The 576,716-nt window shown below is 43.0% G+C and overlaps 3 protein-coding genes, 1 non-coding gene and 2 pseudogenes across 12 annotated transcripts; 4 read left to right on the top strand and 2 right to left on the bottom strand.

Annotated features, from left to right (window-relative positions):
- Positions 1–15,669: 15,669 nt before the first annotated feature.
- On the bottom strand, positions 15,670–21,917 carry LOC121462551 (annotated as a pseudogene).
- Positions 21,918–63,484: 41,567 nt separating this feature from the next.
- LOC121463194 lies at positions 63,485–63,615 on the top strand. The gene has a single exon (XR_005976412.1). It is a non-coding gene; the product is annotated as a small nucleolar RNA SNORA3/SNORA45 family (small nucleolar RNA).
- Positions 63,616–108,802: 45,187 nt separating this feature from the next.
- Positions 108,803–165,804, top strand: Sh2d4a (SH2 domain containing 4A). 3 transcript variants are annotated; one of them, XM_041674852.1, is made up of 9 exons: positions 108,803–108,913; positions 114,368–114,736; positions 121,431–121,587; positions 123,252–123,423; positions 140,306–140,417; positions 142,397–142,598; positions 146,172–146,302; positions 163,319–163,542; positions 163,937–165,804. In XM_041674852.1, exons 2-9 carry the CDS (start codon positions 114,556–114,558, stop codon positions 164,027–164,029), a joined length of 1,272 nt encoding a protein of 423 aa, XP_041530786.1. In that variant the 5' UTR covers positions 108,803–108,913; positions 114,368–114,555; the 3' UTR covers positions 164,030–165,804. The 3 variants fall into 3 exon arrangements, with proteins under 3 accessions (XP_041530786.1, XP_041530784.1, XP_041530785.1); XM_041674850.1 differs by lacking the exon at positions 108,803–108,913 and adding an exon at positions 109,146–109,264; XM_041674851.1 differs by lacking the exon at positions 108,803–108,913 and adding an exon at positions 109,545–109,619.
- A 7,351-nt stretch (positions 165,805–173,155) lies between these two features.
- Positions 173,156–490,760, bottom strand: Csgalnact1 (chondroitin sulfate N-acetylgalactosaminyltransferase 1). 5 transcript variants are annotated; one of them, XM_041674576.1, is made up of 11 exons: positions 490,655–490,760; positions 381,717–381,805; positions 349,090–349,238; positions 348,708–348,784; positions 260,616–261,536; positions 214,899–215,115; positions 201,132–201,233; positions 187,347–187,525; positions 186,394–186,488; positions 178,018–178,099; positions 173,156–175,320 (listed from the first exon to the last, which is right to left on the bottom strand). In XM_041674576.1, the coding sequence occupies exons 5-11, from the start codon at positions 261,247–261,249 to the stop codon at positions 175,031–175,033; spliced, it is 1,599 nt and encodes a 532-aa protein (XP_041530510.1). In that variant the 5' UTR covers positions 261,250–261,536; positions 348,708–348,784; positions 349,090–349,238; positions 381,717–381,805; positions 490,655–490,760; the 3' UTR covers positions 173,156–175,030. The 5 variants fall into 5 exon arrangements, with proteins under 5 accessions (XP_041530510.1, XP_041530511.1, XP_041530512.1 ...); XM_041674577.1 differs by lacking the exon at positions 490,655–490,760 and adding an exon at positions 466,599–466,695; XM_041674578.1 differs by lacking the exon at positions 490,655–490,760 and adding an exon at positions 465,361–465,412.
- On the top strand, positions 443,264–443,627 carry LOC121462550 (annotated as a pseudogene).
- A 53,741-nt stretch (positions 490,761–544,501) lies between the features above and the next one.
- Positions 544,502–573,446, top strand: Ints10 (integrator complex subunit 10). 3 transcript variants are annotated; one of them, XM_041674421.1, is made up of 19 exons: positions 544,502–544,694; positions 545,137–545,204; positions 546,759–546,862; positions 547,504–547,643; positions 548,856–548,937; positions 549,391–549,531; positions 554,308–554,479; positions 556,795–556,964; positions 558,122–558,255; positions 560,118–560,271; positions 561,465–561,547; positions 562,421–562,573; positions 563,096–563,204; positions 565,483–565,562; positions 566,895–567,057; positions 568,138–568,231; positions 570,166–570,243; positions 571,034–571,111; positions 573,083–573,446. In XM_041674421.1, the coding sequence occupies exons 1-19, from the start codon at positions 544,566–544,568 to the stop codon at positions 573,237–573,239; spliced, it is 2,289 nt and encodes a 762-aa protein (XP_041530355.1). In that variant the 5' UTR covers positions 544,502–544,565; the 3' UTR covers positions 573,240–573,446. The 3 variants fall into 3 exon arrangements, with proteins under 3 accessions (XP_041530355.1, XP_041530352.1, XP_041530353.1); XM_041674418.1 differs by lacking the exon at positions 570,166–570,243; XM_041674419.1 differs by lacking the exons at positions 570,166–570,243; positions 571,034–571,111.
- Positions 573,447–576,716: the final 3,270 nt, after the last annotated feature.

The following is a 576,716-nucleotide window of genomic DNA, read 5'->3' as shown; positions in this document are numbered from 1 at the left end:
CACGCAGATGCATTTTTCCCCTGACAAGCAAGTATATTAGTTTTGGAATTCATGGAAATTACCTTCATGGGTATTTGTCCTTCAGAGCTATTTTGTAGTGGTTCGCTACAAAGACAATCAACTTTATGATGTCTTCTTAAAGAGTTTTGAAATCTCTTCTTTACCATTCTCTCTTCCTTGTTAGAAAGCTGGGAAAACGGAGATGAAGTTTTCTCTTGGACACATTCGGGGTTGTAGTTTACTATTTCTGCCCTTTGATGTATTTGCTGCAATGGAAAGGTAGAGGATTAACTTTCTTGGTTTGGTTCTGAAATTAACTATTTTTGTTGTAAGGGGAATATCTTCAAAACCACTTCATTCTTTAGTATTCACTGGGTACTGACACATAAATAGTTGCATCTAATTATAGCAATGAAATATTTGAAAATACATTTACCTATTCACAAATTACTAGGACATCATTAAGAAGTAAAAATATTTATGCTGGCCTAAATATGAGACAATCATGAACTAAGAATCTTGGACTTGCCGTGGTTGGGCTAAAGTTAATTCATTATGTTTTAAAACATCTAAATCCTGTGTAAGATGATTGATTATTAATGTTAATAGTCCCACTTTCACCAGTCTTTCTCTTCCATGGTTGGGAAGTAAAAATGCACATTAATTTCCATTCACATTCTTCTTTTAAAAATAAGCACTGATTTAATTACCAGTGTCGTCCATATCATAGTACTGTGAAACTGCCTGAGAAACCCATTTCTCCATTGTTCACAGTCAAAATTATTAAAACGCAACTTATGATTCACATAAACCCTAGCGCTCCAGGTTACATACACCTCTAGGAGCTCATGGTTATGAAAAAGTTTTAATATAAATGTTAGGTATTTCAATAAAAACCTTCTATTTTAAATCTTAGAATGTAAGTTTATACTATTTTTAAATGAAAAACAAAAAATAAAAATTTAAAATGTTGCTGTATGGTACGAATTGTCTGTTCCAAGACTGGTAGCTGATGGGAAATCACATTGTTTAGCTAGATGAGGAGTTGTGAACACGTCCTCAGTGGAGTTGGACATGAACACAATGCAAACTGAGATGAATAGTTTGCATGTGTCTAAATTTCCACAGCTTCTGGTTTGTCTAAATACCGACCAAACACAAAAATAGAGGAGATGCTCTCATATATGATCAGAGAACAGGAACATCCAAGGAACATAAAACCTACTGCATTTATGCAAAAAGTAAAGGCAACTGGGAGGTTCCTGGCTTGCTGAAATTACTTCCTGGAAGCACTCGAGAGTATATAGGTGGATTGTCAGAGTGATGCTTTAAAATCACTCTAATGTGCACTTGTTTCTGCCAACAATCCTTGGTCAAACATCAAACACCTTCTATTGTGGGAGAACTCACAATATGTTTCGAGGCCATTCTCTTAATCGGTCACCACTACCTGCTTACTTGAAAGTTAGTGAAAGGAAGTTTCGGACCTACAGAATGGTGTCCTTTGACCAGTATCCCTAGGAAACATGGATAGGGGGATACTACTGCATTTTAACACAATTCATAAGAAAATGAATTTCACAAAATTTTACCGTAATAGCACTCTCGTTTGTCATAAACCAACGAAGATCAGACTTGTCTGAGAACCTTTGAGATAAAAACATGCAACAACGGGAGGATTTGGTCATTTGAACAGCTCTGGAGAGAGATCTGTTACTTACATAATTAAGTGACATTTCTGCATTTATGTAATTTAAAGTCAACCTATGTTTTAAAGCTTTCAGTTGTCTTTGTGGACTTAACTTATCTCAGTCTATCAAACATTCAACCAAGACTCACTCAAGTTCCAGTTTAAAAGGAAAAAGTCAGTAGCTTAGGAGATGGGTCAGAAAATCAGAGTGCTTGCTGCCCACACACAGTGACCAGATTGTGAATCTGCATCACACACATACAAAACTGGTCATGCACTTGCAGCCCCAGTACTGTGGGTGGCAGAGACAGGGGCATCATGGGGACCTGTTGGCTGCAAGCCTAGGTCCACATTCATGAGAGACCTTGTATCAAGTGGATAAGATAGAGAATGATAGGACAAGAGACCTATAACCTCCTTTTTCTTCCAAGCCTGCACACAGACATATGTCACACGCGAACACACACACACACACACACACACACACACACACACACAGCGAGACACAGAGAGACACAGAGAGAAAGAGAGAGAGAAACTAATTGCCATTGTATTGATTTTTGCCTATACAAATTGCCTGTCTTAAAGTTGGAACTGACAATTCCCTTAATTTGCTACCTGAACTGAAATAAATCCATTGCCTAAAACAAGACAGAAGGTTCTGTATCTTCTGGGTCTTCTGCAATATCTAACTCTGCTGAAGACTGGGCACTTCATGCCCTATACATTGTCTATACCTGGGTAATGAATAATATCAGGTACCAAAAACATACCTGCTATAGAGATCCCATTAAGGGATTCAAATTGCTTTCACCTCTCTCTCTCTCTCTCTCTCTCTCTCTCTCTCTCTCTCTCTGTGTGTGTGTGTGTGTGTGTGTGTGTGCGTTTGCCCGTGTGTGTGCGTGGAGGACAGTGGACATCAGTGTGTTTCCTCCTTTGGTGCCATCCACCATACAAAGGTATCTCACTGTATTTTTAATTTATATATTCTTACCTGCATAAAAACCTCTGATGAATATTGTTGCCAAATTCTAAACATAAATGAAAAATATATTTTTTAATGATCAGGTAAGCCACCTGCAGATCTTTTCTGCCCCCTCTGTTCTCCCAGACCAAATCGTTCAGTCTTATTCTCAGTGCTATAAGAGAACTAGCTCCAGTCTCTCTCCCACCCCACTGTCAACATCTTCTGTGGATCCCATAGACCATCCACTCCTAACATCCCTCCCCCATTCATTGTTCACCAGCCTCCAACTTTAGCAGCTACCTCCTGTTCAGACACAAACCATATCTACCTGAAAACCAGGTAGGCTGCCACACAGAGAGTGTGTTCCTCTAGACCCAGTCCCTCAGTCTGTTGCCTAGAGCATCAATACATCACCAGCTACAACCTCACTTCCTCCCTGCCCATGTCTCTTATGGAACTCACTGACTGTCTCTTCCTAACCTTCCTCCCAACAAGTCATCATTGCATCCCAGCCTCCAACACCTGTAGCCATTTCCTGTGAACACAGTAGCTGAGTAGGCCAGTAAAACAGGCAATGTGCAACTATCACACCTTAGCAAAATCTAGAGAAGTAACAAAACCAAAACCCTCCATAATACCCACTTAACTAAGGCAAACCCAGAAGTCAGCACCTAGACTTATAATTATCCCAAACCCAGATATCTAGACACTAGCTAGCATAAGAACATAATCAATAACAGTCAGCACAATACATCCCCACTAGAACACAGCTATCCTACCATATCAGGTACTTCTTATTCCAGCATAACTGAAGCACAAGATAACGACCTTACAAGAAGCCATGTGAAGACAATAGAGGTTCTTAAAGAGGAAATAAATGACCTGAGCTAGTGGGAGCTCACTGACTCTGGACTGAAAGCAGGGAATCTGCTCAAGACCAAACTAGGCCCTCTGAATGTGGATGACAGTTGTGTGGCTTGGGCAATCTGTGCGGTCACTGGCAGTGGGACAAGGATTTATTACTAGTGCTTGAATTGGCTATTTGGAGCCCATTCTTTTTAGAGTGATGTCTTGCTCAGTCTAGATATAGTGGGGAAGGCCTTAGTCCTACTTCAAACTGATGTGTCAGATGTTGTTGATTCCCCATGGAAAGCTTTATCATCTCTCAGGAGTGGATAGGGGTAGAGTGGAGGATGGCGTGGGAGGGTGGGAGGAGGAAAGGGAATGGGGACTGGGATAGCTATGTAAAATGAGAAAAGATTGCTTAAATAAAAAGTTGTTTCCTAAAAATTAAAGAAAACAAAATCCATGAAAATACAAACAAACAATTGGAAGACAAGAATAAATCCCCTAAATAAAGTGAGGAAGAAATACAAAAAGCCAAATAGTTGAAGGGAAAAATAGAACTGTTCAAGACCTAAAAATGGAAATAGAAGCAACACATAAACATAATGATACAATACATAATGAAAATTTTAGGAATTCAAATAGAAACTTTCAACAAAATACTAGAGATAAAAGAGAGAAGCTCAGGCATTAAAGACACAATGTAAGAAATGGACAGATTAGTCACGGACAATATTAAACCTAATATATTTAAACTATGCATCTGAGAAATATGGGACACTAAGCCTTAGAACAGTAGCAATAGAGGAAGGAGAAGAATCCCAGAAAATATGTTCAAAAATTATAAAAGAAAATTTCCTAATAATAAGGATAGGCTTATAAAGGTACAAAAAGCATACAGAATACCATATAGATTGCCATATAATAATCAAAACACTAAAAATACAGAACAAAGAACAAACATTACAAACTGCAGAAGCCAAGTAAGACATAAGGGTAGAAACCTGAATTCTTAAAGGAGTCTCTAAAATCCAGAAGGCCTGGACAGTGGCCCTGTACCTTAAGAGACAACAGATACTAGCCCAGACTAATATCATCAGCAAAAATTTCATTAGATGGAGAAAATAAGATTTTTATGATAAAGACAATATCTATTTATAAATCCAGTCCTACATAAAGTGCTAAGAGGAAAACCCCAAACTATAGAGGTTAACTACACCCATGAAAACACAGAGAATAAATAATCTCATAGAGCAAAACCAAAAGAAGGAAAGCATACCCACACATACACATTCACACTCAAAGACACACATCACCACCACCACCAAAAAATGACAGCAATCACCATCTCCCAATATCAATGTTCTCAATTGCATGATAAAAAAAAACCAGATTAACAGAATGAATTCAAAGACATGATCCATTGTTCTGTTGCATCCAGGAAACGCACTTCAACATTAAGGATAGATGTTGCCTCAGCATAAAAGGTTGGAAAAAGGTATTTAAATCAAATAAACCTAAGAAGGTAGCTAGTGTAACCATTTTAATATCTAACAAAATAGACTTCAATCCAAAATAAATTAAAGAATATAGATATGGACACTACACACTCATAAAAGGGAAAATCTACCAAGAAGACATTTCAATTCTTAATCTCTACACCCAAAATGTGAGGCCTTCAACTTTGTAAAAGAAGCATTGCTACAGCTTAAATTGCATATTAACCCACAAACACTGAGAGTGAGTAAATACTTCAATATCACCAATGGACAGGTCATCCAAACAAAAAAGTAAATAGAGAAACATTGAAGCTAACAGACCCAACAAACCAATGGATCTAAGTGATATTTATGGAACACTACACCAAACAAAAAAGAATATACTTTTTAATAAGCATTCATGCATCTTTCTCCAAAGTTCATCACAATCATGGACACAAAACAAATCTCAACAGGTTGAAGCAAATTGAAATCACCCTATCACATTACCATGGATTAAACCTGGATATCAACAATAACGGAAAAAATAAAAGGCTTAAAAAACCATGGAAACTTAACAACTCTGTAATGAATGATAAAAATTGGTCAAAGCATAAATAATTGAAAGATATTAAAACTTTGTAGAACACAATGAAATGAATGTGCAGCATACACATACTTATAGGACACAGTAAAATGGTGCTGAGAGGAAAGTGCATAGCACTGAATGCGTGCCTGCCTAAAATTGGGGAAATCTCATAACTGAACAGCACACCTGAAAGCTCTAGAACAAAAAGAAGTACACCCAAGAGGAGTAGACTTCAAGAAATTATAAACTGGGGCCTGGAATCAATGAAATAGAAACAAAGTGAACAATGAAACAAAGAATTTATTCTTTGAGAAAATCACAAGTTAGACAGACACAAACTTATCCAAACTTACTAAATAATGGAGAGAAAATATTTGGATGAACAAAATGGGAAGCAAAAAGGAGGACGTAACACTAGATATCAAAGAAATCCAGATAATCATAAGGAGACATACTTTAGGAACATGTATGCCAAGAAATCGGAAAAATCAGAAGGAAAGATAGTTTTGTTGATAAGTACCACTTCTCAAAGTTAAATAAAGATCAGATAAACAATTTAAACAGACCTCTAACCCCTAATAAAATCGTAGCAGCCATCAGAAGTCTCCCAACCAGAGAAAACCAGGCCAGACAGTTTCAGTGCGGAGTTTCATCAGACTTTAAAGAAGAATTAACGCCAATGGTCCTTAAATTATTCCACAAAATAGAAACAAAAGGAACATTGTCAAATTTATTTCATGAGGCCACAATCACCCTGATACACAGATCCCACAAAGATTATGGACGTCAGCATTTAGAGAGAAAGAAAAACATATTTTACACCAAGCATAGAAAACTATTGCAGTAAAATGACAAGACTGGTGATTTCTTGATATGGATTGCGTGAAGCCCTCCTATAGCGTATTCCTCAGAGAATATTCATGAATAGACAGTTAGCACTTTCTTATACTTTTTGCATATTTTCAGTACAAGAAAAAAACATCAATTTATTGAATCTAAATCCATAAATTAAACTACTATACACAGTGGACATGATCCTAGCTGACCACATTCAGACCAACAGAAAGTGATATGCTTACCAGTATCCGTGTCAAAGCCTGACTGTATCAAAGAAACATCATGTTTCTGTGGTAGTAGCTGTGACTTAGCTCTGCACTAATTGTGTCCATAGAAGGCTCAGTAAGTGTTTTCAATTTGTAAAGAAACAAGCTTCTCCAAATACTGAGTTAAACTTATTCAGTTAACACAATCCCAGAGAACCTAGACAACAGTGAGGAGCCAAAGAGCAGGATACATGGATCTAATCTACATAGGAAGTAGAAAAAGACAAGATCTCCTGAGTAAATTGGGAGCATGGGGACCATGGGAAAGGGTTGAAGGGGAGGGGAGATAAAGGAAGAGGAGCAGAGAAAAATGTATAGCTCACTAAAATCAATCAATAAAAAAATAAGAAAAATTGTTCAGTTAAATCAAAACCTGTCTGGGAAAAGGCAGCTAGGCTGTTCACATCTGGGGAAGATACTAATAAATTCTTTGGATCTAGCTCTGGTCCCTGTCTTACATGTAGTATAAAGGATGATCTTGATTAGCTTTCACTGCTTCTCATGAACAGAACAATGGGAAAGATCCCTCCCACAATAGTTATGTACCCTGAAGTGCATCTCTTAGTGAAAGAGAAGCAGAGAAGGAGCAGGGCAACAGTGTTTGTGAGAGTATTATCTGACTTGGATAAATTTATATGGCTACATGTAAAAATTATGATCTCACTAACTCTTTCCTCATACTGTTGTTCTCCACAAAAAAAGACACCAACGATTCCTGTATATTTCATTCAAATGATTAAATCATTTTATTAGGCATAAAAAATAAAAATGATTAAATATTGCACCTTTGGGTTGTAACAAATAGTATTTTAGAGATGGTATCTGATTAATGTTATGCATACACAATACAGTATGTTTATTATTAAAAGCTAAAAGAAATATCTGTTTTTTATAAAAAGTCAACTTGTTACTGTGTGACTATAAGAAACCAATATTGTGTAATAGGGTTTTTTTTCCTTATTTTTACCAAGATAACAGTCACTAAAATGAAAAACACCAACATTTTTTTAGATAGTATCTTTTCAGATCTGAAATTTTTCTTAAGTAATTCTGCCTTCAAAAATGCAGGCTTACTGCATTCAAAAAGACAAAGAATCAATTTAACTGCAATTTTCATGGGGTTTCCTTAACTCCCTATTTGAACTGTTTACATTTTTATTTTTATTTAGTGCTAAAACCACTTAGCATTTGTCATTTTCAAACTTTTACCTGGGACTGGAGAGATGGCTCAGCAGTTAAGAGCACAGCTTGTCTTAAAGAAAATCCAGGCCCAGTTTGCAGCCACCACACAGTGGCTCACAATCACCAGTTGCAAGCGTCCAACCCCATCTTCTGACCTCCACAGGCACCAAGCCCACATGTGGCGATGCATACACATATGCAGAAAATATACAATCTTTAAAAGGCTTAGTCTTACCATTTCTGGTCTGTACAGATGCAGATGTTTGAGATACAGGTTTCGCCTGCTCCACAGGTACAGAATCACTGTGGAATATTTTTAGAGTAATAATTAAAATTCACATGAAAACCATTTACCAAATGCTCTTAATTCTTTCTTTTTGATTTCCTAATATATCTTACATTAGGCATTTACAAAAAAATTAATTTGTGCTTCAATGGTTAACTATGATTAGTGAATGGTTTCCTTATAACCTTTTCTCATGTAGAAGACAGGGAAATAATTTACATCCTGATTAAAACAACACATATACTAGTGTGTTGTTCAGTCTCCATAAGTTTGTGTATATTCCAGGCATTGCTAAGAAGAATTTATATTATGAAGTATTTGGATAGGATGTTCTATAGATGTCAGTTAGGTCAATTTGATGGTATGTCATTTAACTCAGATGTCTCTGTCTTTGAGAAATAAATTATCTATCACAAGATTTAAGAAAAAAATTATAAAATTTTCTAAAATTGATCAATGCAAAAATGCTTGATCTTGGTATACAGTTAGCATCATATTCAAAAAGCAATCAATAGCTATTAGTACCTATATTAAAAACAACAAGAAACATCTCAAATAACTTAATGATGCATATTAGAGCCATAGAGAAACAGGAAACATAGCAAAGCCAAATTAGTAGGTAGAACTGAACATGAAGGCGGAAATTAATGAACACACAAAACACACACATACACATACACACACAAGAAGGAACACACTTTGTTCTGAGGACTGAAGTAACTGAAAGCTTTGGGTTTATGTGCTCAATGCACTCAGTGCTCCTAACTCATTCTTCTTCCCATAGCCCTAGAGCACTATGGTCTCTTTAGTATTAAGAAACATTTTAGGGGCCATGGAACTCTGAAACTCAGCTTGCTTCCATACTGAGGGGACCTAAGAGGTGAAAGAACAGACACAAGGCTGGATGCCCTACTCTTTTCTACCTTCCCAGTGGGACAAAACCCAGGGGCCCTTACCCAACTCCCTCAGCTTTTCTAGCCAGCCAGCAGTGAGTTTCCAGTGGCTAGGTTCCCCCCAAACCCAAATGCATCCACTGGACCTCCCAAGCTACTAACCACACCCCGCCTAAGGGCTGAGAGCTTGCTATAATACTGAGCAGATCAAAAGCATGCTACAACACTTAGGGGATTAAGAGAGAACATCAAGAGAGCAAACCAGCAGAGAAGACCAAGAGAGCAGAGACCTCAGAGGCTTTCTGAGACAGACATTGACAGTACAGAGCAGACCAAGAAAAACTCCCAAATACTCAGACAGCTACAGTAAGTGTTGGACCAAGAAGCAAAGACACTGCTGGCCTCATTTGAAGGAAGAGATGGGTAGGTGTCAATGCAACAATTCCTCCACAATGTAAAATTCAACAAGGTAACACCAGAACCCAGTGGACACACAACAGGAAGACTTGATCAGTCTAACCTGGAAGAAGCAGAAGTAAACGACTTGAAACTTAACTTTATGAAAATGATGGTGGCCTTTTAAGAGGAAGTGAAAAAGTCCCTTAAAAAATGGAAGAGAAGACAAACAAAAATTGGAAGAAATTAACAAATCCCTCAAAGGAACCCAAGAAAACCATGAAACATTTTAGGCATTTCATTGAGTGTCATGTTCTCTCCCGATGGGTAGTTTGGTAGAACATGAAACTGATCTCTACCTCTAAGCACTGAAGAGGCAGGCCTCTCAGAGTCACCATCTTTTAGTGCTTTAAAGCTGGTTTTGATTCACAGGTTTGTGATGAAACTGTCGCATGGCCATTCTAATGCTCAGCAAACACTTCTGTATGATGCTGAGTCTTTACAGAACACTGGGGAGCAACACTGTCCCCTCAGCTCCACTCCATCTGAACTACAGCTCACGGCTCCAAAGGTCAGCGCTTGAAGTTGGTAAGCTCTGGAAGAACCAATTTGTTCTGCAACCTTCCACCTACCTTGATTTTCACCACTGTTGTGGAACTCTTGGCGAGAGCTGTTTGCCTATGTACAGAATCATGTCCATAAGCCCATTCTTAAGGAAACTTCAGCAGAGCCTGGGAGGGTCTTAAACCCGGCCTTGTAATTCACACCCTTGCCAGCAGATAACTTGACCCAGGCATATTACTGACCTGATAATGACCTGAAAGCTAATATTTTAAATAAATGTGTATGATGTATGCAGTGCACTTGCATGCGTGTGTGATTTCAAGTACATACATGCATGCCAGGGTGTAAGTGTAGCTGGGTCTCTTGTTTAGAAAGCAAATGCTCAACTAAGTATTCAGTAAACTCCTGGGGATTCTCTGTGTCCTTCCCATCTCACTGGAAGCTCCCAAAATGACAGATGCACACAAGACCATCAGGCCTCATGTGAATTCTGGGCATCCAAACTCCCATTATCACTCATGCATGGCAAGCACTTTACCTACTGAACCATCTCTCTAGCCATGGATTCATAACAGTCTTTCATACTATAACTGGGTGTAATCAGTAATTTCAAAATTGTGTGCTCTACAAGTAATTACTCGGCTTGTGATTAAAGAAGAAATAAAGAGGAAAGTACAGTGTCAGTTTCCAAAGTTTATATTCTCCAGATACTCAGTGTATTTTCAAACCCATACACTCTTACCCGATTGAAATCTTCCGTTTAGTTCTCTTCACTAATAAAGCAAAAGACAAAAGGTACTATAAACAACTGTAGAAAATATGACTATTAAATGCCAAGGCTAAAGTTTTTTTTAGCCACGTATACTTTGACACCAATTCTAGATAGTCTTCATGTGAATATTGTTTTATATACAACAAATATATGAAGAACTCTTAATTTCCATTCCCTTTATATTTCAAAAGCAAAAAGAAGTACTTTTAATAAATTGTTGTACAAATACCTATGACCTGAATACTATCAGACAGAGAAGGTGGCGTCTTAATCTAAATCAATATCCCAAACGACAAGTTACAGAGATACTATTTTGTGGCTGATTTGAATTTTGTCTTTGTTCCAAGAGAAGCTTATTGGATCTTCTTAGCATCCCCCATGACTAAGGAAGGGGATTTGTACCACTACCAAGTAGGATTGTGGCTCAGTGGTAAAGCTTAAGTAACTCATATGGGAGCTCTCAGCCAGTCCTCATCACTATAAATGCAAAGAATAACAAAATTCACCATAACGTGATACAAGAACCTTACATGTATTACCATAATACCAACTCTTTTCATGTTACCTCTTAAGGGAAGAAATTTATTTGGATTCACTACCTAGTGTGGTTGCCCATGGCAAGTTAGGTACCAAAACCTCTGTGATGACAGTTGCTCAAAGAACAAACTCCTTCCACTGTCACAGAGTCTCTCTAGACTCTGTAGAGATGCAGCTAATACTTTGGAATACAGAATGATGCCATTTGTTCAACTCTCCTCATCATGCACAAAATTTTCTAAAGATTGTGCTTTGTAGTGTTAAGCCATGTTTTATCAGACCCCAATGTCCTTAACAAATACTAAAGGAAAAACATTCCAAGGGTAGAGATTATAGGAAGGATGCATGCCAGAATGTGCACAAACCCCTAGGTTCAATGCCCAGAACTTCAAATTCCAAAACCAAAGAGAAACAAAGAAAATAAGAACATATAGGGGTGGAATAGTCTTCCTCATAAAGCCTATCACACTTACTAAGACATGGCATTGCCATTCAACTATTGGAGATAATTAAACCTAACCTTTTCTTTCTTTCTTTCTTTCTTTCTTTCTTTCTTTCTTTCTTTCTTTCTTTTCTCAATTTAAATACAAGTCCCACTTCCCACTCCCTCCCCTCCTCCTGCTCTCTCCACCTCTCCCCTATTTCTATCCCTGCATCAACTCCTCATAAGTAAGCCTTTCCACCTGAAGTCTATAAAGTCTAGCACATTGCTTTGAAGCAGGATCAAGGCCCTCCCCACTATATCTAGGCTGAGCAAGCTATCCCATCCAAAAATGGGTTTTCAAACCCCAGTACAAGCAGTAGGGTAAATTCTGGTCTTAATTCCAGTGGCCCAACAGTCTGACCCAACCATACAACTGTCGCCCACATTCAGAGGGCTTAGTTTGGACCTGTGCTGTTTCCCTCCCTGTCATGCCAGAGTTGATGAGCTCCCATTAGCTCAGGTAGCTGTTTCAGTGGGTATCCCCATCATGGTCTTGACCACTTTTCTCATTGTAAACAGAGCCTCCTTTTTGGTTTCTTGGTCACCAAAACCCAAATAATCACACAGAAACTATATTAATTCCAGCACTGTTTGACCTTTTGTGCTCTGACTTCTTAACTAACTCTTATATCTTAGTTTACCCATTTTTTTTGTTTTTATATTGAGCTTTATATTTTTCTCCACTCCTCTCCCTTCCTCCTCCCTCTGCTTTTACCCTATCCTGTGATCCCCATGCTCTCAATTTACTCAGGAGATCTTGACCTTTTCTACTTTCCATGTAGATTAGACCCATGTGTCTCTCTTAGGATCCTCTTTTTTGTCTAGGTTCTGGGATTGGGAATAGTAGACTGGATTTTATTTACTTGATGTCTAAAAGACACTTATGAGGGAACACATATTATGTTTGTCTTTCTGTGTCTGGGTTACCTCACTCAGGATGGATTTTTCTACTTCCAAACATTTGCATGCAAATTTCAAGATCTCTTAGTTTTTTACTGCTGAGTAGTATTCCATTGTATACATGTACCGCATCTTCTTTATCTACTCTTTGATTGAGGGGCATTTAAGTCATTTCCAGGTTCTGGCTATGACGAATAATGTTGCTATGAACATACTTGAGCACATGTCCTCGTGGAGTGATTGAGCATTCTTTGGGTATATACCCAAAAGTGGTATTGTAGGGTCTTGAGGAAGGTTGTTTCCTAATTTTTTGTGAAATCACCATACTGATATCAAAAGGGGCTGTACCAGTTTTCACTCCCACCAGCAATGCAGGAGTTTTCCCTTTCCTCGACATTCTCTCCAGCATAAGCTGTCATCAGTGTTTTTGATCTTGTTCACTCTTACAGGTATAAGATGGAATCTCAGAGTTCTTTTGATTTGCATTTCTCTGATACCTAATGATGTTGAACATTTCCTTAAGTGTCTTTCAGCCATTGTAGATTCATCTGTTGAGAGTTCTCTGTTTAGCTCCCCATTTTTTTATTGGATTTTTTGTTCTTTTGATTACCAATTTCTTGAGTTCTTTGTATATTTTGGAGATTAGACCTCTGTCTGATGTGGCATCAGTTAAGACCCTTTCCCATTCTGTAGGCTCTTGTTTGGTCTTTTGCTTTACAGAAGCTTTTCAGTTACAAGAGGTCCCATTTATTAATTGTTTCTCTCAGTGTCTGTGCTACTGGGTTTATATTTAGGAAGTGCCAATGTGTTCAAGTGTATTTCCCACTTTCTCTTCTATAAGGTTAACTTTACGTTGAGCTCTCCACTTGGACTTGAGTTTTGTGCATGGTGATATAGGTCCATTTTCATTCTTCTACATGGTGATATGCAGTTATGCCAGCACCATTTGTTAAATATGCTTTCTTTTTTCCATTTGATTTTTTGCTTTTTTTGTCAAAATCAGGTGTTCTAAAGTATGTGGATTCATATCTGGGCCTTCAATTTGGTTCCATTGGTCCTCCTGTCTGTTTTTACGCCAATACCAGGCTGTTTTCAGTACTGTAGCTCCGTAGTAGAGTTTGAAGTCAGGGATTGTGATACCTCTAGAAGTTCCTTTATTGTACAGGATCATTTTGGATATCCTGGGTTTTTTGCTTTTCCATATGAAGTTGAGTACCTTCTTTTGATGTCTGTGAAGAATTTTTCTGGGAATTTGTTGGGCATTGCATTGAATCCGTAGATTGTTTTTGGTAAGATTACCATTTTTACTATGTTAATTCTACCTTTCCCAAAGCACGGGAGATCTTTCTACTTTCTGGTGTCTTCTTCAGTTTCTTTCTTCAAAGATTTAAGGCATGTTCCTTGTATCCCTGCTCTCTCCAAGAAGGAATGTTGTATTTTGTCAAAGGTCTTTTCAGCATCTAATGAGAGGATCTTGTTTTTTTTTTTTTTTTCATGGTGAATTGATCTCTGGGATGAAGTCTACTTGGTCATAGGGAATGATTTTTCTTATGTGTTCTTGGATTCAGTTTGCCAGTATTTTATTGAGCATTTTTGTATCAATATTCATAAGTGAGAATGGTCTGTAACTCTCTTTCTTAATAATGTTTTTTGCATGGTTTGGATATTAGGGTAATTGTAGTCTCCTAAAAAGAATTTGGCAATGTTACTTCTGTTTCTATCGTATGGAACAATTTGAGGACTATTAGTTTTTTGAAAATTCTAGAATTCTGTAGAATTCATACAGAAACCATCTGGTCATGGGCTTTTTTTGGTTAGAAGACTTTTGATGACTGTTTCTATTTCCTTTAAGTTTTCCAATTTTGTGGAGTACAGGTTTTCGAAGTATGACCTGACAATTTTCTGAATTTCCTCCACGTCTGTTGTTATGTCCCCCTTTTCATTTATGATTTTGTTACTTTGGATATTCTTTCTTTGCCTTTTGCTTAGTTTGTCTATTTTGTTGATTTTTCTCAAAGAACCAACTCTTTGTCTCATTTATTCTTTGTATTGTTTTCTTTGTTTCTATTTTATTGATTTGAGCTCTCAATTTGATTATTTCCTGCTGTCTAGTCCTCATAAGATTTTTTCTTTTTGTTCTAAAGATTTCAGGTGTTCTGTTAACTGATTAGTGTAGAATTTTTTAGGCTCTTTTTTTTTCCATGTAGGGCAAAGTGTCCAATTTATATACAACATTGTAAACATACACTGTCTATATTATATGTGCTTCTGTCTGGTGTTTGCATGACTGTCAGTCAGTCTAGGAGACAGATCTCAGAGGCTTGTCCTGCTACGCCCCATTCCTATCATCCTGTCCCACACTAAAAACAGAGACAAAAGAGGCATTGTCCCCAAGTTCAGAAGGAGCAAGCAGGAAGGGCTGCTCCACTTTGGCTCCAGAGTCTTATATGTGTGTTTGGGTGTATATGTGCATGTATGTACACTGGGAACCTGTGTGCAATTATGTACAAAGGGAAAGGGGTTCATTGTCACAGAGGCTGGGGCAGGTGGGGTTGCTCCAGGCAAGGCCTGCAGGGATGGCTAACTTACAAGTGGTGTGGGAGAATTGTCTGTATTCTGTCAATTATATTTTGAATAAACGCTGATTGGCCAGGCAGAAAGTATAGGCGGGCCAACCAGACAGGAAGTAGAGGTGGGACGATGAGAACAGGAGTATTCTGGGAAGAAGGAAGCTCTTCCTGCAGTCTGCCCAGACCACAGAGGAGGCAAGATATAAGCTGCCCCTCTGAGAAAGGTACTGAGCCATGTGGCTGACGTATGTAAGAATAATGGGTTAATATAACTTATAAGAGTTGGCAAGAAACCTGAGCTAATGGGCCAATCAGTTTTATAACTTATGGAGATTTCTGTGTGATTTTATTTGGGGCTTGCCAGCTGTGGGGTACTGGGCAGGACAGAAACCCCAACAAGCAGGCCCTCATGTTACATACAAGTAGATCCTGGCGCTGTGATGGTATTGCACTGAGGGCAGAGCTTCTTGGCACCCAGAGTCCACGGCCAGCATTCTTCACAGTGCACATGCCAACACTGGATCGACGTTAGGGGCATAAAGTACAAATCCATGCAGATGAGGCATTTGTATCCCCCCCCCTCCCCCGTGATAGCTGCTTTTCAAGCTCCCTGGCAGGAGCCTTCAGCGCCTCAGGAGTAGTTACAGCTGAATCTTCGGTGATTTTCTCAATGTCACTGTCCTTGCAGGGCTTCTGCATGGCCTCCTGCTTGCTGCGTCCATTGCTGGTGGACGGCCTCTCATCACTGGCCCATTTAGAGAACTCAGGTGTGATGCGGGTGCTGGGGGGACCACCATTTAGGACTGCCCCGGAGTGCCTCTCTCTCCTTGGCTTCACCAGGCTCTTCTCCTCTGCAAGGGATGACATCAGCCTCTGTGAATTGTGGTTTCCCATACTCCAGAGTGTCACCTCCATCGACATCCATGTCAGCATCACTGTCTGGGTTCTTTCTCTTTGCCACTGCACATGATGAAGCCGGAGCCTTGGAAGCCACCTTCCAGGAGTGTGGTGCCTCGTATCCACTTCTGCTCACACCACTCATACTCCTCAAAGCGGTTGCTGCTCTCATGCTCGATGTCCACAGCATAGTCCTCAGCCATGCAGGAGCCTTCCTTCTGCCCTTCATCTTGCTTCCTCCATTCATTTTCCCAATCTGAGCGTTCAGTCGGGTTGCCGGTTGGCTTGCACTCACAGGAAGATCTACTTCTTCCCTCTCGCCCGGCCCCTTGCTCCACTGGAGCTCAGGGTCCGTGGCATAGCTGCCAGGGCTGCTCTAAGGGGACCATTGGCTGAGGCTCGTGCAACCCCAGCCCCAACCTCTGGTGCTCTGACCTCACTAAGTTCCAGAAGCCGCAGTGGCCATATTGGTTCTCTCAGGTTCTTCTTTTTTTTTTTTAATTGATTTTTATTGAGCTTTACATTTTTTTCTGGTCCTCTCCCTGCCTCGCCTCTCCCCCTTCAACCCTCCCCCTAAGGTCCCCATGCTCCCAATTTACTCAGGAGATCTTGTCTTTTTCTACTTCCCATGTAGATTAGATCTCTGTAAGTCTCTTTTAGTGTCCTCATTTTTGTCTAAGTTCTCTGGGATTTTGGTTTCTAGGCTGGTTTTCTTTGCTTAATGTTTAAAAACTACCTGTGAGTGAGTACATGTGATAATTTTCTGTGTCTGAGTTACCTCACTCAAAATAATGTTTTTATGTAGGCATTTAGTGTTATGAACTTTCCTTTTAACAACACTTTCATTGTGTCCCATTAATTTGTGTATATTGTATGGTCATTTTAGTTGAATTTTAGGAAGTCTTTAATTTCTTCCTTTATTTCTTCCTTGAGCCATTTGTGATTCAGGGGAGCATTGTTTAATTTCCATGTGTTTGTGGGCTTTCTGAAATTAGTGTTGATGAATTCTAATTTTAAATCATGGTGATCTGATAAGATGCATGGGGTCATTCCAATTTCTTTTTTTTTTGTATCTATGGAGGTTTGCTTTGTTACCTAGTATGTGTTCAATTTTTGAGAAGGTTCCATGAAGTTCTGAGAAGAAGGTATATTCTTTTATGTTTGGATGGAATGTTCTATAGATGTCTGTTAAGTCCATTTGGGTTATAACATCTGTTAGTTCCCTTATTTCTTTGTTAAGTTTGTGTATTGCAGACCTGTCCAGTGGTGACAGTGGGTTGTTCAAGTATTCCACTATTATTGTGTGAGGTTTAGTGTGTGATTTAAGCAACAATAGGGGGTCCCTATATTTAGGACATAGATGTTCAGTATTGAGATTTCCTCTTGATGGATTTTTCCTGTGACTAATATGAAATGTCCTTCTTTGTCTCCTTTGATTGATTTAAGTTTGAAGTCTATTTTGTTAGATATTAGAATAGTTACACAAGCTTGTTTCTTAGGTTCATTTAATTGGAACTTTTCCCAACACTTTACTCTGAGGCGATGTTTGTCTTTGAGGTTGAACTGTGTTTCTTGTATGCTGCAGAAGAGGATGGATTCTGTTTTCATATCCAATCTGTTAGCCTGTGTCTTTTTATAGGTGAGTGGAGTCCATTTATATTAAGGGATATTAATGACCAGTGATTGCTAGTACCTGTTATTTAGTTTTGGTTGTTGGTGATAAGACTGTGTCTGTTCTTCCCTTCTTTGGGCTTTGATGTTGTGAGATCTTCTATTGCCTGTGTTTTTGTGGATGTAGCTACTTCCTTGGGTTGGTGTTTTCCTTCTCCTACTTTGTGTAGAGCTAGGTTTGTGGCTAGGTATTGGTTAAATCTGGTTCTGTCATGGAACATCTTGTTTGGTCCATATATCGTGATTGAAATTTTTCCTGGGTATAGTACCCTGGGCTAGCATCCATTAATGTCTACATAGCGTTTGACCAGGACTTTCTGACTTTCCTAGTTTCCATTGACATGTCCGGTGTAATTCTGATCAGTCTGCCTTTATATGTTACTTGACCTTTTTCCTTGGCAGCCCTTAATATTCTTTCTTTATTCTGTGTATGCAGTGTTTTGATTATTATGTGGGGAGGGGACTTTTTATTGTTCAGTCTTCTTTGTATTCTGTAAGCTTCTTGCACCTTCTTAAGCATGTCTTTCTTTAGGTTGGGAAAGTTTTCTTCTATGATTTTGTTGAATGTACTTTCTGTGCTTTTTAGTTGGACTTCACCTTCTTCTATCCTTATTATTGTTAGATTTGGTCTTTTCATGGTGTCCATAATTCCCTTAGTTTGTGTTTCCTTTACTGTATATATTTCAGTTTTCAAGTCTTTAAATGTTTCTGTCACATGTCTGATTGCTTTTTCTTCGTTTTCTTTAAGGGATTTGTTGATTTCTTCCAAATTTTGTCTTTTGCTCCACCTTTCATATTCTCTTTAAAGGCCTCAAACATTCTCCTAAAATTATTTTTTGTTTACTTTCTTCTGATTTATCTCTATTGGGTGTTCAAGACTTGCTGTTTTAGAATCACTAGGTTTTGTTGGTGTTGTATTGTTTTTTGTGTTGTTGTGTGTGTTCTTATCTTGTCTACCCATTTTTTCCTCTGATTGGTGTAGTTGAGGCTGTGTCTCCAGTGATCACTCTTCAAGGTGCCAGTGGATCCAAGGCTCTAATAGTTTTTCCTCTTGGTGGAGTCAGGACCCCAGTTCCAGTCACTGCAGAGGTCACTCGACCTTACCAGAGGTCACTTGGCACTTCCAGAGGTTGCTCTGCAATCCCAGAGGCCATTCGGGCCTGTGCCCAGGGAGGTTGCCCACTTAGGCCTACTTCCATCAAGGTTGCTGGCCCTATCCTGCTCCCATGGGGGTCGCTGGCTCAGGCCTGGTTGCTTGGAGGTGGTTGTCTCAGGCCAGCTCCCATGGAAATCCCTGGCTTGGGCCTGCTCTGGTACAAATCACTGACTCAGACCTGCTCCAGAGGAGGTCAAGGGCTCAGGCCTGTTCTAGCAGAGGTCACTGGCTTTGGACTGCTCTTGCAGAGGTCGCGGGATTGGACCTGGTCCCAGAAGGTTGCCTGATGGGGCCTGCCTCCATGGAGTTCGCTAACTCTGGACTGCTCAGGCAGAGGTTGCTAACTACAAATTAACCCTTTTTCTATTAATCTCTGTGTCACCACCTGCTGGTAAGGTTTCAGATTCTCTCTTCTTTGGCAACAACATGCGTCTCTCTTCTTTGGTAGCTAAGTGGCATCTTCTTGACTCTGCCAATTCTCTCTCTACATCTCTATTCAGATTTCCTGCCTGGCTTTATTCTGCCTTCCATAGACCAATGAAGTTTCTTTATTAGCCAATGGTACATATTGACAGAACACAGAGGGAAATCCCACATCAGCTCATATTCTCACTCCTCCCACTCTTCAACTAGACTTTGGGAGCTCAGACCAGTATTCCACTATGGATCTCTGCCTCTGCTTCCATCAGTTGCTGGATAAAGGTTGTAGGATGTCTTTAAAGATAGTCATCTATCTGAATACAGGGCAGGACCAGTTCAGGCACCCTCTCAAATATTGCTTAGGGTCTTAGCTAGGGTCATCTTTGTGAATTCATGGGAATTTCTCTGGTGTCAAGTTTTTTGCTAGCCCCATAATGGCTCCTTCAATCAAGATATCTCTTTCCTTGCTCTCTATCTCTGTCCGTTCCCCATCTATATCATCCATTTCCCTCAAGTTCTCCTCCCCCTTCCTTCTCCCTTACTCCTCCTTATTCTATTCTCCCATCTTCCTCCAGCCCCATGCTCCCAATTTTCTCAGGAGTATCTATATATGTTTTTCTTAAGGTTCACATTGTTATTTATGTTCTCTGGAGTAGTGGACTATAGGCTCATTATCCTTTGCTTTAGAGCTAGTGTTCACTTATGAGTGAGTACATACCATGCTCATCTTTCTGGGTCTGGATTACCTCACTCAGGATTTTTTTTTCTAGTTCCAACCATTTGCATGCAAATTTCAAGATCTCCTTGTTTTTAACTGCTAAGTAGTATTCCATTGTGTAGATGTACCACATTTTTGCTATCCATTCTTCATTTGAGGGGCATCTGGCTATGATGCTATGAACATAGTTGAACAAATGTCCTTATAGTATGAAGGATCATCTTTTGGGTATATGCCCAGGAGTGATATTGCTGGGTCTTGAGGTAGATTGATTCCTAGTTCTCTGAGAAACTGCCATACTGATTTCCAAAGTGGTTGTACAGCTTTGCTTTCCCAATACCAATGGAGGAGTGTTCCCCTTACTCTACATCTTTTCCATCATAAGCTTTCATTGGTGTTTTTGAACTTGGTCATTCTGACTGGTGTAAGATGGCATCTCCAAGTTCTTTTGATTTGCATTTTCCTGATGGCTGAGGATACTGAACATTTCCTTAAACGTCTTTTGGCCATTTGAGATTCTTCTATTGTGAATTCTCTGTTTAGATCTGTACCCCATTTTTAGTTGGATTATTTGGAATTTTGATGTCTAATTTATTGAGTTCCTCATATTTTTTGTATATCAGTCCTCTTTCTGATGTGGTATTGGTGAAGATGTTTTCCCATTCAGTAGGCCACCTTAAACTTTTGCTATTTGCAGATGATATGATAGTATATATAAGTGACACCAAAAACTCTACTAAAGACCTCCTATAGCTGATAAATACCTTCAGAAATGTGGCAAGATACAAGATCAACTCAAAAAATCAATAGCTCTCCTATATACAAATGATAAAGAAGCTGAGAAAGAAATCAGAGACACATCACTATTTATAATAGACACAAATAATATAAAATATCCTGGAGTAACACTAACCAAAGAAGTGAAGGACCCGTTCAACAAGAACTTTAAGTCTTTGGGGAAAGAAGATGAAGAGACTATCAGTAAATGGAAGGATCTCCCATGCTCTTGGATAGGAAGTATCAACATAGTAAAAATGGCAATCCTACCAAAAACAGTCTACAGATTCCATGCAAACCCCATCAGAATCCCAACACAATTCTTCACAGACCTTGATAGAACAATACTGAATTTCATATGAAAAGAAAACCCAGATAGCCGAAACAATTTTGTAAAATAAAGAAACTTCTGGAGGCATTTGACCTCCAAAAAGGTCACAACCCACAGTTAGAGAACCAGTGACTTAGAGGAATGTAGTATCAAAAGTCTTACATGCATTACTCGGTGCAGATGTTTTAAGCACTGATTTTAACGTTTTCCCAAGTGAAACTTCTCTGTGATGTAGTTAGAAAGTGATAATTATTTTAATATTCATATAAAAACATTTGCAAAAATTCTCTGAGTTCCCTATTCTTGCATTCCTATTATAACTTATATTAGACATTTATTTAAGAATAACTTTAAACTGTGTTTCAACACTTAACTATGAGTTCAATGCTCTCTCCCAAGAGATGCGCTTGGTGGGACAGGAACCAACCATGGCCTTTAAGTATCCATCACAGTGCCAGCACTCCCACAAGCCACCATATTTTTGACACCACATATGCGTTACTGATTTTGTAACTTACCTGTTTGCTAGCAGATGCCAAACCATCAACAAATGTTGCTCTGTGACATTGAGTCACGGCCCGTTCCAAAACTCACAGGAGGGGAATGCAGTTGCTCCATGCTCATTCTTTTGCCGCTGTGGCCGAGCTCAAGATTCCTGAAGTATAATCTCCAGGTTTTCCCTGCTTCCATGTTGGACTTCACCCCTGTTGTGTGGACCTGTTCTACAGAACCATGTCCAATGACCACTGCTGACGGATCCCAGCAAAGCCGTGGAACTTGAGCATTAGTTCTGTTCTCTCCCTGGATAATTGTTCCTAACCATATCAGCTGTTCCAGGAGTTTGAGTACACAGTTCACTAACACAACATCAAACAATTCAGATAGGATTGGAACAAAAGTATCCAATGTGATTATAGCATTTATATCATAGTGTTATGATAGATAATCTAATGTATTTGACTGTTCAAAAGCCACTTTGCAACAATGTGTGATCAAAGAGATAAGATGACTGCTTAAATGTATTTATGTTAAATAAAGCATTTTAAAAGAGAAAAGATAAAAGAGAGTAGAAGAACTACAAGTGATTAGAAATTTCATTGATAATAAAAATTAAACTAAGTCAATAGTTTTCAAAATAGTAAACATTAATGTGAAGTTGCCTATATTAACATACAATCACTAGTAAAATCAGATTATTAACAAACTCAGTCCTGGTACAGGATACTGTTCTTCTGTTGTGGTCTGAACGGATCTATTTCCAGCCAACCCTTCACATGTGCTGGGCCATCTCACCATGTGCCTTCAAGCTTAAGCCAACCTTCCTATCATTTCGTATTCCTGACTTCAGCAGTTGTTGCCTTTAGAACAGCACTGAAATTGTAGGTAGAAAGAACTGTACCTGTTGGGCTCAGCCTCTGCATCCAAATTTTCTCTCCTCTCTTTTAAAAACTCTGCCAACTGCAATGAAGTCCTATAAATTGAAAGGATATTTTAGGAAATCACAGAATACTATGCCAGAGTACATTATATTGTAAAAACTAGATAGTATGTAATTCATTTTCTTCCAAAGTAAGAGCAGCACCTGGGATTTCCTTATTCCTTTTTTTCTCTACTCTAGTGTTCATTTACAGGACTAGGGAAATAGTGCATGGTTGCTCCGTTCAAGCAAGTGCTCTATCAGGAGCTGCATGCTTCATCAGAGCAGCCTGTCCGAGCAAGAGGACAACAGTCAGTAGGTTTAACTCAGCTTGGATTCACATCCTACCCTAATAGCTAATTCTTGAGCTTTCTATGAGCTCCATAACTCGATTTTCTCATCCCTGTGAGAAGGATTGAACAGCAGGCGTCTTACACAGTGCTACTGTGAGGCTTTAGTCTGCACAAAGCATGTGCAAGTGTTCCTAACCCATTATCCAGTGGTTCATGGATAATGATGATGATTACTCTTTCTACGGCAATCAAAGACAGAACTTCAATGAGGAGAAAGAGCAGAATTCTACTTACTGCACACGTGCAAATTTTCATTGAAATCAGCTTACATTTTAAGAATTATATTGCCCATGCTAGCCTTGAATTTTGTAATTCCCCAATTTATCCTCACTGTAAGTAGTGCTGCAGGCCAGTGTTACTTTATTCGCATTTCATCATCTCTGACCTGGGGATGTCACTACAACTCATGATATCGTACGCTGGAGAGCTACTTCACTGGGAGTTCAGGTTCCATAGAGGAAACGAGTCAGTGTTAGGTAGGACGTGGAGGGAGACAGACAAGCTCTGAGGGGGCGTTTGAATAGCTGCCAGTGTGCTCACTGAAAAAGAATACACCGTTTAAACTCTATAGTTGCACACAGGATTAAATGGGAGAAAGGAGGCACGTGAGTGAAGAGTCCAAGAATAAGAATATAGAAATGTAGATTCCAGAAATAAGAATGTAGAAATAAAGAAACACAAAGTTGTAAGCCTAGGAGAATGAGAGCAAACTGTCAGCAGCTTTCTGAGCAGCTTACAGATTAACAGTGGGGTTACTTTGCTTTACAACCAATAGCTCTGTCTGCAAGGCTGAAGGTCAGCTTTTTGATAAACCCCTATGTGATGAGGAGGCGAGCAGGCCTGCTTTTCATCCCACCCAGCTCCTGCACAGCTAGCTTTATACCCGAAATAAGAACACACAAATTGTATTCATTTAAACACTGCCTGGCCCATTATGGCTAGCCTCTTACTGGCTAACACTCACATCTTGATTAACCCATTTCTAATAATCTGTGTAGCACCACAAGGTGTTGGCTTACCAGGAAAGATTCACCATGTCTGACCTGACAACTGGCTCCATGGCATATGAATAACTATGCTTTTTTTCTCCCAGCATTCTGTTCTGTCTACTCCACCTATCTAAATCCTGCCATATCAAAAAGCTAAAGCAGTTTCGTCATTAACCAATGAGAGTAACATATAGACAGATGACCCTCCTCCATCACCCCTAGGCCACTCATGAGCAGCAACTGATGTGAACTGAGTTAACCTTTAAATGATGGGTATATCTGACACTTTGGTTGTGAATTTTTTCATACCGTTTCCTACTACATAAAACTGGCACTTTGGTAAACACCATCAGGGAGAACAAGGGAAAAACAATGAACTAAATACAAACACTAGTGTAACTGAAAAACTCTGTTAATAGAAATTGTAAAAAACAAACAATCCCAGCACTCAGGAGGCAGAGGCAGGCAGGCAGATCTCTGTGAGTTCGAGGCCAGCCTGTCTACAAGAGCAAGTTCCAGGACAGGAACCAAAAAAACTATGGAGAAACCCTGTCTTGAAAATCAAAAAAATAAATAAATAAATAAATAAATAAAATAAAAACCAAAAACTAATTTTTATCTGAGTTTTACCTTGAGATTGTTAACTTTCCTTTGTTATTTCTAATGGTTGTTGCTTCTTGCTATAAAAAGGGGTATTTCCTGCATTGCTGGTGGGAATGCAGGCTGGTAAAGCCCCTGTGGATGTCAGTGTAGCGATTTCTCAGAAAATTAGGAAACTACTTTCCTCAAGACCCAGTAATGCCACGTACGGGTATATATCAAAGGATGCTTAATCGGGTCACAAGGGCATGTGCTCAACTATGCACATTGTTTGTCATAGCTATAACCTGGAAACAACCTAAATGCCCCTCAACCAAAGAAAGGATAAGTAAAATGTGGTACATTTACACAATGGAGTACTACAGGACAGAAAAAATAACGACATCTTGAATTTTTCAGAAAAATGAATGGATCTAGAAAACATCATTTTCAGTGAGGTAAGACAGACCCAGACCAGGAAAGACAATTATCACATATACTCACTCATTAGTAGTTTTAAACATAAAACAAAGAGAAGCAGCTCACAAATCACAATCTCAGAGAACCTAGACAACAATGAGGACCCTAAGAGAGACATACATAGATATTATCTACCTGGGAAGTTGAAAAAGACAAGATCTTCTGAGTAAATTGGGAGCATGCGGACCATGTGTGAGGGTTGAAGGGGAGGGGAGAGGCAGGGAGGGGAGCAGAGGAAAATGTCGAGCTCTATAAAATTCAATAAAAATGGGTGGAGTTCAGAAAACGTCCTTGACCACAGCCTTACAAGTCCAACTTTGGCTATAGTCTCTGCTAGATGATAAGCTTTTTTAAAAAAATATTTATTCATTTATTATTTTTATTTTTCCATTCAAAAATTTCCACTTCCCCCTCCTCCCATTCCCCTCTCACTCCCCCACTCATCCTCTTCCCTCACCCTCCAGTCTTAAGAGAGGACAGGGAACCTTGCCCAGTGGGAAGTCCAAGGCCCTCCTCCCTACATCCAGGCCTAGGAAACTGTGAATCCAAATAGACTAGGGTCCCAAAAAGCCAGTACATGCAGTAGAAACAAGTCCCAGTGCCTTTATCAATGGCTTCTCAGTCAGCCCCCACTGTCAGCCACATTCAGAGAGTCCGGTGTGATCACATGCTCGTTCAGTCCCAGTCCAGCTGGATTTGGTGAGCTCCCATTACATCAGGCACACTGTCTCAGAGGGTGGACCAACCCCTCATGGTCCTGACTTCTTTGTTCATTTTCTTCTTCCTCCTTCTGCTCTTCAACTGGACCTTGAGAGCTCACACCAGTGCTCTATCTCGATCTCCATCCATCACCAGGTGAAGATTCTATCTTCATATATCTATTATATCATATATCATATATATACCAGATGAAGATATTTGAAATAATCATCAGTGTGATAGTGGGGCAAGGCCAGCTCAGACACTCTCTCCTCTGCTGCCAAAGACCTAGCTGGGGACATCCCTGTGGACATCTGGGATCCCCTCTAGAGCCAAATCTATGGCAACTTTAAAATGGCTCCCTTAATGTAGATATCTTCTTCCCTGCTCCTGTATCCGCCCTTCCTCCATCTCAGCCTTCCCAGTCCCACAAGCTCTCCCCAATCCTTCTCTTCTGCCTTCTCTCTCCCACTCTGCCCTTCCCGTAACCCCACTCCCACATCTATCACTACCCCCATGCTCCCAACTTTTGCCTAGCATTCTTGTCTCCTTCCAATTTCCAGGAGTATTTATATTTTTTCTCCCCTTTGGGTTCACCTTGTTATTTGGCTTCTCTGCACTTGTGAACTATAGTCTCAATGTCCTTTGTTTATGGCTAGAGTCCACTAATGAGTGAGTACATACCACATTCACTTTTGGGGTCTGGGTTATCTCAATCAGGATAGAGTTTTCTATTTCCACCCATTTGCATGCAAAATTCAAGATGACATTGTTTTTTTTACTACTGAGTAGTACTCTAATGCGTATATATTCCACACTTTCTTTATTCATTCTTCCATTGAGAGGTATCTAGGTTGTTTCCAGGTTCTGGCTATTACAAATAATGCTGCTATGAACATAGTTGTACAAATGCTTTTGTAGTATGATTGGGCATCTCTTGGGTATATTCCCAAGAGTGCTATTGCTGGATCCTGAGGTAGGTTAATTCCCAATTTCCTGAGAAACTGCCACACTGATTTCCAAAGTGGTTGCACAAGTTTGCATTCCCACCAAAAATGGATGAGTGTTCCCCTTACTCTACAACCTCTCCAGCATGACTTTAGCTATTCTGACAGATATAAAAGATGGTATCTCAAAGTTGTTTTGATTTGCATTTCCCTTATCGCTAAAGAAGTTGAACATAACTTTAAGTATCTTTTGGCCATTTGAACTCCTGTTGAGAATTCTCTGTTCAGTTCAGTACCCCATTCTTTAATTGGGTTATTTAGGATTTTAATGTCTAGTTTCTTGAGTTCTTTATATATTTGGAGATCATGCCTTTGTCTGATGCAGGGTTGGCGAAGGAAGATCTTCTCCCATTCATTAGAATGCCTTTTTGTCTTAATGTCCGTGTCCTTTGCTTTAAGAAGCTTAGCTTCTCAGTTTCAGAAGGTCCCATTTATTCATTGTTGCTCTCATTGTCTGTGCTACTGGGGTTATACGTAGGAAGTGGTCTCCTGTGCCCATGTGTTGCAGACTACTTCCCACTTTCTCTTCTATCAGGTTCAGAGTGGTCGGATTTATATTGAGGTCTTTAATCCATTTGGACTTGAGTTTTGTGCATGGTGATAGATATGGATTTATTTTCATTCTTTTCCAGGTTGAGATCAGGTTATGCCAGCACCATTTGTTAAAGATGCTTTCTTTTAATGAAGATGATAAGCTTTTTACCCCATAAAGATTTATTTTTTTTCAACTCCCCCCCGCCCCCCAGAATTCTATTCTGGGAAAATTTAAAATTCTTTCTGAGAATAAAGTTTGCTTCTGTTTTAATAGACTTTGGTGGCATGTCCCCCATCTTTGCATGACACCCATGGACACAACATGAGCTGGGGTTGAGAAAACATTGACCTTGACCATAAGCACCAGTCATATGTTAACGAGAGGGCCCCAAGTTCTCCTGATAGATATAGTCCCCCTTTTTAGCAAACAGGAACTTTCTTCAAGTCCCTGGGGGAAAGATATTTTAACCAAATTGATCTATGAAGCAAGTTGGTGTAGCTATCCTAATATCTAACAAAACAAACTTCAAAGTAAAATTAGTCAAAAAAGATGGAGAAGGACATTTCATATTCATCACAGGAAGAAAATCTATCAAGATGAAGTCACAATTCTGAACATTTATGCCCCAAATACAAGTGTACCCACAATTGTAAAAGAATATTACTGACGTTTAAGTCACACATCAAACCATAAACATTGATGGGGCAGACTTCAGCACCCCACTCTCACCAGTGGACAGATCTGCCAGACACCAACTTAACGGAAGATTAAGGGAAATAACAGATGTTATCACTCAAATGGGCTTAACAGTTATCTACAGAACCTTTTTTTTTTAGCCTTAATGTTGATGTCGTATGGTAAAATCTATCTCATGATACAATTTTCTGCAATATATAATTTAGTCCTAAAAACATGTATAGTAAGGGCTAGAGATGGCTCGATGGTAGGAACTCTAACTTTTCTTACAGAGGACTTGGATTTGATTCTTACCACCCACTTGGCAGTCCACATCCGTTCATAACTCCAGCCGATCCAACGCCCCTCTCTGACACACGAGGTGCAAAATAATTGCACACAAGCACAACACTCATATACAGAAGTCTAAAAAAGTCTTTATATACTTAATAAATTAAATTAAATGTATATGGTCTTACTAGCTAAATCACTTTTAAAATGTCCGATAAAATGCTCTAAAAGAGGCAATGTAAAAGGTTTCAAGACCCAACTGTTTTGCTTCCCATAGAGAAAGGCCAAAAGCAAGACCCTTCCAAGGTGTGCGGACTCCAGATGCTTAAGGACCTAACTAAGGCCGGCAGAAAACCCAATAGACTCAGTGAAAGCAGAAGCAAAGCCTTTCTTCTCCCCTCCCTTAGGAAGGAACCCTGGAAGGTGGTGCTTCTCCCTGACTGGCCTGCCTGGCCCCGCCCCTCCTGCCCATCTCCCAGCACAGGCTCTCTCACCTCCTCCTCAGGTGTTGATTATCCATGCGGTTTATAAGGGAGGTGATCCAGCGCTCCACTCTAGACCTGTCACCCGTGGCGGCCGCCCTTTGGAACTGTTCCTCAGGTACAGACGGGATGGAAGATCTAGGACACTGCTCGGTTTGGTCCTCAAGGCACCCAGAGCCCAGGCAGAAGGCCCACCTGCGGGCGTGCCGGTGCCTGCCCTGAGGCACTTGGTGTTTGTGTCTGGGAATCATAATCAGTGTCTTCCTGCACGGTTCAGACCCAGGGCCGTCAAGGCCCTCCCTGCCCTCCCTGCCCTCCCTATCCCCCTGCCTTTGCCACCCACTTCCCTCCAAACCCCACACTGAAACTTAGAAACACAGACAAGTTATCGCAACCGCGCCACAGGAGCGTCCTGCCAGGGCAGGTCCGTGGTTCAGTTTGAATGGAATCCCTCCTTGTCTCCTAGCAACGAGGATGCATGCATGCTAACGAGCGCAGACACTCACAACGGAATGGAACGCATGTGCCTGGCTCAGACTCCAGAAACAGGAACCTGGCCTGCCCTGCACAGCTCACCGGCAAACCCCTGCCAATTGCAGCTCTGAAACTGACCTACCTGTCTGACCTGCGGAGGCCAAACACTGAAGGGAACTGTGTGATGGTTCCGATCCTTCCCAGCCCTGCTGTGCTCATGAGCTCAGTAGGCCTAGTGATTCCCTCTCCTCAGGCCCTGAACCTGGAACCTGATGGAGGCTGACCCACTATTCAGACCACTCGCTTTCTATTCTTTCAATCTTTTTAGCATTTTGTAGGCATTGCTCCCCAGTCTTTCATTTCATTCCGCTCATACCCTAAAGCTAAAATGCATCAGGGCCACTTTTTTTTTTTTATTGTATTTGCTTGGATTCATAGAAAGACAAAGAAAACAAGAACGTGTTTTTGCTCTTTGTAATCTTTTCTAGTGCTTAGTTAAAAATTCCTTTTCCTCATCTCTTGGCTGTACCCACAATTTTTAAAATTCTGCAAGCCTTCTTATATAGAAGGCTGTGACACTTCTGCCCTAAGATTCGCACTTAATGTTTTCTTTCTTTGGAGATGATATTTAGAATGATGTTTTAAAATTAAATAGTGTCTAAAAAGTCACTTATGAGTGAATACATATGATGTTTGTCTTTCTGGGTCTAGGTTACCTCGCTCAATATAAAGAAAACCAGCCTACACTTCACAATCCCAGAGAACCGAGACAACAATGAGGACCCTAAGAGAGACATACATAGATATTATCTACCTGGGAAGTTGAAAAAGACAAGATCTTCTGAGTAAATTGGGAGCATGCGGACCATGTGTGAGGGTTGAAGGGGAGGGGAGAGGCAGGGAGGGGAGCAGAGGAAAATGTCGAGCTCTATAAAATTCAATAAAAATGGGTGGAGTTCAGAAAACGTCCTTGACCACAGCCTTACAAGTCCAACTTTGGCTATAGTCTCTGCTAGATGATAAGCTTTTTTAAAAAAATATTTATTCATTTATTATTTTTATTTTTCCATTCAAAAATTTCCACTTCCCCCTCCTCCCATTCCCCTCTCACTCCCCCACTCATCCTCTTCCCTCACCCTCCAGTCTTAAGAGAGGACAGGGAACCTTGCCCAGTGGGAAGTCCAAGGCCCTCCTCCCTACATCCAGGCCTAGGAAACTGTGAATCCAAATAGACTAGGGTCCCAAAAAGCCAGTACATGCAGTAGAAACAAGTCCCAGTGCCTTTATCAATGGCTTCTCAGTCAGCCCCCACTGTCAGCCACATTCAGAGAGTCCGGTGTGATCACATGCTCGTTCAGTCCCAGTCCAGCTGGATTTGGTGAGCTCCCATTACATCAGGCACACTGTCTCAGAGGGTGGACCAACCCCTCATGGTCCTGACTTCTTTGTTCATTTTCTTCTTCCTCCTTCTGCTCTTCAACTGGACCTTGAGAGCTCACACCAGTGCTCTATCTCGATCTCCATCCATCACCAGGTGAAGATTCTATCTTCATATATCTATTATATCATATATCATATATATACCAGATGAAGATATTTGAAATAATCATCAGTGTGATAGTGGGGCAAGGCCAGCTCAGACACTCTCTCCTCTGCTGCCAAAGACCTAGCTGGGGACATCCCTGTGGACATCTGGGATCCCCTCTAGAGCCAAATCTATGGCAACTTTAAAATGGCTCCCTTAATGTAGATATCTTCTTCCCTGCTCCTGTATCCGCCCTTCCTCCATCTCAGCCTTCCCAGTCCCACAAGCTCTCCCCAATCCTTCTCTTCTGCCTTCTCTCTCCCACTCTGCCCTTCCCGTAACCCCACTCCCACATCTATCACTACCCCCATGCTCCCAACTTTTGCCTAGCATTCTTGTCTCCTTCCAATTTCCAGGAGTATTTATATTTTTTCTCCCCTTTGGGTTCACCTTGTTATTTGGCTTCTCTGCACTTGTGAACTATAGTCTCAATGTCCTTTGTTTATGGCTAGAGTCCACTAATGAGTGAGTACATACCACATTCACTTTTGGGGTCTGGGTTATCTCAATCAGGATAGAGTTTTCTATTTCCACCCATTTGCATGCAAAATTCAAGATGACATTGTTTTTTTTACTACTGAGTAGTACTCTAATGCGTATATATTCCACACTTTCTTTATTCATTCTTCCATTGAGAGGTATCTAGGTTGTTTCCAGGTTCTGGCTATTACAAATAATGCTGCTATGAACATAGTTGTACAAATGCTTTTGTAGTATGATTGGGCATCTCTTGGGTATATTCCCAAGAGTGCTATTGCTGGATCCTGAGGTAGGTTAATTCCCAATTTCCTGAGAAACTGCCACACTGATTTCCAAAGTGGTTGCACAAGTTTGCATTCCCACCAAAAATGGATGAGTGTTCCCCTTACTCTACAACCTCTCCAGCATGACTTTAGCTATTCTGACAGATATAAAAGATGGTATCTCAAAGTTGTTTTGATTTGCATTTCCCTTATCGCTAAAGAAGTTGAACATAACTTTAAGTATCTTTTGGCCATTTGAACTCCTGTTGAGAATTCTCTGTTCAGTTCAGTACCCCATTCTTTAATTGGGTTATTTAGGATTTTAATGTCTAGTTTCTTGAGTTCTTTATATATTTGGAGATCATGCCTTTGTCTGATGCAGGGTTGGCGAAGGAAGATCTTCTCCCATTCATTAGAATGCCTTTTTGTCTTAATGTCCGTGTCCTTTGCTTTAAGAAGCTTAGCTTCTCAGTTTCAGAAGGTCCCATTTATTCATTGTTGCTCTCATTGTCTGTGCTACTGGGGTTATACGTAGGAAGTGGTCTCCTGTGCCCATGTGTTGCAGACTACTTCCCACTTTCTCTTCTATCAGGTTCAGAGTGGTCGGATTTATATTGAGGTCTTTAATCCATTTGGACTTGAGTTTTGTGCATGGTGATAGATATGGATTTATTTTCATTCTTTTCCAGGTTGAGATCAGGTTATGCCAGCACCATTTGTTAAAGATGCTTTCTTTTAATGAAGATGATAAGCTTTTTACCCCATAAAGATTTATTTTTTTTCAACTCCCCCCCGCCCCCCAGAATTCTATTCTGGGAAAATTTAAAATTCTTTCTGAGAATAAAGTTTGCTTCTGTTTTAATAGACTTTGGTGGCATGTCCCCCATCTTTGCATGACACCCATGGACACAACATGAGCTGGGGTTGAGAAAACATTGACCTTGACCATAAGCACCAGTCATATGTTAACGAGAGGGCCCCAAGTTCTCCTGATAGATATAGTCCCCCTTTTTAGCAAACAGGAACTTTCTTCAAGTCCCTGGGGGAAAGATATTTTAACCAAATTGATCTATGAAGCAAGTTGGTGTAGCTATCCTAATATCTAACAAAACAAACTTCAAAGTAAAATTAGTCAAAAAAGATGGAGAAGGACATTTCATATTCATCACAGGAAGAAAATCTATCAAGATGAAGTCACAATTCTGAACATTTATGCCCCAAATACAAGTGTACCCACAATTGTAAAAGAATATTACTGACGTTTAAGTCACACATCAAACCATAAACATTGATGGGGCAGACTTCAGCACCCCACTCTCACCAGTGGACAGATCTGCCAGACACCAACTTAACGGAAGATTAAGGGAAATAACAGATGTTATCACTCAAATGGGCTTAACAGTTATCTACAGAACCTTTTTTTTTTAGCCTTAATGTTGATGTCGTATGGTAAAATCTATCTCATGATACAATTTTCTGCAATATATAATTTAGTCCTAAAAACATGTATAGTAAGGGCTAGAGATGGCTCGATGGTAGGAACTCTAACTTTTCTTACAGAGGACTTGGATTTGATTCTTACCACCCACTTGGCAGTCCACATCCGTTCATAACTCCAGCCGATCCAACGCCCCTCTCTGACACACGAGGTGCAAAATAATTGCACACAAGCACAACACTCATATACAGAAGTCTAAAAAAGTCTTTATATACTTAATAAATTAAATTAAATGTATATGGTCTTACTAGCTAAATCACTTTTAAAATGTCCGATAAAATGCTCTAAAAGAGGCAATGTAAAAGGTTTCAAGACCCAACTGTTTTGCTTCCCATAGAGAAAGGCCAAAAGCAAGACCCTTCCAAGGTGTGCGGACTCCAGATGCTTAAGGACCTAACTAAGGCCGGCAGAAAACCCAATAGACTCAGTGAAAGCAGAAGCAAAGCCTTTCTTCTCCCCTCCCTTAGGAAGGAACCCTGGAAGGTGGTGCTTCTCCCTGACTGGCCTGCCTGGCCCCGCCCCTCCTGCCCATCTCCCAGCACAGGCTCTCTCACCTCCTCCTCAGGTGTTGATTATCCATGCGGTTTATAAGGGAGGTGATCCAGCGCTCCACTCTAGACCTGTCACCCGTGGCGGCCGCCCTTTGGAACTGTTCCTCAGGTACAGACGGGATGGAAGATCTAGGACACTGCTCGGTTTGGTCCTCAAGGCACCCAGAGCCCAGGCAGAAGGCCCACCTGCGGGCGTGCCGGTGCCTGCCCTGAGGCACTTGGTGTTTGTGTCTGGGAATCATAATCAGTGTCTTCCTGCACGGTTCAGACCCAGGGCCGTCAAGGCCCTCCCTGCCCTCCCTGCCCTCCCTATCCCCCTGCCTTTGCCACCCACTTCCCTCCAAACCCCACACTGAAACTTAGAAACACAGACAAGTTATCGCAACCGCGCCACAGGAGCGTCCTGCCAGGGCAGGTCCGTGGTTCAGTTTGAATGGAATCCCTCCTTGTCTCCTAGCAACGAGGATGCATGCATGCTAACGAGCGCAGACACTCACAACGGAATGGAACGCATGTGCCTGGCTCAGACTCCAGAAACAGGAACCTGGCCTGCCCTGCACAGCTCACCGGCAAACCCCTGCCAATTGCAGCTCTGAAACTGACCTACCTGTCTGACCTGCGGAGGCCAAACACTGAAGGGAACTGTGTGATGGTTCCGATCCTTCCCAGCCCTGCTGTGCTCATGAGCTCAGTAGGCCTAGTGATTCCCTCTCCTCAGGCCCTGAACCTGGAACCTGATGGAGGCTGACCCACTATTCAGACCACTCGCTTTCTATTCTTTCAATCTTTTTAGCATTTTGTAGGCATTGCTCCCCAGTCTTTCATTTCATTCCGCTCATACCCTAAAGCTAAAATGCATCAGGGCCACTTTTTTTTTTATTGTATTTGCTTGGATTCATAGAAAGACAAAGAAAACAAGAACGTGTTTTTGCTCTTTGTAATCTTTTCTAGTGCTTAGTTAAAAATTCCTTTTCCTCATCTCTTGGCTGTACCCACAATTTTTAAAATTCTGCAAGCCTTCTTATATAGAAGGCTGTGACACTTCTGCCCTAAGATTCGCACTTAATGTTTTCTTTCTTTGGAGATGATATTTAGAATGATGTTTTAAAATTAAATAGTGTCTAAAAAGTCACTTATGAGTGAATACATATGATGTTTGTCTTTCTGGGTCTAGGTTACCTCGCTCAATATAAAGAAAACCAGCCTACACTTCACAATCCCAGAGAACCGAGACAACAATGAGGACCCTAAGAGAGACATACATAGATATTATCTACCTGGGAAGTTGAAAAAGACAAGATCTTCTGAGTAAATTGGGAGCATGCGGACCATGTGTGAGGGTTGAAGGGGAGGGGAGAGGCAGGGAGGAGAGTAGAGAAAAATGTATAGCACAAAAAAAAAATCAATAAGAACTAGACAGTGTACCGTAACACAATTGATATATCTGCCTTGATTTTGTATCCTACAATACTGCTGAATAAGGTTCTTAAAAGCAGGTTCAAAATCTAATCTTCCAGATCCTCTGCAAGGGTGACCCAAAGTGGAAGAGAAGTATGTGATCCTGTTGTCTTGGTGTTTACTAAGCACAACTCCTGGAAACTGCAGCTCTTAGCTGTAGTCCGGAAGGCACATCAGTGATGGAAAGGATTGTCCTCTGAGAGTTTGGCTCCTAGTTCTAAGGACTCAGCATTATATGAAATGTTTGTTGAGCACAAAACCACCCAGGTGGTGGTTTCAGCATTTATTCACAAATGAATTATTTAAAAATCAGCTTGAAAAGTTGAAAACTGTGGTGGCTTCTGAGAGTACTGCGGTGGACACTTAGAGGCAGGGACAAATTAATTATCTACCAAACCATCCACTTGGGAGAGAATATCAGTCTCAACAAAATGCGAGCAAACTGTTGTGACAGAGACAAGGTTGGGTTGCTCTAGTGTCATGGAGGACGATTGAAACAGGAATCCTAGTCTCATGAACGTGAACTAGGAAACCATCAGTCAGTCACTACAACCATCAAAACAAAGCATGTGGAAGGTCCACCATGCGCGTCTCCCTGTGTGTATTTGTATATGGACATGGGGTTGCTGCTGTTTAAATCAGGCCTAAACTCTCCCTGTGTCTTCAACATAAGAAAAACTGTAAGGAAAGAAGTTGTTGATCATAACTCATGAAACACAGATTTCATCTTTTGTAGAATGAGGCTAGCAGGCCTGCTTTTCATCCCACCTGGCTCCCACACGACTAGCTTAGCCCTGGAAATAATAACACAGAAACTGTATTCTTTTAAACACTGCCTGTACTGTTAGTTCTATCTTCTTCTTGGCTAATTCTCATATGTTGATTAACCCATTTCTAATAATCTGTGTAGAACCATGAGGTGGTGGCTTACTGGGAAAGATTCAGCATGTCTGACCTGGCGGCTGGCTCCATTGCATCTGTCTGAGGTGTCTTACCTTCTTCCCAGCATTCTGTTCTGTCTTCCCTGCCTACCCATGTTCTGACCTATCAGACCAAGCAGTTTTCTTTATTAATCAACCAATGAAACAATAGACAGATAAAGACCCTTCTACATCAATCTTTCTGAAATTTTCTATGCAGGATACATTAGCAAGCCAGAATGAGAGCTCAGAATATTTAGGAAATGGGTTTTCACATGAATGTTAGAATGATTTCATATTTCACAGTGACGCAGTATCTTAAAAAAGCCAACACTGACAGCTAAGAGTCTGTACAGGGCATTAAAGTGAGAAGTGGATGGATGAGTACAACAGGTGAGAACTGGATGGGTGTGTACAACAGGTGAGAACTGGATGGGTGTGTACAACAGGTGAGAACTGGATAGGTGTGCACTGCAGGTGAGATATGGACTGTTGGGCACTGCAGGTGAGATGTGGACAGGTGCACACTGCAGGTGAGATGTGGACAGGTGCACACTGCGGGTGAGATGTGGACTGGTGTGCACTGCAGGTGAGATGTGGACAGGTGTGCACTGCAGGTGAGATGTGGACAGGTGTGCACTGCTGGTGAGATGTGGACAGGTGTGCACTGCAGGTGAGAAGTGGACAGGTGTGCACTGCAGGTGAGAAGTGGACAGGTGTGCACTGTAGGTGAGATGTGGACAGGTGTGCACTGCTGGTGAGATGTGGACAGGTGTGCACTGCAGGTGAGATGTGGACAGGTGTGCACTGCAGGTGAGAAGTGGACAGGTGTGCACTGCAGGTGAGAAGTGGACAGGTGTGCACTGTAGGTGAGATGTGGACAGGTGTGCACTGCTGGTGAGATGTGGACAGGTGTGCACTGCAGGTGAGATGTGGACAGGTGTGCACTGCAGGTGAGAAGTGGACAGGTGTGCACTGCAGGTAAGATGTGGACAGGTGTGCACTGCAGGTGAGATGTGGACAGGTGTGCACTGCAGGTGAGATGTGGAGAGGTGTGCACTGCAGGTGAGATGTGGAGAGGTGTGCACTGCAGGTGAGATGTGGATGGGTGAGCACTTCAGGGGTTCCCATCTAAGTAACCCAAGAAAAGTAAGATGTTGCTTTATATCAAAATACCCATTAGCCAGATCAATAGTAAATTATGGCTATATTCTTTCTTAATTAGTTTATTAATATATCTGGAATACAGACTTAACACACTTCAAATCTGGAACTACATGGTCTGAAAAGACTTGGGCTTATTTAATTTTGGCCCTAGGTAAATGTGATGCATCTGTAAAAAATAGAGAAAAATCTTTGTCTCCCTTCTGATGTGTGTCCTCTGTCATTACAAATGGCACTTGCTATAGAATGGATTTCTCTTTCAATTTTATAACAATGCAACACATTTTGCATGCAAATATCATATAGTAAAATGCCACTAACGTGTGTTGTTATATATAAAACGCTAAAGTGATATATTACCATTCACTTTCAGTTTTTATTTTTTTCTTAATTATCAATCAACACCTTCCTACATTTTGTCCAAGCAGACTGTATTTTCACACTCAGTCACCTCTCTCCTTAATCATCTCCTAGGTTAAGTTGCCTATGTTATGCCACAAAATTTTATGCTACACTCACCCAATATTTTCTAAATAATGAATCCTCTTTCTTTCAGTGTTCCTAGGAACTAAACACAGAGCTTTTTGAGCAATCTAGATAATCGCTCTCTCCCTATTAGTTGTATCTCCACACCAATTTTAATTTTATTTTTTAATTAGCATGGGATGTGATGATACATTGTTTACATTCTACAAAAGTGATTTTCAGAGCAATATGTAACCCAGGAAGATGGTTGAGAAAATAATAACTTTCTGTTGTACATAGAACTGACCCTACCATCCTGGTCCACTGAATCCCAGTAGATTCTGTAACAATGGAAACAACACTCTCGAGAGTTAACACTGTAAACAGTTCTCATCACAGTGTCTTTCATACAGACCTTGCCACCGACAAGCAGATGAGGCAAAGAATACTCTGGAGTCTAGATGAAACCAAATGAGAATATACCATTTAAAATGTCGTAAGAACTTAGACTTTTCTCAACAGTGAGACACGTCTGCTTCTGGCAGCAACAATTAGTTCAGAGAGGTTGATAGGCATTGAAGAAACTTGTTATGGAATTTGCCTTCAATGTGCCAAGGCTAGCCATTTGGGCAAGAAACTGCTCTCGCCTGGACTGCTTGATGGTAGCTGTATGAACTGGACATGCAGGGGCCCCATACAAATAATTGCTGAACTTTCCAAAAGATGGGATAGTCTTTCAGGGATCCTGCTTCACAAAAAAAAAAAAAAAAAAAAAAAAAAAAAAAAAAAAAACAGCCAGACATTCTGCAGGATGCAGAAGAAAGCAACTGATGAACTTTACTAGTACAAGGCAGAACAGATCTTCAAATTTCCTGAGTCACTGAAAAGTTCACCAGATATTATGGGTCTGTAGGTTGACAATGGATGCCCCAACATTACAAAAAATCTTTGGATGACTGTCCAGGGAGCAATATGTCCCTGTCATTTCTAGAATGTTGGAAGTTGCTTACAATGCACTTCCTGTTTACTTAGGTAATATTATATCTTTCTAGGATCTTTGATAGAGTTGAAGACAGATAATTATAGTCATAGCTTTCCTTAGTTATAAGATAAATTAGATATAAAACTTTAGACTAATTAAAATAAAACAGATGATCGAATATTTTCTTTAATTTTGCTAAATACAAATATATTAAATATTGTAACTGTAATTCTTGATTGGTACCTGTTTTGTTATTTGTAGTTTTACAATGTTAAAGTTAAAAAACTTCCATTTTAATTTAGACTGAAAAGGGAGATGATGTGGGATTTCACTCTCTATACTGTGAATAAGTTTTTTTGGTTTTTTTTTTTTGTTTTGTTTTGTTTTTGCCATTGGTTAAGAGAGAAACTTCTTTTGGTCAACACCTTAACAGAATATAGCCAGGCTGGAAGACAAATAAAAAGAAAGTAGGCAGATTCCATGTAGTTACCAGAAAAAAAACAGACAATGAAAACTTAATGGCTCTACTACCACCACCATCAACAACAACAACACCTACACCACCACTACCACCTTTACGATCAGTACCACCTCCATCACTAACTTCACCAATTTCACCTCCAACTCACAACCAACACCACCATTACCACAACTACAACCACAACTATTACCACCTCAATCACCACCACCACCACCTCACCACCACCTCCACCAGTTCCACCACCAACTCACGACCAACACCACCTTTACCACCATTACAATCTCAACTATTACTACCTCAATCACTACCACCACTATCTCTACCACCACCACCTCACCACCACCTCCACCAATTCTACCACCAACTTATGACCAAGACAATCTTTACCACCACTACAACCACAACTATCACTACAACCACAACTACCACCACCTCCAATACCATCACCACCATCACCACCACCAACATCTCCACTACCACCTTACCACCAACAACTACACCACTTCCACCTTCAAAACCTCCACCAACAATTCCATCACCTTCACCACCACCTCTACCACCACCTCCACCACCACCACTATACTCACAACCACCACCACCTTTACCAACACAACTACCAATACTTTTAGAAACATCACCACCAACACCACCACCACCTCCATGACCACCACATCATGACCACCAACATCTCTACCAACATCTCACCACCAACAACAACAACTATACCTACCACTTCCACCTTAAAAACAACCACTACCAACTCTATCACCTTCACCACCACCTCTACTACTACCTCCACTAACATCTCCACCATCCCCTCCACCACCTCTACCACCACCACCACCTCAGCACCACCACCACTTCCACCACCACTTCAGCAATACCACCACCACCTCCACAACCACCGCCATGGCAACCACCAATATCACCACCAACACCTCACCACCAACAACAACTACACCACTTCCACCTTCAAAACATCCACCACCAACTCTACCACCTTCACCACACCCTCTACCACCACCTCCAACACCACCTCCAACACCAACACAAAAGCAATAACAATAACAAAATAATTATTGCTGACACTGTCAGTTTATTCCAGTAAATACCACAATCTGTCAGTCACTACTCAGTAGGGATCAGAGTCATTGTCACAGATGTTTATTTTCTGCTATAAATTTTGATAAAATTTTCTTTTTTACATTTTGTTGATTCAAGAAAATATTAGCATTAGGATTTTGGTGGGGATTTTATTGACTCTGTAGATTATTTTTGGTAGGATTGCCATTTTTACTATATTGATCCTACCTATCCAAGAGTATGAAAGAGCTTTCCATTTTCTGATAGCCTCTTCATCTTCTTTCTTCAAAGTCTTAAAGTTCTTGTCAAACAGGTCTTTCACTTCTTTGGTTAGTGTTACCCCAGGATATTTTATGTTATTTGTGTTTACTATGAATGGAGATGTGTCTCTGATTTGTTTCTCAGCTTCTTTAACATTTGTATATAGGAGGGCTATTGATTTTTTTATTAGATTTTGTATCATGCCACATTACTAAAGGTATTTATCAGTTATAGGAAGTCCCTGATAGGGTTTTTGGCATCATTTATCAATACTATTATATCATCTGCAAATAGCAAAAGATTAAGGCAGCCTACTGAATGGGAAAAGATCTTCACCAACCCCACATTGGAAAGAGGACTGATATACAAAATATATAAAGAACTCAAGAAATTAAATGTCAAAGTTCTAAATAATCCAATTAAAAATGTGGAACAGATCTAAACAGAGAACTCCCAAAAGAAGAATCTCAAATAGCCAAAAGACACTTAAGGAAATGTTCAGCATCCTAAGTCATCAGGAAAATGCAAATCAAAAGCACTTCAAGATACCATCTTACACTAGTCAGAATGACTAAGATCAAAAACACCAATTATAGTTTATGCTGGAGAGGATGCAGAACAAAGGGAACACTCCTCCATTGGTATTGGGAATGTAAACTTATACAACCACTTTGGAAAGAATATGGCAGTTCCTCAGAAAACTAGGAATCAATCTACCTCAAGACCCAGCAATACCACTCTTGGGCATATATATACTCAAAGGATGATGAATCATACTATAAGGACATTTGTTCAACTATGTTCATGGTGGCATTATTTTTAATAGCCAGAATCTAGAAATAATTCAGATTGCCCCTTGAACGAATAATGGATAAAGAAAATGTGGTATATCTACTCAATGGAATAGTACTTAGCAGTAAAAAACAATGAGATCTTGAAATTTGCATGCAAATGGTTGGAACTAGAAAAAACATCCTGAGTGAGGTAACCCAGACCCAGAAAGATGAGTATGGTATGTACTCACTCATAAGTGAACACTAGCTCTAAAGCAAAGGATAATGAGCCTATAGTCCACTATCCCAGAGAACATAAATAACAATGTGAACCTTAAGAAAAACATATATAGATACACTTGGGAAGAGAAATAGACAAGATCTCCTAAGAAAATTGGGATCATGGGGTTGGAGGGAAATGGGAGAGTAGAATGGGAGAAGGATGGGAGAAGGAAGGGGCAGGAGAACTTGAGGGAAATGGATGATCTAGATGGAGGAAGAACAGAGACAGAGAGCAAGGAAAGAAATATCTTGATTGAGGGAGCCATTATGGGGCTAGCACGAAACCTGACACCAGAGAAATTCCTAGTAATCCACAAGGATGACCCTAGCTAAGACCCTAAGCAATATTGGCAAGGGGGCCTCAACAAGTCCTGCCCTGTAGTCAGATTGATGACTATCTTAAAAGTCATCATACAAACTTTATCCAGCAACTGATGGAAGCAGAGGCAGAGATCCACAGTGGAATACTGGTCTGAGCTCCCAAAGTCTAGTTGAAGAGTGGGAGGAGAGAGAATACAAGCTGATGTGGGATTTCCCTCAATATGCTGTGAATATGTTCTATTACCATTGGCTAATAAAGAAACTTCTTTGGCAGTTTCTTTGGAAGGGAAGAATAAATCCAGGCAAGAAGTCCACGAAGAGACAGAGCAAGAAAGAAGTTGGAGTCACACAGATGTCATTTAGCTGCCAAAGGAGAAAGATGCCAGAACCTTACTGGTGGGCCACAGCCTCGTCGGGATACAAAGATTAATAGAAATGGGTTAATTTAAGATGTAACAGGTAGCTAGGAATAATCTTAAGTCATTGGCCAAATAGTGTTGTAATTAATATAATTTTTGTGTGATTATTTGGATCTGGGAGGCTGGGATAGCAATACACAGTCTGCAATTACAGAGACCAGTTGTTCATGACCATTGATGCAAAAATACTCAATAAAATACAGGCAGCCAGAATCAAAGAACCCATCAAAATATTATGCTCCTTGATAAAGTTGGCTTCATCCCTTAGATGCTGAGATGGTTCAACATATGAAAATCTGCCAATGCAATAAACCATACAAAAAACTTAAGAAAAAACATATTATCATCTCATTAGATGTTGAAAAAATGCCTGTGACAAAATATGACATCCCTTCATGATAAAGGTATAGGAGAGATCAGGGATACAAGCCACGTATCTAAACATAATAAAAGCAATATCCAGCAAGCAGAGCTAACATCACACTAAATGGAGAGAAACTCAAAGTTACTCCCCTAACATCGGGAAAAAGACAAGGCTGTCCACTATAACCTTATTTAATATAGTACTAAAAGATCTAGCTGGAGCAAAAAGACAACAAATGATCTAAGAGATATGAACTGGAAAATAAGAAGTCAAACCTTTGCTATTTGCAGATGATATGATAGTATATATAAGTGGCCTCAAAAATTCAACCAGGTAACTCGTACAGCTGATAAACACCTTCAGTAATGTGGCAGGATACAAGATCAACTCAAAAAATCAGTAGCCTTCCAATATACAAATGATAAATGGGCTGAGAAAGAAATTAGAAAAGCATCACCATTTATAATAGCTGGAAATAACATAAAATATCTTGGTGTAACACTAACCAAAGAAGTAAAAGATCTGTATGACAAGAACTTCAAGTGTTTGAAGAAATAAATTGAAGAATATATCAGAAAATAGAAAGATCTTCCAAGCTCTTAGATCAATAGGATCAACATAATAAAAATGAAAGTCCTGCCAAAAGCAATCACTGATTCAATGCAATCCCTATCAAAATCCCATCATAATTATTATCAGACCTTGAAAGAGCAACACTCAACTTCATATGGAAAAAAAAAAACAGAATAACCAAACAAAACTATACAATAAAGGAACTTCTGGAGGCATCACCATCATGACATCAAGCCCTGTTAAAGAGCTACAGTAGCGAAAACAGCTTGGTATTGGCATAAAAACAGACAGGTGGATCAATGGAATCAATTAAAAACCCTGATAAATAATCCACACAGCTATTAAGATCTGATTTTTGAAAAAGAAGCCAAAATTATACAATGGAAAAAGAAAGCATCTTTAATAAATGGTGATGGCGTAAATGGATATAAGCATGTAGAAGAATGCAAATATATCCATATCTAAAACCATGCACAAAATTCAAGTCCAAATGGATCAAAGACCTCAAACATAAATCCAGTCATATTGAATCTGTTAGAAGAAAAAGTGGAAAGTAGTCTTGAACACATGGGCATAGGAGACCATTATCTAAATATAACACTAGTAGCACAGACACTGAGAGTAACAATAAATAAATGGGACCTGCAGAAACTGATAAGCTTCTGTAAAGAAAATGACACATTCAATAAGACAAAACATAAGCAAACTGAATGGGAAAAGATTTTCACCAACCCCACATCAGACGGAGAACTGATCTCCAAAATACCTAAAGAGCTCAAGAAACTAAACATCAAAATACCAAATAATCCAATTTTTAAAAATGAAGTACAGATCTTAACAGAGACTTATCAACAGAAGTATCTCAAATTGCCAAAAGACACTAAAGGAATTGCTCAACATCCTTAATCATCAGGGAAATGCAAATCAAAATGACTGTGAGGTACCATATTACACCTGCCATAATGGTCAAGATTAGAAACACTGATGATAGCTTATTCTGGAAAGGATGTGGAGTAAGGGGAACACTCCTCCATTGCTGGTGGGAGCTCAAACTTGTAAGGTACCTTTGAAAATCAGTATGGTGGTTTGTCAAAAAAAAATGGGCTGGAGAGATGGCTCAGAGGTTAAGAGCATTACCTGCTCTTCCAAAGGTCCTGAGTTCAATTCCCAGCAACCACATGGTGGCTCACAACCATCTGTAATGGGGTCTGGTGCCCTCTGCTGGCCTGCAGGCATACACACAGACAGAATATTATATACATAATAAATAAATAAATATTTTTAAAAAAATTGGGAATCAATCTGCCTCAAGACCCAGAGATATCACTTTTGAGCATATACCCAAAGGATATACACTCATACCACAAGGACATTTGCTCAACTGTGTTTATAGCAGCATCTTTTGTAATAGTTAGGCCTTGGAAACAACCTAGATGCTCCTCAACTGAAAAATGATTTTAAAAAATGTGGAGCATTTACACAATAGAGTACTACTCAGTGGTTAAAAACACCACCACCAACAACAACAACAAAAAACAATGTTATCTTGAAATTTGCAGGTAAATAGATGGAACTAGAAAAAAAATCTTGAATGAGACCCAGAAAGACAAACATGGTATGTACTCACTAGAAATTGGATATTAAACATAAAGCAAAAGACAACCAGCCTATAGTTCACGACCCCAGAAAAGCTATGTAACAAGGAGAGACATATATTAATCCCTTTGGGAAGAGAAAATAGACAAGATATCCTGAGAAAATTAGAAGAGTGGGGGAGGTGAAGAAAGAAAGGCATAAGAGGAGGGGACAGGTGGGGGAGGGGGAGAAGAAAATAAGGGAATGGAATTGCCAAGATGAGGGAAGGACAGAGAGGGAGAAAAAGGAAAGAGATTTCTTGATTGAGGGAGCCATTGTGGGGCTAACGAGAAACCTGGTACTAGGGAAATTCCCAGAAATCTGCAAGGATAACTATAGCTAAGACCCTAAGTAGTAGTGAAGAAGGTGCCTGAACTGGCCTTCCCCTGTAATCAGATTAATGACTACCTTAATTGACATCATAAAACCTTCACCCAGAAACTGATGGAAGCAGATACAGAGATTCACATCTAAGCATTAAGCCAAGCCCCCAGAATCCAATCAAAGAGAATGAGGGGTGATAATATAAGCAATGGGGTCAAGACCACGAAACAGCTGACCTGAGCTAGTGGAATCTCACTGACTCTGGCCTGACAACAAGGATGAAACTAGGCCCTGTGAATGTGAGTGATGGTTGTGTGTCTGGGGCAGTCTGTGGTTCCACTGATAGTGGAAACAGGACTTCTCTCTAATGCTTGAACTGGATTTTGAAGCCCATTCTCTTTGGAGGGATACTTTGCTCAATATAGGAGGGAGGGCCTTGGTCCTGCCTCAAAGTGATAAACTTGACTTTGTTGACTCCCCATGGGAAGTCATATCCTCTCTGAGGAGTGGTTGCAGGGGATGAGGTGGGGTATGGGGAGGGGAGTGGGAAGAGGAGATAGAATGGGAACTGGGATTGGTTTGTAAAATAAGAAAGAATAGTTTCAAAATAAAAATTGTGTGGCATTGTTGGAGGAGGTGTGTCACCAGGGACAGACTTTGAGGTTTCAAAAGCCTTAGCCAGGCCCAATGTCTCTCTCTCTCTCTCTCTCTCTCTCTCTCTCTCTCTCTCTCCTTTTCTCTCTGTTTCTGCTGCCTGCAGATCTGGATATAGAAGTCTCAGCTACTTCTCCAGCACCATGTCTTCCTGCATGCTGCCATGATAACAAAGGATTAAACTTCTGAACTGAAAGCAAGCCCCAGTTAGAAAGAATATTATTTATTTCATTTGAGTGGCCATTATTATGTTACTATGCACGAATAGGATACCATTCAGCACTCATCAGTAGATGTCTCCTGGTAGAAGTTATTGAGAAAATTTTTCCCTGATGACAGAAGGCTGAGCAATGCCCCTCTCGCTCTTCCACAGCCCCCCAAACCAACTAAAGGTGAATTCCCCACAAAGTTCACTCCAGGGAACCAATGAGGTTACTAGGGTTAATTGCACAGTGTGGGTGAACTGTTCCAGAGTGAGTGACTCTAAGCACACTGGAGGGTCTGCACCCAGCATGAAAAAGCATGTTGGCTTTTTCATGGATGCAAACATGAAGCACCCTTCCTTCATTCCTTTCCTCTGGACCCTGAGGCAATGTACAATTGGGGAAGAACTGCATTTAACTGATTGAGAGAAGTCACTGAATATTCAGATGAGGGTCCAATGATTCTTCCCCCGTCGTTTCATGAGGAAAGGTCAACAGTCAATTAGTTCAGCTGGGATGATCTTTTGCAGGCAAACACAGATGAACTCACAAAGATGGCATCTTTGGCTTAGAGCATAGCCATGAACAACAAAAGTTCATGTTACTGAGCCCATGCATAACATCAATGTCTGATACCAGAATAATTTTCTTTATGGGCCATTTTAGCAATTACAGAAATCCATACACAGCCAGTACATGAAAACAAAAGTGGCCATTGGACCTCCCAAGAAAAACATGTGACTATATGTACTTGTCATAGCTCTGCCTGCTGTCACATTTTCTGCCCATCAGATTGTGTCCGAGTTGTCTTAGAATAAGACTGTAAAGTGGCAGCTGTCCAATTCTGAGTGCTGTGAGCCTGACAAACAGAAAAATCTGCAAACCAACTCATAATATTTCTATCTCATTCAGGCACTAACTTTTGAGCTCACATTGGAAGGTCAACAAAGCTTTAGTCTGAATGACTGGAACATTTAGCTGCTTCATTAATCCAGAAGAGGTTTGCAGTAAGATAATGTCTTCCAGGTATGACACAAATGTTCCTCAATTACAAGAAGTGTGTTACGTACGTTGGCAAAATTCCTAAATCCCAGTACTCAGGAATCTGAGGTAGGGGATCTCTGTGAGTTTCAGGCCAGCTTTACATGGTGAGTTCCAGGATAGTCAGGGCTTAACAGTTAGACCCAGTCTAAAAAGAAAAGCCAAAAATAAATCTGCACTGTGACCAAGCTATAGCAGTCCTTGGAATAGACCCAAACTACAGGTGTGTTTGCTCAGTAATGTTGATTGCTGTTCTAGTCATAATCTCTAGGAAAAAGAAGCAGTATAGATGTCCATCAGCTGATGAGTAGACAATGAAAATGTGGTACATACACACAATGGAATTATCCTTACTTGTAAAGAGAAATAGCCCTGAATGGCCTGAAATTCCTACGATGCTCCTCTAAGCTCCCATTCACAGATATCTACCTCACTACGAGCAGAAGATCAAACATCTTTCTTTAACTCTGCCCCACAAGAGTGGGGCTTGGGGACATAGATGTTCTGCATCTAACTTTGAAAAAAAAACTTTCCATTAAACAAGGGGGTTGTTCTTATTTTTAGGGGTTTCTCAGAGGATAGGCGCTCTAAGGTAATAGATAGATGTTCTGTGAGGGATAGGTGGTTTGAGACCCTGAGGTTGGGACAGAGTAGATAAGGGGTGAGGCCACAACGCAAGTCCCCTAGACCTGGTCACCGGGTCTGTGCGTGCTGGGGAGAGGGATGGAGGCAGCCTCATCAGCACTCTGCTCTTCACAGCTGGAGAGACCTGGGCTGCAGGGAAGCAAGGCGGCATCTAATAGACGCCACATCTGCTATCTTTAAACAGCTGTGTCTTTAAGCGTCAGAACCATGATCAACAGCCTGACTAATATGATTTTTACCTTGTTGAGGATGGGTGAGGGGCAAAGCCTGTGAAAGCTGCCCTGACCCCAATATTAATAATGTCTGCCCAAAGTCTGCTTGTTATCAAGTCAGTATAGCTAAGGTTCTTCTTTTTTTTTCTTTTTATTTTTTTTATTGAAAAAAAATTTCCGCCTCCTCCCAGCCTCCCATTTCCCTCCCCCTCCTCTCACTCCTCTCCCCCTCCCTCTCCAGTCTGAAGAGCAGTCAGGGTTCCCTGCCCTGTGGAAAGACCAAAGTCCTCCCCCCTCCATCCTGGTCTAGGAAGGTGAACATCCACTAAAGTTTTTCTAATGATGCTCAGTGATTGTCTGAGCCATGGGAGCCTGTGTGCTGGGTCCTTCCCGCACTGGGGGAAGGGTGGCACCAGAGCCCTGGACTATTCAGCTTCTTGCGAAGATTAGAGTTAAAGAGCAAAGATGATCTTTTAGTGACATGTTAAGTCACTGTGGAGCTTGAGAGTTACAAATGATTTTTGCTGACAGGGGTGTCTTCTTTTTTGCTGCATTTCATGGGTCAGTGATATGATCTCTCTGTATATAAACTAAACTTAACATGCATGATAATTGTGTCCCCCTTTGGCATATTACTTGGATATTCATTTCACTTTCTTGAAAGATGGGTTCATTTATCCCAGGGTAGTACCAATTCCCTGTGAAGCTGGCAGGAAAGCTTCAACTCTTGCCTCTTCAGAATTTTGGGTTATAAGTGTGTAATCACACACAAAGCTAGCTTGGCATGTGTTGTTTTTTATTTATTTATTATATATACAACATTCCTTCCATGTATGCTTGCATGCCAGAAGAAGGCACCAGATCTCATTATAGATGGTTGTGAGCCACCATGTGGTTGCTGGGAATTGAACTCAGGACCTCTGGAAGAACAGTCAGTGTGCTCTTAACCTCTGAGCCATCTCTCCAGCCCAGCATGTGTTGTTTTTATTTTAGATTTTTCTTTAGATTTCTAATTACTTTTTTGTTTTGTCGGGTTTCTGTTTGGTTTGGTTTGGTTTGGATTGGTTTGGTTTGGTTTGGCTTGTTTTGGAGGTGAGGAATTGGTTTTGGTTTTTTTTGAGGTAGGGTGGCACTGGCTGTCCTGAATCTTGCTGTGTAAACCAGGTTGACCTCAAACTCACAGAGATTACTCTGCATCTGTCTGCCAAGTGCTGGGATTAAAGATGTGCACCACCACACTCATCTAGTTTTTAATTGCATTCCTATTCAGTGTGTGTGCACAGGGACAGGTATGTGTGTCTTTATATTCCTATTTAGTGTTGTGCACAGGGACAGGTATGTGTGTCTGTGTGTATGAACATGTCTGTGCCATAGAGAGGTAGAGGACAATTTGCAGGAGTCAGTTCTTTCTGTCCAAGGTGTAAAGTCTGGCAACAGATCCAGGAAGTGAAGGCTGGCCACAGGTGTCTCTACACTGTGCCTCACACCAACCCCTGTTATGTTTTTATTCATGGTTCAAACTGTGCAACCTTAGAGACAGAGATAGAGGGAGAGCTGTCTTTGGTGTGCCATAGGGGTAATTCTAGATCCCTGGAGAATGTTGGGCTATCGGCCTCATCTAACATGACCAGCTGTGGGCTAAAGATGTCTAGGTTCTTGCATCTCTAGCAATTGATAATTATTATCTCATCAACTATAATCCTCCAGAGTGCCCTCAGGAACCTCCCTGTGACCTATTAAGTCCTTAGCACTTCTGTAGAAATAACAGCTCCATTGCCCTTCCAAATCCTATAATGTTCTTTGTAAGACAATGAAGTGTACCATTGGACTTGGGGTGGGCTGTGTGCTCCTTGAGTTCTGAGGCGAGGCCATCTCTCCTTTGGGCATGAGTGCACAGAGGACTGTGCACACTAAAGGCTCTGTGCCAGGAGGAAGCACAGGAAGTGCCTACTGGATTACAAAAAGACAGCCTTGACAACCCTGCCAGGCAGGCAGGAGCAAATTCTGCTTAAAAGCAAAATTCTCATGCATAGGTCTGCACCTGGCGGAGTTAGGCATGGGACTAGTTGTAGGTCTCATTCAGGACTTTCCAACCAATCAGGACCTCAATCAGAAGTTCTGATGGGAGTAGGAGGCAGGCTCTTCCCAGCTGCCCTGCTGTGGGCCTCAGGGAGATGTTGAAGGCCAAAGTGGGTCACCGCTGCCCCTTACTGTGCGGCCAGCTTGGCAGCTTCTCCTTGGAGAGCATGGGACCTCGGTCCCCAGAAATGGGGGAGCAATTGGCTGAGCCATGGGAGCCTTTGTGCTGGGTCCTTCCCGCGCTGGGGGAAAGGTGGCGCCGGAGTCCTGGACTATTCAGCTTTGTGCGAAGATTAGAGTTAAAGAGCAAAGTCCCAAGCACCAGGCAGGTGATGGAGGGCAGGCAGCGGTAGGAGAGCTGCACTGAGCCAGTGACTGTAGGGCTGCATGCCGGGGAACTGAGAATGCCAGTCCAGGCTGGTTCGCTGACGCATTGAGGACGTCTGCGGACCCCACTTCCTAGCACGCTCTTCTGTGCATGGACTGTGACAGCTTGCATTTTATGTCCCCAATGGCTGCACTGCATGCAGCCAGCGGCTGTTCTAGGAGAGGGGCTGCCCTGGATGGAGCCAAGGTCGAAAAGGAAGAGAAACGTGCAGCCACAGTCAAGGGCGGCAGAGTGGAGGATCCCTGTGGTGAGACAGATGTGAGGTCATGGACAACTTTATGAAATGATTGCTCTCTTTCCGTGGTTCACAGACAGACCTCAGATTGTCTGGCTTGTGTTGCAAGGGCTCCTATGTACCAGCTGAGCCATGTCGCAGTTAGTAAGCTTTTCTTTTCTTCGCCAGCTTCTCCTCCTCCCCTTTCCTTTTCTTCTCTTTTAAATAATTTCCTGTCCCCACCGAAGCTAGACATTCAATGCAGGAGCTTGAGCATGCTGGATAAATGTGCACTCCTTAGGCCCATCTGCAGCTCTATCCTACCCTAATGATAATTGCTTTAAAGTTAGTTATTGAACTGTGAACCGTGAATCCCTTTAGTCTGCTTTGCTCTTTCCCATGGCTGTTCCTGTATTCTAACGGCCTTGCAATTCCATTGATTTCTGAAGCAATTTTCAAATCTGATAAGGTTGGCCACTGGGGTTCCTTAAATATGACCTTGAGTATACGTATAAATCATATAAATTTATTATCAGATTACTAATAGGTTTGTAACCCATTGACACGAGGTGATTTTTATTTTACTTAAAACTTTAGGTTTTTGTCCTGCAAGATACCTCAGTTGGTGGGGGTGCTTTCTGCCAGTCATGGAGACCTAGATGTGAGCCCTTGAAATCCAGGTGGTGAAAGGAGAGAAACGAGCTTCGTAAGTTTGTTTTTGTTCTCCCGTCTTTTGATTGCTATTCGTGACCACGGCACTGGTATGGACACACAGATATACAAACAGAAATAAGAAAAAATAGATGGATAGATAGATAGATAGATAGATGATAGATAGATGATAGATAGATAGTAGATAGATAGATATAGATAGATGATAGATAGATAGATAGGTAGATAGATTGATTGATAGATAGATGATAGGTAGATAGATAGATAGATAGATAGATAGATAGATAGATAGATGATAGATAGATAGATAGATGATAGGTAGATAGATAGATAGATGGATAGATAGATAGATGATAGGTAGATAGATAGATAGATAGATGATAGATAGATAGATAGATAGATAGATAGATAGATAGATGATAGGTAGATAGATAGATGATAGGTAGATAGATAGATAGATAATCAGGCTCTTTTAAACAAGACTTGTTTTCAGCTATAACTTACCCTACTTTGGTATAATTTAGTTTCATGTCTTTAATTTTGGGAGATAAATGGATTTGTTTTCTTAATTGCATTTTCAAGTATTATATTGTGGGTATATAGAAGTATAATTGAGTTTTGTACATTTTGTTTGTCAATATTGGTGAGCACATCCTCTTCCTGGTTGCGTTGATGTTACACATGATGCTGGCGTTAACTTCCTACCATCTGTGCTCATGTGATGCATTTTCAGTTCCTTTGTTTCAAATCACCATTTGTAATTATTTGGGGTCGAGGATGCATGAGAAAGAAAAGAGGCAGACATTTTCAAGTACCTCACAGGTGCTTCTGTGGGTGCCGGTGACCCATGGAGGTGGGCCTTGCAGCTTGATTGCACTTGAAGCTGTCCTCTATTTGATTTTTATAAAGGAAAGTGTCTTTTATTCTATGGGAAGGTTTTCAGATAGACTTGGTCTCCTGGATTAATACAAGGAGATGAGCCCAAAGGCTGAGGTGGGAATTGGCCTGGCAGTCAGTGATGCACTTGATGGTCTGCCCCAGTGGTACAGCACTGAGAGCATGGAATGAGCCTTTGAATCTCACAAGAGTGTGCACAGAGCAAGGATACATCTCAGAGGACTGAACAAGGTTGATGCAAGTTATAATTTTGTGAGTGATGTGGATGTGGGATTTATCTGATGTGTTTTTTTTTACAAAATAAAATATAAGATAAAACAAAACCCATCAGATCAAGGTCAATCAAGGCAATGTTGTCTAGGATCCTCCAGGTTAGATTTTGTCAGAAAGGTGGCAGGCAAGTTTTAAAATTTGAAAAGTTTTTATTTTAGATTTATTTGTTTTGAATTCCTTTTTTAATTTGTTTTTTATGTTGGCAAGAAGGAATTAAATCATCTTTATTGAGAAATTATATGTAGAAAATGAAACTATTCTAAACCATTCTAAACTAATTCTAAACCATTCTAAACTAATAAATGATTATAAGCAAGACTGCAGGACAAAAGTTAATACTTTAAGAGTAAGTTTCTTCCCTACCCATTGGCACTTAAAAAATAGAACCTGTGATTGAAAAATGTGTATTACTATTAATATTAGCAGCCACTAAAAATAAAATATTTGAGTATAATTCTACTATACACATGCCATTATATATACATATGTATATGCACAGATATGGCAAGAATATTATACTTATTCAGACATATCAGTGAAAAGGTGTACCATGTTCATGGACAAAAAACTCAGATATACCAGTAATCCAGTTCTTACCATTGTCATTGATTAGTTCAGCTCTTTTCTAACCCAATCCTCTCAAGATATCTTTTTTTTTTCTGTTGATGTCTGTACATTTTACCTTTTTTAAAAATAGATTTTTATTGAGCTCTACATTTTTCTCTGCTCCCCTTTGTGCCTCTCCCTTTTCCTTTTCAAGACTCACCCAAGGCCCCTATGTTCCCAATTTACTCAGGAGATCTTGTCTTTTTCAACTTCCCAGGTAGATTAGATCTATGTATGTCTCTCTTAGGGTCCTCATTGTTGTCTAGGTTCTCTGAGATTGTGATTTGTGAGCTGCTTTTCTTTGTTTTATGTTTAAAACCACTTATGAGTGAGTACATGTGATAATTGTCTTTCTGGGTCTGGGTCTGTGTTACCTCACTCAAAACCAACAACTGACCAAAAATATGGATACCAGTCCAGCTTCATGAACCCCTGAGTACTATTGAGGTTACTTATAGAAATATGGGTATATAGTTATTAACAGGAGCAGAAATGTCTCCAAGTCTGATGCATAACTAAAACCTACCCCTACATGGGTAGAATCTAAAAAAGTTGGGAACTTGGGGCACACTGCACAGCCTGTAGGTGGCACAACAGGTTGGGGAGTATAATTTTCAGGTGCCTCAGATGTTCTCAACCTCTCCTAGGCAGCTCAGCTGGTTTCTGCTTCTTCCAGGCCAATGGTCTAGTCTCAGACTTCTTTGCAGTGTTGCTTCTTTGAAAGTTTTCTTTGCGTCTTGGCACTCCTCTTCTGAGGAGAACTTACTGGAGAAGGGAGGGGCCTAGTGAATTTTGTCAGTTTCAGGGACTTCCTAAAGTATTTTTGAGCTGTTCAACATCCTGTTTAAGGAGCTCCCTGCAAGATGGAATGTTCCAATCTCAGAAGAATCCATTCATTACACAAAAGCATGTTGTACCCCACTTTTACAGTAGTGTAGGAAGATGAAGAAGAAGGGATATGAAATCATTTTTGCCCATGAGCTGACAAGAAAACAAAGATTATTTTATGTCTAGAAAAAAGTTTCATTCTCCAATGTCCTTGGTCCATTCAGAATGTCCTTATGTTTGCAATGTCAAAATCAGTAGAGAGATGGAGACAGAATCTAGAAGTCTAGCAACTACTTATGTCATATTTCAGATGATAATAATTGATATCAGTAGGATATAATATTTGAGAGATCTGGATCATATTTTATTAACTAGATAGCAGTGAATAAATGTTGATATTGAAAACTCAAAGCAACAGTCATGTAAAGCACTCAGTCAGAGACTTCACAATCACAACTTAATCCCACACAATTTCACAGTTTTCTTTCTCATGTAACACTAAATACCCAACTAAATGCCCTTTTTTAGGTCTTTCAAAGTCAAACCTTTTATTCATCCTTGTACATTTATTCCACAATCTTTTAGGTTTTTCTTTCTAGAATGCCTCTTTTTAAATATAAGCTTATACACTAATGCTCAACATTGAGGGAAGCCAGGGCAGAAGCTCAATCAGAAACTAGAAGGTTCTAATTTCAATACACCCTCTCATCCCCAAGCTGGCTTGGGTCATTATTTTATCACAGCTAGAGAAAATCAAACGAGGACAAGGTAGATATTTAATTTTTACATATTCCGTTATTTTTTAACTTATAATTCTCTCACAATTCTAATTATTGGGTCTCCTTTCTCAGCTGTGAAAAGCACTGGCTAATTTTTCAAGTAACTAAGGTGGAGTCCCAGCACCCAAACAGCAGCTCACAACCAACTGTGCCTCAAATTCTGTGGGATCCAATGCCACTTTCTTGCCTCCACAGAATCTAGAAATGTATATGTGAAAACCCTATGCACATAAATTTAATTTTAAAAAGTTGAAAGGGTAAACAACTACTAAATGGTAATTTTCAGGGTTTTGTTCTTGACCTATGATCAAAAATTCCAGATTATTCAAAGGTACCATATTGCCTCCCTTTTCTTAGATAAAAAAAAAAATGATGTATTGGAGGTGCTCCACTTTCTGTCCTCATATTATCCAGTTCTGGTCTATGTACTAATCACTATCTCCTGTTACCAGTGCAGTGTTACGGGAGGTCCTCCCACTCCTCCAGCCTATCGCCGCTGAGATACCAGCCCATTGGGGCGTGGTCTCTCCCCCTTTAAAAAAGCGGCCACTTCCCTCTCCTCTCTGTCTTCACTTCCTGCTCCGCCGGCGACTAGACTTCCTTCCTGGTTGCGCAGAGGGCTGACGGTGATCTGTAAGTTTTTTCCCCTTTAAATAAATACCACCCTATTAATCATAATTCCAAACTGGTGTGGCATTGTTTATAACTTACGCCTTCAGTTGGCACCCAACGTTTGGTTTTAGAACCTCTCCTTTCCCCACTTGGCTGCTGGCCGCGAGTTCGGCTTGGCGGGAGCCTTCCCTTCCTCATCCGCAGCCTGTGCCTTGCAGCGGCGGCCTTGGCCTCCCCACATGGATTTGAACTCCACAGGCCCGTGTAGTCTCCGCCTGCATGGGTTGCTCTTTTCTGAGTCGTTTTTAAATCTCCCTTGCAAGCACAGCTCTTAAGTGGCGCGAACCAGAGCACGTGGTTGCTGAAAGCTGCAACCCCTCAGGGTGACTCTGTCACATGGAGGCATAAGCGGCTTCCAGGTTGCTCTTTTCTACCCCTGGATTCTGGGTTTCTGGTTCCATCTCTGGAATTGATTTAATTATATTTACTTTGTTGAGCAACTTACATTTTCCAGTTTTTAACAAATACTAGGCAGACTCTGAGACAGGACCCTGTTTTCATCGCTACTTGGCAACAGCGCCACCTGCTGGATAATAGGTAATATGGCAGTTTTCGTTTCCAACGCGAATTTTACTGTTCTGATTACCAATACAATGGGTTATATCATGCAAGGTTTATATGACTATGGGGATAACTTATTTTACTGGTTACTAGGTTTCAGTATTCTTTTGCATATGCTATCATTTAGGAAGATCATGGCACTCCTAAGAACCATACAATCTTTACTAGAAACTCATGCAGGTCAGGAGATTCAGGATTCAAATGAGACAATAATAAAGACAATAATAAAAAGACTTGAAATGATTGAAGAAATGACTGGAGCTGGTGAACAGAGTAATAAGGCACAAGGACAGGATCCAATGCCAACACCAGCTATTAGAACTGGCTTACCCAAGGTTTTAGCGGCATACCCTATATTTAATTCTGACAAAGCGTCAACTTCTAAAGGCTCAAAGGGAGTCAGAGAAGCTAGATGGATGCCAATAGCAATGAATGATCTAAAAGAAATTAAGCAAGCTATTGTTAATTTTGGCTTGCACTCTGCATATGTAAAGGAAATGATAAGGACTTGGGCTTCTAATGCTAGAGCTACCCCCCATGATTTCCATCAGTTAGTGTCTGCAGTTTTAGATAATGGACCTTCCTTGATGTTTGGAATTTATTTCAGAGAAGAATCCAAACATATGGAACAGCAAGGAAGAGCAAAAGGTGTCAAGGTTTCCCAAGATCAAATTCTTGGTGCAGGAGAATATGCTGATCCACAGGTCCAAGCTCTTTATGATGATGAAGTACTGTGTCTATGTCACCAAGCCGCTTTAAATGCTTGGAATAGGATACAAGATCCAGCAAAAAGGGTTGAATGATATACCAGAATTAGGCAGGGAAAGAGAGAACCCTTTATTGACTTTTTGCAAAGATTAATTAAGGCTCTGGACATAGGGGTAACAGACCCAGAAGCTAGACGAATACTTCTTGAATCTCTAGCTTTTGAGAATGCAAACATAGAATGCAAAAAGATAATTGGGCCTTTAAAGTCTAGATCAGCACCTATGGATGAATGGATTCAGCATACAATGAATGTTGAGACGTTTAGCTATAATGATGAATCTTGGGTAGGAGAAGCGATTTCCAAAGCAATGAGGAGACATCAAACTGCCAGGTGTTTTAATTGTGGTAAATTAGGGCATCTGAAAAGGGATGGCAGGCACAGAATTTCTAGGAATATTATCTCCTCTGGGAATGACAAAAATAGGAGACCTAGGCCTTCAGGTATATGTAGGAGATGCGGTAAAGGCCAACATTGGTCCAACGAATGCAGGTCAACAACAGACAAACAAGGCAACCCGAAACCGTTGGAAAACTCCTTGAGGGGCCTCTCACAGGCCCCCAAGCCAACAGTGGCCCAGTCGTTCCCAGTCACAGTGGAGAATGTGCCTCACCAAGAAAATTAAAAGCTCCAATTTCTGCTGTAAAAAGTAATACTGGTCTAAATGATGAAATACGTGTGGAGGATGAGTCAAAAGACCCAGTAGGACAGAGTAAACGTATATTTTGGCAGACTTCTATTAATGATCAAAGACCAAAGCTAAGAGTCTGGATAAATGGCACTTTTATTGAAGGCTTATTAGACACAGATGCGGATGTAAGTATCATTACCCCAGAATCTTGTCATCCGAATTGGCCTCTTCAAGAGGTAGATGTTCAGTTCCTGGGAATTGGAACCCTATCTCGTGTAAAACAAAGCACAAGATGGGTTGAATACATAGGGCCCGAAGGACAAATAGGAAGACTAAGGCCATATATAGCCAATATTGCCATAAATTTATGGGGCCATGACCTGCTACAACAATGGAATACCCAGATTAACATTCCTGTAGTTCCAGGAACTCATAATTCTGGGAAGGATATGATAAGGTATTATGGAAAAAGGTCACCAGCCGTTCAGGCTGTACAAGAACATACAGCAAATACCAAACCTTTATAGGTACCAACAGCCTTACCTTTAAAATGGCTAACTGAGAAGCCAATATGGATCAAACAGTGGCCTCTAGCTGAGGATAAACTACAGGCATTGGAACAGCTGGTGCAGGAGCAACTAGATGCTCACCACATTGAAGAATCAACCAGCCCTTGGAATTCTCCTGTGTTTGTTGTAAAAAAGAAATCTGGTAAATGGAGAATGGTGACAGATCTAAGAGCTGTCAACAAAGTAATTCAACCTATGGGCCCACTACAATCTGGAATTCCTTTGCCTTCTCTGTTACCAAAAGGATGGCCTCTTATAGTTATTGATTTGAAAGATTGTTTTTTTCACTATACTGTTACAAGAAAAGGATAGAGAAAAATTTGCCTTCACATTGCCTACTTATAATAATTCTCAGCCTAATAGGAGATATCAATGGACTGTCCTCCCACAGGTGATGCTCAATAGTCCTACATTGTGCCAATATTTTGTAAGTAAGCCATTGGAAATAATTCGTAAACAATTCCCCAAGTCCATAATTTATCATTACATGGATGACATCTTGTTATCTGATTCAAATAAAGATACTTTAGAAAGGATGTTTGAAGAAGTAAAGAAAGTCTTGCCTAGGTGGGGATTACAAATTGCCCCTGAAAAGATTCAAAGAGGAAATTCTATTAATTACCTAGGTTACAGAATAGGGTTAGAGAAAATTAAAACACAAAAGGCACAAATTAGGAGAGACCGGTTAAAGACTCTTAATGACTTCCAAAGATTGTTAGGAGACATTTCCAGTCTACGACCAGCTGTTGGGATAACACCTGATCTAATAGTTCATTTAAACAAAACCTTAGATGGTGATAAAGATTTGAATAGTCCAAGAAAACTGACAGCTGAAGCAGAAAAGGAACTGACAATGATTGAGGAAAAATTAAAGAAGGCACATGTGGATAGGGTGAACCCAAATCTTAGCTGCATCCTAGTCATATTGCCTTCCAGAATTTCTCCTACAGGGATTCTAATGCAGAGGGAAGATATTATTTTAGAGTGGATATTTATACCTAATAAACCAAGTAAAAAATTAAAAACTTATGTGGAAAAAATCTCTGAATTAATTATAAAAGGTAAGCTGAGACTTCGTCAACTAGCAGGTATAGACCCAGCAGAAATTATAGTGCCTTTTACTACTGAAGAAATAAAAAAATTATGGGAAGACAGTGAACAGTGGCAAAGAGCTTTTGCTAATTTTTGGGGAGAAATTAATAGCAACTATCCCAAAAGTGGTAGACTTAACCTTATAAAAAGAACTTCTTGGATTCTTCGTAGAATTATACGTGATGCTCCAATAACTGGAGGCCGTTAGTTCTATACTGATGCAAATAAATCAGGGAAAGCAGGTTACAAGTCAGATGAATTGAGTAAGGTGGAACAAAGCCCTTATAATTCTGTCCAGAAGGCAGAATTGTATGCCATTCTTATGGTGCTAAGGAATTTTAAAGAACCTCTTAATATAGTTACAGATTCACAATATGCAGAAAGAGTTATCTTGCATGTTGAAACCGCTGAATTTATACCAGATGACACAGAGTTGACTTCATTGTTTATCCAGGTACAAGACATAATCAGGAACAGGCTTTGTCCGATGTACATAACACATATCCGGTCCCATACAGGTCTGCCTGGTCCTCTAGCCCAAGGCAACACTGAGATTGATCAATTATTGATTGGAAGTGTGTTGCAGACCTCAAAATCTCATAAGAAGCATCATGTCAATAGTAAAGGCCTAAAGAAAGAATTTTCCATTACTTGGCAACAAGCTAAGGACATTATAAAGAGATGTCCTACTTGTTCTTTCTATAATCAAACACCGTTGCCTGCAGGTAGTAACCCAAAGGGTACTAAGAGAAATGAAATCTGGCAGATGGATGTGTTCCACTTTATGGAATTTGGTAAATTAAAATATGTACACCACACCATAGACACGTATTCAGGTTTTCAATGGGCTACTGCCCTGAGCTCAGAAAAGGCTGATTCAGTAATCACACATTTATTGGAAGTTATGGCCATCATGGGTATACCTGCGCAAATAAAGACAGATAACGGTCCAGCATATGTATCTAAGAAAATGAAACGCTTTTTTGATTATTATAATATAAAACACATTACAGGTATACCAAATAATCCTACAGGTCAGGCAGTTATAGAAAGATCAAATCGTACTATAAAGGATATGCTGAACAAACAGAAAGGGACCGAAAATACCCCCAGAAATAGATTACATAATGCTTTATTAACCTTGAATTTTCTTAATGCTAATGAGAAAGGAACGACAGCAGCAGAAAGACATTGGATAATGGTAAAGTCTGCTGAACTAAATCAACCGATTTATTTCAAAGATGTGCTGACCTCTCAATGGAAGCCAGGAGATGTGCTACGTTGGGGAAAGGGTTTTGCTCTTGTTTCCACAGGAGAAGAAAAATTGTGGATACCATCAAAATTAATAAAGTTTCGATTTGAAGAGGAGAAACCTCTTGGAAAGGAGAAATGACAACTCATCCACAATGATGATATTCATACAGGTGGTAAGAAAAACATATAGAATGAGGGCAGGGTTCTGTTCCTATCTCCACAGGAAAACACTCATCTTTGAAAAATTCAAGAGACCCTGGATGTTTGGATACTGATAGATGGAAAAATACCTGCCCAATAGGAAATATCAAGAAAACTGAATGGGTTGTGTAAGTAATATTAAACCATATTTCTAAATTTATAAAGCTGGTTTTGAAGTTGGACTCTGGCTCAGTCCCTCTCCAATTCCAAGCCTGTTAGTAAGAGAAAAACCCAGAGTTTCTGGAGTTTCTGTCTCATGTCAAGACCCATGATATGGGACAGAAAGAAATATGAGTTTAGAAAACATCTTTGCTTTTCTTCATATCTATCATACTTTTCATTGAATATATCTATCATGCCTTTCAGTGAATATATACATATATGTCTATATGATTAATGTTTAAGTTTTTCACAATGAACAATGAGTTTTTCCTGAAGTGACATTTGAAGTTTCCAGGAAGAAGATGGGGCCCCATAACAACAACTCCACCTGGTTGATATGACATCATGATACTGATAGTGCTACTACAAGACCTGCTTTGGGTACCAGCTGCACAAGACAGTTCCAACTTGGTTAGCTGAAATGGTGCACATCTTATACAACATTTTGGCCAGACCTGCACAAAATACTCCGAGACTATTTGCAATTTTAAAAGACATTGATCTTGAAATTTAACCATCATTTTACTTTCACAGGATCCCCCAGAAAGAACGTCGCCCCCATGACAGCTGGAAGTAATTCTAGAGGACGACGTCCCCTCTCCCAGTAAAGTTTGCCCTTGGGTTTAGGGACATCATTTAGGGGTCGATTATAATTAGTATACAATTGAGGGTTGGGGGAGGAATTTTATAAGCTCAGGGATCATTTTGAAAAAAAAAGAGGGATGATGGGATAATAGATTTGTAATTGTGAGTTACTGTTTTTAGACAAATATATTGGTATAGATTCTTGTATATTGATACAAAGTTAAATTATATTGACTATTGTATGCATGCATGTTTTTAACTCTGTTTAAAACATTTTTATGTATTGACATATATTGTATTGATATATATAGTATATATTTACCATATTGCAGTGTACATTTCTACCTCTGATTAAGATACTTATATAATGTTTGTGTATTGATATATATTTACCTACTGCAATGTATATTTGTACATTGTTTATATTTGGAGGTCATTGTCCTCATTTGTTTCACAGTCGTTTATTGTCTTAGTCTTTAAGTTAGATAGATATTGAGAATTATATAGACTAATAGTCATCTAAGTTTGTCATTTATAATTAGACTAATCAGGTTCTTTAGATATATAGTGATTATACTCAGTATAGATGGATAATCTTCAACTTCTTCAAAGAGCTGTAGAAAATGGCCTTTAATCTAACTCAGAGTTTTGTGGTAGTGAGAAACAATTGCTCCTGGCAACACCACTCTATTCCCGAGAGAATGTTGAGCACCAAAGACACTCCACCTGGAGCCTTTCTCTTTGGCAGAACTGGCCTTGGGGCAAAGAAATGCCCATACCTCAACCACTGACAAAGATACAGAGTGTGCATCAATGGATAAAACAGGGCTGTCATATCCTGCCAAGACAGGGTAAGATAGTTTTGAAAAGTTGCTTGCCTTTGAAAATGGTATGTCAGTTATGTTAGGCCTTAGCCAAAGTTGGTTGCTTCAACGCTGCTAATGTGACTTTGGGTGATTGCCTAGGTAGCTAGTTGTCTCTGTGATTTGTTGCATGTTCTGGAAGTTGTTTTACTGAACTTCCTAATTACCCAGGTAACATTATTTCCCTTCTCAGATCTTCGATGGGGTTGAAGACTATATAAATGTAGTTACTTTCTCTCATGACTTGGCCAAGTTATTTATTATACAAGACCTAAGCTAGTTAGAATAGGATATTTGTACTTATTGTATATAATTTCATAATTTTAGAACTCTCTTATTTAAACAAAAGGGGGAGGTGTTACGGGAGGTCCTCCCACTCCTCCAGCCTATCGCCGCTGAGATACCAGCCCATTGGGGCGTGGTCTCTCTCCCTTTAAAAAAGTGGCCACTTCCCTCTCCTCTCTCTCTTTACTTCCTGCTCCACCGGCGACTCGACTTCCTTCCTGGTTGCACAGAGGGCTGACGGTGATCTGTAAGTTTTTTCCCCTTTAAATAAATACCACCCTATTAATCATAATTCCAAACTGGTGTGGCATTGTTTATAACTTACGCCTTCAGTGCAGTCCATCTCCCAGTAGTTTTATCTACTGTTATCAGTAGTTCATAAAAGGGGCATATACTTTTATGCCCCTTTATCCATTATTCCTGGTTTCCCCAGGTCAACCATGTATCCCCTTTGCCCTTTAAGTGTATGCTGTTGTTATCAAGGTATTTGATCATTGGGCAGTTGGCATACTAGAAACCATGTGTGTTTAGGACTTTACCCATCTTGAAGCTGGCTGATGGAATGAGGTAAGAATCACTGTTATTGTTATTGCTAACATTATCCTCATCACCATGTTGTTTGTTGTAATTTCAGAGGTTCAGTCCACTACCCTCATAGTGGGGAGCCTGGTGGCGTGAAGGCAGACATGATGCTGCAAAGTGTCAGTATTTAAGTAGGCAGGAGCATGCAGAACCAGAGTGGGACTGTTCGGTGCCACATGCTTCTCTCTGCTGCATCTTTTCACCACATGGCTGCAGCCAAGACACTGTAACCAAGAAACAATATTGTACCTACACCAATCCAATGTAATTGCCTAAGGATGGTATGTGAATTAATAAAATCTAAAAATTATATGATGGCTGACAATATCGCCATTCAGGGCTTACACTATGGATAGCATTCTGCAAGGCTTATGTGATTTTCTTTATACATTCATTTACTTGGTTTAGGGAATTAACTTTTAAATTATATCCTTAAGAAAATGGTTTGATATTGCTGGGTTTTGAAGTAGAATAATTTCCACTTTCTGGAGGAACTGACACACTAATCTCCATAGTGTATAAACAAGTTTGCACTCCCAGATGCAATGGATAATTGTTCATCTTATTCCGTATCCAAGCCAGAATGACCTGTCATTTGTTTTGTTAATCTTGAGCGTTTTGACTGGTATGAGATGAACTCTCAAAATACTTTAATTTGTATTTAAAAAAAAATGATTTGAGCCGAGACTATAGTCACATCCCGACATGGTGGTTGTCCTGGTGTGCTAGGGTTCTCAAAGAAAATCTGCTGGTCTTGATCTACTGGTAGCAATCTTCAATGTCCTTGTTAGTGCCCAGATCAGAAACATGTCCTACAAAAAAATGGTTTGATAACAGAGCCAAGAATGAGGTACTTTTACAGCCTAATAATGAACAGCTAGCTGAAAAATTAATACCATTGAAAGGGATAACATTAACTTGACAGAAAAATTCAATCAATGCTAAAGGGTGCTGAGAAATTATCTGAAAGAATTCATACTGTTGAATTTAAAATCATAATCTGTTAAAAAAGTTATGATAGATTAATGGATAGGGTATCTCTCCAGGAAGGCAATATGCACACCATTGAAATAATGTCCAAGGATGAGAAGTTATCTTTACTGGACAAATTTTATACCTTGGAATCATATGTGCAGAATAAGGACCAGCAGCTAAATGAATCAATGAGGGCCCTAGAACAGAACACTACATGGGACCGGAGATTTAGAGTTTACAAAATGCAGTGGTAAAAAGATTTGAAATAATTGAGGAAATTATCAGAACTGATGAGCAAGGAGAGAAGGATTTTGCCTTGGCAGTATACGACAGCATTCAGGACGTCTTACCTGGAGTTTTAGTTTCCAGTAATATTCTCTGAGAAGCCATCTGGTACTAAGTACCGTAAAGTATTCAAAAATGTAAATGCAAACTTATAGGTATGAGCTATCTAAAGGAAATTAAGCAAGCAATAGTATCTTATGGCTTGCATATACCATTTGTTAGGGAAATGGTGAAAGCATGGGCTTCAAGAAATAAGGCCATCCCACACAACTGGCTTCAGTTAGTTTCTCCAGTCCTCAAAGATGGACCACAGTTGTTATAGAAGTGCTACTAGCTAGAAGAGGCAAAAATTTTAGAACAACATGGGGAAAATAAAAATATTTGAAACTACTCAAGATCAAATTATTTGAGAGGGATATTCCACATACCAACAGGACCAGGCATTCTATGATGTAAACACCATGTCCCTATTCCACACAGCAACCTTAAATTCTTGGAGCATGTTTTGAGAACTAGGAAAAAGAATTGAATCATATGACAGAGTTAAACAGGGCCAGAGAGAACACTTTAGTGACTTTTTACAAAGATTAAATAAGGCTGTACAGATAGGAGTAACAGACCCAGAAGCTAGATGAGTACTTATTGAATCTATGGTTTTTGAAAATGCCAATCAACATAAAATGCTAAAAGATACTTGGACCTTTAAAGGTCAGATCAGCACCAATGGATGAATGGATCCTGAATACAATAAATGATGAGACATTTGAATATAATACTGAGACTTGGGTAGGATGAGAATTTCAATGGTATTAGGAGACACCAAAGTGCCAAGTGTTTTAATTATGGTAGAATAAGACATCTGAGAAGGGAATGTAGGCAAGGAATTCCTGGAAATAATATCTCCTCTGGGAATGGAAAAAATAGACAATCTCAATCTTCTGGAATATGTAGGAGACATGGCAAAGGCCGGCACTGGACCAATGAATGTAGATCAACAAAAGACATACAAGACAACCTGATACCATCAGGAAAGTCCTTGGCAGGGCCTCTCACAGACCACCATGTCAAGCATGATCCTATCATTCCCAGTCACTGTAGAGAACATGTCTCACCAGGAAAATTAAAACATCAAGTGACTACTGTAAAAAAAAATACTGTTCCCTATGATGGAAGATGAATCATAAACTCAAGTAGGAAATAGAAAATGTATATTTTGGCAGACTTCTATAAATGATTAAATACCAAAGTTAAGAGTGTGTATAAATAACATTGTCATTGAGAGATTACTGGACACAAGTGCTGATATGACTATCATGACTCCAGAATCTGTGCATGGAATTGGCCTCTTCAAGAGGCGGATTTCAATTCTTAGGAATTGGAACCCTCTCTCAAGTGAAACAAATCACGAGATGGGTTGATTGCATAGGACTATAAGTACAGAAAGGAAGGCTGTGGCCATATGTAGCTAGTATTGCTGTGAATTTATGGGGTCATGACTTACTGTAGCAATGAGATAACATATTACCGTTCTTGAAGTCCCAAAACCTCATGTTTCTGGGAAGGTTATTATAAGATACTATATAAACAAAAGTCACCAGCCATTCAGATTGTACTATAGCATAAAGCAACTAGCAAGTCTTCAGAGGTACTAATGGCCCTACCTTTATAATGCTTAACTGAGAAACCAATGTGGGTTAAACAAATGGCCTTTAACAAAAGCCAACCTGCAGGCTTGAGAACATCTGGGTACAGAAGCAACTAGATGCTCAACATATTGAAGAGTCAACCAGCCCTTGGGATTCTCCTGTATTTGTCGTTAAAAAGAAATCTGTAAAATAGTCAATAGTGACATTTCAAAGAGCTGTCAACAAGGAAATTCAACTTATATACCCTCTACAATTTGGAATTCCTTTCCTTTCTCTATTACCAACATGATGTCTTCTTATAGTTATTGATTTAAAAGATTATTTCTTCACTATACATTTACAAGAAAGGGACAGAAAAATTTTGTCTTCACAGTGCCTACTTATAATAATTCTCAGCCTCCAAGGATATGCCAATGGACCATACTTCCACAGGGAATGCTCAATAGCCCCACCCTGCCTCAATACTTTCTAAATCAGCTATTAGAAATGATAGGTAAAATATTTCCTAAATCTATAATTTACCATTATATGGATGACATTTTGCTATCTGATTCAAATGTAGATACTCTATAAAGAATGTTTGGAGAAGTAAAGAAAGCTTTGCCAAAATGGGGATTACAGATTGCTCCTGAAAAAATACAGAGAGGAGATTCTGTTAATTACTCAGGTTATAAAATAGGCTTATAAAAATGAGAACAGAAATGACAAAATTTAGAAGAGACTGATTGTGGACTCTTAATGACTTTCAAAGATTGTTAGGCAATATTTTCAGTCTATAACTGGCTGTTGGGATAACATCTGTTTTAATAATTCATTTAAACAAAACCTGAAATGATGACAAAGACTTAAATAGTTCTAGGAAATTAACAGGTGAAACTGAGAAACAAATAACCGTTGTTGAAGAGAAATTAAAGGAGGCACATATGGATGGGGGATCAAATCTTAATTGCATTCTAGTCATATTGCCTTTCAGAATTTCTCCTAAAGCAATTTTAAAGCAGAGCGAATATATCTTAGAATGGATTTTTTTACTACATAAATCAAATAAAAAATCAAAACTATAAGTGGAAAAGTCTCTGAATTAATTATAAAAGGAAAATTGAAACTTTTTAACTAGTAGGAATAGCCCCAGCAGAGATTATTGTCCCTATTTATTTTTTATTTTATTGAGCTACACATTTTTTTGCTGCTCCTCTCCCTTCCTATCTCCTCCCCTTAAACTCTCTCCCATGGTCCCCATGCTCCCAATTTACTTGGGAGTGAGATTATAGTGCTTTTTATAACTGATGAAATTAAAAAAATATGGGAAGACAATGAACCCTGGCAAAGAGCTTGTGCTAATTTTTTAGGAGTGATTAATAGCAATTACCCCAAAAGCGATAAATTTAATCTTATAAAGAGAACTACTTAGATTCTTGCCCTGAATTGTATATGACACACCAATAACTGGAGCCTGTATATTTTACACTGATGCAAATAAATCAGGAAGGGCAGGTTACAAATAAGAAGATTTAACTAAGGTGGAACAAAGCCATTATAATTCTGTCCAAAAGTCAGAATTTTATGCTATTTTCATGGTACTGAGTGATTTTTAAAGAGCCTCTCAATATACTTACTGATTCACAATATGCAGAAAGAGTTGTCTTGCATATTGAAACCTCTGCATTTTTACAAGATGATACAAGATTGACTTCTTTATTCATTTAAGATCAAGATATAATCAGGAATAGGCATTGTCCCATATACTTAACACATATTCATTCCCATACGGGTTTGCCAGGTTCTCTAGCATAAGGTAATGCAGAAATTGATCGAATATTGATTGGAACTGTGCTGAAGGACTCGGAATTTCATTTAAAAATCATGTCAGTAGCAAAGGTTTAAAGAAAGTTTTCTATTACATGCTAAGGAGATTATAAAGGCATGTCCTACTTGATCTTTCTATAACCAAATACTATTACCTGCAGAAAGTAACCCAAAGGGCACTCAAAGGAATGAAATCTAGTATATCGATGTGTCCCACTTTACAGAATTTGGAAAATTAAAATCACCTGACACTTATCCAGGGCAACTACTTGAGCTCAAAAAATGATTTATTCAATAATCATGCATTTATTAGAAGTTATGGCCATCACATATTTACCTGTACAAATAAAGACAGATAATGGTCCCGCATATGTCTCTAAGAAAATGAAACAGTTTTTTGTGGCATGGATGGGGGAGAGATGCTCCCTTGCCCTTTACCACCTGCAGCAGATGGGATACCTGACGTGGGGCATGAGAGTGGGAGAGATGGTCCTGTCCCTCCCTGGCTGTGACACTTGGAAGAGCAGGCCCTGCACCTTGCCAGAGAAGTACAGGAGAGCTGGCCCTGGTGGTGTGTGGGAGTGGAGGTGAGCCAGTCCTGAGGGCATGAATGCAGAACTAGCCTTGTTCCTTGCTGCCTGTGGCATTGGGTGCGCTGGTTTAAATGAGCCCTGGTGGTGAGAATGAGGGAGAGCTAGTGGGTTGACCAATCCAGTTACCACTCAGGCCAAGAACCAGGTGTATGAGTTGGCTCACCCCAACATCCACCCAATCTGTGAACTGCTGGGACATATATAGGGGCTGTTCCTGCAGACACAAAGCTGCAGGATAGCCGGGTGGTGGTGGTGCACACCTTTAATCCCAGCACTAAGGAAGCAGAGGCAGGTGGATCTCTGTGAGTTCGAGGCCAGCCTGGTCTACAAGAGCTAGTTCCAGGACAGGAACCAAAAAAGCTATGGAGAAACCCTGTCTCAAAAATCAAAAAATAAAATAAAATAAAATAAATAAATAAAAATAAAAAAACAAAGCTGCAGGATATTCATGGCACAGGGCACCAACAGACTATCCAAGAGGAGTCCCAATGAGGGCTAGTATTGATAGTGTATCAGAAACCAGAGGCCTTGAGCCAGACCAAAGACTCATTGCAATGAACACTTGCAAGTAAAGATGCATGTGACTCACTGGGTCACACTGCAGCTTCCATGATGAGATGTTTTCCTTTTAAATTATATTTTATTTTATTTGTGGGAGAGGTTCCAAGGGTAGAGCTCAAATATGAAGGAATGGGGAGATAAATGGGAAAGGGAAGCATGATGTGAAATCCGCAAAGAATCAATAAAAAGTTAAGGAAAGAAAAGAAAATTGACACCACCAATAATAATGAACTTTACTTTTCCTCCTTCTATCCCTCTGGTTGTTTCTCTTTGACAGTCAGGTTGTCCTTTATTTCTCTGGAGAGTCAGGGTCTGCGGTAAGAACTCTGTGGAGCTGGGATGCTGGCTGTTGAACCCATGGCCCTCTGTCTCATCTGTCTGTGCCATTTACTAATCTCTAAACAGCAAGATTCCTGCTCCCAGGTTTGGCAATAATGCACAGGGCAGAGCAGCTTGTGCTAGAGGAGCGGTCAATTCACATCTGTGTGACAGTCACAAAGAGCGAGGGTCTGTCTTCTTCATGTGACAACAAACTCGTAATCACCAGCAGCCAGGGTCTGTCTTCTTCTCAAAGGAGGGTCCAGTTCACAGCCTCATGACTTCAAACCCATGGTCACATGGACCAAGGGCCTGTCTTACTCCTTCCAGGACTTCTTTTCTCCTTCAAGATTGCCTAAGACGAGAATCTTTACTCTAGTTCTGAGAATTACCTTTAGAAGATAGTGTGGTGGTTTGAATTAGCATGACCCCCATAGGCTCCTATGTTTGAATATTTGGTCTCCAGTTGGTGGAACTGTTTGGAAAAGATTAGAATGTGTAGCCTTGCTGGAGGAGGTGTGTTACTGGGAGTGGGCTTTGAGGTTTCAAAAGCCCATACCATTCCCAGCTCTAATCTCCATCTCCATCTCTGCCTTGGGCCTGTGGATCAGACATAAGCTCTCAGATATTGCTCAAGCACTATGTTTGCCTGTCTGTTGCCACGTTCCCTGACATGTGGTGATGGACTCTAACCATCTAGACCTGTGACCTACCAAATTAAATATTTTCTTTTATAAATTGACTTGGTCATGGCGCTTTGTCAGAGAAATAAAGTAGTAACTAAGGAAGACAGGAAGTATTTATTTTAAGTCATTTGAATCCACAAGTAAAACAAGCTGTGTATTTTATCTCTCCGCATGTGTATGCATGTGCACACATGTGTATGCATGTACATGCATTGTATGCACGTGTATGTGTGTATTTCCTTGAAACAAATGACTCCAGAACTGAGTGTCCTAAAACAACATATACTTATAATGATCTCATTGTTCAAGTGCCTCAGACTTGGGATCTCTTATAAGATGTTATCAAAGTTTGGAGCTCTATTGAAAGATATTCCTCAGCTTTGGAAGGACTCAGAAAGCCTTTTCCATTTTCAATCATGAGGTTTGAATTCTCGGTGATTGTTGACCAGAGATGTCTGTTTCTTGCCTCTGGGCCTCTTCCACAGAAGCACAGTGCTTCTACTAGAAGCTGGGCTATGAAGGCATTAAGAGATGGATGAGAAACAGCAGGATGGAAGCCATGGCTCCATATCTAATCTCAGAAGTGACATTCAATCACTTCGCCATGCTTCATTTAGAAGAAGTGAATTAAAAGATTCAGCACACATCCAAGGAGAAGAGATTGCACAAGGGCCTGAAAACCAGAGACAAAGAAGTGTGTGTGTGTGTGTGTGTGTGTGTGTGTGTGTGTGCGTGCGCGCACACACACGCACACGCATGCATACACTCACACCTCCTTATTTTACTGGAGAGGAACAATGTTTCTTTTATAGAATCTTGCATACTGAGTGGTCTCTTTAGTTTAGAAAAATCTCTTCCTGCTGTTTTTATACATTTTTTACATTTCTTGGAAGTTATCTGACTCGTGTAGGCTTTCAAGTTCATTAAAATATAGTTATTCATCACCTTAAAATTTACAGTGTTGTGTCTGTATTATTCTCCCCTTTCAGTATATATCAGTATATTTGTATCATTTCTCCGTTCTGGGTATCCCTCTCCCTAACATCTACCTGAACTATCTGGTGATTTTGTTGATCTTCCTTGGCAGTTTCCTATCCTCTATCTTGTGAATTCTGTTTTTCTTTTCTTGCTTTCATGGAGCTTCTTTGTGTTTCCTTAGTTGTTATTTTTCCATAGTCTTGACCTTATTATTTGAGAGATAAAATTACATACGGGGGGGGGGAGGTTTTGTGTTCTTATTTGGCTTTATTTATGACTGTGAAGTTGGACAGCAGTTCAGCTTAAAAATGGGGACATTTAGAATGTTCCTCGGTTTTCCCCACACCAAACCCATATGGGCAGGTTATATTTCTACGTGGACAAAAGGCCGTGATGAGGAGAAAGGAAGAGAGCCACGAAGAGGCCGAGTGGATATAGCACACATCTGTCTTAACCGTGGTTGACTGCTGCGACTCAGCCTCGCGTTATCTGGGTCAGTTTTTTCCCACCTGCCACTATCTGTGCTTTTTTCTCTACAGACTAATCGTTAGATAAAAACTGACAGCTTATAATTTATGATATTTTAAATTTTCCTGGCAGACACATTTAAGGGTAGTCTATTTCCCACCATTTATCCTTTAGTGATCCCACATGTTTTGACAGGCAGTGTTTTCATTGTTCCCTAATAATAAGCATTGATTGATTTACTCTAGTTCTTCCTAAAACCAAGGCTCACTTATAAAGATTACAATTGCCAAACAAAGAGAAAGTTTAAAAGTTGTGTCTTTGCAGCTCCTTTCTAGCTACTGTGTCCTGCAAGTGTCTGTGGTTTTTATTTTTATTTTTTATTTTATTTTATTTATTTATTTATTTATTTTTTGGTTTTTCAAGACAGGGTTTCTCTGTAGCTTTGGAGCCTGTCCTGGAACTCCCTTGGTAGACCAGGCTGGCCTCGAACTCACAGAGATCCGCCTGTCTCTGCCTCCCAAATGCTGGGATTACAGGAGTGCGCCACCACTGCCCGGCTGTCTGTGGTTTTTAATTCATCCTTTGTGACCTCAGTTTAGAGCTCCCTGACTTTTCTGCAAGCTAAGTTCTTCATGGGAGGGGATTTTGTGGCAAGCGATACAATTATCCCACCTGGGGGAATATGTGCCCCCAAGATCCATAGGCTAACAAAAAGCCCAGTTCGAGGCATGAGAGCCCTCCTTTCTAGTTCTTGATCAGGGGAGCCTGAGAAACTCCCCAAACAGTGTACGACTATTGCTGCTGCCCTGAGCTGTCTCCTAGAACTTGAAGATAGGTCAAGTTATTGAAGATACCATGAAGTTTTACCATAGGACTCTGAGGAATCGAGCTAGTTTCCTCCCTGGTGATGATAGCTTTTATAATAACAGAAGGTGCTAAGGGAGGGAAGCGTCTGTGATGCCTATGAAACACAACAGTGACCAATAATACAGTGAGATGTCCCTAAAGCTGAAACTGTGATAGCTACGGCACAGTGATAAGCAGCGGCTCGCTAATGGAGCTTAAACTTACGGAGAGAAATCACAGCTGTTACATTAAACTAGTGAGGCTAGTGAGGTCACAGGTCTCAGAGGAGAGCTATTACTACCACTCTCCTAACCCAGTGTAGCTCCTAACTGTGTTCTATATACTCAACCTTATACCCACAGATTGTGTAACTCTCTCCCTTCATCAAAAAGGCTTCTTTTCACAGCAGAGGTCATTCCCCAAATCTATAATCAGTTAAAATGCCCAGAACAACCGTCTCTGTGGTGCCAAGCCCCAGTTGACACATCTATAGCACAACTCTTACACGCAATGCTTGAGAACATCACAGAAGAGGGGTGGACACATTGTAAGAGTGAGACGACCAGAAAGTCTGCAGCAAGATGGTAACTTCTAGACATGACAAGAGCTGCACTCATGAAATCTCAGCAATATGGTTGCCTAAGGAAGACCTGAACAATGCCAATGCCAACTGATGTGCCCACGTAGATGGGGTTAATCACAGGGGGCCCCACCATTAGATGAAGAGCTACAGACAACTAAAAAGTGCTAAGAAAGGGAGAACTATCCTCCTCTAGAGATGAGTACCTAAATGGTTATCCAATCTATGTGGTCATCCTAAAACAATATAACATACAATCGACAGTCATCGGACTCAGCCAGTTGCATTTATATCTTTATTCATTTACAGGCATGTATGTAACAATAATAAAAAATAAGAGGCCATGAATTTGAAAGGGAATGGAAGACACGTGGTGGGAGAGAGAAAATGTAATTATATTTTAATCAAATATAAACAATATGAGGAAAATGTTGGAAGTAGGAAAAAATTAAGGTAATCTGGGGCTGCATGTTGATAGAGAACATTCCAGCCATAACAATGGGCATAAAAAGAAACGATGTCTTCTCTATGGCAGTTGACTCAGTCCCTATTGCCCCTAGGTGGGTGGTAGTCACCCTGAGCAGTGTGGTCTTTCCCCAGCCAATTGTTTTCCCAAGTCCATGCAGGCTGTATGTCTCTGGTTGTCATGACAGAGCTCCCAGCTTTATTCCATGTGGCATCCATAACACTGACAAGTACTCCAGGTTCCTGTAAGCCTTGTTTCTTTGTCAAAGATGGGTTGCCAGCTGGGTACTAGGCTAAGCTCTGATACCCAAAAATGTGGCCTCTAGGGCTGAACAGTGGCATTCATTATGCCACTATAGAGTATTTCACATGTAGATCTGTAGATCATGAGAGCTTTTCTCTCTCTGAAAGGGTATGGAGGATGTCAGGTAGGAGCAGCGGAGGGCAGAAGGACAGAAGGGCAGAGGAGATCCCAGAAGCTAGTGGTTACAGTGTCACTGAGGACAGGCTACTGCGTTTTCATACATGTCAGCTAGAGGGTGTCTTGAGAACACTGGTGCAGGCTGTTGGAAGTTTTTATTCTGATCTCCTCCCTTAATATAAATAAACTCAGTCACTAATGTTCATATACTACTTTCCTCCCGCAGTGAGCAGATTTGATTATTTAGTCCTTTGTAGTGTCTCTGATACCCAAATGATTAAACTATTAGTGGCTCGTGTAAGTACTATTTTTAGTACTTACTGCCACACTCTGTCTGAGTTAGGGTTTCTGTTGCTGTGAAGAGACACCATATCCATGGAAACTCTTATAAAGGAAAACATTCAATTGGGGTGGGCTTACAGTTTCAGAGGTATAATCCGTCATCTTCATTATCTTCATAGTGCCATGCAGGTAGACATGGTACTGGAGAAGGAGCTGCAACATAGGATTTCCCTCTTAAGCTGTGATTACCACTGATAAATAAAGGAACTGCTTTGGGCCTTTAGCAGAGCTATAGGGGAACAGAGTTAGGTAGGGAAAACTAAACTGAATGCTGGGGAAAAGGTAGAGTCAGAGAGAAGCCATGTAGACCTGCCAGAGACAGACATAGTACAAAACTTTAGCAGATAAGTCACAGCCACATGGCGATACACAGATTAATAGAAATGGGTTAAATTAATAAGTAAGAGTTAGCCAATAAGAAGCTAGAGCTAATGGGCCAAGCAGTGATTTAATTAATACAATTTCTGTATGATTATTGGGGCAAAGCTGCTGGGAACTAACTAGCGGCCTCTGTACTACAGAGTTGATAAATCTACATCTTGATCCACAGACAGCAGAAACAACTGTGTCCCACACAGGGTGTAGCTTGAGCATAGGAGACCTCAAAGCCCACCTCCACAGTGACACACTGCCTTCAATAAGGTCACACCTACTCCAACAAGGCCACACCTCCTAGTAGTGCCACTCCTTATGGGCCAAGCATTCAAACAGTTTAGTTTATGAGTACATAACTATTCAAACCACCAGAGACTCATTTGCTACTTCTTAAAATATAAAATGGAAACGCGTCAGTTTCCTAATACAGATAAGCCTTAGGGAGAGGACCAAATCAGCCATGTTAAGGACATCACTCTATTATAACTGGTTAATGATGAAGGCAGGGTCTTGATGGTAATGACGGCTCTCCATGCAACATAGCTACACTAATCTTGTGGTGAAAAGATGTATCGAGGTAGGAAATGCGAACATCTAATCAGGATGAAATGTGGACTCTCTGGCTGGACCCATTGAGAAGATGAGCATAATGCTGCAGGCCTTCAAATAGGTTGAAGATTAGACAGTCGTAGTTACCGTCCTCTCATTATCTAGCCAAGCCATTTCCTATACAAGACTTAGACTCCTTAGGATAGAATGTTTATTAAAACATTTAGCATATGTTCCTTGCTTAATATTGTTTATGCTGGTTGTAATTCTAATCTTATACTTCATATGTGTTCCTGGTGTACATAGTTTTATATTGGGTATGGAACTCTTTTATGTAACAAAAGGAGTTGGTACTGTGGGAGTTCCTTCAGCCAATAGCCTTTAAGATACCAGAGTACTTGGGTGTGGCCTCTTATACTATAACTGCAGCTGTAAAGCATGCGCTTGCTCTCTTGCTTCTGGATCTCACTTCCGGTTGCTGGATTTGGTTCCTGTTCCCCGTTCATGCAGAGGACTGTGATCTAGGACAGTGAGCTGTGAGTCTCCCCTAAATAAAGAATTCTTTATTATACATAATTCTGAACTAGTGTGGGATTATTTTGTAACTTCTGTCATCACACTCCTTTCGTCAAATCACAGAAATTAGAGGACAAAGAGCAATTAGAAGAACCCAGTGGCAAGGTATCAGATACTAGGAGCAGCCAATAGAATCCTCCATGGAAATTAGGAAGCCAACTGTCAGAGTCTCCCCAGATTCACCAATCAGAATGCTCCAAAGTGGAATCAGGAGATTGTTCTCCTAATACAAGCTCTCAGGGTGGTTCTGATCAACGCTTTGCATAGCAGAAGCAACCCCAAGTCGCTGTATTATCCTAAATTCTATTTGTATTTAAATTGAGTGGTTTACTCTCCAATCCCAGCTGAGCCCTGTGCCTATTAACACAGCACATCATGCAAACACTTAGCTGTGTCTCCAAGATTGTCCTACTCAAACAATATCCTCAATGTCCTGATCATCAGTTGATAATCTTGTCTGTAGAAAGGCTCAGAGGGCTAGTGCTGGACTCTGGGGTAAGGTCTAGGTGTCCAGCTCTTTCCCTGCCTGGGCACAGCAGGGAAGTTACTTGTGGATCTTAGCAGTACAGTTAAGCAAAGATTTGTTCTTTCAGCCAGCGCCTGCAGAAGTCTACAGCGCCGCCTGCTGGAAGAAAATTTTATTTCATAATACTTGCAAACTCAAAAAAAAGAAAAGAAAAGAAAGAAGGAAGGAAGGAAGGAAGGAAAGAAAGAAAGAAAGAAAGAAAGAAAATCTTCTTGATTTGTTCCAATATACTGTTGATAAGTAGAGGCTGGTCTTCTAAGATGAGTTATTCAAAAGCGGGATATGGAATGCAGAGATGGAAATAAAGAAGTAGAAATGAGGAAAAAAGAGATTGGTGTCTGGTAATCACAATTGTGTCCTGGATGTACTGTTTCTAAAGCCAGAGAATAGCCAGGCTGTTGTAAGAACTCCATAAAATAGGAGCACCAATATTATATATAAAAACATAAGTTCATTAAGCAAAAACAGCAAAGGCAAAACATCAGAGCCTGTGGGCTTGGCCCACAAGGAATAAATACTGTATTATGTACCAACAGCTGGCTGGAAACCAATGGAAACAGCTCTCAACTCAGTAATCCTTGCTTAAAATAACTGCCAGGAAATTATTTATGCCCACAAACAACTCTATCTGCAGGCAAAATGGAAGGGCTGTGACAGGTTTAGGGGGGGCAAAGGCACAGCTTCAAGGTGGGAAGAACGCAGGTGTTTTCCATTGGGAGAATCTGAATCTCGAAACAAACTAGAAACATTACACCAATCATAAACAGAGATCCTAAGAGTTTTAGTCTTCAGATTCCAGGTTCTGAGACCTCAGGCCACTAGGCACCAGCATCAACACAGCAGTGAGAATCTTATACTGGTGGTCCTATGTGTGGGTGTAGACATGGGAGTGTTCACCTTGAAGCACCTTCCCAGTCCCTATCTTCTCCATTTCACTTTCAGATAAACACACACACACACACACACACACACACACACACACACACACAAAACCAAAAGACTCAAGAACTCTAAGTGGCTACTTTGAGAACTATGAAATTGAAGGACTCACTAACTTTTTATGTTTATAATCTCTGTTTTAGCTTCATTTCAAGTTACTTAAATAACTAATTTAATTTATAGATATTCTCACTATAGTCCATGCTGGGCTAGAGTCCACTCAGGAAACTCACCTCTGTAGTCCATGCTTCCTTACTGGGCTAGAACTCACTTTGTAGCATGTTCCTATCTCAGCCTCCTTATTGCTACAGTGACAGCTATGTGCTGCCTTGTCCAGTTCAAATCCAATTTTTAAGTCCAAATTCAAATGTTTATTGCTACCAGCGTTGAGAACATTAAAAACCTGTGCTTTCAGTATATGGAAACCACACTAAGCAAATCACACATTAACTCCCTGATCAGGGGCATAGAGATGTGCCCTCATGGTTAAGGGTCAGGGAGGTCAGGGAAAACCCAGATACTAGTTAACTTTGAATTTCAAGTAAATAATATTTTTAAAGACATGCTTCAACAATGTAGATCCCCCTCAACCAAAGAATGGATAAAGAAAATATGGTAATTTACATAATGGAGTACTAGTCAGCAGTAAAAAACATAAAACAATACCTTGAATATTGCTTGCAAATGGATAGAACTAGAAAAAAAAATCATCCCGAGTGAGGTAACCCAGATCCAGAAGGACAAATACGTTTTGTACTCACTCATAAGTGGACATTAGATACAAAGCAAAGAATAATGTGTCCATATCCTGCAACCCCAGAGAAGCTAGGTAACAAGAACCCAAAGAGAGACAGACATGGATGCCCCTGGGAAGGGAGTAGACAAGATCTCCCAATAAAATTGGGAGCATAGAGGGAGGAGGGAATGGAGGGAAAAAGAGGAGGGGGAGGGGAGAAGGATAGGAAGAGAACCTCATCTCGACAGACAGGATGGTCGAGATGTGGAAGGACAGAGAGGGAGAGCAAGGAAAAAGATATCTTGATAGTTAGAGCCATTACGGGGCTAATGTAAAACCTGGCACCAGGAAAATTCCCAGGGATCCACAAGGATGACCCCAGCTAAGATGCTAAGCAACAGTGGAGAGGATGGCTGAACTGGCCTACCCCATTAATCAGATTGACTACTACCTTAATTGCCATTATAGAACCATCATCCAGCAACTGGTGGAAGCAGATGCAGAGATCCACAGCTAAGCACTGGGATAAGCTTCCAGGGACCAGTCCAAGAGAGGGAAGAGAGATCATATGAGCAAAGGGGTCAAGACCTTGACGGTCTTGACAACTATGAAAATGCTTGGGTTAAATTCGGTGTCTTAACAAAATACACTGCGATTTCTAAAGCACTTTCTCAGGTCTGTCATTTAATGGGATCCTGGCAACTCTCTGAATAAACCAATGTAGACAGTCACTCTGTAAATGAGCATACCTTGTGACAGGCTCACCCAAAGCCAAAGATCTTCAGAGGGCGGAGCTAGATCCAGCCACCCGGTCCCATATTCCTGAAGCTCAAACCGTTTTTCTCTGGATCCCTTCGTTTCCATGATGGTTCTGCAGCAGTGTAACCTAGATTTTTTTACTGTGTTTTTCTTGACTATTGTGTCGTATCTATGCAAAAAGCTAAGGATTGGATTGGCTGAATTTGTCGTGCACCAGTCCTGGACCCAGGCGCAGTCACTCAGTCGTTCATTCATTCATGCAGTGGCGCATGACTCCCGACTCTTGCCGCGGTTGAGACCAGCTTGAGCTACGTAATGAAATTCTGTTTAAACATGTTTAAAAGGTGAGTTCTGGGGGAGGGAGGGGTGGCTCGGTTGGTTTTTTGTTATGTTTTGATGAGCAAACACACATTTAATTTCTCAGGGAGAAATTTCTTTAGAGAAAACGCTACCTGAGCCAGAGATCAAGGAACGGGATGGTTCCTCTAGTACAAGAGACGACACTAAAGTACAGCTGTGAAGGGATCCAGGAATGATGCTCGAAGGCCCCGTGATCCCCTGCCTTTCAAAAGGGAGCAGAAATGTCTCAAATGCAGCTGTATCACCAATTCTCCCTCAGCATGGCTGACCGTTCTTGAACACAGGAAACCCAGAGCATCTGTAACAGGCAGACAGCTTAACGAGTTACAGGGGATCCTTTCTAGGTAGCTCAGTTGATCTGCGGTCTCTGATTTCTTCAGCTGGCTTGGTTTTGCTTCTTCGGGGTGGTCTGATTGACCTCTTGTTTCTTCTGGACATCTTGGCTGGTCTCTACTTCATACCGGCTCTTTGGTCCATCTGAGCCCCATCTGGGCAGCTCAGCTTCACTGAAGGTTTGTCTCAGTTTTTGCTTGTTTTTGTCACAAGACACCATTACGAATTTTTATGAGAACTGGAATGTTCATCACATCTTTTTCCTTAGATGAGCAATCTTAGGTCTTGCAAGACCGAGATCATCCAGAAATACATAGGGATCCAGGTCTCCTTCTCTTCAAGCAGTGAACTTTCTCAGAATAAACACAGCACTGAAAGCAACAGGCCCTCCCATGGCTCAGCTTTTAAAGGCACCTGCTGCCTTCTCGGAGGACTTGGGTTCAATTCTCGGCACCCGCATGGGAGCTCACACCTGTCTGTATCTCCAGTTCCTGGCACTCCAACACCCTCTCTGATCTCTGTGAGCACCAGGCATGCCCGTGGTACACAGAGATACACGCAGACAAAATGTATAAAATAAAACACTCAGATAAAAAGATGCCCCACAGTCTCCATCATGAACTATGGGACTAGGAATCTACAGCGCTGTCCATCTACTTCCAGGGTTGTGTGTGCTCACCAGTGGTCTGGGAGCAAGTGAGTCTGGACTGGATGCGGGAAAGTAGGAGGCAGGAAAGTAGGAAAGGGCAGCATTGAAGCATTGTGAACTCCTCATTCGGCCCTGGAGCAAAGTGCCATTCTCTAAACTTTCCACAACATGCCCACAGGAACAGAGTGAAGCCGAAGAGCCAGCCCCATGCAGATATCACTTTTGTGGACACTCAGTAATACCCTCTTCAAGTTCCTCACACTAAGTGCAGTAGAGCAGTATTGAACTCCCACTGCCTAGGATGCTGAGGCAGGAGAATTGAATAGTTGAAGCCAGCTTGAGCTACACAATGAGATACGATTTTAAGTAATGTAAAGAAAACTCCCCTATTAGAATAAGAGTCTACCATATTGTCCATCTACTTCTAAGGTGGCATGAGCCAATTAGCACACAGGGGACTCCAGTTACTGGAGGAATCGTCTTGTTTCAAGAACCTGTAAACCTCTGTCAGTCAACAACTGTGTGTGGGCTGCGAAGTGCTCAGATGCTCTGTGCATGGACTGTGGCTTGTATGGGGTTTTGGGAAGACAGAAGAACATGAAAGAGAACAGGGAAATGTCGCCTTGCTGTCTACATTGTGTGTGTGTGTGTGTGTGTATCAGTGTCTGATCCTATAATTCAAAATAGCAGCAGCAACAACAGCTGGAGCAATGATATGTTTCTTAACCGCAACTCTGAGTAAAAATACCTTTCTTGAAAGTGGTGCAAGGCCTTAATCCCAGCCCTTGGGAGGCAGAGACAGATGCATCTATGAGTTCAAGAGTGAGTTCCAGCACACCCAGGGCTACACAGAGAAATCTTGTCTCAAAAAAAACTTCGTTATTGTGTTATTTTGCAGACTTAATACATCAGTATGATTTTCTGGCAAGCAAGTTGGAGAAATGCATAAAGAATCATAGAAATATTAAAGCCATTTGACCTGTAATTGTAGCTCTGGGAATTTATTCCAAAGAAATAATTGAAAATATAAGGAAGACTCTGTGCTCATAGCTGCTCACTGCAGTGCACACTGAGCCGAGAGCTGGATGGAAACAATTTAAATGCTAACTAATAGAGAATGGCTATGGAAATCATAAAAGAAATATTATACAGATATTAAAATTACCACATAGAAAATGATGGGAGAATAATGTTGGGGAGTAAAGTACATGAGTTCTATTGTTACAACTATTAAAGTGCTTAGAAGCAAATGTTTTTAAAATTCTACTTTATGAACTAGGGTAATGGATGACTTCCCCCCGCCCCGCACCTTCTTGATAGTCTGCAATTCTCAGGTTAGAAAAGAAAAAAAATTAAAAGGCCATAACTGAGCTGGATTTCACTGTTGAACTGGAAGCTCCTTTTCTTAATAACAGACATGGAGCAAAGAAAGATTCTAGGTTCATTTTAGAAATCAATCATGATGTGACAGCAAGCATTGCCTCTCAAAACAGCCACTATTGATTGAGCAGGGCAGGTCAACTGCCCCGTGTGTGAAGTCAAGCCACCAGCCTACACTCCAGCCCCTTGGGTTGTATCATTGGAGGACAGAATCCTGAGAGTTCATGACATCACAGGACTGGACTGCCTGATAAGGAATAGTGAAGAAGAATAAATGAGATAAAGACAGCATTTTCAATCATTAATACAGCATCTCTGATGGGAAGGGATTAGTCTTTCTAGAAGCTCTCTTGGCTCCCTCTGAAACAAGATTTTTACCTCCATAAAGAAAACACCCATTTTACACCAACCACGCTCTCTCTCTGACCTTGTGGTTGTGGATCAAGATAGGAACTCTGTTTCTTCACTCCACCATCGTGAACTCTAAGCTTCTGAGAACATAAGTCAAATCAAATGCTTTCTTTAATATGGTCATGGTGTTTCATCACAGCAATAGAAAAGTAACTAAAGCAGATAAGAAGAGAAAGTCTGGCTGTTTCTCCAAGCCTCCTCCCTCAGGGCCACCAGTTTGCCAGTGGCTAGTTTTCTCTGCAAACCACCTCTTGTGAGGTCCCATGTTGTGTGTCCTCACTCTACAGCTAGGCTTCCCACAGTGTGAGATCCCTGGAAGCTTCAATGTGTCCTGCCTATTTTCTTAGCCCTGAAGCACCTTTGGAAACAGTCTCCGCTAAGCTCTTTTCAGTTTCATGTGCCGTCTGATTTCTACTAGGACGCAAACTAATATAAACATCACAGCCAAAGTTTGGCTTGAGGGCTCTCTCCTCTCTGTGTGTAATGACACAGCCAAGTCATCTAGCCATTAGGCTGCAATCACTGCTACCCAGTCAGCCTTTTGTAGCGATGGGAAGGTCTTGGATTTCCAATCCGGTAGCCGTCAGTTCCATTATGCTAGTAAGCTCATGAAATGTGATTAGAAAGATGGAAATTAAATTTTAGTTTATTTCAATTAACTTAAGTTTCAATGGTTACATAGCCATCACATTGAATGACACACATCTAGCCACTTAAGTATTCTGGGTTTGGTAGTTATGGCTCACTTCAGAATACATTTCTGGGTCTCATCTCTTATGAGCAAAATATCTCTAACTTTCAAAGTGTAGCCATGAGAGAAGCGAGGAAGGAAACTGGACTTCCGGGAGTCATGGGAAAGCTTGAGAGTGTTACACGGGAGATTTTCCCCTGGGATTCCCATTTCTGTTGAGGGGGTAGACACAGAAATTCCCTCTTCGTCGCTCTCCTCAGGTTGCCTTACAAGTCTACATCTGTGACAAATATCTCACCTCTCGTCCAGCTTACCCAATGCTCTTTAATCTCCAAACTAAATTTGCTGGGCTATCTGTGCAAAATAGTTGTGTTTTCTCAAATAGGATTTCCTCGCTTTGACCTTTTTATTTTAATTACTATTTTTGCAAACAAAGTGTTTTGATCATGCTTCCCCTTCTCCCAGTGTCTCCCAGATCCTCCCACTTCCCTACCCTTTTAATGTACATATTCTTCCTACCCTCTGGAACCAGTTGTACCTTGCACTCCAAGCCCTTTAGATCTCCATTCAAAATTTCTTGCCTGTAGGAACCCTTTTATCAAAGTCACTCAGCTTTAACTGTAGCATTTTACCTGCTTACATAAACATTCTTGTGAATGGTACCATTTTAAGTAAAATTTGATGTAAAATTGAAGTTTTCTGGCATGGCACCTCTGCTGTTTGCCTTCTTTGGAACCCACCACATTTTGGCTCCACTTACACTCCCAGCACAGGGCAGGCACAGCAGGGTTATGTTTATGAGACCCAACTTACAAAGTCACAGGGACTATTGTGGGTGTGAGCCTTGCCCTAACCTTATAAATATCCCCATCCCACTTCTGAATTTTTGCTTTCTTTTTGGAAGCTACAACCCTCCAGCTTCCTTCTAGTGCATTCCTCCTTTTTAACCGCTACCTAATGTCAGTCTCAGTGGCTGGCTTTCAAATGAAGACATACTCCAAGCTGTGCATTTGAAGCTAGGAGGTCTCCAGCTGCTGTGCTCAGAGTAGCTTTCTTTAGGCAGCAGGTGGCATGTCTGTTCTTTCCCCCACTCATAATATCTCTGTTTCTCTCCTTGCCTGTGTCCACATATCCTTGTGTTTAAGTTCTGTGGAGAATGCTATCTTCATCGGGAAACCGCTCTGCATGTCCCGTCCACCCTTGGTCTTCAGGATCTTTCTGCTGTTCTGAATGTCCATCCCACCCTTTGTCAGGGTCTCTCTTCTGCTCTGCATGTCCCATCCACCCTTTGTTTTCATTGCTTTTGCATCATTCTGTCCCAACTGCTTGACATGAAAAATTTAAGGTAAAAGAAATTATTTTGGCTTATTGTTTCAGAGGGTTCAACCAATGATTGGTTGGCTCTGTACATTTGAGGAGACCATTATGAAGGCGGTGGTGAGTGGCTGAGGCCCCCAATGTTTGGGAAGTGGGAAAAGATGAATGCTGATGCACAACCAGTTTTCTCTACAGTCCACTTTCATGAGGGCCCCAGTCCACAGGAGGGTACCACTAGCATTTAGGGTGAATCTTCCTCCCATAATTAACCTTGTCTAATCAGGACACTCATAATGTGCTTCACCATTTGCTTCAATGATTCTAAATCTAGCTAAGTTGACAAAGAAGGTAAGCCATCTTCTTGGCTGTTCTGAAAGTTTTATAGAGTACATGTTGCCCTATGACTTTTGATCTTGTTCTCTTCTCAGCCGCCCATCTCTGGTCGTTCAGTGCTAATGATGTCTGTACGAGTTTTACCATACACGATCTGAAGGATTGAAACTTATGCACTGCTTCAACACTGGAAAGTGATCTGTGGAGCTTCCAGGTGAAAGATTTAGATTTTATTTGTAGTTCCCTTTCTTCCTTCCTTTCTATTTCCTTCCTTCATTCTTGCCTTCCTTTTTTTTTGTTTCTTAAGTTTTGAGACATTACCTTTTTATTGAATATGTAAACGATCCAGTTTTACATTATTACAGATATCTTACAAATAAAATTTTATTTTTTTAAAAAAATACTGAATTTATCACCATATAGTTGAACCAAAGCTTACAAATATATAACTAAAAAGACCATTCTCAGAGTATTTAAACAAAATACTGACAGAATTGCTTCATTTTCTTTTTTTAATTCTGAAGATTAGTCCCAGGGTTTTACATATACTGGAAAGTTCTCTACTATTAAACTATTCCTTAGTCACCAGTAACATTTTTCATAAACACTGTATAACTTCTAAATAATGAAATAACATCGAGGAAGGAATCTCCAAGACATGCTGCCAAAATTAAGCAGATTCTTCTTATAGTCTTTCCTTGCATCAAATTTTTATGAATATCAGCAAAAGAATTATATAAGTAAAATAAGTATACATACTTGAAAATGCAGAACACATTGTAAATAAAATTATTATCATTTTATGAGTAATAGGAGACCACACATATTACCATGATGTGTTATATTCTCTTTGAAAATCACACGTGGAAGGAAACGAGGCCTTATGTCCAGGGTCATCTTAAATTAGGCTTAATATATGAACATTTCATCCTTACAGGTCAACTACTAGCATAATGCACAGTGCCTAGCTAAACCAACATGTACACAGTGGACAAACATATTCTCAGCCGCCCTACTTGGTGAGAGTCACCTGATGTCCCATCAAAGGACGTGTTATTCTTTCGGTCCTTGCCCTAGCCACGCCCACTCCTTTTTTACCTCTGACCTCCGCCCGCCATCTCTCTCTCTCTCTCTCTCTCTCTCTCTCTCTCTCTCTCTCTCTCTGTGTGTGTGTGTTCTCTCCCGGTGTACACACGGCTTTGCCTCCTCTCTCCTCCTTCTCTCTCTCTCTCTCTCTCTCTCTCTCTCTCTCTCTCCCTCTCTCCCTCTTTTCCCTTTAATAAATGCTTTTATGGCCACTTTCTGTGTCCATGGGTCTGCTCACATGCGCCCACTGCATTGGGAATTCCACCGCGTAGCTTCCCGCTGATAGGAACTCTGCCACTGCTTGGGTGCCTGGACTCTGGAGCTGGCGCCCAGCACCGCTGGTAACCCACCAGAGCCTCCCACTGGTGGGAAACTGTAGCCGCTTGTCTCATGGCGGGCTCCGCCAGCCTACCTGGGGATCGTTTTAAGAATAACAAATGGTGCCGCAACTCGGATGATTCGCACAACCCGGATTTCCACCGGGGGCCAGAGTTCTGGCTTTAGGCACCGTCCGGGACTCTGAGCTCCCTCCTGGGGCAGAATCAGGACCCGAGGACCTTCTCTACACGACCCATGTGTTCCATCTGTCTGGATGCGGCTTTTCCAAACAACACCGGCTTCTAATCGTGAGTGTCCCCATTTCGGCCAGCTTAACCCTCTCTTTTAACCCAAGAGATTGACCGTTGAGCTCCCGGTAACCCTTTGTGGTTTCTAGGGATGGTGGCACCTCCAACCACAGGCCTTCAGGGCCTCGGTTGTTCCCTTCACTGGCATTCAATTCAGCTTGTCTCCTGTGCTAAGCCCGTGCCTGGGACGGCGTGGCCTTAGCCAGCCCTTCAGCTCACCCACGCCTGGAGGCCCCGGGGTCACCAGTTCTTCCTCTTTTTCTCTTTTCATTCCTTTTCTTCCTTCTTCTTGTCGTAACTGCTGCTACGATGCAGCACGCCGCTACGTTGCAGCCTGACCTAGGCTGAATCCCTCCTGCCCGCGAGTTGATTCAGCTAGGTTATAACACCCCCCCTATGAAATTGGATGCCTTTTCATAGGGCCTGGGTGTTCGTGCCATCTGCATCTCACCTTAATGGGGAGCCGTTCTCGTTGTAGGCTTGAGGTGCCACAGTTTTTGCGGGTGTTTGCAGGGCCTTGACCTTGGGAGCCAAGCCATCCAGACCTATCACTCCGGCCTCATGCTTTAATGCCTTACACTATCCGTCTCTATCCAAATAAATGGCCCCATTAAAACTATAGATGGCCATTTTTTGGTTCCAGCCTTTTGCTCCTCCCAGCTGCGGCTTCTGTTATGTCATGGTGGCTCTCCAACAGAGCAGACTTCACGTGGTGGTCACCATCTTGGCTGAGGGCCAAATGGGTCAGGTGACTTTTTTCTCCATCTTGGCTGGGAGCCAGGCCACGTGACCACACTCTCCCAGTTTTACTCCTAGTTTTACCCTGCCTCTTCACCCGGTTTTCACTAAAATCCTCCTATTAACTTTGTTACATGTTTTGAACAATGTCAAGCCTCTGATAGGGCCTGTCAGAGTCGTCCACATTGCCAATTCCTGTTCACTCTTTCTATACATAATGATACATATATTTTAAACTGGTATGTACTTTTAAGTCTCTTAAGCTGTTCTCTACCATTGTCGGTTCTGCCACTAACCTTATATTACAAGCAGTTTTTTGCCCTCAACAGCTCAGAGATCTGGGGAATGTGATATTTAAATATTTAATTATTGAAAACTTTTCACAACAACAAAAGAGACAGGTAGGCTCCTAGCAGCAGCTCTCTGTTCCCTCCAAAGAAAACAGAAGACAGTCACGGGCAGAACAACATCCTTCTGCATTTCGCTTCGACTGCAAAGCGCTGACCATTGGCCAAAACTGCCTTTCGTCCAAACCTTCAGTTGTGAACAGAATCGCTGGAATCGACAGCCTAGCTGCTCAGGTCAAGGTAGGCCTGTCTTCCTACAGATTTCTTAGCCCACAGGGTCCTCTGGAGCCTGCGCTAAACAGCAAAGGTCAAGTGCAACCTTCAACAGCCATGGGGGATCCAAAAAGAGTAGCTCTTGGTGCCAACCAAGTAAGCTCTCTGTCATTTTTTTAATCAGTAACTCAAGTAAAATCTTATCCTTCTCAAAGATCTCTGACAGTTTGACAGCTGAGAGGTTTCGCCAGGTTGAGGTTTTGCAAGGTGACCTCACCAAACAAATTTCAAATCAAATTTATCTCTTATGCCACAGTCATTATATGTCTAAAACTTCTGTTTTCACAAACCCAAGGAGTTCTCGTGAGTTCCAGGGAGCCGAATTAAGAAATCCATCTTAAACAGGTCAGATACCCCCTCAATTCCCTGGTCCTAAATTTTTTTTTCCTTAATTTAACTTTGTTTTTTTTTTCTGCCAATACCTTAGGGACACCAGACATTCCCATGCCATAAAAACTGATCAAAAGTAGACCAGCCATGCCAGGATGCGACCAGCACCCAGCCTTCTGTCCGATTTCCCTTCTACAAAAGACAACGCCCACAATCAGCCAGAAGCAGTCTTGAGAATTCGCAGCCCCAATTCCTTCAAACTGGAGTGTCTAATTTGCTTTTTTATTAAAAGCAAGATGTGGGAATGTTATTCTTTCAGTCCCTGCCCTAGCCACACCTACTCCTTTTTTACCTCTGACCTCCACCCGCCATCTCTCTCTCTCTCTCTCTCTCTCTCTCTCTCTCTCTCTCTCTGTGTTCTCTCCCGGTATACACACGGCTTTGCCTCCTCTCTCCTCCTTCTCTCTCTCTCTCTCTCTCTCTCTCTCTCTCTCTCTCTCTCCCTCTCCCTCTCTCCCTCTTTTCCCTTTAATAAATGTTTTTATGGCCACTTTCTGTGTCCATGGGTCTGCTCACATGCGCCCGCTGCATTGGGAATTCTGCCACGTGGCTTTCCGCTGATAGGAACTCTGCCACCACTAGGGTGCCGGAATCTGGAGCCAGTGCCCGGCACCGCTGGTAACCCGCCAGAGCCTCCCGCTGGTGGGAAACTATAGCCTCTTGTCTCATGGCGGGCTCCACCAGCCTGCCCGGGGATCATTTTAAGAATAACAGGATGGAATTTCTGAGGTGCCCACATGAAAGACTTGGGAAGAAAACAATGCAATCCCATTATATGAGTTCATTGTGTCTCTTGGAAAGTTGTTGTAAACATGGAAGGCTAATTTTCAGCAGTGCTTTAGTGAAGTATTTAATAGTCATGTCAGCTTATGCTTCAAATATAAAAATCTGAGGATCAATAATTTTTTCTAGACACTTTGAGTCAGTGTTGCCTAATTTTAAAAGATTCTTATTTTTTAATCAGGGTCTCATACTACTGGACTGGAGCCTGCATAGACCCCAGACTGCTCTTGAGGTCAAGTAGATCCTTTAGCCCAGGCTATCCTTGAATCTACGTATTTCCTCCAGTGTCAGATTCTCAAGTACTAGGATGATAGGTGCGTGCAGTTTCATTACTTCATAAGGCTATGGACAGGAACAAGGCTGTGTTTAAATCTTCAAATCCACCCCGAAGGGCAATGTCAAAACCTCTAACTTTACCAAGGTTATGGAGAAGAGTACTGTTGGGGTCTGTGCCCCAACATAAACTGCTTTTCCCTCTCTGGACTGCTGCAGAGGCATGGGAAAAATTGAGACACTGTTCACACAGAAATATCGGAAGGGAGTCTCAGGCTTCCTTCATTCCTGAAGATCACCCGTGTTTATTATTCAAACACCTTTTATTCTCCAAGCTAAACCAAGGTAGAAGCTCATTAATATTCTCCTTCTGGGGTGGGGAGGGAAGGGGGATCAGCTGGACAGCAGTCACATCTGGAACTCTGTCACCAGCTTGGAATTCACGCCTCTTCCCAGGCGATCTACATAATAACAAAAGAGAAGGAGCAGTCCATCCTGAGCTCCTTCTCTTTTGTTAGGTAGCCAACCAAAGTCTGAGATCTTGGCTGTCACACCAGGTAGGAAATACAGGCTTACCGAGTATAAGGTAGATTGGAGTAGAAACTACCTTCCCTGTAAGAATAATAAATGCATAAAAATATAGGATGATGGCTAGCATTCATTGTTGACCTACAGTCAGCTGGGGTGAGAATATCAGTGAAGAACTGTCTATATTGGCTTGGCCCATGAGCGTGTCAGAGGGGACTTGTCTTGACTGTTAATTGATGTAAGAAAACCCAGCCTACCATGGGTGGCACCATTTCATGGGCTGAGCCCTGAATGGTATAAACGCAGAGAAAGTCAGCTGAGTAGCAAACAAACAAACAAAAAGAATCTATGCATTTCTTTCTTCTTGACTGTAGATATGAGTTCCTGCCTCAACTTCCCCATAATGATGGACTATAACCTGGAATTTTAGCTGTGGAAGCTGTTTTTCCCTAAGTTGATTTCGATGAGAGTATTTCATCACAGCGACAGGACTGAAGCTCGCACAAATAGAAACCTTGAGTTTTCATTTTAATTCCCACTGTGAAAAAAGTTAGGACGTTGGCTCGTGGGGTTTTCTACCTTTTGGAAATGATGTTATTTAGGTTTTGATGTGGTTTTCAGACAACCCTGAAAAGTAAGAACTCTATTGTAATCACAAAGATTTAATTTAATATAATTTTACCTCATAAACAGAAACTTTCCTTTCCTTGGAGAATAGGGTTTTCTTTTTCATTCAAAGTTATGAAGTTTTGTCACCACCTCACACCTGAATTTTAGCACCCAGTGAGAATTTACTGTCTGTACAGTTTTCACTCGCTTTAGCAAGCATATTTATTGGGCTTTGCTGTGCATATGTCTTTAAGTGACTTAAAATACGTCAACACAAGATTTAAACATGTAAGTAAATTACCTTTCCATTGCTGTGTTAAAACACCATGACCAGGGCAACTTCTAGAAAGAAGAGTTTACTTTGGTTGTGGTTGGTACTCAGAGTCCATGATGGAAGGGAGGTATGGCAACAAGTGACTAGCATAATGGCCAAAGCAGGAAGCTGAGAGATCACATTGTCAGCCAAAACCATGAAGCAGAACAGACTGGTAAAGTGACAGGGTTATGAACTCTCAAAGCCAGCTCCCAGTGACCTCCTCCAGCAAGCCTGCAACATCTCCCTGAACAGCACAACCCACTGGAAACCAAGTGTTCAAAGACCTGAGCCTATGAGGGACATTCGCATGCAAATTTTCCCATGAAGCAATCAAACAACAGATCAAAGCAGAATAGATTTCCATCAAGAAGGTCAAGAGGTGGGAGATTATCCTAGAGATGTATTTCTGATGTTCTGAGAATGGTGCTCCTCGCATAAGCTCTACACTGACTGTATTCAACAACATGGATTACAAAGTAATCTTAATGTAAGCAACACCATATTCAGCATGTTTTAAAAATCAACATGCTTCATTAATTAGATAGCTAAGTATTTAAATAAAAGAATATTTGTCGGGAAGCATTTCATAAGCTCTGGAATAACAGCATTGTCAAAGCAGTTACAAAAAGACAAGGACGCCTAAAACCTTCATTCCTGTTTGATGGAAGTGGAAAAGTCGGTTAGACAGCTTGCCTTCCAGACCTGCACCCTGGCTGAGAAGATTCTCAAGCCAGGAGTGATTCATTGCTCAGTGAGAGACAAGCCAGCAGTGCAGATGGGGAGATTCTGTGCATGCCAAGCATACCTCAGCTCTGCAATTGGCTCAATACAAATTCTAGGGAATGTGAAATGAGGCCGAGATGTCTTCCAATCAGTTTTCACGCCAATAAGGCAGAACGTGAAAGGTGCAAACTTGTGGCTCCAATGACCTGAATTGGTGGCTCCGTGTGATCTCGGGCAAAGGACTTCCCGGCCGGCCTGTTTCCTTATCCAAAATACAAATATGGCTAAAGATTATATGATTTCTAAGTCAGTATAAGTTCCTAAGACCCCAAGACTCTGGTACATAGAAAGGAATCACTGTAAGTTGATTTCTCAAACAACTCTTAGAATTGTTTACTTTTTTTTTAAGAGCTGAGGACCAAACTTGGGGCCTTTGCTTGTTAGACATGTGCTCTACCCCTGAAGTATTTCTTAAAGGATCTACAGGTCTATACAAAGCAGTGGTCTTCGGATGAACACACCCACTTGTCTCGATGAGCCAGAGAAAAGAATGGCCAAGGAACGACAGAGTAGCGCACCCACTGTGTGAATTATTTCAGCCCACATGTAAACCTATGTTCTTCTGTCTGTCTACTTTCGGCTAAGCAGAATCAACCAAGACTCAGCATAAACAACCTCCAGGAGAGAAGTGATCAATTGTGGTCAACAGTCCTTGTTTATAAAGTGTACAGTGGCCAGAGGAAAAAAAAAAACAGAGACATGCTTCCCAAAGATGAGGAGAGAAACTGGCCATGAAACAGTCTCATGGTTTATGACCTTTGACTTCCTGTGAATTCCCAGACAACCACATCCAGGGCAGTTGGTGGAGGAGGACTGTCTTTTGAACTTTGGCTGAGTGTTTTTCCTAAATCACCCTGTCTTCTATGACAAAAACCACTAAAAATTTTTGTTGGGTCATATGGGGAAATCTACATGTTGAGTAAAAACCAGAGAGCACAACCTTACAAGCCGTAGCTTTATCGCTACTCTCTGCTGAGCGCTGTGTTTACACAATAGCACCTCGTTGGTTTTACACTGCAGAGATGGGTTCTGAGAACCCATCACTGGGATATTCCCATAGCTCAGCTCCACATGGGGCCCACGCATCTCTCCCACCTACAGAAGTGCTGGGGGACAAGCTGCAAGGGCACAGTGTATTTGGGAAGACCCTCTAGATGTTGGCATCCCATCTGCAAAACCTCCTATGTCCCCAAAGCCTCACGGATCAACGCTGTATAATGGAAGTGTGGCTGACCTCACTTGATTTCACCTTCAGCAGATGGCAGAGTAGTTTCACAGTTCACCAAGAGAAACACCAGTGGCTCCTTAGGCTTAAGTGAGGTGCCTACAAAACATGCCATCACTGTATCTTAGTCTGTTATTTTGATAAAATAACATGAAAACCAAAAAGATGATTCAGAAACTGATTGCCATAAAAGCTTGAGGAACTGGGTTCAATTCACAGAACCCAGGCAAAAAAAAAAAAAAAAAAAAAAAAAAAAAAAACAGGTGTAGTTGCTTGCACATGTAATCCCAGAGCTTGGGAGATGAAGTAGGCAAATTCCAGGAGCTCACCGGTCAGCCAGCCTATCTTAATCAGGAGCATCAGGTCCATACAAAAACAAGGTAAATGGAGCAGGAAGAACGAAGTCTGAGGCTAGGCTGCTGAGACAGTTCTGGGGGTGAAGGTACTTGCTGCCAAGCCTGGTGACCTGAATTTGATTCCAGGACCCAAATGGTGTAAAGAATGGATTCTACCAAGCTGTCCTCTGACTTCAACACATGCTTTGTAGCTTGCGCACACACAAACACGCACACGCGCACGTGCACACACACACACGATACATACATAATAAATAAATGAATGGATAAAATATAACACCTAAGGATGGCCTTTTGCCTCCTTACACACACACACACACACACACACACACACACGTGTTCTGACAAGCACTCGCGCATAGGCTGGGTACCCTGTGAAGTAAAGAAGTTTATTAGGCACACTCCTCTGGTAGCCGGAAGACCCTAGAAGGTGGCATTGGCTCCTGGTGATACCATGGCTGTGATCCAGGGCTGTGTCTCAACATGGCAGAGGAACACAAAGGGAAGTGGGTACACACAGAGAGGGCTCAGTGTATAGAATGGCTTCCCTCTGTAACAGCTCAGTTTTAAGAGAACCTCTTCAGAGAGGCCTGAGCCATCAAAGACAGCTTCAGCCCATCACAGAGGGCGGAGCCCTCATGACCTAATTGCCTGTTGCTCTACTTCTTAAAGCTGCAGGTGCTTCAGTATTGCTGCACTGGGAACGCAGCTTCTGTCACACAGAGTTTTAGGGCAGCTAAGTACATCTAAACCATAGCAATGGCTAAATACAACTGGCCTGATTTGTGATTTCAGGTTAACTTTAAGGAAGGAAAAACAAAAAGTTAAATGATTATAGAAGCACAGCCCTAGCCCTACTGATACAACCAGAATTTCAAGTCTTACTCGGTCCACACTAAAATGTTAAGCTGTGAGGTGCCTGAAAAAGAAACAGGCTGACTCTTGAAAAAATCTTGTTACAGACTAGGAGAACTGGGCTGTTGGCATTTTGAGATCTTCCCAGTTTATTATAAGCATAAACAGACTGTTGAAATTTAGGAAATTATTTGCATGTTTTTCTATTTTTCAAGCTTTGAGGAACTGTAGAATTTGGGACTTTTGGATCATTTCCTTACAAGTCTTTCATTGTATAAATAAGGAAACTCAGGGAGAAATGGGTTATTTTTAAATCTATGAGTTTATGCAGCAAGAAGAACTGATGACTCTCTAAAGAGCCATGACCACATCATAGCTTTACAACCGGGGGAATCCTTGGGTGTCTTTCCAGTGTATAGATATACAGACATGGTTTGAGTGTGGACTGTGTCTCATAAGGCTCCGGTCTTTGAAACATTTGAACTCCACCACGGGTTGCTATCTGGAAGGCTGTGAAGACTTCAGGAAGTGAAGTCTCACTGAAGGAAGTGAGTTCCTGTCTGTAATGATCTGAAAAAGTCTCCAGGTAGCCACACTCTGTCTTCTGTCTAAATGGTTAAATAATTTAGCCTGGCAAGAACTAAATAAACAAACAAACAAACAAATAAAATAGTTAACTAATTAATTTTGACTTGCTACTGCATATTAGTTTTTCCTAATCATATATGACTCAAATGATTAGTTCTGGGGACACACCTAATCTGACTCAAAGAGTTCTTGACATGGCGCCCGCACTAACACTTCCTATTAACTCCATGAAATGTGGATTCTCTTTCTTGGTAGAGGACTCATTTCTCAGTTACCACTCACTCAATAATCTAAAGCCAATATAGAAAAGGAGAAATAACAGGCTCAAAATATATTATGTGGAAAAAATTAATGAATTTAAAAATGGACTATCAAAAAAAGTGCTCTCTTTTAAAAATCTCCAGAGTTTGTTCTTGTGCCTATGTGTGCATGGGTGTGGGACCAGGGCACACCCCTACAGAAAATTTACTCTGTCAGTTTTCAACAACTTCTCAGCTAAGAGGGAGACCTCATAACCACTGGCTGCATCACGGCCGAGATACTTGTGACTGACTTGATTTTCTGTTGGTCTGGTGCAAGTAGTCCCAGTCTTGTCTTCTCTTGGCCTTTATTTTGCCCCAAGCTGTTATCATATTGTTCAATCTTTCAATTGTGAGACATCCTCAAAAAACTGCTTCCAGGGTCCCATTTCCAAAACCACAGGTGTATGGTAGCTGATGACTTACTTGTCTCTTCCAGAAGTGGAATTGTAAAAAGTTCTTTTGTACTCTAGTGGGAAAAGAACTCCAGTCCCGATGCCGGAAAGGGGCTGTCTGTCTCTGTGACAGCTGTCATCACACAGAGACACTCTTGGGGGAGGAGAGGGGCTCCCTAGCCGAGATGAGTGCAGCATTGCAGCACTGGGCAATAGGGAAGTGCATTCTGGCAGCGTAAACAGGAGAGCATAGAGCCCAGATAGCCGCAGCCATGTCTCAGCCACGTCTCAGGCAAGGAAGGACCAAAGTTCTGCAGGCTTCTGATTAGTTTAACAAAAAAGCAGGAACTGGGGTTACATTGTGACATGGGATGTTTGTATTAGTTACTTTTCTTATTACTAAGCTATGAAATGAAACACATTAAGAGAGAAGGATTTGCTTTGGCTCCCACTTTAAGGAAATACAATCCATCATTGCGGGAAAGGCATAACAGTAAGAACAGCTCTTGGCGGAATAAGAGGTAGCAGGTGACAGTCCAGCTACGTTCATGAAGCAGGGGTGAAGCAGGGCCAGTACCAGCATCCAGAAAGACTACTCCCTTACCCATTGAGCCACTTCTCCAGTGAGGCTCCACCCTGTAAAGGTTCCACAGGCCCCAATACAGCATCACCTACTGGGAACTAAGTATTTTAAACACAAGAGTCCACTGGGGAACATTTCTCATCCAAACCATTATAATGCAGTAGAAGAGAACCAGCCTTTCTCTCAGTCAGGACTGATAGATACAGGTATGACTCTTACTGAGAGTGTTCATGCTTGGAGATACAGCTCATAGGCTGAAAAAGAACCTGCCTATTTTTCAAGTCTCAATAACGGCCAATTTCATGCATTTATATCCAAAAGATTTCTCTTTCTGCAGCTTGCAAAAGGGAACAGTATATTCATCAGATCAGTCTTTAGGCTGTTTCCAAAGCCACCCAGCCTCCTTGAGATGGCATTAGCTCTTACTAGCCAGGAAGCCACTTTTGGCATCTTTATAACATTCTCTACATATTGTGATATTTTCTTCTGATTTCACCTTTAAAAACAACCAAACATTTTGTTACACAGTGAAACCCTGTCTTGAAAAAAAAAAAACAACAACAACAAAAGCAAATAAAGCCATTTTAAAACAATACAAACGAAACAAAAGTCTTTGTACCTGATGACATTTGCTCTGAGAATTCAGATTCCGTGAATGAAAGCATTTGCCCCTGGGACCCACACGTTTGTCTAATCAGAGAGTTAAAAGTTCAGCATTAATTAATTAAGCAAATAACTTTCTGTAATTTCTGGTCCGGTGTTCAGGAGTCCTGTTGGTATTTTGTTTAGTGGTAGAGAGGAATGGAACATGAGTGTCCTTGAGACTCTCACTTGGTCAACTGACTTCTGGTGACTTACGTGGTGGCCTTTAGCTCGGCTTAGTGATTGCTTGCTTTGAAAAAGATCATAAAATAGTCCCTCAACTAAGTGTTAGACCGTGCAAAGACAGAACATGCAGGACTCCGCCCCCTAATCTTTTTAAGGTGTCCATTTGGGGTTGCAGGCAGTGGAGAGTCCTTATGGCTTTTTACACCCAAGGAAAACACACTTTCTAGGCTGTATTGTCAGCCCCATTTCCCCTTCCCACAGACTTGCCACTGAACAACTGATACTTGCACCACCCGGCAGCTCCAATTTCAAAGATTGCAACACATTGGATATTTGCCTTCCCCTTGGCAGCCCTTTCTTCTTTTGCTTTTCAACCTTGGACTTGTTCTGTTTACACAGTGAAGCCCCTGGGCTTTGTTACAGTTGCTTTTTAGTTGTAGTCAAAAGGTAGTCTTTCCTTTCTCTAACAGCTTCTGATGCTGACAGCAAAGCTCTGTAAGCAACTTTCGTGCCAGAAGACATGGGTTCTGGGGGTCTTACAAATCTAGTGTCAGAGCTCTGAGAGAGGAGGACAATGAGGTCAGCATCTGACCTGATTCCAGGCTTGGAAATGACGAGCTGCTGCTTTATTGGTCAGTCAGATATTAAAAATGTGTCTTCTGTTAGATACGTCACCAGACAGGAAGTCCTTCAAAGCCTACACAAGAACTAAACACTACTTTATAGGAAGGAGAAAAAGACCAAGAAAGGATTTTTTGTTTGTTTTGTTTCCAAGCCTGAATTAAGTAGTTAAGTATCAAAGGGGGTGTTAGTTAGTGTTATTTACTTATTGTTTTGTTAAGTTGTGTGGATGGGGGGGGGGGGGGTAAAATTACAGAAAAGAAAAAGGAAAGAACATTCTAGGCAAAAGAGGTGGTGTGTATAAAGAGAAGCCAAACCATCACAGAAGTACAAAAATCAAATAAGTTAGTGTTTTTGAACCAAAACTGTGAGTGTGGAATGGTGTAGGAGCTAGTAAATGAAAGGGTCAGTAGCTTCTCTTGGGAATATAGGCTTTATTCAGTTTTTTAGCAATGGACTTGGGACAACACACACACACACACACACACACACAGTTTGATTATTCTCAGACAGAATCTCATTACTTACCCCAAACTAGTCTCCAACTTCGAAAACTCTTGTCTTGATTTCCTGGGTGCTAAGATTACAGATGTGTACCTGGCCATGATGGGTTCTGAGATGCCATGGTACTGTTGACTTGACATTACTAATGTACCTATTTGTACGAAAGAAGAAGATGAAACTGAAGGAGCAAAGATGAAAATAAGAGAGAGCAATTAGGAGACTAGGGAATAAAAATTCAAAATGTGGTACTGAGACCCTGAACCAAAGCATCAAAGTTGAAGGAAGAATTAAAAAAAAAAATACTGGAGCTATTCGCTAAAATAAACACAAGCTGAGTGGACAAAGACTCCTTAAAACTGGCATGGATGAGAAGGATAATAGGACATGGAGCAGTGAAAATAACACAGAGATGAGCTGTTGTAAACAACCACAGGGCTAGAAGACAGAAAGGCAACACAGACTGCCTTGCCCTCATCCTCAGGTCCACTGAGCAGGTCTGATAATTCAAAGAGTATCATTGTAATGATCTGTCCTGTTCCTTTAAGAGTCAAGCCATGCCCACTCTCTCCCCCATTTGCAGAGGCAAGCTGATTTTCAGCTTCCAGGAAGAGTCCTTCCTTTTTCATCTCCCTCTTAAAGAGGCAGCTTTTGTCTCTCCCTCTCTCTCTCTCCTCTCTCTCTCCTCTCTCTCTCTCTCTCTCTCCCTCCCTCCCTCCTCTTCTCCCCTTCCCTTCCATAACCCACTAAACAAATATCCAACCTCACTCTGCATGGCATACCTATCCACGTGGCTCCCTGCCTGGGACCAGCTGCTTTCAGAGACTTGTGGTGTGATCTCATAGCCTGCTGCCTGCTGCAGCCACTCAGGAACCTGCAGCATTTTTATTTAATCCATTACAGACAGCCTGAGCTAAGGGCAATGAGACAAAGAGGTCAATAGTAAGAATCCTTATTGGTCTTTATTTGATGAAAGGTAATTGCCACAGCAGACTTGGTCCTGAATCTCTGATGCCCTTACTTTGCCTAGGGTATTTCTAAAACTGAAAGTACAACTCTGGGAGACTTCTTCAGATTGCAAACCTTGATTTGTTCAGTTTACTTCATTAATTATCTTCCTATGATCAATATTGTTATGGTTTAAGTAAAAATGCTGCAGATCCTCAAGTGGCTGCAGTGTGTCTCGGGCCATGAGACCACACTGCAGGTCCTGGAGCAGAGGCAGGCAGCCAGTCCCAGGTGGGGATGGCATAGTTCCAGGAGTGGTTACAGTGGGCCATGAGTCCCAGGCAGGGAGCTGCATGGTGGGTGAGAGACCTCAATGGAGCAGCCAGTCTGGGAGAGACAGACAGATGGGCATGCCACGAGACCACTCCACAGGTCTCTGAAGGTGGCTGGTCCTGGGCAGGGAGACATGCAAAGGTGAGAGACAGAGACATGGATAGGCACACTATGCAGACTGAGGTTGGATATTTATTTAGTGAGTTATGGAGGGGAAGGGAGAAGGGGAGAAGAACAGAGAGAAAGGTGGGGGGAGAGAGAGAGAAAAATAGAGGGGGAGTGGGAGGAGAGGAACCACAGCAGCAGCTACCTCTCTGGGACAGAGACAGAAAAAGGAGGGACTCAGACTGGAAGCTGAAGATCAGCTTGCCTCTGTGGAAGGGAACAGGGAGCGGGCATGGCTTGTCTCTTAAAGGGACAGGACAGATCATTACAAATATCATCTTAAAGCATGCCCTCAATATAAAATGCAAGAGCTAAAGACAAACATAGCAGAGGAAAATAAGGTAGAATATCTAACTTGTCTTTCTTATATTCTGAATTGTTTTTGCTGAAATTGTTGACTCTCTTTATAAGCTCCTCCTTGTTCTGCATTCCCTTACTATGTACTTGTGCACAGATAAAAATGTGGGTGAGCCGGGCAGTGGTGGCGCACGCCTTTAATCCCAGCACTCGGGAGGCAGAGGCAGGCGGATCTCTGTGAGTTCGAGACCAGCCTGGTCTACAGAGCTAGTTCCAGGACAGGCTCCAAAGCCACAGAGAAACCCTGTCTCGAAAAACCAAAAAAAAAAACCAAAAAAAAAAAAAAAAAAAAAATGTGGGTTGTGATGACAAGGAGAATGGCATGGACAGTGATGATGATAGTACTGTGAAGATTTGAATGAAAAATGTTCCCATTGACCCACGCAGTGGAACTAGAAGTGTGTCACTGCTGGTGGCTTTGAGTTTCACATGCCAAAGCCAGGCCCAGTGTCTCCTCTGTTCCTATTGCCTGACCATCCGAGGTAGAACTCTCAGCTCCCTCACCAGCACCATGTCTGCCTGTGTGCCACCATGATGATAATGGCTCCAATGAAATGTTTTCCTTTATAAGAGTTGTTGTGGTCATGGTGTCTCTTTGAAGTAGTAGAAACCCCAACTAAGACAGTGATAAAACTCAGAGCAAACTCTAGGTGACAAGTGTCTGGCTTTCTTGAGTTACAAAATGAGTAAGTAAGAAATCTCCTTGAGTTTTATTTCAACTGTTAGCCCAACCCGAACCTATAAACAAAACAGAGACTAAATGACTGACTTAGTGACCTATTATCCTAATGCCCAAACTACTTCCTTGTTTAAGTCAGGTGGCCCAGGCTAAGAATGTTAATGTGGATTTCAGAGATGCCTAAGTTGTTTGCACATGAGAGCCAGCATGCCAGGAGATTCTGAATCATTGAAAACAACAACACTCAATATCCTGGAATCCTGCATTCTATTATTTATTAAATTATGCCATTAGGCTTAATGAGAATTAAAATCTCTTTAAAATAAGGATATTTTGAGGTGACTGGGGAGATAGATCACACTGTAAAGTCCTTGCCATGAAAGCATAGGGAAGTAAGTACACCCACGTAAAAGCCAGACCTGGTGCTGTGTGTCTGTAACCCCAATTACCAGGAAGAGGAAGAAGTGAAGATCCGTGGAGCTTATTGGCCAGAGTCTCACCAATCAGTGAGCACCAGGTTCAATGACAAATCTTGTGTCAAAACGTAAGGTGGAGAGTAATGAGGAGGATATGCAGCACCAGCTCTGTAAAAACACAATGTAAGTGCACAAGCACACATGTGCACTACACCACACTTACACAACCAGAAGAATTACAATCTGATGTTTAATTGTAGATGTTGGGGATCCAAACTCAAGTCCTCATGCTTGTACACCAAAGATGGTTCCCCATCTAGCTGTCTCCTCAGCCCTGAAAAATAAAATTTTCTAAAACCCTAGAGCCTTAAAATGTAATGTCTTCAGCATCACACACAACAGTAGACACTTTTGTCACGGACAACACCAGACACCTCCATCACAGACAACATCAGACACCTCCATCACAGACAATACCAGACACCTCCATCACGGACAACACCAGACACCTCTATCACGGACAACACCAGACACCTCCATCACGGACAACATCAGAACCTCCATCATGGACAACACCAGACACCTCCATCATGGACACACCAGACACCTCCATCACAGACAACACCAGACACCTCCATCACAGACAACACCAGACACCTCCATCACATACAACACCTGACACCTCCATCATGGACAGCACCAGATACCTCCTTGACTTGGCTTCATAAGTTCCAACTATTCTCTAGCTAATAATATGTAGGACAAAGGGAACTTAAAGGACATAAAAATTATAAAGTAACTGCATTAACCACTGAGATTTACCTTATATAATAAATGTGACAAGCATTAATTGGTGTTCAGGGCAGATTTCCATTCAGAACACACTCTGTTGGGAGGATAGTGAGCAGGGTGGGTTATTCCTAGACTCTAAGGTAAATTCAAACAGGTCCATCATATAGCCAAACTGAAGGCCAAGAATTGCTGAGTCTGGAATGTTTGCTGTTCATCTCCTAGCGTAACAGCCTCTGCAAGATTTGAGTACTTTGAAACATCTGAACCTGGGATTTTCTCGGATTTACAAGGCTGCTTCATGATTGGGCTGTTGAGATGACTGAGCAAGATGACAATGAAGTCAATACTGATTCACAAACTCTGCAGCAGATTTGAGCCAGGTCATCCAGCTGGGCATGAATCTGTGGAAGGAAATGATTTTACAAACCAACAAAGTCAGAACGTCATGCAGGGAAAAGGAGAAATTCTCACAGCTGGTCACTGGCCACTTCCTGCATTGTGCCTTCAATGGCTCCCTTGATGCCCAGTGGTTGGAAACTAAAGCATGTCTGCAGTCTTTTTCCTACTGACTCTCTTTCCAATTTATAACTCTCATTGAAGCCCACACTTTCATGCATCTTTCACACATGTGTTTGCCTCTCCATTCCCGCTGTCTTAATTTACACTCACATCGCTATTGATGTTGCAAGCTCACCCTGCCTTCAGCTTTACTCTGTGCCCAAACACTGGCATATTAACTGTGCAAAAACTCAGCACTCTCTGCTTACCATCACCAAAGGTTGACTATAAAAACACAACACAACAAAACAAAATCTTACCTTGGGTCTTCCATTCTTGGTTCATGGCAGTCTAGTCCCAAAGTCTCCACATCTGCCCTAACCTTATTGCACTTGAACATAAATTCTCTAGAGAGCTGTCTTTTTTACTTCAAGCCTTGTGTTTAAAATCTTTTTGCTGCTGGGCAGTGGTGGCGCATGCCTCTAATCTCAGTACTTGGGAGGAGGAGGCAGGAAGACCTCTGTGAGTTTGAGGCCTTCCTGGTCTACCAAGTGAGTTCTAGGACAGCCAGAGCTACACAGAGAAACCCTGTCTCAGAAAACAAACAAACTAACTAAAAAGAACAGTCTTTTTGCCTTCGTTCCTATTTCTGCCCCAACCAGTCACATTCTTTCTCAGGAACAATCTGAAATATTCCCTGTAATACACATAGCTTTGACATGTAGCCTATGCACCATTCACACGTCCCGCTTCTTATTAAAAGTCATTGTAATGTTTTTCACTTGTGACACTTCCTCCTTCTGAGTCATCTAGCCATGGTCATCAGGGACTGACTCACTATTCCCACCCAGAGATAAAGGCAGGCACTATGTTCATTTCCGTTTTACTTTATCAATGGAAGCTGCACACCCGTAGGTTGTATGGTAAGTAGGAGGAGAAAACTGGAAATAGCGATCTCAGTTTTGTCTGCTTTCTTTGTCCTACTAGTAAAGACATGCAAGTTACAAGGAAAGAACTGTATCTCTTAAGAAGAAGTAGGAGGCGTTAGATAGAACAGAACTGCAGTCAATACTGCTGTTGGATCACTAGAGAATCAGGGAAGTTCTCAGATCAGACTCTCACTGGGAACAGCACCAGAGGCCGCTGCCTTCTCTGCCTAGTTAAACGCTGGAACTCACCTTCTCTCCAGGTGCCCTCCGAAGGTCATGAGAAGGGTAGAAAACAAACACAGTGCACAAAGGGTGTAATTTACAATCAGCTGGGCAGCCCTGAAGAGTGAAACTGTGGAATAACATCTTAGGAGGCTATATAATTAAAATCATAACACTAAGCATAGAAATGATAACTGTTCGATGCTGGTGTTCTACAAAGGCTGTATTTCAAAACAGTATTTTTACTTAAAATTGTGACACTCACATCACGCAGATAAAAGATTTTTGTCGTGCTCGGGATGGATGGCAATTTGAAAAGTTGTGAAACGTCCAAATACACGAAACGCTCTACACCAGGATTAACAGGACTCAAAGACTCCGCAGCTTCATGAACGCATATGCCCTTAAACTTGACAGTCAACAAATACATTTATTTTATTTATTCATAATTTTTATAATAAAGTATAATTTAAAAGCCAGCAGAAGGTAAAATTGGAAGTGTGAAGCTGTGGTGAGCTGTTGGTCTGCTTTCCAGGGGTCCCTCGCTGTTCCCACACAATGCACCCCATTTCAGCACATTAAAGCTGCAGAAACATTCCTTCGTTTAAGAGAATTCCACAAAGGGTTTTGATAATCTTTACAGGCTCAAGAATTTAATTTTTAAAAGTTGAGCCTGCCTAGACCATTCCAGGAGGCAGTGTTTCTCTAGGATTAGGCCAAGTTAGGTTAATTAATTAAATCAACAAACACGACTAAGAGCTTTGCAAGTGACTGGCTTGAAGTTAGGCTCTGGTGACACAAACCTATGAGACCAACCCCTGCCCCCGTCTGTGTGTTTGCATTGCTATGGCCTGAACGCAGGGCCTTGTGTACACTAGGCAAACACTCGCTACTGAACTATGTACCCAGCCAACATTACTTTGAGACAGGCACTCACTGTGTAGCCCAGGCTGGCCTCCAGATATCATCATCTTATTTCCATCACCACAGCGCTTAAACTGCAGGTGTGTATATCCTGTCTCATATCCCCCCTTCTTGGGACAGTTTCCTCGGAAGGAATGAGGGAGTTCTGTGGGCAGTGTTGGGCATGGGAATGAGCCTGAACAGGTGTTAGAAGTCTTGAGACCTGTCATGGTCCGAATTATTGTGCTAAGCCAGGCAAATTCTTGAGTTCCTCTGTACCCACATGTTCTCTTATCAATTAAAAGCAAAAGTTCAAACTTCAAAGTACTTTGAAATCTCCTCCACCTTCTTTAACCTTCTGATGTCGGTTCTTCTGTTTTTCATTGTCTTCTCCTCTCTTCTGCTTTCCTCATAGTTCTTCTCTTGTTTAGAGTTGGCCTTGGGAAACGCTTGGGATTGATAGGCTGCTTTGCTTGTTTATCATACTGAGAAGCCATGGCCAGGGCCTTGTCTTTTTCCAGAAAGATCTCCAAAGCTTGGTATCTGACCTGCAGGTCTGCATCTGGGGGCCTAGAAAGAGTTCAGCCTACACACCATCAGCCATCCCGGAAGCTCAGGATGTGATCCCCAAAGGCCCTATCAAGAGGTGAGGTAGAACTGGGTACATGCCTTTAATATCCTAGCACTCTGAGAATGAGGCAAGAAGATGAGGAGTTTGAGGGCACCCTAGGCTACACTGGGCCATTCTGTCTCAAATGGGGTGGAGGAAGGAAAAGGGGGACAGAGCATGTGCAGGGATGCTCTGTGTGGGAGTGAGATGGGAGGGTGGTTGTCTTCAGTCTGCCCCTGGGTTTAATGAGGGAATGAGCAGCCTAAAGAGTGACAACTTTGTTAAAGCCGTGTACCAGGAAGCCCAAATTCTGCCATTTATGTATAAGTTACCAACCAACTTCATGGTATTTAATCTCCTTTTGCCTTTGTATTTTTTCCACCTGTAAAAGAAGTCTAGACAATGTCTAGATTCTTCCTTGCCCTAAAGCTTGATGCCCTAAAACATCTCCTCTTTGAATATCTCAGAAAGGTATGGGAAGTGTTTTTCCTTATTTAGGGTTGAGAAGTTTGGCTGCTTAAATTCTATATGGGGATAGATTCATTTCTCCCAAGGGCTCAAGTGTCTATATTTCTCCCTTTCTGGAGCATGATCTGATAGTTACTGGCTAGGTCCTCTTACCAGAAGCCTATGTGTGCGGTGTGAAAATACCCTTGTCATTGAAATACCAGCATGCCAGTAAAACTCAACTCTGGCACAGCCTTAACTAAACAATGACTCTTACCACAGAGGCCATAAGCGGCTCTCTCTACTTGAACACACATTTGAAGTCAGGGACAAATCGTCTTTGCTCACAGGCAGAGTTTGCAGGTAGAAATGAGAGCAAATGAACATCACTTAAAGAAATGGTTGTTTGGGAGCCCCTGGTGTCCTGGCAGACAGATTGTCAGATACCTTAAGGAGGGACAGGAAGTAAGTGAGGACATGGGTGTACGGCCTCAGGAAATGCTGTCCTCAGTGACAGAATCAGAGGGAACATTGAAGCTTCATCACCAGAACAGTAAAAGAAGATCAGCACGTACACAAGCGGGTGTCTGTGAAGAGCCAGACACTGAATTCGGGAGTCATTTGATTCCCACCTTCTTCCATGTTAGGCAGGATGGAGGGGCATGTATCCCAGACGGAGCTGAAAAAAGTATCTGAAGACCAGAACCAAGAAGATGACCAAGATAGAGAAGGTTGTGACTACCTCTTCAAAGTCCTCTTTCAATAGCCTTAATTTAAAATACTTAAAAGTCTTTATTGTTACTGTGTTTGTGTGCATATGTATATATATGATCGCGGTGCCCTTGAGACACAGTGTGCTTGTGGGGGTCAGAAGACAGCATTGCAGAACCAGTTCTCTAGGTTTGGGGGATCAGTCTCAGGTTGCCATGCTTGTGTGGTAAGTGCCTTTACCCACAGAGACATCTTCTGGTTCTGAATTTTACTGGTTCTCAGCCTTGGCCAGACTGGGGTTTTCATGGATAATATGAGAAAACCATGATGTCTGTGTTTGAAGCAGCCAAATAAATGGGGTGCAGGGTAACGGGATGCAAAGAGATAAGTCTTAAGAAAGATATCACTGAATTGTTTAAAACATTGCTTAAGAATCACATTTAAGTATTCATTTGCATAAATCCCAGCACAAAACTAGTAGAATTCACGTGATCTTTGCAAAGACTGCATGTCAGGGATTGGTTATACTATGGCAAACTGTTTCTGACTCTGGGAGATGATTGACGTTCAGCTCAGCCGGACCTGAAAAGTCCCAGGGGTGAGGCAGGAGACTAGGGATGACTTGCTTCTGCCGTTCCTTGCAGCTTTGGGTTCCACAAAAGCAGGCGTGACCAGAGGCTATTAGAGGAAATTTCTGACCCATGTGAGTTATCGTCTAATTCCAGGCCATAGCCTCAGCTCGGCAGTTCTGGGTCATAGGCCATTTCCATGGCGTTACAGAAACACAAGGCACCATGTGCGGATCCTGACGAATGAGACCAGGTGCTTGAGAAGACGAGCGTGTGAAGGAAATGCACGGAAAAGGAAGCAGACAACTGACTTCATAAGGGGACGAAAAGCCAGCAGTTGATCTTGCTCTTTATGACCGTGGGGGAAAGCCCCGCCCCTTAGTCATGAATGACCTAAAATAAATCAACATGCCATCTAACTGCAGACAGAAAGCTGGGAACAGCTGGTTTACAATATTGTTGTTTCAGACTGATGAGTTGATTATGGTTTAGTTTAAGATTTAATCAGTTTTCAGCAAACTTAAAATATTTGGTATATCTTTTTTTTTGTCTAACTCACATTCAGTGTGAGACAAATAGACCTCATATTTTAAAGAGTTCATGGAAGTTGTCTAGGTTTCTAGTGCTGGGAAGACACTATGAGAGGGAAATATTATTGGTGTTTATTAATATGTTTTATATAGAAAGGATAACTTCCATTTTCTGGGCAACTTAAACATGAACTTTTTAATTTAGAAAAATGACTAAGTGATGTTTTTATCTTCCTGGATACAACAGGGTTTCCATTTTGCCCTACTCCAGGGGTCGCCTTACATACCCTAATCTCTGTGCCCGGCCTCACACTGTACTCTGTGCTGTCCTAGGCAGTCCTGAGCCACCCATGAGGTCCTCAACCAAATGCAAATGCCAGAAGGAAGAGACTGTAACAAGCGCATGAAAGAGGCGCAAGGCATAAAGAGGGACAATGGGAATCGCGTTGAGTAAATCGTTACCATATTTGTGTTCGGTCTGTGTTCATTTGGCCTGGCTTTCACTCAACTCCCAGGTTCTGGATACCGGTGCTTACCCTAGGTATTAGTCCTGGCCATCAAGGCACTGATGACATTCAAGGTTTTAAGGGAGATCTGAAGTCTGTATGTAGGTCCTGTATGTAGGCAGTGTCATGGTATCAGGGACCTGAGCCAGGGACTCTGCGGTCTCTCAACTGTCACCACACGGCCCAACCCCGACCTGGTGTTCATGAAATGTCTCCCAGGTGTGTTAGTTGCTACATTTGATATTAATGAGTGCAATAAGGACTGTTTCTGAGTGGGAGGAAGAGGGGAAAGCGAAGAAATGTCCGAAAGGTTGACACTTCAGGGGAGGCGAGACACTTAGGGAAGCTGTGCCCTAGAGTAAGGTGTTTTAGACAGTGGACCCAGTATGCAGCTGCGGAGGCTGGGGCTTAAGGCTCGCAACAAAGCAGATCACACAAAGGCAGGGTATCCGGCAGCAAGGCCATGAGGCTGAAGAGCTCAGTGTTGGGCTGTCCTGGTTGTACAAGGTGGCCAGCAGTTTGCCCTTAATCTCCGACAGGAGAGAGGGCAGGCATTGAAGTTGCTTCAACAACTGAATGGTGGGTCAGAGCTGGATCAATTGTTTATGTAAAGAAGTAACTCGGCAGCTCCACTCTCGGCCTGGATGACCTGGGACACAGGTCCGAGGCCTTGTCTTGGACTGGATCACCTGAGGTATTTATTGGACGTGCAGATGCCGGGGCCCTGCAATGTTCTATTTCATAGCTCTGGGCTGAGATGTGGGCTCAGTGTTTAAATAAACAATCCAGGGCATTTTCTGTACATAAATGCTTATTAAATATGGGTTAGAAAGAAGTCCAGTGAGAGGGTGCATTGGTTATTCACTTCTGTGTAACAAACTACCTCCAAATTACTGACTTACTACAATACAATACAATGACCTGTCTTGAAGTATATACAGATCAGGAGTTTGGGAGTGGCTTAAGTAAACCATATCCCGACTTTTCAGTGAAGCTGCAGACCTATGTTGTAGCTGCTGAAAAGCATGAGGGCAGCTGAGGATCTCCCAAGATAACTGTGTGGGTTTTCCTTAGCGTCTCTCCGGGTGGATTTCTCCAATGGATCACTTGATATGGACATTCTTATCTCTCAGCATGAATGTTTTAAGGGTATGGGAGACACAGAGGGTGAAGGAGACTGGATGGTGGGGAAAGAGTCAGACAGACAAAGACAGAACTACAGACTTTTCTTTTTCATTGTTGCTTTTAGATATGCTTTCTCTCTGAGTCCAGGCTCACACTGCAACTAAGTAGCTTACACTGGCCTTGAACTGCTATCTTTCTATTTCAGCATCCTGAGTGCTGGAATAACAAATCTTTGCCTCTACCAGAAACTGACCTAGGAAATAATATATCATCACTTCCGCTATGTTCTACTGGGCACACAGGCCAATGCTGGTATAGCTGGTGCATGCTTTGACTAGGGTGGCTGGGGATAGCCTAGAGTTGAGGTAAGTTGGAAGACATAATTCATAGTCTTGGTATGAAATGTTGGGGACATGAGATTATAGCATGTGGTATGGAATAATATGAGCTACTGTGTTTGAATAATTACTTCATGCCAGAAACTCTTCTGAATACTTTGTGCAAAGGCTAGGGTTAGGGTTAGTCTCTGGCATGCAGTGAGCATTCCAACATGTTAGCCAGCTGTGCTCTGAGCACTTTGCATGTATTCGAACATCCTAACCAGCCGTGCTCTGAGCACTTTTTGCATGCATTGTCTCACTTAACTCTCAGGACAGCAGAGTGAGCTAGACCCGCTCCTACCCTGAGTGGGAAACTGCGAAGCTAATGGGGGAGCGGGAACACTGCTGTTTGGCTGGCTTGTCAGGACAGGGAGACAGAATGAATGTGGAAGACAAAAACCGATGATAACATCAGTGTCCCATGAGACCTAGCTGGCTGATGGGCCAGTTCCTTAGTTTCCATCCAGGGAGTGTGAGGACATTGGCTGAGCAGATGCAGCCATGATGCAGAGGCAGACAGGCCATTCTAAAGCACCTCACATGCAATTTAATGCAGCAGAAACTAAGACCTGGGCCATGGATCCTCACATGCAATTCAATGCAGCGGAGGAGACTAAGCCCTGCATTAAGGTTTTCTGCAGCTCAGAAAGCCTAAGACAAACATGGGCCAGCACATTAGGCTTCTAAACTGATTGGATAGGCTGCATCAAGTCACACATGCTTCTTGTTTATAGCGCTTCTCAGTACCCACAGATGGTGGTCCTAGGTCTTTCCTCCTCCAGCCAGTGCTATTTCCCTCCACACATCCCTGACATTCCTCTCCTACAGAAGAGGCCTGTTCACCTTTCCACTCCACTAAGCTTTCCTCCTTGATCGTGCCACACCTGGAGTAACACATGCCTCAGAGTTTGATAATTTACTTAATGTCAACAAAAGAGAAAGGGGAAAGCAAGCTGTGGAATTGCAGGCACAAAAGTGGAGAGAGCCAACTTGGCCTGCGGGACCCAAGTTCCCAGAAGGGCCTGCCCGCCTCCGCGGCCTCCACCTAGCAAGCAGAGTTTGGAGAGGGCCAGGCTGTTCTAGTAAGTCCCTTGAACTCCTCTGAGATGGCGGGACAAACCATTCCAGAATACAGACAGCGCTCTGGGTTAACCAAGGATTGATTGCCTCACTGTTGCTGGACCTAGGCAGCCAAGCCTAGCCTAGTGGCCCTGGAGCGTCTCCAGCACCCGGGTGGGGCACGGAGGGAGCGCCCAGTCACTCACCCCGGCACGTGGGCGCGGCGGGGCGGACCAGGGCTCTGAGCTGGACGCTGAGGTCCTTTTGGGCCCTAGTGTTTGCCCAGCCTACCCTCCCTTCTTTTCCGGGACAGCTGCCGGAGGCAATCTGAAGGTTGCAGGTGCTTGGGCCACCTTGCTCAGGGTCCTAAGCAGGTAGGTGACCCGGGTGAGCGGGCAGTAGGACTCGGGAGGTGGGTCTCCAGCGCAAGGGGAATAGCACAGGGGTCAGGGCTAGAAGGGTGGTGAGACCTTGGCCCCCGCGTCTGTCCCTCCGGTCCCTCCTCCACTGTGCACAGGGCGAGCTCAGGTGCCCAGCGGAACCGGCAATCGCGGCGGCGGCCGGTATCCGGTGTCCTGTGTCTGCAGCCTCGGCCGGGTGAGTGGTGGCCGGAGGATAGGGGAAGCTTGTGATCGATGTGCCGCGTGCCTCCAGTGGGAGGAGAATCGGTGGCGACTTGGCGCCTTTCGGGGGAAGTTGTGGCGTCCGGGCAGTGTGTGTGTACACGCGGTGAGTGTTTACACCGGTCTGGGGCAGGTGCAACCGACAGAAGCCACCTCCGAGGGTCTGGGTCCGCTGCAGTTGCTGAGTCCCAGCCGCAGTACTGGCAAATCAGCACCGATCCAGGGGTCTCTCCTGACCGGGAAACCTTCCAGACAGAGAGCCCTGGAAACCGGTTTCAGCCCACGCATAACTCCACGAGCGCATTCCGGTGCAGGGACACCCTAGCGCTGGCGCCCCCACGTGGTACAGGGAGGGGCGAGTGGTGTCCCCTCCCTGCGGTTCTGGATCAAGGCTCAATCCAGATCCCAGCTCCAGACAGCTGAGCCAATCCCGGGCTGCTCCTGTCCCAGGGTCTTAGGTGTTTGTAGGTTTTCTCAAGCTCTTCCCTGTGGTCCCATAGGAGCAGTGTAACTGCTCCTTTCTCAGCTCTCCAACAAGCTTCTCTTTGCCTCTGTAACAAAACAGTGTAATTGTTTATAATTTTAAAATTTAATTAATACATACTTAAGTGAAGATGTGGTGCGACTTTCTAGGTACTTGAGAACATTTACAAAGCATCCAACAGCTTTCCCCACTTGCAATTGATTTTATTCTCAAAATCATCATAGAAGCGAATAAGAAAAAAAACTGAAAAAAAAAACAAAACCCAAAGCCTGAAGAAAGATGTAGATGTTTAAAACTTAATCGAATTTAAACTAGTTCTTGACTTTAGGGATATACTTGGTATACACACCACAGTATTTTTATGATAAATTGGGCTGTCGTTTGGCTATTATTATTATTATTATTATTATTTATTAGGCTCCATATTAATTACAAGCACAATTGTGTTATATAAAAAACAGAACTTGTGAAAGTCAGACCAGATCTTCAGGTATCCTGGGAACTTAACCAAATTTAGAACTCTTTAGAAAGTTTCAGAGCAAGCGACAGGTGTGGGCTTGTTGCTGCTTATCTGTCCTTTTCAAGAACGGCGCCCAGAAGACCAACAAGTTGGTGGAGCTGGGCTTTGTGTTGCATCTCGAACAACTGCACTCAGAATGACACCCAAACATGACTGGGTCTCTGGGTGTCAGCAGTGAGTGTCCTGTCGGAGTGAAAGTAAGGAAACCCCCGACTGGTACATTTCCTCCTTTTTATTTCCTGTACTTGTCTTGGTAACTTCAAGGTAGATTTTTATGACACGGTCCACGAGTGACAAAGATTCCCAGGCTAATTTTATGGATTGGGGAACCGAGTCCAAAGATGTCAATTGACCTCCCGACATCACTGGAGGCGAAGCTGGGAGTCCGAGCTGGTGTCCTTTGTGGTATCCCATGAGCACGCTGGGCTGGGGGTCTGCCGCGGGGAAGCCTTGAGGAGAGTCCTCCGGAGTGAGTCATCAGTCCAGTCTGGTGCCCAGAGTCAACACCCACAGACACTTGTTAGCTGGGTTTCCTTCATACTCTTCCAGGACACCAGGAACCCCTTGTCTGCTTTTTAAGAATGATTAAGCTGGCCCTGGTGTCAGGGACTATAATCTCTGTTACGTGGGAGACAGAGGCAGTCAATACAGAAGGCCAAAACCTGCCTAGTCTAGAGTATATTCAAAACTGCCTGGGCAACTTAGAGTCTGTCTCGAAGTCTAAAACAAAACGAGGGCTGAGCTGTAGCTCGGCAGCAGAGAAATTGCCTAGCATGTGCAAGGGACAGGGCTTAATCCTCAGAACCACAAAACAAAACTGATTAATCAACCTCAGTGCCTGAAGTCCCTGAGGACGAGGCAAAACAAAAGGAGTTAGCGAACCTCTTCACAGAGTGCCAGGGAACGGGCACTGGGGACACAAATTATCTAACAGGCAAGCAGAGAACCAGAGGGAGGCCAGTGTGGCAGTCAGCTCCGCCTCCTTCCTGGGTGGGGTGTTTTCTTCTCTGGCCTCCTCTAAGCTTATCTATAGTTGATTAGAGTTGGGCTTTTGCACTTGTTAAGGTATCTGCACATTTGCAATTCTCAAACCAGGGAGGTTTTCTAGTCTTTGTTTTGAAATGTTAAAAGTGAAACCACACCCTGCTTCTGGGCTAGGCGAGTAAATTGTAGCAGTCAGTCAACGTGGTGGACTCAGTAACTGCCGTGCCCAGGCCTCTTGGCTGTCGTTGTCTTCCTCACCTGTAAAATGGGACTGGACTCCAAGAGTGGCTGCTAAGTGTTCAAGTGTTCAAGTGCAGGCAGCAAGAGTTAAGTGCTGACTCTGATCCGGGACTCTGGGCCAGGGATGAGAGGAATGTACCCTTGGCTCTTGGAGACTTGATTTTCAGATCTCTCTGACCCTCTAATACTGTCCATGTGATTACAGACTGGGGCTAGAGCAGAGGCTATAGAGCTCCTCTGTCCCGTCTGTCCCGTTCTGTGGGCATCAGCCTCTGAGGTCACGGAACGCAGCTGTCTATGAATGCCCCCGGAATGTCAAAGAGTGTTTATGTACTTACTCCTTTACCTCAAGACCTGGGAGTCCCATTTGCCAAAGAGCCAGATTCTTTCTGTGGGAGAAGAATGTCTTCTATAAACTCTTCCTTTAGCATGGTCTTGGTTTGATCTATTCTGTGAGGGTGTGCTGGAGCCAAAATATCACAAGACATCGACTCTACATTGTATAACCCCGTGGAAACCATTGCAAAGCAGTATGCAATCTTACCTAGGGGCCCTGACAGGGGGAGGCCTGACAGAGTTACAGTCATGGTGTCTGTTTTAGTGCTGTTTAGCCTTCCTCTTAGTATCGTGTTCCATTGAATTCCAGTAGTTTAAGTGCTGTGGGAGAGGCTAGGCAGCAGGTAGGAACAGCAAGCGGAGCTTCAGGGCCCTGTTGTACGAGGAATACTTACTTAGTGAGTCTAAACGCTGTCGAGGTACTCAGCACCTGACCACTGAGCAAGCTTGTCTCAAAGGACTGCGGATTTTTCTCTAATGATAAAAGGGCAGGAGTTTGGGGCTAGGACATGGGTGGGGAAAGAAAGCATGAGAATGGTTTAGGATCCCACATGCAGTAGCATCAAATCCCATTGCTCCTCTGCTGGGATGAAGGGTGGAATCAGGAGACTCCTCAGAACTTTCCAGTCACCTTGCATGGTTGGTCTACAAAGTGCTTAACAAGAACAAGAGAAATCTTTTCTCAGACAAGGTGGAGCGCCTGAGATTGTCCTTTGTGGCATACATATGTGTATCTATATGTGCATTTATAATGCACGCATATAATGGACAGACGGTCTGAAGGTTTGGCATCGGAAAACATTAAATCACATAAAACTAAGTAAAATAGAGCTAGAGGTGCTGCTTTTGTGACACCAGGCTTGCCCAGGTCCTCAGCCTCTCTCTGAAGGAATTGCCTGATAAACTTATAAATCAAAGGCAGAGGCCAGTGACCTCTGCTTCCCCCAAGTATCCGGCCTGAAACTTCTATGTCGCTAAATTATGTTCCTGGAAAGAACTGGTAATCTTCCAGAATGTTCATGCGTGTTCTCTTTTGTGCTTGCACTGCTCTCCTGGCTCTGCGGGGCTTTCTGGAAATGTCCTTTGTGAAGGAGAAAGCACAGAGTCGTGTCTACGCAGTGCTGGAGAGATGCGGAAGCAGGACAGCAGAGAAAGCACACAGTCGTATCTGTGCAGTGCTGGAGAGACGGGGGAGGAGGACAGCAGAGAAAGCACAGAGTCGTGTCTGCAGTGCTGGAGAGACGGGGGAGGAGGACAGCAGAGAAAGCACAGAGTCGTGTCTGCAGTGCTGGAGAGACGGGGGAGGAGGACAGCAGAGAAAGCACACAGTCGTGTTTGTGCAGTGCTGGAGAGAAAGCACACAGTCGTGTCTCTGCAGTGCTGGAGAGACAGGAAAGGAGGACAGCAGAGAAAGCACAGAGTCGTGTCTGCAGTGCTGGAGAGACGGGGGAGGAGGACAGCAGAGAAAGCACACAGTCGTGTCTGTGCAGTGCTGGAGAGAAAGCACACAGTCGTGTCTCTGCAGTGCTGGAGAGACAGGAAAGGAGGACAGCAGAGAAAGCACAGAGTCGTGTCTACGCAGTGCTGGAGAGACGGGGGAGGAGGACAGCAGAGAAGGAACACAGTTGTGTCTGTGCAGTGCTGGAGAGACAGGAAAGGAGGACAGCAGAGAAAGCACAGAGTCGTGTCTGCAGTGCTGGAGAGACAGGAAAGGAGGACAGCAGAGAAAGCACAGAGTCGTGTCTACGCAGTGCTGGAGAGACGGGGGAGGAGGACAGCAGAGAAGGAACACAGTCGTGTCTGTGCAGTGCTGGAGAGATGGGGGAGGAGGACAGCAGGCTTTCATTTTATTCCTTCTTTTGACTCCGCTGAGAATGGCTCTGTTCCTCTGAAAATATCTCAAATGTGATATTTTCTTTTGAAATTTGGGGAGGGTATTTTTATTTCCTCTTGTGATCTTTGGTTATTGTTGTTATTGTTGGTTCTTTTCAGCCATGCTGTTGGCAGTTGGGAGGCCCTGATGTGTTTTGGGAGGAGGCCAGACAAACCTCTGTTAAATTTCTGTTTTCCTGAGATCAGCGTGTTCAAAGTTAGGGTTTTCCTGATAAAGTATCTATTATGGAACAGAGGTTATACAGACTCTGAGCCAAACATTACCTTGGCCTTTTCTGTTCTTTCTCTTTGAAATAATAAACTATATTGTGTTTCCTCCTGGCTTTCGTTACTAGCCTGCTTCCTTCTAGAATCTGTACATTTTGTTGCCTGATCTGGGCTGTTATTTTCTTTGCAGGTTTGTCTACTGAACAACGTTTAAGAAAGAAACCTCTCTGCCGAGTTCCTGTCCCAGTGGGTCGCTAATGCCAGGTGTTCCACGCTCTGGGAAGGTCTGTGGAGGTGCCCAAGTCACAGCCTGCTGGTGGCATACGTCCTTTCCAGAAGCTTCTTCTGCAGGTGTAGACGTTCTTGCTACCAGCAAGCATGCTGAAACAGATACTGTCAGACATGTTCATAGACCCTGACCTGCTGGCAGAGCTCAGCGAAGAACAGAAGCAGATCTTGTTTTACAAGATGAGGGAGGAACAGATCCGACGATGGAAAGAAAGAGAAGCAGCAATGGAAAGAAAGGAGTGCTTGCCAGTGAAATCCAGGCCAAAGAAAGGTAAATGTAGCCGCCTCTATGCTGTGAGTGTGGTAGCAGAAGGCCCTGCGACCGCCTTGCTGTGAGGGCTCATATCTCTCACTAGCTGGCCACACGAGCTGCGACGTCGTGGCTCTATCCTGTGCTGCTCAACCCCTTAAATCAGATTGTTAGCTGGAAGCCTGCATCGGCTCACACATAAACACAGAAAACTTACCATGCAGTATATATGTTTAAGTCTTTTCTCTAAAATCAGATTACCATTAAGGTGTCATGAAGTCGGTGCTGAGGAACGGGGGTGTAACTCAGTGACAGAGCACTTGCCTAACGTGTCCATCCCAGCACCTCCAAAAAACAAGAAGTCTGGGCTGGAGAGATGGCTCAGCGGTTAAGAGCATTGCCTGCTCTTCCAGAGGTCCTGAGTTCAATTCCCAGCAACCACATGGTGGCTCACAACCATCTGTAATGAGATCTGGTGCCCTCTTCTGGCCTTCAAGCATACACACAGAAAGAATATTGCATGCACAATAAATAAATAAATATTAAAAAAAAAAAAAAAACAAGAAGTCTCCTCAATCTCTACTTGTGGTCCCTTGAGGAAGGCCTTTATCCCCCACTTAGCACTTTACCACCACAATGCCAAGTACGATCGCAGCAATTACGCAGCAAGTGTGACTACGTGCCATCAACCTCAGGTACTTTAAAGTGACCATTTTAAAGAAATCCCTGTCAAAATGCAAGGAACTTGCTTAAAGAAAGCAAATGGCAATCGTGCGTATGTTTTTAGTGTGGAATAATCCTCAAATAATCTTCTTCCTGGCTGAACAAATACCTAGGAGTTTGAAAGGGTTCTTTTGAGACCATCAGGGGAGAAACTCTTCATTCATTTTGACCTAAATGTATACTTGCACAGATATAAAAAGTGCACATTATTCCTCCCCCCCCACACACACAGAGTCTGCCATGGATCAGTACTTAACTAAACACATACACACGTGCACACACTCACACACACAGGCACACAGTTTTCAAGGTCATTCACTGAGATATTCATGTTTAATTTCTCTTCATTTTTTTTTATCAAGCCAGGAAAAGTAAAATTTTATAAGACCACTCAGGATTTCAATAGTTGAGAAAATCCCACTGGCGTGATTGCCAGACACACAGATTGGAAGTGGAAATCAGTTTAGTGGCCTTTGCCTCCCTACTATAACTGAAACTCTTTTTATGAGGTCTATATGCTGATAAGAAAAACAAATATGAGTATTTTGATTATTACCTGATACAACATATGCAGTTTAAGGGCTGGGGTATAGATCAGGGTGAGGGTGCTTTCATGGGCAAGTGCACCAACAGCACCACACCAGTAACCATAAAGTCCTGGGTATAACATTAAAAAGAGAGCATAGCAATAGCTTATTGGTGTTTTAGATGGTCTGTGAAGCACGTACCTTGTGTCTTCTCCTCCCAAAATGTCTGCACTGTTAGTATTAACTGCCCAGTGTTATAGGACAAAACAAATAAATATAACCCTTAGGGATCTTATGCATGGAAAGCTGCATGCGTGCTTAGGGGGAAAGGGTATAAATTACCCGATTTGAGGAGTAAGAAAGACTTTGAGCTATCTTGGGTTAGATGCTTTATTTGAGTTAATTTCACCAGTTTTTAGGTGTCAGAATGTTAGAACAGTCATCACTATGGATGTGGCCCTCATTTGGACACAGGAACCCCAGCCAGTGCTTCCTGCGCTGTCTCAGGCAGACTCGCAGCCCAGTGCTGCAGTGTATTATCTTACTTAACATTAGCAGACAGGCCTGCAGCGCGAAGCACTCTTTACATTATATGGACAAAAAAAGGGAAGCTCAGTCATGAATTAACTTGCCTTGGGCAAACAGCTGGAATAGACCCTGGCTTCAATTTCTCCCCCAATTGGGTCCTGTGAACAAAAGTGGTATGTGACAAGCTCAACAGGGGACTTCGGAGCAGTTACTAAAGACGCCTCGCAAGCATCTAAACAGAAGGCGGCGCTTTTCCTGTGTGCTTTGTCACAGAGGCACAAGCAGAAAATGTGGTTCCCCTGCACTGTTTATCATTGCTTCTTAATGAAGCAGAGGCTAGGAGGCCAAAGCCCAGGTGAGGATCTGGTGGATGGGACAGTATCTCCATCTGCCCTTGAGATAAATGTACCTGAGATACTCATGGTGGTTTGAATGAGAATGACTGACATGGGATTGTATATTTGAATGTTTAGTCACCAGGGAATATAACTGTTTGAAAGGATTCCTCTGCTCAGTACAGAGCCTTACTTCTGAGGCTACGCCATAAAAGGCCTGTGGCCCCTCTTCACTCTTTTTTCAATCCCTCCCGCTCCCTTTCTCCACTGCCCACTTTCTTTCCTGGACGAGATGTATAACTAACATTGGCTTTGAGGTTTCAAAGGCCCAAGCCAGTTTCAGCATTGCCACCTGCCCCCCTTATCTGTCTGTAGATCACAATGTAGCTCTCAGCTGCTGCTCCAGTACCGTGCCTGTTGCCATGATCCCCACCATGAGGACAATGGACTATCATTCAGAAACTGTAAGCAAGGCCCCAATTAAATAGATTCTTTTGGAAGAGTTGCCTTGGGCATGGTGTCTCTTTACAGTTATAGGACAATGAGCAAGGCTTGGATCCATCTCCGTCTGTTGGACTCCTATTGTTAGCACGGGCACGTTCCTTTAGCTAGTCCTCCGTTTCCAGGAAGCAAGGGTTCCACAGAGCAGAGCTGGAATGCAGCGGGGTCTCTGGAAATGTTAGCTAGACAAATAGCTGATTCCTTTTCCTCTATACAGCATGCTCAAACCCATATGGCCAAAAGACTTTTCACCAAGCTTTGGTCTGCTTGTCATTACCGTACCAGAGTTTCCGTCCAGATGGCCCTGCAAGCTCACCATAAAGAAAACTCTTCCCAACTTTTCCTATAGTTCCTCATAACCTCTGGTCCTGTCTCTCAGTCTGTCATGATGGCTCTGCTCTGTTCCTTGTCACTAAAGCCAGATGGCAGGAAGACATTGTGGCTCCCATCTGGCCTTCCCTATCCTCAGTCACTAAATCTCACAGATTTTACTTTGCCTTTTCTGTTCTTTGGCGATTTCCCTTCCCAGGGTATTAGTCTGCTATAATGTAGCAAGCTTGTGCTTTTCACTGAAACGGTTTCATTTAATTGTTGTGAGAACTCGATGAGGTCAGTGGTGGAAGATACTCCAGAGGCCTCTGGGGTGGCAGTGTGCAGAAAAATCTTAGAATTGTTGGCTATCTTAGTACTGTTATAGGAGCCCTACTTTTGTCAGTCACGCACACACCAGTACTGACTTCTTCCAATGTGCTGTAGTTTGTTATCTTGGCGAAATGCTTTTGTGGAGCTCAATGGACTCATGATAAAGAAGGGTTAGGAACAACCTAAGGTTATATATATAGTGACTGGTATAACCCAGGAAGGGTTTACTGTAACGTGTCCTTGGCTCGTCACGGGAAGCTTGTATCCTGCTGGACCCATTGCATAGGAAACAGCAAACACAGCAGTGCAATCCTGTAATCAGGGCAAAGGACTGGAGTAGTCTGGCTGGTTCCCTGAAAGAGACATGACACTCCATTTGTATACGGCATTGTCTAGCACTGCCTCCTTAGAGGGTTTGCATATGGCTCCGAGTAGGGAGAACCTCTTCGTCCAGAGAAAGCACTTCCCTGAAGAGCAAGGTGTGACTACAAGTCTCTGCTTGGGAGTGACTTATGATGTAGTCCTCAAACGAGATGGACCCACTTTTCTAGAAAAGCTGGTTTTAGAATAATTTTGTAAGAGTCCCTGAGATAACAATCATAAAGAGACCTGTGGTTGTACAGTCACAGTTCAAAGACTAGAGAAACAAAAGACCTTGTAATTATGTGGAGTGCTATACAAACTCCCTCCCTCCACGTGCAGATTTAAGTGTGCACATAATTTCCAGGTAAGGTGGACAGAAAATCCAGAATGGCAGGGTGGTGTTAGACTGTAAGAGAGATTTTGCGTATGCTGCATTCACAAGTCCTCAGTTTATACCTTTTCTGTAAGGGGTGTGTTCGGAGTCACATGACTCTGCATGCCTAGTCCCTGCCTTTCTCTTTCCTCCTCCTCTTTCAGTTACAAGGTCCCACATATCCCAGACTGAATGAAGTTCAGCTTCCTAAGTAGCCAAGGTTAGCACTGAACCGACCTTCCTGCCTCTACCTCCCAAGCGCTGGGTGCACAGGTGTGAACCACCACACCTGATTATGGCTGTGCTTGAAACTGAGCCCAGAGTCTCAGTCATGTAGGTTAGCACCTTTCCAGCTGAGCCATATCCCAGCCAAGGCTTTCCTTTGACCCACCTCTGCAGCCTTTCCCTTTTGACCTTCATCCTGGCATCCTGGACGTCTCCCAGCAGCCCAGGGACAGCCCGGCCTGTTTCCTCAGTCTAAGGAGCTCTCCCATACAGCTTTGCTCTCTCTGTCCCCGAGGTCCTTAGGGTAGTGCCAGGATGTACAGATATTCTGGCAATGTTTGCTGAGCAAACAGCTGAATCCTCTTTGCTCTAACGGACTCTAGAACACATTCCTGCTGCCTGTGCCGGTTCTCACCATTCCCAGTCACCTGCCTGCTCCTGGATTCCTGGCATTCCTGGTCCCTCAGCATCACCTAGTGCCGCCCTTCTCTTCCCTCTCATCTGCAGGCCTGTGTGCTTTTCCCGCCATCTTCTACCTTACTCAGTTATTTCGGGAATCAGAATTCTTCACTTACATAAATTTACAAACACTTTGGATTCTTTTCCTCTGCCCATGAATGAAGCTCATGCTTCTCCAAGGTTCTCTCCAAGGTTTCCTTCTCTCTGTGAGTCAGCTAGTCCAGTGATTTTGAAGATAATATGGGTACAGTAATTTCCAAGCCCACCTGGCCAGTCTCAACCTGATTCGTGCTCTCTCTCTCTCTCGCTCTGTACCAGCTCGGGGAATTCTGGAGATGTGGTTTCTTTGTGGCCCTTTTCAGCTTCCTGAGCTCTTGTTCACTCTTTGCCTGCAAACTCTTCACTGGTCACCTGCAGTTCTAGGCTTTGTCCGTCCCACCCTAGGGCAAGATGTTGTCCCCTAGAGTCACCACTGCCACCCGCAACCTGCAGACTCTATGAAAACCGTTTTGGGGATGTTCATATGCTGTCCCAGCTAAACAAGGACTCTTTGGGCTTCCAGTCTTTGCTTCTTGTGGTACCCAACCACCGTGGGCTCTAGCTGTCGGCCTCCTGTTGTTAATAACAGCGGAGAGTTACCTAAGTGAAGGCCGAGAGGTGGGCATAGTAAAATATTACAGCTGGCCTCGGGAGTGTGTAATAGAGACAATTTTATGAGGTATGACAACTTTTTGGAGTTAACATTTGGCATGTCCTGAAACTGCAAGACCAGCGAGGGTTGGCGCCTGGGACTATTGCCAGGAGAGCACTCAGGGTGCCATCTCCCCTTCTACCCAGGATCCCCCATCACTTGTGTCTCTACCTGTGAAAGCAGGGTCAAGGCAGTTCCTTCTGGCCTTGAGGTCCCGTGGTAAAGATCGTACAAATCTGCCCCACTCTCTTCAACCGTTCTTAGCACTCCCAAGGCCGCGGGATGAGATCATTTATCTGGAGAAGGGCAGGAAGCAGAGATCACGTTTGGCAGCCTGCTTTTGTAATGCGACCAGAGACAGCACTCGGAAGTGGGCCAATAGCACATGAACGATTGAACGGAAAGCTTCCTCTGCTTCGCAGAAGCCCTGAGGCAAGCCCAGTGTGCACATCTAAGGGATTCAGCGTTGGCCAGCATCTGCGGCATCCCCTTCATACACTCAGCACCCGGGGCTGGTCTGAAGGCATTGGCTAGACCTAACTGTGGACCACAGTGACCTGAGCAGACCCCATATCCATCCCTTTAGTTTAAGGACTGTATTTCTTGGCCTCTCCTAATCACATGTTACATTTCTCTGGTCCCATCTGGCTACATTTCTGGAGCTCAGAAACTAGATGTAATACAACCCCTGGTACCAATTGCACACGAGGCTTATTTAAGTCACCAAGTGTCATACTATCCAGGTCGTATTATCTTCTCACATGCTGGTGTGAATCTCCAGGCAGCCCTGTAAGTAAGTGATAGGCTGGCTGGTGATAGCCGGTAACCTCTGCTGAACCCCTATTACCCTTGGCATGCCCGTTATTCACAGCCATCATTGTAATGGATGTTGGTGTCCCCATTTTACAGATGAGGAAATCGAGTCTTAAAGATACGAATGTTCCTAAATCACACAGCTGGTACGTAGCGAGGCTAATGTTTGAATGAAACCATTCTAACTCTAAAACGCTTGTTTTAAGTGTTGTAACAGTAGTGCAGATGCCAAATGCTTGAGCAAACGCTCAGCTCTGCGTGACTCCTGATGCCCGTCACTCTCTTACCCTAAAGGATAATGAACGCCGTGAATGAGGTCATTCTCTCTCAGCACTGGCAGGTGGAAGCACCAGGCCCGTCATATTTGTGAAGAAGCTGTCACAGCCCCTAGCGTCACTGTTTGCTCCTGAGCAGGTTGGGAGTGTTTTGCTTTCACTCCCAACCCAAGACTGGAAAATACTAAAGTGATCAGGACACATAATAACATAGTATCCAATAAATAGTTTGTTCAACCCAAATTTTGTTTCATTTGCAGAGAATGGCAAATCTGTCCATTGGAAGCTGGGTGCTGATAAGAAGGTGTGGGTTTGGGTGATGGGCGAACACCATCTAGACAAGCCTTACGACGTGCTCTGCGATGAGATCCTTGCTGAGAGGGCCCGTCTGAGAGCAGCGCAGGAGTCGGAGCTCAGGTAGGCGATCTGCGTCCCAGCTGCGCCCGGCTGCATGCTAAAGGGCAGTGTGTACCTTCTCTTCACTGCTGTGTCAGAATACCTGGCAAAAGCCGCTCAAGGAAGTAAAGGTTTCTTTGTCTCAAAGTTAAAAAGGAATAGAGTCCATCGTGGCTGGGGAGGCACAGTGGCAGGGATCTGGTCACATTACACCTGCGGTCAGAGGGCAGGGTGAGCAGAAAATGGGGCTGGAGTATAAAACATCAAGACTGGCCTGGATGACGCACTCCCTCCAATGACACTTCACCTCATAAAGGTTCTGCAACATTCCCACATAGCCCCATCACCAAGAACCAAGTATCCAGCCTCGCCAGCCTATGGGGCATTTCACATTCAGCTGCAACACACTGTATCGAAACCTCTTGCCTACAGCATTGGTAGGAGAACACAGTGGCACTCGAAAGTCAGAAGAATCACTTTAGGTCTTTCCAGAAAGTTCGCTTGAACTTTCAGCGATACCCTTCTGGCCTGCAGTGCTGCCCAACAACTGCTTCCGCTCTCACAGACATCCCAGGGCTGATTTGCACGAGCATGCTGGCTGCCCCTGCTCCACCTCTGCTCAGTTAGGTTAGCATCTTCCTGGAGCAGCGGCACAGGATGTAGCCAAGTGTCAGGTGTGTTTGTGAGTACTGAACCAGCTGTGGGCAGCTGGATGGCAGAGTCTGAGCTATGCCAGGCACCAGGAATGCAGAGGGAGTCAGCAGAATTCATTCCAACCTAGGAAGGAAACAAGGCAAAATGCACAGCCAGCTGTTGCAATGCAGAGGGAGGCTTGGCTAAGGTGCAAACAGAATCCCCCTGCTCCAGGTGGGAGTCCAGCATTCTGCAGCATAGAGGAGGGGAAATCTAAGTTGAGCCTTGAAGAAGAGTTGGGTATCAGCTATAGAAGGTTAGGAGAGAAATTAGAGGATGTAGTCAGGATTTTGAACAGCTAAGTGGGGAGTGGTGAAAGCTTCTGAGTGCTTGGGGTACACCGTATAAACCCCTAGAGATGGGGTGATGCTTTAAAGGGGCTGGGCATAGGAGTCTGAACCTCTTCTAGGGGCAGTGAGAGTTTCATGGGAAATTGACATGGTCAACTGGACACATGAGTGACTTGGAACAGAGGCAGGTGATTATCATCTCTGCTGGGTACCCTCCTCTAGTTCTGGGCAGCCCCACTCTGAGCGGGTGAGCTGAACAGAGGTGGGGAACCAACTTCAGTGTCCAAAGACTAATAGAGTCTCACTCCAATTCTCATGAGATCAAAAGTATAAATGAGCTTATAAAACAGCAATGCAGGGGATAGTCTTTGGATAGCTGTAAGAAGGCAACATGTACTGGGAGCCTAGCTGAGCCAGGAGCTAGGTAGCCCTGGATTCAAATCCTGACAAAACCATGATGTGGTCTTGGGTAAATTATAATATTTCTCTGAACCTTTTATTACAATGCAAGGACAGCCTCAGATTGTGTTATGAAGATTTAGGTAATGTTTTTAAAGTGCTGGCCAAAGACCTACTAGATGATAAGCGTTACAACCAGCAAGCTGCTGCTCTTTTCTTCTGGCTTGGATTGCAGACATCTGCTTCGGAAGGCCTGTTCCTGTTGAAGGATGTTTTGCTCATTTCCCCTTTGTTTCTCGGCAGGAAAGCTCAGTCTGCAGAAATCACCAATAGCTTGAGAACAAAGTCACAGAACTGTGCTCAGCCAGAACTACAGAAGCTGGAGCCTCAGAATGTCACCAGGAAAGCAGCTGCAGAGCAGACATCAGGGCAAGGACCCAGAACAATACCAACCAAGAGTGACGACAGAGCCCACGTGAGTCTTACCACTGTGCAGAATCCTACAGTCAGGGAGGCAGAGGCAAGCAGCCACTGACACAGTGAGCATGCTCTGGAGCTCAAATACCCTCAACCTTTAAGGTCCTGCCATTCACCTTATATGGGGCAGGGGTAGAGCCTTTTTTTTTTTAACCTTGTACTTCATGAGTAAAGTTAAGCATTACCTTTTCCCCAGTGGGGCTGGTACTAAGAAGAAACTCTAGTCAAGTTGGACATTTTAATATGTTTTTAATTTCCCCCCACATCTACAGCATGGTTTTGTTTGTTTGGTGTTTTTTTTTCTTTTGGTTTTGTTTTTCTGTTGTTGTTGTTGTTTTCTTCAGTAAAAGTCACAGAGTAAATAAGCTACGGTCTGTGAGCCAAACAATCCTTGTCATGACTGCACACACATGCGCAAGTATTGTTGTGGTCTAGTAAGACTTTATTCCCAGATACATCAAGGGCAGGACTCAGCCAGTTCCCGAGTTAGATTGCATTCTGAAACATGAGCATCTTTTTGACTTCATGGATTCTGCATAGGATGTAGGATTTTATGCTAAGGACTGATGTGAATTCTTTTATGGACCAGGTGCTTTAGAAAGCTCAAATATAATTTGCTTCTTGGATTATAGTTTGGAAGAACAATAAACTGCATTACAAAGTACATTATTCTGCCAGACATTTAATTACACTGTGTATTAACGGGATTTGCTACTGTTTGACTTACATTCACGTCCACGTGGGTTGTACGTGACTAGGGCAGCTGCCCGAAGCTCACTTAGAGGCTGGCCCACGGGGATATGGCTATCTCTGTTCTGCCTACTCCTGAGTCTGATAATATTCTTATCATTAACGTGTCTCTAGGGTTATTATGTGACAAAGGCAGAGCAGGCTGCAGAGTGTCTCCATTAGCGCTCACAGCACTGTGAGCTAGCTACCGCTTCTCTGTCTATTTTACTTGCTTTTTATGTACTCTGTGCACATGTGAGCACAGGTATATGTGCATGTATGTGAAGGCCAGAAGACACTCCTCGGTGTCATTGTGAAGGAAGCCATTTCCCTCATTTTAGATAGTCTCCCATTAGCTTGAAACTTACCAGTCAGACTAGACTGGGGGCCAGTGAGCAAGACATTCTCACGCTTCTGCTTCTACAGTGCTGGGATTGCAAGCATGCATTTCCCAACTTCTCTATGGGTTCTGAGAACTGAACTGAAATTCTCCCATTTGTAGAGCAAGTGCTTTACTTACTGAGCCTTCCTGAAATGCCCATCCTTGTTTTTCTTGCAAGTGAGGAGTCTGAGGGTAGCCTTGGTTCAGCAACATGCTGAATGTCTCATTCATTCCTAGGTCTTCATGATCCCTAAGTTACTCCTTAATTGTCAGTTCTTTTCCAGAGATTTATTTGTTTGTTTTTATTTTACGTGTATGGGTATCTGTGTTTCAGTGTATGGGTGTCATGTGTATATGTTGCCTAAGGAGGCCAGAAGAGGGCGTTTTATCCCCTGGAGCTAGAGTTACAGACAGTTGTGAACTGCCACGATGGTGCTGAGAGCCAAGCTCAGGTCCTCTGCAAGAGCAGCCAGTGCTCCTAACTGCCAAGCTGACTTCCTGGCCCCCTCAACCATTGACCTCAACTAGTGACTGTGTCCTTACACTACCTCTAGAGGTCATTCTTTCTATCATGCCCGTAAGAACCAGGCTCGATAGTATATGCCTTCCACTTACCAATCCAAACTTCTAGGTCAAGATGTGTTCCAGAATTAGGATCATCTCAGTCTTTTTTACAAGAAATGTGAATACATGACCCTATATTGGGTCGCATAATTGAAAGCAGGCAATGCAAAATTTTGCAATGGTGCAAGGGTTGTAAACTTACAGTGAACAAAGATTAATTTAAAATCAAATGTCTAATGAATCCAAGGAGCTTCCGGTAGAACTCGCGTTGGCTGTATCTCATGACTTCAGTGAACTTACCATGTGACCACCGTTTTCCCATCGCTGTGTGAGACTGCAGCGGGTACTGCTGGGAATATCTTAACTCAGAATCGACAGCATTGTGTGTTGTAAGTTTCAGCTTTTACTGTACACACAATGATTTTTTGTTGTTGTTCTTTTAGAAACATAATAGTTTAACTCTGGAAAACACAGGCTTTCAGTATTTTCTTATAGCCATCCCTTATGTATAAATTAGCACATCTCTGGATTCTGTTATTAGAATGTTTGATTTTAAAGATTGCAGTTTGAATTGCTCACTTTAGTTTTATAAAAAAAAAATTTGGCTTGGAATTAGAACAGAGTTTTGACTAATTTCTGAAATGGCCCTAATAGTACCCCCTGCCTCTGTATTGTACTATGTGTCGCACTAGGAATTTTCAGTATTGGTGATCATAAAATAGTGTCTAACCCTGAAAAACACTGAAGATGCTCTCCAACCTGAAGAAGCAAATACGCGGCCCATCTTGAACTATTTACGCAAAAAACTCATTAGTGTGCCAGTTTTCTTTTATCTTTAATCATTGGTAAAATCCTATGTGGACCAAAGAACTGTTTCTCTTAGACAGGGGCGATACAATTAAGGAATCTCAGAAGTGATGCTCTTTCTTCCTGTGCAAGGCCTCTGTGGTCCTGAGCAGATCACAGTGAACTCTTAGGGTTCGTGGGTCCCTGTCACTGAACTGGAGGTGACAGTCAGCAGCAGGACTTCACTGTCATCCAACTGGGTTCTGATAGGCCAGTTGGGGACCAGATGCTGTTTCTAGGCAAATACAAATATGCTGAGGGTTTAATAGAAAACAGAGAGAATGAGAGATGAGGCACTGTGTCAACCCCCAACCCAGGGAGTTGGGTGGAAAATACTTAGAGCCCTGCAACTGTGTTGAGCTCTTGGGGACACTGAATAGGGATAGCTATCTGAATAGTCTCCATGTTTCTCCCATTGCCTGTAAGAATTTGGAACAGGATCAGAACAGGAGAATGGCAGACTACACTAATTTTTAAGATAAGACCTTTGTGTTTCTCTGCAATGTGTAGTTTGGGAACTTATTAACATCAGAAAACTGTCTTTGTCCCAAAAAGGAACCTTGGATATGACAATATTTGCTCACTCTTAGAATTTTATCTCTAGAGAATTGTTCCACTAGTTCTGCGGAAATGACCTTCAGAGCCAGCCAGTGATATAGCTAAACAGGGGATTCCAAAACTGGGGTTATATGTCTAAGAGCTACACAAGAGTAGTCCCCCAACATTCCGTCTGGGAAGGGGTAAGGGCCCATGAGGCTCAACCCATCCCTGAAGGCCTGTAGACAATTACTGGTGGCTGGGGGAAATGGGTGTCATTTTCTTCCTTGGTGTACCCACTGATGCATTGGTTGCTCCTGCTCTAGTTCATCTCTCACCCACATTCATGCAAGTAACTAAATAAAAACCCAGTGAGTATCCCCTGGCCCCCAGAAGCATCTGGGTTCAAAGAAATGCAACAAAGCAAAGGAGAAAAAGAAGACCTCTCAGACAGCAGATGACAAAGCCTCCAAGAGTCTTCTGTGTCTTATTTTCTTTATCCAAAAGGAGTTAGAGTTAAGAGCTCTTGTCTCTCAGCAGCATGAGGCCCCACAAACCATACTATGCACTTTGCCTCCACACGGTCTGAGAGCTACCCACCAGGACACATTCTACCTGTAAAGACATAACAAAAACCTTCCACCTAGCCCTTCCTTCCTCTGTATGGCCCTTCCAAACTAAAGGTAAGCATGCTGTCTATCCCGAAAAGCAGCAACTATCCAGACTGGAGTTTGACTGTTTGCTCTTACGAAAGCATGCTTCAGAGGTGAAAGGCTAAGGGCTGCAATGCATTTCAATATTGCTGTTTGTGTAAGATAAAATAGTGGGTGTGTCACATAAAGACAGAGAAAGAACAAATGTGCTAATGTGCTTATCTTTCTAATTCAAGAACCAAGAGAGGAGCTATAATTGGAGTCTAATGCAGTTACCCAAGTACTTTAGATGTAGCTAACAGAATTTAGGATATTTTATAGATTTGTATACGACACACAAAATACTAGCACTTTATAAACCATTTAAGCTGTTCTTTTTAAAAAGAGGAAAAAATAAACAAAAAGCATCTGGCATAAGACACTAATGTAAAATAAATTAGGAAAGAGTGAAGGTACACCTCCAGCACAGTGCAAAAATATAGTCTTGAGTGTTGTATGAAGTTGTAACATGGTTTTCCACAGCTTTGCTTTGTACTCAGCTCTTGGTGACAATATATGTTGTAGGTGTCATTTGCAGTGCTTCGCCCACCCAACTCATTGGTAGAATTGGGATGAAGAAAGAAGAAATATTGTGCCAATAGACCAAAGGTCAAGTTGAACACTTGGAATCGGTCATTAACTTTCTGGGTCTGGGTTTCCTGATCTCTAAGATGGGGTCTACAGTAGCTGTGTGTCGCTGAACTAGTGTGTAAATAAGATATAACATACAGGAAAGTGTTTTACAAACTATCATGCATGATGTGAATAGCCATGGTCTACTCTTAATTGTGCTTTCCTCCACCCCACTGATCAAGGCTTCTTGAATAAGTTATGTTTTAAAACCTGGTTATCCCCTTAGCCACAGTTCATTGTTTTATATCTTGACTTAGACAACTTCTTTATCTTTCTTTTAAAACTGTTTCCTAGATGTGAATGAAAGAGCAGCTGGTGTGAGAGGTCCCTCTGTCTATGTGCTGCTTTTATTGGTTAATGAATAAAGAACTTGGCTTGGTCTGACAGGGCAGAACAGAGCTAGGAGAGAAAGACTAAACTGAATGCTGGGAAAAAGGAGGCCGAGTCAGGGAGAGGCTATGTAGCCCAGCCAGAGATAGACGCCAGAACTTTAGGCTGTAAACCACAGCATGTGGTGATACACAGATTAATAAAAATGGGTGAAATTATATGTAAGTGTTAGTTAATAAGAAGCTAGAGCTAATGGCCTAGAGATTCTGTGTGATTATTTCAGTTCTGGGCAGCCGGGATGAACAAGCAGCCCCCTCCAGCAAACAGCCTTTAAATTGTCGCATCTGAAATGCTTTGCCTTTCCAACACTGCTTAGCGGATTGGATTTTCTGCTGTGTCCATGTTGCTGTGTAGGTCTGTAGGACAGAAGGTGTGAGAGCAGTGGCTGAAGTTCTCCTAATGTAGCCATTCTGTACGCTAATGTACAGATTAAACTAGAAACTAAACAAGATATTTAATTTAAAGGTGTGTTCTTACATCAAATGTCGTGTTAGAGCAGTTAGGTTGAAAGCCTGTGGGTAGTGACCCCCCTGAGGACTGAATAACCCTTTCAAAGAGGCTTCCTAAGACCATTGGAAAGCACAGATATTTACATAATGTTTCATAAAGGTAGCAAAATTGCAGTTATGAAGTAGCAACAAAAAAATTTTATGGTTGGCAGTCACCATAACACGAAGAACTGAATTAAAGGGTCACAGCATCGGGAAAGTGAGAACCACTGTGTTAGCGTCTGTTGCACGGTTCAGTTAAAGCGTTCCGTAGACTAAAATGATTTGCTAGAAGAACAAGACAAATGGGGAAAATAGTCCTTGGTTTCCATTGTCTTGAAGAGTGTTCTGGCAAGATCTCTTTTTAAGGAGCACGTAGCTATTTTCAGCAATAAAATTGATATCCCACTTTTCACCTTGTTAGTCTACTAGCCTTGGGAAATCTCTCTCTCTCTCTCTCTCTCTCTCTCTCTCTCTCTCTCTCTCTCCCTCTCCCTCTCCCTCTCCCTCTTCCCCACTCCTGGTATTTTATAAGCAAAAGGCTAAATCCAAGTGTTCCAAAGCTAAATATTATAGACATGTATTAAAGTGATGTGGAAGGGGGTGGTTACATCACCGACTGGCCAGCGAGATGAGAGACAGCTAACATCTGCAGCATGTGACTTCACTCTGTCTTGATTAATAACAAAGCTGCATTTCATATCTTTTAGTGATTAAAAAAGCAATTTGTGAATTCATTGTATATTTGTTCATTCATCCAGTATTTATGAGGCCCTATTAAGCGTGGGTTAATGTTCTATTTTCTGTAGAAGACTCGGGAGATGCTGGTCCAAGCTGGCATGGTATTTACCCTTATAGAAGTTCTTATTCTAAATATTCTTCTATTACAGAGTATCAGGATTAAGAAGGATAGGAGAATAGGGTAGGTAAAAGTGGAGTCATTTGATTTAAAAAATTAAGATTTCAGTTTTATATTAACTCATTACTTTTATCTTCATTCCCCAAATATAAATTCTAGAAAAGCATTCCATTTATTGGAGTCTTCTGATTTAGATGAAATGAAGAGGCCCTGGCATTTGTCTGATTGTATAACCCTATTTTTAAATAAAGTGAATGTTAAATGAATGGCTTTGCAAATCAATTTTACAAGTGAATATAATTAGGATAATCCTTCTTGTATGACATCTATTCTCCTGGGGGACTGCAGTTTGCAGCCTTATAATAACTATGGCGTCAGCAGCATCAATCTATAACCCAGTTGCTTGTGTAGATGAAATTGCTATGCTTCCCGGTCTAATAGCATTTAAAATATACTGTCATCTGTCCAACGCTATGAGCTACACTCCTGGACTTAATTGAGACCTTCATTCTGACTTGGCCTCCAGGAGGCTCTGTTGCTTCTGTTCTTCTTCTCTTTCTATTTCCCTCTTTATCTGGGAAATTTTTGTGTAGCTACCATTGAAGGAATTATTATATTTTTTTTTTTTTAGCAGAAGCAAGCAAGACGCTGATGTGATTGCTTTAACTCCGGCCATAAATTTTTCAAACTCTGTTACATTCCTTTCGGGTAACAGGTGGAAGATGGTAAGGAGGCTGATTGTGTGGGAGAAGACTCTTGCTCCCTCTGGGAGAATGAGTGGAGCAAGTTTTAGCTACAGAAAGGACATGGGCGTGAGTCTCTGCTCTCCTACTTGTTAACAGGTTCCCTAACCACGTCGGTGACACTTGACATGACGGACAAACAATGCTTTGAACCAGAAGTGCTTTATAAACCCACATTGTACTGGCACAGGGCACTTTCCCTCAATTTCTCTTACGTAGGAATAAGCGAAGAGAATACTGATCATTTTCAGAGAGGGCCAGTACCATCTCCAAGCAGCTCATTTTCCCTCTGAGTGCTTAAGAGGCAGGAACATTTCTGAGATTGTCTCCCTCTTATGCAGGCATCATAAGCCATCATGTTTGAGCCTGTGAAGCTGCATGGTTCTTAATAAAGAAGTCTCTTGGATGCGCCGTTTTCAGCCTAGTGCATTATACACAGTGCATTTTCTGGGCTGGTAAAATCTGTATTGGTGTATCCGAGTGGACATGCTTTATGCAAGTCTGAAGTCCATTATTTTACTTCGAAACTTTGAGACATGTCAAACCTTGGGTCACCTTGAAAAGCAGGATTTTTATAAACATGGTTGTTAGTATGTATGAAAAGCTTTACAGCATGGCTTCAATATATAAAAGTATTTGGGTAGAGTTATTTAGCTCTGCAGTGGTTATTAAAATTCAGTTCCATACTAAAGTAAGTCTACTTGAGATCCAATGTGTGCACCTTGCTTTTGAAAACCAAACCTAAAATTTCAAAAACCAAGAAACCTACAGCACTCTGAGCACATCATTAGGTGGTATTCATGACCATAGGGCTCTCTTTGGTCTCTGGCATACTTTCCGCGGCTGACACCATCTGGCACGTTGTGTATGCTTAGCTCTCGGTTATTTCAAGAATATTAACAACCCTGCCGTTTCTGATAAATTCAAAACCAGTGAGCAGGTTGAAAATACTAGTGAAAGAAGAAACAGGAAAAGTTTATGGTAAACTTGTAAAAGTGCGCGCTGGGAAGGCAATGCTGTGTGTGCACTGGATAAGGGGCTCTAGAGGGCCAAGGTTCCATACAGGGGATTGAAAGTGTTACCCACGCAGGTAGCATCGCTGAGCAAGGAGTGAAATCTGGTGCAATGCACACACTGAGGAATAAGCGGGTCACTTTCAGATGTCTGGTAGCTGACTGCTAGTTCAGGAAACACTGAAGGGTCTGGGAGTTCAATAGCTGGGAGTACTGATGGCGTCTCTGACAAAATGTTGGTTCAAAAATATCTGTTTGATGAATGGGTGAGTCAACTTAAGGGTCAGGCCGTGATGACATGTGGCTTTAGAGAATTTTCAAAACTCGGAATATAAACGGGTCAAGTCCTAATTTTAAGAGTACAGCTAAGCACATTGGGAGCATCATCTGTATCCCTGAGGAGGGATCAAGGTGGGATGCCTATCCTACCTCCTAGCTTTCAACATAAGAAACTGACCCTGTTTGGAACGCAATGCTCCATTGATCTTAAATCAACGAGGAAAGGGAACCTGTCTCCAAGTTCACATCTATGAGGACAGAAAGAATTCAAACATTTTCAGAGTCATCTGAGCCGGTTGAAGAGACAACCCTAACTTACTTGTTTGTGATGAGGGAACTGGTCTCAGGACTCTATTTCAATGCTGAGCAGCTGAATGTTCCTTGAGAATACTAAAATGAGGGGAAATGGGCTAAGTGGGGATTGAAACCCTGTCTGATTCTTCTGTTTTCAAGGCATAAGCATAAATGATCTTTTGGCCTGCATCTGGTTTGCCTGTGGCTACAATGTCAGCAGCACAGAAAACAGACATTAGCATAAGCCAATATGTGTTCCTGCACAACCCAGAGACAGTTTCTTCACCTTAAAATGAGTTCTGTCATCAAAGATATTGTCCAAAGTCAAAACAGTACTAAATCACTAATAAAGACTGTACCACTGTTGACATTCAAGTGGCTAGCAAACTTGTAAAGTTAGTAAAATTCAACGCCCACCACGAGCAAAACGAAATCTCAGTAGAAAGCTTGAAATGTGCCATGAGTATATAATGGTCCATTTTATCTACTAAGACAGTGAAACCTTAAAAAAATAGACCCAAGATGTAATTCTCTCCCTCTCTCTCTCTCTCTCCCTCTCTCTCTCTCTCTCTCTCTCTCTGTGTGTGTGTCTCTGTCTCTCTGTCTCTCTGTCTCTCTCTCTCTCTCTCTCACACACACACACGGTTACTTTTCCTTTTTTTTTTCTAGCATTCCAGGATGGTTGTTTGTTCTCAATAGGACTGAGCCGTACCTGTTGACATGTAGAAGACACCCAAGTTGCAGGGCATCAGGGGAATGAGACATACCAAACCATCAGCTCCTGGCTTTGGGTCATTTGTTCATCTATGTGCTCTACTGAGTGGAAACAGTGCTTTTATGTGTTCTTGGCTCAGGAACTTGGTGCCAGTGGGAAGAGAGACTTGCTGGCTCCAGATCTGTGGGAACATGGTTAGATCAGCTTCTGGAATTACTTCACACTTCTAAACACTATTTTAAAAAAAAAAAGAGTGTGTGTTTTTAATTTTTAGCCACAGTACATTTTTCCCAAGATGCATTCAGCAAAAGTTGGCAGTCTCCATCAATCATATGCAGGCGTATGGATTCCACCAGGTAAAATGGATTTGCATTCTGTCTTCAGGGGGCTAGATGCATAGCCATTTCCACTAATGTTCCACAAATTAGATCATTAGGATCACACAGACATGAAATTGGGCAGCAGAAAGTGAGATCTGCCTTAAGAGCCTCAGGCACAGCCATTCGTCTTTCCCCATTTATCTTGAGTTGGGAGCATCTTGGATGCCGTGCAATGAACAGATGCCAAGATGTATCTGCTGAACCTCTCACTGCAGAGCCAAAGCAGAGGTGGCATCCCCAGCGGCTGCGAACACCCAGGGAAGACTGTTTCTAGAGTGACAAATGGCCTCCCAAGCTTGGCATCAACTGTGATTCCTGCTCAAGTGGCTCATGGGCTTCCTGTCTCTGTGAGCCTCACTGCTGGGGATGAACAGAAGCTTCTGCTGCCAGCGTCCATTGAGCTGAGAGCTTCTTTGGGCCTGAGATTGCTTTTCCATCCACCCAGACATGACCTTGTCCGTAAAGAACAAGCCATACCGTGGTTTCTCTATTGGCACGGAGGCTGTGCTTTGATCTACTGCTGGTTCAGCTTGCAACTGTGGCTCTGCAGCTACTGGCCTGCTTCTCTGGCAGCCACCAGGCCACTCAGGTTCTGGCCTGATGGGAATTCTGTTTTTGAAGGCCCCAGCTATGTTGCTGCTGCCGAATATAGGTTTTAATTAAATCTCTATCATTCTGTTTATCAATAAGATTCTGGAGTCAGAGGCTGGGGTGAAAACCTGCTAGCTCAGAGATCTTGACTGGCAACTAGCTGACCTCTTTTAGCTGGCTGCCTTCCAAAAGCCAGTGTGCTTCTGCTCTGCCAAAACAAAAAGACACATGCCACACAAAGTCCCTCCCTACTTCGTCCTGTGCATCTGTCTATCATCTTACAGGCACCCTCTGGCTCTCTATGATAATTTTCTGTCAACTTGTTGCTAACTCGGCTTCTTAAACCAAGGTTGATTTTATTTAATTAATGCAAACTCAAACTTAGGGTTCACAGTGTGATCAAATAACCCCCAACATCCTATTTTTGCCACAATATTAGATTGCTATCAGATCACAGGCTGTTCACAATAAATTAGAAATAGATTGTGGTAGGACTTGACGCATAATAAGTCTGAAAATTAATGGTAAAACACAAACCCAAAAAGAGAAGTTTGTGGATTTTTTATTTTCTTTTAATTTAAATAACATTTTTTCATTTATTTTACATACCAACCAGTTTCTCCTTCCATCTTTCCTCTCCTGTCCCCTTCCCTTTACCATCCACTCCTCCTCCACATGGGCTTGCACAAAGCATGGCTCATCAAGTTGAGGCAGCACCAAGCTCCTCCCTTCCATGCAGGCAGGACCAGGTAATCCATCATGGGAAACAGGTTACCAAAAGTCAGCTAAGTGCCAGGAAGAGGTCCTGCTTTCACCATTAGAAGCCTTACTAAGAGACCAAACTACATGATTACCACACATGTCCAGAGGGCCTATGTTGGTCCAGCATCTATGAGCCCCTGTGAGCTCAGGTCAGCTGTCTCTGTGGGTTCCCCCATCATGACTCCTCTGGCTGGTACAATTTCTCCTTTCTTTTTTCTGTAAGGAAGGAGCTCAACACAGTGCTTATATGTGTATCTCTGCCTCTGTCTCCATCAGTTAAGGGATAGAGGGAGTACCTCTATCCCTTAACTGATGGCAATTAAGGAAGTTACCAGCCTGCTTACAGTAGATGGCCAGTCAAGCATCCTCTCTACCATTGCTCAGAGTCTTAGTTGGGGTCATCCCTGTGGGTTCCTGGAGGGTTTAAAGTGTTTTCTAATAGATTCACACCCAAGAATGGGCTTTTGAAGAGGCTACCTAGACGTTCCTGTGGGCCAAGTGAGCTACTCCTTAGCTCTTCTTTAGTGACACCCATCCATGGGGACAGCTCTGGAACATCAAGAACTGATGTTAAATTCAGGACTGGAAGAATGGATCAACAATTAAAGAGTTCTTGCTTGCTGTGCAAACACAAGGACTGGAGTTTGGATCCCAGCATTCATATAAGAAGTTGGGAGTCACACACACACACACACACACACACACACAGAGAGAGAGAGAGAGAGAGAGAGAGAGAGAGAGAGAGAGAGAGAGAAAGAGAGAGAGAGAGAGAGAGAGAGAGAATGAATAAAGCTTTGAAAAGAAATAATGTTGTAATGTGTATTTTTGGAATGTTAGTCCTTGTGTGTGTTGACAGTGGAAAGCAGTCTCTATCCTACATCTATGGATTAAATCAACCATGCATCACAAGTATGCAAAAACACTGCATTTGTTTTGGCCATGTTCAATAAATATTAATAAAATGTTTACTTTGCATTATGATAGGTGATTTGATGTAAACACAAGGAAGTACATAGGCTAACTGCAAACATTGTGCGTCCTTATATGAGAGACCTAAGTATCTGGAGATTCTCAGTTTTGTCATTGAGGTCCTAGACACATGCAGGGAATCAGAGGGAGAATTTCCAGCACCACTGTCCCTAATTACATTGTATCAGCCATATATTCATTAAACAAATATGTTCTGGTTGCCTGCTATGTGTGTGAAAATTGAAGACATATTTTATGATAAAATTAGACAAAATTTCTTCCCTTCAGGAGCTTATGTTCTGTAGAGTGGGGTGAAAAAAAGATAAATGTATCTGTGAAGTCTGGTGATCATAAGAAATGTGGATAAAATAAGACAGAATGTAGAGGCTGGAGGATGCTGGGAGGTGGTGGTGGTTGGAGAAGACCATTCTGAGGAGGTGATGCTGGAGTAGAGCTCTGGAGAGGCAGTGTGGGTGGATGAGAGGGAAGTGTGGTCCAGGCAGAGGGAATTCTGGGCCCAAAGACACTGAGGAGAAGGCATGCTTGACATGGTCAAAGCATGACAGGGAGTTTGTAGTAGGAGGTTGCTTGTTCACTCCTGGCTGCCCAGAAATAATCTCTCAGAAACTTTATCATTTAAATCACTGCTTGGCCTTTTAGCTCTAGCTTCTTATTGGCTAACTCTTACATCTTAATTTAACTCATTTCTATTAATCTGTGTATCGCCACATGGCTGTGGCTTACCACGTAAAGTTCCATCTGGCATCTGTCACTCAATGGGCTCCATGGCTTCTCCCTGATTCTGCCTTCTTTCTCCCAGCATTCAGTTTAGTTTTCTCCACCTAGCTCTGTTCTGCCCTGCTATAGGCTCGAAGCAGTTTCTTTATTAGCCAATGGTATTCACAGCATAGAGAGGGAAATCCCTCATCACCAGCTGGGGAGAATGAATGAGAAGGTCACCACCCCCAGATTCCATAGAACTAAAGTGATGACCGAAGGCTTGGCCTCTGAGACATTAGCTTAGAAAGACGTCTTTACTTTTCTGGCTTCTTTGAATAAACAGAAAGGCCAGGGCCAGATCCCACCTGCAATTAACTTGTGAGGCTGATTCATTTTATCTTCTCCCCCACTGTGCCATATAATTACACTGTAGAGAAGAAAGGATTGAGTTTACTAAAAATAGCATCTCAGACATCTGATTATCTCCCATCAAGTCAGTATTCTCTGTGTCATTTTCTCAATGTTTTTCCTTCAGTGGATTAACTTTTGAAAAGTCTTGGTAAACAATGACCTGGGCAGGGGCACTGGGGGTTGGCTGGAGTGAACCTTATGCTCCTGAAAAGGACCTGAGTTTGATTCCCACCAACCACCGACATCATGCAGCTCCCAACCTCCTCAGACTCCAAGTTCTTCAATATCCTTTCCTGTCCCACAGGGCACCTGCATACATGGGTGCACACACATACACATAAATAAAAGTAAAATACATTGTCCATCTTCTTGTTCCTACTGAGCATCAGAGTGCATGAACCTCCTGATTTGGTGTCATTATTGTGTTTTGAGGTTATTTAAAAATAAATACAGGGCCTTGGGAGGTAGCTCAGTTGGTAAACTGCTTGCTATGCGATTATGAGGATCTGAATCCTGATCCCTGGGTAAAAACGGGAGTGCAGTCATGCATGCCTATAATCTCAGAACTAGGGAGGCAGAGACTGGTCGATAGCTGGGGCTTGCTGGCCAGTCAGATCTAGACAATCAAGGAGCTCCACGCTCAGTAAAAGAACTAGTCTCAAAAAGTAGATGGGGGAAATGATTAAAGAATACACTTGATATTAAAAAAGAGTCTGCAGATGTGCTCTCACTCCTACGCAGATGAACCACCCACATAGAAATACACGGAGGGGGACAGAGACAGGAACAAGAGGCAGAGAGATCCAATCGATGCAAATGCATGCATTGCCCAGCTGGTTCCTCTGCTAAGACAGTCCATCGAGGAGGGAGGAGAAAGGGAGGATGCAGGATGGCAAAGTTCAGAGAAGCTACAAGTACTGCTCCTGCACCCAAAGTTAGATGTAGTGGGCTTTTGTTTCTGTTTTAACAAGTAAAGCGTGCCTGAAGACCAGAATGCAGAACTAAGCCACTAGAAGCCAGGCAGTGGTGACACACAGCTTTAATCCCAGGACTCGGGGGACAGAGGCAGAGGGATCTCTGTTAGTTCAAGGCCACCTTGGGCTACATGAAATAGATCCAGTCTAAAGGAGATCCCAGGGAGGTGGAGACGGGAATGTAAAGGCTGGGTAAGAGGAATATAAGGCTGGAGGAGAGAGTTCTCTGCAGTCTGAAGCATGGTGGAGATGGTTGCAGTCTGAGGCAGCAGTCGGAAGCAGTCAGGTTCCTGCCACCATCAGATAAGCAGGAAATAACCGGCGGGGTGGAAGAAACTTGTCAGTGGCTCTGCCTGCAAGCTGGGCCAATGATTCCAGGGGTAGAGCTTCTATGAGCGGTCACTGCGCTGGGGAGGGCTTGGTGATGCGTTTGCCTTTCCGTTGTCTGTGCTCCTGTGAGTGTCCCAGCACCCTAAATGTTTCCTCAGTCCGGACTTGGGGAGAATGTGGCTTTCCTAGCTTGCTCTCATCTCCTTGGGAAAAGTTGTGCCAAATGAACAGAGTTCCTCTTTCAAGAGTTTTTGTTTTTCTTTCTGTTCAAGTTTGAAAATCACGAGCAATACCTTTATGTACTTCAGGCTCGTAAATGGCTTCAGTAAAAGAAGGTAAATTTTAGTAGTCATTTCAGAAACCAAAAGCTGTTCTTTGGATTTTATAAAACACTGTGCCACAAGCAATAGGCCCTTGGCTCCAGGCAGGAAAACAGTGTAAGAGAAAAGTAGAGATAGAAGATGTGTTCTAAGTTAGTTAAACAGAGTATGAGAGTGTGGCCTCCTGGAAGGTGGCCTATGGTCCCTACAGTTTGAGAGTGTGGCCTCCTGGAAGGTGGCCTATGGTTCCTACAGTTTGAGAGTGTGGCCTCCTGGAAGGTGGCCTATGGTCCCTACAGTTTGAGAGTGTGGCCTCCTGGAAGATGGCCTATGGTCCCTACAGTTTGAGAGTGTGGCCTCCTGGAAGGTGGCCTATGGTCTTTACAGTTTGAGAGTGTGGCCTCCTGGAAGGTGGCCTATGGTCCCTACAGTTTGAGAGTGTGGCCTCCTGGAAGGTGGCCTATGGTCCCTACAGTTTGAGAGTGTGGCCTCCTGGAAGGTGGCCTATGGTCCCTACAGTTTGAGAGTGTGGCCTCCTGGAAGGTGGCCTATGGTCCCTACAGTTTGAGAGTGTGACCTCCTGGAAGGTGGCTTATGGTCCCTACAGTTTGAGTATATGACTGCCTGGAAGGTGGTTTATGGTCCCGACAGTTTGAGAGTGTGACCTCCTGGAAGGTGGCTTATGGTCCCTACAGTTTGAGTATATGACTGCCTGGAAGGTGGTTTATGGTCCCTACAGTTTGAGAGTGTGACTACCTGAATCGTGGTTTACGGTCCCTACCGTGATCAAATCCCAGGCTCCCATCAGGATTTCCATGATAATCATGGTAAAATTCTGAGTTTTTTTTTTTGTTTTTGTTTTTTTTGTTTGTTTGTTTGTTTTTTTTGAGACAGGGTTTCTCTGTGGTTTTGGAACCTGTCCTGGAACAAGCTCTTGTAGACCAGGCTGGTCTCGAACTCACAGAGATGCGCCTGCCTCTGCCTCCCGAGTGCTGGGATTAAAGGCGTGCGCCACCACCGCCCGGACATTTGGAGGTAGGGTGGTGTGTGCGCTATATCGATCTGGGAGCGGGTGCACTTGCCAATATACGAGCATGTAGAGATCCAAGGAAGGTACTAGAGTCTTCCTCTATGGCTTTGCACACTGTTGGAGACTTGGTCTCGCACTGAACCTAGGACATGCTGTTTGCCCCCAGCGTCCACCTGTATCTACCCTACCAGCACTAGGGTTCCAGGCACCTGCCCGAGGCCCAGCCGCTACATGGATACTGGGGACTGAAACGCAGGTCCTCAAGCACTTGAATCCACCTTTGTAGCTGGAGAGTCATCATTGCCATGTCTGTGGTCCTCCTCCTCTTCTCCTGCTCATTCTGTGGCACATGCTAGGCAAAGCCAGGAGTAGAGCTTTCAGAAAGCTGGTCTAGGCCCGAGCTGTGTCCGTGACCCTCTTTTAATTTTGAGACATGCTCTTACAAAATTGTGCTGAACTTGAACTCACTTTGTAGTGTATTTACCTCTTTCTTTCTTTCTTTCTTTCTTTCTTTCTTTCTTTCTTTCTTTTTAGATTTATTTATTAAACAGTTCTGTCTGCATGTGTCATATGCCTGCAGGCCAGAAGAGGGCACCAAATCTCATTACAGATGGTTGTGAGCCACTGTGCAGTTGCTAGGAATTGGACTCAGGTTCTTTGAAAGAGCAGGCAATGCTCACTGAGCCACCTCTCCAATCTTTGTATTTCCCTTTTCAAAGGTGATTTGTGTGTGTGTGTGTGTGTGTGTGTGTTTAAGAAAAGAAAAATCATCTCATTCCCTTTTCATGTACCCCAAATTACACATCATATTCTTTTATTTGGATACACGGTTGGAGAACATTTAGGCCCCGCTCAGCAGAGATTGCTCTTGGGAGGCTGTTAGCTACATCTGGTCAGTCTACGCTGGTTTTTTCAATTCAGTGTCCCATCTGGGGAAGGACTGCTTAGAAAGGTCTTACGTGCTGTGCATTGTGCTAGGCCCTCCTAAAACATGGATGTTCAGTAACTCTAAGTAGTGTGCTTTCTCACTTCTGGGGAAACAGCCCATGGGAAGGTCAGGAGCAGAGTCTAGAGTCCCACACTGAGGTAGCTGAAGCTCTTGCTTCAGGCATTGCTGACACCAAGAACCTCCCGAGTGGGCCAGAGACAGTTAACAGAGGGTGCCTTCTGTCCTCCCGAAGACACTGCCACGTTCATTCACTACTTCCCACCTCTGTTTTTATTTTCAGACTAAAGAACCCATAAAGAAAAAAGAAGATGAGGAAATAAAGCAAACAGAGGATGAGAAAACCAAGCAGATATACAAGAGCTGGAAAGAGGATTCTGAGTGGCAGGCATCGTGTGAGTACCGGGGGTCTCAGAAGCAGCATCCAGGCTCTCAGCTGGACCTTCCACTTAGATGACTCATCCGGGAGGGAGGGAAATGCATCCTTGAGAAGTGTCTTTCCGCAGAGTCATCACTCAGGTTATCACTAGGTGACAATTACTCAGAGGCCTGAGTAGCAGAATGGCTTTCTAGTCATCTCCATATCATGAACTCATGTTTCTGTACAGTGGAAGTGTATGTAGCTGTGAAATTATCCCAGGAGGACTGCTCAACGACATTAAGATATGTCTCTTTCTAGGAGAAGAGAATTGTAAATAGTATAAAGTGCTACTGTTTTAAAATTCTACATTATGAAGGCGAGAGCAGGGTGATTATTTACATATTATTTACACATGAACTTTGATTTTCTTTGAGAAGCTGGATTTTAAATTATTCATTTGAATTTTACTCCTTGTTTTTCTGTTTTGGTTTTCTTCCCAAGTTCTCCATAGTGCTTATTTTTGAGAGTAGTTTCTTCTTTTAACTTCTGGGGAACACTATGATATGCCCACCATACAACTTTAATACAGTGTATGCAGGATTGACAGGTGGGATATAGAGGCATCAGTGTCGTGACTCCCTGCCTCTGACCCAACATCGACTCTCTTTTGAGTTTAGCTCCAGACCAGAAAGACGGGACAGGCAGAGATGGGCAACTGGGGCCTAAGAGTAGATTAGTCTTTGCTTGGCACCCACAGAGAAGACTCGACTGCCGGATAGTTGCTTGATACAGGGAGACAGAGCCTAAGCAGCATGATTTTCAGGCTGCTAAGAATCCTGAATTGATCTGCAGTTCCATTACTGCTAAAAAATTTGTGAAACAAAAGTATTTGTAAGATTTAATCTTTGGCCTTTTTGTGCTAAGCACTGAAACTCTGGCCGGATAAAATGTTTTTAGTATGTCTTCAATGTCAAATATGACAATATTTCACCCATGATTCCTGATATTTAAAAAAAAAACCTCAATGAAAATGGTTATTGCATAAAAAAACAACAACAAAACAAAACCCCAAATTTTGAAGTTGGGCAGTAGTGATACATGCCTTTAACCCCAGTATTTGGGAAGTGAGTTCGAGGTCAGCCTGATCTACAGAGCAAGTTCTAGAACAGCCAAAGCTACACAGAGAAACCCTGTCTTGAAAAAAAAAGAAAATAATTATTGCATTGTACACTAATCTTTAACACTATATGGCTAAAACATGACAACCCCCTCTATTTTAGAAAGTTATTAGTGTTCAAAGGCATACTGGGAAGAGTTTTGTGTATTTACTAAGGTGCTCTGAAATTATCCACAGCATCTTTGACGGTAATAATTTTTTACTTTCTGTCTTTTTGGCCTATTCGTATTCAGTTAAGCCTGTGGTGGGCTCTGGATCTGACAAGCTGTTCTTTTCCTAGCCCACCTGATGTGGAGAAGTCCTGCCTTCCTAGTCTCTGCTGGAGACTTGGGATACACTACTTCCTGACCGTGCATGTATCAGGGATGTGCTGACTTGGGGTACACCGCATCCTGACTGTGCATGGATCAGGGATGTTCTGACTTGGGATGCACTACATCCTGACCATGTCTATATCACAGATGTGGTTCTGGCCTCTGTGTTCCGAGTCTCTCTGACGAGGTCTCACACTTATTCCTGCTAAGTGAATTAACAATCCTGCTACGTACTTTCCATTTCCACTTCGCTCCTCTTTTGTCTTTCTTTCCTCCCCTCCTCTGAAAGTCTTCAGTTCCTAAATGCAGAAAAGATGCTGCAGATAGGAAAGCCTCAGCCAGCTATGAGAACCTTCAAAGGTGATACTAGGTACTGGGAGTGATTGTTTGTACAAGCACAAAGCCAATCTGCCAGGAGTCTTCCCAGAGAACCACTGTGAAAGGCTGAATCTCCTGTCTGTGACTCTGAGTGTGACCTTCGGCAAGTCTGATGGACTTTCTCGGATACTGTTCTCTTTCTAGTGCGAAAATCCAAGGCAGCTGATGAGAAGAGACGCTCCTTAGCTAAGCAAGCACGGGAAGACTACAAGAGGCTTTCCCAAAGGGGAAGGAGCGGAGAGGGGATGCAGAACCCTCTGGCTGGTCCACAGAAGCCCAGAAGACCCCCTCTTCCCCCGAAGCCCCAGTTTTTCCACCCACTAGGAAACTCTCCACAGTCTTTAGGGTAAGAAACCACACGAATGGCTTTCATCGTAAGCACCCGGATGCGCTGATTAAAACGTTATCTTGGGACAGGAGGGCTGGCTTCCTGCTTAGGTCAATGAAGGCTTGCCTCTAACCCTGTTTTCTTCCCTGGAAGATTTCCACAATGGCTATAATTAGAACCCCACCCCAGGGTGAAGATGTCTAGTTAGATGATTTCCTGTTTACCACTTACACCCTGTGGCAACAAGCTAACAGGAAAGAGAAACAGGAGCCTGGAAGGTGGGCGGATGTATGATGCTCAACATTGCCTCTAGTGGTCAAAAAAAGAAAGCCCTTGCAAGCAGGTGGACTCTCCACATCCCTGGGACTGCTTTTTATTGCTGAAGAGTCAGGGTTTGATGGCAGTTCTCGTTCTAAGATGCAGAGTCAAGGCCATATTTTCAGAATTTTGAAATGCTCCATCTTGGAACCAAGTCTTTATTCTGTGGTGAAAGTACCTTTACCTCTTAGGCACAACGCATATCGGCACAAAAAGAATACCTGGAATAAAACCCTATCCCTTGTGTTTCCTGTCTATCAGATTCTTTTTTAAATGACTACTGATTGTTATTCTAATGTTTATTTGTTTGCATATAGTAGGGATCAAACCCAGGGCCTCCCACATGTCAGGCAAGCACTGAACCCCTGAGCTATGTCTCCAGCCATAATATTTCAGTACTTAGAAAGAAATGTTTAAGATCAATTATTGATTGCATGACACAAACTGCATCTAATCTAAACTCTATTAAGAGTTTGGCAAAATGAAACAATCTCTGATTTTTTAATTTTTTTTTAAAAAAATATTCTTTTCTTCTTACTCCACGGAAAGCTCTAAATTGAGATGTGGTGACCAACAGTTTGGAAAATGAGGTTTTATTTTTTATTTTTCCCTTACAGCTAAAAAGAAAAGGTCAGGAAATACACACCTCCTTAACTTTGTAGCAGGCCACGAATAGACTCCTCCCATGGCTCTGCTTAGTGTAACTCTGCTCACAGAGCTTCATGGTGGCTGTGTCTTGTTTTCCAGCACCTTCCTGGGGCAGCATGGGATATGGCTCACACGATGTCTCTTTCCTCTACTTTTTGGTGTACTTGATGGATGACAAGGAAGGTGGCCTTTTAAAGGGTAGTAGACAGTTCTTGTCAGTTGTGTTCAGCTCATTTTTTCCAACTTAGACACTGTATGAAGAGCTCTCTTGTGTGCCAGAGCAGTTGGGGCAAAGCTTGGGACTCTGGGCAACTGTGACACAAGCCAGCTAGGAGCCAGCCTAGAGAAAGACAGACAGTAGCCTGTCCCATGTATGTGAAATTTTATTTCATTTCTGAGGAGTATGTGTAGAAAAGGAAGTTCATGTGGAAACTAGTGTGAAAATTTGTCATATAATAATATCCTGTGTGTGCCAGGTCTGCTTTCTGGGAAAGTCAAATATTATAAGACATTTTCTCTCAAATCCTCTGAATGTTATAAATGATAATACATAGCCACATTTGCATACGTGCATGAATGTTTGCGGAGTTTACATGTCACATAGAACCCGTGGCATGAAATCTTGCCAGCAGAATCACAAAAATCATGCTAGTTTGTACAGCAGGAAATTTCCATAGCTCACTCAGTGTCCATGTGTTAGACTGAGATTCTGCTCATCCAGTGGCTGTCGAGCGGGATTTGGGGTCTGTTTATTACATTGCTGCTTCTGCCTTCTGAAGTGGAGCACACCCACCCTAGAACCCCGTTCTGATAGTTCTGATGCTGAGTTCATTCCACGATGGTGTTGTCACTTATCTTCCCTCCCTGGTCTGCAGACATATCCCCTTTACCTTCTTCTCCCAAGAGCATCTCTTAGTAGAAATAAACCTCCTCAGAGAGGGAGAGGTGAGCAGAAGCCGAGAAAGAAGCAGAAAAGCAAGTCATAAACAAGCGAGGGAGGCAGCTACCTCATTCCATGTGCTTGTCTTTGTTTGCACATCCAGTCTCTCCAGGAAAACAACTTTGACTTCTGAGTGCTTCTTTTCTCCAATGTTAATTGGGAGTTAGTGGATCTTCTAACCCATAGTAAAGTGAATTTGAATCTAACACAGTAGTGGTTATCGCTTTGACTGGTTCTTTAGGAGCAGACAGATGAATGTGTTTCCCTTTCTCTGATCTTGAAGAACCGTATAATGGTGGCATGTAGGGGGCCCAACCTACCATTAGCTCTGCCTTGTGATTAGATGTTGGGAATAGAAATGCATATACTTCTCTTCTCTCACCGCTTCCTCCCTTCTCTTCTCCCTCTCTCTCTCCCCTTCCTGTCCCCTCTTCCTTCTTCCCTCTCCCCTCTCTCTTTCTGTATAAAGTTGTCCCCTCAGTATCTATGGGGGCAATTCCCAAGATCCCTTGAAGAGACCAAAATGTGAAGGATGCTCAAGCCCCTTGAATAAAATGGGGCAATATTTGCATGTAATGCATGCACAGCCTGCCTGTACTTTAAATAATGTCTAAGTCTCTTGCAGTGACTAATATCATGAAAGCGCTATATAAATGAGTAAATACAGCATTGCTTGGGGAATAAGGACAAGCAAAATGTCTTAGTATAGTAGAAATTTTTTCTTTGATTATTTCCAGTCCTCCAGTGTTTGAATTGATGCAGACCAGTTTATGTGTGCATATATATGTATATATACCACATATGCATGTGCACATACGTGTGTATATATGTGAGGCTATATACACACACACATATATATATATACATATATAATGGGTCATTGTTTTTTCCCTTAAATTACAGTTAAACTTTAATTCTCCTTTAGCACAGATAAAAATATCACATCTATAATCAGATTATCATAAATTACCATTGATTTTTTTATTGAAAATGTATACAATATATCCTGATCACAGCTTCCTCTCCCTCATTTCCTCCCAGGTCCTTCCCACATCTTCACCCATCTAACTCTATACTTTCTTTCTCTCTTTAGAAAATAAGCAAGCAGATAGAAAAGCAAACAACCCAGAATTTATAAAAAATAAACAGTGAAAAAGTATAAGACAAACACACAAAAATAAAACCCATAAAAACAGAAAATTGGAAATCATAATATACAATCAAAAGACCAGTGAGATTGAAAAAAATGCCCCCCCAAAATGATATAAGACAAAAATAATTTATTCCTAAAACACCGTTGAATTTATTTTACACTGCCCTGTGAGTACAGCCACAGCCTCTGGTGTGTCAGCCCTGTGCATGTGGCCACAGCCTCTGAGTTCATGTGTGTGTCAGAGTCTAGAAGACACTTTTATTGGTGTCACCCACACCCCCTAGCTATTACACTCTTCCAGTGTTTTTGTCCACATGGCTTCCTGAGCTGTGAGGGTAGGGATTTGATGAAGACTTTTATGGCTGAGTGTTCCAAGACCTTTCACCCTCTGAATGTTGTCTGGCTGTGGGGTCTCTGTATATGTTCCCATCTGCTGGAGGAGGAAGCATCTCTGATGGTGGCTGAGCAAGACATGGAGGACATGATTTCCAATGAGTTAGCTCTAACTTGAGAATCGTCTTACCCATCACAGGAATCAGGGAGTGACAAGGACAGAGTCCAGCTCCACCCAGGAGGACATCATCCGATGGTTCAAAGAGGAACAACTGCCATTGCGTGCAGGTTACCAGAAAAACTCAGACACCATTGCTCCCTGGTTCCATGGTGAGTGATGAGACCATCTCTGTTGGCAGACAGTGTTTGCTCAAGGACAAACAGAAGGTCTTTCTCCTTCCTTCTTCACTTGTGCCATACTAACAGAATCCTTCACTTTATTTTCATGAAGTGTTTTCTCAGTTCTTTTGAGAGAGCTGCCTTCCTGTGCCTTCTTAGAAAGCAGTAGGCATTCATGGCCTCTTCATAAGGGTGAATTCTTCACCACAAATACAGCACTCCAGGGTAGAGGCAGGAAGCAGGGCTTCCTAGGGAGTCAGAGGAGAGGGTGGAGCTTCAGCAATTGCCACTGTCTTCCTCCTCTGGAAAGTCAGTGGGGGCTGTGCGTTGTAGTGGGGCAGGGTTAGCAGGCAGAAGGCCAGCTATGAGTCAGCTTTTTCTTAACTAGTTGAGTTACCTGGAAGAAACAGTGGTCACTTTTTATAGCTGTTCAACCCACTTGAGCCCCAATTTCCTCATCTTTGGAATAAGAATGTGGAGCATTTTGAGCTTAAAGAGTCCTGTGACTTTGATGATTTCTTTCCGATGCTCTAGTAAGTCCACAAGATGGGGTGTTTTGAGTCATGAGACGGCATTAGCTCGGCATTCAGCATTTGGCTTAAGAGACTTGGTTGACTGAGACTCCTCTGACGACCCAGGTCATACCCTCTGACTGCTTCATTTGAAGAGAAGTCAGTTGTTTCTTTAAGGCCTGTGCTTAGGAGCCTGGGATATCGCTCTGACAGAGTTATTTGGTCAGAATGTACAAAGTGCTCAGTTATAATCCCAACCCAGAAAAGAAAAAAAAAGAAAGGAAGGAATTACCTGTGGCTGAATCGAACTTTCAGCTAAGTATCCATCCGAGGTATTCTCTCCCACTTAGCAAGCACATAGAGTGTCATGGTTGGAACTATGTTTAAGGCATCTCACTCTTCAGTAGCGTCATTGTACACATAAACAGACCACAGAAGATCAGCTCCCACACACACATGCGCAGCCACTGCTAAAGCCTCACAGCTCATCGGTGACAGCCTTCTCTCAAGCCCTGCTTCTGAAACCTGGGTCCCAGCAGATGTACCAGCTGCCCTTGGATGTATCTGAGAGTCAGGCTTTGGTTTTGATCATTCCTGGAGTCCCCCTTCCCCTCCAGGGACAGGGTTGCAAGCGTCCCTCCCGTCCGTGCTGTTGTGCTATTGTGAGAGACTAAGAGAGGACTCTGCAGATTCTGCATGCCTTTGCCAGGGCCATCTCCCTGTCTGCTGTCCCCAGTTATCCTTTCTAAGACAAGCACAGGAGACCAGCCGGGTAGTTTCTGTGTCCCTGGACAGTTGATGTATGCTGTCACCCCTGGTAATGAGAGTACTCAGATTTTCAGTTTTGTGGGGGTTTGTTGCTGTTGTTTTGTTTTGTTTTAAACAGCGGGGTATGAGAGTGTTATTGGAAGTGTTAGCTTAAGTCATTAAGAATTCTGCTATATGCACTGGCAGTTCTGTCGGAAAAACAAAGCTAGAAGACACAGCAGGATTAATAATCCACTGGGAGCTTTGCTTAGAATATACAACTTCGGAGTGTTCCATATAATACTTTATAGATATGACATCGTCAATCTGTTCTTAGGCAAATATTTATCATAGTTATAAGGAAAATAAATAACACAATAAATAAATAATGTGATAATAAATATGCAGTCATTCAGTCAGTATATATTTATCCTCCATTTTAGGGAGACCGAGTTTCACGTTTCCATGATGGTAAGGGGGGCCACACATTGTCTCTCTGAAATATGTTTGCTCGCATGTTAGTACTCAGGAATGGCCCGACGTCACTCTTAAGAACATCTTTTCATACCCACGTAGCATAATCTCTTAAGACATGGAATTTTTGGAAAGGAGAGACATTTGCGTGCTGAACATTCCTAATCCAAATAGCCAAAGCAGACACACTCCAGGGCCACTAACATGTTCTTTAAATAGTTCAGACTTTAGAACCTTTCATGCCCTATGTTTTCTGGTTCTAACTGCTCAACTTTCAGGTCTGTTGAAATACGTTATCATTTGAAAACCTCCTGTTATACTTGTGGATAAGTATGTTGAACAAGGCACACTCAATCCCTACTGAGTATGGCCGAATACCCTGTCGTGATCGACCAAACGTATACTCCTGCCTCTGTTACTGCTGTCTCTGTACTTACCAGTGCTTGATGGTGCCTGATTTCATTTCCTGTCTTGTGGGTCCACAAGGGAATTGCAGTGGTTGGGCTTGCCCTGATGAGCAGTGAGCCCGAGCCCCTCACGTATTTGTGGGTGAGTGTTTGCTGTAAATAATTCTTCAGATTTTTGGTCATTTTTTTTCTCAGGGCATTTATTAAACTTTTGTTTTGATTTGCAGAATTTTATATATTCTCAATACTAATCATCTATCAGTTCTATGAACTATTTTTTCTTTTAGTCTATGATTTATCTTTTAACACTCTGGCACATTTTGAGGCACAATTTTTCATTTCAGTGCTGTTTGGTTTAGTTTTTCCCTTTGATGATTTTTGGCTTGTATCATGTACAACCAACCTGCAATGTTTTATAGATATACATACATATATATATATATATATATATATATATATATATGGTATAGAGACATCTTTCCATTCATTATTATGATAAACTTCACATTACCTAAAATTCACCACTTTAACTGTTTCTATTGCTCTTTTAAAACAGAAAACATTATTTTTAGTAAGCATTGGAAGTAATGATTTTCCTTATGACACTTCATACATTAGTTTATTTGACTTCACTGACATTCACCCCACCCCTGCCTGCCCCTCATCTGCTTCCCTTGTTCTACCTTCTGCCCTCCTGTCCATCTTAGCAATGCTATTTATCTGTGTGTGCACGCGTGTGCTGGCCCACATGCCTATGCATGTGTGTAGAGGTCAGGGTCAGGCTTCTTCCTCTGTCATTTTCCACCTTGGTTTCTGAGACAGGCTTCTCACTGATCCTGGAGCTTATGCCAGCAAGCCCTTGGCATCTGCCTGACTCTTCTTCTCCAGTGCTGGGTCTCAGGTTCAATACCCAGCTTTAACTTGGGTGGCAAGAATAGGAACTCTGGTCTTTGGTTGTGTATCAGGCACTTCACCTGCCGAGCCATCTCCTCAGCCGTTTGGCTACTATTAAACGTGATGGCATCTGTTTTCTGGAGTTATAGGTAGTTTCTGTGCCAAGGATCAGTATGAGGTGTAAGCGGGAAGTCTTTTCACGTCTTTCCAGGGCCTGTCCTATATCTGGGTATGTGTGGAGACTTCCTAATTTATACAATGTATACAGTTGTTTTTGAATGTCATAGTCTTTAATTTCTACCTCACAAGGGTGAAAATGAAGAGGAATGAAAGAGGCAAGGAGTTTTGAAGTTTAATTTCCAGAACAAGATATGAGTTGCACTCCCGCCCCCCATTGTGAATGGGGAGGTGGTTAATGTGTGCAGGGGGTCTGTACTGAGCAAATGAGCTCATGCATGAAGAGTCACAGCACCCTTCCCGCTCGCACTCCCCTCTCCTCCCAGAGAACAGGGCTTCTGCTTCAGCCTACCAGAAACCTTTTCCCTGCCTGTGCTTTCTGCCATCCCTTTATTGCAGTCTCGCAGTGCTGAGAAGTAGCCTTGTGAGTTACACAAGTAACATGTGGTTCTCCAGTAAACCAGATGTTAATTCCTGCCAAAGCTGTCCTTAAAAGGTCAGAAGGCAATAGTGACATGGAAGGTCATGGGATAGAAGCCACCATAAAGGATAAGGGGATTTTGGCTGTTGGAAAGTTGGCAGGTCAAGGCTGAGCCTGTGGGATAGGATGTAGCCACCGGGTGGGCTGGAGCTGCTGTCCTAGATGCTTCTGTGTCTGAGACGTATCATCCTCCAAATACGGACATTAAGGGTATTTTTTTTTTGTTTCCTCAGCAAAAAGGATTATTTCTTCTTGTTTGTGTCATTTTTATCCCTTCACATGCTGTTGTCCTAGACTAATTCTCAGCTCAGTTATGTCTTTTCCCTTGACTACAATCCCGGTTTTTAACCGACTTTATTCTTGCAGCTAGTACCAGGGTCCTCCAGTCCTTCAGCCACACTGTTTAGTCTCTGGTGTTTATGAAGTACATGAGTCCTTCTGCCCAGCTGACCAGCAATGTCACCAAGCATAAGCTAACCCTGGGCTCTGAGTCTCCAGAGTGCATCGATACATAATCCACTCTACCCACTAACATGCTTCGAGGACTCATTGGGAGAGTCAATGACTCAACACACCTCAAGTGTGAAGTTACACCCACAAGTCCATTTCTTCATTCTACCAACATTTCCACACCCCCCAAAGAGACAAAACTAGCGGTAGAGGGATCTCGGAACCTGCCAGACACTGGGCTGTGAAAAGACAGAAATGCAGAGAGAAACATACCTCTAGTTCAGGGCTTCCCCAGTGGTCTTCGCTGCTAGACAGCTTCACTCCCACACTTGCTTTGCACATCATTAATGTTGAAATCATTTACAGTTACCAAATAGGGTATAATTGAGATCAGTGAAGTAGCTCCATCCTTGCTTGTCCTCTGGATGCCTTTTGCAGATGGGACACATAACTGAGCATGCCTTCTAGATGCTGTAGTCTCAAGAGTTTATATTTTATGCCCCTCTGAAAGCAAATTCTATACTTTTAGTAGAATTTGACATTGTTGGATCATACTATATACCTTTACTTTGTTCTATTTATATACACTTCTCTACTTCATTCTTCTTCATTTTCTCCATTTTTTATAGGAGTAGTTATCCCTGGAATTCAAGTTGCCTGTAGACAGCCATCAGTGTGGGGGTCCTGTGTTTTTCTCCATTTCGGCAGCTTTTCTCCATACCCCCAGCTCCTTCTGCAAGGGTACAAGACACCATCAGAGCTGGTGTAGGTAGCTGATCTTATTAAGAAAGGCTCATAGATACACCTCAGCAGACCTGCCAATCAGGGCCTATTAATGACCTATCCTTTGACCATCTTGCTCCAGAGAAGAACTTTCTTAATGTTAGACATCAAATCCTGCTCTCCTTTCACAAAGGGGTTCTCACGTAGCTGTCTACCCAGCACAAATTATTGATGCATGTGGCGGTTCAAGGTCTGTAGCTAAGCCTCAGGTGATGGCTTGTATTCTATGCCATTCATTATATCTAGGACACACACATTTTTTGAGGTAATGAGGCTATGACTAAGGAGCAAAACCCATGTCACCACCGTGTGTTGCAGGAAGGGCAACTGGAAGCCATTCCCTGGTAGGCACTGTGGAGGAACCAGCTGTTTAACATGCAAACTTACATTAGTGGCATCAAGGCACTTTTCCTAATTATTACCATGGGCTTGTTCAGATTTTTGAAGCTACACAGGTTCATTCTATGATCTATGGTTCTTCTCAAGAGAATGCTGTGTGCTGCTGTTCTTTTCTGGAACACTCAGACCTTTCTTAGCAATTACGCAGTTCCATGATTGTTCTGCACAGATCTTACCGTGATTTCTGTTAATGATGAGGATAGAGAGGACCTTGGACTGCAAATAATTCACTGCTAATGTGTTGTAAATGATGTACTCGAGTTACAAATGTCCAGTATGCCAGTTTTGGGGGTTTGTGTGTATGTGTGTGTGCTTCCACCTGCATGCATGCATGCATAGAGATGGAACCCAACATTGGTTCCATTGACCAGCATTGGACTTATGATTCAGGATTTAGTCTTAAAGTTGTCCTTGACACTGTTGGAGCTGTGAGGTTATCCAGAAGTCAGTGGCCAGTGGAGTGGGTACAACAGAAGCAAGCGTGAGTATCTCTGCTTTAGGGGATCTTACTTAGGCTCTGTGTACAAGGGGGATCCTAAAGCATTGAAGAAATCATGATTTTTGTCCTTAGACTTTTCTTGGTCAGCACATGTTTTGTTTGTTTGTTTGTTTGTTTACCAATATCTTCTTAAACAACTATATGACTTTGGGCACTTCTTTATGCCAAGGAAAGAAGACCAAAGAAATAAGTGGTGTTAAGTGTATATGGAATTGGCTGCATGACTTCACAAATCTGAAGCCCTGTGGCCTTGGCCAGGTGACCAGACCTTTGTGCTTCTGTCACTTTTCTGTATGGCACAGGATGACTGGGTGAAACATGAGGGCTTGTTTGTTGGGGTTTCTGTCCTGCCCAGTTCCCACAGCCAGGAAATCCCAAAGAAAACCACACAGAATTCTATCCTAATCATAAACAGGTTGGCCCATTAGCTCAGGCTTCATATTAGTTCTTATAATTTACATTATTAGCCCATTATTCTTATCTATGTTAGCCACATGGCTCGGTACCTTTTTCAGTGGGACAGGTCACATCTTCCTTCTTCTGTGTGTGGACAGGACTGGGAAGGAATGGGCTTCCTCCTTCCTAGAATTCTCCTGTTTTCATTGCCCCACCTCTACTTCCTGTCGGGTTGTCCCACCTATACTTCCTGCCTGACTACTGGCCAATCAGCCTTTATTTAAAACATAATTGACAGAATATAGAATTGTCCCACACCACTAATGGTGTAGGAGTTCCTTCTGTTTATGTGTTGCTTTCATTGGTTAATCAATAAAGAAACTGCTTGGCCTGATAGGTTATAACTTAGATAGGCAGAGAAGACAGAATTGAATTCTGGGAGGAAGAAAGCAGAGTCAAAGAGCCGCCATGTCATGGATCTGCCAGGTCAGACATGCTGAATCTTTCTCAGTAAGCCACGACCTTGTGATGATATACAGATTGTTAGAAATGGGTTAAATCAAGATGTGAAAGTTAGCCAATAAGAGGCTAGAGATACTGGGCCAGGCAATGATTTAATTAATACACTTTCTGTGTGGTTATTTCGGGTGTAAGCTAGCCAGGTGGCCGGGACAAACAAAGGGCCCCCACTCTCCATGTTACAACTGGGGACCAAATCTTTCAATAGATATAGAGTGTGAGGTGCAACAAAAACACCAGGAGATAAATGTAACCATCAAGAGGGTGAATGAGAATGGGTAATGCTGTTAATTCTAGTCCATTAGTTATGAGGGAAACATCTGGATAGCATTTTAAAAGCTTTGCTTATGGGCATGTCTTCTGAGCTGTGACTTGGGGCAGGTCCCAGAGCTCTCAGGAACAGTGCTCTTAAGTGTAGCAGGAGCTGAAAGTATACAGGGTAGAAATGAGAGACTATGAAGCCTTAGACTCTCTCCCAAGTGCAGTTGGAGACTGTAGAAAGTTACTTCTCATCTTGTGCTGAAGGCAGATTGGCATAGGAGACTCTGGGGTACCCTAACAGCAGAGACTTTGCAAATACTGTTTCCAGCAGCCTCTGCTTTTTTATATTTTTGGGGACACCCAGAGGCAGGATTGTAGCACAGATGGCAAAGAAGAAAGGCAGATGGCAGACAAAGCATTGGAGGGTATCCCAGGACACGGGCAACCTGCAGCAGCCTGGCTCTGGTAAGCTGTGCAATGGCTATCTCCTGCAGCATTGTGGCAGCCTTAAGTGTAGCCTGAAGTCTGTAGAAAACAAACCAGGCTGAAGAGAGTAGGCACCCTAGTAAGATCTGCACACCCAGCTCAACCACACTTATTGTTTCAAGAGAAATGCATCTTTTGTGGGTTGTTCTGGGTAGATATGAACACCTCTTTCTGCAATGCATATTTGTAAAATGTCATGAACATAATGAGCAAGCACCAGAGCTAAGGACCTGGAACAGACCCTGGCCCTGCAACCTTGGCATTGGCGTTTTTCCGCTTAGCTTGCTTGTCTACAAAACATAATGATAATAGTACCAGATCTTGTTTAGAACTCTTTGAAGGTTAAATAAAAGGTGAAATGTAAACAGAAGCACATTGCACCACCATGGGAATGGGTAGGAGTTTGCTATGGGCTCAGTACCTAGATCCAGTAGCACCACCATTGGATTGGGTAAGAGTTTGGCTATGGGCTCAGTACCTAGATCCAGTGGCACCACCATTGGAATGGGTAGGAGTTTGGCTAAGGGCTCAGTACCTAGATCCAGTGGCATACTTATCCTGACATTCTTAAAGGTCCTAAAATACTATGTAGTTTTCTGTGAGCACACTTTGAGACATATTAAAAATTATTTACTTATTTCTATTTTGCCCATATGAATGTTTGTCTGCGTATTTATATTTGCACCACACACATGCCTAGTGCCAATGGCGGTCAGGAGAGTATATTCGTTAGATCATCTGGGACTGGAATTACAAGGAATTGTGAGCTGCCGTATGGGTGCTTGAAGTTACAGATGGTTGTAAGCCATGTGTACTGGGAATGCAAATTTGATCTTTTGCAAGTGTTCTTTACCACTGAACTATCTCTCCACCCCGTAAAGCTTCTTTCAGAGTAGTAATATTACCCCTTTGTAGGATTACTTTCAGGGCTCAATGAAGAAATACATTGTGTCATTATTTGGTCATCTTTTATTTAATCCAAACATATATTTTGCAGATAACTTCCAGGGAAGTAGGTTGTACAGTACACAGATGGTGGTGCTGTGCACTGTGCAGAAGGGTTCATACCCCTTAACTCTACCTAACAATTCTCGGACCCGAGGCAATAGCTTCAAAGAGGGGTAGGTTGTGAGATGAAATCAGTTGGCTAGGTCTGTTCCAGGGGTGGGTGCTGAAGATATTAGTGTGTCGGTGTGGAAGCTGCCTGACGGCCAGGAGGTCATAAGGCAGTGGGAAAGGGCAAGATGGTCCTGATGGAGTGTGCTGTGCATGACCCACACAGCAGAGACCAAGTGTGCCAGGTGCTCTGCAGATCAGAGGAAACAGCTCAGGAGGAATCCAAATGCCTCTTATTCTCTGCTTACAGATAGAGTAGGAATTTTCCAGAAGGGGATAATCATTCTACCAACTTCTCTGCCTGCTGGATTTCTAACTAGAGCCCTGCTAGGGTTTTCAAGTTACTGTGCATCTCTTTGGGTCTGTGGATCTCTTCTGGGCAGCTTTCTTTTTCTTTTTTTAAAAAATTTATTTATTTATTAAAGATTTCTGCCTCCTCCCCGCCACCGCCTCCCATTTCCCTCCCCCTCCCCCAATCAAGTCACCCTCCCTCATCAGCTCAAAGAGCAATCAGGGTTCCCTGACCTGTGGGAAGTCCAAGGACCACCCACCTCCATCCAGGTCTAGTAAGGTGAGCATCCAAACTGCCTAGGCTCCCCCAAAGCCAGTACATGCAGTAGGATCAAAAACCCATTGCCATTGTTCTTGAGTTCTCAGTAGTCCTCATTGTCCGCTATGTTCAGCAAGTCTGGTTTTGTCCCATGCTTTTTCAGACCCAGGCCAGCTGGCCTTAGTAGGTTCCCGATAGAACATCCCCATTGTCTCAGTGTGTGGGTGCACCCCTCGCAGTCCTAGCCATAAATAAAGGACATTGAGCCTATAATTCGCGATCCTAGAGAAGCTAAATAAGAAGGTGAATCCAAAGACAAACATATAGGCATCCTCCTGAATATTAACCTTCATCAGACGATGAAAGGAGACAGAGACTGAGACCCACATTGGAGCACCGGACTAAAATCTCAAGGTCCAAATCAGGAGCAGAAGGAGAGAGAGCACGAGCAAGGAACTCTGGGCAGCTTTCTTAGGGCTGTTTTGGTCAAACCTTCACTCCAGAGAGTTCTAAAAACCACACAGGCCAATGCAGTAGCTATTGTCCACACATGCCAAGAAACTAAAGAAACAAAATAAAACTAAAGCTTGAGTCCACAGTCATATTCACTCTAGCTCAGGTCTCAAAAAGATACTCCTGGCTGGTAGCATCACCCGACCGATACAGGGGACATTTCCCCCATTGCGCGATATTCTGTTTCATGGTGCTGCTATAGAATGATCCAGTCCCCGTTATTACTCAGAGAAGGATGTGCAGGACTGTATTTTGGTCAGCTAGTAGCTAGCTCTGCCCTCTGATCCAAAGCAAAGTTTAAAGGCAATCTCAGGAGTATCAGAAAGCTATCAAAATATCTCACAACATTCCCCCCTTTTGCCAAAATAAAAATGGAAGGTTTTTAACTCTAACACTACATACAATAAGAACAATCATCTGGTAAGAAATACATTCACAATGTCTAGTCCATTTGCATTTGGAAAATTCAGAGAAAATACTCCATTATCTATCCTATCTGGGCAAGTCCAACATTTTGTACCTAATTCACTTTCTATCCTAACTTGTATTACCAACCCAAAACTATAGTCTTAGACCTCAAAACATTTTCTTAGATAAACAATTTCAGCTTTTATGTCTTTCAATCTTATACATTTTACACCTCTTTCATGAGTTTCTTTTTTGAATTTTGTAACAAGGAAAACTGTAGCTATAGCTGTCTAGTATTCAACTCCATCAGAGACCAGAGAAAGATATAATATTACCTGAGTAAATAAGAAGTGCAAAGAAAACAGCTTCCAAAACTATAGAAACCATAGGAACATTTGTCTGTTTGGAAAATGACCCAAGGTTCCCCTGCAGTGGTGGGGTATCTATGTTCCACCTACAGGCCTAGAGTATCTGACAGACTTTTTTATGAAGCAGGGATTTTGAAGAACTTTCTTACCTTGTCTTGGTAAAGTTCAGCAGTCACTTTTTTTGTGTCCTGCTTGTCCAATTTAGACAGCATACTGTCAGCACTCAAGGCAAAAGTAGTTTCTTGCTCAGACATTAACTTTTGCTATAAAGAAAGCAAATTCAGTATGGGGGATCTTTGATGCTCATCATCTTCTCAGAAGTGGATTGGAGATGTCAGGAGAAGATGTGTCTCATTATCATAAAAGTCTTATATTATTAAAATATCTTAAATATCATTCTGCAGCTTTCTTAACTATTTAAAGAGCATCTATCTATTTAAAATATATTTCTGTTTTTCTTGACAACGTACCTAGCATGGCCACAAATTTGTTTTTATAGATGACTAACTATTAATTTACATTTTAAAATTATTTTAAACAGTTTATAATAATAACCTTTAAAGATTATAACTTTACATTACATTTTAAAATGAACTGCATGGTATAATACCTTAAACAAGAATAAAGTATATACAGTATAGCAAAAATAACCTTAAATTTGTATCAATATACAAAAATCCATAGCAATGTAAAATGTTTAGTAGTTGCTTTTTTAGTTTAAAATATATTTTAAAATCTGTTCTTTTATCCTATCATTTCTATATCCCCTTTTCTTTTCAGAACCAGATCCCTGAATCTAATTCCCTCTGCTTAGTTCCCACCCACCCCGCCAGTATCACCAATAACAACTTGGCATCAACCTGCTAAATGATGATAAACGTCTATGATCCACTAATAAACCAAGATCCACTCACCATACCTCTCAGGAATGTGGGCATCATGTTTTCTAGACTGTTTCCTGTTGTCTTGGGGTGATGGAACCCTGAGAACATTGAGATAATGGTAAAGTACTGGGAGAACTAGCTGTATTTTTGTTGTTGCTTAGTATTTGTGTGATGGGAACATGTATAGCTTATCTGAAGTCCTGGCTGGAGTAGTCTGTGAGGCTGGACTATCTCAGCTAGCAGCTTTGAAGATGTTCTGGATGCAGAATTTTAAGGAAACTCTAACTGAGGCATTCTGAGATCTGAGAGGCTGGATCACCTGGGCTACTTGTTTTCATTGGTGTTTGGCCTTTTTTTTTTTTTTGAAAACATGAAAACTTTTAAAGGTATATTAACACAAGTATGTAATGTGCAGTATGCACAAATCAACTAAAGGTGATTTTCTGTTTTATGTATGAGCAGGTAAAAGGCATCTGTCATAAGTCCATTTGGACTTCATAACCAAACTGTCATGAGGACTCTGAAGTCAACTAGATTTTTCATGTCCATTCAGTCTTAGAATTGTTCCTGTGTTGATCAGCATACACATCACCTGTCCTTAAGTCTTTCCTGGCTTCCTCCCTCATATCTGCAGCCAAGATCCTCAGGAGGTCTCCCCTGTTCAAATCTGACCTCTACTAAGTTTGAAGGAATCCGTAGCTTTTTGTTTTCTGTGGAAACAAAGGCATAACCTTTCCCCCAATGCAACATATTTCTTGACTTCCATTCTGAAATCAAGTCATCTCTAAAGTATATGCTAGTTTAATTAAACACTTCCTCCCATAATCCAACGTGTCTCAGCAGCTGTCATTTGCTCATTAGCATTCTAAAACTTCAAAGTCAGCAAAACACCATACAGGATCCAGACGTCCTGTGTATTTCCCATCCTTATGTGGCTTTTTATTTTATTACTTACTTTTTCGTTAAAGATTTCCTTTCATAATTTTCAAACTATTTCTTTCTATGACTATCTATACCCATTTTCTTTCTTTTTTCTTTAGCAATTAAGTGTATTTTAAAGCATTCTGTCGCTATTTAGAAGTTCTTGGGGGAGGTGCTGAACCAGCTTATTAAGCACCTGCAGCATTCTCTGACCACGTGAGCCAAAGCTTTAACTGCTAGGCAGTAGCTAGCTCCTCTGGCAGCTGGTTCTGCCCTCCTCGGTTCCCTGAGAGCTATGGGAATCCACTGAGCCCATTTGCTAGAGTCCCTGCAGATGGTAGGCGACTGTTGTGAGAGCTCAGAGAGAGGCCCATGCCACAACTGTGGTGGTGCTGACTGCTGTGTCCTCTCTGTTTGTGTGGTTGTGTCATGTGTTGGAGCATCAAATGTAGCATTTATCTAGTTATTTTTTATTAATAATAACTCAGGAGTCAGATATTGGGTAAGAACCTGAATAATCAGAGAAGTGGTGGAGAAGTGAGAAACGACCAGTGCTTCTACTCTTAATGTGTGCAGGCTGTTTTCCTGGTAGAACTCTATCCCATTACACTTAGGGATAAACTTGAATAAAAGAAATCTAGCCAGGCATGGTAGCATATGCTTTTAATACCTGCAAAGGTAGACAGACCTCTATGAATTCCAGGCCAGCCTGGGCTATATAGAGAGATGCTGTAACAATAAACAAACCAGCAAATAAAATAAGTAAAAGCAATATACCATTCTCTTCTTCTGCCATCTGACCTCAGATTGCTTTGGTTTCTTTACAATGTGTGAAGATTGCTGATTCCCAGAGGCAGCCCTGAAGTGTCATGAATTGAGAGGTGGGGTGAAGATCATTGCTTTCAATCTTAGAGACATACAGAGGGCAAGCCAAAGCCTGTGAGGACGTTGCTCACATGACACTCATCAGGATACCTGACTTTGGAACGTGCCTTTGTACTCAAGAACTCCTATCTTCCATAGACATGGCTCTTCTGAGGCTGGCAGTGGCCAAGACTCCTCAAAGGTACCCACTTCCCTTGACCCCTGATGGAGTCTGTAAAGAAACATCTACTTGTGCTCAGGAACGTGAACTACGTGCCTAAGCGTGTAGAGAGAAACTGCTCTCTTGTGCGTGGCCCTCACCTTTGAGCCGGCCCTCACTCCTGTGATATGTAAGGAGATTGCATTATGACCTGGGATTTACTGCAGAATCATTTTATTGTGTTCCGGTGCTTTAGCAGATTAGATAGTGCTAAGATAGTGTGTAATGGGTGATGATTACAGAGGTCGGGAGGATTGTAGATACTTTGATTTGGGCTTCCTCAACCTTACCCTATTTTAGAAAGAAAAATTGTCCAGGTTTCCTTATCATTTTCAAGAAGAACTTTTTTCTTTTATAGTCATTGACTGTACACATCTTCCCAGTCCTTTGAAGGGACTTAGAACTAAAGACTTACTCTGTTCCTAAGTTTGGGTGTAATAAGAAATTGTTTTCCACAACGCTGCTCTTCCTTCTGACAGGAGTTTAGCAAGTCCTTGTTTCTGCAGGGAGATTTGCAGTGACAGTGAAAAATACCTCTGCTTTCTTAGACAATCTAATATAGTGTCTTCAAACTTCTGTTGGGGGTCATCCTGGCAGAGAGTGGTTGTTTATTGCCTTCTTAGAGCCTACAGCTCTTTTAGACAATTTATCCATGGAACCAGAGATGTCTAGAAAGGCAAAAGAGACATTGAAAGCAAGCAGCCCATGTCTGAACTGAGAATCTCACTCGATCACTGTGGAGCAACTGTTGCCGAGTGCCACAAGAGAGAATATAGGACAATGACTGACAGCTTGGATGTTCACACTTTGTGCTGCTGCGACCACAAAATACCCAAAAGAACAACCGAGCCGAGGCAGTATTTATTCCTCATCTTAGAGCTTTCTAGTCTGTTGTTGTGAGCTACGTGCACATGGGCAGAATATCCTGATAAAAGAGCCTGTGGTGGAAGATATAATCTCATGGTAGATAGGAAAGAGAGGAAGATAATAAGCGAACGGGCATGGCCCCCAGGGACATCCCTCCAGTTACTTCTTCCAGCTAGGCTCTGCCTCTTGAAGTTTTACAGTCTCCCAAAATGGTACCAGCATCCAGGAATCAAGCATTTGAGACATGAACTGGGGTGTGTGTGGGGGGGGGGGAGGATATTTCATATTTCAACTATGGTGGATGTTTGTGGTAGACATGAACCAGCAACCTTTCTGAGAGGCACAGCAATAGAGCTGGAATCTCTGGGAGAGATGCCCTGAGTTTCTTTCCTTTGGGATGCCGTTTCTGTCAGTACCTTCCCACCCTCGGTTCTTCATACAAGCTCTCATGCCAGCCTTTATGGTACAGGACCACCGTTCATCTTCCTGAACAGTGATGGGCAAAGAGCAAGTAGGTGAAGTGTTGGTGGGTTGAACTTGGCTTGCAGGGAGTGGGGGTTTTTCAAATTCCTCCTCTCATTAAAGATCTATTTACAGAATCTTTTTTAGCACAGTGCTCCGAATGACTGGAGCTTACTTAAACTAAAAATTCACTAGCAACTAGAAGGACTGCAAAAACCCATTTCCTTTTCACAAGGCAGGCTGCTGTTTGTTTCCTTGACAATCAGAACTTGAACATCAGCAACAAGGTAAGGGTGGAACAAGGGAAGCCAGGAGCTTCTGTCTGCGGCAAAGCAGGGTGAACACGAAAAGAACATTGTTCCTCCTTTCCTAATCAGAGCCCACAGGGTAATTCAGCCAGCTGTGCCGTTGGCTATTCTCTGTGTGTTTACAATGCTGTCTATTCATTCCAAGAATTACCATAGAAATAAGAAGGGAACTTTGGAGTATGAGTCAAACCCTATGAACTGGGAAATGAGAGTGGGAATTCAGGAGACATCTTAATTACACCTCTACACAAAGCCCCATATATATGTGCAGGTGGAACTTATTCCTTTGAATATATATATATATATATGTGTGTGTGTGTGTGTGTGTGTGTGTGTATACATATATATATATTTAAATTTCTTCATATATGAGTGGATATATAAGTAAATTACACTCTAGCCTTTCAAAACCCAATGGATACATTGAAGATTAGTTTTGATGGAATTCAGAAAACCTGTTACTGGTATCAGGCACTCAGTAGACCAGAGTATCTTCCGGTTCTGTCACTAACTTGCAGGGCCTCCTAGACCAGGCTGTTTCAACTCTAGCACCGTTGATGCTTTGTGCTGGACTTTTTTTTATGGGTCAGACTGTTGTGTGCATGTTCAGAAGCATCACTGGCCTGTACCTTGTGAGTAGAAGTATCACCTACACCCACGACAACTATATTAGTTACTTCTTACATCACTGTGAACACAACACCTGACGGTAATAAAAGAAAAGAGATTTACTTGGTTCCATGGTAGAGCAACACTGGCCTGTGAGGAAGGCACCTCACATCACAGTGCACCAGGAAACACTGGCATGGGGAATATGGCAGGGTGTGCACTAGTCACAGCATATTGATCAGGAAGTGCAGAAAAGAGAACTCTGGCCCCCAGCTAGCTTTCTTTTCTCCTTCTTTCCACCTCACCTCCTGGCCAATGGGATAGTGTTACCCACATTCAGGGTGGCTCTTTCCCCTCCAGTTCTTCCTCCACCCAAGCCACCTTAACATGCCATCAGGTGTGCTTTACTCTCCCGTGTGATTCTGTTTGAGAATTACTGTTTCAGACCAAGGCAGGTCACTTCCAGACCAGAGTTCTTACTGATAAGCAGACAGTGGTAGCCCTTCAAGAGCATCCGAAGTTCACTTCGGATCTGAAAGAGCCCAGCGCCACCCTCAAGATAACGTGCCAGCCCTTCATAAGTGGCAGACAGCTTGTGCTAATCTAATGGGTCTCTAGGTGAAGCTGTTCTCTTACGAGCTGTCCCAGTTCGCTCCTCTGTTGCTATAATTAAAACACTTACCCAAAGCAACTTGGGGAAGAAAGGGTCTATTCCATCTTGTAACTCTCAAATCACAAGACATCATCGAGGGAAGGAATTTACGGTAGAAATCTAGAGGCAGAAACCAAGGGGTCAGGCTGCTTACTGGCTCGCTCAGTTTGGTTTCTTGTTATAACTCAGAACTACTGTTAGCACCACTGGTGGAGGCCTGGGCCCGGGCCATTCCATATCAGTCATTACTCAAGCCCCTCCCATATCAGTTATTATTCAAGCCCCTCCCATATCAGTTATTATTCAAGCCCCTCCCATAGCAATCATTACTCAAGCCCCTCCCATAGCAATCATTACTCAAACCCCTCCCATATCAATCATTACTCAAGCCCCTCCCATAGCAATCATTACTCAAACCCCTCCCATATCAGTCATTACTCAAGCCCCTCCCATAGCAATCATTTCTCAAGCCTCTCCCATATCAATCATTATTTAAGCCCCTCCCATAGCCAGCATTACTCAAAAAAAAATGACCCACAAACCCATGTGATGGAGGAAATTCTTCAACTGAGGGATTCTTCCAATGTGACCCTAGCTTGTGTCAAAACTATTTGCTTTGTGTTTACTAAGGTTTTTGTTCGTTTGTTTCTTTTACTGATTCCCAAGTGCAAAGTACACACAGAATAGCCTTGCCTTTCCCCAAACTTTCCTCGTACGGTGAAGGGCAACAGAGGTGTGGATTATAAGGACGTCGCTGAAATGATTTTTCTCTTCCCACAGGGATTCTCACTCTGAAGAAGGCAAACGAACTTCTGAGCAGCGCGGGCACACCAGGCAGTTTTCTCATCCGGGTCAGTGAAAAGATCAAGGGCTATGCCCTGTCCTATCTGTCGGAGGAGGGCTGCAAACACTTCCTCATAGATGCATCTGCTGACTCCTACAGCTTCCTGGGTGTGGACCAGCTGCAGCACGCCACCCTGGCAGATTTGGTGGACTACCACAAGGTGAAGCCACTTATATACTTATGTATAAAACAAAGACAGGCAAGGCTAGGGATACAGCTCAAGAGCAAGCAATGGGAGAGAGGGCACATAATTCCCCCAATAACGAGGAATCTTAATTCTATGTCCTTTATCATATCCTTCTGACATACTCAGAGCTATCCCACTGGAGCTGAGGCTACTGGAGATGCACGTACTAATCACATCTGTGGGTGGTCCTATGCTAGAACTTGGGCTCTAGCAGGAAAGGGAAGCTGGCAGAGGAAACTCGCCTTTAAGATCGTCATAAGCCAATCTAGGTTTGCATGAATCTAGAGTAGAGGAGTGACATCCCCTTAGGAGGTAACAAGGGCATCTACCACACAGCTGCCACATGACCCTGTGCTTTGATTGACAGGAAGAGCCCATAACCTCTCTGGGGAAGGAACTCCTGAGGTACCCCTGTGGTCAACAAGACAAGCTGCCCGACTACCTCGAGCTCTTTGAGTGACAGCTCTCATCCGGATCAGCCTCCAGTCGGTTTGTCCTCTGGACAGAAACCTCTGAGGTGGACTTCGCATGTGATGCCAAAACCATTCTGTGACAGAGCCAACAGTGAACGATGTCTGTGGGGTCTTACCTGAAACCTCTGTTCTGCATAAATGCTGGAGATCTATTCAAGGGACGATGACCTCTCCCACATCCTCATTCTGGAAGGAAAAGGGAGAAGAAGTGTACCCATTTCAACAACATCCTAATCTGAAGGACGGGACCTTGAAGGACAGGGCTATAATGGTGTATAAAAGATAAATAACAGGGTAAATTGAAATCTTTTTAGCAATTAAGGTGTTACTCTAAAAAACAAATCAAAACAACAGCAACAACAGAAAATGAGCAAGCCATTTTGTGAATTACAGGCTTCCTTTTGGTATTTAGTCAAAGGTCTCAGTCTCCTGCTTATAGCTTGGCTTTGAAATGCTGGGTAAAAATGTTCCCACTCAGGGCTGAGATTCTCCTCAAAAGATAACCTTTTCTGTGTGTTGTTGGAACCAGGATTTAGCAGACAGAAAAGCAAGTCCCAACTGAATTGAAGGAGAAGTTTTAACACCTGGGACGAATAAGAGACTTACCATGTGCAACAAACAAACAAACAAAACCCAATCAATCAACCAAACAAATGAAAAAAAAAACCACACACAGTAGTAGTAGGGAACTGGGGTATCTTACAGCTTGTTCATCATTGCTCTGCCTCCCTCAGCTCTATCTGTGAGCAGATACTAAAGATGATCTGCATGGCCATGTAAGGACTCCTTGCTCATGGTACAAAGAGAAGAACAGAGTGAGTGGTTTGATGGCACCTACTGAGAGTTGAATTGTGACCTACACCAAAAGTATGTGAGTCCTGACCTCCCTGTACACTGATGTGACCTGATGTAGAAACAGGGTCTCTGCAGACTAGATAAGTAGGGTAGGCCCTGACCCTCATGACTGACATCTACACAAGGAAGAGAGGTTTAGAAAATGACACATGGAAAGATGAAGACCAAGAGACCATAGACACAAAGAGTGAGTGACATAAGTGAGATCAGGGGATGCCAGTAATTGTGGAAGATGACAGGACCCAGGGCTCCATTCTCCCTGAAACTCTAGAAGAGACACAGCCTTGTTCAGACTTGTTTGCACAACTGTTTCAGCATTCTAGGCTTTAGAACTGTGAGGTAATAACCGTCAAAGTCACTGAAGAGCTGGTGGCTTTACAACACTCTCAGAAAGCTAGTGCAAGAGCTTACGTAGCCCAGGCCCTACTTGTGTTCCATGGCCTTGATTCTTGTCACAGCCTGCACTGTCACTGTGAAATGAAACTTGGGCATGGGAGGAACATTCCAAGCAATGTTGTCCAGCCTTGGGCACAGATTTATTTAGCCAGAAATCTTCTGCCCTGCATTATCCTGAAATCAAGTCCCCAATCATTCTCAGCTCAGATGCATGAGATGGGGCCAACCTCTGGATGGTGACCAAGGAGGCTGCGAGGCATTCAGTGCCACTTTTCCCAGAGGGAGGAACTTTGCTAAGCCCGCCTGTGCCCGCTTCCTCTCACTGGCCTCTTACCCGAAGTAGAAGGACGCTGCAGGCATCCCTTGTATGCGTCATTCAGATACACAACGTACCAACGTCGAGGCTGGCATGCACCAGCGAGGAAACTGAAATTCAGATCATTGACAGCTGTTTCTTGAAATAGTTCACGTGGTATATATTATTAAATTTTTGTAAGATCTGCTTTTTAATTTTGTTTCCAAGACTCAGCGGTCATGGCATTACTAAGAATCTTTGTTCTCTTCTCATTTCTCCCCACTGTTTTCCTGGTTATCTTGAATGGCCCCTTTACCTATCTGCATTAGTCACTTTTCTCATTGCAGCGACAAAAATACCCAGCTAAAGCAACTTAAGGAAGGAAGGGTTGATTTTGGCTCCCAGTGGGAGGGTGCAGTTCATCGTGATCGGGGACCCATGGTGGCAGGAACCTACAGGACCTAGGAAGTAGAGCGAGATGTGATGGGGCCTACTCAGCTGTTTCTAATCAGCTGGGATCCCAGCCGATGGGATGGTGCTGAAATACTTCCGTAGGCAATGAGCCTGGATGTGTCCAAATATGTTTGTGTTGATTAAGAAAGAATGCAAACTAGTTAAGCTAATGTAATAGCAGGAGGAGTAGGCCTGAGTTCTATACTGCTTTATCTTATTGGTTATTGACACAAAGGAATAAACTGTCTAGTGTCTGGTGAGACAATGGCCGGGAAGAATATTGAAATTCTGAGGGCAGGAAAATGGCTTACACATTGGAAATTTCAGCCAGGTGGGCTGAGGAGGCCTGACTAGGTATGGTCTGAGGTGGAATCCAGCCCTGGCTCTGGTCTCCTCTTTCTGCGGTGTCGACAAGCCTAGATTCTGGCCCTTTCTGCTCGAGGTTTCTTGGTCTGGGGTGTGGCCTTTAGACTGTTGTACAGGTTTCCAATCCCAGGAGCTCAGGCCCGTGGACACTTGTGTCTTGGGGTAGAGCCAAGTGCCTGCCCCTGCCCATGTTGGCTCTCTTTTCCAGTAGTGCCATTCTAGAAGCTCCCTTCTGGAGTCATATCAAATCTTCTGGCTTTTAGATTGTCATGGCAAGCCAGGTCAAGATACGTCAGCTCAAACATTACCTATGCTAAGGAAGAACACAGGAACAGTTAAGACCAAAAGGAACCAAAGAGGCAGACCACGAACGTGTCCTCCAAAATATCTTAAGGCATCTGTAGCCAGAATTGTCTTTTTGAGCCAAGACTTTGCCAGTATCATTCTTTGGTGGACTAGTATTGTCCTAGTCTGCTCTCTACTGCTGTGGTGAGCACTGTGACAGAAAGCAGCTGGTGGGGGAAGAAGGCTGTCCTTGGCTTAGAGCGAGATGAATGACGGTGCCCAGTCATCCCAATCATAGAAGGCGGTCAAGGCAGGAACTGCAGCAGAGGGCACTGAGCAATGCTGTTTAGAGACTTGTTCTCAGGCTTGCGTTCGGCTACCTCCCAGGATCACCCTTCCAGACCTGGCATGAACCACGGTGAGTTGTGCCCTCCACATCAATCACTATTCAAGAAAATACCCCATAGACTTATCTACAGGCTAAACAAATGGAAGTACCTTCTTAATTAAGGGATATTTGTGGCCCTTGTGTGAGCATGGTTTGGGGCTTCCATTATTTTGAATACAGAATATACAGAAATATTTACAGAAGTGCAGCTGTATATCCACGGGACTTCTTTTCTTCAGTTGAGACCATGGCGAATGACTGTGGGGCTGGCCTGAAGCTAAGAAGGGCTCAAAGCATGCCTGAAACCCTGGATTTTCTCCTCCCGAGAGCCAAAGGAGGTTGGCTGCTCCTGTGCTTTGCCTGGGCACCCACAGACCCTGCAGATAGGCTTTCCCAGACGGGAAAGATGCCATGGTATATGTAGCAGCTCATAAGCTCAGGCATTTCCGAGGCTTGGAGGACTGGCTGCTGCTTATCTGACCACTGAAACAGCCTGGGTTGGACTTCCTTTCTTTTTGATATGACCTTATAAGGTTCCTTCTCGAGACCCTGCTTCTCCCAAGCACACAAATGAAGCATCCTCGTGTTCTTGCCTCAACCAATAACATACCACCACATAGATCCAAGCGGTCAATTTTCCTGGAGTATAAATATCCCCTGCCCCCACCTAATAAACAAGCTGTCTTCAACACAGTCTCATGAGTGTTTTTTCCCATCACACTCACAGATGCTCAGAATCCTCCTTCAGCTCTAGGTCTCTTAGCCCTGCTCTTCTCCCTCCTCACCCCAGGGTTGCTTAATGCACAATAGTCCGACCATATGAGGATGAAGTGGGACTCAAGACAGGCATTGCATTTTTCAGGGCACATGACATTTGTTTTTCTTAGAATGCAGCTTCTTTCTTCTGATTATAGCTTTTCCACAATTATATCTTTAGTAGCTTTGCTTAAACTGTGCCTTCCTGTCCTCCAGGAATATAGATAAAGCTTTACTTAGTTTTCTCTACCTTGCTTTTGATTTTTAAAATCTCCTTATTGTGTTTATTCCTCCTTTCTACTGTTTATAAAGAGATCTACTCTTGGACCCTGCGGAAGGAGAGACTGGATTTCTTGCCATGTTAATTCTGTGCTCTACCGTGCCCACTCCACAGTAACTCTGCCATGATAATTCTGTGCCCACTCCGCAGTAACTCTGCCATGATAATTCTGTGTTCTACTGTCCCCACTCCACAGTAACTCTGCCATGATAATTCTGTGCCCACTCCACAGTAACTCTGCCATGATAATTCTGTGCCCACTCCGCAGTAACTCTGCCATGTTGATTCTGTGTTCTACTGTCCCCACTCCGCAGTAACTCTGCCATGTTGATTCTGTGTTCTACTGTCCCCACTCCGCAGTAACTCTGCCATGTTGATTCTGTGCTCTACTGTGCCCACTCCACAGTAACTCTGCCATGATAATTCTGTGCCCACTCCGCAGTAACTCAGCCATGAAAATTCTACGTTCTGCTGTTGTCGGCGCCACAGTTACACTTCAGGTTTGTCTGCAGGGTGGTGAGTAACGTGTCTCTCTATGCAGAGGTTTACCTATGTTGCTCCAGATTGAAAACTATCAAGGGGCTTAAGTGATGAAATTCTTCTCCCTTTATTGCATGATAAAAATATATTATTAGACAATGAAGTAGTTTGACATAGCAGAAAGCAAGCCCAGCAGGTTTGGGTTTGTGTCCTTGTTGAAATAGGAGCGGCGGGGCTGCGTCCCCGGCATCCGGCTGCCCACATGGCTAGCTCTAGCTTATGCCCCGAAATAATTACACGGAAACTGTATTCTTTTAAACACCACTTGGCCCATTATATCTAGCCTTTTCTCGGCTAACTCTCGCACCTGGACTAGCCCATTTCTAATAATCTATGTAGCCCAAGAGCTGGCTTACCAGGAATGATCTTAACCTGCGTCTGCCTGGAATGGGAGAATCATGGCGACTCACTGACTCAGCTTCTTTCTCCCAGCCTTCTATTCTGTTTACTCCTCCCACCTATGTTTTAAGCTATGAGGGCCAAGCAGTTTCTTTATTGCTTAACCAATGAAATCAACAGATTGATATGACACTCCCACATCATGTCCTGGCTATATCATCAATTAGCCATGTGGAATGAAAAGAATTGCTGAACCTGGATGAGCTTCAGCTTTTAGCATGAGTTTCTAAAGTCACCTGGGTCCCAAAGAGATGTGTTGAGTGTCCAGCTTAGCGAAAGCTCTGACTGCAACCACTCTCTGTGAGTATTCTTTTGTTAACCCAGCTTGCATAGCTAATGAGTCATGCATGCTAATGGCCACTTTCCTGGAACTGGGGAACTATTTTAAGGGGACCAGGGAAAGTTTTAAAATGTATAACAATCTATACAGAATACTAGCTAGATGACCTAAAGCAAAGTGGACCCGTTAGCTTGGGATTTGAGGTGGCAAGGGAGTGGAGGGATATTTTCCAGTGATTTTGAACAACCCCAAGGTTCTCAGTCGCCACCTTTTTTCGCCAAATTGGCAGTTGCCGAATGGAGTCCGTGGCCTAGACATTCCTAACCACATCTTCCTTTCTGAGGAGAAGATGTGAATTTGGAACGTACCCTGCCTGCCTCCCTGTGAGGTCAGGTGATGCGAAGACCGTAACTTATGCTAGTGGCACAGAGTAAGTCCTTGAGATGTCCGTCCTAGTCAGTCACGTGCTTTCCTCAGTGAAGAGTTGCTCCACTTTACAGACTTCCCAGCAAGTCAAAATCCTAGTAACATCCCCACCCAGCCCTGAATCATGACTTCTCCACGGGGTGGCTTTCTCACTTCCCACCCAGACAACGCTGGCTATCCCTGGCAGCCCCCAAATTGTGATGTCATCTTTATATGGCTCAACTTTATGACAGTAGTCACAGGGAAAATAAAGAGAAATTTTTAAAAAATCCTTCATGTTTGGTTTAAATTTAATTTGGATGGTATTCTATTTTTTTCTTGTTTCTTTATTTCAAATATTTAAATGCATTTAAAATGGCTTTAAGACCTCAGTAGACAAGGATGCTTATTGTAGATTTTCAGCATGGGTTGAAGGCTGAGATTGGTGGTAGATCTGGAAGTTGCAAGGGCTACAATCTGAGGTGGAGGGAGCTACTAGAAGCACTGCACACATCTCATTTCCGCGCCTAAAGTGGGGCTGCAGAGTAAGGAGTAAATTCAGCTCTCCTAACCACCCACACCAGATCCATAGGCATTTGGTTATTGCTAGCAGAGCTGGCTCTGCTCCATTCTGGCCCTTGATGAAAGTGGTGGAAACTGGAGGCAGGAGCATGGCCTGGCTTCGCTCTCCAGTGGTGTCTTACCCTCTTAGGCTGTGACATTTACTATGGTCTCCCTATTGCCTGCCCCATGGACTCTGTCCTCTTTCCTACTAGAACTGCCAACAGTCAAGCCCCAGGGGATGCTGGGATTGGCTTCTGCAGAGGGCACCTTCAAAGTCTGAGTAGAGCCATTTTAAACGGTATCTCTGTGGCCAGGAAATAACATGTTCCGTGTGTTGGGGGAAAAACCCAAATCCCCCAAACAAACTGGCACAGACCCCACCACTCTTTGGCAGCAACAACAAAGCCTGAGTCTTGCCAGGAGAAACGGCTTTGAATGATAATACATAGCTAGTCAGAATGTAATCACAGGGGGCTCAAGCATCAAGGGGCACGGGAGCAAAGTGTCCACCCCCTCCTAAGAAACTGCCCAAGGTCATTATCTCCTTGTAGCTCCCAGGAACAGTCTCTCTAAACACGAGCGGCTCCCCATCTGACCTTCCACTTTGATGTCCTGCTTAAGAGCCTGATGCTGAGCTTCCCACTCTAGCGTAGTCCCTGCCTAGCTCCTCTCTGCAGCTGCGTTGTCTGCTGTGTCTACATGTTTCTCTCCTCTGTGTGTCTTACGTGGGGCTAGAGAAGAGAAACAGAGGGAACAAAGCACAAGAGACTGAGGTCTGGAGTTGCCTGACACAAACTTCTTTCCCTTGGGCTTTTACTCACACACACACACACACACACACACACACACACACACACACTGGGCAGCCCAAGATTGGAGAGATTCCGCACAAGGACATGAGGTATGTCACTTGGAATCATTACTTGTTGACAATTATTCAGCAAAAGGCTACATTGGTGTGTTGACTAGAGGTTGGGAGGGGCCTGGTCTGTAGCATTAACTGCCAATTCCTGTTCAAGATTCAATCTGCCACCACCAAAGAAAGAGTTGAAAAGAGAGGCTGACAGTTCTCACTCAAGAGCATCAGTGGTAGCACTTGGATGGGACCCCAGGTATATTAGAAGGTAACTGGACTGGTTACTAGGAAACGTACAGGTACATGGAATGGAGTGAGTATTTGTGAAGTTAGAAGAGAACTTTCACCAGCTGGGCATCTAGCAGTGGCTTTTCTTTGCAGCAGTAATGTGCCTGAATTCTTCATCCACTTGCGTTTCTGTTTTCCTTTGCTGGGTAAGTTTAAATTTCAGCCCCTGTTTAGGTTTAGTGAGGCCTCCCCAACCTTCGTTTCTATAAACTTGGGGTTAGAGCTCCCTGTGCAGGTGGACAGGAAGCAAAGAGAGTTAGGAAGATTCCAGAGGACCAAGACTACATCTTCCTCCCAAGTCCTTACCTCCCGGCTTTCTGCCACCACCACATTATGAGTGGCAGAAGAGCATGACTACCTGGGGCTGGAGAGGTGGCTCAGCGGTTAAGAGCACTGCCTGCCCTTCCAAAGGTCCTGACTTCAATTCCCAGCAACCACATGGTGGCTCACAACCATCTGTAATGGGGTCTGGTGCCCTCTTCTGGCCTGCAGGCGTACACACAGACAAAATATTGTATGCATAAAAGAAAAGAGTATGACTACCTGGGGGGACAGATCCACTAACGAAGTCGGGGACCCCAGGATCCAATCATGCCCAAGATCCCATCCACTGGTGGCCACATCTGTAACAGAGATGAGATTTCTGGAGACATTTCTAATGGAAACTGCAGCTAAGCTCAGCTTAAGAGGGAGAAAATAGTTTCCTGTCCCCTCCAGTTACCCCCAGTGACTTCTTACCTTAGACGCTTTTCATTATGGGTCCAAAACATGTGTGCGTGCAGTGAGTGTCTTCCATTGTTTTCAATTGCCCTCTATTTTGTTTTTTGAGAGAAGGTCTCTCACTGAACCTGGCGTGCACTGTCTCAGCCAGTCTGGCTAGACACAGGCCCCCAGGATACTCCTCGCTTTGCTTTCCATCCATCTAGTGTTTGGGGCGAGAGGGAATCTCAGCTCACTTTACCCCCTGAGACTTTTTCCTAGTCCTCTTACCAACTGTTAAAATCCATCCTTAGCCAAGTGTGTTTGTAACAACTGTGAGCCAGGCACTTGAGAGTCTGAGGCCATCCTGGGCTACAAAATCAGAACTTGTCTCAAGAAGCAAAAATCTTATTCGGTGTCATGGCCATCTGTAAGGTATACAGTGTGAATGAGTTCAAATGCTGGTTACCATTAGGGACTGCAACACCAGGAAACAGCTGCACATTTGATGGCAGCCTCTGCTCTTGTGGGATCTCAATCCCCCACTTCTCTGAGAGTATCAGCAAGAGTTGGTCACGGGTCTATAGGAACCTCTATTGGGAAACAACAGCCACATGTCCTGAAGGCTCTAAAATTACAAGACTATGTGAAAATTGTAAAGCAGCATCGAAAGAGGTTTCAGAAATCATTTTCAACTCCATCTAACTAAAAATTAGCGTGACTGAAATGTCAAAATTTTCCTTCTACGTTAGCTGTTCTCAGCCAGGGGCCATGTTCCCATTCTCAGAGTATTTGACAATGATTGGAGGCAGGCTGGTTGTCAAAAACTGAGTGGGAGATGCATTTAGTGTGTAGTGGGACCGTAAAGAAGTTGCACAGGACAATTCCCTCCCCCACTGAGAGATCAAGCCCCAAATGTCACAGTGCTAACAACACTGGGAAGCCCTGGTCTATGCACAAAAGAATTTCCCCAAACTCAAAACACTTCTTTCTTATTCCAGGAAGAAATCAAATTCACAAATTTTATTAGCTGTGCAATACCACTTTTCATTCATGTCTCATGGTTTAATTAAACTTTATAAACTACCAGTACAAATCAATACAATGTTTTCATTTTTTTTTTTTTTTTTTGCACACAGCTTGAGTGTTCTTGAAGCGTTTAAACAATGAATTTACTGTGAGCAAACAGAAGGCATGGAGACAGAACAGGTAATTAGCTCATGCATCCGGTGCTGGCTAATAAATAAATAATTTGCACATGGATGGAGAAACCACTCAATGGTAACCATATTTATTTTTTAAAAAAGATTTTGAAGACCTAAGAAAATGCAAGCTTCAGAAGCTTCTTGGCAATCAAGTACCATTGCTTATTTTAAAAATAAGTTGCTTCCACATAGTCAGGAAGCAGTGAAAATGTAGCAAAATCCTCCATCTCGCTGGAATGATGGACTGGTCTTTCACAAAATATATGTCTATTTTTTTCCTGCATTTTCTTCTTCTAGAAGCCAGAGACCAGGAAGAGCACCCTGCTTTGAAAAGCGGTTGTTTGGTTCATAACTTTGGTTTATTCAAATAGGTAAGGAAGTGGTCCCCTTTTCTCCAGAGGAGAAAGTATGTTCTCCGGCAAAGAGACCAAGGCCGTAGCGTCCCTTCTCAGTGAAGATAAAAGCGTCTTCCTTTCTCCAGTGTTTGCCCCTCTTCGGATAGTCTTGGACAGCTTCTGCATTTCTCTCTGCGGCCCACTCGCAGCCTTAGCTTTTGGCTCTCAGATGTCTGCAACTGGGGTTCTCCTCACACACCTCCATAGGTGCCTCTAGTCACACAGCTCCACAGACGCTCTCATCACACACCTCTCTCTATAGGTACCTCTCTTCACACACCCCTATAGACACCTCTCACCACACACCCCTATAGGCACCTCTCCTCTTCACACACCCCTATAGGCACCTCTCATCGCACACCTCTCTCTATAGGTACCTCTCTTCACACACCTGTATAGGAACTTCTCTTCACACACCTGTATAGGTGCCTCACATCACACACCTCCACGGGTGCCTCTCTCATCGCACACCCCTATAGGCACCTCTCATCGCACACCTGTATAGGAACTTCTCTTCACACACCCCTATAGGTACCTTCTTGCCAGATATGCTGGTGCATAACCATAATTTCAGCACTTGGGCTGCTAAGGGAGGAGGATCATTATTTCAAAGTTAGCTCAGGGTCTGTGTCAAGACTCTCTCCAATAAACAAACCAAGAAAATCAAGAAAAAATAAAAACAAATCTTAAAATCATAAAAGTGTATATACTACCATGTGCTCCTACTAAGTCTTGCAAATAGGTAATTAAATAAGAATAACACAAGGAAAAGTGCATTTTCGGAATAGTAACTAAATGATAACTGAAAAGAGAGGGGTTTTTTGGCTAATATTGGGGGGATGACAATATTGACAGTTTGTTCCCAGGTCCCTTTGATTTTGCTCGCTGTCCCCTGGAGGGCGCTCATGCTCGATCTCCATGCCTGCAGGTCCTCTGCTCCTTCTGAGATGTTGTTAGTCCTGGACACCAGAGCCCTCTGAATTAGCCATCCCTAAGATGAGAAGCCAGAACGCTTGCTTCTCTTCTAGTGAATTTTTTCAAAGCTTGTCTGAGGTTGTGAATATTTCAGTGTGCAGGGACAGAGAGATCATTCTGCTGTAAACACAGTCACTGTCACCACACTCCGAGCCCACAGAAACCGGAGACTCGCTCCTTTCATCTCTAAGTCACCAGCCAGATTCTTTGTCGCCCTGTGTGGAAGTCTATACCTTATTGCATCCAGTTTTTCAGCAACCGCCAAAGGCAAACAACTTAAATGTCTCCACTAATCTGTGCCTGGGAGATCATGTCTTTTTGCTGCCCGCTTTCTGCTTCTGTTTGCGAAGGTGAGCCTCTATTTCATGCCGGAAGACAAGCATCCCCAGCTGCCCGTGGGAAGCCTCATTCATGGCCTTGGACTGCATGCACATCTTGTACTGCTCGGGGGTCAGTTCATCCACACAGCGCTTCTCATGCCAAAGGTGGAATAGCCCCCGTACAGGTGTGCGGACCACGATGAGGTTGCTGTGGAGATACTTCCGGTACAGGTGCACATCTTCACCACCCCAGCCTTTGATGTCCAGGTCAAAGCCACCTGTAGGAACAGAACATGCCGTTGAATTGTGCTCCACCCACTCAGCCCTTAAGGACTTTTCCCCAAGAGGCATAGCAGGGGTGGGCAGGGAGACAGCGTGATTGGTGGAGTACTTGCTTTGTAAGCACGAGGAACTGAGTTTGGTCCCCCCAAATACAGCTTAAAACATTTTAAAACCCGAGAGTGGGCACTTGGCATAGTGGCACACACTTGCCTTTCAGCACCAGGGAGGCAGAGACAGGCAGATGACTAGAACTTGCTGGTCAGCCAGCCTAGCCTGCATGCCAAGTTCCAGGCCAATGGAAGACTATCCCACATTAAAGATGCAGATGTCACCTGAGGAATATTGAGGTTGTCCCCTGGCCTCCATGTCCCCATACAAACAACAAGGAAGTGTTCAGGGGAGGTGCCATTGGAAGCATCATCCATCCAAGTTCCCAGCGTCCATCTGGGTGAGACTTTGGATGGGCATAGCCAATGGGCATGATCTTCATGCCTGACCATGCAAACTTCTCCATGTAACAGTAGGCTGGGCAGGATTCTAAGAACTGGGCTGCTTGAAAGAGCCATCAGCGGTATTAATGAGTAGCTCTGGCCCAGGATTAAGAGCTTCAAGTGCATCCTTGCTTTAGAACTTGACATCTTACAAGGCAAACCCTGTATCTGCTGTCTGTCACTGCACCCTGTCCCAAACACTCTCTTGTGGCCGCTTTATCCCTGACCCTGTGCCCCAGCTACACCGCTCTGATAAGGGCCAGTTCAAACCAGAAAAACCCAGGACCCGAAACCCCAGCTAAGCAACCCTGAGTGGTGTTGGTTTTGAGTGACCATGGCCCTGCAGCAGGGGACAGCAACAGGGGGAGATCACCAGCCGGACAGTCAGAATTCAAATCCATTTTTCCTAGCAAAGTTGCTACTGAACGTGTCATGTTGTTTCGTTTTTCTGTATAGCCCAGGCCTTGAATTTTCATTTCTCCTGCCTTTGCCTTTTAAACACAGGGACCACAAGAATAGCCTAGATAATGATGCCTGCCTGAAGTTTGGGGTTTTTAAATCTTTCAATGAAGTAGATGTTATAACCAAACCAGAAAAAATTTAATAAGTGTTTGACTTGGTCAACTAAATTTTTTTATTGTTTTCAGCATCTCTTATTAAATACTATAGTCACAAGAAAGAAAATTGCAAATAAAGACATGGTTGCAAAGAATGGCATACAAGGGGACCGAGAAGCTCTGAGGCCACAGTAGTGGCTCCCCAAGGAAGAACACCCTCCCCAGCTCACTGTGGCCCCACCTCTTGAAAATATAGTGGCATGCGTCTTCAGACAAGCCAAAGAAATATGAACCCAAATGTGATAAACATGAGTCTTCACAGTGCAATATCATCTTCTCTGCACACAAAGCAAAGGAAACAATAGTTTCTGGAAATGGGAATTATTTTAAAAAATTGAATCTTATTTTTGAGAATCTGATAAGCATACGGTCTCCTAGGAATATTTCCCTAGAGATATAAAAGAATACCTGCCAGCTCTTCACAGTGGCTGTCACTCAAGACCTGGTACCCTGGTGTACCACTGCCTCCTCAGGGACACTAATCCAAGTTTCTTGACATTATTTTCATTTTAATCTGGTGATTTCTAGGGAAGGAAGCATACCTGGGCCTGCTCCTGATGCCTGTTTTCAAAGTGGAGGGCTTTAGGCTCAGGCCAGGGGAAGGGGTATGGAAGAGAGAGGGATGGGAGGGGTATGGAAGAGAAGGTGCCTACATGGTCTGGGGAGGAGTCTTTCCATCACTTCCCAGAGAGAAGGGCGCCCCCAGAGCCCAAGTTAAGGTTTGGGACCTGTTCTTTCTCGAGCTAGCTATGTATAATCCAGCCTGTTCCTCATCCTCAAGAGGCCCCTTTGTCTCTGTGCACTTTGATCTGTTCTGCTGAAACCCATTGGCCTTACCTTTCTGAGTCCTAGAACTCTGCAGTTCATATGTGTTTGTAAATATGTCCTTTTGGCCTTCTGTGTGTACACACATGTATGTGTGCCTGTGCACATCTTCATGTATGCCTCTGTAAATGTCTATGTAAATATATGCATGTCTATATACATAAATGAGTGTATATGTCTCTGCGTGGATATGTGTGCATGTATGTCTCTGTGTGTGCACGTGTGTTTGTGTTTAAATATGTGCCACTGAGTGCATATACACGTGTATATACACATCTGAATCTCCGTGTCCATGCTTATCTGTGTGTCTATATGATGTGTAGAGATGTTCACACATGTGTGTTCATGTTGACAGCAACTGCATACTCAGAGCTGAAAGTGATATATGGGACTTTAAGTAAGGGTCGAAGGAGTGAAACATAGGACTTATTTGCATGTGCTTTTCCCAGACTCCCGTCTTCTTCCACATTCCTGGAGGCTCACAATGTTCCTCTTAGTGGACTCCACAGCCGGGGCCCTCAGAGGAGGAGGCACCACAGAACTTGCTTGCATCCTGCCATGTAAAACCCTGAGTGGTGCTGGGTACATCTGAGAGGGGCTGACGTGTCCGACAGCATACCAAGCGCTGCCACCTGTGACCTGTGGAGCAGCGCTGTTTGGGAAAATGGCAGCATCTTTACCCAGGAAAACCTGCAGAATTTGCTCATGGCCTGCAGGACAGTGGCCTCCAGGTGGCGGTAGACTCGAAGTTTTATCTCACCTATGTTGATGAAGTCTGAGCGGTACTGACAAGTCATCCCAAACCCGAAGTCCCTCCAAAACCCCGTTTCCTTCTTGATGACCTGCAAGGAAAAAGACTGTCAGAGATAATGATAATCTAGAAAAAGGATCTTCACACGCGTGGTGAGCAGTGCTCAGTACAGAGCCAACACCCCCCCACACACACACACACTGCCAACAAATAGGCCAGATGGAGGTGTGTGTGTGTGTGTGTCTGTGTGTGTTTACCAAAAAGAATTACAATACACTAAGTCCAAACTGCGGCCTTGTGATTTTGGGCACCTCTGGCCAGGATGTCTCTAGGGCGTAGGCATCAAAGCTTGCACACACTCTCTCACACACAACCAAAAACAACCTCAAAGAGCAGGATTTTGAGCAGTGCCATGGAAAAGCCACCTACCCATCTGGCGCCTTGCCCCAGTGCTAAGGAGAAGTGAGGCCGGGCCCCTTACACAGGCCTGAGTACAGAGACAGTGAAGGGCTCAGGAAATTGAGAAGGGCCTCGGGAACAGCTTGGAATTCAGTACTCAACGACAGGGAAAGATAAGAAACACCCAAGAGATTCCTGCTGTTCCTGGATCACTGAACCTACACCCTCTGGCTGGCTGAGGAGAGGGTGCTTCTAAAGGATGAAGCTTCTCCAGAAAGCTCCTGCTGGAAGTGCCAGCCTGCAGGGTGACGGAGAGGCCATCCAAACAGTGACCAAAAAAACCCCATAAAGCCAGAGTAACACCGTAATGTTCCATTTCTTTTTTTGCGGAAAATTTCCAGCAAATTTGCTGAGGCAACAAAACTTAAAAAGTAACAGAAATTGGCATGTACACACATACATATACATGTGCTCACACATACATACACATAGGCACACACAGACACATGCAGCAACACACACACTTGTCAGAAGTAATTTGGGAAAGGGGCTTGAAATCTATTTTTTCCCCATCTTTGTAGTTCCTGTAGGAGCTTAGAAGACAGGAAGTCCCCTTCTTGGGAGATGGAAGCAGAATGTTTAGGAGGGTCCCTGTTGCTAAAGCTTGGATCTGTTTGCTGATTGTCTGTAACACCTCATGAGAAAGGAAGGACAGGCCTGTCCCATCTCCACTCCTGGCCACTCTTTTCACCTCAGGCAGGTCTCTTGATTTCAAGCCCGTTTTCCTTCATATATAATGAAGAGTTGAGCTAAATCATAACTAAAAAATCTTCCAGGTCATTTATTGCATCACTGTTACTCCAGGTTCTGGAACCTTCCCACAGTCAAAATTATATTTGATAAATGTCTTGCAAACAGTTAATGAATCTTAAAACATTCTTTTATGCCAGGATTCAATAGGGCAGAGGCTATGCCATGCTGTGCGCACAAGACCTTGCTCACAATGAGGCTCCTTAACCACTCAGGAAGTCCCACCCACACTTCTCCGAGGATTTATATGCAGTTCACGGTACGAGGGGAGATGAAGAAAGGGGAGCTTTACCAGTGGTGTAGCCACTTCCCAGTGAGGTGCCCTCATTCCTGTGAATAATACCCACCCAGGCCCCTGCAAGCAACCCTGGTGAAACCCAGGTCACCAAACCCAACAACAGATGTCAAAGCAGGAGGCGGAGAAGTTCGAAAGGACCGTGTGAGACAGGAGTGTCTGGAGAAGCCTCCACTGAATACATTTTCAATGGACTTTTTTCCTTCTTTGTCAATCAGGTAATTTTTTTCTGTTGCAGAAGGGCCTAATATCCCTTCTACTGTCCAGGGTTCTAGATATCCCACCGACATGGAGTAGAAGAAAAGCGGCAGTATCCAAACTTCAAATATTTGGTTGTACTCTCCATAGGGTCTAAAAGACACAGCTCCCTGTTGGAAGAACAATCAGGAGACCTGAGGAGGAAGCAAGAGTTTGTTCCCAGGAAGTTGCTGTCCCAAGATTCTGGGCTGGATCACGGTTGTGCTGAAGGACGTAAAGGAAGGCTGAATCTCCCTGGATACAGGTGACAGCAGCGCATGATTTGTGGCAGGGGCTGAGGTCTAGAAACAGTGACTACATTGGTTTTAAAGCTGCTACGCCGCAGAAAGGCACTCTGGGATAGGGCCACTGAAGTACCGTCTTTTGAGGAAGCTGCCATGGCTGTGTCACAGCATGTAATGTCAGGGAAAGATGGACTTCACTTCTGAGAGATTCTACCACCATGGCTGGGCCAAGCTGCCAAATGTTGCTCTCCATTGCCGCCTCTGGAAAAAAGCCTGGCAGGGATGAGGGCTCTTGAGTTCTCTCCTGATGGGATGGTATCCGGTTACTGCTGAAGACCCTACAAGAGCCACAGAGGTTTCCAGTCCTTCACCCAGGCCTGCCTGCCTCCTCCTCCTCTCTTCTCATCCCCTTTGAGCCTCTACATCAGTGTTTCTCTACCTTCCTAAAGTTGTAACCCTTCAACACTGTCCCTCCTGTTGTGGTGATCCCCAACTATAAAATTATTTTCATTACTACTGTAATTTTGCTGCATTTATGAATCATAATGTAAACACCTGTATATTCTGATGTTCTTCAGTGATGCTCATGAAAGGTTCATTTGACCCCCACAGGGGTCATGACCCACAGTTTGAGAATTGCTGCTCTCCACAGGCCTGTTTCCTAACTACCCAACTCCCCAGGCTCACAGGCCAGTTTCCTAACCACCCAACTCCCCAGGCTCACAGGCCAGTTTCCTAACCACCCAACTCCCCAGACTCACAGGCCAGTTTCCTAACCACCCAACTCCCCAGGCTCACAGGCATCTAAGGTGTTTCCTCAGTCCCTGCTTGGCCGCGTTTCCCTACTCGTCATTGCTCAGGATGTGATCCATGCCACCATGTGGTCCACAAACACACACAGGGTTCCATGCTTGCTGCAGTTGTCTTTACATTCTGAACTCTTTTGGCACAAGGGTCTGCATTCTGATTTTGTTCTGAGATATTCTATTGATAAAGCAGGCCCTGCCCATGCATACCAGATAACCTGAATTACAGCAATTTCTGGATCTGACTCTGCATTGTGTACTCTTTATTATCTGGGACCTGAAGGGTCAGTGATCACGCTGCAGAGGGTTCTGGGGGTGAAGGCTATGTGCCCTCTTTTTGAGACCTCTTCAGAGGGAGGGAGAATGATTTGCTCATTCTTCCTGTTGCAGTAGAGCTCAGGGCTAGAATCCCCATGAAGATCCTGGTTTAATTTCTTTAAGAAATAATGTGTTCTGGATCACAGGGCTCCCAGAATTTATTTAATAATAGATTCAAATATCATCTCCTCCCAGGTCTCTGCAATGTCTTATTTCCACATAAATCTTATTGGTTTGAGAATAAAGTATGACAGTCTCTTCTAAGGGGTTAAGGCTGGACCAGACCCACGAGCGCTCTCATTTCTGGAAACTAGAACGTTGGTCCTCTGGCAGCACACAGGTTCCTTCAGCTCATCACCCTCGGTCAAGCTTAGCTGCACAGTTTGGCACTCACATCTGTCCCTCTCCCACTCAGCAGCTGCAGGGATCTGAACTAGTGGACTTAGGTCTGCTGAGCCCAGGCTTCCATATGTGTGAATGAGATGTAGATCCCGCTTACCCTCGTTGGGAATGATGGGAGATTACATGGTCTCACTGGGGGACTCTCAAATGCCTTCTGATTAAACAATACCCGTCCGCAAGGGCACACTGCATGAATTATGACCGGCAGACAATATTGAAGACTGAAGCATAGGTCAGTGTTTAAAATGCTCAGTAATTCAAACCCCTAAATAAAAAGTCCTGCTAATTGAGGAGCTAAGAAATGGTCCTTGATAAAGTGACTGTTTCATGAGTAGGAAGTCCAGAGTTTGAAGTCCTAAAATTCACATAAAAAGCGAGTAGTGGAGTGTCCCTAACCCGGCTGTACATACTCCAGGCAGACTAGATAGGTCAATGAGTTACATATCAGGGGCTAGGTGAAGAAGAGAAACAAGGAGGAGAAGGAGAGAAGGAGGAGGGAGGGAGGGAGAGACAGACCCCGTCTCAAAAATTAAGATGAACAGAAGAAGCAGGGACCTATAGGGAACAGGGGTTGTTCGAGAGTGTAATGGGAAGGAAAACAGGACTGAACATATTGATACAATTACGAAGTATGTAAAAAATACATGTATTAAGGAGGCAGTGATTAAGGAAGACACTTGATTTCAGCCTCTTGGTTCACGTCAACTATTTGAGGCAGGCAAGGCAGAGCAGGGGTAAGCAAGAGAGGACGAGGACAGGGAGAAGCACACTCCACGTACACCGCTCCTTGTCACAAAGTAAGCAGGCTACATTGCCAGGTGGTACCGTACAGCAGACATCACGGTCTGCATCAAACACCGAGAGACTAAAATTCACAAGGTGGTGGCCTGGGTGGACGGCAGGCTGATGCTGGTGTCCTCTGAGATGGTGTCGTCTGCCAGGTGGTGGGATTAGCTGGCATTCTCTTTGCAGCCAGGTTAAGTTGGTTGATGGAGGACAATCAGTTGCAACAAAAAATCAGAGTCTACGGCCCTGTGCTCGAGACAGTTCATACTGATTGCCAGAGCTGCACACATCTCTTCCCAGCATTCCCTATGGTAACACACTGGTAAGCCCAATACAAGCCACAGGGGGACTGTTTACACCATGGATATTGGCAAACACCATCACCAGGGCTTTTTCTTCTTCTTCCCAAGAGTGGGCTGCTAAACAATTGCAAGCCTGCCACTGGCTATATGCCATAAACATCTTTTTGAATAAAAAAAAAAGTGGAATTAATTTGTTTATTCAAAACTAGTCTCTGGCAGAGAGTGAGGGAAGACAGGGTGTGGGGAGGGTCGGAATCTAAAGATAGGGGAAGTAGGATGCTTCTGCAGGAATCTAAGCAGGAACTGACAGGCTGAGCAGCAAGGTGGAATGTTTAAAATGAAGAACGTTGATTTAAATTACAGTCATTCCCTTCTCGGTTTGCTGCTTCTGCATTAAGGCACCAGCAAGTCTCATCTCACGGCTTAAATTTCAAAAATTAAATATTAGCACAAAACCCCACAGTGTCGCTTATTACTAATGATCTGTATGCAGAAGTTAAAAAAATAAGAAGGCATCCAAACATGCACAGAGATCCTTGCTTTCCTCTGCAGGCAAGCTGGAAATGGCAGGACTGATAGCGATGAAAACTCATCCTGGGCACAATGAGCAGGAGGCTGTGATTGCGGGGCTGCACGCGTGACCTTTACTACAGCCCATTCCGAACCCACATTCCCCACCTCACTGAAGTACCGGTGTGTCCCAGGGAAGGCTATGCAGGGTTTGTTAATACACACATGGTCTAGACGGAGTCAACATGCAATCTCGGGGGAAATCTCTCCTAATTTTCTTATCTCCAGCCATTACTTTTTGGTGTATAGTGTCTCGCCACCTACACACTCTCTCCACAGTGTATTAATTTTTATAGTTTGATGTGTGCCTCTGGCATTCTTGCCAGGCCATTTTCTTTATGCCTCTGATCTCTTGGGGATAACTGGAAGATCTAGTCCCGCTGCTCAAGAGGAGGGACACCCTGGCACAGGCTAAGTTCTGTCACTTAGGCACTTTCCGATCTTAATTTTGGGGTCTGAAGGGTGTGTGTATGCATGCATATGTGTGTGTGCGTGAGTGCATGCACATGTGCTGCTGTGCACCTGTGCTTGCACGTTTGTGTGTGGGTGCTCACCTGTGCAGTATAGAGGTCAGAGGGTTTTCTGTCGCTCTTCACATTATATTTGAGACAAGGTCTCCAATGAACCCGGAGCTGGCAGTTTGGCTCAGACCTTCTGGCTAGAGACTGTCCTACCTCTCCTGTTGGCTGGGATCTACCTGTTTCCATCACTCTCCCAGTGCTGGGGTTTCACCCATCTGGGTGGGGTTGAGACCTGAACTTGGCTTCTCACGCTTTCCCACAAACACTTTATCCAGCGATTCCTCTCCCTACTCCTGACTCTGCAGCCTTGGGCCATTCATTCAGCATCTATGAAGGGTGGATGAGGGGCCTCGGATCAATCATGCCTGAGGGTACGACCCCAGGACCAGGACCTGGAGCAGACGGCTGCAAGCAGTGAGTGATCAAGATAGTTTGTCTTGGGATTAGCTCTGTGGCTAAGAGGTCTTGCTGTCATTACAGAGGACCTGGACTTGATTCCCGGCACCTGTATCAGGTGTAACTCCAGCGCCAAGGGATCTTATACCCTCCCTGGACCTTACACACATAAATAAAACTAAAATGAAATAAATGACTTCTCTAATGAAGGATACAATCATGCATTTCCCTGGGGAGCCTTGAACTTGCTGCCTTTCACTGAGCTGGATAATTGTACACTGAACTCTGAGCAGCAGCTTCATGTACCGGAGGAGAAGTCAATGACGCTCTAAGAAGTAAATGTCAAAGGTGATTTGGGGCTTCCTGCTGTGGCCACACACTTCCAAGGCTCTGAGTTATTTCCACCTGGACTGCTTATTCTGTGAGTCTGGTAGACCCGCTTTCTACACTGTCTGTCTGTCTGCCTCCCATCCTGCCTGCTCTCAGGATGAACTGGAAAGGACAAAACCTTTAGATTATGAAATGAAAAGAAGTCCTTGCAAGCAAATAGGGCCTTTATGAATTTGAACTAGAAACATTAATCACTTCCAATGTCAAATGTAAAACAGAGCTTTATTTAAAATCAAGGGAATTTTTATTCTCATTGGTTGAAAGAAAAAAGCCCATTTTGTCTCATTTTCCTTTAACGTCCCATGAAAGGCTTACAACCCCTGGGATGGGAAGCCAGAGCCCAGGTCCTCACGGGAGACTCATCTCTTATGTTCAGAAAACTGGGTCTTTGGTTGTGAAACTGTCTGAAGCCCATAGAGGGGTGGACCATACCCAGCCACACACTACACCTGCAGTGCTAAAACCTGACAGCCAAAGAGGAGACTGTTTGTGCACTTTCTGGCTTGAGCCCACCAAAATCATATAAGGACAAGCACAAAACATGAGCCTCCTCTTTTCTGAAAGCACCCAAAGCTTCGGTGTTCTGGAGAAGAATCCCATTGGCTGTCAGAGGTTACCTGGGAGAGGACAAGGGCACAGGTCAAGTGTAGAGTGAACGGGTTTTCTTACTTCTGAAAGCCTATCACTGAGTCGGCTACCCAAACGAACGTTGCAGAACAATGTTCTCCCATGACCATGATATAGGGCACGAGGAGACCCTACACCCCCTTTCCATCTACATCTGCTTGTCTATGTCCCATTTCCTTCCTGTCCATAAGGATACTCAGTGCAAAAAGCATGGCATTGCCAGGCTTGCTAACAGGAGGCAGAGGTGTCCAACATAATCTCCCCGCTGGGAAGATCACCCTGAGTGGCTGAGAGGAGGGTCTGTCCTGTGCTCAGGTAGCCAACAGTACAGTACCCACCCCCACATACACTCCACGGTTTCAGTCACTGCTATCAGCTGAGGTCAGAGAATATGAAATGAATAGTTCCAGAAATGAGTAAATTATGTGCTATATCCTATATTATCATTAGTCACTGTTGTTCTGTCTCACTGCTAACTAATAACCCTATGTACGGTGCTTGGGATGATTCGTTATCTCATGTATCCAGTGAGGAGCTTGGAGTATCTCCACACGGGCAAAGGGACTATAACAGCAGCCTTGGAGGGGCAGGGGGTGCTCTCCTGGTTTGTCCCAGTTCCTCTTTCCATTCTGCTTCGTCTGTCTGTGATAACATGAGACTGAGCAGGCCCTGGGGGCTCGGCGGTTCCACGACCTATCACCGGTGCAGCCAAGATCTTGGCAGAGAAGTTCTTGCTGTTTCTTTGAAAGCGACATCTCTGGTGACACCATTGATGCCAACATCTGCCCCAATATGGGGATGTGTAGCAGTGGTGATGGGATGGGATGGGTGAAGGGCCAGGGGACAGGCCTGGTTCTTGTTCCCCACTGACTCAGGGTAACTGCCACCTGCTTCTGTCACCTGTTTTCCACCATCTTAGGCATTCCTGTTTCTAACGGGAACATCACCCTCACTTCTCCTACGGGATTTTGTAATGATAAAGAGAAAGCATGCTCTAGCCGTAATCCAATCATAGTAGTTCCGAAAACCATAGACGAAAGCTATGGAGGTGTGAAATTACCCTCTTATAAGGTACGGTTCCTATTTATTTTTCACTTTTAAATATTGCAAGGACTTTTAATCATCATGGCACTCGGAGCAAAGGCCAGAACATCTGCCAAACTTAAAAACCACTAAGGGGATTGGTCTGCGGATTCTGCTCACCGCTCCTCACGGTCAGGTGCCCCAGTAATGAGTGACATTAAACAGCGGCACACGGGCATCTGCGGGGTCGTTACTCACCAGCTGCTGCTCTAGGGGTGGGACTGCATCATGATGGCCGTAGATTACGCCAGGGTTATACTGACTGAAAAGAACCGGATAAAATACCTTCTTTCCTGCAAATCAGAAAGCAAACATCTGCTTAGGAGAAACTCGGTCCACTGCTGGGCTTGCTCATGTGTGTTCCACCATCAGAAATAGCCCAGGTGCTTCCACCCACTCTTTCTTGCTTCAGCCAGCTCTAGACCAGATCTTAGAGAGAGCACCAGCTAGACCAGTCAGCCTGATTTTCTGATCCATCTGTCCCAGGATGAGAACAACATGAAAGCTGCCAACAGGCCAGAGGCTGGGGTTGTGTTCCCCAAAGCGTTGAGTGTGGAGGAGGGTCCTGGTGTCCCTGTCCTGCATGCCCAAAGCCTTTAAATGTCAATTTCTAGTACAACCTTAAAGAGTGGCAGAGGAGGTCAGGAAGACTATGGGCAGCAGAGGGCTCAGAGCAGCTGCCCCTTATCGCTATGCATGGAATAATCGCCATATTTTAACAGTAAGTGAACATACCAGGACTCTTAGCTCTCTATCAACAGTGCCTAAGTCCACAGACATCATTTGTGTATTTGGGGCTTCTTTCAGCCCCAAATGGGGCTTGCTAAGAGCCCATAGCTATTTTTTCCCTTTGGATTTGGGTGGCTTTCCAGGTCTGTGTCCTCTGACTCACTGTCTCCAGTGGGTGCCCCACCCATCTGACCTCCCAGTGGGAGAAAGAAAGGGGTTATGTACAGGGGTACAGGACATAATTCCATAGTTCGTGTGCCTGACATCCCTGTTGCACAAAGCCTGAGGGTGAGCTGAACAAGATCACCTTCCTTGTCTTTGTGACTGAGGAAACGTGATGGCAGAGCAGCCTGTGTAGACAGTAACACCTGAGGGAAAGAGAGCCGAGTGCCCGAAAGAGGTAAGAAGGAGACAATGCCAACCTGGCTGTGTGTTCAGCCTGCACGTGTTGAGGAACTCAGAGGTGAAGTAGATGTCCACGTCACAGAAAAACAGCAGGACGTTGCTTCCCTTCCAGAAGCGGGCTCCGACATCCAGTCCCTTACCCCGGGAAAATTCTCCATTCAGCTGGATAAAGGTGAAGTTTCTGAAGTTGGCAGCTCTGGAAGATACAGAGAGCAAATGGTCAGGGGTCACCACTCATCACCACACTACCCGGGAGGACAAAATCCCCTGGAAAACACACGGCTGGAGCTGTCCCTCTCTGAATGTTCTGTAACTCTGAGGGTGGTGGGGCCACCCAGGCAAGGACAGAAGAGCCAAATTGAGTAGACCCCACTGAGGATCAAAGGACAGAGAACACCTAACAAACTTTTGTTGTTGTTTTGCTGTGTGGCAGGGTCTTGCTGTCCAGTCCAGACCTTGATTTTATGACCTTCTTACCTCAGCTGACATTACTGACATTAGAGGTATATGCCACCATGCCCAGTTCCACTGCACTTAATTTAAATTTTTTAATTATGTGTATATGTGTGTGTAGTTGCTAACAGAGGCCAGAAGTGGGTGTCTGATACCCTGGAGGTGGAGTTACAGGCAGTTGTGAGCCATGCAACATGCGTGCTGGGAACAAAACTAAACCAAAACATGGCTTTTCCACAAGAACAGTCTGTGTTCTTAACTACTGAGCTATCTCTCCTGGCCCCTAATGAACTTGCAATATGAATTTATGTCTTCCATTTCTCCAAATTCTTCTATATTGAGACTGCAATTGTTATCACTAATGCACACCCTTTGTGATGGGATTTGGAATTAGTTAAGTAGAAACACAACCCAAAGACATCTCCATGCTTTCTGGGCCACTAAAATAAACCTAGTGCATAAAGCTGAGACCCTGCGGAATATGGCTTCCCAGCATCTTATCTGTTTCAAGCCCAAAGTCAGGCAACATGTTCTTGATGTGTGTTACCCCAGACAGACTGAAACCTTCCTCCTTTTTTTCCCAGTAGAGGAAAAGCAGCATTGCGCGGTGTGAAAGAGGACCAGCGACCTTGCCTTTGGAAGGCAATGATGCACCAGCCCTGACTGCATTGCTGCTAGCTCTGTTAGCAGGACAAGCTCATTCTTTGGTTGCTTCTTAGCATAAAGGAAATAACAGTAGCATCATTAGTCTTTATACAAAGTGACTATATAAGTGGTGGCAAGGGGACGTGGCAACATAAGCACCAGCCCCTACCATCATCATCAGAGGTAAGGATTTCCAAGACCAGGCTGCCGAAGTCAAGAGGATTCTGTAGTTTGCTGAACTTCCCCAGAAACTGCAGAACCTTCTGAAATGTGACTCAGTCTGGGCAAAACCGTAATTCATTTGGTGCGAATGGGTCCTGGACAGCCTTCCATCAGGTGGAATGAAAGGCCTCTTTCAGCCCTGTTTCAGCGTCTGTGTGCCCACGGGCTGGCATCTGGCCGTTCTCCTTGTTGACTCCATCTGTCTTTGATCAAGGCTTGCTCTACCCGCACTTCTGCCCTTCCTACCTCGGCCGGGCCCCACCGCTCCCTAGCTTCTCCCTGTCTTGATATAGTCGGCAGATACAGGAGGAAAACCATTTCCATTTTTAATAGTTTATATTCCTCGCAACTCTCTTGGCTGAAGGTCAACACGAATTGCCAAAGTCCGAAGCTTTTCACAGGCTGAGTGGTGCTAGTCTCTGGGATTTAATCACAGAAAACAGTTTGGCTACTCTTCTGTGACTTGCCTTCTTTCAGATCTCAGAGGAAGTTTAGGGTTTTATCTCGGGAATCTATGGGCACAGCCTCGTCTCAGTCAGACGCCAGACAGGAACACAGCCTGAGATCCGGGTGTAAGACAGGCGTGTGAAAAGCCGGCTCTCTGAGTCAGCAAACCTGGGTCCAGGGCCAACAGCTGTGCCTGGTCCCAAGCAGATACACCCTGGATGTCTCTGAACATGTGTGAGTGGAGATTTAGGAATAAAGTTAGAGTGCTTCTGGCCCGCGGAGTGCTTCTGGCCCGCGGAGTGCTTCTGCTTTATTTGGAGTCCTTTCTCTTGCCTTTGCTGCCTTTCTCCAAAACCCTGTTCACTGGGTTTCAAGGCCTCTTCAGCTCTTACAGACCCCCTGGACAGCAAATCTTCATTTACTTCAGTCCTGTGATTCCCCTCTGCCTTCAGGACTTTATCTTTGATCCTCTGCTCAGGGGTGGTGGCTCCAGCCCACAGCTCCTTCAATTAGTACTGAGGCTCGGTTCCAAGCCGTTCCAGAATCACACCTGGCACTGGCTGAGGACAGCACAACTGTCTCCACAGACAAGCGCTGTCAGGGCCTGGCAAGCAGCCCCCAGATCCGGGAGGCATCTCCAGCCCCAGCTGTCCCAGTCCTCACAGCCCAAGTTGTCCTGCCCAAGGGAAACATCACCTGAGGGAGAGGCCTGGGTTTCACCTGTACTTCTCAGGGGCTTTTTAGCCTGTTCTCCCTGATGCTTCATCCAGGGTCTGCCTTGTTCAATTGTTTCAGCTTTTCTATCCTCCAAGACCCTGTTTCCTAGACCACAGGGGTATTTGTTATCTGGTTTACGGAGTAGGGAGGCTGTCATTTCAAATCACAGTGCTTGCTCAGGTTGTAGCTGACCCACTACTTAAAAGGTAACTCTCCTAAGATGATTGCAAAGATCTATCATGAAAGATTTTAAATACAAAGGCTTATTTATTTATTTATTTATTTATTTGGTTTAACGAGATATAGGGTCTTGCTATATAGACCAGGTTAGGCTCAAACTGACAATCCACCTGCTTTCTAAGTTTTGGGGCTACAGAAATGCATCACCATACTTGGCTTAAACATGCTTTCCATATGCACGATAGCAAGCAACATTTCTGAAGGCAAGAGGCACACTGTCTTTAATGTTACGTTGGGAAAACAGTGACACTACCTCTGCCGGGACAGCCTGCAGACTGTTTGCAGAGGTGCTTCGAGAAGTCAGTTCATACTGAGTAGAATAGAGTGAGCGGCATGAATGTCGGAGCTAACAGTGTGAACGGCGCAACAACCTATGGGCCAATGTTGGCAAACAAATAGCAAAGAGATAACAAAAGACCGGATGCCACAGAATGTAAGAGAGGACAAAAATCTGACGCCTCTGCCTGCCCAGCACACACATGAGAATACCCTGGCTCAAGTAGGTTACTCTGATAAACACCATCACCCATTCCACAGTAGCAGAAGGAAGGGGAAAGGCCAAGGCTTACCTGCCAGTCTTTGGAAAAAGAGGAGGGACAACATCCCTGGTGCTAGTGTTTGAAATGATCTTAATTTGAAAGACCTTTAGACAAAGGTCTTTCATGTATCACATTGTATACATGAATGTGTTTCTTCTAAAGGAACTATTCCGAGAAACCCTTTGTCTGCCCTCACACAGTGGAAATTTGCTTCCTTCTTTTCATCCAGGCTTTCTCTGAGGATAAGGTATTCCCTGCTATTTTCAGGACACAGCCCATTCCTAATGTGCATCCCAACAAGTCTCCAGGGTGCACTTGCCCCAAAGGCTACAGATTCAAGATGTGAACGTTGACAGCCCCAGGAAGGCATCTCTGTGCACCTATTGCCCAATGTCTCTGCCTGGGTTCTGGAGAAACCCTATGGCCTTGAGTGCAGACCACTGAGACAGCATGCAGGATCATGTTTGTTCTGCAGTCTATGGCCCAGCTCTGGCGACAAACCATAGATGGTCATGATAGCCGAGTCAGAAAGGGTGCATGTGACTGGGACTGCCTTAGTGATCCTTTTTCACCACACACTATCTTCCTCTATTTCTGTGAAGAGGGCTCTTGTTCTTCAACTTCACGCCTTGAATATCACATTTTGAGTATCTCCTGGCAAACTAAAAAGCCCTCTATGAACATCTTATCAAGTTCTGCCCTGTCCCTTTTGTGTCTTGAATCTTTATTGTGCCAAATGTGCCAATGCACAAGAGGCTCTTGCAGGTTCTGATCCAAGGCAGCAGCCCCCCCCCCCCAATACACCTCCTTTCAGAAATGACCCAGCACTGTACCCAGTGCACCCCATGTATGAATCCAGTAAGGGTCACACACGAAGACAAAGGAGACTAAAAGCACTCGACACAGCTAGAGACGAGTAATAGAAATGACCAAGGCTCTTCAGGTACTCCCCCAAGGACTTGTTGTCTGGAGAGAGCTTCTCCTGCAAAGAGATTTCAGCCCCCTTTTCAGTGGGGAAGCCCGTGGTTACCCCTTCCTCTTTATATAAGCCGACTACCCACATGTGACAGAGGCTGGGTCCAGTGAATTTGGAAGGATAAATAAAAACCTTAGCTTTTATGATGAGGTAAATGTAGAGTAACAGAAAACAGAGCTGAGAAAAATAGCATGCAATTTGTGCTGAAATATTTAATGTACTCTCACAATGAAATGCAGTACTTGGTGACATGCCTATAGCTGTGGCATAGCGAGAAGCAGGCACTGGACGCTGGTGACGGTAGAATGGGGGCTCTCCATCTCACTAATATGTGAACCCCTATTATGAACACACAAAAGGATACATGATTTATTCCCAATTACCTCTTGAATTATATTAATAATTAACAAAACTCTTAAATTTCCCACTCAATTCCTTTCTTTGCTATGATAAATCTGTGCGTGGGGACTTCTCGGTTCCGAGCAGTCATTTTTGCAGAGGTTATGATGACCTGAGAAAGCTATTGCTTCTGCTGCTTCTAATTCCCCTAATTGCCTTGCATTTCTCTGAATGAGAGGATTAAAACCATGCTGTCCAGTATGGTTGGTTCTGATACAGACGTTTTCTTACAACTGCAAAGAAACTGTCTTAATGTGATACTTCCCATAATAGCCCCTTATTTAAAACATTATTCTGGCCCCAAACTCTGGCAGAATTCCACTGCTAGGGTGTAGGCCACATTAGTTAGAGGAACAGGTGAGTGATCTGACTGCCAACCAGATTGCCCTGCCCCCAGATTCTCTTCCCTCAAGACCTGTTCCGCTTCCCAAGCTTCCTACTTCATCTTCCCTGTGGCCAGCCCTTCCCCCAACTCTGGCAGACTTCATTGTCTCAGGTACAGTCCACAGCGGATGGAAGAACAGGTAAATGATCTGCGTGCTAGCCAAACTGCTATACAATTCAGATTCTGATCCCCCAGACCCAACCCATGGTCTCCCTCTCCCACCTCATCACCAGTACCTCTGCTGTGCCCTGCCTCCCACCCCAACTCCTACAGAAGCTCACTGCTCAGGTACAGACCACACCAGTGGGAGAACAGGTGCAGACCACAATGGTCAGAGAAGCAGGACATGCAGTCAGAAGAACAGAGACCCATGGCTGCACCAAAGACCAAGCTAGCCACCAGAACGCTAGCTCCAACGCGGACAGAGGCTCCCTACTAGATCAGACAGATGTTAGAAATCCAGGTCACAAAGGCAAGAAGACCAAAAAGAAAACAAAAACTAAGGAGAAAAACACCCATCCAACAAAGACAAACTCAGAAATCAGGACCTAGACCTAAAATCATCCCTAAAACAGATGCCTAAACATCAGTGTAAGAACACAATCAACAATAGCCAGGGTAATATGGCTCCACCAGATCCCAGCTATCCTATAACATCAAGACCCAAATATTTCAAGACAGCTGAAGCACCAGAAAATGACCTTAAAAACAGCTTTATGAAGATGACAGAAGTTCCTAAAGAGGAAATGAAAGATCCCTTAAAGAAGTTGAGGAAAAGACAATCAAAAAATTGGAGGAAGCCAATAAATCTCTTAAAGAATGCCAAGAAAACCAAGAAAAAAAAACAAATAGGGGAAGGAAAGTGTTGGAAACCTGAAAACTGAAACAGAAGCAATAATGAAAACACAAACTGATGGAGTTCTGGAAATGGAAAGTCTGGATACGTGAGCAGGAACTACAGACACAAGCCTCACCAACAGAATACAAGACACAGAAGAGAGAATCTTAGGGATTAGGATATGATAGAAGAAATAGATTAACCAATCAGTTAAAGAAAATGTTAAATCTAAAAAATTCCTCACACCAAACATCCAGGAAATCTGGGACACTATGGAAAAGAGCAAACCTAAGAGTAATAGGAAAAGAAGAAGGAGAAGGATCCCAGCTCATAGAAGAAAACTTTCCTAACCTAAAGAAGGACATGACTATAAACATACGAGAAGTTTATAGAACACCAAATAGATTAGATCAGAAAAGAAAATCTTCATGCCATATAATAATCAAAACACTAAACATACAGAATAAAAAAAGATTACTAAAACCTGAAAAGGAAAAAGGCCAAGTAACATATAAAGGCAGACATTTTAGAATCACAACCTACTTCTCAATGGAGACTAAAAGCCAGAATGGCCTGGACTGGTGTCTTGCAGACTCTAAGAGACCAAAGATGCCAGTCCAGACTACACTACCCACAGAAACCTCCAATCACCATAGATGGAAAAAACAAGATATTTCAGGACAAAGTCAAATTTAAACAATATCTATCCACAAATACAGCTCTACATAAGGTACTAGGAGGAAAACTACAACCCAAGGAGGTCAAGTAACCCATAAAAACACAGGCAATAGATAATAGTACACCAGCAAAGCCCAAAGAAGGGAAACACACAACAGCTACTGCTATTATTACTACCATTATCAACACCATCATCAAAATATAGCAGGAATTAATAATCACCGGTCATTAATATCTCTCAATAACAATGGACTCAATTTGCCAATGAAAGGACACATGCTAACAGAATGGGCTCAAAACAGGATCCAGCCTTCTGCTACATACAAGAAACACATCTCACCTCAACATCAAAGATAGTCATTACCTCAGAGTAAAGTGTTGGAAAAGATTTTCCAAGCAAATGGACCCAAGAGCACACTGGTGTAGCTATTCTAATCTCTATAAAACAGACTTCCAATCAAAATTAATCAAAAGAGAAGGAGGATATTTCATACTCATTAAATGAAAAATTCACCAAGATGACATCTCAATTCTGAACATCTTTGCCCCAAATGCAAGGGCAATGATGCTAGTAAAATAAACATTACTAAAGCTTAAATAACACACCCAAATCCACACATTAATAGTGAGAGACTTCAGCACCCCACTCACACCAATGGACAGGAATGCCAGAAAGAAAGAAAACGGAGAAGTAACAGAACTGACATGTCATGACTCAAATGACCTAATAGACATCCACAGAACATTCCACCCAAAGACAAAGCATAAACCTTCTTAGCACCTCACAGAACATTCTCCAGAATTGACCATATACTCAATCACAAAGCAAGTCTCCACAGACACGAGAAAATTGAAATAACCCTCTGTGTCCTAATAGAGCACTATGGATTAAGACTGGATTTCAATAACAAAAGAAACAACAGAACACCTATAAATTCATGGAAACTGAACAACTCTCTACTGAATTACGGAAGATATATAGATAGAAATTAAAGACTTCCTGGAATTCAATAAAAAGGAATGCACAATGTACCCAAAGTTATGAGACACAATGAAAGCCCTCGGAAGCTGAGGATCTGTGTAAAGAATTTGGAAGCATCTCATTAGCAGCTTAGCAGCACACCTGAAAGTTCTAGAACAAAAAGAAGCAAATTCACCCTGGAGGAGTAGAAGGCAGGAGATAATCAAACTGAGACCTGAAATCAATAAAAGAGAGACAAAGAGAGCAATACAAAGAATCAATGAAACAAAGAGTTGGTTTTTTGAGAAATCAATGAGATAGACTAACTGAAAGGCAGAGATAGAATATCCAAGTTAACAAAATCAGAAATGAATAGAGGGACATAGCAACATACACTGAGAAAATCCAAAATCATTAGGTCATACTTCAAAAACCCGTCCTCCACAAAATTGGAAAATATAAAAGAAATGGACAATTTTCTAAATAAATACCACTTACCAAAGTCAAGTCTAGATCAGATAAGCAATTTAAATAGACCTATAACCATTAAGGAAATAGAAACAGTCATTAAAAGTTTCCCAGCAACTACAATAACAGCAAGCCCAGGACCAGATGGTTTTAGTGCAGAATTCTACCAGACTTTCACAGAAGAGCTAAAACCAATACTCCTCAAAATATTCACAAAATAGAAGCAGAAGGAACAATGCCCAATTCTTTTCATGAGGCCACAGTCATCCTCATACCCAAACCACACAAAGACTCAACAAAAAAAAAAAAAAAGAGAATTACAGACCAATTTCTGTCATGAACATTCATGCAAAAATACTCGGTGAAAATACTCTCAAACTGAATCTAAGAACACATCAAAGTGATTATCCACCATGAACAAGTAGGCTTCATCCCAGAAAAGTGAGTATGGTTCGACATAGGAAAATCTGTCACTGTAATCTGCAATATAAACAAACCAAATGGTAAAACAAACAAACAAACAAAAAACCGCACATGCCTATCTTATTAAATGCTGAAAAAACCTTTGACAAAATCCAGCACCCCTTCATGATAAAAGTCTTAGAGACACAGGACTAGAAGGGTCATATCTAAACATAATAAAAGCAATATACAGCAATCCGATAGTCAACACTAAATTAAATGGAGAGAAATTCAAAAGCAATTTCACTAAAATCAGAAATAAGACAAGGCAGTCCACTCTCCATATCTATTCAATATAGCACTTGAAGTTCTAGCTAGAGCAATCAAGTAACTAAAAGATGTCAAGGGGATACAAATTAGAAAGAAAGAAGTCCACCTTTTTACTATTTGCATATGATATGATAGTATACATAAGTGACCCCAAACATTCTACCAGGGAACTCCTACAGCTAATAAACACCTTTAGTGAAGTGACTGGATAAAAGATTAACTCAAATTGGACATTTGGGGTGTCTTTATTTTCCAAATTGATCCCAATGTCACTGAATGTTTGAACACAGTTGTTTAAATGCTGATTTTCAATTATTTTCAGATTTCCATGGGAATGAAATTCCGAGTTTAGGTGATAATTCTGTACTAAACTATTTAGAGAATCATTGAACTCTTTCTTTTTTCTTATACCAATTGCATTTGTGATTTCTGACTTTGGGCTGATAGCCACCCTAGAGGGCAGGAATTTGCATGTAGTTTTCCTTACCTGATATGCACATTAATTCTCCCCTCGGCTATCTGGATGAAATCTTCGTGAAATGATTTTAAAGAGGCATGATAGGCTAAGACACACTGTGGTAAGGCAGGCCCACGACGGCACTACCACCACTACACTGCCTCTCTCTTCATCCACATGGGGTAGAACAGTCAATTGGTGTGTGTGTGTGTGTGTGTGTGTGTGTGTGAGAGAGAGAGAGAGAGAGAGAGAGAGAGAGAGAGAGAGAGAGAGGAGAGAGAATGTATGTGTGTATACATCCAAACATCATATATGTATATGTATGTTTGTGTGTGTACAGGTGTATGCGATTGCATGTATATGTGTGTGTGTGAGTGTGTTTATGGAAGCCAGGAGTCAATGTCGGGTGTCTTTCACAATTGGTGTCCATCTTATCTTTTGAAACAGGATCTCCCATTAAGGCTAGTGCTCACTGATTGGCTAAATAAGCTGTCCAATAAGCTCTGGAGATCTTCCTGTCTTCGGTCCCCTTCCAGTTCCAGGTTATAGACACATAAGACCACACCCAGAGTTTACATGAGTGCTGGAAATTCAAATTCTGGTTTGGGCAGCAGGCACCTTACCCAAGGAGCTAGTGCCTCATCCTCAGTGTCTCACTGCTAACGCCTCAATTCTCAGGGAGGGCTCCTCTAAAAGATGTCCCCATGATCAGACAAAGATGAACTTGCCAATGCATGATAATTCAACTACAAGCTATAATTTTTAAAAATATCCTCTTATACAATTCCAATCAAATGGCTGGTGCTTCTCAGAGTGAGCCATGGCCAGACCCAGCAGTGCCCATGGGAACTGTGAAATGCTGATTCTCAGGCTGCAACTCAAGCCTGCTGAGTTGCCAACTCAGTATCTGGGGCTGGGTCCAAGTATCCTGCATGTTAAGAAGCATCCAAGTTTAACCAAAGCTTGGGCATATTTGAGAGTTTTTATTTGAGAACAGATGAATCCTGGGGAAATCTATAGATCAAGGATCAGGTACTTGTAAGTAATTTGTGTTGTTTTCTGTTACAGGGACCTGTAAACATTTAACTCAATCTTTACAAAGGAACAACGGCCTGAGTCTCGCAGGACAAGTTCATATGCATGCACGCAGGCATGTGCGATGAAACAAGTGTTTCATGAAACCATCTATCACCTTATTACCTGTGATTCATTCTGAAAATTTGCACCCTACTCTATTCCATTTCCAAAAACACTGGGCTAAGCCCACTGAATCGATTTTGAAACCCTCTAATGAATCACAACCAGAGTTTGCAAAGCACCAATCTGTAGCAATCAGCTGAAGCAGAAAGCTCAATTGAGGAAGTACAAACTCAGAGAAAGAGAACATAAAACACTGCAAACTCATCGTTAAACAAGGCCGTATTTTTAGATATTCTTAAAGTGTTTGCATCTAGCTGGATTTAGAACACTTTAATTACAATAGTGATCTCCAAATGAAGTGAATGTCATTTAGCCTGATTACAAATCTCATTAGCTTCAACAAACAATTACGGATCTTGGGAGGGCACGGGGGCACTCGGCTCTCTCATGCGGCTAAAGTGAAGGCCTCAGGGACAATCTCCCTTGAGCCGTAGTTTCTTCATCTAGGAAACAGGACCAATAACAATATCTGTCTCAAAAAGCCAGACACAAAGGGTCAAAGGACCTAGGGACCTGACTTAGCAGGTTAAGTGCTTGCTGCATAAGCATGGGGACCACAGTGCAGATTCTCAGATGCCATCTGTAGTCCCAGCAAGTGGGAAGCAGACACGGAATCCCAGGAATAAACAGCTAAGCAGACTTTGGGAAACTTCTAGCCCTAATTTCGGTGATGGATCTCCATCTATGTATAAGGCAAAGAGCAACTGGAGAAGATGTTCAACGTCCACCTCAGGTGTCCACATATGTGTGCATATACCCATACATACACATGTGAAAATGCATACACATACAAGCATGCACCGAAAGTTGCTATAAATATTCATTGAGGTCATTCATAAAAATAATAATTGAAAATAAAATGCCATTGAACAAATATTATTACCACCATACAAGAACAGTGAAGATATTAAAAGAAAGCCGCAGGCAGAAGCATGCATGTGTGTCTGTGTGTTATCGTAAATCCAAATCCAATAATTACTTGGTACTATCTTTCCTTTGATGAACAAACTTCTGTTTCCAGGTCTTTAGATTGGCTCTGTCTATGGCTGTCGATGTCGCCTGCTTGACTGCCTACTCATGTACTTCCTTCCTGTCTAGACTTGAATCCACCATTTCTTGCTCAGAGCAATTTTTACCATCTTGTCTCCACAGTTGACTACATCCTCACTCCCAAACCTAAGGCTCCCACCCCCTGCCTCCTACAGCACCAGAATCTTTATGTACTGTGCTCTTTTGTCTTGGTCAAATAGACTCTACTTATACATTTCTCAGCTCACTTCTAAAACCTCTTAAAGTCCGCTTTAGTCTCTTTTATTCATTCTGTAACCACTATATATGCATATAAATGGATTTACTGCATGCCATATGCTCTGTGATGTTAAAAATTCATATTAGAAATTAAGATTAAAATAAACATATATTTACCCCAGTCAGATTACCAAGGTAGACTAGATTATCTGACTAATTGAAACTATTAGAACAATAGATACCATGGGGTGGAGAGAGGGCTCAAAGTTTAAGAGCACTTTCTGCTCTTGCAGAATACCCACGTCCAATTCCTAGCACTTGTGCAGTAACTTACAACTGTTGTAACTCCTGTCCTAGATGATCTGACACCATCCTCTGACCTCTGAGCACCACAAAATACACATAAATATATGCAGGCAAAATATGTACATATATTATTAAAATAAATCTTAGAATCATTACATCATATGAATTTACTGCTTTTTGATAAATTTGAACATTGTGGAAACACACAAAAGCATTAGTCAATGTCTGTGGCATCACATGCTTATTACAGGAGTAACCTGGGAAGACTTACATGATAAGAGTACTTAAGCCTTCCAGCCCTTAGAGGGAACATTTCCTATAGCATGTTTAAACTAGCCTGCCGTTTCCATAAACCCGAAACTGCGTAACCATCAGCAAATGTCCCAACATCCTTTGAGACATGAAAAAAGTGCCAAACCCAATAGGATAAGATTTGCCAATTCTGTTTGCACACTGAAGTCACATGCCTGGACAGACACAACATTTGTTGGAATAACACAGTTACCTGCAGTTCAGGGTGCAGCCCCTTCGGGCTTGCCACCATGTTTGCTTACAAAACATTTCTATCCTGATTGCTGGTTTGAGGCAGGTGGAAGACTTTAAAAATGATTTTGTCTAGGAATGGATATTGACAAAGATGCTTACACCTACCCATTGGGCAGAGAACATGAGTCCTAACCATCTGTGCTCTCCACTGCTGAGCGAGAGGAAAGGTATGGGAATGCCTTAGACCTGAGAGAGTTCTATTTCAATTACTTTTAGGGTATCCAATTATTTTCTTCCATCTGATGATCCACACACACAGGCCTTTGCCATTTTTAACTCCTATTCTTTTCATAAACTGGTTAGGCTTTGTGAATATTCCAGCCGTAAGTAACATGAAAATCAACAGACCTTCTTGCATCCAATTAAATTTTATTTATGAAAACAGATGTGGTGGTTTTGGTCTGAGAACAACAGCTGATGACCTTTGCTTTCAGGATGTTTGAAATTTTAATTGTGCCCACTAACACAAATCGTAACAGCACGGAGCGACACAGAACGTGTTCTCCATCTCAGAAGCTTATCCTGCAACTGCCATCCAATTACCACTTCCCAGAAACTCAAAACAGACAGTCCTGTTTCTATCTAAACCACGCGGGCCTGTTCAGACGCGTGCGGCCACGAAGTGCTATTAAAGCCGCCAAAGCCTCACATATATCAAAGCTATCTACCTGACTTCCCAGCCGCGTCTGCGCACTGCAAATGTGGAGCATGGCAGTACCACGCTGGCTTCCGCAGTTACGCAGGATGCCATGGCTTATTTGTCTTGCAGCGGGGGGGGGGGGGGGGGGGGGGAATCCATTCTTGCTGCTTCTGAAGGCCCCTCTACACTCTGCAGCTGATCAATGAGTTATAGACATATCACCCCAGGCTGAAAGGTTTGGTTTGTATTAAGTCTTTTCTGTTCAACTGGATGGGTTTAATCAAGGAGCCTGCTTCAGCCACCCCTTCTGGGTGTCCCCTGATGTTGTTAAATGAATGACGGATGAAAGGCCAAGACGAAAGGGTGAGGACATTTGCTCCAGGGCTAGGACTGGAGCCTGAGTGTTAGTCTCAGACTACCGAGCAGTGGCTGAGGTGGAGCTCGCTGCACAAATCTCACCCTGCACGCATCAAAGTCCTGAGCTGTGGTGCTGAGAGATCACCCTCAGTTATGAGCTCCCAGAAGCCCATGCTCCCTCCGCACCTCTGCTGAGCAGGGAGGTTTATGTCTACTGTCAAACTCATCACCCAGACACAAGCCGTGCCTGGGGAAGGGAGGGTACTGACTTCTCCTATGAGCAGCCAACAATGAACTCCCCCGGGTATCCCATGTTAAGGAAAGGAAAACCAAACAGACAGTACTTACTTGGAAGTGTTCTCAAGTATTCCTTTGACTTCATTCATTTCTTCTTTCCCAAAGTAAACAACGGTGAGATGAACTCTTCCATCCTGCTGGATACACATCTCCCTGGAAAACAAAACACATACTGTCTGGTCCTGTCTGCACATTTACAGGGGGACACAAACCAACCCCCCTTCCTCCTCCTTTTTCCTCAATTTGTTTTTTTTTTTTGTTTTTTGTTTTTTTTTTTTTTGGCAAAGTGTAAGGAGGCTTAAAGTAAACACAAGACAGAAAAGAAGGGCACCTTGATTGGCCACTCAATTTTTATTTATCTTATCAGGAAAACCATTAAATTTAAATTTGCTGATGTGACTCCTTAGAGCCAACCTGCTGCTGTAATAGCCCCCGCCGAGGGGGGGGGGGTTGCTCAGGCTGTCCTGGGAAGGGTTCTGAGAAGTCTCTGGTGTATTAAGACATTAGTTCTGTGTTACATCTGAGAAACCTAATGTCCAGAGAGGGTGAAACAAGAAACCCTGTCTGTGAATGCTTCCCTGGTGTGGGACAAACAACACAGTCTTCATTCCCAAATGGTCCACAGTAAACCCTCACTGTTCGGTTCATGACCGGAGAAAGCCTTGGAAAGAGCTCGTGTCATCAGGACTGTCAAAAAATTCCAGCACCCTGTGTGCACCCTGCCCTTCCAGGCAGGTGGAAGAAATCTCACTTTTCAAGAACTAATGAAGTACACATGTAAACCCTAGGCCTAAAGGTCTGATCGAAAAATTTCTGTACAGCTGGAAGGAGCCAAGACCTGGGGAGAGGATCCTGGGGTCTAACAGTATGATGTAACACTGAGCATTCCCATGGTCCCTGCAGAGAGTCTTTACCTATTGACAGCAAAATCTCCACACACAGAAACCACTACTGCCCCATCATGCCACTATAATCAATCATCCCAGCGCCTGGTGACTCAGGATCCTGACAAAGTAGCCATTTGGTTCAGCTCTCCCAGGGCCGGTCTTTGGCTCTTGACTGGTCTAGACTGAATCCCCACCAAAGCCTATGTGTTGCCCGCTGTGTTCAACTCTTTCAAACATAAGATCTAGCTGAGCTGCTCACTTCTCTGAGGGTTTGCTCTTCAAATTACTCGTGTGTAACTGTATGTGTGCAAATGTAAATATATACGCACGTAATCTTTATGTGTACAGGCAGGCATGCATCAAACATGAGTTTGCTAGTAAGGAGATAATGTGGACTGGTGGTTCCTGGGAGCCAATGGGAGATAAATTCCGCCAGTGGGATGATAGTTTGAGATATCTGGGTACTTCCTGTGTCCTCCTCCTGCTGTTGACATTCATGCAATAATGCAAACCATAGATTCCAGAAATACCTTGGCCCTACTTACAAAGTTTAAAGAATGAGGGTTTTTTTTTTTTTTTGTTATAACATCAAAAAGGGAGAACATCCTTGGGGTTGCTGGGAAACATCAGAAACAACAGAAAACATGGTTCCTGCCCTAGAAAAATAGTATTAGCAGATAAAATGAGCTCAGATGATGTCATCAGACAATAGAACTTTGGGAGCATGGCAAGTTCTCAGGCTGGATTGGGACTTGGAAGGTGGGAAGGGTTCAGAGAGGTGGGATCAAGAAGGAAGAGGCTTGAAGGGAAGGCCACCCTGACACCAAGAGAGGTGCACATAAGTCTCAGCCTGGCTGTAGGTGTGCTTCTGACTCTGTGCACATAGGTCCCCTTGCCAAGCCTGCCAGATAAATGGAAGTAAATCAAGAACACTGATCAAGTGCTGGAGAAATTATGCTTTAAAATTGTGTGAGTGTGAGTGTGGGGGGCATGCAGGGGACCCATCCCAGTGTGAGTGTGGGGGGCGAGCAGGGGACCCATCCCAGTGTGTGTGGGGTGTGCAGGGGACCCATCCCAGTGTGAGTGTGTGTGTGTGCGTCTGTGTGTGTGTGTGTGTGTGTGCAAGAGACCCATGCCAGTGTGAGTGTGAATGTGTGGGGCATGCAGGGGACCCATCCCAGAATCAGGAGCAAGTCACCTGCTGGGCCTGAATCAAAGCCTTCTGTTTTGCCTCTCTCTCTCTCTCTCTCTCTCTCTCTCTCTCTTTCTCTCTGTTTTTTTCATTCTTCTTGAAGTTTACTGATATGGTTGCATTTGTATTTTAATTTTAACCTTATTTTTAAATAAAGTTTTTACTTCTGTGGTTTTAGTGCAGTTTTTAGTTTCTTATTTTGAAATTCCTTTTATTTTATTTTATTTTATTTTTTTTATAAAGGAAAACAAACTATCTTTTTTTTTCATTTTAATGCTAATTCCAGTTCCCACTGCCTCCCCTCCTCCCACTCCTTCCACCTTCTTCATACCCTGCCCCTATTCATTCCTTAGAGGGGGTAAGGGACATTGCTTTGGGGAAGGTCTAAGGCCCTTCCTACTATATCTAGGCTGAGCAAGGTATTCATCCAAAGAGAACAGGTTACCAAAAAGCCAGTACAAGCAGTAGGGATAAATCTGGTGCCACTGCCGGTGACCCGTCAGTCTGTCCCAGTCATGCAATTGTCACCCACAGTTTGATTTTATGTAATCCCAGCACTAGGGAGGCAGAGGCAGAGGGATCTCTGTGAGTTCAAAGTCAGCCTGGTCTACAAGAGCTATTTCTAGGACAGGCTTCAAAGCTACAGATAAACCCTGTCTTGAAAAAGACGAAAGAAAGGAAGGAAGGAAGGAAGGAAGGAAGGAAGGAAGGAAAGCTAGCTTTTTTAAAAAATGCTCCTTGGTGTTTTTAAATCAAGGGAGAGGGGTCAGGCCCAAGCCTTCAATGGCCAGGTCAGGGATCTCAGAAAGGCAGATCCAAGCTTGCGCTGGTGCTGGCCTCCAGCTCTCCACTGCAGGTCTGTGTGGATGCTTTTCTTCATTCACCCAACAAGCATTTGCTGACAATATACCACATGCTAGACTCTCCCAAAGCATCTTAAATGACATGCAGGACTGGCGTGTCTGTCCTTGAAGAAGTCTCCTACCTCCCAGGCCAGACTCAAGTTGCCTACAGTGGAACCATTCAATGCTCCTTGAGAACATGCGATTGTGCGGAGCCCATGACTGCTGTCTGAATGGTTTTTGCTTTTTCTCAACTTTTGCCCATTTGACTACCTCACCCTTGAGAGTGTATGGGACTATGTTTGGTTAGATGCCCACATGCAGATATGTCTTCGTTTCAAAAACAAGAGTTAAAAGGAAATTGTAAATGACACACTCAGCTGCATACAGACTTCTAGCTTTACAACGTTAACTACTTGTATTTGGACAATGCTGTCTGTATGATTGCGATGATAGGCCTGCTGCTGTTAGTGTGTTCCCAGGGACACTGCGGTTGCATGGGAACTCAAGCCTCATGAGCCCTTCTCAGGGAGCACATTCTGTCCAAAAACGCTTCCCGTTACCTCAACAGGCCCAATTCCTTGACCTCAAACCAGAAACTGAAAATTCTGTTTCTATACCTCTCTCTCTCTCTCTCTCTCTCTCTCTCTCTCTCTCTCTCTCTCTCACACACACACACACACAAATCATACTTATTAGGAAGCTTTTTCTATAAAACACTGTGTTCTTCCCCAGGTCACCATCACACAGAGTGCACTGGCTGTGGATGCCAGGACTCCAGGGGAATTGATGTAGCAGTGGGGGTTAGGCACTGACAGTGAGCACAGTGACAGCAGAAGCTCTGAGGCAGTTGCTTCAGTTGTCACCAGAAACAGGGGCATTGCCTTCCTCCGTAACACTTGGCTAGCAGTGCACGCTAAACACCTGTCCTTGCACACTAAGAACACCAGGAAAGGCTGGAAGAATCATGGAACATTAGTGATCTTGTGTTGGGGGAGAGAAAGCAGAAAACTGTGTCAGGAATTTGGGGAATATCAGCCTTTATTGCCCAGGCTGAGTGGCCTGGGGAACCACCATACTGTGGTTTTCATGACAAAAGAATCCATGTGATGGAAGCTTGACTTTCGGTGTGATGATATTAGGAGATTACGTCACCGGGGCCACTGCCACTGGAAGGAGTTACTTTAGGCTTTTGTGAGACCTTGGTGTGCTCTGTGTATCACCCAGCCATGGTGATCCAAACCTATCATTCCAGCATTTGGGAAACACAAGTTCCAAGCCAGATCCTGTCTCAAAAGAAAAAAAAGAAAAAAATGGAAGGCGAAACAAGAGAAATGGAAAGGAGAAAGGGAGTGGGAAGGACAGGGGAAGTGGGTAAGGAAGGGGGAGAGGGAGGGAAAGCAAGAAAAGTTCAGGGAAAGGAAAAGAGAGAGGAGAAGAGATGGACGGGGGAAGAGGAGGGGAGGGAAGGGGAAGCGGAGGGCATCAGGGGTGAATGAGCTCTACAAGGCTGAGAAGAAGCAGAACACTTTCACAGCCAAGAAAAGGTTTAATCTCATTGCTACTCTTCGAAGTCAGTCTCTACTCAAATGATCAGGAATGGGAAAATCTATGAGGAACTGGAGTGCTTCATGCAAGAGCAATCCACCAGCCCCCAGTCTACCAGTGCCAATGGGCAGGAAAGTGCTTGGCCATAAAGGAATGCTGTAAGGAACAGATTCTGTCCTGGAGAGGGAGCGGAGCACTCCTGGGCTTCTCTGGCATCTGCTTTTATCATAGCGTTCTGTTTTGGGCTTGGTGCATCCTTGCCCTCATCCCTTTGCCAATGTGAACTAACAGACAATTCTACTATTCTATTATTTGGCTGTTCTGATCGTTGCTGAGGAGTGATGGTGGATTCTGGTCTGCAATCGAGCAACTTTCCCGATTCTCATTGCAGTACAGAAAACACAGCCAGTCTTCCAATGGACCATCTTCTGCTCTCTTGAATAGACATCACTATATGATCTGTAGCTCAAACTAAACACCTCTTCTATTAGGTCCCCAAGGACAGTTGTTTAAACAACATGACAGATGAGTTTTAACATTTCTTAGCTCGTCTGCTAAGACAGCTTCTTGGTGTAGCTGTGCTTTGTGAGTGGTGAGATGACTCACAGGAATGGGGTTGGGACATGGAGCAGAAAGCAGACTGTACTATGCAAAATAGCATGATTTCCTTAAGGAATACGGAGGACACAGGAATCTACCTCCACCACGATCCTGGTGGCTGGGGGACTTTCAGTCAGTGATATTGGCTTAGTCAAATGTTGAAGGATTGTTTCAATTAGGAATATAGAATCCCTGCTTTACACTTTTATCCCAGAGCCTTTGTAAAGGTTCTAGGCCCCAAAAAGATGAGACAATTTCTAAAGAAAGTCAAGTAGAAGATGACCCTGGTAATACATTAAAACACCAAGAATGCTTTGAGAGGGATGAGAAAAACCAGGGGAATACAAAGGACATTCAAACAAACATAACCCACCCAGTCTGAAGAGGAACCTCAAAACAAAAAGGGTCCAATCCAGCTGGAAGAGTCAGAATAAAAAGCAAGCAAACCTTGAAGAAACAGAAAAAAAAAGTTTTAAAGAAAACATGAAGAATATCTCCCATTAAACCCCCTTCTCCCACTGGGCTGGGCAGAGATAATGATCAGAAGATCCATAGCTTTGCAATTGTGTTGAGTGTTGCTGATATCAAACAAAGCACATGATGAAATCACAGATGAGCCTAGAATCCATAACACAGATGGGAGAAACTCAGCGGCCACGTGAGACAGCTTCAAAGGCAAAGCAGGGTGGTTAACCAAAGCAAAGAGGAGGAGGCAGTTTAAGGCGATCGCTCCTGGGCCAAGATGCACGTGCAAACATGACTTCAGCAGAGTTCCCCTGGGAGCCCCAGACACCCTGTGATCCCAAGGGATGGGAGGATGCTTATGGGTGATGAAATGGCATGTGAGGACTCCAGGTTTCATATGCTGCCAACCGGATGGCAGCAACAAAGGAGCCTTCTCAAGCACCAGCCATGGCCTCCAGGATCCAAGATGAGTTTCCACCTGGAAGCCCCACACCGCCAGGACCAGAGTCATCTATACTGGTCCCAAAGGGCAAAACAGGATTTTCGATTCTTCGTCAGGAGGTGGAAGTACCCAATTCTTGCCACCGGAATTGTGCATGTCAGAAATATCATCACCCGCATCCATTAGCTCTTAAATAAAAGCCCCGAGGGTCTAGTGCTGGAAATATGCTTGTCTTGCCCAGCAATGGCTCTTCCCCATTAATTAGGACGGCTAATACACACTGGCCCTTGTTTTCCCCTTTTCTCCTTGTCTGCTGGGAATTCAGGAAACAAGCACACTGATGAGTTTGTGTTGTCTCCCAACCCACAGCTTTTGTCTCTACATCCATCCCGAGAGCTTCTGTGCACTTTCTATCAAGTCCCCAAAGAAAAGACCTTGTTAAAACAGCATGACTGAGAAAGTATCAATTCTCAAGCTCGTCATCCATGAGATCATCTGCGTAGCTCTGGTTTGTGAGTGGGGCTGAGACTTGAGTAAAAAGGCAACCCAGCAAAGCTCCATACCATGCCACAGCCACCAGCTAAGCTCTCTTTCTCCACCTGCTCTTGCACCTTACAGAAGTCAATAGAATAATATTCTGCCTTCAAAATGCAGCTAGGGATGGGCACAGTGTCTCTCAGATGAGGTAGAAGCCTAGGCAAGCCTTTGATTGTGAAACAGCACAGCAACCACACCCTTGGGGCAAGAAGAGAAAAAAAGAGGGTGTGGGAGGAAGGGTAAAGGAAGGCAGAGATAGTTTTTAATGGCATTCAAAGTAAAAAGAAAATACAGTCTCAAAGGATATAGGGATCCAGCAAAAGAAACATTCTTACAATTGTTCCACTTTCACAAAATATGAATTCAATTTTCCAAAGTTCATTTGAAAACAAAATAAGAGTTCCAGGCACAGTGTATACTCAGGAGATAAATCAATGTCAAGGCAAGCAGAAGTGTCATAGAAAGAAAGATACAGGGTGGATTCGTAAAAGATCGAAAGTGAAGGCTCGCATGCACGCAGGCAAAGGAAATGGCATTAAAAGCAGAGAGAGGGGCTGGGAGGATGACCGGTGAGTAGGTGTGCTTGCTCTGGGAGCATGAAGATATGAGTTTGAATCTCAGCATCCACATAAAATCACGGGCATGGTTGCACATCACTTTAAGTCCAGCATTGTAGGGCAAAGACAGGCATATCACCAGAGTTTACTAGCTGCTCTTCTAGCTGGAAGCGAAGTTTTGGTTCTTTGAGAGACCCTGTCTCATGGCAATAGGTGGAGAACAATAGAGAAGACATCTACTCTGGTCTCTGCATGTACAGACATGGGCCTGTGTTTTGGCACACACACGTGAAAGTACCATACACACACACATATACACAACACACACATCATATGTACATAAAATTCACACTATATACATACACATCATACACATACAACACACAATCATATGTCATACACACACATACATATACACATATATGTATAGATAATATGCACATATACCATATACACACAACACATATACAAAAAAAGGAAAATGTTAATAAATGGAAACAATTTGTGAAATAGACAATTTGTGGCCATGTAGCACAGAAGTGAACAAGTCATCCATCAACCATACAACCCTTTTATCAATTATTTCCTATTGCTGTGAAGAGACACCATGATCAAGGTATCTTATAAAAGAAAGAGTTTATTGGGGACCATGGTTCAAGAAACTTAGAGTTCTTGATCATCATGATGGGGAACATGGCAGCAGGCAGGCATGGAGCAGTAGCTGAGAGCTTACATCCTGATCCGTAGGCATGAGGGAGGGAGGGAAAGGGAGGGGGTGTCTGGCAATGATCTAGGTTTCTGAAACCTCAGAGCCCACATCTATGACCTCCTCTAACAAGGGTACGCATCCCAATTCTTACCAAACAGTTCCATCAACTAGGGACCAAACATTCAAATACATGAATATATGGAGGCCGTTCTCATTCAAACCATCATCAGGGCCTTAACACAAAAGAGTTCATAAAACAGCATAGCAACTATATGCCAAGAGGATGGCTAGAGAACACTGAATACCAAGAAGAGATACTTCCTGACTAAGTTACTATGATTCAATTCAAGAATCCCTAGAGAAATTCTTCTGGCCTTGATGCAAAAGTTACTTTTAAAGGAGATAAATGAAAGATTCTTAATACATTTCCATGGCATCATTCGATGTTAAAAGAAAGCCTATAAAATCCCCAGTAAAGTGTACTCCAAGCCCTTAAGCCCAGCCAATCTGTCCTGTTAGCACTACAAAGACGGTCTGTGTTAAAGCATTTATGGTTGTCTTTGTGTTTCTTACCAATTAAACACAACCAAGAACTGAGGGATGGGGGTGTTATTTTAAGAAAACTAGATAAATGCAACAAATCAATCTAAATACAGAATTTGCCTTTTGAAAAATATAAACTAAGGATTGCATCCCCCAACTAGGTAAAAACATAGGCGCTAAACTTGGAACGTGGAGGAATCATGGAGGAAGGAAAGCATACGGAATGTGTGGACTCTCTTTTTCCTGCTGCGATTCTTTAGACAATCCAGGGTGATACTAAAATATGATTAAAGGACATTAAAATCCCAATTATAATTTGTTCTGTGAGTGACTTTCTGAGCATGAGAAAGATCTCTTATGAACTGCTATAGTGAAGCACATTTGCTAGAAGCCTGGCAGTCCCTTCTAGCGTACTCAGGTTTTTACTACAAACGTAAGGAGATAAAATTTAATTCATTAGAAATGCAAATGTAAGATATGTCATGTGAACATGTAAGATATGTCATGCAGTATGAAACTACTCATAGTGAGTGAACTATCATTCCATCAAAAAAAATCCTTGTTTTGTTCTACATTGCTCAAACATCTTGTTCTAAGCAAGTAATCGCTTCTATAAGCTAACTATCAATCATAAATTAGAAACTCCAAGATGATGAATGTTATTCCATGCTATTATGTGCTTAGACATAATATATGTGGTTGTGCTTGCCATAGACAGAATATATGGGGCAGAGGACGTCTCTGTGAACTTGCCATAGAGAGAGTATATGGGGCAGAGGACGTCTCCGTGGACTTGCAGTAGACAGAGTATATGGGGCAGAGGACGTCTCCGTGGACTTGCAGTAGACAGAGTGTATGGGGCAGAGGACGTCTCCGTGGACTTGCAGTAGACAGAGTGTATGGTGCAGAGGACGTCTCTGTGGACTTGCAGTAGACAGAGTGTATGGGGCAGAGGACGTCTCCGTGGACTTGCAGTAGACAGAGTGTATGGGGCAGAGGACGTCTCTGTGGACTTGCCGTAGACAGAGTATATGGGGCAGAGGACGTCTCCGTGGACTTGCAGTAGACAGAGTGTATGGGGCAGAGGACGTCTCCGTGGACTTGCAGTAGACAGAGTGTATGGGGCAGAGGACGTCTCTGTGGACTTGCCGTAGACAGAGTATATGGGGCAGAGGACGTCTCCGTGGACTTGCAGTAGACAGAGTGTATGGGGCATAGGACGTCTCCGTGGACTTGCAGTAGACAGAGTGTATGGGGCAGAGGACGTCTCCGTGGACTTGCCGTAGACAGAGTGTATGGGGCAGAGGACGTCTCCGTGGACTTGCAGTAGACAATGTGGATGGGGCAGAGGACGTCTCCGTGGACTTGCAGTAGACAGAGTGGATGGGGCAGAGGACGTCTCCGTGGACTTGCAGTAGACAGAGTGTATGGGGCAGAGGACGTCTCCGTGGACTTGCCATAGACAGAGTGTATGGGGCAGAGGACGTCTCCGTGGACTTGCAGTAGACAGAGTGTATGGGGCAGAGGACGTCTCCGTGGACTTGCAGTAGACAGAGTGTATGGGGCAGAGGACGTCTCCGTGGACTTGCAGTAGACAGAGTGTATGGGGCAGAGGACGTCTCCGTGGACTTGCAGTAGACAGAGTGTATGGGGCAGAGGACGTCTCCGTGGACTTGCAGTAGACAGAGTGTATGGGGCAGAGGACGTCTCCGTGGACTTGCAGTAGACAGAGTGTATGGGGCAGAGGACGTCTCCGTGGACTTGCAGTAGACAGAGTGTATGGGGCAGAGGACGTCTCCGTGGACTTGCAGTAGACAGAGTGTATGGGGCAGAGGACGTCTCCGTGGACTTGCAGTAGACAGAGTGGATGGGGCAGAGGACGTCTCCGTGGACTTGCAGTAGACAGTGTGGATGGGGCAGAGGACGTCTCCGTGGACTTGCAGTAGACAGAGTGTATGGGGCAGAGGACGTCTCCGTGGACTTGCAGTAGACAGAGTGGATGGGGCAGAGGACGTCTCCGTGGACTTGCAGTAGACAGAGTGTATGGGGCAGAGGACGTCTCCGTGGACTTGCAGTAGACAGAGTGTATGGGGCAGAGGACGTCTCCGTGGACTTGCAGTAGACAGAGTTTATGGGGCAGAGGACGTCTCCGTGGACTTGCAGTAGACAGAGTGGATGGGGCAGAGGACGTCTCCGTGGACTTGCAGTAGACAGAGTGGATGGGGCAGCGGACGTCTCCGTGGACTTGCAGTAGACAGAGTGTATGGGGCAGAGGACGTCTCCGTGGACTTTGTCCTCGGCCTGCACCATCATGAGGACTCCAGGAGTGAACTTAGGCCATCAAGCTTGTGCCGAAAGATTTTTTTTTATCTAAGCCTTTTCCCTGGCCCTGGATTTTAAAACAAACTATAAAATATTGGGTAGTTTCGAGGTAACGTACACAATGGGCAAAGGGTAGAAAATCACCCACAGTACAGTCTTCAGTGTCAGCCAGAGTTGACATGCTCTGGGCTTAAGTTGGAAAGAACATCATAGCAACAGCCAACATTAATAAATAGTCCATTCATGGTCTCCCAGTAATTGGTCAAAATAATTGCGTCTAAACATTTAATTGGCCAGAGTTTTCCCCCATTTTATTGAAAAAATCATTCTTTCTCATGTAAACATTCCGATTATATTTCCCCTCCCTCTGCTCCTCTACTGTTTCCATTAACATCTCCCTCTATTACTCCCCGCTCCTAACCAGATCAACCCCCTTTCTGTCTCTCATTAGAAGACAGTCTTCTATAGAATAGCATAGAACAGAACAGAACAGATAAAGCAAAGCTAACCCATTAGAATTAGACAAAACAAACAAACATAGGGAAAAGAGCCTAAGAAAAGGCACAAAAAATAAAGACCCAATCATTACATACTCAGAAATCCCATAAAAACACTAAACTGGATATCATAATATATATGCAAAAGACCTATAGGGTAAAAAGAGAAAAGAAAATATAGATATAATAAAAATAAAATAAAATATTTTTAAGAATAAGATAATTTAAAAAAAAATGGAAGAACCCTGACACAACATTGTGAGAAAAGGAACCACCAAAGCTATTGGTTGAGTTCATTTTCTGTTAGCATCCACTGCTGGGCACGCAGCCTACCCTTAAGAGTAGTTTGTTTCCCTAGTGAGAGTCCCTTTGTGGAAAACTAAATTTTAGTGTACAAGTGGTTTTCAATTGGAGATTGCTTCTGGGATAGGGATGGAAGAATGTGACCACCTCCCCTTTAATCTATAGGACTCCAACCAGTGCAGATGCCTGCAGGCCCTGGACATGCTGCCCCAGTCTCTGTGTGTCCATATGCTGATGTAGAGGGCCCTGTTTCTTAGTGTCTTCCACGCTCTCTGATAACTCTTACAGTCTTCCTGCCTCCTCTCCACAGGGCTCCCTGAACCCTGAGAGGAGGGATTTGATATTCCCTTTAGGGATGAGTGTTCATGATCTCTTGCTCTCTGCATAATGTCCGGCTGTTGAGCTCTGTATTTGTCCCCATCTGTTGCAGAAGGAAGCATCTCTGATGATGGTTGAACAAGGCACTGATCTCTGAGGATAGCAGGATGTCATTAGAAGTCATTTATTGATATTTAAATTATATCTAATAAATATATAAGGTATACATATATATTTATACCTATAAATATACATATATTATAAATTATATCTAATAAATATATAAGGTATACATATATATTTGAAAAGTAGTATTTGGTTTTACCCTATGTCCCTGTGCAATTTAGTCTCAGATTCTTGGTCACCCAAGCAGTGTGTGGATTTCATCTCTTAGAGGCGGCCTTCAGTCACACAAGATATGAGCTGATGACTCCACAAACTTTGTGCCCCCATTGTCCTAGCATGTCTTGCAGGTAGGACACTGTTGTAGACCCAAGAGTTTATATAGTTTGATATTTAAGTTTCTCATTTGCTAGTGTGCAGAGTACTGTCCTGTACCAAAGATGCTAGCATGTATGGATGAAGGCTCCAGGCAGACACCAGCTCAACTTCTGCATGTTCAGAGAGCTGTGTAGGTGTTGTCTTCAGCAACGGGGCCTTGCCATCAGTTTGTGACAAGTGGCCAGCCTATTGTCTTGGTGACAGCCTAGATGGTTTGGGGGCTCCCACTATATTCCTTTGGTTTAATTGGCCAGACTTTAAATTTAGGTCTGAAAAAGGAATTACTTTTTCCAGCTATGCTTGGTGATTTGTTCTAGCACTATGCTTTGCAGAATCTCCATTGGGTGTGATTTGAAAATAATCTTTTTACCATGTTCCTACAGAGAATGAAATACCCTAGGTACTCCTGATCTTACATTCCACATTTTCAGAGCCCTGCACATGCTCAGAAGCTCTTGGCTACCCAGCTGATACCCCACTCAGTCTCTGCCCTGTTCCCTCCTGCTCTGGGAATCTGTCTTTGTATGCACTACCCTTGCAGTCCCTGGATCTCAGATGCAGCTTCCCTCTTCCATTACCGGGTGACTTTAGTGGTCTCTTCAAAGATGATTTGACCCTGATACAAGCAACTTGATTACAAAAGAATCCCTCTTGTGCTCTTGAGCTAGGATTTTGAGAGTGACTAACCACATTCTTCTACTGATCTCCACTGACTTTTTAGTACTGTGAACTTAATGAAAAGAGATTTAAAAATAGGCTAAATCTTTCAAGATTTATAATTGGATAAAATAAGCTGGTTTTTTGAAATCATGGTAAGTAAATCATGTAGCTGGCTAACCTCGGCTTATATGTGGGTTCCACACATAAACGATGAGACCCACTATTGCCCAGTAGAGGGTTTCTTGTCACGTACACACCAACTCCATCCGTGCACCCTGGGATAAAGGTCTGCTGAGCGCCTATAAAGATGAGTCCCTGCAGCCCTCCTGCCACAGTTTTAAATCCAGGCCCTTTGGGCTGGCAGCTTAGAACAGGAAATAGATTGTGATTCAATCTGCTCCAGATGCAGGGCAGCAAATGAAGGCAGTCTTCTGCTGAACCAGGGCCTCTCTCTTGTTCAGTCATCACTGATGTGAGTTCCGTCACCACCAGCCAGCTCCTGCCTGTTCCTGATGATTCGGAACCTCATTTGCTGGCTTCTGAGAATCTCACTTTTGTCTGGGGAGCCCAGGCTCAAGTCACAACTGAAGGCAACGTGTGCAGCGTTGGTTTACCCAGTCAGAACTGAAGGTCACACACCCAGCCTTGGTTTGCCCAGCCAGAATGACGGTGACATTTGCAGGGCTCTTGACTGACCATCCTTCCTAGACATTCCCTCTAAGGAAAACGTACTTAAGCAGGGATTTTCTAATTGCTTTAGGGAAGGGCAACTATGAACCGTAAACTTTGTATGAAGAAAACTGAGTGGAAGGGAAGAAAAGGAGCCTTTGCACGTGGCAGGGGAAAGGCAGACAATGACAGGGAATGAGCAGGACCCCCTGCAAAACGAACAAACCTGAAGTTCTGCATGAAGTGCCGGAACTTGTCCACCCTCCTCGCCAGGGGCACGATAACGTTGATAAGTGTGTTGGCCATGTTGAGCTTTTCCTTTTTCACTTTCATGATGGGGCCAAAGGGCCGAAACAGGACAAGGCGCTGGAATTCATGGGTGTGGTCCCCTTTGAAGGTGAGCTCATACAAAGTGCCCTTATCCCTTTCTGTTCGGTATATCCCTGCAAAGCAAAATGTGCAAAGACGGTCTCAGAAAGTGAGTTCTGGCTATTCAGTATTGTTCTATAACCAAGATCTACCACAAATGTCTTCAAAATTAATACTAGATTTCCACATTCCGTGATTAGAAAACTGGAACTATAATTAATATTTAAGAAACATATCTGTCTCAAAATCAGTTATGAAACACTCATAAAGCCACAGGGAATGCTTGTAATATTAGATACAAAACTATTTATATATTTAGAATCATTGAAGAAGGATGATTAGGAATGCAGAATAAACCCAATATAATGTAGATTAGGGTGTGCTCTTTACTGCTGTTGTATACATTTTATGATAGCATTATTATGTGAACATTACATTTATTTAATTTAAAACTGTATATTAAAATTACTTCTTTGAAATCATATCTATTTGTGATGAAATAACTATAGCAATTTGTGGGGCATCTTGGAAGAAAATAGGCTATAAACACATGCACCTCCCACCCTAAACTCCCAGAAGCATCAAGATGATGCTCGAAGTATCCAGTATGATGGCAGGCACACATCATGGTTAGTCTCCCACCTCCTGCCTCCAAGCAGTGTGATTGAAAAACTCAGACCAGAAGCCTATGTTAACTTTCGGGCCCCATGGCAGTTAGTACTGAGGAAAACGATTTCATTTTCCCATCCCTCATTTACCTCACAGGAAAAACAATACCCTAGTGGCGTAATTCGGAGGCTGATGCAGGAAGATCACAAGCTGAAGGCTTGCCTGGGCCAAAGAGTGAGTTCAAGGCCAGCCTTCATTACTTAGTGGATTGTTGATGTGGCTCAGAGATAGAGTGCTCACTTAGCATGTACCAGGCCCTGGGCTCAACCTCCAGCACCACCACCACAAAAGCTGGTGTGTTTGCCAGTAGATTCTTACAGGGATGGGTGCATAGGAAAGCACACATGCATGCTGCCCTCATCTTTACCCTCCCTTCTCCTGTCAGTGCTGGTGGAATGTGGCATGTCAGGAAGGAAGAGAAACAAAAACCTCACGCTGCCTTCCATCTGTATTGAGTCACCAAGTGTCATCTCATCTGTCAGGTTGAAGACGCAGCTTGACCATCTCATTCATCTCTCAGGAGGATGCTTACACCTGATAGAACTGCCACATAGAAAGACCAATCAACTCCCTAGGTCCAATTTCTTCCCTAGGATTACCGGCAGGGTGGGTGTTTTTCTTAAAGGTAGACAAAAGTTAGTAACATTCAACAAATTCAGAGAGAAGCTTTTATTTTTGATTTTTGCCATATTCCCCATTCCGCATCTCCATCTTATTCTTCAGCCCATGTTAGCTGGAAATGTCCCTCCTCATCTGTGCTTAGGTACAAAAAAGGATCTGAGGGAAAATCCTGGCTGATGGTGAGTTACTGCTCTTGAGGGCATCCCTTCTTCCACTCTCCTGCTTTGTTTCTTTTGTGGGAAACACGCATCTCCTCTACACACTGCAAGTTCTGTTCTTTGTATTTCGACTTTCAGGAACTTTTTCATCCTAGAGCTCTGGTCTTGTAGCCTCTTTGATTTCATGCAAAGTTTAGATCTCCCTGCGGTGCAGAGAAGGGTCATGCGCAGTGAGTTTTCAGTTGGCCTCATTTCCCGCAGTCATCCAATGGGCACAGAGCAAGGGTGACTGAAGGAATTGGTTCTCTTCTGAAGCCCTTGCTGCTTCCTGGGGTATCACAAATGGGACATCCTGCTCTGCTACCCCCAATGTCAGGGATGCACGGAGAATGGCTGAGGTCCTGTTCGGGAAGAACTCAGTATCCTTCTGCAACCAGTCAAAGAGAGGAGGTTTATTTCTTTGGGGGCTCTAGGGACTCCCTTTGAAAATATCAAATAGTACCTCAAAGTCTGTTAATTCTTTTGGGCACTTAGTCCCAAGTGAGGAGACAGGCAGTTGCTTAGTCTACAACCTCTTCATCCAGTCCAAATGAGGCCTGGTTGAGTCACACGGGAGTCCAGTTGTCACAGCTATATCCTTGACGTTGGTGGCTGAGCCTTGACGAATGCTTTAGTTACTTGGTGTCAGTCGTATAGATTCCCCATCCAGCCATAGACCTGGGAAAGGCTGTGTTCAGTTTAACTTGCAGATAAAAGCACGCAGGTGAGTAGCGGTCCCCGAATCTAGAATACTGTTTGCAAGAGGAACTGAGTTTGATCACCAAAAATCATATAAAAAAGTAAGGTTTGGCTGCCCAGGCTTAAATCTCCATCTATCTTATCATCATCGTTATAAACCTGATTTTAGACCCCTTTGATGTGGGAGTGTCATATATCAATCTGTTGGTTTCATTGGTTAAGCAATAAAGAAACTGCTTGGCCCTAATAGGTTAAAACATAGGTGGGAGGAGTAAACAGAACAGAAGGCTGGGAGAAAGAAGCTGAGTCAGTGAGTCGCCATGAATCCCCCACTCCAGGTAGACGCAGGTTAAGATCATTCCTGGTAAGCCAGCTCGTGAGCTACACGGATATTAGAAATGGGCTAGTCCAGGTGCGAGAGTTAGCCGAGAAGAGGCTAGATAGAAATGGGCCAAGCAGTGCCTAAAAGAATACAGTTTCCATCTAATTATTTCGGGTAAAGCTAGCCGTGCGGGCTGCCAGGTGCTGGGGACACAGCCCCGCCGCTCTTATTTCAACACCCCTTAACTACATCTATTTTAAACATGACTTATTTAAAATCATCCCTCCACCACACTGGGTTCACACTTGCTACCCAGCCACTGTCACCAAGCACACACCTTTGCACAACCGCATGCGAAGGCACTGCCCTCTACCCTGTCAGCTCAGAGGACAACACCTAATGGAGCACTGTGCTCTGTGGAACCTTCAGTAATCAAAGCACAAAGGATCAGACAGTAACAATCAGAGGTGGGGGTGTTTTTAGCATGACACGTAGCCAACACAGGAAAAAGCCATACAAACACCTTTCTTACACAGGCTGGGCATTCCTAATTGGAAAACTCAAAAAAACATGAAACTCAAGTCTAAACAATGCTCCTAAGTTTTGCATTTTAAACCATTTTAGGTTTAATATTTTCTGATCTCATTGGTAAAATGTCTGCAAATATTCCAAGATCTAAAATTCTTTATAATCTGAAACATGTCTGGTGTCAATCGTTCCAGATAAAAGATGTAGTAACTGTGGGCTGGACTATAAGTATAAAAACAAGACCTTTATGGCTCCAGCTTGGATCCTGATTAGACACACCTCTGGGGCCTGCAGGCCATTCCTTACTTTGGGTTTGGTGTTTCAGCTCTCTGTTCAAACAGACTAACACAATTTTTTCCTTGCTCAGGATCCAGCTCTGTAACGAATAGCTAAAAAGGTGCAGCCAGTGGAGGAAGGAAACAGCTCCAGAGTTGCTGTCTGCGTGCTCCCTCCCCTCCCTTTGCCCCTTTCCCCCAATATGGGAATGAAACCCATGACTCACTGATGCAGAATAAGTAGGATTCTACCATCCAGCCACACTCCCATCCCTGCTGCAAAGCCTGTTCCTTACTAGGCCAAGGACCACCTAGCTAACTGGTTCTTTCCCATCTTTATGTGCTTTGGTCACCATGGAGATCAAGATGACAAAAGATAAGGGATGTACCACTTCCTGATGTCACTCCACATAAGTGCACTTAAGATGACCAAGGTTGAGTGGCTGGCTGAGTCCTCAGAACTCCTCAAACCTCTCACCAGCGAACACCTCCTTTATTCAAGAATCCCACTCACTCTCTCTGGATTCATCTCCACCTTTCCAGTGTTCCTACTAGGAACCCAGGTTTCTTACCTAGAACCCAGGATTTTCACCTAGAACCAGATCTCTAACCTAAATAGCTGGCTGTAGTCAATGTCCTGGCCTCCAGGTCTTGATTTACACCACATGCATCCTTTGGTCCTTAAACTGCTTCCAGTACCGTTTTGTCCTTGCCTCGCCAGGTTCCCAGGTTTCAAGACCCTAGTTTGGTACCAATCTGTTGTCATAACTGAACATTTTGTCACTGTCGCAGGTGCAGTCTGGGCTGCAGTGAAGCTGATTTAGATTGAAGGCATGTAGCCACTTGTCTCCACGGATAATCTAGAAGGAACCCTTGTGTATTCTCAGTGGGAAAGTAAAACGGTGCCGCTGCTATGGAAAAACCTTGGAAATCTCTCAAAGAGTTAAATATATGTGCACAGCCATATGGCTTAGAACAGCTAAGAGAGACAATTCACATGTCCATTGAGAGATGGCTAAACAAAATGTGGTACATGCACACAATGGAATAGCATTAGATAGGAGAAGGGAATGTAATTTGACTCGTCCGACAAGAGTAGATTTTGAGACAGTGTTCAGTGAAGGATGCTAGTCACACAGTAAGACATACTGTGTGATGTCTCTTCTACAAGGCACCCAGACAATCAAAATAAGAAGCAGAGAGTAGAATGAGGGTGACCAGGAGTCAGAAGCGGGAGAAATGAGGAGTTACTGGTTCACAGATATGCTTGCAGGTTTTCTTTGGTTTTATTTATTTATTTATTTATTTATTTATTTATTTATTTATTTATTTGCACTGCTAGGAATTGAACTCAGGGCCTTGCACATCCTAGGAAAGCAAACAGACACAGAGATACAGTCAAAACTCCAAGGTTTTTGTTTGGAAAGATAAAATCATTCTGGAGAGGGATGGTGGTGATGACTTAATTTATGTGACTCTTCTTAGCATTACTGAACTAAATAAATAAAAGTTGTTCTTGATCGTTAACGGTATGTGAGTTTTCCACCACACTGCTCTCCTCTGGGAAGATCTTGCACTTTCTCGCAGGCACCCAAGTTCCAATTGCTTCTCCCTCCTGGCCTTTTTAATCTCACCTGCCTCCCTAGAGGAATTTTTCTGCCACATTCTCAATCTAAAGTGATCCCTCATCTTCCAGACATTTTTTTTTCTCAGTCCTTAAACGTTCCTTTACTAAATCACTTTCTTGGTACCCAGTAATGAAAAAGGATGTGGAGATCGTCTGGTCCAGACATATGAGCAAACAGAGACCCTGAGAAGCCATCGCTTATCTCAAGGACCCATTTGTTACTGGTTCCCTGGTTCCCCCTGGAGTCACTTGGCACGCAACAGTGACAACTGGAGTAGAGGAATCTGGGGCATGGGGAGCTGCTGCCTGGAAGTCAGAATACGGAGCGCAGAGGGCGGAGAAGCCTGCTGCCCTTGGCATCCATGCTCATAGGTGATCCTTGCTCTCAGCTTTCTCTTCACTTCACAGTTACTGAAGAAGCTGCACACCAGCCTTTGAAAAGCATGGGTTTTGTGGGGGAAACAATTTTCCAATAAATAAAGAAGACTATAGTCATCCTTCCATATCTACAAAGACGTTCAAGGATCCCACAGGGTACCAACCTATGAGGAGGATTCTCAAATCCCTTATATTAAATAGCACAAAATTTGCATATAACCTGTACGCTTTAAATAATTTTGGTTGCTCATAACCCCCCCCCACACACACACAAAGAGCAGCCTCTACATAAATATTTGTTTCCCCTCTTGTTTAGGGACTAATGACATGACAAGGTCTGCTCATGCCCAGTACAGCTGCGATCATTTTTGAGTAGTTTCAACCCAAGGTTGGTTCAAGGCAAAGGTGCTGAGCCTGTGAGTACCGAGAGCTGATGTCAGGGGAGGAAGATCAGTAACAGGCAAGAGAAACCAGATTCTGGTGAACTGTCAACAGAGCGCTGCAGTTTAGAAATTACATATTACAAAATCTAAAGACTGTCCACCTGCTTCTCGCTGACTCTAGAGCGACTCTGGAGGAACACGCGCTACCCAAACTACACAGGAAGAAAGTCAGCCGCGAGCAGAGAAGGATTTCCTCGAAAAAGATGCTATTCCCCCTTTTGCTATCTGCTGCTGCAGCTATCTAGGCAATCCCCTTAAATGGCATGTCATTGCTAGACCTCATAAAAGTCACCTTTGTAAATTTCCTCCCAGTGCATTTGGTCATGTCACAGATTTAATTAGGCAAATCTGATATCTAGTTCTTCCTCTACTCAGACTTTCTGGGAACCCCACTTAACTAAAATTATTTCCTGCTTCCTCAGAAGCACTAGCAACTGTTTTTCTTCTACCACAATAAGCCTGCTTGGATTAGAAAATAAGGAGACAACAAAGGTGCATTTAAGATTCCAGTGTTTTCGATGTAAGGCATCAAGTTTTCCTTCTGACTGCCAGGCTGGGGAGAATGGGACTCACTGACCCCACATTGTAAGAGACGCTGCTAACCAAGAACAAGGTCAAGATTCAGAGGGTGGCCTTCTAAAGGATCTGAGTTCAGTTCACAGTTTCCACAACAGATAGCTCCGGACCATCTGTAACACCAGCTCCAGTGGCTCACATACCCTCTTCTGGTCTCCACAGTCACCTGCACACATGTACTACACACACACACACACACACACACACACACACACACAGAGAGAGAGAGAGAGAGAGAGAGAGAGAGAGAGAGAGAGAGAGAGAGAGAGAGAATAAAACTTTTCTGATAGAAGAATCACGATTCTGAGTGTATATACCAGAGAAGAAAGCACAAGGGCAAACAAAACAGATAAACTATATGGTAGGCGCATCACAGAACCAACCTGAGCAGTCAGACGGTAGACAGAAATGCATCCCCACCTTATGGAGTTAGAGGCAGTGAGTGGGTGTTTCCTGAGGCCCCAATCAGAGGGAACACTGAGGAAAACAGCAGCATACAGGAAGACACCGAAAACAGCAAAACAAACACCAGTCAGCGTCCTCAGGGTAGACAGGCTTGACAGAGCTGAGCAAGGATGGAGCGCAGAAGTGCATAGGTGTGGGACAGACATGGGAAAGGAGGCTGGGACTCACGGAAAGCCATGCCACTCATACACATACCCTCTTGGTCATCCCCCAGGCATTGCTTCATCCTGGGCCACAGAGAAGCCTGTTTAGTGTTTGAACAGGTCTTAGGACAATGACCTGAATAGGCGGATGACAGGAAATGAAGTCAGGAATCAGCAGGAAGGAACTACCCAAAAACAACAGGAACTGGTAAAGGTCCTACCCACATTGGTGTCCACAGATAAGAAAAGGGAAGGAAGAGTCTGGCTGGTGACTGGGGCACTAGGGGGAGAGCGTGGGTGGACGTGTATCATAATTGCAGCTCCAGAGAACACATTACGCACTGAACATACTGACTTTAGCATCTGAGTAAGTAGGCTGAAGTCACTAGGGAAACTTTTACAGAGCTGTTGGTTTGCATTTTCCCATACTATAAATGAAACCTTTGGGTATGGGTAAGACAATCTAGAAAGAGTCATCAGACAACGAAGTGAATGCTAACTATGTTCAGAGTACTTTTCCTAACATCCATGATATGGAAGCAACCTCAGCATCCTTTGGTCTTAAAGAGGAAAATATGATGCTATTTGTGACAATGTGGATGGAGTCAAAATTCTGCTGAGGAAAATCAACCAAATACTAAAAGACAAATATCGAATTCTCAGTTACAGTTGGAATCTAAAACAAGAAACAAAAAAGGGAGCAGAGAGAATGGTGATTGCCATGGTGTGGAAGGGGAGGAAGGGATAAGAAAAGGAAGATGGAGGCTTAAAAGTATCAAGACTCAGCCCAGAGAAGTATGGTGATCATGAGCAACAATACTGTGCTTCCACATTAGTTAAAATAGGTTTTATTTTTAATTCTTACCACACACACACACACACACCAATGAGGTACTTGGATGTCAATAATCTTTGTTAAATCTATAATGTATACAAAAAAATCAAAGTATTACACTATATGGCATAAATATACACAATTATTGTTAGTCACTTAACTACATGGAAGGATAGACAGATAGATAGGCAGACCAAGAACCAGGAAACGGATGTAGGTATGCTCACCTTCGACACAGTCTACGTGGATCTGCACAGAAGGACTGAGAAGTCTCAGTGACCAAAGGACTCAGGGATGGAAGACAGCAATGTCAGAGAACCAGTGCCAAGTACAAAATACTGTTTCAAGGTCTGGTAAAAGGAGAACCCAAACAGCCCAGGGAATGGGGCAGATATCTCCTTAGTGATCGCACCAATAGTGGCTTCAGCCAGGCTGGGGTCCATCTAAAAGCCGATGGGTGTTAACATAGTGGCAGAGAGATGAATGCTTTCCTTCCATTTTCCACAGTCAAGTTTATTCTTCCCTGAGAACCTTTGCCCTCTTTCTCTGGTGTCTGAGGTCTTCCCTAGGGGGCTAACCTGGCTAGATTCTTTCTATAACATAGGCCTCAAGTCAGCAGCTGCTTCTCCAGCCGGGCCTCTATTTCATCCTCTGCAGCCTCCAGGTCCCCGCCCCAGCCACTGCACCATTGTTCAAGCCCCTTCAGTGCAAGCCATCTGCACACCCTCTCCGCTCCTGCTCACCACTGCTCCCCAACTAGGCCAGTATTTTCAAGGCAGAGCTGTTTCCAACACATGGGTCAGAGTAGATGGGGAATGTCCTTGACTAGAAAGGGATACATACATTTGGACCAAAGGTAGAGGGACTTACAAAAAGACAGATGGAGAAACAATTTCTTACGCTGAAGGAGAGGAACAACGAGTAGGTAATGAGAACACATGGATGGAATGAGGACCTGAGAGCTGGACAGACCCACAGCCCAGAAAAAGTCTTGGTAAAGACATGAAATTTATATACCCCCAAACAGGTCAGAAATAGGAGAATGGGGTTCAGTATTTGGAGCAACAGAGTAAGGAATTAAAGGTGGAATACTGGGCTTAAGAGGGGTGCTGCTAGGGGTTGGGATGATGATAGTATGGATCGGAGAGGAAACATGCAGGGAAGGCATTCCAAATTACCACACTGGCATGCCTGGGCTGGGGACCAGAAGACTGCGGTGATGTCAGGGTGGGACTTCAGGGGTCCTTCCTCCCTCCCTCCCTTCCTCCTTCCCTCCCTCCCTCCCTCCCTCCCTCCTATCTCCTTCCCTCTCTCCTCCCTCTCTCCCTCCCTCCCTTCTTCCCTCCTCCCTCCCTCCTTCCCTCCCTTCTTTTATTTCTCCATCTTCCTTTTCTTCTTCTAATGTATGATTAATGCATGTGACATTTAGGAAAGATACCCATGAAGAGACCAGAGCAGGATGCCAGCGTGTGTCATTCTCTGTCTTGATTCCTGGAGACTGTGTCTCTTACTGTACCAGAAACTCACAGTTTTGCACATCTGGCTATCCAGCAAGCTCCCGAGATGCACCTGTCTCTGCCCCCAAATGCTGGGTTCCAGGAATATGAAGCCATGTCCAGCTTTTCACATGGGTGCTGGGCGTTCAGACTCTGGTCCTTTTGCTTGCAATGCATATGGCTCTTCTCCATCGAGCTATCTCCCCAGCGCCTTCCGGGCTTGTTTTGCAGTAGCAGAAGAGCAGCTGGCAGAGAAAGCACTAAGATAATGCCTCACTGTTTAGGGTCGAGCTCCATAAGGCTGGGAGAGAGGGCCCAGAGTCTTACACTACTGAGCAAGTGTTTGGAGGAACAGTCTGGGCTGCAGAAGGAGCAGCAAAGTCTAAGAAGGGCCTTCTTAAAGAACAAGAGAGACTCAAAATGTACATGCAGAAAGAACCAACAGTAAGAAAGTGACCAAAGACAGAAATCCTAACAGAGGAATGGAGGAAGAATCAATTTGAAGACGTTAAGATTGTTGGGATTTTTAATTTTAACCTGCTCCAGGAGAGACAAGGGCTGACAAAGTAGTCACACTGGGAACTGGGCATTTCTGCCTCAGCACTTAACTTTTCCAGCCCCAGATAACAAAGCAAGCTGCCCAAAGCCTTAAGAACACCTGTTTTGGTCTCTAATTCTCCTCCTTTTGGAATTTCAGTTTCTTAGGAAGAAATGGGAGTTCTTTCTCTGGCTTTATTTTAAGAAACCAGTGATTAGAAGTTATGGGTGTGCATCTAAGCAAACCGAAGTTGAAGAAGTCAGGAGGTGAGGGGCAAGGAGAAGCAAGTGGAAAGCACTTTGGAGATTCCAGACCAAAGAATCGTGGCAGAGAAACCAGAGCTGCCATTAGCGAGGTTTGCTTCCCAACAGCTGCCAAGACTTTCTCTCAAAACAGAGCACAACCATCTCCTCAGAATGCTATGGAAAAGCAGGAGACTTAAGACGGAAGCAGGCGGAAGCAGGAATTAAAGGATCACCGCCCAAGGGATGTGTGGCCAAGCTGCTGTCTGTGGTCCACCTCTGACTTTGCTACACACTTCTGTCCACCCGACTTGCTACCAAACTAGCAAGAGAATGTCTTAACTGAGATGTACATTTACTCTGATTTACGTCTGGCTTTCCAACCATGTTCACAAATACTCTCTTGACTTTTAAGTAGTTTTCAAATAGATATGCTTTTTCTTGTTACAGGTGGGTAAATAGAGGTTCTTGAAACATTTAAAAAAGTAACTTAGTCAAGGCTATACATGATGTGTTCACGGATGGACATATGATGGCAAATTCAAGAGTCATGCCATGGTTCAGCTCTTCCAAGTAGATCAACTTTTCATAAAATGATGATTTTTAATGCCCTTCTGTTCTTTCTCATTGAAACAGGCTTTTAAGAATAGAGAAAATTATGATGCTTCAAAAAGCTAACATGCATCAGAAAGCCATTCTTAAAATTGGCCCATGAAAAGAAAGGTAATGTAAATATTGATTCCTTGAAATCAATATTTATTTGTCTTTCAGATCTTGTTAATAGCAATATTTCATTTTTCCAGGAGATACAGTGAAGAACAAATCGACGTGTGTAAAATATGCACACATGGTGGATAAGCAGCGCTCAGCAAGGTCAGCACTGGCAGGGTAGGTGTCATGGCTGCCATTGTGTCATTCCAGTTTGTGCTATTGGCCATGGAGCATCTGACTGCCTTCAGTCACATAGGCCAAGACTTCAGACACAGCACGTCTGCTCCTGTGCTGGCATTGAATGGTCTTGAAGGCAGAACTCAATTACTAATATTTTTAAAAGTTGCCATTGTAGACCTAGATGGTTTTCCTATTATTTATTGATATTTATTTTTACTTTTGTTGATTCTTTGTGGATTTCACATCACACGTTCAGATCCCTCTTATCTCTCCATGCCCTGGTGTCTGCCCTCTGTCCTTGCCAATCTCCCCTAAAACATAAAACCAAATTTAAAAGAAAAACCAAACAGCAAAAAAAAAAAAAAAAAAAAAAAAAAACCAAAGAGACAAAGCAAAACAAAAACAAACAAAACAAAATGCAATCCTTCCCCCCCCTCCTCTCTACCTCCCCAAAAAGAAGAATCTTGCTATGGAAGCTATAGTGTGGTCCACTGAGGCACACAGTTTCCCCTTTAGTCTGTCCATCCTTACTAGCAAGTGTCCGTGCCAAGAGTCATTGGTCTGGCTCAAGGCCTTTGGTTTCTGCTACACCACTGATAAAGAGCTTTCCCTGGGGCTCCTCTTGGATACCCTGCTGTTGTCCCGTGTCATGGAGATCCTGCTGTTTAGGATCTGTAGATTCATCCCCTTCACACGCTCCAACAGTACATAGATTCAGCGGTTTGGGGTGGGTAGACTCATAGCCCTGGTTTTGGGCCTGGGTGGTAGTTGGGTTGGTCACCTCGCTGGCTTTCCCTCAGCATCACTGCCTAGATGAGCCCTCCAGCACTGCCTTGACTAGCTCTTTCAATACAACCCACGGCAAGGCGCCCAGCCAGTTCTGCTCTTAGGCCCTGGGATCTGGGTCTCCAGGTCCCCTCAGTCATATGACCAGGGTCAGCAAGATACAGGCCCCTCTCCCGTTTGCTCCAGGGGGCATATGAAGCAGGGTGCGGGGTCAGCTATCCTGCTCTCAAGCCCTCAGGATTGGCTCCCCGACATCCCCAACAACAAGGTCAACTCTAGTGTGCTGCCCAGGTGGGGTGCACAACCCTTGCTCCTGTGTGCTGCAGCTGGTGTAGGGCAGGGCCAGTTCTCTCCCTGTTATGGCTGCCTCAGCATGGGGCAGAGGGGAGGGGGCATCTTTCCCTCAGTCATGCTACCTCATGGCAGACAAGAGGTTGGGGCGAGCTATGTTACTCTTACCTGCTTCCCTGACAACAGGATCAGAGGGGAAGCGCTGTAGTCAATGAGGGTAAGAGCCAGCTCTCCCATTCAGTGACCTCAGGGCTAGCTGTCTCACCTGCCACAGGCGTTATTGGGTGGGGGCGGGGTGTCTTGTTTCCCCTGTTATTGCAGTAAAGATTTTTCTGTTATTTTAAAGAGTTTTGTAATATGTATTCATCTGTGTGATATTTGAGTCAATGTAAAACTGCAACAATATTACAGAAATATATTTAAAGAGTTTGTGAAATGCATTTTTAATTCACAATGTTAACTGAAAATGTTGAATCATTGGTTCCAATGCCTTTCATCTTACCACTTTAATCATTCATACTGGTTAGCAAAATCTCATATTCCATGATGCCCGAATGTTTGCTCACAATCACTAATGTAATTAGAATAGATCACCTCCCTCTGCCAGATACACTGTCTTTCAGCCCTTCCAGACAAATTCTGAGATTGGTTAATATTCAAGCCAGAGAGTCTCAGCTCAGTCCTGGCTTTAATACTTTGTACCTTAACCAATAGCCCAGGATTTCTGCTTCCTGGTTTTAAGAATTGGATCCCTTTGAACCCTCAAAGCAACAACATCAACAGCTTTGTACTTCAAGGAACATCACAAGTGACATCATTTATGTTTGAGCGATTTAATTAGCGAGTGGTAGGAATTCATCTAGTTTCACAAATAAGTTATAAGATTGACTCCACTAGTCCCATGGTAGAGAATGTATGTGTATTTCTGAGCCTACAAATAGGCTGTAACACACACACATACACACACACACGCATGCACGCACACACATGCACACACATGCACATACACACACAAGCATGCATGCAACACATGCACACACACACACTGGCTCTAGCTTGGGCTTCTGAAACCTCAAAGCCCACTCCCAGTGATGCACTTTCTCCTACAAGGCCACACCTACTCCAACAGGGAAACATCTCCTAATCCTTCCCAAACAGTTACACTGACCAAGGACCAAGCATTCAAACAAGTGAGCCTATGTGGGTCATTCAAACCAACAGAGAGTGTGACACCACCTTTTGGGAACCACCATCTTCATTTCAAACTGATAACATTCGAGTGTTTGGGGCTAGAAAATAACAAAGAGTAACTCGTCATTATCACACACAACAGTAACAGTCCAACCCAGAGGAATTTATGAGCAAGTACAAGGAGATCATGTCTTTATTGGTTTCCGCGTGTCACAAATGAGCAGATCACAGATGAGCAGAGAAAATGATGCCCATACCAACTTAGAAAATCATTGGGCAAAGCTTACTTGTAGAACCAGTTGCCCCTACTCTGCCACAAATACCTACTTCCTAACTTAGAGAAGCTGCAAGATGTGGCTCATGCACTCGTGGCATTTCAGTACTTGTGGGAGAATGTATCATCTTGTGTGAATACTCTAAACTCACCAGGCCGCTAGGTGAACGTAAGATGGCAATGAGTAGAACTGCTTTATGAACCCACTAACTCCTTCCCACAACCCCTTGGTTAGGTCACTGCAGTGGAAGCTGAGCGCTCTGAATGAACACCACAGCCCTGAGGAAAAGGATTCCGGAAGTTCACCTAGACAGGGAAATGTCTGAACTGAATTAAGAAAGTTGAGCTGTTACAGCACAGAAGCTTGCATGCGGTAACCAGAAGAAGCATATGGAACATTCAGGAGACAGTGGAAGTCCAGTAAGCCAAGGAGTGAAACAAGGTGTGTTCTTAGACAGAAAGATAAGGAACTGAGAGACCTGGAAGGTCCAGACCACAGAAATCTTGTGTGGATCATGGAGGAGGCCTTACCATTTGCCACCATAGGAGTTGCTGGCTTTATTTGATATTGCCTTAGGTGTTTTATTTATTTACTTCGATAACTACTATAACTGAAACTATAAATGTTATGTTGCTAAAAGTACTGTGGCAGTTTTGAATAAGAATAGCCTCCATGGGCTCATAAACTTAAATGTTTAGTCAGCAGAGGCAGTGATTGGAAAAGATTATGAGGTGTAACCTTGTTGGAGGAAGTGTGTCACTGGGGGTGAGCTATGAGGTGTCAGATGCTCAATCCAGGCCCAGTCACCTGCTCTTCCTGCTGTCTGCTGATCTAGATGCAGAATCTAAGCCCCCTCTCAAGCACCATGTCTGCCTGCATGCTCCCATGCTTCCCACCATGATGATGATGGACTAAACCTCTGAAACTGTAGGACAACCCCAATTAAATGCTTTCCTTTGTAAGAGCTGCCATGGCCATGGTGCCGCTTCACAGCAATAGAACAGTGACTAAGACAAGCATGTTCTAACCAGTATGATGACCTTCAGTAGCTTCCCTGGAGGTTAATGTTCTATGAGAAGTCTGAGTCCTGAACCACGCTTTCCTTCAGGTCCTTAGAGACTCACATATGCTCACATTCTCATCCCCTCCCTCCCACTCTGTTCTGCTACATACACATACACACACACACACACACACACACACACACACGCACACACACACGCACACACATACACACACATACACACTGATTCAATGGGAAAATACAAAACATGACAATAAAGTAAAAATCATGTTTTCTTTGGAGTAATAACATAGTCAAAAACAATTTAAAATACTAACTACTGGTAAATAGAAGGTTTTCCATTCCAAAGGGGTTATTCTTATTGAACAAACAAAAAGTCCACTCAGGATGCCAAACTGTGTCTTAGTCAACTAATCTGTGCAGTGGCAAGTCAGAAAGTGACCAAGTCAGGGACTGTTCTTGCAGAGCCTGCTGACACGGAGCAAAGAGACACCTAATTTTTAAATTTCATTCCATCATTGACTTGTTCTATGACTTTGGCAATATCTAGCCAAAAAACCTTGACTTTCCCATCCCTAGAGCACAGGAATTATAAACAACAGCAACTTTCAGTACTTATGACACGGCAACAAGCCGGAAGAGTATTGCACTTTGGGCTATGACAGTCTCTACAGCCATTCTGCCAGCGTGACATGACTACACACTACACTGAAGGATCAAAACAATATCATAGGATGTCAACACAACACGGCTTCAGTTTCACATGCTAATTTAACGAGAGGATTTTTCTCCTCAAGCTTAAGCAAACCCATAGGGTTAGATGGCATTTAACCTATTTAGGTAGTCCATATATTTCCTAGATTTTTCCTCAAATGAGTCATGGCCTCCAGATCCTTTGACAGTGTGCTCATTAAAAGAGATTTCTGTCTTCTCTCTTCCCTGAGATGTGACTGTGCTTTGAGCAGAGAGGAGAGAGAAGGGGTAGAGTTTCCACTTTTTTGCGGGACAGTTTACTTTTGGATCCTGGAATGCTATGGAACAGGTTCCAGTAGCCCGAGGATACCTTAAGCATAAAGACATAAGACACGGACACAATATACACAGACACTCCTGACCGTTGTGACCCCACGGTCCGGGTGTCAGATCTGGGAGTAAACAATGGTTTAGATGATTCTATCCCATAGATTTAAAGTCCCCTCCCAGCTTTCCAGACAGATGGGGACAGGGGCGTGCCACCTTCGCCTGTCTTTTCTGAATTCCTTATTTCACAGAATGGGGATACTAAGCCATTAAATTCTGGTACAGTCTGCAATGTAGTCATTATCGCTGGCGTATGAGTACTTGGTAATTGTTGGTGGGTAGAAATTTTGCTTTTATTATATTCTCTGACAAACTTACAACAGGCAAGCATGCTGTGCTCAGAACTACCATGTTAAATTACATCTGAAAATGGAAGCTTTAATGTTCTACCATCATAAGGCTCCATTGACTCTCCACTGACTCTGTTTTATTGGTAGACTCTTTTTTTTGGGGGGGGGGCAGGGGTTTGAGAGAGAGTTTCACTGTAGTTTCAGAGCCTGTCCTGGAACTAGCTCTTGTAGACCAGGCTGGCCTCGAACTCACAGAGATCTACCTGCCTCTTCCTCTCGAGTACTGGGATTAAAGGTGTGCGCTGCCATCACCTGGCTTTTATTGATAGACTATTGTGACATACTATACAGAACATGAGACTATTCACCCTTTACGCGGAGCTAGAAAGTGCGAGTACCTTGGTAGGACCTTCACTCTCTCAGAGTAAAAAGTTCTAAATCCACAAACACAGCAAAAATTATTTGGCCAAGACACCAAAGTCCCGAATGCAGTTGTTCATGAGCACAGTTAATTCAACCTAGAAAAGTTTTCAAAGTAGATAATGGTAGACTTGTATCTTGGTTACAGTGTCAGCAGCAAAGACAACCACTTAGTCACATTCTCATTGATAACTATAGTTATTTTAACCCCTTTATTTATGAATGAAATTATGTTGTGATGTTGACATGACATTAGCGCTTCAGGTTTCAGGTGTAATGTAATAAAATAGTTCTGAGTGTAACATGCTGACATGCCATAAGTTTATCAGAAAATATAGCTTGTCAATGAAAATGTACATTCATTCTGTAGCTAGTTAATCCAGGAAACAAATTCTAATATATCAGTAATTATCTTAAGATATACATATATATACATATATATGTGCGTGTGTGTGTGTGTGTGTGTGTTTGTGTGTGTGTGTGTAATAAAGAAAAGGCTTAGGGAGAGAGCTGAGTCTATTAAGTGCTTGCCATGCAAGCAGGAGGAACGCAATTAAATCTCCAGAACCTATATGAAAAAGCTAGTCTTGGAAGAACTTGTAATCTCAACACTGGTAAAATAGAACTGAGAGTCCTTGGGGCTCATCAGACGGCCTAGACTTACTCGGCAAGTTCCAGGCTAGTGAGACACCCTTCCTCAAAAAATGAGGGGGATAGTACTTGAAGAGCAGCACACAAGGTTGAGCTGTGGCCTCCACAGCCATTGCACATGTCTTGTACATCTGTACAAACATATGTACCTGCACATGCACAGACACACACATATACGAAAATGGTGGTGTAGGTAAAACAACGCTGTGATAACAGGATGTCCGTAAGGAATTTACTTCCAACTCAGTGACGCAGGTGTTAGTGGGGAGGTGTGATGAAGAACTACCAGAAATGATATTTTTATAAGGCAATTTAGAACAAAGAATATTAATATAGAGACAAAGACAAAAGCACATTATAAAATAATGAAAAGATAAATTCAGGAAGGCACAATAGTAACGTATATGCATCAAACAATCAAGCATCAAAAAACATAAAATGAAAACTAACAGTTGAAAGAATATATGGATCTACAATTATATCTGGGGATTTTATTTTATTTATTTATTTATTATTATTATTTTTTGTTGTTGTTGTTGTTTTTCAAGACAGTGTTTCTCTGTGGCTTTGGAGCCTTTCCTGGAACTATCTCTGTAGACCAGGCTGGTCTCGAACTCACAGAGATCCACCTGCCTCTGCCTCCCGAGTGCTGGGATTAAAGGCGTGCGCCACCACTGCCCGGCTATATCTGGGGATTTTAGTAACCATTTCAGGGACTGACAGTCACGTTGACCGTAAGTCAGGAAGAACACCGAAGATGTGGACAGCCCAACAACAAACAAGGCCTAATCAACAGCTGGAGAATATGTCACCCCAACAGCATAAAGCACGCATCTTCACTCACTCTTAGAAACATAACTGGAGCCACAGAATAAACCACAGTTTTAAAAGGATTGAAACACAAACAATGTATTTTGTGATTGTAAAGGAATCATAAGAAAAACCTGAAATAGGAAGACAAGACAGGGCTGGGGAGATGGCTCAGTGGTTAAGAGCACTGACTGTTCTTGCAAAGGACCTGAGCTCCATTCCCAGCACCCACATGACCACTCAGCTCTCTGCAACTCCAGCCCCAGTGGGATCTGCTGCCTCTTGTGGTCTCCTCAGGCACCTCATGCTTGTGGTGTGGACATACATGCAGGCAGAACACCCATATACATAAAATAAAAAGAGATCTTTTAAATAACAAAAGAAAGATAAGTTGATTTTATAAACTCTTAACATACTTTAATCTCTAGGCCAAAGAAGTGCACTTAAAAATTTTAATATACAGAACTTAATAATTAAGTTGCTATAAAGGCTAATAGAAGAGAGTCAGGACCGCAGGCCATCTGCCTAGAATCATCATTTTAAAGCAATTGGTTTTAAATCCTTTTTCTGACAGTCAATATGTAGACTACTTACCTACCAAGGTCGCCCTAACTCGTAACAGTACAATATGAGAAGATGTACATGAACACTGTAGAGTACTGGCCTCTTCGGTGCAGTGTTCAGAAAACATGTGTCACCGGCTCTCTTTTCATGGGAAAGTCATGAAACAGGAACTCTCTGAGAGCTTGGGGGGGGGGGGGGGGCGGGGGCTAGATTCAAGTCCCAGCCGAGCAATCTTGGGAAAGACTTCTTTCTTTGTCTCTGAGATCTCACTCCCGGCATAAATCTATTCCTAATGTGACAGCTGGTGTGGTCAGGACAGTGCGAGGACACATGAAGCCCCTCTAGCAATGCACAAACTATCTCAGGCACTCCATCAATGTCAGGACGTTACTTCAGGCTGTGGGGAGAAAAACTCAGTTCTCCCGAATGTGGTCTGAAGCCCTGTGCTTGTTAACAGAGGTGGTCGTCCACATTTAATGACCTCCAACAACAAACGCCTGAGTCCCTCACTTACAGACTTGGACACTATTAGCTATAAGGTCTGACCGCCTCTCAGTCTGGTGATTTCTCTCTGTCTCCGTCCACATCTGTGGCTGGACTATACAATCACCTGGGAGCTTTAAAAACGTCGACACCCTGACTCTGCTCCCACAGATTCTGATTTAATTACTTTGTAGCATAGCTTATGCTCCCCGGGAGGCTGTAATGTGCAGGAAGGTTTGGAAGGCATCGCTTGGGGGAATATGATGTCAACACATCCATAAGCTAGTGACTTCCATATGCAGCCAAAGGCATTCACAAGCAGTCTCTGGGTACTTGGCCAACCAACAAATTGTTGCATTTCAATTCACATCTAGGAGTTAAGTGAAGACAAAGATAATGCCTTCTCTTTCTCTCCCATTGAGTTCCTCTATTACCATAAATTGCATTGCTAAAGTAGTGTTAATGTTGCCAAGGTCTAATGTGTGAGGGGCATTTATCCTTTGAACGCCACTGTTCAGAACAAACAGGCATGAATAGCAGTAAAACCTAGAAGCACTTCAGACTTCTGCGTTCATTGTTCTCCTTAAAAGGCTCTCTGGTGCCTTCTGCAGCTACTCCTTTGAACCTAAAATCCTCATCATTTTACATTATTAATGTTTGGTGGTGGACTTTTCTATGAGAAAAAAACATATCTAGGACATACCGAGAAACCTGAGGTGTCTGGTGAATGGATGATTGGGTGGTGCAGTGCAAAGATCAAACATCAAAGGTGAGACGGTGTCATTAATGGCAGCTCTTACAGGACATGGGCTGCCAAGACGTGAGGGGATAGTTGTGGGCGAGTTAAACGCAAACTGTAGGGTAGGGCTTCCTGTGTAGAATCCTTATAGCTGTCTAGAACACAAAGACACCTCAAAAGTCATGGGTCAAATAAACGAAAAACAAAACACTTCACCATCCATTCCTTCTTTGCATAAACTGTCAGTTTAACTGAATTGGTGTGCTCCGATTTCAATGGGAGATTATGTCTAAAATAAGGGAAAAAAGATGAGAACAGTTGAGGAAGATACCAGATGTTGATCTCTGGGCTTCACACGCGCGCGCGCACACACACACACACAAACACGTACATACACATTCACACACACACACATCAATAACAACAACAAATAAGCAAACAAAAACAGAACAAAGCCACACACACAAATGTTGAGCTGTATCAAATTACCGACACTTTCAAAGTAAAGGCCGGCATTCAGGAGACCATGGGTCTTTCAAGAATAAATACTTAATCAGTGACAGAAGCCACATTTCTCAATGTGCCACTTTGAGGGAGGGGTGTATCAGCAATCTCAAGATTCCGAACACTGCCCTTTGAAGTGTCAATAATTTGATATAGCTCAATGTGCATGTGTCTGTCTGTCTATAGTCCAGAGATCAACATCTAGTGTCCTCAATGCTCTTGTCTTTCTTCTTCTTTTTTTTAATTTACTAGGTAGACTCTCCCACTGAAATGGAAGCTCATCAATTCAGCTAGACTGTCAATCAACAAGCCCCAGGGCTCTTCCTCCATATGCATGCCCAGTAATAGGATTCCAGTCTCTCATAGCAGCTGGCTTCTTGCATAGGTGATGTAGACTCAGGTGGTCCTCATGCATACATGGCAAGGACTTTACTGACTGAGCTATCTCCTCAGCTTTCCAAGATAACATTTTTCTCCCATAATGACACCGGAAACCACGTCATCTGTCTCATTAATTCCTTGTTTTTCTCTTTCATGGATTTATTATGTCTTGATGCTAGTATTAGAGGCTTATAAAAAATTCCAGTGCCACCAAAAATGTGTAAGACTTACTGTTCTATCCTGGCAAGTATGCAGAATTAAGGGATGCTCGTGTAGCTGCCAGTGTGAAAGTCTCAGACTGTTAGTATTTCTTATCAAGTACCTTCAGAAGCTGAGAGACTTAACATGAAGAGAGGGAGGGAGGGAGAGATAGAGATAGAGATAGAGATAGATAGATAGATAGATAGATAGATGGATAGATAGATATTTCTTGTCAGGAAAGACCTCCCTCTCTGATGAACTAGATTGATTGCCTGTCTTTAGAAAAGACCTCTGCCCCTCACTGTAAAGACCCAGGCAATAAAAAGTTTGACAAGAATGTTGAGGTGTAGCTCTCCACAATTGATGGTATCTGACGGGTGCCGAAGGGGAAGGACTCAGTTCTATGTAAAGGAGAAGTTGCCCATACTCCAGTGAGTATATACATAACACAAACTGGACCTGTTTTTTTTTTATTTTTCTTTATTTTGGGGGGGGGTATTGGGGAGGGAGGTGTCAAGGGTGGGAGGAGGACATAGAAGAACTGGGAAACAAGTGTGACCAGGGTGTCTGATATGAAATTCTCAAAGAATCAATAAAAGCATTATACTGGGGAAAAAAAGAGCCGGGCTAGTCATAAGCAGCAGGGAGACAGACACATCTTTGTAGAGCCACAACACTGAGAACACCTCTCAGAACACACTAGGCTGATTTTCTCAGGTTTGGACTGTAAATGAATTCAGCCACACATACCTAAGTTGCCTCCATACTTAAATTCAAAATATGAATATGTCAGTGGGCACTACTAAATTGGAGCCCAGCACTCAGATGTTGGGGCATCGTGGGGAAGTAATTCTCTGAGGTTCAAGAATCAGGAATGTTTGCACCGAAGATATAAAATGTGTCCTTAAAAACAGGAGTGTCTTTCTCTGACATCCCTACCAAGCTTACACCAGGAATGAATTCTTTGCAATTAGGACTGACAGGGACATGGGGGTTGGAAACACAAGGGATCTGTATTCCCAATGAATGATGCCTCTAACATTTCCACAGGGTAACCTTTCATGCAGTCCACCTTCACACGGCTGTGCATTGCCTCCTCCACAAGAGAAAGGTTCTAGACCTTCTCCTTAGGGTGGTCCCCATTTGTGTCAGGACATCACCTGTATGAGTTCCTAAAATGTTCCCGCTGGTGAGATGCCACACTGATAGTCTTATTCCAGAGGGTCAGACATTCGCTTCATAAGGACATTGCTTCCTCTGTGTGGCTAGTGAAACCAGACTCTTCCCAATCACATTTTACTCTTACCTAACTTTACTGACTGGTGTTGCCGAAGCAATGGGTTTCTTCTATCTCCTGATTACCTGGTGCCCATTTAACCTCCTGCCATAGGTGTCTATCATCACAAACAACAACTTGCTCATATCTGTCCTGTTTTTTATCTTCATGTATCTCATATTTTGTTTTATCAACTACAGTAAAGACTACATCTTATTTTTAAATCTTTTCTATGCCTTACATCTTTACAAAGCAATAGAAACATAGTGGGCTCACAGAAACATACTCATGGACAATCTTGATATTAGGACTGGTATCTAATTGTGTGAGGGGGGTCATAGGGCTCTAGTTAACTATACTTGCCAACGTCTCTGTCAAAGACTACAATATTGTATGGGGTGGTAGTGGCACACGCCTTCAGTACCAGCACTCAGCAGGCAAGCGAATCATTGTGAGTTTGAGGCCAGCCTGGTCTACAAGAGCTAGCTCCAGGACAGGCTCCAAAGCTACAAAGAAATCAAAACAAAACAAATCAAAAAACAAAACAAAAATATTCTGAAGTCAGTATCACATCACAGGGCACACGCATGGAAACCTCAGAACAACCCAGAGGAAAGACACTCCCAGATTGAAGGCAAACACACACACACTGAGAGATCAAATTTCATAGCTAATACTATAATTTCTGTATCTCAAATGCCCAACCCAGTCATCAGAATATGGAGGGAAAATGCTAATATAAGTAGACAATGTGTTGCATCCCTAAACACAGCCATCCCAAAGACCATTCAGAATTTAAATGAACAAGTCTGTGAGTTCACCGTTTCAGGCACAAAGCTAAAAATGATGGTGATGTTGAAATCCAACACCTTGTAGAAGCTTTGGAAATACATTTTGGATGTTTCAAAGTGATCACAGGAGTCGATAGATCTCTCATCTATTATTCTACAGCGTTGATAGCTTGATATATAGCCCTGAGCATACATCTTCACATGAGCTCTTTGCAGACTCAAAACACACACACACACACACACACACACACACACACACACACACGGGTGGGCACAATAGGCTTACTGATCATTTAATAACATCAACAGCCTTATCTGAACACATCCAATCAAAATATGCTTCACATCCATAATTTACCAAATTCTGCTCTGCAGACATCGCCACGCATGGCTTCCTGCCCCTCCCCAGCCTACTGTTCCCATTCCTCTGTCAGTTCCCATTCACTCTTCATTACTCAGCTCAGAGTGTCTTTCCCTGGGTACCACTTCATCCTATATCCTGCAAGGGGAGGTTTGATGATCTCCCTGAAATAAGACCGTCAGACGGATTCAAATCGGGTCCAACTGGTGTTCTTGAAAGAAAAAAATGTTGACTACAGAAGAGGGATCCTAAAGATATACACTTATAGAGGAAGGGCTCCGGGAGAGCCATAGCAAGAAGGTTGTCACCTCTATGGTAAAGAGAGACACTTCAAAACAAAGCAAGCCGGATGACAGCATGATCTTGAACTTATGCAGTATCCCAAAGTGTGAGAAAGAAATTTTCTGTTTGAGCCACTTGGTCTATGGTGCTTTGTGGCCGTAGCCCAGGCAAACCAATGCATTAGAAATGACCACCTTAGCCACCGGGGTTTACCATTCTAGAACACAGTTTGAGCACACATACAGATAGTTTCATATGACACATGCGCGCACACTCCTGCTACCTCTGCGGGCAGCAGCTCACTTATGTCGTGACACAGGATGGCATAACCACCGTCTTCAGCATTTCATGCTTTCCTCCTGTCAGCCTATTACAAACCACATTAGCTGTAACTGTAGCAGCTGACCAGAACCTGACCACTTCTAACGACCTCCTTGGCTGTCAGCATGACCCGAGACTCCCACTTGCTGCCCAGTGACGGACAACGCCACCCAACGATGTCCTTGCTGCTGCCTTGCCTCTGGGCAATCTGTTCTCAATACAGCACTCAATGATGGTTTCAAAACTTAGGGCAGGTTGTGCTACTGTGATGGATATTCTTGCTTGTCAACTCGACTATATCTGGCATTAACCCAAATCCAAATGGCTGGGCACACCTGGGAGGGATGTTTTCTTAGTTAAATCATTTGAAGTGGGAAGACTCACTTCTAATCTGGATCTTTGAGGTGGGAAGACCCACTTTTAACCTGGGCCACAGCTCCTGCTGGCAGCCTATGCAGAGGACATGGGAGAAGGAAGATGTTTTTGTTGCCTTGCTTGCTCTCAGTTTCACTAGCAAGTCCATTCCTCCACTGCACTAGAGACTAATTGGGAACTCCAGCACACACTGAGGACCAGCTGAAACACCCATCCTTATGGACTGAATAACTGCTGGATTCCTGAACCTTCCCATGGTCGGCAGCCATTGTTGCACTATCTAGACCTTACACAGCCTGTAAGTCATTCCAATAGATCATATTTTGTGTATATGAATGATATATATGAGTGATTGATATATATGAATTGATATATATTGATCAATAAATATGAATATTAGAAATATATATATATATATATTTCCTTCTATATATATATATATATATATATATATTTCCTTCTATAAGTTCTGTCCCTCTAGAGAACCCTGGATAATACACTGCCCTTTCCCTACCACCAGCTGTTGCCTTCCTACCCCACTGCAGGTAAAAGCCATAGTTCCTTCTCCGATCTTATTGACCACATGACATGGTTCTACTTCCTGAACTTCACTGCCTCTTCTCTCCATCAGACACTCCTTAGCCACACTGGAATCTGACACCTTCATCCATGATAGCAGGGACAACCTTGCCTAGGGTTTGGGGAGTAGTCATTCCTCCCATCTAGACATCTCTTCCTGCAGACACATGAATGGCTCCCTCTTCGATTTCATGCTCAGATGTTATTTTCTCAATAAAGCTAAGCCTCTCTGTCTCATTCAAGACCATAATACCCTTCCCATAATACCCAGACCCTATAAACTCCTTTATGTTTCTTCTCCAAAGGGAATTACCTCTTATTCTGAGGCTGTGTGAATGGACTTCTTCATATGTACTTACTTCCTCTATCCATTTTATTATTTGAATCTAGAACATTACCCACAAGGCATTAGGAGTTGGCTCCCAGCTACTGTTAACTGTATCTGAGGTTATGAAGCCTTTGGTACAGCTGATGGATGTAGGTCATTAAGGATGGGATTTTGGAGGCTCTACCTGCCTCTGATTCTGGTCCTATTTCTGTGTCTGCCAGGTTGCCATTCTGGTCCCATGGTTTCCATGTGGCCAGATGCCTCATGCTCCTAAGGATACCTATCTTCTCTGCCATAATGAACTGGAAAATCCCCAAGTCCAAGGGTTAAAAATAAATCTTCCATACCTTTAGGTCTTTTTTTTCCGGATATTTCACAACAGTAATGATAAAAGTTAATTAATTAATACGCTCCAGAAGCCTGGATTTGTGGGGGGTTCACTGCTGGATTCCTCAATGCTGGGAACAGCAGTGGATACACACGGGGTACAATAGTTGAGGGAATGCTAACTGAAAATGCTCTCCATGACCTAAATGCCCCAAAAGGAAACCAGGATTTACTACCACTCCTCTTAGGAGGCACGGGTGAAGAGAAATCCTTTACCCATTAATTTTGGGAAAGAGAGTCAAACAGCATTTGGGTGCCAACTTGTACTTTTATATACAGCTTCCATTTTGAAGAATTACCTCAAGTTTTTTCTCCAACTGACAGCTCTAAAGAGCTTACATTTTATTCGTAAAAGCTTTTGCTTTAACATTTGCTCAGACTCTGCACCAGAGACTCATTGATCATGTTAATATTCTGCTACACAGCACCGCTTTGAAAAGACAGTTTCTTTCCAACCAGCATTCCTCACGAGAACATTTCACGGCCTAGCCCTAACTGTGGTGTCTGGATGTCAAAGAACAAGTGTCTTTCTCTGCTTCTTTTCCTTAGACCTGAAGTTCCTGGACAGCCAGTCGTGACAGACAGGTTCCTGGACATAACCAGGGGAAAGCCACGGAAGGGGCAAATCATGGTGGGGTCTCCACTTAGAATAGGTGAAGCATTGGAGCTCCGGGATGGAGAAACTGGAATCTAATAGCAATTAACAGCATGAGTGGAAAGTCAATAAGAGCAATGAGTCAAGTTGCAGGGAAGAAAAATGATCAGGCTTTGAAAGGCCACCTGTTGATAACTCCAACAAGCGAGATTAGAAGGGGTCATAGCAAAGATCAGTGTGAGCACACACTGGGAAGTGTTGTTAGGCATCCGTAGAAGACAGGAAAAATAGTGAACCAATTGAGAAAATTGGGATAGTAATAAAGGTAGAAACTCCAATCTACAATCAAATCAGTTCCCACAACACAGTCAAATCAAAATCCATGGCAATACCAAAGGAAAAAGTTGTGCAGAATCAGCATGATCTAACAGTTTTACCCATCTATGAGTTCATACATTCAGTCAAAATTTAATCTGTATGGAGTGCCAGACACTTCATTTCACCTTAGCACGAGCTAGTAGTGTAAGCTTGGTTCTCTCTCTTTGCCCAGCAAAGAATCCACAATGACAGCACACAAACACAGCCGTTGTCTATCACTGCAACATTAAGTTGTCTTTCTCTTGTTCTAGTCATATTTTCCAAGTACAATTAAATATAGGCAAGTGTTTCCAAATTTAAATTTCAATGATTTCTAAGTTAATTTCCAATTTAAAACAAACAGAAATTCTCTCCTTTAGCCTATTTGCGAAGAAATCTCTAGTAAATTGGTGATAAGTTGATCTATCAATCATGTTATTTTTGCACACACATTCCACCCTGTCTATTCTAACCAATAGTGTCTTTCCTAGAGTGTCACAAACAAGAACATTTCTGTTCTGAGTTCATAAAATGACCCATTTGCCTGGGTAGACTAATTATCACATGGGCTTGTTGCCTTCGCTGGCCATCTGTTCTCCTGATGCCTCCAAAATATTTCTAACTTCTGGGAGCTGAGATTAAGAGTTAGGCACGTTCAAAGAGCAGTCTTGGTCAATGGTTCCGCTCTTCCATTTGACTTCCCATCCCCTCTTGAAATAGCATGGGAAATGCTATGAATTGAGGCATTCTAAATATACTGCAGAGTACAGAACAGGCCACAAATGGAAGGCAGCACACACAGACACAGATCACTCTGATTTTCACAAACTGACTGGGGCACATTTTTTTTGAGAAGGAAGGAAAAAACAATGACACACTTTTTTTTGAGAAGAAGGAAAAAGAGAAACTATCTACAAGAAATAAACTTCAAATAAAATTAGAATGTGCTGTTGCAGAGAGTCTTTTTACTTATTCATTTTTCACTTTTGAAGAGCAGGAAGAAGGGTTTGTTTTGTTTTCCTCTTGTCAGGTGAAGCTCATTCATCTCACAAGAACCTCCAGAAGTCTTGAGACAGTGAAAAAGCATTATAAGATTCAAGAGGAAAAGGAATCTGCAAGAACCATAGCTGCCACTTCAGTTAACCCATGATACTTGTAAAAACATCTGGTAGACCTGGCTGGTCTGAGCTGCACAGTTGACTTGCATTTGGGAGGCTGATAGAAGTGAAGTTCAGGCTACAAGGATAAAGCGGGTGATCACCTTCCTGTAAAGAGCTTCATTTATTCAGACTGTCTCCTTGTAAAAGTGCCAGGGATTGATGGGTCATCTAAAATTTTGTTTGCTTCTCTTCTGGGTTCTCCAGATGGAATAGACAATGGGGAAGCTCAGGAGACAACTCCTGTGATATTGTCTCTTCCTACTATACTATTTTGTCCTGTTTAGGAAGTCAAACATTCTTCTTGGCCTAGAGAGATGGCTCAGCAGTTAATGACACTCTCTGATCTCACAGAGGACCTAGGTTTCATTTCCAGCACACACATAGTGACTCATAACCACTTGTAACCCTAGTTCCTACATATCTGCTGCACAACTGTGGCCTCCGTAGGCACCACACAAACATGATACACATACATACATGCAGACACTATATATATGCAAAATTAAACCAATTAAATATCAAATAAACATTTTATTTTGAGTTAAGCATTATAATTTGAGCATTTTTATATCCTATCAGAAAGTAGAAAGACAACAGTTGCTTAAAGTGGGATGTCTGGAGAACACAGTATTGGCATTTTAACACATTAAAAAATAAAAATAAAAAGCTATTTAAGTAGAGTATTTTTATCCTCTTAATCTTGTCTCCTTAATAGTTATGTTTTCTGCTTTTCATAATTAAAATGATAGTTATCATCGCAAAGCTTTCCTCTATGCTTCTGTGCAGACACTGTACCTCTCCTCTTGCTAGACATCAGGACTGTTTCTAACTATGAACACTCTACATGCATGTGTGTGTGTGTAATGTGTGTATGCATGTGTGTCTATGTGTTGCGGGTGTTTGGGTTCGTATGTGTATATGCCTATGTGTGGATGTGTGTTTAGGTGTGCGTATGTGTATATATGTGTGAGGACATACAGAGACATCAGATACCTCTGTAACTAGAATTCCAGGCAGCTGCGTGTGGCACACTGTGGGTGCTGGGACCTGAACTCTGATTATTTCTAAGATTAATATTTGTTCTTAACAACTGAGCCATCTCTCCAGCCTCAAGATATAAATATTCATAGATATTCTTCAGAATACATTTTCAGAGATGAAAATACTAGTAAAATGTTTGAAAATGTTAAAGGTTCTTGATAAAGATCACCTTGTTTTACAAATTTATACTATATTACTAAATATACATTTCACTCACCCATCCTCACCAATATATTTTTATATAATATATATTTATTATAAATATGTTTACTTTCTTTATTGTAACTGTTTGATACCCAATTTGTGCTTTTATTTTTTTCTTTTCTTCTCTGGTAGGGAAAATTAAACTCTCTCTCTCTCTTTCTTTCTCTCTCTCTCTCTCTCTCTCTCTCTCTCTCATACATGAGCCAACACTCGTATATCTATCAGTTCCTATTTGTATATCTATCAGTTCCTTTAATGATGTTTGTCTGAGCTTAAGTAATAACTCATTTTTATGTGCACATTTAATGAAAATAAAGTCTTCTTTCCTTTCCCATTCTATTCTCATCCTTTCTGTGTTACCCAACAGTGTGGAAAGGACATGATTTGTTCTAAATATTTCTGGCTCATGGTTAAAGGCTACCAAAGCATACTTTTATGGTCTACATATTTTATATTAGGCCAAGTGATCTGCAGTTTTTTGTGAACTGTATGCAGCATAGTTTTGGGGTAGAGGTTACAGAGATTAATGGTTTCATTAACCATGGAAAAGAAGCCAAAGTACACTCAGCATTGCTCGCAAACTGCTCATTGATTATAAATGCTCACAATTCAAACTTTGAACTTGAAAATGAATAACGTCCTTACATGCTAGCCTTAAAGGCTCATTGATAACTGCTGAGACTCTCAGAAAACATCTAGAAATTTATAGCATTCAGTTAAGAAGTGACTAACTACATGAGAACCATGAAGCCTCCTTCTAAATGAGTACTTGTCCAGAGTCAAGGGCATGCAGCCCTCAAGCCGAGGTCCTTGGGCTATTCCAGGCATGTTGTGGGATTTAGTAGATATTTGCTGGACAAATAATCGTCCCAGAGTGGCGAACTTCATTTTACCGTCAGCTTCCAGCACACTGCTGCTCTTGTAGATCACATCAACTCTCTGTCGTTCCAACCTCCAATCGCTCCCCATTTCAGTATTAAAATCTATGATATCTACACTGCTGGCTGCCCTGCTGATTGCTGGCAAGCCTTTCCTATATGAGGCATGGTGCTTCCATCTCATGAGCTTTGTTCTAAAGGCTTTCATGGTGATGGAAACTTCAACTTCATCTGGAGGCTCAGCTGTGTCTCCCAGCCAGCACCTGAGCCTCAGGGCCAACACACAGCCACCAGTCAATGGTGTATGTGATTTTGGTTATTATGCTGGACTATTTAGTTCTCAGCTAGAGACAGTGAATTAGGAAAATTAATTTCCAAGTTGGAAATTAATTTTTGTGGTAGTCAATTGAGTTTTATCACAACAACATAGGCAGAGATTTTTCATAATTTTTCTCCACTGAATTTTGTTTCCTTGCATATAGTAAAAATAAGATTTAAGTTTCCCTTCTTTCGGTCAATGCCCCACCTCCCCATCACACTAATGTCTTATGAAAACAGGATATATATGTGTGTTCGCCATTCTCTAAGTGGCAACGACACCCACCATCAACAAATATAATAGTTTCTTTAAATTCCTTTTTAAAAAACCTCTCATATAAGTATGTTTACTAGATTCTCCTTTAAATCCTGTTGAAAATGTTCTGTGGAAAAGACCAGATGACCGTGGAACTTGAAGCAAACGATGTCCAGCACATGTCAGCTTCACATGCTTCCTCTGTACCCTCGGGAGCTCTTCAGTCACCTGACTCTTTTCAAACCTTCTCAAAACTTCTGAGCTCATCTTCCAGCTTCTTTCTTTTTACTTTTTCTTTGAGGATAGAGATTATATCGTTTAGTTTTAATCAATTCGCTGAGACATAATGCCAAGCAATTTACCATCTGAAGTATACAAGCCAGCTATTTTGCTGCACACATCTGCACACATCTGCACACATCTGCAACCATCGCAGCCTAGATTTGGGGTATGTCATCTCCTCCAAAGGGAGCTCTGCACATGAGCATCACCCCATCCCATCCATCCACCGGGGAAGAGCTGTCAGTTACTAATCTCTGCCCTGCCCCAGGAGAACAGTCAACTATGGACATTTCCCATAACTGGAGTTATGCAGCATATGCCGTTTTGTTTAGCTTCTTCTACTCAGTATAATTCTTTCAAGCTCTAGCATGTCATTACTTCCTTTCTTTTTTTCTTGATTTATTTAATTTTGTATGTGCTGTGTATTTTGCCTGAGTTTATACACTGTATAGAGACTGGTACCCATGGAGGTCAGAAGTGGCACTGGATCCATTGGAATTGGAGTTAAGGATACTTGTGTCCTACCATTGAGGGTTTTGGGAACGGAACCCGGGTCCTCTACAAGATCAGCACATGCTCACAACTGCTGAGACGTCTCTCCAGGCCACTTCATTTCTTTCTAAGGCTCTGTTTTCCATTGTGTGACTGTATCATGTTTTATTATTCAATCATCCTCTGATGGATATTTGAGTTACTTTCACCTTCTACTTGTAATGAACAATGTTATTATGAACATTTGGATACAAAATTGGGGTGAATGTGTATTTTGTGTTTCACTGGCAGACACATACGAGTATAAGGGTTTGATCATATGATGATGATTTATCATATGTGCTAACATTTTTAGGATCTTCCAGATTGATTTCTAGTCCTGGCTCCATCTAAATTCTGTCAAATAGATGCTCTTTCTTGCTATCTGAGTGGCCCAGCTAGTAACTAAATCTATCATGACATGTTAAATGGTACATAGCCTTGGGCTCCTGCAGAATAAACGAAGTATTTATATATCATATTCAATATGATCATTATTTATTTGTTTTTGTTTTTTTACATAATATTGATCCGTCTAATTCTTAAGCATTGTTACCTTGTCATGCCCCCTCCTCCCACCCCATCCTATGAACCTTCTACCTTATATTCAAGCTTTATCTTATCACTCACAGTTGCCTACATATAGAAAGCTGGCAAACATATCTTTTATTATTCTGATTACCAAAATTTTCTGTCTCTCTCTGTCTCTGTCTCTACCTATGTCCTCTCTTTGTGTCTGCTTTTTTTTTCTCTCTCTCTGCCCAACACACACACACACACACACACACACACACACACACACACACACTTGGCCTAATCTTTCAAAGCCATGTTCAACGGTATTCTTCCATGATATATCCTTCCCAGATAGTTCAACCTGTACAGAACAAATTTCTTGTCTCTTCTATATCACTTACTCCTTGCATGGTCCTGGGATGTTATTATCCATGCACTTGCTGTCTATCTATGAGACCCCAGAGTAGGAATTATATTGTCTAACTTGTCTATAGCTAGCACTGATAGTGTCTAAGGCACATTCAACGAGTAGAGACCTGTGAATAAGTCTTTGAAACCATCAAATTATACATCTCACAATTTTCAACTACACATCTATTCATACGTTTAGCTAGCTGGAAAGTTTCAATTAACACTTAACCTAATTACTTCCTCATGCAATTTCCCATAATTTCCCTTGGCTCCACTGGCTCCCCGCAGTCAGTGTCCTTCCCACAAAGCTGCCGGATCTCATCTCTCAAAATTCTGTTTTTTCTTATGAATTGATAAATAATATGGAACCCTCCATAGTTGGAAAGGCCTATTTATTCCCCTCATCTATGTCTACAATATAAGCAAAATCCCGGGGGCAGAAAGAGTTAAAGATGAGACCTAGGAAACCCTTTATGATGGGGTAACTTCCTTCATTTATCCATTTACAACTCAGCTCCAACTACCCCTGTGTAATAGGAATAAGCTTGCTGGCTCACCCTTTCCCTCTAGAGTAGAACAAGGTCAGAACCTTCCGCACAGTACCTAGCAGGCACGTCCCTCAATGAGCCACGTGTTGAAAACTTAGTCCTCAGGTGGTGGTGGTGCTGTTGAGAGGTGGTGGACACTTTAGGAGATGAGTTCTAGTTCGAAGAAATAGTCCTTGATGAATATGACCATATCTCAGCCTCTTCCTGTCTCTCGTGCTCTGCTTCCCAGCCACCATGTGGCAAGCAGTTCTGTTCTCCTATGTACCCCCACCATGATCCTCTGCATCCCCACAGACCTAGCAGCAATGGAGCCAAGGGAACATGGTTTAAAACTTCTGAAACTGTGGGTCAAGTTAAACCCTTTCTCCTTTAAATCAGATGTTGTCTTTCAATGACACAAAGCTGATAAACACACTCTGTGGCTGTGACAAACATCTCTACTCTGATGAACAATCTGGAAACAGGCAGAACATCTCAGGTACATGTAGTCGCTTGCTAATGGTCAAAGTTATCTCACTGTTCCTAGCAATGAGCTACCTTTCTCTGGGGAAATAATGCAGATTCTGACAATTACATGGATAAAGCTAGGAAATACAGGAACGTGATCCTTTATTCACAGATGTGTTCTGGTCAAAACTGTATTCATAAGTCACTTGAAAGTACAGATCATGGCTATGCTGAGATACTGAAACTATTTCATAGACATGTTTTTTAGTGTGTGTAAGGGAAAGGGTTCATATGTGTGCATGTGTGAGCATACGCATCTGAAATCATAGGTCAACCTTGGGTCAGCCTTTTCTCATATATCTATCTACCTTGTTTTAGAAACATGCTCTCTCTCTCTCTCTCTCTCTCTCTCTCTCTCTCTCTCTCTCTCTCTGGCTTGGAATCATCAATCTGTTTAGGCTTCTTGGCCAGCAAGCCCTCGGCATCTCTTTGGCCACCCCAGCACTGGAATTACAAGTGTATTCTGCCACTCTTTGACTTTTATTTGCATGCTGAGACCACATGCAAATGCTTATAGTACCAACTTAGCTCTCTCCCTCCATCCTGTGGCATGGCATGTAACTATTCATAAATCTACCCAAAATGTAACTGTGAAATCCATTCACAGTTATAACTTGGAAACTCATAATGATATACCACAAGGGTCACCGAGAGAGGAATGGACTCTTTTATAGGCTGGCAGTAGGATGGACTCGGGAGTTAGTTATGAGTTGCTGGTCATGGCTCTAGGGCTCAATGAGATGCACACAGAAAAGAGGTAGAGGCAATCCCCAAGACAGGATTCCAGAGAAAGGAGCATGACAGGATTTGGAAAGATGCCTCTTACAGCTTTAAAGTCTTGGCTTCAGTTCCTGATGAAGTGTTATGTGGGGTGATGTAAAGTGACGTCAACAGAAATAACGCCTTAGTCTTTCATGTGTCTTCGGCCATACATGATGGAATTGTGGAAGATGTGCACAGAAAGGGCACATGGTTTGCTGGGAACAGAGAGTACCTTTTCCTCCCTTCCCAATTACCCTTTGACTCCCAAGTCCAGAGGACTTAAACACCAGAATGTCATGGAAGGGTTCTCGGTAGACTTACGCGTAAGGAGGAAAGAAATAGAAAACAATGATCCCACGTTCCTGTAATGAGGAAGAGAGATTCACTCCATACCACTGACCTGGGCCTCTGTACTCATTGTTATAAACTGATTCAGTAAGGATAGAAAGCCCATTGATATTCTGCTAAATGAACATGGCAATGAAATGACTTCTAATGACATATTGCTGTACCCACAGATCAGTGAGTGGCACTGATCACTCAACCCTCATAAGAGAAGCTTTCTTACATGGTCCACAGAAACCACAACTGGACAGCAGGCCGAGAGTAAGAGACTTGGGAGTGCTCAGCCCTGAACAGAATATCTTTACCACACTTCACATTCAGGGCTCAGTGAGCTACACAAAAGATGGTACAGAAAGATAAAATCCAGACATGGTGTGTGGTTACAAGGGAATAGCATCTTTTAGACACAAGGTAGATGCACATACGAACTCACAGATACTGTGACAACATTTATAAGACCAGCACAAGTTCAAGACAGACAGAATCCCAGCATGGAGTAAAGGCGTGAGCACAAAGTCTCACCCCTAGTCAAAAGTCATTCACAAATCAGAGCTGCTCAGAGAGGGAAAATCAGTTTTCTTCAATAGAGTGACACTGGGCATATCAACCACACTCCAGGGCAGGCCCCATGTTCAGAAGTTACTTGGCATAAATCAGATTCCATGATTTTCAGTGGTTTCTTCCTTCCTCTCTTTCTCACTCCCTTCCTTCCTTCTTTCCTTCTTTTTCCTTTTTTCCTTTTCTTTCTTCCTCCTTCCCTCCCTCCCTTCCTTCCCTTTCTTTACCTTCCCTTCCCCTCCCTCCCTCTCTCCCTCCCTCCCTCCCTTCCTTCCTTCCTTCCTACTTTCATTTCTTCCTTTCTTCCTGTGTAGGGAGAGGGGAAGATCCAGTAGGAGTTGGGGGATGAGACAGAATATGATTTAAAAAAAGTATGAAATTCTCAAAGAATGATCTCTTTTAAAAAGTATACATGTCCTTGTGTGAATACAGCATTTGAGATAATAAATCCAAGTGGCAGCATTTGCAACATTAAAACCCAAAGAATAAGAGCTTTGCTCAAGATAGTGTTATAAAAAAAGGGTGTGTGTGAGAGATATGAATTATCTTGATTGTCAATTTGACTAGAATAAGACATATATGGGAGATTATTAAAAAGCCCTTTATGTGTATGTGTGAGAACCTTTCACCACTCTGAATTTGGGTAGTGCTGTCCCATTGAATGAGGGCCCAGGTAGTATAAAAGGGAAAATGGAGAAGGCCATCATTAACACAGGCACTTTCTCTCTTTGCTTGTGAGCTCCTGGGATGTGATTTGCTCCACTATACCCTCATACCATGATGAGCTGAGCCTCTGAAAGACTGAGTGAAATACGTCCTTCCTCTTTTTACATTATCACTGAAACCTCACAATCCAGCTGCACAGAAAATGGCATTCCTTTCACCCATGGCCATAAATTAGAAGAACTGAGGTTTCACTCAAAGTATATTTTCTGTCAATAGTCTTCCAGATTTGGGGTGTGACCACTACAAAAACTCACGAGTGAAATCAATGAGATGTATTTCTTATAAACTGTTGAACTGTGTGCAATGGTGGAGACCAGGTTGTGAGGTACGAGACAAGATGATTGATTTGCAGCACAATACAGGCCAATAAAGTCATTACTCGGCTTTAAATTATTTTTTATAAGAGAGTTTCACATTTCTGTTTCTAGGCAAAATTTAATAAAGTACAAGTGTTTCTTATAGTAAAAAGAGTCAGAATAACTAAATGTAAAGATTAAAAAAGAAATGCTTAAAGGAAAATTAACCTCAAAGAACAATGAACTGGCCCTACTTTTGCAGTTGCAACGTGAGAACTTGTGTTGTGGAGTAGATAGCCAACCACGAAAAGGAAGAATCAAAATGATGGAGGCCAGCGCAACAGGACAGCGATGTCCCTTGGGAGGTATTTTGTCTTATTTTTGTTTCTTGGAGAAACTTTTAGTTTTCCATATTTTTTTTCTCCTGGACTCTCATTGACTATTAACAGAAATGACCAAAAGGAACCACCAGAGGCCACACCATGTGACCTGGGGAGGGGAAGCAGCCAAGTGGGGAGGACAAGAAAACCCTGAACCCTTGTCTCTTCTTTGGAGAGGGAGCCTCACTTGAGTGAGAAAGTGCATCATATATTCTCTCCTTTGGGGAAGGTCGAGGTAAAGGAGTCTTCCTCTTGGGGTGAGATCAGAGAATATCCCAAACCCAGTGTCAAGGTACCTGCCTGAGGTTGAGATTTAATCAAACATTCGCAGCAACCCCACTGCACGGCTCTGTGCTCCCCTGCACAGCCAGGCTAACAAGCTTCAGAAACAAGTCACAATGGAATAGCCTGGGGGCACTTCTGAAATTTTTACACTCACAGGAGAAAAATGTAAGGAGATATTCTCTAAGATACAGACCACATAGAGGTCTTAAAGCAAAGACCGTGCTCAGTAAAAGCAACCCTCACCCTAAACATAAACATAAACCCAGATACCACTGACATATTTGAAGCCCCTGTTTTTCTAAGAGTAGCCACAGTAACAACAAACATCCACCTACATCCTGACCACAGAGGGTCTGGCCCACAACTAATGATAGTTGATTGAACCTTCTCTTACCAGAGGAGGGAGTCTATATAGTTCTTTGTTTTCCACTTTCAGCAAGGCATTTAATAAACTACATGAAGCTTTCAATACGTTAATAGAAGGTAGGTTATTTCATCCAATATTAGACTAATATAAGTTTTACAATCATGTTTAAGGCAAGTAAGAATGAGCTACGACTTCAGATATTAGGTGCATTTTCAACCTATAATATTTTCAACCTGTGAAATGGATTTATTTCATACAGCATTTCCTACATGTTGAGAAACATGTAGGTGATCTACTTTCCCTGACACACTAAAGGCTGGGAGAGCCATTCTCAGTTACCTCAGCCTCCACTATCTATACAGGATGTCTAGTTTTGGGCAAAAATATGAGGTACCAGAAAAGCAAGGAAAACAATCAATCTACAAAGAACCATCAAACATAACCAGACCCAGGTATGCTACAGACAGTAGACCCATGGAGCAGAGAATTTAAAAGACAAGGGTCGACAGTTCAAAGCTCCAGCAGAGATGCACACAGCCTCGTAGGTCACTTCTGGTGAGAGGTGGTGATGACAAGAATGGGAACCCCAGAGATGAAAATGCATCCCCACATGAAGCGATGCTCGCCCTGGCTCACACCTTCACCAAGGAGATGGGTCAATATGAAAGACTACAATGGAACCTCAGAGTAAAGGACAACAGAAGCAGAGTGTGCAGTTGAGCAGTGTCCCGTTTAGAAAGGCGGGGGACAGGCAAGGGAGCATCTGCAAAATACTGATACAGAATTCAGAATGGCAACCCTCAAGGGCAGACTGAAGAGGGTCAGAGTCACCTAGTGTGAAAAGGAGAAAACAAACTTTAATAGCATTGTACAGTAGCTCCCCATTGTCCATGAATCTGAAGAGCCTCCAGAGAGATTACAGAACCTTCCACACAACTGATTTTGCTCTACATATACATGTTCATTTGTGATAAAGCTTAATACTTAAATTAAACACAATACAAGATAATGAAACAGAAAATTAAAATAACATACTATAATGAAATGACGAATCCTTTTTCCTGGAATTTTCCATCGAATAGTTTCAGTTTGTGGTTGGTTGAAAGAACTCGGAAGTACAGCGGTGAAACTCTTCAGTAAGGCGACTTTCCCGGTCTGGGTGACTGTACCATGGCTGGTGTCTCACACTGTGTTTGCAATTTCCCCACAGTTCTAAAACTATTTCACACTACAGTCTTTAAATGGGCCTTAATTATTAGATTCTAAATCAAGAAGGAACTGGCAAAGCTTAATACAGAAAAAGAAAGTCATTTACCAAGAAAGTTACTTTTCTATCCAGAGCTCTCAGGATTTGAGTTTGTATTTTCAGATTTGTGGTTCGAGCTGAAAACCCAGTCATAGTGGTTACTACTGTGGGAAGCATCCTCCCATCCACATTGCCAACGTACAGTAAAACGATGAGGCAGAGAAAATCGCCAAATGTGAGCACTGTATGTAACCTCATATTTTATAAAAGTATGTCTTCCAAAGAATTTCAAGTGATTTCTTTCTTTAAAGGCTGTGTTGTGTGTACAATAGGACATAGGAGGCAAAAGCTGCTTGTGACACCGGTCACACCGCCTAAAGGTTACTGGAGAGAAGGAAGGGTAAGAGGACCAGGAGACAAGGCTTCTCCAGTACTCCCCAGCGACAGGACCTGGGGAAGTCTGACTTCTCAAAGCCTCAATTAATAGAACTCCAAATGGAATAATCCAGAAGGAAAGACTGCTGTGACAGTTTGCCATCCGTGAACAGAGAAATCAGGCTTTTCAGTTACTGTTTCTAAAAGCAGTCAGTGAGTGTCAGCTGTCAGACAAATCTGAACAAAGGACTGATAAACCAGCTGAAAAAATATGAGCAATGACCTCACATCTGAGATGTTACTTTGGAAAGAATGAGGAAAGACTCAGAAAATATTTCACCAAGGAAACAGTATAAATTGTTGGCTACACAGTGATCCAGGGCTGTCTTGGTGGGGCGCTCTGCAGAGCAGGAAGGTCAAGGTGTGTTTCATGATGAGCATCAGCAGACAGAGAAAGAAGGAGGGGGCAGCAGGAGGCAAAAGGAGTGAGATGCTCCAGGGCTGTCGACCTCATATGCAGAGAAGATGAAAAGTAGGCTTTACAGGACAGCAATGTAAACCTTGCCTGTGCCCCTAAGGAACTGACTAGCAAGCCCACAGCTTTGAGGGGAAGCCAGTGAGGTGTTCGGATCCAGCATCTTCTCTGCTTCCTTTTCCCATAGCTCTGCAATCATTCTGAGAGAACGAGTCCAAGCAGTTCACATAAAGCTTTTGATGTCAAAGGCTCCATGAACCTTCTGTCGTTTCACCGTCGCCTCTAAAGCATGCTGAAGTCTCTGATTGTAATAATATTAGGTGACAGCATCTTCAAGAGACAATCAGGCCAAGAATGAATTCATAGTACTGCCTTCCGAGCGCTCTCCCATTGCAGTGAGTTTGCCTAGATTTTCTTTTGTTTTGGAGTTCCCAGCCTCCAGTCATGTGACGAATTTCTATTATTCCTACTGTTGATTTTACTGTTAGTCAATCTGCAGTATTCTGTTAGAGCTACGGGAATAGAGCTTGATGGCGCTACATCTTCCTTTGGTTAAATCAATCCATTGTTAGCCCTGAACATGGGAAGTGGAACGTGCCAGGCGAGGAGCTCAAGGGCATTCTCATCTGGATAGTGAGTTTGAGGCTAGCATGGGCCTCATGAAACCAGCCCTTCACAAACAAAACAACGCAACCTTAAAGACTTTGTCTTCAGCATAGTTTTTTTTCTGTGCCTCTTTCTGTCTCCCCAACATACATTTTTCCTTTACTTTTGAACAATACAACTTCCTAAGGATCTTTTAATGAGTCACAAGCATGAGGCCCCTACCCAGTATGTTTTAAAGTCCTGCACCTGCTTTAAGAAACATTGCCTGACGTCACTCCAAGGCTGTTTAGTATATTTAGCCAGTCACCTCCCGAGCAGAGGCAGCAGAATTCTCAGGCTCGGCTGTTGCTCACCAGCTGTGCAGACTTAGAGTTCTCAACCTCTTCCAATTTCAGACTCCACCTGGGCTAAATAGAGATAATGAGAGGCCCTCATCACAGGGAAAGAGGACTTTCCATGAGATTGGAGATTGTGCTTACGAAATGTCAGAATGTGTTCAAGCATGCAACCAGCTGGAATAAGCCATAGCAATCACCATCACAGGGTACAGGGGTCTGCAGGATGCTGAAGTTGGTGAACACTAGAAACTTGCAAAAGTATGAGAAGGAGGCTAGCTGGGGCTCTAGAGCCTCTTCTAGCTGGAGTGCACTTCCAGATCCAATGCTTCCCTGTGGCCCACCCTCAGGCTCGTACAATCCACGGACTCTCGCCTGTTTGCTGGTGATGACAACCTCTCTTCTAGGCATTACCTTAACCCATGTTCAATCAGTTTCGCTTCCAGAAGTATGGTATTCCATTCTCTGCTTCCTCTAGGTTCCAATTCACCTTCCCTCTCCAGGTCCCCATTCTTGCCCTTCAAGCCCAGCTCATACCTCACCATCTTCAACCTCTTCCTTGTCCTCTCAGCTGCTATCTGCTACTGGTTCTAAAGCTCACGGCACCAAAGGTTGGTTTCGTCCCCTCAAGCCTCCCTCACTCAGTTTCGTCACTCTGCTTAAACAACTTATTGGGTCTTTAAGCCTGACAACTGGCTTTATCCTTTATTAGCTCTCAAGCAGCGGGGTCGTTCTGTGCACAGAAGAGGTACACCATACACACATGCTGATGAAGTCTGAGGGTGGGGCCCCAACTAGTCCCCAGTTGGAGAAGCCAGAAACCAGGTTCAAAGTGACTCCTTTCCCAGAAGCAACACCTACAAGCCATCATTGCTTAGAAAGCTGTGGTCCAGCAGAACCGATATCAAGAGTTCTGTGCCTTCAGTTTTTTTCAGACACTGGCGTAGGGTGCTAAGGTCTACCTTGAGACCTTACATACTTTTCTTATGTTTTCCACAGTTCTCCCAAATCCCCTTATCCCCGTTCCCTGGTATATCACCATACCCTAAAAATAAGTCAAGGGTAACCCAGGGTGCAGAATCCCCATTATTCCCTATTTCTGCAACTGGACCCCAGATGTGCAGCAGTTCATTAGAATGTATCTTATTGTTTTTACCCCATCACCAAATGGCTAACAGTCAGCATGTCCCTGACATGAAGGCTGAGCGTCTTTCCTGCCCAGTGTCGCCCCTGGCATATTATCATAGGTTGCTAAACTCCAGACCTGGAGTTGCACTGGACTTGACAAAGCCAGCTTGAACAAAGTGATCACAGTGTCCTGTAGAAGTCACATGGTGACAAACAACCAATGGATCTCCAAAACCCAAGAGCTCCCCGCAGTCTTGATTGTAATGGACAGGAGGTCAGGACTGATTGAACAACTTGCTACACGGTTATAGGTTATATAGCAACCTCCAAATTGCCTGATTTGAAAATACATCTCAGGGTACCTTTCTCAAAATCAGTTTTGCAGCTCCAAGAGAATCCCTGAAGCAGGATAGTTGGTAAAGGGCAGAATGAACTTCTGCACAGCGGTGGACTCCCTTAAGCTCGAGCTCATTGTCTGTGCAGTCCTGCAACCTCTACAGGGGATGCTGTGCGAGAAGTCCTTTTTGTAAACGCCTTAGTCATATTCATGAGGCTTTAATTTGTGAGTGCTCAAGCCCTCAAGACTGCCACACTGTCACCATCTGAATTTTTGGAGGGGCACGTTCAAATCACAGCCCCCTCAAAGCCTTTCTGACAGTCAGAGTTTGACTCCATGGCACCCTAATTTGAGCCTTTCGGCGCAGGAACTCTCTTGCCATGCCACTAACCCCGCTGTAGCTACAGGAAGCAGAGCGACAGAACAGCCATAAGACGACAACAGACACTAACTAAGGGCTCATGTAGGGTCCCGTTGTCACATATTTGGATTGCAGAAGATTTAGGAAGGTAAATCTCTTTGTGAAACGATGCCACACATATCCAAGACTCTCTTAAAGAACATGAAATCAAAGACACATGCCAATGGCATGCCAGTGTGCATATCTCCCTCTGACAGAATAAGTACTAAAATGTTAAGAAACAGGGAGATGAACAGTTAGACATTCTGAGGCAGGGGCTTGATGTTCACTTCTTATCCCAAATGCTGCAAAAAAGTAATGCTATTAAATGAGACTCCAACATAAACGTCAGTGCCTACGAGACGCCCTGAACACAGAGATAACTACCACTTCCCTCAGATTTTAGAGAGAAATACTAAGTCCTGCAGACAATACACTATGTAGGCAGACTCTACAGAAGTACAGAGCTGTCAGAGCAACACCAGATGTCCTAAGTGTTAAACCTCAATTTCTCCTTTTGTTGGGTAGGTGATTTTGCCTTCAAGTCACCTGTCAAATTGATGGTGGACTTTTCTTCCATCTGCATCTAAGAAGGGCCTTGGCAGACATGCACAGCAAGTTTCTTATTGACAGAGGAGCAAGCTATTTCTCAAGGAGCCTAAGGGTCTCATTGTAGACCTTACAGAGCCTCATGCTTCAGTCACCTGCCTCACCTTAGGTTTTACACCACAGCTACCTGCAAGCTTTCCATCCTGTAGGGCTTTATTATTTCTTTAAACACTGTTACCGTATGAACATGAAATGTCCCCATGGCCTCGTTTGTCTGAATACTTAGTCCCCAGTGAGTGGTGCTGTCTTTGGAAGGTTGTGGAGCCTTTAGGAGGCAGAGTCAGGCTGGAAGCAGGGGGTAATTGGGGGAGGGCCTTAAGACTTTACAGCCTGAGCCTGCTTCCTGAATACTCCATGCTTCTTGTCCACTAACATGTGATCTGAGGAGCATCCACCTCCCGCGGATCTGCCTCCTACCATGCTTCTTCCTCCAGGGTAGACTATATTCTCTAAAAACTTGCAAGCACAAATAAACCCACAAGTTGCTTCTTGTAAAGTATCTGGTCATAGCAACAGGAGAAGAAACTAGTATACCCACAAGGAGCCCCATCCTGGCCTTGCTAGTCCAGCGGCAGGCAGATTTGCTGACTTCATTTAAAATCCCCTGAGCACACACAACATTCCTGTTTAACTTAATTTCCCATGCAGTTTTGCTAAATGGCTCCAACTTTGGACCACCAAAGTATACATCAGACAAAATCATTTTCTCTCCAGTTATGTTTAGAAATGCAAATATGTTGTTTAAAATATATTACTCCCAGCGGAGTTCTTATTACTGCTCAGACTCAGTGTAGAGAACAGGTCTCAAGTGGGCTTTTCCTAGTTGCTTCTCTCATTCTGAATGGGTGTAAATGAAGGAAAAGTGAGCCAGGATGGAGAAGATCAAGTATGATTCAGTCCACCCACCTCTCTGCAGCAAGAACCACAATCGACAACTCCAGCTCATTCCTGCAGTGACAGAAATGGCGCTCAGTTCTGAGGCAACACTCTTCAATTTCTTCCTTGTGTTGAACTTAAATTCTACTTCCTGCATCTTCCTCTGACTTGTAGACTCCTCCCAAATGCCTCACTTCCTATGACTATCAAAGATGGCCCCATATTGCTTAGCTATGGATAACAATTTAAAAATTAAATAACATGAGCTCTTCATAACTATCAGTTACACACAAATATATTCAAAGCATCTTGTCTTCATTTATATAGCCCATGAGAATAACTGTCTAGACTTATACCAAATTCCGAAGCTACATGTGAATTGGTTGCCCTGGGAATATCATTTGTGTTTTATACATGGACCCAATACCAGGCAGCTGGGCGAGAGGACCCCTAACAGATAGCCAGCGAGGTATCAGAGCAAACAAACCGGGGTTAGTGCCCCTGCTGGCTGAGAAAGACTGCCTTTACATAGCAAGACCAGATAAAGCAAGGCAGATGGAGATTTCAAAAACGAAGGCAGATTGAAAATCAAAAGGGCAAACTTTCGAAGCTGCAGGCATTGATTTGTAATCAAGCTCTTTTCAGATTACTTTGTGTGTGGGCAGCAATCTATAGCGTACTCAAGGGAGCGTAGCAGAACAGTGGTTTCTTTAAAATGAGGTTTAATGATCCCCCAAGGGTCAGTGAATAAAATAATATACGGAGAAGCAGCTCTTAAGCTCTGAAGCATCATCAAATGTGATGCTGCCTCGTCCCAACCTGAACTCCTCCTGAATGCCAGCATGTGCTTATCAGCACACTTGTTTGTGGCTAGACATGCCCTGTCTTTTTTGTATCTCAGATATATGAGTTACAAAAATCCTCTCAGCAAAAGATGGATCATGTAAATGATTTCTTTACGTGGCTCTAAGTATATGAAAAATGGTTCTACATTAAAATTTCATGAAGTCATGGCTCAAATATAAAATTAAAAAAAATACCACAAGATATCCAAGTGCATAAAGAAAACAAGAAAAATAGCAGAGGGTTGTGTGTGTGTGTGTGTGTGTGTGTGTGCGCGCACGCGAGTGCATGCATATGTGCATACTCACATGCATGGGTGCTCTTGTATGTGTAGGTGCATGTATGCATGCATGTAGAAGCCAGGGTCTTTTATGGGCCTGGAATGTGCCAAGCAGTCTCGGTCAGCTGACTAGTGAGCCTCAGTTACATTCCTGTCTCTGTCTCCCCAGAACTGGGATTATAGGTGTGCACTGCCACACCTGGCTTTGTGCGTGGTGGTGAGGGGTCCTGAAGGATTGAACTTGGCTCCTAACACTTCCACTGCAAACACTTGACCATTTTGGCTGTCACCCCTGCCTGGAAGAAGTTCTGACTGATGGGGCAATGGTATGGTCTCCTGACAGAAGAGGTGACAGGTAAGAAGACACAGCTCTATTTCTGGCCATGTTGAAGAAGATTCTATCCAGAGGCCAAACAATGGAATTACATGCCCTCAAAGACTTCGCTCAATTTAGTAGAAGTTTTGGAACCAGTAATAATGCATCAATTAACAAGATACCAACGAGTCTTCCAAGGAGGTAAGGAGAATGTCTCCTAAAGAATCAGACACAGACACAATCAGTCCCATGAAAAGACTGGCACCCATGAAAAGAGTCAGCCACTCCTCCCATTTCCCTCAGCTATGTCCGACACGCAACACTGCAATTAGGGATGTACACTCAAGCCTCAGTCTTCTCGGGTTCAAATCCCGCCTCTGTCTCCTGGGATCTGTAGTACCAGCCTTCCCCTTGATCAACATGTACTTCCTTTCCCTTATCTCCTAACGGGTTCTGCTGAACACACAGGTACATGCAACATGTCCCCTACAGGGTCTGCACATGTGAATGCTTTTCTCTGTCCTTTCGTCTGGGTTTCCTAGCACAGCCCAGTTCCGAGAAGGGTTTCGGGTAAAAGACACAATGAAATTACTTGTTTGAGAGTTTTATATCTATGCTTTATCTTTTTTCTTTTGTGTTTTGGGGGTGTATGATAATGTGTACATGAGAGTTTGCATGTGGAAACCAGAGGATGACAATGGGTGTCTTTTGTGTTTTGGGGGTGTATGATAATGTGTACATGAGAGTTTGCATGTGGAAACCAGAGGATGACAATGGGTGTCTTCCTCGATTGTTCACCACCTGATTTTTTCATGCAAGGTCTTTTACTAAAACTGTGAGCTGCCTTTCTGGGAGTCCTCATGCTTTCCAGACAAGTGCTTTACCTTCCCAAGCATGAAGTTTTACCTTCTTCTAACACAGAACAGCTAATTGTATTTAGTGCAGTTTCCAAGAGAAAGAGGGGAGAAAAAAAGTGCGCCTGAAAAAGCAAACTGGTGTCTCCTTCATAAAGCTAGCCACCAGTCATCCTAGAGACGAAGTGTTTTCTCAGTCCCCACTCTACAACCCCAAAATCTCAAAGCATGCCAACCTTCTATGAAGTCCGCAGCTGTGTAAGGACGCTGGTGTGGGCTGCTCTCCACGGGGCTGTTCAGACTGTCCAGGGCCGATTCGACCGCTTCCACCAACTCATCACGCTTGTCCTTCCTGACCGGCTTCTCCTCAGGGTGGCGGGTCAGGCCAGTCTCCAGCTGGTACACTTTCTGTAGGGTGAAGCTATCGAAAGGCACGGCAGCATACTCGGTGGCCAGTTTAACACCTGCATGGACCTCGGCCTTGTCCACCTGCCCACGCAGGAAGGCCAGCAGATCGGCCTGGGCTCTTGGTGCAGGGTCCCAGCCTGAGCGCAGGCTGGTAGCATCGCTGGCCTGGTCCTGCCCGCTGCGGAGCTGCTCACTGCGTGCCTGCAGTTCATCCTTGAGCTGCGCTATCTGTCGCTTAAGGCTGTTCACGTAGTTGCGATGCTGTTCCTCACGCTCTTGCAGCACAGCTTGGTAGCCATCTTTGCCCGTGGGGCCATTGGCCCGTGGCAGTCCCAGCTGCTCCTGGTCGCCTTTTGGGGTGCAGGCTAACATGTAGAGGACAGAGATGGCACAGCAGAGCAGAACCAGCAGAATCACTACCCGAGAAATCCACCCTAGCAGCCCACGACGGACCATCCTCATTCAGGTGCAGGCCATGCGTCCAGCGTGTGCAGCATCCCAGGGCACCGGGAAGGCCCCACACAAGGGCTTTCCTGGTTAGACCGCAGTGCCTCTGATGTCCCCTGGACCAATTTCATCCATTTCCTTCTAGAAGGCGGCCTGCCTTTGGAAGTCAACCATTACATAAGACGGCTCTCCTGATTCCAAAAGAAGATCTTCTAGGCAGAAACAATCGATTAAGTGGATCCTCCAAGTTCTTTCATTTGCTCCCATCATAGCCTTCCTGCTGTGCCGAAGACGAGGGGGTCCTGAGGAGACACAAAAGACAGGGGCCCTTAGTGTTTCCATTCACACTGGAACTTCGAGTCAGGACCCGTTTTCACCTGATCCAAAGTATGTAGGTAAACAAAATAATCACCCAAGTCAAATATTTAGCTACCGCAAATCATACATTTATTTTAATGCAATTCTTTCATATTTATATAATTTCAACGTTTACAGCTGAGTAAGCAAATGTACATATTACTGAGGGGGCTGCGGTTACCTGACATAATTCAACCTCAGCTGAGTATCTGATCCTGCAGGATGGGAACTCACCTTCCTCATTTTGCAGAATTGATTGGTATTTTGATTCTGTAATCACTGATGCTAAGAAAAGCACTTTGCATAAATATGTAATGAAAAACAGTAGACGTCCATTTAAAGATTTTTCAGAAATTATTGAAAACGCTGCCCTGATCCCAAGTCAACATTTCTTTGGCCATTACTTTATGAAGCTTTAGTGGAAAGCTCACATAGAAATTATTTAAAACAATTATCTCAACACAATCAAATCGAAGATACACTAATTTGATACATTCTGAGGAACAACAGAAGGAAAATACTAGAAGTCTTTGTCTACTATAATCAAGCCATTATGTGTCCACAAGAGTGGAAAATTTTGCAAATGCAATAATAAATACACTGCCTTTCACAACATCACTCTGGGCTGAGGTGTTCACTGTTGGTGTGTGGTGCAACAGTCCGTGCGGTGTAAAGTGGGCGTGCTTTATCTTGAGAATCAAGGCTTCCACAAAGTCTCCCAGTGCAGCTTGGGTGAGTACTGCAGGAAAAACGTGGTCTCACTGGGCATTTGACTTCTAAGTAATTTTGGTCACTGTGTGTTCAGAAACCTTACAGTTGTTGAAATTTTCATGAACTCTACATTCAGTTACATGAAGTACCTTAAGACACTGAGGGCTCATTCACTACGGCAATCAATAGGCAATTGGTTGACTATTTATGAAAGATTTATGGAAATTGTTTATGGTAGATATTAAGTGTAAGCATGTTTGTAAATCAAAACACAAAGTGTTTCAAAGGAAACTTGAGAAGACAACCGGGAAGAACTATTAAATGCAAGCAGTACTTCTGTTGAGAATCGAGACTTTTTTTTATTTCTATTTTTTTATATGTTGTAATTCTTCATGATGACATGTATTTTAGTGCTAAAAGCAAAACTTTGATGACACTGAATTACTGGCAGCTGACTTTTCTACCGATGCTGTCAAGCAAAAAGATGATGGCAGGCATGGGTGTGTCTACCTGTATGCTTTCCTCTGAGGCATGATCAATGGCCATCAGAATGGACATCGAGTTTTCGGGACTGGTAAAGAAGTATCCACCCACAAGTTCAAATATGCAAAAATATGTACTAATGGCAACACAGCTGGAAGGATCTGTGACAGTTGTCCAACCAAATGTACAATCATTCCTGCATCCCTTACCAAAGAAAGAGATGGGTTAGGAGAACAGAGATGAGATGCTGTCTTTTCAGGACTCAGATTCTTGGCATGCCTCTTCTGCCCAAATGAGGACTTCTGTGTCTTGCTTAGTCATTGGCAAAATTCCTAGAGTGACTACACCCAACACCCAACCCTTGTAATAAAGGAGGAGCAAGCCAGACACACCATCTCTATGTCTGCAAGGCCCCCTTTCTCCTTCTTCTCAGACAGCATCTCTTGACATGCTAGTTTTGAACTCCTCTCTCTTTTTAAATCATCTTCATTATTATGACCATAAATTAATTAATGAATCAATAAAATAGATGAAACAAATATTTTGTTTAGGGATATTTTTTATAAAAACCTTTCTGTGTGTATCTTTACACACCACGTCTCCTAAAAATCAAGGAGGACCTGCACTTTGCCATTTTATGAAAATGACATTTTAAGTAATCCCTATAATGATGAAATTATTTTTACAGTATCCTTGCTCAACCTCGGAAATCTAGGGTCTTGGCCAATAACCACATCCTTTCCTTGTGTTGTGTGGCCCAATCTTGAAGGGAAGAAAGATCCAGACAAATTGCGCCTCCAGATCTCTGGTCGGGAGAGGAGGTTCCAAGTCACTCTCTGCACTCAGGACATGGTACTGATGCAGGCTCACTGTTCCGAATGCATCTTGCACCTGCTGCTTTGGATGCTCACACCCGAAAGGTCCTCTCCCACTGCCCAAGAGACAAGCCTCTTACTAATGTCCCCACTCCACCAAAATTGTTCATTACACCACTTTCTGTAAGAATTTACTATATAATGTTTTCTCTCTGATATATTCTCTAGTGTTTCTCTGGACCCAAGGAGTCTCTCAGCTATAATTTAGAACAATGCATAGTTATTAGTACCAGGATTAAAATGTAGGCTTGCCCTTGAAAGCCTCTTATGTCCGATGAAAATCTTGTATAACATTTGTATAATTACTATAATTCTGTGATTAAAACCATCTTGGTTTTGATGTTCAGGCACCTTGCTGTTTTTAATGAAATCTCTCAGACAAGCTCATTACAGCCAAGTATTAAATTATCAGTGAGGACATGTTATCACATTATTCTGCCATTTAAAAGACTTTTATTTTAAATATGTTGTCATTAAAGACAAAATAAGAAAATCAAAAAAAACAAAGAAATGGAACATTCAACATAATTTATTGTGCTGTGAGAACTAAAGAGATGCAATCATGCTAACAAATTTTAATGGAATAAATGTTATATTTGCATAATGGATTGAAGCCATGTTGGTATAACTGGAGCCACTCATTAAGACTACAGTTAGGACAATTAAAACTAGGGCAGTGGTGATACACGCCTTTAATCCTAGCATGACGGAGGCAGAGGCAGGCAGATGTCTGAGGTTGACTCCAGCATAGTCTATAGTCAGTTCCAGGACAGCCAGGGCTATGTAGAGAGACCCTGTCTCAAGCAACAAAAAAAAAGATTAGCAGAAAATTAAAACTACAGGCTACCTGTTATACTCATAAGTCCTTTGCTGACCAGTACCAGAGGTTGTGGTGAGATGACTTAGCGAGTAAAGGCACCTTCCTCCAAGTCTGTCCCTGATTTTGATGCCTGGGACCCATATGGTAGAATAAGGAAATCAACTTTCATATATATATATATATATATATATATATATATATATATATATGAACATATATATACATACACAAGTAAACTATGTTTTAGAGTCTAGTTACTGAGGCTTTGGAAATTCATTAGGTTACTTGAACTCCATTCATCAGAGAAAAAGAGGAAAAGGCGGCAATAAAACCAAGATATTTTGTGAAACAAAAGACTTTTTCAGTTTTCATCAACAGGCAAAGTAACAGGTTTAGCTGCAGTATTTTCATGCACACTTGACTGGTTTCCCCCAGTCATTCATCTCATCAACTTTCAGCTCCTCTCCCCACTGTGGCTTTCAGTGTCCTCTATAGTAACACACACATGTGCTCATCACCAGTGTCCTCTATAGTAACACACACATGTGCTCATCACCAGTGTCCTCTATAGTAACACACACATGTGTTCATCACCAGTGTCCTCTATAGTAACACACACATGTGTTCATCACCAGTGTCCTCTACAGTAACACACACATGTGTTCATCACCAGTGTCCTCTATAGTAACACACACATGTGTTCATCACCAGTGTCCTCTATAGTAACACACACATGTGTTCATCACCAGTGTCCCCTATAGTAACACACATGTGCTCATCACCAGTGTCCTCTATAGTAACACACACATGTGTTCATCACCAGTGTCCCCTATAGTAACACACTCATGTGCTCATCACCAGTGTCCTCTATAGTAACACACACATGTGTTCATCACCAGTGTCCTCTCCAGTAACACACACATGTGCTCATCACCAGTGTCCCCTATAGTAACACACACATGTGTTCATCACCAGTGTCCCCTATAGTAACACACTCATGTGCTCATCACCAGTGTCCTCTCCAGTATACACACATGTGCTCATCACCAGTGTCCTCTCCAGTAACACACACACATGTGCTCATCACCAGTGTCCCCTATTGTAACACACACATGTGCTCATCACCAGTGTCCCCTATAGTAACACACACATGTGTTCATCACCAGTGTCCCCTATAGTAACACACACATGTGCTCATCACCAGTGTCCTCTATAGTAACACACACATGTGCTCATCACCAGTGTCCCCTCCCGTAACACACACATGTGTTCATCACCAGTGTCCCCTCCAGTAACACACACATGTGCTTCCTCACCAGTGTCCCCTCCCGTAACACACACATGTGTTCATCACCAGTGTCCCCTCCAGTAACACACACATGTGCTTCCTCACCAGTGTCCCCTCCAGTAACACACACATGTGCTCTTTCCTTCTCTCCCCCTTCATCGAAACCTCTTTTTACATGGCTACACTACCAAAATTAATGTACAGATTCAATTTCTATCAAAATTCAAATGACATTTCTCATAGAATTAGTGTGGGGGAGGGGAACATCCTAAACTTCGTATGGAAACACAGAGATCATAGATGGCCAAGGAATCCCATGCAAAAAGAATGGTGCCAGAGTTACCGGAACATGTGACTTCAAACTATAGCATAGAGTCATCATGACAATGACAGCCTGATACTGTCATTAGCACAGACATGCAGACTGTGGAACGTAAATTGGACCCAGAAATGAGCCCTCATAGCTACGGATACCAAATTTTTGACAAAATTGTCACTGGAAACACCCATCTTATTTAATAAATGATGCTTTAAAAACCAGATACTGACATGAAGAAGAAAGATGGTATCAGTATGGTATCTCTCACCTATCTGATGGAGGAAGGTCATTGGCTAATAAAGAAACTGCTTGGCCCTGATAGGTTAGAACATAGGTGGGTGGAGTAAACAGAACAGAATGCTGGGAGGAAGAGGAAGTGAGCTCAGACTCGATAGCTCTCCTCTCTGGGGCAGACGCGATGAAGCTCTGACCCAGGATGGATGTAGGCTAGAATCTTCCCGGTAAGCGCACCTTGGGGTGCTACACACATTATTAGAAATGGGCTAGTCCAGGTGCGAGAGTTAGCCAAGAAGAGGCTAGATATAATGGGCCAAGCAGTGTTTAAAAGAATACAATTTGTGTGTTGTTATTTCGGGTAAAGATAGCCTGTGGCGGGAGCTGGGTGGTGGAATGCAACCCGCAGCTCCACACAACACCTATCCAAAAAGATTAACATGGACATTAAATTTAAGTGAACAAACATTAAATTAAAACTTGAAATGCTGAACTCACTAGAAATAAACATAGAAAACAAAGCCCAGGGATAGGCAAAAACTTCTTGGATACAATCCTAAAAGCCCAAAAATAGCCTCCGGAATTGACAACTATTATTATATGAACTAAGAGACCTCACAGCAAAGGAACTTCTCAGCAGACTGAACAGACTATAGAATGGAAGAGAAGACATTTAGGAAGAAAAAACAGGATGCCAAAAACTGCTACCAACGAACTGGCTATGTTTTTCTTTGCAAAATGTTGGCAGCAGACAATGCATCAGAAACAAGGTTCTGCATCCTTTAACAGACATGATTTCCTAATGTTTCTAGGAATCTAATCTGTAATCAAACACAGTAACCAGTGATAGTGCAGAGGCTGAAAGGCAGGTGTTTGATTGCTGCAGTCAGGAGACACTAATCCTTCGTGTCTTGCTTCTGTGGAAAACCCAGACATTTTACCTAGCCCCACAGTCTGCCATTCTTAGAGCGGCTGTCACTTTACCAGCTTTACCCCTTTCAGAAGGACACTTCAGTAGGACATACATGGACCAGTGGGACTGTGGAGGCACAACACAATCTCTGCTCTCGGCAGAGGAGTTGGAGAATTAGAGTTAATGTGCATCGGGTGTTTACTGTCTTGCAGATGGGAAGGACCGTGCAATTACCAAGCACTTTTATACACTCGACATGACAGTAAAAATATAGCTCTAAGAGATCACAGTCACACTGTGCTATTGTTTTAAAGCCTTAGACAGGGCACTCAGATTTTCAGCCTAGCAAAGTCTCTCACAAGCTCTATGGGACAGGGAGGGAATGTGGAGGAAGAAGACAACCCTGTCATTACGTGATTTGTGATGCTTGGCTGAAAAAAACGTGGGTACATGCATTTTATAATTGTCAGAAATCCTAGTGTTTGTCAGATTTCTTGCCACTTCCATTTTTATGCACTTACCCTCACTGGTGGTTTACCCAATGCTGTCTCATTCCTGACTAGCCCCTAAGGATCAGTCTGAGATCATGTGCCGTGTCTTGCCACTGTATTTACCAGTTGGACTGAAGGAGACATGAGGCCCAATGCCATTCTTGTGAGCTTTGAAAGTGGCATCATGTTGGGCAGAGGCTTCCCCATAGTCTCCTGCGAAGTGAGCAAGCCTGCTGAATGGGACCAGGGCTCTCCCACTCAGAGACTTCCCAGGGGAAGTGAGGCCTTATGCCTTCACAGTAGAACAACCCTAAGAGCTTTAGAACTACAATACTTAGCTAAAGGTGCTTAAAGAATTGGCAGCTCTTCTGAGTTTTGAAGATAGGTATTCTGAAGGACATAATACGTCAAGGAATCTAGTGATAGAATGAATCTTGCCAGATTCCAAAGAGAAGGCAAATGACAGCCATGACCACCCATCCAGACCAAGGAACATCTGGGAACTTCCCCTGACCTCTGGCGAGCACAGCGGTGATCCAACAATATTGGCTTCAGCTCTTCCACTGACAATTTTCTCTATATATGAATAGACAGACAACCCATCCCAAAAATCACACGCAAGAGCCTAGGCAGATGGCTGAGTTGGGAAAGCGCCTATTGGACAGGCAAAGGGATCTGAGTCTGATTCCAAGCCCTCAAGTAAAAAGCACTGGGGAGACACAAACAGGCAGATCTTTGGGACTTGCTGGCCAGGCAGCCCAGTCTAATTCACGAGTCTGATCCAGGGAGGAACCTCATATCACAAAGGTGGATGTATGGCTCCTGACATTCAAAGATGCTGGCTCTCTCATAACCGAACACAGACACAGGTGCACACACATGCACATGAGGAAGGGAGAGAGATGGGGGAAGAGAGGAGAAGTGTGCTAAGTATAAATTCCATCTTCAGTCAGTTTACAAGCATTTGTAGGATCTGGTGTCTTTTAAAAGAACTATAATTTGAGCCCCAAACAGATGAATGCCATTAAATTAGTCGTGAAGTATCAGTGACCTGTTTCCATCCATTACTACATCCGAGTGAGAACAAGGCCCAAGAAAATAAATAAAACTTAGAAAAACTGGGACGGGGCAAGGATTGGTATGATCTGTATCTGTTAAGCTATGCCAGTGGCCATGGGTACTGTTACCATTAAGCTCCCCGGAGATGAAAACAACCAGAGCCAACAAGCTGCCCCAGAGGTGCAGTGGATATGAGAATATCTATGCAGTACAGCACTGCTATTAGAAAGGGTGCTGACATTCCCTTTCCAATAGACTTTTGGGTCACGAGAGCCACATGCCGTGACAGGATACCTGCAAAGGTCTATTTGTGTCAACAAGGAGCTCATAAAGCATGAAGGACTCCAGGCTAAGCCCCTTGGATAAAACGCTCTCCAATTCCACAGCACACAGGAATGATAGTGGCTTCGGGAAAAGACCAGGTCAGGCAGCACAGGCTGCATAATGAGAGTCCTTGTGAGTGATAAAGGGGACCTGTTCAAGGAGATGCAATAAATTCAGCAAGACCTCTCCACCCCGTGTGCAGGCAAGCCCGGAGATGGTGGAAAGAAACAAGCAGTGTCTGCTGTATCAGGAAGTGGTAGGCCGAAACCCCAACACCTCCGTGCCTGTCAGCTCCACTCCGGAGGGTCCAGTAAACTCTTTGATTGCAAGGAAGCAAATGAAGCTCCAGACAAAGGACCAACTGTACCAATAGAATATACACCAAAGTCACATCTCGGGGATAAACACGGCGTCCCAGGTAAGCATAGAAAGGATAGTATGGAAGAATTCCTATTCTTATTCAGGGTTTGCAAATGCCCTCCAAAATAGATATAATCTAGCATTGTTAGCTCTGCCTAGACACTTGGAATACCCTTCACCTCAAAGCCTAATGGAAATTCTTTTGTGTGTGTGTGTGTGTGTGTGTGTGTGTGTGTGTGTTGGGGAGGGGGAATGTCAGCCATTTTCCAAGATGGCCTTTCAAGCAGGCTGTGTCCTGGAATTCCTACCACCATTTCTTTTGGCCCATGTGGACTTGGGATTTGATGTGTGTGACCAGAACAGAAAAACAGAGCAGAAAGGGGCAGTGTGACATCTGTTATATTATGTGTGAAAAGACATAAAAAAGCTGCACCTTTGGCTTTTCCCTCTCCCACATTTGTTCTCTCATATTCTCTTTCTCTATCCTTCCCCCTTTCTTCTTCCATTCTTCTATTTAGGAAGCCCTTTGGGACAGAGCATGAGGTGATAAACGGAAACCTCCAGGCAACCCCCTGGGGAACTGAGCTGAGCCAGCCAATGTGGATAGATTAAGATTTTCAAAGCCACCATTAACCTTGGAAAAGATAGACACATGAAAAATTCAGGGCAGCCTCATGAAAGACCACCAAGCTGAGCAACTACTCCCAAGCTCTTGTGAGATGTGATAAGTACCTAGGTTTTAAACTTCCAGGTTCAGGAACAATTTGTTATGTGTAAATAAAGTTAACACATAGTTTGTAAACTCTCAAATAACATGATAGTTTTTTTTACTATGTTTTAACATGCTTTACTTCCTTTGATAGAGTAATCCTACATGATCAGAAAGCTGTTACTATAACCAGACCTCCATTTGGACACAGACACTCGCAGAAGCTGCCAACCTCCCCTCCAAACCTAAAACCAAAGGCCTGCCACCAAAATCCTTCTCTGATGTGAGTCTCAGTGTGCATCTGCTGTAGCACCTGTGAGTCTCAGTGTGCATCTGCCGGAGCACCTGTGAGTCTCAGTGTGCATCTGCCGGAGCACCTGTGAGTCTCAGTGTGCATCTGCCGTAGCACCTGTGAGTCTCAGTGTGCATCTGCTGTAGCACCTGTGAGTCTCAGTGTGCATTTGCCGTAGCACCTGTTTCTAAAGCCCAAGATTTCACATGCAAACAATTTGTGTGTATTACAAACCACTTCTCTTTTATTTTTAGCATCAAGGATTGTGGGGAAGTAGTAAATTCATAGCAGAATTGAATAATGATCTATGGGAACCCTGTCCAAAACCCTGAGGCTGGCAACGAAGTATTGCTTAGAAGTCAGTGACTATCATAAGATGCAGGTCACTTGGCTCAAGGATGGTGGAGCACTCCAGAAAGTGTCTCTGTTCCTGGTATGAAGTGGCACAAAGCTCTACTGCGGTGTCCAGATGAGACATAGAAACCCTCCCTGGGCCATCTGTTCTATAATTGTTTGCCTGCAACTTATCACCGAAAGCACGTGGTTCCACTTTCGCATGTACGGCAGATTGTTCCCACAGCAGGGTTGGCTCACCACTGTACACTCCCCACCTGCTCCTGCGGGACACTGCTCTAACCACTGAGCTTCAGAGCAGGAAACGGAGTGCCTGAGACAAGGGAGTAGCCAGTATGGCTCAGCAAAGGGTAGCAAAAGAAGAAAGCAATGGGAGATTCAATTGAAGTCAAACAAAAACAAACCCTTATTTAGACCCTAGAGTTTCCAGAGCCTACTCTCGGCACATGCACATGTGCACATAAAAATATTTTTTTTGAAATGAGAGAACTCAACCACCCTAGCAACTGTTATAACCTGCATGCTATGCATATTTAATTAGGTCAAGGTCAAGAGTACTTTCACAGTAGCTGCAACAGTCTGAAAACGGACAGAGGCCTTCTAATCTCCCCAGTCCACATTTAACTGAAAACTTCAACAAGGGCCGCTCTGTTCCCATACCTCCTTCTGGGTTATAAGTCCCTGTGCTCTGTCAGCATATGGATGTGTGCCCAGTGCTTTAGCCTGCTGTGCCCCTGAAAGAGACTGCAGGAGTGGATGCAGGCAGGATGCATGTGAGTTATCACTGACTAAATCAAGAGATGCTTAAGCCAGAACTAAGGGAGTCCTGGATTTTCCAGTGGAAGTCAACAACAAACCACCAAGCCTTTCACAATGACCGTTGTGGAGTCTAATGTATTCTTTGACTCTCTCTAGGGAGGACACCAGGCTTCTTATCACAGAGCAGTGGCTCAGGTCTCACATTAAGAAGGGTTGATAGAGTCTGTTACCTCCCCCTGAGCACCAGTGGAGAACAGATGCCCTTAAATTTATTAAAAATAAACAGCATTCCAGGCATCCAGTGTGTGTGTGTGTGTGTGTGTGTGTGTGTGTGTGTGTGTGTGCATATGTGTGGGAACCAGGGGTTGACATCAACCATCTTCTTCAACTTCTTTCTACCTTGTTTTTGAGACAGGGCTTGTCTGAGCCTAGCACTCACCAACTGGCTAGATGGGCCAGTCAGTCAAAAGGTCTGCATATCCCCACCCCTGCAGCGCTGACTTTATAGACACTTGGACCCATGCCTGACTCCTGCTTGCATGGTAGGCACTTTACTGATGAAGCCATCTCCCTTGCTCAATAAAAAATTTTTGAACAAGTCATATATATGTAAATATATTCACTTGTAAGTTACAATCAAGTTTTACAATAATATTGTTTTGTGGATTTACAAAACAGCATCTCTAAAATAATGATGCATAAAATATTTTAACATATTTTCTCACAGATGGACCAACCAAACCCAGGAGTGCCGCCTGAGGTCCTTAGCCATGCACAGGACACAGTTGCTGCCAGGACTGAGTCTGGAACTCCAGAAGACTCTGCTTTGCTCCCCCTCTACAGAGAACCTTGGGTTCAGGGGGATGCTCCGGTTTTGGACTCCGCTGTCTCCTTCCAGGAGTCCAAACATCCTAGGCCATACACCAGATCATTACCAGGCGCTCATTTCTCTTCCCTCCTAGTTGAGAGGACAAGGACTCAGCTTTAAGATGGCTCTCAAGGGTCTGCCCTTTGCGGTTTCCCTGTGTCCAGTCCTTGAGAGCTGGTTCTCAACATACAAGCACCAATGGGACCAGGTTCCTGCTTACTCCCCAGTCAAGGACCCCCAAGCTTGGTGGTGCCCTCCAGTTCCTCCTCTGTAAGCTCATTTCCTTACACTATCACCTTATGCCATTTTTATGTATAGATGCAGAACAAGAAAATGTGGAAAAATAACCTGAGGTTGGCTAATCAGAAAATGAAGGTATAGAGATTAATCACGATGGTGGCACATGCTGTAAAGACAAGAATTGCTTCCAGCCTCTTTGGCTCTTCTCCCTTTTGCTTTTTCCCTCTACTGGTAGATCATGGTAAAGAAAACTTGCCAGGAGGGTTCCTCTCTATGCAAGCATCTTCCCGTCCCACCCCTCACAGCCTTCAATCTGGCTTCAGGGAGCTCCAAGGCAGGCGATTGGCACAAGCAGCAGATGTGGAGTCAATACAGTGCAGAGACAGAAGAAGAGGAGTGTAGTCAAGGGACCTGGGTAGAGTGGAGAACCTTTCCCAGGAGTAGGATGTCTCCATCAGATGCACGCTGAGTCAGCTGTGAACTCTTGCAGAGAGCTCTGCCTGGTTGGCCTCCTCCCCAGTGCTTCGGGAGCCATTCTGGCACTGCAAAACAGGAACCCTTCAAGCAAGGCTTCCTAAACCCTCCTGGTTTTCATAATTATGACCACTTAGTGAGCACTTACTTTGGGCCAGACATCAGACTAAGCACTTCACAAACATTATCTCATTTAATCCCATGAGGTAAGTCTTATTATCCCAATTAAAGATAAGACAATTGAGGCTTAGAGAGGTGAAGGGTCTTGTCCAAGGTGCGCAGCCTGGGCCAGTGGCCAAGCCTAGCCCCAGCTGACTCTCCGCCTCAGCTTGTACCCACTCGACTACGCTGTCCGACACCCTTAACAATCCAAACTGCTTGCTAGCCCACACTTTTCATTGTCGACCCAATGTGCCTCATCTCTCCAGTCTCTGAACTTGTGGGGAAGCGTATTATTTACGAGAATCCCCGGCATCTCAAATGAGAGCAGAATTGCTTCTCTAGCTTGAACTGTTTGCTTCCCTGTCGACTGGGATTTGCATTCCCATTTTCGTTAGTGGCTATCGAACCGACATTCTTCTGACAGACATTGTATAGCCAAGTATGACAGTGTGAGCCTTTTTCTTATCAGATCCAGGACACTATGTCTGCAGCACTCAACTGTTTCTGAGCAGAGGCCAGAAGATTATACATACATATCAAGTTTAAGACATCTTAATTAAAAGGCACCCTGGCAAGTGGAATTTTTAATCAACTGAGAGACATTCTTCTTTTCAACAGTAAAAGAAAGCATCTCTAGGTCAGTGAGCATGGTGGCTGGCAGCGGTAGGAGCACTCAAGCCAAGCACTGTGTTTTGTTCTTTCCTCTTGAGAATTAAGCCATGGCCATGGCCATGAACCATTGTCACCCTAGCATCCTTCCTGCAGCCAAAGCCAGCCTGGCACTGGGGGAGGCGCAGAGAAGGGAGGCCTAGAGCGATCCGGTCCTCAGGTCATGCAGCACAGCTTCCAGAGAAATTCATGTTGGTAATTAACAAGGAGGGGACAAATTAAAAGCAAACAGAGCTTCAAAGCTAAGCAACGCTTGACGCTACACAAGAAGCACAGTGTCAGACACAGATTTCAGGTGCGGCTGCTGAGTGCTAAGTATCGGCCACAAGCAAGGTCAGAGCATGAGTCACTCCCTGCTGCGCCACACAGGGTCTGGCAGCTCTGGGCAAAATGGTGTCAGTTTCGTTCAGTGAAAATCAACACAGAAAGAAGCAAATTGGAGCTCTTGCCTTCCAGATAAATTGTGCCACGGGTCTTGTCAGCAGAGAGCAGGGAAGTGCCGAGTGGGAAACACTGTTGACCAAGGGTTGCAGATCTCCTAGAGCACAGCAAGCTAGAGAAAGCACTGCAATAAAGGTGAAGAGAAACAAGCTGCCTCAGAGACAGAGAAAGGGACCCAGGACCCTGGCCGTGAGTCTCAGTGAAGTCTTTGCACAGGGCAGTTGGTGAAAGACTGAGCCTCCTGCTGTACCTGAAGTTTCACTGCATCTTGTGATGCCCTCAACTGTAAGCCGCTGGTCTCCATCCTCCAAGGCCAGGAGACAGGTTCACGTGGATAGGGATCTGACATGCTTTCCAAAGTCCGTGTGTTATTATCCTTGTCCTTGGCTTGACACTAACTATTGGGAGGTAAAACAACCTTCAAGAGAAGAGCCTAGTAGAAAGGCTTCAGGTTGGTGGAGGGGTCACATTCTGGAAGGAGAGAGTGAAACCCTGGCTCTTTCTTCTCCCTCTTTTGCATCTTAGCCATGAAACTAATGATTTTATTCCATTGTGTGGTCTTGGCATGCTATTCTGCCTCAGCATAGCCCCAAAGCAAAGGGACACATGAACTGAAATGTGCAAAATTATTGGTCAACCTTCTCAATGAGGTGATGGTCTCAGGCATCGATTACAGTGACATAAGGCTGACTGCCACATGACCCACATGGATGGAAGACCTGGCTCTAAAATGTTATGATTGCCTTCTGCAGTCAGATTTACATTTTAGAGAGCAAAGAGAACAACTAACTCAGCATATACAAAATTAAAAAAACCAAAAGGATGTGTGTGTGTGTGTGTGTGTGTGTGTGTGTGTGTGTGTGTGTTTGCCAGCGTTCCAAAGCAGGGCAAGTAGGAAGAGCAAAGAAGCCAGGATGTCTAGAAATAGGACACAGTCTCCCAAAAGAACAATCAACCTTCTGATATTAAACTCGGATAGGACTCCTGCTTTGGCTTAAAGGTGAGCATGGAGCATTTCCCACCTCTGCCCTGGGGACCCCTAGGCAGGACACTCTGCTTGGTGTAAGCAGTGAGGACCTGAGAAAATGCTGTCTTCTCAGATACCTGTGGCCACCTAAGGGTCTTGTGTGTTTCTTCTCTAGGAGTAGCATCTAGCATCCTGACTCCCAGACATTTTTGCAGTTTGTGGATCCTTAGTTCCACATCCCAGAGAAAAACAAGAGGAATCATCCCAAGCTGAAGGAGGCTACACCCGCACTCACGGGGTCTTGGAAGTGTTTTGTTGACTGAGTGAAGAGACAAAGGTTAGGGATGAAACTTGCTGAGAGTGGAGACAACATAAACAGGCTAACTCCTCCCCCTGCCTCTTCCCCTTTTACAAGGCATCCAGTGGCACAAAAAGGAGGGACTTCCTTCTGGAAGGTAGCGATTATACAAGAGGACTAGAGAAAGTGCACATAATGCAAAATCATTTTAGAAACTCTATAAAATGAGTTCAACAAAGCCACCTCTCTTTGTACCCCATCGCTGAGAATGGAGACAGAATTAAAATGTAGAAAATAATGCCAAGTGGTGGTGGCACGTGCCTTTAATCACAGCACTTGAGAGGCTGAGGCAAGTAGATCTCTGTGAGTTTGAGACCAGCCTACAGAGTGAGTTCCAGGACAGCCATGACAACACAGAGAAACCCTGTGTCGAAAACCAAAATAAATGAATAAATACTAGACAGATATAATAGGAAGCCTAACTACAAATAAATGCCCTTTACATTCCTCTTTGGCAAAATGAAATTCAGTATTGTAGACAATATTTATTAATGTCATGGTTCAAGCCCACCCAACCTGAGAGTCTTTCCTGAGAAAGTAATGATTACAATATTAACTGAAAAAAAATTCATAATATTGTGAGTGCAAACAGAGATTTCTGAAATAGAAACTATTTGTGTATACCTAAAGAGGTTGCATACAACATGTATTTAGTATATATTTGTGTTTTGAATCAATACTATTTAGCACTCCCTAATGTGTTCTGTCTGCATCCCCTCAGGACATTGCATGCACTTCCTGCCAACTTCACCTTGCTGCTGCTATGTAGGATGACCTAGAAGGCAGGATGACCAACCGAGGAAGAGGCAGAACATAAGGGGCAACAGCAATGCAGCAGGCAGGCTCACAGCAAAGAGCTCTAATACCATGGCGCAAGTATAACCTCATGGACAGTAATCGGCTGGCATCTTCATTTCTAACCGAAAAGTCCACGTGATCAGAATTGACTTTTAGCACATGGGCAGTATGAGAAGAAGTCAGAGACTGGCATTAGGGGGTAGTGTTTTAACCAGAGAGTTCTGTCTACCATCTACACACTGCCCAGGCGAGCACCTTCCAATTCTTCTCGCTAAAAATTTTCTATGCCAATTTGTGGTTTGCTAAGCTCTTTTATGCATATCTTTTATGTCCTTTATCTTCAGGATACAGTCTAGTAGTTGAGAGCAGGGCTCCTGGGGTCAGACATGTGAGTCCTGTTTTATTTGGTTTCTCTCAGCCTTTGTCTCCCAAACACTAAAGGGCCGGCCTTCCCTGAAGACATTTGGTGTTGAAAACTGAGATAGTGCATACAAAGCACTTGCCATAGTTATTACAGCAGAGGTAATTTTCCATCATTTGGTGCCAAACTCAGTCAAATGAGATAGAGAGAGAAAGAGAGAGAGAGAGAGAGAGAGAGAGAGAGAGATCAGAATGGCAGTGTTGTCGGAGACAAGAAACGGAATGATGATTGTGCAAAACGACAGAGCTCGGCGTAAGCATGAGGACCGCCAGGACCGCAATCAAGATCCTGTCCCTGACCTCTAAACTGTGTCTCAGAATTTACATCAAACATTCGGCCTTCTAGTCTCACTGGTTCAATGTGGATTTAAACAATAGATTGAATATATTCTTTAAGGATTGTGCTTGTATTGAAGATATATAGATTAATTCATTCCCCAATCCAGGAAAAGTGTTTAAATGACACATTGTACTAGGTATTATGAATAGTCTAGAAATTATTAAAAATACAAGGGAAGATAATTATTACATGCAAAAAAGTTATTTTATGAAAGGGACATAAATGTCTCCAAATGTTGGCATCATCTGGGACCTTGGAGCTAAGAGCCTCCAGATACCAAGGGAGAACTGTAACTCATAGCCTTAGCATCTCCCAGTCCCAGCTTATGTAGGGACGGAATGGAAGGGAAGAAGAGGGGAAAGGGAAGTGGAAAGGAGAGGGAAGGGGACATTATTTTTGGTTAGAGGATTAAAGTGGGTCTTAGTGAGAAAGAGAGGGAACGTAAACAGGGAATCTGAAAAGTTCTCCTCTCGTTCCCATTTCAACAGAATGGTACCTGGGAGATAAACACAGCCATGGATGTAAAAGTGCCTGGTGTGCAGGTGAGCACCGTGGACCTCAAGACAACATATTTTATAGCTGTACACATGAGAGTGTAATCACCAAGCAAGTTGTTCTGCACTCGGAGATTCACCAGAGCCAAGGTGTGGGCCCACCGCATGCTGCTCTGCACCTGGGAATTCACCAGAGCCCAGGTGTGGGCCCATCCCATGCTGCCCTGCACCTGGGGATTCACCAGAGCTGAGGCGTGGGTCCGCCACATGCTGCCCTGCAGCAGCAGACAGCACAGAGCACCGGGGTGAGATCTCAAAGTCTCCAAGGTGCCTCCAGATTGTCAGCAGCTCCAAATGACATGACTGACTCACCAGTGTTCCGGTTTAAGCTGCTGCCACTACACGTATTCCCTGGCTTCAGAACAACCTTAAGCATCCCCAAAGAAGCATCCAGATGTGTGCAGGAAGAAAGAGGATTCTTTGATCCCTTCTTTTGACAGCATGCCACGTCATCACTGTTTCTCCCCCCCCCCCACCCTGCCCCCATATGGGTTCTTGTTGAAAAGTTTGTTTACAGGTTGGATATAAAATGCTTCCACATGAAAAATAAAATTTGAATAAGGTCCTTTGATTATAAACATGACACTGCATCCATTGCTGAAATTAGAACTGCTTTTGAATAATCTCCAAGAGACAAAATAATGAAATATTCTATCCCATGCTAGGGTGACCAACCTTGCAGCAGTCGGCTGAGGAAAACAAGAGACAGGCCTCTGAAGATGGTTCACGCTCAGTAGCCACCCCGTCCACCTATGAGAAAGATGCTATGCAAGATTGTGTGTGTGTGTGCCCTCCTGAGTGTGCGCTCACACGTGTGTGTTTATGCAGTTGTACATGTGTAGAGACGATCTTGGTCATTTTTCCTTGGGTGTTTTTTTTTTTGAGACAGGGTCTCTCACTGGCCTAGAATCTACCAAAAGTCAGTAAGACCTAGAGATCTGCCCATCCCTGGCTCCTCAGTGCTGGGACTACAAGTGCATGCTACTCCCCACGGCTCTTCAAAATGAAGGTTCGGAGGATCAAACTTAGATCCCCATGCTTACGAAGCAAGAGTTATTCTCCCAGCCCAGCATGTAGGATTTTTACAGAGGGCATGCGTAAGGCAGTACCGCTGGGTCACTATGAAGTCTCCCTTCTCATATCCAGTTCATGTGGCAGTAACAAGTTGCACCCAACTGACTACCAAAGTTACATGAAATGCTGTGTAAAGGACCATGCTGAACTGAAACAGCAGAGGAGTCTCCACGGGTCCTACCAAAGTGCACATTTTATTAGATAGAGATGGGGACACATGCTCTGAATGGTCACAGACCAAAGCTGTGCTGTGCATCTGACTAGCGCCCATGCTCATCCAATTCCTAATTTAAAAAAAAAAAAAGCAGAGAAACCTAAAAATGCACTATTTTATTGACCATATTGGTTTCTTTTTTTTTTTCCTGGCATGACTGGTCTCATAGCTATCAAACCTTTTTATATGCCCTCAGGGAAAGCTGAAAATACAATGGACTCGTTGCAGTTCCTTCCACTTTATTATTTTTTAATATTAGCTCCTTCTCTGGAGAATGAGAAGGTGAGACTTCTTTCCCTCTAGAGCCAACTTAATGGGTCTCAAGACTGACGTAAGTGCAATTACCCTGTGGAGTCGTGAATCGGAGAAGGGTTCGGCTTTTAGTGAACATCATTTAATCTCCCTTAAAAGCTTTACAATGAGATCAAGTTTTAGAAGTTTCCTTAGCCAGAGGGGGACTAACCAGGGTGTCATTGAAGTCCCCCAATAGTTTATTTCCTAGGCTCTGGCTCAGTGACTGATGTGAGCAACACCATACTGGAGTGTAGCTTTGTCAGACAGCCAGAGTCCACTTCAGGAACCAGATGGAAGGCGCTGTAAAGGAAAGCAAGACTGACTCACCGTGACCGACAGCTAGCACCTGTGCCCTGAGAAGACTTGGTTCGTTTAGAAACAGTGCAAGACACAACAGACCACAGCCCAGGTTTGTGCTGCATGCTGCGTACGGACTTCTGTATCTTCACACTAGTTCAACAAAGCAGGGATGTACCTTCAGTACGGAAACTGTGTACTTTGTCCAACTCGCTGGCTGGTTTGAGGTCTCTCTCCAGATCTTAGAAAGCTGATGAAAAATTTGTCACTGTCCCTTAAACAACTGCACAGATGCTTTGCACAGTTAAAGGGCCACCCCAGCTTTTACCTTCACTGTGACTGACACCGAGATCCTGCAGACATTCCAATGAATTTTAGCTTGAGAAAGAAGTCAAAGGTGATCATCTGAGGGCCTGAGGGTCATTCTTTACATAGAAAACACATACAAACAATGAGCTGCTCCCAGATCAACTCTGTCTCCTCTCGGCAGGCTGGTTCCAACAGTTCCCTTATACACACCTGCCTGTGCCTCGCTTACCCTCTGGGCTAGTTGCTCCCTGCACAGACATCCTCACTCACTCTACCTGGCTCCTCCTATGCCTGCCGAGGAACACTGTCAGTGCCCATTAAAACAGTTCTGCTGTTTGCCCCTTACAGAGCTACCTACAAGGTCAAGTTTCGGGAGGCGACAGGGCATTTAGTGTGTGTGTTTGTCATTCTGATTCATTTATCATATTCACAAGAACAGGGAAGCCAAATGAGGCATAAAAAGGACCTTGGCGATGTCCAATTAGTACATGCTTATTTCTAAATAAAAGTCTTTTGGAAGAATAAGCTGAGCATGGTGGTGCATACTTTCAATCCCAGCACTGGGGAGGCAGAGGCAAGTGATCTCTGAGACAGAGGCCAGCCTGGTCTACAGAGTGAGTTCCAGGATAGCCAGGGTTATATAGAGAAATCCTGTTTTGAAAAACAAAAACAAAAGAAGAAAAGGAGGAGAGAAAAATCTGCCCAATTCTGGAAGCCAAGCATTGCCAGATCGCATCTTGTACTATACCTTACCCAATCTCACCACCTCACAAAATCCACTAGGTCTAGGGAAAAGAAAACAGGATTGGAAAACAGGAGCCCTGGTTTCCATTTCAAGGCCTGGCAGTTCCTTACGTGCAAGGCTGCATGAACCTTGATTTGTTTATGAAAGTTATATATAAAATGGAAAATGTGTATTTCACTGAAAAAAATTGCTGAAATGATTAGGAGTCATAGCCGAAATAAAAACAAGCTGTTTCTGAAAATATGTAGTTTAAAAGGAAAAATACTGCCCAACTCTCATCTATCTCAATATTTTTGAAAAATATATTTTCTCAGTAAAGCAAAAATACAAGAACATAACATACTTGGCTTAATATTTTTATTAAAAAATCAAATTCCTGGTTATCTTAGGACTAGAAAAATGCTAACAGAAATATTTAGATAAAGCCAGCAAGATGACTCAGTTGGTAAAGCGGCTTGCTTCTTGTTCATGTCTCACAACCTGGGTTGGATCCTGGGATTTATGTGGTAGAAGAAGACAACCAACTCCCAAAAGTTGTTCTCAGACCTCTGTACACATGTCATGGTATACACACACACAGAGAGAGCGAGAGAGAAAGAGAGAGAGAGAGAGAGAGAGAGAGAGAGAGAAACAGGAGAAAGAGAGAAAGAGAAACAGGAGAGAGAGACAGAGAGACAGAGACAGAGAGAGAGACACACACGCAGAGAGAGAGAGAGAGAGAGAGAAACAGGAGAGAGAGAGACAGAGACAGAGAGAAAGAGAGAGACACACACGCAGAGAGAGAGAGAGAGAGAGAGAGAGAGAGAGAGAGAGAGATCCTTAGACAGCAAGATGTTTAACAAGAATTGAATGATGCCCCACTTAGGGTCAGGTCTCATTCAAGAGGTGAGATGCATGTGTGCGTGCGTGTGTGCATTCATGTATCCCAACATATCCATATCAGCTATTTATGCTGGATACACAGGTCTTGGTACGTAAAGAGTGCTAGGCTAGGGGTCCTGAACTTGAAAAGTTTCAAGTTTGTTGCTGGAACTCAGAGGCAAGTGAACGAATGAGGCAACTGTGCTAGCAGAGGGACAACTGAACTAATGGGGTTATAGGAGGGACAGTCCATCTCCTCCAGAGGAGCAGAAAGAGCTCCAGGCAGAAGAAGACAGCTAAGTCTTTGAGGAAGAGTTTTTACAGAAACAGAAAAAGAACCTTTCTGACAGACATACAGAATAACTGAATTATGACTGGCAGTGGCTGAGAAGCATCATGTCTGAGTGAAGGTGTGCCACTCATCTTGGGCGGAGGGATCAAGGTTTGGGTACAGAAATATCTTCAGGAGAAGGATGATAGGTTGGTAAGTCAGGTTGAAGCACCTAGAGAGACCTAGGCAGAAATGAGGAGCAGGTCAGAGCAGTCAAGTCAAGGCTAGAGGGAGATCAAGGGTCAATGGCATATTGAAACTAGCCAAGAGATAAAGTTGGAGGGGTCCACTACATGCTAGAGAGTGATGGGTAAATGATATTCTGTAGGAACTTCAACGTCATGGGCAAGGAAAGGAGACACACTGCAAGGGAAATCAGGAGGAATTTCCAGAGCAGTTCTGAGCTGCCTTAACTTGGAGTGGTTTCCCTGAAGCACTGTCTGGGGAACCCTGCCATTCTGCTTTCAACACTTGTGTTCTTGTGATACGGTTGAGCACACCCAACACAGGCTCATGTGCTAATTGGTGCTCATGCGCGAAGATTTAGTGCAGACCTCTATGTAAGGTCACATGGGTCACAGTAGAAAGACATTAACATGATTCTCTCAGAACTCAGTTATTCCTCAGAGAGAGATGATAGAATGAGGTAGAGATACAGAGGAACAGACACAACGTGTGTGGGGTCGTGGTATCATTAAACAAACCTGGACCCTCTTTGGTTCCCTGATAGTTCTTTCACTGTCTGATCTCTCCCTGCCCCATCTTTTGCCCTTTCTGTTTCTTGCATGCAGATCAGCAGTGTGAAGCTGTTTTCCTTGTAGCCCAGCAAGAGGAGTTCTCATGGCACCATGCTCAGTGAAGTTTCAAATAAGAAGAGCAAGTCAAACGAGCCGCTTTCTCTGTGCATTGTCTGCTGTGGGGAGTTTTGTTACGGTAACACAGAACAAATTAGGAAGCCTTCTTTGCCATTTACCCGAGTCATCGTCTCCATAGTAGCTGGTAGCTTAGCTTCTTATGCCGAGATACACCCTCTCAGCTTGTTCAAATCTAAAAAGAAAGGGGGACAAGCCACCCTTGCCGTGACATTCATGATAAGGACATACTATCCTGCTATTTGATATAAACCATCACCATAAATATAAACCTTCAGCAAGACATGACTAAAAGATAAATAAGGTCACCTTACAATTTCATTAAGCATAGACAAAACACACTATCTATAAATTATCAAAAGCCTCTCGGCCAAAACTACTTGTCTGCCACTTCTTAACTTAGCCACCGAGCTCCTGCATAGATAAGATTTATTGAAAGAATAATCCTACATTCAACCTAGAGAAGAATCTCTCTTTCAGGCCTTTCCCTGCCCAAGCCCAAACCCAGGTAACAGGTTTCTTAACCACGCTTAGTGATTATGAACTTTGTGAACCTCCATAGTGTGTGTTAACCTACCCTTTGCTACAGGTAATAGTCCCATGGTCAATACGCATGCTTCTTACAGTCTTTGTCTGGAAGAACCTGGTGGGCTGCACATGTGAAAGACAGATTGAGTCTCTGTGTCCATACAGACCTGCCTAGCTCAGGACAGTGCTTGTCCGTTGGAAGAGAAGCAGAAAGCTGGTGAAGGGAGCAGAGTCTTTAAGAACTGTATCAGGGGCAGTTGTTACTGAGGATTTCTTTCTTAAGCCGAGGGGTGAGTCTATGGGTCTGTTATTCTTAAGAAAAATATGAATAATGACAATTTTAACAATACATGTTTAGAAAGGGAGCAACAGAACTGTCCAATGTGGCTGAGAATGAGCAGGGAGAGGTTGGAGTAAAGAGTGTGTGAGGGAGATGGAGACAATGAATGTAAGAAGTGTTTTCAGATAGGAGAGGAGAGTGTGTGTGAGGTGGGGGGCAATAGGGAGACAGAAAGCTATGTGATAGGCAGACGACCACTGCCCTGGTAGGGGTGGAATTCTACAAAACACAGTTCTTGTTGGACATCAACTTCCCCCACAGCTCTCCAGTTCTACTCAAAACTGGTGCTAGGTGCACAGGAGGTAAATCCAGAAGACAATCTGTCACCTTCTGTTGCTTTTGACTATAAGACTTAGGCTCCTAGGCAAGTAACAAGACTTCATAGGCAAATCACTTGCTGTGCAACTGTTAAGGACCTGAGTTCAGGTCCCAGAATCTACATAAAGCAGAATGCAGTTGTGGGTGTCTGTGATCCCAATACTCTTAGGTAAGAAGGAAGGGAAGAAAAGTGGGCAATCTCCAGAAGCTAGCTAGTCAGCTAGGCTGGTATACACAGCGGTATAAAACATGAAACCATACCTCAAATAAGGAGAAAGGCAAGGATCATTCTTAATTTTCCTTTTACTTCTATGTACACATACACATTCATACAGAAAAATGCACACGTACACACACACAGCACATGTACACACACACAGAAAAATGCACATGTACACACACACAGCACACGTACACACACAGCACACGTACACACACACAGCACACGTACACACACACAGCACATGTACACACACAGCACATGTACATACACACAGCACACGTACACACAGAGATAAGCTGTAAAAGGTTTGAGCTCTTAACGTCTTATCAGTTTTGTGACCCTTTTATCATTTACTAGTAAGTACCAAGAACAAGAACGGATAAAAAAGATCATAGGGGAAATGATGATGCCCCTCTAACCCTCCCGACTATAGATGCATATAATCTCACAGTATCTACGAGCTCTTTCATTCATTAGTGCAGATAAGCAGCAGAGTTTGTGCTTAGAATTTGCTCTCTGAATTTATAAATTATAAATGAGGATAAATAAACACTGCTAAAAATGAGGTGCTAAATTCTTGCTTCCAAAAAGCAAAGCAGAAAAAAAGAATCAATTACCCAGAAGGTTGACAAGACTTCACATCTCACTTCAAAGACATTGTAATGAGAAAAGATTGGTGACAAGAGAGGGAGGCACAGGCAGGGAGCAATGGGGCAGTTCTGTTCAGCACTGCACTGCAGCAGGAAGGTGTGAGATACTGCTTCCAGAACAGCGCTGCTGAGCTCGGCCATGTTTCCTGCCATTCCCCAGCACAAATCACGTCACACAACAGACTCCAGCTCTTTTCTGAGCCTCGAACTTCAGTCTGAACGCCTAAGAACCCAAATCGCTGGTAATGATAAAGCTGCCATGTCCTGTTGCAGAAAGCTGCAATGATAAATAAAAAGAATAAAGGCCTTAGACTGATTTCAGTGAGTTTGAAGCTCCTTACGGCCACCCACTAGCTCGCCATGACATTCCAGTACAGAAGGCAAGTTGCTAGCATCCTTATTTTAGAGGTGGAAAGACTTAAACCACAAAGCTCCCGCCTTCTAGATTACTGTAAAACAATTAGCTAATTAATGCATCTGCTAGAATTTTCACTCCTTCTACATATAATTTAGAAAGCAAATCTGGGCCACACGGAAAGGACATGCATTTTTCTCTGCCAATCAGATGTCTCCTGGATGGGTAAAGAAACTCCAGGACAGGAGGTGGGAAGCTCAGTTCAGCAATAGCTGGAGTAGCTTTGGGTGGATGTACTTATATTTTGACATCTGGAAAGAGAATGTCAAACCTACAATCCAATCCAGTCTTATGTCATGTTCCTGCCACTCATCACTTCCCAAGTAAATGACATCAGTCAATATCACCCTTTTCTGCTCTCAGGCTCTTAATACAAATGGAATGAAGGTAGGATCTAGTGCACACCAAGAACGCATCCCCTCTTCACTTCTAGTTAAGGTGAAATTGAATGTCACCCATGGCTTCCTTTAAAAAGAAGGAACTTGATTTTCCACATTCGAATCCAGCTTGGCCCTCACGCCCAGTGGGCATGGAGCAGACCACCGATCTTATCCTGTCTGTGTCCCCACTGTAATTGCCTGCCGCCTTCCCTTCCGTCAGACCCTCACACTGCTGTGCCAATCAGAGTCCTGTTATGAACTCCATGACTTTTCAGCAGACAACAGACCACGGTTTCTTCTGCCTGCTCTTCCCTTCCTTCTCTATGCAGAGTTTCCTGGACATCAGCAGAAGACAGTATCCCTCTGCATCCCCCAGCTTCCTAGACTATGACAGAGTTTTTCTTTTCCATTTTTGGGAAGATGGTCCTGACATTCACACTGTATCAAACTGTTGTGTGCTGTGAGTCCTAAGCTAGTTTGTTATTTTAGGATTATGGGAAGGCACAAGTCTTTCGTGTTATTACTTCCCTGTTTATTCACAATGTTTATAAATGTACAATGTTTACAGACAAATTACTGTTGCAATGTAGAGTTAAAACACCTTTTGAGCCAGTCACGGCTGATTTATGCTGTCTGAACCCAGCCGACTTGAGAAGTAATGAACAACAATTGAAGATGCTGAGAATGAGAACATATAAGGCTGGTACGTGTGATTCTTCCTTATTGCAAAAGCCTATTATCTGCCTTGCCTTCTCTTTCTTAGCTCCTTAAACATTTCTCTGCTTCATGTTCCAAGAACTGCAAAAGAGCTCCCGGACTGGCCTCCCCACTCCAGATGCCTCTGCACATCCGCCTTAGTTTTATTTATTTTATTTTATTTTTTGGTTTTTCGAGACAGGGTTTCTCTGTAGCTTTGGTGCCTGTCCCGGAACTCGCTATTGTAGACCAGGCTGGCCTCGAACTCCCAGAGATCTGCCTGCCTCTGCTTCCCGAGTGCTGGGATTAAAGGCGTGCACCACCACCGCCCGGCCCGCCTTAGTTTTATTAAGATACAACTTCAACGATAATTATTCACAAAATAAACCACATACTGGCCCTCAACATTCTCCTAACTTGGCCTTCTCCTCATCTTCCAGTCCTATCTCCTACCGTATCCCAGCCATCAGCAGGAACCAGGGCTGCATCTTAGACCCCAGGATAGATGGCCTAGGGAGTAAGGTGTCACCTAGCGTTTTTATCGTCAGAACCATCTGAGCCACAAGAGAGTGTTCATGTAGATGCTCTGCTTCTCTAACCTGTATCTGACCTTAAAATGAGCTCCTTGGCTGTCATACTTGGTACTTTAGTAGCAATTCCTATGACCATGTTGTAGTTTTTGCCCTAAATGTTCTTCTTTCTTTGCTTTTAACAGCCCCCTCCAAATCCTCACCGTTTTTTCTCAAGACTTACCTTAAATATCAATTTAATTATGAAAATCTTCTCTGTTGCTCTATTTCTATCATGTTTGTCATCAAGTGCTTTGATATTATCTTCTTCATGAATCATATTATATACCTTTATATTTTTGTCGTCATTGCTCTTGCTGTTTGTGCTTTCGGGAAATGAATCCAGTACCACCACAGGCTAGGTGAGCACTCTCCTGAACTGCACTCCAATCTGAACGCACGTTTTCCTGCACTTTCTCTCCTTCAAAAGCACTGGACAGTCTTGCAGAACTGTGAGTGGATCGTCTTTATTTGGTGCGTGCTCAGCAGACACACACTCAGCCTCAAGTTGTTGTGTCCACAATGTACTCCCCGTCATTCCCCCTGCTCTGAGACTCTGGAAGGAATTCTTAAAGATACTTTTCTGTACAAAGACACAATCTAATTGGGGAAACAAACTAGATATACCATAAGTATAAAACTTAGTTAGGTAAAACTTCTTCAAAATACCAAAATGATAAGACATGCAAAACTATGGGGGCATGAAAAAAGATCTTAAGTATTCTACCAAAGTGTAGCCGTCCCAAGCTTTCTAAGTCCTCTCTTGCCACCACTGACACAAACTTGATTGGTCTAGGTGCATCAGGTGTCAACATTGGGTCTTCTTCTCAAAAGTCTAACCTTAAGGTAAAAGGAAGAGTGAAAGGGCTGGAGACCTATCACATAGGTTGAAAGTGTGTTTTCCGCTTGTGGAGGCCGAGCTTAGTTATCAGCACTATGGACTCCCCATGTCCAATGGCTCAGAATCATCTGTATATCCAGATGAATGGAGAGTTGGATGCCTCTGGATCTACACACATCTGCACTCATGTGCACGCACCTCCACACTCAGACACAATTAAAGATAAGAATATATATATATTTGTTAAAAATGAACATAGAGAATGCATCTTATCCAGTGGTTTATGAAAAAGTAAAGATTGAGAAAATACTCTATTAGCAAGCAGATAGTTGAGTATGATGTCAAGCTCCCTAGGAGTGTGATGAAGAAGAAAATCTCTGGGAAATTGAGCACCTGTGTTCCCATTGCTGTGGCCTGTGACGTGAAAGTGAGAACAACACACACCATGAACCCTCCGAGGCCAATAAGCCAAGGACTGAGGAAAATTAAATGAAATCCACCAGAAACTATTTCTTGGAAGGTCTAAAAGTAGGAGAAATGGAAAATTGAATCTGAAATGAAAAAGCCCCAAGTGATCTAAACTTTCCTAACAATGTCAAAAATGCTCAGGGAATGCCAATTAAAGGCCTGAAAATGCCACAGAGACTCAAATACTAGCCACAAGGAGTCTCTTAGAAGGTCTGCCACACTGGGGTCTGTCATCAGAGCAGTTCCAGTACAAACACACAGAACACAGCAAAAGCTCAAACCATCAGCAGTACAGGAAGGAATGGACAAAAAGATACGGTTCTCATGCATTTTAACATACATTTAACATATTTACAAATTATAGCCCCTAACACTATTCCTGTCTTGTGGATTACAACAAAAAATAACTTAAAAAATCATTGTCTCTTCTGTTTAATTTTATGGACTAACTAGTGATGTTTTCCAGCTCTCTATAAGGCTTTCTAGAGAAGAGGAGGGGAATAGGAGAAAGAAGAAGAGGGAAGGAGGAGAAAGACAAGGAATGCCCTCTCAGAACCTTAGAGAAGAGTTCATTCATTAACCACATCACCAGTTAAACTACTTTGGAACCCATGGCCTGAGATAACTTAATAACCCCAGCCTTTGCCCAGTGACATCAACGAGCCATGGAAGAAGAGTTGATGCATGTGAGGCTTGACTTCCTTGAATGGATGGTTAATCAACTGAAGTCTCCTGATTAAAAACAATGCTTAGAAAAAATTCACATTATATACTCATTCTTCAAACTACTCACTCAATTAGGTGACCATTAGTACAAACAGTCCAATCTTACACCTTTGAAATATCTTAAACAATAGTTGATAGACTCATTAACAGTTGAAAAGTAGAACTTTTTGTTATAACGGCCAAAAACAATGTTTCATTCCTTTTTTGGAGAAGGGAACGGAGCAAACAAACTAAACATGCATGGGGTTTTAGACCAGTGAGCTCTTCCATCTAGGCTTTCGAATCAGCTTATCGAGCTAACGAACTGAAGATGAGAGGCTACATGATCTCATGGAAAAAAGAGCAAAACTCAGAAGACCCACTTGTGTTTAAAAGCTCAGATAACAATAATACAAGAAATTTCCTTGTGATATTAGGAATAGAGCAAAGATATACATTCTTCCAACTCCTATTAGCTATAGTAGAAGAAGTTTTGTTTGGTTAAAAATATAGAAAAGAAAGGAAACAAAAAGTATACAAGATAGAAGTAAAGAAATGGCAATGTCAATATTATTTGCAGCTGGCATAATTGTCTAGGTAAATCATCCAAATTGGTCCCCCAAACCTCTGAGAATAACTGCAAATAGGTAAGTCAGCAGAGCCACAAAATACGAAACTCAGTGACATCATCAGTGTGATCATTTGGTTGGTTATGATGGATGTGTGTAGGTTATTAACGGTGACAGATTTACCACGCTGGCCTGTAGTGCTGTGGTGTGGAGACTCTATATTAGGAAGTGGGTGGATGTATGTGAGATATCTCTCTACTTTCTTAGGGTTCTCTGTACCTAAAAAATGAAACTATCCAATTGTATTTCCACCTGCTATTGATGAACACATGGCATATTAAAAATACAGTAACATGACCACCTAAAAATTAAAATACATAACTACACTATAAAAATAAGATGTGTTTGCTGAAAATACTGCAAAAAACACTGATGAGAGAATTCAAGGATGTAAATAAGTGTATTTATGGAAAATACATTCATGTATTGAAAGTCAGTATAGAAAATATAAAAATTCTCCCCAATTGAGTATAAGACTAAGTAAATCTCCTAAAAAAAATCCAAGCAAGATTGCTGCGCAAATATAAATTATATTATCCTAAATTTTGTATGAGAAAGCAAAGGAATGGCATCACTCAGGCAGTTTAACAAAGAAGACTGAAGTGGGAGGAGTCAGTCTGCCTACTTCAGGAATTATCCTATAGCTGCAGCAGGCAGTCATGCTGCAGCCGTACAAAGAATGGCATGTGGAGCAGCTCTTCAGAACAGAGATCAGGAAAGAGACTCAACTGAGATGTACCAACATGTCAATCATCGCCAGGGCATAGGGGTCATTTCCCAGGAGCAAGGGTGTTACCAGCACAGGTCCTGCTCCAAACAACCGAGAACATTAGAGGAATTCTCATTCCTCACGGCACTGACAAAGATGGACTCAAATGCATCGCAGATTTAAATGAGCAAGGTTAAACTTATAAAATATTTAGAAAATAGGCAATCTTTGGGAGATAAGGCTAGACAAGAGTTTTTTACCTTGACACCAGAGCATGATCACTAGCAACAAAAGTTGAGAAAACAAACTTCACTGAAATTCAAAACTTCTATGTCAATTTAAATTAAATATATGTTATGTATGGGCTGATGTTTATATATTTGTATATACATATATGTATATATACATATATATAAATCTGGTTTCTGTGTCTGAGAGAAAATGACCTTTATTCTTTTAAGTTATTTCACTTAACATAATCATCTCAGTTCCATCCGTTTTTCTTCTATTGATATTATTTCATGCCTCTTTATAATCAAATAAAATTTCCATTGAATCAAATTCTACTTCACAATGTTTTATGCACTCAACATGCATTGATGGTCTTCTAGACTGGATCCGTCTTAGCTGTTATGAATACTGAAGCAATAAATGTGTATGTGCAAGTCGCTCTGTAATATACTGACTTAGATTCCTTTAAATAAGTACCCAGGCAAAAGTCCCCACTGTCAGACCATTCTGGGAGTGAGCAGTGATGTCCAACCCGGAGAAAGAAGGAAGAAGAGCTGACACCAGAAATATCACCTTGATGTGATCTTCTCATCCCTTGTAGGGTGGTATTTCTCCTACACCCTTGGTGAAGGATTGGAAGGACAGGCCTGGAATGACAAGCACACAAGTGCAGACGGTGGCCTTAAGGTGAAGGAGGGATTGAAGCCAGCCTAGAAAGAGTTCTAAGAGGAGAGCTGCTGAGTGGGTGGCTCAGTATACCCTGTCTTCCCTAATAAAGAAGCTTTCTGGGAACTCTTCAACTTACTGAGGAAGATTTACACACACACTCACACACACATGCACACACACACACACACACACACACACAGATTAAACAGTACTAAATCCTGGTGCTAAATCGCATTACTAGAATTGCCCATGAAGAATGGTGGCTCGCACTTCCCATGAGAGTCCTGCATTCTGCATGTTTCTTACAACTCATCATGCTATGCGGGAATGTATTCATCCCTACTAAAAGTCTTAAACTCACCTCTAAACAGAATTTCATGATTTGTCCAGTTAACAAATCATGTTTGTTTGCTGGATTATTATAGAGATTATAGAGATATTCATGACATTTTAGCCCCAACATTGCGTGGGGGGGGGGGGGTGACACAAACCTTCTACCTGTTATCTACCCCTTACTCCCTAGATGACTGCCACTGGTTCACTGTGTAGACAGAAAAATACAATAGGTGGGCTCAAAGCTTCCAGCACCTACTATATGACTAAGATGAGACCATTAAGTATGGCTGAGAGATTGGAGAGAAAACAGCAAGATGAAAAGAAATTTCAACCTTGTTAACATGGTGGCCAGGTTCCTTGTATTTAGATCTCCTCTTCTGTCTGCTGTCCCAGTTCTAACCCTCACTTCCAGGACTCTCTGCTTCGGCCACACTGACCTGACCCATGCTTAGGGTGCCTCTCACCTGTGCAGAATTAACTGTCAAGTCCCCTTTCCCTGTCGTTCAAGCTGAAGGATCTTTCCCCTTTGCCTGAGCTGTCCCTAAACGTCTTCAGCATCACCGTGTCAGACTGCATGTCACCCTTCAGCACAGCTTGCCTGTTCCAGATTCAATGCCTGCGAGCCATTCACAGTGCACTGACTTGTTTGCTCACTCATCTTCACTGTCTAGACTCCTGCTCTTCCAGAGTGAGGGTTGATTCATAAGGAACCATGTACTATATTCACTATGAACTCTCTATAAATTATGCCTAGGGCATAAATGGCACAGTTATGTGAACGTGTTTTCTCTGACTGATTTTTGCCTTCATTAGTCCTGATCTTATACATTCCTATTGTTTATGTCAATAAATGCTTATTGTGTAATACAAGATTACATCCGTGAAGTGTCTGGCATCCCTTTCTGCATCTGCCATGGAGAATTAGGAAACCACCTTTTCTAGGCAGTTGTCACACCCTGCTTCTGCCAGTGCTCACTTGACTAGTATAGCATTTGACAGAAAAGGTCTTCAGTTACCAACAAATCCTGGAATGTGGACAAGATGTGTTTGTGCAAAGAAGAGGGATGCTGGTTCGTGTAGGTCTCCTCATGGAAGCTCCTCTACCCAGGGAGACCATCTAGTTTGGGATGAAAAAGGGCGGGTGATAAGGAAGGCTTTTCATCTTCTGTGAGCTGCTCAGTGTTGACAGGAATTTCACTTCAGAAATGAAAAAGAACAACAGCAAGAAAAAGCAAGTGAGAGACAGGGAGCAAAGACAAGGCACACACACAAAGATGTACACATTCATGCACAAATAGTGTTGTGCACTGGTGCCTATTTGCGCTGAGCCCTAAGGAAATGAATTTTAAATTCCCCATAGAGAAAACACTGCCAGTCAAACCAGAACTGTAACCCTTAAACAGCAGCAACAAGAGAAGACTGTTCATGCCATGTAAGATCAAATCCCTGGTATTGGCAAAGCAGGCACTCAATCCTCCAGAAAGCAGGCTCAGTAGTATGGCTTCTTATGGCAGTCTCCCAAGTCGAGTCCCAGAACACCCAACTTCTTTTCCTCTTTGCTTCCATCAGAGCTGCTGTGCTCCCCAGATCCTGGGTGACAATCTTACAGAATAGAGACAGGAAATGATGCCTATCTTGTACTAAGGCAGCTTTGAACCTTTACACAGAAAGAAACCACACTCTTTCCCATCAGTGGGAAGGAAACAGGTGGCTTCCAGCCATTTCTCCATGATCCTAGCATCTTTGTTCATTCACCTACCTTGACTTTTTAAAAGAACATCTACTATTCAAAATAGGGCAATGCTATAATTTCTAAACTATTTTACTTGACTAAATGGTTCCAGAATAGTTGAGTTGTTTTATAAAAGAAATACTGTAGCCTGTTACTAACTTCTAATTCCATTTCTGGATGAACCCAATCGGTATTCATACTTCCAATAATGTACTAGGAAGGTCCCAGCTATTCCAGAAACATTCACCCACAGAAATAATTGTTCAATAAGCAGCATGGTCTAATTTAAGTTGTTGACAACAAGACTTAATTTCAATTGTACAGTAACTAAGTCAGAAAATTCTGGAACCAGTCTTCTCACATGCACAAAATATAACACAAATTATGATAAACTATAATTTTAAGAAGTCATACTTCTAAGTTTTTTATAACACAGAAATTTTTACAAAGAATTCTCCATTTTTTTTTTGGTTCTTTCTAAAGTCTGACCTCTAATAGTCTGTCTCCCAATGCCACCCCTCATCCCTGTCAGTCAGGTTCAGTAGCAGGCTGTGCTAGCCTCCGGCTATCTTCTGAAAGGCCTGTGGACAAGGCTGGCCTGTCCTGGTCTGGTACTGCAGCTTGTGAGAAGTTCCCCAGGCAAGGACTGTCTAACTGATAAGATTGGCTTGTTTATTGGGGCCTTGGTTGTCTGTAGCAAGGCTGTGATTTGTGGTGGGTCTCTGCTTTCTTTCTGAGAGCCTGGTGTTTAACAGCGGCTTCTAGGCAGAATGCCTATGTGTTCTCCCTATATACCCCAGGACTCAAATGAGCATGCCCAGGAAGGAAGCCTGGACTCATACTCTGTATTTTTCATGGCAGAGGTGGGTATGCACCTTATGAGCTTCACACAGGGAGAGGTGCGCACATGCTCCACACACCACCCGTGTCTCTTCTGCCTGCCATCGGATTGTGTGTCCTTGCTGTCACAGCACAATTCACTGGTTGTGTATCTGTTCACCTACACATTGATCCTCTTCCGTAGGAATGGCTGGCTTCCCAAAGGGAAGCAACAGAGTTAGCAGCTACCAAGTCTGCCCAATCAGTTAGGAGTTTTAGGAGAGAGGTAGAAAGGTGTTCATTGTCCCTTCAGGAAACGTGGGACAACCGAGCAGGGCCGATGAGATGGGTTTTCTGTTATGGAGACACAGTTTTAGAGGCTGTTGGGCTGCCATTTAATGAATGGAAAAGGAACAGTTTGGTGACTACAGGACATGGCTGTCAAACAACGAATTTAGAGGCAGCCCCAAATAATAAATCTGCTTTCTGCCAGAGGCAACCAAATAAAGTAGAGAAAACAGCTGCACAGTGTACTCCCACCGCGGGGACTAGGGTTTCATTTCTTAAATTCAATTTTAGCAAAATATAATTGAATATATCTCCCCTCCACTTTAAAAATTTATTCGGCTTAAAAATATTGGGAATAAATTAGCACCAAATAATTCTTATTACTGAAGTGCTGAGCACATTAGACATGAAAACACAGATGTTTAATAAAAATACAAAAATTCTGATTTTCTTTCCAGTAGAGAAGGAAAACTGATCAGCTCTTTGTTTACTCTGGATGAGGAAAGTTTGGATGGATACCTTGCTCAGCCTAGATATAGTAGGGAGGGCCTTGGGCCTTTCACAAAGCAAAGTGCCTTACCCTTTCTTAGGATTAGATGGGGGTGGCGTGGGAGGGTGTGTGTAGGGAATGGGAGGAGGGGAAAGAGTGGGAATTTGGATTGGTATTTTTTTAAAAAAAAAAATCTAATTTAAAAAATCTTAACTACTTTATTAATACATAAACCTAGACCAAAGCAATTCCTAATAGATATGTGCCAAGATGAACAATTCTTTTGCTCTGGTGACCTCTCTGATGTCAAAAATGCCAGAAAGGATCTGAAACAGCCTTAACCAAATATTCTGTTACATTTCTTAGGCAAATATGAGACATGGCTCCCAGCTATACCGGGCAAATGTCAGGAGTAAATTCATGAATCTTTAGGAGAAAAGCTCGATCTCTGTGTGGGGTTTTGATTTTACAGTGGCTCCCAGCATCATCTGTTCCCCGACAAACATGTCCCCAAACCACCTCATTGTGCAGATGGAAGCCACGGGATCTAGCAGGGGGAAAGAGAAAGTGTGTAGAAAAGAAGACAGAGGTATAGACTAGGGCTCACAGAGGAACTTCTTGAAAAGGAATGAGGGATGTGATCATGCAAGCCTGTCTTCCCAATATACAGGAGGAAAAGAATGCACAGCCAGCGGGTGAGGCCCTGCCAAAGCAAACAGATGGGAGAGCAAACAAACCTGCAAGAATCAGATCACTCTTTTACACCTCTTACTCTTGGTGCTGGAGCCCCAAGGATGAAGGTAAGTAAGCTATGACTACCCAGGAACTTCAGCGCTCCAGGGAGCGGCTCTACACAGGCAGATCATTCATACATTCTTCTCCAACGATACTAAAATAGTCATGTTTCCAGACTGGTCCCAATGTCATCAGTACCCAGAAAAGGACTGTCTCATGTTAGCAGTTACCATATTGCTGTCTCCTCTGCTGCATCTGTATCTAGAAAGTCTTCTTAGATTGACTGATACCCTAGAAAACCATTTTCTGTGGGATAACTAATATTTAAGTGAAGCTTTAGATTACTAGGGAACTTTGGAGAGGGGAGTGGCAGATCTCACTCTACAAGCTTAGACTGGTCTGGAATTTTCTGTAGCCCAGGCTAGTCTAGAACTCACTATGTAGTCCAGGAAAGACTCAAAGGACACAGAAATCCTCTTACCTCAACTCTTCTCCCAACTCCATGCCTAGTGGTTAGGCCAATGTTTCATGGAAGATAAGCCTGTGAGGATCTTCACAAGCACTTAGTCTGGGAAAGCAACACCAGGTACGTAATTGATGCTGAGGAGCCATGGACCACGGCCATTGATTTTGCTCCATGACTGACTTGACTGGTCAGCTCACTTCAGGCAAAAACTTCATTATACTTCTGCCTTCATCCTCAGTGTTTACTATAGCACTTCAAACATAGCAAGCACCCAATAAGTGTTTCTATGTGAATAAAGTGAGCGCATAAATAGATATTTTACTTAGCATAACATCCTCCGAGTTTATCCACATTATCATGTGGTGGATACAATAAACAAAAATTGTATACCTTAAAATTGCCAAAAGAAATTTTTTCAATGCTGTCAATCAGAAAACTAGCTCTATATGGTGATAGATTTGTTAATTACTCTGATTTATTAATTCCACATACAAAACATATCAAAATATCACTCTGTGCTTCATAAATACCTACAATTATTTATCCGGTAAAATTAATTTTTTTAACTAGAAGAACAAAGCAAGCTCCAAAGAAGGAAAGTAGTCAAATTAGCACACAGGATAGCCATGTGCTTTTCCTCCCAATGTCTCCGGGAGGCTAAGGGTAGAAGAGAAGATATGTTGTCTCCGTCTCCCTGAAGCAGCAGAGAAAGTTACACAGAAAGAACACGAGCAAGGCACATCGTCTACAAGTGTGAGCCCAGCTACATGGTGGGATAGAGCCACGGAGAATGTGTAGATGGCAAAGGATATGAACCCCATCACAACGGCATTTTAGAAACAAGGAGCAGCTTAATATATTTCACATATTTAATAAAATCAAGTAGAATAGAGGACTTTTATATTCTTTCCCTACAAGTACAAAGACCTCTGTAGGCCCCTGTATCACTAGGATTTGAGCTGTCTTCCTTTTATAACATGTAGTTATGGGCCTCAATTGTGAACCATTCAGAAACCATAGGTCACATGACTACTGTCTAGGCTTAGCTTTCTGCTAAAGCCTTCCAACATTAGCAACAGGGAAACAGCACAACACAACCTTTTCTGCCTGTCACTCTCTTCTTATTTTCTGCACTTCTACCTTGGTCCCGTTTATATATCACCACTTCTTGGTAAGCTCTCTGGTGGTCTGAAAGGAAATGCCCCCACAGGGAGCTACACTATTAGGTGCAGTGGAGTAGGTGTGGCCCTGTTGGAGGAAATGTTTCCCTGTGAAAGTGGGCTTTAGGGTCTCCTATGCTCAAGATGCTCTCAGTGTCTCAGTTCACTTCTTGTTTGTGGATCAAGATGTAGAACTCTCAGCTCCTTCTCCAGCACCATGTCTGCTTGTGCTTGCATGACACAATGTCCAGCCATGTGATAATGGACTAAACATTTGAAATTGTAAGACCAATTAAATGTTTTCCTTTATAGGAGTTGCCAAGGTCATGGTGCCTCTTCATGGTGACAGAAACCCTAACAAGATACTCTCCTAGCATCTCTTCTGAAGGAGTCCTTTTGAATCATATTGATGCCTGAATGACAGCAACAGAATTCAAGCGAAATTCTTTTCCCACTATGCTAGGTTAAATGAACCTGAAAGAATGGGTTGCAATTTAACCCTTCTGGATTTGAACAGATACTCGTTCACAAGTAGCCAAAAGGGGGAGATAACTCAAATGTACATTAACAGATGAATTGATAAACAATGGGCTACCATTCATCTTTGAAAAGGGATAAAATTCTCATGCATACTACAACATGGATAAACTCTGAGACTATTATGCTAATGAATAAGTCAAATGCAAAAGACAAGTGTTGTAGGCACCTAGAGTGATCAAAATCGTATATGCATAGAAAGTAAAATCCTGGTTATTGACGCTGGGTGGGGGTGGGATAGGAGCCAGCAAGGGTACGTAAGCACAAATCTTGAGCAAACTGTCTGTTGCTGCGGCCATCACTGACGGACATCAGACTCTAGACGCTCCTGCCTTCCAACATCATTTCACACTAATGACTTCCAGTGAGCATCTAATCCTGCAGCCTCAGATCAGGCTGCAGCATCTTTCTTGTTATGAGGCTTCTGGATCCTGAGTATCAACAGAGACCTACATCTCTGTGGAATGCAGACACACCCATGGCTGTACTCTCTACTCTCCAATTGTGTAACTCTACTAAAATCTCCTTTAAAATTATGCAAGCATGCATTCATACATATTCTCTTGGTTCTGCTCCTCTGAGAACTTGGACTAATACAAATGACATGTTACAGTGTTACAAAGATTTGGTACATATATTTTACAAAAATATTTTTAAAGTAAATAATACACTATACTAAAAACATTGAATTATACACTTTTAATAGGTGATCTGTATGGTATGTGACCTTGCATTTTAATAAACTGTTTTTTTAAAAAATAAGTAAGTGTAGGCCTTCCAATGTGCTAACTTCCCAACTTAATTCAATCAACGGGCACTAGAAGTCCCCCACAGAGATAAAGCCAATGATCTGCTGGATGTGGTGGACTATTACCAAATCAGTCCTCTTAAAAGACTGCCCAAGTTTTCATTGTCTCTTCCTACTTGACCCGCCATCTATTCTTGTTCATTGTGCAATTATTTATAGAGTGCCACCATGGGAGAGGGTAGGAGGGGAGGGGAGAGGAAGGAAGGGATGCAGAGAAAAATGTATAGCTCAATAAAATCAATAAAAAAGTTAAAATAAAATAAAATGATGCTTTAAGTTCCCGTGAATCTCTATCTAAATTTGGATGAAAGCTAAAAAGCACACACTAGTAGCTAGGGATGCAGTTGTCTGGAAAACTCTTCATTCTAGAGCAAGCTGAGACGATATTTTAGCTGACATCCTGAGTCAGTGATAGCTAAGAGATACTAGGAGGTTCTTTAGCCTCGCTACCAATCAAGACAATACTCTTCCCAGAGGGAGCTGACTGCATTCTGATCAGAAGTCTTCTCTCTAGAAATACTCACCAGTAGTTTTCTAGAGACAGCAGAGAGCTCGCCGGTGCCTCCGAGTACCTCTCAGGGTATTTTTACACTCCAGAATATAGCAGACACAAAATGACACCCACATGCCTTGCAGCTGGAATGGCAGCCAGGAGAGGAAGTGCTCTGTGGAGCACAGCAAGTGATGGTGAAACAATGGAGACCTCGATGTGTGGGAAGCCTGATTGATATGTGAAGGACATTTTGAAGGTGACATAACACACACTCTAACATGGGACAGGTGTAAAATCTCTAACTCCTAATGGCCTATGCCATCACCCATTTGAAACCAGGAATGCACTGAGCGTGTGCTAAACCAATGTGTTTTACATCAAGAACAGTACCTAAAAACTAACTGGAAAGGGGAAGAGAGGAACATAGTTTCTAAAGTAAATCTTTTCCAAGTTAAAAAAAAATGCTGAGAGCTGAAAGAAGAGAGAAGATAATACAAGGGCAGAAGGGGTGATTATACGGTGCGGCCCTGAGATGCTCGGATGAGTGTGGTGAGGAGGGAGGAAGAGGGTGAGTGGTGAGGAGGGAGGAGGAGGGGGAGTGGTGAGGAGGGAGGAGAAGGGTGAGTGGTGAGGAGGGAGGAGGAGGGGGAGTGGTGAGGGAGGGGGAGGAGGGGGAGTGGTGAGGAGGGAGGACGTGGATGAGGGGTGAGGAGGGAGGAAGAAGGTGAGTGGCGAGGAGGGAGGAGAAGGGTGAGTAGTGAGGAAAGAGGAGGAGGGTGAGTGGTGAGGGAGGAGAAGAAGGAGGAGGGTGAGTGGTGAAGAGGGTGAGTGGTGAAGAAGGAGGAAGGAGTGAGTGGTGAGGGAGGAGGAGGAGGATGAGTGGTGAGGAGGGAGGAGGAGGGTGAGTGGTGAGGGAGAAGGAGGAGGGTAAGTGGTGAGGAGGGAGCAAGAAAGCTGCTACCACGTTATTAAGTCTCTAAAATATTCCAATATCTGTATCAATAAAATCATAAGTATATTATAAACCATTCTTTCATGATAATCCTGTGATAGTGAGAGTCTTCTGGAACATCATGCCAGAAGCAGGTTCAAGAACTAAAAGTTTAAAATCACTTTAGGTTTCAGCCCAACACTAATCAACACTTATAATCTACAGGTCTGAAGAGATTGCATAGCCATTTCATGACCGCTGTAAATCCCTTCAGGTACAACAAACTGTTTTCCAACTATTCTAGCACCTTTTCCAAATACTTGATAAATAATAAATAAAATCTAGATATGACATATGGGGATAAAATAATTCATTCTTGCAAATTCTAGTGTCAAACATCCAGTTACATACGCATTTAAACTCACAACTCATACAAAACTAAACCATCTGTCATCTTTTCAACAACCTCCAAAAGCATATTTCTATCCATTTTTGCAAATAATTACAACTTTAAACAATATTTCTGGAAATATATTACAATTTTATGAGTATAAAAGTATTGTTATGTAAATATATTTGTGTTATCTTCAAAACACTATATGCACATAATTTTAAAAGCTAAAATTAAATTACATTTAAAAACCAATAGTTCTTACCCACCCCAGCCTTAATCCCTGAAGTCCAAGGGTAGTAATTTTCAACTCTTTGTGATCTTTACTATTGACATTCACAGTTCAAATAATATTCAGCTGCCTTTAGCCGTCTTTGATACCTATGGGAGTCTCCTGTGCAAGATGAGAGTCCAGATCGCTAGCCTTCCACACACACTCACACAGTCCAGCCAAAGCCTCTCAATTTAATTATATCAGAATGTTTGGTTATAATAAAATTTAGTACTTGTACTATATTATAATGGTTTAATATTGTTCATAATTGAACCCAATACTACACTATGTTTTGTAATATATATCTTTTCCATTTATTTCTCATGCTAATAATCATCTCACATTTTTATTTGGTTGGTGTTTTTAATTGCAGCTGCTTTATTTTCCCCATACTTCAGCATACCTAGAAGACCAATCTCAAGATAGATAAATACACTGGGTGTTCTTATAGTGCATTGCAATTTGTCTTGTTTTGTTCTGATTTCTTTGGGCAATCCTCTGAACTTCCAGGCCTGACACAGGTGATGCCCAGATTTCAACCTGAAACTTTGCTTATATCCAATGATGGTGGGTTTTAACTGTGAGTTGACTAGCTGGAAGGATACTCAGATGACTGGCAAAGCACTATTTGAGCTTTGTCTGTGATCCTCTTTCTAAGATTGACATTTGGACCAGTGCACGCTAGAAGGGAGACCCACCCTTACACAGTGTGGATGAATTACCAGCCTGGACAGAACAAAGACGCAAGACAAACCAATCTCTCCCTTTCTCCTCTGGAGCAGGGACCATCTGTATCCATGCTTGGACTTCAGAACTCCAGGTTCTTGGAATTTCCAGACTAGGATGGCAAGTTGCCCCCTTCAGTTTCCCAGACTCTCAAACCTCTGCACACCTCCCAGCAGGTATCCCAAATGTTTTTTCTCCTGTCTCCTTTGGAGAGAGCAGATTTCCCCAGAGTCTCCCAGGAAAGGGAAGACAACGTTGGAGACACTAAGTCACTCTGCGGATATTATTGTTCTACCACTGCATTTGACTACATGTGGTCAGGCTCGTCTCCAGGTGGGCACCAAATTTCCTCAGAGTTATTTAATTGTTTATTTATTGGCATATTTCATTGAAAATGCACCTTCTCACATAATATATCCTGATTATGATTATGATTTTCATCCCCCTATTCTTTCCTACCTCCCTTTCCATGCAGATCCACCCTTTTTCTGTAACTCATAAGAAAACTAACAGACATTCAAGGGATAATAATAAAATAGTAGAAAAGATAAAACAACACATTGGAAAAGAACAGAACCAATTAACAGAAAGAAAAGAGTACAAGAAAAACAGTAGATACAGAGAGCCACTCATTTGTACAATCAAGAATCCCATAAAAACACAAAACCAGAATCTAGAACACACACAGCTGTAGAGTTTAAAACAAAGAAGAGAGAAGAGAAGAAAAAAAAAGAAAAGAAAAATGAAAAAAAGATAAATTTTTAAGACCATGACATAATATTACAAGACAAGGAACACCAATGATCTCATTGAGTTTGTTTCCTGTTGGCATCTACAGCTAGCCATGCAGCCTATACTTAAGAGTACTTTTCCCCCCAGTGAGACTTTCTTGAAGAAACAAAATTTTCATTTGCAGGCAGTTATCAATTGAAGTTAGCTTTGGGGACTGGGAGAGAAGCCTGTGTCCACTTCTCCTTAGAGTGCCAAGAGCCCATCTGGTGCAGACCTGTGCAGGCCCTGTGCCTGCCGCCTCAATCTCTGAGTTCATTTGTATGTCAGTCTGTTGTATTTAGAAGTCCTTATTCCCTTGCTGTCCTCCATCCTCTCTGGCTCTTCCACCCTTCCCTCCTCCTCTTCTACAAGGTTCTCTGAGCCCTGAGGGAGGGATTTGATGGAGATCTCCCAGTGGGGCTGAGTGTTCCCAGGCCTCCCACTCTCTCCATAGTTTCTAGCTGTGGGGCTCTGTGTTTGTTTTGATCTGTTGAGGATGGAAGCTTCTCCAATGATGGCTGAACATGGTGAACAACAATCTATGAGGACAGCAGCATGTCTTCATGGGTCATTCTATTGCTACGTGCCTTTAGTATACAATAGGTATGGCTTTACTCTAAGTCCCTGGGCTATCTAGTCTCAGGTTCTTAATCACCCAAGCAGTATTGGGTAAGGACTGCATCTCATGGAGTGGGCTTTAAGTCAGATCAGATATTGGTTGGTTATTCCTACAAACTTTGTGCCACCAATGCACTAGCGTATTTTGTAGGCAGGACACCATTATACGTGGAAGCGTTCATGGTTGGGCTGGTATTTGTGTTTCTTTTTGGTAGCATGCAGAGCAACTCACAGAGTATCAAGCCTGTTGGGGCAAAGTCTCTAGGTAGACACCAGCTCAACTTCTCATGTTCAAAGAGTTGTGTAGGTGTTGACTAAAGCAATAAGGCCTTGCTTATATACCTATAACCTATAACTTTGTCAGCAGCCTTGCTTGTTTGGAAATTCCCATGAGACTTCTTTGGCTAACAACTCAATTAGGTGTAACCTATTCCTGGTTCTGGAAACTTTATTTGGTAACAAAAGATGTCCAATTGGGGCTCTGCCTCCCTTTCCTTTTTCTGGCAATTTTATTTAGATAGCCTTTCTATGTGTAGATAGTTTAGGAAGCTTCTATTGCATTAGATACCCATAAACTCTGATCAGGGTGTATTTCAGTTTTCTCTGGGGTCAACTGCTATTCTTGAGAAGTTGGAGACTTGTTGGATCCCTGAGACGCTATGTGTGACTTATTCTTTTGTCTGTAAAAACCTTTGGGAAATGTATATTGCTTTTATTCACAGACTTTATCAAATGTGTGTTGGAGCTCATCTTGGCTTCTTTCAGTATGTCTCATTCAGCGTTCCTTTTCTAAAACTCATTAGTTAGGACTTTGCAAATGAAACCTATATTCTCTCTTTGTTTTTCCCAGCTCCTTTTTGTTCTGCTGCCTGGGCAATTTCATTGGCTGTCCAGTTCCTGTCAGAACTTTTAATTTATTTCCTTGTAGTTTCAATTTCCAAGTCCTCTTTCATGGACATCATGTGTGTATTTTCTCTAACCGCTCAAAGAATATCAATTATTGCTTTTAAAATTTCTCTCCTCTTTGATCCAGTTTCTCTGAATCCTCTCCCTGGCTGCTTACTAAATTGATTATCATTCGTTGCTATGGGAGGCCATCCCTTGGCTGTCCAGCCTGACACTGAAAACAGCAGAGCTATGTGACATGTATCTTTTGTTATCAGTATCCAACTTAACTGCTAACTCAGGATCTCCCACTGACCCCAGAACACACTGTTACAGTGCTCTGGCTCCCTAGCTTGCTCCTAGGACTCTGCCCCGGCCTCCTACATTCTGAGAACACAGGTAGGCCCATGCCCACCTGGACTGCCTTGGGTGCTGGGGAGTCGAAGCGTCATCACTGTTGCATAGCAAGTTGTGTGCCTGCTGAGTCCCTGCCTGGGCCATCTCACTCCACATTCAATGATACTTCGAGATGTGCTTCTTTCTTTACTTAACAGACAGTGGATCTTAACATCAACCACATTGTTGACTAAAAAAAAAAAAAAAAAAAAAAAAAAAAAAAAAAAAAAAAAAATCTGTCAGTATCTCTTTCTTTAACCAGCAACATTCTTTAGTTTGTTTTTGTCTCTGTGCAGTCTATTCTATTATAGACCTATTAGGCATTCCAGACCCAGCCAATTGCTGAGGCCCATGTTTGCAAGAATGGGCACCACGGAAGGCCAGCAGATTCTCCGGAAGGTCTGCCGTGGCTGTGGATGTAGACTCGCACTGTGAACCTAGAGTTGGTGAACTGTGTGATTCTAAGAGGAAATGTTTACCCTCCAGGTTTTTATTTTTTTCCGTGAATAAATAGGAGGCATGAAAAAGTATTTTTTAAATATTGTAGCTTGCATGCATGAAAAAAAAAAGTGTCATGAAAATAGAGTCAGTCACACCGTAGCCAAGTAGACAGATCAATCAGTTATATATTTTCCTTCACCAGTCCCTGCCCTAAACAAATGGCACACAGAGACTCCCTGCCCTAAACAAATGGCACACAGAGACTCCCTCTTTTGGGGGGTTCATTGACCAACAGCAGGAGATGGGCAGTTGAGAGGAGGTCACGGGGCAGGACATAGCAGGGGAGGAAATACATAAGACAGACGGAGGGGAGAGAGGACCACACAGCTGGCCTCCATCACCTGCCTCACTTATGTTAGTCAGGAGGTCTAAGTTTGTGTCTACTCATTGCTAGCACAGAAATTTGAACCAGACTTTGTATTACATACACATAAAAACCAATTCCAGACAGAGACAAACAAATTCCTATCTCATTCATTTCAGGTTGGAAGGAGATCCCTTAAACAAAACTCTAGCCTTAAAGATTCATCAATTGGGTCATATTAAAATAAAGAAAAAATTACACTTCTTAAATGATATTCTAAATGAGGTAAAGAGTGGCATGTCTTAGTTCATTTCTGTTGCTATAATAAAATACCCAAACCTGCATGATTTATAAAGGATAAAAATAAATTTTCACTTTTGGTGCCGAACACTCAGATAGAGAGTGCCAGTATTTGCTCAGCTTCTAGAGAAGGTTTTGTTACTTCAAAAAAAAAAAAAAAAGACTAAAGGCAGAATGGGAGTAGGCATAAATAAAAGAGGGAAAAGGTATTAAATTCCCTGGACAGTTACTTAACCCCAAAAAGCATCCATTCACGCATAAGGATCCCACCGCAGGACCCCAACCTCCCATTGTGCTCAAATTTCCAAACTCCAGTTTTCACCATTGAACAATTTAAGTTCAAGTACAGGAATTGGGAGAAAGGACATCTAACAGCAGGCCAGAGTGATAAAGGTCATCTGCTTCCCTTAGAAGTGAATCAAAACTGTTCTGGGTGCCCAGTATAGAGAATAGAGAGTTCAGAGCAAGGCCCCTACACTCTCCCAATGAGTGACCCTGGAGTGGAGGGTTTCCCACCTCACTCCACCACTCTACAGCAAAACCCACCAGTCAAAAAGCCCAGTACACAGCTTTCCTAGTGCATTCTTATGAATGAAGCATGATAAGACAGGAACCAGTCTGGGAATTCAAACGTCAGCAAAACAGAGAAGACACGACGAGCAAAAGAAGCTCCAAATACAAATTTCAGAAAATTTAGTTATAGAATTTTAAAAATACAATTAAAATCCTTAGCAGACTAAGAAAATACTGCATCTTTATAATAATTATAAGATGCTATGGAAAATAATTACATGGCAAGAAAAAGCTAGTCTAATCTCCCTCTTCACATACAATTTGAAGACATGGCAGAAGAAATCTTACAGAATACAGAAGAGGAAAGATAGTCATTTTTACAGTTAATTTTGACATAACTTAGTGATTCCTAAGAATCACTTAGGAAGAGTCTCAGTGAAGGACTGTCTAGACCAAATGGGTCTGTGGGCATCTCTGTGGAGAAGCATCTTGATTGCGCTAACTAATATGCCCACTTTGGGCAGCAGCATTCTGTTAGTTTGGTTCCTGGCCTGTATGAAAAAAGGAGAAAGTGAGCTGACAGTAAGCATTCATGCATCTATTGTCTTTACTCTTGGTTATAGCTGTGATTAGCTGCTTCAGCTTTTTGCCTTGACTTCCCTGCAAGGATAGACTGCAGCCTGGAGTTGTCAGCTGAACAAACTTTCTTGCTTAAAGTTGCTCTTGCCAGGGTGTTTATCACGGCAATGGAAACGAACCTAGGATAGTCATCTAAGTATGACTTCCAGTTTAATCCATGGTGCACCAAGTTATAGAAACCCCAGAAAGTGAAGAACCAAGAAAATATTAGAAGAAAACTCTTGTGTTCAAACAGAAGACAGGAACGTCTCAGAAGCTCAGATTCAAAGAGAACAACTCAGTAGTTTCCAAAGAGAAAGCAGAGATCACTAAAGATGGAAGGAGAATTAGACGTAGGGCAGATTTATCATCAGTCACAATGGATGCCCGGGACCATGGAGCAATGTCTTTAAGGCTTTGAGGGAAAATAAGTTGACCAATGTATCAAATAAATGTCAATTTTGGTAAATGGAATGCCATAGCTGTTCACAGAAGATGATAAAGAAAGTAGAGAGAGAAGCTGAAGGTGGGCATGCCAATATTCTCATCCTATGAGTCAGGAGCCAAGGGATGCTATCTGTGTTTGGGCAATAAAGCAAGACATATTATGGAAGGTAACTAAAGAGAGGAGCTGATGACTGCTATGAGACAATGTTGATTAAAGGTGGGAGAAGAGGAGTGTGGTCGAAGCCTGTAGTGTCCCAAACTGTTAATCATGATAGAAGAGTGCAAGTAGCAGACTCAGTGGCATTGTGATAAATAGCTACAGGAGAAGAAGTTGTGGGAGTTAAAGAAGGGGGTTGCGAGGGATGAGGCAAGGAAATCTTCCTGTCTTTCATTATAAACCATTCTGTACTGGTTGCCTCTCTAATCATAGGAGTGAGCTACAGGGATAACTATCTGAAAGCAGACAGAGCAGAAAATACATCCAGAATGGGAAGTAGGATTTCATGCTGTAGAGAAGATAGTGAGTGGATGGATGGATAATAGGCGCTATCAACCACACTAGTGATAAGGGCAGGAGAAGTAGCTGAGGGGTAAAATGCAGCAGGCAGCATAGACCCTCCAGAGTCTGCAGCGTCCACGGCGTGCGGATCAAAGCCTATAGCACTGATTTGGCCTAGAGGTCAGTTTGACAGCCCATAGGTTAAAAAGTAAAACTGGGAGTAGTATGGTCTAGAGATCTGAAGGTAAGACTAAAGAGTGATCCAAGGGTGAAAGCCTGGAGAAAAAGCCATCTTGAAGGGAGAAAGTAGTTTGCAAAGGGACTGAGACAGAACAGAGCAGATGGCTCAGGCAGTAAGGTAGCTAGTGACCTTGCAGGCACAAGGTCCTGAAGTCAATCCCCAGGACTCACTTTTAAAACAATGCTGAGCATGGTGTCACATTCACGTGATCCTGGTGCTGGGGATGTGGAGCCTGGCTGATCTCTAGGGCTCGCCAGCAAGCTAGCCAAGACTACTTGGCAAATTCCACTCCAATGAGAGACTGTCTCAAGCAGGTGAATGACTCTTGACACATAACATCCCAGGTTGCCTTCTGGCCTCCACACAGACATGCACATGTGTGCACACACACACATGTGCAAACATCAACACAGCAAGGAAAGAATGGGAACAGTTTCTGGAAGCCAAGTGAGTAGAGGTTAAAGAAAAAGTAACTCGGATGTACATGAGTCCCACGCCAAAGGGCCAGAACTCAGCAAGAGCTCAGACTGAGCGCTAAGGTCACGTGTCGGAAGTCCACTCAATTAAATGCAGCACAGTGCTAACACATTCAATATAGAAATCAATGAAGACCTTGACTCTGTCCATAGGAAATATCTGTGGCCTTCCAATGTGTCTGTGCGGTGGGATGCTGTGTAGACTTCTACACAGATGACGCTCTAGACTTCACTGCGCATGTGCCAGGCAGTCAAATCCCAAACAAACTGAGATCCAGCTTTTCCATTTGCTTACGAAATGAAATCTACAGTCACCTGTATTACCGTTGCCTAAACTAGGGTGTATCCCTTGGTAGAACATATTCAAGCTGATGTGAAAACTACTAGCAGTGCAATGCTCCAGAAACACATTTGCTCAAACATGTGTCTCCTAGGCGACGTGGTCACCGGAGGAGTCACAGAAAAAAGCTAACCATCACTCGCCCCCTTTTAGAGCATGTTCCCTGGAATGGTCTATTGTGTATGTCTCACGTCCCCCGAAAAATGAGGAGGACGGAAGACTGAAAGCTTTGATGAGAAGTGTGCACAGCATGCTGCTTTAACAATTTATATGAAATCACATATTTAATTACTGAATAAGATCCTATGTCAACATGCGCCTGTTGTTTTAGAAGGGGAAAATGAATGGCAATCAGTACTATTGAAAACCAATGAGTTTGCCTTTGGTATCGATACAGAAGCAGTATTTGGTGTCCGCGCACCACGGCAACCGGGACTGCTGACAAATAGTGTCGTTCTCTTGGCAACTTAATGAGTTGGCACAAGGAGAACTCAGCATTATTGGATCTGTTCTGTATGCAAGCTTCTATCTGCTGCGCCCGGCCACTAGCTAATAGATTCTCTCTGCTGCCTTCTTTCTTGTTCATTTCTTACAGGCTAATTTCCTTAGTATCAACACTCAGAGTTACCCCATGGCATAGAAATATATCATCAAACTTAAGCAAGCCTAACTACAAAAAAGATTTAGCCTGGAGTCTAGCACTCTTCATCCAGAGCATTTATACATATGCAACGATGCAGGAGTCTGCCTGCTATCTTGTATCTGGGTCTTCTGTATAAGATCCATTACTCTGGATGCTAATTTGAAAATTAATTTTAAAAGGGTAGAGGGGAAAAGAAACAAGCTGCCTCCATTTTATCTTGCATTCCCTGATTACCCTGACCCTTGGTCCCTCTCTATAAGACTGCTGTGGGCTCCACCTCTGTTCCTCTTCAACTTCATCTCTTCTCAGGTTACTCTAGGTAGAATACCTAGCCCGACTCAATGGTCCAAGCTCACCAATGTTTTCCTGCCACACTCAGAATAAACCTACAAGTCCTACCCTTGATCCACAAGCCCCTGGATAATTTGGCAACTGGTGTCAGATCCTGCCTTGTAATTTGAGATCTTTCCTTACTTATTTTGCTTTAGCAAACAGGACCCCCACCCTCACCCCACATACCACTGTTTCTGGAAAAGGGCAAAAGCCTGGAGAATGCTATGCACTTCCTGCTTCTTCTTCTAAGAGTATCTTCCCCCAGATAACCACAAGGCTTCAGACTTTTCTCAAAAGTCACCCACCCCATGACCTTTTTATAACTATTTTGCCCAGTACAACTCTGAGTTCATCTCTGTCTTCATCCTTGCGCCCACCTTCTTCTTGCGACTAGCTAAGGTTTGCTACACCTTCTTCTCATGACTAGCTATGCTTTGCTATACCTTCTTCTCATGACTAGCTATGCTTTGCTATACCTTCTCCTTGCAACTAGCTATGCTTTGCTATACCTTCTCCTTGCAACTAGCTATGGTTTGATATACCTTCTCACGACTAGCTATGGTTTGCTATATCTTCTTCTCATGACTAGCTATGGTTTGCTATACCTTCTTCTCGTGACTAGGTATGGTTTGTTGCAGTGTGTTCTCCAAAGGTTCACACATTTGTGAGCTGGTATCGAAGCGGTGCAACCCTTAAGAGGCCAGGCCTTGATGAGAGCATTTTCTTCATGAGGAATTAGCACAGGCCTCTCTAAATGGATCAGTTCCCATGAGAATGGGTAACTAAGGATGTAGTGTGTCCTCCTCAGTTCAGCTTCTCTCTTCCCTCCTTCCCGACTCTCTCCATTCCTTCCTTTATTTCTTTTCCTGTGATTTGCTCCTCTCACACACCCAGCCACCACACCGCATGCAGAAGGACCTCGCCGTTGATGGGGGGGGGGGGGCAGTACTGCACTTTGACACTGCTGACAGCAGAGACACAGAAGCTCCCAGCTGTGCTAAGCACTGAGACTTGGGTGTTTTGTTTTTTATACTAATAAAAATAAAACTCATTTTCTTTTGCTTGCTCGTTTGTTTGCACCAGGTGTCGCAGCATCATCCAGCTGGTCTGCAGTTCTTTATGTAGACCAGGCTGGCCTCGAACTCACAGAGATCCACCTGCCTCTGCCTCCCGAGAGCAGATATTGAAAGCATGTTCCAGTCATTCCCAGTAGAAACAATGTTCCAAGAACATATGCCTAATCTATGTGATATCCTGGGCTCAGCTCTTACAAAACAAATGGTTTTTCTACATTTAGAGACCCAAGGTTGCCACAGCTGGGGAAATTGCACCATTCCGGCTTCTATGTGGTTTCTGAATACTCTTGAAAATATGTTAGTACAGAGAAAGATCCTTATATGCATATCTATCATATATACATATGTATATATATGTACATACATATATAGTGTATCATATATGTATAGATAAACACACATATACATGGATCCAAAGCTACATAAACTCAGTTAAAATTGTATATTTTACACCATGTGATTTTAAATACTTGACTTTTACTTCCAAAAGTAAAAATATGGTCTAGACGAGATGAGACACTGTTTAAGCAATGACTCAACACTTCAACTATTAGTGTCATGGGTTCTTCATGATGAGAAACATTTTTTCCATGCTGGTGTTTAATTTAGAAGCTGAAATGGACTATTGAGCAACTTGTTCATCCAGTTATCTTTAACAAAATAATGTTTCATCCAAAGATGAGGCCATCAGAACCAAGTCACCCCCATTCCTTTGAAGATTTTTTGAAAGAACATACTTTTTTTCATGAAATAATTGATATTTGTCAAACTGAAAACATTCTGAACATGATTTGAATTTTCCCAAAGGAAGACAGCTTCTAAATATCTAATATTCCTTGAGTCGTGTGCACAGGCAAAGAGCTGTACTTAAGGCAACAGTTTTGTTTTTTAAAAATTACTCAAGTACTTTTTTAAGCTAACTTCAGAATGAGATGAAAATATGCCAATGCCTCATTTTAACAACAGAAATAATATGAAAAGATAAATCACAGGCTAATTTCTCTCATGATGGTAAATACAAAGACCCCATACAATGTTTTATCTAACTGAATCTGGTAATATATAAAACATCATTGTGAGCCAGTTGAATTTCTAAATTCTAAATTGGTAACACTCTAAAAGCATGAATATAACTTCTCACATTAAGAACTGAAGACAGAAAAACTATATATCCATTTCAACAAACACAGAAAATATACTTGATAAAATACAACCCTCATGATCTAAGGCTCTTAGAAAAGTCGGGACAGAAGGCTGCTCCCATCCCCCCCCCCCCCATTATACATGAAAAATTACTATGGGCACATCATGGTTAATGGTTAAATGTTGAGAACGTCCCTTCGTTATCAAAAGCAAGAGGAAGGCTAGCCATCAGCCTTCAGCATCCCTTAGGGGCCTAGGCAGGATACAAGGGCACAAGGAAGCAAACAGTACAAAGATTGGAAAGCCAAGAAACAAGCCAGCATCGTTCACAAATGTGAGATTGTGTTCATGGGACACTCGGCAATGGTCACAGAAGCTTCCCCACCAAGAGAAAGTCAAAAGACCAATGAAATTCCTTAACAGCCTCCAACAAAAAGTGAAATCCTAAAAGAGATAGCAATTGCCACAGCACCAAAACATACAGAGTGCCTGGTAATGATTCTAATGAAAGATACACAAAGTCTGGGAGGAAACACAAAACAAAGCACAACAAAAAACAAAAAGTACAGCTTTGCAAGACATTTAAATAGACTTAAATAAGAACCCTGTCTTATACAAACAACAGTTCTTTCCGTATTGATTTATACTTTCAACATATTCCCTCAAACGTAGTATGAGCATTGTAGGCCTTGACTAAGTTGATTCTGAAAGTTAGCATGAACATGCCAAGAGGCAAGAATGGTCAGAAGGAAACCAGCGCACTGGGGAACAAGAGCAGGCGCTCCCCAGTGATGCGGAGTTCAAGCACAAATGAAATGATCCATATGGAGAGTAATGGGATTATTTTGGGCAGCAAGCAAATGGCCTTAGAATTAGTGAAGTGTGTGTCTGTGAAAGAGGAGGAAAGGTGGCCAAGAAGGAATCTAAAGAGGGATATTATGGGCTGTCAACACCCTAAATTAGTGAGGCGCTGATAGCTTATAACTCATGGTCTATGGTGTTTGGGGCATGTATGTTGTAATTGATAATAAAAATAAGTAAATCAAATAGGTAAATTTAATAACTGGATTTAGGAAAATATTAAATATGTGTTTCATTGTCATAAACTCGGTAGGACTGCAGAGAGCTAAGAAACTCTGAAAATGATAGTGTGACTTTTTTCTATCTATCTGCTCCTCTTGTGACCCCACTGGGCTCTTTGCTAAGGACCCTTCCATACTGCTCTGTCCCAGAGGCTGGGATGAAGTCCAGCTCTGAGCGTTACTTTGATCTGTGGCTGAAGTCACTCTGCGTGGTTGCACCAAAGGTCTAGTGATCGGACACAAATGAGAATCTTGCCTTCCTTTCCAGGACAGATAGATGCGCAAGAAAAGGCAGGAAGCATGAGAAGCTCTAAACCCATTTGCTTTGTCACCAAATCGATAACAAGGCCAAGCGCAAAAGGAACACTCTGTGACTCTACGTCTGCATGCAATGAGCCGGGAGCGAGGAACCTTGGCAGCAACAGACGGCTGCAGGGAGAAGAGGAGACAATGGTGTCCAGGGCCAGAGAGACAGATGAGGAGCACTGGAGCAGGAACAGGGCCCAGATTGGCTGGGGAAGTCACCTCTCCCCTCAAGCCCTCTCCATTCCCACAGGCCTTGTCTCTGATCACCTGGAAGTGATTGCCTTCCCACATTGCCAGCCCTTGACCTCTACGCCCTGGGCCCTATTGGCTGGAACTCCTACAGGGAGGTATCTGGCAGCAAAGCCAGGTCCCAGGGAGAACAGCTGTGGGCTTCTCTGAGCTCTCCGCTATGACCTTAGTCTTCGCACAGCTGCAGAGGCTGGAATCCTGAGGGCTTTATCCCATAGTGCCAGAGCTTTAATATGTTCATGAAGGGGCCCTTTGTGGTCACGGAAATGGTTACTAAAGTTAACTTACTAACTAAAAATTCTTTAAACATATAAAAATGATTTTGAAGTATCTTATACAAAAACATAGTAACAAAAAATATATTTAGTATACAGAAGCCCCTAGCTGCTGGAACCTGGCCTGGAGTCACCTACAGCTGTTCCTATCCTGTAACTACCCCTTCCACATCTGTATCAAAAGAGCCAGAACCTGGCCCAGTGTGTCATTATCTTTTTTTTTTAGATCTGTCTGTTTCTCCTTCTACTGCCATTGTCCTACTTCAGATCTTGTTTCATGATCCCCTCTGTGACTTAGCACAACTGCCCCATCCCCTCCCATGCCTCTAATCTATCCATCAAAGTCCTGGGTCCTGCCTTCTGCCCACAAGTCTGCTCAAATCTCCTAACCTTCTGAAGGTTACAGGAGCTCCCAGGAGTTGGTAACAGGGCTAAGCCTTCTTGCATAACAGCACAAGGCCCAGCCTACACTCAGTTCTCACCCATTATATTCCCCCAAACCCCAGAATACTACTACGGTGCGTCCCTCTCCCTCTGCCAGATTCATGTCATCCACACTCACAGGTTCACACAGCAGCTGCTCCTGAGCCTGAAAGTCTGTCTCTACCACTCCTGGCATGTTATACTAGCACCGTCATATAACATATGCTCCTCCTGTTTCCAGAACTCCAAAAGACTTCAGGTAAACTTCAGATACAGCACCCTTTTCACTTAGCATATCTATAAAAAAAAAAAAACCCTTAGTTTCCTTTTCCAAGCCTTCTCTCCCCTCAGTCTGTCCCATCTCAGAAAAGGAAGATACCATGCACAGCCATTGGAAAAAGTATTTTGGGAAAAAAATTAACTGATAAGATCTATAATATTAATGTATCTGAGGCTTTCTTCAGTCAATATGCTCATGTCAATTACATTGGACTGGTTTGAAATTTTTGTTTCATGCCCATTCTCCTATTAGTTCTATCCTCATATGTAGACATAGCATCACTTATGGGCAAATTTCAACTGAAACCTCAGAGAACATTGATGGGTGAGAGTTTTCTGTTTTGTGTTAATTTCATTGGTTAAATAAAGAGACTGCCTTGGCCCTTTAATAGGACAGAAAATTAGGTAGGCGGAGTAGACAGAACAGAATGCTGGGAGAAAGAAGCCTAGTTAGTCAGTCGCCATGATTCTCCCACTCCAGATAGACGCAGGTTAAGATCTTTCCTGGTAAGCCACCTCGTGTGCTACACAGATTATTAGAAATGGGTTAGATCAATATGTAAGAGCTAGCCAATAAGAGGCTGGAACTAATGGGCCAGGCAGTGTTTAAAAGAATACAGTTTCCGTGTAATTATTTCGAGTATAAAGCTAGCCATGTTGGCGGCTGGGTACTAGGAATGTAGCCCGCCACAGCTCATACAACAGAACATTGTGGCAGAGGGGTCAGAGAGAATGTAAGAACTGCAGGAGGTGGAGGGTGGAGGGGTGTTATGAAATGCTGGCCTCGGAACATGGCATGGTTGCTGCTCACACAAACTCAAAGCTGCATGTGACCTGCAGAAGAAGAATCACGATAAAAACTCATCATGGAGCAGGGAGGGTCTCCCTACATCCTAAACTTAGATGATTAGCTATTGACAGTCAGATGCTGAGGCAAGGAGAGTCACATTTCTGGGCTAGGGAGTGGACATTAGAAGGTTGTCCATGTTCAGTGGATGACCTTACATTCATGAGCATAGTAGCGGCATCAACTGGACTCAATGGGTTATAGAATACAAAGAGGACATCAAGTTGGGGAGGAGGTGTATTGAGGGGATCACAGGGGGTTGAAGGAGGTAGTGGGGGGGTGACCAAGACACATTGCATACTTGCATGAAGTTTTCAAACAAAAATATATAAATACATGTTGTAAAGAATCAAAATTTCTCAACTTTTCCATCAGCTAGAAACATATAAAAATGTATCTATTAATTCCCCGGATCTGAGTGAATACTGTCTCCTAAAATCCACTATTGAAATGAAGCCATAAACAAATAAGCCAGTTTCCCATTTAATGCTACATCTTAATTTACTCCATTCACAATCAAGGTTTGGGGGACTAAATCCTGATGGGCAGAGAGAAGAGCAGAGCACTTTTGGGGAGACAGATCTGCAGCCTATCATTATATACATCACCATCAGCTAGGAGAGTTGACACAGGGATGTATCCAGGAAGATACAGTGTCAATGACCTCCCAGGGCTGCAGGAAAAGCGAGAAGATGCTGGAAACATGCAGGACACACTTGGCAGGGTAGTAAAGACATAACTTGTTATGCTGATGTCTTATTCTCAATGGTACCCTATACCTGACATAAAGAAGTCTTGAACGAAGAGGTTATATTTTATTCTCTAGAGGCCTCAGGCCACACACACAGGGAAGCATGCTGAACCCAGAAGGCATGACACAAAAATGATACTTGTGATTCAAATTTGTATTTAAATAAATGTTAAACAAAATGTCACTGAATTGATGTGAACTTCATATTTCAGATTTAGAGCTAGCAGCTTTAAGTTGTTAAAACTGGTCCTTAACAATTCCAAGTGTTGGCAAGTTTGTCAATCAACTAGAATTCAGGTATCTGGCTGGTGGAGTCTAATTTGACACAGTTTGGAAAACTGTCTATCAATGTGTCCTAAAAAGTATTTGTCTATTCTGTAACTCAATAACAGACATGACCACCAGAAAACATGTACATGATGTTCAGAGATGCTTTACTCAGAATAATAAAAACCTGAAGGACTAGTGAGATGACTTAGCAGATAAGACACTTCTTGCCCTCTACGATATAAACCTGATGATCTGAGTTCAACCCCAGAATTCATTGAAAGGTAGAAAGAGAGAAATGGCTATACGAAAGGTATCCTCTGATTCCCACAAATGTGCAAGCCCTCAATAATACACATACTAATAAAAGATTATTAAAAATAGAAGACTGGGCTAGCCCGTAACTAAAGAGTGATTAAGTCACCACTTAAATTCACAGAAGCCAATTGTGGGAGATATGTGAGCAATGTTACACTGGAGTCTAAAAGCAACAGGAGCAGCTAAAGATCAGAACCACCGAACCAACCACTGCCAGCTGCCACCTCTTCTTCTGGAGACTGATACAGTTGGCATGTCATTTGCATTCAGAGAGATACTGAATATTCTGAATGGCTAACGCAGAAATGAAGTTATATTATTTTAAGTGTCTCTAGACGAAATCTCCAGCACTTATAGTCAAATGCTCTACCACTGAGCTATATCCCCAGTCTCTAGCATTTGCAAAATTCTTGAGAGTCATGTTAAAAAGAATTACTTCAGTTTTCATAGACAAACCTCTTAAAAAGTAGTTACAATAGCCAAGAACTTTTCAGAGTGCTTTGAAGAAAACCTGTGATTCCCTCAGCCAAATGCAACAGAACGCTTAGCCCTTCATGCATGGTTCCATGAGGACCAGCATCACAAAGAATCACCATCAATCTCTTAGAAGTAGATGCCACATGCCCTCTTCTAAAGAAGTATGATTTGTTCCAACTGTAGATTAAAACTGCCTGCCTTAGTCAGGCAATGGTAGCACACGTCTTTAATCCCAACACTCAAAAGGCAAAGGCAGGCAGATCTCTGTGAGTTTGAGGCCAGCCTGTTCTATAGAGTGAGTTCTAGGACAGCCAGGGTTGTTACACAGAGAAATCCTGTCTCAAAAAACTAAACACAAACGAACAAACACCAAAACGACTGCCTGCCCCTCTTTACCAACACTTCGGATGATTGTCAGTGGGACTTTGCACACGAATGGGAACAGACCTACCATAGGTTACATTATAATTTTGTGTTTTATCTGACGAGATCAAATTATCCACCAACATGTGTTTTCCTTGTATTAGTAAGAGCAAAATTGGGCCAGCACCCAGAAAAAAAATCAGCAACATGAATATAAACACTTTCCCTAAAAAATAACAAAGCTTTCATAAACATTGTTGTTCATTTTCAGAGAATGATTTCCCTACAGCTCAGCATCTCTCCCGGAAAACATAAAGGTTTACAGAATTTCAACTTCCCAAATCAAACATATTAAAACCTTAAGATCCATACTGTTGGTTTTCTCCCCATGTCATTCTCTGTGGACAGTCAATGGAGGGGTAGGCTAGGCGGCTGGACAACAAGGCCAGCAGAAAAATCACAGCAGCTTTCAGAGACGGTTGAGTTGGCATGTCAGAAAAAGCATCAAAATTCATGAGTTTCTCTGAAAAACCTGGTCTGCAAAATAATTAATACTCTAACACCAATAAACTTTAGGTGACCCTACTTGGAGTAGTAGAGGAGCGACTGATACACATGCCCTACCCAGGACAAACACACTCTCATTCAGCACAGACAGTGCGAGAGTCCTATAGTGCTGAGTCTGCCTACCCAACCGTAAACAAAGTCTTCGAGCTTTGTACCTTTTGGTTAGATAACACTGAAAGGGGAGTTTCCTGAGCAAAAAGCAAGAAATTGTTCTTAAAATAAAACAAACCATCAGAAGTGGAATTATTAAAAATTTACAGACTGTGTGGCTTGAATCTGAAATATTCCCCTGCCCAAGTTCATATTATGAATGCCGGCACCTCTGTGGTTGGTACCAATTCTGGGGACATTAGAGTCTTAAGAGCTGGGGCCCGACTTGTGGAAGGTTGGAATGGGTCTATAACAGTTTCAGCTTGGTGTCCGCTTCCTGATGTACAGCCTCTAATCCATGTTCCGGACACCTCAGACCAAGCTACTCTGTTGTGTGTGTTCCCTCTATAATGAACTAAAGCCTCTAAAGCCATGAGGCAGAATAAAATCCTCTTTTCTTGTTCCTGTCACATATTTTAAGTGCAGTAATGAAAAAGTTTGTTATTTGTGACCATTTTTCATCATAACAGCCCTTCCCAGGAAACCCAACAAAGCAGTAGTTCACACTACCTCAGTAAAGGTGAATACCCTGTAAAGATATACGGGAATACTTTTCTCTACAAAATTTCCACGACCCTAAAAATCACATTGAAAGAATCAGCAGACAACACGAGGCCTTTTGAGTCAAAAGTACCCTGTTCAGCCTGAGAAAACGACACAAGCTGATACCAAGGTTGAAATGGACTGAGAGTCAGTTTTCCACCGGGCACAGACAGGTCATCTGAGGATGTGTGCCTCTGACGGCAGAACTTTGAGGCTGCACTTGGATCTGAAGGCATGAAGGAGATGAAGTCAGTTTGGTTCACCTATCCCTCACCCAGTAAGTTATCCTTACCCATTTTGTCCTCAAGTACTAACCAGAAAGTTACCAGAAGCTAAGAAAACAGACTACAAGGGTGTGATGAAAACATCTTATGTTCCCGACACTCTTTGAAGAGTCCACTGAAGGGGTTGGAAGGTGACCTTTCTTTTGCTCAGTATAAAAACTTCGGCAGGTTCCAGAACCTTCTGGCTCACCTCAAGGTCATCGGGAATCACTTAAACTTATTAAATATTCCAACTGTTGTTATGGTAATATTTATAATTCCACCCTTTTCTCCCAAGTCTAGATGGGTTTCAGAACAAGTCTTAATGTAGGATACACATCAACACTGCCTTCTACAGCTGCTACTCCCCTCAGGTTTTTGAGTATAAGGAAAAAGCAAAGAATGAGGAATGAGACAACTCTTAAAGGAGCCGGTGCCATCAAAAACTGGCAACCGTTTCTATAGGCCCAGAGCGCTTGAAGCTTGCTCTGCCCTCTGTGAGCGGCTGGATGCTAGCCCTGAAGGAAGGACTCCATCCTGGAGATGAGATAGGGTGCACAATAGTGTTTAGGTCTTGCCTAGCTTGTGCAAGCAACTGGATTCCATCCTTATCACTACAAACCCAAACAATCCTCCCCCGAATCCAGGAGGTTTCTCTCTTGCTAGTCCCCAGGCCTTTGGTGAGTACAGTTCAATGCCATGCTGTCTTAAAACAATCTCTATGGAATCTGACATCCATTTCTGCCTTCTGGGGTCTGTTGTGGAATATTAGGTTAAGATTGCTATATTCATTTATGCTGTGGAACACTTGTTTAAACGATGCAAAGATGTATTGCATTATTTTATATTGTGTTTGTTTAACCCTGAGAAACTGTGTTGCTTTGCCTGTCAAAAACATCTGATTGGTCTAATGAAGAGCTGAATGGTCAATAGCTAGGCTGGAGAGGGATAGGCAGGGCTGGCAGGCAGAGAGGATAAATAAGAGGAAAATAAGAGAAGAGGGAGGAGCTAGGAGGAAGCCAGGGGCCAGTCACCCAGCCACACAACCAGCTATGGAGTAAGAAGGAAAGGAAAGTATACAGAATAGAGAAAGGTCAAAGCCCAAAGGCAAAAGGTAGGTGAGGTAATTAAGAAAAGCTGGCTAGAAATAACCCAAGCTAAGGCCAGGCATTCATATGTAAGAATAAATTCACGTATTTTTTTAGGAGTTTGGTGGTGGACCCCCAAAAAGCAAAGAGTAAAAAAAAAAATAAGCCAACTCCAAGGGTCTGTTCCATGAAGACTGGCTTACTAGACAGAGCAAGGAGGACTCTCCGGTTGCCCTCACGGGCAGCTCGTGTCTGGCATACAACAGAAATCATCGACTTTCACTTTGCTCACCAACCCTGGCAGGGCAGGCAGATCCTGGCAAGAAAACCTTGCTCGTGGTGCCAGAACCCAGCAGCAGCCATGTTCATCTCTCCACTTGACTACAAGATTCTAGCCTCGGTCTGGTACCCTGCAACCATGGGAACCCAGCACTTATATCCCCAGGAAGTCCCAGAAGGACTAACGATAACAGGCAGGATGTGTCCAGAATCTTCTCTTTACAGTCCTGCATCTCGTTCATAGTCTGATTATCCAGAGCTCATGGCTTATTTTCAAAACCATGTTGTCTGCCAGCTCACATGTATTGAATTTGGATCCCTGGTGAGAAATTCCATTACACCTCAGCCAGAGCAGCCCAGGGGACACGGCTCACTGTTAAACCCAGAAGTTCTGCTTTTTCCAGTAACGGTTACCCCTGGCTACACTCTGAATATCCTTTCCCTTTGGAAAGAAAGGGACCTTAATTCCCAGTTCATCCAAAACGATGAATCCATATTGATAATTAAAGTAGCCTGGTACACACACACACACACACACACACACACACACACTACTTAAGAAGCACTCATGTCTAAAAGTAATTGCACCAAATTAATCAAGTTGCTGAGACAATATGACAACTTGCAGATTATACCCAAGAAAGGGAAGTGAGTTATATGACTCCTTTCAGGGCCGCCCATCAGAAGGGTGAACTGCTCTAGGAAGAAGGAAACCACAGCTCCATCAAAGCAGAGCCATGAGAAAGAAAGAATAAGGAGCTGCATGCATAATAAACAAAGTTGCAGTTACAGGGCTAAAATGTAAAGTGAGGGCCCTGTTCACATAGAAATCTGAAAAGAAACAATAAAAAGATAACTTTGAAGCCCCTGGGGAAATTTGAATATGGATTAGGTAATGTACGATATGATGAACCAATACACTTGGGAACAGTAATGCTATAATGGCTGTGAAAATAGAAGTCTTTCTCAATTAGAAATGTGTACGGCAGTATCTACATGTGAAATGGCAGAATGCCGATAACTGCCTTGCAGTGTTTCTACAGAAGTTTATAAGTAGCCAGGGGTGGCGGCACAGGCCTGTGCCTCGGCACTCAGGAAGACAAGCTGGGAACAGGAGGTAGATGTAGAGCTCTATAAATTCAAGGTCATCTGGGCTAGAGAGTGATAAGACCCACACGCAAATGGCTTTAAGAGATGAGAACGTGAAAGGGACAGAGGAGGTAAGAATGGCAAAGCCTTAGTATTCATGGGGGCTGGGTAGCAGGTTCAAGGGAGCTCATCATATTTCGTTTGTGTGATGGGAAGAATTTAAGAGTAAAATGTCTTTATAGGGACCATTGATGCATCCTGAAAATGACAGGGAAGCTTCACTCGTAAAACCTTAACCATCTGGCTGCCTAAAACCTACTTGTTGTTCCCAGATAAGTACAACACCAACAGACAAGCTAGCTGGAAGTGGGAAACCTCGTAGGGTTCCAACCCTGGACAAATAACCACAAGAAACAGGAATGATTGGAATGGGAGAAATTATGTCCTCCCGGAATGAGTTCCCAATTGGTGATCCAATACTAATTGATCACCCTTAAGTCACAGATAAGACTAAACAGATTAAGCAGCTTCTATTTATATACTTAAGCATATATTTACATATTATATATAAATATATAAATAGTTAAATAATTACAAAAAAGAGGCCACTGATTCAAAAGGGATGAGGGGTATGTGGGAAGAGTTGATGAGAAACTGAAAATGGAAAAATGAGGTATTATATTTTAATTAAAAAATAAGAGTATTTTTAAGTAACTAAAAAGAAGCAAAAAGAACCCCCGTTAGATGGCTAAGAGATAAACAGGGCTTCCTACCCTTTCAGAGGACCCAAGGGGGTTCCAACCACCACATCAAGTGACTCACAACCACCTATAATCCCAGCTCCAGGGGGTCCTATGTCTTTTCTGGCTTCACAGGCACCAGCAGACATGGCATCTACCGATATAGACATAAAGCCAGAAATAAAAATGAATTTTTCTTTTAAAAAGGACCATATGTCAATGTCATGCCCATGACTGTTTTCTTGTTTTGTAGGGTTCTCGGACTAGAGAGCTAAGGGTTCAGATAGGCAAAGGGAGGAGGGCAGAGGGAAAGGAAGGTCACTTCTTTCTCCTCTGATGATGGAGAAGAGCCAAACCTGGGGTATTTGACCTCAGCTGTTAGGAGTCCTCTCCTTGTGACCCGTTCTTTGATCAGACTGGCCACTACTCCACATGGTAAGACTGTTTGTCCCTCAGTCATCAGAGCTGGTACAGAAAGGGACCAAAGTCTTGCTGGCAGGGATCTCAATCCTGAGCAGGATTTGAGTACTGGTGAACTTCACCTCTGGTTGCATCTTCCAGCACATTCTCCCCTTGTAGCGAGAGGCCCCCTCACTTTGAGAGAGGAGTCTTCCTATCTTGCCTGCTGAGAGTGCAGGCCAGTCTAACCAACAAGCACAGTGCATAAGCATGTCTATGAGTAGGAAGCACCTGTGGCTCCCACGCATTTGGGCTTTCCCTTTACACCTGGCAATAACCATAACCTTCATCACCCTCTTCTCTAGGCCCCATCGGCAATGGGCAGGCCAGAACGCACAATCTCTGAGATGACACTCAGCTAGAGAGTACACAGCAGGCTCCCTCCTTGCCCATGGGTATACGAGCATCCACTTGCCCTCCATCTTTGCTTAAGTCAGAAGCTTGGAACCATTCAATCCCTATTAACCTCTATAATTCCTGGTAGAAAAGAGAGAGCAGTAAACTTTGCTCACAAAGATTGCTCTGATAAGAAAAAGCCCATCACCTCCATCTTGGCTTCTTTTTATTTTTAACTAGAAAAAGAAGTTTGGCCAAGTTGTGCCTCATTTTTCACCTAGCAATAGTTTGAGAGATGTGGCCAGCCTCGCTGAAGTGCACACCAGTTCTACTCTCAGGGCTGGGAGTGTGGAACAAAATGACAGTGGTGTGATTTTTCAAGAAGACTCACCTAGAAGACACACCTCTGAGCAGGGCCGTGAGGATGTTTCCAGAGAGGCTTAGCTGATGATTGAAAGTCACCCTGAATGTAGACAGGACCTGTGGGCTAAGATCTGGGTACGAAGAAAGAAAGAAAGAAAGAAAGAAAGAAAGAAAGAAAGAAAGAAAGAAATTGAGCTACAGAAACAGTTAAGTGTTTGCCTTACAAGCATAATCTGATCCTCAGTGCAGGGTGTTTATGATCCCAGCTAAGGGAAGGAGGATCCCTGGAGTTCACCAGCCAGCCAGGCTCAGTAATCCCCACGCTCCAGCCAAGAGAGGCTCTATCTCAAATGAGACAGTGTTATGCTCAGATCCACAAAGTCCCAGCAAAAGCCAACAAGGAGAACGAATCCTGTATGTAAACGTAAAGAGCCTTTATCTTATGCAAGCTTGCAAACTCGGTCTCTCCTCATGTCCAACGTATTTGAATAAACGGAGAGCCCCAAGCTCAGAGTTGGGTTTTTATAGTAGTAAAGGTGGGGTGAGGGGTTTCTGAGGTTCAGGACCCCTGATTGGCTGACATTTGTCTAGGGGTGTCCTGGTGAGGTGTGCTGGCTGGTGGTCCTATCTACAGAGGTTGGAACGTTAGGCATTTCCTTTGGATGGTCTGTTCTTGGGTGGTGCTCGGGTAATCTCAGTTTGTGGACTTTCCTGCAACCAGGTGTTGCTTCAGGGTAATCTACTAAGACTCAGGCCTCTATTAAACTTATCGATGACTGAGTCCTACTCTGACAGGTGATAATGGTTGGAAGTAAAGATGATCTGTTAATATTTAGCTTTAGTTCATGGCTGGCTCCTACAATAGGATGATAACAAGGATTGCCCTTTGGGCATGTGTACAAATACCTACACACACACACACACACACACACACACACACACACACACACACATACACGAAGCAAGCTGAGCCCAGCATTCATTTCTCTGTTTCCTGACTTTAGATCTTCAGCTACAGGGAGATCAGCTGCCTCACCCTCCTGCTGAGATGCCCTTCCCACCATGACAGACCAGTACCCTCCAACGGTGAAATAAAATAAATTCCTCTCTTAAAAGGCATCTGGTCACAGCAATGAGAAGTTAGCAACAAGTTAGCTCAAGCAGGCAGTTAGCAACACAGGCAGTGAAAATACTAAGTGGAGTAGAGCCTGCCCTCCTGGATTTAAATGACAGGGAATGGGGAAGGGGCCAGGATCTGCCACTTCCCAGACATTGACTGAGAAACAGCAACAGTGTCTGTAGCTAAGCTATTGTGACTGTAACTGTAAGAGGAGAGAGGTGGCTGAGATGATTCCCAGCTCCCCTGGAGCACTCAGTCGGGGACTAGATGAAGCTGTTAGTGCCCCCTCCCAGCAGTTACCCAGCCCCTTGCCACAGTTCAAATGTGAATAAAGAGCTTGGCGGAATCCAGCATAGACCAGTCCCATAGGTGTGGCTGCACTGAATGGGGCAGTGGAAAAACTGATGCGGTGTGCTAGCTTGCTTCCCCTCTGCAGAGGGCTGGCGTCTGCTTCCAGATCAGATGCAGCCTTCAAGTTCAGGTGCGGGCAGCATGCAGAGGCCACCCCTGAAGCATAGAGCAATATAGAGCTCACAGATCCCACTACTAAATTGAATTTGCCTAGGTAGAGAGTTTGCCACTGGCGATAATCATATAATGTGTGTGTGTGTGTGTGTGTGTGTGTGTGTGTGTGTGTATTATGCCTCTCAAATTACCAGCCATGCTACATGAGCTGCACCAGCATGTGGTCAACAGCAAGAGCTATGATAATCCAGTGTAGCAAGCACAGGTCACACTCAGGAGCTTCCTGAGACTCTTCCTATATTTATATATCCACCATCTCACCCAAGAAGATGTTTAGCATCCAGTGTCTCTCCCATTTAGAGTAAACCACCACCTACGGTCTTTACAGTAATATTCACGTCTCTGCTTTTCAGTTAAGATCAAGTCTGATCTTGCCATCTTAATATGTTCTTTCTATTAAAATTTCCTACATAGGCCTTCTTTTCTAGTCCCACAGTGCCCACATAGCTTCTGGGGTGATTAAGGTATAATAAAAGACCCGAATTCTTGACTACGGCATGGCTTCAACTGCATTTAGGAGGAATTATAAAGACCCAAATTCACCTCCAGTTCCTTCCCTCTGTCCCCACTGCCCGCATGTCCCTCTTCTTCACTCCAGAAATGCAGATACACGCTGATATGCTATCAGTTATCCAATAAACCAAGCTCTTGTTCAGAGCCTGTACTTGTGCCATTGTTTCTAAAAAGTCCTCTCTGCTTGCATAATTCCTTCCAGTCTTTAGTTCTCAGTCAAAACTGCTAAGTGAACACTTTCTCTAAAACCTTTTCTCCTGGACCATTGCTTTCTAACTCCATTCCAGAAAGAATATCCTTTACTTCCCTCTGAAGAACTTGTAACAACCCATAATTATACAGAGGGGGAGGTGTACATTTTGATGGCGATAAGCAATAAATTGCTGTTTTTACTACAAGACAGAGAAGTCCTCAGTGGTGGGAACTCTACCATTGTCTTCAGCCTCTAGCCTATTCAGTTACAAAAAAGAAAAAACCAACAACTAAATAAAAATATCGTGATTTTAACTTGAGTAGAGTTAGAATATTTTACATACCCTCCATTTCAAAGGAAAACCTTTTTTCTAAATCCATAAACAACCTCGCACCTGGCAGTCAAGGAAAACCTGAGATTGCATAATTTCAAACTGCAATGGGAAAACTCCACAAACTATCTACTGAGAACAATTACAAATGCTGGATGAAAAAGAAGGAAAAGCTGAGACAAAAAAAAATAGTAAGTGCTGGCTGAAGCACTCCTCTTCCATCAAGGCAAACAGTGAGGGATCCCTGAAAACACACAGGGCGGACCTCTCCCTTTGCCTCTTGCTTCTTGCATCAATCAGTTTCTAGATGGTCCATAGCTTAGGAGCCTCGCCAGGCCGAGGAGATGACAGTGAAATTGAGGTCAGCCAGGACAAACAGGACTTGGAGCACCAAGGACCCAGAGAAAAACAGCATTTGATAAATCTAAAGCTGTGAGTCACCGGGGGTGGGGTGGGGTTGATGAGAAAAAAAGCTGTTGTCAAGGGTCTAAAGTCCCAAGCAGAAGCTGTAGTTATTGTAGTTTACTTGGAAGGTGAACTTTAGGGTCTACCAAGGGCACTAGTAAGCACCTCATGAGTAAGCAAGTCTCAATGGGCTGTGCCTTGGGAATCAAAAAACCAATACCAGACCAAACTCAACTTCCTACTCTGATCTTTGAAATAACTGAATGGCTCTAAATGAACAGCCTTATTCTGCTGTCTTCCACGGGGAACAATTAAATCCTTTCCCAAGGAGAACACTAGCATGCAAGTACTATACATTTACTATTTTTTCTTTCCTGTTTTTTTTTAATATGTATGGATGGGTGCTTCACCTGCATATATGTCTGCGCACCATGTGAATGGCTGTGCACCATGTGAACGTCTGTGCTCCATGTGAACGTCTGTCTGTGCACCATGTGAATGTCTGTGTACCATATGAATGCAGCGCCTGTGCAGTGTCCAGAGAAGAACATCAGATACCAGAAGACTGCAGTCACAGATGGTTGGGAACTGCCATGTGGGCACTGAAATTGACACTCAGGTCACCAATGCTCTTATCAGTTGTGCCTCTCTAGCCTTCTCTAATTTTTAATATAAAAATAGACTATCTGATAAAAATTACAAATAGCAATAAGAAATGAGAGCAAATGGCCAGAACCAAGAGGAGGGAAGAAGGGTAACAGAGGATCCCAGCTGAATCAAATGCTGTAATTACTATGCTTGGAAAAGAGAGATGGAAAATTTTTTACCAGCTCCTACTCATCTATATTTTAAAAACTCACAGGGAATTATAACAATTACAAGAAAAATAGATGGCTTTGCAAGAGCGAACCTACTCTAGAGAAATAGATGGCAATATAAAATATTTAATCAGAAGCACCGAGAGGAAAGAAAAACCATAGAAATGAGCTTGGTGCCACATGGGACACACACCTAGAGTCCCAGAGGGAGAAGAGAAGGTCAAGGAGGAGCAAGAGTTTCAGAGACAGCCGCTGGGAAATCTCTAAACCTGAGGAGAGACACCAAGCTCTGGAGTAAGCACCTCAAACTCCATTTAGGAGAAATTTAAGAAAACAAGAGAGTATTTTACCTAAAGAAAAATAACTCAAGAAAAGCTAGGACTAGATAAGAACAAATACAGAGACCCACAGCAAGACATTGTGCAGAGAAAGAAACCTTAGAACACACAGCTCTCAAGGGGATTCTTCATGGAATCTCTCCCCAGACTTCTGGGAACCAGCAGAAGAGAAGACAGAGTGCAAGAACCAGAGGGCAAGTAACTCACAGAGACTGAGGCAGCAAGCACAGGGCCTGTACGGGTCTGCACCAGGTCATCTGTGTGTTATGTGTAATATATATATATATATAATATTATATATACATATATGCATACATAAATGTGTGTGTATATATATGTTGGCTTGCCTTGTTCAACCTTAATATGATCTTTTTATTTTATCTTATTCTATTTTACTTTGCTATATTTGGTGGTTTTCCCCTAGAAGCCTGGTCTTTTCTAATGAGAGACAGAAAGAGAGAAGATCTGAATGGAAGAGAGATGTGCAGTAACCCAGAGGAGTACAGGGAAGGGAAACTGTATTCAGATAAAAAAATTAAAAAGAAACAGGACATTAGCATTAAAAATACAGTTACACACCAACACCCCCCCCCAAAAGAGCATCTAGGACAGAGGAGGAGGTAGCAGGGATGGTGAAATGACATGTTCCTGACTTGGAGCTCCGTGTTCCATTATGGAATCATGAAGCCTCTCTTACCTGTACTGTTATGATTCAAATAAAGACAAAAGTGCACATGAGGCTCTCCTAAAGGCCCCAAATCGGAATGTTACATCAATCTAGGATAAAATTCTACTAGATATCCATTTTAACATACAAAACTCTTTTTCCTACTCTGTTTTAGATTCATTGTATATGGAGAAATATTTTATTGCAATCTAATCATCCTTCCACACTGAAAATGTGATGGAGGAGGGTCATCTCTCTATCTGTTGTTTCATTGGTTAAGTAATAAAGAAACTGCTTGGCCTCTGATAGGGTAGATAAATAGGATAGGCAGAGTAAACAGAACAGAATGCTGGGAGAAAGAAGCTGAGTCAAGGAGTCGCCATGATTCTCCCACTCTAGGCAGACACAGGTTAAGATCTTTCCTGGTAAGCCAGCTCGTGGGCTACACAGATTATTAGAAATGGGCTAGATCAATATTTAAGAGCTAGCCAATAAGAGGCTAGAGCTAATGGGCCAAGCAGTGTTTAAAAGAATATAGTTTCCATGTAATTATTTCGGGTGTAAAGCTAGCCAGATGGTGGGACGCAGCCCCGCCGTTCACCACAACAAAAATGAACATAGAACTGCATCCTTCACTGAGGACCAGCAACATAGCCGTCCATACTCAGCATCCTTCACTGAGGACCAGCAACATAGCAGTCCATACTCAGCATCCTTCACTCAGCAACATAGCAGCCCATACTCAGCATCCGTCACTGAGGACCAGCAACATAGCAGCCCATACTCAGATCCTTCACTCAGCAACATAGCAGTCCATGCTCAGCATCCTTCACAGAGGACCAGTAACATAGCCGTCCATACTCAGCATCCTTCACTAAGAGCCAGCAGCATAGCAGTCCATACTCAGCATCCTTCACTGATGACCAGCAACTTAGCAGTACATACATCATTTCCCTGCCTAGAATTCCAGGTCCTTAAGGAAGGAAATAAAAGCCAACAATTATCTTGCATGGTTAGACTGGTTTCTTATCATGTAGACAGTGGCTTATGAAGGACTCGGAAGTGTGTTATGCTTCTCTCAACTCAGAACATTATTTGTCTTTCTTGACAGAAAAAGAATCTAAGCGGGAAAGCATTCGTGTAACTGTGTAAAGGTAACTGTTTACTGGTTCAAGCTCTGTTGCAGTTCTCGCTATTATCCAGTTGAGTCTTGGAAATGATAGGACTAAAAAAAATGAGACTAGAAAATCCAACAGTGCCTGAACTTCGCCCTCTCTCAAGACCATGCCTGTTCCCAGGCACCACACACACCTTCATTTGGGGGCTGGGGACATTTTAGATACTGTCCTAGTGAATACGGGCACCCTTGCATTGGGTCTGTGAGAACATGGGCTGGATGGCTCTGCCATTAAAGGCTAGGCTCACAGTTAGAAAGGTAAGTTTACAAGGAGTCGGGCCAATGGTCTGAGCATGAGCCGCCACCACTCTGTAGCCTGCAGGGTGTGTCTCTGTTTCTGTGATTAGCTGACACAGTAGAAATGCAAACTGTAATCGCCTGCACAAAATAGGCTTGGTCATACTGTTTCTTTAAAACACTTCAAGGGTGGAAGGGGGGGCTTACTCAGTAACGACTTGAATTTGATCCCCAGAATCTATGTTTTTTAAAAAGTCAGGTGCTCTGGCATACTCCTGTGGTTACTATACTGAACGGGGGTGGAGGTTGTTTGGTACATGGAGCTTGCAGGCCAGCCAGCCTAGTCTATTTTGTCTGTTCTGGGCCAGGAAGAGACAGTCTCAGGGAAATAAAAGTGAACAGTAGCTGAGGAGTAACACTGAAGGTTGTCCACTGAACTTTGCAAGAAATGTGCAAAGATGCAAGCTCACAGACACACGCAATACTCAAATGTAATCAGCACTATGTACACACAGTCACACACATGCATAAGCACACGGGCACATGCAATACTCAAATGTAATCAGCACTATCTACACACAGCCACACATGTGCATAAGCACACGGACACATGCAATACTCAAATGTAATCAGCACTATCTACACATAGTCGCACACATGCATAAGCACACGGGCACATGCAATGTTCAAATGTAATCAACACTATCAACACATGCATATGCACACAGACACATGCAGTACTCAAATGTAATCAGCACTATGTACACACAGTCACACACATGCATAAGCACACGGACACATGCAATACTCAAATGTAATCAGCACTATCTACACACAGCCACACACGTGCATAAGCACACGGACACATGCAATACTCAAATGTAATCAGCACTATCTACACATAGTCGCACACATGCATAAGCACACGGGCACATGCAATGTTCAAATGTAATCAACACTATCAACACATGCATATGCACACAGACACATGCAGTACTCAAATGTAATCAGCACTATCTACACATAGTCGCACACATGCCTAAGCACACGGGCACACACAGTGCTCCAATGTAACACACTACCTACACATACTCACAGAGAAACACAACGATACTAGCACACAGCCCTCCACACACAACGGTCCAGTGTAATATGACACAATCTATGATGAGGAGTCCATGTCTCCCATCCACTAGCTGTGAGAGATTTGAAGACAATCCACCCAATAGAGTCAAACCAAATGGTTTCCTCTCAGCTAACATTTGAGAAGTCTTGTGGTCCTTAAACTCATGTTTAGACTCATGTGCCTCCTAAGTGATGTTATTTGTTATTTTGTAATTAGGCTTTGGAGATTCTTAATGCTATTCATACAATGCTTTTTATGAGTCTGTGTTGATTTTCACATTAGAGTACAAACCAGGCTTAAAAAAAAAAAACCTTCTGGCAGATTAAGAATTACCTGGATATTTGACTAAAGAGAAAGCTTAAACTAACATAACTGGTACCCTTATTAAATTAATATTTATTATAGTGATATTAGCTTTGTGTCACACAGCAATTGTTTATCTCCTCTAAGGAACTGCTTACACCATTATAAAATTCTAGCTAATGCCACTAAATTCTAGGCCTCAAACACAGAGCTAATGAACACCATTAACTGCTATTTAAAAATCAGAGGACGTCCACCAAGCAGTGGTGGCACACGTCTTTAATCTTAGCACTTGGGGAAGGAGAGACAGGTGGGATCTCTGTGAATTCAAGGCCAGCATGATCTACAGAGCAAGTTCCAGGACAGGCTCCAAAGCAACAGAGAAACCTTGTCTTGAAAAAAAAAAAAAACCAGAGGGTTGTTTCATGACTGCAAACATAACACAGTCTTCATCCATGCTAGTCACTGTATGCAATCAACAGGCAGGCATTTTATAAGGCAGCTCCTTTTTTTCATTTCAGAGTTATGATTTACCATCTGTTGTATTGCAAAGATCTTCTGAAGCAAGACTGGTGGCCATGAGGGCGGGTGACGGCTGTAGGCGGCAGACTAGGGCCGCAGACGTCGAAGTGGACTTTCAAACCGAGTAGACTTACATTTGAATTCTATTCCCATCACTTTCTAGCTCTGTATCCTTGGGCACACTACTTTATCTCCGCCTCTGTATCTCATCTTCATTACAGGAGCTAATAAGAACTACCCCTCGAGGGCTGTAGAAGAGAATAAGGAGGGAGTCATATGTAAAACTAGGTCACACAGCACTTGGAACTATAGCAACTGACTGTCTCCCTTCTTCTGGCCTACCCTACGACAAATCAATCCATAACTGAGAACGCAAACCAGCAAAGAGTCTCTTCCAGCCTCGTGTTTAAAAGAAGGGACCGCTTCCATGATTGATGTCTCCATCCATTTTCCATTGCTACGACAAAATACCCGAAACTCAAAACTTAAAGCTTGGGAAAATATTCTTAGCATTTGATTTTGGGGGACTATGTTTCCAACATGTGAACTTTCTGGGGCACATGGAAACAGCGGCAAGGAGTTACTGCGTACGACTGCAGGTGATACACAAATTGCCCTCATCATTCTCCTTCCTCTGAAAAAAGGATTTAGCTGCTTGTGGGTTTTCCAAGCCAATCCCTGTAACCCTCTGAGCGTATGTGTTCCTACCCGTGAGCCTTCTGGGAAAAGATCAACCTTTTACCATCTTCCTATCAATTCCCTGATAGGGTGACTAGGAAAACCTGCTAATAAGCGACACTGTTTCCTACATGGTTTCTCGAGGCAACATGCCAACGGGAGAGATTCTAGAGAACAGTGAAGCACCGTGTCCAAGATGAAAAGAACCACAACAAAGCCCGTTTCTCCACCAGAGCATCCCAGCTGCCTGTGCCTTACCCAATCACCGGTTGTATTGACAAAGCAGAGCCTCAGGCCTCAGCAGCATTGGCTTTGGAAAGCCCCTTGGCATTGTTCTCCCTGAACTCCTTCTTTACACCCTTCTGGTGGCCTTCAAGTCCAGACTTGCCACACAGCTATGCCAGAGCTCCAGCTAGAGAACAAGGAGAGGCATGGGAAGGCAGAGGACCTCCACAGCACCAAAAGGTCAATTCCCTTTAGCAAATACACTCGGTGTCTCAGAGATTTTTACAAGATGGCACTGGGAAAAGATCTCAGTTAGTAAACTGCTTGCCATATGAGCATAAGGACCTGAGGTCAGTCCCCAGACCCATGGAAAAAAGGAAGGAAGAAAGGAAGGACGGAAGGAAGGAAGGAGGGAGGGAGGGAGGGAGGAAGGGAGGGAGGGAAAAAAGAAGGAGGTAGGGAGAGAGGGAGGGAGGTAAGAAGGAAAAAAGGGAGGGAGGAATCGAGGAAGGGAGGGAGGAAGAGATGGGAAAAAAAGAATTTGGTGGTGTCTATTTGTCATTTCAATGTTGAGGAGGGAGACACAGAACAGGCTGGTCCCTGGGGCACACTGGCCAGCCAGCCTAGCTTGGCAGGTAAGTTCCAGGCCAATGAGAGACCATGTCTTACAATATGAAGTAAATGAAACCTGAAGAGGACCACTGGAAATTGACCTCTGAACTCCACCTGTAAGTGCACACACATTATAGTGCACACTTGGCCTCCACAGAGAGAAAGGGGGCTTACAAAATGAAGACAGCTACCTTAGTCTTATAGGAATGACGAAGTCCCTAGAAACAGCTTCCAAATGCAGTAATTCTCATTACTCTAAATCATAAAATACCACCTGCTGCATGCATCAAAACTGCAGGCAGCAGCAGTCCCAGACATACAGTCTCTGGGGTGAGCCTTTGCATCCCTGACCTCTTAAAGCTCCAGGTCTGAGAGAAGCACTCAGGTTAGAGTTTCTAGTGAGGTGCAGCTCAATCTCAGAGCCTGATTTCGCTCGAGGCACGCTGCTGAAAGACTGATGGGGATGAAAACGAAAAGAAACAGACATCATCCTAGAAAGGTGCCAAGGAAATCAGGAGAACCTGCAAACACTGTGTCTGCCTTTCCTTTAGAATTTTCCTAAGCTTCATGGGCTAAAGGTATGCCACATAAGTTATTGCCAAGTTCATCTGCTCATAAAAGCTTCTGGAAAGCTCCCACGGCACTGGCAATCCCTGGAGGACACCTTTGGGAATATAATGTAATGACTTCTCATTAGTTGCCTCGACAGATTTTCTGGAAGGACGGCACCGTGAAAATATTCGTTTAAAACCACATTCACGTCCTTGCCCTTTGGATTTCATGATGCGCGTAGAATTCCAAGAGCAATTTGCTAAAAAACTACCTCCATTTGCAGACTAGTTCAGAAGGAAATGGTGAGAATCCAGTTTCTCACCTTGCCCACCTGTGGGGGTCTTCCAAAGACGTGGCACGTTCCTAATTTATTCCCCATAGACACAAATACAAGTAATAAAATGGAGCTGGACACATACTACTGATGGGATAGTTACTAGATAATCCATATCCTCAGCAGTAGCTCTGTCTTGAAATTTCCTCCTGGCACAGAGAAGCTACGGAAGCCCACATGGTGGGCATCCTAATTAATACTAAGCATTTCTTATCCGTGTTTCACAAGAGAACGTCAGAAGTATGGTACCTCCCAATGCCAACATCATACGACGACCTAATTATCAAGGACAGGTTGGCCTCTCATGCTGGCCTCTTGGGGAGTCAGAATTTTAAATGTTCAACACAAGTAAGAGATGTCTATAGTCCATTCATATCTGCATTCCATCTGGGACCAGGGTTAAGAACACACAGCATCATGGACCAGAGAGTCAGCTCCCTTAGGGGTGCAGTAGCTAGTAAGTTGACCATGTTCCAGACGGGAACAGAACCATACCTGCTCCTATATGGGCAGCACTAATTGGTCTCAAAGGCTTAATTTTATATAAAAGACATGGAGTTTGGGAGGATTTGAAGGAGAGAAGTAAAAATTCATTGCATGCATATATCAAATTTTCAAAGATTAAATACAACTATTATATTATATATATATATATATATATATATATATATATATATATATATATATATATACTCATACTACACAAAATGCCCTAGACATGGGCATTCAGTTAGCGACAGCCAGAGCATTGGAGCATGGAGAGGTGGAGCGGCAGTCAGCAGCACACAGTCCTCTTCTAGGGGACTGGGTTCAGCTCCCAGCACTCACACCAGGCAGCCCACAATTCTCCAGTTCTAGGGGGGTCCAGTGCCCTCTGGCTGCTTGCACACACGATGCACTTGAACTCACACAGTCTCACACACTTACACATAGCTAAAAATAGTAACTATATCTCTCAAAAGATTATTAATATCATGGTTACACTCTCAGTAGATCTTGATTGCTGATGGGGATTCTTAGAGATATTAATGTTTTGTTTGCTATTTGATTTTAGTAAATTATTAAATAAAGCTCATCTATAAAAATTAGAAAGAACTTTGTACTTCTTCCATACAGGCATATTGATTATCTAAATGTAAATAATTTCCAGAAACATAAATTATAGGCCACAGCGTTCTCTGTTGACAAATTCACCGAGTTCCCTAAACACCAGGCTGTGTCCTGGGCATTGACAATTCGTCAGCAAATGGAAGATTAAACGGCTTTGCCCGTATGACACTTTCATCTTCCAGATCTACGATGAATCCAAATATTTAACAATTGCTGTCTCAACTTTCCTGCAGGTTCACTGACATAATCCATCTGTCTCCAATCACAGTAGTTCTTCAGCTGTGGAGAGCTGAAATAAAGTGCTTTGGCAGCTTGGTATGTGACATAGGCCGGCTTCCTTGCCCTGGGTACCTAAGCATACAGCCTCAGATGTCCCACCCTTCCAGTCTCTGAGCCCCTTAAACAAGGACTGAGCTAGACTCTGAGTGCAGCACAGCCATAAGTGGAGCCCAGAGACTCATGGGAGAGAAAGGACGTTCTGTGATCTTTCTTGAATGGATCAGAAGTGCTGAATACCTTACAAGTCACATGGACAAACTTAACCTGGAATCCAGGAGCTTGTGAAAGTCAAGATCTGCTGGCATCCAGTTCTTCTCTGAACACCACGCCACCTCACCCTTTCAAGAATTTCTAGGTGCCATGTAACCTGAGTTCCTGTTCCTTTATTCATGTATTCTGGTGCTCTGATGCAGAAACATCTGCCAAAGCCACAGGTTAGGTAAAGCAACCACTCCTAGATAGAATGCAAAGCAGCCAAAATGTTCAAAAATCTCCTATCAGGAGTCTTTCCATAGCTGATGCTCAAGTCTATGAAAGTAAAATTATAGCAGATAGTGACAGATGAGGTTTCTACTAGAACCGTACTAATTTACAGCAATTGTATCTTGTAATGGAAAAGGCATAAATCTTACTACAACCCTAGTTTCCTGAAAATGAATAGCATTCTTCGGGAGTCTGAAGTGGATAACGCTAAAATGTTTTGCAAACAAATCATTAATCCAAGGAAAATAAATTCCTTTGGGAAGGGCCAATTAAAATATGAACCAAATAAGAAATATTAAGTAAGAGCATCTCAACCCGTCAAGAGCAGAGCAAATCAGCCATCATTCCCTTCCTTGCTCAGCAGTACAGTAGATATCATCCAACACGCCACAGTCAGGTCCCTTTAGCGAACATCTATCATATATGGAAGAAGGAATTTCTACCTTCTGCCAGTGAGGTCTGAATATCATCCTATTAATTATCTCTGCCTTCCACTCATGTATGGAGGCCTTAGCTCTTCTGACAGCTATCTTGCTCCTAGCCTGTATCACACATTTGGCTGGCTGAAAACCACAGAAAGATGACAGAATATGCCCCCAAAAGCTCTTTTACCTAAACATTGCTTCCCAAACTGTTTACTAAGGCACTTGAGATATCAATAGAGTGCCAAAATAATACTTCGGGATAGTTTGAATTTTGAGCAAAATGTAGTGATGTCGGACATCTGTTGGATACCGTGACAACTACTGGCTTAGGGCAGTGGTTGCTGTGATGGTATCAGAGACTTGAAAAACTGCTTCCTGGGTGTAGTGTATGAAACAGTTTCTTTAGAAATGAAAAAATTGCATCCTAGAGAAAGCTCCATCAGCAGAAAGGTAAACAACTCAGAATAGCTTCAGGAAGTCCCTAAAACTAACTAGATTCACTAGACCCCACCCTGATAGGCTAAGAAATAAAAGCTGGGGAGACCCTTCCTTAGGCAGAGCGAAGCCAAGCTGCAAATAAGGCTCTCAAGGAGAAAATCTACAAAAAAGACTCAGCTGCGTGGAAAAAGGAGAGGCCAGCTGAGCAGCCTGGAAGAGACCTAGAGCGACTGAGGCACCTGGAACGAACATCCACCAACCTGACGAGCTGCCCGCAGGCTGTGCAGTGTGCTCCACTTTCCCAGTTATTGTGAGCTGTCACCCAGCCTGGAGTAGGCCTTGGTGATACAGCCGTCTCGGAATCATTTCTCTTCCCCTAAGTAACCCTCACCTGTTCTTGTAAGTAAGCCTAATAAAACTTATTGGTTCACCAAACTGGACTTTGGTGGCATCTATTCTTTGGTCTGTCATGGGCTCACTATTGGGAAGAGTAGACATATTTGTTGCATCTCCCCAGGAAAAGTTTTGTCACCCAATGCTGGGAAGTTTCTGTAATAAAACGGAATCACTGCATGCAATGAGGTGGTGGGGGTTAATTCCATTCCACGGATAAACCATCCCTAAAGGCTGCCACCTCCCCTTATTAAGGAACTGCTACAGAACATACAGAACAGCGATCTCAGACTGATAACTTTCCTTTTCTTTTTTCAAACAGCCATTGAGTTATTAGGACATAAAATCTTATGCCTTCCAGATTTGATTACACAATTTTAAAAACAGATCTTTCTTTCCTCCTCCTCCTCCTCCTCCTCCTCCTCCTCCTCCTCCTCCTCCGCCTCCTCCTCCTCCTCCACCTCCTCCTTCTCCTCCTCCTCCTCCTCGTCCTCCTTGTCCTCCTCTTCCTCCTCCTCCTCTTCCTCCTCCTTCTTTTTGTTTGTTTGATTTTCGAAGCATGTAGCTTTGGAACCTGTCCTGGAACTCACTCTGTAGCCCAGGCTGGCTTAGAACTCACAGAGATCTGCCTGCCTCTGTCCCCCAAGTGCCAGCAGATTTTTTTTCTTCTTTGCAGATTTTCTTTTTGAGAGCCTTATTTGCAGCTTGACTTCACTCTGCCTAAGGGAGGGTCTCCCCCAGCTTTTATTTCTTAGCCTAGCAGGGAGGGGTCTAGTGAATCTAGTTAGTTTCAGGGACTTCCTGAAGCTTTTCTGATTAAAGGTGTGCACAACCATTGCCCGGCCAGATCTTACTTTTTAGTTGAAAAATATTATTAAAGTCAGTGAGATGCTAGTGGCTGCATGAACCAGGACATTTAAGAACTTCCAACTTATGAAACCTCTTGTTTCATCCTCAAAACAGGACAAAGAATAAGAGAGTTTCATTTTCAAACAGATGTTGGCCAAGGACATCTGCTCCTGGACTTGCTCCTCATGAAGTCCCAGCAGCCCCCGGAACTGCTGCTGGAAGTGCCAAGGGCTGGGGTAAGAGAGACTGAAATATACACTCACTACAGCCTGCAGGCTAAAGGATGTTTTCATAGTTGTGAAACTGCAAATTTTCATTACCGACTCCCAAGCATGGGCTATTCAGAATAAATCACTATGATGGCAAACAAGCATTCAGAGTGGCTCGGTGATCGCTACATTAGCTCCCTTTCAGCCCTTTGTATCCATTCAATTTCCCCACCTGAGCTCTCACTGTATAATAAGATTAGGCGGGAGCTTGGCTCAGAGCCAGACATCCTAATTGTGAAGCGAGGTTTAAGGATGCTGATTTCACTGGGGGCAATGACTGTATCAAACAGATAGGGGTATACAAACAGCCTGTTCTTATTAGTGTACGGGGAGGAAAATGGTGACTACACGGGGAAGAAATCAGGCATGGATCAAAAAAATTACTATCGCAATGAAAGTCAGATTGATATCACGTGACTTCAGGTGTGGCACTTGATGAGCAGCTATCACTGCCAATGAGATTTCTGGCTATGATGCAGAACCGAAATGGAATAATGTGTCTTACGTGTCTAATCAAACGTGAGGAATATTCTCTCTCTAACTTTGTCTTCCATTTGTAAATTCTGACATGTGTGCACTTTTTCTCATGTGGTTTAAAATATTATCCGTGTTTTTCTGTATGTGTTATATACACGGGGCACAGGGGAAAGAATACGATGAAGGACAAAATGACACAAAATGCTGACAGTGGGTTAACCTGGGTAAAGGGCCTGAAAACACTTTGCACTGTTTCTAATTTCAACTTTCCTGTCATTTGAAACTACATCCAAAGAAAATAGCTTAAAATCAAAGCGTTGTGCACGCTGCATTGGAATGCAAGAGGGGCAACAGCTGAGCTAAAGAAGATCACAACCGCATGACCTCTGACAGGAGGTTCACGGCGGCGGTACCAAACCATACGGAGCAGATTGTCTGTTCTCACCCTGTTGCACGCGCTGGATGGCACCTCCCACAGAACTGTGAAATGAACCAATGATGTCAAGCCGGAAAAGAGCCGTCCTGCCAACCATTCAGACAGGAGCCATCATAGCTGCAACCCGGAAGTGAAGTCAGAATCGTCCTGGTATCCCTGTGGGCAGGACCACGTGACCTCCCAGCGATTCTGAACTGTGCTAGTGAGTGTGGCTCAGGGCTCCCAACTTTCTCTGACACCTTTGATGCCAGCTGTATGTTGACTCAAAGGCCATACTGTGGCCCCTTCAGCCCTGGGAAGCTGCAGCCCCAAAGTCGTCTTTAAAGGGCAATGGTTTGTTTTGTAAAGTACTCTACATTTGTTTGTGGGTTCTGGACGAGGAGCGTTAGATCCCAACACTGAAAACGCCACTGGAGTTGAGAACCACCTGCAGCCCGGCTGGTCTGCCTAACTCACCCCTACACAGTCCCTAGGAACTTGGCTTCAGCACCCTGGGGAACTGAGGCCATTTCTTCCCTCTAGGTTTCTCAGTCTTGTGCTGAAACAAAGCTCCTGTGTCTCCCCTTTAGATTGCGCCTTGAAGACAAGTGTGTCCCATTCCTCCTGAATCTCCAGCATCCAGGACAGTGTCTGCTGCAGTTGACACCCAGGTTCTTTTTGCTTAAATTTCTGAATAAACAGTATCTCAAGAGTGTGAGCATGAAAGAGTAAGGGAAGAATCGGCCATCTTTTCGTCTTTGAAGAGGGAGAGAATTCACTGGAGCATGAATTCCACTTGGTCTCCAGATGTTAGGGGGTGGAGGATCAGAGAAGCAGAGCAGCAGCCATTAGGGAGACCTTTGACCTCTCCCAACGCTCAGGCCGAAGGGGCGATCCTCAGACTTCAACTGTCTCCACCAAACCTCATAGTGCAATCAGTTCCTGTCTCCTCCTGGCTTATATCCCTCCCTCTGCCAAGCTTTATCACTCCTGTATCCACCCCCCTAGTGCTAGGATTAAAAGTGTGCCCCACGTTCTGGGATTAAAGGTGTGTGCCACAACTTCTTGGCCTCTAGTGGCTTAGATCTGGGCTCTGATCCCCAGACAAGCTTTATATGTTAAAACACAAACAAGGCATCACTACAATTCACATCAAAAAGTTGATATTGATGAAAACCTATGGCAGGCTTACTGTGTGCCAGGTACTTCCCACCCGGGACGCTCGATTGTTACAATTCCAATTCAGTGCTGTTTGCAGATATAGATGCGGCTGTGTAGAGGATTTAAGGAACACAGACTGGCTTGCCTGGCTAAGAAGGGCTAGCAGAGAGGGTTCTAGAATTCTGGAGAAGCTCAATTGTCTCTCAGAGCAACCAAACAATGGTCACAGCATCAATCTACCAACGTGCTGAGGTGCAAAAGGCCAGGGACAGGCTCCCTACTTAAGGAAGCAAAACTTTAGTCAAAAGCAAATGGTAGGGAAATACTTCGGAGAGGCCCTAAAGGGAGAAACCTTCTCAAATGCGTCTAACAAGGACACTAACCAGTACATATACAACCTTAGTGCGTATTATTTCTGGATTTGTTTTTCAGCATGAAGCAATTGGATAATAGGATTCAAAATATAGTACACAGAGAAACCAAATATTATTTCCCTGATGCAATTTTTACTTTGTCAACATTAAGTATTTTCTTTCACTCATGTAACTTTCTTTTATCTCCAGTTTTTCTTATAATCTTATTCAACAGAGAGGCACAAAGAAAGAGATTATCAAAAGAATCGTGAGAAAACAGACCCTGCTTGAAACTGACTGAAGGTTGCAGTCCCTGGCTGTGCATTTTACCACCTTCCCAATTAGAGGAGCAGAAGGCCCTGCTCATGACTCATCCCTAGTTAGCCTATACCGAGGATTTGGCAAACACCTCCTCTGTTCCAGGCCTCATGCTCGGCTCTAACGATGTAACATTGTACCAACAAGGTCCCTCACCCTCAAGACCTCACAGCTAATAAAACAGAAAAACCAAAACAACAGCACCAAAACCAAATGGTGTGAACAGTATCACTTGGCAACTGACTTAACAGGGCGAGTTAGCCTAGAAGCCTGTTGCCACGTGCCTCCTGTCTCCTGCTTTCTGATCACTCCAGTCCTTACTCACTGCCCTGGGTTGCATGCAGCAAGGCCCTCTTCACTCCTCCTTCCTGTACCCATGTTTCTCTACTCTCTAGTGCCCTGCCTCTGTCACGCTGTCACGGTGGCCTTGATTCATACAGCACTTAGTCAGATGTCCAGAGATGCCCTCACTCCCAGGGCTACCTCTGAGGCCTGATTTCTACGCAATCCCAGCGCTTCATTGTGCCCATCACATCAAATCTCATGCCGTTCCCTAACACTGTTCTCTACACCCAGCCAATGCCTTGTTCTTTCTTTCCATGAAAACTTCTTTCAGCTTACTGACTGGACAATTTCTTACTTATTCTCTTTTTTTTTCCATTTTTTTTTTTTGAGAAAAGGAGAAAAAAAAAAAAAACAAGTTTCCACCTCCTCCCAGCCTCCCATTTCCCTCCCCCTCCTCCCACCCTTCTCCCCCTCCTCCCACCCTTCTCCCCCTCCCCCCACTCCTCTCCCCATCCCTCTCCAGTCCAAAGGGCAGTCAGGGTTCCCTGCCCTGTGGTAAGTCCTAGGTCCTCCCCTCTCCATCCATTTCTAGGAAGGTGAACACCCAAACTTGCTAGAAAGAGTAAACTCAAGCAGTCTTGTCTCCTTGGGAAGGTGGACATGGGTACCCAGCTAATAACATCCAGGTACAGCCTTCAAACCAGCATAGGCCGTGACTCAAATTAGGACAGAAGCAAATTTTTGAAAGCTATAGGAAAGGGATTTAATTTAGTTCATTGCAAGGAAGTTACCATAAAAGTTAAATATTTTAAAACAAGTGATAGTATTTGAGCCAGTCGCCATAGTCACGGGGAAGACCATCTTACACACTCGGGACAAAGATGACTATTGTATTTGCACGCTTCTGAAAGTTAGAAACCCATCTGATGGGACAAATCACTCCTGCTTTAAGTTTTGCTAAAGTATGAGATTCTTAAACTTCCCACCACTTTTGTGGGATAGTTCCCTAGTAAATTCCCTTTCTCCTGAGATGGTACAGGCACTAGTCACCAGTCATAAGGAACAACCTGACTTTGATCCCTAGACCCCACGTGGAGGAGTATAACCAACTCTGACAAGTTGTCTTCTGACCTCCACACATGTGTGACACACACACACAGTAAATAAATGTAATAAAAATTGAAAAAGAAATAAAAGGATAAATAAACTTTCTGCTTCCTGCAACCCAAACCACTAAATGATATTTGATATTTTATATTGCTAAAACATAAAAAATGAAAACTGACCATCATGACACAATTAATAAGTGACCTTAAAAGAAATTTCAAATTCTGATTAACAGAAAGGAAAACCCAGAACCTTAGGGTAAAGGCTTTCCATGGGAGGAAGCCAGCTCCGGTAAACAGCACACACTTTTCTCGTTCACCACAATGGCTGAGACTTTCGCCACAGACCACCTTCCAGTGCAGGCACCAGCAATGGGTGGGCACAAAATGCTCTGAAAGCCGAGCCCCCCCCCCCCCCGTAGACCTCTCTGTACTAGGTGAGTGGATCATGTATATGACTCTTCATAAAACACTGACATAGAAACAGTAAGTCGTATTTCTGTTTGAAGTATATTTCTCAAGGAACTTTGGAGAACAGTTTAAGTTCCATCTTGGATTAGATGTTTTGCCAAACAGAAAGGATAGATTTATGTGTGACTTATTTGTTTGCCTATTTATTTATTTCCGGGAGGCAGACTTGCCTTCACAATCACATTTGTAATACGAAAAAGCCTAACTATTCAGTAAGAAAAATATCATCTTCTTGCCCTAAAGTGCACCTCACCCTACCTACACTACTCCAGCAGACCCTGGCTCTCCTGCCCCTCTCTGCCAACATGTTCCTCATCTGACGGGATTCTGGTTTTGCTGTAAATTCGGCAGGAAAGATAGTGGATCAGGAACGTTGAGAAAAAAAGCAGCTTCCTAAAGGTTGCTGGGCATTCTGAGTGCGAGTTACACTTTCACGGGACGGTTTTCCACAAGACGCAGAGACCAGTGTAATGAGAAGGGGAAGCAGGAAACAAAGACAGACATAGCTGGCTTCTTGTGAGATATTAAATCACATCTTGAAATCTATTTGTCGTGCCCCCTACTAGTGACAGAACAAATACTTCTGCTCCTGGTTATCAAACTATGCTTATTAATCTTTAATTAGTATAAAAGTGATAAGCTTCATTATGATACTTTAATACAAACATCCATAAATTTTAAAGACTTGTTCTTACGCAGTCCCCTGCCTTTCTCATGTCAGCCCCCCATCTTCCTTCCAAATGGGCCCCTCTTCTGCTGTCATGTCACACATTCTCTCTCTCTCTCTCTCTCTCACACACACACACACACACACACACACACACATGCACACGTGTACTGAAGATCTCTTCCTTTGCTTTTCTGCTATGTACATAAGCACACATGTGTGTAAGCTTAAATCTAGAGTCTGCAGATGAGAGGAATGTGGTATCTCTCTTTCTAAGCCTAGTCTCTCTCTCTCTCTCTCTCTCGGTTTTTTGAGACAGGGTTTCTCTGTGTGTAGACTTGGTGGCCCCAAAACGTGCTGTGTAGACCAGACTGACCCCGAACTCACATAGATCCACTTGCCTCTGCCAAGTGCTGGGATCAAAGGTGTACACAACACATCCACTCATTTCTCTCCCGAAAGTAGTTTTTAAAGTGTGTGTAGATGAGCTTTATGACCCTGTTATCTTTGATGGAAAAGAAGAGGGGAGAGAAGGCCTCACAGTCACATCTTACCTGCGAAAGCCAAATAACCAATAATAAATAAAAAAAAAGAACAGGGTCTAAAATAAAATTCAAATACCTTACCAAGGGAGCTATGTGTATGAAAAATATGTAGTATATTTAAATTTAAAGATAGATTTATTTGCCTAAAGAACTAAAGCTACAAGAAAGAGAAGAGCCCTGTCAGAGAAACCCCTTTCACTTTGTTTTTCTGTAAAGGGTATCACTGTGGAAGCAAGTTCCATGGGTTTTTTTTTATTAATTGTGACAAACTATCTACAGCATAAAATTGACCGTTTTAGCCATCTATAAGTTGAAGGGTGTAAACCACATCAACAGTTTGAGGTACCAACCATATTCACTATAACCAATCTCCTGACCCATTCAACTAAGCAACTTCCCATTCTCGCCTGCCTCTGGCAATTGCATCCCGCTCTCTGTCAATATGGCTATTCTAGGTTCCTTATAGCTGGGCAGCATCATAGAGAATCTGTTGCCTTCTTACTGGCTTGTTGCACTTAGCATAATGTCTGCAAGGTTCATCCATAGTTTAGCATGTGTCTACTCCTTTTAATAATTCCCCACTGTGAGAGCAGACCATACATTATTCATCTGAAAATAGATCTTGGGTTGTCTCCACTTGTTTTACTTCCCTTTAGACATGTTTAACTCGGAAGCTCTGGAACTGGGGTTAGGTTGCCTTATTCTAATATCTAGGCTCCCACAAAGGGAAAGAAGAAGGAGGAGGAGGAGGAAGAGGAGGAGGAGGAGGAGGAGGAGGAGGAGGAGGAGGAGGAGGAGGAGGAGGAGAAGAAGAAGAAGAAGAAGAAGAAGAAGAAGAAGAAGAGGAAGAAGAGGAGGAAGAAGAAGAAGGGAAGAGGCCAGGTGGGTATAGTACCAAACCGAGCAAACAAAAATGCTGACAGTGCCAGGCTCTGAAGAGAATTTTCAAAACCATAAATCATCCTCAGACAGATCTCAACTGATATCCACTAGATCCTGGAAACAGAGACCATGTCTCTTCTGAGGTCCATGGTGCCCAAACTCTGCTATATAATGAGTAGATGAATATCAATAACAAAAATATGAGAGATGTAACAGCCCTACCCAAATGGGATTTTCAAAAGGAAAGGTTCATGCCACAACCTCCATCACTCCTTATCAGCTGAGTCCCAAGGGAGACCAGACAGTGAGAAGATAAAGAGGGAGGGGGAAGTCCCATGGATAGGAAACATCAGAGCAACCCCTGAAGATGAGAGTGAAGTACGATCTCCACAAACCCACGCTGCTAAACTCTGAAAGTCTTCCTCTACTGTTCCCTCCCTTAGTTTTCGAGATAGGGTACTTCATTAAACCTAGAACTCGCTCTTTTAGCTAGACTCTCTAACCAGGAAGTTCTGGGGTGAGAGTTTCACACCTGGCTTGCACGTGGGTGCAGAGGATCCACACTGGGAGACCATTCCACAAGCCCTTCACCCACAGAGCCATCTTCCCAGCACCACCTTTGTTGTTAGCAACAACGTCATCATGAAGTATGTAGTCACGCTAATCCTAACACCCTTTTTGCTTTCTACTTTATGCTGCTTGGTAGTTGTGGGTTGTTGTTTTATTTTTTTTTACTTGTAGAAGAATAGCAAAGACTTACAAGGTTGGATATCTACAAACAAAATCACTGTTCTCAAGAAGCCACTGGAAGAGTTGACCCACTGAAACGAGGCAGGACAGGATGAGCTCAGAACAGGTCTCTGTATGCAGTGAGAGGGTGTGCCCATGAACAGAATGTCAAAGGATGTGACATAGCATAGATACTCCCTCTGTACTAAAACATTCCCTCCTGGAGGGAGGAGAGAGACTCGGAAAACTTACCAGTCTTGGGAAACACGGAAATGTTAAAATTCACAAGGGCCCCACGATAAGGTTATAAAAACAAACCCGTAAGCAATTGCTAAGGGAGAAGAGACTCTTCCATGGAGACTGTCACTTGTGCGGGGAAACCCCCAGGATGTAACTTCTGTGAGTCATCACTCTTCCTGGGATGGTGATGAAGCTCCATGTGAGTCACCCATGGTCCTGTATGTGTCCACTCATCCTTATTCCTGTAAGTGACCCCAGGAAACTCACTGGTTCACCAAGCAAGACTTTGGTGGAATCAGTTCTGTGTTCTGTCATTGTTGCTTTACCTGGGGTGAACAGATGCTTATTAATGTCTCCCCAGGAAAAGACAGAGCAAAGGTGTCAGGGGAATACAATGAGAGGAGACTGTTCAGGAATGAGCTCTCCCTTCATTAACTTGTCCATCCACCCATTCACCCCTTCACTGCAGTTATGGCCTGGCTGTCAGAGCTAAGCAAAGTCAGCTGGATGCTGTGCTGTGTGGGCTGCCATCGAAGGGAGCTTTAAAGCACGGGTGAGAGCTCCCTGAGGGGTTCCAAGATGACAGCAACCTGGCAGGATGACTGGCATGGAGGTCAACAGCTCCAAACAGTCATACTGAGTAGGGGAGGAACAGACAAGAGGAGGTCAGAAGGTGGGAAGACGAGAGCAGTGTGACCAAGGGCATGAAGGTGTAAGCAGGGATAGGGGCTACACTGGGGGAGAAGAGCAAAGCTCTTCCTTAACAAGACCGGAATTATGGGTATGGAAATGCAAATGCAGTAAATCCATCAGTAAACTGCAGAACCAAGTGAGGATAAAACTGTGGCAAGGGTTAATTCACTGAGAAGGGACCACCTTGAGGAGGGCTCCAGGATGGAGACATGTAGGACTTAATTATGGTTTGACTGTGCAGGGGCCCCATCAGCTCGTGTGTTTGGCTACTAGGTCCCTTCTAGTAAGGTCCCACTTCCTGACCCCTGCTCTTGTCCATTCCTCCCTACTCTCTGTGACTGTTTTAAGCTGTTTCCTGCACATATTCTTCCTATGGGGACATTGTCATTTTGGGGAGGCTGTGGGATCTTTTGGCTACAAAATCTTGATTTAGATCTCTAGGGGTAGGGTTTATGAATTAGAAATCCCTCAAGTTCCTGCACCCCACACTTCCTGACTGCCCCAATGATGGAGCCATCTACTTCAAACTCCTTCCACACAGCCATAGCAGCTTCCGCCACCGTTCCTGTGCCACCACGACAGATGTGCCAGCACCAGTCCTTCCTCTCTGAAGATGTTCAGTTATTCCATCACCACAACAAGAAAAACAATACAGGACACAAGGATATTTCTGCTGTAAAACATGAATGGCCTACTGCTATTAAATGTCTGGAACAAGAATTAACCCTTTGCACATGGGATTCCATGTTGTCTGGTCCTATGCTATGTGAAGCACCTGCCTGTCACTGCTGCAGATGTTCAAGCCGGAGTCAGGACCGTGACGTACAGAGCAGCTGGCAACTCTCCCAAGCTAGCACTCACCTAGCAGGCTTCCGGGCTCCTGGGCACTATTTCCCTGGTGCTGTACTAGATTGCAACAGAATTATAACTGCTATTCATATCCGATGTAGGTCCTACAGCCCACCCTCCACCACCCAGGCCCTAGCTCGGCATCTTCCCCACATAGACTTTGATCAGCTTTTGATTGCTTCTCCTGCTAATTTTTCACCTTGGATCCTTTTTGCCATCATCTCAAGGCTTTAACAGTTATGGCACAGGTGATTTTTAAATGACAGTATTCTCTTTTACGCCATCCAAGCCATTCTTGAAAACGTTAAGCAACCTAAAACTCAAGATGGGAGCCATTCTCTGTGCCCTGAGCTTGGCCCCATCAGTCTCCACAGCCCCTTGACTTGCTACTCGGAGAAGAGTTCGTGAAAAAGTAATTTCATTTATTGTGTTCATATGACTCCCTTCTGGCTGAGGTTGTGTATATGTTTTCTACTATAAACAACTCAGATATGATCCCTTTAAAAAACCCCATATTTTCTATCATCTTCATACAAGGCAGTTCATTAATGCAAAACCAAGGAAGGCACCTTAACCCCTACTCTTTTATCTTAATCAGGATAACAGTGCTAGAAACCTGCCCCCCCCCTTCTCAATAATAGAAAATCACTAACAAAAGCTCTATTAAAGCGTGTTAAGGGAAATAGCACTTTTCTAGGCTGAAGGTGTCTTCTGGCACAGCTCAGCGGCCTTCAATGCTATCTACCTTTCGTCTGCAGTTCTAGAGAACCAAAAGAAATGATCCAGGTGCACAGCTGCCCACTCACTCCGCAACACCAGTGTTGTCTCAGAGGCTCTTGTTTAGACTGAGGAGGACCTCCTGTAGCCCAGGCTAACCTGGACCTTGTGAGGCAGTTAAGGATGACCCTGAACTCCTAGTTCTCCTGCCTTAGCTTCTGAAGTTCTGAAATTATATTTTATAAAACATTACTCTTGCCAGTTGTAATTAAATGCCTTATAGCAAAGAAACCAAAAATTATTGGTTAGAAGAGCAAAACGGGCTATGGGAGATTTTGCAGTATGTATTCATAAAGAAGCCATTCTCAGATAGTTCCACTGGACACCCTCAGGGACGTGACAAGGGGGCATTCATCTTGCCAAACCATTTTCCTTTAACAATTATCACTGTACCCATTTGGTAGCAGGACGAATATTTCAGAAAGGTTAATATCCTGTCTCAACTGTGTTCCTGATGAAGTGGATAGTATTTTTTATATATAAAGAAATACAAAGTTTCTTCTAGCTCTGCTGTTGATTGACACTCTAGGAAGACAGAAACAGCAAAAGAGTTTTGGCAGTGAAGCAGAGATTATAGCCAATGGATGAGAAGATGCGAAGCAAAGTAATTGAGCTACTTAAAAAATATTGAGACCTTGAAATAATTCTTCATTAATGTAACCATTAAAAGTTAAATGAATTGAACACAGGCTGTACAGAGCTGGGAGGTCCCAATGGTGCAGACCACATAAGGTATGTTTTCTAAGTCACCTGTGTTAAACACACCACTTACCTGCACGGATGAGGGCTACATAAGTCCTTCAGTGGTTAAAAACGATCCTGGCTTCTCTCCTTGTAATGGAAAAGAGTCTGAAATGGTAAGAAGAAAAGAAACAGGAGGTAACCCCTGTAAATTTCCATGCTTTATATATAGGTGAGATTTAATAACGGCCAAATGCCTGTGATTTAGTATTCAATTCACAATCCATCTGGACATATTATCCCACCCTAAAAGCGGTAGAGTATCCCCCCTTATTCTTTTAATAAGTAAATGAAAAATGTTTGTTTTTAAAATGAAACCATCAACATTTAAACGCGCGAAAGCCCCGCGGAGGAAAGAGGAAGGCCAAACACCGCACTCCCACGTGGAAAAGAACAACCCCAAACAAACTAACCTCGGCAGAAAGAGAGACACACAAGCTGCTGGGCTCGCACATCTGCTTCTGTTGGTGACTGCCCTGGAGTCGCACTGGGCTTCCAGTCAGGGTCCAGAGAGAAAGTACCGCCCCCTTCTGCTAGCACCGCGTACCGCTCAGCGCCACCACTGGGGGGAGAAATCCGTGCAATGAAGTGTTAACAGTGAAAAAGAAAAATCCTCATCTAAGTTTTCATGAGGAGGGGAGAATCCACACGCTACAAGGGTTTCCTTTCGGAGTCGTACTGCCACTGCCCACCACAGCTCCCAACAGCAGCAACCCAGGCTGCCGCAGAGTCCACAGGGGTTACTACGCTGGCGGGATGGAACTCTGCCACGGAGCCCAGAACGCTGGAGAGAATGGACAGGGTGTTGTTGATAATCCAAGCTCCTCACCCCCACCCGAGGGCAGGAACCTCAGCCCCCCCCCTCCCCCGCTCTCCACTGCCATCTTGCCCTCGGTAAGTTCGTGGTGGGGTGAGTTACAATGGACCCCACACTGTCCCATGCCTTGAGGAAACAAACAGAAGTCAGCTAAGATACAAGAAAAAGATGAAAGATGAATAGGTTAAAGACTCCTTGTAAGGAAGATTCTAGTAAGGCTCAAAAGCCCTCTTGTCGAGCCTGTAATATACTGTTTCCAGTGATCTAACTTGGGGCTCACTTCCCCCAAGAATTTTCCTTATTTTTATCCCTATAATGTCCTATAATTCAAGTAATGGGCATACTATATCCATGTGAGTGTATACACTACCATTTCTATGTCCCATGGAGAAATAATAAAAGTCCAACATGGTTTATTCAAGGCCAAAGGAAAGATTGATAAGCCACTCAAGTCTACAGGTTGCTAGCTGGTCCCCCCTGTCTCCATGGGGACAGCCTGGCAGCAACGAAGTTTGAAGGTTTTTCTCTGACTTGTTGGAGTTAAGAAAGCCGGTAGACATGCACAGTGTTTTCTATCCAGTCTCTCACCCGGGTTCGCTGTGGGTTTAGCAATGAAAGTAGGTTGTCAGCTTCATGGGGGGCAGATCTGCAGACCTCCAAAGTGGAGACTAGGGCAGAGCATCCCGCTTCAGGCCCGCTCTCAGAGCCCGCGCCCCCCTCTGCCAGGCTAATTAATCTTTGTCTAAATGGAGCTGCAGTTGGCAGACAGGCAGCCGTGTCAACGTGGAATAATCGCTTGGACCTGAATCTGAGTTATTTTCCATCCCTGACAACAAATAATGTTACTTCCCAGCCCGCAGGCCAAGAGCTGAAATGGGTTTATAATTTGCCTTCCAATCAATCTCTCATTCTCTCAGCCCCTTAAGTTTTCTGTCTTTCAGCTTGCAGGGGACAGCTTTGGAGACTCAATCACCGCCTTGGTCTTTATTGATATCCTTAATGAATATTCTTTGCCTTCTAAGTAAAAAGGTGGAAATCTGCATAATCCCAAACCACGCTGGTTTACATAATGAAAACAAATAGACTGTCAGCTCGGAGCCCTGCAAGATCATTAATAAACTCAGTCATTCCTCGCTCCTGCCAGCAGCTAGAACAGAAACCTTCAGTCATTTCCACATTCAGCCTGCTCTGAGACCCTGCTACTAGGCAGGTTGGAATCAGAGGACAGTCCAGCTCCTTCCTCGGTTTCTGGGAAGAGAACTCATTAAAACTCTGCTCCTGGGCTCTGGAAAGTGAATAATCTCCTTTGTAATCCCAAGCTTCTAGTTCCTCCAAAGAGGAATCCTCCCAAGCTGGTAGAGGAAAGTCCAATACAAGAATGCAGAATCACCAGCAAAACCAAGTACATGACCAGGGCAGAAAAAAGAAAACAGCGCAGTGAACATTTCCAGAAGATGAACAGTAGATGTGTTAAAGAGAAGGGGTGTGTTCAACCAGATGCAGCGACGTGTCCTCAACCTCACCGCTGCGTTGCTTAGGAAACCATTCAGTAGTCTTATCAACACGAAGGACACATGCATTAGGGGTAGTGGAAGGGGGTTAAGAAACCGGTATGGTTAATTTATGGTAAAGGAGGTTTTGAAATTTTAATTTTCAAAGCCAAAATGCTGGAGAAAAGCAAGCTTCCCTGTTTCCATTGCTTGACACTGCCTGTGAAGACCCTGGCTGTGATTGTGATGTGACCCCCCCCCCCCCGCCCCGCTGGCTGACATGCCTAAATACTTGGTCCCAGCTGTCAACTCTGTTTCAGAAGGCTATGGATAGGAAATAGGGCCTCACTAGAGGAAATGGATCACTGTGTGTGGGACCTGAGGTTTTATGGCCCAGCCCCATTTCCTATTCTCTCTGCTTTCTTAGTGTGGATGAAATGTGACCAGCTTCTCTTGCCTGTTGCCATGACTCCTCCACCATGATTGATTATGTACCTCAGACCTATAAACCAAAATAAGCCATTCTCCCTTAAATTTCTCTTCTCGGGGTGTTTTATGCCAGGAACAGGAAAAGAACTAAGACAGTCCGTCCCTTGTGCGGGTCTTTAGTAAGGGAGATCGGGTCCACAGACTAGTAGCTGCCAAAGACCAGTGACCAGGTAGAGATGCCACCAGCATTCAAAGACTGTTACTGAGGCCTTCAGGACACAGCCTTCCCAGGATCCACCTGATCTTTCCTTATAAGAATCTGAATTCATTTGAATCCTGAGAGACAACATTTTAAATATGGGTCAGTGGAGTTCCCTGCCTGTCGGTCCTGGGAGCCAGAGCTGGGAACAGGATCGGCATTGTGTGCCCAGCTTCTAAAATTATCATCTTTTTCAAAACTGTGTTTCAGAAAAGAAAGCACGCTGGGACACTAAGCACTGCAAGAAGCTTGCGACCATACTCTTAACTGCATTCCTTCCACACCGAATAAGTGACTGTAAATCGTGCATTTCAGGGCAGAGCTGATTTCCAAAGCATGACCCCCACTCCACGGGGTGACTCTTTTGTCGTTCTGGGAAATGAAAAAAACAGGATGAACTTTGTGTCCCTGATCCAGAACGCATAGACGCACATTAAAAAAACATCTTCTTCCTAATCCTTCCACTGAAGTGTGCCACACTTATTTCCTTCGCTTCAGTTTCTCACGTTGATGGATAGAGGTACACAATTATGCTGTTTAATCATCTGCTCTTCCTTTAATGCACACAGCGTTAGGAGCCAGATAAACAGCCTTAAGAGTGTTTGCTGCCTTGCAAAGGACCTACATTCAGTTCACAGCACCTATCTGGTGACTCACAACCATCCGCAGCTCCAGGCTAGAGAATTTCATACCCTCCTCTGGCCTCTGCAGGCACCAGACATACACAGTACACACAAAATTTAACAAACCACTAATGTATAGAAAATGAACTGTTTCAAATCACATGACAACTAGAAACGCAAACACTGTGGGGGCGGGGCTTGGAGTACATAAAGAGATACTAATGAAACCACAGTCTAAGTTGTAATTAGTTTTCTGAAGAAACTAAGTTCTTCCGTTTGCTTTAGTTGAGATCAACAACAATCTTTCTCCCAAATCAGTTAAGATACAGCAGGGTAACTCCAGACAGCTCTTCCTCCTAAAGAGAGCCGCTTCCCAGCTCTTCCCAGCAGACCGTCTGGAGCACCATAGCTATATTTACATGTAGTCTTTGTGCTAGACACCTCCTTCCAGGGAACCCTTCTGGGCTGGCTCCACTCAGTTTGATGGCCTCCAAGATGTTAGCGAGGCATGAACAATGCCCCAGGGAAATCAGCAGCATTTACTCCCATCCAGAACCAGAGTCCTGGCCTGTCCTCTTTAGTAGGTGACTGACTATGACTTTATGCAAGTCCTAAGCATCTGTGAGTGTCCAGTCAAGTTCTGTGAAATGAGGAGATAGGACATCAGTGGTTCTCAGTGAGGACATGGTTGCCTTGCCTGTTGATTCCTGGTCCAGCTAATAATTCTTGTCTAAATTAGTTACAGGTGGAAACAAGCTGCAAGAACAAGAGAGATGCATGATAGTATAACTTATCTGTGACGACTAGGAGAGAGGGACTCGAACACGTAAGGTTATGAACTTTCTGAGTGTAACGATTCATAGATTCACTAATGTAGAGTAGGCAATCCTAACACATTTTTCCATTGACCAAACACACCTCTCAGGATGGGCTTTCCCCACTTCACAAAGACAAGTCATCCCACAGAAGACACAGTGATCAACAACAAGTAGTTTGGCATGCAATGGCCCAGGCAACAGAGACAACCCAAATTAAAAAAATACAAATACACACAGATAGAGCCCCAACAGAGCAGAAGGCACCATGGGGAGACCCAGGGCTGGGGTAACAGTCTGCCAGGCCAATGCTTCAGAGACTGCTCAGCTGACAAAGTACTTGCCATGTTAGTGTAAGAACGACTTCAGATCCTCAGCACACACAAAAGCTAGGTGTAAACTCATGTGCCTACAATCCTGGCCCTGGGGAGACAAAGGCAGGAGAATCCCTGAGGCTTGTTGGCTCCAGGTTCCATGAGAAACCCTATTTTAAAAATTCAGGTAGCAAGGTATTGAGGAAGACACCCAACATTGACCTCTGCCTTCCATGGACAGCCGGACATACATACACATCAGACATAAAAAATTATGAAATAAACACTAAAAGTCAAAGCAGTTTCAGGTTTGCCGTCAGGTATTCAGATGACATTGAGTAAGTCACTTACAAACTACAGCCTGGATCAGAGAGACCATCCTCAGATTCCCTTACAGGACAGGGAATAGACGTGCTCTTTATGAGCCCACATAAAATGCGTCTGCTAGAATCCTGGCTGCACCTCTCAGATCAGCACAGGCAGCTCCACCACTGCCATGCTCTCCAGATGCTCTAATCCCAGCCTTCTCAGGTGTGAGCTCAGAACATAAGATAGAATGGATAAAGTTTGCTCTCTCTGGCTTCTTTATGATTCTGTCTGACTGAACATGTCCAAGACCGAAGCCTGATCTATTGTACTCATAGGACTGGTGACACTGACAGATGGGGAAACTCAACCTTTCATCAAAGTTGAACAGACATGTTTTTTTTTTTTTATTTTGAGCAGCAATTTTGCCATCTTCCCAGATGTGGGCATGTCCATGCTGAGAAACACCATGATAATATTTTTTAAAAAAGTCACTACAACAATATACTTGTATCCTCATGAGCCTTCATTATCCTGAAAATGCACTAGGTTTGCTGTATCCGTTTCCCAGTTTCTTCCATATCATGTTCCACCTACAAGAGGGTTGAGAACCTGCCATTCATAGCTTCAGATATGGACTATGATGTTACAAAATAAATATTCCATCATGAAAATATAAACCTTGTGTAAATGTTTATATAATAGACTTTATTCAATTAATCCACTGGCTTGGGCTGGTGGAGGATTATAGAGGGGTAGAGTTTAAACCAGAAGTGTAGAAAAAATATTTACCTCACGTTTCAAATAAATAAACATTAATATTAATTGTACATATGCATCATTTAACAAAACTGCTCTCAAAATGCAAATGAATATTGCCATAGGGAATCTATCATTTCTGTATGCAGACATGTTTACCATGTATAGAAGGTAGCAATGAAATTACACGTAAGTTCAGGGTTTGATGATGTTTAACAGTACGTTTTTAAATCATTAAAATATGATTTTAGTTCTTGGTATGTCCTGTTAAAAAGATGAGGTAAAAGGGAACCTCAGAAAAGTCTTTAAAGCACCAATAATTGTGCCAGAACAATACTCTGCCCCCACAGAATGTAAAGAGCTGGGGGCTGTTGAGATGGTTCAGTGGGTAAAGTTCTTGGTGCCAGCATTAATGACCCGAGCTTCACCCTCAGGACCCATGTGGTGGAAGGAAAGAACTGTCTCCGTGCAATTTGTCCTCTGGCCTCCTCTCATGTGCTGCACCATGTGTCCTCCCACTCCCTCCTATTATTGTGAATGTAACACCTTTTTAAAAATATAGCACTGTTTTCTTAAGATCTGGGCGTCTGTCACTCTAACTGCCCCCTTGAGTAAATCAGCAGCTGACATTTATATTGAATGCTCTTAATATGCAGGCCCCACCTAAAAGAGTATTTCAAATAATTTCAACCAATACCTCTAGAAAGTAGGGACAGTTACAAAACCCCAGAGTGCAGGTGAGGACTCTATGGTTCAGAAAGTTCAAAAAACTTGCTTAGGGTCACACGCCCTTCCAGGTAGTATGACACCACACTTGGATGCTGGAGGTTAAACTTCTCCCCTCTGGTAGACAAACAAAGAAAGCAAACATGAGGTCCTGGGCTGGTGCTGTGTTTTATGACTTGCTGATTCATGCTTCTCATGACTTCAAGAGGCTCTTTGTGCATTAGACAGCTACCAGCTACACCTCAAAGTTGGGTAGTAGTCATCTGTGTGGCTACGGAAGAGGCCAGTCATGAAGCGATCATGGACGACTGGTGTGCTACAGAAAGGAGTGGAGGCAGCAGAGTGGGCAGAAATCCTCAGAAATGCTTTGGGCCACATCCTATCTGGTGGCTGTAAATGTGGGCGAGTCGTCTTTCATCCTTGAATCTATTTTCTCTTTAGAAAACTTCAAAGTTTTAGACCAATAGTTCAAGACTCCTTCAGGTTTCCTTCAGGGAATCCTTCCTACCTTTGCTACTTGAGTCAACAAGTATTGGTGTCTCCAGGGTAACAATACATGCCAAGTACAAAGCTCTGGCTCTTCCTGAAAGACCTGGAGCCCTCCCATACTTAGCAAGATTTGCCACCATTTTTCAAAAATAGTCTGTTCACAAGGAACACCTCAAAAGGAAGAGGGTCCCCCCACCCAGGGACTGCCATGCTATCCTGGTACCCTAACGTTTTTCATTTCAAAATGAATACACTAAAGTATTGATTTGAACCTTCTGGTGATAGAAAAAGAAGGAATGTGTGACCTCAACCCAGCCCCCACCACACACTCACCTCCACCCCACCCCCAACCCTGTCACCATCTCATGCATCCAGAAGGAGTAAACAAGGTGCTGTTGCTATGCTTGCCCTGTAGTTCCAGTCCTGGCGGGGCTCTACTGTGTGTGTTACTCTTTGCACTGAAAAATGAATCATGTTCTCTTGTTAAGTGGATGGATTTTGTGACCCTTGGAGAGGGAGAGGGAAGGAGGGAGGGAGGGAGGGAGGGAGGGAGGGAGGGAGGGAGAGAGGGAGGGAGGGAGGGAGGGAGGAAAAGAGAGAGAGAGAGAACAAGGAGATTTTAAAGCACCTCAGAATGTAGAAAGTCTTCCTTCCATCATGACAAAGGGGAGAGAAGGGAAAAAGCTTGAGGAAAAATAACAGAGCAGCTGACTGAAACTTGCTGTCTCTGGAACAACTTCTCTCATGAATTTTTATTTCACTATTTTGTGAATTTAGCCAAATTGAAAACTCTTTTTGGAAAAAGCCTTTCTTCTGTGTGGTAACTACTTTCACGACATGTGAAAAAGCCTTTCTTCTGTGTGGTAACTACTTTCACGACATGTGAAAAAGCCTTTCTTCTGTGTGGTAACTACTTTCACGACATGTGATTTGCTCAAACTCTAAAATCACAAGTCCTTTAAAATCTCTGTCCCACCCTCTACCTGCACAGATGTCTTATTCTGACCTTTACATACCATTTTCATAAACACTGTCTTACCTCTGGACATATGATTTATGCATTTGCATTCCTTGATGGACTTATTTACCAACCATAATACTATTTCAAACCAAACCTCAAAGTGTAGATCCCACCGTCCCTAGACCACAGCAGTGATTCACAGTTCACTGACAACCTTTATCATGGTGTAACCGTGTTCTATGTGTTCAGCATTCACGGGCACACTATTTCCTAATTTTTTGCTTGACTTCTCTATGTATCTCCTTAGCTCATATATCTGCCATTTCCGGTGGAGCACTATCCCGCCGTGTTGCTAAGATGGCTTAATTAGCCGTCCCTCTTCTAGTTGTTTCCATGCTTCAGTATAAGCCAGAGAAGCATTTTTAAGTAAATAAATCTTGTGAGTTTTGTTGAGCTATTTCCTTGGGCTACAATCTGAAGTAGGGAATTAACAACTTAAAAACTATAATCAGCTCTGTGTCTTATTACAAATTACCAGGTGACTCCCCCAAAAAAAGTGATATGAGGAATTTGCAACGTCATTAATAAAATATATCTGTCTTTTCCTTCAGAGTCTCTTTAACAGTGAGATCTCTAGTCTTTCTAGACTTTGGGGTGATTCCAAAAGAGTGACGGGAACCTGAGCTCCTGAAATCAACTCATCTGTATAATCCTCTTTATGTTCTTTTAAAACTCTCAATGGCCCAGTACCAAGTGCTCTCTCTACCCTGTCACTCATTCAGAACTCCCTGCGGCCTCACTAAATAGACTTGATAAGCTCATCTTTTCTCCACTGAGACTCATCAGGTGAGATAATGGGCTTGGGACTCCAAGGCCACTAGGGGCTGCTGTCTTACTAGCCTTTCCCTGTGGGATTCCCTTTGTGCTACCCAACATCTTGCAGTTCACCTTTTACATGAGTCTGTAAAGCGACACCTCTTTAGTAAGAGGCTGCTTGTTCCTTTCCGGGCTGCCCAGACTCCCGAAATAACCACACAGAAACTGTATTAATTAAATCACTGCTTGGCTCATTAGCTCTAGCTTCTTATTGGCTAGTTCTTATATTAATTTAACCCATTTCTATTAATCTGTGTATCGCCACATGGCTGTGGCTTATGGGGTAAAGTTCCCGTGTCTGTCTCTGGCTTCTATCCGACTCCACCCTTCTTTCTCCCAGCATTCAGTTTAGTTTTTCCTGCCTAGCTCTGTTCTGCCCTGCTATAGGTCCAAAGCAGTTTCTTTATTCATTAATGGTAATCACATCATACAGAGGGGAATCCCACATCACACCTTCTTAGCTCAGTGGCATTTTACACATTGTTATACATGCATAGCCAGTGTTTGGATCAAGATGCAGAACCTTGGGTCATCTTACAATCTTTTATCCTTTTTTTAAAAACAAAAAAAATTGTAGAGGTTAGAGAGATGGTTCTGTATTTCACAAGCATACTGCTCTTGTCTAGGACCCAGATTTCATATTCAACACTTATGTCAGGTGGCCCACTACTGCCTATAACTGCAGGAAGATCTGATGTGTCTGGCTTCTGAGAGCACCTGCACACACAGGCACACACACACACACACACACACACACACAGACACTTTAAAAATTATATATATATATATATATACACACACACACACACACACACATTGTATTGCCTTTGTGATTCTTGTTCTATATGAGGCTTGATTCCAAAGTTATTCCAATACATACTTAATAATTTTTGATCGCAGAAGATTAAAATCCCTCTGACATCGTAAGTGACACATATGCCCCACACTCTTAAACTTAGAAATGAAAAATTGAATCCAAGAAGTAAAAAGATTCATGGAAGGTCTAACAAGCCAGTGAATGCCCTTGCTTTCCATTCATTGGTCACTGTCTGTCTATGTATGACTGAGCAGCCAGTGATAAAGGATTCTGGATGCACAGCAGAGACACAGAGGCCTGGCTCAAGTTTTATAGTCGTAATTTTTATTTTAGATTATTGAAGCAAACAGAGGGTCAAATTGGTGGAGCAACATGTTTTTAAGATGACCTTAATACACTCTCTTTTTAAATTGTGAATTGTGACCCCACATGAGGCCATGAAACTGAACCTAAGAGTCATAAAGTTTGGCAACTGTAAAAGGTTTCTAAATATCGAAAATCCAACAATTAATTCTAAATCAACCCCAAAGTGGGATCCAAAGTGTCCCTGGCATCGCTCACCAGTGTTGTGTCACATGACCTCACTGGAACCTTGGTTCTGAGCACAGGACATGAGCTCAGTACAGTGGATTCCTCCAAGGCAAACATTGTCTGAATCACCTCAACTAGACTTAAGATTGTGGGATGCTCTGGGTTGCAGTGCTTTTACTGTACACATCAAGAGTTTTTCTCATGTGGAAACATAATGGTTTAATTATGGGAAACAAGACTTCTAATGTTTTCCTACTGTTGTTTCTCAACATGTAAGCCTCATGTTAATATATCTCCAGATAATATGCATTAGATGTCTGACTTTCAAAACTGTTGTCTGAGTAGCTGAACTAAGACTAATGAAAAAAAAATCACTAAAATAATTTTGGCTTGAGACTGGAAAAGCCTGTCAGACTACCACAGCCCTTTACTCGGTGTTATGAAAAGCATGTTCTCAGCAATGCCAATTATAAAGGTATTAATCAATTGAAAAATGTTAAACTTTCTATGGCCCACAGGATCAAATATTTACCTAAAATTTAATTTGTTATGTAAATGTATACAAGCAGCGTCATCTCATTTTGGAAAATTAAATGTTGTACCAAAAATTGCTTTAAACCACATTTCATTATGATTAATCACCAGTCACCTTTGGCTTGCAGACCTATGTTATATATCTGTTCACCTGGAGTCATGTAACAATTTATTGGGTGAAAAGGAAACTTAAGTAGGAAAATTTTAAGAAGCCTGATATATAGCACTATTTTTTTTACGTAAAAATGTCAACAGTTTTAAATCAAATGAGTTTTGCCCTTTAGAGCAAACTTGTATGACAACCAGTGCTTACTCCAACAATGCCCCATTGCTTGTGATTTCTTTGGGCCCTTTTTATTTTTAGATTAACCTTCAGAGCAAATATGAGTCAACTCAATTTTTATTTATTTTATGGTGTAAAGTGGGGTTTCATATAAACCAAGCTGGCCTTGAATTCACTGTATAGCCAAGGCTAGCCATGAAATTCGAATCCCTCTGTCACCATTCCTAAATACTGAAATTATAAGCAGGTGCTACCAAAACCAACTTCATATTTTATTTTTTAAAGCAATAAAATTAGCACCATTATATCGAACATCGGCTGTTTGCCTTTCACAATTCCAAAATAGAAACATGAGTATAATCTAGGAATTGGACAGTAGGAACTAGTAAGGAACATACAAAATAAAAAGGTTTCAAAGACCAAAGCATAATAATGAATGTGAACAGGTTAATGCCTCTGTCAAAGGATACCTAACTCTATGCTGCATGTAGAAGAGGCCAATGCCCACAAGGCTTGAAAACATAAGAAAATAATGAATCTAGAGAAACAGGAATGACCAGAACATCTGGGCGATGATATTTATATTAAATAGAGCAGAATTTGAGACTAAAGAATAGAATGAATACATAAAAAATGTCAACTTTGCTAAAAGTGAAAATTCCAATTTTTAATAAAATAGTTTATCTTAAATTGACAAAACATGTTTTTATGTGAAAGCTAAAATTATTTGTATATTTATTTTTATTTGCAAATAAATATAGGCTTACATAGATAACAAATTTTGTACATTTTTGTTTATTTGTTGGTTTATTTTGGTGGTTGGTGCTGGAGATTAAACTCAGAGCTTTGCACATGCTAAGGAAGTCCCTGTGGCTGAGCTACAAGCCAGCTCTGGGCAATATGTTGTATTCTTTCCTTTTATAAATATTTTTATTAATTCTTTAAGAATTTTATACATTGTTTAGTAATGAAATTAACCACCCTCCCCTAACTCCTCCTAGATACAAACCTCATTCCATACCAACACAATTGGACAGTTTACTTTACTTTAGTGATAATTTTAGCATTAAGGGTGCAGCCCTACTGTCTGCTGTGAAGCTAGTGGGAAACCATCCATGTAGCATGGATATACATGATGGAATGGAATATAACCACTGAAAACTAAATGGACGTAGCATTAAAGCAAGTCCTAATGAGTCATCATTATACCCATAAGTTAAGGCATCTCTCAACCTTCATCAAAGAAGTTTTGTAGTAGACAGTGATTAATATAAAGACTCAGCAGTAGTCAAGATGCAGAGAATAAGAGATGGCAGAATGTTCAGCCCTAAATGGAATGTACAAACCACACCCCTCCTCCCGAGGCTCAGGGATCATTGTGGGGAAAACAGAGGAGGTGGTTGAGTGCAAGGAAACAGCATCTTCTGGACACATCAAGGCAGCTGCATATGTGAGCTCGGTGGTTCCAACAGCACGTCCAACATCTGTGCAAGCTAAGCCAGACCAAACCCCAGCATGGGAAGGGGAGTTGGGCATGAAGTCTCATCCCTGACCAAGAAGTTTTTGAAACTCTCTAGCTTCTGGGAGAGGGAAGGTTATTTTTCTAGAAGAGCTAAACCCTAATACATCAAGCACACTCCAGTAGAAGGCCACATATACAAAAATATTTGGGCAGCACAAACTGGCCTTGATGGGATGGATGAAGAGGAAAGGGAGTTGGATTGTGGAAGAGTTTTGGGGAGAGATGGTGAACATAATTACATTGCATGAAATTCTCAATAGAATATTTAAGTGTAATAAAGTATTATTGAAATGGCAATGTATTCATGACATGATATTGAGTGAAACAGGTAAAGCATAAAGCACACACATAGAGCTTCATCTTCATGCAATATGCACATGCTATAAGAGATTCTCTTATCTCGACAGCCAAGAAAAGTTCCATTTTCACGTGGGGTTTTTTTTGACATAAAGTATTTTACACTATGTATTCACAATACTGGGTTTTGCCTGAAATCTTTTCACTAATATAGAAAATAGAAAATACATATGACATATAAGGTTCTATAAATGTAACACATAATAATATGCATTTATTTTGATTTGTTTTCAACTCAAGAAATTTTTCTATAGATTTCTTCACTCTGTAAAAAGGACATTTCAAAATAATATTCTATTAAATTAAGGGATATTATTTGGCTATTTATTGTGCTACTTCTCTCTACTAAGAACAGGGATGATCAGAAGTCTGAAATAAAACAAGGATAACCTTTGAAGCCACAGCTTTCTCCAAGTGGTTACAAGAATCAGAAATGGGAATAAGAAATTCCATCCCAAGGAACTGATATGGGAATCTCAGAAAGTTCTGGGACTATCTCACAAAAGAAGGCAGAAAGACTATAAAATGACCAGGGAAATCCACTGTGACATTTGTCTGAAGTCTTTTCACTGATTTAGATGATAGTAAATATACATACATAATATATATTACATATATAAATATATATTTAACATTATATATTCTAGAAATGACACAAAGCCTTCCCATAATACTTCAACAACTGCAACCTAAACAAGACCTGAAAATGACAACACCAGTTGATATGTCAACATGGAAGACGGAAATCTCACTAGGCCTTCCCCTAAGTGAAAACTACAGGCAATTAAGAACTACTGAGAGAGGGAGAATGTGTCTTCCCCAGGGATCAGTTCCTAATTGATTATCCAGTAGCAAGTGGTCAAACCCTGAAATCCTATACAAAGAAGCAACTCTAAATGGACTCAGCAGTTTAGTAATACATATACTCTTATGTTAATGTTTATATGTATGATTTTTGGGAGTGAGTGAGTGAGTGAGTGAGTGAGTGAGTGAGTGAAACAACACATGATGAATTCATGAGTGAATTCATGAGTTTGATGCCAAGCTCAGAAAGAGTTGCAGAGATGAGGAGGGGGCAATAGATGTAAATACAGTACACAAATGTGTAATTTTTAAAGTAGTCTTTTCTGTTCATCAAAGAAACCTAAATTTCTATTATAAGCAGAGCAATTACATTAAATAAATAAGCAAGACAGTAGTATAGTTCAGATAGATATTTACTTTGTTCATAGACCTCTGCTAAAAAGACATCAATTTACCAGTGCTCATAAAAAAAAGGCAACAACAAAACTATGCAATGTGCTCAAGATAACTCTGAATAAGATGTCCCAAAGACATTTCAAGCAAAGGCAGCCTCCTGAGAATGGCTTCCTGAAGTAACTTCACGAAGTTACTTTGCGTTCATTTTGACTTACATTCTTTTATGTGTTATGGTATCTTCAAATAAAGTTGCATTACCTTATGCTAACATGTTATTTATTTAATTCCTGGTAGTGTTGGCGGAGGCTTCTCGTTTGTTCCCGGTTGCTCAGACCCGAAATAATTACACAAAATTGTATTAATTAAAACCCTGCTTGGCCAATAGCTTAAGTGTATTTTCTATCTAGCTCTTATATCCTAAACTAAGCCATCCACTAATCTGTGCATCACTACGAGGTTGTGGCCTAGCAGCAAAGTTTCGGCTGGCTCCTGGCATCAGAGGCTACACAGCTTCTCCCTGACTCCACCTACTCTCTCTCTCTACATCTCTGTTTGGATTTCCTGCCTGGCTTTACTCTGTTAAGCCATTGACCCAAAGCAGCTTTATTCATTAACCAATAAAAGCAACACATATACAGAAGGACTTTCCACACCCACTCCATTGTAGGAAGAATAATGATATGCCTCCAAAGAGAATCTTAAAACAATTTTATACTCATATACTTAAAATGAGATTGGTGGGAAGTGTCGCTACAGCTCCAAGCATCTATTTTGGATTGTTGGGTGGAATGTTCCATTTCAAGTCCCCTCCCCTGGGAGTTGCCTCAGCCCAAACTCCACCTCTGAGAAAGCCTGCCAAATGGTGACTTCTCCCCAGAGAGGGTCAAGAACACTCCCATAGGCTCTTTAAACTGTCTCCCAGAGAACAAACTCGTGGTCTTTTGAGCTCTTTTACCCCTTCTCCATGTTTTCCCTGAGGGCCACTCGGGAGCTCTGGCACCTATTAAACTTGGGCCTTTTCTAATTCAGTTTGATTTGGTCTGATTTGGATTACCCTGTCAGCAGAGAGGCTTATCAGGCCAAAAAAACTTAACAAGGATTTACACATATTATTATGATCAGGAAATAATCAGATCTTTCAGGAGCCTCTAATGCTCATAAATATGTGAAAATATGTTAAGAATGATAATGCAAATGAGTGTGAATTCTGTGTTAGGGACACAGACCTGAAAGAACTTTGACGACCCTGACTTCTAATTTCCCTTTGTCTTGGGAGACATGATCCAAAGGACTAGGATGCCCAAGTTCCCAGCAGGTACTTTTGCTTGGCACAGCTGCATCTGTAATTACTCTCGACATTTCTCCCTCCTGCTACACTTCATAATGTAATTAGCACCACCATCTACTTTCTTCTGCCCACAGAACTCTTTTCTTCTGAGGACAAATATAATTTTCAGGGTTGATGTGGGTGATTGAACAGACAAACCTTATTCATCACACAGAAATGTCCTGAGTACACCCAACATGTCACCTTCTCTAACAGGGTTGTTTTCAGTCACTCTCCCCCTCCAGAGCTCATGGATTACCTCCCACTATTGAAAGTAAAGGAAAAGAAAGCCACTAATCCCTATCATGTTCAACATAGAAGACCATGGGCCCTGAGAAGACATGGGTGTGGGAAGACCATGGGCCCAGGAAGACCATGGGCCCCGAGAAGACATGGGTATGGGAGGGCATTGCACCTGATTAGGTTGACCCACCTCTAAGGCAGGCAGGGAAGACAGGTGGAGGTACAGATGAGAGAAGATAGGAGAGAAGCAGAACAAGGACTCTAGATAGAGAGGGTTTATGGGAAAGAGCAGAGACCCGAGAAATCATGATGGGTGGAGCCTGGAACCTGCAAGACATTCAGTGTGGCTAGAGGTCCAGACATCTTGGGGACGCAGGAGTTGGGAAACCTACATGCAAAGAAAGAACTACATCTTCAAAGTAACAGAGCCACTTAACATGGAATCAACAAAGATGGGAGAGCGTGATCTGAGGAGCCCAAGTATTAGGTGTGGGAAAGACGACAAAACTAGAGTCAGGGTTTGGTGGCCATGGTCATGTGACCTGAGAGAAGCCCAAGGATCCTTTCAACAATGTTTAATTTTAAAAAACATTTACCACATCAGTGTTAAGTAACAAAATGGCCCTGACTTCAAACTCAGTTTCAAGGAAAACCATCAAAATATTGATATTAATAACTGAAGCAGAGGCAGTTGAGTTTATACAAGACACAAGAGAAACAGCTCAAGACCTTGACAAGAGAAAGTTAACATGTCAGTCATGGCGCCAGATGCATTTGCTCTCAAGTCTGAGTTTGACCACTGGAGACTTTGGGGAAGCTGTGACCACTGGAGACTTTGGGGAAGCTGTCCTTTTTCCTTCTCAGTTGTGTCCTTTGTAAACCTCAGAGAACAGTAGAGCTACTGCTGAAGTAGTCAACACCTCTTCCTATTAGGAGGCTTAAAGACAGTCTAGCGGGTACTCTTCCATTCACTGATGCCATGGTACTAACGGGAATTGTGGGGCCCTCTCCACCTCCTTGTTCTCTTTTAATTTCTGGCCATGAAGAAAGTCACGTTGCTCTTCAAGGTGTCCCAGCCATGATGTGATGCTTCAGCACAAACCCAAGACAAGGGGCCAAGAAATCTTGGACTGAAGGCTCCCAAACTGTGAGCCAAAGTAAATCTTTCTCTTTATAAGTTCATTATCTCAGATAATTGTTATAGTGATGAAAAATGCTAACACAGACAGGAGGTGTCAGGAAATAATGCAAACGACAGTATATGACCCAACCATTCAGTACCCACTAAATAAATTCTATTTTCCTATAGTAAGATTATTCCTAAAGCTGAAAAGGAATAAAGCTTTGATTTAAAATTGAAAATGTTAATTTTTATTTTGAAAACAGCCTGTTATGATACTGGGCAAGAAGCAAAGCAAAGGCATTGGCGAGTGTCTCCAGATGTTTCTTTTCAGTTCCTACCAGGATCCTCAGGAGGAGCAAAGTTTCCTCAAATGGAGAGTAGAAGACACTATTGGACCCAAATCTGCCAGAAGAGCCCTAGGAATTGCTTCAAGGGGGACGTCACAACAGTAACAAAAGCTTTTTGGGAAAGGCAAAGAACAATATATGTAGTATTATAAGGAGACAAACACAAACTCTTAAAATGATAAAAATTCTTTGAAAAGATTGGAGTCCTTGTGACTTTTATAGGAACAACGAGTTAAAACTCAAGTTTTAAGAAAACCTTCATAAAGAAATGAATGAAGAATTCATTGTCACATTTCAATCAGGAACAACTGTCATGTTTCAGAGGAAGGTTCTTGGAAAGTCCATAGATAAAATAACAGGCCATCTACGTATCTAGCTTCCAGGGGACGATACTGGCAGTGTCCTGATGAACGTGTACTATCCAACTCTTCAATGAAGGAAGCATGTGTTTCTGTCAGCATGACATGGGCTTTCTGGAAACCTTACTGATATGACCAGTGTGTTGCCTACAACTTATGAATAACAAAACATGTAACATAGTTATCCTAAACAGCTTTTCGATTGTTTAACTTTTGCCAAGTTCTATCAACAAAAACCCACGGTTGAAATTAGCATGTGAGTAGAAGTCAGAGATATTTCCTTTCTTGTTGACACTGAAACATGCCATTCACCCAAGGTTGCAAAAGTGACCCTTCTGAGTCTAATCACTTTCTAGTATCAGAGGACAGTTCAGAGAAAAGCATGCACCAGTCAGGATATAACGCTGCAGACAGAAGGTACCATTCACTTTAACCTTCAATATCTTCATCACCTTCTCAAGTCTGGATGACAAACAATAAATGAAGCCTTGATGTATAGTCAGTACTCCGGTGAGGTAAATAGTCCATTGTGGCCAACTTTGAGCTGTAGCGCAACCATCGCTTATCACGGAGCTTGAGGGAAATGTACGATAGTAGCACCGCCTTCAGCAGAGTGTCCTCCAGGCACCTACTGCTGCTCATTTAACCCTCTCAGGTCCTTGTTTGCATCCTAGGACAGACACACTCCTGTGTGCTGAATGGGGTGAAACAAGGTCTTCTGTTATTCAGAGATCTTAAATGCCCGTGTATACAGACTGATGAGTAATTTGAATGATATTATTATTAAACTTGGATACCTTTTTACAAAATGCTGCCACTCAGTGCCACATAGGAACTAGGTATTTTTAAGATTTATTTTTATTTTATTTATTTGGATCTTTTTTCTACATGCATGTATTTGTGTTGTGTGTGTATGTTTGGTGCTTGTGGTAAGTCAGAAGAAGGTATTAGATGTTGGGAATAAAATCCTGTAGAAGATGCCACTGCTCTTAACTGCTGAACCATCTCCCCAGCTTCTGAAATAGGTCTTATGCTAATCATTGCTAACAAATAGATTTCATGAAGGTGCTAATGAATGTAACAGGTACCACCAGCTCTCCTGCCACTAGAACAATGCTAGAATACTCACCCCAGAAAAAGAAGCTTCCACATTATGTTATTAAAAAAAAAAAAGCACCTACCATATTAGGTTGTGTACTCTTTAGGGGCACAGGATGTATCCCACAAAACTTGTATATTAAAAGCACAGCATTTTTTTCCACACTGAGTATTTTGCTGTGTGTGAATAAGTCACCTCATTCATCTTAAACATCCACTGCAGTAATTATTTGATATCAGACAAAAATCCATGACAGCAGCCAAGCATTGGTGGTGCACACCTTTAGTCCCAGCACTTGGGAGGCAAAGGTGGAGGATCTCTGGGAGTTCGAGGTCAGTCTGGTCTACAAAGCGAACATGCCAGCACAGTTAGCTAGCTGTGAAATAACTGGACTTAGCAATATTAGTTGCTGATATGTTCTGTTTTTATTCCTCGATTTCTTCTTTAAACTCTGAAGCATTAATTGAATTATCGGGAATTTCTAAACTTAGGTCAATACAGTCGAAGCCCTTTCTAAAGGGACCCTTCAAGCTGAGACGAGTCTTATGTAATGATTACTGCCTTGGGATGGCCTGAGATATGTTCTCTTTCATCAAACAACTGTATACTTGTACGTGAGGGGACCTGGAGTACAGGTCAGATGGCTTAGTATTTGACCTATAAACCTGGAAGTTTGGATTTGAGCCTAGAGCCCAAAGGAGGTTGGAAGGGGACTCAGCTTCTCAAACTTTGCTCTCTGACCTCCCCATGCTCGCCCACACACAAGCAATAAATTTTGAAAAAAAAATAATTTTTTTAAATGAATAAAATTTTCAAAATAAAGATTTCTATCTGATCTTTGATCTCACAGATCATATGAGGCAAATTGTGAAATATTTTAAATCTGGGCCCTGGAAAACTATCTCACCGAACACAATAATAGTCTTTTTTTTATAGTGAAATACAGTGAATAGAGTCAGGAGCTGTATGCTTCTGACCCTTTCCCTCCAGTGTGTAGCTCTCGTCCCATTAGGAAGCTTGCCCATCCTACACTATGGGGATAACCCCTCAGTGGTCAGACCCTCTGAGATTCTGTATTCATATCTTTTGCCACATCTGCTTCTAACAGTCCTCCTTAGGGCTTGAGTCAGATGAAGAGACCCTCTTTGCTATTTGACATTATACACATAGTACCCACATTTTATTTTGTTTTATTTATTGGCCTCCAAAGTGGAGTTTTCCTCAAGCTCTTGCTGTCTATTCAGTGACTTACATGCTTCTTAGAGACTGCAAATCAAGGGATTAGGTTTTCAGAAATCCAACTACTTATTGGAATAATAACAATAATTAATAATTTGTTGTGACACACATTCCCAATCCCAGCGCTTTGGAACAAGAAAGGTTTACTTCTCTCAATCACAACCTAGCAGTTAATAAAGTTTGACGTTTCCTCCCAGTGATGACTCAGGCCATTAGACTGCTTTCCTCTAGTGTTGTTCCTATCCTCTGGCTTCAAAATTGATGATGTCATCCAGGCAGTGAGACAGGAGCACTGCGAGAAATACAGTCACTCAGTTATCTCAATCTAGAAAGCTCCGCTCAACTCTAGCTGTCCAGAACAACCCATATGACATTTCATAAACACAGTGGTTCTTGGAAGTCTGGTTGGCCTCCAGTTCTAATGGGTCTCCATTTTCACATGCAGCAAGGACTAACTCCAAAATCCTTGAGGGGGAAACGTTTCATTATTGCTGACCTGTGCTACATCGTTGGGTCTATATGGGAGCTGTGTCCAAACCGAGCACTGCAGCAATATTTTGCTTGTAATTACACTCTAAACGTTACAATACAACAACGATTTATAGAGCACTTCTATCACATCAGGCAAGCGGAATCACCTAGAGATGATCTAATGTAGCAGCCAGTTTTCTTATATGTGATACAACACCACCATCCTCAAAGTTCACAATCAAGAACTATGCAATCACGTTACAAGCATATCATTCAATAAATAATTCTCATCTTTTAAGTACGTTGAAAATTTTGTGGTGGCCTGCATTCTTAGTTATCCTGGGGCACATGTGGGTAGGTATTTTTAGCTTCTTGGGAGTCTAAAATAATTCCAAAATAAAAGTATTATTAAATAGCTAATACGTGCGTGTATCCACACCGCAGAGAACTTTGTATCTAGCAGCACAATAAATCCCTAGATCTTTATAGAAGATCCAGTGTTCAACCCATTTAACAGATGAAGAAACTAAGTTTCAGAAAAATGAAGAAATGTGGGGCTAGCACACTATTGCTAAGTGGGTAACATAGGAGTCACACCCCAAAAGTCTAGTTCCAGAGACTTGATATTATTTGCTTGCTTGCTTGCTTGTTAATAGGTAGGATCTCATTATGAGCTGATACTAGATTCAACTCTTATTAATCTTCCTGTCTCAGTCTTTTGAGTGCCGGGATCCCATTTGCATACTACCAAGCCTGGAATAAAGTAATGTTTCGGTTTGTTTGCTTGTTTGTTTGTTTGTTTGTTTTAGGAAAAACAAAGAAGCAATCATAGAGAGGGAAAGAAAAGCATTACAAAGTGCTGGAATGAACTAACCAGGGCATGCAAAAAAGCTGGGAAGCAATCTTTCTAGAGTGTTCTGCATCCTTCAGTCCCACAGGAAAGCCACAGAGTATATTTTGATCAGCCACAGGCAGTTCTAAATGGCAGAAGAGCCCTGACAGAGCTGAGGACCACTTCAAAGAGATGCTTGCAACTTCTCTTTGAATAGGTCAGAATAATTGGGGCTATTTAATCTAGTCAATAAGGGGTTTAATTGCCACCATTTCTGAAAGCTTTTGAGAGCATGTCCAGAGGATATAGGACAAGTGACAGAAACTGGATTGAAAAAAATAGAGGTTAGTTTGGCATTCAAACATGTTTTTATTACTTTCTAAGCAAGGATAAAACTCGGAAACTGGGACATATTACACTTTTTTTTTTCTGATTTTTCAAGGCTGGAACTTGTTCTATAGACCAGACTGGCCTCGAACTTAGAAACCCATCTGCCTCTGCCTCTGCCTCCCTAGTGCTGGGTGTAAAGGAATGTGCCACCACTGCCCAGCTTGCACTTCCTTTTGAGATATTAAAAAGGAAAAACAGAGTTGAGGGAGGGCACTGGGAATGAAGCCTGCCATGAACAAGGTCCTGGGTTTGATTCCTAGGACTAAAAGAAACAAATAAAAGAATGCAATTAAACCAGCAGGGAAGGCACAGCACATGCTAGCACATGGCTAGGCCCCACCCCACATAAGATGCTTCTTGTGCCTTAGCTGTTCCATCCCTGTAATTAAATGTAAAGCAGATGTGGTCATTGTCATCTTTAAGGAGAGTGAGGTAAGGACTGCCTAAGGCAACCTAGTCATCCACCATGGAAGAGGCTGAAACCTCTGTTTTCTGCCTCTCAGGTCTTTTCACTCTATAAGATACTATAGAAATCGGAGAGGAAAGGGTCTGCAGAGACCTCTGCCTACTAGCAGCTCAGATGATCAAATATGCTCCCTTCCAGTGCAGAGGCCAACAAATTATCCATCTGCTCATGCTCTCATCTCTAATAGGCTACTCTAAAGGGAACTCAGTTTGGTCCAGCAAGTTAACCTTTGCTTCTACTGTCTCATCCTCCAGATGACATAGAAGAAACCAAGGAGGAAGAGGAAGTTCATGACGAGAGAAACAGTGAGTTGCCCAGCAATCCGGGTACAGTGTAGACACTGAATAAGGGTGAGCGGAGACTAGGGTTACTAAGGAGCTCGGCCTCTGGAGATTTCAAAAACCAAACCAGACCAGTGCAGACAAAGCCAAAGAACAGCACATGTACCAATGGGAAGGGCTCTTCCCATCCAGGCCAACAGGACCCAGAGGAGGACACCGGCTCCCAGACTCGCCTTCCGCAGGCGGTTATAGATAATGACGGTCAAGGCACCAGGAAAGGTGTGCCACCAAAGGTCTCCAAGTGGTGTGTCTGTGCACTCTAATGAAATTATACTTGTGGAAACTGAAATTGGATCATACAATTTTGCTAAATTCTTAAGTGAAAGATAGACTTTTCTAGACACATCGTAGGTTTATGAAAAACTGAGCAGGAACAACGAAGCTTTCACGGATTACCAATCACCTCCCATAGGTCTCATTATTGTTAATATTTCCCATTGGTATAGGACATTCATTACAATTGATGGGTCAATGTCAATTTGTTTGCTTTAACAAAGTGTATTATACAGGACTCTGCAGGAGACACGTGGGACCTGCAAGGGCATGTAGCCATGGTGACTGCTAGGGTCACTGCCCTCCAACTACCCGATGCTTCCTACAGCCATCCCTCTTACCACCCTATGTTTTAGTCCAAATAGTTTTTCTTATTTATTGACTGTGTTTATTCACACAGTAACTCTTCAGGCTGACTTCTTTCATTTAGCAAATATATTTTTTAAGTTTCTTCTATATCTTCTGGTGGCTTCATAGTTCTTTCTTTCATAGACAGTTTTTCCCAAAGAGCAGTTTTAAATTGTTCGATGAATTGAGTGGAAAGCATAGACTATTCGCCTGCCCCTTATCTTCACACATATTTACCCATTAGTTCCCTCTTTCATTGTGTTGTATACTTTTTTTAACAGTAGATACATCAATATTGATGTGTTGTTTTTTGTGCCAAGGTTCAGTGAGGTTTGACAATAGAGGGCTGCAGGTTTGATTCCTTTCACCACTGACTAATATTCCACTGAAGGAGTCTCATGTGTTTATCCACTCTCATACTGAAGAACAATTTGGATGCTGCCAATATTGATAATTATGAATTATGAATTATAAGCATTCATAAGCAACCTAGGGGTAGACATATCATAAAAAAATGTTTGTGTAAATACCAGAGATTACAGTTACTTGCTCAGACTGTGTTTGGTTTTGGAAGAAACTGTCAAATTAGAAAGGAATAGCAATCATCCCTATAATTCCAGCATATAGAAGTGGAGTTAAGAGGACCAGGAATTGATGGTCATCCTTGTCCCTCTATATAGCAAGTTCAAGTTCAACCTGAGTTATATGAGACCCTATATCAAAAAAAGAAAAAAGAAAAAAGTGAAGGTGAACGTGAATAAATTAATCCCACACTAGCTCAGAATTAAGTCTAATAAAGGGGTTCTTTATTTAGGGGCAGACTCACAGATCACAATTCTCTGTATGAATGGGAAGCAGGAACCTAATCCAGCATTGAGGTAAGAGAAAGAGAGAGAGAGAGCTAGCAAGCTTGGCACCCAAGGCCATACCCACACCCAACCTGGTCCAGCTTCTCAAAGGCCATTGGCTGAAGGAGGTTCCCCATCACCTCCCCCTTTTGTCTAAATAAGAGAGTTCTAAACCCAATGCAAAACTATATACAATAAGAACAGACATCAGGTATAAAAATTAGAATTACAACCAGCATAAACAGTATTAAGCAAGAAACACGTGCTAAATGTTTCAAACCTATCCTAAGGAGTCTAAGTCTTGTATTAGAAATGGCTTGGCTAAGTCATAAGAAAAAAGTAACTATCTAGTCTTCAACCCCATTGAAGACCTGAGAAGGAAGATAATATTACTTGATTACGCAGAAAGTGTAATCAAGCAGCTTCCAAAATGTGCAGTAGATGACAGAGACAACTGGCTACCTGGGCAATCACCCAAAGTCTCATTTGCAACGTTGGATCAAACAACTTTGTCTAAGGCCTACAGTAACTGACAGACCATTTTCAGAGGCACGACATTTTTCAAAACCATCTTACCCTGTATTGGCAAGGTTTGACAGTCTTTTTTCTTGTCTCTTGCTTGTCCAGTATGGACACCATGCATTTTGTTAGTGGTTGAGGCATGGACAGTTCCTTACCCAAAGGCCAGTTTTGCCAAGAAGAAAACAAGCTCCAAGTGGAGTGAGTGTCATTGGTGCTCAACATTCTCTCAAGAATAGATCAGTGCTGCCAGGAGCAATTGTGTCTCATCTCAACAAAACCCTAAGTTATTTAAATGCGATATTCTACAGTTCTTTGAAGTGTTTGGAGGTTACCTATCTATGCAGAATACAATCCCTATAACCTGAGTAGTCTAACTATAAGTATGACAAACATGGATGACTATTGACCTATAAAACTTAATACTTATATAGCTCAAAGACTAAGACTTCATATTAGAATATTAAACAATCTTTAAACAACTGTGCAACAAATGAGGACAATGACACCAAAATATGAACAACGTATAAGTATCTTGCTCAGAGGTAGAAATGTATAATGCAATATGATAAATATACTCAAAATTTTTATCAATATAAAAAATATCTTAAACAGAAGTAGAAGAATGCATACATACCATATGACAAAATAACTTTGCGTAGGTGTACAAATATAAACAGAAATAGGAGCATATTCAATATAACAAATATAATTTGAATTTGTATCAATATATAAGAATCTATACCAATGTAATTTGACTATAAATAATAGCTCACAATTATTCACTCTATTACCCACTATTATTATTATTAGTGTGAGTAAGGTCACACTAATCTATTATTCCACTCAATTTCCTTTTTTTATGACATCCCTGGGCCTACAAAATTTCCACACTAACCCAGCCCTATACCAGTTATAATCTACCCCTAATTGATGTCCCTAACCCCAAGGACAAACTTTGTTGGGAGAAGGGCCAATTTCTACTAGAATTACTTCCAGCTATCATAAGGGTGATGTTCTTCCTAACGGATCCTATAAAACTAAAATGATGGTTAAGTTTCAAGATTACTGTCTGGTATAATTGCAAATAGTCTCTGAGTAGTCTATAAGGTTTTTATGACGTTCTTATTTGGAGTTTTGGCCAGAATGTTGCAAGAAGGTGCACCATTTCAGCTATGTTAAATTAAGAGAGGGGGAGGGAGGGAGAGAGAGAGAGCAAGCAGGGGAAGGACTCATCACATTTGAAAGCAGCTGTACAATTTCCCATTGCCCTTAGCTGTGAATAAGAACATATCCTGCCCTACATCCATGAAGAATTTGTCATTGTCAGTACTTTAGATTTCTGCCCTTCTAGTAGGGTTATAATGTTAGCTTGTTTTAAATAAAAGTATCTTTTCTCAACTGTTCAAAGAAGACCTTTTAAATTTATCCCATAATTATCATTCTAAGAAATCTCATCTCTGCTGAAAGAACAAAATTATTTAAATCAATCAATGGCTTCTTATTGCTAAGGGCAGGACTGGTGCTATATGGTACCTGAAATATGGGGAGCTTCAGAGAGCTAGATCTCCATGCCTTTGTTTGTCCTTCCACACCTGGCGCCCTGAAGCGCGTCCAGTGGTAGCAGACACCTGACAGCTGACATAGGGAGATAAAAACCAGCTTCCCACAGGGACATGATAGACACTTCAGGACGGGACTCTGTTCTACAAGCTCTGCTCAGCTTTAAACGAGCATTTGTGGATCCCTAAATTACACCAGGCGATTCTGGGGACACAAAAAGATGTAGAACGGGGCAGTGTGGAGGGGTGAGGATGGGGTCTGGGTTTTCCTTCCCCTACTGCCATGTCCAGATTCTCTCTAACATATGTGTGTGTACGTGCGTGCGTGTGTGTGTGTGTGTGTGTGTGTGTGTGTGTGTAAAGTGGAGCATGAGGATAATGGGAACATTTTTGCTATGTATTACCACACCTGCTGTGACTTAATTTTTCAAATACTGATGTTTTCTTAGTGGTTCTCAGAGCTACGTTTCACACCTGCATGTTTACATGGTGGCTTTGATGTTCATTAACTCTACAAAGATTCAGGCAATGATGTGCAAAAAAAAAAAAAAAAAACAAAAAATGTTCTTGAAAAGCAGCCATTCCATTTGACATTTTTCACAAATGTGAACTTTCCATCGTTATGACTTCATGTCTGTGAGACTTAACATAATCAAAAGTCACATAACACATCTACCCTGCAGAAACTACTGGCAAAGTTCTTACCATCGTAAATGGCCTGTTTTATGTGCCCATTCTTAGCAGCCGAAATCAAACCCTATAAAACAAATCTTTCTCCTCAACTGCATATCTGCTGTTTCTGACAGTCCCCGAAAGGCTTTGGAAGTGGTCCAGAATTAGGTGCAAAGATGCCTGAAAGCCTTTGCAAACCAAATGGCAAAGCATTTAAAGCAAGCCCAGAGTGAGCCAGGCAGAAATAAGCATAACATTTGGAAGAGCTTCTCTTTGTGTCTGAAGGCTGCATTTAGGGGAGGACCTCCCAGTGCCTCTGCTTTTAACCAAGAAGGAATCTGGGCGTTTCCTTCCCTGTGAGAAGCTTCCAGCAAAACAAAGCACTCAAGTCTCCACAACGCTAAGGAAATTCTCACCACTGCATTCATAGATCTAGGCAGAGTAATCTTTGCTCTGCTGGGGGCTCCTTTAAAAGGAGTTGGAAGCTGAGAAAAATAGATAGATAGATAGATAGATAGATAGATAGATAGATAGATAGATAGTGCTCATCTTCACCAAAGATATAAAGTTGTGCAATGCTCTGTCAGGTGCTGAATGGGGTCTCTAAAAGAAACAGACACACTTCTGCATCAACAGTGATTGCAGCCCGACCACAACAGTTAACATATGGAAGCAAGCAGGGGCATTAACAAAGGTGCACACAAAGGGGAAGCATAAAGAAGAATAACTATGCCATTGATGGGAAATGGATGCAACTGCAGGTGACTACAAAGTCGCTAAGTCAGTCTCAGAAAGATCACTGTGGATCCTAGAGTTTATAGAGTCAAACAGATGAGATCCTAGGGGAGGAAAGAGAAGCAAGTTGCAAGAAAAGAAGGGGAGATTGTTTCAGATATGCATACGTACGTATAGAGAGTTCTCCCTATGTAACTCTGTATAGTAAAGTAAAATCTTTTTACAAAAAGGCATATGCTGAAATCCTAATCTCTGGTATCCGAGAATAAGACCTTACAGGAAATAAAGATGGCTACAGATGTAATTAGCCAGTACGAAGCCACAGTGGAGAAGGGACCCTGAATCTTTTATAGTTGGTGTCCTGAGAAGTTCTTAGTCAGCTTTCCATTACTGTAACAAGATACATAAGACTTATAAAAGGAAGAGTAGTTTGTAGGTTTGGAGGGTTCAACACCCCTACAGTCTCTGTCCCAATCAAAGGAAGGCTGAGAACCCACGGCCACCACCTGGAGCTCGAAAGACAAGAACTGGTTTGGCCCTCTGGTTTACAAAGGGCCTTTTGTGCTGTTCAGACTTTAATCCTCAGATCTCAGACTTCTAGTGCTCACATCCATGAGATAACACACTTTTACATTTATATATTGTTTATTTGTGTGATTACAATGCGTGTGATTGCACATCATGTAAAGGGCTGTGACTCAAGGTCAGAGAACGCTCTGAGGGAGTGATTCTCTCTTCTGTGTTGAGGACCTAGGAGCGGAACTGTGCTGGTCTTGGAGGGAGGTTCCTTAACCCGCAGAGCTGTCTCACAGGCGGAAAACAACTTACTTTTATTATTTAAGTCACTCAGGTTGTGGCAACTTGCTGCGGGCTGCAGCCGTCTTTTAAAACAGGCACTAGAGTCTGGGTTTGGCATTCAGGGTTAGCTCTACCCTAGGATGGGGACCCAGCTGTGCGGTAGTAAGTCTTACTCAGGGAACAGCATCTTCCCAGACACAGGGTGGGCAGTTCCCTGTTTGTCCATATACTTCCCTGGGCAGAAGCACATCCTCTCCATATACTGCCCAAAGTTCTATAGGTACATGACCCATAGGAACCCTTTCAGGAAACAGAAATGCTTATTTTTATTTTATTTTTAATGACTACAAAAATGATCCAGGACATTTATGATTTCATTTAGAATTAAAATATATATTGGAGACTTTGTGTAGTATGTGTCTATTATTCCCAACCTGCTTTGCTATTTACATCTGTGTGAACCAGCTGTGAGTTGACATTTGATGTACGGACTGAGTCAATCCCTTTCTCTGAGTTCACACTTGAAGCCTTGACTCTGAGTGAGACAGAATTAGGACCTCAGGGATGCAGGAAGCTTAAATGAGGTCATGAGGGTGGAGTGCCAAGGAAGGGATCACAGCTTTTGTGAGGAGGGACACCACAGAGTTGGTTCTTTGTCCCAGCCATGTGAGGACACAAAGAGAAAACCTCTATGTGTGGTCCTGAAGGGAGCCTTCACCCAGACCTCAGTTCCTACACATCTTTATCTAGAGCACTGTTTTCTCAGCCTTCCTAATGCTGCACCCCTTAATACAATTCCTCATGTTATTGTGAGCCCCAACCATAAAATTATTTTTCTTGCTACTTCATACCTGTAGTTTTGCTACTGTTATGATTTGTAATGTAAATACTTTTTGAGTTGGAGGTTTACCAGGGGGCACAACCCACAGGCTGGGAGCTGCGGTCTAAAGCCTCCAGAGCTATGAGGAAATGAACGCTCGTTGTTTAAGTCACGTAAGGTATAACATTTTGTTTTGGCTGAACAGAACAACCACCATCTGTAAATGAACGAATTTACATATGCAATTGAGTGACAGGGCTATCAGTCATCCTCTGTGTAAGGACTTTATTCTCTGGAAACCAAATGTTTCAAGTTGTTTCAAGTTTGCATGATTACATTTGAGTGAAGTAGTTACGGGGCCCAAAGGGGTTCCTTTATTAACCAATGATATTCACAGCATGCAGAGGTGAATCTCACACCACTCTTCTGCATTCAATAACAAATACAATCAGTTCATTTCACATGTCATGGCACGTGATTTCTCCTGTGGCTGACTGCCTGCTGGAGTCAAGGGCAGGGTATCCCAAGATACTTCCCTGCCCAGCTTCCCTGCTGCCTATTTTCACCTCTAATATCTCCGGATGTTACTGCTGCTGCCAGCTCTGACAGCAAGCTCTCTGGCCTGCTGCCCTCGGGAAATCAGCTCATCTGGTCTGACATGCTCCACCATGTGAGAGTTGCCCACTAGTGGACCTGGGGGTAGGAGGAAGGGTGGATCCAGCTTGCTTCTCTGTCTAGCACCCCTAAGATATCCTCTGATCTTTAGTATCTCCAGGTAGACAAAACTCCTACCTGCACAGCTTCAAGAATCTTGGGAACCATCTCGACTCCCTTGATATTTTAGGGTTACCTCAAAGAGAAGGGCTGGCATTTTAAGTTCTGTCTTCCTCTATGTCTGAAAGTATTTCCAGGTCCCATACGACCCACTTGGTATGTGCACGTGTATATCCACATGTGTATATGTGCACAAGAAAGACACGGCCAACGTTGGCCATCTGCCTCAGCCACTCTCACCCTCAGTCTTTCTCACTATCCTACCTCTATCTCACTAGGAGTCAAGGCTTCAAGTGTGAATGTGGAGAAATGGGCTGATTCAGTCCACAGTCAATGAGACATGATCTCTCATTGGCCGGGAGTCAACCAATTCAGGTAGGCCAGTCTTCTAGCCAGCCCCAGGGATCCTCCTGTCTGACTCCCCAGTCCTGGGTCATGTGATCACATGACTTTTCTCCTGAGCTCTGCAAACTGATTGTGGAACTACATGTTTACACAGAAGGAATTTTACCGACTGAGCCACCTCCCAGCCCCGTGGTTTAGAGGTTTATACCCTTGGTTTTGTTCTCCCAAAAGCCACATCCACGGCATCAGAAGCCCACTTATGATCCAGCCACACAGACAATGAGAGCCCTCACCTTGAGACTGGGGCAGAATTCTTTATTGAATCTGTGACTTGAGTCTCTCTTCTCAGAGTTTTCTGTGGTCCTTCCTGGGTTACGAAAGGCTTTGTGTCAGTGCTGTCTCCTGCTCATCAGAATCCTGGGACAACGGTCCCAGTGTGTCATTCCTTAGGGGCAACGATGACTTAGCTCACGCCACCTGCTCATGTAGCATGCAGGGGACTGCTCTTCCCTAACGCCTTTTCCAGGTCCATAGATAAACCAAACCACCTCCTTTTCCCACACAGAAAACTTCCTTCCATCCACATGGAGTTAGCGATTTTAGAATTTACTAATAACAGCAATTGTTCTTTTTTATTTATCATATGAAGCTGATAGGACCCCTATTTTATGGCTTTTCTCTCTAATTTATGATAATGTTCCTCTTTTGCATGATAATGTCATAAGCCTCATTTTCCCTTCTGTTAGGTCTTGATTATTCCCCCACAGGCTGATATTGAAAATAAAAGCACTTAACACTTTATGTTAGCATTACACTTTATGTGATTGCATGCATAGAAGGGAAAATAAGCCTACAGACACTATTAATATTATCACACACATATTACGTCTAATGCAACTCATGCAGCTAGCAGCCCCCTTTAGGGCTGTCTGATGCTAAAGCTGGACCTTGGCTTTTAAGAGGTAAAATAAATAAAAGGATGGGCAATTCAGCTTATCGCTGTTAGGGCAGGACTAACTTCTAAGAGTCATTTGCATTGGATAAAAAATGTAACAGCCTAAGAATTAAACCTACTGCGTAAGAGTCAACTCTAAATGTCAATTTTCTTGATATTTTTGTCTTCATCGCTTTGTCAATGACATAGAATAACTACATGTTTATGGGGTACAAAATGTTTTCATTCTTGTGTACACTACATACAATTTTAAATATTCATTTTATTTTTGATATTATAATGTAATTGCATCATTTTACCCTACCCTTTTTCCCCTCTGAACCCTCCCGTGTACCCCTACCCCTTGCTCTCATTCAAATTCGTAGCCTCTTTTTTCTTTAATTTTTCTTCCACAAACACTCAGACACAAGCATGCATGTTCACATGTCTTAATACATAAACACAACCTGTTCAGTCTGTATAGTGATACTTACATATCTATGTTTTCAAGGCTGACCATTTGGCATTGGATAAGCAAGTGATGTGCTCTTCCCCGAGGACGACCATTTCCCCAGCTCTGCATTCCCTAGTTACCTGCAGTTCTTTACATAGGATTGAGATCACATGAGACCCTTCCACATTAGCTTGTCTACTGCCGCCATCCTTGTTTGGGTCATATTTATACTGCCATGTTGATGGGACTTTTGACATTCCTAGGAGACAAACTCACAGCAAACTGCCTGCTTCTCTGGCTCTTACAATCTTTCCACTCCTCTCTCCACAGTGCTCCACAAGTCTTAGATGCAGAGGTTATAATGTAGATGTTAAAAGTAAGTCAATCAAAACTGAGCAAATACCAATAAATCTCAAAAAGATCTTATTCTCATGTTTATTTCAGCACTGTTTATAGCCAGGAGATGAAATCACCTAGTATCCACTAAAGGAGAATGGATAAACAGTGTAGTACTTGTATATGCAATGGAAAGCTACTGACTATAAGAAAGGATGACACCCTGTCATTTGTGACAACACAGACAGACAGCAGGACATCACATTGTTATTGTTTTATAACATGCCAGAAAGCAGGTGCCTGCTGCAGATATAATCTAAATTCCAAAGAGGATACACTTGCACAACCCCCCTCCCCCCAGGCTATCAGTTTAAAACAGAAGGGTCACAGGAAGTGGCGGTGAATGGGACTCACTGGCTTCTGGCAGCTTCTAGGAGGAAGCTGGAGGAGAAGGTACAGGAAAACCTCGACTGCCAACCTGAGTTGTTAGTGGGGACCAAGCATCATCGCGTTAGGATTCAGTCCTAGTTACCCAGCTTCAGCATGTGCTGAGCCACCAGCTGGCCCCTCCCCTGCCTCTCTGTGTCACCGCATCCTCCACATCCTTAAAAAGTACCCCTGCATCAGCTTCCGCTGGAACTGTATCCAGGATTGCCAAGGGCCAGGTAGGAAATGGAAGAAGACAAGACCATCTGAAGGGAAGGAGAGGACAGGCCCCTCCCCCAGCTGTCAGTCCCCACAGATGCCTCTTAAATTGTCTCTACATTCAACCACACCTCAGACCCACCCTTCTGTTTTCTGTCCTGGAAGAGTTTTAATTGGCTCATTGTCCTAATTAGTTATGGCTTTCAATAGCACGAGAAAAGTTATCATACCGTAAAGTAACTCATTGACTTGCAGAACAGAACTAATAGAGGGAAGAACAAGGCAGAAGGAGGGCTTGAGCCCTAGTGACCACGGAAATCTAACTGCACAAAAGCCCTGGGACTTAAATAGCTCTGGGAGAACTCTGCAAAGAGTGGTTACATAAGCGAAAGGACAAAAAAGAATGAGGAGCTACATCTGCAAGCCAAGAGGTACAAGGTGAATCCGTCAGTCCATCACAAAGGAGTCCAGCCAGTCCTGCGGGGAGGTAATTTGTAAATCCAACAGACTATTAACACTTCTGGAGACTACAGACTGGCTTGAAAGCACTAAAAAGACTTAGGTAACTTCTAAGGTCAGTCAAAACCACCACTCGTAATTAGACAACAGCTTTGAATAGGACAAACACCCACCTTTTCTTTCTGCTCTTTATGGCTTAACGGTAAAGGAGGCTGTCACGGTAGTCCTTTCCCTGATGAGTTCTCTCTGCCTCTTTATGACTCTGGAAAGGAAAAACAAACAGGAGCACCTGTAAACGTTTTCCTGGCCTCTCTGAAAGAATAAAATTAGAGAGCCCCACTATCCAGTGATGAAAATGCCCTACTTACAAGAAATCTCATTTTCAGGAGGACCAACTATAGAACGATTAATAAAAAAAAAGAACGATTAATAACAGCAGGCTTTATGTCCAAACGGGAGAGCAGGAGAAAGGTGTGGGTGACATGCTTGCCCTTGTTCGTAGGGCAATATTGAGGCAAAAGGGGTAGGCATACTCAAAAGACGGGGTCCAAGGAAAACATGCGGCCCTTTTGCTTGCTTGTTTCCTTGTTTAATGGGAGTTTTTATTCACAGCCTCCCACAGAAACATTTTTCCTTTCTGATCCCATTAAGATATTGCACAGAAACCTATGCCAGGAAGGAAGAGGTCAAAGGGCAATTAAATCTATGACATCACACCTGACGCAATGTGGAGGCCGGACGCACAAAACACTTCAGAGGCCCAGTTTCCTACTGAAAGACCCTACAGACCCCCTCCTCAAAACCCGCAGCTAGCATGCTCCCGGGGGAACGTCCTGTTTGTTTTAAAAAAATTCTCCGGATCAGCAGCCAGCCTGCTCTCGTAAGAACATCCCACGTGCTTGAGAGAGCAGGATGTCTATGAGATAGGAAGACTGCAGGGCAGGATGTCAATAAGATAGGACATCAACAAAGCAGGTTGACTGCTAAACGGGATATCTATGAGATAGGAACAGTCATGCCCCCCGCCTCATTCTGATAACCACTCTTTTGCTTCTGTAAACTTGCTTTTTGCTCTTCCCTATAAAAAGCCCGCTCTCCAGTTGGCAGGCGCGCAAGTCCTCTGTAAGACTTTGCTGCCCACAGGTACCTGTGTTTACGCAATAAACCTCTTGCTAATTGCATCCTGTGGTCTGGATTCGGAGTGTCCTGGTTCTGGGGACTTCATTGGAGGAAAAGGTCCTCTCTGAGGGTCTTTCACTACCTCCTGTCTGAGAGTCGCTCTGTGGGCTCCAAGAGAATAAATGCAGCTAAGCTGTGGAGCCTGGGACAATCTCAGATCAGGAGACAGAGACTGGGAGCTACGATCTCACAAGTCTTCTGGCAGGCAACAGTCTGAGGCTGCCGAAAGCAGACCTGACCAAAGTGTCTCCCTCCCTCCCACCTCCAGGAAAGAGCTGCTTGATTTGCCGCGGTAGGCAAAACTGAGCTGCTTGACCCACATAACCAGTGTGAAGTGTTTCCCGCATTCATAGCAGCATGGTCTCATGCGTCTGAGAGAACACTCACAGGAACACCGCCAACAATGAACTTCTCAAGTGTGATTTCAAGAGGCTTGGAGGGACAGCTCAATGGTTAAGAGCACCTGCTGCTCTTGCAGAGGAACCGGTTCCCTCCCAGCGCCCACATGGTATTCACAACCTGCTGTAACTCAAGTCCTAGGGTGCCCATAGCCCACTTCTAGCCTCTGTTGGCACCAGGCAGGTATATGGTGCACTTACATGCATGCAGGCAGGCAAGCAAAACATTCATACTAATAAAATAAATTTATCTTTCAAATAAAGTATGGTTTCAAGAGCTGTACAAGGCAAATGGCAGACGAAAGCCCATCAATCCTGTCAAAATTCCACGCAGCGCCTAATGTCACTCGTGTCGCGGAAGTGAAGACACCCGTTGCAGTCTATACGACATAGACTTTTGCACGGGAAAGAACTAAAGGAGCCAGAATCATTTTACAGGGTCTATTTCTCACAGGAGAAGGAACTTCCTTTTAGGTGTCATGGATGAGGGTATTTTGGGAATCTGCGCCGCCAGCTCAGAAAGCTGTATCACTCAGAACTGACAACATCACTTCTTTTCCTACTGCACATCTCTCAAGGTACAATATACTGCCTCACATCACCATCGTAGCCATTATCCCTGCGGGGTATCATTTCAGAGAAGGGACCAGTAAGAGAATAAGAAAAATTGGTCTTTTAAAACTGGCTTCTCCAAACTCAGACCCAGTACTCATATTCTCAACCTCACGAAAGTCAGGCTATTCTAAGAAAAGAAATAATTTCCTTTTAAAAGGGAGTGCTCCATGGCTTATTAAGATCATGGAATTTAAAACCCAGGCCTCACGTTGCCTTATGAGTGTTATCTAATATTTAACAAGTAACACATAGTTTCAGGGCCGTGTGTGTGTGTGTGTGTGTGTGTGTGTGTGTGTGTATACATGGATACCAAAAGCCAATACCCAATCTTCTTCGACTGCTGTCCACCTTATCTTTTGAGACAGGGTCTCTCATGATAGGTTAGGCTGACTGACTAGCTATCCCCTGAATCTTCTCGCCTCTTCCTTCCCATCACTGGGGTTCCAAACATGTGACACCACACCAGTGTTCACTTAGGTGCTTGGTATCTGAGTGTAAATCATCATTCACAATGAACTCGGGTCCTCATGTTTATGCAGCAATTACTTTATTAGCTGAGTTATCATCTCAGGCCCTGGGCCTCAGTTTTATTTTCTATAAAATAACAGTCATTGTATAATGGCATTGTATACTCGCAATAGCCAGTATCATGGTTGCACATCAATTTTTTTTCTTCCTCTCCTTTCCAGTACATAGAAGACCACCTCATACCCCTGCTGATAATTGCACCTTCTGTCTGGTTCTGAACACTGAAAGAAGAACTAGTATTTGGTGTGCTGCTTCTAGGTTTAGACAATGGAAAGTCACGTACGGTGCTCTGTCCTCCCTATGGTCTTGCCTAGGGTTGAGAAATGCAGTCATGATAAGTTTGAAGCAGCCTCCAGTCATCTCATCAAGTCTGCGGCGGACAGACATGGGAACTGTGGGACCACAGCCCGGCATATCCTGAGACTGTAATTAAAGTGTTTGGGTGAAATGAAATGCCATGATCTAAGATGTCCTTGACATGAGCCTCTGTCAGCAAAAACAAAAACAAATAAGTAGACAAAGTTCTTGTTCAGCCACCAACATAAATGTTATACCTTTTATGGTCATTACTCAGTGTCCAAATATGGAATAAAGATCATAATCCAAAGGTGTCAACCTTGTTGCCCATTAGATCTCTCAATAAACATGGGCTGAGTATCCACCATGGGCTGAACATTATATGAGGAGTTGATGGCCTGACGATATACCAGGTGCTACCATAACTCATCCAGCCCCAAGATCCAGGTGATCAGAGGGCTGAGATGCACTGTCTGGGAGGGTCCAGGTATAATTCTTCATAGGACTAGGTTCTAGTGACTTGAAAAGGAGTGAAATACCATATAGCGAGGAGGTAAAGTAGCATAGTACCCACCAGAAACTACCACGGCCTCTTCTCTGTCCAGAGGACTCACTGGGCAATGACGATGAGGGCATCCTCGTCTGGTGATGAGAGCATCCAGAGCTCAGTGCACTGGGTGACAGGAGGTAGAGGTACAGGGACGCTAGATCCTACCAAAGGCATTTTAGCAAGCTGATGGCTGCTCAGCTTTGACACCTTCCCTCGCATCCTGTAGCACTTGCTAGCTATGAAATAATACAACAGGAACTACTAATATGTTTACCTACTTTATGAAATATGTATACTTATATGCATTAATCATGTGTTAAAACTTTTATATTAATGTGCTATTCAGCCATTATAATTTATGTTCTATAAACTGGGATTGGCTTGGTTAGAAGAAAATGTTAAGTACGTCTGGATAAAAAAAGAAAGGAATCTATTGTATATGATCCCATACATGTAAATCTCCCAATTTTAAATGATCCTTTTCTTCTCCTTCATTCCTGAAACTAACTTTTCCTAAATAGGAAAGCCCCTAAAAACTCTTCAGAATTGAGTGACTAGAATGTTCTTGACTGAGTATCAAACTGCAGCTGACACATTCCCGGTGTGAGAACTTGATTCCTAGAGACAGCCATCCTCTCATTTATTGGGTGAAATGATTGCATCTAGAAAATGTATACACCTGAACTCAAAACTCAGAATCAGCCCCCAGCTGCATCCAAAGATCTCTGTTAACTGGAACAGATTCCAAGAGAATGGAGCAGTGAGGCACCGCCCTGTTTCTCAACACTTCATCTGCCATCTTTGAGTCTAACCTTACTATCTTGGCTTTAGAAGTTTGGCTGAGAAGTTCCAAGTCTTGCATGGCTTGCAGGCTGTAAGTCTCGCTAGCCAGACTCGACGAAGCCTTACACCAATGTCGAATAAGTCTACACTTAAAAAAAAAAAAAGGTAAGAACTATGAAACTTCTGGGAAATGTCTTCAGTATTTCAGGAAGTAAACTCAAAGGTTTAAGATACAAGCTTTGGATGTTTTCTCCCATGATATCCTAATGGTGGGCGATGCCTCAACAACTCAACTCAAGTTGTCTCTGAGACACAGCAGAGAAGCCCTCATCTCTGACATCTCCCCTCCTGTGGGCTTCCCCCAAAGGTCTAGCCACTGCCCCTGTGATTGGTATTGGCTACCTGAAAACCCGCCCAATGTCTTTGCTAACCTTTAGCTTGACTCCCCCTCCAACAAGATCTTGGCAAATCTTCAAGATCCCTTGGAATACTCAGTGAAACCATTGTGGTCACATCCATAAACCCATCCTCCTCTACACACATATACAATATCCTATTCCTCGGAGCCTGGGTTTTGTCTAGTGACAACAGATGGGAGTTAGTGATATAATATGCCAGATCATATCAAGTTTTTAAAATGCCTCAGTGCAGTTAGGAAGATGTCTATGACACGACCCTCCTCTGGACCAGTGCAGCAGGCAGACCTGGGGAACTCTGCGGCAAGGATCCTTCCATCCGTGCAGATACTGATTAACAGCAATGCAACTGTATTGGGAAGGCGACGACAATGAGATTGTAACAAGAGTCAACAGGCCCCTTCAAAATGGAAAACATTGATAAAAAAATTCTACAATGTGTACTCAAGACATTTTTTTAAATATATGAAAAGATCATTTAAAATATTGAGGAGAAAGCATAGGCAGGAAGAGACGACCCCTGCAGTCATTCACTCACCCAGATCTTCAAAACATTGCCTTAAATGCCCAAAGCAAGCAGCAAACACCTCCCTAGCCAAGATGCCGAAGAGGCAGAGTGAATGAGAGCAATGATTGTGGGCTATTTATGATCTCCGAATGCCCTCTGCACCTACGACACTGCTCCGAGGATCCCATGCCTTGGACAAACGTTTTCTGAAAAGCGCTTGAGAAAACCTGCACATAGTAACACAAACCTGTTATCCCAGCACTCAGGGAGCTGAGATAGGGGGATTGTAAGTTCAAAGCCAGCCTGGGCTGTATGGTGAAACCCTGTCTCAAGAGTCACAGCATCTAAAAAAAGAAAAGGACCAGAGAGTGAAATATTTCAGGGACTGTGTGCCATGTAAGGTCTACTGCATATTCTTCTCAGGTGTATTGTGTAGCCCTGTAAGAGTGTGAAAGTCGTCCTTTGGGTGCCATTGGCTGGCAACATCTATCCTGAAGGCTGCCTCTGCCACATCTCTGCCTGAGCCAAGCACACTGGCCATGCAAGGAGACTAAATTACCAAACTAGAGAAAACCAAGGGGCTTCTGTGGAAAAGGACAATACCTCAGCAGACAGATGGTAAACCAAGTGCAAGTCTGCCCCAAGTCAATGGGCTCGTTCTACACAATTCTATTAAAAATCCCAGAGCTCTTTGTGCTTCTCATTTTGTTCTTATTTTATCTTTGATTTATAGTAAGAAAAGGGAGGTAAGGGGTGACACATATAAAGAATTTGGCAAATTATTCTGATCCATACAAAGACAATCTTTGAGGTTAAAATGGTTTCGGAAAAAAGTCAGAAGGGGAAATAACCTCCCCCAAATTAGTAAAGCTATAATAATTAAGAGTGTAAATGGCTTGGGAAGTGACTCATGGGTAAAGTGTCTCTCAAAAGCATGAGAACCAGAGTGTGATCCTAAGACTCCACATTTTAAAAAGGAAGGCAAGATTTATAGATAGCTTGGCAGTATGTTATGAGAATATTTTTGGATTCCAGAACCAATTTAACAAGTCAGAAATCCTAAAAACACCTGTAGCTTGAGCTCTGAGGAATATGATGGCCTGTTCTGTCCTTAGCATGTGAACATGCCCACACTGGTGCACACACACTTGCACAGACAATACTTAGGCACACACGACTAACAGCAGGCATAGTAGAAGACATCTGTAATCCCCCAGCACTCAGGAGAGAGAAATAAGCAGAGGCCTGGGATTTGCTTGTCAGCGAACCTAGACATCTCAGTGAGCTCCAGGCCATGACACACTGTGTCTCCAAAAACAAGGTCAATGGAAATTGAGGAGCAACACATAGTCAAGGTTATTAACTCTACACACACACACACACACACACACACACACGGTTATTAACTCTATACACACACACACACACAAGGTTATTAACTCTATACACACACACAAGGTTATTAACTCTACACACACACAAGGTTATTAACTCTACACACACACACACAGGGTTATTAACTGTACACACACACACACAAGGTTATTAACTCTACACACACACACAGGGTTATTAACTCTAGACACACACACACACAGGGTTATTAACTCTACACACACACACACAAGGTTATTAACTCTACACACACACAAGGTTATTAACTCTACACACACACACACAGGGTTATTAACTCTACACACACACACACAAGGTTATTAACTCTACACACACACAAGGTTATTAGCTCTACACACACAAGGTTATTAACTCTACACACACACACACAGGGTTATTAACTACACACACACACACACAAGGTTATTAACTCTACGCACACACACACAGGGTTATTAACTCTACACACACACATACACACACACACAAGGTTATTAACTCTACACACACACACACAAGGTTATTAACTCTACGCACACCCACACACACACACACAGGGTTATTAACTCTACACACACACATACACACACAAGGTTATTAACTCTACACACACACACACACACAAGGTTATTAACTCTACACACACACACACAAGGTTATTAACTCTACGCACACACACACACAGGGTTATTAACTCTACACACACACATACACACGCACACAAGGTTATTAACTCTACACACACACATACACACACACAAGGTTATTAACTCTACGCACACACTCACACACAGGGTTATTAACTCTACACACACACACACACACAAGGTTATTAACTCTACACACACACACACACAAGGTTATTAACTCTACACACACACACAAGGTTATTAACTCTACACACACACATACACACACACACACACAAGGTTATTAACTCTACACACACACACACAAGGTTATTAACTCTACACACACACATACACACACATACACACACACAAGGTTATTAACTCTACACACACACATACACACACATACACACACACAAGGTTATTAACTCTCCACACACACACTCAAGGTTACTAACTTGATACATACACAAGGTTATTAATTCACATGAGAGAGAGAGAGAGAGAGAGAGAGAGAGAATAAACCCAAACCAGATTAATAACATAAAAAAGCATAAAGCAGAAAACAGATCTTAGTACATATAAGAAAGTAGCACTTGACACAATGCTGAAAAAGTGTTTAGTTAAGGGGGACAGAAACATTCAATTAACAAGAATTACTAAGACAATTGGTTATTTGTGGGAGGAAAATTAAGTTCAGTATTTTTAATATTTAGAATACATTATATTCTAAAATAAATTCTAAATCATAAAGTTTAAGAACTCTATTACAGAAGCTTAAATAAAGCACAATTAAATATTTCTATTCTCTCATCCTGGGAACAGCATTCTGAAATTATAGTATTAATACATATGCACACACACATATACATGAATACTTGAAAATGAAATTAGTAAATTCAGTTAACAAATTTTGGAGCTAGAGATGTAGCTCAGTAGTAGAGCACTTGGATATAGTGGCTCAGGGCCTTCGGTTCAATCTTCTAAACCTATAATGTTACCTATAATGTCAAAGTAGTAAACATATTCTTACATATTACATGGTAATTTTAGATATGAAATAAACTTAACCATTTACATTTCAACAATTACTGTTTGGGGACTGTAAGAAATACTTTGCAAATGAAAACAGCATCATTAGGCTTAGGCGAAGAAATTAGCCACATGGGTATACAACGCCTATGAGAGGTGTTAATTCCAGGCTCCAATCGTCTATGAACAAAACAGAAATGGACATTCCCTTATGTAAATAATATCAAGCATACTTTCAGTGGTCTGGATTTTTGATCTAACAATTTCCCTTCAGAAAAATCAAGGAAGGGGCTGGAGAGATGGTTTAGTGGACAAAGACTTAATAACCTGAGTGTTCGTCCCCGAACCCATTGCACAGTGGAATGTTGTGGAATACTATTTTAACTAGGCAGATGCCATCCAGTTGTTTCTGCTGCCTTTGTTAGTACAGCAAAGATGAGTTATTTTCGTTTGTGCTGGACTTGTTTAATTATATAAAGATGTGTTGCATTTGGTTCACCTTGACTGCCTAAGGTACCTCATTCATCTAATAAAAAGCTGAATGGCCAATAGCTAGGCAGGAGAGGGATAGGCAGAGCTGGCTGGCAGAAAAAGTAAATAGGATGAGAAATCTAACTTCTAGAAAGAAGAAGAGAAAAAGAGAGGAACATGGCCAGAGCCAGAAGCCAGGCAGCCACGAGCCAGTCAGACACAAGAACGTAGTACATACAGAAAGAAAGGTAGAGTCCCAAGGCAAAATGTAGATAAAGATAAACAGATTAAAATAAGAGCTAAGACCAAGCATTCATAACTAATAATAAGTTTCTGTGTCATGATCTGGGAGCTTCTTGGTGGCCCAGGAAAAAACCTGCTACAGTGGAAGGAAAGCACCAACCCTACAACATTGTCCCCAGACCTCTGCACATACATCTTCACACACACACACACCATACACACACAATAATAAATACAATTTCTAAAAGAATAAATCTAAATGAAATAATCATGAATATATATAAAGATATAAATGTATTAATATGTACATTGGGCCATGATACATAAAGCAAGATTTACATATCTAACTCTAAGAAATAGAATAGCTAATAAATTATGACAAAACCATATCACAGTATTCCACATTACCATCCAGCAAATGCTTAGTGAAAGTGTTTTTTCTTCTTGTTCTACATTATTATTGTGGTGGGTGGTTGTATCTGTATAGTATGAGTGCAGGTGTCTATACCCCATGTGTGTGTAGAGGTCCAAGGATAATTTGTCTTTCCTTCCACTGTAGATGCCTGGGATCAAACTGGATCATCAGGTCTCAATCATGCTTGCATAGCAAGTGCCCTTTACTCACAAAGCCATATTACCCGCTCAGGAAACGTGTGTGTGTGTGTGTGTGTGTGTGTGTATTCACATACAGAATTTAAAATTTAATACACCAAAATGATCTCACTAGTATTTTAATATTTAAATTCTTTTATGTCTTTCCCACCATTGGCAAAACCTAAATTCTTAGTCAGAATAAACAAACCTGGAAGACAAACTTTAACCTCTCATAAAAACACAATAAAAAGAAAAATGTTGACGCTCACTAAACCAAAACTCAGTCTCAACCAGAAAACACAACTGATAATGACCTCTGACGTGTAATATAAGTGTAATGTAAGACTTCAGATTACAGATTCAAAATCATTAACAGGGAGCTAAAGAGACGGCTCAGTTGGTGAGGTGTTTGCTGTGCAACCATGAGAACCGGAGTTTGATACCCAACACTCACATAAAAATCAGATGTGGCAGCTCACACCTGTAATCCCAGTTCTGAGAAGGCAGAGAATGGAAGATCCTAGGACTTTCTGGCCAGGCAAACCTGGCCACTGGTAAAATCCAGGTTCAATGAGAGATGCTATCTCAAAATATAACATAAAGAGTGACTGAGGAAGGCACCCTTCGACCTCTGAACCCCAAAAGCACAGACACACACACACATGGACACATGCAAGACATGCATTACAGTATCTTATTAAACTAAGACCCTAAATTTACCACAATCTTGTCCCCACATGAGTCAGCCATGTCTTAAAAATATGCTACCATAGACACCAGCACAATGTTCGTTCAGGCTTAAGGGAAAATACGCAGTTTATACACAAATGACAGCATCCAATAAAAGCTCTGCAACAGCAAAGCCAGATTCATTAAAGGGAACATGATCAATAACCTTGATTTGACCATTATTAGATTGTTAGAGTAAAACACTGTAATTAATGGAGGCCTGCCCTTATTAGCGCAGGAAGTTGAGAAATAGGGCTTGCCGGTCGCTTGCTCCTAATGCAATGAACAGCGGAAACAATGTACTGGGTTATTAGAGAATCAGTTGGGAGAAAGGAGTAACTCTATAGAGTGTGATGCAACAATATTAAGATATAGCAGCTGGGAATAACTAGGAAACCCTCTAATTAAGACATGAAGGAGGTGGTTCAACAGCAGAAGGCCAAAGGGATAGCATTGGTTTAGACTGGCTTAGGTTGTCACAGAGAGGAGTGGAACCCATCCTAGTACAGATACTTACGAACTGTATGAGATCATTAACTTCCCATGGTATCCATCTCCTTCTCCACAGCAAGCACAGAGGCAGCTAATCATGAAGGGTGAGTGTAGAGTGAGACAAGAGATGCAGGACACCTGGTTCAAAGCCTTACAATGAAAGTTATGGGTTTCCGTTCTGTAGCTGTCTCCTATGGATTGGAACATTACCTTCTAAAGTGAGTGGGGAGACTGGAGAGGCTCATGAAACTCACAGATCCCCTCTCCAAGGCTGTATAAGCAATAAGCCATTGCTGTGAGAGAGGAGACTCTTCAGTAATGAGGCACTCAACAGATGCACAATACACAGGGGCACAGCCTTTGTGTATTAGTGATGCAGGTACCTTTCAGTCTCCCATCCTCTTGCAATTAACAAAGATCCAAGCTCCTGTAAGCAACCCAAATGAACTCATCAGTTCACCATGCTGGACTTGGGGAAATTGTTTCTTTGATCTTTTGCTGTCCTCTTTATCTAGAGTCATGGGAAACAATCTCATGGAAAGCAATGGGAAGCCTGCTACACTACCAGTTACTCCATGAAGAAAGGCCAGTCACCAAAGTCCCTGCAGCCGTGAGCATGACTTTCCCTTTGCTGGCCCAATGGAAAGCATAGGAAAAGGCCTTGCTTGATGGTGGAGGAAGGTTAGAAGAGGTGGAAAAGGAATGTTGTGTCAGCAACTTAAGCAACAATGTGGATGCTGTCTAGGGATAGCTCCCAGGACAGTCAGTGTCTGGACCATATGTAAGAGTTGGTTCACACTGTGCCTACAATGTGCCAAGTCCCAAGTCTGCACAAAATTGGGGATGAAAGAATGAGTAAAGAAAGAAACCAATCCTGTCAGAGCAGGATGGATACAACCATAGAAGGTGGGGGAGTATGTCATAGAAAATTCGATAAAACTTCTAAGTAAAAGGAAAATAAATTCAGTGAGAACTCAACAAATCTGAAATAAGCCTATTGAACATGACCTTAAAAGAGATGTCGAAGACAAAGAAGGAAGAAAATTGGCAGTGCTGGGAAGAATTAATGAAGACAAAAATCAATATTAGTCAGTCACAAGATAGATAAAAATGCTAGAAGCACAGGGTAAGTGTGTGTGATGAGTAGCGGCACATGGCATGGATCACAATGCAGAGAGAGGTAGGCAATGACCTTGCAGGAGGAAGTAGGCACCTAAGTTCTGGCCATCACCAGATGCTGATGAAGGACTCTGTGTGCTACCAGTGGTCACTGGAAAGAGAAAGAGTAGTTTTGAAAAGCTGCCAGGGAGTCTGCAGAGAAGTCATAAAGCCTCAGTCTGCAGAGAAGTCATAAAGTGAATTTATAGGGCCACTGAGAATCAATAGCAACATTAAAATTGATCATAATTAACATTAAGGTCATTGAACTTGGAGTAATTATGAGTGCTTATTCTGAGAAAAAATTGTATGTGACAGGCATGGTGGATATTTGTTAGGAGAGGCACCTTTGTGCTGGGTGAGAGTGGGGAAGACGTGGGTGAGTTTCAGTTGTCCCTTACATGCCACTTATATTTTCTAATGCCATTTTATCAAAATCATATAGATATGTAAAAAGACAAGTGAATATATAAATATCTGTATTCTTTTTTTTTTTTTTTTTTTTTTTTGGTTTTTCGAGACAGGGTTTCCCTGTGGCTTTGGAGCCTGTCCTGGAACTAGCTCTGTAGACCAGGCTGGTCTCGAACTCACAGAGATCTGCCTGCCTCTGCCTCCCGAGTGCTGGGATTAAAGGCGTGTGCCACCATCGCCCGGCAATATCTGTATTCTTGATGCATGTGACTATTTCATAGTTAACTGACAAATGACTTAGCCCACAGCAAGAGTTACGTGACAGCTATTTGATATGTGATAAGATCAATTGCTTTGTGTACACCCTAAAGAAAAGGGAAAAGACTAAAGTTCCACTGCCTGTTGAGATGTTATCAAACTTCTGAACAACAAATGACCGCACTGTTGGCAAATACTGTTTGGTGCTCAGTTCCTCAGAGAATACACGAAGGCTTCCGTTGGTCCTTAAAGTGAAAGGTGGAAGGAGGCAGGTAAGTGATTTTAGTTCACCCGAAGCACCCGTGAACCCTGTCTGTTTACTGGAGTTTCAATAAGAATCCATCCAGGCTAAGAGCAGTTGTCAGTGCACGCCTCACAAGTCAAAGAAGCCAAGCTCAGACTCAGGAGTCCTGAAGCAGTTCCAACAGGCCAGCCACCACACTGATATCACCCTTGATAGTGTTATCCTGGTCTACACATTTAATTGCCATCAAGTAGTTTTGGATCAATATCAGTGACCAAAAACAACCAAATGTTTATTTCCTCTTACAATGCTAATTTTTTGTCTTTTATTTTTCAATTCCTCAGCTCGTTTGTATATGCAAATACAGCCTTGAGCACTTGCTGAACAGGCTAAAATATATATTTCCTTATAAATCCTAATTCTCACCAGAGATCAGAGTTAAGGGTCAGTAGGGGTATGCATCATGAACTATATAAAACATAGTGGCTAAATTTGTTATAAACTGTAAAATACGAAAGAAGAGATTGGAAACAGTTTAGAGTGTCTAAACAATACTAATGAAGGTCATATAAGATACAGGAGGCTGAAATCGACACTACATCTTACATGAGATTTTATGAATATCTGAAAATAGAGAAAGCTGCCCGCCTTCCTCCAAACAAAGCTATCTGGTCTGTTTGGGAAGCAATGAGAGCTGCACAACAACACATTTGTGTGGAAGAATGAGAAAGGCTCTCTCGGAAACTGACCAACAGACAGCTCTGCTCAGCCAAGACAAGTTCACGGGGCACAGAGAGGCCAGGCTCTGACGCGAACTAAAGAAATGTACTGTTGTTCACGTTCTCTTCCCATGCTCTTAGCTTTGTCTCCACAGCTCAGGAATACTTAGCAGTTGGTGACTACAGGGACAATGTGCTGTGGTTTCACAGGAATTCCCAGAGGAATTTCTTGTCTCTTCTAACATTTCTTAAGGAGTGAGCAGCAGATCCCTGCCTCTCCCCTCTAACTGTCCCAGAGAACCTAGGAATCCTGATCAAATGTACAAATAGGTATTCTTATGACATCTGAAAAAAACATGAATTCTTGAAAACTTAAGTTGAAATGTGACCATCCGAAGGAAGCATTTTCATACTTTGTAGATGAAGTATATTGTCCTGTGGAGAGCAACTCAACATTTATCAAAACACTCACACACACACTGCACTGCCTGGGTTCACAGATGACCTCCGTGCCTTTGTTATGTCACAAAGATGAAAGCTGCCCGATCAAGCACCAGCTGAAAGCTGAAAATGCGAATTATATAAATTAAATAAATTTATATGAAAATTTAACATAAATATTTTTAGATGGTATGAATTAAACAAATACTTAAAATTTATATATAAAAATTAGTAAGCTTGTCCACAAAGCTGAGTGCCTGGAGCCAAAAATATGAAACAGCTCCATCCATAAGACGATCAATCTTCATGTTGCTCAAGTGAAAAAATCTCATATTGCTGGGTTTCTAAAAGCAATATATTTATTTAAACAAATACAACTTGCTATTATGTGTGAAAATGATAATGGTGTACAAAAAATCACACACACACAGAGTTTACGTCAGCATTTGTCAACGGCTGCATCCCGAGAGTTGACCTTCAGCATATCACACAAATTATCTCACTTGTTCCTCTCAGCAATACCTACTTTTCAGGTGACAAAACCAAGGCACAGTGAAGTCTCGTAGCTTCTTCACAGAGCAGTGGGCTGGGGTTCAAAGTTGTACACAATCTCTGAGCCACTCTCTCTGCTCTGACTACACAGAACTTTCTAGTACAGGGACTGGGATGCAGGCTGGTGACGGACTGAAATGCATGAGATCCTGCTGTAGATCCTTAGCAGAAGATCTAGAAGATGAGAAGAGCGAGGAAGACAGAAAGGGAAAGCCACACCCCAGCCCACGATTCCAGCAGAAGACCACTGCTCTACCAAAGGCCACGCCAGGACTAAGAACATCAGGTATGACACCCTCCACCACCCACTAACACTTCTTAGAGCCCACAAAGCTGTCTCCAACAGTACTTCCTCCCTTCAACTGCATATCCCATCCCACAATTCTGGCAGAAGACCCATGATCCTCCAGAGGTCAAGGTGGTACTAGGACCTTCAGAAGCCAAGATGGTACCCAAAACCCTGGAAACCACAAAGGTACCTGGAATCCCAGAGACTTCACCAGAATCCAGAAATCCAGAGGCCAGGCCAGTTCCCAAAACCCCAGAATCCCAGAGGAAAAGAGGGCACCTAAAACCTCAGAGGTCATGCAGGCTACCAAAACCCCAACAGAGAGACAGCCTACCGGACCTGAAGATTCGCTAGTCACCAGAACCACAGGCCACTCAGGCCAGAAGACCAGAGAGGAAACTGAACCAAGGAGAAGGAAAAACACCCAAAAAGATCCATCCAACAAAGATAAACTCGGAAATCAGCAGCTAATCTATAATTAGCCCAAGCCCATATGATTAGAGGATAGATTAAGAGCACAGTCGACAACGGACAGGGCAACAGGGCATCTCCAGAGCCCAGATCCTACTACAGCAAGCTCTGGGTATGCCAACACAGCTGAAGCACAAGAAAATGACCTTGAAGCCAGTCTTATGAAGATGACAAAGACACTTAAAGAGGAAATGAATAGATCCCTTAAAGAAATTGGGGAAGCACAAACAAACAGGTGAAGGAAAGAATAAAATGGTTCAATATCTGAAAGTGGAACTAGAAACAATAAAGAAAACACAAACTAAGGGAATCCTGGAGATGACAAATCTAGGTGAGAAAACAGGGGCTACAGATGCGAGTATCACCAACAGAATACAAGAGATGGAAGAGAGAGTCTCAGGCATTGAAGAGATGATAGAAGAAATTAATATATCAATCAAAGAAAATGTTAAATCTGAAAAGCTTCTGACATAAAATATCCAGGAAATCTGAGATACTACAAAAAGACCAAATGTAAGAATAACAAGAATAAAAGAAGAGGAAGATTCCCAACTCAAAGGTCCAGAAAATACTTCCAGCAAGGAGGAAATGTCTAGAAAGATACAAGGAGCTTACAGAACACCATAGATTGGACTAGAAAAGGAAGTTTCCCTGCCACATAATAATTAAAACACTAAACGTGCTGAACAAAGAAAGAATATTAAAACTGCAAGGGGAAAAGGCCAAGTAACATATAGAGGCAGACCTATTAGAATTAAATTTGACTTCTCAGTATAAATTATAAAATAATTGCACTCCAGGTAGTGAAAATAAAAGTATAATGCCCCCAGCTGTTACCAACAACAACAGAGAGATACAGCATTTTTTAATGAAATATTTACCCTAAAAAGACAGCACTTAGCTCATTAGAATACATGAAGCACACAGAAGGGCACATAGCTGTGATGCGCATGCGCTCTCCTGAAACACAAGATCTAGAACACAAACGGTGCTTGTGAAGGCTGAGCATGGCCATTCATGGGGACTCTGCTCAAACGCACAGGTTTGGCAGGACTGAGCAGGGCCCCAGGACTCTGCACTTCTCGCGAGCTCCCTAGTGACAGTAACACCAAGGGTAGCAGGCAACAGTCCAAACTGAAACAGGCTAGATGATGTCCAATAAACAGAATTCTAGCCTGAGATATCAAGCTGAGGAGCTAAATTGTAACGATTCTGATCCTTCAAATGCAGGGAAGAAAATAAATTTTCTCTTAGAAACTGTCAGCAGTGTAAACTACAGGAAGCATAGTTGTCTGTGAGTCCTTTTCTTTCAAGTCTGGACAACAACTCAAAGTAACTCAACATAGTTTTCAAAAAATTTAGGCGGGAGCTAGATTCAATGCAATCCCCATCAGGGTCCCATCAAAATTCTTCACAGATCTTGAGAGGACAATAATCAACTTTATATGGAAAAACAAAAAACCCAGGATAGCCAAAACAATCCTATACAATAAAGGATTGTCTGGAGGCATTACCATCCCTGACTTCAAACTCTATTACAGAGCTACAGTGATGAAAACAGTGTGGTACTGGCATAAAAACAGAGAAGTTGACCAATGGAATCGTATAGAAGACCCGAATTTTAACCCACAAACCTATGAACACCTCATTTTTGATAAAGGAGCCAAAAGTATACAATGGAAGAAAGAAAGCATTTTTAACAAATGGTGCTGGCATAACTGGATGTCAACCTGTAGAAGAATGAAAATAGACCCATATCTATCACCATGCACAAAACTCAAGTCCAAATGGATTAAAGACCTCACTATCAGTCAGAACACAGTGAACCTGATAGAAGAGAAAGTGGGAAGTACCCTACAGGAGATGGGCACAGGAGATCGCTTCCTATGTGTAACCCCAACAGCACAGACTTTAAGGGCAACATTGAATAAATGGGACCTACTAAAACTGAGAAGCTTCTGTAAAGCAAAGGACACTGTCACCAAGACAAATAGGCAACCTACTGACTGGGAGAAGATCTTCACCAACCCTGCAACAGACAAAGGTCTGATCTCCAAAATATATAGAGAACTCAGGAAACTAGACTTTAAAATGCTAATTAACCCAATTAAAAAATGGGGCACTGAACTGAACAGAGAATTCTCAGCAGAGGAAGTTCAAATGGCCAAAAGACACTTAAGGTCATGCTCAATCTCCTTAGCAATCAGGGAAACGCAAATCAAAACAACTTTGAGATATCATCTTACACCTGTCAGAATGGCTAAAATAAAAAACTCCAATGATAGCCTTTGCTGGAGAGGCTGTGGAGGAAGGGGAACACTCATCCATTGCTGGTGGGAATGTAATCTTGTGCAACCACTTTGGAAATCGGTGTTTCGGTTTCTCAGGAAATTCGGGATCAACTTACCCCTGGACCCAGCAATACCACTCCTGGGAATATACCCAAGAGATGCCCTATCACATGACAAGAGCATTTGTTCAACTATGTTCATAGCAGTATTATTTGTAATAGCCAGAACCTGGAAACAACCTAGATGCCCTTCAATGGAAGAATGGATGAAGAAAGTGTGGAATATCTACACATTAGAGTACTATGCTGCGTTAAAAAACAATGACTTCTCAAATTTTGCATGCAAATGGATGGAAATAGAAAACACTATCCTGAGTGAGGTATCCCAGACCCAAAAAGATGAACATGGGATGTACTCACTCATAATTGGTTTCTAGCCATAAACAAGGGTCACGGAGTCTACACTTGGTGATCCCAAAGAAGCTAAGTAAGAAGGTGAACCAAAGGAAAAGCATATAGTTGCCCTCTTGGCTATGGGAAGTAGACAAAATTGCCGGGGAGAAAATTGAGATCTTGGGGGTGGGGTGGGATGGGGGTAAGGGGAGATGGGGAGAGAGGGGGGAGAGGGGGAGAATGGGGGGAGCTTGGGGAAGGGGGAGGATTGGGATGAAGGAAGGTTGGATGGGGGAGCACGGAAGCACGGTTCTTAGTTAAGGGAGCCACCTTAGGGTTGGCAAGAGACTTGAACCTAGAGTGGCTCCCAGATACCCAAGCCGAGGTCCCCAGTTAATTCCTTGGGCAGCTGAGGATGGGGAACCTGAATTGACCCTATCCTAGAGCAATAATGACGAATATCTTGCATATCATCATAGAACCTTCATCTGGTGATGGATGGAGACAGAGACAGAGACCCACACTGGAGCACTGGACTGAGCTTCCAAGGTCCCGATGAGGAGCAGAAGGAGGGAGAACATGAGCAAAGAAGTCGGGACCACGAGGGGAGCACCCACCCACTGAGACAGTGGAGCTGATCTATTGGGAGCTCACCAAGGCCAGCTGAACTGTGACGGAAAAAGCATGGGATAAAACTGGACTCTCTGAGCATGGCGAACAATGAGGGCTGATGAGAACCCAAGGACAATGGCACGGGGTTTTGAACCTACGTAATTGCTGGCTTTGTGGGAGCCTAGCCAGTTTGGATGTTCACCTTCCTAGAAATGCACGGAGGGGGGAGGACCTAGGACTTACCACAGGACAGGGAAATCTGACTGCTCTTTGGGCTGGAGAGGGAGGGGGAGAGGAGTGGGGGGAGGGGGAGAAGGGTGGGAGGAGGGGGAGGGAAATGGGAGGCTGGGAGGAGGAGGAAATTTTTTTTTTTCTTTTCTCAATAAAAAAAAAGTTAAAAAAAATACAAAATAAATATATAAATAATAATTGTCCTCCTAAAACATCATCAAAATACTGTAATTTTAAAGTAATTCCTATATATCTTATAAATATTTTAAAATTTGAAAAAAAAAATTTAGGCGGGTTCTGATTTCATGAATAGTTAAGAAAGGCTGGGAATATGCCTATCGTTGTATGTATAAATGAGCAGTTTGGAAACACATTTTTTAACTTAAAATTCATCTAATGAGGCATAAATAATGTGCTAGGAATTGTAGAACACCAGAAGTTGAGGACGGGGTCAGTCAGCATGGTTGTCCCTGTCCTCTGGTGACCTTCAGTGAAATCTGCACCATGATGGGCGGAGACAGGCTATACTGAAAACCGTGTGTAAGACTGAAAAGTATACAGTGAAGCAATGATGAGCTCACATCAAAGCAACTGGAGCACAGGATAGGGAGCAAGGAACGTGTGTGTGTGTGTGTGTGTGTGTGTGTGTGTGAGAGAGAGAGAGAGAGAGAGAGAGAGAGAGGGGGGGGGGCTGGAGATAACGATTTCAAAGCAGAAGTGAGTTTTGGCTTTCTAGAAAAAGTAAGGAACACATATATACACACCACAGGACTGTAGCTGGTGTGAGTCCACACCTGTAATTTTAGCAGTCAGGAGTCAGAGGCAAGAGAATCATGAGTTTGATTCTCATGATTGGGATAGAGTGGCGAGTTGGCTACAGTTATGTGAGCATGCCCCTGCACCCACAGGTCAGGCCTGCAGTGTGGAATCAGCACTGCAAGGGCAACTACGGACCTGGTAGCAGTGACAGGTATGGTGGGGAAGGGGCAGCTGCAGACAGAGGAGCATGTCATTACTGAGCAGGACCAGTCCTCGGCTGGCTGTTGGGAGGCTGGAACCACCACAGGGCCCTCCTGGAGCTGGCACTGCTGCTGTTACTTAAAAACTTGCCCAGCTTGGGGGAGGAGAGCATGGGGCACAGTACTTCCCATAGGCTGCGAACATGATGGTCATGCCCGGGGTACCAGCAGGGCAGCTGTTGACCAGGGAAAGGTACTGTAGAACAGCCTGGACCTACAGGTCCTGTCCTGGGACATGCTGCCCAATCACGTGATCACCCTAACTCTGAGCAGCAAGATATCTGAGATGAAGGATGGCTCATTTTCTATGTTAAGCCTCTTTGAAAGACTTCTGTGATCCATTCTGTTACCAGAAACTCTGTTGATGTTCAAGATCTGTGCTGTCACCAGGGGCCACGGTGCTATGGTCAGGGAAGCTTCTTTTGTAGCTGTATTGATGACTGCAGACTCCTAATTGAGAATGAGGGACATTGAAGGCTTCTGTGCCAGCTTCTCTCCCACTCTACCCCCATGTAAGTACAATTCAAACATGAAACTATTGAAGAGAGTCCTTAAAAGTTGGGACAGACATGCTAAAGATGCTGAAGTGCAGCTCTGCGGAGCTGATGGTCTCTGGGGGGGGGGGGGGGACAGGACACTCAGTGTTCTTTAAGGGGATGGCCACTAGGAGATTGACCATGATCCAATGAGTAGACACAAATTGGACTTTGGAGGTTTTCGGGGAGAGGTGGCACACGGGTGGTTGGGAGTAATGGAAAAGTGTGATCGGGGTGCATTGTATGAAATTCCAAAGTAATGAATAAAAACATTCTGTTGGGAGGGGGCAGATAAATGCCACACAGCAAAGGAAGTGTAAACCTGTGCCTCCTGGGACGTGGAAAGTGCAAAATCCGTGAAAACCACAACACACATCCTCGTGTCTAGCTTGCGTGTCTTTAATAGCACCAAAGCAAAGCTGTATAGCAAGTGTTGTGAATTCATGAAAACGTACACTTGTATGTTTAAAAAAAAAAACCTGAAGTGTTGACAATCCTTGAGAAAAGGAGTTACCAAGCGATTCTAAAAGAATTGATAGCACCAGAATACCAAGGAATGCAGAGATAAACGTGGTCCAGGGCTGAAGAGGTCACAGGGATGGAGTACCCTGTAGCTGACAATCTCCGTCTTAGCTGCATCAACTGTCTAGGGTCCACCTGGTGAAGAGTTTAGGCTTATTCTTGTAACCCAAACACTCACAGATAATGTTCTAATAAAATTACAACAAACTCTGACAGGGACTTTCCAGTGTTACAGACTTTAAAGCTCTGGATCAAAGCGGGTGAGCTGATATAACTTTTATGGGCAATCGGGTACCACATCAGACATTTCCTGACTGTGCATCTCTAGAAGCAGATGTCTCATCAGTCATGACTCCCCGACTAATTCATAGGATGCTCCCGTTCCTCTCTCATATCCCTCTGGAGTCTCACTCCTTCAGTTCTCTCCTTCCTGATATCTTTAAGTTTTTCTCTCAATTCCCTATTTCCATCATCTTTTGACCATGTGCTTAAGAATCCTCCACCCCTTTATTGTAATAATCTTAAGCAAAATCAGTGGACCCTTGACCCTTTTCTCTAGCAAAGAAAAGTCCTGATTTTCCTTCTAATATGCTCCCAGCTTGGCTAATCAGATGCCAATGGCTATTGCCCTGTGACTTTCTAGATATCCATCCCTGCATCCTCAGACATTACTGTGGCGATTTGAATGATAATGGCCCCCATGGGTTCCCATGTGTGAATACTTGGTGGGACCCTGCGAAGGATTAGGAGGTGTGGCCTTGTCAGAGGAAGTGTGTCACTGGGGGTGGGTTTTAAGGCTTCAAAAGACTCTCACTATTCCCTGCATTTCTCTCTGACTCTTGGTTGTGGATTAAGATGTGAGCTCTTATCTGTTCCTTTGATCCACTATCATGAACTCTAACCCTCTGAAACCAGAAGCCAAATTAAATGCCTTCTTTTATGAATTTCCTTGATCCTGGTGTTTTATTACAGCAGCACAATAGTAACTGTGACAGTTTCTATTAACCATTTCTCTGCATTGAACCTCCTCTCTCTAGATGTGATAATCTAGATAGCTCGCCATTTTTATTACAACCGTAGAAATGAATTATTGACAACTGAACCCATTAATTCTAATACACCCCCTTCCCAGATCTGTTGCTGCCATGCTGAAATTATGAACCCTCCTACTTGGCCAAATCCAAATATATCTGTTATCTAGTTGACTCCTCTTTACCTATGATTCCAGTGATCATCTTCTGTCAGTTTTCATATTATTAGGTCTTTATACATGAACCTAAGAAATACTTTCCTACTTACTAGGGCCTGAGGATCTTGCTTCATGAGTATTATGGGCATTCCTTCAACTGTAACTTTCTCATCTCTGAATTTTGGAACCTGTTCTTTGCTTTGCAGGCTCCATTTTTAAGGTCTCTGTGTGCCTTGATGACCTGCTCTTGGCCTTCATTCAGCCCCATTTCTTTACAACCCATCTAAACCATTTTAGAATCAAATGAGGTCTTCAGTTACATTTCTCGAACAGTTCCATGTTTCCATCCAGACACTTACCCATGTAGTTATTAAGAACGTAATAAAGTCTGTTCTAGTCAGGGTTCCCTAGAGAAACAGAATTCATAGTATAAATATATATTGAACATACACACACACACACACACACCAACATTTTAGAATGGCTTTTTGACTGTGGTCCTGCTACTCCAACAATGGCTGTCTACCAATTAAAGATCCAAGAATCCAGTAGATGCTCAGTCCACAAGGCTGGATGACTTAGGTGGCGTTCAGTATAACTCAGAATCATGAAGAAGTAGACTCTGATAGCAGTAAAAGAATGGACTTGCCAGGAAGGTGTGAGCAAGAAGTCAGAGAGCTAAAGCTTCCTTCTCCCATGTCCTCTGGATAGGCTGCCAACAGGTGTGGCCCAGATTCAAGATGGATATTATCACCTTATCAAAAGATCTGGACCAAAGATGTATCTTCACACATTAAAAGATCCAGGTTAAAAGTGGGTCTTCCTCCTTCAAATGATTTAATTAAGAAGAAAATCCCTCACATGCGTACCCAGATCCTTGGGTTTTAGTTATTGTCAGATGTACTCAAGCTGACCACCAAAAATAGCCACCGCAATGGCTGTAGTTGGGACTGTCTGCCATGTACCCTTTTTCCTCTCTAGGGGACTTGTGCTTCCTTGTGAGAAACCAGTCTAGGTGGCTCACACAGGATGAGGCCCAGTTCCTCCCACAGGGATATAAGTTCTTATCCCGAGCAGTGAGTTGTGAAATTCCTGTGCGTTCTTCTCACAAAAGCCTGATTCGTTCAGCAGTCACCAAAAGCCCTCCTCCTGATTGCTTGGAGAGGGTGTGAGAAGCCCCATGCTATGACACAAACCTGAGTCATTAAGTCAGAAGCAGTCGCCGGACATAATGTTTTCCAGCTGTTTCTCTAAATAAAAAACGAATCCCAGAAACCGGACGTGCTCATCAGTTTTCCACAAGGACACGTTCAGTTAATGTAGTAATGGGCTTTGAAGGGAAAACAAAAGGGACATGCAGTTCAGTATAGTAAGTGTTTAACACCGAAAATGGGGCCAGTTCAATACTATAATTCATAGTGGTTAATCCGAGGCAACTGTGGAGGAGAAAACATTCCACCACACAGAGCTAAGCCCAATCACAACGGCCCCACCTATTCAGGGTTAAGCAATCAGGATGAGTAGCTTTGCCCCAGTGTCGCCATCTTTAAAAGGGAAAATGTGAATGATCGTCAAAGATTTAAATCAAGTCATTTATTTTTTAAAAACACCAAGAACAGAGGCTCAGCAGGTAAGAACACCGGTTGTTCTTCCAAAGGACACAGGTTCAAATCCCAGCATCTACATGGTGGCTCCCAACAGTCTTTAACTTCAGCTTCAGGCAATGCAATGCTCTCTTCTGTCCTCTGCAGGCACCAGGCAGACAACTAGAGCACAGACATCCATTCAGGTAAAAACACTCATAAGAGTAAAATGAAAGTATTTTTAAATGTAAAATAAAAAGTACCAAGTATAAATTTTGTTTTCTATAGCCATCAAACGCAGCCAAATGTTTGCATGGAAGAGAACTTTTAATTTAGTTATTTTTAATTATGTTATACCTTTGTCTGCATGTTAATATGTGCACCTGAGTGCAAGCGTCTGTGGAGCTGGGCGGGCTCAGACCCTCCGCAGAGCACTGCACACTCTTGACTCCAGGGCCATCTCTTCAGTTCAAGGCAGAAACTTTTAAAAAATTACTTCTGAGCCAGCCAGTGGTGATGCATGCCTTTAATCCCAGCACTCGGGAGGAAGAGGAAGGCAGAGCTCTGTGAGTTCAAGGTCAGCCTGGCCTACAAGAACTAGTTCCAGGACAGGCTCCAAAGCTACAGAAAAACCCTGTCTCAAAAAAAAAATATTTCTGTAGTTCCTCTGGAAAACCAAAATCTAAAAGTCATCTGAGTGTGAGGAATTGGAAAGAAAGAACATGTCTTCATTCAGCTAAAGAATTGAATACAATAGACCGAGTAAAGATCAAATAAATTTTAGGGCAATAATTTTTATAGACCGGTATGACTCAATCTCATTGAAAAGTAATGATTGGTAGAAATCTTTTCCCTGGAATGGCTAAAAAAATTTCCTCTACAGCACGCATCTCTGCCATCTTCAGGAGAGGACAGAGGTTTTGACAAACTGTCTCCTGTGCAGGCGCTACACCGCTCATCTCACCTGCCAGACAAGTCCGCCACCAGCAGCAGTAGCTTCAGCTTGCTCTGGCGGCCATTCTGAACCACCTACCCTTAAGACCTAAAACCCTCCACTCATGTGCATCGCAGCTGCTGGGCTTTCTCCGTCCTCAGCTTAGTCCTCGCATACACCGTTATTCCACTAAATGCTTCCATTTAACTGTTGGTCAAAAATACAGCAACTGTCTCTTGAACATAATGGAATACAGAAATATAGATTAAGCATGCAGCTCTGAGACTGGAGATCCAATAAAGAAAAAAAAGAATAACTCACAAAAGTAATGAAGTTGTGGAGTGTGAATGCTGACAGGATGTTGACTCGGAGAGGAGAGCTGCATTGGATTCAGAGTTAAAAGCGTCGTACTCCAAAGATAGAGAATTTGAGTTAGTTTGAAGGCCTGACAGGATTTGGTATGCAGAAGAGAGAGGGCTATATTTAAGTCATTTGAAGATGAATTGTTATCCATCCAGCTCCCAAGATATGTTCCCTTCACAATCACTTAGGATTTTAGTCCAGTTATGGAAATTTCTAATCAGTATCAGGCAGGTATTTATAAATTCGCACACTATCAACTAGCAGTACAGGTGTGCCCCAGAGGCTGAAGAAAAGTTGACTATATCAAACCTTGTGAAGAAGCACGGGGCAGGGGGAAACACCTTCAAAATCTGTAATTCAAATTTAATTCTCAGTTGAGGCCTCCAGTGCAATTCACAGCAAGTCCCTATGTGGTCGAAACCTCAAGGCAGGATTTGTTGCTTATCCATCTCTCCTCCCACTTCTCCTCTCCTTTCACCCCTCTCATTCCCATCCCCACTTAGCCCTCCCAGTCCCTTCCTCTCCTTCCCCTTCCCTGTGTCCTCCAACACCTTCCTGCAAACCCTTCCTTCCACTCATGGCTCTTTGCTAGCTTCCTGGATTCTACACGTTCTCTGAGTTTATCAGGCATCTAAGGTTTCAAGTAAGGAGCCACCTTTGAGAAAGAGTGTGTTACTTTTGCCTTTCTATCTCTGGGTTACCTTGTTCATTATAAATTTTAAGAGTATTCTTTCTTGGTAATGGGGTTCCAATAGTTGCTAGCATGCTAGGCAAGAACTCTATCACTGAAATAGATCCCCCAAGCCCTCAAAATCTGCTTTAAAGTATCTGGTGGTGTTAATGCCCCCAAGAAGTTCAGAAGTAGTAGACGTTGGTTCTCTACAGAAGATTCTCCTTCAGGCTGGAGACCACAAAGGCCCATAGACAACGTTCCAGAGACATAGTTTGTACTTTCAAAGACACAAAATGTACAAAAGCAAGATCCAGAATAAATCATCACATGGGAAAAATTCCAGATCAGCTGTAACTGTAGATTATTGTGATTATTAGAGTTAAATACAAAATAATTTTTCATTAATCTTTTAGTTAGTATACAGGACACTAATTTTGACATTTTCATACCTATGCATCATAATTTTGCCTCCTTCAGTCCTGACTCCATCCCCTGCCTCTCCTGATGACCACCTATTTTCCTCAATACTCAAGGCTCTGCTTTTCTGTCGCATGTACTCCAATCTTTCTCTTGTTCCCCTTTTACCTCTTCTCTCTCATAAACACCTTTCTACTTCTACATCATATATATCCCACATATGAGAAAACACATGCAACATTTGTCTTTCTGAGTCTTATTTTAACATAGTCATCTCCAGTTTCTCTCATTCCCGACAACAAATGGTATGGCTCCATTCTTAGCAAAGCAGAATAAAATTCTACTATACATTATATGTGTGTGTGTGTGTGTGTGTGTGTGTGTGTGTGCCATACATATTTTCTTTTTCCAGTCACATGTTGGTGGACACCTAAGCATTTTCCACACATCAGCTATTGTGAAGAGTGCAGCAACAAGCATGGATGTGCAATTGTCTCCATGGTGTGCTGACCTAGGCCTCTTCTGCTATATGCTCCAAAGATAGTATGTCTGGGTCACACAGTAGGTCTAGTTTTAGGGACTGGTTTTTTTTTTCTGAAAACCTCCATACTGATTTCTATAGCAAAGTTCCAGTTTGCATTTGTATAGAGAAATGAACTTAGAAACTTTAAAATAAATGTGGAAAAAAACCATTAAAAGTAAAGTTTTCAGAATTAAGCAAATATTTTAAAAAGCTGTAAGATTTAAAATAATGGCGTGTAACTTTATTGAAACTTAAGATATGATGAATGTGTTTTTTAACAGACTAGCCACAACTGAAGAGATAATCTGGGAAATTTAAGACAAAATTGTAGAAATAATCTAAAATAAAGCAGAGAACAGCACAGGTGGGGAATTGATTGAGAAAGGCTAGAAGGCATAGGGTGTAGAAAATCAAGAGAGCCGATTGGATGTCAATGAAAAAACTGAAAGACTAGGTACGAAGTAGCGCATGAAGAAATAGTAACTAGATTTTATGCACAACCGATGAAAGACACCACCACCCCCCGCCCCCATACATTAAACTGAAGCACAGAATGGTGTCCACACCTAACATATCACAGATATCACACAATACAAAAGACAAATAAATCTTTTAAGGAACCTGGTGAAAAGAGGCGTTACTTTTGAAGATATTACTAGTTGATTACTGTAGTCAAAATCCAGTGGAAAATATATCATTGCAATGAAAACAAAGAATACCGGTATTCATCAGAACTACATCTTCAGATAGGGCAAATACTATCTGATAAAGAAATGTGTCCAGTGCTCTAGACCGTGGAGCAGTAAGGAGAAAAGTACAAGCTTAGGAGATGAAGTACATGTACCAGCAAGGAAGAGAAATCAGAATTGACGATCTGAATCCATGGGTTTTGTTAAATGAACTACAAATTAAAGATACACAAAACATAACTTTAACTCTACTGAAACTGTCCACACAAAGCCCCTTTGGTCATTGTTCTGTAAATATTATAGCCTGTTAACTATTGACACAGCATTTACATCACATAAAGTATTAGACGGTGACAGAAACCTACAGGTGACTGGAAGAAGATGGTGAACGTGCTTAGGTTAGATATATTAAACCATTTTACATGGGGCTTGGGCAGACTTGGTTGATTTGGTTGTCCGTGAGAGTCTCGGGGATAATCTGTCAAAGATACTCAGAAATAGCTATCTATGGCCCTCTATAAGCAGGTCAAGGAGCCACACTGATGATGCTGTCTATGCACTGAATAGATGGGCTGCTACACAGCTGTGTGGTATGACTGAGTGACCTTTAAATTACATTTCAACCTTAATCCGAATTATGATTAATTGTTGTTCTGGACTGAATTCTTATACCTTTTCCAAATTCACATGTTGAAATACTAATCCTCAATGTAAAGATTTTTTATGGGGTTTTTTAAGAGATAATTCAGCCTAGCTAGGGCCCTAAGAACTAGTTCGCCTATAATAAGAGATGATGGGAGAGGTTGCTGGATCTCTCTCAAGTATCAAGGCAGGAACATTTGAATGCATGAGTGACAGGAAGCCATGAGCAGTCTTCCTTAGGAGCTGAATGGGCCAGGGTCTTAGGTTCATGATTGTTGGCTTCCCAACTGTGCTTAAGCCACTCCTTCTTCGATACAGCAGAGACGATTAATACAATTATTCTTAACGCTTTGTTGTTTTGACTTGGTTGACTTTGTCTCGGGATCTCAAATAGCTCAGGCTGACCTGGAACTTTCTATATCGCCAGGTTTGACTTGATTTCCTCATTGTCCTGCCTCTACCATACAAATGTCATAAATACAGGCGTGTGCCACCACACTCAGCTCACAGTACTTTTTTAATAAGATATGCTTCAAAATAGTCGTTGCCAAGAAAAGTCAAGAAGAGGAACGGCTGAAAACCATCCTTGCTAGACTCTTCTCAGGTCCTCCCCTCTGTGATGGATGTCCTCACACTCTGCCTGGGTCAGCAGGAGTCACTCATTGTCATTGCCAATTCAACCTCATACAAAGCCTTCTCCAGAAAATTGGAGTTCTAATAAATTGAATGTTTGCTAGGAATAAACAATTTGTCATATGAATTCCCAGAACTTGTATTACTGTACTGGTAATGACTCTAAAAATATTTGAACCAAATCTTCCTGGATGCTATAAATTGTTATACTTGCTATACAAGTCTTTTTTCAACAAAATTGAATGCTGGTTTTAAGGAGGCTTTTCCCTTTGCATATTAAGAGTATCACTCACACACAGAGACACACACACATGCGCATACACATGCGCGTGAAGACACACAGATAATCTATATATTCGCTGTAGACTGAGAACCGGCAGGTGGTTCAGCTTCTGTTGTAGGTGACTTGATGGCAGCACGCACCTGCTTAATGTGCATCTTGGAGATTTCTGGCCATGACACCAGAAGCACATGACCTTCCAACACTGCATGTCCAGGAGGGAACACAAAATGCCTACCTACTCTCTTGCCTGAAATGGCAACAAATTATGATTAAATAAATAATGGCTCACATTCTATGAGTGTTAATCAGATACTTGATTCGTTCTAACTGTGTTCTATGTAGAACTTCATTGAATGTTCCACCAGCTCTAGGGTAGGCACTCACTGTCCCTCTGCTACAGATGGAGAAACTGACTGACAAGACATTGCATCTTACAGCTGGGATAGCCAGCTGATGGCATAGGAAGTGATCAATATGTTGATCCCTGAAGTTCATTTTCCTACCCATAGTTCCCTACACATATTTTTAAAGGACCTACTGTGTTACCCAACACATCCTGCTGTGGGGTCAATGAGGAATAGAGTATAAAGATGAAAAGGTTCAGCAGATCTAAGAGTCTAGTCTGAGCACTGGTAAGTTTGGAGTTACAGGCTAGCCTATTAACTCTGCAACCTGCAGGCAAATTACTCAATCTCCCTAAGCCTCAATTTCTTCATCTGTAAATTGGTGGTAATTATAGCCTTCCATTACTGTTGATGAGAGGCAGAAGGAGGGTTCAACTGTATAATCTTTCTGTAACGCCATGGAGCCACATCCTCCTGAAGATTACAATCTTTCAAAATTGTGGGAAAAGCCAACACTTTCCAGTTGCCATCTGGTTGCAGAGGGGTAACCATATCCCATACTAGAATCTCCTATACCTAAAATTCCCGACATTCTGAAGTAATTGATTTGCCAGAACACAGGGCATACTAGGTGTTGAAGGAAGACCTGCCTCTTGCTCACGATGGGCTCTAGGGAGCTGAGGGCAGTTTTATCTTCCCCATTATATTCAGTGTAAAGGGAGTGGCACTAGAGATGAGAATTAGGGGCCCAGAGACATCACTGTGTTATTTTCCCAGAAGAAAATTCTACCTTCTGCTGCAGGAAAATAGCAGGGTACTCCCCCACAACATGGCGCAATGTCTTCATCCCCCGGGGAGGGCACACGGATCACCCTGCCAATCAAGAGCTGGGGATCACTGAGTCTCATTGCATTGGCCGTGTGGTGCCTAGGGAGCAGGTGGAGACACTGGCCAGAGAGCATGAAGATGAGTCACTGAGTGGAAGGTCCCTCCTGGTATCTCCCACTCAACCCCAAACCTCAATAAAATGTTGCAAAACCCTCCTGCATGCTTGCCATGAAGCACCAAAAAAGGTTGTTTATAATGTGAAAATAAAAATTGGAAGTGAAAAACTGCCTAGCATCTAAGGAATGCAGTGCTCTGATAATACATGTGGGAGGACCAGGACCGTGGTTCATGCTTCATTTAGGATGCGCCACAGAACCTTCCAGATAGCATTAGGGCTGCTAAAGAGGAGGTTTTACATCACATACAGCCTGAACTATAAGGGGTCTAGGAATGTTCATTCTCTGTTCTCATGTTAACACATTCTATACAAACAATGTGATAAACACCTGGAATATTCTGTTAGCAGGGAAATTATCTGGCAGCCACATTCCATGAAATTGAAAGAGAGGTGCATCCCTGGCTCTCCCATAAGTCATGTGCCTGTCACTCACATATAAACTCAAGGTTGTGTCTTGTCTTTCTTCAGTACTCAGTGATGCCAGCTCTGGACCTCTTTATGAGTAACTTAAAGGTCTGCACTTCATTCTAGTACTTCAATATCTAGTCAACATGTCCTTCTCTTCTTCCTAACTTACGCTCTTCTAAGAGGAGAGGTTAGGGGTTTCTGAGGTTGCCCCCATGCTATCAACCCCGTTTCTACTATCACTTAAAAATGACTTTCTCCATTCTCCCCAAGCCCAGTTCTTTGCTGAGTTTCATCAGCCAACACAGTTGCAGCATCACCTCATGGCCTTGGTGTTCTTGATGATTTAAAGCTGTATGTCAGGTGTGACCTCGAGGTTAAAAAGCATCACACCACCCTAGAGAGTTGACAGCGAGGACTGCTCTGAACAGTGGGAAAGCCTACTAATGAGCTCTCAGTTTCCCCTTCCTGACAGGAAGCCATAAGTGAAAATTAAAGCTGCTGCATTTGCAGGCGGGCCCTGAAGCCCATGCAACAAACATCTGGAGACCTTTGTTTGCTTTCCACCCTTCTGGGACCATGTGAACACTAGCAATGTTCTCCTTTGGCTCCGTTGCCATCGACTGTGAGCAAACAGGAGTCAATGGGGTGATCTATATGGAGCAAGGGAGCTTCCATGCAACCCCCACCCAATTATTGTTATTCCCGAGAGAGAACTTGGTGACCCCAGAGGAAGAAACTCTAGTGTTGGGCACATTTATTGTGATGAAAGAGAAACCATCCCTGTCCTACAGATGCCTGGAAGGAAAGCACAGAACAAAGGATGGGGCTTTCTGAGTTTGTTAAGGTTCCCATGACTCATTGCTACTTCCTCCACACAGCCACATCGGCACCTTAAGAAGAGAACGGCATCCTGAGGATGGACATTTTTCGCTCTCCTCCCTGACTTAAGATCGGGCCTGCACTTACCATATCTTATGTTTTTCTCCCAGTAAATGTCAACCAAAGCTGGCAAAGCTGCTGGAAAAGAAAAACACTTGCCCATTGCTAGTCGAGGTATAAACTGATGTAATTTCCCCCAAGTGTGGAAATTAGCAGAGAGGGGTCCTTTAAAAACTAACACTCAAGCTTCCGCATGCTCCAGTTTACCACTGCTGGATATAATCGCAAAGGAATTTTTAGACCTTCCCCAGTAGAAACATCCGTGTTTACGACAGAACTATTCACAATAGGTTAGAAATGGAACGTACCAGGATGTCTATCAACAACATAAATAGATTTTTTTTTAAAAAAAAAAAGTGGTCCACATGCATAGTGGAATTTTGTTAAGCTGTGAAGAAAATGACATCATGATTTTTGCAAACAGTGAATGGAACTGGAAATTGCTACGTTAACTACGACAGACTCCAGAGAAGACTCTCACACACTTCGTCTAGTGGAGAGCCTGTGAGATATGAAAACGGGGAGAGTTAGAAAGGTAGGGCAATAATAGAATAATGTGACATCAGAGCAGAGATGTGGAAGGAGGGGTGGAGAACAGAGCCAGAGCCAGGGTAATCTGTAAGAATAAAGAATATATGCAAATGTTGTAAAAAATCCATTACTTTGTATACTAATTTTAAAACTTAGTAATAAAAATTTTTATTTTCTGCTGTAGTTTACGGATAAGATGATACAAAATGGATTCCTCTGGGTTTTTTATTTAATTTTTCATGTTTAAAAATCTAAAAACCAAAATTACTGAAAATTGCTCACTATAAGTAAATAGATTCAGAGAAAATCTTAAATTTTAACACAGTTGATGACTAAACTCCTTTTTGTTCCTTTACCCCTCAAGTGAGGGGTTCCCACATTGGACTTTCTTCCAAGCAACACAGCGCGATCTCCCGCAGGCTGGGAAGACAGAGTACTGCAGAATGCAAAAGCTTTCTTGACGTGGCAGGCATTTGTGGCTGTGGATGGCCACACTCCCTTGAGATTCAGCAGCTCCAACCTTCCATCAAAGGGCAAAGCCCGGTTCCCAGCTGGGGACAGAGGGAACCCATGTGGGCGAGTTACCTAAGCTTTTGGAGAAAGTATTGTGTGTGTGTGTGTGTGTGTGTGTGTGTGTGTGTGTGTGTGATAGAGAGAGAGAGACAGAGAGACAGAGAGAGAGAGGAAGAGAGAGAGAGAGACAGAGAGAGAGAAAGGGAGAGACATAGAGAGAGAAAGAGACAGAGAGAAAGAGAGACAGAGAGATGCTCTGTTTTTATTGTGGTGTTAAAAATTTTAGTTCTAGCCGGGCGATGGTGGCGCACGCCTTTAATCCCAGCACTCGGGAGGCAGAGGCAGGCGGATCTCTGTGAGTTCGAGACCAGCCTGGTCTACAGAGCTAGTTCCAGGACAGGCTCCAAAGCCACAGAGAAACCCTGTCTCGAAAAACCAAAAAAAAAAAAATTTAGTTCTTCAGGAAGGAATCTGAGATAGGGGAACTGACTGAGCACCAGGCACAAAGCTCTTCGTCCTCCCCCTTCCTTCCCTTCTCCCACATATTCCTCCCACTCTTTGTCCTCTTCTTCTTCCTACCATATACCAGTTCTCTTCACATGATTCTGATAATGCTCCTAACATAATTTCAGATTCAGATTTGAGCAGATACTGGCAACTTTAAAGTGATGGGTAAATGTCACTCACTCTGTACACAAGACAAGAAAAGATACTACTCACTCTTAAGACTTCCAGTCATCATCTCAGGGACTACTCCTAGCTGGCCAAGGAAGCCCACTCCCAGGTCACATACTGTACCATGCAGGAGCCTACACAACGGCTCAGACTAGGTTCTCAGAAGCAAAGCTGTTTTGTTCCAGTAGTTCTTGAAATTGATCTGCTTGCCCCAGAAGTAACTCATGCTAGCATTTCACATTGAAAATGCTTTCCAAAGTTGTAGATCTAAGAGCAGAATGATGATATTATTGGTCTCATGGAATTGCTAGATACAGAAATAGCATTTACTCAGCTTCAAACCACCTTGATGGGTAAATTCAGGAATTTGTAGAAATAAAAGGCAAATTTATTTGTAAGATGTTCGCTGCTGAATTGAGCTTTAAAAATAAAGTGGTTCTTTCATGCTTTTAATATAGTGTCTTAACTACTTACAAGATGTGTATTTATAAACAGCTGGATTCCTAAGACAACAAATAGAAGAAAAAAACTCAAAAGAAAAGAACAAGGAAAGGCAAATGTCTTGGAGATGCTCAGACTTTGAGTGGACATTTGCTCTTTTCTCATGGCCAATGTTGAAATTCCCCTGCCTGAGTTCGACTTCTTCCAGACTTCACAAGTGAACTACAACATAGAGTAGAACCTCAGACCAGCACAGAAATCCATACGGCACCAGAACCAACAAGGAACCAGTAACCTAAGACGACACAGCCCTCGTTCTCCCCACAGAAGACACAGATGGTCCCCAATGCTCTGATTCAATACAACACATAATGCAGTGGATTTTTTACACTGGTGATAGTGAATAATCTCTGTGGAGAAAGAGTGCCCCCACTGTCCAATCAAACACAAGACTTTGGCTTCCCCACATCTTTCCCCCTACCCAGGACAAGGTCACAGCACCCCTACTCATGTAACCACATTCTAGATATTTCCAGGACTTCATATTTCCTCTCTTTTCATTTTTCTGGTTGAAGATCCCCTTTCAGAATTTTTGTCATGACAGCTCTTCTGTGGCAGTCCACATTCAGGTTATTTTAACTCATTTCAGAGTTACTTCAAGTTCTTTGACAAGTATAACTGTGAGGCCTTTAAAATTCTTCCCTTTGTCCCTGCAAATACCCAGAAGTGTTTGCTGCCCTCTGAGGCTCACGCAGTCAGGTCTCCAAGCTGGAGGCAGAGAAGGTGCCTAGGACTCTCTGCAGCTCCAAAGCCCTCCCCACCAGATGTCAGCAGTCACAGAATGGTAGGGATGGGGACCAGGTAGGGATGCAAATTGTCCCGTCTACACCCTCACCTCACAGGAAGGGAACAGAACCCCAGAAATGTTAAATAATGTGCCCCAATTACTATGAAAAAATTAAAATTTCTTCTACTTCTCCTTATTCTACTCTATTTCACTCATTTGTTAAAATGGTCTTTCCAAAGTGTGCTATTTTCTAGTCTACTTCAGAATATTATGAATGTGGTAATCTAACTTTGATTGACACAATGAGAAAGCAGTAATGAATGACAATAAAAGACTTATATCTTGACACCTCCAATGAGCCATGCATGACTGAGACAACATGGGGTCAAGGCCCTTCATGCAGCAGAACCACTAAATGACAGTAAGGGAAAGGCATTTGAAACCCAAAACCTAATGTCTGCCCCTTGAGTGAGGAGCACTGAAAAGATCATTTACTGCTTCAACGGACAGAATGCGAAAATCCTAGACCATAAATCACGATAACTCACAGAGCAGAGCATGGAATGGAAGATTATTCCATCCATATATTGTCATTACTGGAGCATTAAGCATGGGCATGAATTCAAACATTCAACAAAACATGTGAAAAAAGTATTAAACTCTACGAGTGATCATGGAACTTTCCTCCAACTAAATATTTAAAACAAAAGTAATTAAAGTGTAGATCAGAGATAAAATATCTGAAAATGGAACTAGTTAAGTTGAACTAAAATTTTTTAAATTTCAAGTATTAGAAATGGAAGCTAGAAGCACTGTAAGAGAGAAAAGATAAGCAGTCTGTAAACATGCTAATCTACACAAGGGAAAAAGGTTTTGACAAGTACGTTTTTCTATTTTTCTTTAAACATACAAATGCAGCATGGTAAGAAAAAAGTCACCATTAATTTTTTAAGATTTTATTTATCTGTGTATAGCAACGTTCTCATGTGAGGGTCAGAGGACAACTTGAGGAAACAGGCTATCTCCTGCCATCACATGGGTTCTGGGGATTAAACTCGGGTCCTCAGGCTTGGAAGCAATAGTCTCTTAGCTACTGGGCCATTGCTGGTCAGCAACATCTCTTTTTAAGGTTTGTAACATAATAGGAAATCACCCTGCCTCTGTTCCTTCAAAGTCACGTCTTCTCTAGAACCCTAAAATACAATTTAGGGACAATCACATCTCAGCTTGTTTGTCTACTCTCTCTGTCCGATATTTATGCATGTACACACACATGAACAAATTCAGAGATTCAGTTCTACACATTTAACTGGTGAATCTATTTGAAATAATAAAATTATTATAAGTAACTATTGAGAGGAATACCCTACTGAAATACTATGGAAACTCTAATAATATAATATAATTTATAAACTTCCAGTATCCATATTTTAGACTTTCTTCAAAATGTTTAAAAAATGACATAGATTTATTGCTTATGAAACAACTTAAGCACAAAGAAATAAATGAAAGCAGCATCCAAATCAGAACACTGACTGACCATCTCTATCATATTGATCCTATTGATAACATTCTGAAGATTGCCATATAGTCTCAGATCTAAGTAGGCTTCTTAGAGTATGGATTCACCAACTCTTGTTAAAAGCATTGTGGTTTCTTACATAGTTTGATAAAACACTCATTTAAGATTAACTCCTATCTTCTTAATGGTTGTTTCAGTAAATTTGTGGATCCGGGTTCAAGTCCAACGGTGTTGTTAGGATCACAAGGCAAGGAGAGGCCTTATAATGCTAAGTGCAAATAGTTTTTCCCCTTGGCTTTCATTTAATAATTGAGTTATGGGTTAAAAGACACTATCCCAGACACCAAAAACGTTGAGAGCCTCTAGTTGTTTCTGTCAAACACAATGAAAGCTGCAAACCTTCCCTTTCAAACCTTGTTTCTGATGTTGAACCTCCAAAGGTCCCTGAGGAGGCTAAACATGGAGGTGCTGCCTCCAGCCAGAAAGTCTTCCTTCCATGTGTTTTCTAACCCTGCTGCAATGGCTAATCTTGTCAACTTGACACAACATAGAATCCCTTGGGAAGAGAATCTTGATGAAAAATGGTGTAGGAGGTCCTTCTGTATTTGTGTTGCTTCCATTGGTTATTAAAGAAACTGCCTTAGCCTAGTTGATAGGGTGGAACTCAGGTAGGCGGGGAAGCCAGAGGAGAATTCTGAGAGGAAGAAAGAAGAGATAGGCAGACACCATGATTCTCCTATCTGAGATTGACACTGGTTAGAATCTTTTCCGGTAAGCCACGACCTCAGGGTGAACACAGATTAATAGAAACTGGTTAGATTAAGATGTGAGAGTTAGCCAATAAGAAATTAGAGCTAATAGCCAGGCAGTAATTTAATTAATACAATTTCTGTGTGGTTATTTTGGGTATAAGCTAGCCAGGCGTCAGGATGCAGCCTGCTCTTCCTACAACAAAGAAGTACCCAGAGCACTTGACGGGTGAGAATTATCTGTGAGGGACGGTTTTTTATTGATGTGAGAAGACCCAACCAACTGTGGGCAGCACCGTCCCCTGGTTTGGGGCACTGTATTGCGTAAGAGGTATGAAGACTCTGAGTACTGGGTATGTATGCATGTGTGCATTCTCTCTGCTGGTGACATTAGCTCTGGAGTGATGAGCGCTTCCAGCACCTACCTGCATCTCTGACTCCCATAAAGTGAGAGCATATAGCCCGGAACTGGAACTGTGAGCTAAAACACAGCGTTTTCCCCTAAGTTACTTTTGATCAAGGTATTTCATCACAGCAACAGAAATGAAAGGAGGAAACCTTCCTTTACGTCTCTTCCCCTACCACCTCATCTGCATGTTCCCAAAAGTCCTGACCATGAGCAAAAAACCCCACTTCCCATCCTTTCCTGGTTTCCTCAGCCACATGTGGGATCCTTTGCTTCCTCCGGTCTACAGTCCACACCTCCTAACGTTTTCACAGTTCTGTCTTCATCATAATGCCCACACATGCTTGCCTGTACCTGAGGAATCTTTCCCTCTTTGAAATATTCGACAATAGATCTTGCTTGCTTGTATTGTTCGTGGACCATTTTTAGCTGATCTCTACAGTTTCCTTCCCTGCCTGCTGCAGTAAAACAGCAGAATCTCAATAAGCCCTTACTGAATTGAGAGATCTGTTATGCAATATCCTCATCCTCAAAATCAATCTATACCTCAGAACAAAACAGGAAGTCTTAGCAACCACGTTTTTATCTTGAATATTTCACTTTAGTTTTTTAGTGTTTAAAATATTAATGAGAATCTGACATTAAAAATATATGTAGGTATATACATATAAAATGTCTCCAAAGACACTCACGTCACCCCAAACTACTCTAATGCCATCTGTGAAAGATCAGAAACAATGTCTATTTTCTATATTGGAATCTGAGCATCCACTAACTAGAACTCGCGGAATTAACTCTGAGACCAGAAGGGTTTCTCCACTACTGAAGACAAGAAAAGTAGAAAATAGAAAGCTTTTTCTTAAACAGCTTGTCATGTGCTCATGGAGGGAAAATAAAAAGTAGCATAAGACAAGAAAAGCATATGTGCTCTAAGTTTTTCTGTGGTTGGTTTCCAACTTAAAATAGACGAAGCCAGATTCCACTGGGCTCCTACTGGTGGTGATAAACATGGCTGCCTAACAGCTGGAGATATCACACTGAGGCCCTGGTACACTCCACAGCTGCCAGGGAAATTCAAAAATTGATGGAGCCAGAATCAGCACGGAAAGTCATTTTAAAAAGAGCAGGATACAAACCGGCATTCAAAGAAAATACAGAAACTGAAATGATAACCACTACAAAATATACCTAGGAAGAAGAAGGCATAGACAACTGCTTAGGGGCAAACCTAAGCATGATCAGCAGAGTCCAGGGACCAGTATGTGGGCACAGGAGAGGGAGATGCTGGAGACAGTGGGTGGAGAAGACAAAGGCAGACTTAAGACCGGTTAGACAAGTCCAGAACCCAACCCTGACTCATTAGGTACTAAGATTTCTCTGCATTCAACCAGAAGGATTTGACTCTGCTATCTTCAGTCATACATCCAGCCATTTCCTAAAGACGAGTCTCTAGGTCTATATGAAGAATTCATGGGTAGCCTTTCTCCCGTCTAGTTACAGGGGGAAAAAAGTGTTTATGATAGGAAAATGTAAAATTCATAAAAATAAAAGTATGGCCAATCATAATTTAACCCCATTCCCTTCACTAATTTGTGCAACAGTGCTTATTCTAAGCTGCTATGTACAGGACATTGACTGTTATTAGCTTTGGGGGAGTCACTGTGACCAAAATACACAAACTTCTGACTCTAATAACTTATATCCTATCAGGAGATAAAGATGGCAAAAATGGTAGGAACAAGTGAACTTCACACCTTGTTAGAAGGTGACCGCACAGGAAGATCAAGGGCCAGGCAGCCAGGAGCACTGGTGTGCAGTGGGAGAGAGACAGGAGAGACAGGAATAGAGTACTGTAGTATTCACAGTGAGTCCAACTGAGAGCACATTAGCAAACTGCTATCATATGTTATATCGTACTTCTTGCATTTAAAATATGATGAGCACACCCTGAAACTATTAAATAGTCTTTTACAATATGATTTTTAATGACTATGGAGAATTCCAATTCATGAGCATACAATATTATTTAACTGTTTCACTCTATGAGGCAATTAGATTTTTTTATTTGTGAGTGTGTGTGTGTGTGTGTGTGAAGAGAAAATCTCAAATGAACTCCAGTTCAGAGGTTTTGTTCTCTCTCGTCTGTGAAGGTCACCAGCCACCCACACATGGCAATCTTTGCATCAGCCTCTACAGAAAGGCTCTGCCATGAGCTTCCTTACATAGCAGAAATACTCCTTAGAGTAGAGAAGTATGCCCTAAAATGCCTGGGCAGCACAAAGACTGGTACACAGAGGACCAAACAATGACTACCCACTGGATTAATAAATAACAAAAAACTGCAGGATGTTCATCAAGAATGCTGCCTCCCATCCAGCCGGAGAGATGCCTGCAAATGCTTCCTCCCACTGAAGCTTCCTTCTATGAAAAGGGTGAGTCAGAGCTCAGACATATTTAGCACCTTCTTTATAAGGTGGCAATGTGACTCTTCATGCCTTTCAGATACTGGAAACCACCATGCAATCTGGGCAGCTAAAGAATACTATTAACATCTGAGTAACTGCTAAGCAGCCTGTAGAAACAGTGCAGACAATGCTTTCATTATCGTCTTTCTAGTTATGTGAAGGGGACAATTGCATAATGTTTTGGCCTTGAAATCTAAACGAGAAATAGAATTTAATAGTTTAAGCGACTCATCTTAAATTCTAGTCATAGCATTATTAAACTTCTGCTTTTATTTTTAAAAGAAACACGTTATACTGACACACAAAAAGAAGGAAAAGCCTAAATAAGACTTGTACAAAGCTCAGCAAATGAGAAAAAGCTGCGCTTCAGAAAGACAAAGAAAAACTATCAACAGGACACAGCATTTATTTGTCACATATGGGGTTCATTACGGGCATTTGTCACTGCCTAGTAATAGCTTCTCTGCTGAGGAAGAGGAGATGCTGAGTTATAAGTACTGTCTTTCGTGCTTCTAACATTATCAGAACCCCAGTCCAGTGCTAACTGGAAGAAAAACCCATCTGAAACTATCCTTCCTCTACAGTGGAGCCTTAGAAGAAGCAGGGAGCAACATCCTCTTGACTCTTCAAGTGTGAGGATGCAGACCCTGGGGGGACAACTGTCCTTTCTATGGGTGATTCAGTAGGTCACTGATAAACTCACAGCAAATGGACTTAGCTACACGATGATGTGGGTTCGAGAGTCCGCACTGGGTATGTGGGTTTAATTCTTTCAGCTGTGTGTCTACTATATTTGTAAAAATTAATATTGATTGCCAACTGAATAGGATTAGAATCACCATGGAAACAAACTCTTCAATGTGTCTGGGAGGTAGTTTCCTAATTGCACTAATTGAGGTGGAAAGACTCATCACCAGAATGAGCTGCATCATTCCACAGGCTGGGGCCTGGCTGGAATAAAAAAGAGAAAGCATGTTAAGCAGCAGGAGTCGTTTCTCACCGTTTCCTGATTGTGGATGCAATAGGACTTGCTGCCATTACGTTGCTGTCCTGGTGTCCTGTACCCTCAAACCATGAGCCAACATAAATGCTTCATCCTTTAAGTTGCCAAGTATTTTGTTATACTAATGAGAAAAATAATGAAGAGAAAAATCTTCACAACCAATCCGGTTATGCTCCAGAGACAAGGGAGTGGACGATTTGAGGATTCCAGCCACAAAAATGATTGTGTATAGCTTCTCACATTGAGGACTGTGGACCCACAAGGCAACTCTTCAATCTGTCATTCATGGTCAAGGGACCTGTTCTCAATAAAACAGACAGTGGCGAGAATTCCTGGGAGAAGGGGCAGGTAGGAACAAATATGGCTCTATGAGTAGGAGAAAATGACAGTGGGCGCATCTTTGTTATGCACTATGTGGTCCATAGAGCGGGCATCCTTGGTATGCTCAAAGCTGTACATAGAGCAGGCATCCTTGGTATGCACAAAGCTGTACATAGAGCGGGCATCCTTGATGTGCACAAAGTGGTCCATAGAGCAGGCATCCTTGGTATGCACAAAGTGGTCTATAGAGCAGGCATCCTTGGTATGAACAAAGCTGTACATAGAGCAGGCATCCTTGGTATGCACAAAGCTGTACATAGAGCGGGCATCCTTGGTATGCACAATGTGGTCCATAGAGCAGGCATCCTTGGTATGAACAAAGCTGTACATAGAGCAGGCATCCTTGGTATGCACAAAGCTGTACATAGAGCTGACATCCTTGGTATGCACAAAGCTGTACATAGAGCGGGCATCCTTGGTATGAACAAAGCTGTACATAGAGCGGGCATCTTTGGTATGAACAAAGCTGTACATAGAGCGGGCATCCTTGGTATGCACAAAGCTGTACATAGAACGTGCATCCTTGGTATGCACCATGTGGTCCTTACTGACTTTAGCCCTGCTTTGCCTACCTGCCTCAGACTTCAACAGGTACTATGGGATACAAATGTGAAAGTTGGGTATTCTCATCTTTACTTTTCAAATCTATCCTTAGACATGGACTCATGGGACCCAATCAACCAAGTTAAAATATTCAATAGCCAGAAATTAATTCATCTGCTTCAATTAGGGTGCTCATAATTGGGTACTACAAAAACAGACCTATGGTGAGAACTCTAAGAGCTCTTATTATTCATTTCTTCACCCTTCCTGAAATATAGTGTTTTAGAAAAGATTAGAAGTAACTGTCCCATCATCCTTTTGGTTAAGATTCTGTCATTTGTCTTCAGTTCATTCATTCACCACATGTATGCAACCTATTCTATGCTCAGTACTGTTCTGGAAAGCCAAAATATAGTACTGAAGAAATAAACTCAAAAAGCTTATTATCAGTTAATAACAGGAAGCAGACAAATGTATACAATGCAAACTCAGTCAGTGCTGAGAAGAGAGAGTAGGGGAGAGGACAGTCTCTGTGGACATGTCTGAGCAGAGACTAAGAGATAGGCAAAAAGGCACAGCCCTGCAGACAGCTGGTAGAGCATCCTTAGAGACAGGGAAAGAGCAAGGACCAACACCTGCAGGAGCACAGTAAAAGAGGAAGAATGGCTAGAGAACTGTGAGCAGAGTCCACTGAGTAAGATGAGAGGGAGAGTTAGAGATCTCCCATGATGCTACAAGGCACATGACAACGTGACTCTTCATACACGGGAGAGAAGACATCAGTAGGGGATGGGGCCAAGTAAGGTTTAATGTGATCTGATTGCAGAGTGAAGAACAAACTGAGGAGAAAGATTGGAAGCAGGGGCTAGGTAGGTGCAATTATGGCTCTGTGAGTAAGAGAAAATGACAGCTTGTCAAATACACATTTTAGATAAATTATTTTGAAAAAACAACCAAGATCTGCTAATGGATTGGAAATGAGATATAAGATAAGGAGAGAAGTCATCAATGACTCCTAATTTCCAGTCCTAAACTATGGAGGGACGACAGGGCCCATTACAAAGATAGGGGAGACCGCGTGTGACAGTTAAAATTGATTGTCGCTGGATAGGATCTTGAATCGCTGAGGAGACCATTCTCTAGGCGTGTATGTGAAGAAATTTTAAGACTGGGTTTATTGAGGTGGACAGACCCACCCTAAATGCAGGTGTACCATCCCACGGCCTGGAGTCGTAGACTAAATGTAAAGGAAGGAGCTGTGCACAGCAGCATTCATTTCTAACTGATTTCTGGGTGAACATGCAATGTGACCTGCTCCCTTGGATACCTGTCGCCATAACTTCTTACCATGGTGGACTGTACTCTCAAACAGTAAGCCCAAATAAACTCCTTCTCCCCCAAGTTGCTTTTGCCAAATATTTGACAGCAATGGAAAAAAAAAAATAACTAATACACCATGGGAGGAGTAAAAGTCAAGAAACAAGCATTAATCCTTGGATTTCAGGTGGTGTAGGAGGTCCTTCTTTATTTGTGTTGCTTTCATTGGTTAATAAAGAAACTGTTTTGGGCCTGGTGATAGGGCAGCACTTAGGTAGGCAGGGAGACAGAACTGAATTCTGGGAGGAAGAAAGCAGAGCAGAGAGAGAGCTGCCATGGAGCTGCCAGGTCAGACATGTTGAATCTTTCCTGGTAAGCCACGACCTCGCGGTGTTATACAGATTATTAGAAATGGGTTAAATCAAAATGTAAAAGTTAGCCAATAAGAGGCTAGACATAATGGGCCAGGCAGTGATTTAATTAATACAATTTCTGTGTGATTATTTTGGGTGTAAGCCAGCAGGCCTGCTGATTCCTACAACATTCAGGCATGGTGGTACTTGCTCATAATCTTAGCTCTTGGTAGACAGGAGAACAACTGGGTATTTGAGGCCAGCCTGGATCATACAGGGAGTATATCTTGCAAGCAGGACAACATTGTTGGTCAAAAGTTTGTAGCTGGTTAGATGTATACATTTCTATTTTGGTAGCATGCAGAGTACCTTTCTGTACCAAAGATTCTAAAACATAAGAATGAAGCCTCTATATTGATACCAATTCAACATCCTAATGTTTCATCAGTGTGTAAGTGTTCTCTTCAGCAATGGGGCCTTGTGAACTAATGGGAATTAGTTAGGATTCCTTTGCATGAAATATTGAGGCTAACAGATGACAAAAATATTCAAATTGTCTAAGAAAACATTTTATTTCAGTAAATGTTCTTAATTTATTTTTTAGATTCCCTGACCTTATTTTGTGTATATGCATGCTTTGCATGCATGTATGTATATGTACCACATGTGTGATTAATGCCCACTGAAACCAGAAGAGGACATTGGATTCCCTGGAACTGAAGTTATGAATGGTTGAAGGTTGTCATATGGGTGCTGGGAACTGGACCCAGGTCCTCTTCAAGAACAGCAAGTTCTCCTAACCATCTCGGGCCCTAGCAAAGTTTTAAAAAGGACAGGGCAGCTCATTCTGTAAAGCTTGACCTCATTTCATGGTCATGGCTGAGCAGTTATGTCTGGAGGAAGTAGACACCAATAAGTCACTCAACAGAAAGAGTAAGTAAGGTCAAGGAAGATCCTTCCATGTCATCTTATTAGAGAAAGAGGGTCCAAGACAAATACTACAAAAAGATATACCAAGATAAAAGCTCAATGATAGGATTCCATGGTAACAGGGAAGTATCACAGCTGTGTCATATACTGTGACAAATCAAAAATCTTTAAAACTGGGAAAAAAAACTTCTATACTTCTTGCCCTATAAAGGAAAGCGCTTCAGACGTGACATGCGTTCCTCCGGAGCAGCGGCAAATACCTCCAAATGACTACGGGGGATCCAGAGCAGCAAGGAAGCCTGCGTGGGAGCGGAAAGAGACTCCTGCATGAGCAGGAAACCCTGGCTACAATAACAGCCTCAGCACTGATAGAAGCCACAGAGCTTAGTGATGCTTCTTAAGGGTCAGTCTAGAGTTGGGAGTCGTCCATTTCTATTGCCGTGTGATCCTAAGAAAGGAATTAAGTAGGCCTTCTCATTATCCCTACTTTACAGAGGAGGAAGCAACCACACAGATGTTATGCAATTGGAACCATGGAGAAAATTCCACAAGGCTTAGAGGAATGGATGTTGTCATTCCTGGAAATGATATATATGCAAAGCTATGAAAACTTGCAGCGATTTCATTCCGTAGACAGATGAATGTCACTTTAATATACGGTCAAGAATGGTAGGACTCATCAAATGACCCTAGGCCATATTTAAACTCAAGAAGCTCTCTTTCTGATGGCACTTCAGCACTCATCCCCCTTGACCCCTCACCTTTCACCCCCACACACAGTTGAGCCCAGCATCAGCGTGAGCCTGTGTGCAACTCCAGGTCTTCATGCACCCCCTCTATCCCTCCATGCTACTGACCCACAAACAGGGCCTCATGCAGACCCTTCAGGCGACCCAAGACAGTCTTAGACTCTTACAGTAATAAGAGGGGCATGATAGAATTGGAAAGCTAGTTCTTCAAGATAATTGTTTGACTTTCTGTATCTTCCTATCTTTGTTTTCTCACCTGTAAAAATGAGAGAGGTGAACTAACATCTCAGGGTTCTGGAGCTGGAGAAGGCTTCACTGATTCGAAGCAGATTTAGTGCAGCTATGAAACCTGAGTGTGCCAAGCACCTTTGCAGATCCTAAAATATTCTGAAAACAATGGCACCATGGCAAGTGTGCTCTGTGCCAAAGCTCGCCCATAAATCAGCTGTTTGAAACCGGACTCGCAACTTCTCCAAGGAAAGTGTTCTTAGAAATAGCTTCCACATGAACCCCCATTAAGGGATCTAAATGCAGCAATCACCACTTGTGAGGCAAGCATTCCCCACCTCCCTACAGAGACCCCCCACTCCCCATGCTGAATAAAGAAACTCCCATTTAAAAGTGCAGGGATTAGCTAATGGCTCGGTAACAGATGGGAAGATCAATGGGACAGAATTAAAAATCAAGAATCAAATCCAAGAAATAATTTCAAAAAATTTTAATGGAGAAATCTGGGTGAGTTAACAAATGGCACTGGATCAGACAGTTAAAGCAAAAAAAAAAAAAAAAAATCTTACTGTAGAAGTCACTACTCAAAATTATTTACAAGATGATTCTGTATTAACTGTAGGCCTAACAAACCCAGAACAAGAAGCCACAACACTGTGGGAGGAAGACGCCAGCCAATACCTAATGCCTTCTGTTTCGTAACTGTCAGGAAGTGGTTCTCCATAATCCCAGGGCCGCCCACTCCACCCTTGAATCCAGGTCTGTCTCCTGCAGGCTCTAGCTGTTGTCTCCCACCTCGTGGAGACTCGAGAAGCTTAAAGCAGGGCCACCCACTTGCAATGGCCCCTCTGAATGTTTGGGCTTCTGAAAAGAGAGAGAAAGCCAGGTTCTGGTCTGAAAGTCTGCTATGTAAATTCTCCTGATTAAATGCTTATTAAACCCAAATCTTCAAAGATAAAATTCCTTCTAACCCTTGAGATAGTTTTGATTTCTCATCATCTAATACCTAGTTTTCTATTTGTGTCTTGTTTTTGTTTTTGTTTAGTTTTAGTACTGTGGTGATTGTGTGTGTCTGTGTGATTGTAGATTTGTGTGTGTCATGGGTACATGCATGGAGTCCAGAGAACCTTCCAGAGTGAGTTCTCTCCTCTACCGTGGTTCTGCAGATGGAGATCAAGCTTAGGTCAGCAGGTTTGCACAACGAGTGCCTTTACTCACTGAGAACTCTTGCCAGTCCCTCATATTTGTAGTTTTTAATTTTTGGTTTGTTTTGAACACTTGGTCCATAACTAGTCTACTAAGTAGAGAAACTTGGAAAATGCATTGACAAATGAGGTCTCACCCTTTGGGCCAATTAACGTTTGATCGAGAAATGCACATTGCAAATTCCTCTCAAAGAATGCTCCCTAAAATGTGTGCATATCACGGCGATAACCTTCATGCGCAGTGCTACCTCAATGTGGTACAAATCTGAAAGATGAAATTAACTAGGCTGAAATTCTTTCTGTGGCAATTAATTAGCACAAATTAGAAACGAGACTATACGACTCTCTCCGTGTTATATGCTTTGGATCATTACCATGCTAATATGAGTAATTTCCCTGGAAGATTGTCCGCCATTTCTCAAGTGTCAGAGAACGGAAGTTCCACTCCCTTAGTACCTAATCTAACCAGTGGTTTTTACTCCTTAGAAAGGAAGAAACAACTACACAGAGGGAGTACTGTTATTCTATTACAGCGGAGAACACGAAAAGGAAATGCACTTCCAGTCACTGATACTCCCAGGCCAGTTTCTCTTTTAAGTAAAAATTACGAGGCCATGGCTACAGGAGATACTGTGAGCCTCAGGGAACGCTCCAGTTTGTGAAGGGGCCTGAGCTGGCAGGCGAGGCTACGGACAATCACCGCCTGAATTCCACCACGCATTGTTGTTGACAACTTTGGTGTTTTGGAGCATGCTGGAATAGCTCAAGCAAGAGTGAGGGGCCTGACAATACTCACATAACAACATCCTCCAAGGGTTTGTGCCTAAGTTTGTAGGTGGCCAGTTGATGCTACAGAAGACAGCTCTGACTGGGGACAGGATGGTGGGAAGGAGCTGTTCCGATACAGATACCACTGGGGATGGTCATATCATCCACCAACTTTAATTAATATGAAATCTCCTCAGTTTTTTTTTGGGAAACAAGATGGCATCCCAAACAATAGGGGAGGCCAGGCAGAGGGGAGACAATCATTTGAGCCGCAATGAGAGTCACTGACTATACAGAAAATGATTCTTCAAGTATCTTGTATGTGGCATTGCAACAACTTGTATTTAGGAAAATGTAGAAAAAAAATTAGGTCACACATGTGAGTAGGAAAACCAGCATGTTCTACTTCATGCTGGTTTCATTCTCACTCTCCACACAAAGAGAAAGAAGAAAAAGGAGAGAATATCAATATGCTTTTACCCACTTCCTTCCTTCCGGTAATTGCTTTTATCTCTTTGCCTCCGCTAAACTCATCTTATTTTTCCAGTCTCTGTGTGTGAGATGTTTATGTTTATGTGTGCTCATATGTGTGTTCAGGTGTGTACAGATATGCACGCATGGACCCATAGAAAACTGCTGACATGACAGGAAATAACTTCCAAGGCCATGTCCAACCTTGTGGTGTATCTCTGCAGCTGGCTAAGTAGGAAAGGCCCTCTCTAAGTCCAGCCGCCATGGCAGCCACGTGTCCCAGGGTGGCCCTCTGGCCATCAGTCCTTCCCAGGCTTCTAGTCTGGATATGGTGCTGACCAGACAGTCACATGAGTGGCCATCATAGAAATGAAGTCTTGTCTCTAGCATCCCTCTGAACTTTCCAGCATACTATGCCAAGAACCCAAACCTTCCAAGACAAGCTGTGTCCCAGTCACCTGTTCTGAGCTCAGTACCTGGCTTGCTGTCAAGCCATTGTTTGGGAGAGCTTGGCGATGCACCATAGAAGCTCTTCAGACAGTTCGAGTCTACTTACCTCTGGGTTGTTACACGACTTTTCTACACACTAAACAGTTGAATGGGACTTAGGGAAAGACACTGAGTTAGACAGATCTCTTTAGGAAGGCCCCAGCAGGCCACACTAAAATAGAGACATTTAAGCTGCTAAAGTTCCACGTCACTAAATTCAAACTAATTTGGTTTTTGACCTTGCCAGAACCCAGGCGAGATGACAGATCAACCCTCAAACAGGCAGGTTTTATCATGTAAGGAGGGCTGGTTGACCTGATATCAGCCATCCAGTTCTTGAATCTTTGTATTATTTTGTTTCCTTGTTCTTGCTCAGGCTATTTTGTAAAAAAGGAAAAAAATCAAATGACACAGCGCCCTGCCCAGGAGAGATTGCCTTTCCTTCTCTCTAGATGAAAGGCTTCTGACTCACAAGTCACTGGTGGTCAAAGGAAAGCATACTGTTGTTCTGACAAAACATGTGGGTTAGGGGCTTTCTGTGGGTGGTGGGTTCTGGGATTGTTTTGTACACGTGTGTGTGTGTGTGTGTGTGTGTGGGTGTGATGGTGTGAATGTGGAAGTCGGCAGGAATAGGCCCTCTCCTTCCTTCCCCACACAGATCCAAGGGAGCCAGCTCAGTATACTAGCTCACTTGGCAGCGCCATTGCTTCCAAATCGTTTTGCCGCACTTGCTTGGGGATTTGTAAAGGAAAGGCCTCACTCGGCATCTCCCTGCCTCAGCCTCTGCTGTCCCCTTCCCTACTCAATTCCCTGACCACCCCACTCCCACGTGCTACCACAGTCCTGGATTTACAGGGTTTTTTTGTTTGTTTGTTTGTTTGTTTTTGTTTTGTTTTGTTTTTTGTTTTGTTTTGTTTTTGTTTTTTGAGACAGGGTTTCTCTGTGGCTTTGGAGCCTGTCCTGGAACTAGCTCTGTAGACCAGGCTGGTCTCAAACTCACAGATATCCGCCTGCCTCTGTCTCCCAAGTGCTGGGATTAAAGGCGTGCGCCACCATCGCCTGGCTGGATTTACAGATTTATCACCGTCTCTTCTTGAAAATTTGGTATTTTTTAACAAAGCCAATATAATAAATGTAATACTATATATTACCCTTGATTGGAAAAATGCAGTTACAAACTTAAGAGAATCATGAAATGGCACCTTGCAGCTAAAGTTGCAAGTAGTTATTTCTAAAAAAAAAAAAAAAGTTCCTACTATTGATTAGGCAATTACTATGTGAAGATTTTGGGAACTTGTTTTCAGAACATGTAAACTTACAATTTTGTGTTTCAGATGGCAATGCTAATTGAATTTATAACCATGTAAGGCTGCTTTTAAATCTTATTATTCAGGAAGACATGAGGCAGCTCCTTAAGTAAAATGCTCGCTGCTTGTGCATGAGAAACTGATCTGAGATACCCAGACCCACATAAGAGCCAAGCATGGAAGTGCACAACTGGCTGAGTTGGGCGACAGTGTCAGGCAGATTCCCAGGGTTTGTTGACGAGCCAGTCTAGCAGAAATGACAAGCTTTGGGGGCAGTGAAAGACTTTGTCTCAAAACAGAAGGTGGAGTTGAAGAAAAGGTTCAGTAAGTAAATGAATTTAACACCAAGCCTGATGACGTAAGCTCCATTCCTAGAATCACAGTGGAAGGGGCAGGTGGACTCCTGCACTCTCCTCTGCCCTCCACCTACACACACACACACACACATACACACACACACACACACACACACACACACACGTGGAAAGAATTAAAGCCTAAGGTGGAAAATGATGGAAGAAGACACCTGAAGTCAACTTCTGGCCTCGACACATACACACAAGCAAGCAACACCTGTACACATAACAAACACACACACACACACACACACACACACACACACTATCATCCAGGTAAAGTCATCTATGATTTATCTGTATCATTATAAATTTATTGATTCCTATAATTTGCTCCAGGTCCCAGAACATACATTTTTCTACTTTCCATCTTAATTCTCTCTCTCTCTACAAAGCAAACACAACAGAAGTTTCTGGAAATATGATATATGGAACTATTAAATAGTAAAGCAGCTCATGTTTCTCCTAACTCAGAATTTGGCTACAGTTAGCAAAACTGAAAATCTAGAAACCATATATTAAGCAGATTCTTGTTCTGTAAACAAAACTCACTTGCAATAAACTACATGTGATACTCAAATTTGCTTGATCACAATAGAGGTGTTTAAAAATACATGACTGGAATTCACATTTGCAGTTTGCAGATGGAACAATAAAGACACTCTGGATCAATAATTAATATGTGACTGAAACCCATGCAGAAGGAGGCAGCAAGCTTTGGAGAGTTGCCCTTTTTATCTGCCAAGTTAAGATCATTTTTTGCTCAAAGAGCAATGTGGGAAATTGGGTAGAGTTTACAAGAAAGAGACCTGAGATGGAAGATGAACAGATGTTCCCTCCTCTGTCAAGATCATTGGTTTGAACTACAGTAGCCCTCAAAGTCAACAACTGACTTACTAATCATCCCATTGGCTTATTACGAAACCAGATACAAAAAGGCACTCTGAGCAGGAGCATACAGTCTGACTGTGAAGGTAAACTCTACACTGTACGCATCAGGTAGTCCTAGATGTCCAGCCCAGCCTTGAGAAGGCCCCAGACAGCTCAGCCAGCCACACATAAACTCTCTGACTGCAGGTGACTTTTTCATCTCGCAGTCTCAGTTAGCCCAGTCGGCATCAGCTAGCAGGAGCATTTGCACCAAAAGTCAGTGCCCACTATATGGGCAATGCCAAATTCCTTAAAATATGTAGCCTAGTCTCATATCTTATAAGGCAATGACTTAGGGCTAAGACAAAGCTACTAATTCCACAAGAGGCCCAGAGGGTGGTGGCTGCCCAGTCCCGCAGCACAGCAGGTCCTGATGGTGGTCCAGGCCTGACAATCAAACCCAGATGACTGAGGGTAAGACCAGCCCTCAATAACGGCCTTCCACTACTGCTCCCTAGCCATATGGCTATGAACTGGTGACGTGATGTCTGGAAGCCTCAGCTGTGGCAGGATGGAAATAAGAATGTTTGCCTGGGACAGAGTGGCTAGCCAAGGTACTAGAGTATATAGACTCTCTGAGTACATCGCTTACTGACAATGTCATGTGGGTACCAGTAGGAAGCGCAAATGTCTAGGCCCAATGAGACATGCTTAATCATAGATGGAGGCAAGGAGTTGGGTATTTGAGCCTTCTGCATTTTAGCAGGCCCTCTGGTGAGTCACAGAAAGCTTGAGGGCTGTTGGAGTAGCTGGAAGCCTTGTTAGCGTTGTTACAGACAACTTGCATCATTTCCTCTCAACGGTGCAGACGGCACAGTGTTCTCCTTTCATGTGCTGTATGTAACACAGTGGTGAGGGCAGCCATCACAATAATGGGGGTGAGTCAAGCAGAAATTGCTCTATCTAGGCCATCTGGAAGGGGGGCAAGGACCAGGAGATGCCCTAACTCATAGTTTAGGGCTCGTATGACTAACTCAGAAAAGTGTTACTTTTGTAGTCATTCAGGACATTGAAACATTAAAATGAGCTTTTCAGAAAGAGAGTTTTATTTTACATTTATCATAATAGAATTTTCTATTGCACATCTAGAAAAGTTCAGTCACTTATAATGGATTGAGGGGTCAGCTCTGACAAGAGAGTGTTAACAAGAATACCTGGATTCCAAAAAGAAGCCACGGAATCCTAAAATTCTGGCTCATCTTCTTATTCCAAGAATAAGCAGTCACCTAACACAGACCTCTGTATGACTAGGACCCAAGCCTATGCCTTGAAAAACCCAATGGGTGTCACATACTTGGTCTTAACACCAGGAGGTTCTATAATGACACTGCCTCCCATCAGTACCCTGACCAACAGGGTTTAGTCCTCCTGCTACCCCATGCTTACACACTAGCCGTGTGCCTGCCCACTCACTCTTTGACCCATCCCTGCCCTTGATCTAAAAACTATCTCTCCCAGACTCAACTGTAACTAGCTCCAGCCATATTCATCGGAAGACTAGAGAGGTAGGAAGAAGCTGAACACCCTGCCCCCTTCTCTCTCTGCTGTAGATTATCTCACCAGTGGTGGTGCTAAGGTTGGAATGTCAAGTCTAGGCATGCACAACTTCGTCCATGGTACATTTACTGAGGGCAGGATATCGCTAAGAGGTGATCCGTTCAGTGCCCTCATGAATGAATCCATGCCATTACCACAGGAGTCTGTTTAGTTCCTGCCCTCTCTTTCACACCCTCTGATTTTTCATCATGGCATACTAGTTAGCTCCCTGACTTTGGATTTTCTGGACACCAGAGACAATCAACTAAATTGTGCCCATTATAAGTCACCGAAGCACAAAGACACTAAGATACATGACTTTGGATTTTTGTGACTCTATTTTTATCAGACATCTTCTGTCTGTGGTTCCAGGTACTTCTGGGAGCTGCAGCCCAGATCCTGTTCTTGCTCTCCAGTTACATCAACATCCCTCCTTTGTTCCACCATCCTTTGTGGTGTTGGGAGTTGCAGTTGCTAATCTCTGAATGACCTCATCTTCTCCTATTTGGCTTTTCACGTCTTCCAAAGAGCTTCATATCTAAGTCCTTGCCTTAAAGTGCTCACTTGATTCCGCAGGCCGTGACTCATCTGCCTCCTCTCATGTCTTTGGTCTTGACCATGGCCTGTCTAATGCCTTCCCAGCTGACCAGGCTCTCCGCTGAAGGCTTTTCCTTAACGTCTTCTCCTCCACGGAGCCACTGCTCACATCTCGATCTTCAGTTAACACACTGGACCCTGCAACGATGCTCCACTACCAGCTCAAGCCCTCACCACGCACACATCATTCTTCCGATCCCTGAGGTATCTGCCATCCACTTCACCTTCAACTTGGTATATGCCATTGTCTACACAAATCAGGTGGGAGAAAAGTTAAAATCCCTAAGTAACTGGCTCTAAACCCACCTGATATTTTCACAACTCTCTATTTCCGACACAACAGATGCAGAAACTAGAGTCAGAACACAGTGTTCTAGAAAATGACTATGTTTTGGGTAACTGCCCACATGGGTGCAGTAAGGACAGGATAATGACTTCTTGTTTTGTAAGCAGATTGACCCCATGCCATGACATTTCAAAAGAAATCACTGAATTATCCTTAATGACCAATCTTAGAACATTTGACTCTTAATTAATGTTTTAAAAGTTAAAGAAAATAAAGAAACAGCCTATAATGAAGACTCTGGTACTACTGACTTGGGATTGGAGCCAACATGCAAGGGCAAAGACGCTCCTAAGCACATAGCAGTATATTCATATGTGCATCCTTCTGCACCGAGGCTTCTGGAAATCCCCAGCTAGTGCTCACGGGAGCTGACAGACTTGTGGACATCATGGCCCCTGCGGATGCTAAGTGAACTGAAACAAGTGATTAACAACTTCACGGGGGCTTTAGAATTCTTCCATTCCCAGTCTTTCCTTACAGAAACTCTGGCGGGTATCTTAAGAAAAAGCACATTAGTAAAAATCAAAAATAAAAGACAGAAAAGGGCTAGCTAGAGATTTGAAGGTCACTTTCCAAAATATCCACCATACGAGTACCCAAGTGAGCCAAGAGTTTGTTCTAGGATGCCTGTGCATGAACAAGGGCACACAAAGTTACCAGGTCTGCAAAAGAATTACAAAGCAGCCCAAGATGCCACAAAGGTACCCTGGGGTCGACATGGGCTGCTTACCTAAAGCCTGCTGTTCCTTTGGTCACTTATATTTGTATGCTGAGAAATTCTATTATTTCAATACTATCTGTGCTGATGTAGAAGCCTTCCCCAAGCCCTCTCTATACAAACAGTGTGAACTACAGAACATTTTAAAGATATGATCAGTTTCCCAAAACTCTTCATTTAATTCCAAGCTTCCACACAACAAGCAGTAATTGGAATCACTGACTTTGAGTTTGATTTCTGTTATTTCTTCCATTCATGGGTCCGGAATGGGAAGGCAGCAGTGCCAGAGTCTGTGTTACTTGCACTGCCTTTGTTTTCCTTTAACTGAAAACCAACAAGGGGAAAACAGAGCAGAAGTCATTCTGGTTCCTTTCTCCAGTTTGCACTAACTCCTCCCCCTGACTTCAGTTTCTCTCCTTATAAAGTAAGGAGGTTAGATTGAATGAAGTCACTAGGACTTGCTGGACAGTCACCTTAGCCTACCTGGAGAGTTCCAGACTAATAAGAGACCCTGTCTCAAAAAAACAAGATGGATGGCACCCAAAGAAGGACAATCAGCATTATCTCTGGCTCCATGGGCACCTATATACAGGTGCACCAGCTAGCACAAAAACATAAATATGATAAACAAGCAAACAAGTAGCACATCGATTCCACAATAAACCGAGAAATGCATGTTTAACTTAGGATATGTCAGGAGTATGATAAAGTAAAACAACTAACTTTTAGACTCCTGGTATTTTAAAAGCTGCATTGCAGTTCGGGGTAGAGATTGCGAATTACAATGTCAAGACAGAAATGTAGGAGATGTGGGATTGCCTCCAAAACTTATTGAGATTTCACACAATAAAATACACCATATTTCACATTTTAAAAATATGTGGAGTCAAAGACTTTTTCTTTTGCTAGAGAAATTTCAGTAATATTTCTAAATGATTTTTCTGCCAACGTTTGAGGCACCACAAAAGCATTATACTGCAAAAGACTTCATCCTGTCATAAAGCCATTAGCAATGACGAAAAATGATGGCATTCTTATGTTTCATTTATAGCTTCTTAATAAAATAAAAAGTGAACAGGAAAACAGTCTGAACCTAAAATTTTCAAGATCTTAAAAATACAAGACCGGTAGGAAAAACAAGTGTGTAGAGCCAGGCTTTGTTTTTAATATGACCAAATCACTGCCACAAGCAAATGTTGAGTTTTCTTTCCCCAAAAAAATATCAGAGATTTAGTCATCTTGTGGCCCAAATCACTGTCATGAGAATGTGGAAACTCACAACAGGAAATAAGCATGTCCCCAACCCAAATTACAGTTCACACAATTGATCTTACAAATAACCCATGTATTTTTAGTAAAGAAAGACACTGAGCATCCTGGTTTTAAGTCAGTACCCTAACTTAATCCAACAGACTATTCTTTCTAAGAAACTCAGTTTAGGAACAGAAGAATTAGGTCTGGGAGAGGAAAATTGCATCATTTGCCCAGTGTTTACTATGAGCAGAGCTTGTGGACCAAGTGACACAATCCAGGCTATTTTATAGGTACTTACAGACGAAAAGAGCAAACCATTTCATAAAACACGTTGTTGGTGAAATGCAAAAAATAGTAACCACAATTGAGAGTGAAATATTTTATACTATAGGACAGATGAAGAATGCTCTTTGGAGGTGGACAACGTCTCAGTTGGCTGGGGTTCAAAGTTGTCAAACTTTAATAGCTCACCTTAGAAACCACCCTTGGTTGGCAGCCTCCCCCAGCAGGCCATAGATGAGTCTGGTTTGTAGTCTATTGGCCACTGCTTTAAACCATTATGAAATTCTTCCAGTAGTCATTCATCCACCTAATTTCGTGTTCCTTCAGCCATTCTTTCTAGGAATCTTTATGTATGTCATGTGACACAAACTTTGTGGAAGCATGAGGACATGGAGGGGACAAGTCGGGGGCCCACAGCAGTGGTATGCCAGGACTCACTGTCCACTATAAAGAGTAACATTTAACATGCAGCCAGAACAGAGCATATAAACCACCATGAGTCCAGCTGTCCCACCCACATGTGCCGAAAGCAGGCTCTTGGAGAAAATGTTTAACACCCATGTTCATTGTAGTGCTGCTCACAATGCCAAAAGGTGGAAACAAGCCAGGTCTCTATTAATAAAAGACAAAAAGTAGTGTGGACACACAACAACATATTATTTACCCTTACCAAGGAAAGATATTCTGAGACATGCTACAATGATGATACATTATGATGAACAAAATAAAACAGTTAATAAAAGGTAAATGCCGGGAGATCCCACTTACACAAGGCACCATGAACACTCACCGAGAGACCAAGTAGAATGGAGGTTGCTGGGAGCTGGAGGTGGGAAAGAGGGAATTATTGCTGAATGGGAACAGAGTCTCAGCTTTGCAGGACAGAGCCTTCTAGAGACTGGATGGTAATGATCACTGGACAGTGTGACTATATAGTATGCCATGAACTCTCTACTAACCTGGTGAATGTTAAAGGCATTTTGTCACATTTATGAAAAGCTGTGGTAGATATAATTTATTTTAAAAGAGTAAATGAGGCAAAAGAAGATTAAATCCTTTTTTCTCTATGATAAATCACTGCTAGCATCTGAACTTGGAAATGAACCTTTCTACTTCCAAGCTGTGATATTTCACTCAGACTCATAGCAGGTTCGCAGTCTACTCTGACAGAACTTGAGGGCAGCAAGTCCTGATGCTCGGTTACCATGATGCTCTTCTGGGAATATAAGCTCAGTGTGCCACTCTTTCCTGTCCATAAACCACCTCCTCCTCTGCCTCTCAAGACGGTTCAAGTACAGGTGTCTGCTTCGGAGTTCATGGCCTCCACTTGATCCCCAAGCCTCACACAGTGGCAAGAAAGAACTGACTCCCCAAAGTTGCCATGCACATGTCCCTCTTCCACATGTGGTTACATGTGCACAAGCACACAACATAAACACAAAGTGTTGAATTAAGCAAAGCAGGTGAAATGTCTTGAAACCCGAAGGTAGTTTTGCTGCAGTGAGGAGTGGCTGTGGCCGAAGGCAGTAGGCCAGTGGTTGCTGTTATGATGATGTCTGCTCGCCCTTTGAGGGACAGGACATTTATATTTTTGAAAGGAAAAAAGTTCCTGAAATAAAATTACCTTTACTGAGAACCACTGAGGATGAAGCCAGGCATGGTGGCACACTCCTTTAATCCCAGCAGTCTGAGAGGCAGAGGCAGGTGGATTTCTGAATTTTGGGCCAGCCTGGTCTAAAACATGAGTTCCAGGACAGCAAGGGCTATACAGAAAAACACGTCTCAAAAAAAAAACAAACGAAAAAAAGAAAGAAAGTAAGGAAGAGAGAAAGAAATAAAAAGGAAAAAGAAAGAGGAGGAGGAAAATGACACTGGGCTTTCAATCTGGAGGGCAAGGGACCTTACTTATAGGCACTATATGTCAATAATGTAAAAAACACAAAGACTAATAAGCACTATACAAGCTACTACTACTACTGCTACTAACACACACACACACATACACACACACACACACATACACACACACAGAGGGACCACACACACACACAATCTAATCTTGATACCACTTTGTTGACACTGCCCAATGCTGAACGACAATTCATTTTCTACCAAGTTCTAAATGATCAGAGACTACTTTGAACTGAGCCCTAGCATCTCCCCTCAACATGACGATGGAAACATAAGTTTGAGAGTGCAGTTGGAAATAAACTCAGACATGGAAATTGTGCAGTTTTCTTTTTTATGAAATAAAAATGGTTTGCTCTCCACTAATCCTATAGGACACTCACAGATAAATGATGGCGTGCACGAATGACAGCTGGGGAGTTATTTGTAGGCCTTATTTTTGTCTATGAACTCATCGACCCTTCTCCATTTAACGATTACCTCATTAAAATTAAGGAGAATGCTGTCTCATGCTCTAAAGAGATTCTGCCAGAGGGCTAAGAACTGTAGCCCTGCAGAACAGGACAAAATCTTGGCTTAGTGCATACTGCTGTTGTCAAAGCATAAATTCCTCTACATCCTCCAAGGAAGTGTTACTTCCTAAGAGGAAAGCGGCAGTGTTGACAAATGAATCTTCAGGGAGCAGTTGAGGCCCTGCAGTGCAGGCAGCCACGGAGCCGGGAGATGCAGGTGCTAAAATCAGAAGCTGGAAGGCATTGAATCAGTGTTAAAGTAGTGTCTTTTCCTGCCCGGAGTCCACAAAACACCCAGAAGCTCCTCAGTTTAGCCTTGGAGAAGTCGTTTTAACTGGGATGGGTAAACAGCAGTCGCCAGTGTCAGCAGTAGGCAGCAGGCCACACTGAGGCTGAGGTCTCCCCCAGAGTATGCAGTCCCAGCAAAAGCACTGTGTGACTAAGTTCCCCTTCCTCTCAACACAAGCACAGTCTATAGGCTAAAAATATTCCACAAAAGGCAAACTTGCAGCCCCAAAGATGTATGGAAAAACAGGAAGGAGGAGGCAGGAGAAATCTTATCAGTACCAACGGGACCTTTCAATAGCAGGTCACTGACGTTTCCCACCAGGAAACCAGAGGGCCTCTTAAGAGAAAACCTCAAAAGGTTGAATAGGATTTCAGAATTACAATATCAATGAAAACATTGGTGCTGAGTCCAGGAAATTCTTAATTGGTGGACAGATCGAGTGGTTCTATATCTAAAAACACTGTATGGTGTGGGAAGTCCTTCCGTCTATGTGCTTCTTTTATTGGTTAATGAATAAATCTGTTTTGGCCAGTGGCTTAGCAGAGTAGATTAGAAGGAGGAAACTAAACCTAATTCTGGGAGAAAGAAAGCAGAGTCAAGAGAAGCACGCCATGGAGCCACCACCAGAACAGACATGACGAAACCTTGCCAGTAAGCCACAGCCACGTGGCGATACACAGGTTAATAGAAATGGGTTAAATTAAGATGTAAGAGTTATTAAATAAGAAGCTAGAGCTAGTGGGCCAAGCAGTTATTTAATTAATACGGTTTCTGTGTGGTTATTTTGGGGCTGAGCAGTCGGGAACAAACAAGCAGTCTTCCTACAACAACTATAGAATTAAGAGTAGCAAATTTAATCCAAATGAATAACTCTGTGAACTCAGGGACTCAATAATGCCACAACAGGTCACCTGTGTGCCCATCGTTACCTTTTATGTCGCACAGTGTAAAATAATGGCCTGTATGCTAAATAGGTCAGAAGTAGAAGAAGGTATGCTTCTAATGGATGTATCAGAGGTGGGAGTCATTTGAACTTTGGGCAATGGCCAAAGGCAGATAAGTGACCATGGACATGGCTCAGCAGCTTAAAAGTCTACTAAACAAGCATGAATTCAAATCCCTAGCACTCTCCCAAAACCCAGGTACAGTAGGGGGAGTAGAAACAGGAGGATCCCTTGAGTTCACTGTCAGCGAGCTTAATCAAACTAATGCTCATCAGGTTTAGTGACAACCTAGTTTCAAAATATAACATGAAAGCAGTAAGTGGAGACACTTGTTTTCAAACTCTGGCTTCCACATAGGTCCATATACTCGCAAGAAACAGGTGATACACAAACACACACACACACACACACACACATCCTCCACACATGACCAAATCCCCGCATGAACACATATGCAACATACACATACACACACACTCACAGAATGGAATCATTCGGTGTTTGTCGGGAGCGGGGCTCTGCAATGATCATAAAACCACTCTACATCTAAAAGAAAGCCCTGTTAATAATAGTACTACTACTATGAGTACAAATGAGACCGCCTCAGACAACACTTAGAGACACCCTCTCAGGGTCCTCTACAAACATAACCAACAGTGGAGAACAAGATAAACTCAACTAACATGATTTTAGAGATCTCAAAATTATCTTCAAACCATGCGAGATGTAAATGACACAGATCCTGCGATAGCTAAACTTGACTCAATCTGGAATTGACTAAAAGGCAAAGAGGCAGGCACTCCTGTGAGGGGTTTTCTTAATGAAATCATTTGAAGTGGGAAGACCCACCTTAAACGTGGGTGGCAACTTCCAGCGGCATCTCTGATAAAAGAAGATAGAAGGAAATCTGCTTTTTGCCTCCTTGCCTTTCTCGCTTGATGAGAATTTCTTCTACTCTGTTGCTGTTGCATTCCTTTGCTGATACCAGATCCCAGCTTCTTCCGGTTTCCAGTGTAGATTAAAGGCACTGGATTGTGGCTGCTAAGGCACCCAGCCTTGCAGAGTAAGCAACTACTGGATTCTTGGCCTTTCCAGTGCAAGACAGCTTTTGTTAGATTGTATTATGTAAGCAATCTAATTTAATGACTACTAATCCTATCAGTTTTATTCCTCTAAGAACCCTAATATAGATTGTGGCACCAGAAATGGGGTGAGACTGCCCTGAGAACCTAAGGCTTTGGGGCTGTTTTGTTAAAGGAATTTGGAAGGGTTGGGTTCATTGAGCTAGCAAATCTTTGAGCTACAGGAAAGAGGATGTAGTGGGACAGTCTAATGGGAGTCTGAAGAGAGTAATGCTGAGAGAAGGAAGGACAACGGAAGGCAGCCTGACTCACAATGCTTCAAAGAAGAACAGGTACTCCATCAGGAACTTGGGTAGGAGCCATTAGTGGGATGTGTCAGCCAAGAATCTGGCCTCATCCTGACCATATTCTGAGATGCTATGTGAAGGTAAATTTAAAGATAGTGAACTGATCTGTTTGACAGAAGAAACTGTAAGGCAGAATGGTTTTCAAGCTGATGCTGAAGAAATAATTTAATTCATGGACAGGTCAACACCATTGTAAAGGGGCCTGTGTTACACTTCCACAGTTGGCCTGTGTGTCCTCAGGATCAACACACAAAAGCTGATACAGCTGTGGTGGGGCAGCTACATCTCAGTCTCCAAGTCATCCATGTAACACTGGTTTTGAAGGAAGGAAGGTTCTCAGATTGAAGGGGTCATGAAGAACAAATGAGGACAGACACTCAGTGATAGGGCTGAAGTCTCTACAAAGAGACCCTGAGAGGGATGAAGGTGAGGTCTAAGCTGCAGAGGAGACCCCAGAATATTGGAGATGTCAGAACCATGAGCATCCATCAAAGAAAACTTGAGTTGAGGAATAAAGCCAACCTTGCCTCAAGAGAGAAACTATGGGTGCTATTGGTGACCCAGCTGGAGGAATATGGCTATCCCTGCTGTTTGCAGCACAGAGGACAACCCCAGATGCTCTGCCTGGAGACACAGGATTTGGTGTTTACCTTGCCAGAGTATGGTTTTGCACTGGTATGATTGTCTTATCCCAAATTTTCCCTCTTATAATCAGAATGTTTACTCTTAAAATCAGAATGTACCAGTATGTGTTATTGTGCATCAGAAGTATAAAATATAGCTTTTATTGTGTAGAAGTTCATAGTGAAAAGACTTTACCTCAGTGAACTGAACCATGACTCCCCTGTGATGCTTTTGTCAGGGTATTTTAACCACAGCCAACAAAAAAGAAAACTAAAAGAGCCCCCAGAGCTCTGTTACTGTGGAGAGATAAGATAAGCAGAGAGGGGAGATGAGGAGGAAGAAAGCAGGCCACTTTGGCTCCGAAGTCAAGCTCACTAGTCATGGTCCTCTCTTTTACTTTTATGGCATTTTGTTTGGTTTAGTTTGGTACTGGAGACAGAGCCTAGAGGTTCACCCATGCTAGGCAAATGTTTTGCCACAGAACTAATATTATCCCAGCCCTTAATTTTAGATCTTAACAGTTGAACGATGCAGTGGTTTGCTCCAAGCAAGGTACATGCATATGAGCTCCTCTGCATCTACCCCTCCCTCGTCCTGCATGAGGACAAGGTGAGAGTCATGAGGACGGGATCAATGCCCTCATCAGAGCAGCTGATGTCAGTGTTGAACCGTTCTGGACTGGCTTGTTTGCAAAGGCCCTGGCCAGTGTCAACATTGGGAACCTCATCTGCAATATACAGGCCGGTGGGCCTGCTCCAGCAGCTGGAATCGCGCCAGTAGGAGGTCCTGCCCCCTCTACCGCCACTGCCCCAGTGAGGAGAAGGAGGTAGAAGCAAAGGAGGAAGAATCTGAGCAATCTGATGATGACATGGGCTTTGGCCTTTTTTACTAAACCTTTTGTTAACTTGTCCAATAAAACCTGTTTTGTTTTGGTTTTTTTTTTTTAAAAAAAAAAAACACTTCTTTTTGTAATTTGTCCTCAATACGATAGTGTTGAGGGGTGCCTGGGTCATGTGGCTTTGCTGTTGTAAAAAGATTCATGTTTTCCTCATGAGAGTTAGTTAGTTCTCTTCGGAAGGGTTCTGCTACTAAAAGAGCAGATTGCAAGATGGCCACGTAGCTCAGCTAGTGAAGGTGCTTGCCCTCAAGACCATCTTTCTGAGGTCAGTCCCTGGAATCCTTGAGGTAGAGGGAACAACTGATTCCCAAATGTTGTGTTCTGACCTCTATCCAAGTATCATGGCACTTACCACATATTCATAATCAATCAATCAACAAATAAATAAATAATGTTTATTAAAAATTAAAAAGCATGTTCTTATGAGTTCAACTCCTCAGCTCGTTTGTGACCTCTTTGCCCTTCACAAAATTATAATCAAGCTGTGGCCCTCATCAGGAGCCCGGTAGATGCCAGTACCAAGCCTTTTAACTTCCTAGATCATGAAGCAAACTAAAATTCCTTCCCAGAGAGAATGAGCACAGCAGTAGCACTGAGCGGAGGGGCAGGCAAGATGCCTTCCATTCTCATGATGTCCCAAACAAAGGGGTAATATCTAATGCCATCACATACCACATAAGCTGACGAAGACATGTTATATATCTGCTCTGGGCTTATTTCTTCATCTATGCCTGGTAATCTTCATTTCACAGAAAAGAACAAATGGAAATATGAGAATATATTTAAAGCTAACAATGCATGCTCTTTGCATGTCATAATTCTGGCACTTAGGAATCTGAGGCAGGAGGATTACAAATTCAAGAAAAGCCTGTGTTGGGGGGAAGTACTGTGTTGCATTGATGACTGTCTATATTTTTGCTATCATTCTTTTCTCTAAGGTGTATGTGGGTTTTCATATATGTGTACACATATGTATGTGTGTGTATTTGTGGTGAAGACCAAAGGTCAATGTAGAATGTTTTCTTTCAAGGCACTCTGTACCTTATGTTTTGTGACGAGGTCTTTCACTGAACCTAGGGATCACCAGTTTTGGTAGGCTGACTGCTCAGGAATCCCCAGAGACCTTCTTGTATCTACTCCCCAGTGCTAGGACTATGGGCACATGCCACTATGCGCAGCTCTTCACATGGGTTTTAGGGCCCAAAACCCAAGCCTCACGCCTGCACCTCAAATACCTCACTGACTAAGCCATCTGCTGTGTCCTATTTTCAATGTTTTTGAGACACTGATAGCAAGTTAAAAAATAAAGAGAGAGAGTGAGGGCTGGATTCAAGGAGATACTGTCTTGTGTTCCAGTGAAGGATTTGCAGACAGACAAGTATGTACATTTTTAAGGAGAGACATTGGCTCCATCTTTAAATCTCTGGAAGAGGGCTTAACCTTCAGCCCAGTGTCAATTAAAGAATCTTGATGTTGTTAATCATTCTCTTGTAACAAATATTTACTTCTTCAATCATAGGTCCCTTATCCAGGGATGCATTCCAGAAATTCCTTATAGGGTGATTTCATTTTTGTAGAAACATCATAGCTTGTACTTGGACAAGCTAAGACAGCAACATCATCACTAAGGCCAGAATTCTATGAGGTCATCGTCCTACACACAGCCTGTCATTCACCCACAGAACATGCTGTGGCATAAAACTATACCTATCATGCTAAGCACCATCCTCAGAGCCAGGAGTCCATACGGGAAGCAAGGGCGTGTTTTCAACAGGTTCCCGCTCTGGTAAGAAGAGGAACAACTAAAACTTAGGATTTGGGGAGAGGGCTCAGTTAGTAGAACACTCACTTGAAGGTGTGGGGCTCTGAGTTCCATCTCCAGAGCCCATTAAAAAGAAACAAACACAAAGCAATAAACTATAACCACCACCCCTCCTCCCCAGAAGCATGGAGTTCGTTATTGTGTGTCAACTACTCCTGAGCATGAGGCCTGCAGAGTGGTTGATAAAGCCAGCATTCCTCTGTTGGAGAAAACAGTGTTTTTGTTGTTGCTATGGTTTGGTGGCTTTGTCTTTTGTCTTGGGTTTTGTATTGTTTTGAAAGGGAAAGAGAACCTGTGCCTTTGTGTAGTGTGTGCCACCACACTTGGCTTTGTGTATTTAATTACTTGGATTACATTTATTTATTTATAAATTTTTTCAGACAGTATATTTGGATCATTTTCTTTTACCTCTCATATACCCTCGTGTATTCTCCCATACCTCCCTACATACCCAGCTTCATGTTCTTTGTCCCTAGTATGGAACACTAGAATCTCCTGGGTCAAAGTACATCTCAGAAAGTTCCTTACCATCCCTTTCAAAGAGTCCCCAACCTAAGCCAGGTGGAGAGGCGCACACCTTTAATCTCAGCATTCAGCAGGCAGAGGCAGGTGGATTTCTGAGTTCAAGGCCAGCCTGGTCAATAGAGCCAGTTCTAGGGCAGCCAAGTCTACAAGAAGAAACTCTGAAAAAAAAACAAAACAAACACAAAATATTTCCCACCCTGCACTGAAGTGATCATGGTCTTGACTCCTGTTTATTACTATCCCAGTACTAGGCTTATTCAATATTGCCCGTCAAGTTCTTTGCAGGGGTGTGTGTGTGTGTGTGTCTGTGTGTGTGTGTGTGTGTGTTGCACATGTATGTGTATCCTGCAGCAAGGGACATTCAAGTGCCCTTGCACCTGCTGAAATTATAAGGCAAGAGGAAGGCCGGGGCAGGCAACAGAGGAGGGGACTGGGTACTCAAAGCAGCACTTCTCAAGGGACTCAGCACTCTCAGTAAGAGAGCATTGGACCTCAATAGCTCAGTCTTCCTTAGAACGTCCTGAAGGGCTAGAGGGCTTAGTCATGGAGGACTCCTCAGGTTTCCTGTGTATATGGAATGTTTAGCTCACGTGTCAGTCTGTAGAGGCTGGGGGATACCCTGAAATAGTTCAGAGTGAAGGCCTTCCATTTTCGAAAGACCCATGAGAATACTCACTCAGGCCAGCAACCAGGACAAACGTATGCTCGGAGCTTGGTTAGGTCCACAGTTGACTTAAATACCAGTTTTTTCAATTCTCACATCCCAGCCCGCAAGGAGACAAGCTATGTGTTCCCCATAGCTTTGATTCCTCCTCCTTAAGGAATACTTCAGCAAAATACCCTAATTAACTAGCTTAATCCACATCCCTGGAAATGATCTGTGACTTCTGATTTGAAATAGTTTAAACCTCAAGAAAGGCAATAAATTAATATAATTGTCTCTGTCATTCTATAAAACGCATAATTAGAAATTAACACAGCTTGACTATATATGGAGGGCAGGCAGGGTTTACAATCCATGTATCAGGAAATAATTACCCACGGAGAGTCCATTCGGCAGGCTGCTGCGCCTGTCATCGGGCCTGTTTTATGGCACATATCATCAGGCGGTGAGATCGTCTGCAAGAAGGATGGGTCCCATAAAAGACATAGGTCAGCTTAACGATAATATACTTGGGACAGGAAGCTTGCCAAGCGTGCCACCGAGGATTCTTCAGAGGAGGGAGGAGGAGAGAGGGGTCCAGGTATCCAAGATATTTTATTTCTTTCATTTTTAGAACAATCCAGAGCAGAAAGGGCACAACACTAACACTTATTAACTCCAGGGAGGGGAATATGAGTACCCGATGTCTTTCTCTGTGCTTTTCTGCAGGAAAAAAAAATTATGCCAGAAGAGAACGCATGTTTAGAGGGTGGGAGATGCTTCACTTAACATTTCTCGCAGAATGTGTTAAATCGGGTAGGAGGCCTATAATTACTCCTTCCCAGCGCTGTTTGCCAGTTTGAGAAGTAATTCTGAACTCATCGTGAGAGTTTGTTCTGTTTTATTAATACTGGGGAACCAACTGGGGTGCTGTCAGATGCTTTCTGGAATGTCTGTTTCGTAGCTTCCTCCCTTATTCCATTGTTATCAGGAGGAATCTTTGTCCCAGAAAAAAATAGAAGACTTAAGACACTCTGCTCCTTTTCCAGGGAAGCTGGCTGTGTGGCTCTGCTTCCTTCAGACCTCTACCAGGATCTAAAAAGTTTGGAGACAGTTTTTCTATAGCCCTTTCCCCTCCTAATGAGCAGTTGCAGTATGAACAGGTAGCGGCACATTTGGCTCTTATATGCCTATAAAGGTCAGCCGGTAGCCGCCATACTAAGTCTTGCCAAGACAAGGGAAACCAAACTGTCATCCAGCAACACAGCCAAGCTCTGCTCCAGGGAATGAGAAAGAGATGGAGTGTGTAAGTCTGAAAACTCATATTTTTACCCAAAAATGTTTGCCAGTTTCATAGCAGCCATGGATTCTTCTCTCCTTCAAGGAGATGGGGCAGGGAAGAAGCAGAAAAAGAGGACACGGAAGGCATTTTAATCAGCTTGGTAGTAAAGTGCGCGAGAGAATTGCCATGATGGGATCCAGTGGATTGAATCCTGGGTGCTGATTGGCGGGAAATAGTGTTCACTGTGGCTTCCATTTATAGAAACGAACACTGCCAAATAAAGCTTACCCTTATCTGGAAGCTTTTCAGCATAAACCCCAAATCAGCAATACCAACTCACTCAAAAATTCATATTTTTTCAGAAGCTTAATTGCCAAATATGTCATGAGCTATAAAAAGAAAGAGCATGGAGGAGAGAGGCAGCCTAGCAACATGCAGATGAAGCGGCTGCCGTGCAGGATGCTAACAGACCACACTGAGTGCTGGTGGACCAGGCTAACAACCCCGCATGCCCGCAAGGACTGCTTCTTGGTTCTCTGTGTGAGGTACCATATTCTCTAGTCCACAAAGTGGTAAGTTAACTGCACATAGTGTCGCTGACTGCCAGACACTACCACAGGGCTCAGTTTCCAAAACTCTCATCTCTTAACCCTGATGGAGGCACCAACCCCCTGGGATGGGGAGAAAGCCACGAACACAAGGACACCGACTCAACAAAGTGCTGAAGTTAGGGTCAAAACTCCCAAGTCCAAGAGCAAAACTCATGTTTCTTCCCTATCCTTCTCCCGCTTACTGGTGGTCACTGAGTGTGGTTACGCCTCAAGATGGTTGATGGAGGAGGGTCATCTGTCTATCTGTTGTTTTCATTGGTTAATTAATAAAGAGACTGCTTGACCTGATAGGTCCGAGCATAGGTGGGTAGAGTAGACAGAACAGAATGCTGGGAAGAAGGGAAGTGAGTCAGTCGCCATGATTCTTCAACCGGAGATGGATGTAGACTAGAATCTTTCCCAGTAAGCCACTACCTCATGGTGATAAACAGATTATTAGAAATGTGTTAATCAAGATGTGAGAGTTAACCAGTAAGAGGCTAGAGCTAACGGGCTAGGCAGTGTTTAAATGACTACAGTTTCTGTGTAATTATTTCTGGCCATAAGCTAGCCAGGTGGCCAGGGACGTGGCCCGCCGCCCTCATCACTACAGATGGTACCTGATGCAGTATGATACTTTGATACAAGTACACAAGGTGTAATGATACAAGCAAGTGAATTTGCTCGTCCATCTTTATACATTTATTGTTTCTCTGTGGAGAGAACATTCAAAATTCCATTGTAGCTTTTTGTGGGTGGTGGAGGGCAGGGGCCATTCAGCTAAAATAACACTAAGGCCTGTCTTTTGTGATACTTGCACCTGAATCTTAGCACACCTATGGTGGCTGCATGAATCGTCAGTTTGATGTCTGTCCAGCTTTTTATTCATGGTGAAGTTGGGAAGAAGAACTTTCCAGCTCTTTCTTTCTGTACCCAAATTGAAGTTTCTTGCCACTGTTATTCTAGTTTCTCTACCACTATCAACCTTCTTGCTCAACTCAAATATCAAAGCTCATCCTAAAGATTACCCATCCAGGAGTGTTGGACACACATGAGCATCTGAGTTACGATGCTCACACCCATGTGCAAAGCCAAGAGCATCTGAGGATGTTTCTAATCCCACAGCTAGGCAAGCAGAGATAAAAGGAACTTTCTGGCTCACAGGCCAGCCTGTCTAGGAATTTGGGAATTTCAGGCTCAGTGAGATAGGCTATCTCACAAAGTAAGGTAAACAGCCATTGAGGAAAACACTTAATATTTGCCTCTGGCTTATACACAAGCATACATATATGTACACAGGAACCTAATATAGATAGATAGATAGATAGATAGATAGATAGATAGATAGATATGATAGAAAGATCAATAGACAGATAGATGATATAGATATATTAAAGTGAGAGAGATAGATAGATATAGAGATAGAGATAGAAAGATAGATAGATAGATAGATAGATAGATAGATAGATAGATAGACACACACGTGTGTGTGGTGTGTATGATATATATATGTGTGTGATATATGTGCATACATGTGTGGATATATATATATATATCACAGAGGAAGAGAGAGAGATAACCCGTCCATTTAAAACATTGCTCAGTCCTCACCTTTAGGGCAGCCCTCTTTCCTATATGCCCAGAGCATTGTCTGGTTACTCACTCTTCATGCAGGACCTGTCTTTTATGGAAGATAGTCTATTTCTAAATATGTTTCACCTCGCCTAAGAGAATACAGGGTCTCCCTATTATGTTAATCTTGGTTTATTACATAAATATTATGCATTATTACCTTGTGTCTTAAACAAAGTAACTTATCCTGGAATAATAGCAGATTGTTTTTAAAGGATTGATATTTCACATTTACAGTTTCCTACATTCTCATCCCCACACCTAGTGCTCAAATAGCACTGAAAATAAAGATTAGCTGGACCCTCTTAGGTCATTCATCAGTAGCACGCAGTCATAATTAGACGCAATTAAAGGTCAGCAGCCCTGCATCAGGTCTTCCATTCTCCTCTCAGTAGCCTTGTGTCCCCAAGCACATGACTGACACCTCCGAGCTTCAGTGGGGATGAACTGAGGGGACAATAACAATTCACGGAATTGCTGGAAAGATGAATTGAGATAATGTACGTGCTAAGCACTGTGAAGAGGTTGGCTTTTTTGCATAAGTATCACTTGAAAATAATTGCTTCTGGCAGAGAGAAAAGAAGGGATTCGTGTTCACTGAGTGCCGTGTACCGGGCTCAGTGTTCCTACATTGTCTACCTATGTTAAACCTGTAACTTAAAAGGTTACCAAGAGAGATGGGAGCCCAGAGACAGGCCGAGGCTGGAAATACCTGCCTGGCCTCCAGACACCATTCTGTGAGTGCATTTGAACATGTACTTTTAATTTAAATCTTGGCATTTTGCTTTGTTCTTGTCATTGCTGCTGTTGTTGTCTGAGACAGAGTCACACATACCCCATGCCGTCCTCAAACATACTATGTAGCTGAATTGAATGTACCTCGAATTGGGCGTATCACCGCCCAGGTTCCATGACGTCAGGGACTAAACCAGGACTTTATGCCAAGCAGCTCTCTGCCCACTGAACTATATCCAAGCCCTGTGTTTGTACAACTGCAGCGATGTGTCCCATCAGAACACCAAGAGCAGCTCACCGCTCCGAACTTCCCTTGTGCACCGACATTGTATGGTTTGGGAATGAGGCTAAGACCACACAGTGAACACACTTAACCCAGGCTCTTAGTCCCCAGGACCCGAGTCCCTGAGCCAGTTCAGCCAGAGCCCCAGTAACTTATGTAGTGACCATACTGTTACAATTTGATTTTTGGCGCCAGTCAAACACAGCCTGATACGAGACAGGCATCAAGCATTCCTATGACCAAGAAGCCCAACAAGTGTGCCCATTCGCACATCTGCTAGGGCCACCCTCCCACGCCAAGGCTTGCACTTGACGATGTATGTCGGCACACCTTCCCCTTGGAATGCTGGAGCTCGCTGCCGAGAGTTCTAATCTGCCATGTCTAAAGGTCTGAAGCAACATGCTTCCTATCTTATATCCACTTCCTGTTTAAAGAGTAGACACCTAAGACTGAGGTTAAAACCGGTGTGTCCAGTCCCCACCCTGTGTCCACATGAAATGCGTGGCTACTGTGGTGTAAGAACCAGATGGTGAACTTTCTTTCTTTTATTCCTACAATCTGTGTGCTGCTTCTATTCCGTGTGCAGCCATCATTACGTGGGATGTTTAGTGAACCTCAGAACCAACCCTTCTGACCATGTCAGCTTATTTATCTGAAAATATCCAGGCTACTTAGCCATCTCTAAACTTACCCAATTCCTCTCATGACTTGCCACCCCACCTCACCCCACCTCACTCCACTCTTGAGGCCACACACTACCTGTTTTAGTTACATTTCTATTGCTGTAATAAAAACCATGACATGTTGTAAAGCAACTTGGAGAAAAAGGGCTTATTTGACTTCATAGATTATAGTTCCTTATGGAGGAAGTTCAGGGTGGGAACTGGAGGCCGGACTGGAGCAGAGGCCATAAAGGAACACGGCTTATTGACTTGCTCCCCATGGCTTGTTCAGTTTGCTTTCTTACCCAACCCAGGACCACAAGATCAGGAATGGCACAACCTAGAATGGCCTGAGCCCTCCCACATCAATAATCAATCAAAAAATGCCCAACACATTTGCATTTGCCTATAGACAATTTTTTTCAGTTGAGGTTCCTCTTCCCGAATAACTTTAGTGTGTCAAGGTGATAATAAAACAAACAAACAGATAAAAACCACCAAACAAATAACATGAACAAGATCAAAACCTATTTATGTCATGCCATCTCTGGCACCTCATGTCCTGGGTCCCATGAGCCCCTTCAGACCACCGTGAATTCCCTCTGCCTCTTGTATTCCTAGAACCCAAAACCCTTCTCATATCAGGAGCTGTCCCTAGACATTCTGGTTATGAGCAGGATTTCTCTCTGCCTACACAATCTCCCTGGTTGGAGCAGAGTGCACTGTCTCCTGAGCAACTTGCCTTTGGACAAGTTGACATTAAACTGGATTTCCCCTACCTGACAACTGCTAGAATGCAAAAAGTTTCACCTTCATCTTCCTCCCAGGAAAGAAAGACCCCGACAGTTCATATTTGTAACTGAACCTCAGCATCAGTCCTGGCTCATATCATAGCTTTTTCCGTTATTTTCTTTTTGACTCACATGTCTCTCTGACTTAATATATTTTATCTGGCTATGTTGCTTGCGTTTTTATTTGGACGGAGGGAGGCAGCAGGAGAAGGCCCCATTCATTCCTAATCATTCCTGGCACAGACAGCGTTTTAGTCCCTGGATGCAAAGCTGGCAAGACAGACCCTCACATGTCGGTGTTTGTTGTTACAGAAGGAGATGCCTGGAAGTGTGCACAGTTCTTCTGGCCGTCGCTGTCACGACAAGCCAAGACTCCCAGGACCTTTGTACAACTGCCTGTGTTTATCTGAGCAAATTCGTGTGCGAGCGTGCTACACACTGCTAGAAGCCCACACCGTGTTTTCCTTCCTTTTTTACCAAGAGAAATGCATCTTTGCTCCAGGTAGCAATGTATCCTTTTAAAAAGAAAATATACAGAAGGGTCAGGGAGATGGTTGATTGTGTCAAGCAGCCACTGCAGCAAGTGTGGGGACTGCAGCTCAGAGCCTCAGCACCCAGGCAAACGCACGGTGAGTCTGACAGCGCCTGCGAAACCCAGTGCTCGAGAGGCTAAGACTCGATCTGTAGAGAGAATGACTAGCCGGTGTAACAAATAAGCCAGCTCTGAGCTCTAATGAGGGACTGTGATTTAACGTATAAAGTGGAGAGCGCATGCTACATCAGCCTCTGGCATCCACACACATACACATGTACACAGATGCAGATGCAGCCACATATTCATGTACCCACAAACACGCAGACTCGCTTTCACATACATACACACAGGCACACACAACACACATATGCAAGAACGTAAAAATGAATAAAATAGTAACAACAATGATCACTTCCTTTCCTCAGGTGAGATTGGTCTGTCAAGGAGGATGGTCACGTGCTTCTGGCCAGTGAATGGTCTGCAGAAGCCTCCTTTTCGGGACCTTCAAACGAAGTCATTGTTCTTATAAATGGTGGCTATCGGTGTGCCAAAAATTTAAAAATCTGAAATGCTCCAAAATCCTAAAGCTTTTTAAGCCATGAACAGATGTGACATGAGCATAAAACTTCACGCCAGACCTACGTGACAAGTCACAGTCCAAAAAAAAAAAAAATACCAAACCAAGCTTGAAACAATGCAGTCATTATTCTGGATGAGGAAGCACTCTCCCGGGCATTCATGACTGCAATTTATATTTTCTGCGCACCTCCAGATTCCCCAAACGTCCATACACACGCACACCCACAAAAGGAATAAAACGGCCTGTGTTCAGGACCATATGACAACACCAGGCTCCTCCCAGTATCCCACACAAGGCCAGACTCCATGTCCAACACTCACAGGATTGTTTGGCTTGCTTTGTTTTGGACATACATAGTCCCTCTTCTAGGATGTGAGGATGTTATTGAAAATCTGGCTGAGTAGATGGCTCAGTTGGTAAGGTACCTCACTCACAAATGTGAGATCCTGAATTCAGATATCCGATACCCCACAAAAGCTAGGTGTGGTGGCACACTTCTACCACCTGGGCACTATAGAGCAAAGGTGGATTCTCGGCACAGAGCTCACTGCCCAGGCAACATAGTCCATTAGTAAACTCTGGTGAGAAACCCTGTCTCAAAGGACAAGATGGAGGACTGACAAGATGGCTCAGTGGTTAAAGATGCTGCCGAGTCAGACAATCTGATCCTCAGGAACCACATGGTGGAAAGAGAGATCCAACTCCCACAAGCTATCTGCTGACTTTTACACACACACACACACACACACAGTACATGCACTTATATAATAAATGGAATTTTTAAGAAATAAGGTTGAAAGATAGTTGAAGACACTCAACATCAGCCTGCAGTCTTCACACACATACACATTCATACATACACAAATAGATATATATATACACATACCACGTGCACACAGGACAAATGCAAATACAAAGGTATTAATTAATTGATCAAAATATGCAACTATTCCAAAGTCTAAAACAAGCTAAACCTGAACTATTTCTGCTCTTTTATATTTTGGATAAAGGATACACGTCCTGTGATAAGAACACAGGCACTGGTCTGCGCCTCCTCGCTTCATGGTTTCCCTTGTCAGTACCTGGGAGGTGGACGTAAGGACAGGAGGACAAGGGTCACATTGTAAGCCTGGGGATGTCATAGAAGGCAGAGCAAATGAATAAAGGATCTCAGGACCCTGATAATGTTGAAAAACTGCTTCACTGGTGCCAGGCCACCACCCAGTGTCCCCCACAGTCAGGGATTTCCACCAAGCATTTAGAATTTAGCATTGTACACAATTGGCGTCCATCCCTAGTGATGATGGGGTCGGTGCTTACTAATGAGCATGGTAAACAAGATGTGATCCGAGCCTATAACAGCCGTCATTTATGAAGGGAGATAAAAAGCTCAAGGGTAATTTTTATAATTCAAAATGTAACGTGACAGGTGTGTGAGCCATAACTGGGGTGATCAGGGGGACTAGAAGAGGGAGCAATGATGTGGAGTTAAAAGCGTTTAAATTGGGCCACATGGCACTAAAATACCACGCTTGCCCCCCACCTGGAGAGACACTGTGCAGGCTTCGAGGATAAATCTCTGCGGGTAGTTAGTGCAGTACTCACTGCACATCTCAGGGAGGACTGTCAAGCAGTTATCATTCTTGGCATGGCGCTGGAGAGAGCAGCTGGGCCAGATGTGGGCACGGGATTATTTCATTTTGATTCCCTCTCCCTAACCTTCCTCTCCCTTCTTTTTGAAAAACATCACACACATGTGTTCTTGGAGGCTTTCCTCCCTTTCTCCCTAAGGGATGCTGGTGCTGCTGGCTTATGCCTCAAGGGACCCTGGGCAGAGCAGCCTCACACAGCAGGCTTAAATTTTAAATTTTAAAGCATTCAATCAAACCTTCGATACGGGTTCTGGGCCCAGGACCTGTCTTGAATGGGCCTGTTTTGACGAGAAGAGCAGCTAGCTGTGAGAAGAGACCTCCATCCAGACCTCAGACCCCCAAACCTCATGACCTAGAATGGCTACCCAGAGGACCTCCACAGCCAAGAAAACACACAGCACTTCAAAGCAGTTTTTCTGGTCCGCAACAGGCCAACATGGGAAATGTGGGTCATCACATACATCAATCAAACAGTGCAGCCAGCCACTCTCCACTCTGCTTGCCACCCTACAAAAGCCCCCATTGGGTTGTCCATTCAAGGCTGGCACTCAAGAGCAATGTGGGGGATAGTTGCCATATCTTCCTCTCGTAGGAAATAGATCATTATGGCCCATTTTTGCTATGAGGTATATTTAGAGAGTACATTAGAAAACCACAAATAAGCAGGGGCAGCAGGCCCCCGTCTATCCTAGCTGGCAGCTGGTGCCTGCTTGTCGTCAAGCGCTCAGTTCTTTCTGGATGGGAAGTTAGAGACAGTCAGAGCGACTGAGTGCACACATTGGAAAAGGAGGGAGCCTCAAACCCCGGGATACTCATTAGATAAGGCTTTTTGTCCTGAAACAAAAGACGGGAAAGCTGGGGAGAGGGCATCCCTAGACATAGGAATTATACCTCCTTGAACAGCTCAGGCAATGAGGAATTCAGGGAGCAGGGAAATGAAATCAGGAGAAAAAAAAACTCCATTGCTTTGTACAAAATCAGCATGCCAGCCATTTTTGCCTTTTGACCAGGCTGACCCCTGGCATCTTCAGCCGTTGAAATAAATCTGCACCTTCTTCAATACTCTGACTTCCCAGAACCGTAACTATAAAGTGAGGATTATAGGTTCTCACAGTCTGCCTTAGGCCTTGCTTGCTGACCAACCTTCCAAAGCCTGCTGCTGGCTAAATGCTGGCCTCTTTTCCTCTCAGACTCCAAAGCCCCCCGCTCACCAGTCACCTAAGGGAAGGAGCCAAACTCATGTTCCACTGAAACCCCACAGACTTCAAAGCAGAATGCCCCTGCCGCCAGAACCCATATGAGTCTACATCATGGCTCTGGGGAGGGCTGGGTTGCTTTCGCCAGGCCCAGGCCCCCAAAGTGTCAGGCTGTCAACCCTTCCTTCCCCCTCAAAGACGGGAGCGCCTGCCACAGACTCGGGCTGCCTATGCTGGTGTGCAGCCTTTCTTCAAAGGTTTCTTGGTCTTGCCTGGAAATAACACCCCTGAGACCACACCCTGAGGACATGCAGTTCACACCTGAGCTCCCACCAAAATCTGAAGCCCTGTGCCTATCCTGATTCATGGACTTCAGTCAATATGTATAAAAACCATCATTCTCCCTGCAAAATCAATGACCACCAAAAATGCTTTTACCTTAAACAAATAGACTATAATAAGTTAACTGAATTCATGTCTGTAATCTCAAAGGTTAAATTTGAAACTATAACCACATCTTTTTATCATAACACATAGTCAAGAAGTATCATGTAGCGCGTGGAAAACACATTTCTGTCTAATGGGATGAGCTTCAAACATAAATTAATATATGCAAATTAGTTTTGCTTATTTATTTTGCAAAAAGTCAATATTTCCATGAAGCATTAAATTTATCCTTTGGCACATTAGTTTCAAAAGAAAACATCATGGCTATAGAAACAAATTTCCTGACATGCGTAACTTGAATAAATGCAGATCTAAAATGTTACAGTTAGCGGTCTGCAGACACTGGCTACCAGTAGAAAGGAACTCTTGAATGCAGACAAAGACAGAAATTCCATATTGATTTTTTTACCCATAATTAATTGAGTTGATTAATTGAGTTTGCCTTAAGTTCAGTTCAATGAAGCAATTTGCTTACATTTCAAATGGGTTTAAAATGAGTATTTATTTATCTACTTATTTCATAATTAGATGTGAAAAGAACATAAAAACCAAGAAGGCAGCAAAAATAATATAGCCTTAGGCAGTTTTGCCTGCCATGTTAACTACTATTTTCCCAGAAAGATGAAGCACAGTGTCTGGGATACAGAAGGTCTTAATTGATATTTTATATAGGTAAATAAATCAATTATTTGATTAACTGCTTGCAATATCTTATGATGCCCTTAGCCAATTAAAATAATAATAGCAGCTGACATTTACTCCAGACATTTACTGCTTCGAAATGCTGTTCACGGGTAAGGAAACGGGGCCTGACAAGGTTCAGCTTAAGAAACCGGAGATACACGAGTGTCTCAGTTGGGGTTTCTATTGCTGCGATTAAACATCATAAGCAAATCAACTCGAAGAGGAAAGGGTGTGTTCAGTTTACCTTTCCACGTCACGATCTGTCAGTCCGTCGTTGGGCGACATCAGAGCAAGAACTCCAGGCGGAAGCCATAGAGAAACTCTGATACCGGCTTTCTCCTCATGACTTGTTCAGCCTGCTTTTCTATACAGCTCCCAGAGACGGAACCACCCATGGCGGCCTGGGCCCTCCCATATCAATCATTAATCAAGAAAATGCTCCACAGGCCGGTCGAATGGGGACATCTTCTCAATTAAGGTTCCCACTTCCCAAATGACCCTAAAGTGTCAAGTCTACAAAAAAGCCAACCAGGACAGTAGATGGCAGGGCCAAAATACAAATTCTGGCATAGCTACAAAGCTGGCCAGCCTTATTTGCGCAGTTGATTCTCCAGCCTAGGCCACGGCTGATGGCTGGAACATATGCAGATAGGTACCTATAGCTACCCGACAGAATCTGGTCTTCTGCCTAGCATCAGACTCTAAGGTCCTGAGGGATTTCTCACAGTCAAGAGACAAGGCGGAACACTGGCTCTGTGTTCTCCACAATTCAAAATTGTCACTCAGCACTCAAGTCTGGCTTCCACTGGAACACCAACTCTTTATGTGGTAAATAACGTCACAGGGGCGTCGTCTCCCCCTTGCAGGATCTGCAGCGTGGGAAAGCAAGTAAATACCAGGATATTGTCTGGGAAAGAAGAACAAGGGTAGGTGCAGCCATTCTACACATCTCAAAACAACTAGACTATGGGGGTTTTATTGGCTGCCCCTATCTGCTACCGGCTTCTACTCTGAGGACAAAAACTAGACGGGAAATTCCAACCTCTGAGAACTTAATGATTTCATCATCTCTGTTTTAGAACATGCCCATCTCTGTGCATGTCCATCTATGTGCATGTCCATCTGTGTGCATGTCCATCTCCATGCATGTCCATCTGTGCGCATGTCCATCTGTGCGCATGCCCATCTGTGCGCATGTCCATCTGTGCGCATGTCCATCTGTGTGCATGTCCATCTGTGCGCATGCCCATCTGTGCGCATGTCCATCTCCGTGCATGTCCATCTGTGCGCATGTCCATCTGTGCGCATGCCCATCTCCGTGCATGCCCATCTCCGTGCATGTCCATCTGTGCGCATGTCCATCTGTGCGCATGTCCATCTACATACAAGTCCATCTGTGTATATATCCATCTAGCCATATAATTGGTTTCCTCTCACGTCCATGTTCTAGAACCCTCTTTAGAGATATAGAGATGTTCTGGACTCTGATACAAAGGCGAAATGGATTAAGATTAATATTTAAAATCAAGAACTGGGAGATAGCCCAGCAGGTAAAGCACACACCACACAGGCATGAGGACAGGAGTCCAAGCCCCAGTGCTCACATGAAAGTGTTCACAGTGGTGCGCGCTTGCAATTACACCACTGGAAAGGCAGAGGAAAGATTTTCTGCAGCTCCCAGGCCAGCCAGCCTTGACAAAGGTGAGCCCCAAACAAACTGTCTCAAAAACTTGGTAGAGAAATCTTCAGGAGTGACACCAGAGGTTGACCTCTGGCCTCTGGCCTCCACATGCACACACGGACCCAAACGCACATATGTACCTGCACACATGCACAGACATGCACCTGTGTACACACATACACACCCACACACACACATACATGCACACACAGAGTTCAAGATCAATCTAATTTCCCTTATTTGCAAGTCCTGATAATTGGGAGACGGTTTTATATAATTCCAAAGAGCTGAAAACAACATCATATGTGTTTAATACCTTAACAACTAATGATGGAGAAGTGGTTCAAAACTGGGAAATTGTTAACGGGATGACCATTAGAAAGGAGTCATTATTGCCTGGTTCACTGAGAGGTGAAGATTGTTAACGGGATGGCCACTGGAAAGGCGTCATTATTGCTTGGCTCAATGAGCAGTGTCTTGCTTTTATGATTTCTGAATGCAAGCGTTACACTGTAAATGGTGTACATACACGTTTACCTATAAACCACAAGACCTGGTACCTATTACTTCTCAGGTCATCGAGAGTAGACAGTGGAACAGGACATAAAATTCAGTGTCACCACTGAAAGAATGCCACCAGGGTAAAGAAAAAACGTGAAGGCAGGGAAGACGGTGAGCCAGCAAGCTCGCTCTTTAATGAAGGAGTACAGAGGTCACGGCTAGCTCCTTACACACTGTGACTTTCTTTTTGGAAAAAGCTTCCTCCCCTGAAAAGTTTATAATTATTTTAATGATACAGTTGCATTATTGAATGGTACCTTACATGAGAAAATTCTAAAAACACTCTGGAAAGTTCAACTGGCTATATTAGGAGCCATAAACAGTCCTGGCTCCATATTTAAGTGGAAATATAAATATTTAGTTTGAAATAGATCTCTAGCCTATACTTTCTCTTGTAACCAGAGTCTATCTTTAACAAGAGGCCTTTTTTTTTTTCAAACAATAGGACTTAAGAACACAATGCAGTCTCTTTGCTTGGGGCAAGGGCTCAAATCTCCCATTTAAAAAACTGTAAAATTTCCTGGCTGTTTGTGCCTAATGTAGGATTTCACTGAGTAGCCTTCACAGGTTTGCCTTGGACTCACAAAGCTCCTGTCTTGGCCTCCTGGGTGCTAGAAGTATAAGCTCACAGCACTACCACACCTGATCTAAAAAGGGGTTTCTGCATATGCTCCAGTCATCTGACAGAGAGTTGCCCAGGGATAAAACAGCCACTATCCAACAGCACTCCTGAGTTAATTTCCATCTGCTCGGCATCTTAAAAACAAAGTAACATGGACTATCTCGTAATTCTGGAGGCCGGAAGTCCTAGGAGGGTCTCACTCTCTGAGCTAGATTTCCCTTCTGACCCCTGGAAGAGGAACCCAGTCATTCCCTTGCCCTTCCCAGGTCCTAGAGGCTGCCTATGCTTCCTGGTCAATGACCCAGCTCCCCTTTCCCAAGTCAGCAACAGGCAGAATTTTTCTCAGCCTGCAGCACTGCTATTCTCTGACTTCATCGTCTCTGGTCGTCTTTTGACTCTTTAGAAGTCTTGTGATTACCCCATTCCCACTTAGTCACACCTTGAATGATTTCTTTTGGTACCTAAAGTAATAAATAAAGATTGTGAGAATTAGGATGTGGCCATCACTGGGAGGCCAGGATTCTGCTCTCCACAAAACTGACATCTAATAAATAAGTGTTCATCAAATACACCAAAAGAGCTATGGGTTCAAAACAAGCCACAGAGACAGCACTTGCCTGGTATTCCAGGTACTGCAGCCATATGGGCTTAGTGTGCAGAAACACACTGTCCTCTGTGCAGAGTGTGTAGGTGTCATGCCCTTTCAGGGGGGCTATAGGACGGCTCCAGGGACTCGGGTGGGGTGCAGAAAGGACCATGTGTCTGAGAAACCCCACCTTGTATCCTTCAGCTTTCCAGACTCAGCCTGCAGGAAGCAGGACTCTGCCCGGTCTCCTTATCAGCACCTGTGTAAAACTGGGTACCCTCTTGAAACGCTAACCTGTTCGTGCCCACGCTTCCATCTGCCCATCTCTGTTGTTTCTGTGTATGTTGACCCTGATTCCGTCTTAACCCAGGCGACTACTTCAGACAAGAAATGGGTTCATCTGACAGGATGGAGAACTTCCCTTTTAGCACTGGTGTAGAAATCCAGGCACTAAGGTACTGCCCACTGCCTGTCCAAGGCACAGGGTATTGCTTGATACAGCCTAAAATGATGTACCATCATCTCTGAATTTATTAAGGCATGTGGGGAGTGGGTAGTTTTGGATTCGTAGGAAAACAGAGGAAAATATGGAGATTTCAAATACATCGCTTTCCTGAGTCAACATTGGCCCGGCCTCCTTCATCATCAGCATCCCCCACTAGAGTGCTATGCTTTTGACAGCTGATGAACACACTCCGACACGTTTTAATCAACCAAATTGCCTATGTTATATTAAGATTTAGTCTTTGTATGTACACTCTATTGGCGCTATGGTTTGGATTGTCACTCATTGAGCTGTGACTTAAAGGCTTTGGTCCCCTGGGCGACATTATTAGGATATGCTGTGTATCTGCAGGAGGTTGGCCTCGTGGATATTCTTGTGCTCTGGAGGACGTTAAATGGGTTGTACCCTGGTACCTTCCTAGATCATATAGGGTGAATGTTTTTGCTCTGTCTGAGCTTGATTCCCTGCTGAAGGCTGAAATCCATCCATTCCTTTGCCTTCGCAGATCCCAGAAGCTGCCTGTGCTTCACATTCCTGCAATGATGCGCTGTTTCATTAGAGAACCTCAGTGTTTCCTAATAATGACAGAGGCTGACTAAGGCAATGGTCTCTCTCTCTCTCTCTCTCTCTCTCTCTCTCTCTCTCTCTCTCTCTCTCTCTCTGTGTGTGTGTGTGTGTGTGTGTGTGTGTGTGTGTGTGTGTGTGTGTGATGCTTTCAGTTCATCACGGTGGGAAAGGAATGAGCCCAGAGCAGCTCAATTCCTGGGAGCATTTAGTGGTGGACCAGGAGGCAGGAAGTGACTGGAAGCAAAGGCCAGACTATAGCCTGCAAAGTCGTATGGCAGGGACCCACTTCCTCCAGCTAGGCTTCATCCCCCAAAGATCTGCAGCCACAACAGCAGCCAGCAGCCAGGAAACAGGTGCCCAAGGCCTGAACCTATGTGGAACACTGCAGATTCAAGCCAGAGCACCTGAGGAAATTGGGGGAACTTAAAGTTTCTAACGAAAGATTGGCAATTCTGTCTAAGACACCTGGAAGTTAGAAAGCAGAGAAGGTACATGGATTTTAAACGCATTGCAAATTGTTTGAAACGTAAAGGTGTGTGGACTTTTCTTTATCAATGAAATATAAAATCTTTCGAGACTGAAGAGATGGATCAGCAGTTAACAGAACTTGCTGCTCCTGAGGAAAGGCCAAATTCTGTTCCTGAACCCACATCAAGTAACTCACAACCACCTGCCACTCCAGCTCTAGAAGGTTCTGATGCCCTCTTCTGACTTCCACAGGCACCTGCACACACATGTACATATTAAAAGTGCGCATTCACACACAATAAATGCTGTTTTAAAACATTTAACAGATCAACCATCCCTATTGTCCTAAAATGATTTATAAGGAAAAATTGGCTATTTATGAGAAAATAACTATTTTAACAAATATGAAATAGAAATTTAATCTAATATTGCAAAACCACTTCCATGAAATTAATAAAATACTCTTTTCAGGGAAGGAAGCTTTTCTCTTTGCGTATGTTGAGAATGCACGGGTAGACGCAGTGACCAAGTGCCACCATGCGGGAGAAGTGGCTGCCAGCGTTTTTTTATTTGCTGAACATTCTTGGAACAAGATCCTCTGTGTGCCCAGCCTGGGCCATGTACTCATTTGGAGGATAAGAAGGAACCAACACCTGCTTCTCCATTCTGCTAGACCCCACCGGACAGTGGAGAGACTTTGTTCCCCTGACAGAAACTGAATATTTGAGGGGAAGGAGATGATTGACAGTTCTAAGACTCAAGTCCTTATCAGTAGAATTGTGTGAGTTTTACTTCCACTTTATGAGTTCCTATTTTCTTCCAGGTTTCTTGTAAGTGACAATAGGTTATTTTTACCAAGATAGACATAGTCTCCTTTCCTTCACACACAGTAGAGACTGCTGGTTACCCACTTCACTCTGCTTTCCCTAACACCATGGCTGGAACGTTTCCCATTCTTCCTTGCAGGTAGGTTGTGGCACTGCACCAAGGTGGGCGTAACTGAGATCTCTTTAATAGAAGGTGTCAGAGAGCACTGTGTGATAAGCCCGGGAAGCTTGAGAGCAAAAGAGCCAACTCCTTCCAGGTGAAATCTGCTCAGAGCTATGCCATGGCTCCCTGAAGCTGGACAGCACACTGCCCTACCTGCCCCTGCCCGCCCCTGCCCACCCTGCCGACCCTGCGCTCCTAGGACACCTCCTTCACCTTACCCGTTCCTAAACCATGATAGAAGGGAGTTCATGGCTACTTCCTGAACCACTGAAACTATCTAGAGTCCCTTTGCTGTCACACCCTGGCTTTGCCCTGATTGAAGAGAAGCAAGAGGCCATTCAGGGGTGCCTACTGACCTGCTAGACACGCTCTGAGAGCGGCTGCCACATGTCCATTAAGAGCCCACCCTAGGAACCAAACACTGGTTCTTAAATCTTTGCTCCAGCACTTTCCAGCCCACCACCTGGGTGAGATTTAACCATTCATCACCTCGGCTTTCCCACGGGTAAAACTGAGCTGACGGCAGCACCTGTCCCACAGGCTGGTCACAAGGATGAAAAGATGTGTCTGTGGAAAACAGTCACTGTAACTCGCAGGCCAGGAGCCCTGCAGTCATTCCTACATTATTTCAAAAGAAGCTTCATGTTTTGCAGCTATACTTCAGCTATTGGGGAAAAATGAATGGGCACTCAGATAAGCCCTCAAAATAAGTGTCGAGCCAGGATCAAGACTAGAGAGGTTTGTGCTACAGCATTACTGATGCAATCACCAGAATGACGTTCCTGACAAATTCAGAGATGTCCCCACGCTCCCGCACTGGAGGCAGCTAAAGTCATAATTCCATCCTGTCTCAGGTTCTGTGAGTGTAAGCCTGACCCTTAATCATATTTGCACAGGCTCGTTCTAATCTGAGCACACACACACACACACACACACACACACACGCCCTCATTGATTCAGGCGCCACTTGCTCATTCAGTTCAGCCCGCGATTTGGGACTTGGTAGAAGGAAGTACTGTCCATTCACTAAAGAGACACGTCACAAGCTGCATAAACGGCGGCTTGCTAGTTCATTTCTTGAATGTTAGTGCTTTCTCAGAATTTTAGGTATGTATTACTGCACTATGGGAAGAAAAAAGCCAACCTTTCCTCACCCCTGGAAGATGTAGCTATCTCGCCAGCGAGAATCCTGGGCCATTCAAGGTGAGATGGAAGGGAATGGAAGTAAAAACACAATCAACTCCAAGCAAGAGACCTGATTGCTAAAGAGCCTTGAGGTGCAGAATACATTCCTAAAAACTTTACCAAAGAAAATGGTAATTTTCTTTTAGCTACTTCTCTTTTGGTTTTTCGGTTGGTTGGTTTGGTTTGGTTTAGTTTTTAGCTGATAGACTTCCCAAAGGCAATGAATACAATCCCTCTCTTTATCTCTGCCAAGAAAACCCATGGACATTTCCGCAACAGTATAAGCCAGACACATGACTCACTACGTCCTTTGAAGTCTACCACTATGGCAAAGACAGCCAATGGTAAAAGCAAGGCCTTTGGGTGTGATAAGCCAAGGAGGGCTAACAAGACAGAGCTCAGAGCTCACTCACTGGGCTCATTCCTTTGCTTGCTTCTCACCCGCTCACTTGAAAGTTTGCAAACGGCGCCTTTGCAGGAATTGTTACCTGCTCCGTACTCACCTCACTGCTGCTCCGTTCTCTCCAGCACAGTTTAAGATCAGCAAGTGAAAGCAGAGGAATCACACGGAATGGCTCTGTGTTAAGCCACCCAGACTCAGAAAGGCCTAGCTCGTAAAGTAGTGAGTTTACTGACTCCTGGAGTGTTCAGGCACAAATGTAGGCGACCTGGGCTGCTGTGGAGACTTCAGGTACCAGATGGCCAGCTAGACGAGAAACAGACTCCATCCAGCTGGGAAGCCTCAGACCTTGTCACCACACATCCTAGACTTTCACTCAACCCATTCCAACCTACGATGTCTGTTTTCTGGAGTCAGCCCATAGGATGAAGACTTTGAAAGGAATGAACTATCCTCTTCCTGGTCCTCTCTCCCGGTCACCCCGAGAAGAATGCTAAGGGGATCCCTAGCTTCACACACTTGGCATTACTTAGAAGAAAGGGCTGACTACAGTCCCGGGAAGAACGTCACAGTCTCCATAACGGCAGAGCACCAGCTCCAGGACAGGAAGCTTCGTTTCCTCGTTCCCCCAAAACCTCTCTCCATCAATACAGGACAAAGAAGGCAGAGAAAATGGACCTGGGAAAGGAAAGATGCTTCAAGATCTAGTTGGCGTTTCTCTTTGACTGTTAGCCAAGAACTTCATCAAACTAACCAAATCAGGGATTACTCCCTTTTCTGAAGAGTACCTCCAACAAGAATGTTACAAGTAGGCCACACTTGCTTAAAGCTGAAACCTCTGTGACCTTCCTTTGAGTTTAGCCTTGCCAACACCTTTCTCCCGTGCCCAGACCTGACCCTCGGGACAGTTTATCTACATAAGAGCTTCTACTAGATAAGGAAAGCCAGTCAACCAGCTCACTTAACACCCAACCTCTGCTTAATCGGCTGAACCTGGTTGTAAAATGTGTTGGGTGAACAATGAGACTTCAAAAGTCATAAAATGCTACAGCTGTTGTTAAGACACTTGAGTACATCCCTCTGTCTCAGCACCCACACTTAAAGTGAGTGCTGTCTCCTTGTCTTGCCATTATGTACTGTGTTCTACTCTGCTTCCTACTAACTCTCAAAGAAATTCCTTGCTGAAGCATCATCAAAATCCTTGGCTTGGCCTACCAACTTACATCTGTAATCCAAGCACTTGAGAGACTACAGCAGGAGGATAACTATGAGTTCAAGGCAAGCCTAGACTTAAAGAATGAGACCCTTTTGCGAAAAAAAAAATGAAATAAATATCCTCACCAGACCAAAAGGCTTCAAAGGGAGGCAGGGCGCTTCTCAGAATCAACAGGTGACCATATCAGGCTTTGTCCCCTGCTGACACTCACAAGCAGGAAACATCAGGGTGTAAGCAGGAACAGGGGGTGGTGTCACCTGTAGTTACTTCTGTGTACACAGGAGGTAAAGTCCAAAAGAATAATTGCCCAAAGGGCTCATAAAACAGATCAGCCATCAAAGTCTTCAAAATCCTGCAGCGTCACAGAAAATGGCAAGACCTTTAACCTCATCCTAGCTCCTGATGGCACAGAGGACAGCAAAGGGACAGCACACGCCTTGAAAATGAAAAAATAAAATAACCTACACTAAGAGTCCCCATGCTTCCTTTTTCAAAATCTCACCATCATTACTCTTCCTGAAGCCCAGCTTCCTGACCAACCAAAGGACAATGGTGGCAAACACAGAACAAATCCTGGAAGTTAAGTCACATGACCCATATGCCATTTGAGCCTGGAAAAAAAAAATGCAGCCGCTAAGGGAATTTACACACCTGCATGCATCTAGCCAAACCACCAAGAAAGAAACCTCTTACACCGGTTACTGGAAACATTCTGTGGCATAAAACCTGTGTGTGCTAAGATCAGAGTCGTAATATCTAAGCAGGCTGCTATTCGGAACAGACTTTTAAATATAGCCAACTCAAAGATAAGCAAAACAAGTAAAATGTCTACGGTGAGCTCCCAGGCAGGAATAAGTAGATCACTGTGCTCAGCACGGTGCTGTCTGTTCATGCATGCTAAGTCATGGATGGCTCCCAGTGAACCAAACAGCCCAGCCCCAAGGACTGGAGAAAAATGATCCTGAATGGTCCCTGACTGTCTTCCTAGAACCAAGTGTGCTTTAACAGTGCCCAGGGGTTTAATCGGCCAGTAACGCTGACATAATTCTCCTGTGTCCCGTCAAACAGAAATCTTGCAAATCAGAATGCAACCTGCAGGCCAAGCTTCCCCCAGCCATGGCTCCCCAGACTGATGGGTAGCTTTCACCAGCCCTGCTTTCTGTGTCACCAGGACTGCTGGTAATGTCAGGGAGCAGAGACAAGAATGACTCGAGGCATTGGGGAATGGAGAACTAACTTTGGCAGGAATCCCCTCTATGAGATAGGTCTCCTCAATAGGGGTGTGGAGAGGATCCCCTGTGAGCATTTTAAAAAAATGGGTGAGGAGCTAAGAGGTGGCTCAGCAGGCATCTGAACACTGGTGCTCTTCCAGAGGACCTGGGTTCGATTCCAAGCACTCCCTGGGTGCCTCACCAGCACCTGTAATTCCAGTTCTAGGTGATCCAATGCCCTCCTCTGACCCGGTCAGAGGACTGTATTCTATTGTATTGTATTGTTGTCAGAGGTATTGTATATCCATAGACCTATACTCAGGTTAAAACATTATATGCAAAAAATAAAATTAAAAAAAAACCTTCCATTTGAAAATATGGGTGAGTTTGTTTTGTTTCAAGTGTGATTTTATTTGTTAATAAATTTGTTTTATTTGGGCTTTTAAAAACATATTAGACATATTTTATAAAAATAAAAATGTTTAAAGCTCCTGCTTAAATTTTACTTCTTTTTAAAAAAAAGATTAATTTATTATGTACACAGTGCCTTCGTGTGTACCTCCATGATAGAAGAGGGCATCAGATCTCATTACAGATGGTTGTGAGCCACCGTGTGGTTGCCAGGAATTGAACTCAGGACTTCTGGAAGAGCAGCAAGTGCTCCTAACCTCCGGGTCATAGCAACTATTGGTATTTTCCTGTTCATAGCTGTAATTTTATATTAAGAGCTCAGCCAGCCAGGGATATAGCTCTAATATAGACTTTGCCTAGCATGCACAAGGCCTTAGGGTGATTCCCCAGGACCACAAAAAACAACTAGAAAATAAATTAAAATCAAGGAAAAATTGAGCAGTCAGGCTCTATCAAACTCCATCCTGCATCTTAGCTATGTCTAGTAGGGGTTTTGATGGCTGTAACGTGTGGACAGTACATAGAGAACAATACTGCTTCTGGAAATGTGTATGGTCACCAGCTGCTTTCCTACAATCAGTTCTAAGTTTTCTGGCTTAAAAGAATCAGGTACTGCGAGTGAACCCTGAAGTATTAATCCACTGTCTTGACTCGATTCTCTTCTTCTAGACATGAATGTGCTGGAGCTGCTATGAACTAGCATAATGCTAATTGTATTCCTCAAGCTGCTTTTGATGGATGCTTCCTAACAACAAAAACCTGCGCTCGAAACTCTGCTTTTAATTTCCTGTTATCTGTAGGGGTGAAGAGTTCTTAACGGGATTCCTGCAACAAAATACATCCACTTAAAATCAATAAATGTCAGCTATGGTAAACGTCATTTATCAGCTGCCGTAAAGCACATCCCAGAACCGGTAGCTGGATTCAAAACCCATCTCTTGAAAATGGGAACACGCAAACAAACTCTGACTCCCTAGTGATTGACCCTTCACTTGACATTAAGTCTTCTCCAGTGTCTGGAAATTTCAAAAGCAGTTGTGCCTTCATGAGACTTCTGCACCAACAAGGCTTGTCCCATAGCAGCAGCTCAATGTGTGTGTGTGCGTGCGTGCGTGCGTGCGTGTGTGTGTGTGTGTGATGAGACTTCTTTCCTGCACCAACAAGGACTTGTCCCATAGCAGCAGCTCAATGTGTGCGTGTGCACATGTGCATGTGTGTATGTGTGCATGTGTGTGTGTATGTGATGAGACTTCTTTCCTGCACCAACAAGGACTTGTCCCATAGCAGCAATTTGATGTGTGTGCTACAGGGTGGGTAATGTGTGGGAGTGGGCGTGTGTGTATTTGTGTGAGAGTGTGCATGTATGCATGTGTGCATTGTGGGAGTGTGTGTCAATTGTGTGTTTGTGTGTGTGTGATATGTTAAAAGAACAACCAGGTAAAATAGTATTAAAGTCCATGACTTTACAATAAGTCTGGAATAAAGGATCAAGCAATGCACGAACTTTATGTTTGATGACTGTGACCAGATGGCAGCATAATCGATGACTGTAAACGATGTCACAGGTTTCGCTCACCCGTCACCTTAGCCTGTGGAGTGAGCTCCAGCTTAGTGAGAGATGGTCCCAAACGTCAAGGCTGTCCTCTGATCTTCACATGCATGCGCACCCGTGCGTGTGTGCACATGTAATGAAATATTCACTAATGCACTAGCTTATAACTTTGATAAAAATTTGTTATTGCCAATTTATCCATTTTAAAAGTAAAACAAGTGGCCATCACAAATTCATTTTGGATAAAGAGGCAGATAAAATGTAAACTAGGAGTCTCGTGGTGGTGGCACACCTTTAATTCCAGCACTCAGGAGGCAGAGGCAGGCGTATCTCTGTGAGTTCGAGGCCAGCCTGGTCTAGAAGAACTAGTTCCAGGACAGGCTCAAAGCTACACAAAGAAACTCTGTATGGGGGGGGGGGACTAGGAGATGTGATGCTTATACTTTCAAATGTTCCCAAAGTACCCCGTTCTTCTGTTGGAGGCCACTCCAGCAGTGCTGAACAGGGAAGGGTGTGTGAGCATCAACAGCTAATTGGATAAAGAATAGAAATTTGGGGTAGACAAGCGAACACTCAACTATCCATCCAACTCCTAGGGTCTGAAATGCCTTCATGACAGCTGTCAGTGAGTGTGAGAGAGATATACATATAATCCAATCTGTATACTTTTAGCCCAGAGTTTACCCAACACCTTTGTCATTTGGCACATGCTCCCTGCAGTCCGCTTCCACTCTATGACCACATCTCTGGCCCACAAGCCACCCATTGTCCCTGTGAAAATCTGCTTAAGTAGAAAAGAGTTCCCATTATTTCCCATTTCAAAACCTGGTGCTTTCCACTAGAAAGAATAAATCAATTCCATCTTTAGGCTAACTACCAAATCAAACCCCATTGTCTCAAACTCTCAGTTCCGAGGCAGCAGCTGGATGGCACGTGAAGCTAGATGCCGATATGGATGATCACCAACCTCCTCCCACAGTCCTGAAGACGGAACTTTAATCACAGGGTAACAATGGTGCTGCACAACGTACTGTGTGTGCTGAACAGCCTGCATCTTTCTGCCGACAGAGAAGCAGCCTGTGCTCAATTCTGCATGTCACTTTATGCACCTGCATGCATGCTGACTTTTAGCAACAATACAATATGACGTGAGACTTCTACCCAGTGCTTCCCTCCTGTGAGCAAGCACTGAGCTTTATTTGTTGTCACTAATGACCATCAGTTTCAAGTTATTTTGATGCATCCGGAAGTACCTGGGGAGGAACCTCAGCTATCGCTCTAATATCCCTTGCATCAGTAGAACAGTGTGCATGCCCCCAGTCCGAAGGGCACATGCAAGCCATGCACGAGGCCTGGATGTCTCTAAATAGTACCCATAGTCCATTCCACTGGAACCAGACCAGGGCCCATCTGCCCACCCCTGCAGTTGCTTCTGGGACCTCACACTCAGGTGACAGCCTGGGAGTTCAGAATGACGACCACCTGAAATCCAGCTGCCAGTGTCCTTTCTAACTCAGTGTCAACATTCATTTCTATAGCGAAAAGTTTTCTCTATCAGAAAGAGATGGAAAGTATCAAAAGTTGCAGGCCCTGCCCCACACAGGAAAGCCTCACCTTGGTACCAACTGTTAAACTAAATGAAATCCGGCCTCAAGCTATCTCCATCCTGTGAGTCACTGTGCTGCCATGGCAACCTCCTATTGAAACAAACTGCAGCCCAACTTAAGGGTGATTCTAGCAGCAAATAGCTGGGTCCCAGGAAATCATGGCTCCTGAGCTTAAGCCATTTACAGAGAGCCGAACAATCAGACACCCTGAGCTATAAGCACCTAAGCCCTTCCTGAATGTCACCTCTCTCTTGCTTTGAGCATTGCCGGGTGAAGCTCTTTGAATCTAAACTGATCCAGGAGGATGACTGACTCGGAATAATTCTTTGTTCAGATAAAGCAAGCGACCCTCTCTCGATGAGTGTTCCTTTTGACTCAGCGCTGGAGAGGTCACAAGGATACCTGAGGAAGTAAATGCACAGAATCCCACAGCCAGTGGTTTGGCAGACGAGACAGCCGAAAACGATCTGTACAAAATACCAAATTACCAAAGTTTTGAAACACACATTCTACATATGATAATAATGAATATATAAATTGTGGTATTATTACAGGAAAATCTGAAGATCTTCAGAGCCCCAAACAATAGCAAGGCAAGGGTCTAAAGAGATATTAGAATTGGGTTAGCTACTGGGGCGTGTGCCACTCTTAGAGCCTAGACATCTATTTCGGTGAGTCAGGAATAGGAGATAGGAGATAATACCTTTGCCACACACTAGGTCTACAGGCTGCCAAAGGGATCCCATGCATAGAACCCTTCCCCAAAGATGCAGTGTTAAGAACTGAGCTAGAAAAATATGGCTTATGTGAAAAAAGTAGAATATTGCATAGTTCAACTATGTCTCTGGATATAAAAGTGAGAAGACGACCTCCCTCAATGCCTAGAGAGCTCCTTCCAAGAGCGACGGCCTGCCATTGACCCAGTGTCACTCCAAATAGCAAAGATTTTGCTCTGAAGGACGTTTGAAAGTCATAATGCAGTTTTCTGCTGCTATAACAAAGAAGCCAAGGCTGGGCAGTTGTAAAGGAAAAACGGTCATCTAGCTTATGGTTTCGGAGGCTGAAAACTCACGATTAGACAGCCTCAGTGCTCTGCCTCTGGCAGGACCATGTTGGCTGAACTATAGTGTGGCAGAGGGAAGGAAGGGGAAGGGCCACATTAGAAGAATCCAAACGTATGTGACCTAAATGGGAGAACTTCTTTGGTGCCTAGTTCAAGGGAATACAGTCCATCCTGGGGGAAGGCATGGAAAAGCAGCTGGCTCCGCAGAGACAGGAGCTTAGAGCTGCCCCTTCTCATGGACTGGTGCGTGGGTCAGGAAGCTGATAACACGGGTCAGAAGCAGGAGATGGTTATAAGCCTCAAAGCTCACCCCCAATAAGCCACTGCTGCTAACCAGGCCAAATGTCATAAAACAGCTGCGATCCAAATCACAAGCCTATGGGGGCAGTTCACATTCAAATCATAACTAGTTTGCTGCTAACAGGCTCTCGATATAATAACCTTGAGATAATATATCAGAAGTGTAAACATGCCAGAATATCTGAAATGCAAGAACGGTGAGTGAGTGAAAACACATGAATGCACACACGCGCGCATGGACACACACATGCATGCACACGCATGCACACACGCACATACACACAAATGTAGCAGATACTTATAAATGTTCACTATAAAATACAATAGCCCCAATATGTAAATTTTGTAGGACAAAAAACACTGTTAAGTGATAAACAGTTAGGGATCATATTTTTTTTTTATATTCTGTATTGGTTTTTAGGAAGAGGCACCAGGATGAGGTCAAATTTGATGGCTCACACGTGTGATCCCAGCAATTGCGAGACAAGAGGACTACTGCCAGCCAGTTCAAGTCAAGCCTGGTTCTCATAGCTAGTTCCAGGCGATTCAGGCTGTGTGGCAAAACCCTGTCATATGAAGAAAAAAAAGGGAGGTTGGGGCTAGAGGTGATCCTGGTTAATAATTTTATTAGCATCAAAAACATGTGGGAAAGATTCTACAAGATAAACTAAAGACATGGAGACTAAAACATGTGGCTTGTGGAAACTGTACAATATCAGGAGGGAATGAGAGAAGAGGAAGAGAAAGGGGAGGGAATCAAGAGGAAAGAAGAAGAGAAACTGCATCTGGTCAACCCTCTCAATGTAAGTAAATATCCCTGTGAGCCCTGACTTCAGCAGACACTGCTTGAGATAACTAACAAAAGTGTAAATCTTGGGGCTAGAGAGATGGCTCAGAGGTTAAGAGCACTGACTGCTCTTCCAGAGGTCCTGAGTTCAATTCCCAGCAACCACCACATGGTGGCTCACAGCCATCTATAATGAGACCTGGCGCCCCCTTCTGGCTTGCAGGCACACGTGGAAGGAATGCTATACACATAATATAATAAATAAATAAATAAATAAATAAATATTAAAAAAGTGTAAATCTCCTCTGGTTATCATCAGGCTATTTTTAAAGGATACTTATTAAAATTAACTGTTAAAATTGCATGGTAGCAGTATGTTGAGTTAGAAAGTGAAAATACTACTGGCAGTGCCTGTCCCCCTTGATAAACCAGGGAAGCTTTAGAAGGCAGCAACATTCTCCAGCTTCTGGGAGGTAATAGGAAGCCCCTAAGGTTCCTGTGTCACCAAATACAGCAAGCAGAGAGCTGAATGTGTAGACTGACCTTCAAAGACGACAATGACCAGAAAGCTTCAGGCTCCACGAAATGTAACCGAACACCCATAAATGAGGTATAAACAAAAAACGCTGGGTAGGGTAGCCTAAAGGCCTCCTTGAATGGGAGGCCCTTCCCCCATTCTTCTTTCCTCTGTGCCTGAAGTGTGTTGTGACTGCTGGAGCTTTAGCTGCTTCCTCGAGTGCTGCACACATAGGATATGGGTGTGTTCCTGGGACCTGTTTGAAAAAGCTCTGTTCCTGAATTACTCAGTTACTACTTATATATAAATTTCTATTTTACATTATCCCTGCATCGATAGGAAGGCCGACTTAATCCTCCTCCCTACTGCAAAAGCCTTCACAGTCTCTAGACCAGCGCATATTTAAACCAAGTTTCTCTCTTTCTCGTGGATACTTCTGTAGGGTTTTGGTGGGTGGACCCCTCACTGAGTCCCTCTGACCTACAGCCCTGGGAGTCAACTTTTCTCTTTGCAACATCCCACCTCCCCCTGTTTTGAAATTTACTTCTCTGCCTTTTTCACATAGAGCCCCTGGGCAGAGGTGATAGTTCCAGGGCTTCTCTATCACCGTACAAGGCCAGGTCTAGTTCCAGAAAGTGTGTGTGTGTGTGTGTGTGCGCACACACACACACACACACACACACACTCACACAGAGGGGGGGAGATACACACACACACAATGAGAGAGAGAGAGAGAACATACAGAAGCCCACGTACTTCCCTGTTGCTCTTTCTCCTCACCCACAGAGCACCTCTGGCTCCTAGCCTGGAGGAAGCAGAGCCTGCTGTGGGGGCAGCAGTCTGGGCAGCACCACGTGTGCAGAGGGCTTCCTCAAACAGCTTCTTTAGTAGGACAGACCAGCAGAGCCTCACAGCCCAGGCTTCTTCACACAAATTCCGGTACAAATCCCACCTTGCTGCTTTTCATGCCCTCAGAACATGGAAGATAGATTTTCCTGGACTGTGAAGCTGGGGTCCACTCTTTGCTCTGAAAAGTCTCCATTTCTGCCTTTCTCTCAACTTATTTTAGTAACTTCTCACTGGTATTCTTAAGGTGTTAGTTAAACTTCCGTGGCCTGTCTCAGAAACAACGTGGTGTACATCTGTGGTGGAGCGCTGAAGAAAGCTGGGCAAGCAGCTTACAGTATGGAGAGATCTGCTGCCGTAGCAGTGGAGGAATAAGAGGAAGGACGGATATGTGGCCAGAAGCACATGCCCAGCCAGGGCTTGAGAGAGAATGTTCTGGATGCATGGGAATGCTGACTTTATTATTGTAATTTAATGTGCATAGTGAGCATGTTACATACATAACATGAATTTGTGATTTATTAATTTAAAAGTAAACAAAATAACAGATGCAAGACAATGCCTAAATTCCATAACAGTATCACCTGGAAGCATGGCTGGGTTCTGTGACTTGGGCTGCGAACTGAACAGAATGGAAGAAACGTATAGAAAAATAGTTGTTCAAGAGGGCCAAAAGCGTCCCTGAAGACATCCGGGAGTGCTCTGGGGCTCTTCTGAGTGTGTTCTGCTCCAGGGCACAGGAAATGCTGTTAGCATGGCTAATAAGCTTAATTGCCTGAGGGAGAAGCAAATTTAACACTTGACCCTTAGATTCTGCCAGGAAAAGCGCAGGGAGCCATGCAAGCAGACAAGGAGCCTTGACTGGCAGCCCCAGATGTGCCTGTCCTGGGCAGGTCCCACTTGTCTCCCCAACTCCAGGGACCTTCACCAGTCTGCTAGATTCTATGGTAATTTTAAAATTGCCAAAGCAACCCTCAGATTCTGATCCAGTTCCTTACAGCTTGGATATGAGAGAAGAAAATGCTACCTCTGAGGGTCTCAGGGGTTTCGTCAGGAAAGGCACGGTGGCCTTGTTCTAACAAACAGAGGAGAGTTGGTATACTGGGTTCATTTATCCCAGCTGATCCTCACAGTCACCTCAAGCCCAATGGCAGATAAAGAGGAGCAGTCGCCAATATTTAAAGGCTGGCTCCACCTTAAAAGGTGTTACATTTCTTTGGGCCTCGGTTTTCACACTGAAAAGAGATGATGACAAGTTGCTATAAAGATGAAATGACTTATGCCCCAATAGTATTGAGATAGCTCCTGCACACAACAGACTAAACATAAGTGTTTGCTGTTTCCCCTGCTTTACAGACAAAAGGATGGGACCAGGGTGGCAGGGCAGAGTGGCGGAGGAATAGGTTGTTAAATGGCATCTGGTGTAACCCAGACACATTACACCTCAGAGCTCGCCTGCTTCTGGGTCATACTGTATAAACTGGCAGGTGTTGTCAAGACCCAGGCATCCCCTGGATCCTCTTCAAGCTCAGGTCAGATATGCAAAACTAGTAAGTGTGCTTGCAGGCTGCAAAAATCAAGCAAGACACTGAGATTTTTGTCACGGAAGCGCAGTTCCCAGCTGAGCCCCAACACTGCCCAGATGCAGCCGACACTCTCTGGGATTGCTGCCTGACAGCTGTTGCTGCTCATCTAACTGGCTGGAGGACACTGAGACTCTCCAAGGCTGCGCTTGGATTATGAAACATTGAGTTCCGGTTCCCAGCAATCTGCCAATTAGCAATACAAAATGCAAATTCTTCTGTAAATCCACAGAAACTCAAATGATATGGACCCTGTCTTCAGCTGACTGTAGGCAGCAATCCTGCCCTCAGAACCTTTCCAGGTTCCCCAGGCTATGAGTAAAGGGCCGAGGAAGTGGGAAGATCATTCCCATCATCCTCTGCCAAGGACCTCCCTGCTGAAAGGGCAGGTGTTCAGGGCTCCGGGTCTGTTTCTATCTCCATCACTCATGAGGACCTCAGCGTGCCATCCTCCAAGCTTTCACGTCTCCATTGGTGAAGTAGAATTGTCAAGTCTTTGAGATTCGTGTTCATATTTTACTTTAGAGCCAAATTTTATTTTTATCTGACCACATTCAAAATCAACTGGAAATAAAATTTCACTTTAAAGAGACATGCACACTGATTCCCATAATTCCTAAGTGGAACATGATATTGCTGCTGTTTGTAATGGGGACAACGTACAGGCACTTTCAAAAAAAAAAAACCCAGCATGCACTGGGACCACTGAGAGGGAAGCTATTAGCCTGATAACCAGACATTACAAGAAACTTGTGACTTAAAAGCTTTTCTCTGAGAGAAGAGCAAGGCAGAAGCTGGGCCCGATCTGCTTCAGACCACTCAGCCTCATATCACGCGTGTGTGTGCACCTGAATATATGCAGAGATTCACAGACGACTACGGCTATTTTTTTTAAATTTTAAATAAGAAATGAGAGCCAGGTGTATTGACACAAGTCTATGAGCCCAGCAGTCAAGAGGAAAAGCAGGAAGATGAGGAGTTCAATGTCAATTAATTAATTAATTGACTGGAAGATTGCCTAGGAGATAAAGCATTTTATATGCAAGGAAGTGGACTCGAGTTAGGACCCCCAGCAATCATATAAAGTCCAGGTGGATATGGCAGGCACCTGTAGTCCAGGCTAAGGGGAGGCAGAAATAGGAAATTCCGAGAGTAAGTGGACTAGCCAAAGTAGCCAAAAATGGTGAGTTCCAGGTTCAGCAAGAGACTCAGTCTCGGCATATTATAAAGTGAAGAACAATTGAAAAAGCCACCTAAAATCAACCCTAGGTCTCCACAGGCACATGCACACACCTGCCTACGCACATGCAAATGCACATATACACATGCATGCCCCCAACACACATACATGCACACAAAATATTAATAGTAAATATTAAAACAAAAAAGTAACCAATGAAAAGATGCCTGGGGACATAGTTCAGTGTCATGGTGCTGGGCTGTCTTGCACAAAGCCCAGGGTTCAATCATGAGGACTGAAAAGAGAGAGAACGAGAGAGCAAGGAGGAGAGCAAGCGATCAGTGCACTGGCGTTCTCATTAGGGGTGAACAAAGGTCCACAATTCAGCAGACTGAGGTCTGTGTCACAGGTAATGACTGAACTGTTATTCTGAATGATAATTCCAGGCTTGTACTCAACACTTTGCCTAATTAGACTTCACACGGGGAAAAGTGCTTTAATATTTAACAAGTATAATGGAGCAATCAATGTCCACAAATCAGGCCTGATAAGGAGTATTGCTTATTAAAGAGAAAGACAGATGGCCATGGGAAAAGGTAGAGCCATTAAATGTAAAATCTCGTAGGCTCCAACTGTGAACACAAGCCACATACTTTAAAATTGCTTCACCCACCAACACTCGAGGCATTGTTTAGTCCAGTCCTCATGTTCCGTCAACTACAGAACCACCCACGCCATAGATTTAATAAAGTAACTTGATTCAGAGAGATTTGTCCTTGCTGTTTCGCAAAGCCGTCTTTTGTAAGCCACTTTTGCTGATGTCACAGTCCCAAAGAGTCGAGATATCCAACATCTCTCTTACAACCACTTCAGTTAAGTAATTAGCCCTCCTTTTTTATTACCTTCAAGAGCACTTAATGTGTTGGAAGCCTTCTTGACTGTATTAGATCCAACCTGCCACAAGTTGATGAATACATAATTTGCTTATAAGTAACTCTTAAGGAAACACCCAGCAAACAGAGATGTGGTGAAAACAGGCATAGTTACAGACTGTACATAATAATAAAAGACTTATAAGCACGGTTTTCGGTTTTGTTTCCCCAAGTTAGCTTTACATCACATACAGGGTCCTAGATAGTCATTTGCTTATTTGTGAACGCGGTTTCTTACTAACCCTATCTATCGACGATGGAATTGCTGCATTTGTTGACCTGTACACATTTATTGAGAGCCTCATATGTGTCCATTGTGTGCTGACTGTGCCATAGTCATTGGAACATATCAAAAGTGGGGTGGAGGGATGAACTATGCTCCCTCCACCCAGAAATCTACAGGCTGATCTAAAGATGACATAAAAGCAACTAAAGTATTCACAACCCTATTCTGCAGTTAGTTGTTTAATTTGCTTTGGTTTTTGACAAGGTCTCATTAACCTGTGTTAACCTTGAACTCACCGTAGCTGATGCTGGCCTTGAACTCTCGATCCTCTTGCCTATACTTCCCTAGTGCCAGAATTGCTAACATGCAACGGCATTTCTAGTTGTATCGGGGCAAAACTCAGGGCTTCGTGTATGCTGGGCAAGTACTGTGCTAACCGAGCTACACCCCAGCCCAGAGATGACGCTTTCACTTGTTACATACAGGAAACTTGAGATCAAATCTCTCCAGGCAGATGTGTTCAAATCTAGGTGTTGCCTACTCAGTGATCAGACTGAAACAATGGAAAAAGTTTTTCCAATGGCACATGAATTCTATAAAAAGTGTTTCAGTAGTATTTGGGTTAAAGGAGATGTCTCTGATCGTCCTGCACTCTGTATTTCAGGAGAAAAGTAGACTTGTTTAAATTGAAAAGCCCAATATGAAAGCCCTGAAAAACCTTAGTGACACAAATACTATGTGTCCCATTCTCACCCCAAACAACTCCGCAGAACTATTCTTAGAAATAAAATCTATCTTCAGAAAGTTCATGGGTTTGCAATTCAGAGAACAAAGGGTTTCACATTTAAACAAACCAGCTAAAGTTTTAGAGAGAAAGAGCGATAGAAGAGATAAAGGGTGTGAAGGGTGGGTGTGGTAATTATAAGGTATTTAAAGCACACACACACACACACACACACACACACACACACGCACACACACACACAGGGGGGGGTGACTATAGGCACCTTGTGAAGGTGAAAGTTTATATTGGTTTTCTTCCCCTGTTTCTCTTCACCTTATTATTATTATTATTTTAAAGACAAGTTCTCTCACTGAAACTGGAATCCTTCGATTTCTAAATATGGGGTTTAGCAGTTTGTCAAAACTCGCTGGATTACAAAGATCTGCCTGCCTCCCTGGTCCATCACCCAGTGCTGAGTTACAAAAGCTCATGCTTGGGTTTACATAAACGCTGGGAACTGAACTCGTGGTTACCAAGCAGCACTTTGCTAACTGAGCTTTTGCCTCAGCCTCTCATTTCCATTTCTGATGTTGTAAAATTGGCAGGAAATGAAAACGGATCCTTGTGTTCGTGATGCAGATACTGAGTGCTTACAATCCAAGAGAAGACATTCTATGTGGCGCTAAGCGCCTCCTTTGTCAAACTTCACTCCCTGCACTCCTGCACGCCAAGCACACAGTAGGAGTCTGTCCCTAGATTCTGAGAGACTTTAGGGAAGACAGTTAGCTCTGTCTGTTGCATTATCATAGCAGCACCTAAAATTACCTCTCAACAGCCACCATGCTGAATAATGCTGCGTTCTCGCCATTAACAGCATGACAGAAGCAACCACCCGGGTCTGTTCCTAACTGGATAGCTGAGTCATCGTAGCTTATCCTATCTTTCTGTGATTCCACAGTAATAGCCTGCAGACTCTGGCCAATGAGCTGAGATTTCTGCCACAAACTGACAAGAAACAACAAACTCAGAAATACTGTTCTTTCCCTGGGTAGAGTTTTGCTAACCAATGGTCTTCTCAATACTTCTAGCTTCAAGAATACTGCTTTGTAGATTCTGCCAGCCCTCCAGAAGAAAAACAACTTTCTTTCGAAAGCACAGTGTGGCCATTCCAAATATTTCTAATCCACATGAAGTTACTGAATGAACAAAGTGGATTTCATTTAAGCTCACTCTACTCAAGCCCTACCTTTCGTTTTTTTGGTGATGAAGAACAGCTACAATCCCTGGCTGCTTGCACTGTCATCTAGCCCCAAGAATAGATGACGCATCTCCATGCCCTTTTTAGCCCAAGCCCAGCCAGTACCATGTTAACCGCATACACTGTCATGCCCTCAGGCAATCAGATTTACAAAGCACTCATACCTACCTCCCTACTATACCTCCCTAGTTCACCATTTTGAAATGATGAGCAGGGGTTGGAGAGAGGCAGCCCTAGCTCTCAATGAGCAAAGAAATTTTACATTTGGTTCGTGAGGTTACCGAACGCTAATCTATGTACACAGGTTACCAAAAGGCATCGTGAATAATCTGAGTTACTCATATCCATGCAAATCTGGGGACGGATAGGAGACAGTAGAAATCCATTGTTGAACAGAAAGCCCTGGGCCTACTGCCCTCAATCAAAAACTAAAGCTGCATCAAACTACTGTGATAGTCAATCTTGACTGTCAACTTGACAGGTCTTAGAATCAACCACCAGGGTAACATTCCTCTAGGTTTATCTGTGAGAATGTTCCAGACATTTTAATTTAGTAGGAAAGACTCCTAAATGTTGCCCATAGCATTCTAGGTATTGTGGTCCCCAAGTGGATAAAAAGGAGAAGTAGACTGCAGGTGTAAGGTGACCAGCCACCACGTATGCCCACCACTGCATCTTCCCAACCATGACGGACTCTTCTCCCAAAGTATGAGCCAAAAGAAATCCTCTTCCTTCCTTGGTCTGCTTTATATAGTATATTGTCATAATAACAAGGAAGTAGCTAATGCCAGGACCCAGTACGGTTTTCTGGGACTCATTCACTTATCACACTGGCATATGCCCAATGGGAATCCAAAGACATATTGGGTTATGACAGTCTAAGAACTGAGGACAAGTAGAAAATTATCCAAGATCAGAATTTAGAGACTCAAGGTCCAGGGCAAACACAGCAGTCTCCTTCAGGTCTCCTAAATCTCCTCCACAGTGAAACAAGAGAATGGCTCCTTTCTCTTCCATGGATGAGGCACCTGCCTTGCAGAACAGGCCTTCCCTACTTCTCTCTAAGGAGAAACCCCCCAGCATGAAAGCCATGATAGCCGGTGCATAGTCTAAATGAGAAACTAGAATCTAAAGAATTGATCTGCCTAAAATTATACAAAGAAGCAGTGCAGATTGGAGCTTTGGCCAACGCGTTCCACCTTCCAAAGCCACAGTGTTAAGGACACAGCTTCTTCATTTCAGACACTGTCCCCACATTTTCTGACCGCCACGGGCCTCCATGTGTCTTCACTGTAGCAATCTTCCCCAATCCATGGGAGCTAACTTGGATTTCACTTTATGGACTATTCGTCTTTGTTTAAAGCTTTTCCTCTGTTGTGTTTTTAAAAGTTGGCTCGTAGCTTTCATTTTAATATGCTCTATGAATCCCATAAAATGGTATTTTGAAAATTATAGTAAATTTCTTTAAATAAATGGTTCTCCAACCCTACCCTGCATTTATTTTTCCCTACTTTTTTAAAAACCCTGACTCAAGCTTCACTTACACCTGGGCAGATCCTGTTTTCCTAGTCACAGAAGGGTCAGTTTGTGCCTATGTGCCACCACACAATAAATAACTCAAGGCCTCCTGCTCCATAGCTGAATGAGTCGGTCCTGAACTGTAATGATTCTGTAAAACTCACATTCCTGCCACACCACACACAGCATCTACTCTGCACACCAAACAAAGCTGCTCATTATCATAAAACCACCAGGCCCATCATGGTAAAACCCACCCTGATCCACAACACAGCCCACTATACAGGCTGTGCCAAAAAGACACACCCAGAGGCCCCTGTGGTTCTGGCTCCCTGCCACACAGTGAAACAGACATGGGTGTCTCTAACCAAATCCCCAAATGGAAAAAAGGAAGAAAAAAAAAAACAGGAGGCTCATTTCTTCTGTGATATCAACTAACCCTTGAAATCTCAAGTGGGAATTGGCAGAGAGCTAACAATTTTGATTTAGCTCCTTGCTGGCAGAAGATGCACCACCATGGAAAAGCCCTGCAATCGGAGCCTGGGGAGTTAGACATGTCTATTCATCAATATACCAGGCTGGGTGCAGAAGGGCTCCCATTCTCTAGTGAGCTTCTGGACAGAGCCTGTGTGTAAGCTCTGTAAGCCCGAATCATCAAATCAACCCCAGGACTCTCGGGAATGAGATGCTAAGAGTCAGTCTTGCTCACCCCCAAATCCTGACCATTTTCTGCTTAGCCTGCCTTGAACCTCATTTCTAACTTGTTCCAATTTCCCTAAATACCCTATCCTTTACCCTAAAGTCCCAGCCTTACTCTACATCATGGGCATCTGCACTAGGCACTAAGCTATCATGGGCTGCTAGAACCTCTTCTAGTCAGCTCAGAAAGTGACAATATGGGCTAGGGACCCTAGGGCAATGCCAGTTCACAGATCATCTAACGCTATTGCCAAGTCTGTCCCAGATTCATGAAGGAGAACCAGAAAGGAACATATTTGTCAAGAGTTGATCACATTTGATTTTGGATTTCAGATATCATTATTTTTATGCTTCCCTGACCAGTCAGGACAAGGTGAGGAAAAAAAAAAAGGTTGGGAGACCATGAGAGGAGTTAGTTAAGGAGGAAAAGTAGGGAAGTACTGTCATTGGTAGCAGCTACTTGCGGTGGCATGGCATTTTATCTGAGATTTCAGTTAATTCTTGCAGCAAGTCCAAAATGTATTGTCTCCGTTATGCATGCAAAAACCAGATAAGGAAACTAAGAGATGGAGGGTCCAGACACCCCAGTCAAGAGGAGATAAAGCTGGGCTGACAAACCAAGCACTGCTAAGCTCCAAGGCATAAAATACACTCTCTTCCTGCATTGCCACCCCTTCCTTTTAGTCCTTGTCTTATCTACTGGGAAGCCTTTGCAAAACATGAGTATGAGCCCTTTCCCCAGTGAACACATGAATGGCTGGCTCCAGCGTTCACACCTTTACATTCTGCAACCCGCATGCTTGATTTTATCCATCTGTTCTTTTACAACTTGCCTGCAAAGCACCTTGACAAGAAGTTAACCATCTGCCGAGTGGAGGTGGTGCACTGGGGAGGCAGAGGCAATTGCACCTCAGAGTTTGAGGCCAGCCTGGTCTACAGAACAGCTTCCAGAATAGCCAGAGTTACACAGAGAAATCAAAACCCTGTCTCAAAAACCAAAATAAAAAAACAAAGAAAGGAAGGAAGGAAGGAAGGAGAAAAAGAAAGAGAGAAGAAGGGAGAGAGAGAACGAGAAATAGAAAGTAGAGTGGGAGAAAGAGAGAGAGAGAGAGAGAGAGAGAGAGAGAAGTTTATCACAATATACGTTGAGGAAAAAAAATCCTGGATGTAAACCATAAATAAAATGTGCTGAAGTAGGCTCTCTGATAAAACTGCATGTGTTATCTTGCTCCATGCTGCCCAGAAATAGATATCTGTGCAATGACCTAATGATAATCAATGTCCTAGAGTTTTCTCGGGCCTCTGAACCCTAAAACATTTTACCAATTGCCAATTCAAGGAGTTTATGCTGGGAAAAATAGATAGATAGATAGATAGATAGATAGATAGATAGATAGATAGAGCAATGGAAGCTGGGAAAATAGCTTAGTCAATAAAAAGCTTGCCTACTTAGTCAATTAAAAGAGCATGAGGATCTTCTGTGGCTCCCCAGCATGCACAGAGCATGTAGGCTGTAGCGGTGTGCAATGTGCACTCGTAACCCTAGTGACTGGGAGACAGAGACAACTGAATGCCCAACCTAGCCAGTGGTCGATGGTTCCTAAGAAATAACACCTCTGGCCTACACACAGGTACATGCATGCATTTGCACACACACACACACACACACACACACACACACACACACACACAGAGAGAGAGAGAGAGAGAAGAGGGACTGGGAAAGCAGAGGTTCTGGGCTGGAACCAGGTAGATGTAAATTAAAGCCTAGCTCTACTATCCAACCATATACAACCTCAGTTCTCTCATCTGTAAAGTGAAAATAACAGTGCACTTACCCCAAAGTGGCTGTGCAAACTGGAATGAGCATCTCATGTCCCCTACTTAACACCGCCTTGGCCAGTTCTAGGGTGGAAAGAATTACCTTGTACTAAAATGTGGTGAGAAAACTTCAGAGAAGCATCTGACTTTGCTGGCCATCCCAGAGCTGCTAAATTCACAGAGTCTTCATTGGAGTACTTCAATGGCTAAAGAGATCTTGATCTAAACTGAAAGCAACCCAGGCAATAATTATAAAGACACCTGGAGAGATGCATACATATGCACATATGCAACTTACTACCTGGTAGGCATTCTTCTCAACACTTCTCCAGACAGCACTTCCTTCCCAGCAGGAAGGTAAGTGGCTCTGAACTCTAATGAGCTATGTGTTTACCAGGCTTACCAACCTTGTCCAGGATGGTCAATCACACATCAAAGAAGCACACAGAGCTAAATTCTAAGGGGGCAGCTCACAGGCTAACAGCAGCACCACTAAAATGTATTGGCCAATTTAGTAGCAAGTCCCTAAACTAGGTGTGGTGGAGCTTGCTTGAAACCCCAGCACTCTGGAGGCTAGGAAGTTCAAGCACAGTTTCAGCTGTGCTAGGAGACTCTTTTTTAAGAACACTTTATTGAAAAACATATAGGCATCCTCCTGAATATTAACCTTCATCAGGCGAGGAAAGGAGACAGAGACAGAGACCCACATTGGAGCACCGGACAGAAATCTCAAGGTCCAAATCAGGAGCAGAAGGAGAGAGAGCACGAGCAAGGAACTCAGGACCGCGAGGGGTGCACCCACACACTGAGACAATGGGGATGTTCTATCGGAAACTCACCAAGGCCAGTTGGCCTGGGTCTGAAAAAGCCTGGGACAAAACCAGACTCACTGAACATAGCGGACAATGAAGACTACTGAGAACTCAAGAACAATGGCAATGGGTTTTTGATCCTACTGCATGTATTGGTTTTGTGGGAGCCTAGGCAGTTTGGATGCTCACCTTACTAGACCTGGATGGAGGTGGGTGGTCCTTGGACTTCCCACAGGGCAGGGAACCCTGGTTGCTCTTTGGGCTGATGAGGGAGGGGTACTTGATTTGGGGAGGAGGGGGAAATGGGAGGCAGTGGCCGGGAAGAGACAGAAATCATAAATAAATAAATAAATAAATAAATAAATAAATAAATAAATGAAAAAAGAACACTTTATTAAGTACCTAACAAAGGAGAGACAAGGAAAAGTCACTTTTGAGGGTCCACAGGGCTTTTGTTTCAGAAACAGAATAGATGATGTTCTCAAAACCATTGGTGAAGATCGCTAAATTAAAATATGCCTTGGGATACAAAAATCAAGGCTGTCCAGAGTTCAGTATTAGACAGACAGCTTACGCCTACCTCCTGGGCTTCCTGCTTCCCCTTCACCAGCTCCACACATTTTTGGTGTGTGAAAATAAAACAAAGGAGCAGATGTGATGCCAGAATAACCAAATGTTTGGGTTTTGCATTGCCGAAAAGCAACCGAAAAAATCTGTGCAGCTTGTGCTAAGTGATAGGCTCAAAACATTCTAGCTCACAGTCGTCATTTCCACACAGGTGGCACCTCCCAAACGCAGGGCCCTATAAATGACTCCCAGGTATAAAGAACCATTCATTTTCTGAACCTCCGGCAGGCATCCATAATCTTTGTCAGCTCAGGGTTCTTGCCCAAACTAAATCACAGTTCTGCAGCAAGCTCTACGCCTGTCATTTTGGCTGAGGCTCAACTTCCACCTTGGGAAGAGGAAGGAGAGGCTGAGGGGTGCCAAGCCCTTCCCTAGCTGGAGGTTAAAAATCTCTTCCTGTTCTAGGGAAGCATACCTTTGTACAAACAGGATCTGCACAGCACTTTGATATGCCAGAACCCTGAAAACAATCCAAAGAATTCAGCCTAATGGCAGGGTGGTGGTTATAAAAATTATCTGTGGCCTTCATGATAAAAGTTAGTCCTCTCATTTTGTTCCTCAGCAATGGGCTAGCCTAGATCTCCACAGAGAAACAAAAACAATCAGATTTCCTTGTTTTTGAGTCACAGCAAAATCACAACTGGATGTCTGAAATGTTTCTGAATTCAGAAAGGTTCTATATGTAAGAAGAGAAACCCCTTTGGAAGGTATGGAGTCTCAGTGTGTAGAATTTCTTTACCTTAGCTGACTTTTCTGTGTAGAATAAAGTTGTTCAGCTTCCCGAAATAAACTAAAGCTCACTGGAAACCTGAAACTATTCTTATTTATTTGCAAATGCTATGGTTCTACTGGGGATGATACTGCCGGTTTGCATAGACTGTCAGTGTTTCTTCTCCCAAGTAACGAGGTCTGTCTAGGAAATAAACACACCTTCAAGCTGTTCAACAAATATCCTTAAGCCTGACTGACTTCACTAAAATCAGAATTTACAAGGAAAAGAACTTTCTAAAACTCACAGCTGGGTATGTGTGGAGGGTCACTGAAGATCTGAGGCCAACATGCTACAATTGAGGCCCTACTTTAGACAAAACTTCTCCACAAAAGAGAGATTTCCTTTAATGCTGCGTGGTAGAATGCAACAAAACATTTTAAGGGTGAAATTTAGTGTAGCTCCAAAAAGAAAAAAATGCAGAGAAGAGGGACTTCAACTGGCTATATAAAATCCCTCGAGAAGCAATTCATATTATTACAGTACATTATAATGTATATGTACCAGATACACATAGTGCCACACGTATCTATTTAGGAGAAAAGGCTATTTTAAGTATATTAAAAGATTAAGAATAAATCCACCATAAACAGATGAACCTACACACATACAAACACACACAAAAAAAACATTAAAATTCTACATCTGAATCACGTATTTAATTTCTAAATTTCATATATGAATATTATGATACATAAAGTAAAAATTTCACTATTTCAGCCTCTAAACCTATTTTTAAAACCCCATTGGATCCATCAAAGAGAGCTTTTATTATTTTCAGGCCTTTGTCAATGGTTTTTGCAAATGTGTTCTTTCCTGGTGAAGGAAGCTCGGTTTCTCTGCTATCTGAAAGGCCCAAAGACTGGGAACAAATGATGTGCAGGGTGTTCCCATGTGCAGAGGAGGCCCCTAGTGGTGGAGCCACTGCTAGACCTCGGCTTTTACAGGTTTTATAAAACCACTTTATCATGAGGCCAAAATCAATAGGTAATAAAGTCTACCTGATCTCAGCCTCTTTAGGACCTCTGTTAGCCTTAATATATGGTAGGGCTGTAATTTACAATCCCAAGATCCTTTCATCAGAAATAGAAAAGGACAGATGTGACCTGAAGAATAACTTTATTACACTGTGACTTCCAAGCCAACAAACCCTTAAGTCCTTACCACTTGCCAGTATGGAGTGGGCTGGGACAAGAGAAGCAGGAGAAAGAGCAGCCATGCACAGAGTACTGTTTCTGCTTTTCAGTATGATATCATTATCCAGCACAGAACTGGAAAACAGGAAGACTGGATTCTCAACCAAAACACACACACACACACACACACACACACACACACACACACAACTGAAGCGGTGCCTACCAGCATCCTCCACAGTGGCAACTCCTGGGTTCAAATGGACAAGTAGGGAAACATCCAGTGACCTTCAGTGAGCAACAGCCTTATGGGTGTATGGATGGACGGATGGGAAAAGATCACATAAGAGGAAGAATTACACATTTTAAAGATTTTAAGAGGTAAAACATATCTAAAAGTATTTAAGAAAGACAAGAGATAGCATTCAAGAAGGGGTCTACTGTGTTCTGAGCACTTCTAAAAGAATGTTATTTAATTCTCCAAGTATCTCTATCAAGTGAGGAGTATTGCAAGAATTTTGCACATTAGAATTCTGGTATTGGAAAGAGCACATGACTTGCCCAGGGTGGTTAAAAAGCAGGACAAGCCTCTTGGACGACAGCTTTCTGGAATGGCAAAGCACAATCTCACAGTCATGTAAATGGGTGAGCGTTGTGTGATGTTTTGATTGCATTCTGACAATAAAGTTTGTTTTGAAACAGAGGGCAGAGCTAGCCACTAGCTGACCAAAACTGACCATAGAGGTCTTGGAGGACTGAGACAGTAAGGTGGGGCTCAGAGAGGCTCCTGGCCTTTTTGGATAGAGGAATGGAAGAGATAGAGGAACAGAAGAGGTAGAAGGCCAACACAGCTGGCTGCCCCACTGCTTCTCTGGCCTCCCAGGCTCTTAACCAGATATCTGACTCCTGATTTTTTTATTGATAAAGAATAATTAGATAAATGCTTCAGATGAATCAAAAAATTGGGTATTTTCTTTGAAGCTTGCTAATACACTTTACAACTAGACATATGAGATCTGAGACAGAAATATGGAGAGAATTAAAGCAGTATTGCCTGATCCTGATTTGGTGGTTGCATGCCTGTAATCTGAACACTTGCCAGGCAGAGGCAGACAGATGTGATGTCTAGGCTAGCCTGATCTACAGAGTAAGTTCCAGGACAGCCAGGGCAACAAAAAGAAACAATGTCTGGGGGGGGGGGGGGGGGAATTGCTTGATTTGTAGTGGCAGCAGGTGTGTCCTAATCTGCAAAATCCAAGCTTGACCATTTGCACCACACTGAAAACCTTGATCACACACACACACACACACACACACACACACAGCCCTTAGCATTATTATTTACCCTATTGCCCTCCATAGGCTGCAGGTTGGACACACACAATAGGTAGCTCAATATGAAAGAAATGCTTATACATTTATTAAGTTCCTACACTGGATACGGTCCATCTCACATTTTCCCAGAATTGGCACTTCCTGGAAGCTCAATGCATGATCCCTCTATGGGAGTAATCACTCTTCTGGTTGCTCCCGTGACCTTTTATGCCAAGGGCACCAGTTACCCTCTGTCTTTATGCTATTTTCACGTTTGAAAGACTTTTTTCCATGTGGCCAAACCCCAGAGTTTATTAATGCTCACAGCTCACAATAATTGGGACTCTCTTACATGAAAAGTGTTAACACAATCCAAGAAACCCCGTAGAATTATGAGGATTTACTAGACACTTAAATTCCTTATAAACGGGACTGTAGTTAGTTATCTTTAATGACATTTATGTGACAATTGTGCTAAGACTTGCAATCAGAATAAAAATGGAGTTTGCAAAATACAGTCATCCTATTATTCATTACCGTTTCATTTTTAGCATCCACCGAGGCTCAATGTCTGGCCATGTCCAGTACTGTTTGTCTTTTCCTCTATAAACTTCAAACGACAGGGGTACAGGTGCAGGAAGTGTGGCGGAAACAAACAACTTTGCCTTCGCCCAACACAGCTTTCCTTTTCCTCCAGCTTTCAGAATGCCCCACTGCACCCCCAAGACCATGTCCTAGGAGAGCTTCTCTCCACCCCTGGCGCACACGGTTGTACTGGGTCACTCAGATAGTGGAGACCCTCGGGATCCAGAAAGTCACCATTGCACTGGTACAATGTAGGAAAGCTTGCTGCCCACGGGCCACCCTCTCCATCACAGCAAAAAATAATCCGGGAACAGCAAACTAGGGGCGCCAACGCGTGCCAAAGCTACTTTGAAAAGGGGTTTTGTATAGTTAGCCAGTAGCTCCGGACTCAGCGCTGGGGAAGCCGCGCTGGCCACGGGGTGCGGCACTGGAGACCCTCGCTAGGAGCCGCACTCGTGGTCCATGTAGAGGCACCGAGCCCGCCACGCACCGAGCACTATCCACAGCGGCAGTGATCGCGGAGTCCTCAGCCCTAAGATAACGTGATCACAGGAGACCAGCCGTGGGGTCGTCCTCCAGGGCTGACAGAGAGCCAACCCCGAGGAAGCAGTGGCGCTGAGCTGAGCGGGCGAGTGGCAACAACACACCCGCACGCAGCCGGCCACGCCCGGCCTTGCACTCCGGGTAAGAGACCCCTACTTACCCCAGCAGCCCTGCTGACAGCCGGGCGGGGTCCCTCAGCTGCGCTGCTCCCGCCTCTGCCGAACTTTCCCTCCTGCCAGTCGGCAGAGGGCTCGGCTCCACCTCCAGCTCCGGCAGCCACGGAGTCTCCAGGGATAAGGGGCGGGGGGGGGGGGGGGGGGGGGGGGGGGAGGCGGAGGGGCAGCGCCGGCTGAACAGCAGCCAAACACAGAGCCCGCCTCGGGGTGGGAGCCCCCGAGCAAGTGTAGTGGAGGCAGCGTGGGCCTCAGGGCTGGGGTCGCGCCTGGCTGCAGCCACCAGATTCCACCAGGGCCCTTCTGCAGTGCGTCCGGCTCCTGAGCAAAGCAGGGCACCCTGATTGAGAGACAGTCACTGCAGACACCATGCCTGGAGAGCAGGGTCTTCTTCTGCACCACGGAGTGTTCAAGAATGACTGATCACTGACATCCAGAGAAGTTGGTGAAAGGCCCTAAGACACTGCTGGAGGCTGCGCCCCAAGGGAGAGAGGGCTCAGTATCTGTCCTACAAGTTAGCCCTGCTTCCCCCACCCATTTCCCCATTAGTCCCCATGTGTCATTTGCTCTGCTAGGGATGTCCTCAATCCAAAGACGGCTTGCATCCAAAACTTTGTAAATTGTACTTAAGAGAATTAATAAGCTAGTCGCTGTTTTTGCTGCCCTGGGTAGTGGTGATAATGCCTTCATTAAGAAGCTTTTATTTACAGAAGACCAGAAACCCCTTTAACCCTTCAGCCCCACTGTGGCTGAGCGATGTCTACAAGGACCTCTGGCGGCCACTTCCCCACAGCAACTCAGCTGAGATTTTTGGAAAATAGAAGACTCCGTCTTTAACAAATAAACAAAACATACAGTAATTTCTCTGACTGCATCAAAGTACTACGAGTTATGGAGAGGATAAACACGGCATATGTGCATACCTATGGGGACACAAGTTATTAGCCACAGGTTAGCTCCTAGCAGCCTCAAAAGGCAATTAGATGGCAATTTCCATTTGCAGATGGAAGTCACTACCTGGACAATGGGTTGGTTTCTGGCTGTGTTGAGGTTTTTCGATTTCACACTCTGTCACTCTGTGGACAGCCAAGCAACTTCTTGAAAACTTTAGTGATAGATAGTTTGTTATAGCTTTGGTTTCTTTCGCCTGCTCTTCTCAATGATGTCTCCAGAATCATGCAATAAAGTAAAGCATAAACTTCAGTTTGGGAAATGGGTTAGAGAACTCGATATGGGTTGCTATGGCCCATGACAGACATGCCCTGTAGGCCTCAGAGCACAGACTATGGGGACGAACCAGCATGGGGAACATGGAGAAGACACATTGTAGCTATAATAATCTCTATTACTCTACATAAAAGAAAGAGGGAGATCGTTTTGGGGTTGATTGCAGCTATTTTTATGGGTGGCTAACATATAAAGGTACCTCAAGTTACTACTTTCAAACTTCTCCTACTTGAACATTGACTCTGGAGATTAGCAATGGACACCAATGTATACGGTGCCACTACATAGCCGTAGACAAATTCCAAAGCCAGGTTTAATAGACTGGTGTCCCTTGGTTTTTATATGAATACTATAATACTATAGCCGTCTTTCTATATTCGTCTATACATACGAAAAATAAGTGAACTGAGAAAGTTATGAAACTAGGTGACAATGTCTCTGAGAAAAGGTGCCTTTTCCTGGATGAACCAGAGAGAAAGTGATTTACAGTGCATTGTCTCCTCAGGAGCTTCTCTTACAGAGTTATGTCATGACCTGACTTTGTCTCCATCACCAGGAGAGGCAACCTATGCAAAACCAAGCAAAGAAATCAGCAGAAAGATGGGTTCCCATACCCTAGGGCCGAGGACCAGAAAGACTGAACAGGACACTAAGCCAAATGTAGTTTTGTTTTATTTAGAGATAGGGTTTCATGACTCAAAGTAGCCAAGGATGACTTTCAACCCATGATCCTCCTGCCTCAGGCTCCTGAGTGCAGGGAATGCAGACATTCACCACTGAGGTCAGTACTAAATGAAAAAGTAAAAACATCCAGGCAGAGGTGGCGCATGCCTTTAATCCCAGCACTCAGGAGTTTTAAGCCAGCTTGGTCTATAGATCTAGTTCCAGGACAAGACTGTACAAAGAAACCCTGTCTTGGGGAAAAAAGAAAAGAAAGAAGGAAAATAAAAGGAAGAAAAAAGGAAAAAAACATCAAATACAAAACAAAACCTTTTTTTTTTCTTTGAAAGACAGTCCTGATATGGGGCCCACTCTGGCCACATACCCTTCTCTTTGGCCTCCTGCATGCTAGGATTATAGCAATAGACCTTACCTGGCTGAAATAAATTTTTAAGACTTACTAAAAAAAAAAAAGGAAAAATTTACTACTTGAGTTTTAGTTTGTATCTGAAAAGCTTTAGTGTTAAATATCTTTCACAAGCAAGATTTTGAATTAAATTATAGTGTTTGAAGGATGTAATAAAGAGACATTAATGTCAGGTTGCCAACATAGGAGCACTAAGGAAAAAAAGACAGTTTTAGAAATAAGTGAAGACACAATAGCAGAGTGACTTAAAGGAGAAAGCCTTTGTATATAAAAAGACAGATGTGCATATTATACACGTGTGTCTGGGTTGGCTTGGACCTTAGCTGGTAGCACAGAGTGGCTCCAACTTTTGGTAACGCTCCTGCCTTAGCACCCCTGGTGTGAGAGTGTAGGTAGGAACATCACACCTAGCTTCTTTTTTCTAGTCACCTGTTTTTGAGACTGAAAACCTGTCAAATGCCAAGAATGGGCATATTTCGCATAATTCTAATCAGGTATCTCAGCTTCACCAGGATCCTTGAGCAGCCTGACCCAGGCCATCCAGGATCCAGGAGCTGAAGCGACCATTGTGAAACTCATCCATTAAGGCACAATTGCTTTACTTTCTAAGAGATTCACGGAAGTCGTGGTGACTCTCCCTTTCAGTTCCGGTCCACTAATCAGGGTTATCTGATTCTCGGATCGCAGAAATGTGCTGTGTATTCAGAGGTGAGTCATTAGGTGCGACGGGTTTTCTGTGCAGAGATTAGAGATCAGCCAGAGTGTGCTAGGGGGTAGCCATTAACGGAGTGTTTATGTTCTATACAGTCTACTTCCAACAACCTTGGACATAAGAAATAGAATTCTAACTAACGTTCATTTAAAATGAATAAAGTAAATAAGTAGATTACATTTCCCTACGGAAAGTTCCATAAGTCAAACACAGAAGGAGCTCAACAGATGTCTGCTGACTGAGTGAGGGATACTTTTAACTTCTTCCAGCGGTCTCTACATTTACATCATTAAAGGCACATATCATCAAAATTATTACTTTGGCTAGGCATGGACAAGGTGAAGGCAGAGGATCTTGACTTTAAAGCCAGCCTGGGCTACCTAACAAGTTCACAGCCAGTTGAGTTATACAGTAAAATCCTATCTTTAAAAAAATAAGCAAGAATTTTCTGACGAGGGAGGGGACTTTACTAGGGGAGGGGGAGGGAAATGGGAGGCGGTGGCAGGGAAGAGACAGAAATCTTTAATAAATAAATACATTAATTAATTAATTAAAAAAATGGAAGAGCAACAGAAGTGTGACTCCGAGGGAATGCACTCAGATGCGGGACAGATGGCCTTCTACCACATCTATCTGGGGAAACGTGTATCTGTTACCTAACCTAAAATATGTCTTTTCACATTTTAAAGATATTTGGGTCATGGTTGAAAGTTCTAATTGCATTTTTTTTAAGCTGAGAGGAAGAAGGGTAACTGTATTTTACAACTTATTTGACATGTTCCTAGTAAAGTTTTATAACTGGTGAAAAAAAATAAGCAAGGGATGGGAGGCAATTTAGAGGGGTGTACTTATCCAGTTTGTGCAAGGCCCTGGCTTTGATCCCAAGTAAACCCCCCAAAATAAAGTAATTGCTTTTACACAATATTTTCAAATTTACATTATCCATGCTCTTCTTTCAAGAGCAAATAGGGAGGTCTGGAAGGAGGACATACCCTTCCCATATTACCCTTTTCTCCATATGACTGGCAGAAACCATTCTCCTATTGGAGTGACATTTCCAACAATGTAGCTAAGACCTCGAAGAAAAGCTGTCTGGCACACCCCACAATTCGGGGGTGCCTTCTCCACCCTGTCTCTGTGTTCTGTGTGGGCTCTCACTGTGGAGAATATTATCTCTTTGCAGAAGGTCATTCAGAAAAGCAAGGTGTATGAGCAAAGTACCAGGAAGCAGTTCACATCTGCCTGTATCCCTGGGACAGAAACTCAGATGAGCAAGCAAAGGGCTGACCAAAACAGAGTCTTTCTATGTGCATCTGCTCATCAACACTCAGAGGTCTGGCTCATCCAAGGCCTTTAACCTCAATAGAAACACACATTTTCTTTCTTCTTTTCCATTAAATTTCATATGACATCTTAAGCTATTTTGTAAACATATTTCTCCTATTAATTTTTATTACATTTTTATTTGTGTACGTGTGTGCAGGTGAGCCACAGCCTTTGTATGTAGATCAGAAGACAAGCTAATAGAATTAGTTCTCTCATTCTACTCTGTGGGTCCTGGGGAACAAAATCAAGACATCGAACTTAGTGGCAGGCACCTGTATCTGCTGAACCATCTTGCTGACTCTCATTTTCAAATATTAAATATTTTCCCTTTAGTAGCTCAAGTCTCTAAAGGTCACAGAAGGATTCCCCTAGCTTTCACTCCAGGACTAATGTGTTTTAAACTGGTGAATAGGCTTGTTTGAAATTATTATCATTGTCCAACTATTATCATCATCTTAGATCATTCATTATTTAGGTCAATCTCTATAAAACCCCTGTCCCACTTTCAAGTTCCTAGTCTGTACCCTTCCACTGGCTAAAGATATACTGCAGCAAACTCCCCGTAATAAAATATGCTCCGATGACACACGTTATTGCAAGAATCCTTATTACTGACTGTAAGATAGGATACACAGAGGAGTGCCCGAAGTTCCTAGGAAACCTACTGTAGGATGTGTCAGCACTGAACAGAGGAAACAGCTTGGAGACAGAAAGAGTGAGGACATTAAGAATCAATACTCCTCAAAGAAAAACTGCCTAAGGAAAGCAACAAGTGGGATGATGCAGCAAACGAAAAAGAGAAAGGCAAAGATGAGAAACCGTGCTTTCCCAATGACAGCGAAGAGCGTCAGTTTCTGGCCTTCTTGTTTATCTCAGTTCTAGACAGAGCTGCAATTCACCAAGTCTAGCCACATAGAGGGAGCCCAGCAGGACCTTTGCCTTCAAAGCTGAGGAACTTACAGTGCCTCCCTGGCTTCAAGAGACAGGCTAAGCAGGAAATGCGTTAGTCAAATCGTTATTCAGTTACCCACAGTAAGTGAGACAGTTACTGTGTGCCACAAACAGTGGAAACAGCACAAGTCCTCACAGAGGAACCTAACATCTAGTGGAGAAGTCTGAACCTGGCATTCAAGAGTTCAGAGGAGAGAAAAGAAAGCCTGTTCCCTGAGTCACCTGCAGTTGGGTAGCCTGCTGTGAGCAGTGGCTTTGGGAAGGGACTTTGCAAGGCAAGTAGGACTTTGGTAGGCAGATAAAAAGAGGGAGGCAATCTCCAAGATGACACTCTTGACCATGAAGCAGTGTAGGGAAAGACTGAGCAAGTTCTGAAAATAATCAATGTTTCAAATGACCAGGACATAGGGGACATTTAGGGAGAAAGATGAGAAGCATCTCAATGGCCTGAATCTAGATTACGTGGAACTCTGACTGCTGGATAAAGACTTCACTATATGAATTTCTGTGGAGTGCCAAAGTGGACTTGGAAGTGGTCACTGTTGGTTGCTTAAACAGCGTTCTTGCTTTCACCAAGAGCACAGCTCCATGAAGCCTTGAAAGGAAGGTCACAGCTGCCACCACCTGGAGCTAGAGAGATGGCAGCAGTTAGCAGCAGCACACACTTGGCGTGCAGAGGACCCGAGCTGGGTCCACAGCTCCCGCAGTAGGCGGCTCACAGGAGCCAACAACTCCAGCTCCAGCGAAATTCAGCGGCTCTGGCCTCCACGAGCATCCAGACTCACAGGCACACACCCGGAGGCACACTGACATATCCGTAAGTCTAAAAACAAATCGTCACAAATGCCATGAGCTATAGAGAGGTAGGAAGGTAAATCACAATCAAAGGGAACATTGGTGCGAAAGAATGACCAAAGCCCCACAGAATCTGTGGGCTGCCTCAGAGGAGACATCTGGGTATTAGTTGGAAGAGAATTCAGAAAAGGCCAGGGTGAGAGAGAGGAGGGTAAGAATGGAAGACTGTCCCTTGACAAAATGTCATCTCTAAGTAAGTGGAAAGGTGAGCTGAGAGTCGGGTGTCAGAAGGAAGAGGAGAGTGAAACTGTGGGCATCCCAGCTCCCAGACAAAGAGGGCTCCATGGAGGAAAGCAGAAGGATAGGGGAAACCAGAAAGTGAGATGCTTGGAAGTCCTGGAGTTCTGGAAGGTGGGGTGCTGGTCACAGCTAGATGGGTCTAGAGAGATGGCTCAGGGCACATACTGTCTTGCAGAGGACCCAACTGTGGTTCCCAGCGCCATACCCTGTGGTTTACAGCAGCCTGCGACTCCCAGGCCAGAGGATCTGAGATTCTTCTCTGACTTCTGAAAAGTCACATCAGATACACACAGTGTGGCTGCACAAATTAATTATAGCAAAGGTTGTTATGATTTTTAGTCGTAAACATCTGTGTGGTTACCCTGACATTTCACAATGAGCCCAGCCTGATTTGCTGTTAATCAATCACAGAACTCCCTGGACTATGAGTAGTGACCCTGTCATTGCATACAGAATTCCAAGCGTGCTTCAGTCTTGACCTAGAAAACCAATAGCAACTAGAAATAAGCCATAAGAAACGGGGAGCCATCCATGAGGAACTAAATCTTTATTATTTATTCTGACTGCTTTCAGCACAATAACCATTTCGGCTTATAACAAATTAGTGCACTGCTGTAGTCAGGAAGCCCAGGGACTAACGCTGGGGCTTGCTTGACTGTCTCCCTTCGGCACGTTTAGGACCACGGCTTATAAACCAGCACAGTTTGATGGAGGAAGGTCATTGGTTAAGTAAAAAGAAACTGCTTGGCCCTCATTGGTTAGAAGATAGGTGGGAGGAGTAAACAGAACAGAACGCTGGGAGGAAGAGGAAGTGAGCTCAGACTCCACAGCTCTCCTCTCGGGAGCAGATGCCTCAGAGAGATGCCATGCTCCCAGCTCCCAGGCAGACGCACGCGATGAAGCTCCGACCCAGGATGGACTAGGCTAGAATCTTCCCGGTAAGACCGGTGCCCACAGATTATTAGAGATGGGTTGATCGGGATATCAGAATTAGCCAGTAAGGGCTAGAGCTAAAGGGCCAAGCAGTGTTTAAAAGAATACAGTTTCCGTGTAATTATTTCGGGTAAAGCTAGCCGTGGGGGCGGCCGGGTGCCGGGGATGCAGCCCCGCCGCTCCTATTACTACAACAGTTAGGGTGGATCTTCCCATTTCTATTAATCAAATCTTGAAACTTCTTCACGAACATGCTGTCTGCTAGGTGATGGAAGATCCTGTCAAGCTGACAATGGGTATAAACCATCACAGATTCTCACCTGAACCCAGGGTCTTGAGTTTACCCTAAACACATCTAGTTATATGTTGAGAACCACACTGCCACCTAGGACCAGGCTGTACTCCCAGTCTGGACCTGCACTGAGTCTTCACCTACTGCCAGCTGTACCTCCCCGCCCCTCTTATCTCCTTCCCGCCTCAGGAAACTCTTAGCAACCCTCTTGGCTGCCTGCAAAATGAATTCCCAGGAAACAATCTCTGCTCTGAATTCTGGATGCTCCAGCCTGGGGCCTACTGTGTTTTTCTTCCTCTTGTTTCACCCCCCCCCCCACTTTCACTACTATTTCCCTTCTGAACCCTGCTCTTGTATTGACAAACAAAACTAACATAGAGTTCTGTATCTAAGACCCAGGTCCTTCTCTGCCCCCCAAGGCCTGTCCCTCATTCCAAAATCCTCTCAACAGCAACACTGCTCACACCAAAATTTGTGGAATCCCTTTGCAGATAAGTTTGTTACATGACTCCAGAAAGGCCACGGTCGCTATGTTAGCTCAGATCCCCAGCAGCCGAAGCACTATGATCATTGCCACTGCCATTATGCACTGATGTCATGGTTTGTGCCCTGTAACTGCTCTTGTCACATGCTCATTAACACACCCATCACAGCTCTGTAAAGAAACTGAGCTTTACGACCAGCAGAGTCTACAGAATGAGACCCTGTCTGAAACCTACACACGGGGGCAAGGTGCCAAGAGACAGAGACAAGCAAAGAAAGAGGAACAGAGACAAAGGGAGAGAAGGCGAGGCTTAAAGAGGTCACATAGCTTCCTCAGCTTAGCAGAGGTAGTAATCCCAGGACCAAGATTTACACTCAAGTGACCTTGAACTTTCCGTATCTTATAGCTAAAGATAAAGAAATCCAAAGAACTCACAAAGTCTATACAACAACAGGTTCTTAAGTTTTGAAATTTTATTTCAAAATGTACTTTTACATCTGTTTATTTATGTGTGTGTTTGCGCACACACGTTGGGGTGTGGCCAGAAAGGCCAGAAGAGAACATTTGATCCCTCTAGAGCTAGAGGTGGTTGTGAGTCACCTGACGTGGGTGCTGGGAACTGAACTCCAGTCCTCTGAAAGAGCAGGAAGTGCTGATAACTGCCAATCCTTCTTTCCAGCTTGGCCTCAAACCTACAGTGTAGCTGAGGCGAGCCTTGGACTCCTGAACTTCTTGCTTCAGCCTCCCAAGTACTGGCTCACTGGTCCAAGTCGCCAAGCCTGGCTTTTGGGTTTGGTTGTATTGCTTTGTTTTCTTGAGATAAGGTTTCACTCGACAGCCCAGGTTATCCTAGGATTCACTATATAGAATCTTTTGTCTCTCCAGTGTTGTCCTCTTTTTTTTTTTTTTTTTTTTTTTTTTTTGATTTTCGAGACAGGGTTTCTCTGTAGCTTTTTGGTTCCTGTCCTGGAACTTGCTCTTCTAGACCAGGCTGGCCTCGAACTCCCAGAGATCTGCCTGCCTCTGCCTCTGTGCTGGGATTAAAGGCATGCGCCACCACCGCACGGCCAGTATTGTCCTCTTAAAACAAGATAAATCCAGGACAGAGATGCGGCCCACATGGCCCCCAGTCCAGCATTCCACTGTCTACCTCAGGCTTTTCTAATGATCTGGGAACAGTCTCCACCTTGTCTCACTCCTGTTATGTGAGACAAACACGAGTTTGTCCATATCCGTGACTTCTACATACACAGGGTCAACTAACCTCAAATGGGAAACATATTTAAGTGTGTCCATATTGAACATATACAGACATATGACCTATCACTATTTTCTAAGCAATCCAACAGTAGAATAAATGAAATAAAATAGCATTGTGTTAGATAACAAAAGTCACTTAGAGATGACTGAGAGCACACAGAAGGACATTTGTAACTCCATGCAAATTCTCTGCCTACTTCACACAAGGCATATGAGCCCCTTTGGGTTCTGGTAAGAGCAGGGTGTCCTGTCCCAGTCTCCCATAGAGACAGAGGGATGACAGGGTTACAACGAAAAGCTCACGTTCAAGCTGATGTGAATGAGTGAGCCTTGCCTACATCTGTGCTTTGAGGGCATAGTCAATGTCCCCACTGTAGTCTCCATTTCTAAAGCCAGCATCCAGGGTCTCACAATGTTTGTGTAACCAGATACATAACCAGTGTGTTCTCAGTTTCTTAAGCAACATCTGGAGTCACATGGTGCTTGGTAAATAGATTGGTAACTACGTGGAGAAACATTGTTTCTTTTCTTCCCACAGAGCACAGGTTTCTCCTTCCTGTTTGTTTGTTTATTTACTAGCATTTGTTTATAGCCAGTATAAACAAAGCCAAAATGTTTAAACAAGGCTTCCCTTCAGGCACAGATCTTACCTTGGTTGGCTGGAGAAAGATCACTCACCTGTGGATAAAGCACTTTGCGGGAGCATTGCCGAACTCCTGCCATGCTTTGGAGAACAATGCTGAGGGAAAGAGCGAAAATCCTCAAGATCCATCATGCTACAGACAGTTCTGCGTTTGCACTGCAACATGGTGATGATAAAGCAGCCAAGTAAATACAGTAGTAACACTGCACGGTAGATTCATCAAAAGCTTGGGCATACTTCTGTTCATTTTTTTTTTACTCTTTCTTAGGTATAGGAATGGCTGCTGGAAGCAGCCCCCTTCTGGAACAGCCTATCTGAAGCTACAGTGTGTCTCCACTCAGCCTGGCTTCCAGTCTTGCTCTCAATCAATCCACACGCAAGATTTAGGCAGTGAGGGCCTAAGAAGTTGTCACAGAGAAGGGTTTCTAGTGTGTCCTCAAGATCTTGTGCTTCCTGACACCCGAGTGCAACTCAGACTCCCTAGTTGCAGGTAGTCGGGGTCAACTGCTCTACTTTGGAGACTGAAGGAGAACAAAGTCTGCTTAGAGATAGAAGTCGGCCTCTTCCTAGCTCAGATCCTCCTTCCAAGACACCACCCACCAAGCAGCTTCTAAGGGCAAGAGTTTATAACAAGAAACTAGCATACCGCCGGGCGGTGGTGGCACATGCCTTTAATCCCATCACTTGGGAGACAGAGGCAGGCGGATCTCTGTGAGTTCAAGGCCAGCCTGGTCTACAAGAGCTAGTTCCAGGACAGGAACCAAAAACTATGGAGAAACCCTGTCTCAAAAAAAAAAAAAAGAAAAAGAAACTAGCATATCATTGAAATAAAATGGCAGTATAGCCACAGTTTACCTAAGTAAATGTGATGGTCTCCCAACTTTTGAAACAGACATGCTGGAAAAAATAATTTGGAGCTGGCAACCAATTACCACAGACACATAAATAGCTCTGCTACGTATTTAACAATGCACACGAATGTACCAAATAGTAATTATTGCATCTGCTTGACTTCTGGAATCAGATAGTGTACGGCATACTGCCTACTGAAGTGAAAGCCTTTTTATATTATATCAATTTAAAACCTTTAATATAGTTCCTAAGAGGTGGCCTAAATTAGAAGAATAACGATGGAAAATAGTAAGAGCTGCAGAAAAACCGGAAAGCAAATTCATTTCCAGTTGATAAGGTAAGTAAAGCAATTCAGACTCTGGAAAGGCCTTTGATATAAATTAGTTTCTTCCCCATGCCCACCAAATAAATGTTAGGGAATCTTTCAAAGACCAGGACTTGAGCTGTGCTGCATTGCTCGCTTGCTTGGGTGCTCCCATGAACATCCTCAGCCAATGCCAAGGGAGAAAGGGAAAGAATGAAGCGTGGGAGAAAAGGAGGAAGGGAGGGATGGAGGGATGGGGGATGGGGGAATGGGGAGATGGAGGGATGGGGGGACGGGGGGGACAGGGAACGGGGGGACGGGGGTACGGAGGGATGGAGGGATGGGAGAGAGGAAAATAAATTCCTGCTGTTCTGTAGAACAGGGTGAGAGCTTTTATGGAAACCAACCTACAGTATTTGCCCAATTAATCCAACAATTCGATGTCTACATATTGACTTAGGGAAAAAAAGGAAATAAATATGTGTACAAGAGAATTCTATAAAATGTCTATAGGAGCACAGAAACACAAGCGTCCACAGCAATTGAATGAATAAAGGACTTATAATGTTAATGGGGACAGGTGGTGAGGCCCCACATCTCTAAGAACCCACAGACAGTTGAGACTTGCCTGGAAAAATGAGAAACATTTTCTTCACTGGTGTAGCCACTGGTGAATGGCTCCTGCACCTTTAGTTACCTTAGTTAGACTCATTAGTTCACCAAAACTTTAAAAAGTCATGAACAAGCTAAGCAGGTTATATTAAGGGATATATTGTATGTGCATATAACAATTAATGAAAAAAGAGGACAGGAATATGAAAGAGAGTAAAGATGGTTATATGAGAGAGTATGGAAGGAGGAAAAGGAAAAGAGAAATGTTGCAATTATGTTATAATCCCAAAAAGAAGGAGTTAAAGTCATGAAGTGTTGGAGAGATGACTCAGTGGTTAAGAACACTCGTTGCTCAGGCAGAGGACCCAAGTTCAGTTCAAAACTGGCCCTGGTCTTTAGAATCTGAAACCCCCTTCTGACCTCTGAAGACACTGGGCAAATATATGGTACGTATACGTACATGTAGGCAAAACAGTCATAAACATAAAATAGAATAAGTCTTTTTAAAATGTCATTCAATGGAGCTAGAAAACATCATTTTGAGTGAGGTAATCCAGACCCAGAAAGACAATTGTCACATGTACTCACTCATAGGTGGTTTTTAAACATAAAGCAAAGAAAGCCAGCCTACAAACCACAATCCCAAAGAAATTAGACAATGAGGACACTGTGAGACTTACAGAGATCTAATCTACATGGGAAGTAGAAAAAGACAGATCTCCTGAGTAAATTGGGAGCATGGGGACCTTGGGGGAGGATTGAAGGGAGAGGGAAGAGGCAGGGAGGGGAGCAGAGAAAAACGTAGATCTCAATAAATATCAATAGAAAATGGTAACATATCCAAATAAAATGTCATCCAAGAATAAAGAGAACATTTAGGTTAGGGAAGAGAATTAGCAAGAGGGAGGAAGAGATAGGAGAGGATAATTGAAGGTGAATATAGTCAAAATACAATGTATACCTGCATGAAAAATAAATCAATTATTATGTATAATTAATATATGCTAATAAAACTAAAAAAATAAAATCATAAAATAAAAAAGCAGATATTGAGCAACAAGAATGAATCTCAAAATAATAATGCGGAATGAGGAACACCCCAGGAAAAGCACATGCTAATCCTATCTGTGTATAAATCCAGGAAATGCAAACATATGCAAACTGCCTGACAGGAGGCCCATCAGTGGCTGTTCTGGTGTGGGATGGACAGAAGACAGGAAGGAAGGCTTATAGCAGGCATGACACACTTGGGGTGATGGGTATGCTCACATCTTGATGGGGGCGAGGTTTCACAAGTGTGTATAAGTCAAAGCTTAGCAAATTGGGGGCCATCAAGATGGCTCAGTAGATAAAGGCCCCTGGCGAATCTGAGTTGAGCACCAAGGCCTATGTGGGGAAAAGGGAGATCCAATTCTAGAAAACTGCCCTCTGACCTCCCATGCTCACCATGGTACATGCAGGCCCATAGATACACACATGAGCACATGAAATAAACATAACTGAACAAACCTCACACTGTAAGATGTGTTGTTTATTCTATGCATAGTAGTACACCATATATGCTTGTGTTCAATCTGCATCCCACAGGGCCCCTTTCCCCGTGTAACTATGAATGAAAATATCATCAAGTCTGCCATGAGGTTGGACACCCCTGAACGTCCCTCCGTGTAGTGAGCCGGACAGGATCGCCATTACAAGATGGCGCCGACATCCTGTCTTGTTGGAAATAAACAACTCCATATTTGGCTAAACCTTTGGGAGCTGCATGTCCCCCGCTTCCTGCATGCGTGGTGGATAAGGGTCCTTGGGCCTATCCCGATGCAGTCTGGTGGCAGCTGATGGTGGCAGCCAATCACAGGGCGACCCGTGTGCCAATTCCCTATATAAGCAGCTGCTTTAGTGCTCTTGGGCCTCTCTCGTTCTCTCTCTCTCTCTCTCTCTCTCTCTCTCTCTCTCGTTTCCTGCCTCTCGCTTCCTGCCCCTCGTCTCCTGCCCCTCGCTTCCTGTGCCTCTTGCTTCCTGCTCTCCCTCAACCAAGGGCACTCCAGTAAAGCGTGATCTGAGAAGAATCCTCGTGTCGTGGTTGTTCTTTCTCGCTGGTCGAGAAGTCCGCCGCACCTCGGGCTGTGTGTGCCTGCAGTGCCAGCACTTGAGAGACCGAGGCAGAAGAACGGCAGGGAGCATAAGGCAGGCTTTGACTTCATAGAGCATTTCAGGCCTGCCTGGGCTACACAGTGAGATCCAAACTCAAAACAGACAAGTTACAACAATTAAGTCCTTAGGTTGTTCCCAATGTACATACATAACAGACTGACCTCAACAGTATGGAGAACAATAAAGGACGGAAAAGTTATTAAGAAATGCTCTGCTTTGAATGTTGGTTTTATCTGTGTCTATGTAATTTTATAACTATAATTTTATACAATTTAATTTTTAATGATTTGGAGTAATTAGCTAATAAAAATTTTTTGAAATATAATAGTTAGCTCCCAAGAAGAGATATACATTTCTGGTTCTGTTCCAGCCCTAAGGAATATAATCCTCTGGGTTTTAGACCTCTGCATTTTAAAAATCTCACTGGATAGCTCTTATTTAAGATACTGATAGAGATTCTAATTACATTAATTTTGTTGTTGTTGTTTTGTTTCTTTCAAGACAGGGTTTCTCTGTGTAGCCCTGACTGTCCCGAACCACACTATGTAGACCAGGCTGACTACAAACACACAGAGGTCCACCTGCCTCTGCCTCCCAGGTGCTGGGATTAAAAAAGGCGTGCACCACCATGCCTGGTGTTTATAACTACATTATTTTTTTAAGTTATCATTGTCTGAATATTCACATCCCCTGCACATATATAGAAACATAGTCCTGAGTGCTGAGCTATTGAGTGGCCAGCAGGTCATGAATGAGATGGTGCCTTTAAGAGGCAGCAGGAAGGCTGTCTGCTCCTTTCCCTACACAGTCTAACCAATAAAATGGGCCAAGGCAGTTCCTTTATTAACCAATGACCTTCCTCCATCATTTCCCCTTTTTCTGATTAAACAAAAAAAAAAGGCTTTAACTTTAACATAGCAAAATTACATATAACAAAACAGTTATCAAGAAAAAGTTACAATAATCTTTATCATAACTAAGGAAAGCTATAACTATAACTAACTATTCTTAACTAAATCAAAGACTCCAGAAAGATACAATACTACCTAAGCAAACAAGAAAAAAGCAAATTTTAAAACTCTAGAAATGACAGAGACATCTCGCTGCCTGGACAGTCACCCAAAGTTCCTCTGTACTGTTGGGGCATCCATCTTCAGCCTTCAGGCCCATGGTATCCAGCAGACATTTCCATAAAGCAGGAAAATTCAAAGGCAGTCACTATCTGCTTGTCCTGAAGAATGTCTTGCAGACTCTTTCATGAATCAGGAACCCCGAAAGATCATCTCACCATAGGCAAGTTCAGTAGTCCTCTCTCTGTGGGTTCTCTGTGTCCAGTTTATGCAATAGTCCAGGCAAGAGCAGTTTCTTGCCCAAATGGCTATCAAACTCCATAACGAGCCTCTTCGATGCCCATCTTCCTCTTGAAGTAGATTGGTGCTGCCAGGAGCAGAGTGTCTCATTGTCATGAAAAGTCCTAAGTTATTAAAACACTTAAAATGCCATATTCTATAATCTTTGAAAGATATGAAGAAATGCCTATCTAAGATATATCTATGCACATCTAGGAAATCTTAACTAACATGACTACAAACTTGACTATTATTTATGATTATCCATCAACAACCTATATTTCCTAATTATACATTACATTTTAATAATGAACTACACAATCACAATACCTTAATCAATATCAGAAATACATATACATATAATAAAATTGACCATAAATCTCTATCAATAAAGCAAAATCTATACTAATGCAAATTATTCATACCTATATCATATCCCCCTTTAAATGTAAAAGAACGTTTATAAACCATATTTGGGAACATGGGCGCAGTTTTTTCTCTCCAAACTGCTTCCTGCTGAATGGGGGCGTCGTTAATTAGGTCTTTCATGGTATAACCTGTGTGCTAGTTTCATCTCAGTTGGCAGTTGAGGGAAGCAATTTTCTGAAGATGTTCACTGCAACCCTTCAGGAGGGCGTGGTCCATCATACCAAATCAGAATAGAAGAAATGAACAGCGTCTCATCCTCTGTGAAAACAAAATAAGAAACTCCTTTCCAAAGCATCATGTCCTTAGATCCAAATTTCAACGTCAAGGCATCAAAATATCTATGTTGGATTAGTTCAGCAGCATTTATAAATAAATATCTTTTAGCAGCTGTTGCTCCTTCCTCGGCATTCAAACAATTCAAAGAGAGCATAATAGCATACAGTATCAAGATTCTCTGTGTATTTTCCATCTTTGTTCGTTTTATTTTAACCTCTATTTTGTTTATTTTTACTTTTAACTTTTTGAGATAGGTTCTCTGTATCTTTGACCTGAAGTAACTCTGTAGACCAGGCTGTCCTTGAACTCTCAGAGATCTACCTGTCTCTGCCTCCCAGGCATTGGGATTAAAGGCGTGTGCTACCACACCTTGAAGTCACAGAGGTCTATCTCCCTCTGCCTACCAAGTGTTGGGATTAAAGGTGTGTACCACACACAACAACTCTCTTCCTTTTTTTTTGCTACTTTAAGAACTTTAAATTTTAGTCTGCATATATTTTTAACACACTGCAAACCATTTAGAAATTTTCTTTGTCTTTGAATCTCTCTTTACTGTATATCTCTCTTTTTCGGACCACACGAGCCTTTAAATTACTGAGCAATATGGGTAGGATTAAAGGCGTGGCTTTGCCAGCTAGATCCAGTCCATTCCTTAGCTTTCCAGCCTCATGGCTGAGGTACCGGCTATAGGCATGTTTACTGCCACAACTCTATGGCATTTCAAGGTCCCTGCCAGCAAGCGAGATTCAGCAGCCTGTGCTTGCAAACCGCATGAACTGCCTGTGTAAAAGAGTCAGAGTTTGCCCTGGCAGGACAGCCCAGAAAGCCGGCATTTTTAAACAGCACAGCTTTTTTCCTGCTACGGCTGAAAACCGAAAAGCATGTGTTCAGCTTTTCATCAACACCATTTAAGTGTTTTGTGGCAGGACCTCTTAATGAGCTGCAGGGTTTTGCAGCTAAAGCTGAGTCAGGAAGCCTCTATTAAATTGCAGCTACCAAGAAAACATGCTCTTCTCTTTCCCAAGCTTTCTCAGGCTTTCTGTGGATTCAGTTGTCCACGTGGGCGCCAATCTGTAGTAATAAGAGCGGCGGGGCTGCGTTCCCAGCACCCCGGCCGCCTGTTCGGCTAGCTTATGCCCCGAAATAACAACACACAAACTGTATTCATTTAAACACAGCTTGGCCCTTTAGCTCTAGCACTTACAGGCTAATTCTCACATCCCGATCAACCCATCTCTAATAATCTGTGAGAACCGGTCTTACCGGGAAGATTCTAGCCTAGTCCATCCTGGGTCGGAGCTTCATGGCGTGTGTCTGCCCAGGAGCGGGGCATGGCGTCTCTCTGAGGCGTCTGCTCCCGAGAGGAGAGCTATGGAGTCTGAGCTCACTTCCTCTTCCTCCCAGCGTTCTATTCTGTTTACTCCTCCCACCTATCTTCTAACCAATAAAATGGGCCAAGGCAGTTCCTTTATTAACCAATGACCTTCCTCCATCAAAGCTAGGTTTTGGAAAGGCCAGTAAGATGGCTTAGTGGTAAAAGCACTTACTCTTAGCCTTAGAACCAGAGTTCAGTCAGCAGCACCACCACGGTTGAAGGAGGGAACTGACTCCCATAAATTGTCCTCTGATCTCCACACATGCTGTGGCTTACACTCCAACACACAAACACATACACACTTAAAATAAACAACTACGGTAAAAGTATGTATTTAAAGAAGTGGTTACACTGGGCATGGGACTCAGGAGGAGCCTGTTGTGTTGCTGAAGTTGTTAATCATAATTTGGTGATGATTTTAAGAGAATTTCTTTAAGACATCATTATTTCCATGAATTTTTACCATCATAATATTTACATATGTAAAGTATTGTGCATTGTTACTCCTACATATTTTATATGTAAAAAATAATGTCCAATAATACTAGGCATTACTCAGTGTTGAGAGAGTCTCCCTAGCATGTATGGAAGACCCTGAGTTAGACCCTCAACATCTTAAGAAAAATGCTCTAGAGGAGAAGGGTGGAAGAGATATAGACTAATGGGTCCAGAGTTTCTGCTGGGAAGAACAAATTCTGGAGACCCATTGTACATTGTGGTGGGCGTAGCTAATAATAACACACTGCAAAATGGAAAACCACGAAGGGCTTACATTTTATAAGTGGTCTTAAGAGACAAATCAATTATAGTTATATGAGATGATGAATGTGTTAGACTGATTTAATCATCGTACAATTTATACATGTAGCAAGGTATGTTACATACCATAATTTCAATTTTTGTCTGTATAGTTATATTTATTAGTAACAGCTTAAAAACATCTTGTTTTTGTAGACAGATTCTTGCTATGTAGTCCCACTGTAAGAGAGAACCAAGCTGAAGTCATTTTGAGTAAAACTTTGAAATGGATCAAATAAAACTTAAGTTTCCATGACCTCACTGGGTGACTGACATCCTGGCTGGCAATACTGAGCAAGCCACTAAGCCACAGCTGAATCAGCCTACCTATACAGGATATATGCAACACAAAGAAACGTCCCTAGGAAAGTCCCCTATTCCTGAGTCCTGACTGGTAGACTATATAATCGAAAATGACACAGATGTTTGTGGCCCTTGTGACTTCTGTGCTTAAAAGCTCTTAGCATTCTGGCTGGGGCTCGCAGTTCACCTCCTGAGTATGTTCTGTGCCCTGATAAATCAGTCTCAGCTTTATTGCAATAAACTTTTCTTTTTCTTATTTTTTATTTTTATTGAGCTCTACAGTTTTCTCTGCTCCCCTCCCTGCCTCTTCCCGCCCCTCTTCAACCATCCCCCAAGGTCCCCATGCTCCCAATTTACTCAGGAGATCTTGTCTTTTTCTACTTCCCATGTAGATTAGATCCATGTATGTCTCTCTTAGTGTCCTCATTGTAGTCTAAGTTCTCTGGGATTGTGGTTTGTAGGCCGGTTTTCTTTGCTTTATGTTTAAACATCACCTATGAGTGAGCACATGTGATAATTGTCTTTCTGGGTCTGGGTTACATCACTCAGAATAATGTTTTCTAGTTCCATCCATTTGCCTGCAAAATTCAAGCTGTCGTTATTTTTTTCTGCTGTGTTGTACCCCATTGTGTAAATGGACCACATTTTCCTTATCCATTCTTTGGTTGAGAGGCATTTAGGTTGTTTCCAGGTTCTGGCTATGACAAACAATGCTGCTATGAATATAGTTGAGCACATGTCCTTGTGGCACAATTGAGCATCCTTTTGGTATATACCCAAAAGAGGTATTACTGCGTCTTGAGGAAGGTTGTTTTCTAATTTTCTGAGAAATCACTACAGTGACATCCAAAAAGGTTGTACCAGCTTGAATTCTTACCAGCAATGTAAGAGTTAAACTTTTATTTTCTGCATTGACTTGGTATTTGAGTTATGTTAGTGTCAAGTGGACCCCATTAACACCACTGGCCTTGAACTCATGGCAGTCCCAAGCTCCCAAATGCTGGGAATACTGATGGAACACCTGACAACGCCTGACAGCAACTTCTTATAAAAACAAGTTGTCTATAGTTGCATCTAGTGCCCACATATCATTTTATAGTTATCTTAATATCTCGTTACATTTCTAGAACAATTCTTTAAACTTGCATTTTTTTGTCTCTGTGTGTGTGTGTGTGTGGTGTGTGTGTGTGTGTGTGGTGTGTGTGTGTGGTGTGTGTGTGTGTGTGTGTGTGTGTGTGCACATGCCACAGCACAGACGTGAAGGTCAGAAGACAACTGGCAAGAGTCAGTTCTTCTGTTCCCACCACGTGGGCTCCAGGTGTCAAACTCCAGCCACAAAGCTTACCATCTGAGCCATCTTGCTAGGCCTCTAATAATTTTGTGATAAGATTAGAATTAGACGTTCCTTAAAGAGAATAAAATGTGTCCCCGGAACATGGTAATTATTTAATTTTCTTCTCTTGCAGTTCAAATGTAGTACATTTGTGATTTTATTCTCTGATAAAAGCATGGGTGACATCTTAATTTGTCTTTTCTACATCCAGCAGCAGTGGTGAGGGTGGGAGCAATCTCCTGACTTTCTTCAGAACTGGATTCTCTGTTGTGTTAGTACTGAGAGACAGAGACACACAATGTTAGCAGGATGTTTCTCTCACCTTGACCACTAGATGTCAGTAACACATCCCCACTCATACCCCATCAGGACAATCAAAACCGTCCTCAGAAATAGCCCTCATCCATTGCTGGTGGGAATGCAAACGTGTGCAACCACTTTGGAAAGCAGTGTTTCGGTTTCTCAGGTAATTCGGGATCAACCTACCCCTGGACCCAGCAATACCACTCCTGGGAATATACCCAAGAGATGCCCAATCATCTGACAAGAGCATTTGTTCAACTATGTTCATAGCAGCATTATTTGTAATAGCCAGAACCTGGAAACAACCTAGATGTCCTTCAATGGAAGAATGGATGAAGAAAGTGTGGAATATATACACATTAGAGTACTACTCAGCGGTAAAAAACAATGACTTCTCAAATTTTGCATGCAAATGGATGGAAACAGAAAACACTATCCTGAGTGAGGTAACCCAGACCCAAAAAGATGAACATGGGATGTACTCACTCATAATTGGTTTCTAGCCTTAAATAAAGGTCAGTAAGTCTATAATTGGATATCCTAAAGAAGCTAAATAAGAAGGTGAACCCAAAGAAAAACATATAGCTATCCTCTTGGGTAGGGGAAGTAGACAAGATTGCCAGGCAAAAATCGGGATCTTAAGGGTGGGGGGGAGGGGGGTAAGGGGAGATGGGGAGAGAAAAGTGAGAAGGGTAGGATGGGGAGAACTTGGGGCAACGGGATGATTGGGATAAAGGAAGGTTGGATAGGGGAGCAGGGAAGCACATATCTTAATTAAGGGAGCCATCTTAGGGTTGGGAAGAGACTTGGACCTAGAGGGGCTTCCAGGTGCCCAAGGCGAGGTCCCCAGTTAGTTCCTGGGGCAGCTGAAGATAGGGAACCTGAAATGATCATATCCTATAGCCATACTGATGAATATTTTGCATATCACCATAGAACCTTCATCTGGCGATGGATGGAGATAGAGACAGAGACCCACACTGGAGTACTGGACTGAGCTCCCAAAGTCCCAATGAGGAACAGAAGGAGGGAGAAGATGAGCAAGGAAGTCAGGACCAAGAGGGGTGCACTCACCCACGGAGACAGTGGGGCTGATCTATTGGGAGCTCACCAAGGCCAGCTGGACTGTGACTGAAAAAGCAGGGGATAAAACCGGACTCTGTGAATATGCGGACAAGGAGGGCTGCTGAGAAGCCAAGGACAATGGCACTGGGTTTTGATCCTACTTCATGTTCTGGCTGTGTGGGAGCCTAGCCAGTTTGGATGTTCACCTTCCTAGACCAGGATGGGGGGGGAGGACTTTGGACTTTCCACAGGGCAAGGAACCCTGACTGCTCTTCAGACTTGAGAGGGAGGGGGAGAGGAGTGGGGGGAGAGGGTGAGGAGTGGGGGGACGGGGAGAGGAGGGGGGAGTGGGAGGCTGGGAGGAGGCGGAAATTGTTTTTTTCTCAATAAAACAAAAAGAAAGTTAAAAAAAAATAGTCACCAAAAAAAATAAATAAATAAAAACGAAAAACTTCAAAGACAGAAATAATATGGAGAAGAAAAAAAAAAGAAATAGCCATTAATAATAGCCCTTTGGTCAGAACCCCCAGGCTGTTCTGGGACATTCTTGATGCAAGTGAAACCTACATACTCCACAGTCAAATTATTTTTTACACTTCATTCTTATCTTGACAAATGAATCTATTTTATTGTATGATACAAAAAGCTTTCTTTTCTTCATAAAAATCTCTTTACATATTTAAGATTATTTCCAAAGCTATATTTATCAATTATTATTAGATCAAAGTTATGGATGTATTGTCAAATTACTAAAACGTACCAATTCATCACTATTATCTCCCATTTGAAATGCTGTCTTACCTCGTCATTTAAACAATAAAATTTCCATCCATCTAAAGTATATTTGTTTCTCTGTGGTTTTGTAATGCTTTCTAAATTCTAGAAAATCTTGTTGCTTTTTAAAAGTGGAAATCTGGTTTTATGTTTTTTTTAACTTGCATCGCCCATGAAGTGGAATCACATATGCACATAGAATGAACTTGAAAGTAGCAACAGAGTAACCTCTGCTTTACCAGGCCCAAGCAAGCATCTCCCTCAGAGCAGTCCTGAGCCAGGAACATCCTCAGGAGCAGGTCTGAGCCAGCAACCTCCACGGAGCAGTCCCCAGAGAATAACTTGTGCTGGAGCAGGTACAGGCTACCAGAGTGAGCCCGATTCAACCTCCTCCAAAGCAGGCCCCAACCTTTTTATGAGGTAATAATTACCCTGATAACCTAGCCACACAAAGATATTGCTAAAAAAAAGAATTACAGACCAATCTCACTTATAAACATTGATGCAAAAATACTCAGTAAAATACTGGCAAAACAAATCCAAGAACACATCAGAAAAATCATTAACCATGAGATGCAGGGATGGTTCAACATATGAAAATCTGTCAATGTAATCCACCATACAAACAAACTGGACCAAAAAACCCACAAGATTATCTCATTAAATGATGAAAAAGCATTTTACAAAACACAACATCTCTTCAAGATAAAGGTCATGGAGAGATCAGGGATTCAAGAAACATACCTAAACATAATAAAGGCAATATACAGCAAGCCAACAACCAACATCAAACTAAATGGAGACTCAAAGCGACCCCACTGAAATCAGGAACAAGACAAGGTTGTCCACTCTCTCCATATCTATTCAATATAGTTCTTGAGGTCCTAGCTAGAGCAATAAGACACCAAAGGGAGATCAAGGAGATTCAAATCAGAAAAGAAGAAGTTAAACTCTTACTATTTGCTGATGATATGATAGTTTACATAAGTGACCCCAAAAATTTTCCAAGGAACTTCTATAAGTCATAAACACCTTCAGTAATGTAGCAGGATACAAGACCAACTGAAAAAAAAATAGTAGACCTCCTGTACACAGATGATAAATGGCCTGAGAAAGAAACCAGAGAAGTAGCACTCTTCACAATAGCCACGAACATAGCTATAAAACATCTTGGAGTAACTCTAACCAAACAAGACATATATGTCAAGAACTTTAAATCTTGGAAGAAGACACCAGAAAGTGCAAAGATCTCCCATGGTTTTGGGTATGTAGAATTAACATAGTAAAAATGGCAATCTTACCAAAAGCAATCTACAGATTCAATGCAATGCCCAGCAAAATCCCAGAAATTCTTCATAGGCCTCAAAAGAACAATACTCAACTACATATGGAAAAGCAAAATACCAAGGATAGCCAAAACAATCCTGTACAATAAAGGAACTTCTGGAGGCATCACAATACCTGACATTGAACTCTGCTACGAAGCTACTGTGCTGAAAACAGCCTGGTATTGGCATAAGAACAGACAGGAGGATCAACAGAACTGAAGACCTGAATATCAATGCACACATCTTCGAACACCTCATCTTTGACAAAGAAGCAAAAACTATAAAATGGAAAAAAGAAAGCATATTTAATAAATGATGCTGACATAACTGGATATCACCATATAGAAGAATAAAAATAGAACCATTTCTATCACATGCACAAAACTCAAGTCCAAATGGATCAAAGACCTCAATATAAAACCAACTACACTGAATCTGATAGAAAAGAAGGTGGGAAGTACACTTAAATGCATTGACATAGGAAGTCACTTCCTAAATATAACCCCAGTAGCACAAACACTGAGAACAATTAATAAATGGTACCTCCTGAAATTGAGAAGTTTCTATAAAACAAAGGACATGGTCAACAAGTCAAAACAGCAGCCTACAGAATGGGAAAAGATGTTCAGCAACCCCACATTGGACAGAGGGACGATCTTCAAAATATATAAAGAAATCAAGAAATTGGTCATCAATAAAAACAAATAATCCAATAAAAATGGGGTACAGATCTAAACAGAGAACTCTCAAGAGATGAATCTAAAATGGCTGAAAGACACTTAAGGAAATGCTCAACATCCTTAGTCATCAGAGAAATGCAAATAAAAAAAAAACTCTGGGACCTGTAAGAATAGCCAAGGTCAAAAATTCTGATGACAACTTATGCTGAAGAGGATATGGGGTAAAAGAAACACTCCTCCATTGCTAGTGGAAGTAAAAACTGGTATAGCAACTTTGGAAATCATTATGGCTATTTCTCAGAATACTAGAAAACAACCTATCTCAAGACCCAGAAATACCATTTTTGAGTATATATCCAAAGGATACTCAATTGTACCACAAGGACATGTGCTCAACTATGTTCATAGCGGCTTTATCTCTCATAGCCAGAAGCTGGAAACAACCTGAATGTCCCTCAACCGAAGAATGGATAAAGAAGTTGTGGTACACAGCAGTGAGAAAAATAATGACATCTTGGAATTTGTAGGCAAGAGGATGGATCTAGAAAACATCATACTGAGTGAGGTAACCAAGACCCAGAAAGACAAATATCACATGTACTCACTCATAAGTGGCTTGTAGATATACAGCAAAGAAAAAACAGCCTACAATTCATAATCCAGAGAACCTAATCAACAAAGAAGACCCTAAGAGAGACATACATGGATCTATCTAAATGGGAAGTAGAAAAAGACAAGATCTCCTGAGTAAACTGGGAGTGTATTTCCAACAGCTTCATCTAAGACAGGAAACTGGGGCTGCAGAGACAGGTCATTAAGTAAAGTCGTAGCTCGATGCCCTATTTGTGTTCTGCTGCTGTGATGAAACCACCTGGCCAAAAGCAATAAAGGGGAGAAAGAAGGCTTATTCCTGTTTACACTTCCAGGTCACAGTCGTCATTAGGGAAGTTAGGGCAGGAACTCAAGCAGTAACTGGAAAAAAAGAAGGAAGGGAGGAAGGAAGGAAGGAAGGAAGGAAGGGGAAAAAAGAAAAGAAAAGAAAAAAATAAAACCACCGATCTTTTTTTTTTATTTTTTAAATTTATTTATTTATTAAGGATTTCTGCCTCGTCCCCACAACCGCTTCCCATTTCCCTCCCCCTCCCCCGATCAAGTCCCCCCCCCTCATCTGCTCGAAGAGCAATCAGGGTTCCCTGACCTGTGGGAAGCCCAAGGACTGCCCACCTCTATCCAGGTCTTGTAAGGTGAGCATTCAAACTGCCTAGGCTCCCACAAAGCCAGTACGTGCAGTAGGATCAAAAACCCACTGCAATTGTTCTTGAATTCTCAGTATTCCTCATTGTCCGCTATGTTCAGCTAGTCCGGAAGAACTGGATCTAAGATCGGTGGTTTTGGAAGAATGGACCAAAACCACCGATCTTAGATCCAGTTCTTTCTTAAACAGTCCAGTGCCACCATGCCACCTGCAGGTGTGGCCCCGCCCACAGTGGACTGCACCCTCTACACCACCAGAGACACGCCCATAGGCCAACCTAGGTTGTGTGAAGTTGACATAAAAACTAACCAGGACATGGTCCAGCCTGAGGACCTGAATTTGATGATCCCCTGCACCAGGGTGAAAAAGTCAGGTGTGGCGCTGGTGGCTATCATCACAGTAAGATAACACATCTCAAAAAATAAGGTCCCCACACCCTGAGAAAGATGGCCTCCGCACACATATGGAAATGAATAAATAATTTTTAAAATGGAAAATTAATCCTGTATAACCCAGTCAAGAAAACAAAGGTTTGGCGGAACTGTTTGTTGGGAACCTTCAAGGTATTACAAGGCTGTAGTGGAACACTATATCACAAACCTTTACAGGGGCACCTGCCACACCTGGAAATGTAACTTTTAAATATGTAAACTTTGAGCATGTGAATGAGTCTATAAACTTTGTTTCTGCACTTTGTGTGTGTGTGTGTGAACACATTACCCAGCTGGGAAGTGTCAGCATCAGCAACTGAAACGCTGTGGTCCTCAGCCTCAATCGATGATCAGATAAAGTAAGCAACATCCTTTCTAGGGTAGACTGGCTGCAAAAGGTTCTGTTTGTTTGTTTTTGTTGAAAGCAGGTTGCTTGTCAGAAGAAAAGTTACATTCAATGAAAAAACTCCAGGCTTGGGGGTACATGTCTGAGATCTGAAGACCTGGGAGGTTTATGAGGTATTAGAACCTTATGCAAAGGCAAAAGAAAATAGATGAAGAAAACGCAACTTCTTCCCAGGAGTCATAGCGTTTGAATCTCTTTCTGTACAGACCATGGTTGGATACTTGCTGGTGACTTCTCCTCAACCTCCGCTTCCCCCATCACCGTCATTTTAAACTGTCTTTAGGTCATGGTGTTTTATCACAGCAACAAAGAATAACTAATACATTTCATGATAAATGAGGTCTTGTGTTGGTTACTAGGTCATTGGATAAAAGGTTTTAGAAGTAGTTATTTGGAAAAAATAGATGCAGACACAGGATGCTAAATTTCACCAAACTCCCAATAAATTTATCACTTTAAATAAATTAGTAATTGATTTTAAATAAATTACTAATGCATTGTTTCTGATTTTCTTTTCTTTTCCTTTTTTAAAATAGTTAGACAAGGTCTCCTTCTGTGGCCCAATTGCCCTTGAACTCCCAGCCTCTGAAGCATTGGAATTATAGGCATGAGGCACCATGTGACTCTGACTTTTAACATGCAAAAGGTAAAAATCAAATAAAAATTTAAAACATATGAGAGATCACTCATCTGAATTTAGAATGGAAGACGTCTTTATAAGGATGTATAAAATTATAAAATTAAATATTAATAAATCTGACAACACTAAAACCTAAGACTTCAGCAGATCAAAATAAGGAAACAACATGAAAGGAAGACAGTAGTGGCAAATAACAGACTTTAAAGTTCCTGAATTGTAAAGGAACGACGAAGAAACAACAGCCAAACAAACAAAATATCAGAGCCCCAACATTTTCAGGTGCTCTAGGAGGCAGGGATCCACATCCCCAGTGCACAGCAGTGAGGTCAGGGATCAAGCTCCCACTGGTTTCGGTGCTGCTTGTTCCCTAGCAGCTTCCTGGGAGGAGGCAGAGGGCACACAGCAGCTGGCAGGTCGGCAAAGGGGGTGCCATGAAATGCTCAACAGATCAGACAGCACAGCAGACACCTTGGAGAAAAAGCTAAAACTGGAAAGCAGTCAGCCAAACACCAGAACAAGTGAAGAACCACAAAGGGCTCTTAAGGGCGGATGTGTCAAACAGAAGATGCGGAGGAAACACCCAGCAGACTTTGTTTTCCTAGGCAAAAACAATGCCCTGAAAGACTCCTCGGGTCCTGAGGGCACATCACTGTGGCTACTGGAAAGGTTTTGCAGCCCACCGACAAAGATGAGACAATACACACTCTAAGGTTCCTAATTTCAGTGGGCTGAAATCCACAAAATAATTTATACAAGATTTCATAACACTACAAATGACATTTTAAAAGAGCCCGTGAGAGGGATGAGTTTGGGGCTGAAGAGATGGTTCAGAGGTTAAGAGCGTGGCTGTTCTTCCAGATGTCCAGGTACCACATGGTGGCTCACAACCGTTTATAATGAGTTCTGATGCCCTCTGCTGGTGTTCAGGCAAAACACTGTATACATAATAAATACATAATAAAAGAAAAGAATGATGAGATTTAAAAGGTGATAAAAATAAAAAGTAGTTAAGAGTCTTGGAAAACTAACAAACAGAAATTGATTGTCTACTTGTCCTCTCAGGAATAAACCCTATCTAATGTAGTTGGATTTTTCTTTGGGCCACCAGCTCACAAATAATGACACAGAAAGTTCCCAATTATGGAACTTTGGCCTTATCTTAGACTTGATTTTAAGAAACTCTTATAACTTCACCTATTTCCATCAATCTACATTTTGTCACATATTGCCCATCTTGCTTCCTACGCATCTCCTCATATCTCTCTCACAGGCCTGGGTTCCTCCTCCTCCTTCCTCTCTGCCTGGAAATGCTGTCTATATAGACCTTCCTGCCTGGCTACTGTCTGTTCAGCCTTTCATCACAGCAATCACAGCAATACACCTTCACACAGTGTACAAATATTCCACCACACTACAGTTACCAAACTATTGCAGCCAACAAGTGGAATCAGAGGCTAGACTTCGAATATTGTCATCTTGTAACCCCAGTGAACCAAGACACCTGGACAGGGAGCACCAATGACTGATGATGTCTGAAGTCACTTCATATCATATGAAACCATCAAGACCTGATATGCGGGTACACTCCTATAATCCCAACACCGTGGAGGAAGGGGCAGGGGGACCACTGCAGATTGGAGGCTGAGGCAGGCAAGCGTAAGAAATAGTCTAGCAATACACACAGTGTACAAATATTCCACCACACTACAGTTACCGAACTATTGCAGCCAGCAAGTGAAATCAGAGGCTAGACTTCGAATATTGTCATCTTGTAACCCCAGTGAACCAAGACACCTGGACAGGGAGCACCAATGACTGATGATGTCTGAAGTCACTTCGTATCATATGAAACCATCAAGACCTGATATGCGGGTACACTCCTATAATCCCAACACCGTGGAGGAAGGGGCAGGGGGACCACTGCAGATTGGAGGCTGAGGCAGGCAAGCGTAAGAAATAGTCTAGCAATACACACAGTGTACAAATATCCCACCACATTACAGTTACCAAACTATTGCAGCCAACAAGTGAAATCAGAGGCTAGACTTCGAATATTGTCATCTTCCCCTGAGCCCCATAGAAAAAGCCCCAGATGATAATGAAGCCCTGGAATGCTTAGGCACTTATGGGCCTGCTGCTCTCTGCTCTCCTGGTGTGCACTTTAGGACCTGGACTTTAAGTGGGCTTTATTTGAATAAAGTTTTCGGGGTATTTTGCTCTCTCTGTGGACTTTTATCTCATTCAGGGACTTGGAAACACCCAGCTTAGACCCCAGCTACCACTGGCAAGTGTACACGCCACAGGTCAGCTGACATTTCAAAAGAGACAGTGTCAAAAACCAAAAGGATCCCATAGAAAATAAGAAATGATGTGTCTCTTTCTCTTCAAAACTCCACCTGTTTATTTATTTGTTGTGTGCAGGTATGCACATGTTCACAAGTTGTTCACAAGTTGGAGGGCAGAAGACAACTCTCAGGAGTTAGTTCTCTCTTACCACCCTGTGGTCCTGAGGAACTCGGGTTACAAGGCTGAGCAGCAAGCAATGCTACCCACTGAATTACCCCCGGACTGACATTCTCCCATTCTCCCACACCACTCCTTTCTGAGATGGAGTCTCAGTGTATACCCTGGACTTGTCTGGAACTTTTGGAACTCCTCCTGTCTTAACTTCCCCAGTTCTGGAATTACAGGCATGCACCACCACACCTGTATTGCCACCTCAAATCTTCTACTTGTCAAATGAACCAAATCTAGAGTGGACCAGTTTTTGGAAACAGCCACCAATTTGCATAAGTGAGGTAATGTTTTAGTGTTCATTGTACACACACCCAGCAAAAGTGTGGGGAAATATACAGGTCAAACAGCTTAGCTTTATTAATAGATGGATTGTTAGGAGAAGAAAGAAATGGGATAGAAAGAACCAGAATAATGACGGTTGACAAGGAAATTGGAATACTTTTGTCCTCAAAGTGACTTTTGGGGGAAAAAATCTCAATTTACGGAATTAAGCCTGTAAGTATTAAGCCTACATTAGTGAGGGCAGAAAAGGGTGCAGCTGCTAGGACAAACCATTTGGCAGCTCATCCCAAAGTTAACCAGAGAGTGACTCTATGATCCAGCAGTCTTGCTCTCGCGCATGTAACCAAGGGAATAACACATGGTCTTGTAAACTTGCCCAGAATGTTTGCTATAAAATCATTTCTGCTGCCCAGATGGAGAAAGAACACAAGTGACCAGCCATTGAGACTGCATAAACAAAATGTGATCATACACATTTGGTAGATTATTATTTGGCCATCATAAATGGAATGAAATGCTAAAAAAAACATATGCTATATTACATAGATGAGATTGCGAAAATTATACACATGGCAAAGAGCCAGACCCATAGCCACATTTTAATTCTATGTATGCAGATGTGGAAGACAAGAAAATCCATAGCAATGGAAAATAGACTGGTGGTTGCCAGGGCTGCTGGAAAATGATCAGGAAGTGAATAGTAATGGTTACAGTGTCTCATCGGGATGGAGAAAGGGTTCTGGAGTTGGATACTGACCCTACGTGCTCATCCTCGAGATAATACCCCAACCCACAAACCGAACACTTCACTGCAGGAGATTTATGTCACATTCAATATAAAATGAATGTGATATTGACTTTTAATGGACCAAACAATGTGTAGGAGTACATACACACTTGGATACTGATTCCGTACCCATAAACAAGGAAGTTGTTTTTAAAAGTAGGATAGTGAATACAAATGAGTCGAGGGGCAAGCATGGAGAAGGGCCAGTGTGTGCCAGGAGAGGGTACTGGGTCTCTTCTGCCGTCAGTCTCACCTGCTCCTCTGAGGCAGAACCTGGGGCTAGTGTGGCCCCCGGGGTGGGAGCAGCAAGCTCCGGAGGTCCCCTGTCTGGCCCTCCTCGGAGCTGGGGCTCCAGACATCTACAAGAAAAACCTCAACTTGTTGCATCGGCTCTGGAATCAGAGCTCCAGGCCTCATGTTTGCACAATAAGCCCTCTGGGCTGCCGAGCCATCTCCCCAGCCCATTAACGGGCTTCTAGGAGACGTGAGGTTCTAGCTCCTCAACCAGAATGTAGGTACAAAGATACTGGCTTTAGAATAGATCACAAAATTAATTTTGTTTTGTGTGGTTTTCTTTTTTAAAACGAAATAAAATATAATAAGATAAGACAAAAAAATCACATCACATTGAAGTTGGACAAGGCAAACTGACAAAAGAAAAAGAACTCTAAGAGAAGACACAAGAAGATCCACTGGTTCACATACTCAGGGTCCCATAAAAATAAGCCGGCAGTGGTGGCACACGCCTTTAATCCCAACAATTGGGAGGCAGAGGCAGACAGATCTCTGGATCTCTATGAGTTCAAGGCCAGCCTGGTCTACAAAGTGAATTCCAAGACAGCCAGGACTGTTACACAGAGAAACCCTGTATTGAACCTCCCCAACCCCCAAAATACTAAAGTAAAAGCTATATAATACATACACAGAGAACCTGATGCAGATCCCTGAAGGTCCTGTGCTTGCTGCTTCTGTCTCTGTGAGTTCATAAGAACTTTGATTGTTTGCTTTAGAGGACCTTGTTTTCCTGGTGTCTTCATTCTTCAGAGTTCCCTGAGCCCTGAGGGAGGGATTTGATGGAGACAAATCAAACCTGTTTCCAGGTCTCTCATTCTCTGCATAATTTCTGGCTGTGGGTCTCTGTGTTTGTTTTGATCTGCTGCAGAAGGAAGCTCCTTTGATGGTGGTTGAACAAGGCACTGATCTATGAATACAGCAGAACGTCCTTAGGAGTCATTTTATTGCTACTTTCTTTTTAAGACCAGTAGTGTTTGGTTTAACCTTAGGTCCCTGGCCTATCTAGTCATTGGTTGTTGGTCACTCAAGGACAGTTGGGTTATGGGTTTCACCTTGTGGACTGGGCCTTAAGCCAAATCAGACATTGGTTGGATACTCCCACAAGCTTTGTGCCACCATTGTCCTAGCATATTTTGTAAGCAGGACAGATTGCAGACCAAAGGTTTTGTGGCTGGGTTAGGGTTTACATATCACTTTTAAACATACAGAGTATCTTTCCATACCAAAGACATACCATACCAAGGAATGTATGGGTGAAGGTTCTATGTAGTCACCAACTCAACTTACCCATGTTTGTAGTAGGAGCTGCGGGCCTCTTCCCACAGCCCGGCTCCTGGCTACCTGGCTAGCTTATACCCTGAAATAACAACACACAAACTGTATTCATGTAAACACTGCCTGGCCCATTTCTATTAATGTGTGTAGCACCGAGGTGCGCTTACCAGGAAGATTCTAGCCTACGTCCATCCTGGGTCAGAGCTTCATCGCGTCTGCCCAGGAGAGGGGAGCATAGTGTCTGAGCTCACTTCCTCTTCCTCCCAGCATTCTGTTCTGTTTACTCCACACACCTATGTTCTAACCTATCAGGGCCAAGCAGTTTCTTTAATAATTAACCAATGACCTTCCTTCATCACATGTTCATTGAATTGTCTGGGTGATGCATTCTACAATGGGGCCTTGGTGTCAGTTTGTGGACAGGATTCTACTGGCTTGGCAACAACCTGGGTTGTTCAAAGATTTCCATAGGACCCTTTTGGCCTACAACCCAATTCACTGTAAACCAGTCCTGGCACTGGAAGCTTCATTTAGTGACACACAATGGCCAGGTGGAACTCCTCCTTCATTATTTGGAGACTTCATTAGGGTCACCTTCATATACTAGAGGAAGCTCCTCTGCACTAGGCTTCCATACCACCTCTCAAATGTCCCTCAGTTCTAGCTATCCCTCCCCTCATTCCCTCCCTCCGCTCTCCCTCCTGTTCCTGTCTCCCCCATGCCTCTTCACCATAAAATCTATTTTAGTTCCCAGTCCCAGGGAAGTCCATGTGCTTCCCCCCAGTCCGTTCCTCTATAGCTAACCTCTTTGGATCTATGGATTGTACTGTGCTTACCATTTATTTAATAGCTAATATCTAGATAAGTTTAGGAGCATTGGCATTAACTCTTCTTTGAAAGTCTAGTAGAATTCTTTGCTAAATCCTTCTGGCCCTAGGCTTTTTGGGGGGCAACTTTTAATCACTACTTCTATTTTACTGTAAGTTATAGGTCTATTTAAATTGTTTATCTGCTCTTGATTTAATTTTGGTAAGTGGTGCCTATTGACAAAATTATCCATTTTTTTTTTTAGGTTTTCCAGTTTGGTGGAGTACAGAATTTTAAAATATGTCCTTATGATTCTCTGCATTTACTTATCATCTGTTGTTAAGTCCCCCTTTTCATCTCTGATTTTATTAATATGAATATTCTTTCTCTGTCTTTTAGTTAGTTTGGATAAGCATTTGTCTATCTTAATTTTCACAAAGAACCAACTCTTGGTTTCAGTGATTATTTTTGTATTGTTCTCTTTGTTTCTGTTTTGTTGATCTCATCCCTCGGTTTGATCATTTCTTACCTCTTAGGTGTGATTTCTTCTTTTAGTTCTAGAGCCTTTAGGTGTGCTGCGAAGTTGCTATTTTTTTATGTTGACACTCAGTCTTCTCTTAACACCATTGTGTCCCATAAGTTTGGATATACTGCATATTCATTTTCATTTCATTTTAGAAATTCTCTAATTTTTCTTGACTCTGTTTTCACTCAGTAGTGAGTTGTTCATTTTCTGTGAGTATGAAAGCTTTCTGTTGTTGTTGGTGGTGGTGGTAGTGGTGGTAGTGGTGGTGGTGGTGGTAATGTTGATATCCAGCTTTAATCCTTAGTGGCCTGATAAGCTGCGGGAAGTTATTTCTATTTTCTTGTATCTGTTGAGACTTACTTTGTGCCCAAGGGTGTGGTCAGTTTTGGAGAAAGTTCTATGCAGTGCAGAGAAGAAGGTATATTCTTTTGTGTTTGGATGACATGTTCTGTATATGTGTCAGGTCCATTTGGTTTATAACGTCTGTCAGCTCCAGCATTTCGTTTAGTTTTTTTGACTAGATAACCTGCCTATTGATGACAGTGGGGTATTTAAGTCTCCTACTAACAGTGTGTGAGGGTTAATATGTGATTTAAGCTGTAGTAGTATTCCTTTTACAAACTTGGGTACACAGTTTTTGGAGCATAGACATTAAGAATAATCTTGGTGGATTTTTCCTTTGATGAGTGGGTAGCATCCTCTTTTCCTTTTGATTAGTTTGGTTTGAAGTCTATTTTGTCAGATATTAAAATGGTTATACCTGCGTGATTCTTGGGTCAATTTGTTTATAATATTTTTCCAACCCCTTGCACTGAGGTAATAGCTATCCTTGTGATTGAGCTGTGTTTCGTAGATGCAGAAGAAGGCTAGATTCTTTTTGTGCATTCATTTTGTTAGTCTGAGTCTTTTTACTAGGGAATTGAGAACCTTGATATTGAGAGATATTAATAATCAATGATTGTTGATTCCTGTTATTTTGTTGTTGCTGATGCTACTTGTGATGGTGGAGGTATGTGAGTGAGTGAGTGTGTGTGCGTGTGTGTGTGTGTGTGAGTGTGTGTGTGTGTGTGTGTGTGTTTGTGTGGTTTCCCTTCTTTTGATTTTATGGTCTGAGATTATTTATTCCCTATATTTTTATGGGTATAATTAACCTCCTTAAAAGTTGGATTTTTCTCTTCTAGCACCTTCTTTTTTTTTATTGAGAAAAGGAAAAAAAAAAAACAAGTTTCCGCCTCCTCCCAGCCTCCCATTTCCCTCCCCCTCCTCACACCCTTCTCCCCATGCTCCCACCCTTCTCCCCCTCCCCCCACTCCTCTCCCCCTCCCTCTCCAGTCCAAAGAGCTGTCAGGGTTCCCTGCCCTGTGGTAAGTCCTAGGTCCTCCCCCCTCCGTCCATATCTAGGAAGGTGAACATCCAAACTGGCTAGGCTTCCGCAAAGCCAGCACATTAAGTAGGATCAAAACCCCTTGCAATTGTCCTTGGCTTCTCATCAGCCCTCATTGTTCTCCATGTTCAGAGAGTCCGGCCCTATCCCAAGCTTTTTCAGACACAATCTAGCTGGCCTTGGTGAGCTCCCAATAGATCAGCCCCACTGTCTCATTGGGTGGGTGCACCCCTCGTGGTCCCGACTTCTCTGCTCATGTTCTCCCTCCTTCTGTTTCTCATTGGGACCTTGGGAGCTCAGTCCAGTGCTCCAGTGTGGGTCTCTGTCTCTATCTCCATCCATAACCAGATGAAGGTTCTATGGTGATATGCAAGATATTTGTCAGTATTGCTATAGGATAGGATCATTTCAGGTTCCCTATCCTCAGCTGCCCAAGGAACTAACTAGGGACATAGCCTTGGGTTCCTGGGAGCCACTCTATGTTCAAGTCTCTTGCCAATCACAGGGTGGCTCCCTTAACTAAGAATTGTGCTTCTGTGCTCCCCTATCCAACCTTCCTTTATCCCAATCATCCTTTTTCCCTAAGTTCCCCCCATCCTGCCCTTCTCCCTTTTCTCTCCCCATCTCCCCTTACCCCCATCCCACCCCACACCCAAGATCCCACTTTTCTCCCCGGCAATTTTGTCTACTTCTCATAGCCAAGAGGATAACTATATGTTTTTCCTTGGGTTCACCTTCTTACTCAGCTTTTTTAGGTTCACAAATTGTAGACTCCGTGACCCATATTTATGGCTAGAAACCAATTATGAGTGAGTACATCCCATGTTCATCATTTTGGGTCTGGGTTACCTCACTCAGGATAGTGTTTTCTATTTCCATCCATTTGCATGCAAAATTCGAGAAGTCATTGTTTTTTACCACAGCGTAGTACTCTAATGTGTATATATTCCACACTTTCTTCATCCATTCTTCCCTTGAAGGGCATCTAGGTTGTTTCCAGGTTCTGGCTATTACAAATAATACTGCTATGAACATAGTTGAACAAATGCTCTTGTCATATGATAGGGCATCTCTTGGGTATATTCCCAAGAGTGGTATTGCTGGGTCCAGGGGTAGGTTGATCCCGAATTTCCTGAGAAACCGAAACACTGCTTTCCAAAGTGGTTGCACAAGATTGCATTCCCACCAGCAATGGATGAGGGTACCCCTTCCTCCACAGCCTCTCCAGCAAAGGCTATCATTGGTGTTTTTTATTTTAGCCATTCTGACAGGTGTAAGATGATATCTTAAAGTTGTTTTGATTTGCATTTCCCTGATCGCTAAGGAGGTTGAGCATGACCTTAAGTGTCTTTTAGCCATTTGTACTTCTTCTCTTGAGAATTCTCTGTTCAGTTCAGTGCCCCATTTTTTAATTGGGTTAATTAGCATTTTAAAGTTTAGTTTCCTGAGTTCTCTATATATTTTGGAGATCAGACCTTTGTCTGTTGCGGGGTTGGTGAAGATCTTCTCCCAGTCAGTAGGTTGCCTTTTTGTCTTGGTGACAGTGTCCTTTGCTTTACAGAAGCTTCTCAGTCTCAGGAGGTCCCATTTATTCAATGTTGCCCTTAATGTCTGTGCTGCTGTGGTTCCACATAGGAGGCGATCTCCTGTGCCCATCTGTTGTAGGGTACTTCCCACTTTCTCTTCTATCAGGTTCAATGTGTTGTGACGGATATTGAGATCTTTAATCCATATGGACTTGAGTTTTGTGCATGGTGATAGATATGGGTCTATTTTCATTCTTCTACAGGTTGACATCCAGTTACGCCAGCACCATTTTTTGAAGATGCTTTCTTTCTTCCATTGTATACTTTTAGCTCCATTATCGAAAATGAGATGTTCATAGGTTTGTGGGTTAAAATTCGGGTCTTCTATACGATTCCATTGGTCGACTTCTCTGTTTTTATGCCAGTACCACACTGTTGTCATCACTGTAGCTCTGTAATAGAGTTTGAAGTCAGGGATGGTAATGCCTCCAGAAGATCCTTTATTGTATAAGATTGTTTTGGCTATCCTGGGTTTTTTGTTTTTCCATATAAAGTTGATTATTGTCCTCTCAAGATCTGTGAAGAATTTTGATGGGATCTTGATGGGGATTGCATTGAATCTATAAATTGCCTTTGGTAGAATTGCCATTTTTACTATGTTGATCCTCCCAATCCAAGAGCAAGGGAGGTCCTTCCATTTTCTGGTATCCTCCTCAATTTCTTTCTTCAATGCCTTAAAGTTCTTGTCAAATAGATCTTTCACTTCCTTGGTTAGAGTTACCCCCAAGATAATTTATGCTGTTTGTGGCTATCGTGAAAGGTGAAACTTCTCTGATTTCCCTCTCTGCTTCCATATCCCTTGTGTATAAGAGGGCGACTGATTTTTTGGAGTTGATCTTGTATCCTGCCACATTACTAAAGCTGTTTATCAGCTGTAAAAGTTCTTTGGTGGAGTTTTGGGGGTCGCTTATGTACACTATCATATCATCTGCAAATAACGAAAGTTTCACTTCCTTTCCAATTCAAATCCCCTTGATCACCTTATGTTGTCTTATTTCTATTGCTAGAACTTCAAGCACTATATTGAAGAGGTATGGCGAGAGTGGACAGCCTTGTCGTGTCCTGAGTTTAGTGGGAGGGGTTTGAGATTCTCTCCGTTTAATTTGATGTTACCTGTCGGCTTGCTGTATATAGCTTTTATTATATTTAGGTATGGCCCTTGTATCCCTAATCTCTCCAATACTTTTATCATAAAGGGATGTTGAATTTTGTCAAATGCTTTTTCAGCATGAAATGATCATATGGTATTTTTCTTTCAGTTTATTTATATGATGGATTACATTGATAGATTTGCGTATGTTGAACCAGCCCTGCGTCTCTGGGATGAAGCCTACTTGATCATAATGGATAATTTTTCTAATGTATTCCTGGATTCGGTTTGCCAGTATTTTGTTGAGGATTTTTGCGTCGATGTTCATGAGTGAGATTGGCCTGTAATTCTCTTTCTTGGTTGAGTCTTTGTGCGGTTTTGGTATCAGAGTAACTGTAGCTTCATAAAAGGAATTTGGCAATGCCTCTTCTGTTTCTATATTGTGAAATACATTAAGGAGTATTAGGTCTTCTTGGAAGCTCTGGTAGAATTCCACATTGAAACGATCTGGTCCCGGGCTTTTTTTGGTAGGGAGGTTTTTAATAACTGCTTCTAATTTTTCGCGACTAACAGGTCTATTTAGATTGTTCACCTGGTCCTGGTTTAACTTTGGTATATGGTATTTATCTAAAAAAGTGTCCATTTCCTTTACATTTTCCAATTTTGTGGCATATAGGCTTTTGTAGTAAGATCTAATGATTATCTGAATTTCCTCTGTGTCTGTGGTTATGTCCCCCTTTTCATTTCTGATCTTATTAATTTGCAAATTCTCTCTCTGCCGTTTGATTAGTTTGGATAGGGGTTTGTCAATCTTGTTGATTTTTTCCAGGAACCAGCTTTTTGTTTCATTGATTCTTTGTATTGTTTTCTGTGTTTCTATTTTGTTGATTTCCGCCCTCAGTTTGATTATTTCCAGTCTTCTACTCCTCCTAGGTGAGTCTGCTTCTTTTTTTTCTAGAGCTTTCAGGTGGGCTGTTAATTCTCCAATGTGAGCTTTCTCTGTTTTCTTTAAGTGGGCACTTAGTGCTGTGAACTTTCTTCTTAGGACTGCTTTCATAGTGTCCCATAAGTTCGAGTATGTTGTTTCTTTATTTTCATTGAATTCCAGGAAGACTTTAATTTCTTTCTTTATTTCTTCCTTAATCCAGGTATGGTTCAGTAGTTGACTGTTTAGTTTCCATGAGTTTATAGGCTTTCTGGGGGTAGCATTGTTATTGAATTCTAACTTTAATCCATGGTGATCTGATAAGATACCGGTGGTTACTAATATTTTTTTGTAACTGTGGATGTTTGCTTTGTTACCGATTATATGGTCGATTTTTGAGAAAGTTCCATGAGCTGCAGAGAAGAAGGTATATTCTTTCCTATTTGGGTGGAATGTTCTATAGATGTCTGTTAAGTTCATTTGCTTCATTACCTCCATTAATTCTCTTATTTCTCTGTTAGGTTTTTGTCTGATTGACCTGTCCATTGGTGAGAGAGGAGTGTTGAAGTCTCCTACTATTATTGTGTGCGGTTTGATGGCTGCCTTGAGTTTTAGTAATGTTTCTTTTATGTACGTGGGTGCTTTTATATTAGGGGCATAGATGTTCAGGATTGAGACTTCATCCTGATGAACTGTTCCTGTTATGAGTATAAAATGCCCCTCTCCATCTCTTCTGATTGATTTAAGTTTGAAGTCAACTTTGTTAGAGATTAGTATGGCCACACCTGCTTGGTTCTTGGGTCCATTTGCTTGATAAGCCTTTTCCCAGCCCTTTACTCTGAGTAGATGCCTGTCTTTTTGGTTGAGGTGTGTTTCTTGAAAACAGCAGAATGTTGGATCCTGTTTTCTTAACCAATCACTTAGCCTGTGCCTTTTTATAGGTGAGTTGAGTCCATTGACATTAAGTGATATTAATGACCAGTGGTTGTTAGCACCGGTCACTTTTTTGGTTGTAGAGTTTGTGTGTTTCCCTTCTTTGAGTTGTGTTGGTGGAGGGTCTCTAGATGTCTGAGTTTTTGTGGTCATTGTTGGACTCCTTGGTTAGTGATTTTCCTTCTATTACTTTCTGCAAGGCTGGATTTGTGGCTGCATATTGTTTAAATTTGTTTTATCCTGGAAAATTTTGTTTTCTCCATTTATAGTGAACGAAAGCTTGGCTGGGTATAGTAGTCTGGGTTTGCATCCATGGTCTCTCAGTTTCTACAGTACATCTATCCAGGACCTTCTGGCTTTCATGGTATCCATGGAGAAGTCAGGTGTAAGTCTGATAGGTTTACCTTTATAAGTGACTTGGCCTTTTTCCTTTGCGGCTCTTAAAATTCTTTCCTTATTCTGTATGCTTTGTGTTTTGATTATTATATGGCGAGGGGATGTTTTTTTTTTTTTTTTGATCCAGCCTAATCGGTGTTCTGTATTCTTCTTGAACCTTCATAGGTATATCTTTCTTTAGGTTTGGAAAGTTTTCTTCTATAATTTTATTAAATATATTTTCTGGACCATTGAGCTGTACTTCTTCTCCTTCTTCTACTCCAATTATTCTTAGGTTTGGTCTTTTTATTGTGTCCCATATTTCCTGAATGTTTTGTGATGAGAGTTTGTTGGACTTGCTGTTTTCTTTGATCAGTGTGTTTATTTTCTCTATGGTATCTTCAGTATCTGAGATTCTTCTAACTCTTGTATTCTGTTGGTTATGCTTGTTTCTGTAGACTCTGTTTGTTTACTTAAATTTTCCATGTCCAGCCGGCCCTCTCTTTGTGTTTTATTCTTTGCCTCCATTTCAGTTTTAAGTCTTGAACTTTTTCCATTATCTGTTTGATTGTTTTTCCTTGGTTTTCTAGGGTATCATTTACTGATTTATTAAATTCTTCAAACTTTCTGGTATATTTCTCATCCATTTCTATAAGGGCGTTTTTTACATGCTGTTTAAGGGCGTCAATCACTTTCATGAAGTCAATCTTTTCTACTTCTTCTTGATTAAGGTATTCATGTCCTCCCGTTGTGAGATCGCTGGTTTCTGGTGGCTTCATGTTGCTTTTCAGCTTGTTGGGTGAATTCTTGCATTGGCGTCTGCCCATCTCTTCTTCCAAATGCTCCCTTATGGATCTTCTTTTACAGGATCAGGTCTCCTTGCCTACTGATGTACTTTCCCGGTGCTGACTCTCCTGGTGCCGAGATCAGATCTCCGTGCCCAATGATGGCTCTCCCCAATGCTGGCTCTCCTGGCACCCAGATCAGGTCTCCGTGCTGGTTTGGTAGCTTTTAAACAAAGCGCCTACCTTGCTTGGTGCAGGCAGGCTATAGAAACAAAGGAACTCCCGCCCGCTTGGGTGCCCCGAGGACTCTGACCCAGTGCCCAGATAGGCTGGGCTGAGTGATGTTATGTGTCGAAAGAGGGCAGTGAGACCTAAGTGGGGAGGACTCTGGATGCAAGCTGGGTGGGACATGAAGAAAGAGGCAGTATGCAGGGAGCAGAGGCCCTGCAGAGAGCCCAAGAAGGACAGGGGGTCGAGGAACCTCTGAGTTCCCCGTCCCGGGCTGGCACCGCGGGGTCAGAAACTCACCCCAACGTTGGCTCTCCTGGCACCGAGAGATCAGGTCTCTTCTAGCACCTTCTTTAGGGCTGGATTTGTAGATAAATATTTCTTAAATTTGGCTTTATCATGGAATATCTTGCTTTATCCATCTATGAGCGACTGAAAGTTTTGCTGGGAAAAGTAGTCTGGGCTGGCATCTGTGATCTCTTAGAGTCTGTAGCACATCTATCCAGGCCCTTTAAAATGGCTTTTTAGAATCTCCATTGAGAAATCAGGCGTCGTTCTAATTCTAATACAGTGGCTCTTAACCTATGGGCTGTGACCCCTTTGTGGAGGGTCAAATGGTTGTTTCAAAGGGGTTACATATCTGATATACTGCATATCAGATATTTATATTACAATTCATAATGTAGAAAATTATAGTTATGAAATAGCAATGAAAAAAATTTATGGTTGGGTATCACCACAACATGGGGAACTGTATTAAAGGTCACAACATTAGAGAGATTGAGAACCACTGTTCTAATAAGTCTGCTTTTATATGTTACTTGCTCTTTTCCTTGCAACTTAAATATTCTTCCCTAGTTCTGTTCATTTAGTATTTTAATAATTATGTGAGAAAGGGATTTTTTTCTAATTCAAACTATTTGGTGTTCTGTAAGCTTCTTGAACTTTATAAGGATATCCTTCTTTAGGTTTGGGAAATTTTCTTCTATGATTTTGTTGAAAATATTTTTCGAATTTTTGAGCTGGGATTCTTCTCCTTCCTCTATTCCCTAATATTTTTGTTTTTTGTCTTTTTATAATGTCCCAGATTTTCTGGATGTTTTGTGTCAGGAGGTTTTTTTTTTATATTTAACATTTTCTTTGACAGAGGGATCCCTTTCTTCTGTCATATCTTCACCACCTTAGGTTATCTCCTCCATCTCCTGTGTTCTGTTCATGAAGCATGGCTCTATAATTCTTGTTCAAATTCCTATGTTTTCATTTTCAGAATTCCCTCAGTTTGGGTTTTCCTTATGGATTCTATATCCATTTTTGGGTCCTGAAGAGTTTTATTCACCCCTCCCTGTTTGTGTGTGTGTCTGCCTGGATTTATTTAAGGACTCCAGTCATTTCCTCTGTAAAGACCTTTGCTATCTTCACATAGTTGGTTTTAAAGTCTTTCTCTTGAGCTTCAGCTATGTTGGTATATGCAGGGTGGGGCACTGTGTTGGGATAGCTGGGGTCTAGTGGAGACATATTGACCTGGTTGCTATAGGTTGTGTTTTTACATTGGCATCTAGGCATCTGGGATTGGGATGATTATAGTTCTAGGTGCTGATTTCTGGATTTGTGTTAGGTGAGTATTTTGTTACTTTGTTTCTGATTTAAGAGAATGTGGTGGCTGTGTTGCCTGGGAAGAAATTGTCCATGGACCTGACAGATGTGGCCACTGGGGAGTCCAGGTACAATGTGTTTCTAAATATTGGGAGCTGACATTTAGAAATGGGGATACGCTAGGGGTCTAGGAGAGTTCTCATGGAGTAGAGCAAAGTGCTCCACAGGATCTATTTATTTAGTCTCCTTGTAATGGGGATTAGACCCTGAAGAGAGGTCACCCCAGAATGTCTGCTATAGAGCTGGTATAAGATTGGAGGATTGGATCTGGAGGAGCAGAGAAAGAGGTAAAGACCTGCAGTCAGCCTACCTGGTCCTCTGGCGGGAGAAGCCAGTGTTCTCTTTTTGACATTTATTTTTATTTTATGTGTATGGATGCTTTGCCTGCATGTCTGTCTGTGTTACATGTATTCAGTGCTGGCAGAGGTCAACGGTGCACATCAGATACCCTAAGACTGGCGTCACAGGTAATTTTTGAACCACCACTTAGGTGCTGGGAATCAAGCCTGGGTCCTTTGGAAGTACGACGAGTGCTCTTAAGTACTGACTCATCTCTATAGCTCTTTTGTGATCTTCTATATTCATGATTCCTTTCATAACAAAAATATTATTTTAAAAAATATCAGAAACAAAAATAAAATGTACTCTAGAGAAAGTTTCGTGATATATGAATATGTAAATGGGACATCAGATTATTATATCTTTGTCTTCTAATTATCTTTTCAAAGTCAATATGAAATATTTAAGTATAAATCTAAGTCTCATTTGAGACTAGTCAAGGAGGTACACCTTGATGCACAGGTGCATCATTAGCTCAGCATCATCTCCCTGATGCACAGGTGCATCTTTAGCTCAGTATCATCTCCCTGACGCACAGGTGCATCTTTAGCTCAGCATCATCTCCCTGACTCACAGGTGCATCATTAGCTCAGCATCACCTCCCTGATGCACAGGTACACCATTAGCTCAGCATCACCTCCTGCAATATTGTGATTTCAAAGCCAGCTTGAACTGCAGGATACTCTGTCTCAGCTAACATGGGAGGTGACCCTGGGAAATAGTTCCATGTGGTTGCTTTACAAACACATGTGTTAAATACCTGCCATGATGTCACAAGTCTATCACTGCAGAGCAGAGAAGTAGAAGTAAGTAGATCTCTGGGGCTTGCTAGCCAACCAGTAGGTTTAGTGAGGTACTCTGTCTCAAAAGATAAGATGAGAATTAAAGATGACCTTCATACATGTCAACATACCAACACACACACACACAAACACACATACACACTAATGACAGTTTACAATGGTAAAAATGCTTATTTCTGAATAACCAAGTTATAATTTATATTTTTCTTTCATGTGCTTTTCTGTGCTTTTCTAATCTACCACAATGATTATTAATTATTTTTGGAAAGTTAGGCGTTACTTGATTCTGATAAATAAAAGCAGTGGCTTTTGCAAAGGCCTGGGAAATAAAATTTGAATGCAGAACTATTAAATTTATGGGATATCTAGATGATTTATAGTATTGATTCACAAACTATTACAAGGTGCTCTACATTTAAAATTGAATAATAGTGGCCTTTTCCTATTTGAAAGTTTCATTTATTTTGTTTAATGACTTAGAACCAAGCATAAAACACCAAGTTATCAGTCTACACGCATGCCAATGAATTATTAACATGCCAAACAGAATCTGGAGCAATGAAAGTTATAAAGGAAGTTTGGGCCATAATTTGGACAAGAACATCAAGAAAAATTTCTGCTTTCAGTCCATCAGAATTCTTATTAATGTAGCACCTTCTAAAATAAAAGAATCCCTATATCCATCTTTTATGAATTAAAAGCCATAGGTTTCTCATATTTTGAATAATTTAACAAATAAAAGTCAAAAAACAACTGTACTCAACAGTGCATAGAATTTTTGTTTTGGTTTTTTTTTTGTTTGTTTTTTGTTTTTTGTTTTTCGAGACAGGGTTTCTCTGTGGTTTTGGAGCCTGTCCTGGAACTAGCTCTGTAGACCAGGCTGGTCTCGAACTCACAGAGATCCGCCTGCCTCTGCCTCCCGAGTGCTGGGATTAAAAGCGTGTGCCACCACCGCCCGGCAACAGTGCATAGAATTAAGAAGCTGTTTAAGTGTAATGCTTGACTTCAAAAAATTGGAGACAAAGGACTTCTATAGTTTGGGTACAGGCTGTCCCCAAACTTGGTCTCTAAGGTAGCAGTGATGGAAAGTGATGAGACCTTTAAGGCAGAGAGCCTGGGGCATTGATCTTGTCTCCCAGGAGTGAGGCAGGTATTGAGGGACGGAGTTAGTGTCCTCAAGAATGGGTTGTGCTAAAGTGAACTCATGTGAACTCATAGTAGAGCCAGCACTTCTCGCTCCGAGGTCTCATATAGCACAGCGTAGCCTGAAACATGCTGCACAGCTGGAGATAGTCGTAAATTCCTGATCCTCTTGCCTCTGTCTGAAATGCTGAGACTATAGGTATGCACTCCACGCAAATGGTTTTATATGGTTCTGGGGATGAAGCCACCCATGGTTTTGTGCTCTCTAGGCAAATACTCTATCAACTGAGCTGCATCCCCAGATCAAAAAAAAAATTAATCTAAATATACTGTACTCTTTTACTTTTAGCATGATAGCAAATTAATAATTGGAAGGAAATCTCAAAGTTTTTAAGCTTTTCTCCAGTGTGCCTCTATACTAGATTTCATTTCTGTACAAAATGACATTGCCTTATGTCCTTGAAGAACCCAGAAAATAACATGAAGATGTCCTTGAAATATTATTAAAAAATTATTTCCTGATGTCTCTCGATGATCCTAAATTCTGCATGGCAGCTTGCTGTCAGTTTTCATAAATGTTAAATTAATTTTGACACCGAGTATTTGGGACAAGCTGTAGCTGAAATGCAAGACTGAATACCTTAGGGTGTCAGGGAAAGCATCAATGTGAGGCCATCCAGCAGGATCTATTTGTGTTAAGTATTGTGAAACCCTAGTGTTGCTTCAAAGGCTTGCAGCTTCCTGGAGAGTGGCCAGCAAATTAGAGCTAACTTTGATAAACTTCAGGCTGGCGCCATAGGTAAATTATGAAGTGTTCCACCCCCAGCCCTATGGCAAGCAGTCATGTTGTCCCTAAGACAGCTTACAGGAGTCAGCATGGGTGATAAAGACTTTGTTCTCCAAATGGCAAGTCTGAGCTCTGAACACTGTCCGTTGCACGACAGAAGGGCAAGGATAGAGGCTGGAGGCTACAGCCATGACTCTCACCATCTTGGTTTCGTTGGTTAATGCCCTTCTACATTTAGACAGGGACTTTAAGAAACTTTTGTAAAACACAATGGCAATGCATGTAGATCAAGGCTCTGACTTTTATATGGGATTTCAAAAGTGGGCACCATTTCGTTATACAGGATCAAATGGGTGTTTCCATTAGCTTAGCAGAGGGAGCTGACTCCATAGGCAGAAAGGATCCAAAGAAAGTAGAAATGAGAACGGGAAAACAGATCGCTCCTTTCAGCCTTCACCTTATAGAACAAGGGGGCTTTCTTATCACTTTTATGGTAATTGACCCTCTTACTGGCTGACATTTCTGTATTTTTATTTGTTTGTTTGATTTTAGAGAGTTTAAATTTTTTCATTAAAATCCAGTTAAATCATTTTCTCCTTCCCACTTCCTCCCTCCAACCCTCCTACCTTCAGCTATTTTGAATCATGACATTCTCTCTCTCTTTCTCTCTTTCTCTCTCTGTGTGTGTGTGTGCGCGTGCGTGCGTGTGTGTGTGTGTGTGTGTGTGTGTGTGTGGGAGAGAGAGAGAGAGAGAGAGAGAGAGAGAGAGGGCTCTAAATATATAAACACAAACTACTGATTCTACAAAGTGTTGCTTGTCTGAATATGATTTCAGGACCAACCACTTGTTATTAAGTAAACAGTGGATAATCTCTAGGATAGACTATTTCTCTTTTTTATCATTTCCTAGTTGCCCATAGTTCTCTGCCTAGGGAGGGGAACCATCCATGTTAGTATGTCTGCTGGTGTTGTACTTTGTTTGGGTCTGGACTAGGCAGCTATACTGTCGAGGCATCATGGGTGAAGCCTCTTTGTCATTTCTAGAAGGCAATCTGACAGTAGAGTTTCTGGTTCTCCATCTCTTAAAATCTCTCTGCCCCATCTTTCTTCATCCCTGAGCTCTAGGTGCAGGGGTTGTTTTGCAGATATATTAATTGTCACTGGGCACCCATTCTCTGAGTTTTGACTGGTCATGGTTATCTATCACTAACTCCATCTTCTGCTAAAAGAAGTTTCAGGCACCCATTCTCTGAGTTTTGACTGGTCATGGTTATCTATCACTAACTCCATCTGCTGCTAAAAGAAGTTTCGTTGATGAGGTGTGAGAGTTACAGTTATAAGATAAGTACTTAGAAAGCAGCTAAGAATTATGCTGGTTTAGTAAAGTGGCTGTAACAGGTTCTTCTTCAAGATTCGTAACATTACTGACCCTGTTTGACTATGTTTCCAATACCAGGCATGATTCTTGCCTGTTGGGAAAGCTGTAAGTCCCATCACACAGCCTTCAGTTTCTACTAAGATATGAGTGCCACTCTTGTCCCCTTAAGGCTACCACGCTGAGTTGATCATTGCTGTAGTTCATAGGTGTCACAGCTGGCTAGGACTATTGGTTCTCCCCTGGAAGCTTGCTTTGCACCTTCCTGTTCTATGAAAGTTCCTCCCTTCCCAGGGAGGAAGATTTCAGATCAGATCCAGCTCAGGCCCTCTGGGTCCTGCGTCCAATATGCACAGCATCTTCAGCAATAGGGACTTACCTTTAACCTCCAGGAGGCTACTAAGAGCAATGGCAATAGTCAATATTGTTTTGGGAGTCACTTAGACTCCCCTGCTGCCTAACATGAAAGTGGATTTCTAATGCCTAGTGCTGGGGATTTGGTTAGTCTATGGTCTTGGCGAAGCACTGTCATCTCAGTTAGGGTTTCTATTGCTGTGAAGAGACACCATGACCACAGAAACTCTTATAAAGGAAAACATTTAATTGTGGTGGTGGCTTACATTTTCAGAGGTTCAATTCATTATCATCATGGTGGAGAGAATGGCAGCATGCAGTCAGACATGGTGCTGGAGAATTCTACATCTTGTAGGCAACTGGAAGTGAACTGGTGCTGTGGGAGCTCCTTTAGCCAATAGCCTTAATGTACCAGCCCACTTGGGTGTGGTCTCTTATGCTTTAAATGCAGCTGTAAAGTGTGTGCTAGCTCTCTTGCTTTTGGCTCTTGCTTCCAGCTGCTAGACTCTGTTCTTGTTCTCCATTTGTGCAGAGGATTATGATCTATGACAGTGATCTGTGGGTCTCCTCTAAATAAATAATCTCTTATTATATATAATTCTGAGCTAGTGTGGGATTATTTTGTAACTTCCGTCATCAAACTGGGACACTGGGCATGGCCTGAGCATATATGAGACCTGAAAGCCCGTTTCCACAGTGACACTCTTCCTCCAACAAGATCACATCTACTCCAACAAGGCCATACCTCCTAGTAGTGACATTTCCTTTGAAGGGAGTCATTTTTTTTTCAAACTACCACAACACAATGACTCACACTTTTCAAGATTAAAAAAAATTATTCTGATCAGTTTAAATTCAATTTTCTCTGGTCTGGAAATTGGTAGAAAAATACATATGTAAATAAGCAAAAACAGTCGGTATCTGTCTATAAATAGTCAAATACATTCCATTGTTGTGCAATACTCCCCTTGTTCATTGTAAATATGTATTACCCTCATTAGTTAATAAAGAACTGATTGGCCAAAGGCTAGGCATGATTTAGGGGGCAGAGAGGATGCTGGGGAGAAGATGGGAGTCTGGGCGATGTGGATGATGGGATGAGCAGGATGGAAAGTATGTAGATGAGGTAAATGAGCCTTGGGGCAGTGCATAGATTAATAGAAATAGGCAAATTCAAGTTATAAGAGCCAGCTAAGGGCAAGCCTAAGCTATCAGCTGATCATTTATAATTAATAGTAAGTGATTATTTGGGAACTAGCTGGCAGGACAGAAAAGTCCACCCACACTCAGTCTTCTGCTTTAGTCCATTCTACAAAGTCCCGAGTAGAACATGGGCCTGCAAAACCATCACATAATTGGTTGTCCCTGGCGTCACTGAGAAAATAAGCAACATCCTGAGGACCATAAAGGTTCCAGGAGCACTGATACCCCAGCAGACACAACACATCACAGAGTGAGCCTACTAACAGCTCAGTCATGGATGAAGGGTGCTAATAAAACTAAATCGAGTCCCAAAATATCCAAGGAAAGTGGAAAGGCTTTTGCATTATCTCAGTCAGTATTCTATTGCTGTGAAGAGAACCCATGACCACGACCACACTTATCAAAGAAAACAATTAATTGGGACTGGCTTACAGTTTCAGAGGCTTAGTCACTGATTTCATGGCAAGGAGCATGGTGACAGGCAGGTAGTCATGGTGCTAGGGACATAGAAGCTGAAGTTCAAAATCTGATCCACAGGCAGCAGGAAAAGAGACACTCTGGCCTTGGAATGAGCTCTGTGAAACCTCAAAGTCCACCCACAGTGACACACTTTCTCCAACAAGGCCACACCTCTTAATCCTTTCAAATAGTGCTACTCCCTGGTGACCAAGGATTCAAGTCTATGCACCTATGGGGGCCATTCTCATTCAAACCACCACATTCCACTCCCTGGTCCTCATAGGCTGTAGCCATATCTTAACACAAAATGCATGTAGTCCAACTTCAAAAGTCTGCGAAATCTATCACAATCTCAACACTGCTTGAAAGTTCAAACTCTTTTCTGAAACTCAAGGCAATCTCTTAACTATTACTGTGTTAAAATCAGAACCAAAAAACAGATTACATACTTCCAACACATAATGGCACAGAACATACTTTACCATACCAAAAGGGAGGAAAGAGAGCATACTGAGGAAATACTGTACCAAGCAAGACTGAAACCATCAAGGCAAACAGATTCTGCATCTCCTTGTCTGATGGCAAAGTAGTCTTCAGATACCCAACTTCTTTCAGTTTGGTTTACTGCAATATACCTCTCTATTGGGCTGCTTCAACACCCTGTTAACAGCTCTCCTTGGCAAGTATCCCAAAACTCTGGCATATCCAACATCTCTAGGTCTCCAAGGCAAACCAGGTTTCAACTTCACAATGTCACACAATTGCATCTCTACTTTGCCTCCATTCAGAGACATGCCTGAATGTCTGGCCTCAGCAGCTTTCCTAGTCTCAGAGGGAGATGCTACAACCCCTTTCTTGTATCCTTGGTTCTAAAGCCAGAACCGTATGGCCAAAGCTGCCAAAGTCTTCTGCTTGTCTCCACCTGTTTCCCCCACCCCACCCTGTTCAAATACATTTCATTAACCTCCTGGTTTTGATGGTTTCCTTCACGACTTGAGCTTTTTTAAAGTTCCATTTTACAAGTTGGGAGCCCAGCTGGGTGGAGTCCTGTCCCTGTGCTCAGATAAGCACTTGAGAAACCGGGAAAATCAAGCACACAGCTTACTTCTTCAAAAGAATGAGGTGGAAAGAAGCTTTTCCTGGAATACTGGGAATGATGTTTTACAACCTGGTGATCCTTTGCTGTCTGATGAGGCAGGCTCTACTGCCCAGAATTTATGTTTTATGGTTATTCAAGACCTTTTCCCCTAAATCTTGAACTTTACTTTTATACCATGAAACCCAGCCTAAGTGACTTATGTTATCTTAGGGTCAGATCAATTCTAACACCCACAGGCATTATGTTTACCTCAGTCAAACTCCCTAGACCCTAAACTTTGGGCACTATCTCTGAGTCAACAGTATCCATTTTTGTGAAAGAAGTCAGATGTTCTTTGTGAGGAATCTCAATGCAAACATGTCTTAAATTGTTGTATACTTGGGGCTGATTTAGTTGCTATCTGGATACTTTTTTCAAAATTGTGCTGTGCTTAAATATGGCTAAAGTGAAATGATTTTGGCCAGACTCTTGAAGTCCTTGTCCAGCATTGGTTATAAGAAAGTCTGGCTGAGCCAGGTTTTACTCCCGTCTGTTCATGGGTCATTTTTTTCCCCAGTGAGCTGAAAAGCCTGCAGGAGAATGGCCACACCATGAGGTCACCATTCCTGTTATTCCATTTAACATCCAGCTTTGCTTCAACCTTATTTTTAAATCTCTTTTAGCGTTGTATTTAGATCCATTATACTTCCCAATGATCTTTTTTCCTCCAACTCTACATTTTGTATTTTTCCTCGCTCAGCTTGCTCCTTTTCATTATAGATCTGCAAAAGACCTTGATAACCACACAAACTAAGCTGTCTTGAACTCTCCTCTTCCAATGCCATTAATCCAAAATCCTTCAATTTGATCTCGGATAGATTTTTCAGACAAAGGCAGAGAGCAGCTACATTCTTCACCAACAACACTCTCTGTGCCACTTACTAGTATTCTTCTCCTCTGAAACCTCTTGAGCCAGGCCGTCACAATGGACATGGCTCTCAGCACCACTGTCTGCCAGGCTCCATTAAGCCCTGCTTAAAGAGTCCAATTGCTTTTCTAGTCTTAAGTCCCAAAGTCCATATTCTACCAACAAGCTGCATGGCCTGGTCTGTCACAGCAATGTCCTACTCCTGGTACCAACTTCTGTCTTCAACAGTGTTCTACAGCTTTGTTACAATCTTTGGTCATTTGACCAGTGGAAAACAGGTGCACCATAAGTCAGTGCCACTTTACTGAGACTCCGGCTTCGTTGTGCATTTGAGCCAAAGAGGGGAAAATAAGTCTCTTTGTTCTGTGCTTTTTGAATTCGCACACTAATTCACCACAAGTTTTGACTACTTGTTTATAAATTATTCATTTGCAAGCCTGTATGCCTGTATCTTTTCATATTTCTATAAATAGCATTGACATAAAAACAATAAAGGAATTTAAAAGAAAGTTTATTCAAAACTTAATATGAATGTGATGCCTTTGGCCAGGGGCAGGAGTTTCCCTTGTCTTGAATGACGTGTTCACTGTAGAGGTGGCACCAGAGGCTCCTAGAATCACAGAGCATAAAACAGTCTACAAAGTGACCAGGACAGCCAGGACTGTCACACAGAAAAACCCTGTCTCAAAAATAAATAAATAAATAAATAAATAAATAAATAAAATTTACCCCAAAACCAAAAATAATAAAAATAAAAATAAACCAGTTATTGAAAAATACATTTTCCAGCTCAGCTACATTGTGAGGGCACCAGTTACCTGGGCTGGGAAGCCTCTTCTGCAATGTCCAGATGTTGTATCATTCTTAGCTTTAAGATTAGTGGAGCCTTGAGTCTTCAAGGCTTAATGAGCTCATCTAACAAGATTATCTGCGATAAGAATATATAATAAATAAATATAATAAAGAATAAAGAATATATAATAAATAAAAATAATAAAGAATATATAAAAATAAATATAATAAAGAATATATAATAAATAAATATAATAAAGCCCTAAATAACCCTGGTTCTCAGCCTACGTCCCAGCTCTCCACAATCAGATTCTACTCATTCAAGTGTATGGGGTTTGCAGAATCCTTAATGTAAACAAAGCTTCATTCAAGAACTGTAGTTCACTGTTGAAATGTATATATTCATATTTAAATATCTGTATTTTTCAGTTATACAAGTATATGCCAATTTCTTTTGTTAAAAAAAATTAAGGTTCTATGGTGATATGCAAGATATTCATCAGTATTGCTATAGGATAGGGTCATTTCAGGTTCCCTATCCTCAGCTGCCCAAGGAACTAACTGGGGACATCGCCTTGGGCACCTGGGAGCCACTCTAGGTTCAAGTCTCTTGCCAACCCTAAGGTGGCTTCCCTTAACTAAGCTTCCCTGCTCCCCTATCCAACCTTCCTTTATCCCAATCATCCTGTTTCCCCAAGTTCCCCCCATCTTCCCCTTCTCACTTTTCTCTCCCCATCTCCCCTTACTTCCATCCCACCCCACCCCCAAAATCCCAATTTTTTGCCCTGCAATTTTGTCTACTTCCCATAGCCAGGAGGATAACTATATGTTTTTCTTTGGGTTCATCTTCTTATTTAGCTTCTTTAGGATCACAAATTATAGTCTCAGTGACCTTTATTTATGGCTAGAAACCAATTATGAGTGAGTACACCCATGTTCATCTTTTTGGGTCTGTGTTACCTCACTCAGGATAGTGTTTTCTATTTCCATCCATTTGCATGCACCATAGAACCTTCATCTGGCGATGGATGGAGATAGAGACAGAGACCCACACTGGAGCACCGGACTGAGCTCCCAAGGTCCCAATGAGGAGCAGGAAGGAGGGAGAATATGAGCAAGGAAGTCAGGACCACGAGGGGTGCACCCACCCACTGAGACAGTGGGGCTGATCTATTGGGAGCTCACCGCTCACCAAGGCCAGCTGGACTATGACTGAAAAAGCATGGGATAAAACCGGAAGCCAAGGACAATGGCACCAGGTTTTGATCCTACTTCATGTTCTGGCTTTGTGGGAGCCTAGCCAGTTTGGATGTTCACCTTCCTAGACCAGGATGGAGGGGGGAGGACTTTGGACTTTCCACAGGGCAGGGAACCCTGACTGCTCTTTGGACTGGAGTGGGAGGGGGAGAGGAGTAGGGGGAGGGGGAAAAGGGTGGGGGGAGGGGGAAAAGGGCGGGGGGGGGGGGGGGGGAGGGGGGAAAGGACGCGAGGAGGGGGAGGGAAATGGGAGGCTGGGAGGAGGTGGAAACTTTTTTTTTCTCAATAAGAAATTAAAAAAAGAATTAAGTCAGGACAAGTAGACGTCCAGCCCTTGGGAGGTGGAAGTAGAGGATTAGGAGTTCAAGGTCATCCTCGGGTACACGAGGTTTAGAAGTTCAAGGTCATCCTCCAGTACAAAGTTCAAGGCCAGTTTGGGCTGTGAAAGAATGTCTCAAAAAAAAAAATTCAGTCAGCTTTGACTCTTTTATTTCCTGCTTTTATGTGGCAATTGGTGACAACAATTAATAGAAACTATATATACTATAGGACTCACGTTGAAAACTTACTTTCGGGACTCTCTTCCAATTCAGCAAATGAATAGTGCCTTGTCAACAGAACAGGGAGGCAATTTTTTTCTAGGGCTCAAACGCAAAACAAAGCCGGGGTTTCATTAAAGTGTCACCGATTTATACTGTAGGTATTTTTTCGTTGGTCAAACGTTTGACCAAAGATTTTAACACTTGCTGGGCGGTTCGGTTGCACAGCTGAGGGTTTTCTAAATGCTAACTGTTCAGTATTGGAGAAAAATAACAGATTCAGGATTCAGGCGAAACAAACAGAGCAGAGGCGGGGGCGACTAGCGGACTTCAACAAAGCTCAAAAGCAACAGGGGAGCCTAGGTTTTCACGTCCGCAGGGGTGTGGATCTTCGGGCACCGCAGAGCCGAGCACAGCTCGTGACTCTCAGGGACACTCGGAACTGTGCGCACACGCGAGTCCCGCACCGGGAGGTCCGCACTTAGGGTCCTAGGCGAACGCTAGAACCTGGAGCCCGGATCGCGGTTTCTGGCGCACCGGATGCCAATCCGAGGGCTGTAAATCCACTTCTCCGGAGTTTCCAGTGGACTCCGAAGAGGCGCTGCGCCACGTGGTTGGCTGGCCTCCGGGCATGCGCAGTGGTCGCCCGCGGGGGGCGAGGGGCGGGTGCTGGTGGCGCCGTGGGAGTCCCCGCCGGAAGCGCTTGTCGCCGGGGTGATGTCGGCCCAGGGCGACTGTGAGTTCCTGGTGCAGCGAGCCCGAGAGCTGGTGCCCCAGGACCTGTGGGCAGCCAAGGCATGGCTTATCACGGCCCGCAGCCTCTACCCGGCCGACTTCAACATCCAGGTGAGACAGGCACGGCGGTGCGCCCGCACGGAGGGGAGCGTTTAGCCGAGCTGGGCGGCCCTGGGTGCAGAGCACGGCCGGGACTACCTCCCCACACTGCACAGTCGACCAGCCTCGTCCCCAGTGCCTGCCAAGGCAGAGACCACACACTAGATGAGGGCCCAGGCCACGCATTCATTGATCATGGTGGCAGCTATCTCTTCACTGCCTGCTGCACGGAAACGTTATCCCAGTCGATCCCAGAAACCCCGAGGATGGAGTGAACCCTGAGCCCCAGTCCCGAGCTCGGGGCCACCACGGGATGTTCTGTGCTCAGGCTGTCCTTTCCCTTGGGGGTCTTTTGGGTGAAGGCCCAACCCTGAGCGGCGCTGCAGGTGGGCTGGAGCTGGGCTAGCTACTGCGGTGGTGGAAGGTGGTTGTGACCCTGTGTGCCTTGTTTCAGTATGAGATGTACACCATCGAGCGGAATGCAGAGAGGACCGCCACTGCGGGGAGGTTGCTGTATGACATGTGAGTTAATTATCTGGGATCCTTCCAGGACCTTTTGTGGACACCCTAAGAGGGCTCTTCAGATATCAACAACTGATAGAAGATGGGACCCTACATCCCTGGTACACAGAACTCAGGCCGTCTTAATTGCCAACACGCCTGCTGCAGAGATGGCTTATTTTTGTATTTTAATCCCCAAATTTGTATCCGTGGTTTATGTAAGAAACCAGCATTGATAGAATGAAATGTGAAAATCCCGACTAAAGAAGGTTTAAGTTTTGTGTGTATCTGTGCATCTCTATGGAAACACATAAATACGTTGGGGAGCTGACAGAGTGAGGGCACCCTATTCTCACTCTGAAGCTTGCTTTCACCACCCACTATGGTGGGCCCCCATGTCTACTTTATAGAGATGCTTGTTCTTCTTCCTTTCCATATAGCGCTTCTCAGCCTCTCCTTTCTTGGTGCACATTTCCAGTTATTTTAAACTATGTCTGGAATGTCAGCGCTTCTCTGCCCATATTTTGGTGTCTCTAATTTGTAGCAAAAGGGTATGTGCATTTCATCACCTATCGAGTTGTTCTCTACAAAGGGCATCCTAAATATCTATTTCCACAAATTTTATATAAGATTGTCAGTTTTCCATACTCCCAGCACCCTTTAAATGATTGTCTCTATCTCCTTTTTTCTTTCTTCTTTTCTCTACCTTTCCCCCTTTTTCTCCTTTTCTTTCTTTCCCTTGAGACAGAGGAATCTCACTTCATTGGCCAGGGTGGTTTTGAACTCAGAAGACTCACATGCTCCTCCTATCTTAGCCTCCCTGTAGCTGGGACACAGGCTATACCACAACTGGCCCGTGTCATGGGGAAAATCATACCTTGCTATTTTGTTTCTTAAGCTTGTGCCCCTGATGCTACCAAAAATGTGGAGTATTACTGCCACTCTTCTCTTTGTTTATTTGTGGTCAGTGATTTGCCTTTTTTTTTTTTATAGAGTATCACTTTTTCTATTGCTGTGACTGATAGAAAGGAAGGGTATATTCTGACTCGGGGTTTGAAGATCCAGTTCATCTTGGTGGGACCACTTGGCAAAAGGAGCAGGGTAGCTGGTCACTTATTCATGCAAAAGATGAATGAGGGCTTTCAGACTGCTTTTGTTTATTCTTTGTTTCTGAGACCAGGTCTCATGCATCCCAGATTGCTGTGGGTTCAAATTCATTAAATGTAGCTGAGGACGACCTTGAATCTGATCCTCTTGCCTTTACCTCTCAAGTTATAAGCATTCACTACCACATCTGGCTTATGGGGCACAGGGATGGAACCCTGGGCTTTGTGCATGATAAGCAAGCATTCTACCAACAATTGAGCTGCATCCACAGTCCCCCGTTTCTAGAAACATCTAGAGACTCTATGAGGATTCTCAGTTATTTTAACTAATAGGCTGTTTTGTGCATTTATTGTGGAGTATTCTGATGTATATAAACATTTGCCTAAAGAAAAGAGGTTTTCTCTACATGCTGGTTTTTTACTTTGTTGAATCTGGTATCTTACTTTGGTGTGTTCATTTTAAAAATAGGTTTGTGAATTTCCCAGAACAGCCGGTGGTGTGGAGAGAAATCAGTATCATAACGTCAGCACTGAGGAATGATTCGCAGGATACACAAACCCAGTTTTTAAGGAGTGAGTAACAGTAATGCCCACTTCTGGGATACCGTGTCTGTCACAGATGTCTCAGTCACATCTGTCATAGTGGTGCCCACATTATGGTTTATGCTAGGCCGTGAAAGTCTGTGGTGACGTCACTTGGTCACTTCAGAATTTACGTAGAACACTTACTTAAGTGGTCCTATGGCATGGCAGTCTGTCAGTGAAATCAGGAGATTGTATTTTGGACACATTTTACAATAACCAGAAAGCATCTATAGATAAACCCAATCTTCACAAAATAGGAGAAAAACTTCGAACTTCTGGGTTGGTTGCTATACCCAACCAACGATGAGCAATTCTAGATAATTCGCAAGCGGATGGTTTTGGTCATTTCAACTTCAGCAAGTTCCTGCCTTTCTCTTAGTGTAGCTATGTCTGTGGTGATGAATCACTCAGGTCATGCCTGCCCTCTGGACCATCAGGCCTCCAAATGTTTCATGATTACTCAGCAAACCGCTTGTGCCAAATACTCTGGAGTCCAGAAGTCTGCTAGTGTGCAGGTGAATTCCAAGTGTTTACAGTTTTATGAATGGAAAAGAATACCTTACTTCTTTCAGGTCAACATTTTCTTTGTGGGGAAAAACAAAACTTCAGAGGTGAAATTTTGTTTGCAGGCTTGTTTGAAACTCTTCCGGGTCGGGTCCAGTGTGAAATGTTGCTAAAGGTGACAGAGCAATGCTTCAACACATTGGAACGGTCAGAGATGCTGCTGCTGCTTCTGAGGCGCTTCCCTGAGACCGTGGTGCAGCATGGGGTAGGGCTGACTCCTTGCTTTTCTTTAAGAGAGGACTACAGTTGCTTATCACTCGATTCCCTGGCATTCATTACACATCTCCAGATATCTTCCTATCAACCGTAGGTTATAGTCCCCCAAATTTGATGGTGTTATTCAGTAGAAAGTTACCTATTTCCATCGTGTTTGACAATGTGTTGGAATTTAAGGGCTCGCCACCAAGCTGAGCAACCTGAATCCCATCCCTAGGTCCCACATGACGGAAGAAGGAAATGGATCACAGCAAACTGTCCTCTGATCTCCACTTGAATGCCGTGGCATATTTCTTCTCTCTCATAAATAAACCAAAATCTCTTTAAGGGCCGCCACTCGCTGCATCTGGCCTATTCTACAGTGGGCTCATTTTAACTAATTTATCTACATGGACAATGCTCGTCTTTAAAGGTTAGCAATGCAGTCATGCAGCCCTTAAAGAGATTTTGTTCAGTGATGGACTGTGTACATGGTAGTGGTCCTATGAGGTTATATTGTGCAGTGACAACATGGTATATATTCCGTGTGAAATTCCTACTGATGCATCAGTCCCTATTGTAAGCGATGCATGACAGGCATTCTCAGGTCTTCAGTGGATATGATTTGGGGGACACAATTTTGATCTTATATTCTTTGCTTGTTGCAGTGGCATTTTACTTTGTTTGTCCTGTGATCTTTTATGCTGTCTCAACAAGACTCTTTGTTTCAAAGAGAATAAAATGAATGTGTGAGTGGATTGATAGACTTTGCAGTGCCGGGACACGAGTGAGGGGAAGGTGGCCTTAAAACTCAGACATTTTTGCCCAGTGCTTCCCCAACTGTAAGATTATCTACTGGGGTCTCTTGAGATCAGCTGTTGTCATTCTTGTACTTCTTGACAGAGAGAAAGTTGGTTTCCAATGTCTTAGAAAATCTCTCCAGCTGTCACGCTTTGTGCTGTCCTCCACTGTCGCGCTGGACTTTCTGTAGACACTTTGTTAGCCCTCTAACTTTGCCTGTTCAGAGGAGCATGAGACGCGTGGACAGGGAGTCAGTGAACTTGATCCGGGCAATGTCGCTGATGTACTCTGACGTTTCTAGTCTTTAAAGTATAATTGTTTCTTTCTTTGAGAAATTTGTGACAAATAACAGAATACTGTTTCTTCCTGTGATTCTGACATCTTGCACTGTGCACATGAGGTGACTTTTGTCTTTAAACAGGTTGGCCTTGGGGAGGCACTGCTAGAAGCTGAGACCATTGAAGAGCAGGAGTCTCCCGTTAATTGCTTTCGAAAGCTATTTGGTAAGAAGCACTGTATTTTGTATTATTTAATTGAGGTAAGTAGAATATCTGGCATTGTCATTTCTGGAGTAAGGTTACCTGTACAAAGCAAAGGAGCTCTTTAGATTATGAAATTTAGTCTTGCTTTTACCTGCAAAGCATTTAAAAGAAAAACCTCTTGTGTGTTCTTTAGTATTTGCTATCTCTGCTAGAATGTGTACAGCATGTGTGTGCATATGAAGCGTAGTCATAGCCACAGACCCCTCCCGGGGCCAGCAGATCTCTGCCCACGGGCATATTTTCTCTCAGCCTCCCTCCCCTGATGTCCTTCAGTACAGCTCGTTTAAGCAGTTGTGTCAGGGTGATTCCCCCTATATATTTTAGATGCTGCATTCAGTGAACTGGAAAATGAGTTTGTTTCTGTTGGAACCCTAGTTCAAACAACCTGAATAGTCTATTTTCTCCTTGCAACAGTTTGTGATGTCCTTCCTCTAATAATTAACAACCATGATGTTCGATTGCCCGCCAATTTGTTATATAAATACTTGAACAAAGCAGCCGAATTCTACATCAACTATGTCACTCGGTCCACACAGCTGGAAAATCCGCATCAAGGTGAGTGGAGCATCCTACACCTGCTCAGACTTAGTTTGCTAAAGTCCCTCAGAAGTCCCTCTCTGAATGTGTGTTAGTTTGATAGTTTTCCTAAAAGAAGTATGTAAATATTTCTGTAATCAATTCTACCCTTTGAAATAGTATGGTTCGTAACATCACACAGGTACCTTGAGCGCCACCCGGGTGCCATAGCTCAAAAGCCACCTCCTTTACCAGCCAGCAGTCATGGATCCTGGAGCCAAACAAGCACAGTCGTCTCACATGTGCTGTTAGCAGCTTTACTGTATGAACATCATAGGCACAAGCTAGGTGGTAGAGCCCTCTCTGTGATATAGCCTAGAGCCCATGATCGCAGCTGATTTCCTTGGACTGCCAGCCTTAGCTTAGGCTTGTTTCTAACTAACCTATTTCTATTAAACTGTGTGCTGTCACATGGCTCATGGCTTTTACCTCTCCTCCTGCACGCCCTGCTTCCTCTCCATCTCCTCTGGTGTCTCTTCTGCACCTCAATTTATCTCCTCTTCTTTTCTCTCTGCCCGGAAGTCCTACCTAGCCTCTTCCGGCCTAGCTGTTGGCCATTCAGCTTTTTATTAAAGCAATCAGAAGGTGCCTTGGCAAAGACACATCTTCACAATGTAAAGAAATATTCCACAACATTTCCCCATTTTATTTAAATAAAATGGAAAGGAAAGATTTTACCTCTAACACAGTAAAGAACAATTATCAGTAATGGTCTAAATAAAAACGGAAGCTTTTAGCTTTAACAAAGTAAAACTATATACAATAAGAACAATTTTCAAGTAAGAATTACATTTACAATGTCCAGTTCATGTGCATTTGGAAAATCTGGAGAAAGTACTGTATTATCTAGCTTATCTAAGTGAGTCCAGAGTTTTATAACTAAGCCATTTTTTATTATAGCTTGTATTACCAACTTTAAAATACCTTTTTAGAATGTAAAACATTTTCGTAGATAAACAAAAACTAGCTTTTATGTCTCTCATCCATCTACATTTTACATCTCTTTTGTAAGTTTCTTTCCTGAATTTGGTAACAAAACTGTAGCTATAACTATCTCATCTTCAGCTCCATCAGAGACCCAGGAAGGATAAAATATTACTTCAGTATATAGGAAATGGAGAGCAAACAAATTCCAAAACTAAGAAGTGACAGAGACGTATGGCTGCCTGGACAGTCACCCCAAGGTTCCTCCATAACACTGGGGCATCCATCTTCTGCCTACAGTTCTAAAATACATGACAGACTTTTCTGTGAAGCAGGAATTTTGAAAGACTGGTCTACCTTGTCTTGGCAAAGGTTGGCAGTCACTTTCTTTGTGTCCTGCTTGTCCAGTTTGACAGCATTCCGTCAGAAGTTGAGGCAAGGGCAGTTTCTTTGCCCCGTGGCTGACCTTGCCACAAATGCAAGCAAACTCTATAAGGAGGTTTTTCTATGCCCATAATTCCTTTATGAAGTAGATTGGTACTGCCAGGAACAGACATGTCTCATTATCATGAGAAGCCGTAGGTTATTGAAAACATTTTAAATTGCACATTTTTTAGGTCTTTTAAGAATTTAAAGACCATCTATCTATTTAAACTATATCTCTGGTAGACCTTGAAAACATACCTAGCATTGCTCTAAGTTTGATTGTTATAGATGACTATTAACCTGTATTTTCTTTATTATCCTAAATAGCTTTTAAGGACTAAAATTTTATATTGCCTTTTTAAATGAGCCACATAGGTATAATACCTTAAATAAGAATAGAAACATATACAGTATAGCAAAAATAACCTTAAATTTGTATCACTATACAAAAATCCATACATTGTAAACTATATGAGACTGGTGGTTGTTCAAAAGTAGACTCAACAATCTACTTTATCTCATATTTCTATACTATATCCCCCCTTTTCACTTCAGAAAGAGATCCCTGAATCTGATCGCCTTTGTTTAGCTTTCTCCCTGATCATGACCAGTAACAGTTTGTAACCAATCCCCCTAAATGATGACAGACATCCATAATCCACCAAATGACTAAAAACCACCCATCATACCTCTTGGGAATGTGGACATCGTATTCTCTAGACTGCCTCCTACTGTCTGGAGGTGATGGCATCTTTAAGGAACCCTGAGAAAAGTGGGATAATGGTCAGGTCCTGGAAAAACTAGCCGTAACACTTGTTGTTCAGTTTTTGTGTAATGGGAAAATGCAAGACTTATCTCCATTCCTGGCTCGAATAGTCTGCAAGGCTGGACCATCTCAGCCAGCAGCCTTGAAGCTGTTCTGCATGCAGAGCTCTGAGGAAACTGCAGAGGCATTCTGAGAGGCCCACCTGGTTTCATTAGTGTCTCATCCCCGTGCACTGACAGCACACAAACTTTTAAAGGTAACTTACATATCTGAATTAATACAAGTATGGATTGTGTGTTATACACAAGCCAATAAAAGATGATTTTTTTTCTTTTATGTTTGAGCAGATAAAATACACATCATGAGTCTTGTAGTTTTTTTGTTTTTAGTTTTATTTCTTAATGTCTGTAGTCAGGAGTTTCAGCAGGTATCCCCTGATCAATCCTGATCCTCTTTAACCTTGAATGAATCCATAGCCTTTCATTTGTGTGGAAACACAAGCATAACCTCTTCCCCAAAGCAGTACATTTTCTATCTGCGCTGGTTTAGTTCATCAATTCCTCATGGAATCCGTGTGTCGCAGCAGATATTCACTCCTCAGCAGCCAGAAAGTTCACAGTCAGATTTGGTTTTTTCCCAAATCTGAATCTGTTTTAACTGAGCACCTGCAATGTTCCTCTGAGCACCTGAGACAAATCTAAACTGCCATGTCAGCTGCTGCAAGTTTCAACTTAGTGCATGGTGCTGGTGGCTGGCAGGAGCTGGTAGCTCCTCCTCTGTATGCCACCGAACACTAGCCTGCCTAAGAAGACTGCAGGACCAGAAAGCTATTGGTTCTTTGTCCAGACTTTTTTTTTGTTGTTGTTTTGTTTTGTTTTTTTGAGACAGGGTTTCTCTGTAGCTTTGGAGACTGTCCTGAAACTAACTCTTGTAGACCAGGCTGGCCTCGAACTCAGAGAGATCCACCTGCCTCTGCCTCCCGAGTGCTGGGATTAAAGGCGTGTGCCACCACCTCCTGGCTATCCAGGACTTTTCTTAGCTTTTTCGGGTCTTATTTTGGATATTTTAGCCCCCACATTGGGTACTATATGTTAATGGATTTTTCTCTGGACTGCCAGTACTCTCTCTCTCTCTCTCTCTCTCTCTCTCTCACACACACACACACACACACACACACACACACACCACACACCACACACACACACAAACGCGACATGGAACCTTATTATTAATCATGAGAGCTTGACCTATAGCTTAGGCTTGTTCCACTAGCTCTTACAACTTAACCCATTTATAGTAATCTGTGTTTTGCCTCATGACCTTTTACTTCTTTTCCGTCTTGTGCCTAGATTCATCTCCTCTTTTTTTCTCTGCCCAGAATTCCCACCTAGCCTCTCCTTGCCTAGTTATTGGCCATTCAACTCTTTATTAAACCAATCAGAAGGCGCCTTGGCAAATATATATCTTCACAACGTAAAGGAATATTCTGTATCACATAGGGCACAAATGTACAGTTACAGTACTGAATACTGTAGGCAGCAGGAGCACACAGTACTCGTGTATCTCAGCGGTCCTGAGTGTATAGAGTGTTTAGTGGAAGAGCATTGTATGAGACGAGGACACCACTGTTGGTGGCGCTTGTCAGCAGCAGCTCTCGCAGGACTGGAATTGACTGGGTGTGGGAGGGCTCAGGAGAGGGAAGGCCTCGGTTCACTGCACACAGCTGTGGGTTACAAATTCTGTAAACTCGGCTGTCACAAAACAGTTCTGTCTTTATTTACTGATAAATTGCTACTGTAGCTTTCAACTTTTTGATGTTTCAGAAAAACTTTTGATTCTTTTTAATACTTGAAACACATTACTTAACTGGAAAAATAGTTTGTGTCTTTATAAGTTTTTCTCTAGGAAAATTTTTTCATGTTTTAAACTTTTATTGGAGATGGCAGTTTGGGGATGGAATGGGAAAGGTGAATAACGTAATTATATTTTAATTAAAAATTTAAGAATTGTGGAAAATAAAGTTTTCTAATATCAAAAAGAAAAAAAGAAAGTGAGAGAAGCACCCAAAACTGTGTCCCTCAGTGACCAGCTCTTCTTTAAAAACAACAAAGGCATATAAACGTACCCTGGTCTGTGCCTGAGCTGTCCTGGCGTTCTGCAGCGTCATCTTTTCTGTAGCTCTCTGCTCCTGGGGGATGGTGAGAAGAGCTCCCATGTGACCTTAGAGGCTCCAGTTGTGTAAGCAACGCATCACTTAGGGGACCCCTCTGAGGGCACTTTGGGACATGTGTCAGGGTCGTACTTAGGGGACCCCTCTGAGGGCACTGCGGGACATGTGTCAGGGTCGTACTTAGGGGACCCCTCTGAGGGCACTGCGGGACATGTGTCAGGGTCGTACTTAGGGGACCCCTCTGAGGGCACTGTGGGACATGTGTCAGGGTCGTACTTAGCCTTTTGAGTGAGGATTCAGATGTTTGGCTCATTTGTCTAGTGCCATATAAATACGTAGTTAGAAGGGGGGGATGTATTATGCTCAGTACTTTTGTCTTTTGATTGAAGAGTCAGATTTTTTTTTTCTGTCAAGTACCATATAAATAAGCAGTGATATTAATTGTAGGTTACTTTTTCTCATGTCTCAGGTGCACAGGATACATCTGATTTAATGTCGCCCAGCAAACGTAACTCTCAGAAGTACATAATAGAAGGCCTGACCGAGAAGTCATCCCAGATTGTAGACCCTTGGGAGAGGTTGTTTAAGATTCTGAATGTGGTTGGCATGAGATGCGAATGGCAGACGGATAAAGGGAGACGGTAATGAACGGTTGATTCCAGAATTGCTCATTAAATCTTCAGTGTGTCAGGACCCTTGTACAAAACAAAAGCTTCTAAGAAAATCAGCACCGTGCGTAGATACACTTCTCTGCGGGGCAGTTTTGTAGCAGTCACCGTTCATGCAAGAGAAGAGGGCACTTTTTCATCTTATCCAAGATTCCCAGCTGTAGGGAACTCCTGAAATGTGCTGAGCGGGGCTGGGGAGAAGCCCGATGGGTAAGTGCTTGCTTACAAGTGTGACAGCTGCCTGTAAGCCCAGCACTGGGGAGACAGAGACGGAATTCTTGGGGTGATCTGGCCGTCTAGACAAGCTTGAATTGTCTTGTTCGAGGTTCAGTGAGAGCTCTTTTCCCAATAAACAATGTGAGAAGTGATCAAGAAAGACTTTCGGCATCAGCTTCACAAGGACATGCACTTACATGATTCCAGTACCACCCATGATCTGTGCCACACACAAACAAACACACACATTACAAGCAATAAGACAGTACTGAGTGTGGTGGTGCGTGTGTTTAATCCCAGCACTGGGGAAGCAAAGGTAGGCGGGTCTCTTGAGTTCTAGGCCAGGGTCTGCAAAGCAAGTTTCAGGATAGTACTTTACAGAGAAACCTTGTCTCAAATAAAGAAAGAAAGACAGGAGGGAGGGAGGAAGGGAAAGGTAAGGAAGGTATGCATACAAAAAAACATACAAAAAAACCCCACACAAAACAATAAAAAGTAAATAAATAAATTTAAAAAGAACATACTGAGAACTTGAACCTATCCTATCCGTGCAGAGAAAAAAGAAGTTAACTTGCTAGGCTTCTGTCGTGAGGTTGTCTTTCTGGAGATTCACCAGTCATGCAGATAATAAAGAATAACGTTAATATGAATAAACATGTCTCAGAAGAACTCAAGTGGCAAACACAGTGACAAAAAGATGAGAAGTAATAAATCTTGGGAGTGGAGAAAAATTAACACTGAACTGTTGATAGGGATGTAAATTAGTGCAGCTGTTATGCAAAATAGTGTGGAAGGGCCACAACATCTGAGGGTAAATTACCTTTCATCCTGCTGTGGATTCCAAAGGGACTCAGCATATGAAAGAGACATCTGTATGTTTGTTTGTTACTACACTGTTTTCAGTAGCTATGATACGGAATCAGTCTAGGTGCCCGTGAATGTATAAAGAAAATGGGAGTCTGATAGAGATATATTACAACATTATTCAGCCATAAGGCATCATCTTGCAACATTTTTGGTAAAATAGATGAGTCTAGGTGACGTAAGTGAAGTAAGTCAGATACAGGCAAATTCGCCATGACGTTAATAAATGCTGTTTGGAATGTAGAATAGTGATCGTGTGTGCCTGTGAATGGGGTTGGGAAAGGAAGTAGCAAAACGTCAGCTAACAATACCCGAATATAATTGTTACAGAAAAATAACTTCTGATGTCCTAAACGCAGAAGGTGCATGGTGAGTCACAATAGCTTAGCTGTGTGTGGTGCTGAGGATTGAACCCAGGTTCTGCTTAGGCCAGGCACGTTCTCCATTGCTGAACCACAGCCCGGTAATAGCTGATTTTATATTTAATTTACATAATTGGAGTAGAGGAGTTTGAAGTGTCCTAATTGGTGGTATGGAAGCTGAAACTTAATTACCCGAGGGCCAGGAGTGGTGGCACACGCTTTTAATCCTAGAACTCAGGAGGCAGAGCAGGTGGATCTGTGAGTTCAAGGCCACATTGGTCTACTTAATGTATTCCAGACCAGCTAAGACTGGTCTCAAAAAGCCCTGTCTAAAAAGAAACCTAATTACCCTGATTTGATTTGCGTATGATACATTGTATAAAATGTTACACTGGGCCTTTGTGAATATATATAGTTTTTTTTAATGTTTAAGGGGCTAGAAATATTAATTACCCCATTTGATTATATACTGTATTAGATTATCATAACATATCACATGAATTTGCACAGGTAAAGTAAGTTTTTAAGGGATTGAAGTAATGGTCTAGTAATTGAGAGTACTGACTGCTCTTCCAGAAGTCCTGGTTCCATTCCCAGCACCCACGTGGCAGCTCACACCTTCTACAATGTCAGCTCCAGGGGATTTGACACCTTCACACAGACAGACATGCAGGAAACACCAATGTACATAAAATAATTTTTTAAAGTTTCATTTTACTTAATACTACAGCAGTTTCTATGCCCAGATACCCACAGCTGCCTCTGGCAAGTGCAGTGTTTCTCTCAGCGCTTTTCCTCCATCGTTTGCTGGCAGGCAGTAAGGTGAATTTTGTTCCCTCCCCCCAGGAGCTGCAGTGACATCCTGCACCGGATGAAGGAGCTCTGCAGGTATATGAACAGCTTCGACAGCGATGCTCATGCCAACTATAAGAACCAAGTGCTCTACTCCACGATGCTGGTCTTCTTCAAGAGTGCGTTCCAGTACATTAGCAGCATCCAGCCATCTCTCTTCCAAGGTCAGCTCACTCGTGTGTGCTGTTGTGAAACCCAAAATACTAGTTTAGTGCGGATAAGAGGGAGACAGAAGTATTTTACAATATTCTACTTTCACCATTGCTGTGGGATTAAAAAGTCATAGGGTGGTACCAGTGCTCTTTGTCATTGATGATTTAATTTGGTTTCTATTGATTAAGTTTCTGTGTAACTATCTCTCACTAGGAATTCCTGTATTAAGACCTGTAACTAAATAGGGATACTGAATTCTTGTTTGAAAAGGAAGTCAACACTTTGGAGCATGAGAAGGGATAAGCAGTCCAAGGACAGCCTTGGCTACATATGAAGTTTTATTTATTTGTTTTTATGTTTTGTTTTGTTTTCAGAGAAAGTGGGTATTTATTTAGTGGGTTATGGAGGGGAAGGGAAAGGGAAGAAGGGGGAAGAGCAGAGAGAGAGACAGAGAAACAGGGGGAAGGGCAGAAGTGAGGAGAAGGGAGCGAGGCAGAAGCTACCTCTTCAAGAGAGAGACAGAAAAGGAAGCTACATACTAAGTTTGAGGCCAGGCCTGGACTACACATGAGACCCTCTTTCAAAAAACTAAAAACACAAAATCAAGAAAGAAAACCCTAAAATGTAGCTTTTATGAAGACAGAACAACAAAGATTTAAACAAGCTATCTATCTATCATCTATCTTCTATCTACCGTCTATCATCTATCATCTATCTATCTATCATCTATCTATTTCTATCATCTATCTATCTCTATTTCTATCATCTATCTATCTATCTATCTATATCTATCTATCATCTATCTATCAATATATATTATGTGTTAACTTACGGTTTTTCATATGTTCTGTTTTGTTTGAAGCATGTAGTTATGCTGTGCATGTAATGTTCATGATCATTTTATACTTCATGGTCATTGTTTAAGTACAGATGCATAAGAACAAATGCAAAGAAGGAGCAGTCACTCGTGTTCAGCCCTTTGTAATGATCCAGCACATGTATGATCATATGGCCTTTCTTCCTGTGTGCAGAGATGCTCTTGTTTACCTAGTCAGGAACACTGGGAATATTTTTATGACCTTTATTTTCATGTGGCACTTGACCTGCTCATATTCACTACTCTTTTTCTTACTTCAATTGTAACATTCCTGTGTCCTCCTCTGTGTAGGTCCTAACGCCCCAAGCCAGGTTCCCCTAGTTCTCCTGGAAGATGTGGCCAATGTGTATGGTGATGTCGAAATTGATCGCAGTAAACACATACACAAGAAGAGGAAGCTAGCTGAGGGAAGAGAAAAAACCATGGTAACCTTTCCACTTAATCACTAACATTGTGTGTGTCATTTGTAACGTAAAACTTATTAGAAGACAGTACAATTAAGCAAGGTAGTTGTCTTCAGTGGAGGTGATTTTGTGCCCCCTCTTTCCCTGGTTCACTTGACAATGCCTGGAGACATTTTTGATCGTCATAGCTGTGGTTCTGTGAGAGGAATTGGTATTGGCTGTCTGGTGGGTAGAGGCCAGGGATACAGAACATCTCAGCAGCCGGGGAGTGTCACGGTCTGTGAACCCTGCTTTGAGTTACTTAACTATGTTTTGACTGATAGGTATTGGTGAAATTACACAACCCCCTGGGAACCGTTGACTGGAGTAGGATGTATGATGGCTTCAGCGGGCTTCAGGGTGGAAAGAAACAGGAAGGCTTTCTTCAAGCTTTAGGGGCGGTCTCCGCTCAGCCTCACTGTGTGTGCTCACCAAGTGCTGGTCCTCTCCTCCTAAGCACATGCGTATGTGTGTTCCCTTCAGACTGCGTGTATTTCAAGATGGATTTCTCAAACTTCTGCAGGCTATTTGGAATGCCATAGTGTCTTTCCTGAAATTTGGGCTTCTTTAATAAATGTATGACCTAGTTTGGAAGCAGAACTGTCTTTCATAGGTTGCATTACTATCGAACTCACCATTTACAATAGTAAATAGGGTCCTAATTCACTTCTTGATAGGAAACAGGGCTCTGATGAAATAGGATATCCAGCTGAGCGTGTGTGTGTGTGTGTGTGTGTGTGTGTGTGTTTCCTGTAGTGCACAAGTGTGTAGGGTAGATTTTCCAGGTACGAGAAGCAGCAGGAGGGCACTAAGATCTGAAGGCAGGGAGGATGGCTATCAGAGAGGAGGCAACTGGGACCCAAGAGACTGCTCAGTGGTTAATAGCACCTGGTGAATAGCTCTTCCAGAGGACCCGAGTTCAGTTCCCATCACCTACATCAGGCAAATACTAACTCTGTCTCTAGCCCAGGGAACTTAGCACCTCTGTTATCCGAGAGCGCCTGCAGTCACTAGGGCATACCTAATGCAGAGATGTGCACTTACACATAGTTAAAAATAATGAAAATAAATCTTTATTTGATTTTAAAGAAAGCAGGCATCCCAGGCAGTGTCGTGTGAGGTGAGCTGGGGCTGTGTGCTTCACCGAAGCCTCTGAACTACAGTGACTGAGTGTGCTGAGAGCGTGGGATGGTTTGACTGGGGCTGCTGACGTGGGCAAGTGATTGGGCAGAATACCTGACTGAAGAAATTGATGACGGCGTGAAGCTCAGTGACCTGTGTGACCTTGACTGTTTTGTTAGCATCTCTAGACACGGCACTGACATTTCTGGTCTTTGGCTCTGTATGACGGGAAGAGTGATAGAAGTCTTTACTGTAAGACTCACACCTCAACACATGTGTGCAGAGCAGAAGGGGCACTAACAGGCAGCTGCTTCCGGGTCTTAGGGAGTGGGCTTCTGTTTATTCTCTTGTGTGGCAGACTGTTGTGAGGAACCAAATTAATTAATGTCTCATATTAAGGAAATGAGAAACTAAAGTGAGTGCCACTTACACATTATCTCTCAGTATAAGAATCTGTTTTGATTTGACTTTGATTAAAATGATGTGTTTTGAATTTATAAGAAATCAACAAACTTAATTTTAGACATACAACTTGACAGCATGAGAATGTTAAGATAAAAATCATGTATTGATCATTGGAGATCAATATTAAATGGGAAATATTGCACATGCAGTATTCTTTGATATAAAAGCCATAGAAGACCGAGTTCAGAACAGTGACTAACGTTGCAGCTGTGATGGCATGTACCACTTCCAATGAGCCGTGCTCTTCCCGTAAGCAGAGTTCAGATGATGAAGAATGTTCCGCCAAAGGAAGAAACCGGCATATTGTTGTCAGCAAAGCAGAGCTCAGCAACTCCATCGAAGTGCTGGAGAGCTTCAAACTGGCCAGGGAGAGCTGGGAGTTGCTCCATTCCCTGGAATTCCTTGACAAAGGTGAGTTGTGCTGGTATTGACACCATTTAACCATATCAGATCAACTCTAAAATGTCGTCGTGGTGTTTGAAATGTCAGCTCTCATTGCTTATTGAATCAGGTCTAGCCATTTGCTCAGTTTATAGAGTTCTTTTTTGATTGGGAAACCTATTGAATTAACTGTCATCTTTGAGTTCCTCCTAGGCTGGCAGGGTTGGGCAGAGGGGAGGGACGGTGTTTGCTCTTCCTCCCTGTGTTTGTGCTGCTCCCTTCTTTTTCACGCTCTGGTTCTCTGCTCTGCAGTACAGAAGGCAGTGTGGCTTCTGTTTGCCATCAGCTTTGTTGCCTTGAACGTAGAGAAAGCCTGTGTTCCTTTTTGAGACAGGATCTCAATATGTAGCTCTGGCTGGCCTGGAACTCACAGAGATCCTCCTGAGTCTGCCTGCCAAGTGCTGGGATCAAAAATGTGCATCCCCTTGCCCACTTGGCTGCTTCCTTTGGAAGGAAGATAGAAACGATTCATGTGCCTGCTTTCTCGGGCTCACTACTTCCTTGCTAACCAATCACTTTTGCTTTCCCGTTAAATCAGGGCCCATTGATTGCCTGTTGGGTGTGAGCGTGCATCCTATGGCCTGCTCGCACATGACCAGACGGCCCCCATCAGATGTGCTGTGTTCTAGTTTCTAATGGAATATAGCCTCGCTTTCTTTTGATGTGTTTATTGTAGATATGACTAGTTTTGGAAGCAGTTTTCTTTAGTCATAAATCGACCTTTTTAAAAACAGATAAAATGAGCAGCGGGGACTACGTAAGACCTTGTCTTAAGAAACAAACCAGATACATGGAGTGACATTTGGAAAGTGTAGTTCTTGGCATGTACTATGTGCTTACAGCATTGGTGTGTAAAAATCCTTCTTGGGTTGGTAAGATGGCTCAGTGGGTAAGGGTACCTGCCAACAGATCTCATGGTAGAGGGACAGGACCGACTCCTGCCATGTGTAATCTGACACCATACCTGCACCATGTTGCACATGCGTACCTAAACAAGTAGGTGTGGAAAAGGTCTGCTTGCATGTCAGCTGTTTACAACCGACCAGAAATTGCCGAGCGCTGGTGAAAGGAACCATCCATCTTTTACTAGTTGCTGTGTTTTTCTCTTTCCTGCCTGTGTGTTCACCAGTTTGGGGTGAATTTGCTTTCAAATTCTCACACAGAATTTACAAGAATTTGTTTGGCGTGGAAGACTGACACCTGGCTGTGGCTGAGAATCTTCCTCACAGATATGATCATCTACCAGGTACTGTGACCGGCATTTCCAGCTGCTGTGGCTGTGCAGGGGAGGACTGTTGCAAACTGTCTTAGCATCGGAGCTGTGCTGTGCTCCACTGCCCAGCCACACCTTGGAGAATTCTGGGTTGAGATTACAGTCCACTTTCATCCACAAGTGTCTCACTTTCCTGATGACTTTTGGTGTGTTCAGTCATAGTCCTGCTCTCCTGTGTATAGAAGCAAGAACCCTCACAGCCGGTTTTATCTCCGTCCTCTTGCACCTTAAAGATAGCGTAAATACTTCTCAGTTTTCTTAATGAATATTTGTCCATTTTAGGTTGCCATACAGAATATCATTTGCTTCAGTTGATCCCTATCACCCAGCAGCCATCTTTGTGCCGTTCTACCTCCAGCAGCCTCTTTCTCTGTCATCATAAAAGTTCTACTACCCTCCCTCCCTCGGCTTTTCTTTTTCTCACTTGTGGTCCCTTTTCTAGTCTCATGACCTCTACCTACACTCATACCCACATGTAAACATCGAAAGCTTGGGTCCACGTATGAGAGAGAGCATGTATCATTTGTTTGAGTAGGAGCTTTCCTAAAACAGCACTGCTACTTCCATGTTCACTTCTTCCCTCTGCCCTGCTGCCATCTAGCCTAGCACACTGTTCTGTAGCTACCAGAATGAGGAGAGCAGACAATTGCTACCAAGATGTTGACATGGACAGCTCGCTGCTCCTGTCCTTCATAAGTAGCCAGCTGGTTCTATAGAAATGATGCATCTAAAATGTCCTTTATCGGAGATTCTGTGCTACCTGCACGTGTGTGTGTGTGTGTGTGTGTGTGTGTGTGTGTGTTTTAATGTCAGTATTTTTCCTCTTTGTGTTTGTGTCTTTCCAAGGGTCAATATAAGAAGGCAATAGCCAGTCTGCATCACTTAGCAGCTCTCCAAGGATCCCTTTCTCAGCCGCAGATCACAGGACAGGGGACTTTAGAACACCAGAGGGCACTCATCCAGCTGGCCACCTGTCACTTTGCACTGGGGGAGTATAGAGTGAGTATCTGGTGGCTCAAGGGGCATTCTCACAGGCTCCATGACACCCTGGAATCTCCCTTGCCTGTGGGGTTTTTTCAAGTCAATGCATGCTTCCTAGATTGACCTTCCCACTTGGATCTCTTACTTAATTTACTGCTAAGAAACACAGTGATCTTGTTTGACTTCCTGGTTTTGTAGTGTACCTTCCCTGGAATTGAACGTCAGTTCTGTTTACTTCTTCTTCTTTATTTTTTGAGAAAGTGTATCCCAGACTCTTTGAACTTGCTGTGTGGTTTTGAGAAAGGCATTATATATACTTACTAGTCTATTCAAAATTGTGGTATTTCTAACAGTGAGAATAGGTTTTTCTTCCCTGTTTCATAAAAAGTAACCTAACCATGTGTTTCCTTGTGCTCACCATTGAGTTCTCAGCCATTCACAGGAATGCAGCCCCCTCCGCATGCGCTGTCCACCTCTGCACTGTGGCGGCTGCCATTCGCTCAGAGCCCCACGCTAGTGCCTATGTCCTCTCTCCTGCAGATGACATGTGAGAAGGTCCTGGACCTGATGTGCTACATGGTGCTACCCGTACAGGATGGAGGGAAATCACAGGACGAGCCCTCCAAAGTAAAGCCCAAGTTTAGAAAAGGTAGAGTGAAGTCCTGTTCTCTGTCACAGTTGTTTTAGAACCTTGGCTAAGACATGTCACAGTTCCTCCAGGCTGTGTCCATAAGCAGCTGTGAATCTGCACCTTTTCCAAGCCCTGAGTCCACTTCCTGAGTTTCTTATCTCTGAAGAACATCATCCCTTTGTGCACTAGGGGGTGTTTTGAGCTTTACCTGATGTCACATTGCTAGGAAAAACTAATGCATAGCTAATCATCTAAATTTTCATCAAAGAAATAAGAAAGAGATATGCAGATTAAATATGAAGACAGTAGAAGAGGGAAATAATCATTAGAGCAGAACTAAGAAAATAAGTCAAAGTCAAAGGTTGTTTCTGTGATAATATGCATAAACTTGATACAGCCCTAGCAGGTTTGACCCAGAAGACAGTGGCCTCAAATTAGAAATATCAGGAATGAAGACAGTATCACAGCAAATCCTGGTTACGTCAAAAGGATAGTAAGAGAACAATTTTATGCCAAGAAACTTAAAAAATTAGATGCAATAGGAACGTTTTTGATAAGCACATCTTAAAAAAAAAGAAATGACACAAAATGAAATAGCAATCTGTTACAGCAAAAGGATTAAATTTGGTAGAAAAAAAACAAAAACAGGCAACACAGACTGCAAAAAGCAAGGCTGTTCAGCAGTGGTCCTGAGTGAGGGCAAAGGAATGGCCGCCCTGTGCTTCTGAACGTGAGTAAACTCCTGGAGGACAGCATTGCCAGGAAGATGGCTCAGCCACCTCCAGACGGGGCTTTACCCAGTGGCTCGTGCCTTCCAACAGAAATGCTCTCTGTTGATGATCTGAATATCCTTGTACTTCGTGTGCAGAGGAGGAGTACTGAAAGTAAATGGACGCTTCATTTAGATATAGACCATGTTCAGGAGGATTCATGTGTATAAAAAGGCATTTGTTTTTGCTACTTCTTGCCTGTGATTACAGGAAGATTTAAGATATAAAGCGTACAGGCCACAATGAAAAGAATTGAGATCTTAGTTTAAATGTCAGTGCTTAAAGTTTTTCCTACAAGTACACATGAAGTCGTATGTAAACATGTTTGTGTTTAAAGTGAAAAATTAGAAATCTCATGAACAGGCTGTGGTGACTAAAACTAGATGACTGGATGGGAGTTGTGTGTGTGTGTTTATTCATGTATTTATGTATGTATGTATGCATGCATGTATGTGTGTGTATATGTAAACAATAGAATACCACATAATCCTGGAAATTCCTTGTCCACTACATGTATTCTGACAAACCTGAAACACAGAAGGTGGAGTAAAAAAGTCAGTTTACAGAAGATATATTTGTTATGACACCATGTGACTTAGTAGACTGAAAACTTGCGAGACATTCCTGTGTGGCGTTTGTAAATACAAACACCTGTGGCACATGCATGCAGATTGCATGGGAGTGACCATCACCACACTCAGAATTATGTCTGCCCTGGGGCAGAAGAAGAGGATGACATTAAGACACTATAAGGAGCTTCTTCTGGGCCGGAGGTGGTGGTGGCACACACTTTTAATCCCAGCCCTTGAGGGAGGGGAGGCAGAGGCAGGCGGATCTCTGTGAGTTCAAGGCCAACCTAATCTACAAAAGCTAGCTTCCAGGGTAGGCTCCAAAGCTACTGAAAAACCCTGTCTTGAATTTAAAAAAAGAAGAAGAAGCTTCTAGTGGTAATTTAAATCTTTAAAAATTAAAGCCAGTTGTTAGCATTTTGTAATACCAAGAGACGGGGCTGAGAGGTAGCTCAGCAGTAACGAGCACATGGTGCCAAGAGACGGGGCTGAGAGGTAGCTCAGCAGTAACGAGCACATGGTGCCCTTGCAGACGACCCGAGTTAGGTTCCCAAAACCCACACATCGACTTATACATCTGTAACTCCAACGCAAGGGGTCTGAGACCCTCTTCTTACCTCTACAGGCACTCACACGTGATGCCCATATGTACATACAGACTAGATACTTAAACACACAGAAGCTGAATGACAAGCACATTGGGTTTGTGAGATTCCCTCTGTGTAATGTTTGACATATCTGAAATATTTTATAATAATTATTTAGTAGGATAGGAAAGAAAATTGAGAAATAAAATCTTGAGACCAAAAATCAGTGTCATCATCACAGAATATAATTGTGCTGTGTTATGAGTTCTGTAGCTGCTGTTTATCTTACTGAGGGAGTGAGTGGCACATTGGTTTGTCAGCGCTGTTCTCTGTGAGGGTAGCATTCACTAACAGTTTGGCCTTCTGCTAGGTTTGGATCTGAAGCTGCTGCCCTGTACCAGTAAGGCTATCATGCCCTACTGCCTGCACTTGATGCTAGCGTGCTTTAAGGTGAGCTTAAAATGGAAACAGCAGGAAACGCATTGCCTTTGAAGTCTGTCTTGGTGAGCTGGCATGACTAAGCTTTCTTTATAGCTGTTTTGTACTTTACCAGGCAGGTGGGAAAATTTCGTGCCCTAGGAAATAACAAGTGTTCTTTTGGCTTTTTTTTTCTTTCCCTTTAAACTGCACTAGGCAAAGGTGAGTAGGAAATAAACCCCGTCCTTGAGAAGGGTATGGGTAGTAAGTAGTAGAGAGGAGCAGACAGACAAATTCCCTTGCCTGCTATGGTTGGTGTACAGTAAACAATTTTGACATTGTATGTGTTAGAATGTATTAGCTACAGAAGAAGGCAATATAAATATATTTTAGGGTCAGAGATGTATGAGGAGTTAATTCTTTTAGACATGAGGGTCAGCACCAGCAAAGGCCCAGGAGCACTGGAAGCTTCCAAGACTCTTGAAGACACACAGACCTTGGCTGCAGTGGAATAGAGCCTCGGGTGGGGTTGTCCCTGTCTCCCTAGGCTGGTGTGCCAAGGGTAGCAGTGCTGCTTACACTTTATGCAATAGTCCCACACTGACTTAATCACTAGAGCTGCTGGGGGCACAAAAGCCGGCTGAAGTGTGGTGTTTGGCAGCTGTCCATTTCAAACTAAACCTTGGCCTTTTCTGCAGTTCACACCTTATTGCTTGCTATCTTTCCTTCTTCCCAGCCCCATCTCAAGCATTTTGTTTTAGCTTCCTGCCCATCTTTCCACTTACAATTGTTTCCTAAAAGGTATCTCTAAGGTTGAGAAGATGACTGAATTGATAGGGTGCTTGCCCAGCACCCATGAACCCTGGTTTCAATTCCCAGCACGGCATAGACTGGGCATGGTGAGACATACCTATAATCCCAGCACTTGGGAGGGGTAGGTAGGAAGATCACAAATATCCTCAGCTATCTAACAATTGTAGGGCGAGCCCGTGATTCCCGAGACCCTGTCTTAGATTAGTAGAACAAGAAAAACCAATAACAAAAGTTGCTGTTTATCCTCTTCACTATGTAGCAATACTCAACTTTATCCCTGATTCTCAAGCTCAGGAGCTCCCAGTTCACCTCACCTGTTCATGTCCAGCTTCGGTTTAAAGATGTGTGAGCCTCATGTGCTGAGCCCTCAGAGGGAACCTGAGGCCTCGTTTAAATCCACCCTCCTTAGAAGGGTGTTGTCAGCAACAGTTTTGTCATCTTAACAGTAATGATTTGTAGCCTATACTGACGTATGAGCTCCTTTAGGAAGGGATATTTGGTGTGCCCTAGATGTCCTAGATTTATTTTTCTACATGAAATTTTGTCTTACAGCTGAGAGCTTTTACAGACAACAGAGATGACATGGCACTGGGCCATGTGATTGTACTGCTCCAGCAGGAGTGGCCACGGGGAGAGAACCTCTTCCTGAAAGCCATCAGTAAGATCTGCCAGCAGGGAAATTTCCAGTATGAGAACTTCTTCAGCTATGTTACCAGTATCCTTTGTCTGCATTAATCACAAGGCCATCATACTGTGTGAGCCCCTGTCAGTACAGACACTGCTTTAACCAAGTGTGGGAAAGGAGGAGGAGTGAGGATTCGAAATGGAGCCGTGGCAGTTGCTTGGTGAAAGCCAGTGACGTTTCAAAGATAGAGTTCAGGGAATTGGGACTGTCGTTCTAGCTAAGTTCAAGAAGGCAGCCAAGAAGCTTACAGTCAGAATAGCCTACAGGTTCCTAGCAAGCCCAGGGCAGTTGGTTTAGCAAAGCCTGCAATAGTTCCTTGGCCTTCATCTGTGGAAAAAGTGTCCCCTGTGGCCTCTCCTTGGACATAGGCTGCCCCTGGGATCAGTTCTTAGCACTGGGCCTGCGCCAGGACAGCTACCAAAGGGTATGCTGAAGAGGCAGAGCAGCTCTGGGAGCTGTCCGTGAGGGAAGACCACCTTTGAACTGAGGGGACGCCCTGGTTTGGCTGCTTTCATTTCACCATTTCTCAGAGTCCATTCCCTGTGCTACATATGTCCCAGTGCCTGAGCAGTGAATTTTTTTAAAAGATTAATGAAAGTTATATAACTTTCTCCCCAGAAGAATGCACCATCTAATATTTCACATGGGATTTTCTGGGCTCTCAGGCACTTCCTTTCTTGAAGCATCTGAAAGACCTTATCTGCTGGGTCTGAAGAAATCTTTCTTCTTATGACTCATACATATCCTGTCAGCCAGACCATCCTCCCCACCCCTACTCTCCCTGATTTCTTGATAAGAAATTTCTCATATGGCCATGTAGAACCTGTTTCAATATCTCCATAGGAAAACCATGTGCTAATGCTTTTTACTCAGATAGGGTCTGGAGATTGATGGCACTGAGTTAGACAGCCAGCCCCACCTGGCAGAACTTGTGCCAAGAGTTCTTTTCATAGGGCCGTTTGGTTAATGTGAAAACCGGCACCTGTCAAGAACTGACTGTGGTTGTTAGTTGGAGGACAACAGCAGCTTCCTCATCTGCTGAGAACCTGTTCCTTCCCTGGGAGACCGGGGCAGCTTGTTCCTTGTTGGTTGACCTGAATGTGGCCGAAGACATTGACATGCTGGAGGAATTTGCTTATTTAAGGACCCAGGAAGGAGGGAAGATTCATCTGGAATTACTCCCAAATCAAGGAATGCTGATCAAGTAAGCAGACCATCTTTTGTTCTTTGAAGCTGCGTGTTCCCCTTTCATGTGCTTGCATGACTTATTTGTAAGTTTCTGTACCTTTCAGAAGTGTAATGGAGAGGAATTCAGTACTGGTCTCTGTTTCTGAGGGTCCACATGATTCTAGGTGTCTTTTAGAGACTTGTGCTTCTTAGCTACATTTCCTGGGTGGGGGTGGGGGGCACAAAACCATTGCTTAAATGGGGATATTTTTGTTACTTTTGAAATTTTTTGCTAGAGATTTTTCTATATTCCTTTTCCTTTCCGAGGAAAGGTATTCACTTCTGGTTAGACATAAAATGGTTTTAAATGAACGCAGCCATGCTTAACATGGTACTGGATGGGGCTGCAGGTTTCCTTTATAACTGTGTCTGAAGCCCTTCCAAGCTCTGTGGCTTACACAGCACAAAGTGAACGAGCTGGTTCTAGTGCCTCTAAAATACCTGCCCCAAAAAATGATTGTGCAGGCGTTTGAGCCCAGGTGTGCCCCTAACCAGGACATTGCAGAAAGCACACGTTGTCTCAGATGAGAATACCTAGTAGCCATCCATGATTTTTAAATAGCTCATAAATCTCGCTTCTATCCTCAGCCCTCATTGCAGTTTGGCTAATAGATCCTCTCTACTCTAAGCGCCATGTGCAGTTTGTACCCTTCCTCCTGGCTTCCTGCATATTCAGTGTGTCTGTAAGTCAGTGTCAGAGTGAAGCCAAGGGACTGAACCCAGAGCAGGGGGAATGCATGGCTGAGACTGGAAACCTCATTTATTCCTCAGTTTGGGCAGAAGCAAGTCTTAGTTATTGAAAGCCATGGTCCTCACTTTGTCTTTGTAGAGTTCTAGGGATGTTGGAGGAGCGAGGTAAGAAATGCTTCTGTTGGGTTTCTGTAACTCAGGAATTTGGCCCATGGTGGGCATTCCTTCCTCTTTATACCTTACCAAGAGTAGGGCCCAGTGGAATCTTCCCTAAAGAACAGAAGATCCTCTCCCCATCTTGAAAATGATATTGTATGTCTTCAGCATTTTCAGTAGGGAACTGAGGTGATGTTTAGGAGCAAATGAGACCCTTTGTAGAGCGCTTAGTCAGGAAGTCCCAGACACTGTCTTCTTCCCTTCGCCATCGACTACTTTGATGATGAGCCAAAGTCATGGGGAATATTAACTGCATGATTCCAAGTGTCGTTAACCATGTGTGAGAATAGATTACTTCTATATATGGAAACCCAGGTAAACTGTTTTCTTTAGGGTCTTCTAGGTTCAAAAATTGATTATGGAAACATCTTTAAGAAAGCTTTTAATTCATCAAAAGCTCACCATTCAAATTGTCATATGGTCTTAGAGTCAGACTCTTCCTACAGAGGGCTCCGTCTACAGAGGATCGCCCTGTGACTTAGAGAATGCTTGGCTCTCTGTGGCAGCTTGAAGGAATGGCTCCAGTCACTGAGACTGGGCCCTTCTTCTTTGCCCATGTTGTCTTGACTTGAACAGTGCTAACCTGCACATGTCCCGAGGACTCGGAGTTAAAGTGAGGACCTGTCCGTTCCAGTGCTGTTGACACTGGAGGAGGCTGCTTGCCCAAGGAGGTGTCCGTCCTGCTTTCCAGGGATCTCCCTCCTTGATCAACCTAACCGTAACTTTCTTGAACTTTCTTTAGAAGACAAGCCTAAAAACCCACAGTTGATTCAACCTGGAAAAGGGATTAGGGTTTGTTACCTAGTGACCTGACCTTGTAGGAATGTTCTCTGTAAGGGTCTCACCATGGATTTGAAATCTGTATTTCAGATAACCTATCTCTAAATGATGCCAAGAGAATCTAACTGCATAAGACAGAGCTTTGACTGACTGAGGTGTGATTAGACTCTTGAATAAAACTATCTATATTCCTTTTCCCTTGGGTTCCAAACCAATTCTCTGAAGCCATTGCAGACCTTTTGGGTGGTCCCTCCCGATGAGTGGCAGAGATGTTGTGAGCAGTGTACCTCTCCTCCCCTTGGGGTAAGGTTGTGAGTCCGTCCTAGTTGTAGCCTCTCGGATGCCAGCAGGTACAGTACAAACACGGGGCACCTGGTGCCAGGCCAAGGGAGGCATAAGTTCTTGGTTTGTTATATAGGTATGTTGTTCTGACATGTGCTAAATGAGAGAACGTTTTTATGCTGATACCCTTAGTACCATAGCTGCATTAGACTGAATCAAAAGGGAAAAAAAATCTCTGAGTGATCACCGGCTAATGTGTTAAATCTTCATTACAGAATTCTGCAAGACCATGGCCCCCAGCCTTGTTTTTCCCCCAAATCTCAAACACCCTTTCTTTATAGAAAATATTACCAACCCTTCTGGGTCCTCTTTGAAGGACCTCTCAGTTTGGGGCTTCGGTCCTGCTAAGGTGGCTAGCCAGTGTCCCAGGTGTATTTCTGGGACCGGCGTGGGCGTGAGAAGAGTGAGTGAAGGAGGCTGGGTTTTGAGTCCTATCTTCTCAGATATTCCCCTCCCACTACCATCTCGTCTCCCTCTTCCTCGCTGATGCCCTTTTTACTCCAAGTCACAAGTGGGAAGAGCTCTGGGACCAGGAGCCAAGATGCCTCTAGACTGGCACCAGCAGCGGGTGCAGTGGGGCCCTCAGCCTCTCTCAGTCCCCTGAAGACACAGCACGGCCAGGGGTTGTGGAGGTTAAAGTTTCTGTGCAGTCCGCTTTCCAGTCCTGTGTATCTTCTCCGCAGTGTTGTTTTTGCGGTGCAGGGTGAGCTGGTGTGGGTGTTTGAATGCCGCTGTTTGCTGTTTTTTAAAGGCCTTCTAGCCCTCCCATGGGGTTACTGCAGCAGGAATTCTTACCTGTGCTTCAGCCCAGCATACAGACTGCTGACAGGTACCAAGTGGAAAACACCTGCTCATAGTGTGCTGTCTGTCAACATGTTTTCCCGCCCATGGTTTCCAGCTCTTTGTCCCTCGGTGCTCTTTTTCATGCTTTATTTATTCGTTTTTAATTTGTTCTGCATTCCTTGGCAAACCATCTGGTTGTAAATATTGTAACATTTTTAAGTTTTTTTTCCATGACTTGCCAGTGTGTTTGTGTTGAATTTAAAAATCATTATGGATCTGGGGGGAGAAACAAGTTTGCTAAACTGCATTAGCTAAGTGAGTCCAGAGGAAATCCAAGGTTCTGAGTCATGAGTATTTAAATACGCTGACATACATGTACCACAAGCAGACTTTTATTGTGGATTTCCATATAATGATCAGGACTTTTTTGCTCTAAACAGATTTTCACACAGCTTTCCCTGCCTTAAAGCAGGCGCTTTGTCTCAGACCTTACCTTTCTGAATTGGCAGTATTTAATAAGCTAAAATGATGCCATCCTCTTAAGCCATATCTACAGTCATGTGCCACGTAACACCAGCAACACACCTGTCATGCACCATGCTGCTGTGTACCCAGGCTGTAGGGGACCAATGCAGCCCATCGCTGTGTGGAGCCTTACTGTAGTTGACATCATCCAGACTTGCATAGAGGCTCTTATGCATACATAATTGTTGTGCATCTGTCAATGTATAGAAATGGTCCTCTGCCAAGCAGAGTGTTACAGTTAATTGTGTCTTTAGTAGTATTAGGGGAGAATTTGTCCTCTGAAATATGGCCTGTAGTTGCATGTAACTTGTCTAGTTTTGGGTTGCAGCCCAGGGACCCAGAATAGAAGTATCGCAAAGGAACATAAAACCGTGTGCACCTGTTTGTGCCCAGGAGGACCCAGACCCTCAGCCTCACCAACCCATGGAGTTGGTCTCCATGCAGACCTGTTTTCCCACGTCCCTGCTGCCTCCTATAAAGCCTTTAAGTGGCGTGGGCTGTTGCAGCGCTGTCTTCCCCAGTCTAAACAAGCCTGCACGGCGGTGTTGCCATCCTGCTCACTTCCTACGCAATAACGTGCGGTAGAGACAGAAGCGTTCAGGGTGATAGCCACAGCCTGATTCTCACTACTTGAAAACCCTGTCACTTGGAGGAGTCAGGGCATGGGGTGGGGAACAGATGGGTTTCGTTTGTCTAAAACTGTTAACGTTACCAAACTAGCAGCCAAAACTCCTCTGTTTGTGGTTGAGTCCACTGAGTTTTGCTGACTTTTCTTTTCCTCTGTTCATTTTGTTGTCCTCACTTTATGGGATTCTGTTTGTCCTTTCCCGTCCTAATGCACGGCTCTTGGGGCACAGTTAGACACCTCTTGGCTTTTGCTCCCACTAACCACCCACAGACGAACAAGCACCTGGAAGGCTCTGCTCTTCAGAGAACCTCACAGGCAGTGGGTCTGCCTTTCCAACCTGAGACACGGTTCTGTCTCAGGGCCCCAGGGCCCCTGCTTTTCCTGCAAGAACACAGCACTCAAGGGTCTGCCCTGTCCTGTCTCTGGAGAGAGGCCTGACTCAGCACCCCAGCAGCTGTGTGGACCAAGGCCCTGCCAGAGAGCGCCTTGGTGACTAGGACGCGGTCCCTCCTCCTGCTGTTCTCTCTGGTGTCTGTGGCCTGGCCTCCAGCACAGTGAGGCCAGTGAGAATGGAACCTAAAGCACCCAAGGCACTGAGTTGTGTGAGCTTCAGGAGTTGAGAGGTGAAGCAGGTGACACTGGCTGTATTAAATGCCCCAGTCTAGGGCAGGAGAGATGTCTTCCTAGCATGAGACTGAGAAGGATGGAAAGGAGTCGGTATCTGGTTACGCTTTTCTTTATAAATTTGGTGTAAATGTGTGACTTCACTTAGCTGTGAGGCAGGTTGGTTCCTACCCAGGTAGCGCTGGGCTGTGCTGCTGCTCTAACCGTGGTCTCCTTCTGTTTCCCTGTCGCTGACCTCAGGCACCACACGGTCACTCGAGGCATCACCAAAGGCGTCAAGGAGGACTTCCGCCTGGCCATGGAGCGCCAGGTCTCCCGCTGCGGTGAGAACCTGATGGTGGTCCTGCACCGCTTCTGCATTAATGAGAAGATCTTGCTCCTTCAGACCCTGACCTGACAGACCTTTGGCCGCCCTCTGCTCAGCTGTGACCAGTCTGCCTGACCAGGACTGATAAGAAGCAGACACCGAGTTCTAACTCCCTTGGTTGCGTAAAAGTCGGTCCCAAGAGTGTGGGAAGTTTTTTCTATTTTTAAAAGTTTAGGTTTTTTGATTTTTATAAAACAAGAGTCAATCCATTTTGTAAATAAAAGTCCTAAAATTTGACATTTTAAGAAAACCTTTTTTTTCAGTTTTAAGTATGGTACGTTTATCTTATTTTTATAAGCATACAGCAAGGGGGCAAAAATCCAAAACAACCGAATGGGGGAATGAATTTTATTATATACTTACATGATGAAATATGTCTTCTGTGACCTCAGGTGTGTTTTCATTGATTACTTTGGTAAGTATTCTATATCATGATAATGTTTGACCTTTCATTTTGTGCACAGTTGAACTTGAGCCTGTGCTAGCCCTGATGAGAGTCCTCTAAAGGCACCATGCTCCAGAGTCTCTGAAAAGCTAGGGAGGAAATAGGGGAACCAGCAAAGGGACAGGGCTCTGAGGCCTCAGGAGGTCAGTGTGGCCGGGGCAGTCACCTGCACCCCCGCCCTGTCCTGTACTTGCATATGTGATCACGCACATGTGCAAACACAGACAGACAAATATATGCATGCACACGCATGCACACGCACACACCGTAACCAGAATTACATTTCCTGGGTGCTGCATACTGCCACGGACTAGGTTGTTTTGCAGGTATTTTCTAAGGATTGACATTTTTATTTCTTCCCAAGGTCATTCTGTGTATCCTTTAGGTCTTGATGTAACCTACTTAGGCATGGACCTTAGGTGTAAGGGATTTTTTGGCTAAATCAACTGTCATGGTTTGAATAGTATCACCCAAAGGCCATTCATTGTGTTCAAACTGGTCCTAACTCCATGTTAATTTGGAGTTTCATACATTTTAAAGTGATTGTTCACAGATTGTCAGTAGAGTTTTCTCTTTTTTTACTATTTCATTTAACTATTTCCTGTTGAAAAGTCTTTCTAGGTCCCAGCAAGCACCTTTAAGACACAATGCTGGAGAACATAGCAGTAATCTGGGAGAGCAGTAAAGTGATTTTGTGGTTTGAGTATATTGTCCACATTCCATTAATGGAAAGAATAAAATGGACCACGGTCACACGGTAGTTTGTATTTAAAGTTACAGTCCTAACAGGATGCCACGTTAAGATCTGAGTGACATTGCAGTGACCTTGAGCACAGCGGAGAATCTTCCCTTTTGTCAAGGGGCAGCCCCATGGTAAGTTACCCCGAGAAAACTGACTGATGAAGAAAGATACGACGATTCTTTAACCAGAGCTCCAAAGTCAAGCAGCCAGGTGCCCGAAGGCATGCTTGTCAAGCGCCACACTCCAAGAGCCTGAGCTAACTGTCTAGGGTACAGTCAGTGTCTGTCCTGGGGTTGTTTGCTGTGCTTTCGGATGCTGCTTGCCCAGTGTGAGCAGAAAAGCTGTTATAAATTCAGTACAGCTTTGATGTCTTACTGTTTGTTTTCTTGTTAAACTTGGAATTGAAGATAACACTAAACAGCGCCTCGATGGTTCTAAGCAAAAGGAAAGAGAATAGCACCTGGATGGCTTATCTCACAGCCTGACTCTGCTTCCTTTTTGATCCAAGCCTTCAAGTGGTTTTTTGCCTGGGATACACTTCTGTGACTCAGGATGCTGTGAAGAGGCTCTCTCCTGAGAACTGGAAATTTCAGGTAAGGGCCATGCTGGAGCTGAGAGCAGTTCACCACAAGTCAAGTGAAAATTAACTTTGTTAGGCCAAGTTAGCATTTTTATATCTCAGACTCTCATTTGTCAGTTATTAACTTAATTATAATAAAATAGTACTGATGTTTGCTAGCTCTATTCCAGGCTTTAAGCCATGTATTTCACATATATATTTTCTCATGACAACCTGGTGAGTACCTGAGACTTGGGTCTGTCTCTGCGCTGAGGTCACATGTTTCTGGTGTTGAAATGAGACCTGGCCATTCTGTTGGATTCTCTGAGAGCTCCCCACGCTAGTGCTGTGCTTGGTGAATAGCTGTCTAGGAGAGAGGAGTTGGATTTCTTACTACAAAACTTGACACGTGGTAGACGACCATTAGGTCCCTGTAGACTAGAAGCCTGAGTCAATGATACTCAGCAGACATTTAAAAATGAAACACAAAAGAAGGGAGGAGGATGTTAGTGAGACTTTCCAGAGATAGAACCTCTTAACTATACCCAGGAAGATGAAGTCAATTTTGTCAGATTGATAAGCATCAGATCCTGTTCTGTGCTTGTAGGAAGAGGAATTTAGGTACATAGAGGTATAATAACAAGCACACAAAGGCTGGGGCTATAACTTAGTGGTAGAATCTTCTTTAGCATGTTCAAAAGACCGGCTTTGATTCCTAACACTGGGGGGAAAGTGCATGTGGTCAATGCAGGTGTTTTCCATGTACAAAGATTGTTTAACAGCCTTGTCCCTGCCCTGCTAATGTGTGCTGATGAAGAAACTGCTTATGAACAAGACAGGCTCCATTCCTAATTCACTGAGTTGACAGCTCATGATCGGTGCTTATCTGTGGATTCAGAGTTCTAACCTCGGCTTCTCTCAAGCCTCCTTTTCTTTCTTAAACTATTGTAGTGGCCCAGAGCTCATCCCCCTGTCAAAGGAAAGCAGTACTGACTCACATCTTCATAAGAGCGGCTTCTCGGCCCTCTGAAGATGATTGACCATCTGCTTCTAATGAACCAGAGCCGTGACGGGGAGTTTTTAAACCAGGTGGCGGCTCCATTGTCTCCTATAGTCCTACCACATAGATTGGATCCAGCAGAGTGAATGGTCCTCACCCCACTTAATTCTCCCCTTTTTGTCCCATCCTCATGAATGCTTTTTGGCTTTTTGCTTTTTTTTTTTTTTTTTTTTTTTTGATTTTCTTAACGGTTCACCGCAAATTGCTCAGGTGATTTTTTTTTCTTTTTAAATTCACTTCTGTTCACCTTGCTCAGACCATAACAAAGGATAACAAATGGAGTTGTAAAGGTACAGATCCAGTCTCAAGGTTGCCACAGCCATGCTCTCTTAGTTGAGTCCTTTGTCTTTGACAAGCATCTGGTGATTTTGCTAGCCCCAGTCTCTCCGTCTCCTGCCATTTTCCCTTCCAGAAGGACATCAGTCATACTCCATGGAGACCTCACGTAAACGAGCTGCACCTGTGAGATTTCAACATGTGATTTAGGGAGAATCGATTCAGTAATTCTCTAGGAACCATATGCTGTTCTTCATTGATGTTTGTTTATATATTCTTTAGAACTGTATTTGGTTTCTCATTGCTTTGACAAAAACACTGGTAAAAACAACTTGAGGTGGGTTTATTTTGACTTAAACTTTGAGGGGATACTGTCTTTTGTGACAGGGAAGTCATGGCCGCAGAAATGTGAAACATAGTAAACA

This window comes from Microtus oregoni, unplaced genomic scaffold, assembly GCF_018167655.1.
Source record: "Microtus oregoni isolate MIOR12 unplaced genomic scaffold, Mior012 000025F_ref0000491, whole genome shotgun sequence".
In the NCBI taxonomy this organism is placed as follows: Eukaryota; Metazoa; Chordata; class Mammalia; order Rodentia; family Cricetidae; genus Microtus; species Microtus oregoni.
The sequence above is the reverse complement of the archived record's forward strand: the minus strand, read 5'-3'. Positions and strand labels throughout refer to the sequence as shown.

Bases quoted from the DNA above. Each gene is read 5' to 3' on its own strand.
- Sh2d4a (XM_041674852.1), top strand. From the start codon at position 114,556: ATGCTGAAACAGATACTGTCAGACATGTTCATAGACCCTGACCTGCTG. The intron at 142,599-146,171 runs GTAAGAAACCAC...TACCCATCACAG, and splicing joins AACTCTCCACAGTCTTTAGG to GAATCAGGGAGTGACAAGGA. The intron at 163,543-163,936 runs GTGAAGCCACTT...TTTGATTGACAG, and splicing joins ATTTGGTGGACTACCACAAG to GAAGAGCCCATAACCTCTCT.
- Csgalnact1 (XM_041674576.1), bottom strand. From the start codon at position 261,249: ATGAGGATGGTCCGTCGTGGGCTGCTAGGGTGGATTTCTCGGGTAGTG. The intron at 201,234-214,898 runs GTTTGTTCGTTT...TTTGTTTTCCAG, and splicing joins CACTTCATGCAGAACTTCAG to GGAGATGTGTATCCAGCAGG. The intron at 186,489-187,346 runs GTTGGCATTGTC...TCTGATTTGCAG, and splicing joins CAGGCTGAACACACAGCCAG to GAAAGAAGGTATTTTATCCG.
- Ints10 (XM_041674421.1), top strand. From the start codon at position 544,566: ATGTCGGCCCAGGGCGACTGTGAGTTCCTGGTGCAGCGAGCCCGAGAG. The intron at 558,256-560,117 runs GTAACCTTTCCA...TCCCGTAAGCAG, and splicing joins AGGGAAGAGAAAAAACCATG to AGTTCAGATGATGAAGAATG. The intron at 568,232-570,165 runs GTAAGCAGACCA...AATTCTCTGAAG, and splicing joins AATCAAGGAATGCTGATCAA to CCATTGCAGACCTTTTGGGT.